Here is a 547,152-nt window from a genome sequence, read left to right as displayed (position 1 = left end):
TTTCCTCCAGTTCCTTCTGCCCCCATCAACACACATACAGAGCATCACCCAAGGATCTCCAGAAGAGGAGGCCCGAGGCACAGCCCTGGGGAAGAAGGGCAGATGCCTCCTTTTCCATCCTAGCTGGGAGTAGAGAATAATTTATTCGCTGAGGACACTAATAATGCTGGTTGAAATTAGGGCTTTTTAAGCCGGGTGTGATGGGACATGTAACCCAAGTACATGGGAAGCTGGGACGGGATTGCAGGTTTGCAGCCAGCCTCAGCAACTCAGTGAGGCCCTGTTTGAAACTAAAAAAATTTACACAGGAGCTGAGCGTTGTGGTGCACACTTGTAATCCCCGTGCTTGGGAGGCTGAGACAGGAGGATCGCACAGGTTCGAAGCCAGCCTCAGCTACTTAGTGAGGCTCTCAGCAACTTAGTGAGACCCTGTCTCCAAATAAAGTATAAAATAAGTCTGGGAGTATAGCCTGGAGGTAGAAAAGCCCCTGGGTTTACCCTCAGTACTACACAAAAAAATTACATAGGACTGGGGGTGTGGCTCAGAGGTAGAATGTCCCTGAGTTCAATACCCAGTGCCATGAAGAAGGAGAATGAGGAGGAGGAGGAGGAGGAGGAGGAGGAGGAGGAGGAGGAGGAGGAGGAGGAGGAGGAGGAGGAGGAGGAGGAGAAGGAGGAGGAGAAGGAGAAGGAGAAGGAGAAGGAGAAGGAGAAGGAGAAGGAGAAGGAGAAGAGAAATAGGGCTTTTTAAACTTGAAGGTCTAGCCAAGCCAGGCCTGGTGATACACACATGTAATCCCAGTACTTGGAAGGCTGAGACAGGAGGATCCAGGTTCAAGGACAGCCTCAGCAAGTAAAGAGACTCTCAGCAACCTAGTGAGACCCTGTTTCAAAATAAAAAGTAAAAGCTGGGCATGGTGGTGTATACTTGTAATCCCAGCATTTGGGAGGCTGAAACAGGAGGATAACTATTCACGAACAGCCTCAGCTACTCATTGAGGCCCTTTACAACTCAGTGAGACCCTGTTTCAAAAAATAAAGAATAAGGCCAGGCGTGGTGGCGCACGCTTGTAGTTCCTGCTCTTGGCAGGCTGAGACAGGAGGAGCACACAGGTTCGAAGCCAATCTCAGCAACTTAGTGAGACCCTGTTTCCAAATAAAAATATAAAATAGGTCTGGGAGTATAGCCCGGAGGTAGAAAGTTCCTGGGTTCCACCCTCAGTAAAACACACACACACACACACACACACACACACACACACACAGAAAGAAAAGGAAAGAAAGAGAGAAAGAAAGAAAGAGAGAAAGAAAGAAAGAAAGAATTAAAAATAGGGTTGGGGTTATAGCCTGGATGTAGAATGCCCCTGGGTTCCATCTCCAGTACTGCAAAAATAAATTAAATAAATAAATAAATAAATAAGCAAGTAAATAAATAAGTTGAGGTGTAGCTTGGAGATAGAATGCCCCTAGACTGAATCCCAGTACCACAAATATATATATATTTGAGGGATTTTTCCCCTACAGGAAGAGTAAAGAGAAGCACTAAGTTACTGACTTGGTCTCTAGCAAAGACTGGCTGCAGGACAGGACCTTGGGCCACTCAGGTGGACACTGGCCACTGCCAGGCCATCCCTGGAGGCCCTGCTTTGGTGTCACCTGCACTGATGACTTCCTCCTGCCCTCCTGGCTGCTCTGATGCTGGGTGCGTGTGGCCTGAGGAGGTTCGGGAGTCAGGGGCCTTGGAATCTGGTCCAGGTGAGCTGCACAGCCCTTGACTACTCTTATCTTTCCGGGCCTTGGGCTTCATCTTTATTATTTATTTATATATTAATTTAGTGGTGCTGAGGATTGAATCTAGGGACATTCCACCTCTAAGATACATTCCCAGCCCAATTTTATTTTGAAACAAGATATGGATAAGTTGCTGCCAGTCTCGCTAAGTTACAGAGGCTGCCTTGAACTCAGACTGAGATTCTCCTGTCTCAGCCTCCCAGGTGTGTGATTACAGGTGTGTGCCGTCATCGTGCAAGACTTTGGATTTCACTTTTTGTGTATGTATGCGGGGTACTGGGGATTGAGCCCAGAGGCATTCTACCTCCCAGCTACACCCCCAGCCCAATTTTTTATTCTTTATAATTGAATCAGGGTCTCACTAAGTTGCGGAGGGCCTCACTAAGTAGCTGAGGCTGGCCGTAAACCCAGATCCCCCTGTCTCAGCCTCCTAAGTACTGGGAGCAGAAGGTTTCCTGAGACATTCTGAGAAGCAGTGGTAGTTTTTATGGGGAAAAATACAAGAGAGCAAATGAGAAAGAAAGAAAGAGAAAGGAAAAGAAAAGAAAAGAAACAACATCCATGAAGGCTGAGCTTCTTTAAGACATTTGGCCTTGTCTTGATAAGCCAGGTTTCCTGGTATGGCTGACCCTGCAGGTTCCCAGGTGGTCTCTGGAGGCAGAGGGCCTTGGGGCAGTCCCTCACCAGGAGCGCTCTCAGTGGGAGGCAGGAGGCTGACATTAGGGAAAGAAGCTGCATTGATACCCTCTTCCAGGCCTGGCCCTTCTCACGGCTGCGCCCACTCCTGGCGATGTGACACGTGGGTCCCTTCTGGGAGAAATCGGAGGGACAAAGCCAACCAGGAGAGGTGGAGGCTGGGATTCCGAGGCAGGGCTCAGCCTCCAGCTCCAACAGTTCCCCGATCTTGACAGGTTTTATATTTCAGTACCATTTTGTAGGATGGGGCTGCTAAATGAAGGTTAAAATCTGTTTTAAAAGCCTGGCATGGTAGCACATGCTTTAATGCCAGCATTATAAGCATGTTTCACCACTCCTGGTCCTAAAATCCTTTTTGAATTTAGTCTTTTCAGCTGGCTGTGGTGGCACATGCTGGTAGTCCCAGGACTTGGAGACAGACAGGAGGACTTGGAGACTGATCACAGGTTTGAAGTCAGTCTCGGCAACTTAGTGAGACCTTGTTTCAAAAATAAAAAATAGCTGGGCGTGGTGGTCCGCGCTTGGGAGGTGGAGACAGCAGGATCGCGCAGGTTCGAAGCCAGCAGTGCTGGCTTATGAGACCCTGTTTCTAAATTAAAAAGTATAAAAAATAGATCTGGGAGTGTAACCCAAGGCAGAAGAGTTTCCAGGAACCCCAGTACCACACACACACACACAAATAGCCGGGCGCGGTGGCGCAAGCTTGTAATCCCCGCACTTGGGAGGCGGAGACAGGAGGATCGCGCTGGTTCGGAGCCAGCCTCGCTGGCTTAAGAGACCCTGTTTCCAAATAAAAAAATATAAAATAGGTCTGGGAGTGTAGCCCGGAGGTAGAAGGGCTTCCAGGAACCCCAGTACCACCAAAATAAATAAATAAATAATAAAAAATAAAAAATAAAACTGGAGCTGGGCATGGTGGCGCATGCTTGTAATCCCAGCATTTGATAGGCTGACACAGGAGGACTGTGGTTCGCGGACAGCCTCAGCTACTTAGTGAAGCCCTTTGCCACTCAGTGAGACCCTGTGTCAAAATAAAGAATAAAAAATAGGACAGTACTGAAAAGAAAAAAAAAAGAACTGAGCTGTGGTTGCGGTTATAACTTAGAGGTAGAATGCCAGTGGGTTCTATCACCAGTACCAATTAATGAATTAATCAATTAATTAAGTCTTTTCAATGGGAAAGGCAGAGACCATGTAACAAAGGATCCCACCCAACAAGCAGTCCTACCCTCGCCAAACTTCTGCAAAGAATTCTATATTCCCAAACTCGCTTGTTTTCAGGTCTGTTAGAATTAACCTGGCTGAGCCCTGTACCTGGGAGGCGGAGACAGGAGGAGCACAGGTGTGAGGACAGCTCAAGCAAGTAGTGAGACTCTCATCAACCTAGCAAGACCCTGTTTTAAACTAAAAATTACCTCCAAGCTACACCATCAGCCCTATTTTTTATTCTTTATTTTTATTTATCTATTTATTTATTTATTTGTTTGTTTGTTTGTTTATTTTTGTGGGTCTGGGGATGGAACCCAGAGCCATTCAACCTCCGAGCTACCCCTGCCCTGTTTTTTATTCTTTATTTTGGGACAGGGTCTCACTAAGTTGCACAGGGCCTCGCTAAGTAGCTGAGGCTGTCCGCAAACCCAGATCCTCCTGTCTCAGGCTCCCGAATGCTGGGATTACAAGCGTGTGGCACCACGCCCAGCTCTTATTCTTTATTTTGAATCAGGGTCTCACTAAGTTGCAGAAGACCTCACTAAGTAGCTAAGGCTGGCTGTGAACTCTGATCTTCCTGTCTCAGCCTCCCAAGTACTGAGATTACAAGCATGCACCACCACACCTGACTAAATAAAAACATTTTTAAAGGACTAGGGGTAAATCTAGCATTACGCCATGTGCTTGTAATCCCAGTAGGTGGGAGACTAACAAGATGATCTCAGGTTCACAGTTAGCTTTAGCTGCTTTTTTTTTTTTTTTGGTGGTACTGGGAGTGGAACCCAGGGGCTTTCTACCTCCAGGCTATACTCCCAGACTTATTTTATATTTTTATCTGGAAACAGGGTCTCACTAAGTTGCTGAGAGCCTCACTAAGTAGCTGAGGCTGGCTTCGAACCTGTGTGATCCTCCTGTCTCAGCCTGCCAAGCGCAGGGATTACAAGCGTGCGCCACCATGCCTGGCTAGTTTCTTTTCTTTTCTTTTTTTTTTTTTTTTTTAGTATTTATTTATTTATTTATTTTATTTTTTGCAGGTCTGGGGATGGAACCCAGGGGCATTCAACCTCTGAGCTACACCATTTTTTTATTTTTTATTTTGAAACCAGGTCTCATTAAGTTGCTAAGGGCCTAAGTAGCTGAGGCTGTTGGTGAATCCCGATCCTCCGGTCTCAGCCTCCCAAATGTTGGGATTACACTGGGATTACCAGAGTGCGCCACCACAACCTGCTAGCTTTAGCTTCTTAATGAGACCCTCTGCAACTTAGTGAGACTCTATTTCAAAATAAAGAATAACCCGGGCATGGTGGCGCACGCTTCTAATCCCCGCGTTTGGGAGGTGGGGACAGGAGGATCGCGCAGGTTCGAAGCCAGCCTCTCTGGCTTAAGAGACCCTGTTTCCAAATAAAATATAAAATAGGTCTGGGAGTGTAGCCCAGAGGTAGAAGGGTTCCATCCCCAGTACCACCACCAAAAAAAAAAAATTAAATACAAATAAAAATAAATAATAAACTGGGCATAGTGGGGCACACTTGTAATCCTAGTATGTGGGAGGTTGAGACAGGAGGGTCCCAGTCTCAAAGCCAGCCTCAACAATTTAGCAAGGAGCTCAGCAACCTAGTGAGGTCCTGTTTCCAAATAAATAAAATCAGAGGCTGAGACAGGAGGATCTGGATTCTCAGCCAGCCTCAGCTACTTCGTGAGGCCCTCTGTGACTTAGTGAGACCCTGTTTCAAAATAAAGACTAAAAAATAGAGCAGAGGGTGTAGTTCAGAGGTCGAATGTCCCTGGGTTCCAGACCCACAAAAAAAAAAAAAAAAAAAAATTGGGCTGGGAGTACAGCTTGATGGTAGAATGTCCCTGGGCTCAACCCCCAGTACCACACAAAAATTTTTTTTTTACTTAAAATAAAATAAAATAAAATTGAAGCCAGGAGTGGTGGCACACGCTTGTCATCCCAGCATCCATTCAGGAGGCTGAGACTGGAGCATCGCGGTTCGCGGACAGCCTCAGCTACTTAGTGAGGCCCTCCACAACTCAGTGAGATCCGGTTTCAAAATAAAAAATAAAAAATAGGGCAGGGGCTGTAGCTCGGAAGTCGAATGCCCCTGGGTTCCATCCCCAGACCTGCAAAATAAACAAATAATAAATAGATAGATAGATAGATAGATAGATAGATAGATAGATAGATAGATAGATCTGGTAGTGTAGCCCAGAGGTGGAAGCCCCCTTTGCTCAATCTAAGGAAGAAAGGAAGGGAGGGAGGGAGGCAGAGACTGGGTTGGCAGAATCATTCTAGCTGGGTGTGGGAGGAGAGCAGATTCCAGCAAGCAAAAGAAAAGTACCCCTCTTCTTTCTTCTTTAGCAAATATAGAAAGATTAAATAAAAAATTCTTTCCTACAACTAACCTCAGTCTCTGCTGCATTCATAGCCCTCTCTTCTGATGAGCCCTCTCGTCATGCTGATGGCTTCAGAGTTTCTTCTACTCTCTCTTTTTTTGTGGTACTAGGGGTGGAACCCAGGGGCTTTTCTACCTCCGGGCTTTATTCCCAGACTTATTTTATACTTTATATGAAAACAGGGTCTCAAGTTGCTGAGAGCCTCACTCAGTAGCTGAGGCTGGCTTTGAACCTGTGCGATCCTCCTGTCTCAGCCTCCCAAGCTCTGGGATTACAAGAGTGCGCCACCATGCCTGGTTTTTTTTTTTTTTTTTTTTTTTTTTTTTTTGCGGGTCTGGGGATAGAACCCAGGGGTGTTTGCATTTGACCTCCAAGCTATACCCCTTGCCCTATTTTTTTACTCTTTTTATTTTGAGACAGGGTCTCACTAAGTTGCGATGGTCTCACTAAGTAACTGAGGCTGTCCGCAAACCGCGATCCTCCAGTTTCAGCCTCCCGAATGCTGGGATTACAAGCATGTGCCATCACGCCCGGCTTTTTTTCTTAAGTAGCTGAGGCTGGCTTCGAACCTGTGCGATCCTCCTGTCTCAGCCTCCCAAGTGCTGGGGATTACAAGCGTGATCCACCACGCCCGGCCCAGCTTTGTATTTTTTTATTGTGAAACAGGGTCTCACTGAGTTGCAAAGGGCCTCACTAAGTAGTAGCTGAGGCTGTCTGTGACCCACAATCCTCCTGTCTCAGCCTCTCAAATATTGGAATATTACAAGCGTGCCCAGCTATTTTATTTTATTTTTGAAACAGGGTCTCGCTAAGTTGCTGAGAACCTCACTGAACTGCTGAATCTGTCCTCCGGCCTACTATTCTCCTGTCTCAGCTTCCCGAGTACTAAGATTGCGAATGTACCCCACCACGCCCGCCTACCCTGGCCTTTTGAACCTACAGAATTGTGAAGGAATCAGACAGCCAGACTAGCAAAGTGTAATGCTGGGCTTGGGAGGAGATAGGGTGAGGATTCTGAAGAAATAGGGGCTCGGCAGCGGCCCTGAGACACCTAGCCAGGAGGGCAGGAAGCACAGAGTTCCTGGACAGCAGCCTGTGTAGGGCTGAAGGCAAAGGAGCAAAAATCCATCCAGTTGGGCATTGTGCCTACGGAACCATCTCGTCATTTCTACAGCGTTTTCCCAGAAACCCCTCAAAGCTCCCTCATGAGCCCAGAGCAAGACAAAGAACTTCTGTCTGCTAGCTGAGGGAATGAGAAGGGCCCTCGCGGGTCCCTTATTTACGCAGAGCCTGGGTTTGTGCGCTCTATTCTGCTGACTCACAGCCGCAGCTGTGCGACCGCGCCGCAGCGTCTGGCCTGGATTTTATTTCTGCATAATTTTCTCCGCAGTGTCTTTTCACATGCCTCGCCTCCTTGCTCTCTACCTGCTTCTCCCTTTCTTTGAAGTGGAACAAGTCAAGAATACGTGGGTTTCGGGGAAACCCACCACCCAAGGGTGCTTCTCCTAGCCAGGTCCAAGCCAGGCATGGTGGCTCATGCCTGCAATCCCAGTACTTGGGAGGCTGAGACAGGAGGATTGGAGGTTCAAGGACAGCCTCAGCAATATAGTGAGGCTCTCAGCAACTCTGTTTCAAGAAAAATAAATAAATAAAAAGAGTGGGGAGGGGGGTAGATGGGCGTGGTGGTGTGCTCGTAATCCCAGCATTTGGGAGGCTGAGACAGGAGAATTGAGGTTCAAGGACAGCCTCAGCTACTTAGTGAGGCCCTTTGCTACTCAGTGAGACCCTGTTTCAAAATAAAGAATAAAAAATAGGGCTGGGGGTATTACTTGGAGGTAGAATGCCCCTGGGTTCCATGTACAGTATTGAAAAAAAAAAAAAAAAAAAGGGCTGGGGTGTAGCTCAGAGGTAGAGTGCCCTTGGGTTCAAATCCCAGTGCTAAAACAAACAAACAAGAAAAATGCAAAAAGAAATTCAAATCCAACTGAAATTTAATAGGAAGTTGAGCCAGTCTATCTGCCTATCAAGGCTTTGGGTACCAAATCTCTGTCTTATTTGTGCTATGGGGATGGGGGGAGTGGGAAAGGATGGAAGAGGATCCATCAGAAAGTGATGAATGGAATTTCTGCACAGTGTCTCCTGCGAGGTGTGTGTGTGTGTGTGTGTGTGTGTGTGTGTGTGTGTGTACTGAGAGATTTGGAACTTTGCCAACAGACCAGTCTGCCTGGGTCCCTGATTAAACCAACAAACCCTTCCCAAGCCCATGAGTCTGCAGACCAGCTCCTCGCTAGTTTTCCTGGAGACCCCATGTGAAACCACAGGGGCTACACAGGAACTAGTTCACTGGTCAGTGCTGGTGTGGTGGGGAGGCCGGGCAATGACAGGCACGGCCGGTGTGCCTGGCTTACCCATGGGAGCTGAGCCAGCCCCAGCAGGGAAGACAGAGCTTTGGCACTCATCCTGCAGTTACCGGACCCCCCCACCTGCGGCCGCTGATGCACGGAGCCCAGCCCCCTCCCCAAAGGGCCCCTGAGAGGGGATGGGAGTGGGATAAGGCCACCCGCGGCCTTGTGAGGCTGAAGCACAAGCTCCTTCCTCAGCTGCCAGAGAAGAATTTAATTACCAATTAAAGCCCCCTCCATCTGTTTGGGGCCTGCCAGAGAGCTCTCTCTACCCTTTAATTACATCTCTGACAACAGTTTAACTCAATTAGCTGGTAAACACAGCAGCATGCAGGCAACCCGGGGGCCCCGCTTGTCCCCACCATCTGTCTGTCCGTCTTGCGCTTTCCCTACTCGCTCTCAGTCTGTCTGTCCTGCCCCTGTTCCCCCATCTTATTTTGACACCCCCCCCCTTTCTCCCTCTTTCTTCTATCTCCTCCAGCACCTCTTGTCTGCCTCACACGCCAGCTGGGCCTTTGCACTGGTCTTTGTCATTCTGTCTTCCTTCCCCATCTGCCGTCTGTCCATCTCTTTGCCCTGCTCTCTCCTGTCCAATGAAACTTCCAGCGTTTCCTGGCCTGGCCAGGCTCCAGTGAGCCCTCCCTTCCCTCTCTCTCTCCTTCTGCCGGTCTTCCTTCCCCCTCTCCGCTTCCCATCTTGTATTTAACCAAATCCACCACCACCCCTGAATTGTCTGCTGACCCCTTCTACCCTGTCCCCTCCTCACAGACAAACATGGGCTCCGAAGTCATAGCCCATCACTGGCCAACAGCCTTACTCATGTTATTTCACTGAATTTATACCATAGATCTGTGTAGCAGATATAACTATTCCTGTTTGCAAGTTCAGTAAGTGATGCTCGAGATTTTTTTTGCAGTTTGCTCAAGGTCACCGAACTTGAAACGGATAGAACTAGAATTCAAACCCAGGTCTCTTGACGTCGATACCGCGATACTGTGTAGGAAGGGCCTGATGCGGATACTGCACAGGGGTGCTCAATGGGTGCTGCGAAGACCCAGACACTGAGGGAGAAGGCTTTGTGTTGCTAACTGAACAGCAAAGCAATAGGTTCCCAGTTAACATCGGAGGGAGGTGGGCAGATTGATGAGAGATGATTTTTTTGATACTGAGGATTAAACCCAGGGGTATTCTGTTCCCAAACTACACCCTCAGCCCTTTGTATTTTTTAGTTTTGGAAATAGGATCTCACTAAGATGCTGATGCTGGCCTCAAACCTGCGATCTCCCTGTCTCAGCCTCCCAAGGATTCATGAAGGATGCTTTTTAAGAATTTAACCTTACTCTCTTTCCTAGAGGGAACTGTCCGGATTCTAGTTCCCCACAGTGTTGACAGTTTCTCACTCCTTTGAGAAAGAAAAAATCTCTAGGACCCAAAGGAGTTGGAGAGAGGAAGAGAAAGAATAGAGCAGGCTCCAATTATCCTAGCAACCCTCCCCTGGAATGAAGGGGTGGGGCTGGTGGCTGGAGAGAAGGGCAGCCTGATCCGTCTTGTGGACAGGCGGGGACATGATGGAGACCCCGGGTCAGCCAGGTGGTCACATGGCTGCAGATCAGGCAGACCCCAGCCAGATAAAAACTCATCAGCTTTCTCCCAGCGTCCTTCCTCCTCTGGCTAATCATTCTTCCTGTGCTTAAAACAGGAAAGAATCGGGAGAGACTGCCAGAGAGAAGGGAGACTTTCTTATCTGCTTCCTCCCTGCCTTTGCTCTTGAGTTTGGCAGCCCATACTCAGGGGCCGGCTTCACTTGGCAGTTTGAATTCACTACCCCGCTGTTCACACCACCCCACTCTCAGCCACCTCGAACAAGATCCTGGGGTCCTGGCTAAATTCCTCGAATGCAGGGGTTGTCCTCTGAAAGCAAATGCCAGATATGGGTTAGAATTAGCCTTGAGAAGGAGGCTGGCACGTCACCTAGAATTTTCCACATTTCAAGTCTCCAGGGAAGACCCAGCCCACAAGCAGAGACAGAAAGCTCTGGGCAGAGACAACCGCGACTCAGATGAGAGCCTGGGCAGGAAATCCACAATGAGGAGGCTCCCTGCTGGCTTCCCAAGCTCCGTACAATCAGTGGGTTTGTGGGCAGTTTCTGTAAACGTTATATAATGCAGGCCATGTAGTAATGAAGCTGGTGGCTGTTTTTGGTTTTTATTTTATTTATTTATTTATTTATGTTTCTTATAAACAGACACATGATTACCTAGAATTTCAGAGTTCAAGAGATCAGAGGTCTATCTATCTCAGAGTCCTAATTACTATAATAATTTTTTTTAATTAAAAAAATTTTTTTAGATACTGGGGATTGAACCCAGGGGCATTCTACCTCTAAGCTATACTCCCAGACCTCTTTTTTATTCTTTATTTTAAAACAGGGTCTCACTAAGTTGTAGAGAACCTAAGTAGCTGAGGCTGGTCTTGAACCTGTGATCCTTCTATCTCAGCCTCCCAAGTATTGGGATTGCAAGTGTATGCCACCAAGCCTGGCTTAAGGAATCTTAATATAGTAACCCTGATAATATTCTTTAAATAATTCAAGTTACAGGAAAGTTACTACTGACTAGGTAACCCCTTTGTGTGTGTGTACGCACACACATGTGTGGTACTGGGGATTGAACCCAAGGGCATTCTATTTCTGAGCTATACCCCAGCTTACTTTATTTATGGTACTGGGAATGGAATCCAGAGGTATTTTACCTCCAAGTTATACCCCAACCTGATTTTATTTCTTATTTTGTTTTTTCTTTTATTTTCTTTTTTCGTTTTCTTTCTTTTATGGTACTGGGGGTAGAACCTAGGGGCTTCCTACCTCCAGGCTGTACTCCCAGACCTATTTTATATTTTATTTAGAAACAGAGTCTCACTAAGTTGCTGAGAGCCTCACTAAGTAGCTGAGGCTGGCTTCGAACCTATGCAATCCTCCTGTCTCAGCCTCCCAAGCGCGAAGATTACAAGCATGCGCCACCACGCCCGCTTATTTCTTATTTTGAAACAGGGTCTAACTAAGTTGCCAAGGGTGTTGCTAAGTTGCCCAGGCTGGCTTCAAACCTGTGATCCTCCTGTCTCAGCCTCCCAAGGACTGGGATTACAAGCCTGTGCCATCACGCCCGGCTTTCCTTTTTTAATTAATTAATTAATTAATTAATTAATTTTTTAAGCCGGGTGTGGTGGCACACGCTTGTAATCCCAGCATTTGGGAGACTGAGACAGGAGGATCACGGTTCGCAGACAGCCTCAGCTTCTTAGTGAGGCCCTCCGCAACTCAGTGAAACCCTGTTTCAAAATAAAGAACAAAAAATTGGGCAGGGGGTATATTTCAGAGGTCAAATGCCCCTGGGTTCCATCCCCAGACCCACAAAAAAAAATTAATTAATTTTTATTTTTACTTTTTCTTGCAGTACTGAGGACTGAACCCAGGGTCATTCTACCTCTAAGCTATACCTCCAGCCCTATTTTTATTCTTTTCTTTCTTTCTTTTTTTTTTTTTTTTTTGATACTGGGGATAAAACCCAGGGGCATTCTACCTCCGAGCTATACCCCCAGCCCTATTTTTTATTCTTTATTTTGAAACAGGATCTCACTGAGTTGCAAAGGGCCTCACCAAGTAGCTGAGGCTGGTCTTGAACCTGAGATCCTCTTGTCTCAGTACTGGGATTTCAGGCATGCACCACTGTGCCCCGCGAGGTGACCCCTTTGCCTTTTCGTACTGTTATATTTTTAGAAAACCCTTCTTATGTCCAACCAGAAGCTCTCCCCTTGCGTTTTCCATCTTCTATCCTATTATTGTAAATCGATGGAGAATATATAAACTTCCCTTTCTAGCTTAGATGCCAATCAAATGTCTAGAATGCAGCCAACAGAAACCCCTGAAAGTCTAAACATCACCGGTCCCTTCAGCTATTGTTCCAGTTCTCTGTTCAAAAGCTGACTATTCTCCTCCTTCATACCTGTTTCTCATTAGCAGTGCCTTTCCTTGTGAATACTGTTGTGGGCCTCAACCAAATACTCTCAATTAAGTCCAAAGGGCACTAGGTAATGACTATCACTTTCCTTGTTCTAAAGAATGTATTTTTACTAGTGCATCTGAGCTCTGTAATTGTGAAGCCTGTCGTGGCAGAACACATTTATAATCCCCAGTAGTCAGGAGCCTGAGACAGGAGGACGGAAGGTTCGAAGCCAGCCTTAGCAACTTAGTGAGGCTGTCAGCAACTTAGCAAAACCCTGTTTATAAAAAATAAAATAGGGCTGGAAGTATAACTTGGAGGTAGAATGCCCCTGGGTTCAGTCCTCAGCACCACACACGCACACGCACACACGCACACGCACGCACACACACACACACACACACACAAAAGAATTTTTAATTGTGCTTGGCAGCTACAGATCATAGCAGCTTCTGCATCATACTGGCTTATGGAAGCTGCAGTAACTAATATAACTTAAGTTTTTTGTTGTGGTGGTGGTACTGGGAATAAACCCAGGGACATTTTACCTCCGAGCTACATCCCCAGTCCTATTTTTTATTTTATTTTATTATTATTATTATTATTATTTTTTTTTTTTTTTTTTTTTTTTTTGGTGGTACTGGGGATGGAACCCAGGGGCCTTCTACCTCCGGGCCACACTCCCAGACCTATTTTATATTTTATTTGGAAACAGGGTCTCTTAAACCAGCTGAGGCTGGCTTCGAACCTGCTCGATCCTCTTGTCTCAGCCTCCTAAGCACGGGGATTACAAGCGTGCACCACCATGCCCAGCTTTTTTTTTAATTCTTTTTTAAATTTTTATTTATTTATCTACTTATTGTGGTACTGGGGATGGAACCCAGGGGAATTCTAACACCCCCCCCTCCATTTTCTTTCTTTTCTTTTCTTTTTTTTTTTTTTGCAGGTCTGAGGATGGAACCCAGAGGCATTTAACCTCCGAGCTACACCCCCTGCCCTATTGTTTTTATTCTTTATAAGTTGTGGAGGGCCTCACTAAGTAGCTGAGGCTGTCTGCAAACCACGATCCTCCTGCCTAGGGCCTCCCAAATACTGGGATTGCAAGAATGTGTCCACCATGCCCAGCTCATTTCTTCTTTTTGTGTGTGTGTGTGGTACTGGGGGTGGAACCCAGAGGCTTTCTACCTCCGGGCTATACTCCCAGACCTATTTTCTATTTTTATCTGGAAACAGGGTCTCACTAAATTGCTTAGAGCCTCACTAAGTAACTGAGGCTGGCTTCAAACCTGTGCGATCCTCCTGTCTCAGCCTCCCAAGCGCAGGGATTACAAGTGTGTGCCACCACGCCTGGCATCTCATTCTTCATTTTGAAACAGGATCTCACTATGTTGCTGAAGGCCTCTCATTGCTGAGGCTGGCAGGTCCTCCTGTCTCAACCTCCCAAATACTGGCATTACAAGCGTGTGCCACTGAAACTTGGTGTTTTTGGTAGATGTCACCCTTAGGCTCCATCTTTCTTGTCTGTACTGTCTTCTTTTGCTGATACATATAAATCTTAACATTTAACTCATTTAAATTTCCTGTCACAAGCCGGGTGTGGTGGCGCACGCTTGTAATCCCAGCATTTGGGAGGCTGAGACCTGGAGGATCGCGGTTCGTGAACAGCCTCAGCTAATAAGTGAGGCCCTCTGCAATTCAGTGAGACCCGGTTTCAAAATAAAGAATAAAAAATAGGGCAGGGGGTGTAGCTCGGAGGTTGAATGACCCTGGGTTCCATCCCCAGACCTGCAATCAATCAATCAATCAATAAAAATAAATAAATTTCCTATCACTCAATTAAACTTAACTAATGTTGATAGCACCACATCATGTTGCACTGTGTTTAGCTTGGGCCATTGCCACCATCCTGCTGAGATAGAACTTCCTAAACCCTGAGCCTGTTGTCTCAAAGATCAGCTCTCTTCCAGCTGTGTCATCATTCACAGGTAGAGAGCTGGTCTTCCTCATCTCCATCCAGTCCCGGTGAAGTAATGAAGGGCACATGAAGGGCACAGTAGCTCCTGAGAGAGGACTGTTCTGAAGAATTTTTTTTTTTTATGGTACTGGGAATGGAACCCAGGGGCCTTCTACCTCCAGGCTACACTCCCAGACCTATTTTATATTTTATTTGGAAACAGGGTCTCTTAAACCAGCTGAGGCTGGCTTCGCACCTGCATGATCCTCCTGTCTCAGAAGCACGGGGATTACAAGCGATTACAAGCATGCGCCACCACGTCCGGCTGAAGAATCTTAATGAATCTTTTCAAGTGAGAGCATTGTTTCTTTAGTTTATTGCTCATTTTTTTTTGTTTGTTTGTCTGGGGGTTTTTATATGTTTTCTTTTGGGGGGGTGTTTATGTAGTACTGGGGGTTGAACCCAGGAGCATTCTACCTCTAAGCTACACCCCTGGCCCTGTTTTTAAATTCTTATCTTGAAACAGGGTCTTGCTAAGTTAGTAAACCTACAGATCCTCCTGTCTCCGCTTCCCAAGTAGCAAGATTACAGGCGTGCACCACCATTCCTGGCCTTTAGTAACTCTTTATTTTTATTTATTTATTTATTTATTTATTTATTTTTATTATTTTTTTTTTGGTGGTACTGGGGTTCCTGGAAGCCCTTCTACCTCCGGGCTACACTTCCAGACCTATTTTTTACATTTTTATTTGGAAACAGGGTCTCCTAAACCAGCATGTGCAGCTGGCTTCGAACCTGCGCGATCCTCCTGTCTCTGCCTCCCACGCGCAGGGATTACAAGCGTGCGCCACCACGCCCGGCTAGTAACTCTTTATTTTAATAAATTTCAAACTTATAGCCAGGCGTGGTGGCGCACACTTGTAATCCCAGCATTTGTAAGCTGAGACAGGAGGATCATGCTTCGCGGACAGCCTCAGCTACTTAGTGAGGCCCTCTGCAACTCAGTGAGACCCGGTTTCAAAATAAAGAATCAAAAATAGGGCAGGGGGTGTAGCTCGGAGGCCCCTGGGTTCCATCCCCAGACCCGCAAAAAAAAAAAAAAAAAAAAAAATTCAAACTTATACTAGAACAAAAAAATTACAGGAAGAAGTCTCACAGGCCCTTTACCCAGACCCATTGGTTGTTCACATTCAATTCCATTGCGGCTATCCTTCTCTAGCTACGTGTTTACACATCAGATATTTTTCCTGAACTTTTTGGGAGTAAGTTGGAGCCATCATGTCCCTTTAACCCTAAATACTGCAGCGTGCATTTCATCAGAACAAAGGCATCAGTCACACAAACAACGTCAGTATAATGATCCTAATCAAGAAATTTAAAATTGCAGCAAGACTATTACCCAATTTACAGTCTATGTTTAAATTCCAGTTTTCCCAGTAGTAGCCTTTACGGCTATCCCACCCCCTAGTCTGGGATTCAGTCTCAGATCATGGCCTTCCGTTGTCTGGCTCTGTAGAGAAAGCTATGATTGTTATTTATTTATTTATTCTTTTAGACAGGGTCCGGCCATGTTGCCCAGCTTGTCCTCCACCTCCTGGGCACTCTTCCCGAGCCTTGGCCTCCTGACTAGCTGGGAATCTGGGTGAGCTCCGCCACCTCCAGCTGAGGGCTGGATTCTAGTTCAACCATTCTAGTTCAACACTTTGCCACTGCTAAAAGCAGTATGGAAACTTCTTTTGAGAGAAAAAAAAAAAAAAACCTGCCAAAGTCTAAGCATCCCACTTCTAAAGATGAAGATCTGGACTCTCTGAGGAGAGCAAAACAAATGTGTCACGGACTGAAGATAATTCCCGTAAGAACCTTCCCAAATGTTTTAAGCAAAGGAAGCATTTGGAACAAGAACAGAGTCCTGGTGAGAGGCTTTGAAGGCAATATCCTGAAAGAGAAGAATGACTCCTAGGGCATTTGCCTATAAATTTGCCTCATTGCTTGATAGTCAAACTGCACACCGTCTTAGAGCTCCAGACCCCAGAGGACAGGGCCTAGGCGATGGGCACATTCTTCTTGGCTCATTTGTTAAAGTGTTGGGCTGGTGGAGTTGAGCCTAAAGTTCCCCCAAAAGGGCTATTTATGCTCGCCATGGGATGAACCCTTAACCTCTAAGATCGGTTATGGGGGAGGTAGGTGGACAAACAGGTCATCAGTTCCCAAGGATTCAAAACACGGGTCAGGCTAATGGAGAACAAATACCATTGTCTTCCCACCACACCCAGGAAATGAGAAGCCACGCTGAGCTGGAGGCTGCAGGCTCCACGGGGATCTGCAAAGGCAGCTGGGCTCCAAACAGAGCCCAGGGTACCACTATCCAAACAATGTTCCCGTGCCTTTCCTCCCCATCACCCCGCCTCACCAACTCTCCTCCCAACATCCACCGGGTACCAAACCTGGGCACGTTTCTTATATTCATTCTTTCTTCTCCAACCTAGCCCGGGCGTTCCTTTGCCGATTCTCAGATCTCCAGTTTCTCTCCTGACAATCCATTCTACGTGCTATGGTGCTACCACCAGCTTTTAGCTTCCTTAGGGAGAAAGGAAAGAAAACAGGCAGCCGGGCATGGAGGCGCTCACTTGTAACCCCAGCATTCGGGAGGCTGAGACAGGAGGATCGCAGTTCGTGGACAGCCTCAGCTACTTAGTGAGGCCCTTTGCAACTCAGTGAGACCCTGTTTCAAAATTAAAAAATATAGGGCTGTGGGTGTAGCTTGGAGGTAGAATGCCCCTGGGTTCCATCCCCAATGCCACAAAAGAAAAAAAAAAATCTTCATCTGTTCCCTAAAGCATACAAGATACAATCTAAGTGTGTTGGTCCTATCTTCCAGCCTGCGTTCAAGTCTCCATCTTGGCTGCAGCCAATGTACTCTTCTATGAGCACATCCTCCTGGCCTCCTCGGGACACGCCTTCTTCACCCCGCTGCAGTCCGTCCTCTCAGTGGCTCCTTTTGGGGGGACCCAACACCAAGCCTCGCATCCCTTCCCTTGGAGCGAGGGTTGACGGCATCTAGCATTCATACTACTTATTTAGTACGGGGCACATGACTTCTCAGGTGATTTGTCATTCTTTATTTTATTTTCTGAAACAGGGTCTTGTCTAAATTGCTGAGACTGACCTCGAACCTGCGATCCTCCTGTCTCAGCCTTCCAAGTACTGGAATCACAGGCATGCGCCACCACGCCCAGCAAGGGGTTCGCAATCCTTAACGCATCTCCTCTTTCTCAGCAAAAGGACTACTCTCTTCAGAGCAGAGGTCATGTATCTGTCTCTTTTCATCTCATATTTAATGTAATACTGCGTACACAGGTGCAGCACAATGCAAATTCGCTGCTTTTATTTTTTAATTTTTTTGGTACTGGGGATGGAACCCAGGGGCATTCGACCTCTGAGATACACCCCCAGCCCTGTTTTTTTTTTTTAATTCCTTATTATTTTGAAACAGTGTCTCACTGAGTTGCAGAGGGCCTCACTAAGTAGCTGAGGCTGGCCTTGAACCACTATCTTCCTGTTTCAGACTCCCAAATGCTGGGATTACAAAGCGTGAGCCACCATGCCCAGCAAGTTCACTGCTTTTAATCATGGCACTTGCTTGAAAAGGATCTATAATCAAATGCTAGTAACTACCAACATAGGTAGAGCATGTGATAACCGCTGGGTGTGGCGGTGCACACCTGTAATCCCAGTAATCCTAAGGCTGAGACTAGGGGATGGACGGGTCAAGGCCAGCCTCAGAAGCTTAATGAGACCCTCAGCTGGGGGGTGTAGCTCAGGGGTAGAATGCTCCTGATTTATTTATTTTTTTCTTTCTTCCCTTCTTCTTCTTCTTCTTCTTCTTCTTCTTCTTCTTCTTCTTCTTCTTCTTTTTTTGGTGGTACTGGGGTTCCTGGAAACCCTTCTACCTCCAGGCTACACTCCCAGACCTATTTTTATACTTTTTTTTCTTTCTTGAAACCGGGTCTCTTAAGCCAGCGAGGCTGGCTTCGAACCTGCGCGATACTCCTGTCTCCGCCTCCCAAGTGCGGGGGATTACAAGCGTGCGCCACCACGCCCAGCAATACTCCTGATTTCAACCCCCAGTATCAAAACAGATGAGTGCCGGGCATGGTGGCACACTTGTAATCCCAGTATTCGGGAGGTGGAGACAGGAGGATCGGTGTTCACAGACAGCCCTCAGCTACTTAGTGAGGCCCTTTGCAACTCATTGAGATTCTGTTTCAAAATAAAGAATAAAAAATAGGGCTGAGGGTGTAGCTCAGAGGTAGAATGCCCCCGGGTTCCCTCCCCAGTGCCGCAAAATAAATAATAAATAAATAAATGAATGAATGAATAAGTAAATAAATAAAATAAATGAACAAGGCCAGGCGTGGTGGCCCACGCTTGTAATCCCCGCACTTGGGAAGCGGAGACAGGAGGATCGTGCAGGTTTGAAGCCAGCCGCGCTTGCGTAAGAGACCCTGTTTCAAAAATATAAAATAGGTCTGGGAATGTAGCCTGGAGATAGAAGGGCTTCCAGGAACCCCAGTACCAACAAAAAAAAAAAAAAAAAACATAGATGAACAAGCACATTATAACCATTAGACATGTTGCTATATATTTTATGTGGATTATCTCGATCTTCTCCACCATCCAGTGATCTAGGGCCATTTGTAATCTCCATTTTCCTGGTGAGGAAACAGAGGCTCAGAGGGACTAAATAATTTACCCACGTTCACATACTTGCGAGAAGACAAACCAGATGATCTCATTCCAAAGTCGCTACTCCTAACCACCCTGCTATGGTCGTAGTTGAACAGGGTCACCCTCCACCCAGAGATTTTCTATGATAATAATCGTGATGCTGATGATAATAAATAAAAATCTGCCATGGGAAGTGGGACTCTGCTTAAACAGCCTTTTAAGTGTTTAATAACTTCATTGTTGCAAAACTCTTCATAAGTATGAATTCAATCCTTTCTTGAAAACAAGTAGGTCAGATGAACTACACACTACACAGTCACTTAACATTAGGCTTGGGCTTTTTTTTTTTTTTTTTTTTTTTTTAAAGCAATGGGGATTGAACCCAGGGGCATTCTACCTCTGAGCTACAACCTCAGCCCTATTTTTTATTTTTAATTTAAAACAGAGTCTCACTAGATTGATGAGAGTCCCATTACTTGCCAAGGCTGTCCTCAAACCTGTGGCCCTCCTGTCTCAGCTTCCCGAGTACTGAGATTCCAGGTCACCAAGCCCTGCTAGCCTTGGGCTACTTACTTCTTTTATTTTTTTTACTTCTTGGCCTAGGAATAGTAAAGCAGAAGCCTCTAACCTCAGAGGTGTCTAAATTTTTATTCTTGGTTTTACTACTGAGGATTAAATTCAGAGGCATTCTACCTCTGAGCTATACCTCTAACCTTAAAAAAAAAAAAAAGTTTTATGGAACTGGAAATTGAATCCTCTGAGCCACACACCCAGTAGCACTTTTGATTTTTTTTGTTTTGAAACAGGGTCTTGCTAGGTTGCTGAGAGTCTCATTGTGTTGATGAGGCTGGCCTTAAACCTGAATTCCTCTGTTTCAGCCTCCCAAATACTGGGATTAAGAGGTGTGCCGCCATGCCCAGCTCCAGTCTACGTTTTACAGGCCCTCTCCTGTGTCTCTAAGTCCTGCAAGGGGCCAGAAATCTGCAATTTTCAGCCTTACCCCACATGCCAAGTGAGGCTGGGCTTAGAAGCATTTGGCTTGCAGGGCACAGGTGAGGGGTAGAGTTGTGTTTTCTCACACATTGGGTCAAGGTGGGTGTCCAGTGGGGCATCTCGGTTTCCCCACGACTCCAGAAAAGTGGTAGAAAATAAGAAGCAGTATATGTGTTCCGCTTGTTTATTGAAGATATCTCAGCAAGGCCGAGCCCGTCACAGCCAGCTGATGTCACCAAGCTGGGGGGGGGGCAATAGGAAAGACAAAGAGAAAGAGGGAGAGATGGAGAAAAGGAAGCTGGCAAAGGGGCTGAGTGGAAAAGAGCAAAATAGAGAAGGAACGAGAGAGGAAAGAGAATTCGGAGCAATCGAATTTGGCCACCTCTCCTCTCCCATTCCTAGCCCAGGGAGAAAGCTTCTCGCCCCTCCCCATAATCCAGGGGGCCGGTACCCGCACCCTCCGCCCTCAGGCCGTCTCCCGGTGGGGGTGGGGGGCGGAGGAGAGGGGAGTCCTGGAAACAGTGCACTTTTCCTCTGGTCCCCCCAGGAGTTGCCCGTTTCCCGGGATCATTCCTTCCTCGCAGTCCTCCGGGAGTTCCCTTCCCACGGACCCCAGCCCGACTCCGGCAGCCCCCTCTCCCCACTCCCCATGGCTCCGAAGGGGCGCGCGTCTCCCTGATGCGCTCGGGTGTCTGTCGGAGCCATCCATCAAGGGTGGCAGGCTGGGGGAGACATGAAAAAGAGCCTATTTGGCTATTAACATCCCCTCCCGCTTTGCTGTCGCTCCCCTCCCCGCCCCCACCCGGCCCCTCCCTCCTCCCCCCCTTTTTGCAAGAGACAAAACCAGGCTGACAAGTTGAAGACTCAAACATTAATCAAACTGCGCTCCGGAACAACCTTTCCCTAGCATTAATAAATACATTTGCGGCCCCTCATTGGACAGTTGGCCTAATTTGTTTCTCTTTCGCGGGGTGGGGGGAGCCGCCGCGCCCGCGCCCCCGGCCCCCAGCCGCCCAGCGCCGAGCAGATGCTCCGCCGCGGACGCGGAGCCGCGCGCCCCGGAGGCCGCGGTTGCCATGGCGACGGCCGGGCCGCCTGCTGTCGCGGAGCGCGCTGTCTCGCCCGCTCAGTGATTACCTCCATCTCCGCAGCGTTCGCCATACGGCCCGGATTCTAATCAGATCCCCTCCCCCGCCCCTCCTCCGCCCGGCCCACCAACCCCTTCGGCCCTCACATCCCTGGGACTCATTAAGAACTGGCAGGGCATCCCTGGAGGGTTTTGGTGGGGATGGACGGTCCTCTTCCTGAGATTCTAAGGCTTCCTTATCCGATCCGAAGCGTGGGCCTCCTCTGCAAACATCTCCCAGCTTCAGGAGAATCAGGGTTTCAAGGGAGCACAGAGGATTGGGGATGCAGCCAACACAAGGATTCAGGGAGATGGGATTCTGGGGGCAGATCTCACATCCCAACCTAAATCACAAGCCAGGAAGCCTGAAGTGTTTTAAAAAAAAAAAACAATAATAATATTGCTTAAAGGGACGGACCCCTTGGAGTGATGAGAAGTGGAAACACACATGTTCCAGAAGAGTTATTGATGCAGGGAAAGCTTGCTTACACACTCCCAGGGCACCCTGGTTAGCACTCCCAGGGCACCCTGGTTGCAGCCTCCTCCCTGCGCTTGCCTGCCAACCTGAGCACAAGCGGGAGCTCTTTCCCCGGGTCTACTACAAATCCTCAGCTAGGGCTACAGGGGTCTGTAGAGATGTCGGCCAATCCTTCACTGTGTGGCTGAGAAAGCTGCAGGCCAGCGAGGGGTTACAGCTGCTCTAGAGCCCAACAAACAGGAAGACCTGCCTGGATCTCTGCTGTGGTGGCCCCCTTGCTCCCATTCCGCTGAGAGCTCTGGGAGCCTGGGAAGCTCTGGTTTCCAAGAGGCACAAACAGAATCCCAAAAATCTCAGGCCTTTCCAAGCCCCTCGTCACTGTCCGTGAAGGCCTGTCACCGAAGGCGGCTCCACTGGAGTGACAGCTCCCTTGGCCTGGCTGGCCCAGGGCCTCTCCTGGGGTTGGCGGGTGGGGAGGGCGCTTTTGTGGGGCCTCCGTCAGCCGACTGTCTGCAGCTCTGTCTTTGTCTGTTTGTCACTCAGAAGGGAACTGAGCAGGGAAGAGGTCAGAAAGAGGGTGTCCCTGTCAAGAAGGGGTTGGGAAGAAGGCTCCTGTCCCCTCCTCATGCCCCCCTCTCTGCCGGCTCCTCAGCTGCCTCCCCTAGGGAATTCCAGACTCTGCTCTTCTTGGGGACCGGGTAGCAACTGCCCGCAAAAGCCCTTGTTTTCTCGCCATGTGGATTCTGGGGTCCCCTGCCCTGTCTGCAGGAAAAGGCTGGAGAAACCTGCCAGGCTTCAAACCAGCTAGTGTGGGGGAGGCAACCATGCTCCCCCTTTCTGACCACTCCTGACTTGCCAGGCTCCCTCGGCACCGCCCTCTGCCATCCCACCCAGCGCCAGCCTCCAGAGCCCCTGTTTCCAAGCCCTAGCCTAGCTTTCTCTTGTACACTCCTGCATCTCCCCAGATTGTGCCGTTTCCAGCCTCCCCTTGTTCCCCCTGCCCACGAATCTACCTCCCCAGATCCTGCTGTTTCCAGGTTTCTTGCTCTCATCCCTGCCCCCCTGTACACGAACTGTCTCCCCAGATCCTGCTGTTTCCAGGTTCCCCCATACCTCCCCAGTACACAAATTGGCCTCCCTGGGTTCGGCAGTTTCCAGAACCCCCTCCCTCTCTCACTAGGCAGTTCCATCTCCCCAGATTCAGCTGTTTCCAGGCTCCCCTCATTTGCCCTGTACACGGGTACCTCTCCCAGGTTCTGCTGTTTCTAGGCTCCCCTATTTCCCTTGTACACGCATCAGTCTCCAGCTTATGTTGATCCCAGCTGCCTAAGGGATGCAGTAGGTTTAAGGACGGTAGAAGGAAGAAGAGAGTCAGAAAGAGGAGAAAGATGGTCAGCAGGGAGACTCATTTCTCCTGTGACCCAGAGTCCTAAGCAGCTTGCACAGGGCAGCCTCTGGGCCTCTGCTTCTACGAATAGGCCCCTTAAGTCAATCATCCTGGGACATCCAACTCCCTCCCCCTGCTGCCGCCCAGGGCCCGAGCTTCCCCCAGCATCCTCTGGAGGGCCCATCTTGGTGCAGGTGTTTGTGCCTGCAGGGAGGCCGCCAGCCCTCCATACCCTCTCAGCCCCTGGCCCACCTGTGATACCCGAGCCCCTCACACTTTATTCACATAGACTATAAAGGAGAATCCAAATGCACCTCCAGAAAAAGGGAATGTGAGCTAGAGATTCACACATTCTGTTGTGGTTTTCTTCCTTTATTTTCAGGACGCAGTGGCATCATTCTCAGGCCCTAGAAATTCACGCCTGGATTAGCATCCGGGCAGGCTCTCCAGGCTTGGTGAACAATTGTTCCATCTTTTGCATGAAACAGATGCCCGGCAAGCTGATCCTCCTTGGGGCTGGGGAGGGGTGGTGCTTTGCAAGCCTTTGTAAAACAAAGTAGTAGAATTTTTACTACTCCAACTAATTTTTTTTTTTTTTTGGTACTAGAGACTGAACCCAGGGGTGTTCTACCCCTGGCCTTATTTCATTGATGGTTTGAAACAAGTTGTTGAGGCTGGCTTCAAACCTGAAATCCTCCTGTCTCAACCTTCCAGGTACCAGAATTACAGGCTTGTGCCACCACACCTGGCTTTCTCTGATTGGCTTAAATACTGCCCCCAGCATAGTGGCGCCTGCTTGTGCTTGGGAGGCTGAGACAGGAGGATCACAGTTTGATGGCCAGCCTCAGCTACTTTGTGAAACCCTGTTTCAAAATAAAGAATAAAAAATAGGATTGGTTGGGAGGCTGAGACAGGAGGATCGTGGTTCGCAGACAGTCTCAGCTACTTAGTGTGGCCCTTTGTAATACAATCAGTGGTACCCTGTTTGAAAATAAAGAATAAAACATAGGGCTAGGGGTGTAGCTCAGAGGTAGAATGCCCCTGGGTTCCATCCCCAGTACCACAAATATATATAATCATATATAAATATGATTGGAAGTGTAGCTCAGAGGTAAAATGCTCCTGGGTTTGTTTGTTTGTTTGTTTGTTTGTTTATTGTGGTACTGGGGTTCCTGGAAGCCCTTCTATCTCCGGGCTACACTCCCAGACCAATTTTTTTATTTTCGGAAACAGGGTCTCTTAAGCCAGCGCAGCTGGCTTTCAAACCTGTGTGATCCTCCTGTCTCCGCCTCCCAAGTGCGGGGATTACAAGCGCGCGCCACCATGACTGGCATGCTCCTGGGTTTAATCCCTAGTATTGCAAACAAACAAAACCACATTGCCCTCAAATTTCCTACTGGAATTTAGGGACATGTGTCTGATCCCCATCCCCTTCCTCCACCCACACACCCACCAGTCAGCCTAATCCTCGCCATTTTATTTTACTTGTGGTACTGAGGATTGAGCCCAGGAGCCTTCTGCCTCCCAGTTTTGTCTCCAGACCTAGGTTGATGAGCGGCTCACTACTTGCTGAGGCTGTCCTTGAACTTGTGATCCTCATGTCTCAGGCTCCCAAGTACAAAAATGCCAGGCATGTGCCACCACACCCAGCTTTAATTCCAGCCATTTTGGCAGGCAGAATGCTCCATTACATTGGCCCTGTCAAACATTCTGAATGTACCAGGAACAATAAGGAAGGGCAGGCCACTGGGCCGCGACAGTGTCCTGGTAGAAGGAGACCTTTCTTCAAAGCGAAGCCCATGCCTGGGCTCTGGCTTCATTGCTCCTGCTCTCAGGACCAGAGAGCAGCCTCGGATTTCCCGCCAGGCAAGTGAGGATGAGGACACCTGCCCACCTCGCTGAGGTAGGGTGTGCAAATAGCATTACACATATGGAGGAGAGAGTACATTTTTACAGACATTGACAAATGTGAGTCTACAAGTCCTAGTAGAAGAGCCGTGTGTGAAGCCAGCCATAGCAGTACAGGCCTGCGGTCCCAGTTACTCAGGAGGCCGAGGCAGGAGGGTCACAAGTGTAAGGCCGGCCTGGACAACTTAGTGAGACCCCTATCTCAAAATAAACAGCAACAACAACAAAAGGCCTGGAGATGGAGCAAAATGGTAGCGCCTGGGTTTAATCCCTGGGACTGAAAAATCAACCGATAACACTACTAAGAAGTCGGGCGTGGTGGCGCACACTTGTAATCCCAGTGCTTGGGAGGCTGAGTAAGGAGGATCGCAGGTTTGCAGCCAGTCTCAGCTACTTAGTGAGGCCCTCTGCAACTTAGTGAGACCCTGTTTCAAAATAAAGAATAAAAAATAGGGCTGGGGGTGTAGCTTGGAGGTAGAATGCCCCGGGTTCAATCCCCATAATAAGAATAAGAATAAGAATTAATAATAATAATAATAATAATCAGAAGAAGAAGAAGGAGGAGGAGGAGGAGGAGGAGGAGGAGGAAGAGCTAGGAGTGTAGTTCAGTGGTAGAGCACTTGCCTGGCACAGCATATACGTGGCCCTAGGTTTTATTCCCAGTACTACAAAATAGAATAAGATTACTGAGGTTGGTATGCCTAGAAACTGTGTAAAATATCTATATGCAATAGTTGATAATCATTGAGGAATAGACCGAAAAGAGGTGAATTTTATTGTGTATAAACTATACCTCAAAGCCAGGTGTGGTGGCGCACGCTTGTAATCCCCGCGGTTGGGAGGCTGAGACAGGAGGATCGTGCGGCTTCGAAGCCAGCCTCAGCTGGCTTAAGAGACCCTGTTTCCAAATAAAGTATAAAATAGGTCTGGGAGTGTAGCCTGGAGGTAGAAGGCCCCTGGGTTCCATCCCCAGTACCACCAAAAAATAAAAATTAAGAAAAAACCTATACCTCAATAAAGTTGATTTAAATCGTGCAAAGAAAAATGTGAAATTGGGGTTAGTTTGTTGGTAGTACTGGGAATTGAACCCAAGGCCTCACACATGCTAGGCAAGTGCCCTACCACTCAGTAGCACCCCCAGCCTCTCCTCCTCTTTCTCTTTCTTTCTTTCTTTCTTTCTTTCTTTCTTTCTTTCTTTTTTTCTTTCTTTCTTTCTTTCTTTGTCATACTAGGGATTGAACCCAGGGACATTCTACCTCCAAGCTACACCCCCAGCCCCATTTTAATTTTTATTTTGAAACAGGGTCTCAGTAGGTTGATGAGTCTCACTACTTGCTAAGGCTCGTCCTTGAACCTATGATCCTCCTATGGTAGCCTCCCTAGTATAGGGATTACAGGTGTAGACCACATCCAGTAAATATTAGGTTCTAGCTGGGCATGGTGGCACAATTCCTTTTAATCCTAGTATTTGGGAGGCTGACACAGGAAGATCCTATGTTTGAGGACAGCCTCAGCAACTCAGTGAGACCCTCTGCAACTTAGTGAGACTCTGTTTCGAAATTAAAAACAGGAGCCAGGCGTAGTGGTGCACACTTGTAATCCCAGTACTTGGGAGGCTGAGATAAAAGAATCGTAGGTTCAAGGATAGCCTCAACAAGTAGTGAGACTCTCAATCTAGCAAGACACTGTTTCAAAATAAAAATAAAAATAGGGCTGAGGGTGTAGCTTGGAGGTAGAATGCTTCTGACTTTAATCTCCAGCACCAAATCAATCAATAATTTTAAAAAAACAGGCGTGGTGGTGCACACTTGTAATACCAGTATTTGGGAGGCTGAGATGGGAGGATCGTGGTTTGCAGACAGCCTCAGGTACTTAGTGAGGCCCTCCGCAACTTAGTGAGACCCTGTTTCAAAATACAGAATAAAAAATAGGGAAGGAGGTATAGCTTAGAGGTAGAATACCCCTGGGTTCTATCTCCAGTACTGAAAAAAAAAATTAAATTAAATAGGACTGAGTGTGTAGCTCAGAGGCAGAATGCCCCTGGGTTCAATCCTCAGTACCACAAATTAAATAAAATAAGAAAGTTAGGTTCTGATGCTCTGCTGAAAACAGGGGGACAGAGAGAAACGGACAGTTACCAGAAACCCTCACTCCTCCCAGATCTGTCAGCTGTACTGGGCTAGTCGCTTCCTCTGAGGGTCTCTAGCTGGCACCCTGGAAACACCCAGATTCTTTACCCTGCCTCAGAGTATAAATTTTATCCAGTGCCTTCCCCGACCTCCCTGAGGAGGGGTCCCAAACCTCCAGAGCTGGAAGAGAAAGTCTAGTTGCTTGATAGTTTCTGCACCAGGGACCCCGTTTTCTCAGCCCGGCTGCTGCCCCAGATTCCTAGGGTCTCTTGCCTTTTCCACCTGATCAGGACGCTCCCAGTTCTGATGTGGGACCCCCGCACCCTCACCACTACAGTTCTTCCCTGAGGCCCCACAGGGTGTCTAGCTCCAGTGCTCAGAATTATGGGACAGCTCCTGCCCAATACCTCAAGGCCTGGCTCCCCAGCCCCAAGCTTGATCCCAGACAGGCTGCGAAGGACACCAAGGCGCTTATCTTACAGCGCCATCTTCTGGGAAAATCTGTGAGAGCCCGCCTTTTTTTTTTTCCGCCTAGTACCTGGGATGGAACCCTGGGGCATTCTACCTCCTAGTTACACTCCTAGCCCTATTTTTATTTTTATATTTATTTATTTATTTATTTTGAGGTACTGGGGATGGAATCCAGGGACATTCTACCTCCAAGCTGGAGGATGGAACCCAGGGACTTTCTACTTCCGGGCTATACTCCCAGACATTTATTTATTTATTTATTGGTGGTACTGGGGTTCCTGGAAGCCCTTCTACCTCCGGGCTCCACTCCCAGACCTATTTTATATTTTTGAAACAGGGTCTCTTACGCCAGCGCGCGTGGCTGGTTTTGAACCTGCGCGATCCTCCTGTCTCCGCCTCCCAAGCGCGGGGATTACAAGCGTGCGCCTCACGCCCGGCGACCTTTTTTTATATTTTATTTGGAAACAGGGTCTCGCTAAGTTGCTGAAAGCCTCACTAAGTAGCTGAGTCTGGTTTGAACCTGTGCAATCCTCCTTCTCAGCCTCCCAAGTGCTGGGATTACAAGTGTGCGCCACCACACCCGGCCAACCCAAGCATCTTAATGAGGCCTTCAACAATTTAGTAAGAATTTGTTTAAAAAACGGGGGTGGGGGGGGGGACACACGGGTGTGGTGGTGCACGCTTGTAATCCCAGTACTTGCGAGGTGAGACAGGAGGATCACGTTTCGAGGCAGCCCCAGCTACTTAGTGAGTTCCTCAACAACTTAGTGAGAACCTATTTCAAGATAAAGAATAGCCGGGCCTGGTGGCGCATGCTTGTAATCCCAGCATTTGGGAGGCTGAGATGGAAGGATCGCGGTTCTTAGACAGCCTCAGCTACTTAGGCTCTTTGCAACTCAGTGAGCCCCTGTTTCAAAATAAAGAATAAAAAATAGGGCAGAAGGTGTAGTTTGGAGGTCGAATGCCCATGGGTTCCATCCCCAGACCTGCAAAAAAAAAAAAAAAAAAGAATAAAATTGGGCTGGAGGTGTAGCTTAGAGGTACAATGCCCCTGGATTCAATTTTCAGTACTGCAAAAATAGAAAGAAAAGCCGGGCGTGGTGGCCCACGCTTGTAATCCCCATTGGGAGGCGGAGACAGGAGGATCGCGCAGGTTCGAAGCCAGCCGAAGCCAGCCATGCTGGTTTAAGAGACCCTGTTTCCAAATTAAAAAAAATATAAAAATAGGTCTGGGAGTGTAGCCCAAAGGTAGAAGGGCTTCCAGGAACCCCAGTACTATATATATATATATATATATGGAAAAGAAAAGAAAGAAAAGTATGGTTGGAGGTGTAGCTCAGAGATAGAATGCATCTGGGTTCTATTCCCAGTACTACAAAAAAAGATGGGGGACTGGGATTGTAGCTCAGAGGTAGAATCCCCCTGGTTTCAATTCCCAGTACTAAAAAACAAAAAAATTTGCTGTATATGCTTTCTCATAATCAAGTTCTGAATTCTGAACGTTCCCAGAAATCTCTTAGGAGAGGATGCGCCAGGAGCCCTCCAGCTATGTAACACAGAGTGGACCCCCAGTGGTAGGGACGGATGGTCAACTCACCCAGTCTCAGAAGTCTTCCCACAGCTCCTCCCCCTTACCATTCAAATCTCACCTCTGTGCTCTGAGGCTAATTTTCAGAGTCTCAGGTCCTTAGTTCCCTCATTTATTAAAATTAGACTAGCAATATCTACTTTTTTAGGTTGTTTTGGAAACAGTAGCATTGGTACCACCCCAAGCCACCCTTGTCCCTCTCTAAGAAGATATTGTCTGAGTCGGGCAAGGGGGCGCACGCTTGTAATCCCAGCATTTGGGAGTCTGAGACAGGAGGATCGTGGTTTGTGGACAGCCTCAGCTACTTAGTGAGGTCCTTTGCAACTCAGTGAGACCCTGTTTCAAAATAAAGAATAAAAAATAGGGCTGGGCGTGTAGCTCAGAGGTAGAATGCCCCTGGGTTCCAACCCTAGTACTGCATAAATAAATAAATAAATAAATAAATAAATAAATAAATAAATAATAAGCATAGTTTCCAGAATCTGAAATGTCCTAATCAGCCAGGTGTGGTGGCACACTTATAATACCAGTACTTGGAAGGCTGAGACAGGAGGATGGCAGATTTGAGACCAGCCTCAGCCCCTTAGTGAAACTCTCCACATAACGAGATCCTGTTTCAAAAATAAATAATAAAAATAGGGCTGAGGGTGTAGCTTTGAGGCAGAATTCCCCTGGGTTCAATCCCCAATACTGCAAATAATAAATAAAGAAAGAAAGAAGCAAAATAAAATGTCCAAATCATTGTTCCTGACAAAGGGGTCTCTGTTTTTTTTGTGTGTGTGTGTGTGTTTTTTGTGTGTGGTTTTTTTTTTTTTTTTGGTGGTACTAGGGGTGGAACCCAGAGGCTTTCTATCTCCGGGCTATACTCCCAGACCTTTTTTATATTTTATTTGGAAACGGGGTCTCGCTGAGTTGCTGAAAGCCTCACTAAGTAGCTGAGGCTGGCTTCGAACCCGTGCCATCCTCCTGTCTCAGCCTCCCAAGTGCGGGGATTACAAGCGTGCGCCACCACACCCGGCTGAGATCCTGTTTTTAAATAAAGAATAAAAAATAGGGCAGGGGGTGTAGCTCAGAGGTAGAATGCCCCTGGGTTCTATCCCCAGTACCACAATAACTAAAATAAAATTAAAATTAAATAGGATTGGGGTGTAGCTTAGAGGTAGAATGCCCCTGGGGGTTGGATCCTCGGTCACACACACACACACACACACACACACACACACACCTCGCACCAGGCTCCTGAGCTCTATTGTTGGGTTAAAGAACAGTGGGCCCCTGAGGCAGGCTGGCAGGGATTTCAATCTCACCTCCAAACCCTGAGGCAAATAATTCAAATTCTCAGGCCTTCAGTTCCCTCCTCTGTAAAAATAAGACTCACAATATCTACTTTGGTAGATTGTTTGGAAGACACTAGTATTCCTCTGGATGTACAGAGTGGTAAACCCTGTAAATAGTAATTTCTTCATTGCCCACCGTGAGGCATTCATGCCTGTCTAGGGAGAAGCTCCAGTCTCAACCCAGGCAGACACACAGGGCCTCCGACCGCAGGCTCAGCAGAGGTCATGTAAGCTGCACCTGCCACCGGCCCTCAGCCAAACCGGAAGCCGTGTCTCCGCGCTTTGCATGAGCTGCTGCTCCTTTTGCAATGTCTCTTGTCCCATCTGCGTTCTTCTCTTCGTACTATGCAATACTCCATCTCCTCTGCAAATGTGTATGGCCTCCCTTATCCACCTGTACAACTTCGTTCCCCACCAAACTGTAAAGTCCGGAACTGCTTCTCCCAATTCATCTCAGAAGCTCCCTCCAATCCTCAGCAAGGGGCCTGGCTCAGAACAGCCAGTTAGTAAATGTCTGTGGAAAGGATTCATTCCAGAAGAGAAGGTGATTATTTATTATTAATTATGATGATGATGATGATTTTGCGGGTCTGGGGATGGAACCCAGTGACATTCTACCTCTGAGCTACACCCCAGCCCTATTTTTTATTCTTTATTTTGAAATAGGCTCTCACTGAGTTGCAAAGGGCCTCACTAAGTAACTGAGATTGGCCACAAACCCAGATCCTCCTGCCTCAGCCTCCAAAATGCTGGGGATTACAAGCGTGTGCCACCATGCCCATCCAGCCCTATTTTTAAATTTTATCTATCTATCTATCTATCTATCTATCCATTTGGTACTGGAGATGGAACCAGGAGCATTCCATCTCCGAACTATACCCCCAGCCCTATTTTTATTTATTTATTTATTTATTTATTTATTTATTTATTTATTTTTATTGAGGGTTTGGGGATGGAACCCAGGGGCATTTGACCTCCGAGCCACACCCCCTGCCCTATTTTTTTATTCTTTATTTTGAAACAGGGTCTCACTGAGTTGCAGAGGGCCTCACTAAGTAGCTGAGGCTGTCCACCAACCGTGATCCTCTGGTCTCAGCCTCTCGAATGCTGGGATTAGAAGTGTGTGTCACCACACCTGGCTTTTATTCTTTATTTTGAAACAGGGTCTCACTGAGTTGTAAAGGGCCTAAGTAGCTGGGGCTGTCCACGAACTGCAATCCTCCTGTCTCAGCCTCCCAAACACTGGATTTACAAGCATTGTGCCACCACACCAGCTTAATTTTATTATTATTATCAATACTGTATTTATTTATTTATTTATTTATTTGCGGTACTGGGGATGGAACCCCGGGGCATCCTAGTTCTGCGTGACACCCCCAGCCCTAACTTTTTTTTATTCTTTTTTATTTTGGGGGGGGGGGGTGGAACCCAGTGGCTTTTCTACCTCTGGGCTATACTCCCAGACCTATTTTATACTTTATTTGTAAACAGGGTCTCACTAAGTTGCTGAGAGCCTCACTAAGTAGCTGAGGCTGGCTTTGAACCTGCGCGATTCTCCTGTCTCCACCTCCCAAGTGTGGGGATTATAAGCGTGTGCCACCACACCCGGCTTATTCTTTATTTTTGAAACACTGAGTTGCAAGGGGCCTCACTGAGTAGCTGAGGCTGTCCGTGAACAGCAATCCTCCAGTATCTGCCTCCTGAATGCTGGGATTATAAGCGTGCACCACCACTCCTGGCTAATTACTGCTTTTTATACCAGTGAGTCCATCTGTAGGGAAGGCATTCATCTACACACACAGTGTGACGTCTACAAGGCGTTCATGATCACTCTCATGTCTTGGGTCCTCATCTCAGATTAGGAAACAGATGAGGACCCTGCAAAGGTTGCTAGAATATAATCTGGCAGCCATTTGTTTCTCTTCCTCCTTTAGTACTGGAGATGGAACAACGGACATTCTACCTCTGAGCTACTACACCTCTAGCACTTTTTAAATTTTTTATTTTTTAATGGTATTATTATTATTATTATTATTATTATTATTATTATTTGGTGGTATTGGGGTTCCTGGAAGCCCTTCTACCTCCGGGCTACACTCCCAGACCTATTTTTATATTTTTATTTGGAAACAGGGTCTCCTAAGCCAGCGCGCGGGGCTGGCTTCGAACCTGTGCGATCCTCCTGTCTGCCTCCCAAGCGCGGGGATTACAAGCGTGCGCCACCACGCCCGGCTAATTTTTTATTTTGAAACAGGATCTTGGTAGGTTGCTGAGGGCCTTGGTAATTGCTGAGGCTGATCTGAATCCTGTGATCCTGCTGTCTCAGCCTCCAAAGTACTAGGATTACAGGTGCATCCTACCACTCCAAGCTGCTCTACTACTTTTTATTAAAAAGAAAAATAATTGGGTTGGAGGAGGTACCTCAATGGTAGAGAGATTGCCCAGCATTCTTAGTTTGATCCCCTCTACCTTGAACTCTGTCTCAAATTCCATCCCTTCTTTCAGTCCTTCATTGTTCTGTCTAGTCAGTGGCTCTAACTCTCCTCTATACCTGGTTCACATCAAACACTCAAAAATTTGAGGGAATCAACAAATACGGTTGAAAGAATGAGACTCAGGTTGGAAGGAAAGGAAGGTCGGTAGGTTTGTGCCCAATCTACTTTGGGCAAATTATTCCCATTGCTTGCACCAGGATCCAGAATTAAAGGGAATTCAGAGGTAGGTTTGTTGTTGTTTTCGCCCGTCTTCTATAGGCGGTAGAGTTTCCAACAGGCATTCCACAGTATTTCAGAAAGTGGGAGCCTCCAGGTCCCTACTTACCCTAAGGCTACTCTGTCTCCACCAATCCGTGCGACCTTGCAAAGACGTCCCCACCCCCATCCCGGCTGGGATCCAGTCAGCGGGGAGCCACCCATCACTGTCTGCACAGGAGCCAATCGGACAAGCCCTGCCTTCCTGCCAGCCAATTGGCGGAGAGTAGTGGGCCGCTGAGCTCGCGTGGGAGGGGGTAGGCCGCTCGAGGTGGTATAAAAAGGCCGCCCTACCTGAGTCACCAGCCGGGTGAGACCTTGGCCTCCCTCCCTGCAGCTCTGGTCCCCGGGGCTAGTGTCCCTGGCTGGGCCCAAGTTCCTGGGGTCTCTGTGTCTGACTTGCCCTGGTTCCTGTGCTGCTGGAGGAAAGGGAGGCTCCCTCACCTCGCATACCCTCGCCCTTCCCGGAGCCCTTCGGCTGCGAGGCGGCTGGGCAGAGCGCCGGCGGCTCCGCCGAGCTGGGCGCCGAGTAGGGGCCGGGCGGCCTCCTGGTCGCTCTGTTGCCCTGCGGTCTCGCCCCAGCGCAGCCCGGGCGTGAGCAAGGGGCTCCGGGGCCCCGGCCGCGGGGAGGCACTGCCCCTCGCAAGCCTCGGGAGCCGGGAGCTGCGGCCCACGCGCGGACGCCCCCCGGGAGAACGGGAGGACGCCGTGCTCCCCAGGACTCGGGCCGAACCTCCCGGCTCCGTGGCAGGGCCGGCGGGTTGCCCCTCCGCTCCACGTGGTCGCTTAGGGGCGGTGGATAAGCCCAGCGTTGGGTGTGGCCGCATATTTGCCATAGTATTTCTGGAGAATTTCTCCTTTCTTCTCCTGAGTTCACCCTGGACCCTGAACTCCAGTTTAATTGCTAGCGCTTCCTGCCTCCCTTACAGAGTTGACTTTTTGCATTGTGCACTGGAAAGGGGTATGCACACAGCGTTTACTCTGTGTGTGTGTGTGTGTGTGTGTGTGTGTGTGTGTGTGTGTGTGTGTGTTACTAGGGATTAAACCCAGGGACACTCTACCTCTGAGCTACACCCCCAGCCCTATTTTATTATTATTACTTTTTTTTTTTTTTTCCTGTACTGGGGATGGAACCTGGAGGCATTCCACCTCAGTCAGAGCTGGGCGTGGTGGCGCAGGCTTGCAATCCCAGTAATTGGGCGGCTGAGACCGGAGGATTTCAGGCTTGCGGCCACCCTCAGCTACTTAGTGAGTCACACTGCAATTTAATGAGACCTTGTTTCAAAATAAAGAATTTAAAAAAAATAGTGCTGGGGGTGCAGCTCAGAGGCAGAATGACCCTGGGTTCTATCCCCAGTACTGAAAAAAAAAAGTAAAGTAGTCAAATAAAAAATATATGTGTGTGAGTTGGGAGTGGTGGCACACGCTTGTAATCCCAGCATTCCAGAGAATGAGACCTGAGGATCGCGGTTCATGGACAGCCTCAGCTACTTAGTGAGGCCCTCCGTAACTTAGTGAGACCCTGTTTCAAAATAAAGAATAAAAAACAGGGCAGGCGGGTGTAGCTCAGAGGTCGAATGCCCCTGGGTTCCATCCCCAGACCCGCAAAAAAAAAAAAAAAAAAAAAAAAAAAAAGAAAGAAAAGAAAAGAAAAGAAATGTATATATATGAGTGTGAAGTGAAGCCGGGCGTGGTAGCGCACGCTTGTAATTTCGGCATTTGAGATGCTGAGACAGGAGGAGCTTGGTTCAGGCCAGCCTCAGCTACTTAGTGAGGCCCTTTGCAACTCAGTGAGACCCTGTTTCCAAATAAAGAATGAAATATAGGGCTGGGGGATGTAGCTTTGAAGTAGAATGCCCCCGGGTTCAATCCCCAGTACGCAAAAGAAAGAAAGGGAGGGAGGGAGGGAGGGAGAGTTGGGGACGTTGCTCAGAGGTAGCATGGCCCTGGGTTCAATCCCTAGTACCACCAAATTAAGAAAAGACATTCTCTCTGCTATTTCTTGCCTGTCACGTACTGGTTGCTAGAGCAACCCCGGGTAGCGGGTGTTGGAGACTAGGGGAGGAACCCTGCTTGGCAGGGATCGGTAGGAAAAGTTAAAGCAGCGATCCGCGGGAACACATGTCCCGACTTTTCCTCCAGGTGGCGCTATAGGATCGCGGATGCTGTCCTGGGGCGGGGTTTCCCCAGCGCTTGGCTCCTGCGAGGGGCGGGGTTGGGGCGAGAAAAGGCTGCGCACCGACCAGAAGGGATCCCGGTGGCTCCTGGAATCCCCTCTCCCTCGGGATCGCAGCCTCTGGAGCGCACCCGGTGTCCTGGACACCCGCATGGTGGCTGATCCTCCTCGCCCCCAGCAGCAAGTTCACAGAGCTCGAGTGCAGAGGCTATTTGCTAGAATAGGAATTCTGCGGTCCTAGGCAAGCCAAGAAAAACAGCTATGCCGCTCCTCAGAGTCAGAAAAAGCCCTATTCCCTTTCTGGAGGCTAGAAATGGAAAAGATGACTCAAGTAATCCCCAGTGGAGCCATCCTGAGCGCGCGCGCGCGCGCGCACACACACACACACACACACACACACACACACACACACACACACAATGTGGGCACCATCTTTTGAGCTCCCTTTCCCGAAAGTATGCTCCGTTCCTGTAATTATCCCTCTTCTGTGTTACAGTCATCCCCAGCCCTCTCCACCAGCTATGGGTCCCCGGGGTATCAGTGTCGCACCCTGTTTCCCTTCGAGACTTTTATTTCCCCCAAACACGCTGTCAGAGGGACACGTCTGCGCTGGGACTAGGTAGCCCTAAAATGTGCCGCTGGTCCTAACACACGCCTCCCAGGCCAAGAAAGGAGGAGACCCCGGGCAGGAGGCAAAGCAGGTTTATTAGGGCGCTGGGGCCGGGGACGCTGGAGTCTGCGCAGACTCCTGAACCCCGCCGCTCGGCGGGTCCCCAGGCCCAGGGGCAGGCCGAGCGCCGAGCGGGACGGCGCAGGGGCCGACCCTTCGTGTCGGAAACCCTAGCTGCAGACCTCGGGGGTCTGTTCTGGGAGGGGCAGGGGAAGCGCGGGGGTGGCGGGGGTCTTTGGGCTTTTGCCAGGCTGGTGGCAGGGAGCCGTGAATCCAACGCCTTCACTTCAGCAGCGACCACTTAATTTGTTCCTTGGCCGACTGGATAACCTGTGTCGGAGGTTGAGAGAAAGGAGCGGAGAATGTCAAACGCCTTTAACCGGCGGGTGAGGGAGTCCACAGGGCTCCCCGGCGCCCCTCGGTCACTAGGTGGCAGCAGCGTGTCTCTGCCAGGTTTACCTGGGGCCCGGCGGGTGCGGAGGGACCGGCCGCCCCTCGGGCCCAGCAGCTCCGCCCGCAGCCCAGGCCCGCCCAGCTCGCCCGCTCCTGCTTCTGCCGCGGCGGACCCGAGGCGGCGGGCCGGCCTCTCCCAGGCCTCGCCAGACGAGTTCCTGCCCGCAGAGACCCCGCCTGTGTTCGGCCACCTACCCTTCGGCAAACCCTTAGCTCCGGTCCCCACCCCACCTGCTGCTGATGTGGGACAGCTGGCACAAGGGAGGCCAGCCGGAACCGCCTGGGGAAGCCTGCCCTCGGAAGCGCTAATCCCAGACCATGCCGAGCCCCAGCCCCGTGTCTACACAAGCCTGCAGCGCTGTGACTACCCATGCTGACGCAGTGGGACCCCGGGAGCCCCTCGGACTGTCCTCCAGACATTAAGCCTCATGCCCTTGGAGGAAGCTCCAAGCCAGGCTGGTATCGCCCTTCATCCTAAGCCTCTCTCCTCTGCAGGGACAGTGAGTGATAAAGTTAGGCTACTGCTGGGGCAGCCTCACTTTCGCATCATGTCCCCTATTTCACGACCAGCAGGGTCCTTTGAAAGGAATCCCATTAAAAATGCTTTGTCTCGAAGCCGGGCGTGGTGGCCCCCGCCTGTACTCCCAGCATTCGGGAGGCTGAGACAGGAGGATAGCGGTTCGCGGACAGCCTCAGCTACTTAGTGAGGCCCTCCGCAACTCAGTGAGACCCTGTTTCAAAATAAAGAATACAAAATAGGGTAGGGGGTGTGTCTCAGAGGTAGAAGGCCCTGGGTTCCTTCTCCAGACCCTCAAAAAAAAAAAAAAGAAAAGAAAGAAAGAAATAAAAAAAAAAGAATAAAAAAAAAAAAGGGCTGGTAGCCGGGCGTGGTGGCGCACACTTGTAATCCCCGCGCTTGGGAGGCTGAGACAGGAGGATCGCACAGGTTCGAAGCCAGCCTCAGCTACTTAGTGAGGCTCTCGGCAACTTAGTGAGATCCTGTTTCCAATAAACTATAAAATAGGTCTGGGAGTATAGCCCGGAGGTAGAAGAGCCCCTGGCTTCCACCCTCAGCACCACAAAAAAATAAAATTAAATAAAATTAAATAAAATTTAAAAAAAAGGCTGGGAATATAGCTCTGAGGTAGAATAGCTCAGAGGTAGAATGACCCTGGATTCACTCCCCAGTAACACAATCTGTGTCCCTCTCCTCTGCTCTCCTCCTCCTCCTTATTCATCTCTCTCTCTTTCTCTCATTTCATCTCATTCTTTGCCCTTTTGAACAGTAATTTTGTGTGTGTGTGGTACTGGGGGTGGAACCCAGGGGCTTTTCTACCTCCAAGTGACACCCCCATCCCTATTTTTTTATTCTTTATTTGGAAACAGGGTCTCACTGAGATGCAAAGGGCCTAAGTAGCTGAGGCTGTCCTTGAACTGCGATCCTCCTGTCTCAGCCTCCCAAATGCTGGGATTACAAGCATGCGCTACCATGCCTGCCTTAAAGTAAAAATTTTTAAAGGATTGGGATATTACTGAATTATAGAGCACTTGCCTAGCACACGCAAGGCCCTTAATCCCTAGCACCAAGCTGGGCATGGTAGCACACGGCACACTTGTAATCCTAGTACTTGGGAGGCTGAGACAGGAAAATCGCAAGTTGGAAGCCAACCTCAGGTACTTAGTGAGGCCCTCTACAATTCAGTGAGAGCCTCACTAAGTGAAACCTTGTTTCAAAATAAAGAATAAAATAGGGTGGAAGATGGGGCTTGGACGTAGAATCTCCCTGAGTTTAATCCCCTATATAGGAAAAAAAAAAAATCCCTAGCACCATATTAAAAAGAAAAAAAAAAAGTCCCTTAACAATTCCAGTGTAGACCTTGGAGGTTTGGAGGTAAACTCCTGCGTGGTATCATTTCCAGGTTTGGGGGAATATCTGGGGTCTGAGCCCTCACACGGCTTTGGGGGGACAAGGCCCAAGCCATCACCAGGGGAGGCAGCTCATATGAGTTTCAATCCAACCAGGCAAAGAGCCAAGTGTGCAGGTGTAGCACGCCCATCCACCGGTGAGTACGCAGCTCCCCACCCAGCAGCCTCCATGACGCCAAGAGCGGGCCAGTCCCCAGACCAGCCCTTCCCTCCTACACCCCCGGGTGCTGGCCTTGTCGGCCTCCCCTGGGATGCTCAGCTCTCCTTAGCTGTTTCTGGCCAAGGCAGATGCGGGGGCCTACCTGGGCCACACTCTGTTCAGTCAGACCGCTGTCATCTGCCTGCAGGGAAGCAGAGCGGAGGGTAGGGTCAGGGCCCTGGGTGAGGGCACTGGGACCTGTCCCCGCAGCTGTACTCCCATTAGCGGGAGTCCTGCAGCCTGCCCCTGGAAGCCAGGGCCCTCGGGACCCTTCTATGGTACGCAGAGGGTGAGCGAGTTAAGGGGAATAAAGACAGGAAGGAATCGTTCTTCCAGACCCAAGAGAGGCACACCAGGCAGGGAGATTCTGTCTACCCACCCCTGCCCCAGTCTCGAGGTCAAGGCAGCCACCTTGATCCTACAGGGGAGAGGACAGAAAGATCTCTCTAGGGACTGACACCCCCCAGGCTGCCGCCCGCCCACCCTGTCCCTGGCAAGGGCAGGGAGCCGGGGGTTGGCCTCTGTCAGAGGGCTTGGCTCTCCCCCCAACCCCTCCTGGGCCCTGCCACCCCCAGGCCATGGAGGGCAGGAAGGCTACCTGGAGGAGATCGGGATGCTGGGAGACTCACCCTAATGTTCACCTTTTGGATCACTTGCTGGGGGTCGCTCTCCAGAATCACCCTACAAGATGAAAGGAAAACCTGGGGGCATGGATGATGTGCTCTCTCCCCTCTCTCCCCCCTCAACACACCCTACAACGGCTCCCCTCCAGGGCAGCCCCCCCACCCAGGGGCCTCCAGTCAGCCTCTCCCTGGCTCTGCTTCTTCCGCCCTTCCTACCTGTGGCCCTCACCCCTGCTTACTGGGCAGTCACTGTGAAATGGGGCCAGGAGGATCACAGGTTCACGGACAGCCTCAGCTACTTAGTGAGGCCCTCCCTGACTTAGCGAGACCCTGTTTCAAAATAAAGACTAAAAAATAGGACTGGGAGTGTATCTTGATGGTAGAATGCCCCTGGTTATCTACCCTCAGTACCACGGGGGCAAAAAATAGGACTGAGATATAGCTTGGAGATAAAATGCTCCTAGTTCAATCCCTAGTACCATTAAAGAAAGAAAGAAAGAAAGAAAGAAAGAAAGAAAGAAAGAAAGAAAGAAAGAAAGAAAGAAAGAACCAAGGTTCAGGATCTGTAACTGGCCCAGGTGGTACATCTAGCAGATATTGGAGTAGAACTCTAATGGCGGCAGGGTGAGGCCAGCACACTGTCTGAAGTCATCAAGTCTCCCAGGCCCCACACAGGCTGGGCGGGCGCTTTGCCGCTGAGCTACACCCCAGCCAGGTTATTCTATTGTTCAGCTGAACTTTCCCTGGCATCTCCCTCCGTCCCCATGAGTGGGGTGGGAGGAGGGGAGGGGCAGGGGCATGGGGACCACGGGGAATCTGCTGGGGGGAGGGAGCGTGGGCCAGAGTGCAGCAAGGCTGATGGGCGGCAGGGACAGCTCCTGCTCTGAGTCTCCCTGACCGTCCCCTCTGTTCTCCTTCCCTTCCTCACCCGCCGTCCACAATCTCATCCAGCACCAGGAAGGCTCCGTCCATGTTCTCCAGCAGCCAGCGCCTCTCCACGTTCTTCCTGCAGGAGACACGCGCTCCTGAACCTCTCAGTGGCCAGAAGAACTGGAGTCCTGTCTAGGGAAGGCTGACCCCCTCTCTCTAAAGCCTGCTTCCTTGACCAGCCTTCTGCCCAACAGGGGCGGGGCGAAGTGCAAGGCACTGGGGTTGCGAGGATTGCTGGGCTCGGGGCGGTCTCCTTCCTGAAGGCCCCTGGCCCGACCTCCTCTCTGTGGGCTCTGAGACCCACGCGGGACTCTGGCACAGTCCCCGGCTGGCTTAGATGCCGGGGCGCCACCGTGGTCAACTGCGTCACCCGCGCATATTTATCTTTGAATTATCCTAGTTCCGTTTCTAGACCATACTCGCTGGGATAGATATCAGATAACAGAATGGGGATAGCAGAAAAACCACCCGGAGCTTCCAATCAAAATCCTTGAGTTTGGATCTCTGAAATGATGTTAACACGGCCACCTCCGGCAGCTGGCTCGGCACGCGGGGACTCAGTTGCTCATGGTCGCACTCTGAGTGGCATGGTGGCGGCCAGGTAAAGGGCAGGGGCTGGGAAGAAGGCATTCTGGTTCTGGTCCTGGGCTTGCAGGGGTGTAGGAAGGGTCCTGCCTCTGGGACAGACGGTCACGGCCTGAGCTATGGGGCCCCGGGGGGTGGGCAGAGAACACTCACCTTAACATGTGGCTCAGAGACTCAAACAGGCAGGTGAGAACAGACATGAGCATCAGCTGGAGGCGGGCAGTGTGGGAGGAGGAAAAGAAGAGCTGAGGCCCAGAGCCCCAGGAGGCACAGAGCCCATCTGAGTGGGGGGTGGGGGCGGGGGACTCTCCCTGTCAGAGAGGACTGGGCTTTGACTTGAGGGCAACCTTCCCCAGGTCTGGGCTGAGGGACACTGGAGTGTTCCCCTGGGAGACACTGTCTCCTATTCGAGTGACATCAAGAAAGAGTCAGCTGGACATGTTAGTGCACTCCTATAATCCCAGTTCCTGGGAGGCTGAGACAGGACGATTGTAAGTTCAAGAACAGCCTCAGCAAGTAGTGAGACTCTCGGAAACCTAGTGAGACTGGTTCAAAATAAAAATAAAATAGGGGTGGGGGGTGTAGCGCAGAGATAGAATGTCGCTGGGTTCAGTCCCTAGTACCACCCTCCCCCCTAAAAAAAAAAAAAAAAAAAAAGCTAAGAAAGAGTCAACAGCTGCCGGGCGTGGTGGCACACGCTTGTAATCCCAGCGCTTGGGAGGCTGAGACAGGAGGATCGCACAGGTTCAAAGCCAGCCTTAGTGAGGCTCTCAGCAACTTAGTGAGGCTCTGTTTCCAAATAAAGTATAAAATAGGTCTGGGAGTTTAGCCCGGAGGTAGAAAAGCCCCTGGGTTCCACCCCCAGTACCACCTAAAAAAAAAAAAGAGTCAACAACTTCCTCAGGGCACGATGGTTCCCAGGGAACCCAAGGTACATCATAGATACACGTCATCCCAGAAAGAGCCATTCTGCCCCTCCCCACCTCCGGGGCTTGAGGAGGGTAGCAGTGGGTAGTCTCTGGAACCCACCCTGCCCAGACAGACCCTCCTTGCCACCCCAACCTCCTGAATTCACCTCGTTCTCGTAGGATGAGCCCACCACGTACAGGAAGAGGTCGATGCTGCTTTTGTAGACGATGGTCATGCCCCCGAAAAATGCGATCTCACCTAAGAGTGGACGGCCTCTCAGTTCTGGCCACCTCTGCCTGGCACCAGCCCAGCCCCACATCCCCATCCCGGGGGGCTCAGCCTCCCCTCTACTCCCTCTGATTGTGTGTGTGTGTGTGTGTGTGTGTGTGTGTGTGTGTGTGTCCGTCCATCTGTCTGTCTGTCTGTATTACTGGGGATAGAACTCAGGTGCAGTCTACCTCTAAGCTAAACCCCTATCCCTTTACTGATTGTTTTTGTTGTTGTTTATTTGGAAGCAGGGTCTCACTAGATTGCTGAGTCTTCCTGTGTTGCTGAGGCTGTCCTTTAACCTGTGATCTTCCTGTCTCAGCCTCCCAAGTACTGGGGTTTCAGGCACCCACCATGCCCACCTCTCTATTTCCTTCTTCCTTTCTCAAGGAATTCTTGAAAAGACCAGCACTAGGGACACTGTTAGGAGGCTGAGACAGAAGGATCAGGGTTCATGTCCAGCCTCAGCTACTTAGTGAGGCCCTCAGCAACTCAGTGAGACCCGGTTTCAAAATAAAGAATAAAAAAAATAGGGCAGGGGTTCCATCCCCAGACCCAAAGAAAGAAAGAAAGAAAGAAAGAAAGAAAGAAAGAAAGAAAGGAAGGAAGAAAGAAAGAAAATAGTTATGGGAGTGTAGCCTGAAGGTAAAAAGCCTCTGGGTTCCATCCCCAGCACCACACACACAAAAATAAATAAATAAATAAAAAAGGGCTGGGGGTGTATTCCAGAGATAGAATCCTCCTGGGTTCCATCCCCAGCACCACATACACACACACACACAGGCTATTCTATGTCCTTGGTCCTACCCAACACTCAATTTCTAGGGATGGCCTCAACTGAGGAGTCCAGAAACCGAGTTCAAATCCAACCTCCTGCCCACCTTCTACCACGTGAGTGTCTTAGGACCAGATCTGGGTTGAGGCCCCAACACAAATGGCCTCCTGAGCTGAAAAGGTCTGGCAATGCTGGGGTGGGGGTGAGAGGGACGGGCAGGGAAGGCTCCCAGGTGAAGGGAGTGGAGAGCGGCTGGGGAGGACAAGACAGGGAACCCCAGAAGGGGACTGACCACCCGTGGGTGTGGAAGGCTGACGGGGACAGATGTGTCCAGATGCAGGAGGCAAGGACACTTTGAGAGTTCTGGTGGAAAAGAGGGTGGACGCTTACTTTCAGTCCGGCTGGTCTTGTTGAAGACATTTTTCTCGAAGACCATCTGCTCCTTTGTGGAGGGGAAGGTGTCATCATAATACTGTGAGAAAGACAAGAAGGGATGGCAGCCATGCCACAGAGCCCAGCTCTGCCCGCGGGGGCCAGGGAACAGTGGGTGCTGGCCAAGAGGGGCTCTGCTGCCAAGCCTCCCTGACAGCCTCAGGCCATTGGCTCCCCGCATCCTCACGATTCCTAAGCATAGTGAAGATATTTATTTATTTATTATTTATTTATTTTGCGGTACTAGGGTACCACACCCAGCCCTATTTTTTATTTTTATTTTATTTTAATTTTGTTGTTTTTTGGTGGTACCTGAGGTGGAAACCAGGGGCTTTTCTACCTCCGGGCTATACTCCCAGACCATTTTATACTTTATTTGGAAACAGGGTCTCACTAAGTATCTGAGAGCCTAAGTAGCTGAGGCTGGCTTCGAACCTGTGCGATCCTCCTGTCTCAGCCTCCCAAGTGCTGGGATTAAAAGTGTGCGCCACCACGCCCAACTCAATCTTTTTATTTTTTGAAACAGTCTCACTGAGTTGCAAAGGGCCTGGCTAAGTAGCTGAGGCTGTCGGGAACCGCGATCCTCCTCCGGTCTCTGCCTCCAGAATCTGGGATTACAAGCGTGCGCCACCACGCCCGGCTCCAAAGTGAAGACTTTTGAGGCTGCTTTGTGCTCTTGCCCTTTTCTTTCTCCCTGCCTTCCTTCCCTCCTTCCTTTTTGTGGTTCTGAGGATAGAACCTAGGGCCTTGAGCATGCTAGGCAAGCACTACCAATGAGATACAGCCACAGCCTTCTTCCTGTCTCCCTGGTTTCTTTCTGTTTTTCTTTTTCTTTTTTGTGGTACTGGGAGTGAAACCCAGGAACATTCTGCCTCTGAGCTACACCCCCAGCCCTATTTTATTTTTTATTCTGAAACAGAGACTTACTAAGTTATGGAGGGCCTCGGCCAAGTTGCTGAGGCTGGCCATGAACCTGCACTTGTACTCCTCTTTCTCTCTCTCTCTCTCTCTCTCTCTCTCTCTCTCCTCTCTTTTTTCTTTTTGTGGGGATGGAACCCAGGGGCATTGTACCTCCAAGCTATACCCCATCCTTATTTTTTAGTCTTTTTGTTTTGAAACAGGGTCTCACTGCATTGCCAAGGGCCTTGTTAAGTTGCTGAGGCTATCCTCAAGAATGTGATCCTCCTGTCTCAGCTTTCTAAGTACTGGGATTGCAAGCATGTGCAACCGCTACTTTTTTTTTTTTTTTCAGTACTCGGAATCAAACCCAGGGACATTCTACCCCCAAGCTATACCCTCAATCTTATTTTTTTGTTTTGAAACAGGATCTAAGTTGTGGAGGGCCTCACTAAGTAGCTGAGGCTGGCCATGAACCAGAGATCCTCCTATCTCAGCCTCCCAACTACTGGATTACAAGTGTGTACCACCACACTCAGCTCTAAAACAGCTACTTTATAGATGGGAAATGGGGACATGAAGAAGTCAGGGAACTTCCCAAAATTAATTCCATAGTGGTTAGAGTGAGAGCTAGGATTCTACACCAAGGACCATTTGGCTTTAGATGGAGTTATGTCAAATATTACATATCTAGACAGAAGTTCCTGGCACGTATTTCATAACTAAATCAGTGCTTTTTTGTTTGGGCTTGGTCAGACTCAGTTTCTTCTTCCTTTTCTTTTTTTGGGCGGGTATACTGGAGGCTGAAGCCAGGGTATTTTACCTCTGAGTTACACCCCCAGCCCTTATATTTTTTATTTTACAACAGGGTCTTACTAGATTTCTGAGACTGGCCTCCAACCTTCTATCCTCCTGTCCTAGCCTCCCAAATACTGGGATTACAGGCATTCATACCACACCAGGCTCCCAGCTAGAGTTCTGAGGATTATTTTAGAATCTCCCTTCTGCATCACAATCCCAATAAGTCTCTCTAATTCTACCCTTTGAGTATTTCTCCTGTCCACTCCTATCACCTTTTTCTCAACGCACCACTGCACCTGGTTAGTAATATTGGATCTTCAAGCAAATTAGTAGTCTCCCTGCTGGCCCCTGCCATGGTGAACAAGTCATTTGAATGCTACAAAGACAAAAAAGTTTTGGCCGCAAACAAATGAAAAATCTATAATGCGTTTCATAGATAATTTAGGTGCTGTAGTTCTGCTACAATGGACTATCCTAGTTTGTTTTACCGAGCCCATGTTCACTAGGATGCTTCCATCAAAACCCTGAGTCTGAAGCTAGGCGTGGTGGCGCGCGCTTGTAATCTCAGTATTTGGGAGGCTGAGACAGGAGGATCACCGTTTTCCCACAGCCTCCAGCCTCAGGTACTTAGTGAGGCCCTTCGCAACTTAATGTTTCAAAATAAAGAATAATGCCGGGTGTGGTGGCGCACACTTGCAATCCCAGCATTTGGGAGGCTGAGACAGGAGGTTTGCGGTTCGAAGACAGCCTCAGCTACTATTTAGTGAGGCCCTTTGCAACTGATTGAGACTCTGTTTTAAAATAAAAACAATAAAAAATAGGGCTGGGGGTGTAGCTCAGAGGCAGAATGCCCCTGGGTTCCATCCCCAGTACCGAAAAAAAAAAAAAAAAAAGAATAAAAAACAGGGCGGGGCGTGATGGTGCACACTTGTAATCCCAGCATTCGGGAGGCTGAGACCGGAGGATCGTGGTTCGCAGACAGCCTCAGCTACTTAGTGAGGCCTTTCACAACTCTGTGAGACACCGTTTCAAAATAAAGAATAATAAATAGGGCAGGGGGTGTAGCTTGGAGGTCAAATGCCCCTGGGTTCCATCCCCAGTACTGCAAAAAAACATTATATTATAATTAAATTGTACTGCAACCACAGGCAACTCAATTTCCCTATACTTCTTTTTGTGCCTCTGTGAAATTAAAGAATTGGATTATATGGTCCTCAATATCCCATCTATCTGGTTTTTGTTTTTGTTTTTGTTTTTGTTTTGTTTGTTTTTTTTTAACTGGGAATCGAACTTATGGGCATTCTACCTCTGAGCTACACCCCCAACACTGTTTTTTATTCTTTATCTTGAAACAGGGTCTCACTAGGTTGTGGAGGGCCTCACTAAGTAGCTGAGGCTGGCCACAAACCTGGGATCCTCCTGCCTCAGCCTCCCAAGATTACAAGGATGTGCCTGGCCCCATCTGGTTCTAAATCCTTACACTAAGTCTTTCATGTTTACCGAGCTATAGAACAAAAGTGGCCATTGCTTGTTTAGGGTCTAGGACTCCTGGGCCCCAGGCTCAACAATCCACTGATCTCTTGGGCAGAACCTTCCCCTGCCCAGGGCTCAGCTGGCCAGCGGGAGGACAATGGGCAGACATGTCAAAGAACATAGCAGAAACAGAGGAGAGGTCCCTTTGGGGCCCTGGGGTTGACAGTGCAACAGGATGGACAGAGCCTCCTCTGGAGGGGTCTAAGCGGACTGGGAACCACTCAGTGTCACAGAGGCCACAGAGAGGAGACTCCTCCAGGAGCTGGGTGGGGACCTCTGTTCTTGGGCTACAGTGCACGTGCTCAGGGTCCCTCGGGGTGGGGGGTTACCTTGGCCAGCAGCCGTCGCCCGTCATTATCTAAGATGAAAACAGCCTTGATGGTGTAGAGGGAAGGTTCCTGCAACTGACACCAGGAAGGAGAGCTCTGTTGGGTCCCACTCAACACGGACACCCTGTTGTGGCTCTGTAGGATGTGCGGGCCCTTGGAGCCCACCCTCGGGCGCGCCACCCAGCCCCACTCTGCGCCACAGGCGCCAGCCCCACTGCCCTCTCCGCTCCGGGCACATGTTCCACTGCAGGCCCCGGGTGGGCTCGGTGCCCGCTGGGTGCAGAAAGTCCTACCGGGCCCAAGTTCTGTCATGCACTGACTGCTCCAGAGCCCGAGTCGGAGTGTATCACAGAACCTGGGCCGGGGGGACAGCGGCGCCGGCCTCCTCCGTCCAGCTGGGCCCGGGGTCCGGAGCAGGACCAGCACCCGCGGGCGGCGGGGACTCGGTCCGGGACCGGCTCGTCCCTCCTCACCCCTCCCTGCGGAATCTCACCCCTTCCCCGCCCCCAGTCAACCCGATCACGACTCGGAGTTTCCCCCAAAACTTTAGCCCGCGCCGGCCGGCTCTGGACAGGCCTCCCGGCTGCCCGCCGCACTCTCCCGGGCGGGGGCGCCCTCCCCGGCCCGGCGGGGCGGGGGTGCCACAAACTTCCCGCCGCCCGCGCCCGCCCGCTGCAGGCTGGCAGCGGCCCCCCGGCCCGCTCCCGCGCCCACCGCTCGGTACCTGCAGCCCCGAGGGCTCCCCGGCCCGGGGGGGCGGCGCAGAGCCCCCCGCCCCGGCCGCCGCGGCCCCCTCCCCCGGGTGCGGACGTGGCCAGGCCTCGGGCCGCTGCATTCCGCTCGCAGTGACAGCGCCGCCCCGCCCGGGGCCGCCCCCGGCCCGCCCCGCCTCCCGCCGTCCCTCCCGGCCCGGCCCCCAGCTCGGCCCCCTCCCCGCCGCCCCGCGGCACTCCCCAGAGCCCCGGGGGCCGGGGATCAGCCCCTCGTCCTGCCCCCTCTCCCGCGCCCTAGACTGTCCTGCCGCCAACAGCAAACAGTGCACACTGAGGTCTCGGTGTCATCAGGTCACCCTCGGGGTCGCAGGACACGTGCTGGCAGTGACAGCCGGAGGGGACAGCGCTGGAGACCCCCCTGCGGAGGAGGCCGTCCCTTCCGCTCTCGCACTCTTTGGGGAAGGGCGCCTCAGTCCCAGGGACCTCCCCCCAAGTCTCTCAGGACGCAGGGGAGGCACCGTCTAAAGGGGACGCGTGCCGGCAGCACAGAGGCTCCTTAGGAAGCTTCGTACCAGGCTTTGCAATGTTTGGGGTTCTTGGGTCTAAGTCCAGGGCACAAGTGCCCAGGCAGTCAAGGGTCCTGAGGCACCCAAAGAGGGCAACACCATGAGAGCCCCCTGCACCAGCACCTCACATACAGGACGCTTTGACTCCCTCCTTCCTTCCTTTCTTCCTCCCTCCTTCCCTTCCTCCTCCCTCTCTCCCTTTTTTCTTTTATTTTCTCTTTTGGTACTGTGGATTGGCCCAAGGGCATTGTACCTCAGAGATACAACCTAATTAATCCCTTTTAATTTTTTTTTTCCGGTACTGGGGAAGGAACCCAGGAGCATTCTACCTCCAAGCTACACCCCCAGCTCTATTTTTTTATGCTTTTTTTTTCTTTTTTTTTCTTTCTTTTTTTTTTTTTTTTTTTTGTGGTACTGAGGTTCCTGGAAACCCTTCTACCTCTGGGCTACAAACTATTTATATATATATATATATATATATTTTTTTTTTTTTATTTGGAAACAGGGTCTCTTAAACCAGCGTGGCTGGCTTGCGCGATCCTCCTGTCTCTGCCTCCCAAGCGCGGGTATCACAAGCGTAGGCCACTAAGCCCGGCATTTTACTTTTTTTTAAACAGACTCTTACAGAGTTGCAAAGGGCCTCAGTAAGTAGCTGAGGCTGTTGGCAAACCATGATCCTCCTGTCTCAGCCTCCCAAATGCTGGGATTACAAGCATGCACCATCGCCCCCAGCTTAATTTTTTTAATTTTTGAAATAGGGGTCTAAATTGCTGAGGCTGGTTCTGAAGCTTTGAGACTCCTGTCTTGCCTTTCCAAATACTGAGATTACAGGTGTGCACCACTGTACATGGCTTTGTGTGACTTTTTCAAGATGGTCCAACTAGTAAGTTGAGTGGGGAGGGAACCCAAGTTTGGGTCTCAACTTTTCATCCCTTTAAGGCATCTTTCCTTCTCTTCCTCCTCCTCTTCCTTCTCCTCCTCCTCCTCCTTCTCTTCTTCTTCCTCCTCCTCTTCCTCCTCCTCCTCCTCCTCCTCCTCCTCCTCCTCCTCCTCCTCCTTCTCCTTCTCCTTCTCCTTCTCCTTCTCCTTCTCCTTCTTCTTCTGTACTTGGGATTGAAACCAGGGACATTCTACCTCTAAGCTTCATCCCCATTCTGCTCACTTTGCATGTGTGTGGGAAGGGGGCTACTGGGGATTGAAGCCAAGGACATTCTACTCCCAACCCAGCCCTATTTTATTTTTTATTTTGAAACAGGGTCTCACTAGGTGGCAGAGGTCCTCGCTAAGTTGCCAAGGCAGCCTCCCAAATATTGGGATTATAGAAGTGCCTGGCTGAGGCCTCTTCTGTTACATACCATATTCATTCATCCCAGATGGTTATTCCACCGGGGTTTTCTTTGCTGAATGTACCCAGCCTTCTCTTAAGTTTCAGCTATTGTCACCAAGAGGCCCGCTCTGATAGTCATGGTGTCTAACTTGATAGGTCTCCTCTGCGGCCTTCTCGGTCTCAGCTCACTGCTTCTTTCGTTGTACACATTTCAGTCTCTAAATACCACTTGTACTAATGTGTTGACAAATGTGTACGTGCTTTCTCCTGCAGGCTCCTAGCCCTGCTAGCACAGAGATAACGCCTGTCTTGTTCTCTATGGGAACTGGTGCCTCCCACAGGTCTGGCATTGACAGGTACTTACTAAGTGAGTGGATAAATCAATTCAGAATGAGGGAGATTATGTATAAATATTCACGGAATGCCTAGTTCTAAACACAAAATATTAGAATGTATGTATCCAACTGTATTTTATGTGCTATACAGATATTTATTGTGTGTTTACTATGTATGAAGGTTTTTTTTTTTGTGTGTGTGGCACTGAGGTTTGAACTCAGGGGCATTCTGCCTCTAAGCTACACCCCCAGGCCTATTTTATTATTTATTTATTTATTTATTTATTTATTTATTTATTTATTGCAGTATTGGAGATTGAACCCAAGGGCATTCTACCTCCAAGCTATACCTCCAGCCCTATTTTTAAATTTTTTTTAGAGCCGGGCATGGTGGCACACGCTTGTAATCCCAGCATTCGGGAGGCTGAGACCAGAGGATCATGGTTCGTGGACAGCCTCAGCTACTTAGTGAGGCCCTCTGCAACTCAGTGAGACCCAGTTTCAAAATAAAGAGTAAAAAATAGGGCCGGGGGTGTAGCTCGGAGATCGGATGCCCCTGGGTTCCATCCCCAGATCCGCCAAAAAAAAAAAAAAAAAAAAAAAAAAAACCAGGCCTGGTGGTGCACGCTTGTAACCCCGGCATTTGGGAAGCTGAGACAGGAGGTTCGCTGTTTCATGGCCAGCTTCAGCTACTTAGTGAGGACTTCTGCAACTTAGTGAGACCTTGTTTCAAAATAAAGTATAAAAAAATGGCGCTGGGGATGTAGCTCAGTGGTACAGTGCCCTTGAGTTCCATCCCCAGAACTGCAAAATAAATAAATAAAAATAAATAAATAAATAAATAAATAAATCTATTTTTGTTTGTGGTGGTGTATGCTTGTAATCCCAGTATTTGGGAACCTGAGACAGGAGGATCGCAGGTTTGCAGACAGTTTCAGCTACCTAGTGAGCCCCTCTGCAACTTAGTGATATCCTGTTTCCAAATTAAAAAAAAAAAAAATATATATATATATATATATATATATATATATATATATATATATATATATATGTGTGTGTGTGTAGCCTGGAGGTAGGAAGCCCCTGGGTTCCATACCCAGTACTACCAAAAAAAAAAAAAATTCCAGTACCAAAAAAAAATTAATAAAAAAAATAACAGCTGGGCATGGTGGCACACGCTTGTAATTCCATCATTTGGACGGCTAAGACCGGAGGATCATGGTTCGCCAACAGCTTCAGCTACTTGGTGAAGCCCTGTGTAACTTAGTGAGACCCTGTTTCAAAAATAAAGAATAAAAAAATAGGGCAGGGTGTGTAGCTTGGAGGTTGAATGCCCCTGGGTTCCATCCCCAGACCAATAATAATAATAATAATAATAATAATAATAATAATAATAATAATTTAAATTACAGGCATATGCCACCGTGTCTGGCCCTTTTAATTTTTTTCTTTTAAAGTTGAGAAAAGCAGGAGGATCACACAGGTTCGAAGCCAGCCTCAGCTACTTAGTGAGGCTCTCAGCAACCTAGTGAGACCCTGTTTCTAAATAAAATATAAAAAAGGTCCGGAGTATAGCCCGGAGGTAGAAAGCTTCTGGGTTCCACCCCCAATACCACCAAAAAATAAAAATAAAAAAATAATAAAAGCATGGGTCACCATACCCAGCTTCTAAAAAATAAAAATAAAAAAAAATAAATTTGAGAAAAGAAGGCCAGGTGTAGTAGCGTACACTTGTAATCCCAGCATTTGGGAGACAGGAGGATCATGATTTGAGGACAGCCTCAGCTACTACTTAGTGAGCCCCTCTGCAACTCACTGGGACTCTTTTTCAAAATAAAGAATAAAAATAATCAGCGGGGCATGGTGGTGCACGCTTGTAATCCCAGGGCTTGGGAGGCTGAGACAGGAGGATCACACAGGTTCAAAGCCAGCCTCAGCTGCTTAGTGAGGCTCTCAGCAGCTTAGTGAGACCCTGTTTCCAAATAAAGTATAAAATAGGTCTCAGAGTATAGCCTGGAGGTAAGAAGCCCCTGGATTCCACTCCCAGTACCACACACACAGGCACACACACACAAAAAATCAGGCTGGGGGTGTAGCTCAGAGGTAGAATGCCCCTGGCTTCCATCCCCAGTACTGCAAAATAATAATAATAATAATAATAATAATAATAATAATAATAATTTGAGAAAGGGTCTGGCTAAATTGCTCAGGTGGAACTTGAACCTGTGATCCTCCTGCCTCAGCCTCCCAAGTGGCTGGACTATAGGTGTGCGCCACTGTGCCCAGCTCAGAATGCTATTTTCATTAATGTCTGAGAAAACCTTCAAGAGACACCTGAAGAAAAGCGCCCAGGGAGCAAGCCGTGCAGGCATCTGGAAGGACATTAGAGCCCCCTTCCTCGATACTTAGGAAGGCACGTCTCAACCTTCCTTGCAGGCTATCAGGGCTGCAACAGTGCATGTAGTCAACACTATTTGGTACAATGTGTTTGTAGGGGGGCACCCAGTATTTAGGCATTTTGTCTGGGTTCTAGATCATCAGATGTTATGTTAATGATCACGCTGGCTGGGTACATTATAAAACATTGATTTGAAGCCAGGTGTAGTGGCACATGCCACATGGGAGGCTGAGAGAGGAGGATCACAGGTGGGAGGACAGTCTCAGTAACTTACTGAGGATCTCAGCAATTTAGTGAGACCATGTTTCAAAACAGAAATAAATAAATGAATAAGCCGGGTGTGGTGACACACGCTTGTAATCCCAGTATTTGGGAGGCTGAGACAGGAGGATCGCAGTTCGTGGACAGCCTCAGCTACTTAGTGAGGCCCTTTGCAACTCAGTGAGACCCTGTTTCAAAATGAAGAATAAAAAATAGGGCCGGGTGTGGTGGCGCACGCTTGTAAACCCGGCGCTTGGGAGGCTGAGACAGGAGGATCGCGCTGGTTCGAAGCCAGCCTCGCTGGCTTAAGAGACCCTGTTTCCAAATAAAAATATAAAATAGGTCTGGGAGTGTAGCCCAGAGATAGAAGGGTTTTCAGGAACCCCAGTACCACCAAAAAAAAAAAAAATAGGGATGGGGGTATAGCTCGGATGTAGAATGCCCCTGGGTTCCATCCCCAGTACCATGAATGAATGAATGAATGAATGAATGAATGAATGGATAGATGGATGGATGGATGGATGGATGGATGGATGGATGGATGGATTGGGGGTATAGCTCCAAGGTAGAATTCCACTGGGTTAAATTCCGAATGCCACAAGAAGAAGAAGATGAAGAAGATGAAGAAGATGAAGAAGAAGAAGAAGAAGGAGGAGGAGGAGGAGGAGGAAGAGGAGGAGGAAGAGGAAGAGGAGGAGGAGGAGGAGGAGGAGAAGACAGCTGTCCTCAAATCTGCAACCCTCCTGTCTCAGCCTCCCAAGTACTAGGTTTACAGGTGTGCGCCACAATGCCTGGCAAGCTCGGTTCTCTTTACCTGTGAAGTCCCATGCTGAATAAGTTCAGTGCCTTGCCAGGAGGGTGGACGTGTCCGTAACCCAAGTACTTGGGAGGCTGAAACAGGAGACTCACAGGTTTGAGGGCAGTCTCAGCAACAAAGCAAGATTCTCAGAACCTAGTGAGACCCTGTTTGAAAACAAAATATCAACCGGGCATGGTGGTGCAAGCTTGTAATCCCAGTAGTTGAGAGGCTAAGTAAAGAGGTTCCCAGGTTCCCAGCCAGGCTAAGCAACTTAGTGAGTCTCTCAGCAATCTATCAAGACCCTGTTTCAAAATACAAAATAAAATAGGACCGGGGATGTACCCCTGAGGTAGAATGCCTCTGGGTTCAGTCTTCAGTAACACACACACACACACACACACACACACACACACACACACCCGAGATTCCTTTCTCTCCCCATCACCTCCCCCAGTTTGAGCTCCTCCAGTTTGACAAAGGCTAAGTATGTAAGTATGCACGGGCTTAAGACAGTGTCCACAGAGCACTGCCCCCATGGTGGCGTGGCCACAGCACTTGGAGGAGCAGCCAGGTTCAGCAGGAGAGGACCAGTCTGCAGCCACCCAGCAGGAAAGGTCCTGAGGAAGCCACTGCGGGGGACAGCGCAGCCCTGTTTCTCTGCCCTCACTCCCTCGGGGCGGTGCCTCCCTAATGGCTGGAGTCTGTGCAGTACTGGTCCTCGCCTTTGGAGCCCCAGGAGACAAGTGATTCAAAGGGGGTTCTCCTGTGGACCTTGGTAAGTCTTGAAGAGCAGACCATCCTGTTTCCTCTGACTCACCCTCCTGTCGCCGCTTGTCTGTGCTGTCGGTCCTGGGATTTCAGCATCTGTTCCTGTGTGACAAGAAGAAACAGCTCTCTTGGGTACCAGCCTCTAGATCCTTCCTGCTATAATGTCAAGAGGGGGAGGTGTTGTGGAATATGAGAAATGGATGTGTGTTGTGCTGGAGAGAAAAGGAAAGCTTCCATGCTCTACCCCAAAGGATGGGATTCCAATAGATGCTTCTACAGACAGCGCTCAAAGCCTACAGACAGTTTCCTCAAAGCCTTGGGCTTCCTCTGGGACAAAGTTGCAGGTGGGTGGAGAGAGAGTTGGCCAAGAAAGGGCCTCACACTCAGCCTTACGCCCATGCACAAGTGGCTTTGTACACATGATTTTTAAGACTTATGAATATGTATATTGTTTTCTGCATCTAGTTCAGGCTGGCCCAACTAGGAAGTGACAGAGCCAGAATTTTGAACCCAGGTACAAGTCCAACACAGCCATCCTCCCAACCCCGCAATCGCACCTGCCCATTCCAGACATGCGGCCTGGAGAGCTGTACAAAGAAAATTACCCAATGTGGCCTGGGACAACACAGCGAGACAAACAGGACAGTTGAACTCAGCTTCAAAAAATGTTATGCCAAGCCGGGCGTGGTGGCGCACGCTTGTAATCCCCGCGCTTGGGAGGCAGAGACAGGAGGATCGCGCAGGTTCGAAGCCAGCCGTGCGCGCTGGCTTAGGAGACCCTGTTTCCAAATAAAAATGTAAAAATGGGTCTGGGAGTGTAGCCCGGAGGTAGAAGGGCTTCCAGGAACTCCAGTACCACCAAAAATAAAAAAAATAAAAAATAAAAAATGTTATGCCAAGACGGGAAGGAACAATGAGGCATGTTCATTGTCTAGGATAAGGAATAGAGCATTTTAGGCTGGGTGTGGTGGTGCATGAATGGAATCCCAGTACTTGGGGGGCTGAGACAAAAGGATTGCATGTTTGATGGTAACTTAGCAATAACCTGCTTTTTTTTTTTTTTTTTTTTGGTACTGAGGATGAAATCCAGGGGCATTCTACCTCCGAGCTACACTCTTCCGAGCTACACTCCCAGCCCAATTTTTTATTTTTTATATTGAAACAGGGTCTCACTGAGTTGCAAAGGGGCCTCACTAAGTAGCTGAGGTTGTTCTTGAATCACGATCCTCCTGTCTCAACTTCCCAAATGCTGGAATCACAAGTGTGTGCCACCATGCCCGGCAAGATCCTGTTTCAAAAAATAAATAAATAGCCGGGCGTGGTGGCGCACGCTTGTAATCCCCGCGCTTGGGAGGCAGAGACAGGAGGATCGCGCAGGTTCGAAGCCAGCCGCGCACGCTGGCTTAGGAGACCCTGTTTCCAAATAAAAATGTAAAAATGGGTCTGGGAGTGTAGCCCGGAGGTAGAAGGGCTTGCAGGAACCCCAGTACCACCAAAAAATAAAAAAATAAAATAAATAAATAAATAAATAAATAATAAAGCTGGGTGTGGTGGCGCACAGTTGTAATCCCAGCATTTGGGAGGCTGAGACCGGAGGATCCCGGTTCACAGACAGCCTCAGCTACTTAGTGAGGCCCTCTGCAACTCAGTGAGACCCTGTTTCAAAAAAAAGAATAAAAAATAGGGCTGGGGGTGTTGCTCAGAGGTCAAATGCCCCCGGGTTCCATCCCCAAACATGCAATAAATAAGTAAATAAGTAAATAAATGCCAGAGCTGGACATGGTGGCTCATGCTTGTAATCCCAGCATTTGGGAGGCTGAGACAGGAGGATCACAGTTTGTGGACAGCCTCATCTACTTAGTGAGGCCCTCCGCAACTTAGTGAGACCCTGTTGAAGTTGAATACCACTGCGTTCCATCCCCAGATCCGCAACACACACACACACACACAGACACACACAGACACACACACACAGACACACACACACACACACTAACGAATAAAAAGCTAGGAGTGGTGGTGCACACTTGTAATTCCCGTGCTTGGGAGGCTGAGACAGGAGGATCACACAGGTTCGAAGCCAGCCTCAGCTACTTAGTGAGGCTCTCAGTAACTTAGTGAGACCCTGTTTCCAAATAAAATATAAAATAGGTCTGGGAGTGTAGCCTGGAGGTAGAATGCCCCTGGGTTCCATCCCCAGTACCACCAAAATAAATAAATAAATAAATAAATAAATAAATAAATAAAATAAATAATTAAAAAAATAGGGCTGAGGATGTAGCTTGGAGGTAGAATGCCCCTGGGTTCCATCATCAGTACTGCAAATAAATTAAATAAATAAATAAATAAATAAATAAATAAATAAATAAATAGTAGAGGCTGGGTATGGTGGTACAAGCCTGTAATCCCAATACTTGGAAAGATTACAGGTTGGAAGTCAATCTCAAAAACTCAGTGAGGCTCACCTGAAGTTAGACTCTGCTTTCAACCCTTTTTTATTGTGTGTGGTATTGGGATGAAACCCAGGAGCTTCGACCTCCGAGCTATATCCCTAGCCCTATTTTTTATTCTTTATTTTGAAACAGGGTCTCACTAGGTTACAGAGGGCCTCCCTAGGTAGCTGAGGCTGGCTGCCAACTGCTATCCTTCAGCCTCAGCCTCCCAAGTACTGGGATTACAAGCGTGTGCCACCATGCCCGGCAAAACATTATTTATTTATTTATTTAGGTGGTACTAGGGGTGAAACCCAGAGGGGTTCTACCTCCAGGCTATACTCCCAGACCCATTTTATATTTTATTTGGAAAAAGGGTCTCAGTAAGTTGCTAAGACCCTCACTAAATAGCTGAGGCTGGCTTTGAACCTGCGGGATCCTCCTGTCTCAGCCTCCCAGGCACAAGGATTACAAGCGTGCGCCACCACGCCCGGCCCGGCAAGACATTTTTAAGGAAGAAAGAATAATGGGCAATTCTCTGATGGTAGAGAGGCTGGGCTTTCCTTAGGGGAAAAAACAATTCCAGCTATTCAGAAGAAATGTGAGCTCCAGTCTGTCTGTCCTCCCACAACCCATGGCCGAGGGTTTCCTGGCAGGTGTCACTGTCCCGAGATGCTTGGAGAAAGATTGTGCTTGCTAGTAGCAGCAACCTCTCCTTTGGGGGAGGCTGAGTCGACATTTCTTCCCCGAACTACCGGGGATTTTGGTGTATGTTTTAGAGTTAGCTGGTTCTTTTATGGCCGCAAATCCCTGTGCAGGAGGGCCAGCCCTCTTCCTGGCTTCCCTGCTCCTCTGATGGCGGTCAGCCTCTCCCTTAGGGAGCAAGCACGGTTGTGCTCACTCTTTTCCCTCTGGTGTTCACAGTCTGATTTAATGGATATACTGGGACAGATGACACATCAGCACGGGATCTTTTTCATATTGGGTAATTGTCCTATTAGCAGATGTCCCATACAAGGGGGGGGGCGGGGTGCATGCTGGGTGAAGAAGGACACACCCTGGATTACAAAGTTAATCAGCAGGTTTTGAGAAGGAGGTTTGCCACCTGCTCAGACTTGATCTGGAACTCTAGACAGAGTGTAAGGTAGTCTTTCAGTCTGCGCTCTCTACCATGAAGTATCCAATATCCCAGGCCCTTGTACCCTGCCAGGCCCAACCCGCTGTGGTTAGGATCAAGATGGTCTATACCTACAGTCTCCGCGGCTTCCCTCGCCTTCCCTCCTTCCCTTGTTTTTATACTGGGAATTGCACCCAGGGGAATCCTCCCTCTAAGCGACACCCCCAGCTCTTTTCAATTTTTGTTTTGAAACAGGGTCTCTCTAGGTTGTCTCCATAAGTTGCCTGAGGCTAGGTTTTTTTTTTTTCTTTTTTTTTTTTGGTGGTACTGGGGTTCCTGGAAGCCCTTCTACCTCCGGGCTACACTCCCAGACCCATTTTTACATTTTTATTTGGAAACAGGGTCTCCTAAGCCAGCGCGCGCGGCTGGCTTCGAACCTGCGCGCGCGGCTGGCTTCGAACCTGCGTGATCCTCCTGTCTCTGCCTCCCAAGCGCGGGGATTACAAGCGTGCGCCACCACGCCCGGCTCTGAGGCTAGTTTTGAAACTGCGATCCTCCTATCTCAGCCTCCCATGTTACTGGGATTACAGGAGCGCACCACCACACCAGGCTTTTCTTTCTACCTTTCTAAAACTGCTGAACAGGAAACTTTTTTCCAACTACCCTCCAGTCATTCTCTCCCTGACCCCATCCCTGCCATGTGGAACTGGGGTTGAACCCGGGGTTGTTGTCACAGTGACACCCCAGACACCACACACACACACCACATTTACTTACTTATTTGGGGTACTGGAGATTGAACCAAGGGGTATTCTACCTTAGAGCTACATTCACATTTCTCTTATATTATTTACTTTGAAACAGGGTTTCCGTAAATTGCTGAGGCTGGCCTTGAACCTATGATCCTCCTGTCTCTGTCATCTCTCAAGTACGGGGAACACAGGTATGCTCCACCATGTTTTTCCTCATTCCCTCCTCCTGGGGGTTGAACCCAGGGACATTCTACCTCTGAGGTATGCCTCCAGCCCTATTTTATTTATTATTAAAATTTTTAAGCCAGAGCCCAGCATGGTGTCGCATGCTTGTAATCCCAGCATTTGGGAGCCTGAGACCAGAAGATTGCGGTTTGCATCAGCCTCAGCTACTTAGTGAGGCACTCCGCGACTCAGTGGGACCCTGTTTCAAAAATAAAAAACAGGGCAGGGGGTGTAGCTCAGAGGTCAAATGCCTCTGGGTTCCATCCCAGACTCACAAAAAAAAAAAAAAAAAAAAAAAAAATTAAGCCAGGAGTGTACACACTTGTATTCCCAGCATTTGGGAGGCTGAGACTGGAGGATCACGGTTTGTAGACAGCCTCAGCTACTTAGTGGTGCCCTCTGCAACTCAGTGAGACCCTGTTTCAAAATAAAGAATAATCTGGGCGTGGTGGCACACTCTTGTAATCCCAGCATTCATGAGGCTGAGATAGGAGAATTGGGGTTCCTGGATGGCCTCAGCTACTTAGTGAGGCCCTCTGCAACTTAGTGAGACCCTGTTTCAAAATAAAGAATAAAAAACAGGGCAGGGGGTGTAGCTCAGAGGTCAAATGCCCTTGGGTTCCATCCCCAGACCCGCAAAAATTATTAATTAATTAATTAGTTTATTTATTTATTATCCTGGGGATTGAACCAGGGACATTCTACCTCTGAGGTACACTCCCAGCCCTATTTTTTTTTTTTTTTTGTACTGAGGGTGGAACCCAGGAGCTTTTCTACCTCCGGGCTATACTCCCAGATCTATTTTATATTTTATTTGGAAACAGGGTCTCACTAAGTTGCTGAGAGCCTCCCTAAGTAGCTGAGGCTGGCTTCGAACCTGTGCAATACTCCTGTCTCAGCCTCCCAAGCCCTGGGATTACAAGTGTGAGCCACCATGCCTGGAATATTCTAATTTTATTTGGAAACAGGGTCTCACTAAGTTGCTGAGGGCTTCACTAAATTGCTGAGTTTAACAGGGTCTCAACAAGACCTGGTGGTACATGCCTGTAATCCCAGTTCTTAGAAGGACAAGAGGGTGGCAAGGCTAGTCTCAGCAACTTAGTGAGGCCCTCAGTAATTTAGTGAGACCCTTGTTCTTTTCTTTTTTTGTGGGTCTGGGGATGGAACCCAGGGTCATTCATCCTCTGAACTATACCACCTGCCATATTTTTAATTTAATTTTATTTATTTATTTTGGTTTGGGGATGGAATCCAGGGGCATTCGACCTCCGAGCTACCTGCCCTATTTTTTATTCTTTTTTTTTGGAGGGGGGGCTGGTACTGGGGTTCCTGGAAACCCTTCTACTTCCGGGCTACACTCCTAGACCTATTTTTATACTTTTTTTTTTTTTTTGGTGGTACTGGGGTTCCTGGAAGCCCTTCTACCTCCGGTCTACACTCCCAGACCTATTTTTATCTTTTTATTTGGAAACAGGGTCTCCTAAGACAGCGCAAACCTGCGCGATCCTCCTGTCTCTGCTCCCAAGTGTGGGGATTACAAGTGTGCGCCACCACTCCCGGCTATACTTTCTTATTTGGAAACGGTCTCTCAAGCCAGCGCAGCTGGCTTCAAACCTGCGCGATCCTCCTGTCTCTGCCTCCCAAGCACGGGGATTACTAGCATGTGCCACCATGCCTGGCTATATTTTTTATTCTTTATTTTGAAACAGGGTCTCACTAAGTTGCAAAGGGCCTCACTAAGCAGCTAAGGCTGTCTGCCTCAGCTGCCTGCGAACCGCAGTCCTCCAGTCTCAGCCTCCCAAATGCTGGGATTACAAGCATGCGCCACCACGCCCGGCTCTTTTTCTTTTTTCTTTCTTTTTTTTTTTTTTTTTTTTGCGGGTCTGGGGATAGAACCCAGGGGCATTCAACCTCTGACCTACACCCCAGCCCTATTTTTATTTTTTCTTTATTATTTATTTATTTCATTATTATTTTATTTATTTTTGTGGGTCTGGGGATGGAACTCAGAGGCATCCTGCCCTATTTTTTTATTCTTTATTTTGAAACAGTGTCTCACTAAGCTGCAGAGGGCTCACTAAGTAGCTGAGGCTGTCCATGAACTGTGATCCTCAGGTCTCAGCCTCCTGAATGCTGGGATTACAAGCATTCACCACCATGCTCAGCTTTTTAATTTAATTTAATTTTTTTTTGGTGGTACTGGGGGTGGAACCCAGGGGCTTTTCTACCTCCAGGCTATACTCTCAGACCTGTTTTATACTTTATTTGGAAACAGGGTCTCACTAAGTTACTGAGAGCCTCACTAAGTAGCTGAGGCTGTCTGCGAACTGCGATCCTCTCGTCTCAGCCTCCCAAATGCTGGGATTACAAGCATGCAGCATCAATCCCAGCTATAGAACCTCCCCAAATTAAACCTAACTCTTCAAGCATGGGATGAACTGGATATCTGAGTTATCAGCTGGCCTTGTCCTTAACTGTACAAGGACATGAGTCATCACTAGGTTATTGGCTCTTCCAAGGAGACAAGAACTTAGTTGACTTCTCTTTCACAGCTACGAGCAACACAGTACAAACTCCAGCTTGGTGATTTCCTAAATGTGGTCTTCGGACCCACTGTATTAGGATTACTCAAACCAGCGGGTTATCAGGCCACCATCCCAATGTTACTGAATCATTATAAGTTTTACAAGTTCAAGTGATGTTGGGGTTCAAAAGTGAGCAACATGTTTCTATATTATGACTGTATGAGATTGCAGAACTCTGGAACCTAAGGAAAGCTTTCAAAAAATGCAAGACTAAGTTAGGTCTGATAGCGCACGCTTGTAATTCCAGTACTTGGGAGGCTGAGATGGGAGGATCACAGGCTTACCGCCAGCCTCTGCTATTTGGTGAGACTCAGTTTCAAAACAGATAGTTTCAAAACAAAGATAGAGCCGGGCGTGGTGGTGCAAGCTTGTAATTCCAGCATTTGGGAGGCTGAGACAATGATCTCGGCTCAAGGACAGCCTCGGCTACTTAGACCCTTTGCAACTCAGTGAGACCCTGTTTCAAAATAAATAATAATAATAAAAAATAGGGCTGGGAGTATAACTCAGGGGTAGAATACTCCTGGGTTCCATCCCCAGTACCGCAAAAACAAAAACCACAAAGATAAAATAGGACTGGGGTGTAGCTCAGAGAGAGGTAGAATGCCCTTGGGTTCAATCCCTACAAAAAAAGAAAAATAGCAACGGCAAAAACCGCTATGATGTCCTATCTCTCAAATCTCTAGTGTCCTACGACGCTTATGTCAGGCCCTCCGAAGCAGCTCTTGTCTGGGTCACGAGGCGCTACAGTCCCAAAGAGCTGGCTGCACTAGACAAGCAGGGACAGGAAGCCGGGATTTTGGCTTCCGCTGCCAGGATCTAAGATGGCGGCACAAGAGTCTCCGCCACAAGAAGCACATGTCTCTGCCCCGCCTCAGCCCCTCGGGTCTCACTGGGCTTTTGCAAGTCACCGTGGGAACCTTTGAGGGGAGAATTCCGCGCAATGGCAGCGGTATCCTTTCCTATCCCCTCTCATAAGCCCGCATTCCCCATCTCAGAACGCACTAGAAGGGCGCCACCTGTAACACCACCCGCCGCCTGCGCGCGGCTGAGGGGTGCTCAAAGCCGGACACTGCGGCCTTCGCCCCACTCATTGGTGGGCCCACGCCGCGGGGCGGGCTTAAACACCCATTGGAGAGTGGGTCATGTCAGTTTGGGAGATATGGGGCAAGGGAGGAGGAGGCACACCCAGCTATTGGGCTTTCTTAGCTGTCAATCAGAGCGACTTCCGGCGAAGGCCGCAGTCTGGGCTCGCTGATTGGAGAGACCGTTTCTGGGGTGGCCGTGGTGGGAGGGCTTCCGAGTGTGGTGGAAGGAGGGGGCGGGGAGGGAAGCGGAGGTTGGGAGCGCTAGGCCGGCCGGCGGTGGCGGCGGCGGCGAGGCCGGACTCGGTCTAAGGGCCTGCTGTGGCAGCAGCGGCGGACGCCGAGCTCAGCATTGGGTACTGAGCACTTCCCTTTCCTTGCAGGAGGGGCGCGGCGCGGCCGAGGCTGGCGGGGCGAGGGGTGGCGGGATGTGGCTGAGAGGCGGGGCCGGCGGCCCGGCGGGGTTCCCGTCGAGGTCGGGCCCGGGGCCAGGCAGGGGAGCCGCGCGGCCTCCCGGGCCGTGGGGCGGGATGGACTGGGGAGCGTGGCGGGCTCGAGAAGGCGTGGTGTGCGGCCCGGCTCGCGAATGGGGTGGGGCCACTGGGCGGAGGGCGGGGTGAGGCTCGCCCTTAGGGTGGGTCGGGCCGGGAAGGCGGCACTCGTTCGCTGCCGTCCCTGAGGCTGCACCCCGAGGCGCCGCGAGTGGGCATGGCGACGCGGTCCCCGCCAGACTCGGGTATCCGGGGTAGGGGTGGGACCGGCCTCGAGCCCAGGCCTTTTGGTTCTTACTCGGTCTTTAAAGAAGGAACTTTGGTTTCTCGAGCTTAATTGGCTCTTGAGAGGTTTTAGTAATAAATTGCGTGAGAGCGGGTGGGTAGCGTAAGCAGAAATTCAAGATTGCAGTTGTGTTTACTATGACCCAGTGAGGTGTGTGTGTGTGTGTGTGTGTGTGTGTGTGTGTATAGATCCAGCTTTCTCTTTAGAATGAAGCATGGTAGGTGGGTTACAGCAAAGAGAAGAGGGTTATGTCTTGGTTTGCGAGATTAATGGAAGCTCCCGAGTAGAGAGCAGAAACTGAAAGGCAGATTTGCCCTCTCCCCACTTGGCAATCTGGGCTGAGAACTTGGCCTTATCCTTCTGCTTTGGCTCAGAAGGTCATATGAATGAAGATAAGACTTGCCCTATGCAAATTCTGGACAGTACAGTCCTACAGTCCTATGAAGGCTCTCACCATCTCCCCCCCCCCCCACCTTTTTTTTTTTTTTTCTTTTCTTGATGATAGAAAAGGAAAATCAGATTTCAAAATTAGGAAAACAAAAGGCATGATTCTTTTGTTTGGAACACTGTGGCTTCAACATTTTCCTTGTGTTTTTTTTTTTTTCACACTGACACCCCATAATAATCTGTGCCTCTTCTTTAAAACTGGAAGGGATCGTTGTAGGCAGTTTTCTCCTGAGAGATGGGAAGCCAACTTTCCTTTAAGATAGGAAATGGGCCTCTCGTGCTAAAAATAGAAGATGGGTAATGTGCCTGTATGGGGAGGGTGTTGGTAAATCAGACCAAGTTTAAGGTACTCTGGATGCCTTGGGCATTGTCTGCATATACAAGCAAGCCACTTTTTAAAGTATTGTAAGTTTAATATCCAGTAACTGAGGTCCTTTGTGATCAATACCTTCATCTTATAGTTCTGTCTATGACAGGTAACAGGTTGTTTTTTATCTTTTTGGTACTGGAGTTTTAACTCAGAGGTATTCTACCTTCAAGCTACACCCCCGCCCTTTTCATTTATTTATTTATTTATTTATTTATTTTTTGCAGTACTGGGGATGGAACCCATCGGTGGTCTACCTCCGAGCTATACCCCAACCCTATTTTTTGTAATTTATCTTGAAATAAGGTCTCACTGAGTTGCAAAGGGCCTCTAAGTAGCTGTGGCTGTCCGCAAACTGTGATCCTTCTGTCTGAGCCTCACAAGTACTGGGATTACAAGTGTGCACCACTGTGCTTGGCTTCTTTTAATTAATTAATTAATTATTATTATTATTATATATATATATTTTTGTGTGTGTGTGTGTGTACTGGGGATGGAACCCAGGGGTATTCTACCTCTGAGTTACAGCCCCAGCCCTATTTTTTATTCTTTATTTTGAAACAGGGTCTCAGTAAGTTGCAAAGGGCATAAGTAGCTGAGGCTGTCTGTGAACCTCGATCTTCCTGTCTCAGCCTCCGGAATGCTTGGGATTACAAGTGTGCGCCACTACGCCCGGCCATATTTTCTATTTTGAAACAGTCTTTAAATTGCTGGGGCTCTTATTAAGTTGCTGAAGCTTGCCTCAAACTTGGGATTCTCTTGTCTCACCCTCCCAAGTACTGGGATTACAGGTGTAAGCCACTCACTGGGCTTGTTTAGTTCTTTTACTGAGAGTACAATGATTTTTTTTTTTCTTTTCTTTTTGTATCAGTGGCCTTTTCATGTGTTTCCTTTCTGTCATGAAGGTTCTCATACCCTGATTCTAACCTTGTGAAAAGTACGGAATCTTACCTTGTTGCTTTTATGATTCCCATTTCAGGTTTCTCTGGAAACCCCCCTGGTAAGTGTGGAGGAGGCGGGACACTCTGACCCAAGACAAAAGGCCTGTAGCTTCAGCCAAAGAAAATAAACCTTAGGAGGGAGAAGCAAAACAAAACAAAACAAAACAAAAAACCGTCAGCTGTTCAGCTGTTCCTGAGAATAGCCCGCAGTGGAATCTACAGAGAGAACAACTAATGTGAGTGAGGAAGTGACTGTGTGTGGACTGTGGAGACAGTAAGTCACGTGGGCCCTCAGGGCCTGGACTGGGTTAGGAAAAGTTGTACTTTCGGAGGTGAGGTGTTGAGAAGGGAAAAGTGAATGTGGTCTGGAGCGTGGCCTTGGCTCCACGGGGGTGTGCTTTCCTCTGGGGCCATCAGGGAGCTCAGCCCCTGTGTTCCGCCAGGGGAAGGTACAGGGTTTGGCACTGAGGAGGGTAACCTGCTGGCTGGAGCGGCAGAGCAGTGGCCTTGATTTGTCTTTTGGAAGATTTAAAAACCAAAAAGCATAAACGTTCTGGTCCTTCAGCAATGCTTTCTCTGAAGAAATACTTAACGGAAGGACTTCTCCAGTTCACCATTCTGCTGAGTCTGATTGGGGTGCGGGTGGACGTGGATACTTACCTGACCTCACAGCTCCCCCCGCTCCGGGAGATCATCCTGGGGCCCAGTTCTGCCTATACTCAGACCCAGTTCCACAACCTGAGGAATACCTTGGATGGCTATGGTATCCACCCCAAGAGCATAGACCTGGACAATTACTTCACTGCCCGGCGGCTCCTCAGTCAGGTGAGGGCCCTGGACAGGTTCCAGGTGCCAACCACTGAGGTAAATGCCTGGCTGGTTCACCGGGACCCGGAGGGGTCTGTCTCTGGCAGCCAGCCCAGCTCAGGCCTCGCCCTCGAGAGTTCCAGTGGCCTCCAAGATGTGACAGGCCCAGACAACGGGGTGCGAGAAAGCGAAACGGAACAGGGATTCAGTGAAGATTTGGAGAATTTGGGGGCTGTAGCCCCTCCAGTCAGTGGAGACTTAACCAAAGAGGTTAGTGGCCCTGTGGCGGGTGGGTGGGGCCTGGGGGGTTGGGGGTGAGGTGGGCTGGTCCTGAAGGACTGTGATCACAGCACTAAGCCCTGTAAAGAACCAGTTAGGTTCTAGGGGGCCTCAGGCACTGTGCTTAGATAGGAATGGGTTGAATTGTCTGACTTTCAGATTAGGGGTTGGGAGCATTTTTCTTTATTGAACCATTGATCCACCTCTAAATGTACTGTCAGGTCAGTGGGAGGTTCCTAGAACATGCCTGTGTGTTTACTGCCTGGATTTCAACATGACTGCTGGAAGCCTGAGGTGGGGGAGGGTCATGTTGTGATGGGTTTGGATGCAGTGTATATCTGTTGCTAAGACACAAAGAGTGTGGCCTCTTGCCTTGTACCTCCTGCAAGATCAAAAACATGCATATGTACCCTAAAGTTCTCCTTTGAGGTTGGGCCTGTTGTAAAGTCCAGATAATTCAGCTCTGTTGGGTCTGAGCCAAGGAGTAGAATTGATAGTTATTCTTGGCCAGGAGAGGCCAAGGCTCCAATTCTTTGCTAAGGCCCACTGCAGAGAGTAGGGTGGAGAAGGCTGGAAACTAGAAGAGAAACTATTCTACTGCCCAAGTCAGCTGGCTCTGTGCTGTCAGAGGTGATCTTTAGCTTGTCACATGCCTAACATACTCTTCTGGGCAGAAAGGGATGTAGTTCTTTGCCTTTAATGATACAAATGGCTACTGCTGCCTCTACTTCAGCTAGATGCTAAAACGATTTGCCATCCAGCCTGAAGGAGTCTGAGAAAAAAACTTGCTGCACTCCTTCGGTCTGTATGGTGTGGGGCTGGCTTTTCCAGGATGGGGACGTGGACGCACATGTTAGAGCTTGGCTCCTGCTCACCTGGTCAGACCATGTTTTGCCTGCCTTCCTGCATTGAATGAGCCTATTCCGAACCTCATTTCTCTTGACCATTAGTGACTGGCAAAGAATGTGGCTTGTTCTAGGCCCACAGTCCTCTCCCCAAGGTGGTCCCTCTCCCCAGGGTGGCAATATCTGGATACAGTTTTGGTTGTCACAACTTGGTACAATTGGGGTACTATTGGCATCTAGTGGGTAGAGGCCAAGGGTGTTGCCTAAAATCCTAAACAGCATAGGACAGCCCCCAGACCACTGTTTTATCTGACCCCAATTTTCGGTGGTGTTGAAACTGGGAAACCCTGCTCTCTGCTTAGCTGGCTTTTTCTGGATCTGCTGTGAGAGATGCTAAGATTATGTTATCCTGGAGCCGGGAGCATTTCTTGCCTTTCAGGGCCTCTCATCTTAGATTCTTGCAGTGATCCTTGGAACCTTATTTCTCTTCTGCTTCCCCTTTCTCTGCCCTCCAAGTGACTTCAGTCTTGGCTCAGTGTTCTCACGTGTGTTCCTGGCCCCTGGTCCATGCTCTCAACCCTGGGGATGTGGAATGGGTTTCTCCTGGGAACCCTATGGTATAGCTCCATTCCTGTCCCTGTGAGAGCTCTCTTGGGATGGAATGTGGGATATTTTAGATAAAACTGTGATGGAATGGGAGGCGACTTTGACCCTGATTTCTTCTGTTTCTTGGCCCTCATGAAGGTCATGCTTTCCCTGACCCCAGGCCTTTGGGAGGTGGGGTGGGTCAGCATGAGGGGCCCAGACTGGGGAGGGGGAAGGGAGGGTTATGATGTGTCTAGAACAACATTTCCTCAGCAACTCAGGGATAAAAATACCCAGGTCCAGAGCATGTGACAGGCACTGCTGGAGCTGGTATTATCCCTGGGGTGGCAGTGCTCCCCCGCTGCCAGGCCTGTTCGATGGACAGCCATAGCCTAGGCCCTTGTCAGGGATAGGATTCCCCTCAAGGTTGGCACTTTGCCCAGAGCAGGGGGAGGCCTGTTTACAGCTCTTTGCAGGCTAGGAGCAGGCTGTGACCAGGGAGAACACTGTGTCTCTCTGCCCTGACCTTCGGCTTTAGGGGAGCAGCATCTAAAAGGGAGCTAACTTGCCCCAAGAAACCAACCCAGGGGGCTTTAAAGTGGGACCCTGATTCTGCCAGGGACAGCAGGAAATCCTTTTTAAAAGCTGGGGTGAAAGAGGGAGTGGGAGGCATATTATGGCCAGGATATTGCTTAGCACCTGTCTCCCCAAAGTCCTAGGTTTCAGGGTTGTGTCTCCCCTTCCTTCTCCTTGGGTCGGGGGGAGATGGCTTTCCCCTTTCCTCTAGTCTGGATGGTTTTAGGGTGATACAGCTCCTGGCTTTTTTTTTTTTTTTTTTTTTTTGTCTTGGGCGCTTTGGGCTCGTGCCCAGCCTGACTTAGGATCCCTGGCCTTAAGGACTGGCTGCAGCCTTCCTAAGGAACAGGAGAACTTCTGACTTCCCAGCATAGAATCTGGGTTCCCGGTGAAGCTGCAGGAGGAGTGTCTGCCCGGTCCTGAGTGGGCTGGAGAGCAAGATGCGGCAGGCGGGTGGAGAGTGGCACCCCTTCCCCCAGGGCTCTCTCACTGCGCCATCCCAGCTGACTGACTGGGCTGGGTGGGGCTGCCCGCCCCTGGGTGCATCTCCTCAAGGAGACGGAGGCGGCCCTGGGATGGGCTGGTTCCTTGCGGCAGCTTCTCCAGCTGCCCTGGTGCAGAGATTGGTTCCCATCTGCAGCTAGGTAACAGGCGGTGGGAGGGGATTGGCTCCTTCCGCATCTCCAGCGGAGACTTGGGGGAGGAGATTGGCTCCCGGCGCAGCCTAGGTAACGACAGTGGGAGGGGATTGGCTCTTTCCGCAGCCCAGCTGCTGACCTGGGGGAGGGGATTGGTTCTCTGCAGCCTCAGCAGTGACCTGCGGGGTGGGAGGGGGAGGGGATTGGCTCCTTGCTGCAGCCTAGGTAACAAGTTTGGGGGGCCTGGGGAGGGGGAGAGGGAGGAGCGGGAGGATAGGCCCAGGAGGGAGCTTGCTTTCCTCTGCAGCGTGAGCACGGAGCATGGGGTGGGAGTCCCGTCTCACTGCAGCCTCTGCGGTGAGCTCAGGGTGGGGGCTGCCGGGAGCCTGAGTAGAACTGGGGTTGTGAGGTGGGAGGGGGCTGCTCCAGGATGGAGGAAGGGGGCTGGGCTGGGCCGCCCAGGCAGCAGCACGGGCGGGGCACCCTCAGGCCCCTCGGAGCTAGCAAGGGGCCACCCTTCCAGCCTGGTGTGCTCCCTGCAAGCCAAGAGCTCCTTGCAGCCCCCTGCCCGGCTTCCAGGCGCCGGCTGCCCTGGGGCTTCTCTCACAGACCATGACCCGCCTGGACCGCAACTCTCACGGTGGCGGGGGCCATGCCAAAGGCAGCCGGCCCCTTAACTCTTTGCTGGCTGGTCACCGGGTGGCCCAGCCCCCCTCTGCTTCTGGGTCCTGGGCTTCTGTTCAGGTTGGTGTATGGTGGAAGGCTGAAGGGGAGAGGTCCATGTGGGAGGTCTTGGTCAGGGAGGTTTAAGATGGGCAAGGGTATGTATAGTACCTTACGGCTATGGAGGTGGGACTAGTCAGGATACTGCTCTCTGCAAAGTAGGTGTTTGCTTTTCAATGCTGAATGGAAGGCAACACTTGGGGTTCTTTAGGTTTGTGGGGAGTACTCCGTCAGAGGGAACCGCATGTATAGGAAGCCCAAATGGCTGTCTACTGGGGTTCTGTGGTGGCAGTGGGGGTGGTAGTTGGTGCAGGAACTGCTGAGGAGTCACCGGCAGAGCGAGAGGGAGGTGTTTTGATGCCCAGCGTGGCAGTGGGAACTGAGCAGCGATGGGGGTATGTCCTTGAGTGGGTCGACCGATGGGGAGTCAGTGAGACCTGGGGTGTGGTAAGGAAGGGAGGGAGCGAGCCCTAGTGTGAGGAACACGGGCAGGCCTAGGCAGGGGTGGGGTGCCCAGTTGGGATCATCCGACTGCCCAAAGCTCCCCTGGGATGGAGGCAGCTTGCGAGGATCAGCTGAGCTGGGCGTTTGTAGGGATGGCTCTCGAGGTGAGTTGTGGGTCTTCAAGCTTACTCCTGCTGTCAGCCAGGGAAAGCGGAATGGCTGTAGGAAGGGCTGGAGCAGCTTCATATTGTCATTGGTTGCATCAGGTGGTTGGAGATGCAGGGATTTTCCTCTCCAGGCCACCCCACCTCTTTATGCAAATGCAGTGGCACCACAGGCTGATGCAAGCCTGGTCACTGCTAAGCAATTCTGCCCAGAGTTTGCCCTTGTTTGCCAGGGCCAGCCTCCTACAAACCAATTTTCCAGGGGTCCCATTCCCAAAAGGAGAGGCGTTTCCTGCTTCCTAGAGCAGGGGTGAGGTGGACCTGACCATTGGCCTGGGTGTCTCTGGTCGGGAGTGAGCAGACCTGTGTGGTAACAGTGATGCTAGTGGCTTTTACTAGTAGCTCTCTTTTGGGGATGAACAGTGCCTGAGAACAGATAAATGAAGCCTCCTTGGTGCAGAGAAACCCAGGGGTAAAGGCAGCAGGTATAGGGCTGGGATTGGCCCCACCCAGGATTAACTAGAGTGACACTGGGAGGGACCCTTGAGGGACAGGACAGGAAGGGGCCCTTGGGACCTGAAGCTAAAGTCATGGTGGTCTGTCTTTCAGGACATAGATCTGATTGACATCCTTTGGCGGCAGGATATTGATCTGGGGGCTGGGCGTGAGGTTTTTGACTACAGTCATCGCCAGAAGGACCAGGATGTGGATAAGGATCTGCGAGATGGAGGAGAGCAGGCGGACACCTGGGCAGGCGAGGGTGCGGAAGCTCTGGCCCGAGACCTGCTAGTGGACGGAGAGACTGGGGAGAGCTTCCCTGCACAGGTACCGCTCGCTGCCTCTGCCTACTGGCCTTGCTTCTCCCTACACCCCCAGGACTCATGAGGCTGGAGTTCTTCCAGGAATTTCCCCTTGGAGGAGGCAGGTGGTGTCTGGGGTGGATCTGAATATCTATTTTGGGTTGAGGTCTGTAAGTCACAGTGGCTGGGCTGCGGAAGGGGGAGGGGATGGTGGCAGAGCCAGAAGGGCCGGGCCTTGGCAGCTGACAGTGTAGAGGAGCCAGAACATCTCGATTCTTCCTGCTTTTTCAGGGCGCTTCCACTTTCCCTTCTGCCATCCCTGAGAGTTTGGGACTTGGGGCCTGCCATTATCTGGGAACAGGAGGGAGACTGCGGGCCTACAGCCACACTGGGGAAGAGGTGTCAGGCCCAGGCAGCCAAGGCCCAGGGCAGTCAGACTTACAGTTGCTATTGCCACAGGTGCCTGGTAGGGAGGACCAGACAGCCCTGTCCCTGGAAGAGTGCCTTAGGCTGCTGGAGGCTACCTGCCCCTTTGGGGAGAACTCTGAGGTGAGCAGGACCAGGGAGACCCCACCAAATAAGCAGGCAGGCTGCATGGGGCATGCTCCTTCAGGGCTGGCTCTTGGTTCTGGCCTTGTCCTGGCTGCTGGGAGTGAATTCAGAGGAAAGAAGAAAACAGGAAGCCGGTAGTAGTGGCTGGGAGGAAAGCAGAAGGTGGTCTTTCCTTCCCCCTTTGAAGTGTGTGTTCCACTCTAGTTCTCAGCAGACGTCGCCAGCATAACAGAAGCAGTGCCTAGTGAGAACGAGCCCCCTGTTCTTCAGAACAGCCTCCTGTCTCCTCTCCTGACTGGGACAGAGTCGCCATTTGATTTGGAACAGCAGTGGCAAGATCTCATGTCCATCATGGAAATGCAGGTAGGGCTGTCAGAATAGCAGAGAGCTTCAGGGTTTTGTGCAAGGGGACCTAGCACACAGTCTACTTTTTTTCTAGAGGGACAGAGTAACAATTCTCTGGTGGATCTCTAAGAAAGTGGGGACAAAGGCTGGGTGCAGTGATGCATGCCTGTAATCCCCGTACTGGAGAGACCGAGACAGGAAGATTGCAGATTCAAGATCAGCTTTAGCAACTTAGACCCTCAGCAACTTTAGTGAGGCCTTGTTTTATTATTTATTTATTATTATTTTTAATGACTATTTTTGCAGTGCTGGGAATTGAACCCAGGGGGTACACCCCTATAGCTCTATTTTTATTTATTTTTATTTTTTATTTTTTTGGTGGTACTGGGCATAGAACCCAGGGGCATTCTACCTCCGAGCTACACCCCCAGGCCTATTTTTTTATTCTTTATTTTAAAACAGGGTCTAATAGCCGGGCGTGGTGACGCACACTTGTAATCCCTGTGCTTGGAAGGCTGAGACAGGAGGATCGCACAGGTTCGAAGCCAGCCTCAGCTACTTAGTGAGGCTCTCAGCAACTTAGTGAGACCCTGTTTCCAAATAATATAAAATAGGTCTGGGAGTATAGCCCGGAGGTAGAAAGCCTCTGGATTCCACCCCTAGTACCACCCAAAAAAATAAGTAAGTAAATAAAAATAAATAAAAATAAAACAGGGTCTCACTGAGGTGCAAATGACCTCATTAAGTAGCTGAGGCTGGCAGTGAACCTTGATTCTCCTGTCTTAGCCTCCCAAATGCTGAGATTACAAGCGTGCACCACCACGCCCGGCTTCCGTAGCCCTATATAATCATCATTTTGTGTGTGTGTGTGTGTGTGTGTGTGTGTGTGTGTGTGTGTGTGTGTGTTTTACTGGGGATTGAACCCAGAGGCATTCTACCCTTGATCTGCACCTCCAGCCCTGTTTTATTTCTTACTTGGAAACAGGGTCTCGTGTTGAGAATATCACTACTTGATGAGGCTATCCTTGAACTTGTGATCCTTCTGTCTCGGCCTCCCAAGTACTGGGATTACAGGCATGTGCTGCCAGGAGTGTGTGAGTGTGTGTGTGGGGTACATGGGATTGAACCCAGGGGCATTCTACCTCCAAGCTATACCCCCAGCCCTGTTTTTTATTCTGTATTTTATTTATTTATTTATTTTTTGCGGGTTTGGGGATGGAACCCAGGGGCATTCGACCTCCGAGCTACAGCCTCTGCCCTATTTTTTATTCTTTATTTTGAAACCGGGTCTCACCTAGTTGCAGAGTGCCTAAGTAGCTGAGGCTGTCTGTGAACTGTGATCCTCTGGTCTCAGCCTCCCAAATGCTGGGATTACAAGCGTGCGCCACCACGCCCGGCTTATTCTGTATTTTAAAACAGGGTCTCAATGATTTGCAAAGGGCCTCACTAAGTAGCAGAGGCTGTCCGTGAACCACAATCTTCCTGTCTCGGCCTCCCAAATGCTGGGATTAAAATCGTGCGCCACCTTACCTGGCTTCCCAGCCCTATTTTTTATTTTTATTTTGAAATAAGATCTCACTAAGTTGATGACAGTCTCATTACTTGCTGAGGCTGTCCTTGAGCCTGCAATCCTCCTTTCTCAGCCTCCCAAATATTGAGATTAAAGATGTGTACCACAATGGCCAGCTTTTTATTTTTATTTTGGAAAAAAAAAAAAAGGCTTGCTAGATTGAGTCAGTCTCACTACTTGCTGAAGCTTCCTTTGAACCTGTGATCCTCCTGTCTCTCAGCCTTCCAAGCACTGGGATTACAAATATATACCTACATGCCCAGCTTTGAGACCTTGTTTTATTTATTTATTTATTTATTTATTTATTTATTTATTTATTTATTATTTTGGTGGTACTGGGGTTCCTGGAAGCCCTTCTACCTCCGGGCTACACTCCCAGACCTATTTTATATATTTTTTATCTGGAAACAGGGTCTCTTAAGCCAGCGAGGCTGGCTCCGAACCAGCGCAATCCTCCTGTCTCCGCCTCCCAAGTGCGGGGATTACAAGCGTACGCAACCATGCCCGGCTATTTATTTTTATTTTTAAATTAATTTTTTTTCAGAACTGGAAGTTGAACCCAGGGGCATTCTACCTCCAAGCTACACGCCCAACCCTATTTTTTAAATTTATTTATTATTTTGAAACAAGGTCTCACTTAAGTTGCAGAGGGCATCATGAAGTGGCTGAGGTTAGCCTCAAACCTGTAATCCTCCTCTCTCTGCCTCCCCAAGTATTGGGCTTACAAGCATGTCCCACCACGCTCAGCTTTGAGATCTTGTGTTAAAAAAAAAAAAAAAAATAGGGCTGGAACATAGCTTAGAGATAGAACATCCTTGATTTTAATCCTAAGTACCAAAAAGAGAAAGAAAGAGAGAAAGAAAGTGGGGACACTGAGAGGAACCTGTCTGGGTGTCTCCTTTTGGTCTTGGGTTGGAGTCAGGGTGGGGTTCAGGTTAGCACTCAGGATTGAGCCTTCCAGTGCAGGGCTGGCCACCTACAGGTACCTTCTTTTCCTCCAGGCAGGTAGTCTCTTGGCTGGATGCTTCTGAAGTTCAGCGTTAATGGTAGCTGAGGATCACACAGTCTGGGTCTTTTCACTGTGCTAACTTGGCAATAAAGAGTTGTGCTATAGCTGGGCATGGTGGGGAACCCAGCATTTGTGAGGCTGAGACCAGAGGATCGCGGTTCACGGACAGCCTCAGCTACTTAATGAGGCCCTCCGCAACTCAGTGAGACCCTGTTTCAAAATAAAGAATAAAAAAATAGGGCAGGGGGTATAGCTCAGAGGTCAAATGCCTCTGGGTTCCATCTCCAGACACACACACACACACACACACACACACACACACACACACACACACACAAAGAGTTGTGCTAGTTTTTTTTTTCTTTTTCTTGATAATAGTGATTGAACTCAGGGGCATTCTAACTCAAAGCTATACCCCCAGCCCTATTTTTTATTCTTTATTTTGAAACAGAATCTCACTAAGTTGCAGAGGGCCTAAGTGGCTGAGGCTGTGAACCTGGATCCTCCTGTCTCAGCCTCCCAAGTACTGGGATTATAAGCATGTGTCACCAGCAGTGCTAGTGTTTGTTTCCTCTCCAAGGTGGGGGAATCTAGGCCCACCTGGCAGGAGCTGGTTAGTTCTTCATTGAGGTAGAACCCAGGTGAAGGAACCCGTTTCTTTCAGGTCTAGTTGCCCAAGCTGGGCCAGGAGCCAATGCGGGGTTTTGCTTTCTGTTCTCTTCTCAGGTGCTCAGGCAGCTGTGATCCTGGGGCTGCAGGGTGAGGGTACTGGGGAAGGAGTCTGCTCTTAGTGAATTGTGTTCTTCTCCCTCCCAGGCCATGGAAGTGAACACATCAGCAAGTGAAATCCTGTACAATGCCCCTCCTGGGGACCCACTGAGCACCAACTTCAGCCTTGCCCCCAACACTCCCATCAATCAGAATGTCAGCCTGCATCAGGCGTCCCTGGGGGGCTGCAGCCAGGACTTCTCACTTTTCAGCCCCGACGTGGAGAGCCTGCCTGTAGCTGGCAGCTCCACGCTGCTCCCACTGGTCCCCAGCAATTCCACCAGCCTCAACTCCACCTTCGGCTCCACCAACCTGGCAGGGCTCTTCTTTCCACCCCAGCTCAACGGCACAGCCAACGACACAACAGGCCCTGAGCTGCCTGACCCCCTGGGGGGTCTCTTAGATGAAGCCATGCTGGACGAGATCAGCCTGATGGACTTGGCCATCGAGGAGGGATTCAACCCCGTACAGGCCTCCCAGCTCGAGGAAGAGTTTGACTCCGACTCTGGCCTCTCCTTGGACTCCAGCCATAGCCCTTCCTCTCTGAGCAGCTCTGAAGGCAGCTCATCTTCCTCCTCCTCCTCCTCCTCCTCCGCTTCTTCTTCTGCCTCTTCTTCCTTTTCCGAGGAAGGTGCGGTTGGCTACAGCTCTGACTCTGAGGCCCTGGATCTGGAAGAGGCCGAGGGTGCAGTGGGCTACCAGCCCGAGTATTCCAAGTTCTGCCGCATGAGCTATCAGGATCCGTCTCAGCTCTCCTGCCTGCCCTACTTGGAGCATGTGGGCCACAACCACACCTACAACATGGCGCCCAGTGCCCTTGACAGTGCTGACCTGCCACCACCCAGCACCCTCAAGAAAGGCAGCAAGGAGAAGCAGGCCGACTTTCTGGACAAGCAGATGAGCCGGGATGAGCACCGAGCCCGCGCCATGAAGATCCCCTTCACCAATGACAAGATTATCAACCTGCCTGTGGAGGAGTTCAACGAGCTGCTGTCCAAATACCAGCTGAGCGAGGCCCAGCTGAGCCTCATCCGGGACATCCGGCGCCGGGGCAAGAACAAGATGGCGGCACAGAACTGCCGCAAGCGCAAGCTGGACACCATCCTGAACCTGGAGCGCGACGTGGAGGACCTGCAGCGCGATAAGGCCCGGCTGCTGAGGGAGAAGGTGGAGTTCCTGCGGTCGCTGCGGCAGATGAAGCAGAAGGTCCAGAGCCTGTACCAGGAGGTGTTTGGGCGGCTTCGAGACGAGAATGGGAGGCCCTACTCACCCAGTCAGTATGCGCTCCAGTACGCGGGGGATGGCAGCGTCCTTCTCATTCCGCGCACCATGGCTGACCAGCAGGCCCGGCGGCAGGAGAGGAAGCCAAAGGACAGGAGAAAGTGAGCCTGGGGCGGCGGGGTGACGCTCACCAAGGTGGAAACTGGAGAAGGGCTGGGCCTGGACCTGGACCTACAACGGGGACTTAAATGCCTTCTTATCCAATATATCTTCTCAGATGGGATGACTGCGGGTCAGTGTACAGGAAGAGGTGGGCGCAGGTGCTGTCTGGGTCAGCCTCCCCCATTGGGGTAGGAAGCAGCCAGACCATCTGGGTGGTTGGGGCCTCACCCCTACCCTCTTACCAAGAGAGGAGGGTGGTGCTGGCATCGCTGGAGGTGGAGGAACTGCGCAGAGCGAGGGTTGACAGGGAAGGAAGGTAGAGAAAGTCTCATTCCAGGAAGGGAGGAAGGAAGGGAGGAAGGAAGGAAACCCAAAAAAATCAAAGCAGTCAGAAAATCAAAAGGAAGGTTCAGGTGGGCTTTGGCCAGGATTCCAGGCGGTAGGTTTGAGTGACTGGTGGGCCTAGGTTACTGGTGTGATAGGCCCCATTTCACCCAGGGGGTGCACAGACACCGTGTGTGGGTGGGGCTTGTTGGACTCCTCTGTTCCTTGCACCCTGGCACCCCTGAAGGGCAGTTCCTGGATGTGTCCTGCAGTGCTTCAGTTGAACGGGAGCCCTGGGGACCCAACACTGGCTTGTTGGCTTAGGGCCAGAGGGCAGAGGGAACAGAAGAGGGTCGTGAGACCCTCACAGCAACCCCAGCTCCAAGCATGTCACTCACTCCCTGCCATCGCCATCCCCCTCCTGCCCCAGCCCGAGCTGAGGCTCCCACTGTCCTCCAGGGCCTGCATGGAGTGCTGCCCTTCCATCCCACGGCCTGGCCTCGCCGCATCCCCAATGGCCGCCTGGGGCTCCGGGTGGGGTGTGTGCTGTGCTTGGGCCTGGGCCTGGTCTGCTGGGCGCTGCGCTGAGGCGAGGGAGAAAGCACAGCCAGCTCCAGGCAGCTGCCAGCACAGCCCAGGAGCGGTCCTTCCCCAGGCCTCTACCTGCCACCACTGGGCTTGTCACTGGGGAAACAGCCCACAAGAAGCTAGGCCTCTTAGAATTTCTTGCGCTTTGATTTTTTTTAAGGGCTTGCGCCCTGTTTCACTTATAGGGTCTTAGAATGCTTGTGTTCAGTAAAAAGGAGATGCCCCAATATTCAAAGCTGCTAAATGTTCTCTTTGCCATAAAGACTCCGTGTAACTGTGTGAACACTTGGGATTTTTCTCCTCTGTCCCGAGGTCTCGTCTGCTTTTTTTTGGGGGTTTCTTTCTGGGAGAATGAGAAGTGCATGTCTTAGGGGCTGAGCGCAGCCTCCCCAGGCCCTGGGCCATAGATAGCTTCCAGCCTGCCTATGGCCTGCCCATCGTAGCCAGGACTCCTGGAGGTCGGCTTGGGGGAGGCCATGAGGGGAATGCCAAGGTGGCCAGCTGGCTCAGGACCACGGTGTCTTCATTTGCCACTGTTTGCTACTGCGGCCCTCCCCTCCGGGCTCTGGAGTACTGTCTGCCCCAGACTACAGGAGGGAGTTGGGGGAAGCACTGATGCCCCTCCCAAGGGGAGAGGGAGGTTCCTAACTGAGCAGTAGGGATAGAAGGTGAGAGCCTGGGAGTGCTTTTTATAAATTATTTTCCTTGTAGAATTTATTTTTAATTTATCTCTGTGACCTGCCAGGGAGAGGAGAAAGAGAGATGCTGTGAGCACATGACAAAATAAAATAAAATGGATGATTCATTCTCAAGTGCAGTTTTTCCCCACTTTGAATTCAAATTGAGAGTAAAGGAGACAGGTTGGGGGGTGGCCTTTGTGTGCCAAGGCAGAGCTGTGGGAAGGCTGGTGGGAGCAGGGAGGCTGACAGTGGGGAGTTTGAGAAGACAAAAGGCAAGAGCACCTCTTCACAGCATTTGGCAGCTGAACCTTTCAGAGGAAGGACCAGAATTTGGGGAGGGAGAGTACTAGGGATGGAACCCAGGGTGTCCTACCTCTGAGCTACCCCCCACCCCTTTTTATTTGGAAATAGGGTCTTGCTAAGTTGCTGAGGCTGGCTTAAAACCTGCAATCCTGTCTCAGGAGGAGGTATCACTGGCCCGACTCTTACCTATCTAGTTGCTACAAATTACATTTTTAAGCATGTGTGCTCGTTTTTCTAGTAACTTTACCTGCAAAAGGGCCTCAGAGCCAGAGCTACAGAACAAAAGTGTGAAGCCAGGGCTTAAGACTGGAAAGAGAAAACCTCCCTAGCTAAGGTGACCAGAATGTTTTCCCTCAAACACCTGCTCTAGACCAGACACAGTGATGCACTCCTGTTATCCCAGCTACTCAGGCTGAGGCAGGAGGGATGCAAAAGTTTCAGGCCCACTGGGGACACTCAAAATATTTTTTAAAAGTGCCGAGGATGGCCAGGCGGTGGCACACGCTTGTAATCCCAGCGCTTGGGAGGCAGAAACAGGAAGATCGCACAGGTTCGAAGCCAGCCTCAGCAACTTAGACCCTGTTTCCAAATAAAGTATGAGATAGGTCTGGGAGTGTAGCTCGGAGGTAGAAAAGCCTCTGGGTTCCATCCCCAGTATCATAAGAAAAAGTGCCGAGGATGAAGCTAGGGGTGGTGGTGGCACATCTGTGTAAACCCAGTACTTGGGAGGCTGAGACAGGAGGGTCACAGGTTCAAAGCCAGCCTCAGCAACTTGTGAGGCTCTCCAAAACTTAGACCCTGTTTCAAAATAAAGAATAAAAAATAGGGCTGGGGTATAGCTCAGAAGTAGAATGCCCCAGGGTTCAATTCAGTGACACACACACAATGCTGGGAATGTAGCTCAGTGGTAGAGTCCCTGCCTTCGTCCCATGTGTCAATTCCCAGTACTGGGGGATAAACTTCCCCCAAATCACCTTAAAGATGCCCGTGCTAATCTTCAGCCACTCTAGAGCTTTAAAACTTCCCTTGGGGGCCGGGCGTGGTGGCGCTTGTGTGCTTGGGAGGCAGAGACAGGAGGATTGCCCAGGTTGGAAGCCAGCCTCACTGGCTTAAGAGATCCTGTTTCAAAATTAAAAAAAAAAAAAAAAAAAAATAGGTCTAGGAGTGTAGCCCGGAGGTAGAAGGGCTTCCAGGAACCCCAGTACCACCAAAAAAACCATATGTATATATTCCCTTGGTGGGACTCCCACTCACCTCTCGGGGGAGTGTTTAGTAAAGCACCTGGTGTCTGTGAGATTATTAGACAAAGGTTAAGAAGACCCGTGACCTTGAATTCCAAGCACCAAATGTAACTTGGCTCACTTTAAACCTTTAATGACAATGTCTGAGATGTCCTGAAGGGTGGGATAGAGTTCTAAGATTTAACATTGATTTCTCTTTGGTTTCAATCTACAATCTTCTTGTCTCTATTTGGGAAGGGTTGGTCATAGCAAATGACCTCTTCCCTAACTAGGAACTGGAAGACATCTATAAGCCAGCTTGAGTCTTAAAGGGGAGAAATAAAATGACTAAAAATGAAATTTGCAAAACCTTAGTTCATGCTGGCAATTAAATACAAATTTATATAAAAAGGGATAAGCTGAGAAGTAGAACTGTTTTGTGGCCTTTCTCTCTGCCTTTTGCTAGAATGTCTCATCTGTGTGTCCTCATCTAAGCACCTCCCACCCGAGATGGACAGATTTGTCCAGGGTCATGTTGATTCGCTGGGGCATCAGGCTGAGTTGGTCAGCACTGCGTTGGGGCTGACCTCGTTTAGCGCCTCTATGCTCTTCCTGTCAGGAAGATAGGAGGGCTCAGGCCTGTGGGAGGGTTGCTACCACTAACCCATCCCTAAGAAATGAGAAGAGAACCCAGGCGTGATGGCGCAGGCTTGTGATCCCAGTAGTTGGGAGGCTGAGACAGGAGGATTGCAGGTCTGAGGCCAGCTTCAGCTACTTCATGAGGCACTCTGCAACTTAGACCGTTTCACATTATAGAATAAAAAATAGGGCTGGAGTATAGCTTGGAGGTAGAATGCCCCTGGGTTCCATCCCCAGTACCTTTATTTTTTGGTGGTAATGGGGTTCCTGGAAGCCCTTCTACCTCTGGGCTATACTCCCAGACCTATTTTTATACTTTATTTGGAAACAGGGTCTCCTAAGCCAGCACGGCTGGCTTCCTGCTCGATCCTCCTGTCTCTGCCTCCCAAGTGCCGGGATTACAAGCGTGCGCCACCACGCCTGGCTCCCCAGTACCTTTATTTATTTATTTATTTTTTTATCTTTTCTTTTTTTTAGTTTTGAAACAAGGTCTTGTTAAGTAGCCAAGAGCATCACTGAGTTGCTGAGAGCCTCAGTGAGTTGCTGAGGCTGGCTTTGAACCTGCAACTCCTCTGTCTCAGCTTCCTAAGTACTGGGATTGCAAGCCTGTGTTACCACCCCAGTACCTTTAAAAAAAAAAAAAAAAGCTGGGCAGGTGAGGTGCACGTTTGTAATCCCAGTACTTGAGATGCCGAGATGGGAGGATCCCAGGTTTACAGCCAGCCTTGGCAACTTGGTGAGGCCATTTCTTTTTTTTTTGTTTTGTTTTTGCGGGTCTGGGCATGGAACCCAGGGGCATTTGACCTCCGAGCTACACCCCCTGCCTTATTTTTTATTCTTTATTTTGAAACCGGGTCTCACCGAGTTGCAGAGGGCCTCACTAAGTAGCTGAGGCTGTCCGCGAACCATGATCCTCCAGGTCTCAGCCTCCCAAGCGCAGGGATTACAAGTGTGCGCCACCACGCCTGGCAAAAGCCCCTGGATTTAATCCTAAGTACTGCAAAAGTAAATAAATAAAATGGCTGGGGGTATAGCTTAGCGGTAGTCTGCTGCTGGCCAATCCCCAGAACCACCATCACCACCACACAAAAACCTTCAAATCTTTAGCAGAGGAAATGAAACAATGGGATAGTGCCCAGAGCCAGCACAGAGTCAGGACTGGCATGACCTTAGGCCATGCAAACAGCCAGCAGGGCAGGTTCAGTCTTAAGTCAACTAAAAATTTAAAAATTTGCAGTAAACATGGCTTTGGTACTCTATCATAAGCTGTCATATAAGCCAACAGGATCACATGCATAGTAGTCCTGCCTTGAAAAAAAATTTATATATATATATGTGGTACTGGGGTTCCTGGAAACCCTTCTACCTCTGGACTACACTCCCAGATATATATATATATATATATAATTTTTTTTCTTAAGCCAGCGCGGCTGGCTTTGAACCTGTGGGATCCTCCTGTTTCCACTTCCCAAGTGCAGGGATTACAAGCGTGTGCCACCATGCCCAGCTGCCTTGAATGTTTTAACGTAGCCTATTTAATATAAATAAAGCAGAATTGTTAGCACTTTTTTTTTTTTTCCCTTTTATTCTTTAGTGGTTCTGGGTATTAAGTCCAGAAGCATTCTACCTCCAAGCTATACCTCCAGCCCTATTTTATTTTCTTGCGGTACTGGGGATGGAACCCAGGGGCATTTTACCTCTGAGCTACACCCACAGCCCTGTTTTATCCTTTATTTTGAAACAGGGTCTAAGTGGGGGAGGAACTAAGTAGCTGAGGCTGGTTTTGAACCTCCGATCCTGCTCCTCCTGTCTCAGCTTCCCAAGTACAAGCATGCACCACCATGCCTAGCTCCTATTTTATTTGGAAACAGGGTCTTGCTAGATTGTTGATGCTAGCTTTTAACCTGTTGATTCTCCTGTCTCAGCGTCCCAAGTACTGGGATTATAGGCTTGTGCCACCGTGCTGGATGCTGCAAATAGTTTATTTTTTTTGCGATACTGGGGATGGAACCCAGGGGGTATTCTACCTCCAAGCTACACCCCCAGCCCTATTTTAATTCTTTATTTTGAAACATGGTCTAAGTTGCAGAGGACCTCACTAAGAAGCTGAGGGTGTCCGCGAACATTGATCCTCCGGTCTCAGGTTCCCAAATGCTAGAATTACAAGTGCATCACCAAGCCCAGCAACTACGAATATTTTCAGTATTTCAAGCAGGTACAGTGCCACGTACTTGTAATCAAGGTACTTAGGAGGTTGAGAAAGGAGGATCACAGGTTTGTGGCCAGCCTCAGCAACTTAGGCCCTGTTTTAAAATAGAAAAATATACAGAGCCGGGGTGGGGGTAGGGCTGAGACAGAATGCCCTGGATTTAATCCCCAGTATCAAAACCAAAACCAATAAAACTTAATATTTTAGCCGTCTTACTGGCCTTTAAAAAAAAAAAAGCCTAGGAGCCGGGTGTGGTGGTGCACACTTGTAATCCCAGCGCTTGGGAGGCTGAGAAGACAGGAAGATTTTTGCTCAAGTTTGAAGCCAGCCTCAGCTACTTAGTGAGACCCTGTTTCCAAATAAAAAATAAAAGTATAAAATAGGTTTGGGAGTATAGCCCGGGGGTAGAAAAAGCCCCTGGGTTCTACCCCAAGCACCCCCCCCCCACACACACACAATGCCTAGGGTTCCCTCTGCTGGCTCCTATGGAGTAGGGCCAACTACACTTTTCATCTTATGGGGATAATTAATTATATTTCTGGTCATTTACTTTCAATATTTTGCAGTTTATTCATCAGGAATTGTATAAGGCTATGACCAATTAAATGTCATTCACATAAGGGACAAATATTAGTCAGGTGTGGTGGCGCAGCCTTGTAATCACAGCATTCGGGAGGCTGAGACAGGAGGATCGTGGTTCGCGGACAGCCTCAGCTACTAAGTGAGGCCCTCTGCAACTCAGTGAGACCCTGTTTCAAAATAAAAGAATAAAAAAATTGGGAAGGAGGTGTAGCTCGGAGGTCAAATGGCCCTGGGTTCCATCCCCAGACCCACCAAAAAAAAAAAAAAAAAAGATAAATACTGGGCAGGGATATACATACACATTTAGCAAGGAAGTAGTAACTTTTTTTCTTTTTTGTATTGGGGATTAACCCCAGAAGACTTCTACCTATGAGCAACACCCCCATCCATACTTTTAAGTTTTGAAAAAAGTCTCACTAAATTGCTAAAGCTCACTTGGAACCTGTGATCCTCCATTCAGCCTCCCAAGTACTGGGATTAGAGGCCGCGCCACCAGCCGCCATGCTGGACTGAGTAGCTTTCTGAAGGAAACCTGAATGCTGTGTACGGCCAAGCCAAGGTGATGAGCAGATCCAGGGAAACTCCATATTAGGTTCCTATCAGACTTCCTTAATCCCACCTAAAACACCATGGTACTTCAACCTGGTCATTTTTTTTTCTTTTTTTTGCAGAACTAGGGATTGAACTCAGGGACAAGCTACCTCTGAGCTACACCCCCAGTCCTATTTTTTATTTTTTTTGCGGGTCTGGGGACAAGTCCTAGGGGCATTCAACCCCTGAGCTATGCCACCTACCCTATTTTTTATTCTTTATTTTTATTTTGAAACAAGGTCTCACTAAGTTGTGGAGGGCCTCACTAAGTAGCTGAGGCTGGCCGTAAACCGCGATCCTCCTGTCTGAGCCTCCCAAATGCTGGGATTACAAGCGTGCGCCACCACGCCCAGATCCTATTTTTTATTGTTTCCTTTGAAACAGGGTCTAAGTTGCTGAAAGTCTCACCAAGTAGCTGAGGCTGGCCAGAACCTGAGATCCTCCTGTCTCCGCCTCCCAAGTACTGGGATTATAAACGTGCGCCAACACGCCCAGCTTCAACCTGGTCATTGTACCCTATGCAGAAGCAGACTACTTTGTTAGGAAGAATCCTGGCCCAGTAGTGATATCCTTTCAGTCCCCCACCACATGACCTTCGGTTGACAGAAGACTGCAGTCTGTACCACACAGCCTGGGTATGTAGCGGGCTCTCCCTCCTGGCTGGTTAAGCACACTCTATCTACAATGTTCATGCAATTCTGAAATCACATAATGATGGTTTTTTCAGCATGTAGCCTGTTAAGTGACTTGATATTTCTTCTTTTGGTATTGGGGACCGAACTCAGGGCTGTTCAATCTCTGCACTACACCTCAGCCCTATTTTATTTTTTACTTTAAAACGAGGTCTTGCTAAATTGCTGAGGCTGGTCTTGAACCCGCAGTCCTGTTTTAACCGCCTACATTAGGACTACAGGTTTAAGCAATTGCGTCTGGCCAACAACACACATTTTTGCTCTGCTTGAAGAAATAGTCTGATTAGCCAGGCATGGTGGCGCACGCTTGTAATCCCAGCACTGTGGAGGCTGAGACAGACAGGAGGATCGCACAGGTTCGAAGCCAGCCTCAGCTACTGAGTGAGGCTCTCAGCAACTTAGTGAGACCCTGTTTCCAAATAAAATATAAATTAGGTCTGGGAGTTTAGTAGCCTGGAGGTAGAAAAGCCCCTGGGTTCCACCCCTAGTACCACACACACACACACAAAATTCAAATTCAAATATTCTTTGAATATTTCTAGAAGCTAACTTAAGATATATTGTGCCTATTGGTGGTACTGGGAATGCCCATTTTTATTTATTTCTGACACCTCTGCATCGTGGCCACACTTAGAATAAAAATAGGGTCTGAGGTGTAGCCTGAAGGGAGAATGTCCTAGGCTTCAATCTCCAATCTCCAGCAATCAAAAAAAAAAAAAAAAAACCCAAAAAACTTAAATATTGGATCTATTAATGTGGCAATTGGCTTTTGAAGGTCAAACTGTCAGTGAATTACCTATCTGCATCTCTACTTTCACTGCATGCACATCCATTTTACTATTTTTCCCTGGGAGAGAATAATATTGGCCATTTTAACAGGTCAGAAATCACAGTAAAGCTGATTCCAAAAGTAAAGCTAAAACTGAATAGCACCACATTTTGGACACCTAGCAAGACTGCCATCTCACTTCAGTGCATCTGACGGTACACCACAGACCTACCACACCTCCACCCATCTCACTACATACCAGGCAGACACACTGGGACCTCTGCATAGAGAGGCCATGCCAGGCATGGTGGTGCACTCGTAAACCCAGCATTCGAGAGGCGGAGACCTGAGGACTGCGGTTCACGGACAGCCTCAGCTACTTTTCGAGGCCCCTCGAAACTCAATGAGACCCTGTTTCAAATTATATATAAAGACTAAATAATAGGACCAGGGGTATAACTCGGAGGTAGAACGCCCCTGGGTTCCATCGCCAGTACTTCAGGAAAAAAAAAAAAAAGACGGGTGTGATAGTACACACTTGTAATTCCAGTATTTAGGAGGCAGAGACAGGAGGATCTCAGGTTTGCAGCCAGCCTCAGCTACTTAGTGAGGCCCTTTGTAACTGAGACCTTGTTTCAAAATAAATAATAGCCTGGTGTGGTGGCGCACGCTTGCAATCCTGGTAATCCCAGCGCTTGGGAGGCTGAGACAGGAGGATAGCACAGGTTCGACTCTCAGCAATTTTATTTTTGGGTCTGGGGATTTGACCTCCAAGCCACACCCCCTGCCCTATTTTTTATTCTTTATTTTGAAACAGGGTCTCACTAAGTAGCTGAGGGCCTAAGTAGCTGAGGCTGTCCGTGAACTGGGATCATCCAGTCTCAGCCACCCAAATGCTGGGATTACAAGCGTGCGCCACCACGCCCTACAGACACTCTCAGCAATTTAGTGAGACTGTTTCTAAATAAAGTATACTTTATTTGGAAAGTATACTTTTCAGCAACTATTTCCAAAATAAAGTATAAAACAGGTCTGTGAGTATAGTCTTGAGGTAGAAAAGCCTCTGGGCTCCACTCTCAGTACCACAAAAAAATCCAAAAATAGGCCTGGGGTATGTGTAGCTCAGAGGTAGAATGTCCTGAGTTCAGTCCCCAGTACTTCCCTCACTGCCCCCCACCCAAAAAGACCAAGGAGCTGGGCACAGTGGTACATGTCTTTAATCCCAGCAACATTGAAGGCTGAGGCAGGAAGATCACAAATTTAAGGCCAGCCTGGCCTACTTATCCAGATTCTGTCTTAAAATTAAGGCCATGGTGGCGCATGCTTGTAATCCTAGTACTTGGGAGGCCGAGACAGGAGGATCACAGGTTCACAGCCAGCCTCAGCTACTGGGTAAGACCTTGTCTCAAGATAAAGAATAAAAAATCAGGTTGGGGGGTGTAGCTTGGAGGGAGATGGGCTCAATCCCCAGTACTGCAAAAACAAAAAACAAAACAAACAATAACAACAACAACAACAAAAGGCATGTTAAGAAGCCGGGTGCGGTAGCACACAAAATCCCAGTACTTGGGAGGCCGAGACAGGAGGATGGCAGGTTGGAGCCTGACCTCAGCTACATAGTGAGGCCTCCGCAACTCAGTGAGACCCTATTCAAAGTGAATAGAAAATAGGGCTGGAGATGTAGCTTGGAGGTAGAATGCTCCTGGGTTCAAACCCCAGTTCTGAAAAAAAAAAAAAATTCACAGTATGAGATATAGTTTTAAAGTACTATCAGGCTACAGAGTAATAAATGAAACTTTCAGCAATATTGAAGATAATACAATGTAACAATGTTTTGGGGAGAGGGGCTACTAGTGACTAAACCTAGGGACATTTTTACTTCTGAGACATACTCTAGGCTTTTTATTTTGAAACAGTATCCCACAAAGTTGATGCTGGCCTTGAACCCTTGCCTCAGCTCCCAAATACTGGGATTATAGGTGTGTGCCACCATACCTGTGATGTGACAATCTTTATAATCTCTGCAGCAATTACAAATGTTCAATAGATTATTTACAAAATTAAAATGAACGCCGGGTGTGGTGGCGCACGCTTATAATCCCTGAGCTTGGGAGGCTGAGACAGGAGGATCACGCAGGTTCGAAGCCAGCCTCAGCTACTTAGTGAGACCCTGTTTCCAAGTAAAATATAAAATAGGTCTGGGAGTACAGCCTGGAGGTAGAAAGCCCCTGGGTTCCATCCCCAGTACCACCAAAAAATAAAAAATAAAATAAAATGAAGAGACCATATAAAGACTCAGTCCAGGTATCATATTTTCATGCCTGGATTGAGTGTTAAAGAACAGAATCAAATGAGTATGGGAGCCGTTTCCAAAAGGCTGAACGTACAGGAAATAAAAAGGCAACAAAGGCCAGGAGTGGCGGCGCACGCTTGTAATCCCAGTACTTGGAGGCTGAGATCCTATTTCAAACTAAGGGGAATAAAAAAAATAGGGCTGGGGGTATAGCTTAGAGGGAGAATGCCCCTCATTCAATCCCCAGTACTAAAAAAAGAAAGAAAGAAAAAGAAAAAAAGAAAGTCTGGGGATGGTACTGCAACCTGTAATCCCAGTACTAGGGAGGCTAAAACAGGAGGATTGCATGTTAGAGGACAGCCTCAACAGGTAGTGACACTCTCTTCAACCTGGTGAGAGCATTTCAAAATTTAAAAAAGAAACAAAAAATAGGGCCATGGGTGTAAGCGCAGAGGTAGAATGCCCGTGGGCTCGATACCCAGCCCCTCCCCCCAACAAAAACCAAGAAGATTTCTGGTAAGACTTAATCAAGACAGAAATCAGGGATTATAAATCTATAGTTTTATTAAGACAAAAAATGACAGTGTGTATGAAGTTTACATTTAAACAAAATTTTCACAGAAATCTAACATGCCTAAAAAGATTTTACACTGTAGCTCTAGATGCATGTCTAGACACAGTTAAGAAGTGATGGATCTCATGATTCAAGACAGAGCGTTTTGGGCATCAGTTAATCCATTAAGATTTTTTCTGAATGTTTTTGTTTTGTATTTTAAAGTGAACCACTGCCCATATGAAAGGCAATCTCCTGAGACCAGGGTGTTTGAAGTCATTCACCTTGTGAATGGACTCAGTGAAAGTTGTGCTGTCAGTGACTGAACCCTGCCACCAACGGTTCAGAGTTCAAAGTTCAGAAACACTGAGGCTCCCACAGCTTCCATCCTGGAGTGTGGCCCCTCCGCTCCCCGCCCGCCCCCCGAACCTCGGCCAGTGGCTTGGATGGGCACGCTGAGGTTTGTGACTTCCTAGCTGGAAGAGGGCTTTGTTTCACTCCACAATTAGCACCTCTAAGACAGAACGGCCTGTGCACACTCTCAGTCTCCATCTCCAAAACGGCAGCTTTGGTAACTTCTGAACTGGCCGAGTCCTCGTGGGGACGGCGTCAGCTCAGGCAGGGAGCGCCTGGGCTGCCGGGCTCCAGGCGTTCACAGCTTTTACACAGTCTCTCAGTCCTCACTTAGGGTGCCAATGACATTTTTTGAAAAGGTAAAATAGTGTAGACACAGAACCAAGTCATTAGTTAGTTGTTCTCATTATTTCACCATTTCCCCAATCAGGCCCCACATTTTAATCAAAATGATCCTATCCATTTCCCATCCTCCCCACCCCGCCCCCCACCCCAAATAATGCACCAATAATAGCCAAAAACTACACACATGCTACGCTGTAAAAATGCAGTCAACACTATTGGAAGAAGGCCGTGGGTTGTGGAGATGCTCTTTGAAGATCCACAGTGTCCTTTGCTCCCCCCACACCCAACTCTGCAAGTTCTGTCCTTCATAGAAGGCCCTTTGCTTTTCCCAGTCAAGTGCAGAACGGGCTGCCTTGGAACACTTCCCCTTCTCCCCTCCACTGGGATGGGTGTGCAAACTATACAGCTTGAAACGGCTTTAAAGCACTTAGGCTGCTGCAGGGCACAGAAACTAGACGGCTCTTCAAAGGACATCTTCTCAAGCCACTTTATGGTGTCAAGACAAGTAGAACTCCTCCCCTCCCCACCTGAAACCCAGCCAGAGGCGACGGGGCTGGTGCTCAGGAGAGTTAGTTCTTGTCATCTTTCTTGTCGTCATCCTCTGAGGGGTAGGAGTGCCACGTCAGTCTTTCCTCATAGAAGGAGATGACCACCTGCGGGCACTTGACGTTGGCTTCCTTGGCGGGCACCAGGTCGGCCTCATCAGAGTTTTTCCTGCAGGACAGAGCACAGAGAGGCTGTGAGACTGGCTGCTGCTGGGCTCTTCACCTGGCTCATCCAGGGGATACGGCTTGAAAGTACCAACTTCAGAAGCAGGCTAGGGAAGGGGTGAAAACCTGGCCAAGCAGCTTTTACCAGCAGCGATTAATCAAGTGACATCCTGAGATTCTCCCCTGTTGAAAATCCCTCTGAGGAGCTTTACCAAAAGCTAGTTTAATCTAACTCAACTGATCACATCTGAGCCTTCAGGAAAGCCCAAAAGGAGGAGGATCTAGAATCTCTGAAGAGAAGCTACATTACTCTCCCAAAGCCATGCCCCATCCGATACAAGCTCAGCGAGATCTTGGCTTTGTAACAAGACTTAATACCAATCTGGCTATTTCTTGCTTACTCATTATTTATACTATTTTACATTATTAAATGCCATCCCCGCGCGATTTCCAGTTTTGTTTTGTTTTGGTGGTACTGGGGTTTCTGGAAGCCCTTCTACCTCCGGGCTACACTCCCAGACCTATTTTTACATTTTTATTTGGAAACAGGGTTTCTTAAGCCAGCGCGCGCGATTGGCTTTGAGCCTGCGCGATCCTCCTGTCTCTGCCTCCCAAGCGTGGGGATTACAAGCATGCGCCACCACGCCCGGCCAATTTCCAGTTTTTGAATGGTGTTTCAATATGAGGAGGGGGGGGTTACATAATTCTCAGTATTTTCCTGTGTGTGTAAAACTGGGGCTTGAACCCAGAGGCATTCTACCTCGGAGCTATACCCCCAGCCCCTATTTTTTTTCCTTTTTATTTTTTTGGTGGTACTGGGGTTCCTCCTCTTCTGCCTCCGGGCTACAACCCCAGACATCTATTTTTTTTTAAATATTTTTATTTGGAAACGGTCTCTTAAGCCAGCGAGGCCGGGTTCGAACCTGCGCGATCCTGTCTCCACCTCCTAAGCAAGGGGAGGGGGGGGTTTACGCACCACCACGCCTGGCCTTTTCCTTTATTTTGAAACAAGAGTTTCACTGAGTTGCAAAGGCCCTCACTAAGTAGCAGAGGCTGCCACAAACTGCAATCCTCCCATCTCAGCCTCTGGAATGCTGGGATTCCACTGTGTCTGTGTCACCACGCCCCACTTATTCTTTTGAAACAGGGTGTCACTAAGTAGCTGAAGCTGGCTGCCAACCTATGATTCTCTTGTCTCAGTATTGAGATTGCAAGCGTGCACCAGCCTTTTGCAAATTTTAAAATCATATACATTATAAAAAAAACTAAGATTAAATTTTAGTCCAGCATGGTGGCACATGCCTATAATCCCAGTACTCGAGAAGATGAGAAAGGATGATTACAGGTTTGAGGCCAGCTTCAGCAACTTAGTGAGACCCTGATTAAAAAAAAAAAAAAAAAAAAAAGGCTGGGGAGTCTAACTCAGAGGTAGAATGCCCCCTGGGTTCAATCTTTAGTATCAAAAAAGAAAGAAAAGATTAAACTCTTAGCGGGGTGCAGTGGTACATGTATCTGTAAACCTAGTACTCGGGAGGCAGACACCAGAGGACTGCAGGTTCCAGGCCGGCCTCAGCAGCTTAGCCCAGCCCTGTTTCAAAATATAAAAAGAGCTAGGAGTGTAGCTAAGAGGTAGAATGTCCCTGGGCTTCATCCTCAATACAAAACAAAACAACAAGACCGGTAAACTTTCATCTTCAGTTCACTGGAGGGAGTGTCCTGGATGGAAGCAGCAGCAGAGGAACAGGCGGGAGGAACTACATGTCTGATAAGGCGACGGCTCAGAGCCCCAGAGCCCCACAGCACTGCCAGTAAGCTGCCAAGGTGTGGGGTTCTGAGCAAGAGAATGAGAAGGACACAAACTAACAATGGGGAATCTGAAGCGGGCTGCCCTCTGAGGCACATTTACTTCTCAAGATGAGGTACTTGCTATTAAGATGGCACCACCTGTAATCTCAGCACCTGGGAGGCCAACGCATGAGAACCCCAAGTTTGAGGCCAGCTTAGGCAACTTAGGCTTTATCTTGAAATAAAAGGGGTGGGGATGTAGCTCAGTGGTAGAACGCTTGCCTAGCATGTGCGAAGTGCTGGATTCAATCTTTACTACACACACAAATTTGCTATTTTGAGAAATAAGAATCTACTCTGAGCCAGGTGTAGTAGCACACGCTTGTAATCCCAGCATTGGGGGGGCTGAGACAGGAGGACTGCAGGTTTGCTGCCAGCCTCAGCTACTTAGTGAGGCCCTCTGCAACTTAGTGACACCATGTTTCAAAATAAAAAATAGGGCCAGGAGTGTATCTCAGAGGTAGAATGTCCCTGGGTGCAATCCACAGTTCTGAAAACAAAACAAAACAAACAACCTTTTGTCAGGGCCTTGGCCATGCTAAGCAAACCCTCTACGAGTGAGCTACAGCCCACCCCAGAAAGGCCACTTTGGGGTGGGGGGTGTGTGTGTTGTGAATTGAACCAGGGGTCTCTTACCTTTCAGCCACATGCCCAGCTCATTTATTTTGTGATACTGAGGATCGAAAGCAGAGGCATTCTACTTTCAGACTTTTCTATTTTTGTTCTGAAATAGGGTCTCACTAGGTTGCTGAGGCTGGCCTTGCACCTGTGATCCTTCTGTCTCAGTCTCTCAAGTACTGAGATCAGAGCCATGTGCAACCTACCACATGAGGCCTTTTTATTTTGAAAAAGGATCTTGCCAAGTTGCCGAGCCTGGCCTTGAACCTGCAATCTTCCTGTGGCAGCCTCACAATATTGGTATTACAGAAATTCACCATCCTCAGCTTGGAAAACCGTGTGTGTGTGTGTGTGTATGGTGATAGGGACTGGTCCCAAGGGCATTCTACCTACAAGATACATCCCCAGACTAATTTTGTTTTTTATCCTTTGTTTGTGGTACCGGGGATGGAACCCAGGGGCATTCTATCTCTGAGTGACATTCCCAGCCCTATTTTTTATTCTGTATTTTGAAACAGGGTCTCACTGAGTTGCAAAGGGCCTCATTAAGTAGCTGAGGCTGTTCGCGAACTGCAATCCTCCTGTCTCAGCCTCCTGAATGCTGGAATTACAAGCGTGTGCCACCACTCCTGGCTACCAATTTTGATTTTTATTTGGAAGCAGAGTATAAGTTATTAAAAGCCTCATTAAGTTGCTGAGGTTAGCTTTGAACCTGCAATCCTCCTGTCTCAGCCTCCGAAGTAATGGGATTACAGACGTGAACCATCATGCCAGGCTCAACACCCAATCTTAACCTGTAGACAGAGCAGTGAGTCAACACAAGGAAGCAATGCAACCTATAGCTGGGCGTGGTGATGCACACTTGTAATCCCAGCATTAGGGAGGCTGAGACTGGAGGAGGATCATGGTTTGCAGACAGCCTCAGCTACTCAGTGAAACCCCCCACAACTTAGTGAGACTCTGTTTTAAAATAAAGAATAGTCAGGCATAGTGGAGCATGCTTGTAATCCCAGCGCTTGGGAGGCTGAGACAAGAGGATCGTGCAGGATCGAAGCCAGCTGTGCTGGCTCAAGATACCCTGGTTTATAAAAAAAAAAAAAAAAAAAAAGAAGTATAAAATAGGTTTGGGAGCGCAGCCCAGAAGTAGAAGGGCTTCCAGGAACCCCAGTACCACCACAAAAAAAAAAAAAAAAAAAAAAAAGAAAGAAAGAGCCCCTGGGTTCTATGTCCAGTACCCCCAAACACACACAAAAAGGGCAGGGGGTGTAAGCTCAGAGGTCGAATCCCTGAGTTCCACCCCCAGATCCACAAAAACAAAACAAACACACTCACACTCTGCAATGCAGAAAATGTACATTCTAGCTAGACTTAGTAACTTCTAGTATCAAGTCATTTCTCCCATAGAAAGCACTTTAGAGGTGAACTTCCTGCCTATATACTAGCAATAAATCAAAGAGGGCCAGATCCAATAAACACCTAGGGAATTAACAGAAAGAAAATGCATGGTTAGTTAGTTGTGACACAGGCCTTCAGTGGTGCTAAAGTTAGGTCTCTCCAACCATCTTGTAAGGGAGAATTAGTATAGCTGAGTTTCAGAAGGTTCTAGACTGACAAAGAGACAAAACCTTGAGAATGCTGCCTTTGTGTACACACACACACACACACACACACACACACACACACACACACACACACACCAGGAATCAAACCCAGGAATCTTCTATCTATTCCTTCTTATTTTGAGACAGGGTCTTCTAAGTTGCCCAGGCTGGTCTCAAACTTGCAATCCTCCTGACTCAGTCTCTTGAGTAGGTGAAATTACAGGTGTGTGCCCAACCTAATTTTATATTTTAAGGATAGTGATTTAGATCCATTTTGGGGAAAAAAAGAGAAGACAAGCATTTCCAACTAGGAAGAAAGCCAGGCGTAAACTTGTAATCCCAGTACTTGGGAGACTGAGACAAGAGGATCGCTGGTTTGCAGCCAGCCTCAGGTACTTAGTAAGGCCCTTTACAACTTAGTGAGACCCTGTTTCAAAAAAATAAATAAATAAATAAAATAAAATAAATGAGCTGGAGCCAGGCGTGGTGGCGCATGCTTGTAATCCCAGTGCTTGGGAGGCTCTCAGCAACTTACTAAGACCCTGTTTCCAAACAAAATATAAAATAGGTCTGGGAGTATAACCCAGAGGTAGAAAAGCCCCTGGGTTCCATCCCAGTAAAACACACATACACGGGCGTGATGGCACACGTTTGTAATCCCTGCGCTTTGGAGGCTGAGACAGGATTGCACAGGTTTGAAGCCAGCTAGGTCTAGAGGTAGAAGGCCCTTGGGTGTTCCATTCCCAGTGCCAAAAAATAAATAAATAAATAAATAAATAAATAAATAAATAAAATAAATAATATAGCCGGGCCTGGTGGCACGCGCTTGTAATCCCAGCATTTGGGAGGCTGTGACAGGAGGATCGCAGTTTGTGGACAACCTTAGCTACTTAAGTGAGGCTCTCTGCAACTCATTGAAACCCTGTTTCAAAATAAAGAAGGAAAAAAAAAAAAAGGTATGGGAGCTGAGAGTGTAGCTCCGAGGTAGAATGTCCCTGGTTCCATCCCCAGTACTGCACTCAATAAATAAATAAATAAATGTTAATGGTGTAGCTCGGAGATAGAATGCCCCTGTGTTCAAACCCCAGTGCCACAAAAGAAAAAGAAAAAAGTTTAGTACATAATACTTGATAATAACTGACTGCTCCATGGACTCCTACTTCCAGAAGTTCATTGTAAAGCAGTATGCTGGGCTGCACTGGCCTTGTCTACTGACTGCAGCAAGAGCACAGACTGCCCTGTTCACCTACGCTTATGTAAGTATACTCTGATGGCTGCCTAATGATGCAGTTCTCAGAATGTATCCCTGCCATGATACCTTCCTTGCCTGTATTACTACTCTTCGTATTTATATTTGTAATGGAGCCAAGCTTGGTGGCGCATGTTTGTAATCCCAGCATTTGGGAGGCTGAGATCGGAGGATCGTGGTTGCAGACAGCCTCAGCTACTTAGTGAGGCCATCCGCAACTTAGTGAGACCCTGTTTCAAAATAATGAATAAAAAATAGGGTAGGGGGTGTAGCTCGGAGGTTGAATGCCCCTGGGTTCCACCCCAGACCAGCAAAAACAAAACAAAAAACAAACAAAAAAAACCCAAATACATTTAGAGTGGAAAAAAGCAGGCTTACATTGTGCTCAGTAACAGTAAAGGGGCCTTGCTGACCCCTGCTGGCTAATTCAGGAATTGCACAATCTACAAAGGGAAAGATTTATTAACTTCTCTCCTAATCTTGAGGCCAGCTTTTTAATTATGGAGGTGGCAGAAGGGGAGAGCCTTACAATCACATTTCAAAATTTTCTCCTTCATTTACAGAACTGAAATGTGATTCCTCCCTATACCCTCTGCACTCGAGAGTTTTTCCCACCTCCTAAAAAACAAAACAAAACAAAAAAACAAAAACGAAAATGGGCAAAGATCTGAGAATCCTAAGGGCCCCTACCTGTAACTCATGAGTCCAGGTTAGCAGTCAGGCCGAGGGTCACTATCGAAGGACTATGCCATCTTAAAGATTTCACACCTGGGCGACTGGAATTCGAAGGTCCAGCTCTTTTCCTCTGGCATGGAACAGATGGGGAGAAGGAAAAGACAACCACACAGAGCCACTGGCCGACTCACCATTTCATCAGGAACATGAGCTCGCCACTGGAATCTGTAGCTCCAATAATCCGCTCTGGTTCCAAACCCCGGGCAAAGCCTCGTGGCTTTTCAGACTGTAAAATCAGATGGGTGGAACAACTTAATCTATATAGGACTGTTATCCAGAATGGAGTATAATGTTTCTGATTAATGTAATCACAAACTCTTGTTGGTATTTCACTAATACCTTGGCCACACACACACACACACACACACACACACACACACACACACACACACACACACACTCTCTCTTTTCTTTCTTTTTGGTGCTGTGGATTGAACCCAGGGGTGTTTTACTTTGAGCTACATCCCCAAACCTTTTTATTTTGAATCAGGTTCTAAGTTGCTGATGGCCTAAATTGCTGAGGCTGGCTTCAAATCTGCAATCCTATCTCAGCCTCCCAAATACTGGGATTATAGGTATGCACCACCACACATGGCATAACAGACCTTTTAGAATTCTTGTTTTTTGTTTGTGGCACTGGGGATGGAACCCAGGGGCCCTCTACCTCTGGGCTACACTCTCAGGCTTATTTTATACTTTATTTGGAAACAGGGTCTCACTAAGTTGCTGAGAGCCTCACTAAGTAGCTGAGGCTGGCTTCGAACCTGTGCAATCCTCCTGTCTCAGCCTCCCAAGTACTGGGATTACAAGCATGTACCACCATGCCCAGCTTAAAATTCTTTCCATCAAAGCCTGAAGTGCAAGAGGTCTTTCTATATATGAAAAGGGACAGGCATTCCAAGTAAGATAAATGTACAACTGTATTTCCACTGAAAGACAAATTAAGGCATTGAATAAATTGAAACAACTATTGCAACTCCCGTATGATCAAAATACTGAAAGCTATCTATTCATCTGAACAAATTCATTTGCCTTACTATTTATCCCCAATAAATTTAATATATATCACTCCCGCACCATGAAAAAAAAGTAAAAACAGAACTGGGTGGAGGGAATGGGAGGGGGAAGAAGAAACTCTCTAAAGCACACGATGTACTTAAACATACTGAAGTCAACCACTAAGCCAAGCATGGGAAGGAGGGATGGGGTGGGGATTGGGTAGGGGCTAACTGGGTGATGTGTGCATGTATGTCTACACAAGTGTTTTTTTTTTAAATCGCATTTTGATGTACGAATACAATGCACCAATTAAAAAAAAAAAGAACTGGGTGTGGTGGCACATTCCTATAATGTCAGTACTTGGGAGGCTAAGAAAGAAGGATCTTGGATTCAGGAACAGCCTAAGCAAAGTAGTGAGACTCTCAGCAATCCAGTAAGACCCTGTTTCAAAACAAAAAATAAAAAGAGCTGAGGATATAACTCGGAAGTAAAATGCCCCAGGCGGGCGTGGTGGCGCATGCTTATAATCTCAGCATTTGAGAGGTTGAGACCGGAGGATCGCGGGAGGATCGCGGTTCGCGGACAGCCTCAGTTACTTAGTGAGGCCATTTGCAACTCAGTGAGACCCTGTTTCAAAATAAAGAATGAAAAAATAGGGCTGAAGGTGTAGCTAGGAGTTTGAATGCCCCTGGGTTCCATCCCCAGTACAGGAAGAAAGAAAGAAAGAAAGAAAGAGAAAGAGTAAATGCCCCTGGGTTCAATCTACAGTACCACAAAATAAAAAAAAGTAAGATAATGAAAATTCTTACTTCTAGTCTCACCTCTTCTTTCTTCTTCTTTGGTCTGCTCTCCTCTCCCTTATCTTCAGAATCAGAATCGGCTTTGCGCTTGCCTCCCTCTGACTTGTCCGTCTCGTGTGCTGTTTTCTGTGACTGCAGAAACTCAGCAATGAGGTCGGGGCAGTCCAGGTTCTCTTCTGGCTCCCATGTGTTGTCCTCACTGAAACCGGAAGGCAGAGTCACACTTCCTACTCGGAGCAGCCGTGCTCACACTAGTAAAGCACAGGAGGCTGAGAGCTGGTGTCCTGGGACAAGGGGAAATTTCCTGGGGTGTGGGAGATTGCTAGTATATACTGAAAGCCTAGAAACTTGTCTCCTTCATAGAAAGATTAACCTTCTTTGAAAAGGTGGATGAATCCATAGCCACACACAAAACTCCTCAAATCAGCCTTACATCACAGTAGCTGTACATGTAGGTCTTAGTCCTCACCAAATATCAGCCATGAAGGCCAGGGCTGAGTCACAGTGCATCCATCACAAGCCTTTGACGGGAAGTTGGTGGTTCAATTTACCTGTATGGGTGACACTTACTCTGAGAAGCCCTTCCACTTTAGGAGGTACTCCACCTTGCCCTTCACAACTCTCCGGTCGAGAACTTTTTCTACCACATATTCCTCCTCCTCTTCTTCTAGGACCTCCTCCACTTTCTTCTTGTTTTGTTTTTTCCCCATAGTGCCCGCCAGCTTTCTGGAGTAAAGGGTGACGCTGCTATAAAGATAAAGAAAATAAACAGGGAATCAGGCCACACTGATTGGCTAGATAAACACTTGGGTGGCGAGGAAACCAGGAACCATCACAGATGACTTCAATACTACATGCTGCTTGGAGCGTTATGCCTACTTGTCTTTAAGACACGCTAGTTTTCTGATATGTTCAGCTAGAATGACAGCTAAGCTCTCAGCAAAACTCCTTTATTCATACATATCCATTTAAACTTTTATACCAGCCAGGCGTGGTGACACACGCTTGTAATGCCCGCGTTTGGGAGGCTGAGACAGGAGGATTGCACAGGTTCGAAGCCAGCCTCGCTGGCTTAAGAGACCCTGTTTCCAAATAAAATATAAAATAGGTTTGAGAGTGTAGCCAGGAGGCTCCTGGTTCCATCCCCAGTACCATCAAACAAAAACAAAATAAACTTTTATACCTATTCTAATTTACAAGAGCTCCTGTTATCCCTTTACTATAAAGCATGGTACCTAAAATACTGTATTAATTTAAAAATAAAGCAGGCCTTCAAAGATCTAGTTTTTTCCTTTTTGTACCTACGAACATAGATATCATGCATGTGTGTAAACATAAAGTACAACCTTAGCTGGGCATGGTGGTACACTTGTAATCCCAGCATTTGGGAGGCTGAGACAGGAGGATCGCAGTTCACGGACAGCCTCAGCTACTTTGTGAGGCCCTTTGCAAATCAGTGAGACCCTGTTTCAAAATAAAGAATAAAAAATAGGGCTGGGGGTATAGTTTGGAGGTAGAATGCCGTTGGGTTCCATCCCCAGTACTGGGGGAAAAAAATTAACCCATTCTTCTGTACTATTATTACCTTCTTTTGAAAAGCTCATTTATGTCTGTCTGTGTGGTACAACAGGGATTGAACCTAGGAGTGTCCTACTTCTAGCCCTCCTGTCTTAAGTCTCCAAAGTACTGGGATTACAAGTGTGTGCTACCATGCCTAGCTCCCTTATTCTTTAAGCAGTCTTTCCTGAATAGTACCATAAATTTACAGCTCAGCCAGGTGTGGTGACACATGCCTGTAATCACAGTATTTGAGAGGCTGAGACAGAAAGATCTCATGTTTGAGACCAGCCTTAGCAACCTAGCAAGATCCTCTTTCAAAACAAATGGGCTGGGGGCAGGGGGAGGTAATTGGAGTTGGAATACTCCTGGTTTAATACCTAGTACCACCAGAAAAAAGAAAAAAAGAAAAAAGAATTACAACTTGCAAGATTTCAGGAACATTCTACCACTGACTTACATCCCCAACCCTTTTTTATTTTGAAACAGGGCCTGGCAAAGTTGCTAAGGCTGTCCTTGAACACAAGATCCTTCTGTAGCAGCCTTCCAAGTACTGAGATTACAGGTACCTATCAACATGCCTGGCTAACCACAGTATTTTTTTTTTAATTGGAGCACTGTGATAATTTGGAAAAATAATGGGGGGAAAAGGTAGCTACCAAAAAGAGATTGTGAATTTATTCTTTGTGTGTGTGTGTGTGTGTGTGTGTGTGTGTGTGTGTGTGTGTGTGTGTGTTACTGGGGGTGGAACCCAGGGGCTTTTCTACCTCTGAGCTATACTCTCAGACCTATTTTATATTTTATTTGGAAACAGGGTATCAGTTGCTGAGAGGCTACGTAGCTGAGGGTGGCTTAGAACCTATGTGATCCTCCTGTCTCAGCTTCCCAAGCCCTGGGATTATAAGCAAGGGTGCACCACCACGCCCAGCCTTTTTTTTTTTTTTTCGGTACTGAGGATGGAACCTGCTACTTATTGAGGCTGTCTGTAATTTAGTGAGACCCTGTTTCAAAAATAAAGACTAAAAAATAGGGCAGGAGGTATAGCTCTGAGGTCAAATGTCCCTCAGTTCTATCCCCAGTACAGCAAAAAAAAAAAAAAAAAAAAAAAAGTACATTACCAAGTTGGGTGTGGTGGCAGTACTTGGGAGGTTCAAACAGGAGGATCAAGGTTCACAGCCAACCTCAGCTACTTAGTCAGGCCCTTTGTAATTCAGTAAGAGCCCATTTTGAAACAAAGAAAAAAGCAGGGCTGGGGTGTAGTTTGGACGTAGAATGCCCCTTGGTTCCATCCCTGGTGCTGAAAAAAAAAAAAAAATTATCAGATGGGCATGGTGGTGCATGCCTATAATCACGGCACTTGGGAGGCTGAGACAGGAGGATACGTTCACAGCCAGCCCCAGCAACTTAGACCATGTTTCCAAATCAAAAGTGAAATAGGGCTGGGGATGTAGCTTGGAGGTAGAATGCCCCTGGCTTCAATCCCCAGTACAAAAGAACACTGGACACACGGATGCACACCTAGCTAGGGTGCACTGGTGCACATGTAGTTAGGGCCAGGTGGTAGCTCAGAGGTTAAACGTCCCTGGGTTCAATCCCCAATACTGAAAATAAAATATCCCGGCATGGGGGTACATGGCATAATCTCAGTACTTGAGTCTAGCAGTACATGGTAACTCAGCAAGATCCCCTTCCACAGTCCTATTTTATTTATTTTGAAATGGGGTTTTGTGCTGGGCGTGGTGGAGCAGGCTTGTAATCCCATCCTTCCGGAGGCTGAGACAGGAGGACTGCGGTTTGAGGACAGCCTCAGTTACTTAGTGAGGCCCTTTACAAATCAGTGAGACCCTGCTTCAAAATAAATTTAAAAAATAGGGCTTAGGGTGTAGCTCGGAGGTAGAATACCCCTGGGTTCCATCCCCAGTACCGCAAAAAAAAGTATTATTACCTATTTGTGTCGGCAGATGGCGCCGTAAGATATCAATGAAACAAAACTAGTCAAAACTGTCCAAAATCTAGAAATGGAGAAATGGGTGGCAGTTGCCCAGAATAATACACAGAACCAAGAGATGCCAGACTATCTAAGAAACTCCTCCAGGGAAGGGGGTAGGAGAGGGAAGGGAAGGGACACACACACACACACACACACACACACACACCCCTTTAAAACTGGTATATACAGAACCATCTAAACGGGAAATCACTATAACAAACCTTTTATAAAGGTCAGGTTCCTTGTGATGAACCAGATATAATCTACAGCCAAGCAGATTATATTCAAAGAGATACTCCCATGCCTGCATTTTTAAACAATGCTAACTTAAATAACAAACATTTGTTTGGCTATTAGAAAATTCTAGCCTCAGCCGGGCTTGGTGCATGTTTGTAATCCCAGCATTTAGGAGGCTGAGTCAGGAGGATTGCAGTCTGAGGACAGCCTCAGCTACTACGCAGAGAGGGCCTATTTCAAAATAAAGAATAAAAAATAGGGCTAGGGGTGTAGCTCAGAGGTAGAATGTCCCTGGGTTCAATCCCCAATATTGCAAAAAAAGAAAAAAGAAAAATTTATCCTGGCATGGTGGTACACGGCATAATCTCATACTTGAAAGGCTGAGCAGGATTACAGGTTCAAGGCCAGCTAAACAACTAATGAGACCCTAGGCAATTTAGTGACTGTCTCGAAATAAAAAATAAGATAGGAGTGGGGGTATAGTTCAGAGCAAAACACTCCTGGGTTCAAACCCAGTACTAATTATAACAAATATTATTATTCTAGTCATTGTGCATAATCAATACAAAAATATTTAAAGACTTTTTACTTTAGAAAGCCACACTCCCGTTACAAAACAGCAAGCAACTACAGGGCTGTAAAACAGTCATTAAGATGCAAAAGCATCAAGGCTCTTTGAAGAGTTAGTAAAAATGATCAAAGAACAGCGCAGGCTCTGGAGCCTGTCCTTGTGTGTCCTTGTGAGGATGAACAAAAGGGGCCACCAAAAAAGCTAACACAGCAAAGGTAACAGAGCTGGCCAGTGCAACTAGGGTGGAAAAGAAAGGCTAGCAGGATAGGAGGGACAAGACAATAAATTCCTATATAAAGACAGGTTTCAAAGGCAAATAGTGACTCTCTTAAGTTTCTCTGACGTGAGGCTTTCCATGCTCCTGGAAGTAGCTTGCAATAGTTCTGGCCTTTTCTGGCGGAGGACAAGGACCCACAGTGACATCATCCCAAACTGTAACTGTACCAGGGAATGAATCTAGGGACATTCTATCTCTGAGGCACACCCATTTCTTTTTTTAAATGTTTTAATTTGAAACAGGGTCTTACTAGGTTGAGAGCCCTGCTAAATTGCTGAGGCTGGCCTTGAACCTGTGATCTTCCTGTCCCAGCCTCCTAAGTACTGGGATTACAGGCCTTACCAGCTTTCTATTTCTTTTAGAAGACTAATCAATTAATCGATGGACTGAATATATCTTTGGCTAATGCTTGGCTAACTTCATTGTGCCTCTGATTTGGGGACTGTGCTGCTTCTTGGAGAAAGATATTTTCAGAATTCTGATTCCCATAATATAAGTGTTATTTCACGTGGAAAGAAAAAGAAGCTGGGCGTGGTGGCGCACACTTGGAATCCCAGCATTTGGGAGGCTGAGACAGAAGGATCACGGTTTGTGGCCAGTCTCAGCTACTTAGTGAGGCGCTTTGCAACCCAGCGAGACTGTTTCAAAAAAAAAGAATATAAAATAGGGCTGGTGGTGTAGCTCGGAGGTAGAATGCCCCTGGGTTCCATTCCTAGTACTGCAATAAATATAAATAAATGAATGGAAGAAGCCCAGCTGGGTAGCCCATGCTTGCAATCCCAGTACACGGGAGGTTGAGACAGGAGGATTAAATGGTTGAGGCCAGCTTCAACAATTTAGGGAAGCTTTCAGCAACTTAGCAAGATCCTGTTTCAAGAATAAAAAGTAGAGCCAGGCGTGGTGGCAGAGGCTTATAATCCCAGTACTTGGGAGGCTGAGACAGGAGGATCCAGGTTCCCAGCCAGCCTCAGCTACTTAGTGAGACCCTGTTTCAAAATAAAGAATAAAAAAAAAAAAAAATCAGGCTAGGGGTATAGCTTGGAGGTTGAGCACCCTTGGGTTCAATCTCTAGCACCACCACACACGCAAAAAGAGTAAGAAATAAAAACAAAATAGGGCTGGGTACAGCTTGGAGTTAGAATGCCATCGGGTTCACCACAAAAACACCTCTTCCAAAAAACTCACTTTTTAGCTCATTGTCCTAAGACTAACTCAAGAAGTGAAAAAATATAAGCTGGCCTTGAACCTGGGATTCTCTGGTCTCAGCCTCCCAAATTCTGGTATTACAAGTGTGCGCCACCACACCTGGCTCTGATTTTTTATTCTTTATTTTGAAACAGGGTCTCACTAAGTTTCTGAGGCTGGCCAAGAAGCGTCTGTCAGTCTCCCAAGTACTGTGATCACAATTGTGGGCCACTCGGCCAGGCTTCCAAGTGTTCTTAAGGTTCATCTCAGCCTTTATTCTTCAGAGACTGGATTCCTTCATTTGTACTTATGTGACTTATTTTTTTTGTGTGTGTGTGTGTTACTAGGGATTGAACACAGGGAAATTCTAACTCTGAGCTACACCCCAGCCCTATTTTTTTGAGAGAGGGTCTTGTTAGGTTGTGAAAGCCCCAGGAAGTTGTTGAGGCTGTCCTCAAACCTGTGATCCTCAGCCTCCGAGGTACAGATTTCAGCCCTAAGCCACTACACCCAGTTTATGTGTGCTTTCGGATAACAGAACCCAGTTGGGTGCGGTGGCACTCGCTTATAATCCCAGCATTTGGGAGGCTGAGACTGGAGAGGAGGATAATGGTTCACAGACAGTCTCAGCTACTAAGCAAGGTCCTTTGCAACTCAGTGAGACCCTGTTTCCAAATAAAGAATAAAAAATAGGGATAGGGGTGTAGCTTGGAGGTAGAATGGCCCTGGTTTCCATCCCTAGTACCATAAAAAAAAAAAAAAAAAAAAAAGTAGAACCCAGAAGCAATGGATGGGTTGAACCAGTCATGTCTTTTTTTGGGGGGTGATGGAACCCAGAGGAATTATACTTTGGAGCTACACCCCAGCCCTATTTTACTCTTTACTTGGAAACAGGGTCTCCCTAAGTTGCTGAGGTCAGATTCAGATACATGACGCTCTCAAGTACTGGGATTACAGGTGTGTACCATAATACCCAGCTAACCAGCTGCATTAAGTATCTAATAATAATGAACATTTTCTGTGTCAGGTACTATTCTAAACACTTTGCTTATTATTTATAGTATTCCTAAGAGTTACTAGTTAGAGCTGGTAACAGAAACCAACACAAACCTGAAAGTTTGGCTCAGAGTATAACTTCTACAGGAATATTTGTTTTATTTAATATTAATTGAATTGCCTTATTTACCTAAATACTTAACGAGCCTGACACATTTAAAATTCCAAGAAAATAATACTTCATATTTGTACTGTCTTACAGTTTTTAAAGTGCTACCTCATATTGGTTACCTCATTTAATCCTTAAAACAATCCCTGGAGATAAGCCTATTCAGTTACTATCTGTCTCACAGAACAGATTTAGATAGACTAAGTTATCTAGGCTGAGGCTAACAGTTCTGGGGCACACACAAAACTAAGAGCTAGTTACAAATCTATACCAAGACCCCCCTCCAACTGTACAGGGAAAGTCAGACATACCTTGAAATAGATGCTCCCTACAATTTCTCATTAGTAAATAACAAAATGACTAATAACATTTTTGTTTCATGGCTATATTAAAAAAAAAAAAAAAACAAACAGGAGTTTTGGTGCAGGCCTATAATCCCAGTATGAGAGGCTGAGATAGGAGGATTGCAGGTTCCGGGCCAGCCTCAGCAATTCAGCAACTGTTTCAAAATAAAAAGAAACTGGGTGTGGTGGTGCACTGCTTGTATTCCCAGTACTTGGGAAGCTGAGGTAGGAGGATGGTGGGTGAGTTCTTGGCCAGCCTCAGCTATTTAGTGAGACCTTGTTTGAAAATAAAAACTAGGACTAGGGGCGTAGCTCAGAGGTAGAATGCCCCTGGATTCAATTCCCAGCACCTAATAAAAAAAATAATATCATTATAATATAATAATGATAATGATAGGCCTGGGTAGACTATAGAGTGACTAACTTAAGTCCACTAAACTACTGAAAGTTCTACCACTTTGCAGGAACCCTGACACCCAGGGAAATGGGGCCCTTTGGTCAATTTGCTGGGCTATGTAGACAGGCTTTGAGAAGCTCCTGAGGGCAAGCAATAATATGGCAACTAACAAATAATGCATATAAAGGCATTTGATTCAATTCGCACAACTCTACTAAACCTGTCTTACAAAGGAAAAATCTAAGGCTTACTGAAGAAAAAGAAAAATTCCCAAGATTCCTCAATACCAAGACACAAAGCCACCCAGGACTCAAGACCAAAACTAAAACAAACAAAGCCAACCAAAAAGGGACACAATGCAAGCTAAAGTAAGAATCTGAAATGTGCTCTATGTTAATAACTAGCAAAGGAAGTATAAGCAATAATATGTAACCAGCAAAACATTAGAAGAAGTTGGAGGAAAATCTGAGTAGGGTGGTTAAGGAAATTTTTGAAAAGCTGAGATTTTAGTCAGGTTCTACTAGCTTTTGAAAAGATAGGTGGGAGGAAGAAAATTTGACTTTAAAATAAAAACTGTTGTGAAAGTAGTAATACTCTCAAAGCTTGGCATGGTGGTGCAGGTTTGTAATCCCAGTACTTGGGAAGCTGAGACAGGAGGATCAGCAGGGTCAAAGCTAACCTCAGCTACTTACTTAGTGAGGCTCTGAGCGAAGTAGTGACACTGATTCCAGATAAAATACAATGGAAGTGTAGCCCAGAGGTAGAAAGCCCCTGGGTTCCATTTCCAGTACAAAAAAAAAAAAAAAAAAAAGCAAAGCAAAAAGAAAGCAGTAAGACTCTCAACATAGCGAGACCCTGTGTCAAAATAAAAGTGTGGGTGTAGCTCAGAGAAAGTGTCTCTAGGTTTAATCCACCTCCAACACACACACACACACACACACACACACACACACACACACACACACACACACACACAGTGTGCCCCTGGCCAGGTCAAATCCTACCCTCTTTTTTCTGTGGTACTAGGGCCTGAACCCAGGGGCACTCTACCACTGTGTTTTATTCCCAGAAAATCCTCCCATTTGGAGACAGGATCTCCCTAAATTGCCCAGGCTGCCCTAACACGTGTGATCTCTCTGAGATTACAGGCTTATGCCACCAGTAGAGCCTGCCCCTTCTTCAAGACCCACCTTAAACGCTATTTCCTCCAGGAAACCTACCGAACTCAGCCAAATATTCTTTCTCTATTCCTTGAAATCCCCAAAACATGTTGTTCTAGTTTTACTTGGACACTGAGAAGTAGGAGTCTTGTACAAATTCATGAACACAAAATGGGCAATAAAGATGGATGTTTCAGACTCTCACAGTATGGAACAAAAATTCAGTGTCAGCTTTTTAGGGATTTGATGATTATCAAGATAAATCTGACAAACCCTGAGAACGCAAAAGCAAGTGAAGCCGTGTGAGGATATTGAGGTGGTAGTCATGTTTCTTTCTTTCTTTTTTTTTTTGCGGGTCTGGGGATGGAACCCAGGGGCATTCGACCTCTGAGCTACACCCTCTGCCCTATTTTTTATTCTTTAGTTTGAAACAGGGTCTCACTGAGTTGCAGAGGGCCTCACTAAGTAGCTGAGGCTGTTCGCGAACCGCGATCCTCCTGTCTCAGCCTCCCGAAAGCTGGGATTACAAGCATGCGCCACCATGCCTAGCTCGTACTCATGTTTCTAAACTGTTTTTAATCTGTTTTTTTACCTGTTGCTATTTGTGACATAAAGGCTTTCCAGATGGAAAACTTGGTTAAGCAGAAAACACGAACTTGTGTCACACAGTAAGCAAGAATTTCCCTTTCTCTCTCAAATACACACACTAAGTTGTGTCACAGACATAGTAAGCAGGAAATTCTCTTTCCTTCTCTCTTTCTCCTCCTCTGGTACTAGAGATGGAACCCAGGGCCATTCTTCCTCTGAGCTACACTCCCAGCCCGGTTTCATTTTTAGTTGGAAACAGGGTCTCACTAAGTTGATAAGAGGCTCACTACTTGCTGAAGCTGTTCTCAAAACTGCAACCCTCCTGTCTCGGCTTCCCAAGTTCTGGAATTACAAGTGTAAACCATCACACTCAGTTATTCTTTTATTTTTGAAATAGGATCTCACTAGGTTGTTGAGGACCTCACTAAATTGCTAAGGCTAGCCCTAAGTCTTGGATCCTCCTGCTCAGTTTCCAAAGTACTGGGATTACAGGCATGAGCCACACCTAGCTAGGAATTTCTCTTTTTTTCTTTCTAGGAATTTCTTTTCCTTTCTTTCTTGAAATTTCTTCCTTTCTTTTTTTTTGGGGGGATGTCAGGGATGGAACCCAGGGGCATTCTACCTCCAAGCTACACCCCCGGCCCTATTTTTTAGTCTTTATTTTGAAACAGGGTCTCACTGAGTTGCACAGGGCCTCACTAAATAGTAGCTGAGGCTGTCCAGAAACTGTGATCCTCCAGGTCTCAGCCTCCCAAATGCTGGGATTACAAGCATGTACCACCATGCCTGGCTTTCGTTTTGTGGTTTTAAATTTCATTTTTTTCATTTTTATTTTATTTTTTGGTGGTACTGGGGGTGGAATCCAGAGGCTTTCTACCTCTGGGCTATACTCCCAGACCTATTTTCTATTTTATTTGGAAATTGCTGAGAGCCTCACTAAGTAGCTGAGGCTGGCTTTGAATCTGTGTGATCCTCCCGTCTCAGCCTCCCAAGCGCGGGGATTACAGGTGTGCACCACCATGACGGCTGGAATTTCATTTTAAAAAAAAAAACCCGCCCTCAAATTCAGATGACTGCTGGGCAGGAAGACCGGAGATTAAGGGCCCAGCCTCAGCAACTTAGCAAAATCCTGTTAAAAAAAAAAAAAAAGGCTATGGTGGATATAGTTTAGTAGCAGAGTACCCCTGGGCTGGGCTTAATACCCAGAAAACAGTAAAGTTAGGCATAATGATAGAGTACTTGTCTAATATGTGTTGAGGCATTTGTTCTATCATGGGAGGGGGGGCAAGCAAAATTAAGTGTTTTAAAAAAATCATGTTGGGGCACACACCTATAATCCCAGCACTTGAGAGGCTGAGACAGGAGATTCCAGGTTCCAGGATCAGCCTCCACAACCTAGGAGACCTTAAGCAACTTAGGAAGACCCTGTTTCAAAATAAAAATAGCTGTGTGTGGTGGTGCATGTCCATAATCCCAGTACTTGGGAGACTGAGACAGAAGGCTCACAGGTTCAAGGACAGCCTCAGCAAGTAGTGACTTTTATCAACCCAGCAAATCCTGTTTCCAAATAAATAAAATTGGGCTGGAGGTGTAGCTCTAAGGTAGAATCCCTCTGGGTTCAACCCGAGTGCCACAAATAAATAAATAAAAACTAAAAAGGCTCGGAGGTGTAGCTCAGTAGTAGAAGGCCCTTGGTTTAGATCCCCAAATCCCAGCCTGGCGTGCACCCTTGTAATCACAGCATCTTGGAGGCTTAGACCCGGAGGATCATGGTTCACGGACAGTCTCAGTTACTTAGTGAGGCCCCCCACAACTCAGTGAGACCCTGTTTCAAAATAAAAAATAGAGCCGGGCGTGGTGGCGCACGCCTGTAATCCCCGCGCTTGGGAGGCGGAGACAGGAGGATCGTGCAGGTTCGAAGCCCCTCACTGGCTTAAGAGACCCTGTTTCCAAATAAAAATATAAAATAGGTCTGGGAATGTAGCCTGGAGGTAGAAGGGTTCCACCCCCAGTACCACCACCAAAAAAAAAAAAAAAAGGCAGGGGTTGTAGCTCGGGGGTCAAACGCCCCTGGGTTCCACCCCCAAACACGCAATAAATAAATAAATAAATAAATCCCTAATACCCCACCCTCAAAAAAGAATCATAGCCGGGCGTGGTGGCACACACTTGTAATCCCAGCATTCGGGAGGCTGAGACCTAGAGGATCATGGTTCACAGAGACTCAACTACTTAGTGAGGCCCTCAGCAACTCAGTAAGACCCGGTTTCAAAATAAAGAATACAAAATAGGGCAGGGGATGTAGCTCGGAGGTCAAATACCCCTGGGTTCCATCCCCAGACCCGAAAAAAAAAAAAAAAAAAAAGAATTAAAAGCAATGGACAGAGCATTCAAAGATACAGCCTCTCAATACCACAGTTCAGATAGATAGGCACTCAAGGTGTTATTAAAGAGAAAGGCATAATTTCACAGACAAATTAGGTCGCCCCTTTCTTGTGTTCAAACCAAAAAAGCTTAAAAAAAAAAAGTCTGGGAGTATTGCTCAGAGGTAGAAAGCCTCTGGGTTTCACCTCAAGTCCCACCGAGAAAAAAAAAAAGTGAGAAAGATTTAACTCAAGTTAGGCAATTCAAATAGTGAAAGGATCTGAATATAGTTCGTTTTTAACCTAATTAACCTTTGAAAGGCTATTCAAGCTTTCAACAGAAACTGCTACTTATACAAAGGATGCTAAGGATTTTCCAAGGTGAATGGAGTGTAGCTCAGTGGCAGAACATACTGTAGGCTCTGGATCCAATTCCCAGTTCATCACCACCACCCCCCAAACACACATACACATTCAAAGGATTTCCAAGTACTGAGAAACCATTTGACCTCTGGATATAGCTCAATGGTAGTAGCATGCATGAGGCCCTGGGTCAAATCCCCAGCAGCCTCCCTCCACAAAAATATTTTTCAAACTTTTTTTTTTTTTGCTGTTTTTAGGGTACTGAGAAATCAAACCCATTCATAACCTTGCACACACTAGGATAGTGTTCTCCCATGGAGCTAGATCCCTAACCCTTTTAATTTTTAAATTTTAAAAACAGTCTCACTGAGTTGCTGAGGCTGGCCTCAAACCTGTGATCCTCTTGTCTAAACCTTCCAAGTACTGGTGTGTGCCACAATGCCCTGCTACCTTTCCTGTTTTTATTTTTGGTGGTACTGGGGATGGAACCCAAAAGCCTTCTCTGGACTACACTCCCAGACCTATTTTATATTTTATTTGGAAACGGTCTCCTAAACCAGCTAAGGCTGGCTTTGAACCTGTGCAATCCTGTCTCTGCCTCCCAAGCACGGGGATTACAAGCATGTGCCACCACACCAGGCACCCTTTTCTGTTTTGAATATCAGGGCAAGCCGGGAGTGGTGGCATATGCTTGTAATCCCAGCATTTGGGAGGTTGAGACAGGAGAATCCCGGTTTGTGAACAGCCTCAGCTACTTAGTGAGGCCTTTTGCAACTCTGTGAGATGCTGTTTCAAAATAAAAAATAGGGCTTGGGGTGTAGCTCTGAGGTAGAACGCCCCTGGGTTCCACTGCCAGTACGGGGGAAAAAAATTAGAGCAAGTACATTAAAAACTGACTGGAAGCCGGGCGTGGTGGTGCACGCTTGTAATCTCAGCATCCGGGAGGCTAAAACCAGAGGATCGCAGTTCGTGGACAGCCTCAGCTACTTAGTAAGGCTCTCTGCAACATAGTGAGACCCTGTTTCAAAATAAAGAATAAAAAAAAATAGGGCAGGGGGTGAAGCTCGGAGGTCAAATGCCCCTGGGTTTCATCCCCAGACACCCCCCCCCCAAAAAAACTGATTTAAGCAGTGCCTGGTGGAACAAACTGAGACAGGAGGGTTCACGGCAAACCTCAGTGAGGCGCACGCTTATAATCCCAGCATTCAGGAGGCTGAGACAGAAGGATTGCGGTTTGTGGACAGCTTTAGCTACTTAGTGAGGCCCTCCACAACTTAGTAAGACCCTGTTTCAAAATAAAGAATGAAAAATCGGGATGGGTGTGTAGCTTGGAATTAGAATGCCCCTGGGTTCAATCCCAATATTGCAAAAAAAAAAAAAAAAAAAAAAAAAAATTGAGGTCAGCCTCAGCAATTTAGGAAGATTGTCCCCAGTGTGGCAACAAATCCACTAATCAAAAAAAAAAAAATTACAGGCATCTCCTATTCAAAAGTGAATTAGGTGCTGTGTATGACGGTGCACAATTGTAATCCCAGTACTTGGGAGGCCAAAACAGGACTATAGGTTTGAGACTAGCCTCATCAGTTTACTGAGACCATGTTTCAAAGTTAAAAAAAAAAAAAAAAAAAGGTGAGGGGGGATGTAGTTCAGGGGTAGAAGACCCCTGGGTTCAACTCCAGGTGGAAAGGAGGGAGGGAGGAAGGAGTAAGCTTGCCTAGTGTGTGTGAAGCCCTGGGTTCCACCCCCCTAGGCTCCATTCTTTTCATTTTTAATGAAAAACAATTTAGGCCACAGCAGCTTGAAAAAAAAACCAGGAACGACTGAAGACATTCTACTATGAAGTTCCATTAAGGTGTAACTGGCTCCAATACAGGTGCGTTTCAATGATATCGCTTTCCATATAAATATCTAGAAAGCACCAACGGAGAAACACAAGTAATATTTTCTGACTGTATTCATACATCTATTTCAAAATCTTGCACCTTTCATAACTATTCCAAACTGCTGTCATGATTCTTACCACAAGTGAAGAGGGTATCTTTTTTGTGTGTGGTCCTGGGGATTGGATTCAGGAGCACTCTATCATAGAGCTACAACTCCGCCCCCCCTTTATAAAGACAGAGTCTGAGCCAGGTATGGTGGCACTTGGTAATCCCGTACTTAGGAGGCTGAGACAGGAGAATTGAAGGTTTGCGACTAGCTTCTGCAATTCAATGAGGCCCTTTACAATTTAGAGACCTTGTTTCAAAATAAAAGATAAAAGGGTCTGGCTATGTTGCTCTAGTTGGTCTCAAACCTGTGATTCTCCTGCCTCAGCCTCCCAAGGACTGGGATCACAGGTGTGCACTAGAGGGCCTGGCTCGTGGAGGCTCTAGAATTAATTCATCTTTTTTTAATTTCACCTCAAATGATTTAAACCAATACATGCCTAAATATGATATGAACCCATTAAAAACGCTTCATCTGAAGATTTGCAAAAAGGGGTCAAGTATTGCTCAAGGAACTCACAAACTTATTTTTCGTCCTAGCCTTCCCACTTCCCACACCTTATTCCACTCCATTCCTTAACTATTAACTCATTTATGCACTTTACAATTTCATCACCTTTTTTTTTTTTTGGGGGGGGGCAGTACTGGGTATGCAACCCAGGGGCATTCTACCTACAAGCTACACTCTCAGCCCTACTTTTTATTCTTTATTTGGAAACAAGATCTCACTAAATAGCTGAGGCTGACCGTGAACCCAAATCCCCAAATGCTGGGATTACAGTCCTGTGCCATGACACCCGGCTATTTCACCACTTTTTTTTTTTTTGGTGGTACTGGGGGTACAACCCAGGGCTTTCTACCTCCGGGTAATACAGGGCCTCACTCAGTAGCTGAGGCTGGCTTCGAACCTGTGCGATCCTCCAGTCTCAGCCTCCCAAGAGCTGGGATTACAAGCCTATTTCACCACCTTTTGTGAAACTAACAACAATCTCTCAATCCTAGTTAATAAAAGTGTATGGAACTAGCTGGGGGAGGGGCAGGACTGTAATCCCAATACTGGAGAGGCTGAGGCTGGTGGATCTCAAATTCCTTAGCAACTTGGGGTGACCCTCTGCAATTTAGGGAGATCCTGAAAATATAGGTGGAATACTCTTGTAATCACACTACTTGGGAGGCTGGGACAAGAGAATTGCAGGTTCGCAGTCATCCTCAGCTACTTAGTGAGGCACTCTGCAACTTAGTGAGACCCTGTTTCAAATAAAACTAAAGAATAAAAAAAATAAGAGATGGGCGTGGTGGCACACCTTTGTAATCCCAGCATTTGGGAGGCTGAGACAGGAGGATCGTGGTTTGAGGACAGCATCAGCTACTTAATGAGGCCCTTTGCAACTGAGACCCTGTTTCCAAATAAAGAATAAAAGATAGGGCTGAGGGTGTAGTCGGAGGCAGAATGCCCCTGGGTTCCATCCCCAGTACCACAAAAAAGAAAAAAAAAAAAAAAAAAAAGAATCAAATATAAACCCACTGTGGTAGTACACGCTTGTAATACCAATACTTGGGAGGCTGAGACAGGAGGAGGATCACAGGTTCAAAGCCGGCCCTGGCAACTTAGTGAGGCTCTCAGCAATCCAGAGAGACTGTTTCCAAATGAATGCTTTCGGTGACAAAATAAAATATAAAATATAAAAAACTGAATAGGGAGTGTGGCTGGGAAGTAGACGGCCCCTGGGTTCAATCTTCAGTACCAGAAACACCTGTATGGAACCAATTTTGAATTAAATCAAGAACTGCCATTGGACTTTATGCTTTTTAAATCCCTAAAGAATCCTGAAATGGGGTAATAAAAAAAAAACCTGGAAGACGGGGGTGGCGTGGGCTTACAGCATACTCAGGAGGCTAAGGCAGGAGAACCACTCGAACCCGAGTTGGACACAAGCCTAGGCAACATTGTGAGACCTCCGACTCACAAAGAAAAACACCTGTAGAAAGTGGATTCATCCTTTCTTCACACGCTACCCTTACAGACTCTCCACCCTAAGAACCCGCAGGGAAGGGCGACCTTTCCCTCCTTTACTTGGGACCTCCGCCCTACTTACCCTAAGGCATCTTCCCCCTTTAGAGCAAAGCTAAACAAATACCTGACGCTCCTCCCCTATTTATTCAACAGTATTACCCCAGGTGGGCGGCCCAACTCCATCTTCCAGTTCACTCCAAGTTAACTTCCTATACCTGCGAGCGAAATTCCTCGGGCAGCCTGGGCGGGAGGGACCTGGCACCCTCAGCTTGCGTTTCTCCACCGTGGGTCTCGCAGTCGTCAGCCCCAGCCACGCACCTTCAAGCATCAAGCCCGCCCCCTCCCAGGCTCCCAAAGCGTTTCTTCTCCAGTCCAACCCTGGAGCCGCTCACCCAACTCCAGAAGCATTGTCTCGCTCTACCCCGGGCTGGAAGGGCGACCCCCAACCCCGGTGCTCGGCCCACTGCGACCGAAGCGCTTCAACCCGGAGCCGCAGCCGCCCTCCCGACCCACCGCGCGGCCGGCCCCAGACCCTGCGCCGCCGGCGGGGAGAGGGCGCGGGTCCCGGGCGCCCCCCGCCGCCGCTCCCCTCCTCGCCCGGCTTCCCGCCACTGTCGCGCCCCCTCCCCCGCCCACAGCGGGCCCTTCACCTCAGAGCAGCGCCCAAGAGTCCAGGAAGAATCGGTGGCGCGCTAGTGGCGCGTCGCGTCGGGCCAGCCGGCGAAGTGGCGCCCGGGAAAGCAACGAGCCGGGTGGCGGCGGCCGCAGCAGAGCCCCTCGCTGAAGCGGCGTACCGCAGGCCCGGGACAACGGCCCTCCCCTCTGCCGAACAAAAGAGCCTCGCACTCTGCGCTGCCCGCCGCTCGCACTGCGCAGGCGCGACGACCCGCCGCACAGCACCTTGGGACTCGGAGTCTGCGGGAGACTACAAATCCCAGGGTGCCGCGCGCGGCCGGCGACCCGCGCCGCTGCAGAGGGTCCTAGGGAACCTTACTTTTTAAACTGCAAAGGCGGGTCCGTTGCGGTTTAGAACGTTGCACCTTAGAATCCGGGCGGGTGGTTTTGACCGGCGAGCCCCCTCATGCTGGGTCCGAAAAACCATTCTACTACTTTTGCACAGTTTTGTCATTTACACCCTCGACATTTCTGAATCTTAAGTTTCTCACCAGCGCTTGGTCAAATCTCCGCCTCCTTGAACCTCTAAGAATCCCTGTAAACCTCGATCTCTGCCTCATTACAAAAATCTAAGGTCAAGTTGGGCGTGGTGGCGCACGCTTGTAATCCCAGCATTCATTTGGGAGGCTGAGACCGGAGGACCGTGGTTCGCGGACAGCCTCAGCTACTTAGTTGAGGCCCTCTGCAACTCTGAGACCGTGTTCCAAAATAAAGAATAAAAAATAGGACCGGGGGTGTAGCTCGGAGGTCGAATGCCCCTGGGTTCCATCCCCCGACCCGAAAAAAAAAAATCTGAGAGTACCCCTGTCACCCTAAAGTAGGTTATGTCCTTCTGGTAGGAGTCATGGCTTCCTGATTTTTCCCTTCTTTATTGCCTGCGCCAATTATGGGGGGTGGGGGGGTGGGGGGTGGGCATCTGCTCTCCCCATGTAAATGCCAACTATTTTTTTTTTCTTTTCTTTCTTTCTTTCTTTCTTTTTTTTTTTTTTTTTGGTGGTGGTACTGGAGGTGGAACCCAGAGGCTTTCTACCTCAGGGCTATACTCCCAGACCCATTTATATTTTATTTTGGAAACAGGGTCTCACTAAATTTCTGAGTCTCATTAAAGTAGCTGAGGCTGGCTTCGAACCTGCGCGATCCTCCTGTCTCAGCCTCCCAAGCACTGGAATTACAAGCGCGCACCACCACGCCCGGCTGCCACCTATTTTTCTAATCTTCGTTTCCTGTAGCCATGCAGACTAAATCTCTCAGCCCGGCGTGGTGGTGCGCGCTTGTAATCCCAGCATTTGGGAGGCTGAGATTGTAGGATCATGGTTCCCTGTTTCAAAATAAAGAATAAGATATAGGGCTGGAGCTGTAGCTCGGAGGTGGAATATTCCTGGGTTTCATCCCCAGTATTGCAATAAATAAAAAATAAAAAATAAATAAAATGTAATCTCTCTTTTATATGATCCTTCTGTTACCTAAAGTCTAAATTTTCTAGGTTAAAAGCCACTTTTTTTTCATTACTGGAGATTGAACCCAGGGGCATTCCTACCTTCAAGCCTCCAGCCTTCTTTCTGTTTTTTTGTTTTGTTTTGTTTTGTTTTTCCTTTCGGGTCTGGAACCCAAGGGGCATTCTACCTCAGAGCTACACCCCCCACCCCGCGCCCTATTTTTTTATTCTTTATTTTGAAACAGGGTCTCACTGAGTGGCAGAGGTCCTCACTAAGTAGCTGAGGCTGTCCTGAAACCACGATCCTCCTTCGGTCTCAGACTACAAGCGTGTGCCACCACACCCGGCTTGGTTCTTTATTTTGAAACAGGGTCTTGCTAAGTTGAGGAGCGCCTTACAAAGTAGCTGACGCTGGCGGAGAACGCTGTTCCTCCTGTTTCAACCTTGCAGAATTTACAAATTTAATCTTCTGCATTAACAATATCCATTTGAAAATTGCTCGGAAGTAGAAACAGGCTAGTAGTGATATTTTAAGTTATTCAGACTCTCTCAGGTTTTTTTTCCCCCTCTTTCTATGGGTAATTGCAACTCAGTCATAATACTTTTGCACCACAATATGTGAACTGACATTCCTTCCTGCCCACAGGAAATGCATCTGTCATATCAAGTTTCTAAAATCACAAATAATGAGAGGAAGGGAAAGGTCTGATGTTCAAAAAGCAAGGACTTGGGAATCAGGCTGAACTGGATTTAACTGTCTATTTGTCTGCGGTGAAACATTGAACACACTGCATAACTTCTCTAAAGCTAGGACTCCAGGAAAAATTAAAAAACATTTTAGGCCTTCTTGACAGCATTTCTGTGGCGTGGACAGTAATGTTGAATAAAGGGAGAGGCATAATAGTTGGCATACAGTAAAACAAAGCCATTTTAGGTACAATAGATAGCTACTTCTGAGATGTGACTTAAGGGTGGGGGAAATACAGAACTTGTAAAACATTTTACCTCCTGCTGAATTATTATTATTTTTTGTTTCATTTTGACTACTCTTTCAAAGTCTATTGTTAAAGATTTATTCATTTGAGGTTAACAGGAACTCTCTTTTAAAAGGCAAATATGTTGGGTGTGGTGGCCCACGCCTATAATCCTAGTGCTTGAAAGGCTAAGACTACAGATTGCAGGTTTGAGGCCTGAGAGCCAGTTTCAAAATAAAAAAAAATAAAATAGGACTGGGGGTAGAACACTCCTGGCTTCAATCCCCAGTGCCACACAAAAAAATTATGTTCATATATGTTTTATGGTAATGGCCTGAAGGTATTTATTTACAGTATTTTTAGTGTGTCTGATTTCTTTTTCTTTCTTTCTTTTTTTTTTTTACAATGAGAATTGAACCCTAGGGCATTTTTCCTCTGAACTACACCTCATTGCTAAATATCTAAGGCTGGCCTTGAACTTGCTATCCTCCAGTCTTAGCCTCGGAAATACTGGGGTTACAGGCAGGGGCCACTCTATGTGTCTGCATTTTGACCTCGACCTTCACCTAAGTTTAGGGTATGTGAAATTTTTCAATTGTGGCATCATGTTAGTTCTCAAAAGTTTTGGGTTTTTGGAGTTTGGGATTAGAGATGCTGGACCTGTAATTTTGTCATTTTGCTAGTATGTCTGGATGATGGGGATTGGCCCCATTATCAAGAGTTAGAGATTGCTGTTTAAAAAACAAGCAAGATCTGGGCGTGGTGGCGCACGCTTGTAATCCCAGCATTCAAGAGGCTGAGACCTGAGGATCTTGGTTCACTGCCAGTGCCAGCTACTTAGTGAGGCCCTCTGCAACTCAGGGAGACCCTGTTTCAAAATAAAGAATAAAACATAGGGCTGGGGGTGTAGCTCAGAGGTAGAATGCCCCTGGGTTCCATACCCACTACTGACGAAAGAAAGAAAGAAAGAAAGAAAGAAAGAAAGAAAGAAAGAAAGAAAGAAAGAAAGAAAGAGAGAAAGGAAAGAAAGAAAGAAGGAAAGAAAGAAAGAACAAACTAGGTTGCAGGGAGTGGTGGCATCTGCTTATAGTCCCAGCTACTCAGGAGGCCTATGCAGGAGGATTACCTGAGCCCATGAATTTGAGACTGACTACCCTGGGGAGCAAGTCCCATCTCAAAATAAATAAACAGCCGGGCGTGGTGGCGCACGCTTGTAATCCCCACGCTTGGGAGGCTGAGACAGGAGGATCACACAGGTTCAAAGTCAGCCTCAGCTACTTAGTGAGGCTCTCAGCAACTTAGTGAGACCCTGTTTTCAAATAAAATATAAAATAGGTCTGGGAGTATAGCCTGAAGGTAGAAAGCCTCTGGGTTCCACCCCCAGTACCACCAAAAAAAAAAAAAAAAAAAAAGAATGAATGAATAAATAAATAAATAAACAAACAAGGTAGAGATAGGGCATCTCCATTGGAACCTATCTTATATCTCAATTATTTAATGAAATTGTTTAAAAACATTTACCTAGTAAAGGGAAGAGGAATGATTATCTTATATCCTTCAGGTATCACTCCAGGGAGTCAGTGTATTTTCCTGTTAACTCCACTGCTTTTTTCATTTTAATTTAATTGCTGAATGAAGGCCCCGAGTGGTGGCCTATGCTTGTAGTTCCAGTACTTGGGAAGCTGATAAAAGGATCATGGGTTCGAGGTCAGTCTCAGCAATTTAGTGAGTCTCTCACTAAGTTGACCCAGTTTCCAAATAAAAAATAAAATATATCTAGGGGGCCGGGCGTGGTGGTGCATGTTTATAATCCCAGACTTCGGGAGGCTGAGACAGGAGGACCGCGGTTTGGGGTTAGTGAGGCTCTGTGCAACTCAGTGAAACCCTGTTTCAAAATAAAGAATAAAGCACGCTGGGCGTGGTGGCGCACGCTGGGCGTGGTGGCGCACGCTGGGCGTGGTGGCGCACGCTGGGCGTGGTGGCGCATGCTTGTAATCCCCGCTTGGGAGGCAGAGACAGGAGGATCGCACAGGTTCGAAGCCAGCCCCGCGCGTTGGCTTAGGAGACCCTGTTTCTAAATAAAAATATAAAATAGGTCTGGGAGTGTAGCCCGGAGGTAGAAGGGCTTCCAGGAACCCCAGTACCACCAAAAAAAAAAAAAAAAAAAGAATAAAGCTGGGCATGGTGGCACATGCTTGTAATGCCAGCATTCTGGAGGCTGAGCCTGGAGGATTGCTGTTCGCTGACAGCCTCAGCTACTTAGTGAGGCCCTCTGTAACTTAGTGAGACCCTGTTTCAAAATAAAGAATAAAAATTAGGGCAGAGGGTGTAGCTTGGAGGCCGAACGCCCCTGGGTTCCATCTCCAGACCCAGGGGGGAAAAAATAGGGAAGGGGATGTGACTGGGAGGTAAGATGCCTCTGGGTTCCATCCCAGACACGCGGGGGGGGGGGGGATAAAAAATAGGGCTGGGGGTAGTATAGCTCAGAGGTTGAATGCCCCTGGGTGTCAGCCCTGGTACCGCAAAAACAAACAAACAAACAAATTAATTAATTAATTAAATAGCCAGGCATGGTGGCCCACGCTTGTAATCCCAGCATTCCAGAGACTGAGACAGGAGGATTGGGGTTTGCCGACAGCCTCAGCTACTTAGTAAGGCCCTCTGCAATTTAGTGAGATCCTGTTTCAAAAATAAAGAATAGTTCCTGGCGTGGTAGAGCAAGCTTGTAATTCCGGAGCGTGGGAGGTGGAGACAGGAGGATCGCACAGGTTCGAAGCCAGCCCCGCTGGCTTTAAGAGACCTGTTTCCAAATAAAAAGTATAAAATAGCCGGGCGTGGTGGCGCACGCTTGTAATCCCAGCATTCGGGAGGCTGAGACCTGGAGGATCGCGGTTCGCGGACAGCCTCAGCTAATTAGTGAGGCCCTCTGCAACTCAGTGAGACCCGGTTTCAAAATAAAGAATAAAAAATAGGGCAGGGGATGTAGCTCAGAGGTAGAATGCCCCTGGGTTCCATCTCCAGACCCGCAAAAAAAAAAAAAAAGTATAAAATAGTTCTGGGAGTATAGCCCAGAGGTAGAAGGGCTTCCAGAAACCCCAGTACCACCAAAATAATGATAATGATAATGATAATGATAATAATAATAATAATAATAATGAAAGAATAAAATATAGGGCTGGGGGTGTAGCTTGGAGGAGGTAGAATGCCCCTGGGTTCTATCCCCAGTACCACAAAACAAACAAACAAACAAACAAATAAATAAATAAATCTGGGGGTGTAGCCTGGAGGTAGAAGGCCGTGGGTTCTATCCCCAGTACCACAAAAAAATTTTTTTAGTTGAATTAACTTTTAACTTATACATTGTACAGAGAAATAGAAAATATTATGTGGAGGTGTTTTTTGTTTTTGGTGGTGCTAGGGATTAAACTCAGGGCTTTGCACATGAAGGACAAGTGCTCTACTACTGAGCTACATCTCCAGCCATTAGGGGTGGTTACTGAAGCTTACGATACAGATTCTTTTTTTTTTTTTTTTTTTTTGGTGATAACTGTGGATTGAACTCAGGACAACTGAAACGGGGGTTCCTTGAGGAGAAACCTGGTGTTTCATCAAAGATGAAATGGAGTTTCTTCTCGAAGAAACTCGGCGTTTCATCTTGGCAACCACAAAGGGACAAGAAATTGAAAAACTCTACGGAAGGGTGAGTAATTGCGTGACTCACTCGGTTTCCTCGGTTTTTTTCTCTCGGTTTTTTCTGCAGGATGTTTTCTGTAGGCGCTCAGAATTTCAGTAATATTCGATCTGAGTGGAGATTAATTAGTTGTGCCTTTACTCGATCCTAGCGGAGATCAACTAGGTGTGCCTTTACTCCATCCTAGCGGAGATGCCTTGTACTTTTGGAAGGAAAATGTAACTCACAGATAATATCAGAAATCCCTCTCCAAAGAAATAGAAAAAGGGAAAGATTGGTAACCTAAAATGTGCTTTAACATCGGGCTTACTTTAGAAGGAACAAAGTTTTGAAGCTGGGGACACAAAATGTAGCCGATTCTCGCCAGGGTTCCCTTCAGAGCCCTCTCCTCATCTAACAAAGGTTCCAGGCCTATTCAGCTAGGGTGGAACTGGGCTTATTCAGCTAAATTTCTCTTGGGAATTTAGGGTCCACAGGCAGGCACTAGGGGTACATGCACCACAGCATGTGCCGATGGTCGTCAGGGTGCTGAGTCCAGCTTGCTGACATCCTGCCATGGACGCACTGAGCGCCCAATGTCGTGATGGATGCCAGTTCCAGCCACGCCGGTAGAGCATGGATAGATTCTGGTAGGCTAAAGCATACTCGTTTATGGCCATGCATGAAACGGTATGCGAGCCCAGAGGACGCTCTGGGATTTTGCGATGGAGGGAGAAATTATTGGATGCCGTTCCCCCCTCACCCTGTCTTTCATATGGGAAATTGCCCATCTTCGAAGCGTAGCAGCACTCCTTTTGCATACTGAACAACTGGGGATCCTTTAATCCCCAGACACTGAAGAAGAAGCCTTTGACCTCCTTCTCCAACCTGTGCCTGGCCTCTGTCAGTTGGAAGATGGTGAAAGCTGGCCCCCTGAGAGAAATACAAATTATGATAGTAAATGCCATTTGCAGGCAGGAGGGTAAATGGGCTGAACTACCTTATGTACAACTATTCCTGGCTTTAAGGGAAGATTAACAGTGTGTAAATACACTGGTTAGAACAACTCAAATGCCAGTAGCACCCCCAGAAACTCCAGAGGAGAAAAATATACCCAATGTTCCTTTAGCACCACCCTGTCCACCCGACTCAGGGTTCCTAGATCAGAAAAGGCGGATCTAGGAAAATTTTCAGATGATCCAGATAAATATATTGGGAAGTTTCAGAAACTTACTCAGACCTTTGATCTTTCCTGGAGGGATGTGAGATTAATTATGAACCAAACTCTCACCACTAGTGAGAGGAGGGCAGTTTTAAATGCTACTCAAAATTGCTAAAAGTGGTTTATGTTTGACTTAAATGAAAATTTCAAATACAGAGATATAGTCCTACAAGATATGGAGGCTTTAGACTAAAATTCCTTTGTATAATTGGTAATTGATATTGGACCAGTACAGCTTGTTTTTATCTTTAGCTTAAGCTGTTATAACAATTTATATGATAATTTTTCTAAGTGCAGGTGTTTGTGTTTTAACACTTGGTGTTAACTAGACTAAGGGTTGGTTTTGTCTGACCAAGGTCAATGTTTAAAACAATATTATAACTCTAGCCTGGCGGCTCAGGGACAAAGAAAAAGATTTTATTGTTTGGCCTACATATGAAGGCTTATTCTTGCTGCTGACTCAATCCCCAGCAGCTTTTTGTTCTTAAAGGAAAACTTTGTTAAATGTTTGTTAAGTGAGTAAAAAAAAAAAAAAAAAAAAAAGTAAGAAAACACCTTAGTTCATGTAGCTTAAATTGCTAAAGGTTTAAGTTTGTTAAAATTTTCAAAAATTGTCACTGAAAGCCAGGCGTGGTAGCACACGCTTGTAATCCCAGCATTCGGGAGGCTGAGACTGGAGGATCGTGGTTCACGGACAGCCTCAGCTACTTAGTGAGGCCCTGTGCAACTCAGTGAGACCCGGTTTCAAAATAAAGAATAAAAAATAGGGCAGGGGGTGTAGCTCAGAGGTCAAATGCCCCTGGTTTCCATCCCCAGACCCGCAAAAAAAAAAAAAAAATGTCACTGAAAGATTAACATACTTTGGTTTCTTCAGGTTAAGACAACTACCATCATATTATCTTCCTGGTAATAGATGTTTAAATTGTAATGTCACTCTAAAGATTTGTTTTGTTAAATTGATGGTTTAATCCACTGGCTGATTATTAGAAAGGATAAGTTAGTGGGTAGATGTGAGTAAACAAATTGTGTCTATACCTGTGACTAAATGTATCTATATCTAAAAACTAAATATGTTGTGTATCTAGAGTCATCTAAATGTGCTAAAAGATTTCAAAAACCAAAAGTTAAAGGTTAAAGGTATATGAGTTTTATATTTGTATGTGAACTGACCAATAAGATTTTTGTCTTTTAATTCAGAGATTTGGCCTTAAGACCTGGTTTACAAATCTGTTTGTCCTGGCTGAATAAATGTTTTATTGTATAAGAAAATACAGTCGATGGTCAGGTAACACATTTATTTTCATTGTTAATGTTATTCTTTAAAATTATAAAATTGTTAATGTTGTCATCTAAAAGATAGAACTATCTGATTTTTGTCAATACTGTTAGCTCACATAGACTTATAGTTACCAGTATAGTCCAGTATAAAATTGGGTCAATGGACTACTAGAGCAAGGCCAGAGTAAAAATGGGTCAATATGCAGAAAACCCTTATAGATGTATAAATGGAATTCAAGACCTGGCTATTATATTTGATCTAACAAAAATGAGATATATATCCTATTGTATCTCTGGGATGAAGTCGCCCATTAATCAGCTTTTAAGTTTGACCTTTGGGATTTCTCAACAACAAAAATAAGGAGACAAATACAGACACAAGAACAAGCCCATTTAATAGCCCTACATTGGGTAATAAGTCTTTGCCCCCTCAGAGATACCAAAAGCTTCTTATACCGAGAGGGAAGGAGCTAAAGGCCTTATACCTGCTGGTATGGCAAAGGTGCCTGGGTGTCGAGGACTGCCCAAAGAGTCTGTCTGCATCTGGGCTGTGCCACCTCTAAAAAGCATGCTGCCCTCACCTCTGAAGGGAAGTAAGGTCATCTGCTCCCTTTGTGGCTGCCCTCAAAGACTGAGGACTAAGGATGCCCAAGGCTCGGCAAGGCCCCTCCGATCAGCCCTCTAACTAGCTGGAGAAAGCTTGGGTAGCTCTTGAGGTTGATAGGAAAAATACTGATTTTTTAATACAGGGCTTAGTCCTCTGCTCGCTTTGTCTCTTCTATTTTGTATCTGGGGTTGATAGCACCCCAAGGCCAAAGAAATTTGTAATGTCTTACAAATTCTCTTCTACCCAGAGACCAAGTGGGATCTGAAACAACAGACCCATCACTCAGTCCCCAGTATCTCTCCCCCCCCCCCACATTAGGTCTTGCCTGTCTCCCACAAGGCTATTTATTCATAGGAGAAAATAATGAGTCTTCGTGGGGAGTACAATGCTTAAAATACAATGCTTTAAAATGCTCTTAACTACATAAGGTTTAAAGTAACTCCTAAGTTTTTTAAATGGTTTTTTAAATTGCTGATATATGAACAACATTAAATGATATCCTTCTTTTGGGTTTGCTTATATATAACAACAAAAGACAGATGTAGAAAGTCTATATGTTGGTAAATACGGAGAAAGGAATTTTTGTGAGACCGAGAAAGCAAGTTATAAAGTGTTGGTGGAATGTTTGTTTGTTTGTAAGTTTTATCCTAAGATTGTCCCAAATGGGAAAGAAAGGACCAGGATAAAAAAATCAAGAGGGTTAAAGCAAGTTGCAGAGTGTTTGTGGTAAGTTGCAGAGTGTTTGTGGTATGTTTGTTTGCATATGTGATGAAGATGGATTATTAACAGGGTGGAGGTTTCTAATAAGCCTACCGCTTGTATATTCCCAAAAGAAAAGTACTAGAGTTCAGCAACAAGGATGTACTATAATACAGTTTTTAAGGTATGTGGTCAAATAAGATATCCATTGTCTTTAATATCACTCCTTTTGCAAAATTAAAAATTGTTGTTGGTTTAGGAGCAAAAATTGCCCTAAATGCAGCCTCAGTGGCTAATTTAACTATCTCAGTGACTCAAGTGGTCAATGACACTGGACTAAATTTTAGGGAGATGCAAAGATCCTTAGACTCATTGGCACACATGGTTTTAGATCACAGACTAGCCCTCGATTATTTGCTAGCTGATCAAGGAGGAGTTTGTGCTATTGCTAATACTTCCTGTTACATATATGTAACTCCTCAGGAACAGTAGAAACTAGAACTGAGGACATTCTAAGATAAGCTAAGTGGCTACAAAAACGAGCGGCGAAATCTCAGTCACCACAAATATGGGAACAGATCCAAAATATGTTTCCATCCATTACCTCATGGCTGCTGTCCTTTCTGGGCCCTTTAATCATGTTAATTGTCATTCTCATCTTCGGTCCATGTCTTCTTAACATGCTAACCAAGTTAATCTCTTCTCGTTTAGAAAAATTCAAGCTACAATGGTCCTTCAAATGGAGCCTCACCTGAATTTCCAAGCCCCAGTCTACCATGGCCGTCTAGATTGCCCACCTCTGATGGGGTCCTAACTGCTGCTGCCCCATGACGCCCCCTTACAGCAGGAAGTCGCTGAGAACGGTCATCGTCCTATTTCCCTAATGGCAGTTAAGGTTCCCTATTCAGAAGGGGGGACTGTGGAAGTAGAAGGAAATAGGCAGATAGGGAAAAGGCCTCAGTAGAAAAAAAGTCAATTTCCTGAGGGGCGAGGGGCCAAGGTTCAGAGATAAGAAGGACCAAAGCTTCACAAAGCCATCAGTTTAGTAATCAACAAACCCAGGAGCCATCACCAGAGCAAGTCTGACACTCCTACTGAATAAAAGGAGACTCTTCAAAGGACTTGCAAATACCCTATGCAAATTCTGAGAGCTGCTTTCCAGAATTCCCAGGATCCCAAACTCACCACAACCAACAGAGGACACACAGACATTGGCAAAACCTCAGACCGGCCACCAAAACGGGGTTTTTCCTCTCGGGGACCCCCTCCCCTTTGGGAGCTTTTCTCTCTCTCCCAGGTCATGTTAGCCTTGAGAGAAGGTGGAGTGCAACTGAGGGCACGTGGCTTGGGCGACACTCGGGTAGTGACCTGAAGGCCTCTGCTGGACATCAAGGCCGACCAGGGCCCCTAGGGGTGACCTGCACCTCTTTTCTGGCAGATCACATGGACTCTGGAAGAAAGCAGCTTGCAATTGAAGGCATTCGGCTTGGGCTACTGTCAAGTATTTTCCTGAAGGCAGCTGCTGGACCCCAGAGTTCCGACAGCCCCTTCAGGGTGTTTGGCCACTTTTCCCTATTCCTTTCTGGCAGATCGCGTGGACTCTGGAAGAAAGCAGCTTGCAATTGAAGGCATTAGGCTTGGGAAACTCTCAAGAATTGTCCTGAAGGCAGCTGCTGGACTTCAGAGTTCCGACAGCCCCTTTGGGGTGTTCGGCCACTTTTCCCTATTCCCTACTGCTTCCAATAAACCATTTACTCCCCTTCCTGCAGTCTGTGGGTGTCATTCTTCACTCACCTTAGACAAAAACCCAGTAAGGAGACGAGAAGAAACTCCGTTTCATCTTTGATGGAACACCAGGTTTCTTCTCAAGAAACCCCCTGTTTCATCTTGGGGGCTCAGAAGAAACCCCCGTTTCACAACTTCTGAGCTACACTCCCAGTCTTATTTTAATTTTTTTTTTATTAGTTTGAAACAGGGTCTCACTTTGCAGAGGACCTCACTAAATTGCTGAGGCTGGCCACGAATCTGTGATCCTCATGGCTTGGCCCAAGTACTGGGATTACAGGATTACAAAGCATGCACCACCAAGTTCAGCATTAATTAATTTATTATTTCTTTCCTTTTTTTTTTTTTTGGTGGTACTTGGGTTCCTGGAAGCCCTTCTACCTCTGGGCTATACTCCCAGACCCATTTTATATTTTTACCTGGAAACAGGGTCTCTTAAACCAGCACGGCTGGCTTCGAACCTGCGTGATCCTCCTGTCTTCTCCTCCCAAGCCCGGGGATTACAAGCGTGAGCCACCACGCCCTCTCTTTCTTTTTGAGTAGCTGCATTACAGGCATGTACCCCCGTGCCCAGCTAGGTCCTTAATACTTTTTAAATTCATGTAAAGGGATTCTGAAGCCAAAAATTCTATGAACGTTGCTTCATGTGCAATAATCTCCACTATAAGATTAAAAAAAAAAAAAAAAACAACTACCATTGTACTTTGTACAGGTCCTACAGAGATTTAGAAGTAGTTTCAAACCAAGCGTGGTGGTGCACGCACGTAACCCCTGAACTTGGGAGGCCAAGACAGGAAGATTGTTGGTTAGCGGCCAGCCTCAGCATCTCAGTGAGATCCCATTTCAAAATAAAACAGAATGGAGATAGGGATGTTCAATCCCTGATAGGAACAGCACCACCACCACCACCACCACCAAAACATCAACAGAAATAATATAGAAGTAGTTCCAAAGCCGGACGTGGTGGCACACGCTTGTAATGCTAGTACTTAGGAGGCTGGGACAGAAGGATCGTAGATTCGTGGCCAGCCTCAACTACTTAGTGAGGCCTCCCCAACTTACTGAGACCCTGTTTCAAAATAAAGATTAAAAATAGAACTGAGGTTGTAGCACGGAGGTAGAATGTTCCTGATTTCGATCCCCAGTACCGCAAAAAAAAAAAAAAAAAAAAAAAATCTTTCAACAGGTTATATGCAGCTTTCTCTTGCTTGTTAATTAGCTGTCTGATCCTGCTTTGGGCTTATTTCCACGAATCACTGTGAAGTTCTTGGCCCTCTCAATGCCGCTCCGCTATGACAATTTGTGGCTTTCCAAAGCTGCGTCGGATTCCCCTTGACAGTTCCGCTGAGGAACTGCAATCTGTAAGGTTTGAATCTGGGCTTTCTCAGAAGGACTCCGTGAGACTCTAGGAATGTGGGCGTTCCTGCCCTTAACTGGAACCTTAAAGACAACCTCGACACGCCTCCACTCCGGAGCCCCACTCACAGGCTAGGCTGACGCTTCCTGGATGCTGATTGGCTGCACCTGACGGCAGTGGGCGGGATGCGGTTCTGGATTGGTTGTCAGAGCCACTCGCTGCCTCGTACCCGGCGTCAGCGTCCTGCCACCCGCTCCGGGAGCTAGTCGAGGGGTCTCCAACTCCAGCCGGGGTTGGCTGGGAGAAGCCGCGCGCTCCCGAGCGAGCGCCACTGAGAGCCCGGCCTGCCGGGGCGGGGCATCCTGGGCACCTGGGATTGGCGGGCCGGGAGCCCTCTCCCGTCGTGCACCGGGGCGCCGGCTACTCACCCGGAAGGAGAAGCCGGCACTCGGGCTATATGATAGGGTGCTGGCGGTGTCGCCGGGGAGAGCTGCTGCTGCTCTCAGGTGAGGGGGCGTGGGCAGGCCGGCGCGGACTCGGTAATACCCTCAGGTGAGGGGGCGTAGGCTTGGGCATCAGTAGTGGCACTTGAGTGGTGGCCTTGTTTAACATCCTAGGGAAGGGGCAGCCTCATCACCCGTGATGAAGGCTTGGACTTGCCGGGGATCCTAGAAAAGAAACCTGGCTTTCAGTTTACTTTGCAAGTATAAGGTATCTTTGTTTCCCACTCTCCTAGCCTAATCTGGAAAGGAGTAGAGCCTTGGGCTCTGTTGTTCCTAGTTTTTTTTATTTTTTATTTTTTTTTTATTTTACGAATGGAGGGGGAGCCGAGCGCTTTGGGCTACGCCTGTATTCTCAGTACTTGGTAGACTGAGACAGGAGGATCGCAGGATCGAGGCCAGCGCTCTGGGCCTTAGTGAGACCTAGTTTAAAAATAAAGAATAGAAGGGGCTAAGAGTGTAGTTCAGTGATAGAGAGCCCCCCCACACACACACACGAAATGGAGGGGGAGTGGTCAGAGTTTGACATTTACCCAAACTGCTAGGACTAGGTGGTAAAGGCATGCATTTTACATTGACACAAAATATTTGAACTAGATTGTGGTGGCCTATGTTACTTACCTTCCAAGTGGAGGGAGGATCCGGTTACAGATGGGCAGAAAGATGGGAACAAAACTGCTTGGTTGCAACCACACGGAACTTGGTGGTATGGGAGCACTGTCTAACACATACGGGTATTTAGGAAAGAGAGCTTTATGAGTTGCCTTCTGACACTTAAGAGTGAGTAAGAAGGAATGGGAGTCTTGCTGGCTTCAGTCTGCTTTTATAGCCTGAGTAGTTTTTAGCTCGTCTCTTGAAGTAGTTATAAATGGGAGAGAAAATGGTGAGGCAAAGGTTTTGAATTGCTACCTTGAATTGTTAAGACCTTGGAAAGCTTTATAAGGAATCTGGTTTGTGAACAGCAAACAACCAGGCTCTCTCCCAGAGATATTGATGCTGGTACAGGTGGAGAAAGTAAAGGACACTTCAGGTGGGACTGAAAGGGCCCAGGAAATGTAGTTAGCACTAAGTTGTGTAAAAGAAAGGATTTCTGACTCTCCTTTGAATGATTCACACATTCATCTCCTAGAATCATAAAGCTAAAGTTAAGAACTTCCTGCTTCTCTTCCAAGGGCCCAACTGAGCTTCATTTTTTTCTTCTGAGAAGTAGTATCTGATGGGGAAAGTGGTTACTGGAAATTATCACTTGGAATCTAAGTTTTTGTATTTGGTGTGTGTGTCTTTATGTGCCTGCACGCTCACACACTTTGTGGTGTTGAGGTTTGAACTCAGGGGCATTCTACCTCCAAAATACACACACACCTTGTTGTATTTTTTATTTGGAAACAGGATCTCACTAAGTTGCTGAGAGTCTCGCTAAATTGCTGAGGCTGTCCTTGAACCTTCAATCCTCCTGTCTCAGCTTCCCCAGTACTGGGATTACTGGAATGTACCATGATACCTGCCTGTTACTGTGTGTGTGTGTGTGTGTGTGTGTGGTACTAGGGGGGTGGAACCCAGAGGCTTTCTACGTCCGAGCTATACTCCCACACCTTTTTTATATTTTATTTGGAAACAGGGTCTCACTAAGTTGCTGAAAGCCTCACTAAGTAGCTGAGGCTGGCTTTGAACCTGTGCGATCCTCCTGTCTCAGCCTCCCAAGCGCGGGGATTACAAGCGTGCGCCACCATGCCTGGCTACTGTGTTTTTAAGGAAAGTTACAACCAAAACTTTCTCAGTGCCCATTATTTGTGTGTGTGTGTGACTGATTGAACCGAGGGGCATTATGCCTCTGAACTACACTTCTAGCCCTGTGTTTTTTGTTCTTTCTTTCTTCCTTCCTTTCTTTCTTTTTTTATTTTTTGTAGTACTAGGGATTGAACCCAGGGGCATTCTACCTCCAAGCTACATCCCCAACCCTATTTTTTATTCTTTATTTTGAAAGAGAGTCTCACTAAATTGCAGAGGGCTTCCCTAAGTAGCGGAGGCTGGCTGGGAACATGCAATCCTCTTGTCTCAGCCTCCCAAGTACTGGGATTACAAGCGTGCACCACTACGCCTGGCCCCTAGCCCTATTTCTTACTTGTTTATTTTTGTAGTACTGAGAGTGGAACTCAGGGGACTTCTACCTCTGGGTTATTTTATTTTTGGGAAGCAGGATCTCGCTAAGTTGCTGAAAACCTCACTAAATTTCCAAGTCTTACTTCAAACCTGCAATCCTTCTGTCTCAGGGATTACAGATGTGCACCACCGTGCCCGGCTTATTTCTTATTTTTTGTGGTACTGGAGATTGGAGCCAGGGACCCAGTCTTATTTTAGTTTGAAACAGGGTCTTGTTTAAGTTGATGAGAGTCTCAGTTTCGCCATTCACTGAGGTTGTCCTAGGAACCTGCAATCCTCCTGTCTGTCTCAGGTTGCCAAGTACTAGAATTACAAATGTGAGCCACCACACCCAGCTTATTTTTTATTTTTGAAACAGGGTCTCACAAAGTTGCAGAGGGCCTAAGTCCCAAAGCTGGCTGCGAACCTGCGAGCCTCCTGTCTGAGCCTCCTATGTACTGGGATTACAAGTGTGCACCACCATGCCTGACCTTAGTGCCCTTTAAATTTAGATTATGCAGCTTTACAGGGTTCCTGAGATTTAAAACCAACAAACACCGGTATGGAGGTATTTAGTTCTAAGTGATTATTGGCCCAAAGGAAAGAAGAACGTCTCCATGGAGATGGTGCAGGGCCCTAGAAAAACTCTCCTTGAGACCAAAGGTCTGATGATCTTTTCCTTACTGAACTATGTGGCCTGAATTTGGCAAAGCTCCCCAGGCATTCAAGAGATGTGTGAGCTCCACGGAGTATGTGGATGACGATGCTTTCCTTGTCATCATTTTTCCTAGTGGTACTTTTGTGAAAAGACACTTCAGAATATTTAGTTCTGTGCTGGTAATTTACCAAACGCTTGAAAAGAGAAGAGGGGAAAAAAAATTTTAATCCAAGGAGGTTAATTGTTCACAGCAAGTCTGTCTGTTCTTCTTGGTCACAGCCATTTGACTGCTTACATCTGGAATGTTCTACATGGGTTGCTAGGGGATTGGAATTTCCTACCTTTCAGTTCAGGACCCCTTGGAGGTGGTGACTGCAGCAGATGAAGAATCAGATTGTCAGCAAGAATACTGTTTAATATGGTATTGAAATCACAAAACCTTGGGTTGGCGCCACAGTGTAGTCCAATTTTGTCATCTACCACGTAGCTTTGTCGCTGCATGCAATGTCTGTCTGTAGAGAGACCTTCTGGTATATTGGAAAGAATTGCAAAAGCTGTTTGCTCTGCTAATTTCATGCTGTAAATGAGTTCCCCTTCTTTTGAAACGTTAGCCTTGTGTTAGCAAAACATAAAATAGAAGGAAACTCATTACACACTCTTCTAATGGTAAGGCAGAACTAATAAGAGAATGTGTTTAAAATTAATTGTGGGACTGTAAAAATGAGTGGGTGTGTGAATGGGCGTGAGGGGGGGCTTTCAGATAGTCTTGTTTTCCCAGGAGCCAGCCCGGATCATTTGTTGGCAGTACATATTGGCTGAAGTCAGTTTTCATTTCAAGGTAAATTGGAAAGGGAAATTAAACCTTATTGTACCGCTCTTAAGAGAGAGGAAGGGGGTGGAGGCAGCAGCCAGGGTGGATGCTGCTGGAGTGGTTCTAGGAGTAACAAGATTAGTGCTGTATTTTAACAGAAGGTGACATCATGGGCCCCTTTGGACTTGAGTAACCCTGTGCTGCAGCCTTCATGGTCCCCTTGTTGGAGTGGGCGATGTCGCTATACATGTAAACTGCCACACTGGGGGAAATCAGGGGCTTAGGCTTTAATGAATCTTTACAAAGGAGCAGAATGCATCCTGAGTCGACCTGAGCAGCTGTGGGGTGCTTGGGCAGAGTTACAAACCGGATGGCGTGTTGAGAGAGGAAATGATTAGAACTATTGGCTCCGGTTCCAGAGAACAGATTTGATAAGGGAAGGCTGCGACTGGGCAGCCCATGGAGGTGCTCCCCAGAGCACTCCAGCTCCCTGATTCACCTGTGGGGGAGGTGATTGTGGTTAGCAAGACAAAGAGAACTCTTAAGCATTGGCTTGTGGGGACACGGTTGTCTCTAAACAGCCAGGAGGGGGCACTGTTAGGCTCACTTTGAAAGCTGTGCTGCCAGTGCCCACCAGACACTGCTGCGCCTGCAGTCCTCTACGCAAGAGTTTTACAACTTTTTTACAACTGGACCTACCTTTCTGGCCACCTAAAACAAACCCTCTGCAGACTCCAACGTTTTGGGTAGAGGTGGTTTTGTGGAGGCTCCCAGCAGTGATCTAATAGCGGAGGCAAATCCCCAGGGCATTTAGCTTGGCACTGAACTGAACTAATGTGGGTGTTTTTTCTTTTCTTTCTTCCTTTTTTTATTGCTTCCTCTTTAAGTTTTACATAAGAACAACAACAAAAAAAGTTGCCTGGGTTTTCCCAGGGGCTGTCGACTAAAACCTTTTAGGGTTTTGCCCTGGAGAAGAGTGATAAGAACAGAGGCATAGTAACTAACCGTGATTGATTGTTTCTGGGTTCTCTGTCCTTCAGATGTTTTCTTCCAATGGGCTTTTGGAGTAGGATGTCGGAGAACCAGGAGCAGGAGGTAAGAATGGTCTCCGGGAACGGGTGGGTAACAGTGGAGAAGGACTTAAGAGGTGGGAACACACATTGCCCTCGAATCATTGCTCTCTGGCACTGTTCCCACAGAAATACATTGATGGTTCCGATGAGCTCAGAATATAGTTAGGAGAAGGAAATCAATAGGAGAAGCACTGCAGGGAAGTGAGGTTCCATTTTTTTTTTTTTTTTTTGGAGGTACTGGGGTTCCTGGAAGCCCTTCTACCTCTGGGCTACACTCCCAGACCTATTTTTACATATTTTGAAATTTGGAAACAGGGTCTCTTAAGCCAGCATGGCTGGCTTTGAACCAGCTCAATCCTCCTGTCTCCGCCTCCCAAGCGCGGAGATTACAAGCGTGCGCCACCACGCTTAGCATGAGGTTCCATTTTGACTAACTTTTCCATTGGTTGGAATGTGCTGGAACATAAACTGCTGGAGGACAGGGATTTTTTTAAAATCTCATCCATGCTCTGTCCCCATGGCCTAGAACAGTGTTGGACACATCGCAGGTGCTCAGTAAATATTTGTTGAATGAGTGGAGAAATGAGTGAGGGTTGGTGCTGAATGGGAAAACCTGGCAACTTGTATCCTTGAAGCTGTCTTGTGTGGGGTGAAGCTGAAGCTGACGGATCATTTTTACCTGTAGGAGGTGATCACGGTGCGTGTGCAGGACCCCCGCGTACAGAATGAGGGCTCCTGGAATTCTTACGTGGATTATAAGATATTCCTCCATGTGAGTATTGAGGTCAACACTCTCCAGGGCTGAGGGCGTGTGCCGAATTGGAACCAGTTTGTGGTGTCTTTCGTGGCCCGAGGCAGAAGACCTAGGAGAAAAGGAGGGAGGAGAGGAAGGAACTTGAGGTGTGCCTGTGAGTTGCTTTCAGGCTGCCTGATGGCATCGTGCCCTGGTGGGGACCCCAGGTAGGATCGTGGCCTAATGGCTCGGCCCCAGTGAGAGGTGATGAGGCGCGCGTGCGGAACTGGTCTCTCTGCTCTCAACCCTCTTTGTGTGCTTCCCCCCACAGACCAACAGCAAGGCCTTTACCGCAAAGACCTCCTGCGTGCGGCGACGCTACCGAGAGTTCGTGTGGCTGAGAAAACAGCTGCAGAGAAATGCTGGTTTGGTGTGAGTTTACTCTGGCTTCCTTCTTGGGTCTGAGTCAGGCTTTTTAGGAACTTGGAGTTGACAGGGAGAACTTGCAACTTGCCAAGCACTAAGGAAACTATGAAATGCCTTTTTTTTTTTTTTTTTGCTAGTGAGGCCTGAACCCAGGGGGCTTTCCCCACTGAGCTATATCGCTAGCTCTTTTTACTTTTTATTTTGGGACGTGGGATTGAAACCAGGGGCTTTCTACCTTTGAGATACACCCTTTGCTCTTTTTTAATTTTAATTTTGGTATTGGGGATTGAATCTAGGGGCATACCTTCTTCAAGTTATACTTCCAGCTTTTTAAATTTTTTTATCTTGAAACAGAGACTTACCAAGTTGCTGTCCTCAAACCTGTGATTCTTCTGTAATCTCACAGGGATTACTGGTGTGTGCCGCCAGGACCAGCTCCTTTTTTTTTTTTTTTTTTTTTTTGGGGGGGGGTGGTATTGGGGATTGAACAGAGTGGTATTCTACCTCTGACCTGTATCATCAATCCTATTTTTTTTTTTTTTTTTGCAGTACTAGAGAGGGAACCCAGGGGCATTCTTCCTGTAAGCTTTGTGCATGCTAGACTAGTGTTATACTACCGAGCTATAACCCTAACCTTTTTTATTTTTATTTTGAGACAGGAACTCGCTAAGGTGCTCAGGCTGACCATGAACATGTGATCCTTTTGCCATAGCCTTTTTCTTTTCCTTTTTTTTTTTTCTGTGGTACTAGGGATTGAACCCAGGGGCATTGTAACTCTGAGCTACACTTCCGCTACACTTCTGGCCCCATTTTTTAGTCTTTTATTTATTTTAAAATTTTTATTTATTTCTTTATTTTTTGAGGTACTAGGGATTGAACCGAGGGGCATTCTACCTCTGAGCTATACCCCCAGCCCTCTATTTTAATTTATTTTGAAACAGGATCTCACTGCATTGCAAAGGACCTCACTAAATAGCTGAGGCTGTCTGAACACGTTATCCTCCTGTCTCAGCCTCCCAAATGTTGGGATTACAAGTGTGCACCACCACATCCGGCTCCTTTTTTTATGTTTTTGAAACAGAGTCTCACTGAGTTGCAAAGGGCCTCACTAAGTAGCTGAGGCTATCTGCAAACTGCAATCCTCTGATCTTAGCCTCCCGAATACTGGGATTACAAGTGTGCGCCACCATGCCTGGCTTGTCATGGCCTCTTGAGTAGCTGGATTATAGGCCTGTATCACTGTGCCTGTTGTTTTTTAATTTAATTTAATTAGTTTATTTATTGGTACTGGAGATAGAACCCAAGGGCATTCTACCTGTGAGTTATACCCCCAGCCTTATCTCTTATTCTTTATTTTGAAACAGGGTCTCACTGCATTGCAAAGGGCCTTACTAAGTAATTGAGACTGTCCATGAACCAGGATCCTTCTGTCTCAGCCTCCCAAATGCTGGGATTACAAGCATGCGCTATCATTCCTGGCTACTGCTACTCTTTTATATTTTTTGTTTTGAAACAGGGTCTCACTATGTTGCTGATGCTGTCCTTGAAACCCCATCTTCCTGTCTCAGCCTCCCAAGTAGTAATTGTAAATATACCACCACACTTGGCTTATTTTTTATTTTGAGACAGGGTCTTGCTAAATTTCTGGGGCTGGCCTTGAATTTGTGATCCTCTCGCGTCAGCCTCCTGGGTAGCTAAGAACTACAAGCATGGCCTACTACATTTGACAGTGCCTTAGATGTTTTCAAGTCATTGAAAAAAGAAAGCAGCATTCTCGATTCTAGTATTTTGACCTAGCAAAGCTATACAAACATCAAAAGTATTTTAAAAATATACATTCTAGAAGCTGAGTGTGGTAGCACACACTTGTAATCCCAACATTTGGGAGGCTGAGACAGGAAGATCACAGGTTTGCAGCCAGCCGCAGCTACTTAGCGAGGCCCTTTGCAACTCAGTAAGATCCTGTTTCAAAATAAAGAATAAAAGCCAGGCTTGTTGGCGCAGGCTTGTAATCCCAGAGCTTGGGAGGCTGAGACAGGAGGATTGCGCAGGTTTGAAGCCAGCCTCAGCTACTTAGTGAGGCTCTCAGCAACTTAGTGAGACCCTGTTTCCAAATAAAATATAAAATAGGTCTGGGAGTATAGTCCGGAGGTAGAAAGCCTCTGGGTTCCACCCCCAGTACCACCAAAAAAAAAAAAAAAAAGAATAAAAAATAGGGCTGGGGGTATAGTTTGGAGGTAGAATGACTCTGAGTTCCATCCCCAGTACCGAAAATAGATAAATAAATAAATAATAATAAAAAATAGGGCTGGGGGTGTAGCTTGGAAGTAGAATGCCCCTGGGTCAATCCCCAGTTCTACAATAATAAAATAAAATAAAAATTAAAAAATATATTAATCTAGAGCCCAATAAATATGCTGAATTTGAAATATGTGTATCACTGGTGATCAGAAAATCTTAAGGACCTGGGAGGACCTGGGCTTAATTGACATTAAACATTTTAACCTTTTTTCCCCTTTTTAATAGTTTTCTGGAGATATAACAGAGCCTTAGGAAAAGCAATTCACTTCTCACTTACTCCCCCTAATGAAGTCCTAAAAGTGGAGAGAACGAGAATAGTGGTTCTTTTCACTGCAGGGTGGGCATCCAAATGCTGAATGGTGCTGGACGGCCGGTTAGTTAATAGTGCGACTGATGAGGTGATTGCCTTGGGGCAGGCCTCACAAGCCAGCTAGCACTCAGCACGCCTTCAGTTCCTCTGACAGATCCTACATCCTCCAGCCTGGACTGTGTGTGTGTGTGTGTGTGTGTGTGTGTGTGTGTGTGTGTGTGTGTGTGTACGTACGTGTGTTCTTGGGCATTAAACCCACGGCGTTGTGCATGCTAGACAAGTGTTGTACTACTGAGCCATATATAGCCCTAGCTCTTTTTATTTTGAGACAGGGTCTCACTAAGTTGCCCATGATAGCCTTGAACCTGAGATCCTTTTTCTGTAGCCTCTTGAGTAGCTAGATTATAGGCCTGTATCACTGTGCCTGGCTGGCCTATTGTTTTTTTATTTAATTTAATTACTTTATTTATTATTGATACTAGAGATAGAACTCAGGGGCATTCTACCAGCTCTGTCTTATTTCTTTGTTTCTTTATTTGTTTATTTTTGTGGTACTTGGGATGGAACCTAGGGGCATTCTACCTCTGAGCTATTTTTTTTTTTTTTTTTTGGTGGTACTGGGGATGGAACCCTTCTACCTCCAGGCTACACTCCCAGACCTTTTTTTAAATATTTTATTTGGAAACAGAGTTTCTTAAGCCAGCGAGGATGGCTTCGAACCTGCACGATCCTCCTGTCTCTGCCTCCCAAGCGCGGGGATTACAAGTATGCGCCACCACGCCCGGCCCTCTGAGCTATTTTTATTTTCAAACAGGGTCTCACTGAGTTTCAGAGGGCCTCAATAAGTAGCTGAGAATGTCTGTGAACCGCAGTCCTCCTATGTTAGCCTCCCAAATGCTGGGATTACAAGTGTGTGCCACCATGACTGGCTTTATACAGAGTCTCACTGAGTTGTAGAGGGCCTCACTGAGTTGCTGGGGCTGGCTTTGAAGCTGTGATATTCCTGTCTTAGCCTCCCAAGTACTGTGGTTACAGGTGTACCATCATGCCTGGCTATTTTTTATTTTTATTTTGGTACTGGAGATTGAATCCATTCTACTGCTAAACTACACCCTATACCAATTTTATTTTTTCTTTGTGGTACTAGAGATTGAACCAGAGGCATTCTACCTCTGAACTATACCCCCAGCACTATTTTATTTTACTTTTTTAAAAAACAGAATCTTTTTTTTTTTTTTTTTTTTTTGTGGTACTGGGGGTGGAACCCAGAGGCTTTCTACCTCTGGGCTATACTCCCAGACCTATTTTTATATTTTATTTGGAAACAGGGTCTCACTAAGTTGCTGAGGGCCTCACTAAGTAGCTGAGGCTGGCTTTGAACCTGTGCAATCCTCCTGTCTCAGCCTCCCAAACGTGGGGATTACAAGCGTGCACCACCACGCCTGGCAAAAAAAAGAATCTTGATAATTTGTTGAGAGTATTGCTACATTGCTATTTTCCTGTCTCAGCCTCACAAGTACTGGGATTACAGGCATATGCCACCATGCCTTACCACTTTATTATTTTGTAGTACTAGGGATTGGACCCAAGGGCATTCTACCTCCAAACTATACTCTGAGCCCTATTTTTTGTTGTTGTTTTTATTTTGAAACAGGGTCTTGCTAGGTTGATGAGAGTCTCACTACTTGCTAAGGCTGTCCTTGAACCTGCAATCCTCCTGTCTCAGCCTTCTAAGTACTGGGATTATAGGTATGTGCCACCATGCCAGGCTTTAATTTATTTTTCTTTTGGTGGTGGTACTGGGGGTGGAACCCAGGGGCTTTTCTACCTCTGGGCTATACTCCCAGACCTATTTTATACTTTATTTGGAAACAGGGTCTTACTAAGTTGCTGAGAGCCTTACTCAGTAGCTGGGGCTGGCTTTGTACCTGTGCGATCCTCCTGTCTCAGCCTTCTAAGTGCTTTAATTTTTTATTTTGAAATAGTCTCACTAGCTGGGCCTGGTGGCACATGCTTGTAATCCCAGTATTTGGGAGGCTGAGACAGGAAGGTTACCAGTTTTCCATAATTTAGTGAGACCCTGTTTCAAAATAAAGAATAAAGCCGGGCATGGTGGTACACGCTTGTAATCCCAGCATTTGGGAGGCTGAGACAGGAGGATCGGGGTTCATGGATAGCCTCAGCTACTTAGTGAGGCCCTTTGCAACTCAGTGAGACTGAATTTCAGAATAAAGAATAAAAAATAGGGCTGGGGGTGTACCTCGGAGGTAGAATCCCCTGGGTTCCATTCCCAGTACTGCAAAAAAAGAAAAAAAAAAAAAAATCAGGTTAGGGGTGTAGCTCAGAGGTAGGATGCCCCTGGATTCAATCCCCAGCACCACAATAAATAAATAAATAAATAAATAAATAAATAAATAAATAAATAAATAGGTGAGAGTGAAGTTTGGGAGTAGAATGCCCTGGGTTCAATCCCCAGTACCAGGAAAAAAAAAAAAAAAAAAAAGAGAGAGAGAGAGAGAGAGAGAAAGAAAGAAATAGGGTCTCACTAATTTATTGAGGGCTTTGCTAGGTTGCCAAGGCTGGCCTCAAACCTTCCATCCTCCTGTTTCAGCCTCACAAGTACTGGGATTACAGGCTATAAAACAAAAGAAGTCCTTCTTATTAAAAGCAAATTGCAAGCTGGGTGTGATGGTGGGAGGCTGAGACAGGAGGATTGCAGTTCACAGAAATTCTCAGCTACTTATTGAGGTCTTCTGCAACTCAGTGAGACCCTGTTTCAAAATAAAAAATAGGAGCCGGGCGTGGTGGCACACGCTTGTAACCCCCACGCTTAGGAGGCTGAGACAGGAGGATCACGCAGGTTCGAAGCCAGCCTCAACTACCTTAAGAGACCCTGTTTCCAAATAAAATATAAAATAGGTCTGGGAGTGTAGCCCGGAGGTAGAAGGCCCCTGGGTTCCATCCCTAATACCACCAAAAAAAAAAAAAAAAAAATAGGGCTGGGGGTATAGCTCGGAGGTAGAATGCCCCTGGGTTCCATCCCCAGTACTGCCAAAAAAAAAAAAAAAAAAAAAAAAAAAAAAAAAAAAAAGAAAAAAAGAAAGCAAATTGCTAGTAATCCTAGTACTTGGGAGGCTGAGACAGGAGGATCACAAGTTTGTAGCCAGCCTCAACAATTTAGTGAGGCCCTCTGCAACTTAGTGAGACTATTACAAAATAAAGAATAAAAAGTAAATAGGGCTGGGAATGTATCTCACAGGTAGAATGCCCCTGGGTTCAATCCCTGGTACCACCAAAGGTTTAAAAAAAAAAAAAAGGCAAATTGAGCTAATTATATTGATTGGGCATCTTTCCAGGGGCTTTCCTTGATTAGCAGTAGAGTATCTTAGGTATCATTCTTATCTTGTGTGTTACATTATGTGACTCCATAGGCCTGTACCTGAACTTCCTGGGAAATCAACCTTCTTCAGCAACTCAGATGAATTCATCGAGAAGCGACGGCAGGGTCTGCAGCACTTCCTGGAAAGGTGAGTGGACATGTGGGCTCCCGGGGTCACCAGGCAGGATGTGGGGCAGCTGAGGTGCCAGGTGGGATGCCAATCCTCCCTTGCTCCTGCAGGCACATTGTGGCAGACACCTTTGTTGCACCCGCAAATTCTCAGTGCTCACTAAAGCCAGAACTCCTTTGGGGATGCGGATAGAGTGGCTTCCGGGGTGATGCTGTGTGTCATGCTTCCTGTGTCACTCCAGGGTCCTGCAGAGTGTGGTCCTCCTGTCAGACAGCCAGTTGCACCTCTTCCTGCAAAGCCAGCTCTCCGTGCCCGAGATAGAAGCCTGTGTTCAGGGCCGAAGCCCCATGACTGTCTCTGATGCTATTCTTCACTATGCGATGTCAAACTGTGGCTGGGCCCAGGAGGAGAGGCAGAGTACTTCTCACCTGGCTAAAGGAGACCAGTCTAACAGGTAATTGGAGAGTATCTTTGAGATCCTGGGGCTAGGATTACAGTGGGGTGTCCACTTGTTAGGGAAAGAAATGCCATTGTGATGGGAACTTTTCAGAAGGGCTGTGCTCTCTGACAGTGCCATCCTCATATCCTGAGAGGGGGCTCCTGTTTAAGCCCAGGGAGAATGAAGAGAAGGCTTTCTCATCTGTCCTATTCTTTTTTTTTTTTTTTTTTTTTTTTTTTTTTTTTTGGTGGTACTGGGGTTCCTGGAAGCCCTACTATTTCCAGGCTACACTCCCAGACCTATTTTTACATTTTTATTTGGGAACAGGGTCTCCTAAACCAGCGTGCGTGGCTGGCTTCGAACCTGCGCGATCCTCCTGTCTCTGCCTCCCAAGCGCGGGGATTACAAGTGTGCGCCACCACGCCTGGCTCATCTGTCCTATTCTTTACCTACCCTCCCTCCCCACCACCACACCTTTGTATTTTTATTTTATTTTATATTTTTTTGGTATTGGGGATGGAACCCAGGGCATTCTACCTTGGAGCAACACCTCCAGCCCTATATTTATTCTTTATTTTGAAACAGGGTCTCACTGAGTGGCAGAGGGCCTCACTAGGTAGCTGAGGCTGGCTTCGAACCTGCACAGTTCTCCTCCTGTCTCAGCCTCCCAAATGCCGGGATTACAAGCATGCGCCACTATGCCTGGCTTTATTCTTTATTTTGAAACAGGGTCTCACTAACTTGTAGAGGACCTCACTAAGTAGCTGAGGCTGGCTGAGATCCTGCAATCCTCCTGTCTCAGCCTCTCAAGTCCTGGGATTATAAGCATGCACCACCATGCCCAGCTTTATTTTATTTTTTGTGTGGTACTGGGTATTGAACCCAGGGGCATTCTACCTCTGACCTATATCCCCAGCCCTATTTTTATATATTTTTTTGAAACAGGGTCTCACTAAGTAGCTGAGTCTGGCTACAATCCTTCTGTCTCAGCCCAAGTAATGCTATTACAAGCGTGCACCACCATTCCTGGCTTATCTTTATTTATTTATTTATTTATTTATTTTTATTTATTTATTTTTTTAGTACTGGGGATGGAACCCAGGGGCATCCTACCTCTGAGCTACACCCTCAGCTCTATTTTTTCTTCTTTATTTTGAAACAGGATCTCACTGATTTGCAGAAGGCCTCACTAAGTAGCGGAAGCTGGACCACAAACCTGGATTCTTCTGTCTCCGCCTCCCAAGTACTGGGATTATAAGTGTGCATCACCAGGGCCAGCTTTTGGCTCATCTTTTTATTTTATTTTATTTTACTTTATTTATTTATTTATTTATTTATTTATTTATTTATTTAGCAGTACTGGGGATGGAACCTAGGAGCATTCTACCTCTGAGCAACACCTCCAGCCCTATTTTTTATTCTTTATTTTGAAACAGGGTCTCACTGAGTTGCAAAGGGCCTCACTAAGTAGCTGAGGCTAGCTTCAAACCTACACAATCTCAGCCTCCCAAATGCTGGGATTACAAGCGGGCGCCACCATGCCCGGCTTATTTATTTTGGTGGTACTGGGGGTGGAACCCAGGGGCTTTTTACCTCCGGGCTATACTCCCAGACCTATTTTTATTTTATTTGGAAACAGGGTCTCACTAAGTTGCTGAGAGCCTCACTGAGTAGCTGAGGCTGGCTTCGAACCTGTGCGATCCTCCTGTCTCAGCCTTCCACGTGCTAGGACTACAAGCGTGTGCCACCATGCCCGGTTCATTTTTTAATTTTGATACAGGGCCTCACTCAGTTGCTGAGGCTGGCTGCCAACCCGCGATCCTCCTGTCTCAGCCACCCAAGTGCTGGGATTACACCTCCACCACGCCCTGCTGTGTCCACTCTTTTCTGTTTTTCTGTTCATGCTCTTCTTTTCCTTTGCCTTCTTTTCCAGTTGCTGCTTTCTTCCAAGATCAGGGAGGAGGAGCTCTCCCTCTCCGCCTCCCAGTGAAGAGAAGGACCACTTAGAAGTGTGGGCTCCTGTGGTCGACTCCGAGGTTCCTTCTGTGGACAGTCCCACTCTGCCGTCACGGTCTTTATCATCATGCTGTGACTTTGCAAGACCCGACGAGGGAACCTCTGCTCCCCAGCCTGTGAGGAGGGCTGTGGGAGGGGACCATCCTGTGCCTTTGGACCCTAGTCAGTTAGACACCGTTTGGGAGAAGTGAGCTCTGCTCTGAACTCTGGGTTCTACTTTGAGGCAGTCGGAGAACACGCAGCCAGGAGGCTTGCTTTGGTGGGACTGTGCGCAGGGCAGGAGTAGGGGGCGGCTGGGCTACACAGCATCTTCCAGTCACCTCTGCTCAGGTCGGCTGCACAGAAGTTGGTCGTGACCATCCCTCATGCCTCCTGCATAGGAACAGGCACCATGCAGATGTGTGTAAGTTAAGCATAAGGCCCAGAGGCTGTTAGTTTTTCGTGGAATCCTGTATTTACTCTCCCAGGAGTTGAGTTTCACGGGTGTCTGTTTATGGGCTCAGGAGCACCATCTCAGGTGACTGGTTTGGGGGACCTAAACGTGGCAGATTCTAAGTTGCTGTATTGAATATTGTCCCAACAGGAATGCTTACGTAGCTGTATTGCCTTCCTGGCTGGCTTTGGTTTTTGCTGCAGCCCTTGGAGCACTTTGTTTTGGGAGGCTGGTCTCTACCTTCCTGCATGGACAGGGCGGTGAATATTCACTTCCCACCACCTTGCTTTTCCTCCACTAATACCACTGACCAGAGCCGGTGCTGCGCTTCCAGCTGCTGGGGTTGCCTGCATGTGCTGAGACCCAGCTGGGCGCAGTGGGTTTGAGCCCCGACCGCTCCTGGCCTCCAGCTCGCAGCCTGCCTCCTGTGAGAGGAAAGTAGCTGGCCGTGGCCGCAGAGGGAAAGGCAGAGGCTCAGGGGCTTTGTTTTGAAGAGCTGTCCTGGCTGCCTGTCCTCTGCTTACAAAGCAGGACTCTGGTTATCTTTTCTACAGAATTAGAGTGAGCTCCTTCTTTTGACTCCTTTTCTTCTTTAGTAGCAGTTCCCTGCCCCCAGGGCTTCAGCCGCAGAGTCCCTCTGCTGTGTTGTAGGGAGGCCGTCTGTTCAGTCCAGTGGGGCACCGAGGCTTTGTTTCTTCCTAGAAGAGAGGGCTCTGGGGATGGGGATGAGAAACAGCACGCCTTCCTGCAGACAATGAGGCATTCTGGCCTCCTGCTGCCGTAATTCCTCTCCACTGAGAGCCAGCGCGGTGGAAGCCGCGCGCCGTGGGCTCTGTTGCTGGGCTCTTGGGTTCGTGGGGGTTCTGCTTTAGCCCTCTCCTCCCTGCGCCGGCCATCACCCTGCCTGTGGGCTCCTTTACCACCAGTCTAGGCCATGGGACTGTCATGGCATTTAGCTCAGAGTTGAGGGGCTTTGGCCTGAAATAAAATGCAAGTATTTAAGACTGTTGTTGCAATTTGTGTCTAACAAGCTGTAGCAGAGAAGGAGGGAGTGAGGGCTGGCAGTAGTTCCTTTCATAAATCATGAATTTATCAGCGTGGAAATAATGGTTCAGAACTGTGCACTGTAGCTCTCCTGCATTGCGTGCAGCTCAGGTTCACCACTGGAGGAAGGATCGTCTTCCAAAGAGTCGGGATCCAGCTCTTCGCACAGTTCTGGGCATGAACCTTGTTAGGTATAATTTACCTGATGCTGCTTCTATCCTCACAGCCTGTCTGAGGTGCCAGGTGCTAAAAGAGAAATAAAGTTTGTCAACAGGCAGATGCAAAGCCCTGGCTGGTATTCATCCCTCTTTCCCGCCTGCTTCCCCTGGGTCTCTCCTTTATATGATGCAGCAGAGCAAGGCGAGAATAGAAAACCTACAGAGGCAAATCCGAAATGTCAAAAGAAGTTCATTTAAAAGGGGAAAAAAACTCCATACACAACCCGCACAAAAACCCGACAGATGCTAAGCTAATGGCATCCGCTCTGCCGATTGGTGGGGATGGCTCATGAATATTAATGAGTCCAATGCTCCAAATGGTGCAGCTGTGAACCCAGCTGTGCCTGAAGCTCTCTGATCTCAAAACTTCCAGACAGGAGCCGGAGGTGGTCTGTGTCAATTCCCTACTCAGCCAAAAAACAGCAAGCTGGGTTGGCCTTCTTCTGTTCGCCCTTCTCTTCCCGGAGTTGGTGCTTAGCAGCTAGTTCTGCCAGCAGGCTGGGCTGCTGGGACAGCAGGCGCCGCTCAAAGACATGGATGTAATTTTTCTGACTCCCAGCTTTTTTAACGATCCATTAGCAGCAGTGCATACAACAGCACCTCCGTTAATCTGAGGCCAGGCGCCATCCCCTCTCGGTCTTGTGCTGAGTTGAGTACAGGCTGTGGAAGAAGATATTATAAGAGGGGAAGCTTGCCTAATAACACGGGCCTGGGTGCCAGAAAAGCAGAAAGACTTTTCATCCGAGCAGCGCCACATGCCCATCTTGGGTATTCCTCTGTCCCTGTGCGTGCTCAGATCTCAGCACAGCTGGATGACCCTGTGTGAAGAGCTGCCAGTGGGGAGGGTAGCTCACTATTTTGTAAAATGAGAGCATTTTTTGCATATATTTGAGGTTTGCGGCAGGTTTGGTGCCTGCATTAGTCACCTCTCCTCTGAGAGCTGCTTCCATGGCCTGAATCTCGTCAGCTATGACTCAGGAGAAATGATCTAAGCTTGTGGAGTGGGAGTTATTTGGTGGAAGTGTGTATGCGCACCCACACACTGTTTTCTTATTTAAAGAGTTTCAGAGCTGGGCGTGGTGGCGCACGCTTGTAATCCCAGTACTTGGGAGGTTGAGACAGGAGGATCCGGGTTCGAGGCCAGCCTCAGCTACTTAGTGAGGCAGGCCATCTGCAACTTACCATGAGACCCTGTTTCAAAATAAAGAATAAAAAATAGGAGCTGGGCGTGGTGACCCACACTTGTAATCCCAACATTCTGGAGGCTTGAGACAGGTTTGACGTCAGCCTCAGCTACTTTGTGAGGCCCTTTGCAACTCAGTGGGACCCTGTTTCAAAATAAAGAATTAAAAAAAAAAAATAGGGCTGGGGATGTAGCTTAGAGGTAGAATGCCCCCTGGGTTTTATCCCCAGTACTGCCAAAAAAAAAAAAAAAAAAAAAAAATAGGGCTGGGAGTGTAGCTCAGAGGTAGAATGCCCCTGTAATTCAAACCCCAGCTACACACACACACACACACACACACACACACACACACACACACACACGTGGTAGTACATGTCTATAATTCAAGTACTTGGGAGCTGAAACAGGAGGATTGCAGGTCCAAAGCCAGCCTCAGCAATTAAGTGAGGCTTTCAGCAATTCAAGCTCTGTTTTAAAATAAACATTAAAATAGGGCTGGGGTATAGCTTTGAGGTAGCACACCCCTGGATTCAACCACAAAAAATAATAAAAATAAAAAGTTTCATGCATCATTTTATGATTTTATGATTTTATTTTTTATTTTTTGGTGGTACTGGGGATGGAACCCAGGGGCCTTATACCTCCGGGCTATACTCCCACACTATATATATATATATATATATAATGTTTGGAAACAGGGTCTCTTAAACCAGCTGAGGCTGGCTTTGAACCTGCAGGATCCTCCTGTCTCAGCCTCCCAAGCACTGGGATTACAAGCGTTCTCCACCATGCCCGGCTTATTCTTTATTTTGAAACAGGGACTCACACAGTAGCTGAGGCTGGCCATGAACCTGCGATCCTCCTGTCTCAGCCTCCTAGGATCTGGGATTACAAGTGTGCACCACCACGCATGGCTGAGTGTGGATTTTACAAAGCATTATTTTGATGAGCTAGGTGGCACTCGTCTACAATCTCAGTGACTGGGGAGGTGGAGGCAGGAGGATCCCAAGTTTAAGGGCAGACTGGGCTGGGCAATTGACTGAGACCCTATTTCAAAGAGGGTTGAATGTGTAAGAGCACTTGCCCAGAAAACATGAGGCTCTGAGTTTGGTTCCCAGTACTGCCCCCCAAACATCCCAGGTCCCAAACCAGATCAGTTTAGTCAGAACCTCAAGATGTGATGTGACTTGGCATCAGTTTTATATCTATCTATCTATAATTTCTGGTACTGGGAGTTGAATCCAAGGCTGCTCTACCTACCACTACCACTGAGCTATGTCCCTAACCTTTTTTTTTTTTTTTTTTTTTTTTTTTGCGGGTCTGGGGATGGAACCCAGGGGCATTTGACCTCCGAGCTACACCCCCTGCCCTATTTTTTATTCTTTATTTTGGAACCGGTTCTCACTGAGTTGCAGAGAGCCTCACTAAGTAGCTGAGGCTGTCCGCGAACCGTGATCCTCCGGTGTCAGCCATCCCGAATGCTGGGATGACAAGCGTGTGCCGCCGCGCCCGGCTGTCCCTAACCCGTTTTACTTTTGGATTCTTTTTTCTGTACTGAGGATTGAACCCAGGAGTCACTCAACCTCTGAGCTATACCCACAGCCCTATTTTATTTTTAACTTTTATTTAATTTTTCATTTATGTTTTGGTACTGGGGACTGAACCCAGAGACATTCTACCTCTAAGCTACATCCCCAGCACGATTTTGTTAATCGGAAACAGGGTCTCACTCGGTTGCTGAGAGCCTTGCTAAGTAGCTGGGGCCTGTCTGTGACCCGCCATCCTCCAGTCTCGGCCTCCCACGATCGATCGGCTTACACCTGGGCTCTTGCTTAACATTCTGGGGCGGGGGTGGGGTGGGGGGGTGGATGGTGAGCCTGACAGATGCGAGAATATTGGGGAGGTAAAAATGGGACTAGACCAGCCCGTGGCCTGCCTCCGAGGCTGCGGGAGTGTTAAATCAGAGACTGGAGTGGCCTCTGTGGATTTATGTACGAGCAGCCAGCTGAGACGCGGCTAGAGCCAAGCAGATAAGCGCTGCACCGTGAGACTGCACTTCCCAGCACTGCATGGTGACCTGAGCGGGACAGGCCCTCCCCCAGCAGGGAGTCCACTCTGGAGAAAGCCTCCTAGCCGGGCTCAAGGCAACCCTTGAACTGTGAATAAGCACCCCTTCCTAGTCTCCCACCCGCCCCATACCTTCTTTCTGGAAGGGTTTCTTGGCCCACTCTGGAAGCCCCCAGCCATCTATGTTTCTCATCGACTTCCTGCCCCAGCCCTTCTCTCTGAAGAACTGCTTTAGGAACCGCTGTGAGGATCCAGGGTGGCTTTGGCTTACCAGCAGGGTGGTGGGAACCAGTGTTAACATCTTAGAGAAATAACTTGTGTGTGTGTGGGGGGGGGGGGGTACTGGGGCTGGAACCCAAGGACATTCTACCTCCAAGCTACACCCCAGGCCTATTTTTTATTCTTTATTTTGAAACAGGGTCTCACTGAGTTGCAAAGCACCTCACTAAGTACCTGAGGCTGGCCGCAAACCATGATCCTCCTGTCTCAGTCTCCCAAATGCTGGGATTACAAGCGTGCGCCACCACGCCCGGCTAGAGAAGTAACTTCTTGGGGGTAGGAATGGTTCTGCCTTAGCCATAACCAGGTCTGGGGCCGGAAAGCTGGAGGGCTCATCTCAAGGCACAGTAAACACAGCTTGGGTTCGGAGGACAGCAAGAGCCACTTCTGAGTGGCTGAGGGAATGGTTTTACCTCCCCTTGGTTCGGGGAAGACCTGGTATGCTTCCACGAGCAAAGGGGGCGGACAAGGGCACTTGATGGTGGTGTGAGGGGCGTGGGGAGGGAGGAACATGGTAAAGTGAGGGTGTGGGGTTAAGAGACTACCACAAAGTCTGTGCAGTTCCCCCCTGGAGTGGTAAGAACACAAGATGCGTCTGAAATCTTTGGATTACGGGAAGCCACGAGCCAAAATCTAGTCTCTCTTTCCTGCCCTTCAACCAAGCTCTTTCATAGCACTGCTTTCCAGGGGGCGAGCCTGTCGGTTTCTGTCCTAAGGGCTCTATCCCTGAGTGTCCCTCCTCACAGTGGCTGTGTTGGTTCTGGAAGCCTGACCCACCAGCCGCCTGACCCGGGTCCCTCCGGCAGAAGGCCCAGAATAGTGGGAGCCCAAGGCAGTCTGTTGAAGGCAATGCAACCTGCCTGCTGTAAGCTACGAGACTTAGATATATTCTACCAATTAGGGCACATCTGTTCGAAATGCTGAAAGGCGGGCACTGTCTCTTTAAGAGCCATCCCACTCCTCTCCTTGAGTGATGAGGGCTGGGAGCACAGGGGAGTCGGATGCTGATTAAACAGTCCTACTGCCGAGCTCTGTTAGAAAATTACTGTAATTATGATCTAGTCCCAGCAGAGGGATGAGTTCCAATCCTGCTAATAACCCTTCCAGGTGCCTCAGATCCACAGCCCAGGGGAGGCTGCGTCGACAGGGCTCTGGCTGGCGCAGGGGCCAGCGCTGGCCGTCCTGTCTGGCTTACGCAGGGAAACTGAATAAAGGCACCAGACCCTTCATCCTGTGTGGGTCTCCTGAGAGGGTGGTGGTTTTGGCTGGCCTTTGTTGTTGTTGTTTTGTTTTGTTTTTATTTTTTGGGGTTCTTGACAGAGCTCCTGGGAGTCATTTTATATGAGAAAACTTTCCCTTAAACTAACACAAAGGACCAGTAAAACCACAGCCACGAGATAGCAAATCTTTCCTGAATCTCCCCACTTCTGCCCTGGGACTGCAGCGGACACGCCTCCCGGAGTGGTGCACGGTGCCAGTCGGCCCCGGGGCCATGGCGGGGGTGTGGGGAGCCACTGCAGAAGCGCTATCCTTCTGCGTTGTTTCTGGGATGCCGTGTTTCTTGTTGGGGAACAGCATCTCACTGGGTCCTAGTCAAGGGCAGTGACCTCGGAGCTCTAGAGGAGCCAGGTTCACCGGAATGCAGCTCCCTGGACCTGAGAGGCTGGTGGTATCCAAACATCATTATCTCAGTGCAAATCTGCGGCAGCGTGGGTGAGCAGATCTCAAAGGTGGAGCACTGGGCCGCCTTCCTGGAATTAACTCCTGAAGCATTCATGGAATTTATGTTCTCTATCTTTCCTGCTGTAAACTTCTATCATTGTCATTTCGTGGCCAAAACACAAACTTCTAGAAGGCAGGGCAGCTTCTCTGTGCATGGCGCTCAAGGCAACCCAAAGGCCCTGAGACCTCAATTGGAGGAGGGGGGGGATTTTTTTTCCCCCCAGAGGACACTTGCCAATGCTCGGAAACTTTTTTTTTTTTTTTTGAAGATTTAAAGAAGTTTATTAGAAAGATAGAAATACAGAAAATAGAAATACAGCTCCATATCAGACTGGCATGGAGGGGTGACTCAAAATGAATAAAAACAGAAAAACAGAAAAACAGAAAAAGAGGAAATGATAGAAATACAGCCCCATGCCAAAATGGCATGAGGGGGTGACTCGAAACGAATACACACTTGGAAACTTTTTTTTATCATTATATCTGGGGGTAAGTGGGATGGTGGTGGCCCATGCCATGCTTGTAATCAAAGTACTTGGGAAGCTGAGACAGGAGGATCGCAGACTTTAGGACAGCCTTGCAATTTAGAGAGACCTCAGCAAGTTAGTGAGACCCTGTTTCATAATTAAAAAAAAAAAATAGAAAAGGCTAGAATTGTAGCTCAGGGGTAGAATGCCCCTGGGTTCAATCCCCAGTACCAAAAATAAAAATAAATAAGTAAAGGCTAAGAGGACATTGGGGATATTGTGGGAATTTAGCTGACATCCTACAGTGCCCTCAATATAGTAGAATTTTCTTGCCTAAAATATCAGCGATGCTGAGGTTGAGAAACCCTGCCAGCACCATGCGGTAGGTAGTCAGCTCCACGTTCTACCCCCGTTGGCTTGGAGATGCTGAAGGGATGACGTGAGATCTCCATGCCAGTTGCGTTCACGCAGGTAGAACATGTCAGGGGCGGGGCCCGCAGGGTGCCGGCCCCTGGGAGCGGTGGCGCGGGAGAGCCACCTTGGTGATGGGCAGCATGGTTTGGCCAGCGGGTGCCACGGTAGGTAGAAAGGAAATGTTTGAGGCCCGTTTTTCTGTTCTGGGATGGGATGAAGGGTGGCCAGCTGCTCGCCATCAGGTCGAGAGCATCTACAGTGGAAGCAGATGCCTTCTTTGAGGACCAGCACTAGAGGCCTCTTGGAACTCGCTCCAGTCACAGGAGGAGAGAAGTGGCAGGCTGTTGCCCAGTGCCACGAAAGTGCTTCCTTTGGTGGCGCTCTGCCAGGGGGAGCTGCGGAGGCCTGTGATGGGATCCCACCAGGGAACTGAACACACACAGCTGCTGACAGCAGGCCAGCCTCAGGGCGGCTCGATGCCAGAGACACCAGGCCTCTTGGAACAGCCTGGGCATCAGGAAAAAAAAGCCTAGTTAGCAGGTTTGCCCAGAAGCCAAGCCTGCGGGGGAGAGGACTTCATTAGAAGGGACGCCGCCAGGCCTTGCACCAGGAGAGCCAGGTCGACTCTAGCTCCTCTCCACTCTCCAGGTGCCTGGGCATTCATCACTCATCATTTTACCGTTTTGTTTTTTTTTTAAACTCATTTTTATCCTGACCACACATCCTGGCTCATACCTATAGTCTCAGCATCATTATTAAGAACTCCCTGGGGAGGCTGAGACAGGAGGATTGCAGGTTCAAGGCCAGCCTCAGCAACTTAGTGAGACTCTCGGCCACTCTCAGCGAGATCCTGATTCAAACCAAAAAAATAAAAAGGGCCGGGGGTGTAGCTCGGAGGTAGAATGCCTCTGGGTTAAAAAAAAAAATATATATATATATAAAACAAACTAAAAGTAGACCTCCTATTTCACGTTCAAGAATTTCTCAGTGGGGGCCGGGTGTGGTGGTGCACACTTGTAATCCCAGCATTCGGGAGGCTGAGACAGGAGGATCACGGTTCAAGGACAGCCTCGGCTACTTAGTGAGGCCCTCTGCAACTCAGTGAGACCCAGTTTCAAAATAAAGAATGAAAACTAGGGCAGGGGGTCTAGCTCGGAGGTCAAATGCCTCTGGATTCCATCCCCAGTACCGCAAAAAAAAAAAAAAAAAGAATTTCTCAGGAAAATTATATATTCGCCCTCTCATGCCTCAGTTGTATTTTTACCATTATATTTAGAAAATATTTCTGTACAGAAAGGGCTAAAATGTGTCCTTAATTGAATCCCAAAGAATGGCCATCAGTTCACGCTGCGGAGAAGAACAACATGTTTTCTGAACAGTTAGTTTTTGATAGGGAAGTCTGGAGAATGAGTCAAATCCCCTGGGGAAAAAAAAAAAAATTTCTCTTTGGTTGTGAGTTTCAAACTCCCTACCCAATCTTTGGAAATTCCAGTGGGAGAAGAAATGGCTGGGCAGGAAGGGAGGGGAGGAGCAAGTGATACATACCATAATCCCCAAACTAGAAAACGAGTTGGGATCACTGGGCCATGCAGCACAGCTAATCCTCTGCGTGGAGCGGCCCTGCGGATCCTAAAGTCAGCCTGCAGATTCTCCTGGAACTCTGGGAATTAACAAATCAACGCCACTCAAGATTTATCTGTCCAGAGCTGCTCCTGGAGGGAGGCGGGCGGGAACAGCTCTTTTTTCTTTTCTTTTCTTTTTGAGCCCCAAATAAAAGCACCACTGTCCCTGGCACCAGAGAGTTTTGTTTTGAAGATGCAAAAACCCAAACCCAAAACCACCTTTTTAATTTTTTTCTCTCTCTTTTTGGCCTTCTTGCTTCCGGAGCCCCGTCTCTCTCAGCCTGGGTTTCAAGGCAGGCCCCCCTCTCCTCTCGGACGCGCGTTATCTTGTGCTCCCCCCTGATCTGCTGCTTTATTGCGATGCCAGGAACTGGCGTGAAATGTGGGTTTCGCGAGCGTCTCGGCGGAGTTGTCTGACCGCAGCAGAACGAGCGAGTCGATAAGCAGAGCCGCTGACGGGGGAGAATTTCAAGGGTCTGCTCGTTTCTTCTTCCGTGGCAGATTTTGTATGATTCTGGCCAAGCAGTCACGGCCTTTTAGATCCCCAGTTTTGTCTTTTGTGAAAACTGATTCCGAGAGGATGGCGGGACTGGAGCTCGGGGCTCCCCTTCACCTACTGGGTTTAGGGCAAGTCTCTGCCCAAACGGGAGAGAGGGCAGCGAGGCGGCCCCATCTTTGGTACTGTTCATTGAAAACGGAATCAACCCGGGTTTAGGGGAGGGGACTTAATGGGAATTCTCTCCTCTTCCCCATCTTTATTCACCAGGGGGAAAGATAGACTTGGTTTTGAATTAAATACAGATTTCTAAGAGGTTTAATAGGCCATTGTATGGGAAAATTTAATTTTGAGGTAATTGCAAAACAATGTCTGTGCTATTTTGCTATATGGATGACAGAGAACACACACTAGAAAAAATGTACTTTTAATGAAATGTAGCTGAAATTTTCTGCTACATTTAGTATTCCAGAGGATTTAGTGTTCTCAGACATCGGCTTGAACAATGCAGGCCACACTCTCCTAGGCCTATGTCAGATTCTCCAGTGAGTGTCAGTAAATTCTGTATAAATGATTATTTATCTATAAAAGGCAGATATATACTTGCTTCTTATTTAGGGAAAAAATTAATTTTTTTCCTTTGTAAATGTGAGATACTAGGGATTGAACCCAGGGCATTCTACCTCTGATCTATACTCCCTGCCCTACTTTATTTTTATTTTTATTTTGAAACAGGATCTCACAAAATTGCAGAGGGCCTTGCTAAAATGCTGAGGCTGGCCTCAGTACTGCAATCCTCTTATCTCAGCCTCCCAAGTACTAGGATTACAGGTTTGTGTCACCATGCTGGGCCATTTTTTCCTTCTTTACATAAAATGAAGGAAGGAAGAAAGCCTTTTCACCTCTACCTCTCTCCTGTTTCACTCACCAGAATAACGGTGGCGATTAGAAAGCCACTTGACATATAATATGGTTAGTTAAGTGGTCTAATGCGCCAGTTATCCAGTTAGCAGCGGCAGCGAGTTGGGGATTGCGTTAGCGGAGTCAAACAGAGAAGCCATAACTGGATTAGCCTGTTGCCATCTGAGGCGCTGGCTGAGAGGGTGGCGTGGAACTGAACGCGGAGCAGTTTGGCTATGTGAGCTTTACTTTCCGACAGACTGCAGGAATCTGCTGGTTCCAAAAGGTCTACTTCTTTTTCTTTCTTTCTTTCTTTCTTTCTTTCTTTCTTTCTTTCTTTCTCTCTCTCTTTCTTCCTTCCTTTCTTCTTTCTTTCATTTTTCTTTTTCTTTTTTTTCTTTTTTTGCACTGGGGATTGAACCCAGGGGCATTCTACCTTCAAGTCACACCCCTGGCTCTTTTTATTTTATTTATTTATTTATTTCGGTACTGGAGATGGAACCTAGGGGCATTCTACCTCCGAGCTAACACCCCCAGCCCTAGTTTTTAGTCTTTATTTTGAAACAGGGTCTCACCAGGTTGCAAAGGTTCTCACTAAATAGCTGAGGCTGTCCACGAACTGTGATCCTCCGATCTCAGCCTCCCAAATGCTGGGATTACAAGTGTGCATCACCATGCCCAGCTTTTCCAGCCCCCCCCTTTTTTTGGTGGTACTGGGGGTAGAACCCAGAGGCTTTCTACCTCCGGGGTATACTCCCAGACCTATTTTTTAAAAAATATATTTTATTTGGAAACAGGGTCTCACTAGGTTGCTGAGAGCCTCACTAAGTAGCTGAGGCTGGCTTTGAATCTGTGCGATACACCTGTCTCAGCCTCTCAAGTCTGGGGATTACAAACGTGCACCACCACACCCGGCTTATTTTTCAGCCCCCCCTTTTTTTTTTGGTGGTACTGGGGGTGGAACCCAGAGGCTTTCTACCTCTGGGCTATACTCCCAGACCTTTTTTTTTAAAAAAAAATATATATATATTTTATTTGGAAACAGGGTCTCACTAAGTTGCTGAAAGCCTCACTAAGTAGCTGAGGCTGGCTTTGAACCCGTGTAATCCTCCTGTTTCAGCCTCCCAAGCGCAGGGATTACAAGCGTGTGCCACCACGCCCGGCTCTATTTTTCAGCCCTTTTTAAATTTTTGTTTTAAAACAGGGTCTCACCTTTCTTCCTTCCTTCCTTTCTTTCTTTCTTTCTTTCTTTCTTTCTTTCTTTCTTTCTTTCTTTTTTGCTGGAGATGGAACGAGGGGCATTCTACCTCTGAGTGACACCCTCTGCCCTATTTTTTATTCTTTATTTGAAACAGGGTTCACTGAGTTGCAAAGGGCCTAAGTAGCTGAGGGTGTCCTCAAACTCTGAACCTCCTGTCTCTGCCTCCTGAATGCTGAATGCTGGGATTACAAGCCTGTGCCATCACACTGGCCAGTCTCATTAAATTTCTAAGGCTGGCCTTGAACCCGTGATCCTCCTTTTTCAGCCTCCCAAATACTGGGACAGTATAGGCGTGTGCCCCTGTGCCCACCTGGTGGGATTCTGTTTTAAATGCTGGAAGCCAATGGCCATGCTATGTACAGAGTGTAGAACTGTGCAGGGGGTGAAGTGGTTTCCCTGACCTTGTCCTTTGTTCAGCTCCCTTTGCCCTGTCCCAGATCCCTGCTCTTCTTCTTCTGGTATCCCCTTTTCTGGTGTCTCTGTGTCACAGAGCTGGGGCGTGATGATGTTCTCAATACCCAGCCTTCCAGACTCAGGTCCCTGGAGGTGTCTGGGGAAGGATGGGGGAGGCAGCGAGAGGTCCGTTCCCCATCTGACCAACACTTTAGAACAATGCCCATTGTCCCTACCTGGTGGCTAGGGTTGCAGGAAGGTTCCCAAAGCAGGAGGCAATTGGTCCTCTTTGGTTCACCTGCTCGTATACTGCCACCTAGTGGTTCCTTCTCCTTTAGCACCCTGCGTAAAGAGGAGGAGACGTAATGTACACTTGATTTAATAGTAACCCCCCCCCCCCAACTCTGGGCCTAACTCACTCTCTTTTCTTACCTCGTTATCCATCATACAAAAAAAGTTTCTATTTTTTATTCCTGGGTCAGAAAAATCTGTAAACGAAGGATTAGTATAGAGTTTTTTTCTTTCTTTTTTATTTTTCTGAGAAACCTGCAATCTACTGACGTCCCTGTTTGGTGCCTAGTTTCTCTCCTGTGGTGATGTGAGCCTGGGGCCTGGCTCCAGGGCTACTGCGTGGCGCCTACAGGGGCGAGAAAGCCTCTGCCCACCCGAGACTGCTCTGGATAGCCAGTTTTAGTAATAAAATTTCTACAGCTGCTCAGGTGCCTTTCAGAATTTCTCATGTAGAGTCGGGCACTAATAACAGATAACCCTTACTGAGCAGTCACTAAATGCCAGGCATTGTTCCCAGCATATGATACATGATAAGCCCTTTCAACCTCCTAATTACCCGATGACCCGCAGAGAGAGAGCAAAGCTGTACTGGGGATGGAATCCAGAGGCATTCTAGCTCAGAGCTACACCCCAGCCCTATTTTTAGTCTTTATTTTTAGTCTTTATTTTTATATTTTTGGTGGTACTGGGGGTGGAACCCAGAGGCTTTCTACCTCCGGGCTACACTCCCAGACCTATTTTATATTTTATGTGGAAACAGGGTCTCACTAAGTTGCTGAGAGCCTCACTAAGTAGCTGAGGCTGGCTTCGAACCTGTGCGATCCTCCTGTCTCAGCCTCCCAAGCGCGGGGATTACAAACGTGCGCCACCACGCCCGGCTGTAGTCTTTATTTTGAAACAGGGTCTCACTGAGTTGCAAAGAGCCCAAGTAGCTGAGGCTGTCCTCGAACCACGATCCTCCTGTCTCAGCCTCCCAAATGCTGGAATTACAAGTGTGTGCCACCACACCCGGCTGAGCAAACCCTTTTTAAGGAGAGGAGATGGAGGCATAAAAGATCAAACAACTTGCTCAAGAGAGCGTAGCCAACAGGAATGTAGGACTTATTCCCACGCTGTCGAGTTTTAGAGTTGGTTTATTTATAGTACTGGGGATTGAACTATGGGCATTCTATCCTCCAGGTATACCCTAAGCCTATTTATTTATTTTTTATTTAGTTAATGAGTGCTAGGATTGAACCCAGGGGCTCTACTTCTGAATTACATCTTAGCTCTTTTCTTTTTAATTTTGAAACAGGGTCTTTATTGAGGTTCTCACTAGGTTGCTGAGGCTGGCCCTGAACCTGTGATTCTCTTGTCTCAGCCAAGTACTGGGATTACAGGTGTTTGTCAGTAGGCTCACCTCCCAGACGTATTTTATATTTTATTTGGAAACAGGGTCTCACTAAGTTGCTGAGAGCCTCACTAAGTAGCTGAGGCTGGCTTCGAACCTGTGCTATCCTCCTGTCTCCGCCTCACGCGGAGTGTGCGCCATCACGCCCGGCCTTCTTCTTCTTCTTCTTTTTTTTAAACAGGTTCTCCGTGAGTTGCTGAGGCTGGCTTCAAACCTGCTCTCCTCCTGTCTCAGCCTCTCATGTCCTGGGATTGCAGGTGTGCGCCACCATACCCAGCTCTATCACTCTTCTGCTGCACCTTTACTGTACAGACCACCTGAGTGCCAGGGTACTCTCCTCAAAGCACTTCTTCAGTCCCTGTCTGGGACTTAAGAAGTACAGGACACAGGGGTTGTGACTAATCCAAGGCCTGAACAGAGCTCTCCTTGTTCTGACTCCCAGGCCTTGCTTCTGCCTCTGTCTTAGAGAGATTCAGCACATACAAAATTAAATTAATAAAATGACCTCCGGGCACAGTGGTACACACCTGCGGTTCTGGGACTTGGGAGGCTGAGACTGGAGGATCATAGGTTTGAGGTCAGCAAGCAATATCTTAGTGAGGCCCTATTTCAAACTAAAAAAAAATTTTTTTTTTTTTTTTTGGTGGTACTGGGGATGGAACCCAGAGGGCTTCTACCTCTGGGCTACACTCCCAGACCTATTTTATATTTTATATGGAAACAGGGTCTCTTAAGTCAGCTGAGGCTGGCTTCGAACCTGAGTAATCCTCCTGTCTCAGCCTCCCAAGCGCGGGGATTACAAGTGTGCACCACCACACCTGGCTAAACTAAAAACTTTTTAAAGGTCTGGGAATGTAGCTCAGGGGTAGAGCACTCTGGGTTTATTCCCCAATACCATATTAAATCAACCAACCAACCAACCAAAACACCAACAAACCAAAAATCCCAACTAAGTAGTTAACCAAAGAAAGTCTGAGGAGCTGACCAGGAACCAGCAGGCCTGGGTTCCAGAGATGATTCGACCCTGAAAGATATCTGGGCCTTTATTTCCTCCCTGGCCGTCCCTTCCCACTTGGCTGGGAGATGGCGAGAATGCCCAGAGGCTGCCTTTTGATACTACTTCTGAAAGGAACCCAACACTGTCACACCTGGCAAAAAACCCAATCTGAAATTTATTTGTGCTTTTCAAACCAGCCCAAAACAGCGAGCGACACCCCCCTCCGGGTTTCCTCTCTTCCCTGGGACAAGCCGGTGGCACTGGCAGGTGTGGGCTTCACGGACACGTTGAGAGGCGGGAGGGGCTGCCCGCAGGCTGGTTTGGGGACGTCGGGTGAATGTGCCTCTCGCCACTGGTCTTATTTGGGGTTTACAGTCACTACGAGGTGGCGGGGACGTGGGTCTCTTCAGTGAAGAGAGGAGTCCGTGACAAGAGAAGGCAACGGGAGCTCTTGATGGTCTTTTTCTTCATAAAGGCAGGGTACGGAGAAGAATATGTTTCCTAAAGGGAGGGAATGCATAAATTTGTTTTTATGATTCAAAATATAAAAGTGTGAATGGGAGTAAAAATCTTCCTTCCTTGTCTCACAGTCATGGAGTTTTTCTGTCCTTGGAGGCAATCTGTGTTATTTTCTTTCCCCTTCCAGAAATACTTTATACATATATAAACAAATAGGTCTATAAAGTCTCCACTCCCTTTCCACACGGCGGGGTAAATTTGGCCCACCCTTCATTGCTTTTTTTTTTTTTTTTTTTGACTTACCAACACTATCTCAGAATTTATTCCCTAACAGCGGCCCTTTCTTTCTTTTTTTTTATTGTTGCATAGTATTATTTTTGTTTTTTCTTTGTTGGTACTGCATATGTAATCCAGGGGCCTTCTACCTCCAAGTTACACCCCCAGCCCTATTTTACTTCTTATTTGGAAACAGGGTTTCACTAAGTTGCTGAGAGCTTCGCTAAGCTGCTGAGGCTGGTCTTGAACTTGCGATCCTCTTGTCTCAGTCTCCCAAGTACTGGGACTACAGCGTGCCACCACTTCCAGCTGTCGCGTACTCTTCGACCCTACGAATGTTCTTTAGTTACTGGACCAGCTCTCTGTTGAACATGTGGGTCTTATATATAGTCATTTGCTATTCCATACGAGTATGCACATCCTTTGGTGTGGGTGTGAGGAATGTTGTAGAATAAATTCCTTGAAGTGAAATTGCTGGGTCAAATAGAATGAAAAGATAAAGGGCTTTAAATAAACAATAAAGTGAAATGGGGTCAATGCGTTTGAATTTGAAAGAAAAATTCCAACCATTTTGCATTCATAGACAGGAACGGGCCCTCACCAGGAAAGTCATAAAGTCCAACCTTGAGCGCCAGGCCTGAGCTGGTGCTTGATGGTTGCACGAGGGCGTTGAAGAGCAAGATCCATCCTTCTGTGTTTTCCCAAATGAATTCACTCAGCTGCCACTGCACACTAGGGTGGGCCTGGTCTGGGAGCTGGCAAGGACGGTTTGTATCAGGGTTATACCACGCCAGCCTTCACGCCCAGCTCAAAAGCAGCTCCCAGTTTAGGAAGATGGAGCTAGTGACAGCAGACTAGTCTTGGGTCTAGTATTCTAATTTTTTTTGCGGTTCTAGGGATGGGACCCTGGTGATCCAGGGGCATTCTATCTCTGAGCTACACTCCGGGCTCTTTTTATTTTGAAACAGGGTCTAGCTAGGTTACTGAGGGTTTCCCTACGTTGTTGAGGCTGGCCATGAACATGTGATCCTCCTTCCTGTCTTAGCCTTCCAAGTACTGGGATTAAAGGTGTGTGCTGACAGAGGAGAAATCCTAGTATTGTGCCTCCTGGGACTTGACCCAGTGAGGGAGTGGTGGTGGCAGAGATATCACACCATAGGAGAGCGTGCAACCTGGCACCCCCCATAGTTTAAAGCAGCCTCTATCGACTCCCTGGGTCGGAGACTCTGTGATACAACCCAGTAAAGGAGTAGTAGGGTCTGAGATAATACAGACTCGAGATCCAGAGAACCTTAAGTGAAGCCATAGTGACCCAAGGGAAGAACCCAGAGAAGGCACAAACCTCCGAAATCATGGGAAAGAGGAATAACACTGAAGTAATGAATGTGCACAACCCCACAACATCAGAACCTGATAAAACAGAAAATCAGAGATTTCTAGAAGATCAAATCAGGAAAATAACTGTAGAAATAATAGAGGTGCTTCGAAAAGAACTCAGAGAGAGCCAAAAAGAGATAAAGGATGCAATTAATGAAGTAAAGGCCTCAATTCAAAGCACAAACAACCGATTAGACCACATGGAGAACAGAATCTCGCTCTTAGAAGATGAGCAATCCAAAAATGAATGCATAGTTTCTAATCTAGAAAAAGATATCCAACAGCAGGAATCTGACATTGAAGAAATATGGGCCCATCTTAAGAGAGCTAACCTAAGAATAATTGGAATAGAGGAGGGAAAAGAAAGTGATACCAAAGGGATCAACAATCTCTTCAAGGAAGTAATAGCAGAAAATTTTCCAAATATAGAGCAAGAGGTTGATACACAGATCCAGGAAACTTATAGAACTCCCTTTAGACAGGATCCGAGAAGAGGATCCCCACGCCATATAATTGTCAAAATGACCAATGTGGAAGCCAAGCAGAGAATCTTAAAGGCAACAAAAACAAAGGGCCAAGTGACATTCAGAGGCAAACCAATTAGAATCACTCCAGACTTCCCAAACCAAGTCATGAGAGCCAGAAGGGCTTGGAGTAACATATTCCAAACTCTGAAAGAAAACAACTTCCAGCCAAAAATTTCCTATCCAGCAAAACTTTCTATCAAATTAGATGGAGAAATAAGAAGCTTCCATGACAAACAGAAACTGAAGGAATTTATGTCTTCAAAACCAGCGCTAGAGAAAATACTCAAAGAGATTAACTACAAAGAAGAAATAGGTAACACTCACCAGAACCAGAGAAACAAGAGTTTCCATCCAACAGACAACTAAGATTGGTTATCTGTGGAGATTCATTATTTATGTTAGTCTTTTACCTATCTCTAAATTGTATTGTTTGCCTTTATTGTTGTTAATTTTTAGGATTTCTAGTTGGAATATTAATATACCTTCAGATATAGCATTTGGAAATATTTTATCCAATTCTATTAGTAACTTTTAACTCTGTTTACATTGTCTTTGGATATACAATATTTTCTTTTATTTTTTAGGGAGTTTGTATATTCTTCTGTTGCCTGTGCCATTGAAATCATATCCAAGAAATCACTGCCAATTTCAATGTTGTGAGGTTTTATGACCCAGATTTTCTCCTAAAAGTTTATAGTCTTAAGATTTATATTTAGGTCTTTTATCTAGTTTGAGTTAATACTTGTATGTGGGATTAGGTAAGGGTCCAATTTTATTCTTTTCCATGTAATTATTATTTTTCAACAATATTTAGTTAAAAGATTATTATTTCCACCACCAAATCTTCGTGGAAACCTTGTCAAAAATAACTTGACAATATAGGGAAGAAGTTAGCTCTAGGCTTGTATTTAACTCCAATGGTCTATATATCTGCCTTTAGAACAGTACTACACTGTTTCAATTATTGTAGCTTTATATGGTTTGAAATCAGAAAATATACATCTTCTAGCTTTGTTTTTGCTTCGAGATTGTTTTGGGTATCTAGAGTCCATATTCCATATCAGGATAGATTTTTTTTCTGAAAAATAAATATATGATAGTTTCACCTAAAAAAAAGAAAAAAATATTCTCTGGTAAGAAAGAAAGCAAAAAGAAATATTGAAATGTTATCTTTAAGTCATCAAAAGCTTGGTATCAGACAAATGAAACTGTTATGTGAGATTATCATTTTTAATTTTGGATAAATTGCTATAATACTAGATGTCAACCACTAAGCCAAGCATGGGAGGGAGGGATGGGGAGAGAATGGGATGGGGATCGGGTGGGGGCTGACTGGGCGATGTGTGCATGTATGTCTACAAAAGTTTGTATCCCACTATGATGTATGAATACAGTGCACCAATAAAATAAAATTAAAAAAAAATAAAATAAAATAAAGGTGTGTGCTGTCACATCTGACTCTAATCATCATCTCCTCCTCCTCCTCCTCCGCCTCTTCCTTCTTCTTTTCTTCTCCTCCTCCTTCTCCTTTTCCTCCTTCTCCTCCTCCTTCTCCTTCTTTTCCTTCTCCTTCTTCTTCTCCTCCTTCTTCTTCTTTTTTGCGGTACTAAGGATGGAACCCAGGGGCAATCTACTTCTGAGCTATACTCCCAGCCCTTTTTTTTTGTGTGGTATTGGGGATGGAACCCAAGGGCATTCTACCTCAGAGTTATACCCCAGGCCTGTTTTTTTATTCTTTATTTTGAAACAGCGTCTCACTGAGTTACAAAGGGCCTCACTATGTAGCTGACGCTGTCTGCAAACTGCGATCCTCCTGTCTTAGCCTCCCGAATGCTGGAATTACAAGCGTGCACCACCATGCTTGGCTCATATTTTTTTATTCTTTATTTTGAAACAGGGTCTCACTAAGTTGCGGAGAGCCTCACTAAGTAGCTGAGGCTGTCTGCGAACCGCGATCCTCCTGTCTCAGCCTCCCAAATGCTGGGATTACAAATGTGCGCCACCACCCCAGGCTCCTTATTTTAATTTTAAACAAAACCCAGTTTGCACCAAAGTGGCTCCCACTACCCCATCCTCTGCTTTTTTTTTTGGCAGTACTGGAGATGGAACCCAGGGCATCACCTCCAAGTTAACCCCCCCCCACCCTATTTTTTTTTTTTTGTGTGTGTGTGTGTGTGGTACTAGGGGTGGAACCCAGGGGCTTTTCTACCTCTGGGCTATACTCCCAGACCTATTTTATACTTTATTTGGAAACAGGGTGTCACTCAGTTGCTGAGAGCCTCACTAAGTAGCTGAGGCTGGCTTCGAACCTGTGTGATCCTCCTGTCTCAGCCTCTCAAGCGCGGAGATTACAAGTGTGCGCCACCACGCCCGGCTTCCTTTGCCAGTTAAAAACATGACTAGGGGCTGGAGGTGAAGCTCAGTGGTAGAGTGCTTGCCTAACATGCATGAGGTCCTGGGTTCCATCCCCTGCACTGAAAAAAAAAAAAAAACCCTTAAAACGTGCTGTGGCTCTTGTTGATAAAATACGAATCCTATTTTTTCCTTGCAGCGCTGAGGTTGGACCCCAGCCTCATGCATGCTAAACAAGTGCTCCATCATTGAGCTGCATCTCCAGACTACAAACTCTATTCTTTATTACTTAAAATCTAATTTGATTAGGTTCCATAGGAATATTCATACTAGTTAGCTTTTTTCCTCTTTCTTTTCCCTTTTCTTTTCTTTTTTTTTTCTTTATTACTGGCATTGGGGATTAAATCCAGGGGCATTTTACCACTAAGCTACAATGCCCTTTTTATTTTTTGTTTTGAGTCAGGGTCTTGTAAAATTGCCGGAGTTGGCGTGGAATGTGTGATCTTCCAGCCTCAGCCTTCCAAGTCTCTGAGATGACAGGCATGTGCCCAGCCTCATACTAGAATTCTAATCTTGGCCAGGCATATTATAATATGTGGGCATTTTGGGGGAAATCATGCCCTGTATTTGAGAGCTAAGAAAAAGAGAAATCCATCCAGGTCTATTCTGGTGGTAAGTCCAAATTGTCTACCAATATCTATTTTTCTCTCTTTATTTAATAATAAAACCTCCAGCCGGGCATGGTGGCGCAAGCTTGTAATCCCTGCACTTGGGAGGCGGAGACAGGAGGATCACGCAGGTTCGAAGCCAGCCTCGCTGGCTTAAGAGACCCTGTTTCCAAATAAAAATATATAAAATAGGTGTCTGGGAGTGTAGCCTGAAGGTAGAAGGGTTTCCAAGAACCCCAGTACCATAAAAAAAAAAAAAAAACTCCACTTTTTATTTTTTGGTGGTACTGGTGATTGACCTAGTGACATTCTACCTCTGAACTATACCCATAGCCCTATTTTATCTTTTGTTTATTTTGAAACAGGATCTCACTAAGTTGTGGAAGGCCTCACTAAGTAGTTGAGGCTGACCATGAACCTATGATCATCCTGTCTCCACCTCCTGAGTACTGGAATTACAAGCGTGCGTCACCATGCCCGCTTTTGAGCTGGATCCAGGGGTGCTTAGGATAAATCTTTCTTTGTAGCCTGTTACATCTATATATCTAAGCTCTGGCCAATGGAATATAAGCAGAAGTGGTGTGTGCAACAACTGTGAAGTGTCTCAAAGGGGGAGGGCACTGAGCCGGGCGTGGTGGTGCACGCTTGTAATCCCAGCATCTAGGAGGCTGAGACAGGAGGATTGTGGTTCATGGGCCGCCTCAGCTACTTAGTGAGGCCCTCTGCAACTCAGTGAGACCCTGTTTCCAAATAAAGAATAAAAAATAGGGCTGGGGGATATAGCTTAGAGGTAGAATGTCCCTGAGTTCCATCCCCAGTACCTCAAATAAATAATAAATAAATAAATAAACAAAGGGGGAGGGCATGCCTTTTTTCATTTTATCTTTCCTGCTGAGTAGGATGGAGATTCAGTTGCTGGAGCAGGAAGCATCCACCTTGGCCATGAAGTAAACTTGGGGATACTGGTCACACAGTGGAGCAAAAGAAAGGAGCCCAGGACCTGAATGTCTTGGACTCCATTTACCTCCAGATGTTTACAGAAGAACAAAACGAGTTTCTGTTCATTTAATCACTGTTATTTTGAATTTTTTGTCAATTTCAGCTGAATTCATTTTTTTTTTTTTTTGGGTCTGGGATGGAACCCAGGGGCATTTGACCTCCGAGCTACACCCCCTGCCCTATTTTTTATTCTTTTATTTTGAAACCGGGTCTCACTAAGTTGCAGAGGGCCTCACTAAGTAGCTGAGGCTGTCCGCGAACCGCGATCCTCAGGTCTCGGCACACTGAATGCTGGGATGACAAGCGTGCGCCACCACGCCCGGCGATGTAGTCCCCAAACTTAGGGGAAAAACGTGATTCCAGGCTTATTTTCTTTCAATAGTGAATCATCAGCATTAGTATTGCAAATGAAAAGCTACATCACCAACAACTCTCATCGCCACAGAGAAACAGGGCTTGCAGACTCCACTCAACAAGTTCCTGGACAGTGGTACCTGGGCTTCACCTCTCCTCCACTTCGAAGGCAGTGGTGAGATAATCCTTCGGAACAATTCCAATGAGGCTGTTCAGTTCTCCCACCCACCAGCCGTACATGTTATATTCCTGGAAAACAGAAACAGGATGGTCACAGTTGGTTTTTTGTTTGTTTGTTTGTTTTTTGGTTCTGGGGATTGGATCCAGGAGCATTCTTCACACCTCACAGCCTTATTTTACTTTTATTTGTAGACAGGGTCTCACTAAGTTGCTGAGAACTTCACTAAGTTGCTAAAGCTGGCCTCGAACCTGTGGTCCTCCTGTCTCAGCTTCCCAAGTACTGGGATTACAGGTGTGTGCCACGCACCGGGCTCACAGTTGGAATTTGGTCATGCTTTGGTACACCTCTCACAGTGATGGCATAGAAGAGTCTGTTGGGTGGTGTCTCCGTTGACACCCTTCGTGGGATTATTAAATTTAAAAATGTCATCTCTGAGCACATACTTGTAATCCCAGTACTTGGGAGGCTGAGACAGGAAGATAGCAGTTTCATGGCCAGTCTTAGTAATTTAGTGAGACCCTAAATTAAAAAACAAAGTAGGAAGCCGGGCGTGGTGGCACACGCTTGTAATCCCAGCGCTTGGGAGGCTGAGACAGGAGGATCGCAGGTTCAAAGCCAGCCTCAGCTACTTAGTGAGGCTCTCAGCAACTTAGTGAGACCCTGTTTCCAAATAAAATATAAAATAGGTCGGGGGTGTAGGCTGGAGGTAGAAGGCCCTTAGGTTCCATCCCCAGTACTACAAAAAGCAAACAACAAACAACAACAAAAACCAAAGTAGTGTTGGGGGTGTAGCTCAGAGGTAAGACATCCCTGGGTTCAATCTCCAGGACCAAAAAACAAAAACAAACAAACAAATAAACCCCAAACAAGCAAATAAAAAAAATTACAAAAAAAAATCTCAACACCTCTCCCCAAAAGTCATCTATGGGGCAAGGAAAGCACACACGTTCATTCTGTTATCTTCCTGTCTATACCATAAACTTGGCATATTTGATGCCATTGCTGAATCTAAAGAAATTTTCTCCCCCCCACCCCCAGCAAGCAGAATGATATAGTTTCTTGAGAGTGAGTTGGTCACCTGCTAAATGCCAGAACACTAAAGATATTCAGGGAGTTGGGTTATAGTTTAAGCCGGTGCTATTTACCAAGCATTTTCTATGTGCAAAGTGCTGTTTGAGTTCCCATGAGGGGCAGAATGATGAATCAGAATGATGCTCCCCGGGCGCTATGGGACAGAGTAATGGGCTTCAGAGTCAGACAGACGGGGAGCTAATCCCCGCTTGGTCATCTAGTAGCCTGTGACCTTCAGTTCTCCCAGCTTTGACTTCCTAGTCTGTGAGGGAGGGGACAGCATTTCCCTTCTCTCTGTGGTGAGGGTGTGACACCACGGGAGTGGGGGTGCACACCTGGAATCCCATTCCTTGAGAGGTGGAGACAGGAGGATGGAGGGTTTGAGGACAGCTTTCGAAACTTAGTGAGACCCGCAGCAATTTAGCAAGACCCTGTTTAGAAATAAAGCAATAAAAAGGGCCTAGGGACATGGCACAAAGGTCAAATGCTCCTGGGATCAATCCCCAGCACCAAAACAAACAAACAAACAAACAAACAAACAAACAAACAACAGACAGGCTCCCACAAAACAAAATGGAAAGTGTCTGATACTTAAAGTCCTAGTAGGAGCTTTAAACATTAGCTCCCCTGCCTAGGGAAGATGGGGTTGACAGCTCCATCAATGACAGGCAGGAAGAAGGGCGAAGGAGAAGGGCGAAGGAGAAGGGGGTGGAGAGGGTTTCAGTTCAAGTGGATTTGGGAAACCATGGGGGTATCTGTTTTTTGCACACCCGGCTGCCGAGTTTTAGGGAAACAAAGAAAAACCGGGTTGGTGACGAGTGAAATTCAGCCTTAACTCACAAGCACTTCCGCCTCCAGACAGTGATTTCTCCGTCCTCCACTCTGCCGCGTCCCCTTCCTCTCAGCCTCTTCCCCACCCTCATAGAAAAGAGAAGCCTCAAAGTTGTCAACCTCTGGCCGCCACAGTAGGAACTTAGCTGTACTGACAACCATTTTTCTTTCCCATTAAAGTAGGGATAAGCCGGGCGTGGTGGCGCACGCTTGTAATCCCAGCACTAGGGAGGCTGAGACTGGAGGATCGTGGTTCGCGGACAGCCTCAGCTACTTAGTGAGGCCCTCTGCAACTCAGTGAGACCCTGTTTCAAAATAAAGAATAAAAAATAGGGCAGGGGTGTAGCTTGGAGGTCAAATGCCCCTGGGTTCCATCCCCAGACCCACCCACACACAAAAAAAGTAGGGATGCATTCCTCCCTGAGTTGAGACCACCCCTCACCATGGACACGTGTAACTCGTTTTCTTCCTCCCTCCCTCCTTTCCTTCTTTCTTTGTTGATTCTATGGAGTCTGCCCTGGGCCCGTTTTCCATCAGGAATGAAACGTGCTAAAGTTTCTCTCATCTCTGAAAACAGACTTGAAACAGTCCGCACAGTATGGCGCCTGCCCACGTCTACTGGTCTACACCGATGTCTGCAGATGTATTGAAGTTGACTCAGTGCCCAACTTCTTCCTTTCTGTCTATCTAATTCTATCTCTCTTTTCCTCCCCCACCTCCTGGGAATTGAACCCAGGGGCATTCTATCTCTGAGCCACACCCTCAGCCCTATTTTATTATTTATTATTTATTATTTTTCTTGTGGTACTGGGGATGGAACCCAGAGGCTTTCTACCTCCGGGCTATACTCCCAGACCTATTTTATATTTTATTTGGAAACAGGGTCTCACTAAGTTGCCGAGAGCCTCACTAAGTAGCTGAGGCTGGCTTCGAACCCGTGCGATCCTCCTGTCTCAGCCTCTCAAGCGTGGGGATTACAAGCGTGCGCCACCACACCCGGCCTTATTTTTTATTTTGAAACAGGGTCTCACTAAGTTGCGGAGGGCCTCACTAACTTTCTGAATGCTGGCCGCGAACCTGTGACCCTCCTGTCTCAGCCTCCCATGTACTGGGATTACAGGCATGTGATACCACGCTCAGCTTCTTTTCTTTTTTTTTAATAGTACAGTGATTGAACTCAGGATATTCTACCTTCAAGCTACACCCCCAACCCTATATTTATTTTGAAACAAGGTCTTGCAAAGTTGTTAAGAGGCTGGCTGAGTTGCTGAGGCTGGCTTTGAACCTGCGACTCTCCTGTCTCAGCCTCCCCAGTACTGGGATTCCAGGTGTGCGCTACCATACCGGGCTGCCTTGGTGTATTTTTCTTGAGCCATCCCACATACCTCTATGTGAGTAGATTAACCATTATGACTGTATTAATGACTCACAACCAGTTAATGACAGGCCAGATCTAAGTGTTGGGCCCCAATACCAAGCACATGTGCACTGAGCTGATCGAACTCAATATGCCCTAAACTGAGCCCATCATTCAGCTTCTATCTCTATCCCGACCCCCACTCCTAAACTATCTTTACCTCCTTGTCTCTACCTTGGCAAGTGGTACCATGGTACATTCAATTACCCAGGCCAGAAAACTAAGAAACCCAGGAGTTCTTCTTAACTTCACTCTCTCTTTCAATCAATCTTTTTTTTTTTTTTCCAGTATTGGGGATGGAACCCAGGGGCATTCAACCTCCGAGCTACACCCCTTTGCCCTATTTTGTATTTTATTTATTTATTTATTTATTTATTTATTTATTTATTTATTTACTTATTTATTTATTTTGCGGGTCTGGGGATGGGACCCAGGGGAATTTGACCTCTGAGCTACACCCCCAGCCCTATTTTTTATTCTTTATTTTGAAACAGGGTCTCACTAAGTTGCAGAGGACCTCACTAAGTAGCTGAGGCTGTCTGTGAACCACGATCCTCAGGTCTCAGCCTCCCGAATGCTGGGATTACAAGCGTGCACCACCATGCCCAGCTGTATTCTTTATTTTGAAACAGGGTCTCACTAAGTTGCAGAGGGCCTCACTAAGTAGCTGAGGCTGTTCACGAACTGCGATCCTCCAGTCTCAGCCTCCTGAATGGCGGGATTACACCCTTGTGCCATCATGCCAGGCTATTCTTTATTTTGAAACAAAGTCTCACTAAATTCCAGAGGGCCTCACTAAGTAGCTGATGCTGTCCACAGATCCTCCTGTCTCAGCCTCCCAAATATTGATTGGAGCCAGGCCTGCGCCACGCCTGGCTCCAATCAATATTTGAGTCCTGTCAATTCTCTAAAATAATACTGAAATCCGCCCGCTTCTCTCCATTCCCATTGCCAATGCCCTAGAGTCCCGTCGCTGTCACCCATGACGAGGACTGCAGAGACAACCTCCAGCTTGCTCCCTGTGTCCTCATTCTTGTTCTCCTCCACTCTCTTTTTTTGTTCTGCAGCCAGAATTTTTCTGAAGTGCACACCGATAACATCGCTGCTCTGTTCAGAACCTCTCAGTGGTTCTCTCTGCCCCTTGCTGACTTGCTGACCAGGTGGGCAGAGCCCTGATAACCTGGTTCTGCTCACTGCCCAGCCCTGTCACTCAGCCCCTGAACGTGGTCTCGGCTACTCCTGCAGGCTCGGGCTCGCTCACCTGGAGCTTTTCCTCTGCTTTCTTTTTTTGGGTGGGGTGCAGGTACTGGAGGTTGAACTCAGGGTGTTCTACTTCTGAACGTCACTCCTAACATCATTATCACTATTATTATTATTATTATTATTATTATTATTTTTTTTTTTGTGTGTGTGTGTGTGTGTGGAACTGGGTATTGAATTCAGGGGCATTCTATCTCTGAGCTACACCCCCAGCCTTATTTTTTATTCTTTATTTTGAAACAGGGTCTCACTATGTTTTGGAGGGCCTCAAAAACTGGCTTTGAACCATGGGGCTCACTCCTAAGCAGCTTTTTTTTTTTTTTTTTTTTTTTTTTGCGGGTCTGGGGATGGAACTCAGGGGCACTTGACCTCCAAGCTACACCCACTGCCCTGTTTTTTATTCTTTATATTGAAACCGGGTCTCACTGAGTTGTGGAGGGCCTCACTAAGTAGCTGAGGCTGTCCGCAAACCGCGATACTCCGGTCTCAGCCTCTCGAATGCTGGGATTACAAGCGTGCACCACCACGCCCGGCTCCTAAGCAGCCTTTGAATCTCAATTCTGGAGTCACTCACCCTCAGTGCTCTGCCCAGGAATGAGCTTGCCATGCGGCCGTGTATCCGCTGGCCTTTGTTTCTGTGTCAGTCATTACACCGGACTGCTATAGCATCTCATGCAGACCTTGAGCCAAAGTTTGGTCAGGGGGCGCACAAGAGTCTAAGCCCCCCACGAAGTATGAATAGCATCTCCTTCTTCAAAAAGTTATTTTAAGATTATTTGGATCAATATGTGTAATTGGAATTTTATGTATAATCATTATTAACTAAAACAGGTGTGCGATGGCTTGTGAGAGACTCAGTCAGCAAAGACTTTTTTCCTCAAGGACAAACTCTGGGCCAAAAGATTAAGTTCAAGCCGACCTTAGTCTGAGCCAACATGTAAGATTAGGTTCAAGCTGACCTTGTGATATGAGACAAAGCTTACTTTCTGATTCATTAAATGTCTGGCACCCTGCCCTGAAGTCTGCAAAAGAATCTTTCTGTCTTTGAAGTTTCCTGCTTACATGAATATGGTTTTTTGTCTGTCCTGCATGAAAGAAAGTATAAAGATTGTAGTAAGTTCTGAATAAAGTTAGAGAAGATTGCAGCTCGTCTCGTGTGTCAGCGTCTCTCTCACGACCTCGACTCTTCTCTCACCAACACACGAACCCCGACTCTTGCTAGGGCTGGACCCCGGCACCGGACCTTGTTGTTTGGGTTTGTTTTCATAGTCTCAGCCCTCAGCCCCGCACCCAGAGCGGAGTGGGGCCACATGACCACTTGTTAGATGAAGGTGTGATGAAACGCAGGGGCGGTGGGAATTTACACTAACTCCAAGACATCCCCCTGGTGACTGAAGCGGTGGTGGCAGAAAGAGATCACCTGCCTTTGGAGACTGTTCCCCAGGAAGAGTCTCAGAGTCCACCAGAGTGAGATTACTGAGCCGATCCTTTTGGGACCAGGGATTTGCCTTTTTAAAGTTACCCTAAAACCAGACGTGGCGCACGCTTGTAATCCCAGCATATGGGAGGTTGAGACAGGAGGATTGTGGTTTAAGGACAGCCTCAGCTACTTAGTGAGGCCCTTTGCAACTCAGTGAAACCCTGTTTCAAAATAAAGAAGAAAAAATAGGGCTGGGGGTGTAGCTCGGAGATAGAATGGCCTTGAGTACCCCCGCCCCCAAATCAGCCTTAAATAACTGAATGTTTCTGTCCACTAACTCTTTCTATGCTTTTCATCCCCCACCCCCGGGGCCAACTTTTCTCTATAGTGTACACAGCCATCTGGGAGATTACCCGGCCTTCCTCAGCCTATGCCAGGATTTTTTTTTTGTGGTACTGAAGATTGAACCCAGGAAGGGCATTCTACCTCTGAGTTATACCCCAGCAATATATATATATATATATATAATTTTTTTTTGCGGGTCTGGGGATCGAACCCAGAGGCATTTGACCTCCAAACTAAACCCCTGCCTAATTTTTTATTCTTTATTTTGAAACAGGGTCTCACTGAGTCGTGGAGGGCCTCACTAAGTAGCTGAGGCTATCCGCAAACCACCATCCTCCTGTCTCAGCCTCCCAAATGCTGGGATTACAAGCGTGCGCCACCACACCCGGCTATCTATCTATCTATCTATTAATTTTTTTTATTTTTTGCAGTACTAGGGATTGAACCCAGGGGCATTCTACATCTGAGTTACACCCACTGCCCTATTTTTATTCTTTCTTTATTTTTTTTGTGGTACTGGGGGTGGAACCCAGGGGCTTTTCTACCTCTGGGGTATAATCCCAGGCCTATTTTATACTTTATTTGGAAACAGGGTCTTATTTAGTTGCAGAGAGCCTCACTAAGTAGCTGAGGCTGACTCTGAACCTGTGTGATCTTCCTGTCTCAGCCTCCCAAATGCTGGGATTACAAATGTGCGCCACCACACCCAGCTTAGTCTTTATTTTGAAACAGGGTCTCACTAAGTTGTGCAGGGCCTAAGTAGCTGAGGCTGGCCGCAAACCTGCGATCCTCCTGTCTCAGCCTCCCAAATGCTGAGATTATAAGTGTGTGCAACCACGTCTGGCTCCCCCTCCAGCTCTATATTATTTTGCATTTTTTAAAAATTTATTTTTATTGGTGCATTGTAATCATACATCACATTGGAATATAAGACTTGAGAGGATATACAAGCACACATCATCCAATTAGCCCTCATCCAGTCCCCATCCCATTCCCTCCCCCTCCCTCGATCCCATGCTTGTTTGGTGATTAACTTTGATACATATGTTTATATACCTACTGCTTTTTAAAGAGGCTCCATCCTCCCCTATTCCATACCCTCTGATTGGTCACCTTAATTGCTTCACTATAGGGCCCTTTCTATAGCTCAACCACTTCCTGTTGCCCCTTTCCTCCTAGTTATTGCTGATTAGGGGAAGCATCTGTTTTTAATTTTCTGCAATATTTCTCTGTGTATGCCGCGTTGCAAATACCGATCCCACTCTTGACGGCCCCAGTTGTGGTTTGGCTACCTGGTGGACTGATCCAGACCTCGCTGGCTCAAGCAGCGGCCTTGCCTCATGGGAGGCCCTGGTTCTGGCCTCGCTGGCCCCGACACTGTCCTAACCCCTCAGCTGGCTCCAATCCCGGCCTCGGAGGCCCCAGCACCAGCCTTCCTCACAGCAGGCTCCGATGTTAGCTGATGGCCCTGGCATCGGCCTAACCCCTCGGCAGGCTCTGATCCAGGCCTCGGAGGCCTCAGTAGCGGCCTTGCTTCATGGAAGGCTCTGACGCAGGCCGCTGGCCCCGGCACTGGCCTAACCCCTTGGCAGGCTCCGATCCCGGCCGCCAAGACCCCGGCACTGGCCCTGCCTCGAGGCAGGCTCCGATCCCAGCCTCGCTGGCCCCAGCACCAGCCTAACCCCTTGGCAGGCTCCGATCCCGGCCTCAGAGGCCTCAATAGCGGCCTTGCGTCACGGAAGGCTCCGATGCCGGCCAGTGGCCCCGGCACCGGCCTAACCTCTCAGCAGGCTCTGACCCCGGCCTCGGAGGCCCCAGCACTGGCCTTGCCTCACGGCAGGCTCCGATCCTGGCCTTGCTGGCCCCAGCACTGGCCTAACCCCTCGGCAGGCTCTGATCCCGGCCTTGGAGGCCCCAGCACCGGCCTTGCCTCATGGCAGGCTCCGATCCCAGCCTCGCTAGCCCCAGCACCGGCCTAACCCCTTGGCAGGCTCCGATCCCAGCCTCAGAGGCCTCAATAGTGGCCTTGCCTCACGGAAGGCTCCGATGCCGGCCAGTGGCCCCGGCACCGGCCTAACCCCTCAGCAGGCTCTGATCCTGGCCTCGGAGGCCCCAGCACCGGCCTTGCCTTGCGGCAGGCTCCGATCCTGGCCTCGCTGGCCCTGGCACCGGCCTGATCCCTCGGCAGGCTCCGATCCCGGCCTCGGAGGCCCCAGCACCGGCCTTGCCTCACGGCATGCTCCGATCCCGGCCTCGCTGGCCCCAGCACCGGCCTGACCCCTCGGCAGGCTCCAATCCTGGCCTGGGAGGCCCCAGCACTGGCCTTGCCTCGCGGCAGGCTCCGATCCCGGCCTCGCTGGCTCCGGCACTGGCCTAACCCCTCGGCAGCCTCCGATCCCAGCCTCAGAGGCCTCAATAGCGGCTTTGCCTCATGGAAGGCTCGATGCTGGCCAGTGGCCCCGGCACTGGCCTAACCCCTCAGCAGGCTCTGATCCCGGCCTCGAAGGCCCCAGCATCAGCCTTGCCTTGCGGCAGGCTCTGATCCCGGCCTCGCTAGCCCCAGCACTGGCCTAACCCCTCGGCAGGCTCTGATCCCGGCCTTGGAGGCCCCAGCACCGGCCTTGCCTCACAGAAGGCTCCGATCCCAGCCATGCTGGCCCTGGCACCGGCCTGACCCCTCGGCAGGCTCCGATCCCGGCCTCGGAGGCCTCAATAGCGGCCTTGCTTCACGGAAGGCTTCGATGCCGGCCAGTGGCCCCGGAACCGGCCTTGCCTCATGGCAGGCTTCCATCCCGGCCTCTCTGGCCCCAGCACCGGCCTAACCCCTCAGCAGGCTCTGATCCCGGCCTCAGAGGCCTCAATAACGGCCTTGCCTCAAGGAAGGCTCTGATGCCGGCCGTTGGCCCTAGCACCGGCCTAACCCCTCGGGAGGCTCCGATCCCGGCCTTGGAGGCCCCAGCACCGGCCTTGCCTCGTGGCAGGCTCCTATACCAGCTTTGCTGTGTCCGTTGCCGGCCTCACCCCTTGGCAGGCTCTAATCCGAGCACCCTCTTCTCCCAACTATTTGTCCCACGTTTTTGAGGGTGCGTGGTGGTGGTAGCATTCTGCCTCTGGGGTCATTACTTCAAAGGTTCCAGGTGTAATGCATCAGATCTCTGCCTCCCCTGAGTACTGGCCACTGCCATTGCCACTGCCTCCATCATTTCAAATCTTTCCCAAGCTCTTTTTCCACTCTGAATGTTGTCCAGTGTTCCTAAGCATGCGTGATGGTAGCATTCAACCTTTGGTGTAATTTCTCCAAAAAAAAAAAAAAAAGGTTGGTAGGCTCTGATTTCTGCTTCTCCTGAATACAAGTCTCCACCGCCAACGCGGAGACCACTTTCAGCACCGCCTTTCTCCTTGGTCTCCACTAAAGTCTCTCTCCTTACAGGTGATGTCCAGGATTCTTAACAATGTAGAGAAGTAGCAGTCCTCCTTAGCGGGGAATTTTTCCAATAATTCCAGTTCATTTGGATAAGTTTTGTCTGCATCTCCAGTATCCTGGCATCCACCACCTCCTTGACCCCTCTACGATATTTTCCTTTTTCTTTTCCTTTCTACAGGGTCCTTCCGGGTGGAGAGGGTTTCGCCTAGGGGTGCCCCGCCAGCACCTGTCCACCCGCCCAGGGTCGGGGCCAGGGGCCCGGACCACGGGGTCCTTCCAGGTGGAGAGGGGGGTCGCCTAGGGGCGCCCCGCCAGCGCCTGCCCACCCGCCCAGGGACAGGGCCAGGGGCCCGGACCACGGGGTCCTTCCGGGTGGAGAGGAGGGTCTCCTAGTGGTGCCCCGCCAGTGCCTGCCCACCCGCCCAGGGTCGGGGCCAGGGGCCTGGACCACGGGGTCCTTCGGGTGGAGAGGGGGGTCTCCTAGGGGCGCCCCACCAGTGCCTGCCCTCCCGCCCAGGGTCAGGGCCAGAGGCCCGGACCACGGGGTCCTTCGGGTGGAGAGGGGGGTTTCCTAGGGGTGCCCCGCCAGCGCCTGCCCGCCTGCCCACCCAGGGTCGGGGCCAGGGGCCCGGACCCTTATTTTGCATTTTGAATCAAGGTATGGCAACATTATGGAGGGCCTCACAAAGTTGTTGAGGCTGACCATGAGCCTGTGATCCTCTTGTCTCAGCCTCTCACGTACTGGGATTACAGGCATGCACCACCATGCTGGGCTCTTTTGACTTTTGACCAAAGTCAACTTGCTTAAACAGGCTTGCAGTGGTCTTCTACCTGCAAGACACTGTCATCTTCATCACTAACAGGGGCTCCAACATGGCACTGGCTTCCTGGGGGCTTTCAAGACCCCTGGCTTTGACTCACAATTCAGTCTCCCTTTAGCTGTCAAGTCAGGGTTGAGAAGCAAGCGTGGGGAAGGTGTTTTCCGTCAAGCTGAAGAAGGGCGAACGTGAAGTAGATGAGCTCCGCGGGGCACCTGTCAAGGCCAGGCCCTGACTGGGTTCGCTCTTGCTGGAGGGGAGCACTGACCCGCTGACTGCAGATGTAGGAGCCCCATCACAGTGGTGACGACTGAAAGGAGCGAAATCAACTCTCTGCCCTTCAGAATTAAAGAGCAGGCAGAAGTGGAAGGAGGATGGCACAGTCTCAGAGACCAGATGCATCCTGCTGTGGGAGCCTGGGAGCTTAATCAAAGCACCTACAGGTCCTGGGAGCTGACTCTCTTTTCCAGATTTCATCCCTTGGCTGGATACCCGAAAATGGCTGCAGGGCAGAGATGTTTAAAGCATGAATGGAAAAATTTCTAGCTTTCTCTCCCACTACCACCCCCATGCACTGCTCCAGCCCAGTCTGAACACCACGAGGTATTTTAAAATAATTTCTACTTTGATGAATTGCTGGGGAGTCCACAATTGCTCATAATCAAAGGGAGAAAAATGCAAATGAGATCCGGCCGAGAACTATCACCACCAAACGTTTATTTCACTGCACAGTGCCAAAAAGAATTAAAACAACATTAAACTCACAGCAATCATGTTTAAACCCTCGTTTCCAAGTGCCAAATTGCACCACTCTGGATCATACAGATGTTCGTTAATTATGCTAATTTTTATTAAACTATTAAAATGGAGAGAGTACTGGCTCAGCCAGGCAGACCCCAGCTCTGAATGAACTCTGCTCTTGTCTAGAGGTGCTAATTTACTGCATTTTTATTAAGTTGCTGATTCTTGGATTTTTGAGTTTTAGGATGGCAGAAAGAACTGATTTTGGGGGGATCAATGTTGTCCATAAAGTCTGACTTCTCTTTGCCCACATGTTTGGAAAGACTAGAAAAATACCGAGAGGCTCCCAGGAGGCCGCGATTCTCAATGCTGGAGGGCTTCTGCCTTTAAGGTGGGGAGGCACAGCCACAGGCACCAACATGGAGGATCAGAGTCACGCGAGTTCCAACTCCCGAACTCTACGCATACAATGGATGGTAGAGCTGAGATCTTAAGTGTATGGAAGTGTTACCTGAAGATGCTTTAGATGAGAATATAAAAAGATATTAAAAATATCCTTCATACCCAGGGCTTGCTTCTTGCCACAAAGTCTTTAGAAGCCTTTCACTTGGAAGAAGTATAGTGCACGTTCTGTTTTCATCCTAAATATCTCCAAACGCGATTAAGCATCTTTTTTCTCCCCATACAACCTTGCCCTACCTTCTTGAACTGCCCATCACCCCAACAAACAAGTCTTGTGAAGATGAAAGTTGGCCATTTGGACTCTATTATCCAACGGAGAAGCTATTGGCCTGGATGAGTGGAGCTTTGAGTGAACCTGAAACAGACACAGCTCTCACCACCAGCAACAATCAAAAGTGTTTATGGGGGATCGCATACCGCCATAAAAGGATTTATGCTGCTAATCTCCATCAACAAGGAAAAAAAAAAACCCTACCAAACCTGCCATAAAAGGAACAGCAAATTCTATAAACAAAAAGCAGTATGGCCACCAACGACGGACACGTCGCACAGCTTGACTCTGCCTCCAGTGGCTTCCTGTTGCTGTTTATGGTTTTGAGACGATCATGGACCTCCTCGGCGCTCCTCCTGTCACAGGGCCCTGAGTCTCTGTGTGGTGCTGCAAATACCCTGTCAGTAGGTGTCAGGGGATATCAGGGGGGAAACCAGCAGGCGCCTATCATAAGCCTTAAAAGAGATTAAATACCCCTACTCCATGATTGCTACATTTTAATTTCTCTCTTCCCTGCTGGTTCCTATTTGTATAAGCTCTTCCATGGCTCCCCTGGAGTAGCACAGGCATGACCTGGAATGACCATCCTGTCTTGGGATGAGAATTCAATTTCTAGGCTCAGTGAATCCTAGGCTGTTCCAACAAAAGGAACACGCCATCCTCTAGGGCGAGGAGTCTTAAACTGGAGTCCGTGAACCCTACAGCCTGTCAATGGGTGGGTAAGAAGAGATCTTCAGACTGCCTGAAATTGGAGGAAAATGTTGAGGGTACACGAGAATGTGAGTTTCATCCCTGGGGCAGGGCCTACAGTTTTCATCAGATTCTCAGAGGGATTATAAAGCCTTCATAGCTTACCAGCCAGTACTCTAGGGGGAAATATAATGGCCTTGATAGCTTGGATTTGTATTTTGTCCTTGTATGGCCACCCGTCCTGTCTTAATAAAAAAAAAATATAACAAATATAAGAATCCTTGTTCCTTCCATGTGGGTTTCCTAGGCTTGAGCCTTCTAAATACAGAGACTGTTCCCTCTTTGAAGGCTGACTGAGCCTGCATGTCCCTTCTGAGGCATCATTTCTAACTGTGACTCAAAAGTTGGGGTATCTTAGCCGGGCGTGGGGGCGCACGCTTGTAATCCCAGCGCTTGGGAGGCTGAGGCGGGAGGCTCGCACAGGTTCAAAGCCAGCCTCAGCTACCGAGTGAGGCTCTCAGCAACTCAGTGAGACCCTGTTTACAAATAAAGTATGAGATAGGTCTGGGAGTATAGCCTGGACGTAGAAAAGCCCCTGGGTTCCACCCCCAGTACCACACACACAAAAAAAAAAGTTTGGGTGTCTTTTCATAGCTTTGGGAGCAAACTGCCTGACATGCTCAGTTTCCCCCAAAATGTTCCAAACAAGCCGGGGTGGTGGCGCACGCTTGTAATCCCCACGCTTGGGAGGCTGAGACAGGAGGATCGCGTAGGTTCTAAGCCAGCCTCAGCTACTTAGTGAGGCTCTCAGCAACTTAGTGAGACCCTGTTTCCAAATAAAATATAAAATGGGTCTGGGAGTATAGCCTGGAAGTAGAAAGCCTCTGGGTTCCACCCCCAGTACCACCAAAAAAAAAAAAAAAAAAAGTTCCAAACAGAAACGTTCTCTTTTCTCATTGATCTGACTCTCCATGGAACAAGATTCTTTGAGAATGTCTCATATTTTTTGTTCTCTTAACCATTAAAGTTCACTGATTGTTGTTGTAAACAAGAGAATTCCTCTTCAAGAGAACAATCAATCAGCCCCTAACAGGAAAGATCAATATGTGCTTGATCTATGGGTGGGAAAAGCCAATCAATCATGGAAATATTGGTTTATGATTGCTTATTTCTCTTATTGGTGCTTATGCATCATACATTCTCATTAACGAAGATGGGAAATTTGAATTCCTAAGTGGAGTAGATTGTAATAATCTAGGGTCAGCCAACAAAACATAACCAAACCAAACCAAATATTTACCCTGGATTGGCCCGTAGATTCTCTACTCCTAAAATCCAGCCATGGCAATTTAAGGCTTTCTTAGGCATCATAAATTATTAAGCAAACCGAGGGCTCCAACTCAGCATACTTCCAACTGCTAGAAAAACAAGGCCGGGGACAGGAATTGTTCATCAAAGACAGAGAGGTGCCTGTTTTTCAGCACAAAGAGTTTTGTGACAAGATGTTTCTGATGGAGAAAGGGAACGGTCGGTTGTGTGGCCAGTGGGCTGGCAGTGTCGAAAAGCGCCGGAGCTTGGCTAGAAGCGTGGGTGGCATGGCAGCCTGTCTGGGCTGTTTTACACTGTTTTAAGTTCTTGGCAGTCATTTTCTCTTTTTCCATATTTAGAGTTCTGGTCTATAAATCATAATAAAAATTAATCATTAAATTTGCCTCAACTGAGCCAGTTTTATTTATTGTTACATTTCAGGGAACTTGTTAACCTGAGGATCGATGGGCATGGATTTGGGTAAAGATATATTAGTAGAAGAGAGGGGACATGGGAAGGCCGGGGTGGTCAGGAAAAGCAGCTGGGGGAGCCGGGCTGGTGGAGCATGCCTGTAATTCTAGGACTTGGGAGGCTGAGACAGGAGGATCACAGGTTCAAGAACAGCCTCAGCAACACAGAGAGACTCTCGGCAACCTAGTGAGACCCTGTTTCCAAAAAGATAATATAAATAAATAAATAAAAAGGGCTGAGAGTGTCGCTCAGAAGTGGAATTCAATCCCTAGTAACACATAACACATACGCACACGCGCGCACACACACACACACACACACACACACACACACACTTGGGGACAACTCACGACAACTCTACAAAGCCCCCCCCCCCCCCCAGCTAAGTGCTAAGTGTGGCCAGCAGACGGACGTGTGGTCCGGATGGACGGTCTGAGCGCGCTTGCCATCCAGCCTCAAGTGTGAATGAAGCCCCTGTCCCGAACAGAGTGTGAGTGCATAATGGTCAAGAACAGAGAGGTGTGCTGGGTCTGTGCACACCCTGAAAGTGTTTGGTAATAGAAGTGTGTGCAAAACAAACACACAAAAAAACCCAATAAAAAACAATGGAGTGGGCACACGAGTATATGCGACGGAAAAGTGGAAAAGTCAAAAAGCCACAAAGGCGAGGGGGAGCCAGACGGCAGCAGCAAGTGGAACTTTCCCTAAGGAAGAGAGAAAGGGTGACGGGAAGGTAAACACTTGCAGATGGGAGAAAACAAGGTACCGAGCGCAGAATCCAGTAACAATGGAGACGGCACCATTTCAGAGCTGATAGGATTGTGATGCCATGTGAGACGGGCGTATTAATATGTATTCCATAAACCACGCAGCTCGCAGCGCTGAGCCGCTCTGTTTTGCTCTGACCGCAGTACCAGCCTCAGGCACCACAACACAATTTGGAAACAATGTGACGGAAATGTTTAATCTGCTCGGCCCATCTGTGCGGCGTATTTCTCCAGATCTCCCTGAGAGAGGCGCCTTGAATCTCCACATTGCCTTTAATATTCTCCTAAATCACCTCCCCACTGCACTTCAAGGGCCATTGCTACAATATCACAGGTTCATCTAAAGTGCATTGGGGGGGGCCTGGGGGAGGCGCAGGCCGGGAGATTTTTTATTTTAAAATAATTTCCAGAGATCGTCTTTTCTGCTTCCTTTAAAAAAAAAAAAAAGAGGAAGAAAAGTTATTCTACTGTTGCCGTAAGGTTATTGAGGTTGTTTGGTGCAAAGCAGGGTAGGATAGAGTGGAATCATTCTCCAAAGAATTATTTTTATTAATCTCTATCCTCTCGATTGGATGCAGGAGGGGCGAGCAGCTGCTGGCTTTCATCTTTTTCGCACCTTGTAGGGTGAGGTGCTCATGTGGGGCTGAGCTCTGGCCTTGGTCTCAGTTTGGTAGCTCCCCAGGCCACCACCCCTCACCCTGCTCTGCTCCAAACAAAGCTACCCTGTCCAAGACAAGTCTACTTCTAGTCCCTGGCCAAAAGGCCCTCAGCAGGAAAGAACTGTGTTCAGAGTTTTAATTTTGGCTTAAAAACCTTCTATTTTTCTCACTTTAAGTGCAGATAGTGGTTTCAGATTTCCGCCACCTTTCCCCGTTTTTTTTTTTTTTTTTTTTTTTTTTTTTTTTTAAATCAGATTCAGCTCTTTGGGGCTAGAAGGTAGGAAGCCCGGAGTGGGCTTCAGAGAAAGGGGGGGGGGGTATGATAGGACAAGTCACCATGTTTCAGAACCTAGACGAATGGAAGAGAGTTGCACATCACCAAGAAAATTAGGATGCCTTTTGCTTTGTGAATTAAAGAAATGAATAATTTAATCCTCAGGATTATTCCATCGAGGGAAAGGCAACGTCCCAGTTGCGGAGCCCTCCAGCTTGTCGGTGTGTTACATCATCTGCACACATAGGCGTTTCCATGACAACAGCTTATAGCTTCATTTCCTGGATCCCTCTAGGGGGTGTCACAGCCAGATCCACCTGCTTTTCACCCTACCCTCGGTGGGGTCATGGTAAGGTCGCCAGAATAAATGAACGCGGGTACTAATGATCTGTTTACTGCTGTTTATGCTCTGTGTGTCAGGGGCAGGCACATTTAGAGAGCTCATTATGGTTGCAATTAGAATGCACCATCGCTAGATATTTAACTCCTTTTTCTTTTAAATTAGCATTTTAATAACATTCTTTGAGCAGAGAAACAAAATGACCATTTTTCACGGACAAACTTCTAGCTGTAGGTGCAACTTTAATGGCAAAGTTGTGAAGGAGAAAGGAGGCAGAGGGGGGAAAAAAAGGCCATTTCTACTTCTTTCACCCTCCTCCTTACCAAAAGGATATTTTTATTTGCTTTCTAGCACACTCAATTTCCTAAATTTGTTTTGAATCCAATTATTTTGGGTGGTTTAAAGTACCGTACTCTTGTTGGACGGAAATTAGCAGCGATTGAAATTAACTTTTTATGTGACCTGTGAAAGGGGCTAAAATAATTACAAGTGTGTAGAAGAAATCCTCTCTCCAAAAGACCTACCCTTGCTGTAGGACTGGGCTGTGATCTGATATCATTATCAGAATATCTTTGTACTGCCACTGCAAAGGGTTTTTTTTCCCCCTCCTTTAAAAAGGTGATTGTAATTATTGCTCCTGTTTTTATCATTCTTAGGATTATTTTACAGAGAGTAAGCAGATGACAAAAGCTTATCACGATAGACTGGATAAGCAGAAAGAATGCAAGCCGCAATCTAGCATTATTTGCACCAAAATGCGGGAGAGTTAGAACAAGAGAGACCCAATCGTAGAGACCCACTTGGTCAGAATGTTCGCAAAGACGCTGCTTTTTCAGGAACCAGCCGGCACTTTCCCAAGGTGTTTATAGATGCTCTGTTTGTGTAAAGTACAGTGAAAAATAACAATTTGAATGTTTCGATTATCTTTCCCGGTCTGTTCCATTTTGATTATTTATTTCCTATAAATCGGGACCTTGCTGAACATAATTCTGCAGACAAGGAGCTGGATGGGACAGCCGATGTGAACGAGGAGATAGATGGTGCGTGCGTGCGAGATAGATGCTATGCGTTTATGAAAAGGAGCAGTATGTCTGCTGTGGACGCCCACAAAGTAGAGCAAGCAAGCGTGTAAACTGTAACGGGTATTTATAGATGGGGAAGGGAAAAAGGTGCAAGGAGGACTGCGTGGGGACAGGCACAGAGGGCTTTAAAAGATCTGCTTTCTTTCCCGTCCTCCTGGAATCCACGTCCAAGTTCCGCCCAAGATGTCCCATGCTCCCGGTGGGTCCTGTAAAGCTCACAAGCCTTACCATGACAACAGACAGGGATTTCACAGCCAGAAGACTTGGGAGGTCAAGAGTTGAAAAGCAAGAGTTAGAAAGAGAGATCTTTATCCAGAGCAAAAGAATCCCTCTAACACCCCACCCCACAAGGATAGGAGGGGGAAAAAATTTAAAGACACAGCAGGAAAAAAACAAAAACAAAAACAAAAACAAAGAGAGCCATTCTAAAGACGCAAGTTTAAAACGTTTATGCTTTTGCATCAGTCTTCTTGCACCTTTGAATCTGCCATTTCATAAATAAAATACGGATGGCACAGGCTATAATTTGGTGATAGCTACCCCAGGACATATCTAGATGCACTTCTGTTATTTTAATTAAATACTGCATTATGGTTTGTGACAACTACATAGCTACAGCGTAAATGAATTCAGAATTAAAGTGTTACTTAGGCATCCAGTAATTTTTGTTTCATTCCTCAGTTTTACAAAGCAAATAGCTATAAAATCAAGATGTTTGTTCATTTACAGATGGAATAGGATTGTTGTCGTTGTCTTTCCCCCCCTCCTTAATCCTCATGCACAAAAGAGAAGACAGAGCTCAGAGTCTGGCTCCCAACACTTTAAGCTTATGAGCCACATCACAGAGAAGACACAGCCTCTTGACTATAATGTGAGATGGTGAATATTAATTGCTGGTATTATGCTTATCTTTCTAGCCGGGTTCTGTCTTTTAACAATTATTCTGATGGACTGCAACCTTGCATTGCCAGATTTTTTTTTTTTAAACAGGGAGAGACCTATAGTATTTTATTAAAAAAGAATAATAAAGTTTATAATGCTCTATGGAATTTTTTTTTTTTTTTGGTATTTGGAACTCTTCCCAAGTACAGAATATTATTGGCAGCTAAGAAACTGCCGGATCTCTTCGCTGAAGAGATGATGTACATTTCTACACTGAGAAAATATGTATATGGATTTTTCATTTTAGCCATGTAAAATTTTCCTTAATGAAACTGGAGATACATTTGATAGAATCATTTGGCTAGTTTAAATGTCACTTCACTAGAAAATAATGAGAAAAACTCAGAATATTCTCATCAATCAGGTGCAGATTTTTACTCAAAATTAATGCCATAAAGTAAAAGGATTTTTTTCCTCCATTCCAAGGACCTAATTGTATCTTTAATGTGTCATATGTCAAGATGCAAAATTTACATAGGAAGTTTGCTGGAACTATTTTCTATTATTTCTAATCTGAAAATCAGTATGATTTTTTTTTACTAGTCTTAAATACCGTAAGTCCATGAATATCTGCAAATTCCAGGTTTCTGTGTTCTCATCAATTACCCCAAATCTTCCATAATGAATCGTAAAACCTGCATAGAAATTATTGTCCCGTATTTTTTTGCAGCGACATTATAATTTGCTTCAAAATTTTGCGAGTTTTATTGGAGAACTGAATCCATGCAATACCAAGAAACCCTGACAGAAGAGGTTTGGGGAGGCTGAGTTCCTTTCAAGAAAATAATTACACAGAAGCAAAGCTTTTGTGACTCCTTTTAAATAGGGCATCTCACCGAAATGTCATCCAGCCTCTTTGGCAGATTAGTGAGGAGTTTATTACTAAATCTCTGTCTAATAAACGTGCAGTTGACTCTGGAGGAGCGGCTTGTTATAATACTGGCGGCAGGAAATGGAGGAATGTCACAGTTAAAGACACAAATTTCCCCCGTAATATATTCGAATGGAAACCTCTGAATCCAATACTACATGGGCATATCTATAAATTCACAATATTTCAGTCTCAACAGCCTTCACCGGTTAGTTTTAAAGATTTATGTGGTAAAAAATTACTCAGTGATGAATATGGTTTATTCTGTGCAGTATTGGAGGTATAAGGAATTAAACTACCGTCTTTAACAGTGAATTTATTATTACCTCTGTCAAAAGACGAAGCCTTTAACAGCATTTGTTATAAATTCACTGCAAAATAAATGGCTGGAATTTTTTTTTACCCTCGAGTTTGTAAAGCATCCGGCGATTCTGAGCATTAATGTAACTCTGCCGTGGCTTCTGTGGTTCTAGGTAAACATTTCGGTCTGGGCCTTATAGCTAATTATCTGGTGTGGGACTTTGCACCTGAATGGAGAGAGAGAGAGAGAGAGAGAGAGAGAGAGAGAGAGAGAGAGAGAGAGAGAGAGAGAGAGAGAGAGAGAGATATGAAAGTGAAGGGCCTTGCCTAGGGAGATTAAAGAGAAAAACTTTAATTGTTTTATCTTTTTAAAAACAGGTTTTATAATAAATGGCTTGGATTTGCAGAATAGTGCGGTCGGGCCCCTTGTGAGCAGGTTTATACACATGCATATGCACACACACATAAACACCCTCTCTCTTTTGTCCTCTCTTGGAATGGGTGTCCCTTCATTTATAAAAATTACCTGGAAGGAATGAGGCTGCCAGGGTTTGTTCTAGACGATTGGTTCCTGTCTGGGGGAAAGGAATGGCCTCTACTGAATTTGACCGGTGTATGACCGTTGCCTTCCAGCTGACCCCAAAATCCTATTCCCATCCTCCGAACTCTATAGCCTCCCATAGGGGTTATTAATGAGAGAAAACACCATCACCATCATCATCTTCGTCATCACAGTACAGTGTTGACCTGCTTGTTAACATGAAATGGGGTGGTGGGGATGGCTTCTGTTTCTCTCCTGGACCCTCATAAATAAGAAAAGATATTTTCTGATGGTCCCCTCCTGCCCCCTTTGGTTAGGTCAGAGGTGAATAATAGCTCTTTGACAGGCATTGATAGTTTGATCACACTCTTTGGGCAGTCTGTGCCCCAGGCCTATATCCTCCCCACTTCCTACCCCCAGTTACCTCCCAAATAACCCCTGCCCATCCCCCACACCACCCAGCAGAAGAGATGGTGCCTGAGGAAGTCCTAAATGGACACTAGATGTCACCAAACACCTCCTTTCCCTCAGAGCCCTGAAATTAAAAGAAAAAAAAAAAAAAAAAAACAAACACCTTTCATTTAAAGCAATTGAAGGAATTAGCTGATTTTATGAGGGCTGTCGTCACATTCAACTAAGCACGCTTAAAAGGGGAAGTATTGCTGCACTCAGACACATTTGACCACACACGAGTCTCCTTTGGAAAGGATGGGGGTCAAGGGAGGGAAAAGGTCCCCATTCTTAAGTTGTCCTTTGAGGGAGTAGGTAACAACAACAACAACTAGGTTTCAAACACCCCCTAAAAGCAGACATGGCGTTATGGCAACATAGTCCAGGTGTGCCGGGACAGGCCCCGCCGCGCTCAGGTGACCGGACTCTGCCTCTGGACCCAGGACCCAGTCTGCATTTAAGCAGCTTTATCTCAGATGACGACGTGTGCCCATCCTTGTCCATACAAGTGTGGCCACCCGACAGCGCCGTGTGTTCCATGTTAGACTTGGCTCGGCCCGGAAGGCTCTCTGTTTCCATTAGCAGAGGAAGCCTGGTGTCTTTGGACCGTGAGAATTCCTTCCTACTCCAGTTAAGTCACCATGTAACTATCAACCTTACAGGGTGCCCAACCTGTTGCTCCATGAAAATAAGGAGCCTGAGATGATCCATGAAGCAAGCCCAAGAGATGTTTCCTCTTGACTCAGTTTACCTTAAACTCATGCAGGAGCCTCTTTTCCTTTTTCTAGTGATTGAAAGATTTTCTTTTTCTTTTATTTGCGGTGCTGGGGATGGAACCCGGAGACATTATACCTCCAAGCTACATCCCAGCCCTATTTTTTATTCTTTATTTTATTTTATTTTTTTTTTTTGTGGAACCCAGGGACTTTTCTACCTTCAGGCTATACTCTCAGACCTAGTTTATTTGGAAACAGGGTCTCACTAAGTTGCTGAGAGCCTCACTAAGTAGCTGAGGCTGGCTTTGAAACTGTGCGATCCTCCGGTCTCAGCCTCCCAAGTGCTGGGATTACAAGCATGCGCCACCATGCCTGGCCAGTCTATTCCTTATTTTGAAATAGGTTCTAACTGAATTGCAAAGAGTCTCACTAAGTAGCTGAGGCCGGCCGTGAACTGCGATTCTCCTGTCTCAGCCTCTCAAATGCTGGGATTCCAAGTGTGTGCCACCACGCCTAGATCTTTCTTTGTGCTTTTTATATTTTCATGGTACTGGGGATTGAACCCAGAAACATTCTACCTCTGAGCTATACCCCCAGCCCTTTTATTTTGAAATGGGGTCTCACTAGGTTGCCAAGAGCCCAGCCTCCCAAGTTTCTTTCTCTTTTTATTTTTATTTCATTTTTTTTTATGGTACTGAGGATTAAACCCAGTAACATTCTACCACTGAGCTACATCTCCAGCCCTATTTTTTTTTTTTTTTTTGGTCATACTGGGGATGGAACCCAGGGGCCTTCTACATCTGGGCTACATTCCCAGACTATTTTATATTTTATTTAGAAACAGGGTCTCTTAAACCAGGTGAGGCTGGCTTCGAACCTGCACGATCCTCCAGTCTCAGCCTCCCAAGCGCGGAGATTACAAGCGTGTACCACCACACCCGGCTCCAGCCCTATTTTTTATTCTTTATTTTGAAAAAGGGTCTTACTAGGTTGCGGAGAGCCTCGCTGAGTAGCCGAGGCTCTGAGGCTGGCTGTGAACATGTGATCCTCCAGTCTCAGCCTCCCAAGTGCTGGGATTACAAGCGTGCACCGCAGTGCCCGGCTTTCTTTCTCTTTTTAATTTGACTTTATCTACTGGTCAGCTCATGTTATCACCATGGGTTACTTTTGGAACAGGGAGCTTATTTTTCAAATGGATATTTATTCAAATAGTAGAACAAGACCTTTTTCTATTTAGAAGGAATATTCCCTAGTCAAAGACCTTGGCTAGGGAACCAAACCAGTAGTAAGTAGTAGTGAGTCACTTCTCTGCAAGCTGGGACCTGGGCCTCGCTCTATCTGAAGAGAAGCTCCTCATCGCTCTTTCTCCCCTTCGTAACAAGTGGCCATAGCAGTGCTGGTCGGGGTCCATGGAAGGGCCTTGTGATCCGCAGATAAAAGGAGCTCCGCCAGGGCACAGCCTTATCGCAGGGAGGGCGATTCAGCACCTGCCCCGTTATGCCTGGTGCCCAGGCTGAATGGGCTTTTGGCGTACACCTGTTGTTGAACCCTCGCCAAGTACTGATGGCCACTAACCCCCGAATCACTTTCCCCCGCTGTTGATGTTTGGAATGTCAGACAGGACTGAGCAGCAGCCGGCGTGTATTTCAAACACAGCAGATGGATTTTTATATTAGCTCCTATTTCATGTTCAGGGAGAGCGACCGCCACACTAAAACCACAGCCTCAGTGCTGCCGAGTTTGCTTCTGTGAGATTAATTCTGTGAAATTAATTGGGACAAGATTGAAAAGGAAATTAAAATGCAGCTGAGTGAACAGGCCTTTCAAACACCTTTTTCCTGCTCTATTCAAACTTGAATTCTGCGGTGGTCGCTGGCATCGTGGGAAGTAATTTACGAGAGACAGGCTCGCAGGAGCCATCAGTTACGTATGAGGAGACCCGCACCAGCGCCACAATCTGGAGCCGCTGAAGAGCACTAAACGCCCCGCTGGGGCCTGAGCTGTGTCCCCAAGCCGGGGAGGAAGGGAAACTCAGTCCCTCACCGGAAAAAGCTGCTGAGAAATATCTGCACCCAGAAGGAATGCGGGAACTTTCGCTGGATGCGCAGATCTGCTTCATTATTAAAATCTCCCTTTAATATATTCTAAGACCCAAATTGGAGGTCAGTGAGTTTGGTGGGTGTGAAGCTGCATGGGGCCTAGGAACGCAGGGACAGGTGGTGGGGAGGCCAGCGGGCGCTTCCTGCCAACCACGCCCTTGGTTGCTGTTTCGGAGCCTGGGTCCCTGGCTCAGGCCTCTCCTAGAAAAGAACTTTGGAAACTTATCGATGTCAGAGATGAAATCTCCAAGACCAGGAAAGGCAGGCATGGTGGTTTTCTACATAAATATCTTCACTGGTAGCTTTCTACAACAAGTGAGGGCCTTTTGTGCCTTAGAACATCTCTGTGAGCTCTCGGCATACGGATCACCTTCCCCCTATGCCCCCCCATCCCCATCCAAAGAAGATAAATATGGGGGATTTGGGCTATTGAGCCAAGGGGCATCTGACCTCCGAGCTACTCCCCCAGCCTTTTATACTTATTTATTTACTTATTTATTATTTATTTATTTAGTAGTGCTGGGGTGGAACCCAGGGGCATTCTATCTCTGAGCTATACTCCTAGCCCTATTTTTTATTCTTTCTTTTGAAACAGGGTCTCAGTAGGTTGTGGAGGGCCTTAGTAAATAGCTGAGGCTGGCCATGAACTTGCGATCCTCCTGTCTTCGCCTCCCAAATTAATTAATTAATTAACTAACTAATGAATTAATTTGCAGTATTGGGGATTGAACCCAGGGCTTTTCAACCTCTGAGCTTTACCCCCAGTCTGATTTTTTTATTCTTTATTTTGAAACAGGGTCTCACTAAATTGCAGGGCCTTACAAGTTGCTGAGGCTGGCCACAGACCTATGATCCTCCTGTCTCAGCCTCCCAGGTCCTGGGATTACAAGTGTGCACCACCACGCCTGGCTGTTTACTTATTTATTTATTTAGCAGTCCTGGGGATGGAACCCAGAGGCATTCGACCTCTAAGCTACACCCCTAGCCCTATTTTTTATTCTTTATTTTGAAACAGGGTTTCACTGAGTGGCAGAGGGCCTCACTGAATAGCTGAGGCTGGATGTGAACTGTGATCCTCCTGTCTCAGCCTCCCGAATGCTGGGATGACAAGTGTGCGCCACCATGGCCGGCTTATTTATTTTTGAAATAGTGCCTTCACTAGGTTGCTGAAAGTCTTGCTACAGAGCTGAGTCTGTCCTTGAACCCGTGGCCCTCCTGTCTCAGCCTCCCCAGTACTGGGATTAAGGGGATGTGCCACCATGCCCTGTTTAAATTACCAGTAATTTATTAAACTCCTAGTATGTGCTCAGCATGGATCTAACAGGTGGAAAGAAACAGAGTATAATAACAGCTTCTGTCTCCTGGGTGCCAGGTTACTTTTTTTCCACACATATTTTATTTTTATATTTTAAATGTCACAACAACCCTATGAATAGAAATTATCCCAGTTTTTACAGATGAGGACACTGAGGTTTAACATGATTGGGCGACTTTTCCCATGATCACAACAAATAAACCATCTGTTGTTACTTGCTTGTTTATCTGAGAATAAGACAGGCGATGGGCATTTGGTTATCTATGGATATATCTTTGTATCCTTCTTGCCCAGCCAATCATCTCCTCTCGTAATTTTATTTATTTTATTTTTTTATTTTTACTTTTTGCGGCTCTGGGGATGGAACCCAGGGGCATTTGACCTCCGAGCTACACCCTCTGCCCTATTTTTTTTTTTTTTTATTCTTCATTTGAAATGGGGTCTCACTAAGTTGCGGAGGGCCTCACTAAGTAACTGAGGCTGTCCATGAACCGCGATCCTCCAGTCTCAGCCTCCTGAATGCTGGAATTACAAGTGTGTGCCGCTATGCCCGGCTGGAGATTTTTTTTTTTAAAGGAGAAATGTCTCCTTTTCTGGGATCATTCTTGTACAAAGGCAAGATTCAAATTCCCCTAAGGTTGGCCCTAAGATTCTAGGATTCAAGGCTGGGTCTTAACTCGGGTGTCTGTTAACAAATAGCAGGGAGGGCTAGGGTGTATGGGGTATAGCTCAGTGGCAAAGTGTTTGCCTAACACTGGGGGTGGGAAAGACAGCCAGACAAAGAGAGAAAGCGCAGCAGGACCCCAGGATTAAAACTTGGCATCCTGCTGGATGTGGTGGCCCACGCTTGTAATCCCAGTACTTGGGAGGCTGAGATAGGAGGATCACAGGTTCTTGGCCAGCCTCAGCTACTTAGTGAGGCCCTCTGCAACTTAGGGAGATCTTGCTTCAAAAATAAAGAATAAAAAATAGGGCTGAGGTAGTGTAGCTCAGAGGTAGAATGCCTCTGGGTTCAATCCACAGTATCAAACAACAATAATAACAATAACAACAACAAACAATAAACAAACAAAAACTTGACATCCTCCCCCCCACACCTTTTTCCCCTTTCCCCATCCAGGAGCCTTCCTTTCTTCAGCCCAACCTCTCTACACAATATTTCTTATCATTCTTTCTATTTCTCTTTTTCTTGGGGGAAGACCCAGGGCCCTTCTACCTCTGAGATACACCTCCAGCCAGCCCTATTCTCTATGTTTTTATTTTGAAGGCTGGCCTTGAAACTGGCAATCCTCCCAAATACTGGGGTTATAGACATGTGCCTCCACTCCTGGCACAATCTTCCTTCCTTCTTTTTTTCCTTCCTTTCTTCCCTTCCTCCTCTCATTCCTTTCTTTTTTTGTGGCACTGGAGATGGAACCCAGGGGCCTTCTAACCTCCGGGCTATAACTCCATCCCTATTTTATTTATTTGGAAACAGGATCTTGCTAAATTGCCGATAGCCTCACTAAATTGCTGAGGCTGGCCCGGAACCTGCAGTCCTCCTGTCTCAGCCTCCCAAGTACTGGGATTATAAGCATGCACCACCATGCCTGGCTATAGTATTTCTTTTATTGGACAAAAAGAGGGGGAAACCAGTTGTATCTATGAAGTTGAAACTAAAAAGCCAGTAGTTGGAATTTTTGTTGTTGTTTAAACCAAATAAAGCCAAGACACATTTCTGTAGATGTTCCCCAACACGGCTCCATCAGTTCACAGAGAAACACGTGCAGGGAAGCTGAGCTGCACCTTTGCTTCTTGGTTTCCCTCTCTCCCTCCTGTTGCTAAACAGCATGCTTTCTTGCTAGACAAAGGTGCTGCTGGCCAGAGAGAAGAGTCACACGGAGCAAAGAAATATAAAATCATTTTTCTGGACTAAATCAACTTGGGTCAGTTCTGAGGCAGGCTGCAGGGGGTAACTGACTCCAGGTGATGAAATGGCGGTGGCTAAAGCCCTTTATAAATATAGGATCTATAGGAGAGAGAATTCCAGAGAGGAAGAACGACTGAACTTTTGTGTAGAAAGATGGCTGGGAATGGCAGCAGACTCTCTTCTTCTGTCTGTCTGAATTGGTTCACTGGTGTTTCTTAGCAGCAAGCAAATGGATGGAGCGGTCTTCTAATGCTCCTTCTTATGCAAGGACTCTGAGTTAGGTAATAGAATCAAGGCAAATCTAATCCGAGATGCTCCCCAAGCCCACGTTAACGGGAATGGAGCTTTATAAGGGGATGCTCCCTGGAGCCCCTCCCCTCTCATTTCCTCCCCTGATATGCAGGGATTAGCAACCTGGGCAAGAGAGGCAGCTGGTACAGCTTTTGGGGGAAGAAATGCTGTATTACGACAGCAAGGGGTGAAAATGGACTCGGCTCTTTCCACGAGAGTGGAGAAAGAAGCGGAGAGACGGGGCCGCAAGGCATTTCCACTGAACTAGGCTCTGATACATTTGCTTTCAGTAACGGAGGAGGGAAAAAAAGAGGTTAAACAAAACAACAACAATAACAACAACAACAACAAAAACAGGTGGGGTTGGGTCCCCATGTTTTTTGGGATCTCTGAAAAATTCCACCGCCATGGTAACCACAGATAGCTCCGAACTGCAGGACAGGTCACTGCACAGCCCCTTCTAGCTGGAGGAAAGGGACCCCCAGTGAGAAGCTATTAACAAAGGCAAAAGACATGCAAAACAAACAAAATAATCATGACACAGAGAGAGGGCCAGCAGACAGCCCGGCTCTGTTCTCCCCTCCTGCTGCAGGCTCCTCCAGACAATGTAAACAGTTAATTTGTTCACCTGCAGGCTCTGGGCAAACAGAGGCCTGGTCACACCTGAGTGGATAACTCCATTACCCCTGTAATGCCAGCGCGGTAATGTACACAAATTCTATTACACGGCAAACCTTGCTTTCGGGCATTTGAAATACCAATCAGGCCAATGTCCACTCCCTTCTTTGCTTCCAATTTATTCTTGGTGTATTGGAGCTGCACCGAAATGGCACGAGGGTGGTGTTGAGTGAAGGATCCGGGAGAAATCACGAGAAGATTGCGATCTCACTCAGCAAGGCCTGTAGGCCTCCCCCTCTCTTGCAAACGGTTAGGTCAAAATTTTGTTTCTGGTACTAGGGAGTGAACTCAGGGGCATTCTCCCTCTGAGCTACACCCCCATCCCTATTTTCTATTTTTTTATTTAAACAGGGTCTTGCTAAGTTGCTGAGGGTTTCACTAAATTACTGGGGCTGTCTTTGAACCTGCGATCCTGTTTTCTCAGCTTCCCAAGAACTGGGATTCTGTGCCTGGCTTCAAGTCCGGATTAGTCCTTGTTTAAAAGGGGCCTGATTCATTGGAACCACTGAATGGCAGTTTGGGTTAGGTCTGGTCTACTTCCTAAGAAATTTATGGAGTATTTCAAATCCAGACAAACCCTTGGCCTAGGCAGTAATATTCATAAGATAAAGGTAAATGGTAAATGATGGCTTAGTAACACAATGGGTTTCAATTCTCCTTTCTGGAGTCTACCTACTCAGTAATTAAAGAGAAAATTGTGCTTATTTAAAAATATGTTTGTAGATATTGAATGGCTGCATAGAGAGAGGTCTTTTTAGTAAATTCTTTTAGGGGAAGAACCTGTTATCTCCACCTACTTACAGAATATGTGTGGCCTCTCTTTACAAGAATGATTTGACCTGATCCTTCAAAATGTAGTCCAGGAGTTTGGAATCTATATCAGCGATGGCAATAATTCATGTTTTTAGCTGGGTCTCTGGTTTAACTGATGACTGAGGAAGAGGATAGAGTCCCACACAGGACTGGATTCTCTATCTTGGCTTAATCACCACTTACTCAAACCAATTGAGCTAACTAGCTCTGACTCCTCCCCCATTTGTAATTTTATTATGGTCTCGTTTATCTATAAATGAAATAAGAAGGCAGCTTTCCTAGCCAGAATGTTTTCAATAGTATTATGTGGTAATAAATTATGTACCTAGTGATGACCTTTAAATATCACAAGTCCTTGAAAAGGATCAAATTTCAGTTGGCATAATTATAGTATTATGTTTACTTTATGGCATCTTAACATTTGAAAATTAGCTCCTGAATCCAAATTTTTATTTTTGTTTTATTATTATTATTTTTGTGATACTAAAGACTGAACCCAGGGGCATTCTCTCCTGAGTTATATCCCAGGCCTCCCCCTTTTAGTTTTGGAACAGGGTCTTACTAGTTTGCTGAGGGTCTTGCTGGTTGAGGCTGTCCTCAAACCTGTAATCCTTCCGTCTCAGCCTCCCAAGTACTGGGATTACAGGCATGCACCACTATGTCTGGCAGAATTTAAAATTTTAATTATAATTTCCTAACATCTATAAATAAATGGGAATTTATTCCATGTTTGAGGGAGCCAGAGAAGTGTTATAACATAGGCTAATTTTGGTTCTGTCGACTGTACCATCAAGAGTGAAAAAAGTCAGCTTTGGGTCCAAGGCCCACACCCTGTCCTTACCTTGCTCAGAATGCGGATGAGGTCACCTCGCTGGAAGGACAATTCGTCTGGCTGGTCGCCATGACAATCCCATAGGCCTTGGTAATAACTGGCATAGTCCACTGATCAAAGAGAAGAGAAATCAAAGTTTAAAAAATTCTGGTGTTTTTTTTTTTCCCCCATGGAGCCACATTTTCACTGCAAATGGAAACTAGGATTCTGATATGGCCCTCAGGAAACCCAAGATTCAGGGGGGTCCAGATGAAATACAGTCAAACACTCAGCATGAGCAAAGGACTATGGGAGAAGGAAGGAGATCATTAACTAACATTAAATATTTACAGATCACCCCTAGTAGGATGCTGTTTAACAGTATAAGATATGTATTTATTAATAAAAGAAAATCAGGCAGGTAATTTTTCAGTTGGTTTGTAAATAAGCAGCATGAAGTTTCCCGCCAGACTTTCTTGACCCAGGGCCTCCAAACAACCCAGCCCTTCCCTTCACTGTGCATCTAAAGGGACAGAAGCCTGACTTCTGCAATTTCCAAGCACGCTCCCGCTCCACAGTTCACGTTCTGGTCTCCCCCCGTTACATGGAAGCTTCATCCTGGGCTCTTTCCACCCAGGTGCTCTATGAGGTAATCACCGAGAAATACTGAAACGAACAGCCCAGTCTGTAAGCGGAACCGTGGGGGTGTCTCATCCATTACAACTAAATTCTGGGTGGGCTGGCCCTTTTCCAGCATCTCATTTGTAGATCCTGAGCATGTCTGCCAAGATTTATCTGCAAGTCCCTGGGGGGAACAGAAACCAAAGTGATCTGCATTAAAAATGAAAGCAGCGAGGGAGGACGACAAACCCCGCCTTAGAAGCACCGGAGAGATTTACTGGGACTTCTCAGCAAGGCTGGATGGCAGTGATGCCACAGGACAGCCATCGATTCTTAACAATGAAGAAGTTGTATTGATCCTCTTCTACCCGGAAAGGTTAAACACTAGAGTACCAAGTGGGAGAGGAGTGTGGATTTGAATAGTAGGCGAGCTAATGCCCACCGGACTCAGGACACGCTCCGTTCTTAGGATCCGCTGCTGTAAGGCAGGCGCTGACCAAAGGGGAAATTGGACTGAAGGGATTCAGGAGTCCTGTGTTCTGGTTAAAGTGTCTGTGGCAGCCGGGGGTGGTGGCGCACGCTTGTCATCCCTGCGCTTGGGAGGCAGAGACAGGAGGATCGCGCAGGTTCGAAGCCAGCTGCGCACGCGCGCTGGCTTAGGAGACCCTGTTTCCAAATAAAAATGTAAAAATAGGTCTGGGAGTGTAGCCCGGAGGTAGAAGGGCTTCCAGGAACCCCAGTACCACCAAAAAAAAAAAAAAAAAAAGTGTCTGTGGTTTGGGGGGACTCTGTTCTACCAGTTCCCACTTTCCCCAACATGTGTTCAGATCCTCCCGTGATGCTGAGGATGAGCAAAGACGGGGGCAGGTGGACCGCGGGGGCACAGGGGCCTTGTCTATATTTGCCCCTTTCTACTTGGTCCTAACTTAGGAGCAATTTATTTTATTTTATTATTTATTAATTTACTTATTGTGGGTCTGGGGATAGAACCCAGGGGCATTCTATCTCCGAGCTATACCCCCTGCCCTAGTTTTTATTCTTTATTTTGAAACAGGGTCTCACTGAGTTGCAGAGGGCCTCACTAAGTAGCTGAGATTGGCTGCGAACTGGATCCTCTGGGCTCTGCCTCCCAAATGCTGGGATTACAAGTGTGCGCCACCATGCCCGGCTGCTTAGGAGCAATTTAAACAAAGCACAGGGAAGCAAGAGCCTGTGCGTCTCTGGAAAAGAACTTTAGTGGGAATCCTGAAGTGCACAAAATCAGGGAGGGACGGAGCTATCTAGTTAAGATTCAGAGATTGCAGACAGAAGTAAAAATGCCAGCCAGATAGAAACGTGGGCATGTTTTTTCTTTCTTTCTTTCTTTCCTTTTTGTGGTACTGGGGGTGGGACCCAGAGGCTTTCTACCTCCGGGCTAGACTCCTAGATCCATTTTATATTTTATTTGGAAACAGGGTCTCACTAAGTAGCTGAGAGCCTCACTAAGTAGCTGAGGCTGGCTTTGAACCTGTGCGATCCTCCTGTCTCAGCCTCCCAAGCGCAGGGATTACAAACCTGCGCCACCACGCCTGGCATGTTTTTTCTTTACACAGAAAATTATTTGTATATGCAGTAGACAATAGAGGGCAGCAAACAAAATACAGTGAAAACACTCTGATGTAGAATTAGGAATGTATTTGGAAGAAAAAATATACAAGGAGAAAAATGCTAACTGTTGAAAAGACAAGCCAGGCATAGTGGCGTGTGTCTATAATTCCAGGATTTGTGAGGCTGAGACAAGATGATTGCAGGTTCAAGGTTAGTCTCAGCAACTGAGTGAGATCCTGTTTCAAAAATAAAAAATAAAGCTGGGTGTGGTGGCGCACACTTGTAATCCCAGTACTTGGAAGGCTGAGACAGGAGGCTGGCTGTTCGAGGACAGCCTCAGCTACTTAGTGAGGCCCTTTGCAACTCAGTGAGACCCTGTTTCAAAATAAAGAATAAAAAACCAGGTTGGGGGTGTAGCTTGGAGGTTGAATGCCTCTGGGTTCCATCCCTAGGACCGCAAAATAAAATAAAATAAAATAAAAAATAAAAAGGGATGGGGGTATAACTCAGAAATAAAACCCCTTAGTTCAATCTCCAGTAACACACACACACACACACACACACACACACACACACACACACACACACACACACACTATTGAAAAGACAAAGCTTACATTTTTGAGGTTATCAGTACATGAAAAAATAGAGAAATATCACTCTTTGAAAAAGAAGTTTTCCCAGAGGTTATATTATGCATTTTCAGTTGTCATGGAGTTGATAAATCACCTGAAAATTTTGACTAAACTTAGGATGAGAAGTATATCAACATTAATACTCTTATTTTTTTTTCTTCTGTGGTACTGGGGATGGAACCCAGAGGCTATTCCAACCTTCGAGCTTTGAGCTACACCCATAGCCCTATTTTTTATTCTTTTTTTCTTGCAGTACTGGGGCTGGAACCCAGGGGCATTCTACCTCCAAGCTATACCCCTAGCCCTATTTTTATTATTCTTTATTTTGAAATAGGGTCTCACTGAGTTGCAAAGGGCCTCACTAAGTAGCTGAGGCTGTCCGCGAATTGCGATCGTCTTGTGTCAGCCTCCCAAATGCTGGGATTACAAACGTGTGCAACCATGCCCGGCTTAACATCAATAGTCTCCATGCATTTAAATAGGATAGAGAAAATCTTATTTATTTATTTTTTGTACTGGGGAATTTAACCCAGAGGCATTCTACCTCCAAGCTATATCCCTAGCCAGATTTTATTTTTGATTTTGGAAGCCGGGTCTAATTAAGACACTGAGGGTCTCACTAATAAGCTGAGGCTGGCTTTGAATCTGCCATCCTTCTGTCTCAGCCTACCAAGTACTGGGATTACAAGTGTTTTCCACCACACAAGAGAAAAAATTTAAAAAAAAAATTGATTTTTAAAACACAACTTTGTGTTTCTGAGTAGTTAGAAGACTGACAAAGAGATCATGGGTTTTTCTGGCCAAGCATACGATCACTTTGAGGGTCAGTCCCCACCCCAAGATGTGCCTGGATGTTGGAGAGCGCCCAAGATTATGCATGTCTTTGGGGCATATTATATGAAATGTGATATGATAGGGGGTACAAGAGGACCTGAGAAAAACATCTGGAAAAATGACCTGAGCTAAAAGATCACAGGAAAAGCAGGAAGCAAGGAGGAAATCAGAAGGCATCAGGTGTGGGGGGCGTAGGGGGACACAGGCGAGGTCTTGGTGTTTAGGAACCCAGGAGATAGTTTAACCAAGCATAGGAATCCTTAGAACTAGAACCATTACAAAAGAGCTTGAAAAAATGAAATAGGATGAAGGGTTTAAAACTGGGAAACTGTTGAACCTTCCATCTAGATGGAAGTATTTGGGCTTTAGTAATCAGTGAGTTCTTCAACTGGACAAGACTGGACCCTGTCCTGCAGACTCCCTGTTTAGCACGCCTGTGACCTGCTGATACGTATATGTACAATGTCACTACCTCATTCCTCAGCATCCAACACGCACCTACTAAGTGCACCTAGAATTCTGCACTGGCCATGCAGGCTTCCTGCTCCTAAGGCTACTATTAGTTGGGGAGGCACCATGGAATAAATAGATATTTATTAATTTGTGAATGTAATATATCTGTAAATAAGTTGAGGGTGTTGTGAGTAATAGGGGATTTAACATAGCCCAGGCTGGGCCCAGGGGCACATGCCTGTGTCCCAATATTTGGGAGGCTGAGACATGAGAATCTCAAGCTAGAGGCCAGCATTGCAGGGTAACCTAGGGAGACCCTGTTTGAAATAAAATTAAAATGGGCCGGAGGTATGGCTCCGAGGTAGAACTCCCCTGGCTTCAATCTCTAGTACGTCAAAACAAAAGTGAAAACCAAAACAAAACCCTCCATAGACTGAGGGGTTGGGGAAGGCTTCTCTGAAGCTTCAGTGGTATTAAAAACCTTGACCTAAGGCTGGACCTGGTGGCGCACGCTTGTAATCCCAGCGCTTGGGAGGCTGAGACAGGAGGATGGCACAGGTTCGAGGCCAGCCTCAGCTACTTAGTGAGGCTCTCAGCAACTTAGCGAGAATCTGTTTCCAAATAAAAAATATAACAAATAGGTGGCCGGGCTTGGTGGCGCACGCTTGTAATCCCAGCATTCGGGAGGCTGAGACCTGGAGGATTGCAGTTTGCAGGCAGCCTCAGCTACTTAGTGAGGTCCTCTGAAACTCAGCGAGACCCGGTTTCAAAATAAAGAATAAAAAATAGGGCAGGGGCTGTAGCTCAGAGTTTGAATGCCCCTGGGTTCCATCCTCAGACCCGCAAAAAAACAAACAAAACCCATATACATACATATCCATATCCATATCCATATCCATATCCATATCCATATCCATATATTAGGTATTGGAGTATAGCTCATGAGGCTGAGGCAGAGGAGCTTCATTCCTGAAGCTGGTCTCAGGAAGGGCCGGAAGGTCTAAAAGTCTGCAGGGCTAGTACAGCTTCGCCCTAAACCTGGCTGGCTCACCCTCCAGGGGCTGGGTGCCTGCGGACCCTTGGGTTTCTTTAGAGCAGTGCAGGGACCTGAGAGCTGGAGAGCGAGGCTTGCCTCTTGCCTCCGCGGGCTGGGTTTCGGTTCCTTCAGGTTTACATGACTCTGGCAGCAGCCCGAGATCAGAAACGGTGCAGTATTCTGACCATTTAATTAATTCAAACATCCTCATTCTCATTTTGAGGACATTATTCCATCTAATTATTTTTTTTTCCAGTCTGTCCATTTGGAATGAAAAACAAAAGAATAAAGCTTAATGCCAGCATTTCTCAATGTCTCTCCAAAAAAACGTAACTCTGCCCTAAATAAAGCCTGGTAATTCAAAAGCAAAGCACTAATATATTCAGCATAAAACAGACAGAGGACCTAGAGCAATAATGACACCACTAATAACTAAAACAGTTATAACAATTAACAACAATTACAATGATAGAGAAGCTAATGGGTATGATCGCTGCATTTAAATTGCTAGCGAAGCTGAGAGGGACTTTTTCTAGAGGAGAAAGGGGAGGGGGGCCGGCCTCTTCTCTTTATCTCATGGAAGGAAAGCTGAGTTCCAAGCAAACACAATGTCACAGGAAGAATAGTAAATGACCAAGTCTAAAAAAAAAAAAAAAAAAAAAAAAAAATAGTATTGTTTTTTCTTTTCCAGGTATTTATTGCAAAGCATTTGTTATTCCATGCCAAGTTCCTTGTGACCAGTGCTAGTCATTACTCCTGTGGCTGAGGCTAAGCTGGTATTTCTGCTGACAGAATGGATGAAGATTAGGCTCAAAGACATGGAAAGTTCTAAGGTAAAAGGACCGGGGCACCTTCTGCCTCTCCTTCTCTTTAGGGGCAACAGAAACTGTATCACTAAAGGCAGGTCAACATGTGTTCACATTTTTTTGGGGGGTGCTGGGGATGGAACCCAGGGGCATTCTACCTCGGAGCTACACCCCCAGCCCTATTTTATCTTTTTAGTTTGAAACAAGGTCTCATTAAATTGCTGAGGCTGGCTTCAAACCTGCGATCCTCTTTGTCTCAGCTTTCTGAGTACTGGGATAACGAGCCTGTGTCGCCAGGCCCAGGCTCACATTTTCTTTTCTTTTCTTGTCTTTCCTTCTCTTCTCTTTTTTTCTTTTCTTTTCTGTGGTACTAGGGAATTGAACCCGGAGCATTCTACCTCTGAGCTATAACCCTAGCCCTATTTTGCTTATTTTTTCATGGTATTGGGGATTGGGCCTAGGGACATTCTACCTCTGAGCTACACCTCCAGCCCTCCTATTTTCTTTCTTTCTTTCTTTCTTTCTTTCTTTCTTTCTTTCTTTCTTTCTTTCTTTCTCCCCCCCCCCTCTCTTTATTTATTTTTGCAGTACTAGGGATGGAACCCAGGGCCATCTACCTCTGAGTGACACTCACAGTTCTATTTTTTATTCTTTTTTTGTGGTACTGGGAATGGAACCCAGGAGCATTCTACCTCTGAGCTACACTCCCAGCCCTATTTTTTATTCTTTATTTTGAAACAGGGTCTCACTGAGTTGCAAAGGGCCTCACTAAGTAGTAGTTGAGGCTGGTCATGAACTGTGATCCTCCTATCTCAGCTTCCCAAATGCTGGGATTATAAGTATGCACCACTATGCCTGGCCTATTTTTTATTCTTTATTTGAAAGAGTCTCACTGAGTTGTGGAGGGTCTCATTAAGTAGCTGAGGTTGGCTGCTAATCTGGGATCCTCCTATCTTGGCCTCCCAAGTACTGAGATTACAAGCACGAGTCACTACACCTGGCTCTATTTTATTTATTTATTTTTTGGGTACTGGGGATTGAACCCAGGGGAGTTCTACCTCTGAGTCACGCTCCCAGCCATATTTTATTTTTTAGTTTGAAACAGGATCTCACTAGGTTGCTCAGTTGTCAAGGTTGTCTTCAAACCTACGCTCTCTTGTCTCAGCCTCCCAAGTTTACAAGAGTGGTTTACAAGAGTGGGCCACCACACTCAGCTTTAAAAAATTTTTTTTTGGTACCGGGGATGGAACCCAGGGGCATTCTAACTCCAATCTATACTCCCAGTCCTATATTTTATTCTTTATTTTGAAACAGGGTCTCAAAGGGTTGCAAAGGGCCTCACTAAGTAGCTGAGCCTATTTCTAGAACCGCAATCTTCCTGCCTCAGCCTCCCAAATGCTGGGATTACAAGCATGCGCCACCACACTGGCTTTCACATCCATCCATCTCCCTCTCCTCTCCTCTCCTCTCCTCTCCTCTCCTCTCCTCTCCTCTCCTCTCCTCTCCTCTCCTCTCCTCTCCTCTTCTCTTCTCTTCTCTTCTCTCTCTCTCTCTCTCTCTCTCTTTCTGTTTTTGCGGTACTGGGGATGAAATCCAGGGGCATTCTACCTCTGAGATATACCCCCAGCCCTATTTTTTATTCTATATTTTGAAACAGGGTCTTACTGAGTTGCAGAGGGCCTCACTAAGTAGCTGAGGCTGTCCTCGAACTGCAATCCTCCTGTCTCAGCCTCCTGAATGCTGGGATTACAAGCGTGCGCCACTTACGTCTGGCTCACGTTTTCTTAAAGAGTGAGAGGACTGCATCAATGAGGTCTGGTGCTGGGCGCCACCATCTAAGTTATGGAAAAGAGGTAAAACCAAGAAGACAGATGCAGCCAATCCCACCAGAGAATGGCCCACTGAGACTGGACAAACAAACAAACAAACAAACAATCAATATCAACACGCCTAACGCAGTGGCCCACGGGAAGCTCCCTGAAATTCTCCTGACGCCAGGCCACAAACGGCCACCATGAGCCGGGTGTGGTGGCACACGCTTGTAATCCCCGCGCTTGGGAGGCTGAGACAGGAGGATCGCACGGGTTCGAAGCCAGCCTCAGCTACTTAGTGAGGCTCTCGGCAACTTAGTGAGACCCTGTTTCCAAATAAAATATAAAATGGGTCTGGGAGTATAGCCCGGAGGTAGAAAGCCTCTGGGTTCCACCCCCAGTAACACCACCAAAAAAACCAAAAAACCCCAAAAAAACAAAGGACCACCATGTTCAGTCCACCATGCAGACTGTCTCAGGCTTTATGAACTATCCCAGAAGGAAAGTGTGAAAAAACTCCCCAAACTCCACTGACTGGGGCACCAGAGCGCGAAGAGTACCTTTTGCTTATTTTCAGTACGATTTGCTTATTTTTAAAACTTTTAAACCTTTTTCTTAGTACTAGGGATTGAATCCAGGGGCATTCTACCTCTGAACTACACCCCCAGCCTTACTTTATTTTTTATTTTGAAACAGGGTCTCACTAAGCTGCAGAAGGCCTCACTAAGTTGCTGAGGCTGGCCCCGAACCTATAATCCTCCTGTCTCAGCCTCCCAAGTACTGGGTTTACAGGCATGTGCCACCAGACCTGGCTAGCTCTTTAATCTTGAGTTCTGAAATTACAATGGTCCTTACCATTAGTATGATTTGCAAGTAGGAAACACTCATGTATCCATGATTCGTATCTCGTTTGCTCTTTTTATTGGGTCAAAATTTTATGTGGTATGCCGGGCCTGGTGGCACACGCTTGTAATCCCCGTGCTTGGGAGGCTGAGACAGGAGGATCGCACAGGTTCGAAGCCAGCCTCAGCTACTTAGTGAGGCTCTCAGCAACTTAGTGAGACCCTGTTTCCATATAAAATGGGTCTGGGAGTATAGCCCGGAGGTAGGAAGCCTCTGGGTTCCACTTCCAGTACCACCAAAAAAAAAAAAAAAAAAAAAAGAAAAAAATTTTATGTGGTAGAGCAAAAATTTTGGGTAGACACTCAAATGTCACCACTTAGTTTTATCACAATAAAATACAGAGGCCCGGGGGAAGGGTGGGCAGCCTCCAGGAATGCCTCCCGTTCCTTGGTGCGGCAGTTCTCCTTGGGCGCGCACTGCCGTGGCCCCTTCGAGAGCCTCCCAGGTGAGGTGCAACTGTTTTTTTCCCCTCTTGAAACTGCTGGATTCTTATAAGACCACAAAGGTGGTCTGTCTCCTTTCTCACTTTACTTTGCCCACATTTTCAGAACAAAACAAAACTAAACAAAAACCAAAAACCGAACCAACTGTCCCAAAGTCAGACTGGTCAGGGCGTCCAGGTATCTATGTCTCCAAAGCTGCTTTGTAGTTGACACGGGACCCATACGCAAACGGAAGGTGATTTTGATATTAACGGGAGAGTGGGTTTTATTTTTGGTTCCGTGGATGTTACCTTTTCACGATAAAGAAGGGAGATAAGCTCTCAGCACCCAAGACCCTTAGTGTTAGAGGGTTGGGCTGATGGGCTGAAACTTAGTGAGAATCTGAGGTGTTGAAGAGTCACTCATTAAAATAACTCTGTTACTAACAGTCATGCTGTAAACGGAGCTCTTTATAGATTGAACAATCAATACTACAAGGCTGAGATAGATTTTCTAGGTAACAGAGGAAAATAAAAGAAATTGTATCTTACAGGGTCATTAGCACTCAATAAGGATACACTGAATCCCATCCCTCCTCCCCTTTTTGATAAGATCTGCTTGGGCCCTGAAAATGTTAGCGCTTCCATCAGGGACAAGCACAGCATTCCTGGAACAGAATCCATGGGATGGTGGAGAAAAGCACTTGGATTTGAAGGGTAACCTTGCTAGCCATACTACCTTTTAGGCGAAAAAGGAGAAAGGTCAATTTGTTTAATATTTCCCCCTCTTTGAAAAGACACGTAGCTCCTGAGAAGAGTCGAAGCAGGCTAGGTTCCCATGGTCGCTTGTCTGTGACCTAAGAATCCACACTAGCCCCACCCTCTCTGCTGTTTAAAGCCCTTCCTGGAGGCTGCCCGCCTTCCCCAGGCCTCTGTACTTTATTGTGATAAAACTAAGTGATGGCATTTGGGTGTTACATATTCGTTGTTGTTTTGATAGCTCCTTTGGCGAAAAGGCACTATATAAATTCAATAAATAAATAAGTAAACACAAATAATAGAAATCCCTGCCTCAGATTCTGCAGAGAGAGCGAAACGTCGTCCTGTTTTGTTTTTTAATCACCCAGTCACCAATCATTACAACTAGTGGGGGGTGTAAACCACGGGAACATATTTCGAGCTTGCTGTACTTTAACAACACCTAGTTTGGAAGCAGGAAACGTAAGGATGAAAGGGGTTTTTATGTATTTTTTTTTTAACCTACTTGAATTATACCTGTTGGAACAGTTAAGAAATAAATCTCTTCTCTCCTCCCAGACTTAACCGTAGAGAGAGGGAGGCGAAGGGAGGGAATGAGATGAGGGAGGGCCTGGAACTGAGGTTTAGATTCTGCCAGACTGATGGTTCCTGAATGGGGTTTAATATGATGCGGACCAGAGTTAGTCTACCCAAGATGTCCATGTGAAGTGTGTTCCTCCTCCTCCTCCTCCTCCTCCTCCTCCTCCTCCTCCTCCTCCTCCTCCTCCTCCTTCTTTTTTTCTTCTTTTGTGGTACTGAGAATTGAACCCAGAGGCATTGAACCTGGACTTTATTTTACTCTTTTTTTTTTTTTTTCAGAACTGGGGATTGAACTCCAGATATTCTACCTCCGATCTCCACCCCCAGCTTTATTTTATTCTTTATTTTGAAACAGGACCTCACTAAGTTGAGGAGGGCCACACTAAATTGCTGAGAATGGCTTTGAACCTGCCATCCTTCTGTCTCAGCCTCCCAAGTACCGGATTACAAGTGTGTGCTGCCACGCCTGGCCTTAATTTTATTTTTATGTTTTTTTGAAGTACTGAGGATTGAACCTAGGGACGTTCTATCTCCAAGCTACACTCCCAGTTCTATTTTTTATTCTTTATTTTGATATAGGCTTTCACTAAGTTGCAGAGGGTCTCACTAAGTAGCTAAGGCTGGCCTAACCTGTGATCCTGTCTTAGCCTCCCAAGTAGTGGGATTACAAGCATGTGTCACCACACCCAGTCTTTATTTTTTTTTTTAAATTTGATACAGGGTCTGGCTAAGTTGTCCAGGCTGGCCTCAAGCTTGTTATCCTCTTTCCTCAGCCTCCCCAGTAGCTAGAATTAAAGGCATGTATTACCACAGCTGGCTTCACTAAACTTTTTTTTTTTTTTTTGTACTGGGGATGAAATACAAGGGTATTCTACCTCCCAGATACACCTTACCCCTATTTTTTATTCTTTATTTTGAAACAGGGTCTCACTGAGTTGCAAAGGGCCTCACTAAATAGTAGCTGGGGTTGTCCTTTAACCGTGATCCTCTGTCTCAGTCTCCCAGATGCTGGGATTACAAGTGTGTACCACCATGCCTGACTTTTAACCAAACTTTTAAAGACTCACTTTCTATAAAGAATGAAAAGGGAAAGAGGGCTTTACTGAGTGGACAAGAAAGAAAAGAAATGAAAGAAAGGAGGAGAGAAAGTGTGGAGAACAGGGCCAGATAAACAGGGGGAGCAGGCAGGGAGAAGAGGGAGGAACTCCTGAGCTAAAGATTGTCATGGGCCGGGCATGGTGCGCACGCTTGCAATCCCCGCCCTTGGGAGGCAGAGACAGGAGGATCACGCAGGTTCGAAGCCAGCCTCGTTTCCAAATAAAAATATAAAATAGGTCTGGGAGTGTAGCTCGGAGTTAGAAGGGTTTCCAGGAACCCCAGTACCACCACCACCACCAAAAAAAAAAAAAAAAAAAAGTGGTCATGAACTCAGAGAAAAAAACAGCTCATATGTAAATGAGCCCTGCTTCAGGCTCAGTGGTCGGGGAGGCGCCCTTACAAAGAGAAGGGGGCTTCCAGGGGCACCTGACCTTAGGAGGGAGGCGCTCACTAACAGCCTGAAGCATGGCTTACAGTCTGGAATGATTACCATGTCATTTCTTCTTCAACAAACCTGTTACATATTCATCTCGCCTGTGCCTGGAATCCAGGCTGGCCATCAGCGGCCGGCAGTGCCCAGCGGTCCTATCCTTCACCGGCAGCCTCCCAGCTGACAAGCTCTGAACCTGCGATCTCCCGGCCTCTCAGATGGGAGACGGCCCCATTCTTCCCACTCTCAATCCTCCGATCTCTTAGAGACGAAGCAATTCTATTTTCACTCTACTGATTTAAGAAATACTGAGAGGAAAAAACAATATCTGCTTTGCCTTCCCACCTGCTCCAGGATACATCTTAGCGGTCTGGAGAACAGTAATTAAAGAGAATGGGTGGCTGCTTTTCAAGGCCAGGCATTTCCCTATGGAGTGGCTTCATCTGGGGTCTCGGGGTGGAACCCCAGTACCCTATGCATTAGTGAGCCCAGTGGCCAGTGTTTCCTCGAGCCCCGCCCGGCGCCGCCCTCTCCTGCTCCTTTACCTCTTTTCCGCAGGGCACCGTGTACATCCTCTTTGAAATCCCGCTCTTCATCTGGAGGGACAAATGGCCAGCGTTAGCTTTCAGTGGGGGGCAGTCTCATGCTTTTTTTGGGGGTACTGAGGGTTGAACCCAGGGGTGTTCCACCTCCCAGCCACACCCCAAGGGTTATTTTATTTTTTATTTTGAAAAAGGTCTGGCTAGATTGTTGCTAAGGGTCTCTACTAAGTTGCCAAGGCAGGCCTTGAACCTTTGATCCTCTGGTCTCAGGCTCCCAAGTACTAGATTCACAGGTGTGCGCCACCATGCCGGGCAGCATCATGCTATAACCCGAGCCCTTCTCTGAGCTCCTCACACTTTCATCAAGGAAACTTCAATTACCATGTTCTTCGTGTGTGTGTGTGTGTGTGTGTGTGTGTGTGTGTGTGTTAGTTAAAGGGGGTGGAACCCAGGGGCATTCTATCTTTGAGCTACACCCCCAGCCCTATTTTTTATTCTTTATTTTGAAACAGGACCTCACCGAGTCGCAGAGGGCCTAAGTAGCTGAGGCTGTCTGCGAACCCTGATCCTCCTGTCTCAGCCTCCCAAATGCTGGGATTACAGCATGTGCCACCACGCCCGGCTTCATGTTCTTCTTTTTAAAATGACCTCTCACCTTCAGACAGGCCCCTAGCTTTCCTTTTCTATCTACAAATGTTTCTATTCACAACATCCTGAAGTGCACACCATGTGTGAGGCACTTGCTAGAAACTAGGGACGAGGGTAGACAAGCCTGGCGGGCCCTTGCCCTGGACCTGCATGCCGCCAGCTCATTACTCATCTTTATCCCTCCCTCCATCCCTCCCTTCCTTCCTTCCTTTCTGGAATTTTCTCCTTCCCTTCTGGAATTTTCTTCCACATTTGTTATCTCCATGCAAGCATCTCTCCTGGTGTTAGGCACTCCAGAGTTAGGTTGTGGTGTGTGTGTGTGTGCGTGCGTGTGTGTGTGTGTGTTGTATGTGAGTGATTGGAATTGGGTGTTTAAACCCTCTGTGATTAATTAGACCTTAATGTATCCATATTTGTTCAGCTGTAGCGGAGGCTGGTCATGTACATAATTTTATGTTCCCAGTACTTGGGGCTTGTAGTTATCTTTTTACTGTTTTTATTCAGCCTGCCTTGTTCATTAGAGTATAAGCTCCTGAGGGCAGTTGGAATGGTCTTTTAATTAATTGCTGTGGATTCGCAATGGGTTCTAAGTCAATGCTAGTGTCTAACTCCAGTCAAGTGTTTATACGGCCAAAGTCACAACATGATTGGCCTGAGTTTCTTACCCCCATTAACCTGGTTCATCTCAGGTTCCACGCTACTTGATAAAATAGAAACTGGGCTTTTATAAAGAAAGTATGTGTACAGAATCACATTGAACAAAAATGTAATTCATTTTTACTTTTGCCCTCCCTTTCTCTCTTTTATACACCCAGTGGATAAGACGTTATAAGCATTTTTTTTTGTTTTGGACTGGGGATTAAACCCAGGGGCATTCCACCTCTGCGCTAAATCCCCAGCTTTATTTTATTCTTATTTTTATTTTGAAACAGGGTTTCACGAGGTTGATAAGAGTCTCACTACTTTCTGAGGCTGTCCTCAAACCTGTGATCCTCCTGTCTCAGCCTCCCAAGTACTGGGATTACAGGCATGCGCGACCACACCCAGCTCTAAGCAGTGTTTTGAAGGCTGAAGACGCAGGTTCTCCTGGTTGCACTGACTTTGCTTTCTCTTTCTAGGTCTTACGGCATTTGCTTGTCTGGCTTCGCCAGTTATGCCACTAAATGGAAACTTTGAGGAGATGGTCTGGGACGTTCCCTTTTATATATTTATTCTAAGTGTAAGGTTTCTGATTCTGGTATGTCAGTTAGGGGAAGCTCAAGCCAGGCATAGTGGTGGATGTCTATAATCCTAGTACTTGGGAGGCTGAGACAGGAGGATCGTAGGTTCTCAGCCAGCCTCAGCAATGTATTGAGGCCCTCTGCAACTCAATGAGACACTGTTCCAAAATAAAAAATAAAACAGGGCTGGGGATGGGTCTTAGAGGTCGAATGCCCCTGGGTTCCATTTCCAGCACCACAAACAAACAAATAAGCTCAAACATAAGAAGAAACAACGTATGTTAGAACACTAAAAAGTACCTCTGATTTCATTAAAAAAATTATACTGTTTCTTATAAAAATAAAAATCAAAGCATTGATATTCTGGGGAAGTAAATCATCTGTTACTAGGATTAAAAAAAAATAGAGAGACATATATATTCCCCCTAGAAGATGCTATGGGGAGGGGAGAACTTGGATTCAACTCTTCTCATCTCCACGGAAGGCCCAGCAGCAGAGACTCGCCTCCTTCCCACCTGTCGCGTTCCCCCAACCACCACGAGGAACAGAGAAAATGGAGGAGTGAAGTCGGATCTGGGAAGCAGATCGCGCTAAACATCATGGCCTGCACGTCGTCTTCTCATTCCTTGCCCACTGCCTTCCTTCCTCCGCTACGATGCTTTTCTCTTTTGACTGGAGGCTAATTTTACAGGGTTGAAGACTTGAGAGTACGAGTTGGTACCTCCATGTTTGAGAGGGACCCAATAATTTGGGCAGAGAGCAGCTCTTTTGCTGATATCAAGCAACTCAATCACAAAGACCAATAATTTGCTGTGCAGAGGCACTTTCACGGAGAGGGTTTATTCTACCTCTGCTGTCTGTGCGCAGCTGTCTCTTCCTCCCAATTCTAATCAATGTAAATTGGGTCAGATCTCCGCTGTGAATTACAAATTGGATCCAAAGTTGGAGGGTCACCGTGCCTGCTACTCCACCTCCTTCCCACCACCATTAGAAGGGAAGCCACACCAAAGATCTTTTCTAAATAAATCAGACTTTATTGTAAAACTCGGCCACTGACGAGACGTAACCTCATTAGCATTGATTTTAAAATAAATTATTGAAAGTGGCTTGCCTGCTCTTTGCATTTGTAAAAAAAAAAGGAGAATGTAAATGTATTTGCAATGATAAAAATGAAAACTAAAACTCGATCCCTTTATCCTTTCAGGCAGTAGCACTTAATCTGGTCATGATACAGAAATGGAAAAAGAAAAAAAAATATAGAAATCTGTTCTATGCAGTTCAATTCCAGACCAGATACTCTGATTTCCACGGCACCTTTGGAGTCACCTAGAAAGAAAGAAAAATGCTGGCCACGGAACGTATATATCATTTGCCGCCATTGCCAGGCTCTACAGTGATGGATGGGAAGGGCAGGCTCCAGTCCCCACATCTGCTCTAGCTGGCGTTGTCCTTCCCGGGTGGCTGAGAGTGGGCTCAAGTCAAGAAGTCTTGCTGTTGATGGAATGGTGGCTGTGCCTCTGGGGCCTCTGAAGGACCGAGGATGGGGGCTGCTGTCACCGAATGAAGGACAACACCTTCCACAGCTGTCACAGAACACACCCCGTGGCACCTTCCAGGCCTCAGAGGGTGGGGCGCAAACCAAGAGGCGTGCCATTTATCTCGGGCCCTACCATGACACCAGACTGGTATCTTTCAAGCTCCAAAGTCAAGACAATTGATTATTGGGCAACAGAAGAAAAAAATCTTTTTGCTTGCAAAAGGGGGTGGGTTAGATGGCTAAATTTCCCATTTTTGTTAACCTGCAACATAAGGCTTTAATTTTTTTTTTTATTTTTCGGTACTGGGGATGGAACCCAGCGGCATTCTACCTCTGAGCTATACTGCCAGCCCAACTTTTTTATTCTTTATTTTGAAACAGGGTCTCACTGAGTTGCAAAGGGCCTCACTAAGTAGTAGCTGAGGCTGCCCGCAAACCGTGATCCTCCTGTCTCAGCCTCCCAAAATGCTGGGATTACAAGTGTGCGACACCATGCCTGGCCTTTGAGGCTTTAATTTGAAGGGAATATTTTGAAAAAAAAAATTTTTAGGCTAAAGAGCTCATTGAACTTCCTTATAAAAATATTATTAGGCCTTTTAGCGTTTCATCTACTGAAATACATCTTCATTGAAGAGAGAATGAAAATTTATGTGCTGGCTCAACTTTAAACAGTAATAGATTATAATGGTCCTCGCTCCTAACAGGGCATATGGGACCCCAACCTTACATAGGTTTTAAACAAATTAACCTCTGAAGATTACTGCCCACTTATTACATTAAATGCTCGACTCGATCCCCAAATATCTCATCTCAATTGGGAAAACAGTGGAAGAAGATTCTGTTAACTGTGTGAACGGGTAAGAGAACCATGGGGCATTGCAAATGAGCAGCAGTATCTGGAGAGCCGATTTCAATCAACATTCTTGGCACAATGTCAGAGACACTAATGAGAGGCTGAGAAGAGCAGGGCACTGAATCCACCGAGGAGGGGCAGAAAGGAACCAGCTTCTTGTGACACCTGGCTCCTTCCTGAAGTGCCGCTCCGATGCCCCTCTGACATCAGCTACAACAATATCAGAAAGACAGCAAGACGCTCGAAATGGTAAACAAAGATTAGGTCAGAAAGAGGGGAAATCACTTCTCCCAAACAAAGCGGCAGAAGCTCAAGAAATGCCAAGTGTATCAGTGTGCAACCAGATGGCTAGATGCTCTGGTGAAAAGACCAAACAGAAACGCATGGAGGCTCAACGCGCAAAGGAAACACAGAACAGTAGAAAGAAACTGCATCATGGCACACACCCAACACCTTGCTACCTATGGTTGCTACAGCACCCCTTCAGACAACAGAAAAAATATAAGCAAGAGCTAATGACATGTTGAACTCTGTCTTGTGTCTTAGGGAATCTCAACTGTTACCTCAATACTTGCATTCTACCTCTGTGATGTGTGTGTGTGTGTGTGTGTGTGTGTGTGTGTGTGTGTGTGTGAGTGTGAGTTGGTGATGGGGACCAAACTCGGGGCCCTATGCCTGCTACACAAGCACTCTACCACCGAGCCCCGTCTTCACCCTGGCGAGCCAGGTCCTGATGCATAAGATGATAAACTTAGTCTGTGCTAATGCAACCCTTGGAATGCACTGAACTTAACTTACAAATAGTAATGGCATCTACTAATCGGGGAGAAAGACATGACTGCAAACCACTGTGAGAAGAACTAAAACAAAACAAAAATAATTTTTTTTTGGGTCCTGGGGATTGAGCCCAGGGCTGTTCTACTTCTGAACTATACCCCCCAGCCCTATTTTATTCCTAGGTTGATGAGAATCTCACTACTTGCAGAGGCTGTCCTTGAACCTGCGATCCTCCCATCTCAGGCTCCCAAGTACTGGGATTCGGGGCCACCACGCCTGGTGCAAAACTCAATTTCAGTTGAGAATCTGGGCGGGTGTCACTGAGGGGGCCCACCTGGGCAGAGCGTGTAGGTTTCATAGGTTGAATGGGAGGTTACTCTCGACAGAAGAATCAGCAGGTGGGTTCCAGTGGGTGGGGCTCAGTGTGCAGGGAAGAGAGAGAAAAATGGCCACAGGCTTGGAGGCTGGTGACACAGCTGACTCTTCATAAACTTTCTGCTTTGGGATTTTTTTTCTCTCCTTTCTTTAGATCTCTTACTATCATCATGCCTCCTTCCTGTGGGTCTGGACAACTGAACAGGGGGAAAATAATTCCACAGAATGCTTCTTTCCATTAGACTCTAATTAAAAAAAAACCCAGTTATATGCTTTATTATAAAGCAATCTGGTTTCTGGGTTTATAATAACCCCCTGGGGCCGTGCGGGCAGCTTTAGAATATGCACAGAAATTCCTAAGGAGGGCTCTTCGTCTTTCTGTTTGCTCTGAAATCTCTCTAGAGGACACGGCTGGGTTCTGTTGCCATTGTGGCTGCTGCAAGGCCCCATTATGGCTCGTCTGCAGTCTCAGGCACCTAACTGGGCTCCAGCCTTAGGGCCCCAGACAAAGAGGAACTGGATCAAAGTTGTCTTTTTATGGAATCTCAAATCCTGGAACTGGCCTGCAAAATAACTTCAGGGGAGAGGAGAGGGAATTCAGAAGGGCCGCCTATTTTCCACATATTGCTTTAACATTTCTCTGTGGTAGTTCCCTGTAGTTTAATCTCCTGCAGATGAGATCCTAAAAATCAAGGGCCCCCATATGCTCAACACAGAGGTTCAGAAATCCCAATAGGTAACCAACCTTGCAACCGTATGCTTCAGGACTAACATTTTTGTGGTCTAGCTGAAAACCTTGAGTGGTCTGGCTTTCTCTTTTGGTTACAAGAGGTGTTAGCTGTAGAGGAAATGCTAATTACCCCGTGATTAGTGTGATATACTGCATCTAATTTGATGATCCATACATTATACTTTGATTAGGGAAAAAAACATTTTTAAAAAATTGACTTAGTATATGTTCCATACTTTCTTCTCTCTATAAGGTCACCCACCGACATTATTCTCCAGAAGGGAGATCTCACTTGGCTTTAGATAGTGAGGGCTTATTTAGGTCTACTCCCACAGATCGGCGGAGACACTGATGCTAAATATCCTTCACAAAACACATTTACATGTTATAATAAGCACTTTAGTGGCCCAGCCATCTGACTCGATGGATATGCAGTGATATGCAGTGTTAGCACACTCCAACCTACTGTGGGCCGTGCCTCCACCCAGCACCTGGCTCGCAGTAAAAAGCGGGCCTGCCCAGAAGGTGCGCTCCGCGTTCCATCTGCTCAGGATTTTCAATTTCACCTGCTCCATACGCAGGGCTAGCGATGCCCAACTGGACTGTCTCGGGCTAGTTGGTGAGGGCTGGGACCCAGCCATCCACAAACTCTTCAAGGTGGTAAAACTTCCTCTTTTTTCTCTTTTTTTTTTTTTTTTTTTTTTTTGGTGGTACTGGTGTTCCTGGAAACCCTTCTACCTATGGGCTTTACTCCCAGACCTATTTTTATATTTTTATTTGGAAACAGGGTCTCTTAAGCCAGTGAGGCTGGCTTCGCACCTGCGCGATCCTCCTGTCTCCGCCTCCCAAGAGCGGGGATTACAAGCGTGCGCCACCACGCCCGGCTAAAAGCTTCCTCTTTGAATACCACCTGATTAATAAATAGCAGTGGCACTGATGAGTGCCCCATTTTACAACGGGACAGTTAGACAGAGGGCAAGTAACTTGCTCAAGGCCTCACGGCTAGCGGGTACCGCACAGATCTGCTGTGCCCCAGTGCCTGGCTGCCTCTCTGTGCCTCTGCTTCTGAGATGGTGGCAGTGGGGAGTCCACGCTGGGCCCCTCAAGTTCCCTCTCAGTTCCTCTAGGACAGGTGCGGTGGCACACGCAAAACATAAAACAGCAAGTTTGGAAGCAATGAGGGTGGAGTGGGCAGGAAGCAGGTGATGGGACGTGTGGCTGAAATACTGATATCATCATTAAATGCCTGGATAGCCTATCTTCAGTGCTGTGTCTAAGAAGTGTGATGGATAGAGGCTTCGGGGAAAGAAACTGTTGGCCTTTGGAAACACAGGCCACTGAGCTGCTGTCTCCCTAGCCTGCAGAAAGAGCCCTGGCCTTCCTACTGTGGGGCCTTCCTGACTTCTGACGGGCAGTAGTTGTGGGGACAGGGTTAGTGCCTTCTTTAAGATGGCGGACTCATCTCCATGCACTTGGGTCTACTCCAATACTCCAATGGTGGGCCTTTTGGAGGGAATTCTGGAGGAAAAATCTGGGCATGTGCCGCAATGGCTGAAGGTGAAACTTTAGGTGACAGGAGGAACATGTTTTCTAGGAAGCCAGTTATACGTTCACTGTCCCCGGCTCTGGGGTGAAGGGCTGGTCCCCAATTCATCTTATTTTCTGAGGCCTCTTTCTGTTGCTTGGCATCTCTAAGCTTCCCTGGCTCCTGTAAAAACTATACATGATCGCCAGGCGTGGTGGCGAACGCTTGTAATCCCCGCGGCGCTTGGGAGGCGGAGACAGGAGGATCACACAGGTTCGAAGCCAGCTGTGCTGGCTTAGGAGACCCTGTTTCCAAATAAAAATATAAAAAAAAATAGGTCTGGGAGTGTAGCCCAGAGGTGGAAGGGCTTCCAGGAACCCCAGTACCAAAACAAACAAACAAACAAACAAACAAAACCCAAAACTATACACGATGCACCAAAGGCCCCCTTTTGCACCCCGGGAGGCTGAGTGGTTCAGCGAGGTTTTCCCAGAGCACTCTTCCACAGCTATAACTCAGAGCGGAGCGTCACCTGGATATTTCCCCAAGCCTGGGCAGGAGTGAGCGGAGTGTGAGCTCGCTGGGAAGATTCTGGTCAAGTTGGGGAGCGCATCTCCTTCCAGGGAGTGTTGTGAATTAGATCCATTTCTGCACCCTGCTGTTGCAATGGAGCAGGCTGCGAAAGGGAAGATTCTCAGAGGAGCTGTGTTTTAATGTAGCAATTTGATTCAATTTTCCACTCTATAAAATTACCCATCACTGCTCGTTGCTTTCTAACAGACACCTTCACTCTTAATTTAACAATCCTATCGAATTCTGCCAGGGAAATTGGAAAAATTTATCACCTGTGAAATTTTATTTTCCTTTGGTTGTATCTGTTTTTGTAAAACTTCATTAACGACGATGACTTGCTGAGGAAATTATCATTTTTTTTAACTTCAGACACAAGAAATGGCTCGACCTCAACCAAGATATAATTTGCATAATAAAACACAACAACAACCACCACCACCAAAAAAAAAAAAAAAAAAAAAAAAGGCTGGGGAAGAGGAGACTGGCAGAGGTTGGAGCTAGTAGGAGGAGAAGCAGGCTCTCCTCCCTGGTGGGGACGGGTGGCCGCAGGCCTGCTCCCTGGAGGCTCAGAGAACGGCGATGTGGCTTCTCTCCAGGGAAGAGACGGATGCACGGTGCAGAGTCCAGGGGGGTCTGAGCCCCTTCTTAGGAAGCCTTGATATGCAAGTTGCCTGTCGCTGATGCTTTTAGCAATTCACCCTGTGTTCAGGGGCCTGCGTGGTGGATTCACCTTAGTTCTTAGGTTCATCTGGGATAGAGGCTTAAATTGCTATAAATTTAGGCTTAACTTGAATTTCGTAGCAGAGCACTGAACTCCTGGCAAATTTCCACAGGAGTGCTCTTTCTGAATGGACGTGAAGCTCCAGCTTCCTGTGGTCTAACTACCTCACAATTAAAAGGCGCAGGCTTGGGGTTTCCACAGTGAGACCCCCACTGTGCTCCGCACAGTTCACCAGCTGCTGGATCCCCACCAGACTGCTCTGTGGAAGCAGCAATGACTGTGTGTTTTCTGGGATGCTTGTTTGTTACCCGGCCTTTGGGAAGAGATCTACAGAGCTGCTGCCATGGTGGGCAGGGGAGAAACACGTTGGGCTTATTCTGACAAAATGGGATTGGATTCCAGGTCGTAAGGAATGGTGCTCGGCCGAGGTTTTAATGTAGCACTGAAAAGTTTTGCCAGCATTTATGTATTTCAGACTTTGGAAAGCCTTTGCACTGTGGAGAAAACTTTCCATCATTCTCACAGTTCCACAGAGGAGAAGTTGAAAACTAGAGCGTTTGGCCAGGTATGGCTGTGATCCTAGTACTTGGGAGGCTGAGAGAGGAGGACTGCAGGTTCGAGAAGAGCCTCAGCAAGTAGTGAGATTCTTATCAACCAAGTGAGATCCTGTTACAAAAATAAATATAAAGTAGGGGCTTCCTGGAGGTAGAATGTCCTTGGGTTCAATCCCTGATACTAAAAAACAGAACCAAAAACACAAAAGAAAGACACTCCTTGTGCACGCCTGCAATCCTAGTCCTAGGGAAGCTGAGATCAGAGGATCGCAGGTTTGAAGTCAGCCTCGGAAACTTAGTGAGACTCTCATCAACCCAGCAAGACCCTTTTTTCCAAATAAAAAATAAAATAGGGCTGGTGCTGTAGCTTGGAGGTAGAACACCCCTAGGTTCAACCTCCGGCATCACAAAATAAATAAATAATAAATAAAAAAGAGATAAATTTGTTTGCTCCCAGAGGAACTCATAACCTTTCTATATTTTCTCTCTTGCAGAGGATGAAGTTTGGCTTTGGCTTCCTTAGGAGTTTTCAAAGTTATATTCTTCCGCCAGGTCGACTTTCTGGCACTAGAGGGAGATAAGTAGCAGACAAAAGGCCTCACCTGGTAAGACTTCATAAATATCGTCTTCCTTCTCCTCAGCTGGCTCTTTTCTCCCTGCACTCCCAGGCAAAAGAACAGGTCTGCGCTGGGAACTAGAATTTGGGGAGTCAAAACCATCAATGTCATCGTACGTCTCTTCCTCTTCTTCTTTTTCTTCCTCTACCTCCTCCTCCTCTTCCTCCTCTTCGTATGGGATGGTTAAGGAGCTCAGATCTACCGGGGCACAGATGAAAGTGAGTCGAGGAAGGGAGGAAAAGAAAAGAATAAGGCAGGAGACAGGCGTGGTGGCGCACGCTTGTAATCCCCGCGCTTGGGAGGCAGACAGGAGGATCGCGCAGGTTTGAAGCCAGCCGTGTGCACTGGCTTAGGAGACCCTGTTTCCAAATTAAAAAAAAAAAGTGTAAAAATAGGTCTGGGAGTGTAGCCCGGAGGTAGAAGGGCTTCCAGGAACCCCAGTACCACACACACACACAAAGAATAAGGCGGGGAAGGAAAGAGGAGGAGGAGGAGGGATGTGAGCAAACCATGTCAAAGGAAAATGAAACACTCAGTTAAGAGCTGTTATTTCTAATGCGGGCCTCGCGGTGAAGAGAAATCTACTGAAAAGGCCAGGCCAGCACCGCATCAGGTTCAAACAGCAACATAAATCCTTCCTTGCAATAAAACTTGGTCAGGATGAAGCAGTCCCCAGAAGTCTGGGTGTGCGCACGAGAACATGAGGCGAAGGGAAGAAAACGGGCTGGAATAGGAAAAGCCCGCGCCATGCACCGCTTAGACGGGCCAGTGATGGCTCCAGCCCTCCAGGGCCTGTGGAGCTATGGTGTCCTACCATGGCGAGCCACCAAGGTGGCTTCCGTAGGGCATCCAGAAGCCCATCTCCCCAGTGATCTCACTGCAGAATTTCAGACAAGTTTGTTTGCAGAGAGGAAAAAAAAGGGAAAAAGTGGGAGAGAAGAAATGGGGTATGGAGAAATATAAGAGTAATACAAGATGGAGGGGGGATGGCGGAGCCATGCAGTTACTGAGTCCTTTTGTGACTGTACTGTCTGGCTGGCCTTAAAGTGGGTCACTGCATAGAGGCTGCTGAGCCATTATGGCACTGGGGAGCGCCAGGGCAGGGGAGCGAGATAGGTTTTATTTTGATGGGGAGCTGGGAAGGCTCATTCTCGGAAGTGTGGTACACGGTGCTCTCGGAAACCCTGCCCAGGGGCCCCCGCAGGATGGGCGAGCACCGTCAGCGGACTCTGGGGAGGGAGAGAATGGAGAACCAGCTGCCGTTCATTTCAAAACACAATAAAACTGTTTGGCTTGATTAGGCTTTTAATAAAGATTTCCCAACCATTTTCATCTGAGTTCTGGTGCCACTTCATATGAGGAAAGGATCAAAGACACATTTGTGGCTTCAGTCATATGTTATTATTTTGTTTGTTTTAAAATAAAATGGAATGAATAATTTCTTCAATGTGAGATTCTGAAAGTACCACAGGGTACAGCTCAATAAAGCTGCTTTGAGTTTTATTGAGGTTTACACACTTAGGGGTATATTACACGCATAAATCCAAGGCACCTAGATGAGAGTGTACCCTGTAGCCTCACCATCAATGTTCATGTTTGCCTAGTTCCAGTTTATTATACGTGATGCTGCTGGTGGATGCAGTGGTTTGTTTCTGTGATAGCAAAAGCATAACTGAGTAAAACAGGCAATTCTTGTAATTAAAGCTCGGGCGCTTCCTTCTTAGCCACAATAAAATCTTACAGCAGAGTAAGCGTGGGTGAGGAGTAGGCTTGGTTGATGGTATCTTTCCAGGTTGGTGAACATCTCTGAGTCTTGGGCCATGTACTAAGCTGGCGTCCCTGCCTTTCTGGGAGGCAGGGTCTTGCCATGTGGGTGTAGGACCCACATAGGTGTAGGTCACCTGATGCCACGTGACACAGTCAAGGTGGGCTACTTCCACCTGCCAAGCCCCTCCCAGGAAAGGCTTCCTGGGCCACTGCTTCTGCGGCGCCTGCAGGCTGGCCAGCAGAGGGTACTCTAAGAGCAGTCATCTGACATCTCCAGGCAGCGCTCTTCCCCACCCAAAGCAAAGGAGCATTGTATTGTGGCTTGGGAAATGGCAATCTGTCTATCACGCACAATGTCTCTGACGACCTCTTAGATTTAGCGTCGATTCTTACTTCCTAATGAAGCTGAAAAAGGGAGATTTGGGAACTTGAATGTAATTAGATGACTTAAGGTGGATATTATGAATTGTCTTTCCAAGAGGAAAAGAGTTAGGAAAGAGTGCATTGGGTTGGGCTGTCTTCCAGAATCTGCTTTTCCAGTGACTATGAGTATTGGACACCTGCCTCCAGGTGGGAGGATGAGCTGTCACATCAGAGGGCGCCTCCAGGTTGATGATCTCCTTACCTTCTGACTCATACGTGGTACTATTTAATGTTATAATGTGAGGCATATGCTGGGGAGGGCGGAGGTGAGAGGAGGCAGAAAAAAAACATATATAGAAGCCTTATAGATTATATGGATGCATCATAACTTCAATTGCAAAGCCATGCAAGTATGATGTATTTCTGTAAAGATGACACTTACCCTTTAGCAAGAAACTTATTTGATCCACCCAGTCTCTGGCTTCGGCTGGACTTGTAGCTGTAAACTAGAGACAAATTGCAAATTAAGTTATCACTTTCGCTAATATTTGCATGAATCCTGCTTAGGGAATCTGTGAGTTTCAGAGTCAAGTTTATTTTTTACTTAACTTAATTTAATTAATTGACTAATTAATTTATTTTTATGACACCGGAGATTGAACTCAGGGGGACTCGATCTCTGAGCTACATTCCCAGCTCTTTTAATTTTTTTTGGTAGTACTGGGGATGGAACCCAGGGGCACTGTACCTCCGTGCTACACCCCCAGCCCTATTATTTATTTATTTATTTGGAAACAGGGTCTCACTGAGTTGCAAAGAGTAACTTGAGGCTGTCGGTGAACTGGATCCTCCTGTCTGAGTCTTCTGAATGCTGGGATTACAAGTTTGCGCCATCACACCTGGCTTAGTCTTTTAAATTAATTAATTTATTTTTTGGGTCCGAGGATAGAACCCAGGGGCATTTGACCTCCGAGCTACACTCCGTGCCCTATTTTTTATTCTTTATCATGAAACAGGGTCTCACTAAGTAGCTGAGGCTGTCCGCGAACCATGATCCTCTGGTCTCAGCCTCCCAAATGCTGGGATTACAAGTGTGTATCACCAGGCCTGGCTTAGTCTTTTTAAGTTTTGAAACAGGGTCTCACTGAGTTGTGAAGAGTCTCGCTAAGTAGCTGAGGCTGTCCATGAACCGTGATCCTCTGGTCTCTGCTTCCCGAATGCTGGGATTATAAGCGTGCGCCTTCATGCCTGACCTTCCCTTTTTATTTTTTGTTTGGGAACAGAGTCTTGCTAAATTGCTAAGAGTCTTGCTATGTTGTTGAGGCTGTTCTGGAACATGGAATCCTCCTGTCTCAGCCTCCTAAGTACTGGGATTACAGGTGTATACTACCACACCCAGCTTAAGAGTTAACTTTAAAGTTCAGAGCTGGGTGTCATAGCACACACTTGTAATCACAGTACTTGGGAGGCTGAGACAGAAAAACTGTGGGTTCTAGGACAGCCTTCACAAGTAGTGAGACTTATCAATCTAGTGAGACTCTGTTCCAAGATAAAAATAAAATAGGGCTGGGGGTGTAGCTCAGAGGTAGAATGCCCCTGGGTTCAAACCCCAGGGCCAAATAAAATAAAAAGTTTAGGATTCTCTACCTGTTTCATATTTAGAAGAGAAAAGAAAAAGATCAAATATTTTATTCAAGCTATTTTTTTTCCTTCATCAAGTTTGCACACCCAGAAAACACAGCTCTTTAAATTCAGATTTTATGTCCATGGACATCCATGATTATTTGATTGTCTATTCCTTTATCCAGCATTTATTTGAGAAAAGTGTACAGGAAAAATAAAAAGCAAACCAACATGTATACGAGACAGAAAATGACAATGGAGGTGCATTTGGTGATAATGGAATATTTTTACAGGGCTGGGGGTAGAACCCAGGCCATTGCTCATGCGGGCAAATGGTCTACCCCTGAGCTCCACCCTCAGGCCACAACAGGACGTTCAGAAGAGGCAGGGGCGCTCACTGCTGGCAAGAGTAGGCCAGGGAGGCTTGCTGAAGGAAGACTGTTTGGGTTGGATTTTTTTTTAACAAAGTTGGTGGAAGCTGGTGGAGGGAGCTGACGTTTCAGGGAGGGTTGAGTGTGTGCAGGGAGCTCAGGAGTGGGAACATTATGTTTGGGTAGGGCAGGCGGATCTGATCCACTAGGAAATGTGAACACAGATGGGAGCTGAGGGTCAGAGCAGAGTTGACGGAAGGGCTCCGAGTAGCAGGAGTTCAAATCCAAGCTGTAGGCCATGGGAGGCCACTAGCAATACTGGCAAAGGGCGTGGGCAATTCTTTCAGTAGTTATGGGTAGGAGGGATTGGAATCAGGGGAAGTGACAGAGGCTTAAGTATCATGATGGCTGTGGGAGTAAATAAGAAGAGAAATAGCCAAAGGACATTGTGGAGGAAGAATCAACAGACCATGGTAATGATTTGGATTCAGTGGGCCAAAAGAAGAGAAGAAATAAACAATCTACATTGGAATTCGTGAAACAGGCCGGTCAAACATCCACCCTTTGTAATTTTTAAACAACGAATCAACTTGAAGTCATGATTTCTGAAAAGCATTTAATCATCTGCCCATTAGGGTAAGATAAAGCTACATGCTGGAAAAGAAACTTAGATTCTTGCTGGGCGTGGTGGCGCACGCTTGTAATCCCAGCGCTTGGAAGGCTGAGACAGGAGGATCGCACAGGTTCAACTCAGTGAGACCCTGTTTCCAAATAAAGTATAAAATAGGTCTGGGAGTATAGCCTGGAGGTAGAAAAGCCAACCCCTGGGTTCCACCCCCAGTACCACACACAAAAATAAAGAAATAAAAAAAGAAACAGATTCTTGTATAGTATTTGTATTAATAGATGTTGTCATTTTTTGTTTCATAAAAAATGTGTATAAAAAATTCTAAGGCAGTCATGGTGGCTTATGCTTGTAATCCCAGTATTTGGGAGGCTGAGACAGGAGGATTGCAGGTATGAGGACAGCCTCAGCAACATAGTGAGACTCTCAGCAACCTAGTGAGACTTTGTTTCCAAACAAAAATATAAAGAAAAATAAAAAGGGCTGGGGCAACTCAGAGGTAGAACACCCCCAGGTTCACCCCAGTACCAAAAAAAAGAAAAGAAATCTAAGGATTTGGTTTAGGCTTTTCACATAAACTTTTATTTGGCTATAGTATCATCAAAATTTAATAATAAGCTGGGCGTGGTGGCACACGCTTGTAATCCCAGCATTGGGGAGGCTGGGACTGGAGGATCGTGGTTCGTGGACAGCCTCAGCTACTTAGTGAGGCCTTTTGCAACTCAGTGAGACCCTGTTACAAATAAAGAATAAAAAATAGGGCTGGGGGTGTAACTCGGATGTTGAATGCCCCTAGATCCCATCCCCAAACCTGCAAAAAAAATTTAGTAATAAAAAATAATTAGAAACATAATACATATATCCATATTATATTATGTTCATAAAGGAGTCAATAGAAAAGTTTTTGTTTAAATTTTTTTTGTGTGTGTGTGTGGGTCTGGGGATAGAACCCAGAGGTATTTGACCTCCGAGCTATACCCCCTGCCCAATTTTTTATTCTTTATTTTGAAACAGGGTCTTACACTGAGTTGCAGAGGGCCTCACTAAGTAGCTGAGGCTGTCCGCGAACCGCGATCCTCCAGTTTCAGCCTCCCAAATGCTGGGATTACAAGCGTGCGCCACCAAGCCCGGTTTCGTTTAAATTTTTTTAAAAATCTGGAAATTGCATAATGAAGACCTAGGTAAACTTTATCAATTAAAGGTTAAGCCGGGTGTAGTGGCGCATACTTGTAATCCCAGTACTTGGGAGTCTGAGACAGGGGGATCACAGGTTTGAGGACAGCTTCAGCAAGTAGTGAGATTCTAATGTACTTAATGAGACTTTGTTTCAAAATAAAAATAAAAAATAGGGGTATAGCTCCGACATAGAATGCCCCTGGATTCAATTTCCAGTAACACACACACACACACACACACACACACACACACACACACACACACACGATACTATAGAAACATAAGAAGTCGAATGCTGAGAAAATTTGCAGCCAAAGGATAATTTAAAGTGATCATTTTCTTAGCATGTTTTTTCTTTTTCACAAGTTAGCTAAAGTTTTGCTATATTCTTAAGTGAAACTTATAAAAAAAATCATCCTTAATGAGGAAAACTTACCAGCTGGGTATGGTGACACATGCTTGTAATCCCAGCATTTGGGAGGCTGACATAGGAGGATTACAGGTTTGAGGACAGCCTCAGCTACTTAGTGAGGCCCTCCACAACCTAGTGAGACCCTGTTTCAAAATAAAGAATAAAAAATAGAGCTGGGGGTATAGCTCAGAGGTAGAACTTCCCTGGGTTCAATCCCCAGTACCACCTAGAAATAAATAAATAAAAAATTACCTAGTAGAGGCCGGGCGCGGTGGCGCACGCTTGTAATCCCCACGCTTGGGAGGCTGAGACAGGAGGATTGCACAGGTTCGAAGCCAGCCTCAGCTACTTAGTGAGGCTCTCAGCAACTTAGTGAGACCCTGTTTCCAAATAAAATATAAAAAAGGTCTGGGAGTATAGCCCGGAGGTAGAAAGCCTCTGGGTTCTACCCCCAGTACCACCAAAAAAAAAAAAAAAAAAAAAAAAAACCTAGTAGGAAACAATATATACACATATAAAAATATATTTTTAGTAAAAAATGCTACATCTCCATAGCCGTACATTTTTATTGTTTTAATTAATTTTATAATGGGTAGTAAATGCACAAGGTAAAGATTCAAAATATATACAAAAGAGGAACCCAGTGAGGAATGTCCTTGCCTGACAGGTTCCTCTGGTCCCTTGGTTACCACTGGCATCCTCAGGGATGCCATCACCAGCATCCTTCCGGAGGTGATTTTGGATAGTATGAAGGACATGGGGAAACAACTTACTTTCAGTCTGCAGGTAGACTTTTCCTTTCCTGGATTTCATGGAAGGACGTAAAGATAACCAGTTGGAAAATAAGAAGAGAAATTTCATCCTTGTGATTAGAGAATATGAGTGAGGGGGTAGATTGTGTACTGCGAGAAACTAGGACGCACCCAATGGGGTGAGACGGGAGGGGAGAGATGGCGAGGTGGAAGGCAAGCCAAAGTAGTGTTAGGAAGAGCGTGGGGTGGAGGAGGAGGGAGCGCGTGACCCAGCGAAGGTGAAGGCGAGGACGGCAGGAGACAGCACCCCAGCAGATGCCGGAACCCGGCTCGGCAGCCGTGGCTCGAGACGCCAGCGAGGCTCGCAGCTCCTCCGTCCACTCGTCCTACCTCATAGCTGCGCCTGTCCTGGGAGGTCAGTTCAAAGCAGGCTTCTTTCTTGGAGTCTCTTCGTAGGTGGGGCGCCATCCGCACACTGTAGCCCTTAATGAGGAAGGTCCCTTTGGGCTGCTTGCCTGCAAGACACGAAAGGTGCCTGTATCCCTCGAGAGATCCAGCTGCCGAGGGAAGGCATCTTCTCTGGGAGGTAAAGTAAAAGCACAGAGACAGCTGTTACATCCCCGAGGAGCCGCGATAGTCAAGGCAGGGTTAAAAGGGAGGCTGAGGACCAGGCTACCGCGACAGCCAGGCGGATATCACCGCCAAGCTAGGGAAATGCAACATGAAAGGTGATTTTACCAAAAGGGCACAACAGAGACGGAGAATTTATTAGAATGTTAAGAGATCTGTAATAACAGAAAGAAGGAATTATTACAGCGGGGAGAGTGCGGCTATAAATGTGAGGCTCTTGAAGGCTATTATGGAGCTGAAACATTATTATCAGGGCCCGCAGAGCTCACATTGAGGGGAGCGACAGCAGCATGGGGAGAATAATTAAAACTCAGTATTTCATCCTCCTTGCAAGAGGTCATGGGAATCAGCAGAGACATGGAGCATCCTTAGATCAGGAGGAAGGAGACAGAAAAAGCAAGGGCCCTGAGTGGTCCTGGGGAGGGAACCCAGGGACAATCTACCTCCGAGCCACGCCCCCCCACCCGATTTTACTTTTATTTTGAAGCAGAGTCTCATTAGGTTGATAAGAGTCTCGCTACTTGCTGAGACTGTCCTGGGATTACAAGTGTGTGGCACCATGCCCGGCTTCCATCTCCCCTTTTTTTTTTAAATAACATGAAAATATTAGAAGTTGGGCGTGGTGGCACACGCTTGTGATCCCGGTAGTTGGGAGGCTGAGACAGGAGGATCCCAGGTTTGAAGCCAGACTCAGCTACTTGGTGAGGATCTCGGCAATTTAGTGAGACTCAGTTTCAAAATAAAGAATAAAAAAAGTAGGGCTGGGGGTGTAGCTCAGAGGTAGAATGCCCCTGGGGGTTCAATCCTCAGTACTGCAAAAATAAAAAAATTAGAAATAGGAGAAGAGGAGGCGGCTCTGGAAATCTCATGTCCTCGTTGCATAGTCTTGGGATTGAACCCAGTAGCGGCTGCCTCTGAGGTACACCCCAGCCCTATCTTATTTTATTAAAAATTTTTTTTTTGTGGTACTAGGGATGGAACCCAGGGCATTCTACCTCTCAGCTACACCCCCAGCCCTATTTTTTTTTAGTTAGTTAGTTAGTTTATTTATTTATTTATTTGTTTTTGCGGGTCTGGGGATGGAACCCAGAGGCATTCGACCTCCAAGCTACACCCCTTGCCCAATTTTTTTCCCTTTATTTTGAAACAGGGTTTCACTAAGTTGTAGAGGGCCTCACTAAGTAGCTGAGGCTGTCCGCGAATGCGGGGATTACAAGCGTATACCACCACACCTGGCTTTAGTCTTTTTATTTTTGAAACGGTCTCATTAAGTTGCAGAGGGCCTCACTAAATAGCTGAGGCTGTCCAAAATCCATAATCCTCTGGTCTCAGCCTCCTGAATGCTGGGATTACAAGCATTCCATCCCCAGTATTGCAGGGAAAAAAAAAAAAAAAAGCCAGGTATGCTGGTGCATGCTTGTAACCCTAGTACTGGGGTTGAAATGGGAGGATCGTGGGTTCATAGCCAGCCTCAGGAATTTAGCGAGACACTGTTTAAAAGAAAAAATAAAAAAGGCTGGGGTGTTGCTCAGAGGTATAATGCCCCTGGGTCTAATTCCTAGTTCAAAAAAAAAAAAAAAAAAAAAAAAGAAAAGAAAAGAAAAGAAAAAGAAGATAAAGAAAAAGGAAGAGAAGAAAAAGAAGACTGTTCTCACCTGGTTGGCTAAAAGCAACACACAAACACTACACTTACTAACGTCCGGGGCACAATAAGAAGTAACTGGCGAGAAGGGAGCCACGCAACAGTGCTTTTTGACACCGGAATCTTTTTTGTTAAAGTATCTCTCCTTGTTCTAACTGGCCACTAAAATGTTTTGTTGTTTCTTGGTCACCAGGTTTTATTTCACCCTTATGGCAAAATGGTCAATAAAAGTCTCCGAGCCGCTTGCTCCTGCTCTGCCCCTCCCCTCTCACCGCGAGTACAGGGATTCTGAATGAACGGACGCGACACCTGGCTTTATATCCGGAGATGCCAGCTAGTTCTTAAAAAAAATTTTATTTTTTTTCAGTACTGGGGATTGAACCCAGGGACATTCTACCTCCAAACTACACTTCCAGCCCAATTTTTTATTCTTTATTTTGTAACAGGGTTTCACTAAGTTGCAGAGGGCCTCACTAAGTATAGCTGAGGCTGGCTTCGAACCTGGGATCTTCCTGTCTCCGCCTCCCAACGACTGGGATTACAAGCGTGCACTACCACGCCTGGCTGAACGTGGGGCATTTGTTCTTCAGTTTTCAAAACATGCCACAATCAGTTCTTAGTCTGTCTTCTCCGTTTATCCCCGAAGGAAGGTTCTGAAGGATCCGAGATGGTGAATGGGAGACGAAAGTCGGTGACGCCCACAAGCAGAAAGGCAGGGCGAGGACCCCAAATCTCAAGGTCCCAGGCCCCTGGCCAAGCAGCTCTTCCACTAGACTCATACCCAAGGGGAAGGAAGTCACAGGCAGGGGGTGGGGTTTTGTTAGCCCCATGCTGGATATACAGGCATCAGGGAGTTTGGGATAGGAGGGAGGGAGGAGAGACAGGAACCGACTGGAAGGAAAAAGAAAGGTCTACGCTGTCCCTGTACTTTCTCACTGGCCTGTGTGGGGAGGTGGCAGAGCCTAAGGAAGCCCCTGCTTTATTTACTTAGCCTCCCGCCTGCTTCCTCCTGTCCCTCCTGGGGCTATGCAACTCTGCAGAGTCCTATCCCTGCTTGAAAGTCTGCATTCATCTACAGAAATATTTTTTAGCTTGTGTTTATTTGGAGACGCCTCCAAATGTGCTTAGATACCCTTTCCCTGCTGGAGAGCTAGCGACTATGGTAAGCGCGGAGGAGAGGTCTTCCGGGGATAGCTTGCGAGTGCGTGCTTGGTTGAGGCAGTGGCGGCTCATCAAGAAGATGGCTGCAAGGTGTCTCCTGGGCACGGCAACCATTTGGGTCTCAACGCTCCGCGGCTGGAGGGATTCCACTGGACTCCTTATCAATACTTATGTCCAAAGTCTGGTGTATGTTCTGAGAGTCTGAACTCTAGGGTTCCTTTTCTGGGCCATTGTTGAGCTGCTTATGTTTTTCTCTGGATTATTATTAGCATTATTATTTGTGGTGCTGAGAATGGAATCCAGGATCTTGTACATGCTAGGCAAGTGTTTTATCCTGAGCTACAACCTGGCTCATTTTCTCTTCAATATTTTAGTTATCTTATTAATGTTTATAAACTGTTTGAAGTTCTTTTTAAAAATAAAGTATGTTGCTGGGCATGGTGGCGCACGCTTGTAATCCCTGCGCTTGGGAGGCAGAGACAGGAGGATCGCGCAGGTTTGAAGCCAGACGCGCACGCTGACTTAGGAGACCCTGTTTCCAAATAAAAATGTAAAAATAGGTCTGGGAGTGTAGCCCGGAGGTAAAGGGCTTCCAGGAACCCCAGTACCATAAAAAAAAATAAAAATAAAGTATGTTAGCTAGGCGTGGTGGCGCACGCTTGTAATCCCCGCGCTTGGGAGGCGGAGACAGGAGGATCGCGCAGGTTCAAAGCCAGTTGTGCTGGCTTAAGAGACCCTGTTTCCAAATAAATAAAAAAGTATAAAAATAGATCTGGGAGTGTAGCCCGGAGGTAGAAGGGTTTCCAGAAACCCCAGTACCACCAAAAAAAAAAAAAAAAAAAAAAAGGATGTTAGCCAGGCATGCTAGCATACATCTATAATCCCATTACTTGGGAGGCAGAGACAGGAGGATCACAGGTTTGATGCTAGTTTCAGCAATTTAGCAAACCTCTCAGCAGCTTAGTGATGCGACTCTGTTTCAAAAAATTTAAAAAAAAAAAGCCAGTGTGGTGGCACACACTTGTAATCCTGGTACTTGGTAGGCTGAGATAGGAGGTTTGCAGGTTCCGCTATTTACGTCCTCTGCAACTGAGTGAGATTCTGTTTCAAAATAAAAAATAGGTATGGAGGTATAGCTCAGAGACAGAATGCCCCTGGGTTTAATTTCCGGTTCCGCAATAAAAATAAAAATATATAATAGGACTGTGGTCTAGTTCAGAAGTAGAGTACTGAGCCGGGCATGGTGGCGCACGCTTGTAATCCCAGCATTCGGGAGGCTGAGACCGGAGGATGGCGGTTCATGGACAGCCTCAGCTACTTAGTGAGGCCCTCTGCAACTTAGTGAGACCCTGTTTCAAATACTCCTGGGTTCCATCCCCAAACCCTCAAAAAAAAAAAGAAAAAAAAAAAAAAGAGTACTTCTAGGTTCAATCCCCAGCACCCTTTCCCCCAAAGAGAGATCATTCCTTGATATACTGACATCACTATCTTAGTGTTTAAAGGGGCAATTCCAAATTGGCATCTGTGTTTTAGGCGTAGGCAAGGTATTGCCTACTTGAGCCTGTTTCTTTCCTAAGCATGTCCCCTTATGGGTGTTAGTTAAGGACTGCTATCTAGAGAGCTAAGTGCTTGAGAATTTACGAAGTGCTTGCACCCAGGAGTGAGCCGCTGCTGTGCGCGTGGAGAGCACTTACTTTTCTCATTAGCATAGTAGTAGAAGAGGCCTCTGCTGACAGCACACCATCGCTTCTGCCACTCCGACCCGAAGAAACTGGGATCTGCCGGGACAGCAGCAGGAGACATAAATCCAGGTAACTACCATCACTGAGGAGTCCGTAAAACCCAACAACACACAGGCCAGGGTGTTATTGTTTTATTCCCCAGCTTAATGGCCTGTAAAACCCTCCCGCTCACTCCCACAAGTTATCCCGTATTGACTCAGAGTCCAGAGGACGCGCTCTGTTACAGGTCCACGTTCTAATCAGGGCCAGCTGCTCCGTGCCCGCCCAGCTGTCTTTTTAGTCTAGTTTTCCTTACGTCTTTCAGCTTTGAATTTCAGCCCATACTTTTAAATTCTCTACAATGTGGGGTGTGTGTGTGTGTGTGTGTGTGTGTGTGTGTGTGTGTGTGTGTGTGGTGCTGGGGATTGAACCCAGGGGCATTCAACCTCTGAGCTACACCACTTGCCCTTTTTAAAATTTTCTTTCTTTCTTTCTTTCTTTCTTTCTTTCTTTCTTTCTTCCTTTCTTTCTTCTTTCTTTCTTTCTATTTTTATTTTTGATGGTACTGGGGGTGGAACCCAGGGGCTTTCTACCTCCGGGCTATACTCCCAGACCTATTTTCTATTTTATTTGGAAACAGGGTCTCACTAAGTTGCTGAGAGCCTCACTAAGTAGCTGAGGCTGGCTTCGAACCCGTGTGATCTTCCTGTCTCAGCCTCCCAAGCGCGGGGATTATAAGCGTGCACCACCATGCCTGGATTTTTAAATTCATTTTGAAACAGGGTCTCACTAACTTGTGGAGGGCCTCACTAAGTAGCTGAGGCTGGCAGCGAACCATGATCCTCTTGTCTCAGCCTCCTCAGTACTTGGATTACAAGTGTGTGCCACCACACCTGGCATCCACGGTATCTTTATGTGTTGCTTTTGACAAACCAAAATGATGCTACAGACCATGGTCAGGAGAAAGCCTTGTGTGGGGATGGGAAGAGGGTGTGGTAAGCCAATTTGTCTGTTAAGTTGCCTGCACCTATTCTAAATGAATGAGTTAAATAAAGGTAAGAATTGGGCTTGCCTGCAGTTTGAAAATGTGCTGCTAAATGTATCATGTGAAAACTCCACTCTTGGCAAAACAGTTTTACTCCCTGTGGGAGTACACTGAGAGGTGAGGACAAGAATATCTTTCATTCATCTGGGCCTGGTGGCACCTGAAGATAGGAAGGTCACAGGTTTGAGGACAGCCTCAGCCAAGTACCGAGACTCTCAGCAACCTAGTGAGACCCTGCTTAAAAAAAATTAAAAAAGAAACTAAAGGCCGGGCGCGGTGGCACACGCTTGTAATCCCAGCATTTGGGAGGCTGAGACGGGAGGATCGTGGTTCACGGAGAGCCTCAGCTACTTAGTGAGGCCCTCCACAACTTAGTGAGACCCTGTTTCAAAAATAAAGACTATGCCGGGCGTGGTGGCGCACGCTTGTAATCCCCGCGCTTGGGAGGCGGAGACAGGAGGATCGCGCAGGTTCGAAGCCAGCCGCGCTGGCATAAGAGACCCTGTTTCAAAAATATAAAATAGGTCTGGGAGTGTAGCCCGGAGGTAGAAGGGCTTCCAGGAACCCCAGTACCACCAAAAAATAAAAAATAAAAAAAAATAAAGACTACAAAATAGGGCAGTGGGTGTAGCTCAGAGGTAGAATGCCCCTGGGTTCCATTTCTCATACCACGAAAATAAATAAATAAATCCAAGTAAAAATAAATAATTAAAAAAGAATGTTATTCATTCATTCACAGGGTTTCACCAAGCACCCGTTTTATAGCAGGCATTGGGAGTCCTGGGTGAAGCCAAGCAGAACTACCTCCGGGCCCTGGGAAGCTCCCAGTCTGCTGGAGATCTGCGCTGTCTCTCTGCAGTCTGCACGTTAACACCAGGCTGCTTGGTTTTCCTACCTCGCCTTCTACCTGCCTAGCACAGCCGCCTGGCTACCACTGTCTGCACTGCCCACCTGTCTAGACAGCTGCCCGGCCCTGTCTCCCACTGGGCAGAGGGAAGGCGCCGGTATGTGGGCTCTCTTTCTCCTCAGTTCTCTTCCCTCGCTGAAGTGATCTGCTCTCCCTGGGTCTGATTAATACCTTTGCTTTTCTTCTCCAAGTAGCCCTGCTTGATGATGTTATCAAGCTCCTGAGCTCCTCTTGTGATGTCTTCCAGTCCTACAAGAGACAACAGCAAAATGCTTTGTTCAAACCTGATGGAATTTTCACTTAGGCTTCTTTAGATAATTGACCTCAATGATGGAGTACAGAGGGCAATCGCTTAAACACAGCACAAAATAAAACAATTTCTTTATGATTGGGGAAAAAAGTTAATTTCCTTTCTTCCTCATTATATCTAATGTTAAAATCGCTTAAAATGATCTAAACGTACATTAATTTGCGGCAAAGGGAGGTAGCTTAAATATATACTGATTGGCAGGAAAAGGACTCCAGGGAATTAAGAATTTGCTGTGGATATAAGCTCCAAATTGGAAAATCCACATTGAGATAATCAAAAGTCAAATGAATAGCTACCAGCACAGAGAATCTGTAATGAGTGATAGACTGCTATAAATGCAGACACCTCAAAGGGGACAATAAACATAGACTAAATTAAAAAAAAAGCCACCTTTGTGGATATAAATTTTATTAAATTCACACAAAGAAGGGCCATACAAGGTTAACATGGCAGTAACTGCCAAATCTTTTTTTTTTTTTCAAACTATGGGAAAGAATGTAAGAATTACAGAAGCCTTAAGAAAAGACACTGGAAATTGACATTTTTCTTTAAAGGAATGCTGCTGACATTCTAAAATTTTAGTAGCCTCCTGAGCTATGAATTTGTTGAGAAGTCAAGATCCTAATTCACCTTCTTCCACTGGTGTTTATACTTACTCTATAGAAACAAGAATGGCACCCCTGCAACTCTTTAAAAAACACAACTCAAGCAGGGAATGGTGGCACATGCCTATAATCTCAGTTTTTGGGAGGCTGACACAGGAGGATTGCAGGTTTGAAGCCAGCCTTAGCTACTTAGTGAGGCTATCTGCACCTTAGTGAGACTCTGTTTAAAAATAAAAAATAATAATAGGTCTGGGTGTATAGCTCAGAGGTAGAATGCCCCTGGGTTTCATTCCTAGTACTTAAAAAAAAAAAAATATATATATATATATATATATATATATATATAGCAAATCAAATAAAAAAAAAAGTAAGGCCCAATCACATATGAATCAACTGGGCCACTCACATAATGTCTTGAAACTTTTGGGTGGGATAATTTTTTTCAATCAACCAATTATTTTTTGAACACCTACAATAACATTCATTCATTGGTGGCTATGAGATGGCACTTTACTCAGTTCTTTACCATTTTTTTTGTTTAAAACATTACATTTTGCCAGGCATGGCAGCACACGCTTGTAATCCCAGCATTTGGGAGGCTGAGATGAGGAGGATCGTGGTTCAACGGATAGCGTCAGCTACTTAGTGAGGCCCTTTGCAACTCAGTGAGACCCTGTTTCAAAAGTAAAGAATAAAAAATAGGGGTAGGGGTATAGCTCAGAGGTAGAATGCCCCTGGGTTCCATTTCCAGTACCTAAAAAAAAAATTACATTTTAAGACAACTTAAAATGCAATTAAGATTATCTTTGGACTCTGGGCATGGAGGCGCACGCTTGTAATCCCCATGCTTGGGAGGCGGAGATAGAAGGATCTCGGAGGTTTGAAGCCAGCCTCCCTGGCTTAAGAGACCCTGTTTCCAAATAGAAATATGAAAATGGGTCTGGGAATGTAGCCCGGCGTTAGAAGGGCTTCCAGGAATCCCAGTACCACAAAAAAAAAAAAAAAAAAAAAAAAAAAAAAAGATTATCTTTGGCTTCTAAGCTAACTGTTCCAAGCATAGTTTTAGAAATATGGATCAGAGGAGCCTCTCTTTTTCTTTTCTGGTAAGTTTATGTGCTTGATTTTTTTTATCCAATTGGTCATTATTGTCAACTTCATTGTTCACAGTTTGTTTTTATTTCTGTGTCTAATAGTGTGCAAGCTCTGGTGGCTGTCATGAATCCTTCCAGACGGGTCTCAGGTGCACAGCATAGAAAAGTTCATTTATGTAGGACTCTCTCATTTCCCCTACCCCTCTAAAAATTCGAATGCCCCTCTAAAATCATGTCTAAGAAATAGTAGCAGATTCTACTGGGGGTGGGACACAGGTGAGGCAGGGCCCGGGGATGGCAGAGGAGGCCCTGTGAAGGAGACCCCAGCTTCTCCGAAGTGCTGCCAAAAATGCTCTCAGAGGCCTCAATTTTAAATGAAAGATAGAGAGGACAATATAAACAGCATCTCCTAAGCTCGGAGTTTCCATGTCTTCTTCCCATGTGTTTTAAAAATCACCTCTCCCTTTTCTTAGGGTCTTGTTAAACTTGGAGACATAGCCTTCTGGTTAAAGACTTGGAGAAGCTGAATCATAAAAGACACGTTAAACGTTCTATTAGAATTCAAACCTCCTTTTTTAATGCAAATCTAAATGCCATTTTATGGAACATCTATAATTATGAAAATGGAAAGACGTTGCCTCGTGTTCGGGGAGAGTCTGGGAGTATGAATATTACATTAATGTGCCCATGCCAGCTCACTGATCCTGCTGTCAGGAGCATAAAAAATGCTTGAGTGAAACTTTTATTTAGATGTTAAGACTCCAGGCCCCAGCGGGGTGACAGAGACAGCCCCTGCGAGTTGCCATCAGAGAGAGAGCTTGAATTGAATTACCCAGGGGGAGGAAGTAGTGATGAGCACCGCTTCGCTTATTTAATTTCATTTACTTTCAGTACATTATCAGCATGAGGCTTTTCTCTCCCCACCAACTGAAACCCAAGAATGCCACCACCAAGAAAACAAAGTTGTAATGCAGCGGGGATGCTTGGACTCCAAGCCACTAATTCTAGGAGCGGAGGGACAGCACCAGCCCCACCTTTGCTTCTCCAGAGTCAAGCTCAGTTCGCTAAAATTGGGCACTGAATGAGTTGCTGGATTTTCTCACTTGGCCGTTCACCAGCGAGATTCCGAAGAGCAATATAGCTGGAAATATCACTGTTGTTTTTAATATGCTGTGGTTCTGCACGGAGTCAGTACGATGGGTTATGTTGCTTTCTTACTCATTTGAGAAAATTTGTACCCGTGAATTCTCTTGCCTGGCTTCTCGTATGGGCTGTGGGAAAAAATGGTATTAGAGGCAAAGTTTAGAATGGCTATGGGTAGAAAAATAGGCCACCAAATACAATCGGTCTCTAGTCTATTGACTGCATAGTTACCGGGGTGAGGCCAGCGACAGAGTTCTTCTCCATGTAGAGCTGACTCTGACCTCAAGCTCATCAGCTCCCTGATCTACCACACAAATCTGTACAGCCAAGACGGGGAGCCACGAGGACCCTCAAGCTGTCTTCTGCTCAGGGTCCTGCTGATCAAGAACTCTGATCCCCAGGAAGCACGGGTCGGCCATGCTGTATGGGGATGAGGCAGGAGGAGTCTTTCGTGCCTGAATCTACATCTACTTTCTAGTAAGGATCTGGATCTGCGGAGCTACTTAATGCCTAGTAGAAAATACATAAATGTTTTGCAGGATGATATTAAAAATAGGAAGAATAACTGGGCGTGGTGGTGCATGCTTATAATCCCAGGACGTGGGAGGCCGAGTGAGGAAGATCGCAGGTTCGAGACAGCCTCAGCAAGTAGTGAGACTCATCAATGCAATGAGCCCCTGTTTCAAAATAAAAATAAAATAGGGCTGGGTGTAGCTCAGAGGTTGAAAGCCCCTGGGGTCAACTCAATCCCCAGTAACACACACACACACACACACACACACACACACACACACACACACACACACACGGAGCACAAACAATTGTAGAAATTGGTATTTTAAGGCAAAAACATCTATATTTAATATTACAATTAAAAAAGAGGCTTTTTTAAGCTGGGCCTGGTGGCGCACGCTTGTAATCTCAGCATTCGGGAGGCTGAGACCTGGAGGATCGCAGTTCACAGACAGCCTCAGCTACTTAGTGAGGCCCTCTGCAACTCAGTGAGACCCGGTTTCAAAATCAAGAATAAAAAAAAAAAAAAATAGGGCAGGGGGTGTACCTCGGAGGTTGAATGCCCCTGGGTTCCATTTCCAGACCCGCAAAAGTAAATAAATAAATAAAATAAAATAAAAAATAAAAAGAGGCTTTTTATCTATTACTGAAAAAATTATACTACTACCATAGTGAAAAACTAGACATGATTTCAATTTATTGGACATAAGTGGCCCTCTTGGTTAAACTTAAGGCTGTATTACATCACACAAGACAGGATGGTGTTAGTGTCACGAGCTCGCTCCACCCCTCCACATAACTAAATCTCTCAGAGTAACCCACATAAAGAAAAGATTCCCTTAGCTGAAGGACGTGGGTCATAAAGATAAAATCACCAGAGAAGTGTGTTACCCAGAAGTGATGGCCACCCAGCTTCCATGGCAGATGAAGATAAAATAAATTCTGGGACAGCTTTCTTTCTTCATCCAGATTCCTCTAAACCCTCGCATCCCACCCGTGTCCCACTCTGCCATAAAAAACGACGGGGTTGGATTCCATCCCTCAGTGCTAAACGTGACTCGTCAGTCAGCTGTGCGCAGCAACGACAATGGGGACCCTTTGGAGTGTGATACATTTCCATAAAGCAGTCAATAAAAAAGACACGGGAGCTTATGCGAGTCACGGCCTATTTAACCAGCTGTGTTCTAGCTCACTGAGAAAGGAGAATTGGAGAAATCAGTTGGCAACACCACAGCAAAAGGCTAATAGCACAGGAGGCCACACAATTTCTACTGCAAAAAGGCTGCTGCCTCTGCAGAACCAACCAGGTGCCCGCTAACTTCCATGACCGGGACAGCTGGCTTGGACTCCTGCTAAATCAACATGAAAAGAAAATCAATGATGTCTTAAAAAGCATCTTTTGTTCAATTCTTCTTCCCCTGCTTAAGCTGTGGACTTCTCTCTCATCGTCCCTTTCCTTTTATTTCAAGTTCTTTTTAATTGTTTCAAAAAGGGACCACACCAACCCTAGCCTGGAGACTGATGGCTACCAGGGTTGAATTTCAGGCAGGGTGCAGTCTAGTGGTTTCTTTCATTAAAGTACCCATGTACAGAACCTGGGGGCTTTGGAGGGTTGAGGTGGGAGAAAAATCTAATGTTTGAAGGCTGGGAATAGTCAAGTTTTCCACCCATACTTTTAATTCATGGATCACAGACTTGCACACAAACACACCTTGCAAGGCCTCCGGTGTGGGGGTGCAGGGGAGGTTGCGGGTTGGGTAGGGTTCGGGTAACTCTCCCTTATCGAGTGGTTTGCGATCTCAAATCTGTTCATTAGACTCTCTTTTGCATTTTGTGTCTGTGGTCTTCTTTAATAAGTTCGTTACCACTTTTCCTTAGCTTCTTGGTTTTTTTTTCTTTTTCTCAACTCTTGGGAATTAGCCAATCAATGATAATCTGTTTGTGGTTTCTGGCAAGATTTGTGCATCTTCTGTTAGTAACAGGGTAGTTGGTTTCAATGATTTCCTCTGATGGTCCATTGGTACAGGCTTATATAATCTTTAACTTCTCTGGTTCTTTTTTTTTTTTTTTTTGTGTGTGTGTGTGTGTGGTGGTACTGGGGTTCCTGGAAACCCTTCTACCTCCGGGCTACACTCCCAGACCTGTTTTTTTTAATATTTTTTTTTACTTGGAAACAGGGTCTCCTAAGCCAGTGCGGCTGGCTTCGAACCTGCGCGATCCTCCTGTCTCCGCCTCCCAAGCGCGGGCATTACAAGCGTGCGCCACCACGCCTGACTCTCTGGTTGTTTTTGATGTCCCCTTGGGTTAACACGTATCCAGCATACTTCTCTGTCTTCGTGCTTCAATTATTGAGGAATTTGGCCAAACACAGGTAAGACGAAAAATGGCAAGTCATTACTAATAGACTTCGGATCTAAAATATTTAAAGATACAGAAACCGCTCAATCAGAGAGCTTTAGATGAACGGAATGGCGCTGTCCCTGGAGAAAACAGCCTGACAGCGGATGACAGCAGGAAGTGACGTGACGTCTATAATTGCGTCCTTCAAGAGCTGTGATGTAAGAGGCTGGAAACAAAGCAAGTGGAACTGGAGCTAGATTGAAGGGCGTTGCAGAACACAGGATGGCACGCTTACAGAGCGCAAACAAAGACAACCTCCAGGTGATTCTGACCAATCACGTTGCTCCTCCAATTTTTTCAAGGCCTTTTATCATTTACTTATTTAGTGTTACTGGGGATTAAACTCAGGGACATTCTACCACTGAACTATATCCCCAGACCTTTACATGTTTTGTTTTGGTTGTTTTTTTGTGGTATTGGGGATGGAACCCAGGGACTTTTCCACATCCGGGCTATAGTCCCAGACCTACTTTATATTTTATTTGGAAACAGGGTCTCACTAAGTTGCTGAGAGCCTCACTAAGTAGCTGAGGCTGGCCTCGAACCTGGGCAATCCTCCTGTCTCAGCCTCCCAAGTGCTGGGATTACAAGTGTGCGCCACCACGCCCGGCTATATATGTTTTGTTTTGAAACAGGGTCTTGCTAGGTTGCTGAGAATCTTGTTGCATTGCTAAGGCTGTCCTCAAACCTGCAATCCTCTTGTTTCAGCCTCCCAAATACTAGGATTACAAGTGTGTGCCACCATGCTTGACCTCAAGGTCTTTTTTCTTTTCTTTTTGAGGTACTGGGGGTGGAACCCAGAGGCATTCTACCTCTGAGCTACACCCCTAACCCTATTTTTTATTCTTTATTTTGAAACAAGGTCTCACTAAGTTGCAGAAGGCCTCACTAAGTAGCTGAGGCTGTCTGAGAACCGCAGTCCTCCTGTCTCAGCCTCCCAAATGCTGGGATTACAAGCGTGCACCACCACGCCTGGCACCTCAAGGTCTTTTAAACTAACATATGTACATTTTTTTTTAAGTGGGTGTTTTTTTTTTTTTTTTTTTTTTGGTGGTACTGGGGGTGCAACCCAGGGGCTTTTCTACCTCCAAGCTATATTCCCAGACCTATTTTCTATTTTATTTGGAAACAGGGTCTCACTAAGTTGCTGAGAGCCTCACTTAGTAGCTGAGGCTGGCTTCGAACCCGTGCGATCCTCCTGTCTCAGCCTCCCAAGCGTGGGGATTACAGGCGTGCGCCACCACGCCCGGCTAAGTGGGTAAGTTTTAACTAGCATTTTATGAAGCAATCTAACATCTCAAGTCCCCCACAGCCCTATGAGGTATGTAAAACATGATCTCTAGCCTCGGGACTAGCACACTGAGGCGCCAACACAATTATGAGAATTGCTGAAAGCTGCTCAGCTGGAAAAATGCATGTTCTTCCCAACATCCTGAACTGAGGAGGTGGCCAAGGAAAGACTTGGTCTGCCCACCTCCCTCCCTCACAAAGAAGCCCCCTATTTGAGAGAAGAGACAGATGCAATGTGCGGTTATTCTAATATTTGATGTCAAAGTTATTTTAAGGTCCTGTATTTATTTGTTATTTACCTTTTAATGTACTGACTAATTCATGGAATTGCTTCCAAGGACTGGCCAACGTGGAATCCAGGAGCTCAAAGGATACATACAGAGGGAAAAAAAAATGTCCCAGCTTGCAATAAGAGGATAAATAAGCTAAGAAAATATAATAAGAAGCACCTTGGAGCTCTCAAAAAATGCACTTGGTCACCCAGGTTTGTAAGACCACTTTTGATATAAGACCGGTATCTAGAAAAAGGAAACTCGGTTCCAGTGTAGGTCTCATGCAGAAATGTCCAACACGACCTGTTTACTCTTGAAGGAAGAGATCCGGGTTTTTTTTGTTTTTGTTTTTGTTTTGGTGGTCCTGGGGTTCCTGGAAGTCCTTCTACCTCCGGGCTACACTCCCAGACCTATTTTTACATTTTCATTTGGAAACAGGGTCTCCTAAGCCAGCGCACGCGGCTGGCTTCGAACCTGCGCGATCCTCCTGTCTCTGCCTCCCAAGTGCAGGGATTACAAGCGTGCGCCACCACACCCAGCGTAGTCTTTATTTTTGAAACAGGGTCTCACTAAGTTGCTGAGGCAACCTGCCTGTCTCAGCTCCCAAGTGCTAGGATTACGAGTGTGCTCCACCACGCCTGGACTTTATTTTTTAATTTGAAACTGGGCTTACTAAGTTTCTGAGGGCCTCACTTAGTTGCTGAGGCTGGCCTTGAACCTGAAAGCCTCCTGTCTCAGCCTCTAAGTACTGGGGTTACAGAAATGTGCCACCATGCTTGGTATGGTTTGTAGTTCATTTTATTTTTTTGGTGGTGGTACTGTGGGTGGAACCCAGGGGCTTTTCTACCTCCAAGCTATATTCCCAGACCAATTTTATACTTTATTTGGAAACAGGGTCTCACTAAGTTGCTGAGAGCCTCACTAAGTAGCTGAGGCTGGCTTCGAACCTGTGTCATCCTCCCGTCTCAGCCTCCCAAGAGCGGGGATTACAAGCGTGCGCCACCACGCCCGGCTGTAGTTCATATTGAAGAATAACTAATTCTGTATCATAGTCTATTATTTTCCATCGTGGTATCATGATGCATTCTGATTAAAGGACAGATATTTTGAATAATTTACTTTTAGAATTAAAATGGTTTATGGTTTCTATAATAATGCCATCCATTTGCATTTTGCTATACTTTACTTTCCTAAGGGGAAAAGTCAACAAGTCAAAATAACTTCTTCTTCTTTTTTTTTTTTTTAACTTATGTTGCATCCTCTAGTGAATAAAAAAAAAAAATCTGATACACTGTCATCATTGTGACATAATGAATATCTACAGTGCTTTATTTCTTTTTAAAAAACTGTTTCCTGCCGGGCATGGTGGCGCACACTTGTAATCCCTGTGCTTGGGAGGTTGAGACAGGAGGATTGCAGTTCCCAGACAGCCTCAGCTACTTAGTGAGGCCCTTTGCAACTCATTGAGACCCTGTTTCAAAATAAAGAATAAAAGTGTGCTCCACCGGGCGTGGTGGCGCACGCTTGTAATCCCCCCACACTTGGGAGGCTGAGACAGGAGGATCACGCAGGTTCAAAGCCAGCTTCAGCTACTTAGTAAGGCTCTCAGCAACTTAGCGAGACCCTGCTTCCAAATAAAATATAAAATAGGTCTGGGAGTGTAGCCCGGAGATAGAAGCCTTTGGGTTCCATCCCCAGTACCGCAAAAAAAAAAAAAAAAAAAAAAAAAAAAAAAAATCAAAAATCTTTTTCTTCAAAATTGTGAGTGTTCCGTGGAAGTAGAAAAAAGGCTGAGAACACACACAGTCTCAACAGGCTGTCCAAACCCGAATCCTTGGGGGCCTTCTGTTTTTACAGTGATTCATATCTGTAACCCAGTGCCTATAGGTTTATTTTTATCCTAGGAAGCCACCCTTAATATGCAACCACAAATGGTCTCAAGTCTCCTTAGCCACTAAACCACGAGTAAGTGGCAACAAGTGAGACTTTTTGATGCCACTCCAGGTAGCAGTCCTCCCAAAGGCCTCTTGATTCAGAAAAGGAGGAAGAGAGGACTCAAAAATGCTGAGCCGTCTGCCAGTGCCTCAGGGTCAGTCAGGGTGTTCCGCCTCCCACACGGAGGTGGGGCACCACGATGCACCACTGGAGAGCACAGCCTTAAAACAAATGACAAAAATATCATTTTCAAATCTATGTATCTACTATGCCACTGGACTGTGAGAACATGGCGGACTTGGGGTATAGCTCTGTGGTAGAGAGCTTGCCTCTGCCTGGGCTCAATGTCCAGCACTACCCAAACACACACACACACACACACACACACACACACACACACACACACAGCCTGAACCCCAAAACCAAAGCAAACAAACAAACAAAAAATCGTGGGGGCAAAGAAAGAAGAAAACAGCTTTGCCTGAGGTTTTTTTTTTTTTTAGCACTAGGGATTGAACCCCAGAGCATTCTACCTCCAGCTATACCCCCAGCCTCTCTTTATTTTTCATTTTGAAATAGGGTCCTGCTAGGTTGCTGACAGTCTCCCTGTGTTGCTGAGCCTGTCCTTGAACCTGTGACCCTCCTGCCTCTGCCTCCCAAGTACTGAGGTTATAGGTGTGCATCACCAGGCCTGGCTTGGCATCTCTTATGAAATGGTTCCTCTTCTGCCTGTCCATCATTCTGTGGCCAGAGTCGTCTTTTTTTAGAACGCAGATCTGGCCACATCACCTTTCTGCTATAAGCCATTAATGGTTCTTCATCATCTATGGGATGAACTCAAACTCTCTAGCATATAAACATTTAATCCCAGCGTTCGGGAGGCTGAGATGGGAGAATCACGGTTCGCGGACAGCCTCGGCTGCTTAGTGAGGCCCTTTGCAACTCAGTGAGACCCTGTTTCAAAAATAAAGAATAAAAAAATAGGGCTGGGGCTGTAGCTTGGAGGCAGAATGCCCCTGGGTTCCATCCCCAGTACTGTTTAAAAAAAAAAAACACACAAAAAAACAAAAAACAAAACTTGGTCTCACTCTCCTTTTCCATTTCATTCCTCCCAACTTCCCCATCTCATGGTCACTCCAGCAACCATGAGGAGCCGGCAACACACGTTACATGGCCGGGCCCTTGCACACGCTGTCTTTCCTGTTTGGGTTTTCCTTTCTCTATCTCCGTTTTCTGAGTAGGGAGACTCATTCTTTTTTTTGGTACTGGTGATAGAACTCAGAGGCATTCTATCTCCAAATTATTCCCAACCCAATTTTATTTTTTATTTTTTTATTTTTTGTGGTACTGAGGGTGGAACCCAGGGGCTTTCTACCTCCGGGCTATACTCCCAGACCTATTTTATATTTTATTTGGAAACAGGGTCTCACTAAGATGCTGAGAGTCTCACTAAGTAGCTGAGGCTGGCTTCGAACCTGTGCGATCCTCCTGTCTCAGCCTCCTAAGTATTGGGATTACAAGCATGAGCCACCATGCCCAGCTTCCGATTTTATTTCTTATTTTGAAACAGGGTCTCACTAAGTGCAGAGGGCTGAGTCGCTGAGTCTGGCTTTGATCCTCCTGTTGCAGCCTCCCAAGCATTGGGGTTACAAGTGCGTGCCACCACGCCTGGCCAGGGAGACTCGTTCAAATGTCACATCCTCTCTGAATATTTCTTTGGCTTCTTCAGGTAGAATAACATACTTCTTCTGTCCTCTGATTCCACTTTCTACCAAGCATATTTATAGGCCTCTCTGGGCTCCGAGGACATGGAAACTTGTTCCCAATGCCCTCCACTCTTGCTTCTTTGCTTGGGTTTGCACAAGACCTCAGTTACCCTGGAAAGCTGCCAAATGCCTTGAACAAGGAAACAGAAAAGGGGCTATTTCTGGGGAAAGAACATAGTTGTGGGCCTGGGTAGAAGGCAGTGGAGAGGAGTGTGAAAACAGTCTTGAGTTCAGAGGAAAAGAGATCACACCATGAAAGAAATCAAGTGACCTTGGATAGCAATCGGGACAAATAAATGAATACATAAATAAATAAAAGAATCCATACCTGTGGGGATGTGGCACAGTTTGCATGACAACCGTTTGGGAAAGGAGAACAAGAATTAGACTAGAGAGGAACCGGACCACGTGAGTAGCCGAGACTCATCACAGTTCCCTGTTGAATTGACGTGGGATTAAGAAGGATCCTTCTCTGCACACAGGAAGCTAAGGTGTTTTGGTACTGTTATTTAATTTCCTGAAGCCTCAAGAAAAACTGCCAGTGGGAGATTGGGCCCTTTTCACGGAGGACAGTGCAATTCATTATTGGTTTACCTGCTCCCTCTCTGCATCTCCAGAGGCCTGGTGCACACAGTAGGTGCTGGGCGAATGATTGTTAGACTGAACTGAAACCACTTCTAGCCTCGGGGGACTTGTGGTCTAAGAAGGCGATATGGGGGTGAATATTTGCTAGATAAATCATTTTCACTCAAGCCACAAATAGTCATTTTTGTTCTGTTGTATATTTACTACTTTAATTTAGGGCTGGTCGTGTGAAATGAGAAAGTAACAAAAGGGAGAGGAAGGAGAATAGAGCGAGGAGGAAGGGGAGGGAGCGTTGGAGTCGGAAGGGAGAGCGGTACTGAGGATGACAGGAAGGCGGGCACAGAGGATTTAGGGAAAATAGAGAAAAATATAGCATGGTCCTCATCCAGACAAGCCAGCCAGACAGACGGACAGCTTGCCCACCTGCCTGCCTGTCCGCCTCCCTCCCTCCCCCTGTCCTTCCCAAGTCTCTTTGGTACTGGGGATTGAATACAGGGGCATTCTGCCTCTGGGCTACACCTCCAGCTTTTTTTGATTTTTTGTTTTATTTATTTATTTATTTATTTATTTATTTATTTATTTATTTATTTGGTGGTACTGGGGTTCCTGGAAGCCCTTCTACCCCTTCTACCCCGGGGCTACACTCCCAGACCTATTTTTGCATTTTTATTTGGAAACAGGGTCTCCTAAGCCAGCGTGCGGGGCTAGCTTTGAACCTGCGCGATCCTCCTGTCTCTGCCTCCCAAGCGCGGGGATTACAAGCGTGCGCCACCACGCCTGGCGCTATTTGTTTGTTTTAAAACACGGTCTTGCTAGGTTGCTGAGAGTCTCACTACAAATGCTAAGCTGACCTCAAACCTGCCGTCCTCCTGTTTTAGTCTCCTAAGTATGGGATTACAGGGGTGTACCACCACGCCCAGCTAAGAAGTATCTTTCTGAGTCTATTTTATAGCCTGATTGGGACACCAACTCTTTCACCTTGAATTTTATCTATCCTTAGGAAGACATTATGGAATGGTGTTCAGAGGAATCCATAAAAGGGCAAAGGACTGAATCAGATTTAAACAACCTAACAGATGAAAAACCGATTATTTTTTTAGAAAAGAGCTGTGGAGCCGGGTGTGGTGGCACACACTTGTAGTCCCAGGACTTGGGAGGCTGAGACAGGAGGATTTTGCTTCGCAGCCAGCCTCAGCTCTACCTAGGTCCCCACAACTTAGTGAGTCCCTCAAAAATAATAAAAAAAAAATAGGGCTGGGGATGTAGAATGCCTCTTGGCATAATCCCTAGTACTGCAAAATAAATAAATAGATAAATAAATATTAAAACATTTAAAAATTTAAAAAAATAAAAGAAAGAAAGAAAAGAGGATGGTTGTTGATAGCAATTTCCGAACTATAAACTTCGTGACTGAGAACTTGGCCTCTGGTCGTGTTTCCCAGTCTCATTCTTTGGCTGCCCTGCCTGGCGTTTTCTCTTTGAGCCTCCACAGGTGCCTTTGCTCACATCATGTTCAGGAGCATCCCGTGTGTCTGAGCGCTTTCACTGTACACAGTGCGGGGCTTACTGCAGCAACCCTGAATCTCTGTTTCACCTACTCTCCAAAGCAAATGATTCCAGAAAGAACTGAGCGATCCTAATTTTGCCTTCTCCAAGTCTCTCCAGGAAAAGACACTCAGATACCATCAGAGCACTGTGTCGAGAAAACTTTTAAAGCAAACAAAGCAGAAAATAAAAAAGAAGACTCAGGAACTAATTATCGTGATTCTCCGGGGGTATTTCAGGGTGGGTGATCTAATGAGAACTCTCACGCCCCATCAGGGGGCTTGATGGGAAAGCAGTGATCTTAGCAGTGCGGCTTTGACCTGGCGTGTGTCATCTACTGGACCAAGGGCCACTCCCAGCCAGACCTCCCTCCAGCCGCTCTCTGGGGGTTTCTGCATGCCAATAGGGGCTCAGAGACAGAAAATATGATGGCAGCTAGGATAATAAGATGCCTTTGGGGCAAAAATCACCCCCATCTTTAAAGTTACAAACATGAGATTTGAAATCTTTCTTGGTTCTTCTGTTTCCTCTAACAAAACTAAGCCAAGTTTGAAATAAGTTGAACTTGGCAAGGAAAAAGAATTAGGAGGGGAAAATGAGGGCGGTGCTTCTAGACCCAAAAGTTTCCAGCCAAATCACCAAGTCTGTAATTGCGAAATAAAAACACTAAATCTCAATATCTATTTGCATAGCTCATTAACTAAGGGCTCACACTCAGCAAACGAAAAAAAGAAAAAAAAAATGAACGTCAGTACCAAATACATTTGGAAAGTGACTGCGGAGACTTGTCCTTGCCTGGGATCTAAAGCAGGTCCTGCCACATCCTGCTGCGCTGTGGTTGGATGGGTCTGTCTGTCTGTCTGTCTGCTTTTATCATTCGTTTAGAAAGCAGCGAACTGGGAGGAGGCAAAGCATCTTCTGTCAGACCATGTAGGAGAGAGAAAGAGAATGTTCCTTTCCCCACTGAACGTTCTGAACATTACGGCAGGCACTCGACCCGCTCTGCTGCTGGGACAGCATGATTTACAGTGTGAAAGGGAAAACCTAAATCACCAAGTAATGAAAACATTAAAGTTAATGCATCACAAGTGAGGAATTTATTACCATTAGCTCCAACAAACAGTTATAAAACACTCGTCCTTTCCTGTCCACGCACAGGGACACAGACCCTGGACTTCATTAAGCTCAACTTTCTTTTCTTCTTCACTAGACCAGTCATGTGTGTTTGAACCCAACCACCATTTATTGTTAAGTGGACTGGTTCATTTTCCAGGACCGGAGAAAGCTGAAGGCACATCCATTTTGCTTCACGGCCCTCGGTGTAGACGGATGAAATAGCAAAGTTTAGAAGACATGCAGCTTGGCATTGCTATATAAGTTTATTTAAAGTCCCTAAAATGTATGTCTGATCAGAGCGGAGGAGCTCTTCCGAGCAGCCCTTCTCGGAGGAGGGCGTGGAAGTAATAAGGCCTGGCGAGGAGGGTGGCATATTGGATGCCAGTGTGTGTCAGGTGCATTTAGCCGAAGGATTTTTTCCCCTGTTATTGTTTGGGATAGCACCTTGGAAGCCTGAGATGGAAACCATTTTCTTTGAACATTTTTCTCTGTCATAGGGGCATACTGGTTTATTACCATAGGGTTGTTCATGAACAAGAGACGGTGCACATATTGGATGGCTAAGGTAGATTGGTTCCGGATTCGTTTTCAAGGAAAAAAAAAAAAAAAGAACTAAAGTGTCTTTTTGGAAAGCCGACTGTAACTGTGGAATTGCCTGGGTGTTTCAAAGCAGATAGGGGAAGTGACATGAGATTCAGATTTCCCTGACCAGATAGTTACACTAGTAATACATTAAGTATTATAATAATAGTAATACTTAATGCTCAGTTGCTCTTGTGTGTAGTAGGTGGTACTTCCTGGGTTAACATGGCTAGAAAGGCCTCACTAGTTCTGGCCATTTGAAGTTGAGGCTCACACAGTTGGAAAGAGGAAGAACTAAAACAATAACCTTAGTTTTTGTTGTTGTTGTTTTGGCATTGGGGATTGAACCCAAAGGTACTCTTCCTCCGAGCTACAACCCCTGCTCTTTTTTTTTTTTTTAATTTTGAAACAGAGTCTTATTAAGTTGCTGAGGCTGGCCTTGAACCTGTGATCCTCCTGTTTCAACCTTTTAAGTCCTGGAATTACAGATGTGCTTTATTTTGCCTAGCTTCAGTCTTTTTTTTTTTTTTTTTTTTGGTGCTAGGCATTCTACCTCTGAGCTGTATCTCCAGCCCTATTTTTTATTCTTTTTTTTTTTTTTTTCCCTGTAGTACTGGGGATGAAACCCAGAGGCTTTCTACCTTCAGGCTATACTTCCATACCTATTTTATATTTTATTTGAAAACAGGGTCTCGCTCAGTTGCTGAGAGCCTCACTAAGTAACTGAGGCTGGATTCGAACCTGTGCGATCCTCCTGTCTCAGCCTCCCAAGTACGGGGATTACAAGTGTGCACCACAACGCCCGGCTATTTTTTTATTATTTATTTTGGGTCTCACTAAGCTGCGGAGGGCCTCACTAAATAGCTGAGGTTGGCTTTGAACCTGCGATTCTCCTTTCTCAGCCTCCCAAGTACTGGGATTACAGGCATGTGCCACCATGCCTGGCTTTTTTTTTTTAAGTTCCAAATCCAGTACTGTTTTTTGGTATACCATGCTACACAAACATTCTACTTAAGAATAATGCTATATCCATAACTATAATCTAAAGTCAAGATAAATGTTTTAATTCTAGATTTCTCAGCCTATATTTTGTGAGTCTTAAGAAGCCCATTCTGCTAAGATAGATCCCAGGAACAGTTCTGCCGAGTGGAGTCCTTACACCTGGGAGATGTCCAGGATGTTCTGCTCAGAAGTGGGATCTGATCCTTGATATTACCAAGGAGAGGCAGGGCCTGGGTGCTCCTTCTGCAAGAGGCTCACTGGCTCTCAGGGCTTCTGGCCCCACCCTCTGAGTGGACTTGTGGTTGGGCCTCTCAGGGCCAGTCCATGTAAAGCACAGCAAAGGAGGGACTGGCGAGGCTCAGAGACAGGATGTGAGCAGCGTATTCCATGTGACCCAAACTCAGGTTTCCTTAAGACCCACTGCTAAAAGGTAGCATGATCCAAGACGGTAGTAATGCTTATCAAGGAAATTCTTTCAAATATTATTTTATCCCTTATATTAGCATCTCCCTAGAGAGAAACCCTAGGGAAGAACTCTAAGGGAGCAAGCGACTCATTGCTCATTTCACAGATGAGGAAACTAGTACCCAGGCAGCTAGGTAGCTGGCTTGACTCATCCAAGGTAATGGGACCAATTTGTTGTAGAGTTGAGAAGTCAAGTTTTCTGGCTTGGGTTCAGCATGTCAGTCTTTTGCTGTTGCTGTTGTTGTTGTTGTTGTTGTTGTTGTTGTTGTTGTTGTTGTAGTACTAGGGATGGAACTCAGGGCATTCTACTTTTGAGCTACACCCTCAGCCCTTTTATTTATTCTTTATTTTGAAACAGGGTCTCTCTGAGTTGCAAAGGGCCTCACTAAGTAGCTGAGGCTGGCTTCGAACCTGCACAGTCCTCCTGTCTCAGCCTCCCAAATGCTGGGATTACAAGTGTGTGCCACCATGCCCGGCATAGCACATCAGTCTTTTACTCCAATGGCATGTAATGATCTTTCTCCAATCCTCTCATGGGGGATTACATTTCTGTAGGCAGATTGAAGCAGGAAGGTCTGGAATCTTGGGACACAGAGTCCATGGAGAGTAAGTAGCCATGCTGAGGACAGGTGACTAAGTGATAGTCCATGCTCCAGCCTCCTTCGGGCTGCTGGGCTCCGAGGACCCTGTTAGTTATATAGGATGACACCAGCGGAGACTCATGGCTCCTTCTCTGGATAAAAATGAATGGTGTCAGGGAAAAGATCTAGAGATATTGATGTGCTGATATTCAGGAGACCCCGGGCAAATGGATGGGCACCCCCATTGCTCTCAACTTTGAGCTTTTAGTAAAGTCTATCAGTTGATAAGCTCCTCCTAGACACAGAATCTGTGTTTTAGTGCCTTTATTTTTTGCCTCAATCTGCTTTTTATTTCTTTTGTGGTGCCGTGGATCAAACTGGGGACATTTTACTTCTGAGTTACACCCCTAGCTCTATTTTATTTTGAAACAGGGTACCACTAAGTTGCAGAGGGCCTCACTAAATTGCTGAGGCTGGCTACAGACCTGTGATCCTACTATCTCAGCCTCCTAAGTACTGAGATTACAGATGTACAGTGCCATACTCCACGCCCCACTCCACCCCAGTACTGGGGATTGAACCTAGGGGCACACTACCACTGAGTCACACTCACAGCCTTTTTTTTTTTCTTTTTGTGGTGCTAGGGATCAAACCCAAGGGCATTCTACCTCCAAGCTACACCACCAGGCCGATTTTTTTTTTTTTTGGAAACAGAGTCTCAGTAAGTTGCAGAGGGCCTCATTAAGTAGCTGAGGCTGGCCATGAACCTAGATCCTTCTGTCTCAGCCTACCAAGTACTGGGGTTACAAGTATATGTGAATACACTCGGCTCTCAGCCTCTTTTTGCAGCACTAGGGATGGAACCAAGGGACATTCTACCTTCGAGCTATAACCCCAGCCCTATTTTTTATTCTTTATTTTGAAACAAGGTTTCACTAGTAGCTGAGGCTGTTTGTGAACCACCATCCTCTTGTCTCAGCCTCCCACCAGGATTTTTAAATTATTATTTTTCTAAATTTTGAGACAGGTTTCACAAGCTGCACAGGCTGGCCTTGAACTTGTGCTCCTCTTGCCTCAGTCTACAGAGTAGCCAGGATTACAGCTGTGTGCCAGTACTTTTAAATATAAGCAGGCATCTAAGTGTCACCAGAATTTTGCAGAAAGCCCAACACAGAACAGAAAGACCAGAGCATACAGCAGAACAAAAAGCAGAACTTGGAGAAACAGAATGACTTTAGGAGCAGAAAAGAGAATTATTTAAAAAAAGGCAAAGCAAACAAACAACATATCATTAATATTCCCAGAGTGATAAAAAGATATTGAACCATGACAAAGAGTGCTTAACAAAGAACAACAAAAGAAAACAACACAAAAATAGCCATTGGAAGTTCAGTATAGGGCATCCAAAATAAAAAACCAAGCCGGGCGTGGTGGTGCATGCTTGTAATCCCAGAGTTTGGGAGGCTGAGACAGAAGGATCGCAGTTTGCAGACAGCTTCAGCTACTTAGTGAGGCCCTTTGCAACTCAGTGAGACCCTGTTTCAAAATAAAGAATAAAAAATAGGACTGAGGGTATAGCTTGGAGGTAGAATGACCCTGGCTTCCATCCCTTGTTACCCCCTCCCCTCCCCAAACACTCAACAAAATTAAAGACTAATAGGTGAGCAGAAAGATAAAAACCTTAAATAGGGCAAAAAGAGCCGGGCATGGTGGTGTATACTTGTAATCCCAGCACTTGGGAGGCTGAGACAGGAGGATCGCACAGGTTCGAAGCCAGCCTCAGCTACTTAGTGAGGCTCTCAGCAAATTAGTGAGACCCTGTTTCCAAATAAAGTATAAAAGCCGGGTGTGGTGGCGCACGCTTGTAATCCCAGCATTCGGGAGGCTGAGTCTGGAGGATCACGGTTCGCGGACAGCCTCAGCTACTTAGTGAGGCTCTCTGCAACTCAGTGAGACCCGGTTTCAAAATAAATAATAAAAAATAGGGCAGGGGGTGTAGCTCGGAGGTCGAATGCCCCTGGTTCCATCCCCAGACCCGCCCCCCCCCAAAAAAAGGCAAATAAAGTATAAAATAGGTCTGGGAGTATAGCCTGGAGGTAGAAAAGCCCCTGGGTCCCACCCCCAGTACCACACACACACACACACACACACACACACACACACACACAAACATCAGTAAAAGGGCAAAAAGTGCAAGAAAAGGAAAATAGAAAAGATAAAAACTATTAGGCCATAGAGGACAGAGAGGAGCTGGCCGTGGTGGCGCACACCTGTAATCCCAATACTTGGGAGGCTGAGACAGGAAAATCACAAGTTTGTGGCCAGCCTCAGCAACCTCGAGCTCCTCAGCAACTCAGTGAGATTGTGTTTCGAAATAAAAAATAAAATGTAGTAGGGGGAGTGTAGCTCAGAGGTAAAACAGCCCTGGGTTCTGTCCTCAGCACCAAAACAAAAACAAAAACAAAAACAAAAACAGAGGCCTGTCTTGTGATTGCAAGGGTCCGCCAGACACTCAGCATAGGATGGTGGACACCTTGGAAGTCATGGTGAAATTTCAGCACACAGTGGATAAGGGACAGGTCATAAAAGCTTCTGACTGATGGGGTGGGGAGAGAAACAGGCCATACACAATCAAGAACCAGAATGGCACTGACCTTCTCCATAGCAACACTGGAAGCCAACGACGTAAAACTTTCCTAATGCTAAGGGAAAGCAGCTTTTATCGACATCCCTGTACTCAAACTAGCAGTCAAGGGTAAACGTGGAATAAAGAGGTTTTCAGACATGAAACTGCGCTCCCAGGCGGCCTTTCTGAGGATGCCACTGAAATATATGCTCCGCCAAAATGAGGGAGTTGACCAAGAAAGAAGGTGACGTGAGACTCAGAAGGTGGGGCTCTGAGAAAGAAAGGGATAAAAGTCCCAGGGTAAAAAGTCTCAGCACCAGGGGTGGGGGGTTGGGGGGAGCATAAAAGTCCCAGCTGCACAGGCAGCCCAGCCTGGGCAGAAGAATGGAGGTCTCCAGGAGAGATTGTGCGTGCGTGCGTGCGTGCGTGCGTGCGTGCGTGCGTGCGTAGTACTTGAACCCAGGGACATTCTACCTCTGAACTATCCTGTCAGCCTGAATTTTTTGTTTTCTTTCATTTTGAAACAGGGTCTCACTGGGTTGCTAATAGTCTCGCTAAATTGTTGAGGCTGGCCTTGAACCTGTGACCCTCCTGTTTCAATCCCCCACGTACTAGGATTACAGGCCTGTGCCACAACGCCCAGCTGATGTGTTTGACCACAAGGAAAACAGTAGCCAGTGGAATCTTAAGATTCTGCTACAAAGTTTGGTAAGAGTTTGAGATAGTGACTTAGAAAACTAATCAAATGAAAAAGCCAATGTGTTTGTCCACTCTAGGAATAACAAATAAAATATAATCGTACAATTCTAAGAGAGTTGACAGTAAATAATATTTACCTAGCTAAAATAAACACTGAATATTAACTAAAATTACGATAAAATGACACTAGAAAGATTAAGTGAGGGAAAGTTGGGTTATGATTGGGGTCCTAAATCCTTCTCTGTTATGATATGAAATCAATAGATAATGTCTGAAATTGATATATTAAAAATAGTCATATTGTGTGTGTGTGTGTGGGGGGTGGTTTTGGGGACTGAACTCAGGAGCATTCTACCTCTGAGCTACATTCCCAGCCCTATTTTATTTTTTGTTTTGAAACGGCCTCAGGAGGTTGTTGAGAGCCTTGCTACTTGCTGAGGTTGTCCTTGAACATGGGATCCTCCTGTCTTAGCCTCACCAATACTAGGATCACATGTGTGCCACCATGCCTGATTGTACAGTCATATTATTTAGAAATGTGCAATACACACCAGAATGGGTAAAAGAATTGATGAAATCATTGAAAGGGGTTACTTCTGGAGAGTGGAATTCCAAGTTTGGGAAGAAGTGGCTGCTTGTGTTACTATTTGATTTTTTAAAGAAACTATATGCCTACATTATTTAGATTAAAAATAAGTAGAAAATCAAGCCGGGTGCAGTGGTGCAAACCTGTAATCCCAGTACTTGGGAGGCTGAGAAAAGAGGATCACAGGTTCACAGTCAGCCTCAGCAACCTTGTGGGGCTCCCTCAACATAGTGAGACCCTTCTTAAAAATAAAAATTAAAATAGGGCTGGGGGTATAGCTCAGAGGTAGAATGCCCCTGGGCTCAATTCCCAGTAAAACACACACACACACACACACACACACACACACACACACACACACACAATAGAAAATGAAAAGACAGGTTTACAATGATTTTATAGCAAAGCTTTGAATGTCTATATTTACATGATGACGTCCATTCTGAATGACTGGTTATAGAAAATTCCCAAGCTTCGTACATAGGGGAAGAATCCAGAAAAGAAAGAAGGAATCAGTGTAGAATAAAGAGAAAGTTTTATTAAAAACACTTCCACAAAACTATTCAAATTAGATGTCGTTTTAAGAATACTTTAATAATCTGTGGTCTTTATATGCGACTTTAAGACTCATTTGCAGTCCTAATTTAGTACTTTGCACCATAGGTCTAATTTGCCTAAGCTCTCCCTACATTGCAAGGGGACTCGCAAAAACAGGATGTCTCTTTCCACTGGAGATCTAGTTTATTTCACAAGTAATAAAAGGTATGGAGTCCTATTACAAAATTTGAGGTCAGAAGCTCAGGGTATAAGCTTGGGCTGCAATTCACAGAATATTACTGTATCACTGGGCATGACCAGAACTGGATAAAGTACCTACACATCAAATCCAATCAAGGATAATTTACCTGGAATGGGCCACGTGGGTGGTGCTGTGCCAGAGAGCACAGAATTCCTAAGATGTCCTAGAAAGACAACTTCAGATCAGTGCAGGGAGAGCAGGGACAGGGCTTTAATTTATAGGGTTGGAAAGGCAGAAGGCCATAAAACAAGACACCTGTTGTTCTGCATTTATGTTAAAGGTTTCACCTTTTTAAAAAATCATCAGAAACACATAATCATTATTCTTGACATAAATTGCACTTCAGATTGGGGGTGGAAATCATGTTTTAAGAATAGGAAGGGAAGGGAAAATAAAACCAACTGCGTGTAATTTTTCAAGTGGAAGCCTCCACAGTATGAAGATAGATGGGCGTCAGCCCCACCAGTAGGGGAAGGGGGCTGTGCTCTCGCGCTTCTTAACGGTGTCACTCCTGTGACCTCTACCATTTGCAATGCTTTGATTCCACCTTGCCCAAGGGACCCGTGAGCACCAGGGACAGGGATGAAGGATGCTCGTGCCTGACCTCACCTTTACATTGTCTAACGACTGGGGGTATAAATCAGCTTTCCCCTGGAAGACCCAAGTGTCAGAAGCTCCTGTGAGATGCTGGAAATATTAAATGATGTCCCCGAGGGTTTTATTGTTACTCTGTTTTCTCCTGTAACTGGGAGAGCAGTTCACATGAAGGATAGTCTCCCCCGGGACCTCGATTTGTGTATAAAATGAAGCAGGAAACCCCAACAACTTCTTGCCACTTGGGAAAGAAAACAAAAATTAGCAGAGGCTGCACATGGTGCTCACCCTCCTGTTTATGTTTCTTCCGTCTCTCTGCCTGTTCCTGGAGACCAGTTCATACCCAGAATGGTGTGAGGATCCTCTCGTTTACAGATCCTTATGTTTTTTTTAGGGCAATAAATCTGTAATCGTTAAAAGAAAATCTCCAAAGACGATTCGATGTGTTTTTGCGATGGGCATGTTCCTTTTGTCTTTTTTGGTAGAGGAAGTTTGCTAATAACTAGAACCTTAAGAGACAAGTGCCTAGATGCCTGGGTCCCATGTCTAGCGCATCACCATGATCTTGGGCTTATCTTGTGATTTCCCTTCTAGAGTCTACAGGATTTAAAAAAAACTAGAGATTCTTAACTCTCCTGATACTCCTGATTCATTAATCATCACCACTACCTCTATCCTAAGAATAATTTCTCTCTCTTTCTTTCTCTCTCTTTGGTGCTGGGAATTCTACCTCTGAGATACACCTCTGACCCTGTATCTTATTTTTATTTTGAAAAGGGTTTTACTAAGTTGCAGCGGGCCTTGCTAAGTTGCTGAGGCTGGTCTCAAACCGGATATACTCCTGTCTTAGCCTCTCAAGTAGTAGGATTACAAGTGTGTGCCACCACACCTGAAGTAGAATAGTTTCCTATAATAAGAAAAAATGTTCATTTTTCTTTTTTTTTTTCTCTGTACTGGTGATTGAGCCCAGGAGCTTTCTACCCCTGAATATACCCCTAGTCCTTTTGATTATTTGGAAACAGTGTCTGGTTAAGTTGTTAGGCTGACCACAAACTTCTCAAACCCACCATCCTCCTGTCTCAGCCTCCCAAGTACTGAAATTACAGGTGTGCGCCACCATGCCCGGCTCATTTTTGTGCTGATAGAAACATGAGCAGGACGGGGGAGGAAACGGGGTGGGGGAACTGGGTAAGGGCTAATTGGGTGATGTGTGCATGTGTGCTCCTATGTATCCCACGAAGATGGATGACTACAACGCACCAATAAAAGATAAGAAAATATAACCAAAAAGAAGAGACATTAAAAGGCCTTACTCAAGTCTCCCAGTTAGTGAGTGGACGAGTAAGGCAATCCTTAGCATGAATCCCTCCACATTTCTCAGCCTTTCCCCCTCCTCTTTCTCTCAGCTTTGAAATACTGCAACAACCAAGAATACACTTTGTATTACAGAAATACTACCATATATTTATATAGAGCTTTAAAAATGTTAGAGTGCTACCACATCTTTTGCAGATCTTGAGAAAGCTCGATCAGGGGATCCGCAACGGTGTAGATCCCCCATGAAGAATGCCTAGCATTCCTTTTTTCCCTTAAAATTATTTTAGGATTATTTGGATTAATATGTATAATTGGAATTTTATGTATAAACATTATAACTAAAACTGATGGGCAGTGGCTTGTGAGAAGACTCAGACAACGAAGATTTTTTCCCAAGGATAAAGTTATTGGGCCAAATATTAAGTTCAAACTGACCTTACTCAGAGCCACTGTATAAGACTGAGTTTGAGTCAGCCTGGTGAAGTGAGACAAAGCACACTATGATTGTTTAAATGTCCGGCACCCTCGCCCTAAACTTTATAGAAAATATTAACTTTTACTGTCCTTGGCAATCCTGCTTGCATGACTATGCTCTTGCTTTTCTGCCAAAAAAATAAAGTATAAAAACTGTAAAACATCCTGAATAAAATGAAGAAGGTTGAATCTATTTCGTGTGGTCATTCCTCTTTCATTTTCGACCTCGGCTTCCCCTCATCAACACACGAACCCCGACTCTGCTAGGGCTGGACGCCGGCCTTAGAGCAATTTCCTCTTATTTAATTTGATGTTTATAATAGCCCTATGAGGCAGGTATTTACAGGGTCTGGAAGGAGAGAATATAAGAGAAAAGGAACAGCATACACAGTCCAGAAGGAAAGGCCGTGACATATTAAAGATTACCTAAGACATTGTGGAATCTTAATTACCTCAGGTTGGTAAAAGATGGCCAGATGCATGGAAATATTGATTGTCCTGTGCTGTGCTGTAATAGGGGATTGATTTCTAACTGACCCTCTGCTCTGTGCTCTAAGATCACATCCCAGGTATGGAAAGACCCTCAGAACACGGCGCTGCACTCTTCTCACAACAGCTCTCTTGCCGTTTAATTATGGCAGAAATAGGGATGAATGAGCCGGGCGTGGCGGCGCATCCTTGTAATCCCAGCACTTGGGAGGCTGAGACCGGAGGATCGCGGTTTCCCGACAGCCTCAGCTACTTATTGAGGCCCTTCACAACTCAGTGAGACCGGTTTCAAAAAAAAAAAAAGGGGCTGGGGGTGTAGTTTGTAGAATGCCCCTGGGTTCTATCCCTAGTAACACACACACACACACACAAAAAAAAAAAAAAAAAGAAAGAAAAAGAAAAAAAAAAAGAAAAAAGAAAAAAAAAAAAAGGAGCTGGGTGTGGTGGCGCACGCTTGTAATCCCAGCATTCGGGAGGCTGAGACAGGAGGATCGCGGTTCGCAGATGGCCTCAGCTACTGAGTGAGGCCCTCTGCAACTCAGTGAGACCCTGTTTCAAAATAAAGAATAAAAAATAGGACAGGGGGTGTAGCTCGGAGGCCAAATGCCCTCGGGTTCCATCCGTTGACCCGCAAAAAAAAAAAAAAAAAAAAAAAAAAAAAAAAGATTTGAAGAAACAAAATTAGTCTATCAAAGTTAGAACTCTGGAATAACACCATTTAAGAAATCCCAGGGAAATTATCATCAATGTCCATACAAATCTGGATTATTTCAACCTTTTAAATGGCCTCAGACACCACGTGTCCTGGTTTCATTCCTGTAAATCCCATTCTTTGTAGACGGCTCCCTGTCTTACTCTCTCAGCTTGACACTTGGTTATCCCCCTGGAAGGAGTTCTTACTAGCTGTATCAGGATTGGTAAAATGTGATAAGAGCCCCAATAATAGGGACCTTAGCAAAGCAGATGGTGGTTTCTCTCTCATGCACAGAGGAACTGGAGGGAGGCAGCTGGAACCAGAAGGCACTTCAAGCTCATTTTGTCTGTCTTCATCATCTTTACAATATTTATTTATTTTGGTACTGGGTGATTGAATGAGGGGGCATTCTACCTCCGAGCTACATCCCTAGCCCCTTGTAGTATGTATGTATGTATGTATGTATGTATGTATGTATGTATCATCTATCTATCTATCTATCTATCTATCTATCTATCTATCTATCTATGTGTTGGCTGTACTGGGGATAGAACCCAGGGGCATTCTATCTCCAAGCTATACCCCCAGCCCTATTTTTTATTCTTTGTTTTTAAACAGGGTCTCACTAAGTTGCTGAGGGCTCACTAAGTAGCTGAGGCTGGCCATGAACCCGCGATCCTCCTATCTCAGCCTCCCAAGTGCTGGGATTACAGGCGTGTTCCACCAGCTTCCACCATCTTTATAAAGCACACGGTTTCTTCCTCGTGGCCCAAGCTGGCTCCAGCTCCAGGCAGCAGGAAGGAAAAGGTCAGCAGAGAGAGGAGCATCGACCTCTTCCTACCTGCTTAAGGACACTGCGTGTGACCCTAGAGGTGGTCACACTGCTTCCGTATCCCACTGGCTGGAATTAAGTCGCAAGGTTGAATCTCGTTGCCAAGAAGGTAGGAGGCAGACAGTCCTGAGCCCATCTAGACGTGCAGAAGAAGGGGAGAATGGATTCTGGAGGCTAGTTTGCAGTTCCAGCCACCAGGACACAGTTAAACAAGTTTGGTCATTCACCTTATGAACTCTGAATATCCCACCGGAAAGGAAGCAAATGAGTGTGGCAAGAGCAGACTGCTTAATTCCAGGTGTTGGGTAATTCGTGGTGATTAGAGCAAAGTATCTCCCACTAATGAAGAGTGAGAAGTGCTTGAAAGTAGTTATCTGTGGCCCAAGAGTCATAACAGAGGCCTCAAATAAATGAAGTGTTGGTTTGTCTTTTGAGAGCTATGCTTCCTCTTGGAATGATGTGATTCGGAAGTTCACCTCTTGCCTAATGATGGGCTGGAGCGGGGGCCGTCTTGCCCGAACCCCTGGAGTCAACTTCTGCGGTACGTTCAGGAGCTTATGTGATTGTGTGCTGGCTACCAGCCCTCCCAGTGCTAACTAGGAGAAACGTTATTACCAGTTTCACATACAAATTCTGCTTAGGTTAGGTTGGCATAAACAAAGCTTCCTTTTTTTTTTTTTTGGTGGTACTGGGGTTCCTGGAAGCCCTTCTACCTCCGGGTTACACTCCCAGACCTATTTTATATTTTTTAAAATTTGGAAACAGGGTCTCTTAAGCCAGTGAGGCTGGCTCTGAACCAGCGTGATCCTCCTGTCTCCACCTCCCAAGCCCGGGGATTACAAGCGTGCGCCACCACGCCCGGCTAAACAAAGCTTCTAACCCACGGAAAAGGCGTATTTTGCCCTAACTCCAGGGCTCCAGGCGATGTTCCAGGTCCTGCTAGTACCTTGCAGTCAGTGGCAGATCTTAGGGTCCGTACAGAACAATGCCGTTCTAGAAACACTTGGTCGAAAATACAAGAGAACTGTAACTCCACGGCTGTTTGGATTGCTTCGTAGACTAGGATGGTCTTAAAAGAAAAGCACGGCTTCATTTCCCATCTGACCTCTCTAAATCACGCAGTGAATTTGCTTCCTTTCTTTGTGTTTCCCATCTGTCCAGTTGATTGAATCGTACGGCCAGTTAGCTCGGTTGGATAGGGCATGGGTGCTAATGAGACCAAGGTCACAGGTTTTATCCCTGCAAAGGCTGGTCGGTGTGCAGAGTACAACTCCATCCTGTGTCCGGCTGATTGCCTCTCTACCCCTGACTAGCTGTCCTGAAATGCTTCTCCAAAGGTGGGCTGAGTAGGAAAGAGCGGGTATCTCAGCAGAATTAAGCTGCACTGTTGGGAAAACCCTCGCCATAGTCTTTTAACCAGAGTTGTTGGGACAGAAGTATTGCTATGCAAAGAGGAACTCAAGGCAGTTTGGATATGAGATGGTTTCTCCAATAATACGCCATCCTGCTTCCTGGAGGTTATGACCATTAGGTCTTGGAGGTTGAACATCAAGAATGGAAAAGGAGTCAGGCATGGTGGCTGGTGCACGCTTGTCATCCCAGGCCTTGGGAGGCTGAGACAGGAGGATCCAGGTTCCTGGCCAGCCTCAGCTACTTAGTGAGGCCCTCCGCAACTTAATGAGACCCTGTTAAAAAAAAAAAAAAGACTAAAAAATAGGGCTGGTGTAGCTCAGAGGTACAATGCCCTTGGGTTCCATCTCCAGTACTGTAAAAACAAATAAATAACTAAATAAAGTATTAAAAATTGGGCTGGTGGTGTAGCTTGGAGGTAGAAAGCTCCTGGGTTCAATCCCCAGTACTGGAAAAAAAAAAAAAAAAAAAAAAAAGAACAAGAAGCTGGGCGTGGTGGCTCATGCCTATAATCCCACTCCTTGAGAGGCTGAGACAGGAGGATCACAGGTTCAAGGCCTGCCTCAGCAACTTAGTGAGGCCCTCCACAACTAACTACTGAGACCCTATTTCAAAATAAAAAAAATAAAATAGGGCTGAAGGTATAGGTCAGAGAGAATGCCCCCGGGTTCAAGGCTTCAGTACCCCTCTCCCCCAAAAAGGAAAAGAAAGTTCTTGTGGGCAAGAACAGAGATCATATCACCAGAGAAGGTCCAAGGCTTGCCCTTTCCTGCTGCGTGCTTGCTCCCAGTCGCAGCTTTCTGTCCCCTTCTCCCAGCCCCACCTCCGTGCCTCCCGCCCCCCACTCCAGGTGAGCTCATGATGGCGCTGGGGCCACCAGCTCCAGAGCGGAAGTGGAATCTGCCACTGTGTTTACTTGTTCTGGACAGAAATGTCCTTTCTCAGCACAGAGGAAGACTTTTTTCCCCTTCTTATCAAACATCTGTCAGTCTGTCCACACAGCCCAGAGAACGTATGTGTTTTTGATCCCTCTGTGGACACACGCAGCTCCGCACCTGCTTGGTCCTCCGGGGTGGCCGGCCCTCGTCCTGCCTCTGAGCCGGCTGCGGCTCTTGGAGAGGAAAAGTACAAATGATTGATTCCACATCTTAATTAAGATAAACAAACAAAGAGAAACATCAAATAATGGCCCTGACAGTTTGAAACAAACTGAAAGTGCAGCTTAACATTTCATAAAAGAAAAAAAAAGTGTTTGATGTGAGGCTGGCAGTTTAATAATTTGTAAATATCACTGGCTTGGTATTATAGCTAATCCAAATATTTTCATTTCTCGTCATAAGTCACCCTCTGCGGATGGCTTATTCTCTTCAACTTACAGCTTTCACCCCACAGGCTTGACAGAGGTGGGGAGGAGAAGAGAGAAGCTCCCAGGTCCTCTGCGGAATGTGAATTATGCTGTCCACTTCCTGGCTTCTCTTTTTATTTTCTTTCCGTGGTACTGGGGATGGAACCCGGGGGCATCGTACATCTGAGCTACACTCCCAGAACTATTTTTTTCAGTTTGTTTGTTTGTTTATTTATTTATTGGTGGTACTAGGGGAGGAACCCAGGGGCTTTTCTACTTCCGGGATATACTTCCAGACCTATTTTATACTTTATTTAGAAACAGGGTCTCACTAAGTTGCTGAGAGCCTCACTCAGTAGCTGAGGCTGGCTTTGAACCTGCGCGATCCTCCTGTCTCGGCCTCCCAAGCGTGGGGATTACAAGTGTGCGCCACCACGCCTGGCTCAGTCTTCTTATTTTTGAAACAGGGTCTCATTGAGTGGCGGAGGGCCTCACTAAGTAGCTGAGGCTGTCGGCAAACTGAGATCTTCTGGTCTGGTCTCAGCCTCCCAAATGCTGGGAATATAAGCGTGTGCCACCACACCCAGCACATCCTGTCCTCTTTCCTCTCTCTTTTTTTCTCTTTCCTTCCTTCCTTCTTTTTTTTCTTGTGGCACTTGGGATGGAACCCAGAATCATTCTTCCTCAGAGCTGTACCCCCAGCCCTATTTTTTTCTTTTCTTTTTGAAACAAGGTGTCACTAAGTTGTGGAGGGCCTCACTAAGTTGCTAAGGGTGGCCTCGAACCATCAATCCTTCTGTCTTACTCTCCCAAGAACTGGGATTACCTGGGTCTTTTTTTTTTTTTTTTTTGTAACAGGGTCTCAGTAAGTTGCAGAGGGCTTCACTAAATTGCTGAGGCTGGCTGTGAACCTGTGATGCTCCTATTTCAGCCTTCAAGCACCCTATGCACTCTCTGATTCCAAATTGTCACTGAAAACTACTGTCCAACTCAAAGCGTTTACTAACCTTTTATTTCACCACCTCTAAAAAGTATCAAACTTTAATGATGGTAGCTTTCCATTCATTTTTTATTTTTCTTAATTAAGAGAATCTGAAGCCAGGAGGGGCGGTGCACGTTTGTAATCCCAGTACTTGGGAGGCTGAGACAGGAGGATGTGGGTTTGTGGACAGCCTCAGCTACTTAGTGAGACCCTCTGCAAATTAGTGAGATCCTATTTCAAAATAAAAAGAATAAAAAAGAGGGCTGGGGTTGTAGCTGGGAGATAGAATGCCCCTGGGTTCGGTCCCCGATATTGGAGAGAGAGAGAGAGACAGAAAGAGAGAGAGAGACAGACAGATAGACAGACAGACAGACACAGAGACAGAGACAGAGAGATAGGAGCATTTTCCTAGTTCCTAAGTTATAGAGAAACAAAGAAAGGAAACAGTGACACAATTATGTCCTTCCAACACTGTTTTGTATCTGAAGCAACTGTCAGCTCTAGATCCATGCTCAAATGTGTTTCCCTACCCTGATGCCCTGCACAGACGACTAGCAGGGGGTCGGGGGCCCTTGTTAGTGTCTGTGTCTAAACTACCTGGGGTGGGACGGAGGAGGTGTAAGAAGTGGTGATGGCAATTATAAAAAGATGAATGTGGAGACCTCTGTGTGGCCAGGACACTGTCATTTAGCTCTTGTGAAAAATATTCAGAGAAATGGTAAGCAATTTTGCCAATTTATCTGGAGTGTGTGTGTGTGTGTGTGTGTGTGTGTGTGTGTGTGTTACTGGAGGTTGATTCTAGGGGTGCTCTACCTCTGAGCTATGCCCCCAGTCCCTTTTATTTATTTGTTTTTGGTACTGGGAATTGAACCCAGGGGCATTTTACCTCTGGTCTACACTGACAGTCTTTCTTCTTTCTTCCTTTCTTCCTTTCTTTCTTTCTTTCTTTTTAATTTTGGAACAGGGTCTCACTAATTTGAGGCTGGGCTTGAACTTGTGATCCTCCTGTCTCAGCCCCCCAAGTACTAGGGTCATAGGTGTTTTTATTTGCCCGGCATTATTGGAACTCTTAAGAGTATAAGCCAGAAATTGCATCTGTAAAAGCAAAGTCAAAGGAACACTGTTGGGCAGACAGAGGCTTTGGGCTTTCAGGAAGAACGTTTTGCGGGGAGGACGCCCGCCTGCAGAGCAGCCTGCACCTGGACGTGCCTTTCATTCAGGGCATGCCGTTCTCCTGTAGCCTTTCCACTCCGTTTGCTGAGGTTTTTTTTTTTTTTTTTTTTTTTTTTTTTTTTTTTTTTTTTTGGTGGTACTGGGGTTCCTGGAAGCCCTTCTACCTCCGGGCTCCACTCCCAGACCTATTTTATATTTTTGAAACAGGGTCTCTTACGCCAGCGCGGCTGGCTTTGAAACTGCGCGATCCTCCTGTCTCCGCCTCCCAAGCGCGGGATTACAAGCGTGCGCCCCCACGCCCGGCATTGCTGAGGTTCTTAACAGCAGAAAATTTTTTTAGTGCTCTTGGGCGATAAGGAGCCCAGGCCAGAGAGCACACACACACGGGACTGGACCCGTGACAGGCAGGGCCCAGAGAGAGAAGGTGCAGTTCTGAGGATTCTCCACAGGGAAGCAGTGTGAGATCAGGGTTTAGACAGAGGCGGCCCCAGCTCCGCCAGCTCGCTGAGGTTCTGATTTGAGATGGTTTTCCTTTCCTCCCACAGTGCAAGATGAGACCAACAGGGCAAGATCACCCTCCTGGAGCGCTGTGAGCCTCAGGCAGCTCTTTGCCCCAGGCCTGTTCCTCCTCTTACAGCCTGGGCTCCCAGCACAGTGCTCCGTTCTTTTCGTCTTTGACCTTGTCTGCCTGCCTGGCTTCTTTCTCCTTTCCTTTCCTTTTCAGTATTGGGGATGGAATCTAGGGGCAGTCTACCTCCGAGCTATACCCCTAGTCCTATTTTTTATTCTTTATTTGTTGAACCAGTCTTACTCAGTTGCGGTGGGCATCACTAAGTAGCTGAGGCTGGCTGTGAACCTGCGATCCTCCTGTCTCAGCCTCCTGAATGCTGGGATTACAATCATGCGCTGCCACTCCTGGCTTTTTTTTTTTTTTTTTTTTGTATTGGGGGTAGGACCCAGGATCTTCTACCTCCAGGCTATACCCACAACACTTTTATTTTTTATTTGGAAACAGGGCCTTGCTAATCACAGGGCCTTGCTGGCCACGAGCCTGTGATTCCTCCATCTCGGCCCCCTGAGTACTGAAATTATAGCCATGAGTCTCCACAACCAGTTTTTCCTTCCTTTTTTGTTATTTGAGGCTGAAGCCACAGGAATTCTACCTTCGAATTACATTTCCAACCCTATTTAATTTTTTTTTTATTTTATTTTGGGACGGTCTCATTATAATGCAGAGGCTGGTCTTGAACCTGTGATCCTCCTGTCTCAGCCTCACAAATACTGCAATTATAGGCACGTACTACCCTGCGCGGCTTGACCTACACATTTGTGAATGATGCGCTGAGGACTCGGGATGTCCTTCTTTGTGAGGCTGCCTCTTTTTGAGCTGGCTCACACCGCCGCCTCCGTGGGGAAACCTGTAGTGAGGGAAGCCTAGCAACATGTCAGGCAGGGGCTACTCTGGCGTCTCAGTGGATGGATGACCTTTCATATTTCTCAGAAAGGTATCAGTTCCATCTTTGGCACTCCAAAGAAAACAGGGCCAACAACAACTTGATTTTGCTTGAGTTGTAGGAAGGAATATAAACTTATGGAATATAAACTTCTGGAAACTCCAAATAGGGAGTTTGCAACTTAAGACACTATCGGAACTACATCCCACTGATAGAGTGTGGGATAACAGGAAAGCCATTTATCTCCTTTGCTTATAGAGTAGAAGTAACACGTGACACCTTTCTGGTAAGTCTTGAGGACTGTGAGTCCTATCTGGACTTTATACAAAGTACTCAGTACTGCGAGTATTCTTTTATAAAAATTAATTTAGCCGGGTGTGATGGCGCATGCTTGTAATTCCCATGCTTGGGAGGCTGAGACAGGAAGCCAGCCGCTGCACTGGCTTAAGAGACCCTGTTTCCAAATAAAAATATAAAATAGGTCTGGGAATATAGCCCAGAGGAAGAAGGGTTTCCAGGAACTCCAGTACCACCAAAAAAAAAAAAAAATCAATGTATTCTTTAATTCACTAATTAGAGTTGTATATATTTATCATATACAACATGATTTTTTGAGTGTATAGTACTGGGGATTGAACCCAGGGGCATACTACCTCTGAGCTATACCCCCAGTCCTATTTTATTTTTTTTATTTTGAAACAGGGTCTCACTAAGTAGCTAATGCTGGCCGTGAACCCCAATCCTCCTGTCTCAGCTTCTCAAGTACTGGGATTACAGGTGTGCACCAACCATACCCCACTACCACAATGTCTTAAAATATGTTAGTTACAATTTTTTTCCCCACTGGGGGATCGAACCCTTGTGCATGCTAGGTAAGTAAGTATTTTTAAGATAGAAATCTTTGGCCTTTCTTTTTTCGGATATTCTCTAAGGTTCATTATATTAAATCAATAAATCAGCAAATATTACATATACTGGACTAAAAACTTTCTAAGAAATTTAGGTTTTGAAAATTCTTCTAATGTGGTAAGAAGAAAATTTATTTTCATTGTTTTGTATATTAAGAGTGACAAGAGGTTGGTGTAAGAAAGAGCTGAGGTTTGGGTTATCTAAACTAAATATATATATTACTGGGGATTGAACCCAGGAGCATTCTACCTCTGAGCTATAATCCTCTCAGTGCTATTTTTTAAATTCTTTAAAAAATTTATTTATTTATTTATTTATTTTTTGGTGTTTGGGATTGAACCCAGGGGCATTCTGTCTCTGAGCTATGCCCCCAGCCCAGTTTTTTATTGTTTATTATGAAACAGGGTCTCACTAAGTAGCTGAGGCTGGCTGCGAACCTGGATCCTCCTGTCTCGGCCTCCCAAGTACTGGGATTACAAGCGTGCGCCACCACACCCGGCTTTTATTCTTTATTTTGAAATAGGTGAGAATTCCACCACCGAACCACCAATGCCCTGTTTTATTTTGAAATAGGGTCTCACTAAGTTGTAGAGGGCTTCACCAAATAGCTGGGGCAGGCCATGAACCTGCGATCCTTCTGTCTCAGCCTTCCAAATACTGGGATCACAAGCTTGTACCACCATGCCCAACCCTTTGAAGTATTTTAGAATTTTATTTGGCCACCTTTGAGAAAGGTGTGAGGTTTTGACTTCTTTATACTGATTTCATTTTTTCTTAGTAGCCTCCCAAATCACTTTCGGATCCCCTAAATCAGTTTCATTTCCTCTAGAAACATTTACTGGAAAGCAAGCCAAAAGAATCCAGGTTTGGTGGTATGTGCTTGTAATCCCAGTGACTCAGGAGGCTGGGGCAGGAGCTGAAAGTTGGAGGTCAGCCTGGGTAACTGAGTGAGAACTTGTCTCTAAGTAAAGGGCTGATGACATAGCTCAGTGGTAGAGTGCTTGCCTAGCATGCACAAAGTACTAGGTCCAATCCCTGTATGGGAAGAGGGTAAGCAAAAAGAAAGAAAAAAGTGAGGCAGGTGTGGCCCGTAATCCCAGTACATGGAAGGTTGAGATAGGAGGATCGCAGGTTCAAGGACAGCCTCAGCTACTTAGCTGGACCCTGTTGGGGTGTAGCTTGGAGGCAGAACCTCTCTGAGTTCAATCTCCAGAGAAAGAAAACAAAAAAAGAAAGAAAGAAAAGGAAGGAAGAGCCGGGCGTGGTGGCGCACGCTTGTAATCCCCACACTTGGGAGGCGGAGACAGGAGGATCGCGCTGGTTTGAAGCCAGCCATGCTGGCTTAAGAGACTTTGTTTCCAAATAAAAATAATAATAATAAAAATAGGTCTGGGAGTGTAGCCCGGAAGTAGAAGGGCTTCCAGGAACCCCAGGACCACAAAAAAAGATAATAATAATAATAATAAAAAAATAAAAGGAAGGAAGAAAGGAGAGAGTGAGACCTACCCTGACAGGGGTCTCCCTGCTGACTCCGCCTGCCAGACAGGAAGATGCAGAGATGGATGGAAGAGGAGTTTCTGAGTGGATGTCTAGTGGGGCTGCTCTCAGGGTAGGACCAGCTATAATGGTGCTCGGCAAAAACAGCCAAGGCCAGCTTCATCCCTCTGGGGCATAAACTGGGCTAGAACAGTAGAATTGGGCCACAGAGAAACAAAATGGAAGACATAAATAAAATATTGATCCTTTTCCTGTATTCTTCTCCAAAAGAGAAGCAAAGCAGGCAGCAGTAGGAAGAATACTCTTCTCATACCAGACTATTTTTTTTTGGGGGGGGGCGGTACCAGAAATTGAACCCAGAGGTATTCTACCTCCGAGTTACGCCCCCAACCCTATTTTTAATCCTTTATTGTGAAACAGGGACTCACTAAGTTGCAGAGGGTCTTACTAAGTAGCTGAGGCTGGCCACAAACCCAGATCCTTCTGTCTTAGCCTCCCAAGTACTGGGATTACAAGCGTGTACCACCACGCCCAGCTAATACTAGACTATTTTAATCGTTCCTAAAATGCAAACACGTGCAGTCTTTGATGTAGACTCTGGGAGTCCTCTTCTGACCTAATTTGACTAGGTATTTTTAGTAGTTTTGGGTGATGCTATGTTCAAAAGAGCTTTGATGCCAACGTTAGATGATGTTGCTGGGACCTGTCTCACCCATGATTTTGTTTCTGTCTAGAAAAGGTTAGGCAAAGGTAAGAGGGAGACGGAGCCCATGGAAACATCTCCTATTAAAGGGAAACTTGTTAAAGAAAGATTTTAACGGCTCAAACTACCTTCGAGGCCAATAAGGGCACCAAAACGGATTATTAGACCATGATCTGAGGTTAGAAAAAGGACGCCGGCGCTGACTGATTGGAAAGCTATTGGAAATAAATAAAAAGGCTGCATTATGTGAAACGGAGGGTCACGGCACGGGATCATCTTGAAGAGCCATAGGTGTGCTGCCACATTTATCTCCACCTTCGCGGGTGCTTTGTGTAGGACTTGGTTTTGCAGGTCTTTTGTATGAGATATTTTTAGATAAACTGATTTCACAAGGAGGAAGGTGATAAGTGTCACACTGTACTAATACTCTAGCTTGACACCTTTGGGATCAAATTTGGTGCGGGGCACAAGTGAAATGAGTTTGGTGGCCTCAAGCTAGGCGAACACCGATATGTATCCTTAAACAAAATCACTAATCATCGGCTGGCAGCTGAGATCAGAGAACCAGAGCTGAGACAGCAAGAGTGTCGCAGGCCAGGAGCAAGGCGAGCCGATGGAGCTTTCCTGGGGAACCCACCATTACCTCGGGGTCTCCTGCCTAGCTTCCACTCACGCCACCACCAGCCCTCCCCATCCATAAACACGAATATTCACCCTGGTTTTACAGCCATTCTCTGCCCGCCAAGTCAACCATCAATATTCCCAACAGCATTTTATGAAACCTCTAGTTGTCAAAGTCCACGTCGTTCAGCCAGTTCTAATGATAGTAATTTTCATAGGCGCTCTGGAAAAGGGGTCCTATTTTTAGACTGTAACTGCCTTTAGCAAAATAATGGAATTTGTTCCAGTGGATTCTAAATCTACACATTGCTGGCTCTCGCTCCCACTCAGCGAAGGGCTTCTGTGCGTCTTTGATGAAAACACCGGGAATTAGAAAACAATGAGTATGTGAATGACATTTACAGAGGTCTCACACTGGAAAGGGCACGTTTTATTGTGACTCCGTGTCAAAAGTGTAGTTTCATCAAAGGACAGAGGCAAAAGAAACAGGCAATCAATACTTGGGCCTCTGATATCTGAAGAGAGAAAGAAAATCATTATCCTGTTACTTTTATCGTGGCACAAGGCTTGAAATACGGCACCTTGTTTCCATAATAATCCAATATTTGGGGAGTTACAGGTTAAAAAACCCTCACAGGGGGTGAAATTGGAGCAGAGAGCAGGAATGAATGTGCACACATTTTATGGCGAGAAGAGGGAGAAAGGAAGATTAAGGAAGAGAAAGGTTAACCTTTGGGAAAACAGGTAATAATCCAATTCCCTAGTAGGATTTCTCTTATGGCACATGTTTAATTTCTGAGTCCCCAGGATTCTCAGGAAAGAGTTTCTTTGTCATTCAAGAGTTTCTGATATTGGACAGAGCACACAGATTTCCAATAAAGAGTCCCCTCAAGAGGAGAGGAGGGGGCACACCTGTAATCCCAGGATTTGGGAGGCTGAGACAGGAGGATCACAGGTTTGAGGCCAGTGTTTAGTAATTTAGTGAGAACCTGTTTCAAAATAAAAAATTTAAAAAAAGAGCTAGGGATGTAGCTCAGTGGTAGAGTGTCCCTGGATTCAATCGCCAGTGCTACCAAGACAAATAAATAAATAAATTTAAAAAAATCCCTTCAATAGTAATGAGTTTACTTGGGCAGCATGTGCCCTTCTATATTTATTGAAAAATCTACTGCGCTGTTAAGAAACTAAACCAATTCCAATGTAGAGTTTGACATTTGATTTTAAAAGCCAGCTATACTATTCACTTCTCCCTGGCCAAAAAAAAAAAAAAAAAAAAAGACAGAAAAAGAAAAAGGCCAGATGCGGTGAGTCTGAGAAAGGAGAATCACAGGTTTGTAGTCAGCCTCAGTTACTTAGTGAGATCCTCCACAACTTAGTGAGATCCTGGTTCAAAAATAAAGAATTACCGGGTGTTTCAAAAATAAAGAATTACCAGGCGTGGTGGCACACACTTGTAACCCCAGCATTTGGGAGGCTAAGACTGGAGGATTGCGGTTCATGAACAGCTCAGCTACTTGACAAGGCTCTTCGCAACTCAGTGAGACCCCGTTTCAAAAATAAAAAGACTAAGGCCGGGCGTGGTGGCGCACGCTTGTAATCCCACGCTTGGGAGGCAGAGACAGGAGGATCGCGCAGGTTCGAAGCCAGCCGTGCTGGCTTAAGAGACCCTGTTTCCAAAAATAAAATAGGTCTGGGAGTGTAGCCCGGAGATAGACGGGCTTCCAGGAACCCCAGTACCACCAAAAAATAAAAAATAAAATAAAAAGACTAAAAAATAGGGCTGGGGGTGTAGGTTGGAGGTACAATGCCCCTAGGTTCTATCCCCAGAACCACAAAAAAAAAAAAAAAAAGGAAAGAAAGAAAGAAAGGGTGGTCACTGAACTTAAATTTCTTGCTGACAAGAGAGAAATTATCACTCACAAACCTTTCTGGGGATTGAAGTTGGGGTCATTCTACCTCTTAGCTACACTCCATTCCTTTTTTACATATATATTTGGCACTGGGCATTGAACTCAGGGGCATTCCACCTCTGAGATACACCCCCAGCCCTATTTTATTTTTTATTTTGAAACAGAATCTTGCTAAGTTGATGAGAGTCTCACTACTTGCTAAGGCTGTCTTCGAACCTGCAATGCTCCTGTCTCAGCCTTCCAAGTACTGGGATCGCAAGTGTGCGCCACCACATCTGGCTACAAACCTTTTTGAAACACTTGCATATCCAGCTTTAAGTATGGCCCCAGTTCAGCCTGTTTCTAATATGACTGCTTACTGGTTAGGATTTTCAAAACAACTTCAAGGCAATTAACCCTCCCCTCTAGATTTGAGCTCTCAATTTAAAACTCTACGTGAATATCTACTACGGAGAACAGGGTCGTGTCAGTCATGGGTGTGTTGCAGAAACGGGTATGGCTACGTTCGACCTGACTTTCATGGGTTGGTACGGTAACCCGGTTATTTAAATTTTGCTCTCTTCCCTCTCTTAGAATTATTATCGATGAGATTAGCATTATATAGTCAGAAAGTCATGACCCGCTTTTCTAGGCTGTCTGCTGCAGCCTCACTGAGAGCTAAGTGGGTCCTTAATGAGCAAGGAAAGGTTATCTGGCTGCATGCTGACTCTCAGTCTGCTCTGGCTGGAATCTTCAGCAGCCACAGATAACAGTTCAAAGTTTTGCAAATGAGAGCTGGGGCTACCCCTCTGTCCCTGTGATCTACACAGCGGGGCGGAAAAAGACCTTTTCAGAGACCTTGTCCATCCGGGCGGCTGGTTTATTTCAGTGGAGGGAGACAGTGCAGCCATCCCACAGAACCTCTAAAATTAAGGAAAACTGACAATACCAAGTGTCGGTGAGAATAGGGACAAATAGTATTTTTACACACTGATGGCAGGAATGGAAGCTGGTAGAAACCCTGTGGAAAATGGATTGGCAGAATCTACCCATAGCAAACCCTCGGGCCTAATAATTCTTCTCCTAGGTAAATGACCGATGGAAGAGCCCACATACTGAAAGGCGCTGAAAGACAGGGGAGGAGTGTTCACAGCAGCGTTGTATTTTTAAGGTAGCAACGACCCAAGTGTTTGCTTAGAATGAAACGCAAGAAAACGAATCAATGGAATACTATATGGTCGCAAGAACAAAAGAACTACGGATGATTCTCACAAGTAAAATGCTGAATTAAAGAATCCAGATTGTGGTTCTGTGTATCTGAAGTTCGCAGATAAATGAAGTTAACATGGTCACTCAAGTCAGAATAACAGTTATTTTTGAAGAGATAATCATTGGGGAGGGCACTGAGAGAAGCTTCTGGGGCACTGATGATATTTCATATCTCAGTTTGGGTGGGGATTAAGTGTGTTCACTTTGCTAAAATAATCATAATGATCTACACTTACGATTTATACTGCATATATACATATATGACCTAGTGCGACAGCAAAGTTTTAAAAACTATCAGTGTAATTTGCTGCTAATTAGTGTCAACTTCTGAAATACCAGGAAACAAATGAAGAACAATTAAGGCAGTTTCTTTGCAGTGACATTTCCTACAAAATTACATTTGAAAATTTCAGAGAAGCCAGGGACGACGGCACATGCTGTAATCAGGCTGAGACTGGAGGACGGCAGGTTCAAGGCCAGCCTTGGCAACTTAGTGGGACCCTCAGCGACATAATGAGATTCTGTTTCAAAATAAAAAAAATTAAAAGGGCTGAGGGTGCAGCTCAAAGGTAGAATGCCCAGGTGTTCCATCCCCATCACACACACACACACACACACACACTTCAGAGAAATGACAAGGGCCTGATTCAGAGTTTTTGTTTCTTAGGAGCCTGGAGCTCATAAGGTTAAATAGTGATTTGGTTTAAATCTTCAAGTATGGCACAGTGCATTATATCAAAGATTTTATAAGGAGGTTGCTAACTAGCTATTCTTGTGTATACAACAAGAGAAAATTGGCTTAAACTAAAACAGAAACTATTTCAGCTGAACATTAGGAGGAATTTCTGGAGCAGACAGGAAAATAATGATAAAATCAGAATGGCTAGAGATCTTTTTTTTTTTTTTTTTTTGGTCTGGGGGATGGAACCCAGGGGCATTTAACCTCCGAGCTACACCTCTTGCCCTGCCCTGTTTTTTATTCTTTATTTTGAAACAGGGTCTCACTGAGTTGCGGAGGGCCTTACTAAGTAACTGAGGCTGTCCGTGAACCATGATCTTCCTGTCTCAGCCTCCCAAATGCTGGGATTACAAGCCTGCGCCACCACCCCCGGCTGGCTAGAGATCTTTAAGGAGAGAAAAGAAGAAAACCTGCTGTCAGGTGGATTGATCCACAAGATCTCCTGGAGATTTTTTTTTTTGGGGGGGTACTGGGGTTTGAACCCAGAGGCATTCTACCTCCCAGCTATATTCCTAACCCTATTTTATTTTATTTAAACAAAAATTTTTTTTTGGTGGTACTGGGATTCCTGGAAGCCCTTCTACCTCCGGACTACACTCCTAGACCTATTTTTACATTTTTATTTGGAAACAGGGTTTCCTAATCCAGCGCGTGCAGCTGGCTTCGAACCCACACGATCCTCCTGTCTCTGCCTCCCAAGCGCGGGGATTACAAGTGTGCGCCACCATGCCCGGCCAAACAAATTTTTTATTGAACATAAATGGTATACATTTAAGTTATATTTGGTGCCCTCTCCCCCCCACCAATGGTTGCTAACCCTATTTTATTTTGAAACAGTCTTACTAGATGCAGGAGAGTCTCAGTAAGTTGCTAAGACTAGCCTTGAACCTGTGATCCTTCTATCTGAGCCTCCCAAGAACTCAATTCTAAGCTTGTGCTACCACCTCTGCCTGGGATCTCTTTTATCTCTATTCTTTTGGTCTAGAGTGGTATGTTGAAATAGCTTTGTGTGTGTGTGTGTGTGTGTGTGTGGGGCACTGAGGATTGAACCCAGGGACATTCTACCTCTGAGCTACACTCCCAGCCCTACTTTATTTATTTATTTATTTATTTATTTATTTATTTATCTTGAAACAGGGTCTCTCTAGGTTAACGAGAGCCTCACCGCTTGCGGAGGCTGTCCTTGAACTTGTGAAACTCTCGTCTCAGCTTTCTAAGTACTGGAATTACAAGCTGTGTGCCACCACGCCTGGCTTGGAATAGCTTTTAAAAATCACCCTTTGCACAGAGCACTGCAAGCCCAGGCTTCTTGCCCTATGCTAACTGACCAACCTTGAAACATCCCTAACTAGCTGGGGTGTGGTGGCTCATACTTGTAATCCCAGTACTTGGGTGGCGAGACAGGAACACCACAGGTTCGTAGCCAGCCTCAGAGACATAGTGAGGCCCTCTGCAACTTAGTGACACCTTGTTTCAAAATAAAGAATAAAAAAATAGGGTTGGGGATGTACCTTGGAGGTAGAATGCTCCTGGGTTCAATCCCCTGTACCACTAAATAAATAAATAAATGAAGGAAGGAAGGAAGGAAGGAAGAAAGAAAGGAAGGAAGGAAAATCCTTAACTCTCTTTCTCTCTTTGGAAGTGTTTGTTGCCTGCCTTCTCCTTCTCGTGATGAATTAAGAAGACAGCCCAATAGGTTAACTCTTATACGCGTACATATTTTATGATATGCATAAAACCCAACTGCAACATTGATGGTATCAGAAATGTCTACATAAATGGTAATTTGGAACTCTCTTTTTTGGTACTGGAGATTTTAGTTTTTGGTACTGGTGATTGAACCCAGGGGCATTCTACCTCCAAGATACACCCTTAGCCTTATTTTTATTTTGAAAAGGTGTCTCACTAAGTTGATGAGACTCTTACTACTTGTTGAGGCTGGCCTCAAACCATTTACCCTCTTGTCTCAGCCTCCCACATACTAGGATTACACTGTGCCCAGTTTGATAATTTGTAGCTCTTAACGCTGACTCAGAAGTTCAGTTGCTGTGGTCACCCACAGCCTTTGAGAAGTATCACTGAAGGCCCCTTAGGGAGCCAGGCAGTGTAAAAGGAGCTGTGTCTAGAGGAAACCCTTTACAACTACAAGAAGCAGAATTTCTCAAGAAAATGCAAATGATAGAAAAAGATGACAGAAAATTTAAAAAGTTTTCTTCCCATTGACTACTCTTCCTCTATAGGCTTACATTCTTTCTGCTCTAAGAAAAACTAGATTTAAGAGATTTATATGAACTGCCTTTCTTTCTTTTCCTTTTTTTTTGCTTTTGTTGTTGTATTAGAAATACACCAAAACAAAACAGGAGGCACATTATAGAATTTTTAATGCTTCCTAAAATGTCCCCTTGAAAGGTGCAGAGTCTGAAGACAAGCTCTTCAGCCTTAAAGTGCTACCCGATTTTTAGTGCCATTCTCCTGTGGTTTGGGAGGTATTGGTATTCTAAAAACTGCTGACTCTTGCTTGGTAAGTACACAATGAGTGATAACAAAAATCTAAGCACTCAGAAGTGTTAAGTTGGGTCCCTCCCCCACGTGATCTCACAGCGGAACAGGAAGCGGAACCCTGGAAGCCAGAAGCGGCTATATCGCGGGACTCCAGGTGCCTCGAGACTCCAAACATCACGATGCTACAGATGTCGTGAGAGAATCGGCGTGCCTATAGAACAGCAGTGCCTCCGATCCGCCACGTTACTCAGCCAGCTGATCAGGACTATGCGCAACTCTCCAGACGTGTGGCCCGTTGGTCCCTTCCCCCACGACCGGCTGACTCTAAGAGGGTGCTGGTCGGATAAAATAGCGGTCTCTGAAAACCCGGTTGGTGTTTTTTACCTCCCTCCTGAACCTCCTAACTCTATTTTCAACCTAACAAGAAGTAGATGTATAATTCATAAAGCCCCATGTAAGACGAAAATAATCACATGGACAGCTAAGGGCCTTCTGACTTCAGGTTTCTAACACCTGTGGAGTGACTGTCTGGCCCAAGTGGGGTACTGGTGCTCAGTTACAGGTACCCAGGCAGTTCTCTGAGTGATGTGGCCAATCCCTCAGATTCTGGACACCCTCCTGGTGGCTACTGCACAGCGCACGCACTCTTCTGTTTGGCGTGGATCTCTAAGCTGCCGAAAGCGGCATGTCCTGCGTGCTCGTTCTCTCTACAAACCAGGCCACCGTGCCACCAGGTCAGCCTCAGCACAGAAACACTTGCAAACTTCCACCAAGCAAATCTAAAACTATCACATCTATTTGAAAACAACGCGTTATTGAAACAGGGGCAATTTAACCAGACTTTTTTTTTTCTTTTTTCTGAGCCCTCATGGCCCAGGGTCTACAGTTTGTGTGGGGTCGTCCTCGTTCATGCAAAGCTTTGCTGACATGCTCCGTGAGGACAAGGACTTTGCCAAGTACTGAGAGGAAGAGCAGGCGGCCTCTAGCGGAAGATCTGAAGTTGTTAATTAACAACATAAGTGAAAATATGATCAGGTGTCAAAAAAAAAGCACCTACAGTTCCGAGGAGGCAGTGCTCACAGGCTGTGGGGAAAGACCTTGACTGGGCTCCCAGAGATGGCGGGGGCCGGGGGTGGGAGGACAAGTGTTTGAATGTTGGGGTTGGGAACGACACAGCAGGGGCTTGAAAGTCCGCATATTCCTGGACAATCGGGACTTGTCAGAAGCCTGGAGCCTTTGCTGAAGGTGCAAAGATGTGCCCCAGGAAATAAGCTTGACGTCCCAAAGACGTCAGAGGCCCAGTTGAGGAGCTCCAATAATCTAGTTTTCCTCTTCTTTATGCAGCCACTTGGGGGTTTCCAGTCAGGAAATGACACAACAATGCAGTGTTTCCTAATGATGGAAATGATTTAAATATAGTTGTTCCGTTGACCGAGCTACTCTAGTTTTCAAATAGAATAGGAGTTCTTAATAAGTATACTAGTTCTTGCCTTAGAATCTTTTTGGAAGAATGTGACATATCTATAATTAACACTTAAAACATGTTATCAAATTTAAATTATGTCCTAAATTTTTCTTTTAAACCTTGAGTTTTTTTTTATTTTTTTATTTTTTGTGGTACTGGAGATAGAACCCAGGGGCAGTCTACCTCCGAGCTATACCCCCAGCCCTATTCTTTATTCTTTATTTTTTGAAACAGGGTCTCACTGAGTTGCAAAGAGCCTCACTAAAGTAGGAGCTGAGGCTGTGGTTGAACCGCTATCCTCCTGTCTCAGCCTCCCGAATGCTGGGATTACAAGCGTGCGTCACCACGCCCGGCTAAACCTTGAGTTTTTTTTTTTTTTTTTTTTTTTTGGTGGTACTGGGGTTCCTGGAAACCCTTCTACCTCCAGGTTACACTCCCAGACCTATTTTTTTTTAAATATTTTTTAAATTTGGAAACAGGGTCTCTTAAGCCAGCATGGCTGGCTTCGAGCCTGCATGATCCTCCTGTCTCTCCCTCCCAAGTGCGGGGATTACAAGCGTGCTCCACCACTCCCGGAGAGTTTTTTTTTTTTTTAAACCATTTTTTTCTATAGGTGGTCAAAAAAGAACAAACACTGAATAAATTATATGTACATAATTTAATTTCTTAAGGGCATAAGATCTTACTATGTTGCTTCACTAGCCTCGAGTTCCTGGGCTCAAGCAATCCTCCTGCCTCGGCTTCCCAAGTAGCTGTAGCTATAGCCAGGTGGCACCATGGCTGGTTTGAGAAAATACATTAGTGGGGGGTTTTAGAGATCACTCATCATGGTTAGTTTAGAGACCTTTCTTTTGGAGGGGGATAGGGGTTTTCTCCTGATTGAAAGCTTATATTGCACATACATATATAACATGGCCATATTTTATTTTAGTAGCGTTATTTATATAATGGAATTAAACATATATCTAATGAGTTTTTGCCAAGTGTACTAGAGCACAGCTGAGAAGTATTGCTTTTATATAACCTCGTTTGAATCTACTCAATTTCAACAGATTTGGAAAGAACTGTAGGGAACTGGAATTTATAATTTAATAGGAAATCACAGTCTATTATGACCTCTGGCTAATTTGTGGTGAAGCGGAATAGTGCTTGTGTCTCTAATACACACATGTAAATTCTCTACAGTAAAAAGCATGTTTCAATATGCTTCCCCTCAGTAATACCCACTTAGAAATAAATGGGATTGAATGAGTTAATGACCCCACACATCACATATACAAAGGCTCTCTGTAGTCCCTTCTCTTGGCACACACAGTAGGTGCTTAATAAACATTTTATAAGCCAATGGATTGAAGACTGAATATAACAGGGAGCCAGAGAGATTTTAGGTCCTGTTATTGGTTTTTTTTCTGCACATTTATTTATCAAGTATATTTGGGTATATAGCCCCTCTGTGCTCATTTTTTCCCCTCTGTGAAATCAAGATGATAAAGCTTCTTTTCTAGAAAGATGGTGATGCTTGAGATACTGTGTGTGAAATGATTTGTATTCTTTGGAAGAAAGGGATCTTATAAATAGAAGGCATTGTTCAGGTTACCCGCAGCATTCAAATTTAATTTGTAGCACGCGGACTCCGTGGAAGGCCCATGACCTCCGTAACGAAAGCGGCGAGCCCTGGATGCTCACGGAATAAAAGCTTTTTCTCCTTGTTTTTTTCTGGCTGCGAGAGAGAGACTGCTGTTTGTCCTGCCTGCCTGCCTGGCCTAACTGCGATGCCCTCATTTCCTTGGCCTCATCCCCATCTCTCATTATGAGCCCTGAAATGTGCAGGCCCTTTACATCGTACAGGGTCGAGGGTGCATACAACTGAAGGAGTGGTAATAAGGGCCCCAGACTTCAGGATGAAGAGTTCAGAGAGAGATAGGTAAAGAACACTGGCGAGGACGTGCGAGAAAAGACAGATCAATCCCAACGATTCATCATGCCAAGAGCTGTCCAAATAATCAAAGGTATCAGCCGGGGTGATGTATAGCTGATGTCACTTGGCGAGACCCTTAACAAGGCAGCTAGCCCAACAGCTGCTGCTGGTCAGTGAGTATCACGGCACAGGCCAGGCCAGGCCAGGGAACACAGACCATCCATCACTGGCCCACCCTAATGGCTGGGCTTATTAGTAAACATTCACTGTGGCTGACAGCCCCTGATGGTGCAGGATGTTCCCCGACTGTCTCCCCAATAAGCTGACCCACCTGACAGATGTGTGAAATCGGTGGCCTCTCTTCAGATTCTCTGGGTGACTATAATCTATTCTATTTTATCGATAGAGGCCAGAGTGGGTCCTTAGGAGGAATCAGAGAAAGGGGTTATGCATGAAGCCCCCATTTAGCAAATGCATCCGTAATCTATTTTCCCTCAAGATGGTTTTTCTCTTCTTAACCGTAAATCAGAAAAGTGACAGTGTACGTGGACATATGTGCATTATTCTATAGGCACTACTGTAGGTTTCATCTATATCCCTCCCTACTATGGATCAGAAATTCCCAAAGTGGAAATAAAATCCACTCTCGCTACTAAAGATATCTAAGTCTACTTTAACTACATTATGTTGTTGGAGGGGCTATCTTAATGGACTAAGTATGAGGTCTGAAACATCTAGACTTCCTGGAACCACAGGTTCACTTCCCAGCTGAATTGTCGCAGTCTTACAGTCTTCACTGGCCGATAAATTAAGATACAAAGCAGCTTACGGTGCACAGACCTCGTGGATGAGTTGCAGTAACTCATAATCTCACCTAGGTTTTTAAAGTGGACGCTGAATCTGACTCTGGCATTTTTGACCTTGAAAAATTCTGTATAATCTGCATTTTTCACTTGGTGCTTATTCAAAAGGGAACGAATAGCCAGGCATCGTGGCACATCCCTATACTCCTAGTACTTGAGATGCTGAGACAGGAGGATTCCGGGTTTGTGACCAGCCTCAGCAACTCAGTGAGACCCTGTAGCTCGGAGGTAGAATGCCCCTGGGTTCCACCCCCAGTGCCACAATAAGTAAATAAACAAACAAATAAATAATGGACTGAGGCTAAAGCTCAGAGGTAGGATGCCCCTGGGTTCCATCCCCAGTTCAAAGAGAAAAAGAAAAGAAGGAATGAATGCCATTAGGACAAAAACGTGCCCTCTACCAATTCTGGGATGTTCTTAAGCATCTGGAGTTTGAAATGGGCAGGCTGTTGCCATCCCAGTCACTCCTTCCAACTCCCTTGTTTGAACGACCTGTCTGGCTCACCTTCCAGGGTCTTCCCCTTGGCCTGGCCTCTCTAGTTTCGGGGATTGATCTTGCTTTGGATTCTGGCACAGGCTAATTCTTGAAGCACTACTTAACTTGGGTTCTGGACTCTCCCCATCTCTAATTTCCAGGATTGGCACAATCTTCAAATCTTACTTTGGTTTTGTAGTTGGAAAGGGACCATGGTTTAATGGAATAAACTCTGGGCTGGGAGAAATGAAGACAGTTCAGAACAGGACTGTTTCCTCCTCTGACTCTGTTTTCGTCCCAGCACCGCCACAAAGTAGCTCTGAAATGACCAGTAAAGCAACTGGTTTACCTGCACTTGCTCTATAGAATGAGAGGGTTGGACCACTCGAGCACATGGCTCCTTCCCAGTCCTAAGATTCTTGGATCCATCTTGGTTTCTGTCTGGGCTTCAGTGCAGTAGAGAAAGGGATGGGAAGATGTTTTAAAGCATAAGGTTTATGCAGCACCACAGCCACTAGTTACTGCCAATTGAATAGCCAGGCATAGTGGTACACACCTGTAGTTCCACTACTTTGGAGGCTGAGACAGGAAGATTACAGTTTCAAAGCCAATCTCAGCAACTCAGTGAGGCCGTTTCCAAAAATTAAAAAAAAAAAAAAAAAAAAAAAAAAAGGTTAGAGGTGTAGCTCAGAGGTAGAATGCCCTTGGGTTCAATTCCAGTACCATGAAAAGAAAAAAAAAAAAAAAAGCCAATTGAACATTAACACTCTGTGTTGAGAGATTTAGAATTTTATAAAATTCAGAGCATTGGCACTTTGAAAATTGATGTTGAGCCGGGCATAGTGGCGCATGCTTGTAATCCCTGCGCTTGGGAGGCAGAGATAGGAGGATCGCGCAGGTACGAAGCCAGCTGTGCTGGCTTAAGAGACCCTGTTTCCAAATCAAAAAAAGTATAAAAAAGGTCTGGGAGTGTATCCCGGAGGTAGAAGGGCTTCCAGGAACCCCAGTACCACCAAAAAAAAAAAAAGAAAGAAAAGAAAAGAAAATTGATGTTGATAGGAGACTCAAGAACAGAGTGTCTCATTTTAATAATGAAAATAATGATGATAATAATAATAGTAATAATGTTTGTAAACCTAGAGGCATTCTACCTCTAAGCTATACCCTCAGCCCTTTTTTTGTTTTCTATATTTATTTTGTTTTTTTTATTTTGTGTTTTGAAATAGGGTCTGGGTAAATCGTGGAGGGCCTTGCTAAGTTTTTGAGGCTGAGGAATCTCAAGAAACTGGGAATGGATCCACCATATGATCCAGCTTTACCACTCCTGGGTACCTTTCCACAGGGTCTGAAGTCAGAGAACTACAAAAATATATGTATGCCCATGTTCTTAGCAGCACAATTCATAATAACCAAGTTATGGCACCAACCCAGGTGTCCATCAACAGATGAGTGGATTGCAAAATGATGGGATATCTACACAATGTAATTCTGCTCAGCAATAAACAAGAACAAAATTATGCCGTTTGCAGGAAAATGGAAAGACCTGGAGAACACTATGTTGTGAGATTAGCCAGTCATAGAAAGTAAGGGTCATATGTTTTCTCTAATATGAGGAAGCTCGGGAGTCACTGGGATACCAGAGGGACTGTAGATAATGGAGAAGAAGCCTCAGTAGAGCCAGGGAGGTGGTCTGGGGAAGGGGAGGGGGAAGAGTGAGATGCACTGAAGGAACTACTACCGTCAGCTTTTACGTACATATGTTAAAATACCAATATCAGTCTCGGTACCCTGTCTGGGGAAGTCGGGGAGGGAGAGGGAGCCGGGGGCCTGTGCATGGATGCCACTATCAACATGATTTACATTGTGATGTGAGACCATAATACACCAATAAAAGTATATTTTTAAAAAAAGTTGAGCCAGGCATGGTGGCGCACTTTTGTAATCCCAGCACTTGGGAGGCTGAGACAGGAGGATCGCATGGGTTCAAAACCAGCCTCAGCTACTTAGTGAGGCTCTCAGCAACTTAGTGAGACCCTGTTTCCAAACAAAATATAAAATAGGTCTGGGAGTATAGCCCGTGGGTAGAAAAGCCCCTGTGTTCCATCCCCAGTACCACACACACACACACACACACACACACACACACACACACACAGTTGTTAAGACTGGCCTCAAACCTGGGGTCCTTTGTCTCAGTCTCCCAAGGAGTGGGATTACAGGTGTACCAGGATTACAGGTGTGCACCACCACACCTGGCTTCATTTCACTTTTGACTGTGGGTCTGGAGGAAATGTCTGCTGGTCAAAAGAGAGTGCTGGTGACTCTGGAGAGCCGCGTGGCTTGCTCTGAACTCAGGCCCCGCCACTTGCCAGCCTTGAGCAATTCCTCAGCTTCTTCATGCCTTAATTTTCTCCTCTGTAAGGCGCGGGTACTGATCACGTCTACCCGATTAGGTTGCAAGGAAGATAAAGCGAGTTCTTGTTTGAACAGTGTTCAAAACTGTGCCTGGCACACAGTAAGCACTGCATAAATGTTGTTTAAACAAAGACCAACCTGAAGCTATAAATTCCCTTATGCATTTGAAAACATGTGTCTATACTACACATCCCGACCTTTAACGAGCACTAGAGATATTATTACACGTTTCATACCTAGAATAAATTGCAGGATTATCCATTGAGAAACACTGATGCTATATCCAGTGTCATTAAGATGGCGGGAAACATCATCACATTAGATGCGCGTGGGGAGGGGGGACCTGCGAGATTTTCCTACCCCTCCGGCCGCACAAGTTTAACCATCTTTAACATACTTCTTACTGCGTATCAGGCCTAGCTCAAGGACATGATGTAGCACATTTCTGTTGTTAATAAACCTCCCATCGAGAGCGCTGACACTTGAATAGCCCTAAATGTTTCCTGACATCTGGCTGCAGTGAGTTGCAGCTGCTTGTATGGGTGGCTTCTGCTTTGGGAGCACATCATTCCCATCCTGCCACGGGGCTGTGAGAGTCTCACGGCGCCCCCGGCGCACAGCAAAGGCCGGAGTCACTGAAGTCTTGGACTTGGAGAGTGGCAGGCACTGTGGGGACTCCACTCAGGGGCCCGTCACCCTTCAGAGTGTTTCACACGCATCCACTCGGGCCTCACAGGACCCTGTGAGCTGGGCATGAAGAAACCGAGGCACGGAGCGACTAGGGAGCTTGCTCAGGTTACATGGTGAGTGAGTGCCGGGACTCAGAGTCCAGCCTTTCAGATTCCTGGCTGGGGCTGAAGGCCAAGCCCTGGGCATTTTAGAAAACTGGAGGGAACGCTGAGTGCCACAGATCTGGGCTGAAGCAGAGGTCAGCGACCGACCTCTGTGTGAACGTTCCCTGGCCCAGGACCATCTGCGAGTGGGTGGGGTAAGTGCTGAGCTGGGGCAGGTAAGGAGACAGCCTCCCCTCGGCTCAGAGGGGGCTGCTCCTGGGCACTGCCCCCCAGGGGACGTCTGCGCCTTCCAGAGCTGGGTTCTCATCCGTATCCCCGAAGGCAAGGCTGGGTCTTACTTTCTTTATGCCCACCACCTAGCCCGGCGCCTGGCATGCTGATGCTGCCCAGAAAACATGTGTCAACCCTCTTCAGCTTAGGGCTCTGAAGTTTTCATACAAAAATTTTATTTTTGTTTTTATTACATAGACTTGGCAATGATGCCAGAGAATGATGATCACCAGCTGTCTAGAAGGATCAATTACGTTTTGTCGTAAACACTCGCGGTTTCTTACTCACAGGTTCAACTCGTGGCCATCTCCTCTGCTCCGTCTTGAGTTCATGTATTTTGCCTGGTGCTGAACGCCAGCACTGCCCTCCCCAGTTAAAGCACCAGCAAGACGTTTTAACCTAAACACTGTTCTTCAGATTAATGAAATCCAACAATAACTCCTTCACCTTGGGGCTCTTCCCAACCCAGGGCTAATGACTGAAGACCACTGCTCATCTTGTGCCTGGATAGGGAACTCTGAGATGGGACTCTTGGGCTCGGTCCAGTTTTAGTGGAAAGTGCATGTCGAAAACTGAGTTTTAAAATTTTTCTCCTTGCTGACAGTCTCTGTGGGAAGAGCAGGACATCTAGGGACAGACTTGGACGAAAAAAAAGTCCTCATTTTCCACGGTGCCCCTCTGGGTTGGAATGCAGGTCAGGCGTGCTTGCCGGGCATAGCCACTACTGTCTGCTCTAGAACTAAAGACGATGTGCGCTTCCTGGAATGCCTACCCTGCCGTTTTTCCAGGAAACGGGCTCATTACATTAAACAATAAACTAGGCAATTTTCTTGCTGTAACCTGTTTCTTAGAACTTGCTGTCTGTATGGAGGCCTTCCAGGATGTCTCTTCATGTCCACGCCCAGCGGGGCAGTTTATCTTAAACTTGAGTATCTTTAACTGTTTTTTAATTTTTTAATTTTTATTATTTCTTTTTGTGGTACTGGGCGGGGGCAGGGGGTGGAACTCAGGGGCTTTCCTACCTCCTGGCTATACTCCCAGACCCATTCTACACTCTACTTGGAAACAGGGTCTGAGTAGCTGAGGCTGGCTTCGAACCCATGTGATCTTCCTGTCTCAGCCTCCCAAGCGCTGGGATTACAAGTGTGCGCCACCACGCCCGGCAAACTTGAGTATCTTTAAGCAGATTCTTCTAGATCTGCTGGGTGGGAAGAGAGAAGATCACGCCACCAAAAAAGAATTTGCTGATTGGCTACTAGAAACAAACAACATGTATACACATGAAATCTTGAAAACTTGTTTTGTTTTATGAACAAGTGAGGATTTCTGAGTATGGTAAGATCCAAAATCATTTTTTTTTTTTTGGTGGTACTGAGATCTGTCCCACTGTAGGGTTAAGCAGGAACTATATGACCTCATGTCAATAGATTTCTACACTGACTGAGAAGTTGGCGTTATCCTTTATAATTTTGTATTCTTTCTATACTATTTATTTTTCCAAACTATCTATGTAAAAAGAGATAAAGGAACCAGTACTTGGGAGGCTGAGACAGTTATATCAGCAATTTGAGGTCAGCCCAGCAATGTCTCGAGACCTTCCAAACATAAGCAAGGCCGGGCGTGGTGGTGCACACTTGTAATCCCGGCGCTTGGGAGGCTGAGACAGGAGGATTGCACAGGTTCGAAGCCAGCCTCAGCTACTTAGTGAGACTCTCAGCAACTTAGTGAGACCCTGTTTCCAAATAAAGTATAAAATAGGTCTGGGAATAGAGCCCAGAGGTAGAAAATCCCCTGGGTTCTATCCCTATTACCACACACACACACACACACACACACACAAAAGTTAAGCAAGACCCTATTTCCAAATTAAAAAAAAAAAAAAGAGATGAGGGTGTAGCTCAGAGGTTCAATCTCCAGTACCCCCCACACACATTAGAAAAGAAAAAAAGAAAGATATGTTACTTATATAGATTTTAGATACAGAGGAACTAAGCAAAAAAAAAACTAATCTGAGTTCCCAAAGCTATACTTTGGGAAGCTATACTTTTTTTCACGTATTTGCTAGCAAAGCTGAGAGCAGCTTCTTCCTGGTCTACTTGCATGTAGTCTGCATTTTCTCCACCCTACAAACCACTTAGGTGCCTCTTGGAAAGCCCTAGAGAATTCTGGAATACAACTTGAAATCTGCCATTCCCTTGGAACTTAAAAATGAAGATTCCTTGCTGGGCACATTGACACAGGCCTGCAATCCCCATATTTGGGAGGCTGAGACGGAGGATCGCAGGTTCCAGATCAGCCTCAGCAACTTAGTGAGGGCCTGTTTCCAAATCAAAGATAAGACAGGGCTGAGGTATAGCTCAGAGGTACAATGCCCCCAGGTTCCATCAAAGTACCACAAAAACATGCAGATCCCTGGGCACTGCCTAAAATGAACTGAGTCACAGTCTGGGGGGGCAGGGGGCTCAAGAACCTATATGCCCAGTCAGGTCGGGACACCACCGTTTCGACTTCCTTCCACATGAAATAAGGATGGGGAAACCTGATAGTCTTATGTTCTATATACTATTCTGTCATTGCTGATTGGTTTCTGTGAGTCCAGAAACACCAGCAGGTGGGTGCCTTTCTGTGAAAAGGTTTCAATGCCTTTGCTTTGCAGTGACATAGACACAAATATTTAGATAATGATCAAAAAGTTCATATATTTACAGAAGTAGCAGATGGCTGTGTTAAGAGTGCATTGGGGCCATCGGGAAGGGTTCTGGTGTGTATTTTACAGATCTGGGGAAATGTCAACCATTACCCAAATTATGGGAGTGTAAAGTGCATGGCTAGAGGATCAGTATGGAGTCAGGAAGAATTCCCTGCCCTTCCCATAGGCTCTGAGTAAGTATCCCATTGGATTAACTGGAGTCCACTTGATTGCTACAGTTTCAATAGCTTGTTCAGACATCGATCGCTGTCATGTCACTAGGAGAAAAGGATTAATAATAGGGTGCTCAGGTTGGCTCAATACTGCTGATAGTGCCTGACAAAAGACCGTTAGTAGGACTCCCAGGGGGAGCTGCCGGTAGGAAAGCTATAAGCAACATCATTCAGGATCCCACAGAATAATGATTAACTCCAGAACTTCAGCCAACAAAATCCAACCGATAGTTTCTATTATTTTCAAATGAATTCACTTCCAGATCTTCCTTTTCTTAGGTTCCCAGACGATCCAGAGTCAGAATTCCTGGTGAGTCCCTGCAACTGCGATTGTGATCTTGTGCAAGTCCTGGTGCCAGATGCTTCTTGCCAGTCTTGGTCATGAGAAACAGAGACCAGAGAAGCTTGGTTTAGCGAGTACTTCCTGGGTGAATTTTTACAAAAGATAAGCTTTACCTCCACTGGGGACTCTGCAGCAGTTGTGGCTAATGGGTACCTCAATTTGGGGAGGTCACCAGTTCTGTGGCTCATTGGAAAGAAACTCCATTTCAGCTATGGAAAGTTATTTATTTATTTATTTATTTATTTATTTATTTATTTATTTATTTATTTATTGTGGTACTGGGGATAAAACCCAGGGGCATTCTACCTCCAAGCAACAACCCTAGTCCTATTTATTTTCTTTCTCTCTCTCTCTCTCTCTCTCTCTCTCTCTCTCTCTCTCCTTTCTGTGGTACTGGGGTTCCTGGAAGCCCTTCTACCTCCGGGCTACACTCCCAGACCTATTTTAAATTTTTATTTGGAAACAGGGTCTCTTAAGCCAGTGAGGCTGGCTTCGAACCTGCGGGATCCTCCTGTCTCCACCTCTCAAGCGCGGGGATTACAAGCGTGCGCCACCACGCCTGGCTTATTTTTTATTTTGAAACAGAGTCTCACTGAGTTGTAAAGGGCCTCAGTAAGTAGCAGCTGAAGCTGTCTTTGAACTATGATCCTCTTGTCTCAGCCTCCCAAATGCTGGGAGTACAAGCGTGCTCCACCACACCCAGCCTTCAGCTATGGAAAATTAAATGGAACTATTTTGCAGTGGGGTTCGGTGTTCAGTTGGGATTAAGATGAGGGAGGATGCTAAGAGAAGTGGAAGCCGGGCGCGGTGGCGCACGCTTGTAATCCCCGCGCTTGGGAGGGGGAGACAGGAGGATCGCGCAGGTTCGAAGCCAGCCGCGCTGGTGTAAGAGACCCTGTTTCCAATATATATATATATATGTCTGGGAATGTATCCCGAGGTAGAAGGGCTTCCAGGAACGCCAGTTCCACCAAAAAAAAAAAAAAAAAAAAAAAAAAGAAAGAAAGAAAGAAAAAAGGACAAGTGGAAGGTGGGCAGTTGGGCAGTGCGGGAGTGGATGGTTTTGTTGGCCCATATTTTCTCGGTGTGGCCAAGGTTTGTAGATATAGACTAGAAAGAAGTGGACAAATTCAGACTTTTAGGAAAAAAGAACACTTTGAAATTTACAGCAGCTTGAATGTAATATTTCAAAAAAATTTGTTTACGGTTGCATAAAATATGGGCAAAGCCTAGTTGGGTGTGGTGGCGCATGCCTGTAATCCCCATACTTGGGAGGCTGAGACTGGAGGATGGTAGATAGTCTCAGCAACTTGGTGAGACCCTGTTTCGAAATAAAAAGGTAGGGCTGGAGGTATATCTTAGAGGTGGGATGCCCCTGGGTTCGATCTTCAGTAACACACACACACACACACACACACACACACACACACACACACACACGATGTCAAAAAATGCAGGCTCAACAGCTTGTCTACCTAGAGTTCCAAGTTACTTTTGGTAGTGAAGAGTGTTAAGGGCATTTATCTCCATAATTCCCTAACGACGGGACTCCTTATTCAAGTGCATCTGGATAATTTTCTAGGTTTTCCTAACAGCCTTATTTATTTATGCTAACGTCTTTCCTCCTCAGAGCTCAAGGTGCTGGTTATTTAACGGTCTACCTCCAGATCTGAGGACTTAAAAAGGCATCGGGTGCCTTGCTGCTGTCGCCACTAAAAATAACACAATTAGCTTGATGTCAGCACTCAGCTTGTTCTTATATATAGGTTTCTTTAAAATACCCAGACTGCTTTAATTAGAGGCACAGACTATTTTAATTATTCCTAAAAGACTGAGTATACTCCACTGACTACAATAAATACATGAGATAGAAGGCAGTTCTCTAGGAACTTATATATGCTAATGACTATGTCACATTTGTGGGAAGACTGGCAATTGCTTAGGATAAGTTGGTGCAGGGCTAGGCATGGATACGGGAGAAGACAACAGAGCCCACGTGCCACCTGGCATGAGGGAGATGGAGTCCAGCGCTCAACGCATCATCAGTAATGCAAAGTTATGAGATTCCAGGGATATCCTGTTCAGCTCAACTCAATTTTAATCTGATCCAAGCCAATCCCGTAAACCTTTATTCAGTGTCTGTTATGTGTCATACAATGTTTTTAAAGCCCTGGGGGTACCAAGATAAAAAATAAATTCTGTTTTCAAGGAGCTATACTTTCTGGTAAGAAAGACAGTCAAAGGAATAATACAATAGAATGTGATGAATGAAGGGCAAAATTATGGAAGTACGCACTGATACAAATCAGATAAAGGAGACAGAATGAGTGTGGGTTTTGAAATCACGTGGACCCTGGTTCAACTCTGCACACTTTAAATACTTGCGATAAAACTTTGGGGAAAATATTTAGCTTTGGTTTTATGTTTTGAGGAGAGGAATAATATCTACTTCGAAGTACTTTGTGAGAGTCAAGCAAAGTCAGATTTAGAGAAGTATTACATAGTTGCTGGGTGTGGTGGTGCATGCCTGTAGTCCCAATACTTGGGAGGTTGAAACAGAAGGATCACAGGTTTAAGGCCAGCCTCAGCAACTTAGCAAAACCTTGTTTCAAAATAAAATATAAAATGAAATAGGGCTGGGGCTATAGCTCTGAGGTTCAATCCCCAGTACCCCCCCCCCAAAAAAAAAAAACTCCTCAAAAACAAAAGCAAAAAACAAATAAAAACAAAAAGATCAAACAGTTCCGGGCACAAGTTTCCTAGCAGCAGTTGGAGAAATAATAGTTTTTTTTTCCCCTCATATGCTTGTATGGAGTCTTCAGAGAGGAAACAAAGACCAAGTTGTGGTTTGGCAGATGAATGGGAGCTCTCTAAAAAACAAGGAACAATACATGGGAAAGATGTTTAAAAACATGGGGGGGAGATATCTGATATTATTGATATATAAGAAGATAGGGGGGTGGTACTGATCTCCAAAGAAAGTGAGAAATGAGCAGAAATGTATGTGCTTAGGGAGCATCACATAGTGTGTGACCACAGGGCATTAAGCACTGTGACAGTTGAAGGTCCATAAAGTAATAAACTGTCCCAGCTAGCCTCCAAGGTTGGGATTGGAGCCTGCTGAGGAGTGAGGCTGGTGCCGGGGCCAGCAAGGCCAGGATCGAAGCCTGTCGTGACGCAAGGCCGATGCTGGGGCCTCTGAGGCCTGGATCAGAGCCTGCTGAGGGATGAGACTGGTGCCGGGGCCAGCGAGGCCGGGATCAGGGCCTGCCATGAGGCAAGGCTGGTGCTGGGGCCTCCGAGGCTGGGATCAGAGCCTGCCATGCGGTGAGGCCGGTGCTGGGGACGGTTGAGGCCGGGATCGGAGCCTGCTATATGGTGAGGCCATTGCTGGAGCCAGTGAGGCTGGGATAGGAGCCTGCCATGAGGCAAGGCCAGTGCTGGGGCCAGCGAGGCTGGGATCAGAGTCTGCTGGGTGGTGAGGCCGGTGCCAGGGTCAGCGAGGCCAGGATCAGAGTCTGCCATGAGGCAAGACTGGTGCTGGGGCCACCAAGGTTGGGATCGGAGCCTGCCATGCAGCAAAGCCAGCACCGGGGCCTTCAATAGTGGGATCAGAGCCTGCAATGCTCACACTCCACTTAGTAGCAAACCACAGAACAAGATCAGCTCTCACCAAGCTCTGGAATGCAGTTGTTTCCTCCTGTGCCAAGGTAGTTGTGATAAGTGGACAACGGCAGATTATCCAAGATGTGGCGACTTGATGTGTTAAAGTGGGGTAAGCATGATGTGAGAGAATCTCAGCTTTCAGCATGCGGCAAGACTGAGCAAGGGGGGGGGGGGCTGGCGTTCGCCTCCCCCATCCAGGTCGCGGTGCTGAGGACTTGCTAAGTGTAAGATTCTCCTCCCAGAGCAGCATCACCTGGAGCAAGTCTCACGTGCACTTGGACCAGCAATCATAGCTCTTGCCCCCGATTTCCTTATTTTAAACCTATAGTCAAACTCACCAGAAAATACTAGAAGATCTGTCTCTGCTACAACAGTGTGGTATGCAGCCCAAGGGACCCCACTTGCCTTTGTTAAGAAATGACTTAGAATGATCCACTGATTTAAGAGGGAAAACATCCCAGGCATTTGAGTGGAGCTGTAGACATAATCTAAAGGATAAAGTCCACGTACACTCACCAGAAAGAATGTGGGACTCTGTGTGTGTGTGTGTGTGTGTGTGTGTGTGTGTTACTGAGGATTTAACTCAGGGATATTTTACCTCTAAGCAACACTCCCAGCCCTTTTGATTTAAAAAAAATTTTTTTTTTAAACAGGGTCTTCTAAGTTACCAAGAACTGGCCTTGAACCTGCAAGCCTCCTGTCTCAGCCTCCCAAATACTAGGATTACAGGCATGCACCACTGCACTGGGCTGGGACTATTTTTCATAGCTACACTGGCATGAGATAGGATCTGTTGCAAGTCAAGGAATAGCAATACACTCAGTCAGAGAGCTAACTAAGTAAATTTCTCTTTAAAGTTGAGAATACTTTCTGATAGTCCTTCATTTATCCATTAAACACATACACAGCACCTTCAAAGTTTTAGGTACCAGAGACACAAAGATGAATAAGATAGTTGTCTTCAAGGGACTCAGTTTAGAGGGGAAGGAGACGGAATATAAACGAATCATTTTAGTACAAAATATCATTTATATTAAGGCTTCCATAGGATTCTTTGGGAGCACAGCAGAGAGTTTTTGAAATGTGGTGTTGCTGTTTGGAGGAGAGTTATTGGAATGTGGTGTTACTGTTATCGCAGCGCACGCTATGCAGAGGCTTACCCCCCGCAGTAATGAGCATCCATCGCATTAATGAATAAGAAGGCACCAGCCTCCCAACATCCATTTTTCTATAATATTGAGTTATTTCATCACTGAGTGAATTAAATGAGATTTAAAGCACTCGGCATGAGTTTGGCACTCTACAAAATGCCATGAGATCGTGGGAGACCATTTGCCAGTGAAGGAGGAGGGACAAGCAGGTGTGGACTGAGACGGCAAGGCCGGAAGTCTTGAAGGAAGGGGAGGAATTCACCAGGATCCCAGGCAGAGGAAAGCATCTACTGTGGCACGTGAGCATGTGTTTTACACTCAGTCACTCGCTCCATCTGCACCCTGGGGTGCCTGTAAGGGTTGAGATGAGGGCGGCAGGCCACGGGAGTGACACCTGGTGTTGTCAAGCGCGTCCCCTGCCCGCCCCGGGTGAGCACTTTCCACGCCTTGTGTCACAGAATCTTCCGCCCTCAGAGGTAGGTGGGAATCGCAAGCTCCACTTCACAGGCAAAGCAACTTGAATTCAGGAAGAATAAGCGACTCTCTAGGATCATACAGTTGTTAAGTCGTGAAGGTGGATTTGGAATCCTGTTCCTTCTGACTCCAGAGACCAGCTGTGTAACCAGCATCAGTTCCATTTTATGTATTAAGAAGGTATTTGCCATGCCCTAACCATTCCAGGTTCCCAGTACAATAAGAGAACATCATAGGTTTTTTAGCCAGCTGGGTATAGTGGTGCATGCCTATAATCCCAGTACTTGGGAGGCTGAGACAGGAGGATTGAAGGTTTGAGGCCAGCCTCAGCAACTTAGTGAGATGCAGCAAGCTAGTGAGACTGTTTCAAAACAATAACAACAACAAATAAGTTCTGGAGGTGTAGCTTGGAGATAGAACGTGCCTGGGTTCCATCCCTAGTGCGCACGCGCACACACACACACACACACACACACACACACACAGATACACACACACATTCTTCAGTCAACAAAATGAGAAAAATAAGGATTATATTTTTCCATACAGTTATCTAGTTAGTCAATATAAAAGATTTCATTTTGAACTTATGTTTTTCCCATTTTCTGACATCAAAACATTCCTTTTTGTGAAATTATATTAATAGAAAGTGATAGTTATTTTGAAAATATTTCTATCACTAGCTGGGTATAGCAGGTGCATGCCTATAATCCCTGTACTTGGGAGGCTGAGACAGGAGGAAGGTAGGGTCAAGGCCAAACTCAGCAGTTTAGCGAGACTCTGTTTCAAAATAAAAATAAAATAGCCGGGCGTGGTGGCGCACGCTTGTAATCCCCGCGCTTGGGAGGCAGAGACAGGAGGATCACGCAGGTTCGAATCCAGCCACGTGCGCTGGCTTAGGAGACCTTGTTTCCAAATGAAAATATAAAATAGGTCTGGGAGTGTAGCCCAGAGGTAGAAGGGTTTCCAGGACCCCCAGTATCACCAAAAAATAAAAATAAAAAATATATAAAAAATCAGGCTAGGGTTATAGCTTGGATGTAGAATGTCCCTGGGTTCTATCCCTAGTACCAAAAATAAAAATAAATAAATAAATAAATAAATAAAAGCTTTTATCAAAATTGAAAACTGGCAGCCTGGCGTGGTGACATTACCTGTTAATCCCAGTACTTGGGAGGCTAAGACAGGAGAATTGCAGGTTTGAGGACAGCCTTAGCAAATATGAGAGCCTGTCAAACAAAAAAGAGAAAGGGCTGGGGATGTAGCTCAGAGGTAGAATTCCTAAGCTTAATTCCCAGATTTCCAGCATAAAAGAGAAAGAAAAAGAAAGGAAGAGGAGGGAGGGGGAGGGAACGGGGCGGGATTTGGGTAAGGGCTAACTGGGTGATGTGTGCATGTACGCCTCCACCATCTTGTACCCCCATCTAGATGTACGACTACAATGCACCAATAAAAATTAAAAAAGAAGGGAGGGAAGAAAGAAGGGAGGGAGGGAGGGAGGAAAAAAAGGAAAGAGAGAAAACTGGTAATTCCACGATACTTCTGTGAACTTCGGGATCCCTGACCTAGGCCATGAAGCTATGCCACTGTACCAGGCTTGTAGAAGCCATGCTAGAGCACTTAAGTTTATGTTGTAACCAGTGGAAGGCAACTCAAGTACTTTAGCAGTAAGATTACAAAAATTGCAGGTTAGGGATTTTTTTTTTTATTAGCATTGAGGACAGTTGGAGGAGGATGAGCGTGAAGACCGGAAGATCTGCTGGAAGATGATAAGAAGATAGAACCGTGAACTAAGGTCAGAGCCTGGGGAGAAAGGTTTCAAGAGACACTGGAGAGGTGGATAGGGGGGTGGGCTGGTGCACGGGGAGGGAGAGAGAGAGAGAGAGAGAGAGAGAGGAGAGAGGAGAGAGGAGGAGAGAGAACCATTCCCAAGCTCCCCAACCCACAATGCTTGAAGGGTGTACATGAAGAAGAGTGGGTGGTGAGGGAGAGGGAGATGATGAGTTTGGTTCAGCCATGTTTTAATTTCAAGGACAATGTTGAAAAACGCTTATTCCGTTTCACCAAGCTTCTGAGGAAAAATAGATTATCCAATGTCATCGTGAAACTTGACACAGGTTTAAATACCCAAGGCCTAAAAAATAAAATCTGCTACATGAAGTAAACATTTTAATAAGTGTGTAAAGTTAATTGTAGGCCCATGGCTCACCTCATGACTACACTGATTGCAATTACTGTCACACTTATTGTTAAGATGAACCAGAGATGCAGTGAGCTGGAAAACTGTTTGGAAGGCTTCTGGGTTACTCTGGATCTATCAGAAAGACTAAAATGCCGGGCGTGGTGGTGCACACTTGTAATCCCAGCATTGGGGAGGCTGAGACAGCAGGATCGTGGTTCAAAGACAGCCTCGGCTACTTAGTGAGGCCCTTTGCAAATCAGTGAGAACCTGTTTCAAAATAAAGAATAAAAAACAGGGCTGGGGGTGTCGCTTGGAGGTAGAATGCCCCTGGGTTCCATCCTCAGTAACACACACACACACACACACACACACACACACACACACACAAAGACTAAAATAATGGTTATAAAGTGCTTCAAGATCCTCCAGGGAAGGATGGCCAGGAGAAATTATTCATGTTGACTCTGAAGAGGGAGACGCAGATATCTTCAGCTATTCAGAAAGGCTCGCAGATAAAAGACAAGGACTTAGTGACTCAGGACCAGATGCAGCTGGCCTCACTTCTGAATTTCTAGGATGGTGAATAGTAACAAATCAAAGGCACCCTTTAAAAATATGAACACTCGGGGTGACAGCAGCTACCTGAAGACAGGAATGAATTTAACACAGTCTTCATTTCTGTACAGTGAAATTCACATCCCCTCCCCCTGCCACCCCAATTAAAGGGAAGGAATCTCGACCTGACAATCTGCCCTTCAGTATCACGGACCCAGGCCGAGGGCAGATCTGGTGACCTCCTCCTGAATAAAAAGGGGAAGGGGATTGGGCAGTAAATTCTGTCCTGGCGAACATCAGCCCGGCAGTAAATCGGAATCCTCTCCGTGCCCTCTTTATTATCACATTCACAGCATGAAGTTATGAGCTTCCTCACAGCTCCTGCTATAAAAATGTGATGGATGGTAGGGAAACCTCAGGGAGTTAATCTATTCTTCCATTAAATTTTACTTTAATTGGTCTGTGAGTCAATCAGAAACTCACTAGACAGTGAATTAAGAAAGAAAAGAATGAAATAGAAAAAGGGCTTTCTTTTGCAGTTACTATATTATAATGCAGGATTATTCTTCCATTGAAAGAAAAGGGAGGCCATTGGTCCATACAAATAATTCCTGGCTCTGTAAAGAAAATGAGAGAATGGGCAACCATGAATCCTACTCACTGGTGACATTAATACGTGTGACATTTACACACACGCACACACACCCCGCCAAGGAAAAGCGGGCTTCTCAGACTCCCTCCGCCCCCAGCGGTAATTAGGATGGGGCGTGGGGGGGCAGAGAAAGGATCGAGTTGAATCACGGCCTCTAGGAAAATTAATACAAAGAAAAACAAACTGTTAAGACCCTCTGTCATCAGTAATGTAACACTACAGGTACAAAAGGAGGTAGATGTTAAGGACCAAGGATGGATCAGCTGAAATGTTCATGAGTTCAGTTAGTAAAATGTTTGTGCAGTATTTAAGGCCATAATGGGCTCTGATAAAGATTCTCAGAATCTAATAATGGCCTCTCTGGACTTCTTGTCTAATTAGTGGAATAAGGAGCGAGCCAGCTCGGAACTGAGCATTGCTTGAAATGAGGGAGCGGGGGTGGGGGGGGGAGCCAAAGCTGGAAGAAAAATAAGCCAGAGGGAAGCAGAAGGAAAATGAGAGCGGCCGGGCCTTCAGAACTGTGCTCCTGAGCTGACAAGTGAAGTTTACGCCTTGAAATATATGATAATAAGGTTTTATGGGAGTGAGCCCCAGGGACCCGAGTGTCTCTCTGTAAACAACGGACTTCGGGGAAAAGCCAGGGTTTGAGTAATGTACTCAGTCTCCACTCCTGATAATAATAATTAAAAAAAAAGCAAAAAGCAGTGAAGACAGGAAATAACTCCCTTTATTCTAACCGTAGAACCCGGAGTTGCAGGAAATGCCCGGTGAGGGCACAGACAATCTACAACCAGTGTAAAAATACGGCCATCCCGCGTTAAGACAAGGAGCGGAAGCCTCAGCCACCCGAGGTTGTACGAGAACCTAGTAAAGGGCTGTCTGTCCACCCTTAATGCCCGGGTGGTATATGTCCAGAGACCAAATGGTCTTTTGTGCAGTGTAGTGCCAGTGGAATTACAGCGGAACATCAGAGCGACCCGACCCCTGAAGCATGACTATTTCTCCCTAGTGCTGTAAAGGGTTAAATCTGGAAGTGCTGCCCGTTCCCCCGGGTCCACACGTCAGGCCAGGTTACCTAGAGGGATATTGCCAGCTGAGCTCCATACATAGGAGGATGATTTTCTTTGGAGACCAGGGTCAGGTAGAGCTCAAAGGTAGCCTTAAGCAACCACTAAATGATCCAAGTCCCTGGTGTACCGTGAGACTAAATCAGGTTGCCTTTAAAATTCCTCATCCTCAAACACAACTGCTCTATCCTCTTCTTATAAATGTAAGGCCACGAGACAGTGGAGTGCTATTTCCATTGGCATTAGTTCCACCTTCTATATTAAAAAGGTATTCGTTGTGCCCCGATCGCTCCAGGTCTGGGGATCAGACAGGACCTTGTTTCTTGGTGGGAGGCTGTGGTGTGAAAAGGTTACTTAGTCACCACTAGCCTCTAGCGGTGCTGGAACACCACACATGGGGCTCCTCAAACAGGAAGTCAAAGCCAGGCCTGACCCCTGGATGAACTCGGTGCCTTTTCGGGCAAGAGGCCTGATGCATCTCCAGGGACACTGCTGTTCTGTGTCCCTATGTATGTGTCTGCTCCTCTGAGTCATGCGTGGAGGTGGGTCGCTCGGGAGGGGAGGAGGGTGTGAAGGTTCTGGATAATTATGAAAATTAGATCTTTTATAGCAGGCTGCAAGCTCAATTTGGGCTGACAGCTCATGAACAGATCATCTGAAGTCTTAATGGGCCAATGCTGGTTCAATAGTTGGACGGTTAAATCATGACATTTGTACCGCAGCTGACACAGAAAGCAGACCCAGATGCCTCAGATGGGCCACGCAGATGAGTCTATATTTAACATCCTTTCTCTCGGGGGAAGCCCCATAAAGCACACCAGAACAAATCTAAAGCCATGCTTAAAACTTTTGCCAGCCAAAGAGACGTTCCAGCTTTCTTTTCAAGATAAAACATCCAGTAGCGGATAGAATACATGATTAATAAGGCAGTTTTGAATATATCTAATATTGATGTCTTTCCAGAACATTTCTGAACCCAGCAGTAATAGATGTTTTCTTCCAAACCACTTGTACTCAAAACCCACTGGCTGGAAAAAACTGAGAGGGTGTTTTGGTGGTTGTTGTTTTACTGTTTGTTTATTTGTTCTCTATTTTTAGTTACCTGTCTCCAAAGCACAGACTCTCCTGCCTCCTATACTTTGACGGTAGTTTTGTGAAGTCATGTCAAGATACCAAGGCTCTTGACATCCCTGAATCCTGGAAGAATGCCCTTCCTGAATATTCCTGATAACAGGCTAGTACCGAGGGGTGACTAGGGCTGAGTCGGGCAGCACATCCTGCTTGAAGGAGAACTGGAGTCCAACACCCTCAGAAGTGTCTTCTTGTTCTTTTTCTCTGAGTTCGCAGTAACCACTTCTCCTCCGAGCTTCACATGGGGTAGGAATGAAGCTGCGTAGCTAACCTGCCTGGCATGTGGCTTCCAGCAGGGGAGGCTCCTCCACCTCACCCCCACCCCTCCGGGCTTCTTTAACTGAATTAGCCGTATTAAGTTTCTCGGTAGCCCAGGGAATGAACGTCGTCGATCAGTGCCTGGGAAGGCATGTTCTCAGGGTATAATTCTGCCCGAGGAGAATGGACTCTCCGGCACATGAGCCTAAACTGCAGAGTAACAGAGCCCTAAATCTCCAGTTGTAGATTTACAGCCTCCATTCTCCTTCTTTACTGCAAATACAATCCGGCAGTAATAGTCTAACACAGCAACACCATCACCACCTGGCTGATGGCTTGCAGAAAAGCAATGTCAACCGAAAACTATGAGTTTATAAAAGGGAACAAACCCTCAACAGTGACAAGAACATGAAACCCATTAACAATTTAAACACTCTCCATTTTTTATTTCCCACCTCGAAGCTATTATTGCTGACAGAAAGCGCCTGGATGGAGTTAACCACTGCGAGGAAGGGCTAGGAGCTAGCTTGACTCTCGAGGCCAGCGAGGGGTTGTGTGGTGTGAACCATGGGATGGTGACGTCTGAACCATTGTGAGTAGGAATGTCACCTCATAACCTAGAGCTCCCAGGAAGGTCTCAGAAAATCGCAGGTCTGAGAGCCAGTGCCCTAGTAGACCTACACATTATTCTCAGGAAGCCCACTCAATAAATACGGTGGGGAGTGGGCTCGCTGGCCTGTTAAACGTGCCGAGACATGGTTGGGCCTACTGTGGAAGGAACGGTAGAATAGGTGTTAGAGGAACTGGCATTATGGCATTCAGTGTTTATGGGAGGTTGCTTTTCAGTAGTAGGATGGAGCCCTCGAAGGGACAGGGCCACAGAATATCCCCACTTTGTGCACTGACTCTACCTGCGCCGTAATGTAAAATGTAACTTGTCATGCGCTGTTACCTTCTAGGCTTCACGCAATCAGATACAAAGATCACAACTAATTTGCCCAATTTGACTATAGGACTCTCCCATTAAAAAAATATTACTGTGGAATGCTCTGGGGGGAAATGCTGGAGCAGGTCATCTGCTTACCGCCTCTCCTCCATGTCCTCCCCCGGCCCCCAGTAAAAATGAAGCCAGGGCCTAAGGAGGTACAGAAGCCCCTTATTGGGTGATTTATCCCCAAGCAAAAATTCTTCCCTGTTATGTGTATCAGATAAACTCGTGGCAATAGGAAAGTTGGTGTCTTTATAATCTTGAGCTTTTTTGGGTATCTAATTTGGCATATCATCCATCTTTTTTTTTTTTTTTTTTTTTTTTTTTAGAAATAGGATCTTAGCACTATAAAGAAAAGAAATCCTGTTTTTGCAAAAGGGGGGGGGGAAGCCACGTTGAACGTGGCCTCATCTATCTGCACAAACAGTGCCACTTAAGTTAAAGTCCCTGATTTACATATATTGTGCTGATTATTTGAGCAATTTGATATAAAATTTAATTTGTACTAATGGGCCTGGGGGAAGCACAAATAAAACTGAGGAATAAATACTTGTTTTGCAGTAAAATGAATACCATTAATACATATAAAACATGGGTTTCAGTGATGCATGAGCTATTGTATTGTAAGCCTATTCCTATATTTTGGGCACTTCAAAAACGCATTACCTCGCAAAGGACTATCAACCTGTCTCTAAACCAGATGGGGCTGGTGGTAAGAAAGGGATCATTTCACCCTGTTTTGGTTACAGGGACACAGATTCTGAACTGAGCAGACATCACACCTGTGGGTTTTAAGTGTCTTTTCCTTTAAGAGGAGAAAAAAAAAAAAGTTGAGAAGGAAAAGAAGTTATTAAAAGATAAGAAATGAACTAACAGAATAAAGATTTTCTCCCCAGCGGGCAAAGGAAGCAAGCCACTATCACCCGGGTTCTGGCCGTGTTAGGCCATGGTTAGCCTGATGCCTGGTCATGACCGGGGCTACATGGCCCTGCTCTGGATGTGGGTGACGTCGGAGGAGTGGCAGGCTGCAGGCGGCCTTCCTGGACCAGTGCAGTCAACTCCAGTGAAGGCTCTGCTTCAGCTTGAGTCAGAACCATAAATACTGCCCCATCCCTACATTCCAGTAACAAAGTCCTTCCTTCCTCCCTCGCCCTGAAACAAAGGGGACAACAGTGTGTTCGGTGGGAACATCTTGAAATAAGATATCGCTCCCCAAATGGAAGGAAGTCACAGGGGAGATTGACGCCATAAAGGCAGGTCTGTCCTATTGAAACGCCAGCAGATGGGGTCATAAACATTTCCTTCTCCCCTTGCTAACAGCCACCGAGTCAGCTTCATCTTTATCTTTATCTTTATCTTCCTGTCAGGTCATAAATACCTCTCACTCAAGCCTCACTCACAGCTGGGCCGTGCCAGGCAAGTTGATTTCCTGTTGAGGGTTCATTGCAGCAAACAGATGTAGGTGGGGGTTAGAAAACGGAAAACTCTGCTGATGGTACACGGCGTAGGAAAGGAAGCTTGGGGACCTCAGAGAAGGGGGCTGGCCAGGCCTAGGAATGCCCCACACGCTGAGCACAAAGCAAGAAGAGCCTCCTGAAGAAGACGCGTCCACAGCACGTATGGGTTGGGTCCAGTGATTGGTTAAAAAGTGTACTTAAAAACTTAAAAGCAAACAAAACACAAGAGCTGAATGGGGTCATGGGTTTTTGCCCCCCCCTTTTTTTTAGAACATTGGTGTGGGTTCTTTCCATATGCTGGATCCTGGACCATAATAATACATGATAAAAAAAAAAAAAAGGGGGAAAGAACGGGGGAGGAGTCGCTCGATACACAAGTCCTTGGGTAGGCCAGAGGCTGGAGAAAGAATTCACCCCTTCACTTTTAGGATCCGGCACCTGCGGAAGCCATGACTTCCTGGCTCTGCTTCCTGAAGAGCAGTTTTCTGCTTGTGAAATCATTCTCCCCAAGGATTGTTGGCAGGTTAGAAACGATGGAAGCTAATATGGTAGGAACCAGGAAGACACTGGATTGTCTTCCTCCTCTGCCTGGCTGGAGCAACTGCCCCTCTCGGATTTCTGGGATATTTGCCCCTTCGAAAGTGATTGCAGTCTTTATAAGACATAACCCACAATCTGTTTTTTTTTTTTTTTTTTTTAAGCAGCACTGTAGCTGGGTGTGGTGGTGCAATGCTTGTAATCTCAGTACTGGGAAGGCTGAGATGGGAGGATTACAGGTTAAAGGACATCCTTAGCCACATTAACCTAGCCAGACCCCGTTTCAAAATGAAAATAAAATAGGGCTAGGGGTGTAGCTCAGAGGTAGAATGCCCTTGGTTTCACTCCCCAGTGTCACAAAAATAAATATATAAATAAACAAATAAAATTAAATAAAAAGCGGCATTTTGCTGGGCGTGGTGACACATACTTATAATTCCAGTATGTGGGAGGCTGAGAGAGGAGGATTGCAGGTTCAGAGCCAGTCTCAGCAACCTAGTGAGACTCTGTTTAAAAATAAAAAAATAAAAAGGGCTGAGGGTGTAGCTTAGAGGTAGCACACTCCTGGGTTCAATCCCCAGCACCACGTGCATCATGCATGTGTGTGCGCGTGTGCGTGCGCGCACACACACACACACACACACACACACACACACACCCCTTTCGTTTAGCGAGGGTTGAGTAAAGTGCCTTCATTCTACTTTGAGAATGGCTGATTTCTACTGGCTTATTTTTCTCAGTATTTTATGATTATCACACGTGATTTTAGATGCTTTGTGATTTTTAAGAGGGAAAAATGACCATAGCACTAACAAATTTATTATGGTAACAGTAACAAGTGGGTGTGAGTAGCCCTTGGTAGCAATGTAACTTTGGGAAAGTTACTAAACCTCTCTGCACCTCAATTTCTTTATCTCTAAAATGGCTCTATTAATAGAGCCCCTTTTCCACGGGGGTATTATCAATTAACCTGCAAATCCTGGCGCACGGTAAGGGTGAGGTACGTCGTAACTCACATTCAGAACGGAAGGCTTAGGTAATTTAGTCATCTGGATGGTATCTAAAGCAAAGGATATTGATTATATTCTTAAGCTTCAATTAAGCTGAATATTAGTCTTCAGACCAGCATTCAAAGGTTTCCGTAAATGAGGCTGATTTAGCTTTACAGTTTCCTCTTTCATCCTCCTCCTACGAGTAAGTAACCCTTGTGAGACTGGAGCGGGCGGTGTTCCTGGACACAGCTCAGCCTCCCCAGGCCCACGCCTCTGCGGCTGCAGCCCTGGGCTCTGGACTTGCTGTCCCCACCTCCACGCTTCCTGCGCTCTCCCTGTTGGTACTATAGCTCAGTCCAGGTTCTCGTGTTCCAGCAGTAAGCCCGTATCTTGGCCATGGAGGCCTGATTCAGAGTGGCTTCACGAGTCATCTATAGCTGGAAGAACTTTAGACCAAGTTTCCTTTTTTCCTAGGCTGCGGAGATGAAGGGCTATATATGCCCAAAGATGCCAAGCTACCGCTTGGACCACAGCTCGGTTCTAATAGTACAGAACTCGCTGCGGGCAAGTCTGGGCCTCCGAGGCCTCCTCCTTGCTGACTGGCCTCCCAGGGGCACCTGTCACGTGGCCTCCGGGTGGCAGTTACCTGAGTGCTTCTTTTCTTCTCCGCCCTGTCTCTTGCTCCTGGGCACCTAACCCCAAAGTGCTTAGAATACAGCTTATCACCAGGAGGCACTTGGTAAGTATTTGTTGAATTCACGTGTAAATGAATGCTATAAAGAGGAAGTTCAGACCTCTCCCGTAGTCTCAGCGTTCTGTTCTTCTAAATCAACCATCTGAACTGAATTATCAGTACGAGTGCACAGTGAGTGAATCCTCCGTGGCTGGTGAAGTTGGTGGGGATGGTACCTGATACAGAGGCACGAACTCAGGGGCTTCACACGGGCTCCTGAGCACCTCGATGGGCGTTCCACCGCGAGGTATCCACGGGAGATCCCAGATCCACACTTTACTAAGTGGGAGATCAAACCCTGTCTTCCGATGGAGCCCCAGTCTGCTGGGGAGAGCTACATACAACACAACTGGAGATCTACCGACCACAGCAAATGATAACTCTGCGAGTACATGATAATGAAGTCAAATGGCAAGCAAAGGAGATACAGGGGCTGGGCGTGGTGGTGCACACCTGTAATCCCAGCGCCTGGGAGGCTGAGACAGGAGGACCACAGGCTCACGCTAGCCTCAGCGACTCAGCGAGGCTCTCAGCAACTTAGATCCCGTTTCCAAACTAAAAGTAAAATAAGGCTGGGTGAGGTAAAGGAGCTCTATGTTCAATCCTCTGCATAACCATACACACAGAAAAAATACAGGAAGTAGCAGTCATCAAGGGGAAGCTGCCAATTCCATGTAACACAGCTTTGTATGTGCTTGTGTGTGGGTGTGGAGGGCACTGAGGATTGAGCCCAGGGGCATTCTCTCTCTGAGCTACACCTCCAGCCAGCTTTTCAGATTTTATTTTTTATGTTAAAACAGGGTCTTGCTAAGTTGCTGAGACTGATCTTGAACCTGCGATCCTCCTGTCTCAACCTCCAAAGTACTGGGATTACAAGTGTGCGTCACCACACCAGGTGTAACACATCTTGTGTTCTCATGTTTGTTCTATATCTATGTATCATCCATCTATCTATCTATCTATCTATCTATCTATCTATCTATCTATCATCTATCTCTCTAGTGATACTGGGGATTGAATCCAGGGGCATTCTACCTCTGAGCTATACCGCCAGTCCTATGTTACTATTTTGAAACAGGGTCTCGATTGATGAGTCTATGTTGATGAAGCTGTCCTTGAACCTGTGACCCTTCGGTTTCAGCCTCCCAAGTACTGGGATTACAGGTGAGCGCCACCACGCCCGGCCCTTTATGCTGTCTCTTTTATGGGCTTTCACTTTATAAACTAAGCCCAATACTTCCGATGGGTTTCCCTCTATCACTCATTTTCTTTGCTCAATGACTGAAGACTAACCTTCTTTTCCTCCCTCATAAAAGCTTGAGTTGCTGACCAGATTCTGACCAAACACCATTACACGTATTCTTTTTCCAGTGGGAGATAGTAAACAATAATAGGAAACATTTTTAATTTTTCATAAAGTGTTTTCAGATATCTTTTTTCATCCTCTCCCACCCCAATAAACCCAAGACAGAAGTCTCAAGCACAAACTGTATACTGTAGATGTATACATGATGCATAACAGCCATCCCTCAATTTTGTAGCACTTTCTACTTTATTGCTGGAATCTCTTTTCATGAATTTCCCCCAAGGAGGAAATCAAAAGAAAGATACACCTCTATTATAATGCCCTGCCTATTTTCTTGATCAGACGAATCGTGATCTGTGATTATTTTATTGATTGGTATAATTCTTTATTGTCAGTCTCCCCGGTAGAATAAAATCTCATCCATCTTGTTCTTTCCTCGTAGGCATTCAATAAGAAATTGTCGAATGAAGGAATGAGTGAGCAGCAGGACTGTTTCTATTAAGGCAAAGAGGTTATAACGATAAAAGAGACTAGTGAACAGACTTCATAGGGTGGGACTGATGACTTGTGTTCTGCCCACTTGTTCTCGCGAGCATGGCCTACACAGGCACGAGCGGGCCTCTTGGGTTTTATGTGTTGGCACTCCTTTGCCAAGTAATTTTTGAATGTTTTCTACATTAAGGACTGTAGGGGATAAGAAGTTTGGGCCCGCAAGGAGCCCTCAAGGAGCCCATGTGATCACATCAATCCGGTAGTAATATAAGACAGCAAAGGGGAAATCCTAAAAGAAGGGATACAGTCAGCAGGTGTTCTCAATGGGAGAAGGAAGAAACCGCCTTAGATTGGTGCAATCAGGGAGGCTGCCTGGGGTTGGTGGTGTTCTGCGTTAAAGAGACACTGAATTTCTACCAATAGAAAGGTTCAGTAGGGAGCTTTATTAGAAATCATGTAACGGAACTGTCTCCACATTACCCAAGTTTGGATAAGAAAATCTAATTAAAGAATATAAATGCTTTGAGATTCTCCAATACATAGTAGCTTGTCAATGCAAAATAGTCCAATTAGACTACAGGGCTGAGGGCTGAAGCCCGCAGCAGGTTTTTAATGGCTTTATGTATGTTTAATCACACTCGGTCGGTCGAGCTCTCTCAGCTTCAGTTCCATTAGAATTTAAAAGGTCAAGTTTCAAAAGCCTAAAAAAGTGATTTAGAATAGAAATGCCAACTTAACCTTAACCACAGCTAAACCCATGCTATAACAGTATTGAAAATCGTGCCCCGTATAGAATATATGGGCGAAACAAAAATATCAAAACGTTATCATTCTTTCCTGAGGTTGGGCTAAAAATGGGATTTTCGTAAAATTTAAAAATCACAATCTGAATTTGACTAAAAATTATGGCTCTCTGATAGCTGTCGACACATACTGCTTATCTGAGAGCACACAGAGGCCTCGTAAGCGAGAGAGGAAGGAGGCTAGAGGACCTAACAGCACACGGAAGGGGAGCCATCTATTGAAAATGACGCAGATCTGTTATGGCTCTGAAGGGCAGGAGAGCGCTGAGGGGCGCCTGCGAAGCCCTCTGCGGAGCCCTGGCCTGTCACCTGGCGCAGCTCCAGCTCCACCTCCATCCCCGTGGCCCACCTGCCTTTGCTAGGCTTCTTTCCCTAAAATTTGCATCTGTGTCTGGCTTCATTTACTGCATTTTATGCTTTATATGAAATGACCCCAAACTATTATAATCTATGATGATGTGAGGATGCTTTTCTTTCTACCCTAGAGAGTGGGGCGGTTTTGTTGCTTTGTTTGCTTTTGTTTTGCTTTTCAGTGCTGGGGATCTGGGGGTGGAACCCAGGGCTTGGCTCGCGCCAGGCAAGTGCTCTACCCCTGAGCTGCGTCTTGAGCTGCCTCCCCGCCCCCACCGCCCCAGGTAGTTTTTTTTGAACTGCCCCTCCCAGAAAGCCCAGAAATTAGCCTAAATTTGCAATTCTAAATAAACAAATTCTTTCATTTATTTATTTATTTATTTCAGAAAAATCGTTTCCTTTCTGGTATTGTTTATTTAGAATCACAGTTCTTTATTTTATAATCATCTCTGTTATATAACTCCATCTATCAGGAATTACGGTCCCACGTCTGATAGTTCCACACCTGCAGGCATAGAGGGGATTAAAACGTGGATTAAGAGACGTCATCATATAGCAAGCGAGGTCCTGAGGGAGAGGGCCTGGGAGACAAGTAACTTAGTGTAAACGGAAGTGCCAAGTGGTAATAAAATCAAAATGGGAAATCGTGAAAATAAAATCACTGTGCATTAAAAATATATTTGGGCTAGCTCCTCGGTGCTCTGCTCGTGTTTTGTAATATTAACTGTTTAAACCTGCTTAAAATGAGAGCTTTGCGTTCTCAAAATCCTTTAATTCGGTTAAGCATCCGCTACCCTGAAAGGACTCCATGGCACCGCATAAAACATTATTTATCTGTGTGCGTTAACTGCACGATACTGTAATTTCCAGAATAAATGCTGGGTGTAAATTGTTGTTTATGTTGGATCCTGACTGTCTTTACGAGAAACAAAGTGAAAACGGAATCTTCACAGCTTTATTTCTTTCGTTAAAGTCTATTCTGCAGCAGGAAACATGCCTAGTGGAGCTTCTTAATGAACACTTATAAAGACTGTTGGTTAAAACCAAGTATATAGAATCACCTCCAAATGTATACCCTCTTCTAGTCTACATTCTTTTCATTTAAATCAAGCCAAATTAAAGGGAAAGTAGCACCATTCACATTGTTATAGTTAAGGGTCTGTCAGCAATTTTACGCAAAGCCTTGTTATAATAAGTTTATAACTTGAAAGGGACAAGAAAACATTTAAGCAAACAAACCCCCTTTAATACAGAGGAGCTTCACCTGGAAAGGAATTGTTTTTTATGTATCTTTAATGAGTTTTAAAAGTCTATCTTGGGGCAAAAGTTATAGATATCCTGGTGATTTAACACCTTAGATTGGGATTTTTCTTGGTTTTCCAAAATAAGAGCTTTCAAAAGCATTTCAGCTATAAAATTGATTAAAACATGAAATTCTGTATGTGCTTGGATTTTCTAAAGGATAGTAGACATCAAATATTTCACCCCCCCCCCCCACACACACACAAATTCCCCTTTCTCGCAACTGGAAAGTCAAGGCGCGGAGAAGTTGTAAGGTTTCAAAGTCAAATGTGGGTAGGGCTATGTCAAATTTCAAAATTCTCCTTTTGATTCTTTCTCTGAATGTTCAGTAATTTTAATTCCAAGACACCACTGCTAAATTCAAAATAAGAGCTGACAGTCTTCCATGCATAAAACATTCACTTAACATTTCTTCCGGAAAAAAAAAAATAATAATGGCACCGAGTTGAAGCCTAAGAATTGACTGTGCCAGTGAAGTGGCTGGTCTTACCTGATAAAATCATGATGATTCTTCCTGAGCGATTATGACTTATCAGGTCAGTGACCAACAAACTATAAAATAGATTCTAACAGCCCCCAAAGGGTTGGTAGAGTAAATAATATGTGTAAGAGAAGACAGAGGAAGAGAAAGAGAGGAGGAGTGAGAGACAGAATGTACATTAGTGATCTGATTTGTTTATTTTTTATGGGTCAGGACTACGGGGCGTTTAATTTTAATCCTGGTTTTCTCACACAGCAGCAGTTGAGACCCAAAGTCAGATAAGGAGATGACACTGTTTTTAGCAAGAGAGGCCCCATAATAGCTCTATAGGATTTTCTGGTGTGTGTTGTTTTGGATTGATAAGGCATGAACTAGTTGCTACTTTGGTTGCATTACTGGTGTATCTGAGAAGGCAGCTGATGACTTCTGGGAGCACTTCACCTAGCAGAAGGAATATCAGGAGAGTATGTTACAATTTTAGCATCTTGTCCTCCTTAAGACCTTAGTGAATAGAACTGCCATTTAAATAAATTTACACTGAATTTAAAGGAATTCTAAGAAACCTTAACAGAGGAGTTAAGGTGCCATGGTAAAAATATCCCAAACTCTAAGATAGTGTATGTGCGTGCGTGCGTGTGTTTATGTGTACCGATTCAGCTGCTTACAACCAGAGCCAGCCTGAGGAACTGTGATCTATACACTAAGTTTTCCTAATTGCATCCTGACTGGTCTCTGTTGGAGTAGATGCTGTCGAACTTCTCTCGGGGTCAACAGTAGAGTAAGAGTTGTATTTGCTTCCAGGTCTTGGAACTGGATATGAACTGTTGCCCAGGTGTTAAGACTGCAGACTGAGTGGCCCCATCATGGTCCCTGTGGGAACATCTCAATGTGGTCCCCTGGTCATTCCTCACGTAGAAAACCCCAACATGAAGTTGAGCACCCTAGCAGGTTGTGAGCCATTCTCTCTCTTAGGAAAGGACCTTTACTAAGGATCTTTTTCTCCCTGGAAATTTACAAGACAGAGTGGCAAGAACAAGGCTAGAGGCAGATTCCTCAGCCTGATAAAACAGGTCCTGTAAGTGTCCTTGACCCCTGGAGTCCAATGGGATACTTAGCCGTTTAACTCTTACAACTTTGAGTGGATTTTTTTTTCCCTAGGCCAGAACTTGGGTCTTTGAACTGTGGCAAGGCCAACGATGGAATGGCGAGGTTGCAAGGAAGTTAAGGATAGACAGATGTAGAACCGAGGTTTTCCAGAGATGAGCCCTGGACTACTGCCAAACAACCTACGCCACTCCTGACTCGAGATTATGTATGTAGGTATGATGAGCTTCGTGAGTAAGTGGCTTCATTTCCCTCTAAAATTACACAGGTGGCACTTCTTGGTGTGATTTTCTAAAGATATTATGGTTGTCATTTTCTCCAAGGGGAATTTCTCCAAATTAGGTATGGGTTGGGTTGGCTACAGAAGACTTCCCTTAGGCAGAGGCACTGGACTCCCCTCTCCCCCTAACCTGGCCCCTGCCGCGCTCCACTGAGTCCTCTTCTACGTGACGGTGGAAGGGACCGCAGCCAATGTCCCCTCACATCTCTCCTGTCTCCCTCTGAGAGATCAAGAGGTGCTTTGGCTGCCCCAAGGGGAGCAGAGTTCAGATAAACTTTTGATAAAATATCATAGCAAGCCCCTCATCAGAAGGTAGGAAAGGTCACATAGCAAAGAAAAAAAATAATAAGAAAATATAACTGCTTTCTTATGAGGAAAATATTATGAGTTCTTCCCCTTTTTCAGCTTTTATGGAAGGAGATTCTGCCAGTTCCTTCAGAAAAAAATAAGAAAAAGTAGTTTTAAAATGAGATTATGCACCTTCAGGGTGCCATTAGGAAGTTTTACTGTACTGAGATGACATGAAAGCTCTGGAATTAATATCCCTGAGATGCTTCAAACCTGCAATAGCAATTATTGTACTACGTGTCCCTGGATAAATAATAGGGCCATTCAACTAATTAGCTTCAATGATTTCAGCTCCCTGTAAATTCTCTCTCACTCGGCTATAAAAATAACACTAGGAAAACTTTTGGTAAGAGAAACTTCTTTCAGGAGATGTTTTCTTTTCTTTTTTTCATTACAAACCCTTTCAGTTTGTAATGCACAGTGTTGTCAAGTGACTTCTCACAAAGATAGAATGGGAGACGCAACATCTGTACATTATAAATCGCCATTTGCTTCTACGGAGCACACAGATCTAGATCTCCAATTCTTGCCTTTCTATATAAGACATAAACATTTTGCGAAATGTAAACTAGTTTCTTCATACACAGTATTATGAACTTCTGTCTGCATGGGTCATAGATTAATAAGCCCCAAGTGCACATAGCCATATACTTATGATTGAAGATGATTGCAAGAACTATTTATATCTACACTTCAATAGACTACAGCCATGTTATTTTACAGACTCTTGACAATACATGCGCTTCCTGGTGGTGCCTATGGAACATTAATTCATTCTTTCATATTGTCTGAGGGTCAACTAGATGCGCGATGTAAAGTTTTGTCTGTGTGTTTTCTTGGAAGAAGAGTCCATTTATTTAAACATAGTACCGTTTCTTCTTAGAGTAACAAGAATTTCCCTATACTTCTGTCACCTAGAAAGATCACTGAATTCTGTAAATTCAAAGCAATAAGAAACGTGCATTTCAGTAATGCAGAGCAATACAACTTTAACGTTCAGGAGCAATGGGCTGAGAATCTATGATGTGGCTGGCCCAAAGAGACGTGAGCTTTCCTAAAGCTTGGGGGTTTCTTTTTCCTTTGGGGAATTACTTGAGGTTTCTTTCATCCCTTTTGTGGAAATTTCTCTACACACTGAGATGAATCAGAAGCTCCTCCCACGCCCGGGCTCCTCCTCCAAATGCTCAACGTCACCACATCGAGGGAGACACAGAGGGACCTAGTGGGAGGGAGACTGTGGTATTCTTCATCCTTGGTGAAGAGAGAAGAGTCTAAAACCTCTTCATAGGAGTATTTGATTTTCATTAACAGAATACAATTAAAATTAAAGCCAGACAAAATGGCTGGATCTTAAACCAGAATTATGTCTAATAGCGGAGGCTGTAGTGATCAGATTACTCTCATTAGAGGTGACCTGAACTATTGCTGGCCCTCTCATTTTGCTCTGCTACTTATAGGCAAGTTATTATTTTTTAAATTTCTTAGCCACATAAAATAGGATTTTTCTCTTTATGCACCAATACTTACTAAATATATGTATAAAGACAATTGTGCACACATGAGGATGAAGAATGTAGTATGAAAGAATACAGTATAAAACAGATTAAAAAGCCATGACCTTCATCTGAAACATGATATAATTATTAAATTCAAAATGATTCCCCTAAAATGGATCGTCATGTAATCTGACAGAGAGACTTTCTAATAAAAATTTTAAATGTTAAAATTGTCCCCAACTTAAATTACGGCTAGAGATTACACTTTTTTTTTCAATGCAACTAAGCATTCCGTGTTATTTAGATATTCTACTCTCCCCACCACAAAATCTACACCCTAAGAGCTACCCTCGGAGATTTGTAGTATCAAACCCCATCATTTTTCCTTTGAAGAGATCTGCAGCCTCAGCTTATGAGAAATGCAGTCTGTTCACCCTAGGAGAATATAAGTCATAACGTTTGTTTTGGAAATCTATTTTACCCAATATTTCTCAATGAAATAAATTGTATAAATGAAATAAAACTGACATCGCAATATTTACGAAATCGCTGCCGTCTGTGCGTTGCCTAGCACACCGACGATCACGGGCTTCTTTCTCCTTCTTGTGCAGTTTAGCAGGCAAAAGAGCAAAGCGAAAGGCTTCTGCAAAGAAGCAGTTTTTTTTTCCCCCAATCAATATAAATAAGGTTATAAAATAGCCAGACTTAGTATGGGTTCTTCTTTACTTGTTATCCCTATGTATTTGTTACTTTCCCACTGGTCTCCCTTCTTAAAGTAGCATATTCTTCAGCTCATCAAAGTGTGTGTGTGTGTGTGTGTGTGTGTGTGTGTGTGTGTGTGTGTGTGTAGCTGGGGCAAGAAGGTCCAGACAGTGGAGAAAGAAAGAAAAATTAAGGTTAAGTCGAGCCCTATAAACTACATTAATGGTCTGATCAAGAAATACTTGACTTCCTAGCAAAAATGAATATCAGCAAAAATATTTAAAGATGCAAACACATAGGGGAAAAAAAGACACATTTTGAAAATGAACACATAAGAGGACACAAAAACGTTTCCAGGGTCCCGTAGCAGCACCCGTGCCCTTGGACCTGTGGCATTGCAAAGCCACACTCTCGCACCGATGGTGAACGAGGCCAGACCACCACCCCATCCAAGTCCTACATTTCAGGCTCCGTGAGGCGCTCTAAACTTCCTGCGGAGGAATCCCCCTGTCCTCAGTGGAGACCCTTTGATTCTTGGAGGGGCTCACTGGTGCTCAGAAAGTCTTTAAAGGCTAAGCCTAGGACATAGGGAAAGAGGGTAGGATGGGGCAGGAGGCTCTGAGGGCTCCTCTGGCAACTGGAGGCAGGGAAGGAAGGAGCCAAGCTATAAATAAAAAACATTTCTAGAAATGGTATGTGGATGATGCATTATTAATGATTGTGAAATATTTCTCAATAAGGAGGGGAACATGGCCACGTCTCATGATGGAGTGGAGGCAGCATCGCCAGGCATTTGGCCCCTACACTGCTGATGCTCTTGTGACTCTGGAAGGATGCAAAGTACCCCTAACATCAAAGAAGGTGTTAAATGTTCGCAAGTCTGCTTGGTAATGCACGGGGATGATACTGAAGAATTGATACGCGATATGGAAATTAAAAGGAACCCACAGAATGTCATTTCTGACAATCTCTAGTTTTTAAGCCACGGTATGAGGGCCTGGAATATTATCACTTAAAGCTATTTTTATTATATCTTAAATATCTATCTTAAAATATTTTAAGGTAAGTCTAATTACCCACAGAGTCTGAAAAATACTATATCTTGCTTCAGATTAAGGCAATTTAAGGATTCCTGATTTTTTTTATTCCCTCTTTTAGCCACTAGCTGTATTCTCTGTTGTTATCTTCTGGGGCTCAGAAGTATTTCTCTCTTCATATATACCTGTGTGCCCAAATATATATCCAAATTGGCTTTAGCCATTTTATTACAAATACAAATCTCACATGTGGAGTTAGGTATGAAGTTGTAATTATAGAAGTAAGGTGGATATGGTCAAAGATGACCCAAAGAGGTGACAGATAGTCACAGATTTAAGATTTATAACTTAAAAATATAGTTTCACAGTGCAGTGTGGGGGTTCACACCTGTAATCCCAGACTTGGGAGGCTGAGGCAGGAGGATTGCAGGCTTGAAGATAGTAGCTTCAGCAACATAGTAAGACTCTCAGCAACCTAGTGAGACCTCATTTAAAAAAAAAAAGCTGGGGGTAGCTCAGAGGTAGAATGCCCCTGGTTCCATCTCCAGTTACCCCCCAGCACACACACAGACACACACAAATGTAGTTTCACTGTGCAGGGTGAATCTGTGGTATATACATGAACATTCAAAACATTTCCTCAGAAGACATGAAGGAAGCAGATTAGGCTAATACACTCTTCTCTTGGCTTCCTCTTCTTTCCTTTTCCCCTCTCTCTTCCTCCCTCCCTTTCTCTTTTCTTTCTTACTTTTTTTTCCTAGCTAGATGAGAGATTTAGCCCAGCTGCCTGAATTTGAGGGACTCTCACCCTGCTCATCTCAACAATCAATTTTTACTGCGATAGAAGATAATAATGGTAATAACACCGTGGAAAAAAAAACCACCACGAACTGTGACATATTACAGTCCCTTAAAAAATAACTGTAGTGTGTGGCGCCTTCTCGTTTCTTGAAGCAGAAAAGGAGCTGACAGTTGGAGTCTCGGAGGCTGTCCATCCGTCTCCAGAGTGCACACGAGAGGCTGAGCTGCTCACAAAGGAAGCGCTGCTCACAAGAGTGAGGAAAGTGACCTGACGCTAGGAATCCGCAGAGGACGGTCATGTTCCGGGCCACCTGCCTTCTGGTGCCAAGTCTAGCACCAAGCTGTCAGTGTGACACACTAGTGCTTTGTCATCTGCCACCAAAGGAAGTTAGGATTCTCAGCCAGTTCAAGGGTTGCTCTTATGCCAGCATTCCCAACAGGACAGTGCTCAGATGGTACTTTTGATACTGACATTTCAAAGATCTTTGCTTACCTGAATAAAACTACAAACCGCCTCCCACCAAGTCCAATACGTACTTCTACTGTGTTTGGCAGAGAAGATGCCACATATCAAGTTCTATTTCATCCTGGAGCCCAGAGTTCCATGTAGCAAGAACGTACCTGGCTTCTCTATTATGTGAAAGGGTTGCCCTTATAAGACAAACTGTATTCCAGACACTCTCAAATGGAGTGGACTCACCTAGCACAGTTTATCTTTGGGTCTGGGAGCCTTCCTTAAAGCATGACTGGGCAACAAAGGAGTTTTAATGCCACTCCACTCTGCAACGCGCCGCACGCTAACAAGATTTATATACATTACTGGTGCTGTTAGGAAAGCTGGAATGACTTGCAGTTTCTCTAGATGAGATTTTAAAAAATCTTAAAAAGAGTCTTCAGCATACAAATGAATTCAGATTACATTAGAAGTTGCTTAAAAGTACCAACATAATACTGCTCATAGACCAACCATGGAACACGCAGCAGAGATTTGTTTTTCTCCTCTGAAGACAACCGTTCTGCAGTCACTGAACATAAACAACCATAAAGTTACAGCTGCTTTTAAAATGTCACTTAGGGACAAACTGTAGAGATGGGAAATTAGATAGTACTGAATGGTTTTGGAAAAGGACCAGCCCTGTACTCTGAACTCCTACGTCTGCATTCATGGGAGAGAATAACATATTTCTCATCACTGATCACAGATGCATGATCATTGGTGATACCAATGATTTTTTTGCATTCAGAATGATGAGCAAGGCTTGACAAAATATTCTAAAAAAATGGAGTCTAGTTATATTGTGTGAACATTGATAAAAATGAGGTAGGTGAGGTTTGGGGAATAATTAAAAATTTAGGCAGATGCTTATATATATCTTTTTTTTTTTTCAGTGAGAGACTCTATAGAGCATGCTGCAAAAATGTCTCAAGCTAGGTTTTTCAGTTAAATATGCTAAGACAGGGCAATATACTTTTAGTAGGCGGAATAAAATGTAGAATAACGTGTATTAAAAGCGCACATAACAATGTCAAATCTTTAAGCTTCCATCCAGAGGATTTGCAATAAAATGAAATCATTAGGCAAAGAGTGGTCACTGGGATGATGAGAAGAAAAAAAATAGCTTGAGATCCTCATATCTATTATTATATTAGAATAGTTCACTTTCTTCTCTACATAATAACATTGGGCATTAAAGAGCCATTTACACACACCTTATTATTATTTATGAAATTACAAGTACACACGGTGTTTGATAACTCATCTCTCTGTATTAAATAGGAACATACATTGTTTTTTAAAATGTCTGCCTTTCACAATGTGCTAGGTAACAGCTTTTTCCGGCATCATCAGGAATGCATTATATAACGTGCTTTATAAGAAGTTATTAAGGATTATGACTACAGCAATGTAATCCTAATATAAATATAAATAAAGCATTTAGGAATGATAGTTTCATTTAGACTGTTACCTGTGTAATTTGTAGCAATACAATTATCATAGAAGAAGACATACCACATTTACGGAAAAAGCCGTCTCCATGAATGTTAGTAAAAATCCTGTAACGTAGGTGTTTTTTCTAGCAATTTCACAAAACCCGTGCCTTTAAATACACGAGAAGAATCCACAATGCCACCTACAGTATTCTTGACAGTAATCTTCCTTTGGCAGGGAAAAAACAACCAGCTTTATTTGAGAGGTTAGGTACATGTCAATTTCTAAACTGCAAGTAGGTGGCAGTGGAGACATTTCTGGATGGTTTTTCTCAGTTGGAAATATAAAAGGAGGAAGAAAAAAACATTCTGAAAAACAAGTTACAAGCATACTAAAATAAATAATGTCCTGAGATGTGACCTTCCATAGCAGATCACCATTAAGAGCTAATAAAATATTTGTCTTTAGGGACCAAGATTCTACCAGTGCCCTAATGTACATCCATACCATGGGGTGTCTGTGGCACGGATGACAAAATCAGAAAACAAAACAAAACAAAAAACCGGAAGGAATGGAGGTTGGACAATTGTCTCCCAGAAAACTGAAAGTAAAAATTAAGAATATGACGTAGACAAGAATTTGATGTCCCAAGGCTGGCGGCATGAAATGCTTACATTTAAAACTAGTAAGTTGGCATTTTATGAGGCCATTAAGAAATCTTCCTGCTTGAATGTAAATCTCAGAGTAAGGTGAATGAATTCATTAGGATCTGGTTTTTAATGAAGAAAAGCAATGGACATTTTCAGGGAAATGGATGGAACTGGAGGACATTATGCTAAGTGAGATTAGTCAGTCACAAAAAATAAGAAATCAGATGCTTTTCCTAATATGTGAGAGTTAGGGAGAAATGGGTCATAGGAGGAACTCTTGAAGGGGGAAATCCTATAGAGGAGCAAACAAGACAACCTAAAGGAGGAGAAAGGAGGGGGGAAGAGGAAAATCTCTAAAACACACAATGTACTTAAACATATCGAAGTCAATCTCTAAGCCAAGCAAGGGAAGGAGGGACGGGGAGGAAATGGGGTGGGAATTGGGTAGGGATTAAATCAGCGATGTGTACATGTTTGTACACACAAGTTCTTTACCCCAATATGATGTTTGAATATAATGCACCAATAAAAAATTAAAAAAAAGAAAAGCAATGGAGTCCGTCAAAAACAAACAAACAAACAAACAAACAAACAAACAACTGTGTACTGTACGAGAGGCCATTAAAAACAATGTAGACATATTTAAGGGGTGTTCAGTTATAAACAAACAGTAGAACCATGAGGATAAAACCACCTGAATTGTCTCTCAAGGTTAATGAGCTGGCAGTTAGATTCATTCTGTTCTCAAGTTTACCTGGGAAGACGAGCGGGGTCATTAAATTGTCCTGTCATAAGTTCAATCTAATTGACTTGACTTGTGGGCATCGTGTGAGAAACTGGAAAGGGCCCAAGAGGGTGTGTGTGTGTGTGTGTGTGTGTGTGTGTGTGTGTAGGTACAAAGAAAGAGCAGCGGTGTTATTCATATCAAAATCACAGGTGGACAGAAAGGAAGGACGTGGGGTCCAGATCAAAGCCTTTTCACGCCATGGTTTCTCTAGTGGGCCTTTTTCTCCTCATGCTGATTGGTTAAACATGCAGTTGACAACAAAGGCAGCTACGTAGTCCAGGGCTGTAATGACAGGGTGAAAAAGTGCCATGTCCCCAGGACTACGGTCTCCCCTCCCTGGAACAGTCTTGTCCTATTTGTCTTTCTTTTCTTTTCTTTTTCTTTTTTTGCTGTACTGGGGATGGAACCCAGGGGCATTCTACCTCCGAGCTGCACCCCCAGTCATATTTTTATTCTTTATTTTGAAACTGGGTCTGAGTTGCAGAGGGCCTCACTAAGTAGCTGAGGCTGCGAACCACAATCCTCCTGTCTCAGCCTCCCAAATGCTGGGATTACAAGCGTGCGCCACCACGCCCGGCTCCTATTTGTCTCTTTAAATTCAATTCAAAATCCAACTACTCCAAAATGCCGTTCAAAATCCCCATGTGCAATTAATCTCTCTCTTTCCTACATTATTTTTAAAAAACTCCTATTATAGTTATTAGTGTGTGTGTGTGTGTGTGTGTGTGTGTGTGTGTGTGTGTGTGTGGTACTGGGGAAAGAAACTAGGAGTGTTCTACCTCTGAGCTACACTACTTTTTATTTTTTATTTTGAAACAGGGTTTTGCTAAGTTGTAGAGGCCGGCCTTGAACCTATGATCTCTCTGTTTCAGCCTCTCAAGTACTGGGGTTATACATGTGCGCCACCACATCCGGCTAAATATCATATTGCTATTAGAATGATTACGTCTGTGTTTTGATCTGGATGACCCCCAGGTCTGCAATCCCAGGACAGGTGTCATCCCTTCACAATTTTTTTTGGGGGGGGGGTGAGGCGGCTGTTCTCCAAGGAGAAAACGCTTTTCGTGTTTTATCTTAGTTGAAAGGATCTCTTGAAGCCATCTCTCACAATATGATGTTTCAATGCTACAGATAGTAAGAATTCTGTTTTGCTGACCAAGAAAAGAGTGGTATGCAGGCTTGCTGTATGAAACCTTAAGAAAAAATGTGGCATGAGTTTTATCCTGCCAGTGTATACCCAGGAGTCCTTGGGAGCTACATAGTGGGCCTGGTTGCCAGGGATGCAAGCCTGAACCTCTTGGGTGAACTGGCCTTCTGGAAACAGCAGGGGGCGTTTTGTAGCTGAAGATCCGGGAAGAGGGTGTGTACCGAGCGCGTGATGGGCGGGGCCTCAAGGAAACCTGGTCCTTGTCCTGGTGACCTTTTAAATGTAAGCGGCAGGGGGCGTAAGTCAGGCCTGGTAGCCACCAAGAAGGAAGCTTGGGCGGAGAGGGGAGCCCGAAGCATAACAACTCCAAAAGCAAGGACTATCCTGAACCCAGACTTTTCAAATTAAGGAAAAAATCTCTTCTACTGAATGAATAGCGGTTTGTTACTGAAGTTTCCATCATCAGAAGAGATTTGCTATGGTTCTTCTCTACCTTTCCTGTTTCTCTTTCCTTTATGGTATTCGACGTTTCTCTGGTTTTATGCTGGGGGGGGTGGGGATGGACCCACACAAACAAAGAACTTTGGAAAAGTTTTTAAAAAGCACTCCTGAGAGAGAAAAAATCTCTGAAATCATTCTTCCTTTCGGAGAGACATTACATCAGTTTCGTTCTTTACCAGATATCGTATAATACTGAGCGCCTGCCTGGCTATGGAAGTACAACCAGGTTTTAGCGAGGGGTCATTTCTTGCTGCCAAAGACTTGCAACTTTAATAGCCTGAAATACGGAACAGATTCAAACAAGAAAGCTGTAAATACCTAAGAAATACTAGGAGTGTGCCTGCCTACAAAGATGGCGAGAAGACAAGCAGGGATGTCCAGCCTCTCACAGTGGAGGGTCAGAGAGAACCCTCCCCCTGCGGGACAGTCCCCATCAGGAGGTTGGGCGCACATATTGAAGAGGGGATTCCTGTCCCAAATTTAGCCCCAAACCAGTAAATTTCAAGAGTGTGACTAGGTAACAAAGAGATCATAAAAGTGGTCTGGCTAAAGGTATTTATTAAAATTGGACCAGAGATCACTTTTTAAGAACGACAGAAAACTCTAAGAACAGAGCTTCAGAATAAAAATAGCACATTTTTTTTTTTAAAGTTAGAAAACTGTGGTTTTGGATTACTTTAATCCATAAAATTCTATCACTCACGGTAGTGGGCAAGAGTGACATTATATTTGTGTTTATTTGATGATAGATTAGTATAGTCCATTTTCTGTTTGACGAGTAAAGACTTGAAGGATGACAAGAAACAGTGTATATTGTAACCTCACTGCATGACGATTTTATTTTCCTTTTCTATGGAAGACTTAAAATTTCTTACCCTCTTAAAAAGCCCATAAAACAGATTTCATGAACATATGCTTTATGAGTGAATGGCAAAATAAGAGTAGTAAATCCCTCAATCAGACACGATCTTTAGAAGCCAGCGCTTAATGATTCAGCCTGTGGATCTTCCATGCCTTCCTGCCCCGCCTCCTTTTCCATATCTAGATATTTCATTGCGCTTACTTCTCTTAGAAAGCAGGCACAGACAGAAGCAGCCAAAGAAATGAAACTCAAACCTAAAGATCTGGATACTTCTGACATCCTTCTGAAATGTTGTGGGCAGGGAAAAAGAAGTTGAAGTTAGGATAATCAAAAACAGCTTTCACTTCGGAACAACAGTCCGTGTGCACTTTTTTCCAATGCCTTTAAAAAAAGTTTTGCTAAATTAATTGTGGCTAGGTTGTTTTAAACTAACTCAGTGAGCACATTCTTATTTCCAAAGACCTACCTCCTTTAAAACATGTATATTTTATCTGATGCCGATTTTTTTTTTTTTAATCAGTTCTTCGGCAAAGTAAGTTCTGGTCGTTAACCAGCAGGTGGCGGTGTTCACAAATAGGGTGCGAGAAATACTGAGAGGGCTGTGACTATAACCAATATGTGGTTCAGATTTATGGATTATGGATTTTAAAACATTTTTAATGGAGTTGTCAGCACTCCGAAACCACTTCCATCCCCATCTGCTCCATATGAATGCGGAAACTTGAAAGTCACCTTAAAATATGTGCCATTGGGGAGTATCACATGAAGAATATTGGGTCTTTTTTATAAAAGCAGAGGGAAAATTCCCTATTTTTAAATATTTAAATTTTCTGTGTAACAGCGAGTTTCAAACAAGCGCCAGTGTTCAGACTCTTCCAATATTTTGGGGGGGGGCGTCTAGGCTCAGAAGCTGGTCTATTGTCTATTCGGGGCGGACGCGTATCCAGGAGCTCAGACTATATACTTCAGCCCAGCTAACCTGAGTAAATGTTGAATGGCGGGCACTGTGCACACACAGTTGCTAGGGAGAAAATATGTCCGTTCTTGCCTCCAAAAATAAAACTCCCAGGTTTCAGAGGATACAGAAGCAACAAGAGGTGGTGACTCCAGTCGCCCAGTCAACAGCTTCAGGGGCTTTAGGAACAGGCTGGAATTATTTGGATTTGACCGCTAGATGACCTCCATCGCAGCCCAGCCTGATGGACAGTCGGACCATTAGTTCTTTTAACACACATTCTTTTCCTGAAACACAGACACCACTCTGCGTTGGTACGGAGCGAGAGGAGAGAGCCAACCACGGTGTCTGAAAGGGAGAGACCAAGAAGTGCGTCCGCAGAGACCCTCTTAAACCAGCCGCGGCCCTTCCACTGGTCTCCAGCCTGGGGCCAGAGGAATCAAAAGAAGAGACATCAGATCAGCCCCCACTCCTCCTCCCCAAAAATTCAACTTAAAAATTGGGCCACAGTCTAGAATTAGGCAAGATTACATTTAATATGTGCCCCTCAAACAAAAATATGGGTTTGCTAAAAATTGATTGTTTAAAAGTATTTTCTAAAGCATTTGATCTGTAGCTTAAAAATCAGCAATACTATATTTAAAAAAATAAACAGATCAGAAAAAAATTTTAAAGTCTTACTATGTCTCACCTAATAATATTAGTTTAGGCTTAATGAAAAATTGTTTCTCACTCTGCTACACAGTTCTTTATAACCTATTTAGTGAGCAGACTTCTCAGGCCACGTTATTGTAGCATCTAGAATTCATAACATGTTTTATTTGCTTATTTTTTTTGGTATGCATGTGTTTTTTTGTTGTGTGACTCAAAAATAACTTTTGGTCTTATTATTCTTGCAAAATAAATCAGGAGCTAAACTGGCTCTTTGCACCAACCTATTCATCCAGAGCCACGCTGAAAAAGCACAAAGGCTGTCCTCCAAAGAGACAAATCAAAGACACCAAACTTTGCCAGGAAAAAGAAAAGAGTAAAAAAAAGGAAATTTAGGTGGAGATAAAAAAAAAATGTTCTCTAGGTGAATCATTCTATCTTTAAGGAAAGCAAAATATAAGCATATTTAACCCAGCGTACGACACTCATATTGTTTACAACACGTACGCCCGCACGCACGCGGGCTCTCGAATTCCATTTTCCTGCGGTTGTGGCTGACAGAATTGGGCCCGTCCCCAGCCTCTTCTGATTTTCCTCCCGGGAAAAGTGTTGAGCGATGCCGCAGTAAACGTGGCAACATCTGTTTGACTTTCCGAGGCTGGCACGCGGAGCTCAGGTTGGAATCACGAATGCCACTTCCACAGACGGGTCTCCCACAGGACTCTTGCTAAAATCATGACTCTACCGGGGGCCCCACCGCTCTCGTGACTGGTGGGGAGGCTGTGCTCTTCTTCCTGAAACAATACCCACTTTTTTATATATATATAATGGATTTGTCTGTGATGGGATTTAATGGATCCCAATCTGTTAAGGAGAAAAGGTACCTGGAACCAGTTTTAATTTGGAAAGTTCACACTGACACCCCAAAGGCTCTAAAATGAAGTCTGCTTCCAAAAAACGGGGAGCCTTTTATTGTAGGAAAGCTATGAGACCGTGGTATGTGGTAACTGGGTATTCAGTGAACACACACACAACCTCAAATTATTTTTTTAACGTGGCAGTTAAAAATCAGCACACTGTTTTCACATTTTGTTTTATTCTAGCGTGGTTACCACCAACAGTGTGAATTACTCAGGGACATCGCGATGGGCTAGCGGTATGTCTGTCGCTCGGATTCTGCCCGGAACGTTCTCTCTTGTTCCCTCAAAATAGGGAAGAAACCGCTTTAGGAGCTGCATCTGCCCAAAGGCAAACTTCTGAGGCAGGTGGGCGTGGAGCTGGCCACGCTCCCAAAGCCTCTTCTCTGAGAATCTTCCCATCTGCACGTCTCTTTAGATTGTGTGAAGTTCTCAGTTAAACTTATTCTTAAGCCTTTTTTCTCGTTTAGCGATTTTTTCTCTTTATGTAAAACACGCGCTTGCTGTTTGAGCCCTCTCTTGGGGCGTTTACTCGTCCTCCTCCGCAGCGAGGCTCCTTTCCTTGTCGGTACTGGGCTTGGCTGACATCCTTGTATGATGACTACACTGTGAGTGGGCTGGAGATATCGCAGGGACAATCTGATACAAGAAGAAAGAAAAACTGGGCGCCGTGGTGCACGCCTGTCACCCCAGTAATGGGAGGCCGAGATAGGAGGATCCCAGGTTCAAAACCAGCCTCAGCAACTCAGCGTAGCTCCCATCAACTTAGTGAAACTTTGTTCCCAAATAAAAAGTCGACCTAGTTTACTCAACTGAAGTGTTGATCACACACACACACACACACGCACACACACACACACGCGCGTGCCCGCTGTAATCAGATGCATGTAAATGACAGGCTGAAGGAAGTCACGCTGCCTATTTCTACTTAGCTTTCAAAGGCAGAGAACATTTGTGTCAGGAAGGAGTTCCTTTATCAACTGAAGGCAGTTTCTACCTATCAAAAGAGAGGGATGGTTGACGTCTGTAAGATACTAATTATACTGTGTACATCAATAAATACGGTATCAAAACTGTTAGTGCAAGAAATCGGGTCTGTGGCTGGAAACCGACTGCATTTTGAAAATTCTGCCTTCTTAATGCTCTTCTCTCTCTTTCTCTTTTTTTTTTTTAATAAAAAAACGCTATTTCTACCGTGTTACTAGAGAGAATCCTCAGCTGAGTGAGGTGGAGATGTCCAAATGCACATGAGATTGTCTTTCCTTCTGTGAACAGTTTTCACTGCTCCAAAGAGAGCCCTCAGAGCAGGCGTCGGAATGGGCGCGTGGAATATCATTTTGCCGTGAAAAGAAAAATGTGACGGAGGGCAAGGAATTGCTTCTCTCGGATCTGTTTTCCACACCTCTCCCCACGCTCAAGGCTCTGAGCACTCCTGTGACATTTAGGATCTTTGGATACATTTCCAGCTTCTCAATGATGAACGCTAAGAAGACTTGCCCAGAATGAAACGAAATGAAGACATAGAGTAGATGTATAAGTTATAAGGCTTGGAAAGAAAATATAAACTCGATACTGCTTCACACAGACGATGAAACCTAAACGACACCTCAGTGTTACTTGTACAGTGTAATATTGTACCTGGATCGGATTGTCCTTTCCTCAATGAAAAAAATATGTTGAGCACAAGAAACCGTAGTTGGAGACTTCTCCTAAAATCAATTTTAATTAAGCGCGCACACACTTTCATGTTGGATGTGCCTGTTTAATCAGTGATTTGGGCTCTAAGGTGACACGGTCAGCATTGATACTTAGAATTACCACTTGGTACTAACAGACACTCTATACATAAGTCTTTAAGGTCAACACTCAAATTATTGCCCTATATTAATCATTAATAACTTAGAAAGTGATCGTTTTCTAAACCCCACTCATTTTTATAAAGGAAGGATATGAATACCACCTTTACTTCACTGACTACTATTAAAATGATTTGCGATTAATTTAGTGTCGATTAATTTAATACCAGACTGCTTACAAAATGTTTGGCATATATATTTTTATTCTCTGTTCATTTGGTCTTACATACCAAGCCAGGGGAAACATTTAGAAACTCCCTTAGGAAGAAAAATTATGTAACCAAAGGAGCAGAGGACTGACAAAATAGATAACGGGGAGCTGGAGGGAGCAGAGTATTAGAGGGGCCGCGTGTCTTGAGTGATTACACAGAGCTGTCAACAGGTATCTTTACATTATTACGGCATACATGTATTATTAGACCCATCTTACAGGTGAGAAAGCCTAAAATCAGAGCATTTACGTGACTCACCTGAGATCGTACACGGAGTTAATGTAACGATCCATTTTGCAGCTTGGAATACTTGACAAAATGAAAATCCCCCAAAGACAGACATTGCTCTCCAGAGTTTAGAAAGGAAATCTTGAAGTCTCCAATCTAATATCGTAAGTCAGTTATTTTTTTTAAAAAAGGGAAAAGCTGGGCGTGGTGGCGAACACTTGTAATCCTCGCGCTTGGGAGGCTGAGACAGGAGGATCGCACAGGTTTAAAGCCAGCCTCAGCTACTTAGTGAGGCTCTCAGCAACTTAGTGAGACCCTGTTTCCAAATAAAATGGGTCTGAGAGTATAGCCTGGAGGTAGAAAGCCTCTGGGTTCCACCCCAGTACAACAACAACAACCAAAAAAAAAAAAAAAAAAAAAAAAAGGAAAGAAGAGGCAAAGACTATCAATCCTGGGCAACCTAACAATTAGTATCTAATGCTCAGAACAGCAGACTGAAATAAAATGGCAAAGGACTACTTAAGACAACAGCAAAAAGCCAGGCGTGGTGGCGCACGCTTGTAATCCCCGCGCTTGGGAGGCGGAGACAGGAGGATCGCACAGGTTCGAAGCCAGCCTCAGCTACTCAGCAAGGCTCTCAGCAACTTAGTGAGACCCTGTTTCCAAATAAAGTATAAAATAGGTCTAGGAGTATAGCATGGAGGTAGAAAAGCCCCTGGGTCCCCACCCCCAGTACCAAAAAAAAAAAAAAAAAAATCTCAGAGTATAGCTCAGAGGTAGAATGTTCCTAGGTTCAAACCTCAGTACTTCAGTACCAAAAAAAAGTACATTATAAAGTTGCAAGAAATCCTAGTGCTGGTATAAAATCTTTAGATCAATAAAACAGAATAAAAAACCCATATTAGATGTATTAAATGACTGACTATATAATAAATAAGGCACCACAAGTAAAAGGGTGATTCAATAAATGATTGGAGAAAAGTAGCAATTTGGAATAAAATCCACTTGGATTCTCATCACAATGCTTGATATCAAAATAAATTTCACTAGAATTAAAGATAAATATATGAAAGTTAAAGTATAGAAAAACTAGAAGGTGCCGGGCGTGGGGGCGCACACTTGTAATCCCCGCGCTTGGGAGGCGGAGACAGGAGGATCGCGCAGGTTCGAAGCCAGCCGTGCTGGCTTAAGAGACTCTGTTTCCAAATAAAAAAGTATAAAAATAGGTCTGGGAGTGTAGCCCGGAGGTAGAAGGGCTTCCAGGAACCCCAGTACCACCAAAAAAAAAAAAAAAAAAAAAAAAAGAAAGAAAGAAAAAAAAAGAAAGAAAAGAAAAAGAAAAACTAGAAGATACCTGCATGTTCTACAATTCTCTAAAGGAAAAACAACACTAACATTCTAAGTTAGATTTGGTAAAAGGAATAAATCAAGATGCCTCATTAAGACAAACAACAAACAAAACATTATCTCTATCCGTAACAAGTGTCAACTGGTACCAGGTCTAGAGAGTGTGGTCTAAGTGGCATCGAAGGACACATATTCCAGGCAGAGTTAACCTGTCCTGGGTCATATTCTTGTCTCAATCTATCTTAACACACATTGTCCAAATCGCTGCACTCCATCCTTCTTCTGCCTTGAACACCAGCATTCAGAAGTCCACTTGTGTTTTGAGAACACAGATATGTTTTGAAGGGTAATGGAGATACCAATCACTCACAAATCGGCACAAATTAATTTAATCAGCCGCTTCCTGCTACTTGTAGCAGAGATAAGCTATGCTAAGATAAACAGACGCTTTATCTGATGGGGAGGAAGGTAAGTGATTTGGGACTTTGTAGTACGTTTTACAATTAAAATAAAGGAAAACAACTGTCATATTTTCTGAATCCTAAAATAATAGAAATATATAGTAAAATTTCAAACAACATTGGATGCATACATAAATGAAAGCCACTGGAAAATATCTCAACATTGTGACTTTTTTTCCCCCAGGTATCTCCTTTGCATAAAGGCATGTGCTTATACTACACACCCAATTTTAGTAAAATCAAATCAATCCTTACTGTTTTATAACATGCTTTTCTATCTTTTTTTGGGGGGAGGGTCTGGGGATGGAACCCAGGGGCATTCGACCTCTGAGCTACACCTCCTGCCCTATTTTTTTTTTTATTGTTTATTTTGAAACAGGGTCTCACTAAGTGGTGGAGTTCGCCTCACTAAGTAGCTGAGGCCGTCCATGAAATTCGATCCTCCTGTCTCAGCCTCCCGAATGCTGGGATTACAAGCGTGCACCACCATGCCCGGCTCATCAAGGCTATCTTTCAAAAAATATTGTTATCATTGTGTTTATGACCTACTATCTATGATTTGAATATATCACAACATGTTTAACCAATCTCCCATTGATGGACACTTAGCTCATTTCTAACTTCTCACCATGATCACTAATTCTGGAATTCAATTTTTGTACACATGAATTCAGAAGTGCTTTTGTAGGTAGTGCAGGCTTAAGGAGGGGGCATGAGGATGTGGTGGACGTGAGCAGAAGAACAAAAAAAGAGAGGTACCAGAAAGAGAAAGTGGAGCCCCCAAGGAAAATTCAGCTTTTTATTTTATTTTATTTTACATTTTCTAAGGCTGGCTTTGTGCCCAGGAATTAGGAAAAAACTCCTTCTTTAACACATCTTTGTACCTTATAAAATCCTCCCAAAAGGCTAGTGACCTATAATTAGCCTTATCGGCAATTGCATATATATTTTTAAGCTAGCCAGAGAAGCTAAACATTATATTTGTATTAAAAACACTGAGTGCCAAATTTTTGCATATATAAATATAGTTAAAATGAATCAATATTCATTTAATAAACTTGACAGTGATATCAATACTCTTGTTACTTGATTTTTTTTTTTTTTTGGTGGTACTGGGGTTCCTGGAAGCCCTTCTACCTCCGGGCTACACTCCCAGACCTATTTTTACATTTTCATTTTGGAAACAGGGTCTCCTAAACCAGCGCGCGCAGCTGGCTTCGAACCTGCGCGATCCTCCTGTCTCCGCCTCCCAAGCGCGGGGATTACAAGCGTGCGCCACCACGCCCGGCTTGTTACTTGATTTTATTCTCTAATCTCTTTCTTTCTTTTTGAAAAGGGATCTTGCTCTGTCGTCCAGACTGGTTTTGAATTTGTGGTCTCAAGAGATCCTCCTGACTCAGCCTCCTGAGTGGCTGAGACCTCAGGAGTGTGCTACTATGTCTGGCTAGTTTGATGATTTTTAAGAACTGATTAGTATTAAAATAATTTTAGTGCTTTACCAGACCATACATGCTTTTGCTAATATTCTGATCTCACCTCTATTTCAATTCTTGTCTGAGAACTATTGTTCTAGTTCCTTAATCAATTTATAGCTAGTCTTCCTGACTGAACTGATATCTCTTTAGAAAAACAAAAATACAGAAATGCATACTTCTCAGTATACACCCTCAGTTCTTTTCCCTGAGATTTATCACGCACACTCCTTTATTCTACGCCATTCCCATGAGTGTGGGTCAATCTGAGCAGCTGCTTTTCTGCTCCTCCTGGGCCACGCCAGCCATGCCAGCAGCAACAGAAAGAATGCTTAGGTGACCACATCTCTAATTTACTGATGATATGCAACCTCAGCTGGGTTCTTAGCGTGTGTGTGTGTGTGTGTGTGTGTGTGACTAGAGATTGAACCCAGAGGCATTCTACCTCTGAGCTAAACCCCGTCCTGACTTTATTTCTTATTTGGAAACAGGGTCTCACTACGTTGCAGAGGGCCTTGCTAAGTTGTCGAGGCTGGCTTCGAAACTGCAACCTTCCTGTCTCAGCCTCCCAAACAGGGATTACAAACCTGTGCCATTAGCCGGGGTTGGGTTCTTAGTATTCTTCAGGGATCCCGTGTCAATTTTTATCACTTTTTAATTACCTTTTACCTCTCTTTTTCTAGTCTATTAGTGATTCTTGAATTTTAGTCTGTATAACTGCTACCTGTGGCTTGTTACTAATGCACATTCAGGGGTCCAGGAGCTCATGTTTGATCCACTAAGTCTAGGGTAGGGCTGAGGAATTCCCATGTTTAACAGGATCCCAGAGATTTTTAATTTTCATCCTTTTTTACCCCTTTTTCTCCTGTGTTCAAAGCAGTAGAGGCTCCAAGGCTGGTGCTGGGGCCTCTGAGGCCGGGATCGGAGCCTGCCAAGGGGTTAGGCTGGTGCCAGGGCCAGCGGCCGGCATCAGAGCCTTCCGTGAGGCAGGCTGCTACTGAGGCCTCTGAGGCCGGGATCGGAGCCTGCCGAGGGGTTAGGCCGGTGCCGGGCCAGTGAGGCTGGGATCGGAGCCTGCCGTAAGGCAAGGCCAGTGCTGGGGCCTCCAAGGCCGGGATCGGAGCCTGCCGAGGGTTTAGGCCGGTGCCGGGGCCAGTGGTCGACATCGGAGCCTTCCGTGAGGCAAGGCCACTACTGAGGCCTCCGAGGCCGGGATCAGAGCCTGCCAAGAGGTTAGGCTGGTGCTGAGGCCAGCGAGGCTGGGATCGGAGCCTGCCTAGGGGTTAGGCCGGTGCCAGGGCCAGCGGCTGACATCGGAGCCTGCTGTGAAGCAAGGTTGCTACTGAGGCCTCCGAGGCCGGGATCGGAGCCTTCCTTGAGGCTAGGCAGGTTCTGGGGCCACTGAGGCCAGGATCAGAGCCAGCTGAGGGTTTAGGCCGGTGTTGGGGCCAGCGAGAACAGAATTGGGGCCTCCCATGAGGCAAGGCCGCTGCTTGAGCCAGCAAGGTCTGGATCAGTCCACTGGGTAGCCAGGCCACAACTGTGGCCATCAAGAGTGGGATCGGTACTTGCAACGCGGCATGCACAGAGAAATATCGCAGAAAATAAAAATAAAATGCTTCCCCTAATCGGCAATAACTAGGAGGAAAGGGGCAACAGGAAGAGGTCGAGCTATAGAAAGGGCCCTATAGTGAAGCAAATTAAGGTGACCAATCAGAGGATATGGAATAGGGGAGGATGGAGCCTCTTTAAAATTCAGGAGGTACATAAACCAATGTATCAAAGTTAATCACCAAACAAGCATGGGATCGAGGGAGGGGGAGGGAATGGGATGGGGACTGGATGAGGGCTAATTGGATGATGTGTGCTTGTATATCCTCTCAAGTCTTGTATTCCAATGTGATATATGATTACAATGCACCAATAAAAATGAAATTTTGACTTCCAGGAAGATGGCGACCGAGAAAAGCGGGGCTTAAGAGCCCCGCTAACAACCAATCTCCATTACCACAAAATCAGCGCCTTTCATAGCCAGAAAACACCATCACCAGAGAAACAAAAAAATCACCAGGCTCCGGAGAGAAAGCGGACTGAGAACAAAGCTTAGAACCACAGAGGAGATACACCGGCCTCACGCCCGAGGATGCGGCAGCAGTGCCATACTGCCGGTGGCAGCGGCGAGTTTACCAGATGGCTACAGCAAGCCGAGGTGAACCGCTGCGGAACAGCCAGGCGGGATTTCTCGGCGCAGGGAGCATCTAAAGCTCCCAGTGGCTGAGCTCAGCACACGCTGCAGGGATTCAGAGTGGAACTCAAAACCAAGAAGAAATACGCCAGCCTCACGGCTGAGGGCGTAGCAGCGGCACCATATTGCCACTGGCGGCAGCAGCAGCGAATTCACCGAGTCCAGTACAGCTACATCTGCGTACTCAAGAACAGTGAGTCAAATTGAGGGCCACAGAGGAGAAATCCCAGTACTGTACTCCCTGACCCAGTGGGGGAGTGGCGGTGGCAGAGATATCACACCATAGGAGAATGTGCAACCTGGCACCCCCCACAGTCTAAAGCAGCCTCTATCGACTCTCTGGGTCGGAGACTCTGTGATACAACCCAGTAAAGGAGTAGTGGGGTCTGAGATACTACTGACTCGAGATCCAGAACACCTTAAGTGAAGTCATAGTGACCCAAGGGAAGAACCCAGAGAAGGCACAAACTTCCGAAATCATGGGAAAGAGGAATAATACTGGAGCAATGAATGCCCACAACCCCACAACATCAGAACCCGATAAAACAGAAAATCAGAGATTTCTAGAAGATCAAATCAGGAAAATAACTGTAGAAATAATAGAGGTGCTTCGAAAAGAACTCAGAGAGAGCCAAAAAGAGATAAAGGATGCAATTAATGAAGTAAAGGCCTCAATTCAAAGCACAAACAACCGATTAGACCACATGGAGAACAGAATCTCGCTCTTAGAAGATGATCATTCCAAAAATGAACGCATAGTTTCTAATCTAGAAAAAAATATCCGACAACAGGAATCTGATATTGAAGAAATATGGGCCCATTTTAAGAGAGCTAACCTAAGAATAATTGGAATAGAGGAGGGAAAAGAAAGTGAAACCAAAGGGATCAACAATCTCTTCAAGGAAGTAATAGCAGAAAATTTTCCAAACACAGAGCAAGAGGTCGATACACAGGTCCAGGAAACTTATAGAACTCCCTTTAGACAGGATCAGAGAAGAGGATCCCCACGCCACATAATTGTCAAAATGACCAATGTGGAAGCCAAGCAGAGAATCTTAAAGGCAACAAAAACAAAGGGCCAAGTGATATTCAGAGGCAAACCAATTAGAATCACTCCAGACTTCCCAAACCAAGTCATGAGAGCCAGAAGGACTTGGAGTAACATATTCCAAACACTGAAAGAAAACAACTTCCAGCCAAAAATTTCCTACCCAGCAAAACTTTATATCAAATTAGATGGAAAAATAAGAAGCTTCCATGACAAACAGAAACTGAAGGAATTTATGTCTTCAAAACCCACGCTAGAGAAATACTCAAAGAGATTAACTACAAAGAAGAAATAGGTAACACACACCAGAACCAGAGAAACAAGGTTTTCCATCCAACAGACAACTAAGATTGGTTATCTGTGGAGATTCATTATTTATGTTAGTCTTTTACCTATCTCTAAATGGTATTGTTTGCCTTTATTGTTGTTAATTTTTAGGATTTCTAGTTGGAATATTAATATACCTTCAGATATAGCATTTGGAAATATTTTATTCCATTCTATTAGTAACTTTTAACTCTGTTTACATTGTCTTTGGATATACAATTTTTTTTTTTATTTTTTAGGGAGTTTGTATACTCTTCTGTTGCCTGTGCCATTGAAATCATATCCAAGAAATCACTGCCAATTTCAATGTTGTGAGGTTTTATGACCCAGATTTTCTCCTAAAAGTTTATAGTCTTAAGATTTATATTTAGGTCTTTTATCTATTTTGAGTTAATATTTGTATATGGGATTAGGTAAGGGTCCAATTTTATTCTTTTCCATGTAATTATTATTTTTCAACAATATTTAGTTAAAAGATTATTATTTCCACCACCAAATGTTCGTGGAAACCTTGTCAAAAATAACTTGACAATATAGGGAAGAATTTAGCTCTAGGCTTTTATTTAACTCCAATGGTTTATATATCTGCCTTTAGAAGAGTACTACACTGTTTCAATTATTGTAGCTTTATATGGTTTGAAATCAGAAAATATATATCTTCTAGCTTTGTTCTTTTTCAAGATCGTTTTGGGTATCTAGAGTCCATATTCCATATTAGGATAGATTTTTTTTCCTGAAAAATAAATATATAAATATATGATAGTTTCACCTAAAAAAATAGAAAAAAAATATTCTCTGGTAAGAAAGAAAGTAAAAAGAAATATTGAAATGTTATTTTTAAGTCATCAAAAGCTTGGTATCAGACAAATGAAGCTGTTATGTGAGATTATCATTTTTAATTTGGGATAAATTGCTATAATACTAGATGCCAACCACTAAGCCAAGCATGGGAGGGAGGGATGGGGAGAGAATGGGGTGGGGATCAGGTGGGGGCTGACTGGGCGATGTGTGCATGTATGTTTACAAAAGTTTGTATCCCACTATGATGTATGAATATAGTGCACCAATAAAACTTCTTACCATCAAAAAAAAAATGAAATTTTAAAAAAGCAGTAGAGGCTCTCCTCCCTTCCAAGGTCAACCATGTGACCTTGTTACAGTTTCCATTGCTCCTTCCTTCTCTTAGATGATGCTCCATTGTCTCTCTCTCCTCCATCCTGTGTTTCCAATCTCTCTTCCTCTAGCAGAAGAGTTGGTAGAGGACGCCAGCCGGGGCCTGGGTCGCGGGACCCTGGGCCCTGGGCCAAACTGCGCGTAGCATGCCAGACCCCTGGAGAAACCGGGCCCAGTAAGACGCTGGGTTCTGGGCGGGGGTCGCGTGCGGGACACGCCAGCCGGGGCCCAGGTCGCGGGACTCTGGGCCCCGGGCTGAACTGCGAGTAGCACGCCAGACCCCTGGAGAAACCGGGCCCAGAACAGAAAAAGATAAAGAAAAATATCGGAGAGGTGGTAAGAAAGCCGTTATGGATGCCAGGACACTGGAGATGCAAACAAAACTTATCTAAATGCACTGGAACTTATGGAAAAATTCGCCATGAAAGAGGACTGCTATTTCTCTATATTGTTAAGAATCTCAGACATCACCTGTAAGGAGAGAGTTTAGTAGAGACCAAGGAGAAATGCGGTGTTGAAAGAGTTCTCCGCGATGGTGGTGGAGACTTGTATTCAGGAGAAGCAGAAACCGGATCCTACCAACTTTATTTTTTTGGAGAAATTACACCAAATGTCAAATGCTACCATCACGCATGCTTAGGAACACTGGACAACATTCAGAGAGAAAAAAGAGCCTGGGAAAGATTTGAAATGGTGGAGGCAGTGGCAATGCCAGTGGCCAATACTCAGGGGAGGCAGAGATCTGATACATTACAACTGGAACCTTTGAAATAATAACCACAGAGACAGTGATCGGAACCTACTGAGGGGTTAGGCGGGCGCCGTGGCCAGTGGCTGACATCGGAGCTGCTGTGAGGCAAGGCCACTACTGAGGCCTCCGTGGCCGGGATTGGAACCTGCTGAGGGGTTTGACCGATGCTGGGGCCAGCGAGGCCGGCATTGGAGCCTGCCATGAGGCAAGGCTTGTGCTGGGGCCTCCGAGGTCGGGTCCGGAACCTGCTGAGGGGTTAGGCTGGTGCTGGGGCCAGAGAGGCCGGCATCGGAGCCTGCCGTGAGGCAAGGCCGGTGCTGGGGCCTCCGAGGTCAGGATAAGAGCCTGCCGAGGGGTTAGGCTGGTGCTGGGGCCAGTAAGGCCGGCATCGGAGCCTGCCATGAGGCAAGGCCGGTACTGGGGCTTCCGAGGCCGGGATAAGAGCCTGCCGAGGGTTAGGCCGGTGCTGGGGCCAGCGAGGCCGGCATCGGAGCCTGCCGTGAGGCAAGGCCGGTGCTGGGGCCTCCGAGGCTGGGATAAGAGCCTGCCGAGGGGTGAGGCCGATGCTGGGGCCAGTGAGGCTGGCATTGGAGCCTGCCGTGAGGCAAGGCTGGTGCTGAGGCCTCCGAGGCCGGGATTGGAGCCTGCCTTGAGGCAAGGCCGGTACTGGGACCTCCGAGGCTGGGATAAGAGCGTGCCAAGGGGTAGGCCGGTGCTGGGGCCAGCGAGGCCAGCATCGGAGCCTGCCGTGAGGCATGGCCGGTGCTGGGGCCTCCGAGGCCAGGATCGGAGCCTGCCGAGGGGTTTGGCCGGTGCTGGGGCCAGCGAGGCCAGCATCGGAGCCTGCCGTGAGGCAAGGCCGATACTGGGGCCTCCGAGGCCAGGATAAGAGCCTGCCGAGGGTTTAGGCCGGTGCTGGGGCCAGCGAGGCTGGCACTGAAGCCTGCCATGAGGCAAGGCCGGTACTGGGGCCTCCGAGGCCGGGATTGGAGCCTGCCGAGGGGTGAGGCCGATGCTGGGGCCAGTGAGGCCGGCATTGGAGCCTGCCGTGAGGCAAGGCTGGTGCTGAGGCCTCCGAGGCCGGGATCGGAGCCTGCCTTGAGGCAAGGCTGTTACTGGGGCCTCCGAGGCCAGGATAAGAGCCTGCCGAGGGGTTAGGCCGGTGCTGGGGCCAGCGAGGCCGGCATCGGAGCCTGCCGTGAGGCAAGGCCGGTGCTGGGGCCTCCGAGGCCAGGATAAGAGCCTGCCGAAGGGCTAGACCAGTGCTGGGGCCAGCAAGGCCGGCATCGGAGCCTGCCGTGAGGCGAGGCCAGCATCGGAGCCTGCCGTGAGACATGGCCAGTGCTGGGGCCTCCTAGGCCGGGAACGGAACCTGCCGAGGGGTTAGGCCGGTTCTGGGGCCAACAAGGCTGGCATTGGAGCCTGCCGTGATGCTAGGCCGGTGCTGGGGCCTCCGAGGCCGGGATTGGAATCCTGCCAAGGGGTTAGGCCGGTGCAGGGGCCAATGGCCAGCATCGGAGCCTGGTGTGAGGCAAGTTCACTCCTGCGGCCTTCAAGGCCGGGACCAAAGCCAGCTTAGGGGTTAGACCGGTGCAGGGGCCAGCGAGACCAGAACTGGGGCCTCCCATGAGGCAAGGCCGCTGCTTGAACCAGCGAGGTCTGGATCAGTCCACTGAGTAGCCAGGCCACTACTGGGACCATCAAGAGTGGGATCGGTACTTGCAACGCAGCATGCACAGAGAAATATCGCAGAAAATATAAATCAGACGCTTCTCTTAATCAGCAATAACTTGGAGGAAAAGGGCAACAGGAAGAGGTTGAGCTATAGAAAGGGCCCTATAGTGAAGCAACTAATGTGACCAATCAGAGGGTATGTAATACTGGAGGACAGAGCCTCTTTAAAACGCAGGAGGTACATAAACAAATGTATCAAAGTAAATCACCAAAGAAGCGTGGGATGGAGGGAGGGGGAAGGAATGGGATGGGGGCTGGAGGAGGGCTAATTGGATGATGTGTGCTTATATATCCTCTCAAGTCTTGTACTCCAATGTGATTGATATATGACTACAATGCACCAATTTAAAAAATAAATTAATAAAAAAAAAAAGAAGAGTTGGTAGAGGAAGAGTTTCCTCTAGGGAAAAAGCTTTCTTTTTACCGTAAATCCTTTTCTGGCCACTTCATTCTCTTTTGCTTTCCCAGACTTCCAGTTTAAGCAGTCTGGATTGCTGCTTCCTGGGATTGCTGGCACCTCCTGTTATTCCCTTAACCGTAGAATTTCAGTTTCTATCTACAAAATGACTCCTAATTTGTTTTTCCCAGTGTACCCAGTCACCCACGAATCACCAATCCCAAAGATCTCTTCTCAGTCCTTATTCTCTCCCTGCAGTATTTGCTATTGCTGACTCTTTCCTGGAAATGATTTCTTCCCTTGATTCTCCTCCTCCTCTCTGACATCCTTCTAGGGCATCCTGTGAGCTCCTCTGTCCACCTGTGTATTTGTTGGCGTCTCTGGTCTTCTTATTTTCATTCTCTATAGTGTTTCCCTAGGGGGGTGTGCTCGCTCTCTCTCTCTCTCTCTCTCTCTCGTCCTCAACTTCAACTTTAATACAAGGGAACTTAAATCTATCTCTGTCTCTCTCTCTCTCTCTCTCTCTTTTTTTTTTTGGTGGTACTGGGGTTCCTGGAAGCCCTTCTACCTCCGGGCTACACTCCCAGACCTATTTTTACATTTTTATATTTGGAAACAGGGTCTCCTAAGCCAACGCGCGCGGCTGGCTTCGATATCTCTGTCTCTTGAAAAGCGTGTATTCCAAGTTTCCAGTGTCAGCTGCTTAAAGGTGAATGATGAGTTTGGTTTTCTGCACTGCTGGGACAGGTTCTTAGATGCCAACACAGAAGCTGACTCAAGGCTGGCATCAGAGGAGCTCCGAGGGTCAAAGGAGAACTACAGCAAACAATCTGTGGAACTACAGCAAAACATCAGCAGGACTGCAGTGCACCAACCTTTGCTGTTGCTGCTGCTGCCGCCATGAACACGATTCCCAGACGTCCTCACAACTGTGTATCACCTGATCTAGGCTTCAGAGAGCGAGTAGTGTCCATTTTGGGCTATGCCCAGATCATGAAGTTGGATCCTAGCAACACCAGAGGAAGGAGAGGAAGGATCTTGTGGTAGGAAGGGACCTTTATCTCTTTTTAATGACATAGTTATACTATAACCAAAGAGGACCAGAGAGTTTATAGGAAGGAAGAGGGGTTGACTGAAGATGTCCATATGATGAAAGAGGCCCACCACGAAATACTAAGGGTGATTGGTTCCCTATGCCGTCATATAAAGCCTACACTATCAACAGTGGGCAATAGGGATGGATTAAGAGAGATGTCCATCTTCTTCACAACTAACTCTAACTTATCTCCCCAGTCACTTTCCCTATGTATTTTCCAACATGCCAAGTATTTTCACAAGCTTAACCTTTGTTCCTCTCCTCTCCTCTCCTCTCCTCTCCTCTCCTCTCCTCTCCTCTCCTCTCCTCTCCCTCTCCTTCTCCCTCTCCCTCTCCCTCTCTCCTCTTTCTCCTCTCCTCTCTCCTCTCTCCTTTCTCTCCTGGCATGAACCCAGGGGCATTCTACCTCTGAGCTATACCCCAAACCTTCTTACTTTTTATTTTTAAATTATTATTTTTCATTATTATTAGTGGTACTGGGAATAGGACCCAGGGGCATTCTACCTCTGAGCTACACCCCAGCTTTATTTTTTATTCTTTATTTTGAAACAGGGTCTCACTAAGTTGCAGAAGGCCTTACTAAGTAGTTGAGGCTAGCCACAAATTGTGATCCTCCTGTCTCACCCTCCCAAGTACTGGGATTACAAGCTGCACCACCATGCCCGGCTTTTATTTTATTTTTTTAATTTTGAAACAGGGTACTGCTAAGTTGCTGAGGCTGGCTGCAAACCTGCAATCCTCCTGTCTCAGCCTCCAGGTGCTAGGATTGCAGGCACGGGCCACCACACCTGGCTGCTATTTTCTCTTTCTAGTCTGTTAAATTTCCTTCATCAGCCTGTTAAATCTTCTTTTCCCTTTACTATTCAGTTAAGTGTCACCTCCTCTGTGAAGTCTTCCCTGATGCCCTGGGCAGAATTAATCATTTATTTTGCTTTCTTTCTACCTAGCACTTTGCTGAAAGCACTAATCTATCTCAATGAACACGTCCTGCTGTACGGATCTGTTTTCCTTTGGATTATTAGTTCCTTGAAGGCAGGGCCTGGGTCTTATTCATCTTCATCTCTCCCGAGTCTACATCAGTAAGCACGTTTTAAAGAAGAATTAGGAAGCAGAAGAGGCGATGTTGCTGCAGTGGTAGGGTCTCTTAACTTACGGTTTACATTTTTCGGCTTAATTTCTTTTGTCCATACATTTGTTCCATCCTAATCATTTCAAATAAAACCATCTATAGAGTTCTAGGTCAGCTTCGCCCTGGGTCAGGTAACTCTCCTTATTTCTTAGTCTTCAGCTGAAGGAAGGGGAGAGTAATGTTCCCACTGTTCTTTGCAGCTGAGGTGTCACCCGTGCTTTCAAAGGTCTTACAAGCAATTCAATTTTGCCTAATTGATAAATGTTTCTCTCAGAAGCACAGATTGAGCGAGTCGCAGGCCTTTCTCTGTATCTTACACAGTGGACAACTTAAAGCTGAAAAACACTAAAATAATCTTATGTGGTAAGTGAGTTGAGATCTTCATGAAGCCAACTTTAGGCGTAGGATATTATTTCTAACAGTGAAAATAGTATGTGTGCTTTTGAAGAATTTTCCTCATGGTAAGAACACTTTTACATGACCTTTGTAAAATAATATGGTCAACAGATATCATAAGCATAAAAGGGAAATTGTGTCTATTTTTTAAGAATTTCCTCCTCCTCCTCCTCCTCCTCCTCCTCCTCCTCCTCCTCCTCCTCCTCCTCCTCCTCCTCCTCCTCCTCCTCCTCCTTCTGTTTTTGGTGGTACTGGGGTTCCTGGAAGCCCTTCTACCTCCGGGCTACACTCCCAGACCTATTTTTATATTTTTATTTGGAAACAGGGTCTCTTAAGCCAGTGAAGCTGGCTTCGAACCTGCGCGATCCTCCTGTCTCTGCCTCCCAAACGTGGGGATTACAAGCATGTGCCACCACACCTGGCAATAAATAAAATTAAAAATAAAATAAAATATATTTAGTATAGATTGCAGAAAATCTGCTACTCCCCAAAAGGCAATAATATTTTTTCTCATTTTCTTAATATGTAAAATATGCTAGATCAAATAAAAATCCTTAGCCAGGTGTGGTGGCACACCTTGTAATCCGTGCACTTAGAAGGCGGAGACAGGAGGATTGCACAGGTTCGAAGCCAGCTTCGCTGGCTTAAGAGACCCTGTTTCAGCCAGGCGTGGTGGTGCACGCTTGTAATCTGAGCACTTGGGAGGCTGAGACAGGAGGATCACGGGTTCGAAGCCAGCCTCAGCTAGTCAGGCTCTCAGCAACTTAGTGAGACCCTGTTTCCAAATAAAAATTAAAAAAAAAATAGGTCTGGAAGTATGCCCAGAGGTAGAAAGCCTCTGGGTTCCACCCTAGTACCACCAAAAAAAAAAAAAAAAAAAAAAAGAGAGACCCTGTTCCCAAATAAAATATAAAATAGGTCTGGGAGTATACCCCAGAGGTAGAAGGGTTCCATCCCAGTACCACCAAAAAATAAAAAAATATTTTTAAAAATCCTTTATAAAATAAATAAATAAAGGTGTAGAGCCGAAAAAAAAAAAAAAAAAAAAAGCCTGATTCCATACCAAGTGTATGGAATCCATATGGAACACTCCTGTTTAGAAGACCCCAAATCTGAAGATGTTGAATTGACTTCTCTTTAGGTTGCTTTTGACCATATTCTGTCACAAATAGTCTTTTTTATTCCTACCACCTAATACATGTTTCAAGAAAACTGAAATTTAAGGATATTAAAATGGCCACTAAAAGCAAGTGAAAAAGATTTATCCAAGGTGATAGAAAGTTTTCAATGAGAAAAAGAGGGTGTTATATTAGCTTTATTTGTTTTGAGAGAAATTATCAATAGTTAATCATTTTATATAAGTAACCTTAATGATGTGGGAAACTATCAAGTACCCTGAACGTACTCTAAAGACCAATTATACTTTGGTTTTCTATTACATTCTTAAAACATTTTCTAGCCTGAAAAAACATCTACCTTAAAAGCTCTCTTTCAAGCCGGGCGTGGTGGCACACACTTGTAATCCCAGCATTTGAGAGGCTGAGACAGGAGGATCGTGGTTCGAAGCCAGCCTCAGCTACTTAGTGAGGCCCTCTGTAACTCAGTGAGACCCGGTTTCAAAATAAAGAATAAAATAATAGGGCAGGGGGTGTAGCTCGGAGGTTAAATGCTCCTGGGTTCCATCCCCAGACCCACAATAAATAAATAAATAAATAAATAAATAAATAAATAAATAAATAAATAAATAAAATTTAAAAAAGCTCGCCCGCCCGCCTTCCCTCCCTCCCTCCCTCCCTCCCTCCCTCCCTCCCTCCCTCCCTCCCTCCCTCTATTTATCCTCCCACTGCTGATACAGTCATCCTCATTGCAAAGCCTTCTCTGATGTTTCAAGCACAAAGTTAATCACTCATTCTTCTCTGTGCTCATACATTTTTCCATAACCGTTTTCTTGTATCTCAATTCTCCGTTGGGCTGGAACAAGATGACTTTTATATTCTCAGCACCTACATTGTATCGGATACATAGCACATTCTCAAAGCCTGCTAGGCCAATGAGTACAACAATAGCTCAAGGAGAGCAACAGGAAGGTGGGAGAGAGACAAGGATGAAACCATGTGGTCTTTTGAACATGTTAATGAGCCTGAAGCTAATGCTAAGGACAATAGAAAACATTAAAGAAAGAAATTGAAGATGACCATGGAAGATGGAAAGATCTCCCTTGCTCATGGGTAGGCAGAATAAATATCATCAAAATGGCCATTCTGCCAAAAATGATCTACAGATTCAATGCAAATCCTATCAAAATACCAAAGACATTCTTCATAGACCTAGGAAAATCACTCGTGTATTTTATATGGAGAAAGAAAAGACCCAGAATAGCCAAAGCAATCCTCAGCAGTAAGAACCAGGCAGGAGGCATCACAATCCCTGACTTCAAATTATACTATAGAGCAATAGTAGTAAAATCAGCATGGTATTGGCACAACAACACGCAGACTGACCAGTGGAACAGAAAAGAAGATACAGAAACAAACCCACACACCTATAGTTGATTATCTTTGACAAAGGGGCCAAACTCATATGCTGGAGAAAAGACAGCCTTTTCAACAAATGGTGCTGGGAGAACTGGCTATCCATTTGTAGAAAGATGGAACTAACTCCTTACCTCTCACCGAATCAACTCAAGATGGACCAAAGACTTAGAAATTAGACTAGAGACTATGAAGTTATTAGAGGAGGGCATAGGATCAACACTCCAACATATAGGCACAGGCAGTAACTTTCTCAACAAGACCTCCAAAGGGCAGGAAATTAAAGAAAGAATTAACAAGTGGGATGGCATTAAACTAAAAAGTTTCTTCTCATCAAAGTAAACCATCAAGAACCTAAAGAGAAAGCCTACAGAGTGGGAGAAAATCTTTACCAGCCACTACTCAGATAGAGGGCTAATATTCAGAATATACAAAGAGCTCAAAAGACTCTACACTAGCAAAACAAATAACCCAATCAAGAAATGGGCAACTGAATAGGCACTTCACAAAAGAAGAGATACAAAAGGCCAATAGATACATGAAGAAATGTTCAAAATCATTAGCTATTAGGGAGATGCAAATCAAAACTACACTGAGATTCCATCTAACCCCAATCAGAGTGGCAAGCATAAAGAAGTCAAATAACAACAAATGCTGGTGAGGATGTGGGGAAAGAGGAACTCTCTTACACTGTTGGTGGGAGTACAAACTAGTTCAGCTGCTATGGAGATTGGTATGAAGATTCCTTAGAAAACTGGGAATAGATCCACCTTAGGATCTGGCTATACCACTCCTGGGTGTTTTTCCAAAGGGGTTGAAATCAGAGAACTACAGTAACATATGCATACCCGTGTTCATAGCAGCACAATTTGTAATAGCCAAAATATGGAACCAACCTAGGTCTCCATCAACAGATGAATGGATTGCAAAATTATGAGTAACACACACAATGGAATTATACTCAGCTATAAAGAAACACAAAATCAGGTCATTCGCAAGAAGATGGAAAGACCTGGAGAACATTATGTTAAATGAGATCAGCCAAGCACAGAAAGAGAAGGGACATATGTTTTTTCTAATATGCCCAAACTAGGGAGTATTAGGGATACCAGAGGGACTCCAGATAATGGAGGGGAAACCTCATCAAAGATAAAATGGAAGGATAGGGGAGGAAGAAGGCTGAGGTTGATTAATGGAGTAGCTACATCCGAATATGTGTAAAAGTATGAATGTAGCATGGTCAACCTGGACACTCATTGTTGGGAGGGGGAAGGAGAAGCAGGGGTGGGGGGAGAGGACACCAAGCACAGTCCGAATGTGTGCCATTTTCAATATGATCCACATAAAAATAAAATAATAAACTATAAAAAATAAATCCTGAAATCAATATTTTCAAATGTTAAAAAAGAATAATAGCCGGGCGTGGTGGCACACGCTTGTAATCCCCACACTTGGGGGGCAGAGACAGGAGGATCACACAGGTTTGAAGCCAGCTGTGCTGGCTTAAGAGACCCTGTTTCCAAATAAAAAAATACAAAAATAGGTCTAGGAGTGTAGCCCAGAAAAGGGTTTCCAGGAATCCCAGTCCCACAAAAATAAATAAATAAATAAACAAACAAACAAACAAATAAATAAATAAAATAAAGGACAAAACACAAAAGAAAATAAAAAGAAACGGCAGCATGGTGATGCCATTAACAGAGGCTGAGAGTGGATGTGGGGAGTCCTGTTGGATGGTACGTGGGGATACGCTCTGGACGGGGAGCGGTGGTGGCCTGGGCTTGGCCGAACACGGTGAGGATGGACAGTGAAACAGGTGCAGAGCAGACGTGAAGGTTTGGTGAGTGACTGGGTGTTGGGTTTGGGATGAATGAGAGGGGAGGGAGGGCAAAGATGCCAGCGTCTCTTTGCCAAGAAGTAGAAAAGGTACAGGTTCTAGGGGAAAGAAATTACAATTTTATATGTGTTGAGACAAGTGTTGGAGAGAGCTACCTTCTGTGAGGGAGGAACTGTCTCTATCCTCCCCTCTCATACACAAGGAAACCACCACCGAGTCTATGTAACTTGCCAACTGCCTCCCACTCCATGCGGTCAACTCCCCGGCCATGTGGCATTATAATCCTTTGTTTAAAGAAAGCTGCCACGCTCCTGTCTTCCTCCTCCTGAAGACTAAGTGTGTCTTGAGACCAAGGCAACTATCCTGGAGTACAAGGCCATCTTGCAGCTTCCAAAGTCGGGCAGTGCATGGTACTCTTACAGCCCTCCTCCCTACACACATCCCTGCCCAAACAGATGGCAGAAAAGCCACAGGGCATTGGAGGAAGACGTGGAGCAGAAAAAAAAAATTGGAGGATCCTCAGGGCACCAGTAGAAGTGCAAAGGTCTTGTTCAGGTGAAAGAAAATGTGTAATAAAATTCACCGGTTCAGCTGAACAGGTAATTACAGAGTTAATAAAACAAGGATTCCTGACACAATAGATTCTAAGGCTGCCATGGGTGTCATGGGCACTAAGTGACTTTTTAGTTTGCTGATCATTGATCCACTGGACACTAACAGCTCCGATCGGATCAATGCAGGATAACGTATGAGGAGGACTTTGCATGTTAAAAATCTACTGGAAATTTTACATGAAAGAGTTCATTATCTGCGAAATGTGACCTGTGTCCAAATGATACATGTGGACAATTTGTCAGATTTTTTTTTAATGGCAAAAAAAATGAATTTTTTTCCTTTCTAAAAGCTTAATTGCATGAGGAATTCCACTGCCGAGAAACTGAAGTCAGTTGGGTGTCATGAATGTGTAAACATGTTAATTCGAGGTCTGTGATACCTACCGAGGTGCACTCCATCTCCCTCTCTCACTTCTCTTCCCCGCAGGGTCACCTCACCCCCTCCTCCTTTCCCAGCCAGCCCACGCTCTGTTCTTGGGTCTCCCTCTCTTTGTGGCCAGAGCTCCTGCTTTCCCTGAAGCCTTCTCGCCTGTGTTCACAGTTGCTTTTAAGACTCTGTCTCCCAAGGTTAGTATTTAACCCAGGTTGCCCTTTGCTGTCTTTATCCCCCGGAGCCCTGTTGTCATACAGTTTATAAGAAGAGGAAGACAGATAAGAGAATGTACGTGTGGCAAAGAACTCATATATATTCCTTGGTTCCGGGAAGATGGATGACCTCCTCTAGCAGAAACAATTAGCTTGTTCATAAAGCCAGGCACATCAAAAAGGGTTTTGGAAAAATGTATTTTGTATGTTTTGAGATACAACTTATATCAAATATAGTTCTTTTTAAGTATAGTTTGGTGAATCCTGACAAATACATACCTATATATATGTATATAGTAGTTGTATAAGTAGTATCAAATTAACATATGGAGTACCACTATCATCTTAAAGAGTTCCTTTATACCCCTTTATGGCCAATCCACTCCCTTTACCACTGACCCTGGCAACCTCTTCTTTCTTTTTCTCTTTCTAGCTTTGACTTTTTAAGGATGTTATATAAATAAAGCGATAAGACATCTAATCCTTATGTCTGGCTTTCTTCAGTTAGCATAAACCCTTTAAGATTCATCTCTCTTACTTTGTATATCTCAGTCCGTTTATTCATTTTTATTGCTGATAGTATTCCATTATTTGGCTGTTCTATCATCTGTTGATACACTCATCAGTTGGTGAATCCTTGGATTGTTTCCAGTTTGGAGCAATTGTGACTAAAGCTACTAGAAACACTCAAGGTAGAAGCTGTGTTCAGACCTAGGCAGCCTAGACCCAGAGCCCACGGCGCCCCATCAGGAACCACAGAAACCTTTGCTGTCACCATCCCTTTCCGGGTGCTCCCGCCTGCTCCTAGTGCCGGTGCAGCTTCCTGCCTGGAGATTGCTGGCTGTACATGGAGCACGGTGCATTCAGGGGCTGCATGCCTTGAGATTGTGCCTTAAGGAAAACCCTCTGTAATCCCAAACCTATTAGGGGAATTTACTTGTAAAGAAATCCTCAGATTTAGGTATCCTTAAAGGGAAGACTTAGAAAATAAGAACTTAACATTGTGACCACCAGCTCGTAGCCCCAGGCTTCGGCTCTAACATGGCACCTAAACTTCTCTTACCAATAAGTGCTGACCTAATATAACTTATTGTCCTTGGAACAGCATGCATTTATTGTAAAATAATGAGGAAATATCTGCCAAGAGGTGGGACTTCACACTCATGCTATCGAGGAATGTCCCTCCGAAAAAAAAGAAAATCAGACATAAAATATTAGTAGTTACTAGCCCAGTGTGGTGGCATGCTTGTAATCCTAGTACTTGGGGGGCTGAGACAGGAGGATCTCGGTTTGTGAATGGCCTCAGCTACTTAGTGAGGCCCTTTGCAACTCAGTGAGACCCTTTTTCAAAATAAAGAATAAAAAATTAGGGTTGGGGGTGTCACTCAGAGGTGATGCCCCTGGGTTCCATCCCCAGTACTGCGCACACACACACACACACACACACACACACACACACACACAAAATCAGTAGTTGCTAGTTTATGAACAGGTAAGATAACATTTAAAAATTCTAGTTTATCTTACACATTTATTTTCTAGCACTATGGCAATAAGAGAAACCTAAAGAATAATATCTAAGTATAACTAAGACTATATATTCTAGAATTAGAAAAATACTGAAGCAGCCGGGCGTGGTGGCGCACGCTTGTAATCCCCGCGCTTGGGAGGCAGAGACAGGAGGATCGCGCAGGTTCGAAGCCAGCCGCGCGCGCTGGCTTAGGAGACCCTGTTTCCAAATAAAAGATGTAAAAATAGGTCTGGGAGTGTAGCTCGGAGGTAAAAGGGCTTCCAGGAACCCCAGTACCACCAAAAAAAAAAAAAAAAGATAAAAGAAAAATACTGAAGCATATTCTTAATTCCTCATGTACCAACAATAAAGATATCAAAGAAAACAGAAAACCAATACATGTTTGTCTCAGCAACAACAGCATTTGGACGATGCATTGGAATCCTGCTTCTCATACTTCTAAAACATGACCACTGTGAAAGCCCCGTGCTTGGCACGCCAGTTCTCTGACTCCAGATGTTCACGAGAACCTTTGCCATCCAGATGATTCAGCAAGAACGCTTGAGGTCAGAAGCGTGTTGACTTGGCTGACTGGCTGAATTTCACTTTAATTTGGGGAGAGGTGGAGGGTGAGGCCTCGCTGGCTCTGGGACATCCTAGTGTTGGTACATGGACACCCCCGCCCCCCACCCCAACACAGTAGTGAGTTAGGGTCGGATACAAGCTGCTGCTCCCTTCACTTTCCCTCAGGTGGGGAAATAACTTAGGAATAACGAGGAGGACGTGTTCTTAGTCTAACTGTCCCTTCTGTCTGGGCATCTTTTATGTAACTAGATGGCTTTACATCTCCTTCTCAGAGACCATGCTGCACTCTCCTCCTGTCCCACATGGTCCTCTCTGATAAATGTTCCAGAATCTCATCTGTTGTTGCTGTTTTGTTTCATTTTGTGATACTGGGGAATGAACCCAGCGGCATTCTACCTCTCAGCTACATAACCAGGCTTTTTTTTTTTAAACAGGGTCTTGCTAGGTTGCTGAAAGTCTCTCTAGGTCGCTAGAGCTGGTCTTGAACCTGCGATCCTCTTGTTTCAGTCTCTCAAGTGCTGGGATTACAGGTGTGTGTCACTGCCCTCGTCTCACCCAGTGTCCTTTTTTTGTTTCTGTTTTTGTGGTACTGGGAGTGGAACCCAGAGGCTTTCTACCTCTGGGCTATACTCCCAGACCTATTTTATATTTTATTTGGAAACAGGGTCTCACTAAGTTGCCGAGAGCCTCACTAAGTAGCTGAGGCTGGCTTCGAACCGTGCGATCCTCCTGTCTTGGCCTCCCAAGCGCTGGGATTACAAGCGTGTGCCACCACGCCCGCCTCACTCAGTGTCCTTTGAACACCAAAATTACTTAGTTGATGCCTTCCCTGCCTAATCCTCTTAGACCAAATACCTTCAGTGTAACTTGGAAACCACTGGCCCAACTTAAACTCAGTGAGCAAGAAGACTCGTTGCTCTCTCTCTCCTTTTCTTACTCCTGTCTTCCTTTACCTCTCCTCTGCTTCCCACTCCTCCTGGCTAAGTCCCCATATGGCCCCTTCTCCTCGAGGGAGTTACCAACCTATTCACTGACCAACCCAGTGCCAATGAGGATGTGCTTTATAATGATGTCTCAGAAAAGCTGGTCATAAAGGGAACTAGTAAACGTAAGGAATCATGGGAGGCAATTTCCTCTAAGTCATTCTGTATTGAATAGAAGCTTCGCAGTGAGTTTGAAACACTGAAGCAGACTTCTCATGCACAGTAGATAGAACATGAAGAAAATTTTGTTTGCTATCTTAGCAATAGGGTATTTCCAAAATGGCTTTCCTTTAACGTAGTCGGAGGTGCCTGGGCCTCTGGCGGCTTCTGCTAGTTCTGAAGGTGGCCATCCATGGAGGAGGCCTGGCTCTGAGACGTCTCTGTCCAGATTTATCATCGTGTGAAGAAAGAGCTTCTGAAAAAGCACACTTGGTACACTGTGGGGGAAACATCTGTATTCATGTCTCTTTTCTATAAATAACTCAGGGATCCAGAGAGTCTGTGACAATTTCACTCTCACCTTGCACTGGAGTACACAATATGCTAAACTAGTGTATATTTTAGCAGTCCTAGGAAGGTGAAGATCTTAAAGGAAGCTGGACTTCGGCCTAGTCTGGGAGGACCTGGCTTTCATGGGCTGCCCAAAGATTTGGCACAGACGCACGTCACAGTGAAAGTGTTTAGATTTTGTTCACAAAATTCTCCCACAGTCCTGGTTAAATTCCAATCAGGATGCTAGATTGGTAGTTTTCAGCATCAGATGCAAGGCAGGATATGGTAAAGTTCTTGGAGATTTATTGAAGTCATATCGAAAGACCTCGAGGTATAGATTAACCTGCAAAGCAATTATATAAAGAATTCTCTCATAGTAAGCCTGAGGCCTCTTCTGACACATAGAGAGGGCTATTTTTTATGCTTTTGGTATTGTGTGTGTGTGTGTGTGTGTGTGCGTGTGTGTGTGTGTGTTAGTTACTGGGAGTTGAACCCAGGGACATTCTATCTCTGAGTTACATCCCCAGCCCTTTTTATTTTTTGTTGTTTGAAACAAGGTCTTGCTAGGTTGCTGAGAGTCTCACTACTTGCTGAGCCCGTCCTCAAACCTTCAATCCTCCTGTCTCACACCCTCAAGTTCTGGGATTACGGGCGTGTGCCACCATGCCTGGTAATATATTCACTCTTTAAGCTCTCCACATCTTCACAGCCATCTCTAGACATTCTTTGGGCGTGTTTGTTCTATGGTGAGGATTTTATTAGGGACGAGAAAAGAAGTGTTTAGCAAAATATCTGAGCCATTTCTGACATATCTGAGCAGTGAGTAAGACGGGAGAGGTGATTCTAGAAAAGGGTAGAACGTTTACTTCCACTCTGTTACATGATGTCTTCTCCTCTTGCTGGCCACACTGAACCCAGAGAGAAAAAGGGAGCCTGTAGGTGGCTTTTCCCCATGAGCCCCTTTTGATCCTTTGGCTCCAAACAAATGCCGCATTCTGACCATTCATCTTTTTCTCCACCAGAAACCGTAACAGTCATTATGTGCAAATTTGTAATGAGGACAGGAGACAGGAATTCTGAATATTGCTACTTAATCTGCTCTTCCTTTTCTCAGCCACCTCCGTCTGGAGTCAGATATAAATGGACCTTCCCACTTTGGCACCGTATGGCCTTGGGAAAGTTATTTAACTCTTGAGTTGTAGTTTCCTGGTATGTGAGTATTAAAATGAGATAGCGCATGGATTGCAGGCAGCGCAGGGCTTAGCACGTAAAAGACTTTCAATAAGTGGTTGTGGTTTTCATGTTTGAGAGTGAACAGTGAGTCAGCATGATTGAGGCTTCAGACCGGCAGAGGACGCTCCCTCAAATGGTCAGTGGAAGGAGAAAATATATAAGCTAGTAATTAAGCAGAAAGACAAATGTGGTCGCATCCCCTTACCTTGCAGGGGTTTCTTGAAGGCCACTGCCCGTTAGGTGTTTTGAGTGTAGGAATTTTTTTTTAAGTAGTGGGGATTGAACTCAGGGGTATTCTACCTCTGAGCTATACCCCCAGTCATATGTGTGTGTGTGTGGTGTGTATGTATATACATACATATATATACATACATATATATACATACATATACATATGTGCGATTTATATGTATTTAATATATATTCATATATTTATATATAGTAGTACTGGGGATTGAACTCAGGAGCCATTATACCTCCAAGTTAAACCCCAGCCTTGCCGGGCGTGGTGGCGCACGCTTGTAATCCCCGCGCTTGGGAGGCGGACACAGGAGGATCGCGCAGGTTCGGAGCCAGCCTCTCTGGCTTAAGAGACCCTGTTTCCAAATAAAAAATATAAAATAGGTCTGGGAGTGTAGCCCGGAGATAAAAGGGCTTTCAGGAACCCCAGTACTGCCAAATAAATAAATAAATAAATAAATAAATAAATAAATAAATAAACCCCAGCCTTATTTTTAATTTTTTTGTTTGTCTTTGTGGATCTGGGGATGGAACCCAGGGGCATTTGACCTCCGAGCTACACCCCCTGTCCTATTTTTAATTATTTATTTTGAAACCGGGTCTCAGTGAGTTTCAGAGGGCCTCACTAAGTAGCTGAGGCTGTCCGCGAACAGCGATTCTCCGGTTTCAGCCTCCCGAATGCTGGGATTACAAGCGTGCGCCACCATGCCCAGCGCCCTATTTTTAATTTTGAAACAGGGTCTGCCTAGGTTTAAAAGAGAGAGTCTCATTACTTGCTGAGGCTGCCCTTGAGCCTGCAATCCTCCTGTCTTAGCCTCTCTGGTACTAGGATTGTAGGCATTTGCTACCACACTAAAGCTTTTTTTTTTTTTTTTTCTATTTTGAAACAGGGTCTCACTATGTTGTGGAGGGCCTCACTATGTCGCTGAGGCTGGCCTTGAACCTGCAATCCTCCTGTTATAGCCTCCCAAGTATTGGGATAATAAGCATGCACTACCAAGCCGAGTGTGGGATTTTTGATTGACCATAGTAGAGAAGCTATTTCAGTTATATAGGGAGGCACATAAGAAATGTGAAGCCTGGTGTATATCATAGGCCTTGTTTTCATAATCTTCAATGAAAGGCATTAATGAAGTAGAAATTAAACACTTTCACTTTTATAATTATACCTAAACTACAGACTCCCCAAAGATTTCATCAGGTAATTTCTCAGACTTAACTTCACATTTCCTTTATAAAGCAATGTGCCATTAACAAAACAACTTCTGTAGAGAAAAACATTACTAATCACATATTTACTAATAAAGAAAAAAGGCCCCCTAAATATTCATATATATATATATATCTATATATCTATATCTATATATATATATATATATATATATATATATATATATCCACATTAGCTACTCTGGAATTGTTATTGGACAAAACTAATCATCTATTCAAGGCAGGTAAAATATTTATAAACGAGATTCAAATTACCTACATTCAGAGACTTCATAAAATCTCTTCAAATAAATTTTCCTCTAAAAATTCAGAAATGTGCTAATGGCCATTAAGTTGTTGTGTACCGTGTGGGTCATTTGCCTCTAATCCTGGCTTAGAATGTCGTTGTGCATACTATTTCTGCCCCCAGTTCTCTCCAGGTCCTCCTGAATTTCTACAAGAAACTTCTCTGCAGTGCGGGCATCGCAAGAGCATAAATAAAGCCCGTAGAGGGTCTCTCAGTATTTGAACTAGAAAAGCAAAGGTGAAGCCTATGATTTCAGCCCAGAGGCCAGGAACCAGTTAAGGAGCAGATCTTGCTGCGTCAGCCCTTGGCAGACACAGAACACCTATCGCACCCATGGAGCACACACACTTGACTTCTTCCTCAAAAGCAAGAGTTCGTTTGGGTTTGGAATCCACTTAATAATTGTTCCCTCACTTTTTTTTTCTTTTTGCAGTTCCTTTTCATTCTTATAATCGAGACGATTTTAATTATTTCATTAAAGTCATCTGGGTACCGCAACTAGAACATGGGGGTGACTCTTCCCACCTGTCCCACAATCCATTACCTATGTCGGCAACATCCCCCAAGACGTCAAGACACAAAATACTAATAGAAAATGAAAAATAATTCTAATGCGCAACTTGTGTTAAGGGAATGGTGGGGGGCCGGGGATGTAGTTCAGTAGGAGAGTGCTTGCCTAGCATGTGGTGGCAGGCCTTGGCTTCAATCCCCAGGAGAGAGAGACAGACAGACAGATAGACAGACGGATGGAGGGAAGGAGGGGGAGAGAGAGAGAGAACAAACCCAAGGTGACACTATTATATATTGTTTCAAGAGACCCTAACAAAAAGATTGTACACACTGGGCGTGGTGGCGCACACTTGTAATCCCCGCACTTGGGAGGTGGAGACAGGAGGATTGTGCAGGTTCGAAGCCAGCCTCGCTGGCTTAAGAGACCCCATTTCCAAATAAAATATATATTTAAAAAATAGGTCTGGGAGTGTAGCCCGGAGGTAGAAGGGTTCCATCCCCAGTACCACCAAAAAAAAAAAAAAAAAAAAAAAGATTGTACACAAAATGTTAAACTTGAACATGTGAAAAGTATTGTATTATTGCTAATGATATTGAATAATGAGATATTTTGAGGGAGAGACCAGTTCTTACTAGCCACAGAAATTGTTGGTAAGAAAGAAAAAAAGAACAGTTTCTAAGAAACAAAAATACCAACACAAATGGATAGTTTTATAGAAATAGTACTTGTTTTATGTACTTTCTGACTATGTACTACTAAAACAGGGTTAAATTGATGATGTTACAGTCAAATGCTTCCCAGATTATAGGGGTCATGAGCTTATCAATCAAATACCAGTTGGCTTTACACAGGGCCTCAGAAAGGAGACTTGTTTACTTATGAATATATTTGTGTATATATATATGTATGCATATACACGTATACATATGGATATATGTATACATGTATATACATTCATAAAAATCAAGTGGAAAAGAAAATTACTTATTTATTTATGTATTTATTTATTGTAGCACAGGGGATGCAACCCAGGGGCTTCTACCTCCAGGTTATACCCTTGGCCCATTTTTATTTTTTATTTGAAAACAGGGTCTCGCTAAGTTGCTGAGAGCCTCTCTAAGTTACTGAGGCTGACTTTGAACCCACGATCCTTCTGTCTCAGCCTCCCAAGTACTGCGATTACAGGTGTGCAACACCACCTCTGGCTGAAATTTTATTTTTAAATGCATATTTTGAATTGTCCACAATAAACATCTGACACAGCTGACTGTTTTAGCACATTCGTTTACTCTGTATTACATTATGATAAAACCATGTAATAGAACAATTTAAAGTAGATGAAAGTCAAAGCAAAGCCATAAACTCATTTTTTTTTTCTTTGTGTGGTACAGGGAATGGAACCCAGGGGCCTTTTACCTTTGAGGTATAACCCAGCCTATTTTTTTATTCTTTATTTTGAAACAGGGTCTCACTGAGTTGCAAAGGGCCTCAGTAAGTAGCTGAGGCTGACCGCAAACTGTCATCCTCCTGTCTCAGCCTCCCGAATGCTGGGATTACAAGCGTGCGCCACCACGCCTGGCCCATAAACTCGTTTTACAAAGTAAAAACAAGGCCTGACTCAAGAGGAATTTGGTATATTTTTAATTATTGTGTATTCAGAAATAGTGGTGTTTAATTTGACAAATATTCAATTCTTTTATAGGTTATTTGTTAGTCTGCCTGATTTCTCTGAATTCCCAGAAGAGTTGAAGCAAGTGGTAACATCTGATGAAGACGTGTTCTGATTAATTATCTCTGAGTGATCTGTCTGACATGCCGTGAGTTATGAAAGTCGTCGATGACTTCCTCTTATTTTTAAATAGCAATAATTCTCCCTCTATAAAAAGTTATATTTAATGGGCTTATCAAACTATCATCCATCAAAAATAATGAAGACTGTATCAAAATAGTGGCTGTCTACTGGATTGAAAATAAATTTAAACATTTTCGTACTTGAGGTAGCCTGCTAGGCGTCTCAGGCAACTTATCACAACAGTGTCTACCTACAGGCAAGCAACGGGAATGCCGGGAAATAGCACAAAACTGTGATTTTAAGAAAATTTGAAAATGATATACACATAGAAAATAAAAGTATATAAACTTGGGCAGTGTGTAGCAATCTAGCTACTTGTAATATAACATGAATAGTGTGGCTTCAGGCGATTGCGGGGAGAGGCGAAGCTGAACGTTGCTCTACAACCAAATGGCAAACGTGACACCTGATGATGTAAAACAGGGGCATCCCCGGGGCACCATGAGAAATTATTATACAGCGGCGAAATAACAATATAAAGTTAATTTTATTAAAATTAACAATACTTCCCATGAGCACGAGACAATCTATACTCAAAATTTAAACAGTAGGAATGTTCCGTTCAAGCATTCCGATAGGCTAAGTATTGTTGACTGCTGAAAGAAAGTTTTCGGGCCCATCTTTTCCCTATACGTTCGTAAATACTCATCCTTCGGAATAATGCCACGTTTGAAGGAATGAAATTAAAAACATGTTTTCTATGGAATTTGGGATATCTGGTATGATGCTATAGAAATATCCCTGCCTACTACTTTTGAAAAATAAACTTCATGTCCTGAAAATAAAGGAAGGGGTAAATGAGTCAAACTGTCACTGCACTGTTCAAATACAATGAGTATAAATAAGCAAAATTAGTAATTTCACAGCACTATTTATATCTTGATTTCTACTCCTTTTTTCTTATTTGCCAAACTGATCTGCATGCACTGTCAGCTGTGAGATTTTTGTGTTTGGTAAAAGCCATCAATTTTTAGGCTCTGCTTGTTTTTAAGCACAATCTTGAGACTTTTTTCATGGTTATAAAAAGAATACAACTTCATTTTAGAAAAAATTAAAATATGGAAAAGTACAAAGAATAAATATTATTCATGTTGTTATTATAACCTGTAACCATTATTAACACTTTAGATCACACCTTTCCAGTATATTTATTTGTGTATAAATAAGCATATATATATTTGTTAGTCTTAATAAACATATTAATATTAATATTACCTTTTAATAAAAGGTAAGCCTGAATAACAACTGGGACATATCATAGAATGAATTTTATTTCTTTTACCTAAACTAAAGGAGTATTTCACAGAATGTAGTATGTTTCACTTAAAGAGTAGCTGTGGTTATATTATAAGCTGTATCTGGTGAAGAACTAAACATTAGTTTAGCTCCAGAAGTTAATTAGTCAATAGTACCCAGGAGCGGGGCGGTGGAGATAGTCTTGCATTAGGATATCCTTGTCATTATGGGGCAGAGGAGTTTGACTTAGGAGACTGCAAACTTCAGAGGTGCTTCCTATATTCCAGGGAAACGTGTTTTACATATCTGGATATCTAAATTCACTAAGAATACTATGATAAGGACATAATCTTATGTCCTTGATCATTAGAAACCAGAAAACATAAAATAGAGCAAGGAGCAATTTAAAAATTATCTGTAACCAAAGATATGATTTTAATGTTATTATCAGAGGAAAGAAACCAGAGCGTTAAAAACTGTGCAATGTCACTAAATTCAATTCAAGCCAAGAAAAATCTAACCTTACATTGAGCACTCATTCCAATTATAAGGCCCTGGTCACTGAGCTGAGGATATAACAGCAGGTGTGTTATCAGAAAACTCACTAGGAATTTCATAAGATCAATGAAGTTGGACGATGAACAGGAACTCTCTCAGGCCTCTTGTATTTTACTAAACTCGGTTACATTTTTAAGGGGGAAAAGGCAAATCTTAAGTCTTTATGCTCTAACACACTCTTTTTCATATTTAATTTTTCCTACATGTTATATTATATTGTTTTAACTTATTGTCCCCCTAAGGAATGTAAACTCTACTGGGGTGAAGGATTTTTCATTGATGTACACTCAGTGCTTTGAACAGTGCCTAACATATAGTAGGTTTTTAATAAATGTTTGTTGGATAAATGAGTTTTCATTAATTGGACAATCAGGGTTAAAAGAAATCAACTTTAAATATTCCTAACAAAGAAAGACACTTTACAAGAAATTAAAGATAGTTCTGCTCAGAATTTGGATCTCTTTAACTTTGGAAGTACATATTTTTATATCTTTCAGCTTCTTTCATAGGGTTCTTCATGTATTCATTTTTTTAAATTTCCCGAAAACAATTTTTTCTTTTCTTTCTTTTTTTTGGGGGGGGGGAGGAGTTGACACTGATGTTGGGGGGGGGCAATAAAAAGACTGAATCTCTTCTTTCCTTTTCTTGTAAAAAACACAGCACTAACACACACAAATCCAGACAGTTGCCTCATGTACGCTCAGCTGTTCTGTCTCAAGTCTTCCCTTGCTCGGGACATTGGATATTCTAGATTCCTACTGAACAGTGGGACCGTTTCAAACAAATTTTGTGTAGTGGCAACCAAACCATTTTGCAAGCGGCAATGCAGAGAGATTCTGGTGATAAGATGAGTAAGCGGGATGCAGGGGCATCTTAAAGATCACCTGCTGCACTTGTGTTTGAGGTGCTCAATGGCTGTTTACACCCAGTGCCATCTGGCTCTATAGATATAATAACAATTATTCCATCGAGGTGTGGAGCTCCCTAAATCATATTAATATACAATGATTCCACTAGTCTTATAGGAGTTGATGTCTTTGTGTGCTCCCATTTAACCTGGATAATGTGCTAAAACAAGTCTGCCTCATCATTAAGAATTGATTTTTTATTTATGTGAATGTCACTGGCAATCCCATGATATCCCTCTGTAATTCAGTTGAACAGGACTGCATGCTAGCGTTAATCTATTTTTATGGCATATCTTTAAAAATTTGCAACATCTTGGTACATTTGGATATTTATATAGAGATTTGTGTTCCCGCAGAAAGCTGTTGTTAGCTTTGGAGATCCATTTCATACGGCAAGAGGGCAAGTATCTAATATACTTCATTAGCTATCTTATATCAGATAAGGGTTTATTTCTTTAAATTATTTAACCTTGGTAGGACTTGCTAAAATCACATAAATTACAAATACACTAATGAAAATCATCAGTTAGCCTATTTAAAAAATAAACCAAACCAAATTAAAAAAAAAAAAACCTCCAACAGGAATAAAATTAAAACATTTAAAAATCAGCTCTCTGGAAATATCTTATGAAAATAATTTGAATTTTTACCATGATCACCCATTTCTTAGTGTTGTCAATGGTCACTTATTTCATCACTGACATTAACAATTATTGCAACATGCCAGCATTTGTTTGAACAAAAAAGTCACATTGCTTTTTTTTTTAAGCTAATTCAAAATGTGACTTTAAAGTCATAATTTTAATGATTTGTAACTTTGCCTTAATAGCTTTTGCTGATTGTTTTTTTTTTTAGAAATTGAAATAAAAGTAAGCAATAACAAAGAGAAAATAAATATTTTAAAATTCTGGGAATAAATGTCATATCACAAAATTACATTTCAAGTCTAGTTTTCCTGAGAGTTCTTACAGGATCATTAGCTAATTACCTCATGGGGGAAGTTCTATCAGAATATCTTTCATATTTAGATGATGAACCTGTATTGAAAGCAGAAGCAAGCATCTTTCAAAAGCTACAGAATCCAGGGTGTGGGAGATCACGGCATGTTATACTTCCAGGTCCTCGTTCATTTCATGTTACTATTTTAAAGGCAAAATTGCTCTTAGGCTGTTGAGAGTTTATCATCTATGATTAGTTATACAGCAACTAATAAAGTTTTAGGACACTGAAAGAAATGAGGCAACAGTTCTTCAAATTTAAAGGATTTTGTAGGAGAATGTCGCTCCCACTTGAAGATTAAAGGTCTACAAAACTCTCTTATGCACTGGATAGATTACTTAGATTATTTAAGTAAAAGTTTTAAAATAAAAGTTTGTTATTCTATCTTGAAAAGGTATGTCCTAAAATGTAATGAAGCGCTCAGACTTATGAAAGAAACATCCATACACATCTACATATGAGTCAGAAGATGAAATCAGTGTAAGTTTCAATGTAATACACTAAGACCTGCACTCTTTAACCTGCAAGTTTTACAAATAGTTTTTCAAGAGCTGTGTAAACTATCTCCTTTATGTACTGTATATATTATTAAAAAGAGAGGAGAAACTATGTGCTTTTATATTCAACAAATAAATACATTTAATGCTCAGATATTTTCACTACAGATATGTCCACCCAGAGACCGGGGACATTTTTCTGTGTTCTTTCAGAACTATATACGATGAACAATTATCAGAAATAATACACATATCAGTTTTTGAGTACAGTATCTCTTCTGAACATTATTTTAAAAAAATGCTTCACAAAGGTAATAAAAGGTGGTTGGTGACACATTATACTCCAGTGCATACAAGGTATGGGTTCTGGCTCCAAGTTAACCCTGGGATTCCGTGTATGTGGCTTACAAGTCAGATTTCCAAACATAATAATGATGGTCTCCATGATACTCATCTCATGATTCTAGGGCTTCCTTTTTGTTAAAACATCCTTTATTTTCAGGACGAGCCAAGTAAAGAGGGAATATGGAGTCAGTTTGAGTCAGTTTGACACCTACATCAGCGCTCTCCCTGATCGGGGGAACAGTGACGGCTCTGACGAGGACAGTCACAATGGTATCGCTGCTGGGTGTTGCTATAATTTGCTCTCTATGATTGTCTCTTTAAACAAAAAGCTCTGCACTCAGCATGCAAAGAAGTTAGAAGTGGGGGAAGGAGGGGGAAGCAGGCATATAAGAGGAGAGAGGGGGGAAAAACTGCAGATCAATCATTTATAATTAACAAAAATCCGATTGGTGCTTTAAATAGAGATCAATGTGTTCCAGGCTGCCTGGATTGTGGGGATGTATTCACCTTCTCGTAACTCTCCAAGCAAGCTGTCACACCTACAGAATCACCATTTGTTTTCTTAACAAAGCTTCAGGGGGCGCCAGGCTCTCATTGAAATTTCATTAATCTAATGGAGTAAAGTCCTATAGAAAAAAAATCAAATTCTCGTTGGACGAGATGCTACCTGGGAAAGATAACCTCTGTTTGAACTCTCAGACTCGGATCGCTGTGCTATTAGTCTGAGGAAACAGACAGCAACAACGCTGATTACAGCCACCGGCCTCAACAATTTTTTTTTCTAACTAGCAATTTCGAGTGCAAGTGCCACGGTGTCAGCTAAAGAAACACAGCTGCGGGTTTTCTGCAGAGCGGAATGGCTCTGAAATGTCACTGAATAGCTCACAAAGGACGCCAGTCTACGACAACAGAGACATAAGCATATAGGAGAAAGGGCCCACACAGCCTCCTCTCAAAGGTATGTTGTTTACATGCATGCAATTTGTGAAACCCGCAGCTATGCGATCCAGGGTTTTCACAGGAATCGAACCCAAAATCTGTTCAGAAAACAGTAGACAGAGTCTTCCAAAAGTCACAGAATATTGGGGGTATGGGCAGGTGATGATATGTTATACACATAAATAGATATCCTACACAGCATATAACCTCTTTGACTTTCCAAGACATTCATCAGAATTGTTACTCGATGAGCATATTTTATCATCACCTCCCGTGGGATCTGATTCACAAGTGTTTGGAAGCGGCCCAAATGGGTACATGTCAATATGCCTATGAGAGGAAATACGGAATGTGGATTCCTCAGAATCCTTTCCAGGGATGTGCTCAAGGCTCCTTTGACACTCGGATGGCAAGAGTGTATGATGGTAACGGGGGGGGGGGGCGCACTGGAAAAAGCCAACATGACTACAGGCTCCGCCTACACCAAACTAAAATAGTTTTCTAGGCTGTTTATTATTTTCCCACTTAAATGTTTATTTTTTAAAAATGTAAGTGACTACTAAGAGACCAGCAGTTGTACAAACCCTCTACTAGAGGCCAGAGGGAAAAACAACCTGTAGAAAGCCCGCCCTGCTCCTCTATGATCCCTGTGCTTGGCAAGAAGCAAATGGACGCTGACTTCAATCAGGCAAGACCCCAGTCAAGTTCGGCACTGTTTTCCGATTTTCTATACAGCCTAAATCTAGAAGTAACTGTATAAAATACAGCTTTCTACTTTAATACTTTGTATTTTGTATTAAAGTAAAAAATTAATTTCACATTAAAGTAAAAAAAACCCAGTAATTTGGATGAAAATAACTTGTATTTCCTTTTTGAACAAACAAGGCTCTAAAACTTACAGAAAATGACAAGGAGAAAAAAAGTAATACTTTGAAAAAAAAACAAGAGAAAGATAATGATATCCTAGGTAAGTGATTGAAATAATTGGAAAAATCCTGAGTCCATCTTTAAAGATAATAGTTTTAAAGTAAACTTGCTCTTTTTCATCTAGGTCACCTAAAGCTTCCACCTACAGCTTGCTGCAGATCAGGAGATGGCTCCAGTTTCCAAAGCATCTCATAAAATTGAATAATTTTCTATTATTTATTTTCTCCCATTTCTCTGTTTATGGGAAAATATTTTTTTCTAGTTAGATACATTTACTATTTTTCTTCTGGCCCAAGTTTATCCATAAAGACTTAGCATATTTTCATACATAATTCCTGAGATCCACCTGTAGAATTATGCTTCCCCTCTCCATTTATATATCCTGTTTAAAGATGGAACTGAAAGTATATATGAATTTTTTGGTAAGCAATAGAAAAATGGGTAAATAACACACACATCTGTATGTGTTCGTTCATAGAATCCCGAGTAATATATGCCACCCTATACACAAACACACACACACACACACAAAAGTTAGTTCACTCAAGATTATTAAAATTGATCCTGGGAACAAAATAACACACCTTTTCTAGGCATTTATCTCTACCACAGAGACGGAGGAAGAAAGACTGTGAGAGGGAGACACACACACATTCAGATGAGCCTTCAGGGAATTGTATGAACTTTTGAACCAGAGACGGAGAGCCAGAGCCCAGCCTGTTCCCACTTTAATAAACATTTTTTTTTCTTCAATTAATTAAGGTTTGGAAAGAAAAAAAAAAACACAGAAGAGAAGTAATTTAGCATGCAAGGCGTACTTTACAGATGGATCCTACCTTCGGATGCTTATTAAATCTATGCATGATTGCGCTGGAGAAAATTAATTGCATTGTTTCTCACTACTCAAAAAGGGATTGCAAACAGCTCAAAATAAAAAGGAAAATGAAGCAAGGTTGTTTAAGAAAAAAAAAAAAAACAGCTACAGTATAAAAGGAATACTTTCAAAGTCCTAAAACAAACAGGTAATGCCCACAACTAGACTAAGAGCACAAGAGTCCTTTAAAATATTTTTTGGTATTTCAGAACATCGCATTTGCCTCGCGATGCATACATGTACTTCAAGTTTACAAATCTTCTGGTCTAACGAAGATTTCCGAACTCAGCAGCATTTGAACTCTTCAATTAAGTGGTGAGTTTCTGCTCAAATCCTGCTGTGAGCAAAATTTCTGTGAGCAGCTGGGGTACACACTGGCACACGCTCCCTTGCGTCATGGTTAGCTGGTCCTCTCTCCAGTGCAGTCTTGGGGAAAAGTGATAACTTCCTATGGTTTTTTTTTGGGGGGGGGAGAAAAATACACCATATTATTATAAAATATTTGAAACAGGAAATCATCTGCATTTTATCGGCTTTAATGGAGGGGTGGGGGAGAAAAAAAAAAAACCCAGCAGCTTCAGGAATTCAAGCCATTTCTGCTTTCTGCAGGCCTGCTGGTAGCAGTTGAACTGTAACCTATACCGTCCTCACAATGACCTTCATCAGACTTGAAAGAACCATTCTCTGTCTAAGGAGTTAGAAGAGTCATTAATTCTATCGACTCACACATTTCCAGATTAAAAAGCAATCCTTCGGTTCCTCTGTCATAGACGGTCCTTTTTGCGTCACCTACCCTGTTGACGACTGACTAAAAGCTTTGCTTAAGAACCTCTAGTGGGCCGGGCGTGGTGGCGCACGCTTGTAATCCCCGCGCTTGGGAGGCAGAGACAGGAGGATCGCGCAGGTTCGAAGCCAGCCGCGCGCGCTGGCTTAGGAGACCCTGTTTCCAAATAAAAATGTAAAAATAGGTCTGGGAGTGTAGACCGGAGGTAGAAGGGCTATTCAGGAACCCCAGTACCACAAAAAAAAAAAAAAAAGAACCTCTAGTGGGCTGAGGGTGTGGCTCAGTGGCAGAGACTAGTATGTGTGGATGGAACTACTGGTTCCATCCCCAGCACCATTAAAAACAAAACAAAACAAAAAAAACCTTTTAAACTTCCTTCATTCCATGACCCAAATAGATGATGGTTTTATGTTACCCTTTCTCCTCCTTCAAGTCTATAAATCAGGCTCTCTGATCCCTGGTTAACATGTAAAATTATTTCAAAGTATTTATCATGACACAAATTTTGCTAAGAGTAACAAACTAAGTACATATAAGTAAATCAATCTGTCCTATGTACAACAGATTTTGTAAGATATGGGCAAAATATAGACATATTAATATTAGGATCTGCCTTTCACTAGCAGATCCCAAGAATAATGTTAATGACCTCATAAATAGTTACAGACATTATCGCTCTTAGTCAGGAATGGGGCAATATGAAATCATATGTTGAGACAGGTAGGTAGTACAAAACTTCTAACCCAACTCTATTTTTTTTTTTTTTTGTGGGTCTGGGGATGGAACCTAGGGGGATTCTACCTCCTGGGTACACCCCCTGCCCCTATTTTTTATTCTTTTTTTTTTGTGGTACTGGAGTTCCTGGAAGCCCTTCTACCTCCGGGCTACACTCCCAGACCTATTTTTTTACATTTTTATTTGGAAACAGGGTCTCCTAAGCCAGCGCGCGTGGCTGGCTTCGAACCTGAGCGATCCTCCTGTCTCTGTCTCCCAAGCATGGGGATTACAAGCGTGCACCACCACGCCCGGCTTTTTATTCTTTATTTTGAAACTGGGTCTCACTGAGTTGCAGAGGGCCTCACTAAGTGGCTGAGGCTGTCCGCGAACCGCGATCCTCCAGGTCTCAGCCTCCTGAATGCTGGGATTACAAGCATGCGCCACCACGCTCGGTTTAACCCAACTCTATTTGACTTTTAGTCCCTTGCTTTACTTTTCAAAATCAGACCTATCACCCTATTAGGGCATTAACCAATGTAGAGTCTCATCAATGACTAAAAACACATACGATTCAGTCTGGGCATTGCTCAAAGGAGGGGAAAACAATCCATGCTGCCACGAGAAACTCAAGTCAAAATCAAATCAACACCTTGCGTTGCTAGGGTTTTTGTGAACACAACATAAAAAATGTACAATCCCCATTTCATTGGTTATTAAAGAGAACAAAAAGGACTCTTTGGGTTTGGACCTACAGAACTTTACCATCATGAAATATAGTTCAACCGAGGTATTAGGACAGGACCAGCTTCAGAAACTTTCCAGTCCTACTTCGGACAAATCACACGGGTATAAAACGCCTGAGTTCTATAGGTGGGAAAAAGACTAAGAAGGGAGATTCCTGAGTAAAGCACTTGGACCTATTTCCCTACCCCCAGAAAGATCTCTTCTGTTTTCTGCACTCTCATCTTGAGCAGCCATTTCCACAGGGGCAACTGCAGCCTATTCCTGCACACTTGACCTGTCTCTTCTTTCCAGATGCTTTTTTGCAATGCTGGATATCAAACTCGGGACCCTGTGCATGCTAGGCAAGCGCTCTACCACTGATGTGCACTCTGGCCCTTCCTTAGTACAGATTCTTTCAAGACATTCCAATGTTTACTTTTTTTTTTTTTGGTAGTACTGGGGTTCCTGGATGCCCTTCTACCTATTTTTACATTTTTATTTGGAAACAGAGTCTCCTAAGCCAGCGCGCGTGGCTGGCTTCGAACCTGCGCGATCCTCCTGTCTCTGCCTCCCAAGTGCGGGGATTACAAGCGTGCGCCACCACGCCCGGCTCGGTGTTTACTTTTTAAGTTTCCCTTGGAGTTGACACAATCTTCCCCACCTTAACTATATATTGGAAATGACAGCCTTGTGTCCATCTACTATATGGGGTCCTGTCATCCCTAGTTACTGGTCATCTAAAGTTCTAGTACAGTTTCTAGAAGGAACTTGTCACCGCAGGGTACTTTATCATCTTTCTGCATAAGTTAGAATGAATACCAGCTAGTTAGAAGCTGCTGGCAGCACAGTTTGGGTAGCGTGAATAACTCAGATTCTGCTTGGGCCAACTTGGATTGAATATGTGGATGAGCTTACTAAAATCAAGCTATCAAAAGCATGAAACAGTTCTAGGAAAGTAGATGATTAAATTCACTTTCAAAAATCCAAGAGTTTGGTCGGGTGTGGTGGTACACACTTGTAATCCCAGAGTTTGGGAGGCTGAGATAGGAGGATTGTGGTTCATGGACAGCCTCGGCCGTCTACAGCTACTAAGTGAGGCCTTTTGCAACTCAGTGAGACTCTGTTTCAAAATAAAGAATAAAAAAAATAGGGCTGGGGGTGTACTTTGAAGGTAGAAGGCCCCTGGGTTCTATTCCCAGTACCACAAAATAAATAAATAAATAAATAAATATCCAAGACTAAGAATAAGATTCAGATTTTGAGATAACTTACTGAAAAATAAAAAGTTAAAAGATAAAATATTAAGACTCAATTGTTTTAGTCTTTTTTTTCTATATCATTCACATCTTACAATGAGTATACTATTTTCTCTGAGTTAAAGAACGGGGGAATTAGCTTCAAAACTTTATACTTGAACTTAGCAAGTCCTGTATTCATTATTACATGAGATCCTGTTTTCACGAAAGAGTTAAACCTCCTTGTATAAGGTAAAGAGCCTAATCACTCTGGGATGAGATATTTTTTCTATTTTCCAATGCAATTACTCTTTGTCTTAAATCTAATTGAATTCACTTTCTATGTTAGTGGGGGGAAGGGAAGTGGGTGGGAGGGATGTAGCATATGTTAGAAGACAAATAGTATAAATTGTAGACCTTTCAATGTAGTGCATTTTTGTAAAGACAAAAAAACTGTGATCTGATAAAAATGTTGAGCAGTCAGTGATGTGGCAGGGGAAGGGGAGATTTTGGCTGTCAGGGACTGGATTTTGTGTACAGGAACCATCAGGGGCATTGCAGAAGGAACATTCATATTTATAATTTATAAAGCACCTTGGGGTTCTCTAGATAGAAAGTACCATATAAATATGAACGTTTTCATTTCATGTAGGCAATCACAGATTGTTGACATTTCGGCACAGAACATATTTCAGTTGTGGAAGGGATATAAACTCTTAGGTGAATCTGATTTTTTTTGCCAGTTCCTGTTCCCTGAGCTGTAAGGGACACAACAGAACACGCCCTTGCTGGCCGCCTCCTTCCCCTTTTCCAGAGACCCGTCTCTCTCATTTGTCTCTGTGGTGTCAGTGTGCTGTCCAGCACTTGCTTTGTACTCACAGGCTATACTGTCGAAGGGAGTCAACATTTATCTTGGATCTATCTGCTGTAGAGTTTTCTATACTCAGTATTTCTGGTTTCTAAGGGAGGAAGACCTCCAGATGCCATGGCCAGGGGGTAGAGGGGGAAGACTGTCGCCGCGTGGTACCAAAGACACTGGAGCAGGAGGCTGCTATTATCTCAAGGTTCTTCGAAGGTTCTTTAGGATTTGACAGATATGTGCAACTTTAAAGTTTGGATAATATTTTGAGGGTGAATTCAATGGACATTTATTGAATGTCTAATATGTGCTGAAACCTGCGGGGGACATAGAAATAAGACATGATGTTTGCCCTCCGTGAGCCCCCGATCTGTTGGAAAAGCCAACATAAGTAATATAATGTAAGGCAGATGGTGGTCAGAGCTAGGACAGAGGTGCCGAGCAAGTAAAATCCAACATGAGGCAGGTGGGAAGCCATAAGGAGAAGACGGGGTGTGAGCAGGGCCTTGGAGGAGGAGTGGGCAGACGGAGAGGGTGCCAGGAGCACCGCGGGAGGAAGGCACAGGGCTGGGTTTGGGGACTGGGGAGTCATCCCTGAAGCTGGAGTTCGGGTATGAGTTTTAAATGTGGAAGGTAACAGGAAGAGTAGATTTCAGTCGGGCGTGGTGGCGCACGCTTGTAATCCCAGCATTTGGGAGGCTGAGACAGTAGGATCCGGGTTTGCAGCCAGCCACGGCTACTCAGTAAGACCTTGTTTCAAAATAAAGAATAAAAAATAGGGCAGGAAGTGTAGCTCAGAGGTATAGCTCAGAGGTAAAATGCCTCTGAGTTCCATCCCCAGTACTGCAAAAATAAATAAATAAATAAATAAATAAATAAATAAAAATTAAAGGCTAAAAAATAGGGCTGGGGGTGTAGCGCAGAGGTAGAATGTCCCTGGGTTCTGTCCCCCGTACTGCAAAAGAAAAGAAAAAAAAGATTTCAAATTCTGTTATAATTAAGTGGAGCTCATGAAGCCGCAGTATGATGACATAGCAGTGTGTGTGTGTGTGTGTGTGTGTGTGTGTGTGTGTGTGTGGTGTTACTGGGAATTGAACCCAGGGGCATTCTACCTCCGAGCTACACCTTAGCCCTAACTTTTATTCTTTATTTTGAAACACCGTCTCACTAAGTTGTGGAGGGCCTCACTAAGTGGCTGAGGCTGGCTGAGAACCTGCCATCCACCTGTCTCCGCCTCCCCAGTACTGAGATTACAGGCGTGCGCCACCACGCCTGTCTGGCACAGCAGTTCCTAACCATGAGACTCCCTGACCATTCTCTCCCCTGTATGTTCTGGAGGTTCTGTCTTCCCCACGCCAATTCCTTCTCAGACTGCCCTCAGCCAGGGAAGGCTCTGCCATCCTCAGACAAGTGTCCTGGCCTTTTGCGGTGCAGTATGGGGAGAGTGAGGAGAACAAGATGGAGACTGGAAGGAAAAAGGCCACTCGGGTAAACAGTGGAGAGCAGAAGGCAAAGAAACACTAAACCTTCACAGATTACGAGAGGCGGGGCAAGGCAGGCATGGTGGCGCATGTCTGTAATTCCAGTACTTGGGAGAGTGAGATGGAAGGATTGCTGGTTCAAGACCAGCCTCAGGAACTTAGCAAGACTCTCAGCAACCTAGTGAGACTCTATTTCAAAATTAAAAAATAAAATAGAGCTGTTGCTCAGAGGTGGTTCAATCCCCAGTAACCCCCCCACCACCACCACACATACGAGAAAGGGTATAATGGTGTATGTATCTGGGAGAGCTCTGGGGCAGGAGGGCACGAGGCTCTGGGGAGTTTGGGGAGGTTTTGAAAACAGGATGGGAAAGTTGCCTCATGAGCGGCGCCTTAGGGATTTTTGAGGACAGAAACGCCTACTCTTCGTATGCTTTTGTGAAAGTGGTACCTCTTTGGGGCCCGGTCCTAATGTCAACAGGGAAGGTAAGCAAAGATTCAGGGCCACTCAGCATGCAATTGTATGTGATTTTCCACAGACCGGAGGCACTATGCTTCCCATTATACCAAGAAAAAGTGACGAAGGCTGAGCCTAAAAATGAAATGGATCAGAATCTTTTAGCATTTCCCTCCTCCATGAATTTTCCATTTGAGGTTTAATGTTTGTTGAATAGATTGAGATGGTTCTCAATGGTGCTTAGCGGTAATTCCTCTTTTCTTAACCCTGTCACATTTCTTTAGTGAATGCACTAAACTCCCACTCTCTCTTCCCCCTAAGCCCTGCACCAGTCCCGACTCCCTGATTTTTGTTCTCTGAAAATGCCTTTTCCCTCCTCCCTTCAGGTAAAAGCATCTCTGTACCTTTAACGTCCCTTCCGTAAACTCCTTTCCCTAACGAGTGTGCGCCTCGCCTGCTAGCCAGTACTGGTCCTTGAATAGCATCAATTGACCCATTCCTACCTTTCCTAGGACCGGATGCTATCCGGTATCTTTTCTTTTTAGATTGGTTCTTTCTCAACTACTGGAAAATCAGCTCAGATCTACATTTCTCAAAACAAAAACAAACAGCCTAAAAAAGTTCTTCCCTCCTGCCACTTACTTCTCCCCTCTTATTTTCTTCACTCTTTCTTTCTTTACTACAATGAGCATTGTGATCTGTAGCTTTCTCTAATGGACTTAAAGACTTAGGAAATATTTTATCTGAAGTTGTAAACAACAAAATTATTCAAAGATTTCAATTTTCCAGAAAACATTATGAAGACTTTTTTTAATTTTTCTTTTTTTTTTTGCTGAAATTATAGGAAACCTACAATAGATGAAGACTTACTTTAAATTCTTTTTTTTTTTTTTTTTTTTTTTTTTGCTGGGCGTGGTGGCGCACGCTTGTAATCCCTGCGCTTGGGAGGCGGAGACAGGAGGATCGTGCTGGTTCAAAGCCAGTCCCGTTGGCTTAAGAAACCCTGTTTCCAAAAATAAAAAAAATATAAAATAGGTCTGGGAGTGTAGCCTGGAGGTAGAAAGGCTTCCAGGAACCCCAGTACCACCAAAAATAAAAAATAAATAAATAAATAAATAATTCTTTTTTGGCTAAAATTATAGGAAACCTACAATAGATGAAGACTTATTTTAAATTATTTTTTTTTGCTAAAGTTATAGGAAACCTACAATAAATAGCCAACATGCAATGCACAGTATAACGACTGATGATAGTGAGCCCCGACTCCAAAATGAAGACTCCAAGATACACCGAGTTCCCGACTTGGCGAGGGAGCCGTCCATTGACTCAGCCATAAACCATTCGTCCTTGCTTGTATTAGCCAATAAACTATATTTCTTGAACATTTCCTCAGAAAATTCTAAGAGTGGCCCAGATATGATACATACTAAACTATACCCAGGAATTGAGCCAGTCACTACTAATATATTGATGTGACGGCTTTAATAAATATACTTCTTTTCTGCAGAGGATAGAAGAACACATATTCTTATTTCAAGACCAAATGCTTAAGGAAAATCAATGGGATGTGGGGACACGTCTTTACTACTATATTGCCCTGGAGTGTCTTATACCGCTATGAAATTTCACTAGCAGGAAGCGGAGGTCCCTACTCCCACCTCTCACGAACGCCTCCGTTTCATTGAGAACCTTTAGGAGCAGTGAGGTGCAGCCCAAAGGCCACTCGATTTCTTTAACATGTCAGTGACCATGCCAATTCTCTTCCTTACGTTGCTGCCTACTTTATAACACAAAATACCCAAGAATCCAGTAATGTTGACCAGCTATTTACTTACAGTATTCCTTTATAGTGGTCCTACCTGCCTAAGATGCAAAGAACCCATGAGCTTTTGTATTCTAAGGCTCAGCTAAGAGTCCACCCTCTGTCTCTATTTGGTTCAACGGCTCAGTTTAATAAAATTCAGAGAACATTTACCTAGCGACAGACACTGTGCTAGATGTTCAAGGAACCTGTGTTCAGTGAGGATAGGGATTTGCTAATACGGAATTTCAATATAAGGTTGGCAGTGATTTGAAGAAGTCAAACCACAGTTTTGTTTAATGTGAACAATTCTATATTATAAACTTTATATTAAAATGTAAGATTAGCCAGGCGTGGTAGTGCACGCTTGCAATCCCCATGCTTGGGAGGCAGAGACAGGGGGATTGTGCAGGTTTGAAGCCATCCTAGCTGGCTTAAAAGACCCTGTTTCCAAATAAAAATATAAAAAATAGGTCTGGGCCGGGCGTGGTGGCCCATGCTTGTAATCCCCAGCTATGGCCTTCCCGCATAGGATTATCCAAATTTAAAACTTAAAACTTGTTTTAAGTTTTTAAAGATCCCCTAAATGCTAAAATCAAAACAGAAAGAAGTACAAAGTAAAAGAATAAAACCAAAAACATATTGAGTAGCCTAGTCAACTGAGTTCAGATAGTTCTCAAAGGTGCTAAACTTTTTATTTTTATTTTTATTGGTGGTACTGGGGTTCCTGGAAACCCTTCTACCTCCGGGTTACACTCCCAGACCTATTTTTATATACTTAAAAAAAAATTTGGAAACAGGGTCTCTTAAGCCAGCGAGTCTGGCTTCGAACCAGTGAGATCCTCCTGTCTCCGCCTCCCAAGCGCGGGGATTACAAGCGTGCGCCACCACGCCCGGCAAGGTGGTAAACTTTTTAATACACTTCACCAGCAACTTTAAGTTTGGCTTTTGATCAGGCTAGGAAGTAATAATATGTCAAGTGAGAATAGCCAGTCTCAGAAAGCAAATAATTGTATGTTTTCTCTCATATTAGAAGCTAGAGAGAAGTTGGGTAAACAAAGGGACCTCTCAGATATAGGAGTAGAGACTCCAGCACCGCGAAGGAGGGGAAGGAGGGAGGGAAGCGGGGCCGCAGAGGTGCAATGAGGGTAACAGTTTGAAGGATCAATGCGGACCTCAACAACAAGCGGGAGGGGTGGGGTGGGATGGGGGGGGGAAGCACTTGGTGCGATTTGTCAAATAACACTCTGGGATCTTGGAAATAAAAATAGGCGAGCATTTTACTCTCAAAGAAGACTTTATCCACCTGGTCTCACTGCAGCCAAACGGCCAAAGTTGTTGCACGATACTCCGGCACATATCAGGGAAGCAGACTTTTAAGTGACTGTTTTTCTTTATGCTCTTCCAGTGTTGTGGATATAGAACCATCTTGTGTCAAAAAAAAAAAAGCCCCCTGACATTAGTTTTCTAAGAAAATGTCTATAAAAAGCACAGGTTAGGGAGAGGGCTTCAAAATTTTGACTCAGTGGCCATTTCTAAGAATAAAATACAGTCCTCTGAGTTTATCACATCCGGATGATATAAAAGGTTGTTAGATAACAAGGGGATATTTTCTTGCTATCTATGAAACAAACTGTCAGTGTTTGGGAGGCCACAAGGCATAGAGCCCAGCAAACGACTCAGTTTGAATGTGGAGGTTATAACTGGGAATAACGTGTATATGCATCAAGATATGTGAGAGGTTTTATATTTTGCTTTTATTGTATCACCTCAATAGATACTAAGGGACCAGAGGTAAACTAGAATGGATGTAAGTTTTAAAGCTAGGAGAAAAAAAAATTTTTTTTATTTTTATTTTTTATTTTTTTGGTGGTACTGGGGTTCCTGGAAGCCCTTCTACCTCCGGGCTACACTCCCAGACCTATTTTTATATTTTTATTTGGAAACAGGGTCTCTTAAGCCAGCACGGCTGGCTTCAAACCTGCGCGATCCTCCTGTCTCCGCCTCCCAAGCGCGGGGATTACGAGCGTGTGCCACCATGCCCGGCTAAAAGTTTTAAATTTTTAATCAGCTATATTATTTGACTTAAAGGAAAAGGTGAGTTACTATATCTACCATAACATCAAAGTATCATACAACTAAAGTAGTAAGGGGTTAAGCTTATGGACTCCTGAAAAATATTTATTTTATTTTATTTTTTGTGGTTCTGGGGATTGAACCTAGGGGTATGCTACTTTTCAACTATACCTCCAGCCCTATTTTATTTTAAATTTTGAAACGGGGCCTCACTAAGTAGCTGAGGCTGGCCGCAAACCTATGATCCTCCTGTCTCAGCCTCCTGAGTACTGGGATTACAGGTATGTGGCCACCACACATGGTTAAAAACTCTTATTTTAGGTAATAGATTTATAGAATAAATAGATAATAAAATTATAGAGCTTTTTGTACACCTATTTTTTAAAATCAAACTTTAAAATACAGATAAGGAAAAGAGGTCTCTAACCTGTCTAGTTATTGGTTCTTTCATTTATGGGTGATAAAGAAATTTTGGGAAGGATTCAATTGAAAGCTGGAAGAATGGAAAACAATCTAGATGAGAAAAGAATAAAGGCCTGGGAGGAAAAAAAGTTCTTATCTTTGTCTGCAGGAGTTGTAGGGGGTAATGTAGAACTTGGTATGAGACAGAGATGAGTTCATTTCCATTTTTAGGAAGTGGAGCAAAGGGGCTGTTGCATCGTGAGGGGCTCAGGGTAGATATCAGGACTGCAATCCTGATGGGAGGAGCCATTAATGCAAAATGGCTTGTTAAAGAAGATAATAAAATCTCTCTCAACATATCAATTAAACAAAGGCAATTCTTCATCCTTCTGAGATGAAGAATTATATATCTCAGAGGACTAACGATGGGTAGTCTTGTTTTTCAAGGCAACTTTCCTTCCTTTTGTGGTATTGAATTCAAAAAGGTTACCTACTTTGGGGGCTAGAAAGTCACACCGAAATAAAATTTTTATATTTTTGTGGTACTGAGGATTAAACTCAGGGGCATTTTACCTCCAAGCTACAGGACCATCCCATTAATTAATTAATTAATTAATTAATTTTTTTGTTTTGAAATGGAGACTTGCTAGGTTGCTGAGTCTTGCTATATTGCCAAGACTAGCCTCTAATCTGTGATCCTCTTGTCTCAGCCCCCCCCCCCACCAAGTACTGAGATTAAAGGCATGTGCCACCATGCTCAGCTAGAAAAGTTTTCAACAGTAGCACGTTTAAAGACCATCTAGTTCAGCTTCTCATTCTGTACACCGAGAAGCACTACAGTGTAGGACAAAGTTTGGCAAATTATGGCCCATGGACTAAATCTTCCCCCACCCTGTTTCTGTAGATCTAACAAGTTTAAGGATTTTTAAAAAATATTTTTAAATAGCTAAGGGAAATTAACATATCTCGCGATGTGAAAATTATATAGAATTCAAAGTTCAAGGTCTGCTAAAAAGTTAAAATTGAACACAGCCCAGTCATTTGCCTACGCAGGGTCTGCACACCGTCACCTTTTGTAAGCGCCACTCTTGGGAAACGTATGCACCACAAGACATACCACTTGGCCCTTTATTTAAAAAGTTTGCTGACCCTGGCTAAGTGGGCGAAGCATATAAAATCTAAAGCTAGACTACTACCTGGAAAAGAGAGTGCATCAACTAACTATTCTGTAAACTCAGTACCTACCATTACTATTTTGAGAATTAAAGTGTTTTGGCTTGGTGTGTGTACACCTGCAATCCAGTACTTGAGAGGCTGAGACAGGAGGATCACAGGTTCAAGGCCAGCCTCAGCAACTTAGTGAGGCTCTTAGCAACTTAGTGAAAACCTATTTCAAAACAAACAAACAAAAATAAATAAAAAGAGCTAAGGGTGTAGAAAGAAAGCAAGAAAGAAAGAGGAAGGAGGGAGAGTGGGTTTTGAGCACTCATGCCTACTATAAAGCAAAGATCCAGGAATGTCAGATATTTTTATTATTACACATGAAGTGGCTCTAGCATAAAGAGATAAAGTTACTTTACAAGATCATAGGATTTGCTAGAAGCAGACTGAGAGAATTTCTTGATTTGCCTTACCCACACTATTTAATTTTTAAATTTCCAATATCACCCAACAAAGAAAAGCATTCTTGCTGCATTTTTGTTGCTTTTTAAAAACTACCTCATGGTCACTCTAAATAAGAACTTGTTTCATCAAACTGCTTTCCTATCAGACCTACCTGTTACCTATCATTGCCCAAGTCAATTTGTCAGGCACTGGAGATCATTTCAGGTTTTTACCTCAAACATCTAGAAATTAAGATTTTCTTCATTCTTTAAAAAAAAAAATAGGGGGAGGATAATAGGAGTTCCTATAATTCAAACCTGACAAGACCTTTTTTTTTTTTTAAAGTTTCTCTGCAAAAAACTTCAGAAATAAATAACCGAGGCATGCATATAGACTGTAATATATTAAAATAGAAGATCTGTCTGTGGGCAGTGTCTGTTGATAAGTATTTAAGGATATTTGTTATTCCCAGTAGAATGTAGCTTATTGTCAAGCCGGGCGCGGTGGTGCACGCGTGTAATCCCAGCATTCAGGAGGCTGAGACTGGAGGATGGCAGTTCGCGGATGCTTCAGCTATTTAGTGAGGCCCTTCTCAACCTAGTGAGATACTGTTTCAAAAATAAAAAGAATAAAAATTAGGCCGGGCGTGGTGGCGCATGCTTGTAATCCCCGCACTTGGGAGGCAGAGACAGGAGGATCGCGCAGGTTCGAAGCCAGCCACGCTGGCGTAAGAGGCCCTGTTTCAAAAATATAAAATAGGTCTGGGAGTGGAGCCTGGAGGTAGAAGGGCTTCCAGGAACCCCAGTACCACAAAAAAAAAAAAAAAAATTAGGGCAGGGGGTGTAGCTCGGAGGTCGAATGCCCCTGGGTTCCATCTCCAGACCCCCCCCCAAAAAAAAGAATGTAGCTTATTGTCTACAGTCATTTCTTTTTTCTTATTGACTTTGTGTGTGTGTGTGTGTGTGTGTGTGTGTGTGTGTGTGTGTGCGCGCGCGCTACTATGGTTCCTGGAAACCCTTCTGCCTCCGGGCTACACTCCCAGACCTTTTTTTAAAATTTGGAAACAGGGTCTCTTAAGCCAGCACGGCTGGCTTTGAACCTGCTGGCTTCGAACCTGCGCGATCCTCCGGTCTCTGCCTCCCAAGTGTGGGGATTACAAGCGTGCGCCACCACGCCTGGCTTCTTATTGACTTTTGCACATTACCAACACCATCCCAGGTTTTGCTTATTCTATGAAACTTCCTAAGCTTAGAATGTCTGCTTACTAGCCCCAGACAACCACCTTTTCCAGGGCCGTATTCACAAGGTGTCCTTCATTAGATCCACTCCCAATTAGTCTCCATCATGCCATGTTTCCTTGTTAGCTGGTATACAATTTTAAACAATTATACATTTGTCACTGCTGTCTAATTGTTCTCTAGTTTTTCTCTTTCATGTAATAGTCCCACATCTTGCCATAAAACTACAATTCCTTAAGACCAATCACACACCTTTTCTTGTTGTTATTGTTACCCCACCGAACTTAGCTGAAGTGTACATAGTAGGCTTTTTAAAATAAAATATGCTTTATGTTAATAAATGAATAGCTACAAACATATCCTATAAATAGTCTTTAACTTTAGAAAATATAATACCTTTGGTCTATCATCAAGGTTATGAAAATGATCATTTGTTAGTATACAGATTTAAAGATTATCAAACTAAAAACAAGTTAGAAGTATGATAGTACCTTAATTAAAATGGAGGTACCACAACCTACCAACCACAGAGAGATTAACTCTAGGTCCCTAATCTTTGCAGATAAATTAGATCTTTAACACTGGAAAATGTTAGATCTGATTACGGGAACTGTGGGCCCTGGCACAATCTAAGTATTTTTAAAATCCACACCTACAATGGATTATGTTGAAATCCCACACAAGTATAATTTTCATCTGCATGTATAACATACCTATGGAAACATTACTTAATATATGAGTATGTGAAGTATATTTTATTATAATGGTAGACAAGCAAACTGAATGTGTCCCAGGAAGGGGTCTTTTCCATTAACTTTTATAAAGGCTTTCATTTCAAACTTTCATTAACATCTGACAAGCTGAAAAAGCTTTGCTTAGAGCTTGGGTTAGGGGCAAAATGCATTTTGGCAAAACTATTCCTAGATTACACTGACTGACTGTGCGAGAATATACTAATTTGTTTTGTTTTGTTTTGTTTTGTTTGGAGTGTGGAGAAAAGAGAGAGAAAGGGAGAGAGGAGTCATGGACCCTACTTTATGGTTGCCATGGATGCAAGGTCAGCCTTCCACACTTGGATCTACCAGCAGAGTTCAGACAGGTCAATGTGTGACCGGCCCAGGCCCTGGGGTTAAAAGTTCAAGCAGCGATGGAAAAACCAATATGTCCACGCAGAGTATGCTGTACAATTTATTTCAATTTACATCAAGCCATGCATATAAAATTTAGATAAATTCCATTCAAATCTGATGTTGCCTGACACACAATGTATGCAAACAGATGTCTGTGGGGCTTTTTCTGTGCTTTAGAAAACAACATTAAATTTAAAAATATGTCTCTGGGATTTCTTTATTGAATTACAAAATGAACATAATTTTAACTTAAATGTTTTCATTCTTTCTTCCAATTTTGTTTTGTGGGGTCTTAATAATTTCTCAGTTCTCAATCTACTCTGCGTCATATTAAAGAGGATAATGTATATTTACAACTACAGCTTCGGTGTTATTGTAGTTATAGATTCTATTTATATCCCTTACCACTTTCTGCAAATATTTAGTGATTGATATTTCTGATTTATCTGTGGCCTCTCTGCTCATCTCCTTTCCATCCTACTAGAACAAGCAGGGGTCCTAGAGGCTGCTGGGTCACCTTCCAGCCACAAGGTGGCTCCCCCGACCCCTTCTCTAAAGCCAACGGGTACACACCTTTGCTGAGTGCTCCAGGCAAGCTAGGATTTGGAGGCTAATTGTGACCATCCGGGCCAGTATTTTCATTGTGAGTTGAACAGCTCACAGCCCAGCCCCGGGTACACTAACACATGATGCTATTTAAAAAGAGGAGAAGGAAAAGACCTTTATGCTCTACCTAATTTCTCTTCACCCATTCTTCCAAAGGCACCACTGAGCTTATGTTAGAGCAAATAAGGAAAATAATGAACTGCTCCTGAGAAGCTAATTTTGTGTCCACAGAATCAAGTCATAGACTGAACAAGGTCAAATTTAAGAAAATCATACAACTGACTGGCACTTAGACCAGACTGGTACTCTGGTTCTGATTTTTCACTAGGACTTTGCAGCAATCCCACACCGTGCCATAGATGAAAAATGGATCGCTAATTTAACTTTAAAAGGGGCAGAAATATTACACATTTCTTTCTAACAGTTTATAAAACAGGTTGCATATTTGGTAAATGTAATTCTTATAGACTATATAATAATTTCCTATAGACAGAGTAGTCATAGAGAGAAAAATCAATGGCCCCATGTAATGTAACGGGGTCAACGATTTGTCTTTCCAAAAGTCTGAGTCCTAATTTCTCACATTTCTCATTTTTTTCTTTGCTTATAGGAGGAGCTATTTGGGCAAGTTTCCTTTTCTTTATCTGTAAAGTGGAGATAAAAATAGGACGCGGTCCTCAATGGATCTTTGGTAGGATTAAATGGGTCAATATACATAAAGCACTTACAGGGGTCGTTGATACGTAATAAGAGCAAAGTAAATGTTTGCCATTATGATTATTATTTATTTGAGCGCAGTATATCCTTGTTTGTAAATACCGTGTAGTAGTCATTTGAGCAAAATGGACTTCATGGATTTCATAAAGACACAGAGAGTCTCATTTTCTAGATACCCGAGCACTCTCAGCAATGGCGTTGGGCTTCTCTTCCTCAAGAACTTAAAAAAGTCTGAGAATCTTCTTCCCAATTCATGGTGTTGCTTTCAACATGACATTTAAAAAATCAACTGTTGATTTACAAATCTGGAGCTTGTTTTATATAACCTTGTAGATAATGTATCATCTTACTAAAGCAAACAACCCTAAGTAGTGGTTCAAATAATTTGGTTATAATATTCATATTACAAATGTTTCCCTTTTCCTTTCGCGCTGTTTTTCTTAAAAAAAAAAAGGCTTCAGGATCTTACTCATGTCAGAATATAACTTTGTTAAAGCCTCTTGTTAAACTTAGGACATATGAGTTCCCTGCCTCTAACGTAAATAAACATTTTGAATTCCCTGGTAAGCACTTCTTGACAATTCTCAAGTAAATTTTCTAAAGGGATAAATGATATTCTTAACTTAAAGTGGCCTCTAATAATTCAACCACAAGCTAAGGTTTATGTGGACACAGAATCCTGCATTCACATAAATCCTTGTTTGTATAAGAAGGATCTATACACATAGATATAAATACATATATATGCGTCAGTATGTATATACACGTATATGTCCACATATATAGTCTCTAAAGCCACCCATCTATTTGGAGATACATATTCAGAGATCAGGCAAGATAACCAAATCAATTTTCAACAGCCAAGTAGAGGACTATGACATTTTTTAATACCTGCTATACTGTCAAGCAACTCTTTATTCTTTATTATCTCTGCCAGCTACTACTAGGTGCCTAGGAGACAAATGCTAGTCTCAGTCCTGGCCATTTATTTCTATTTGGAATTATTTCAAGCCTAACTCTCTTGCACTGCTTGGACATGCTGTCCTGATATGTTGGCCTTGCACCTAGGAGTCAGGATTGAAATAAGGAAGGGTGGAGAGGAATCCTCAGGCACAGAGCATTTGGCATCGTTTTGGAAGGAGACCCGCCCTGGTTTTGTCTGCACTTGCACAAATACAACTTCCAAAGACCCTCTTTCCATTCGGAGCAATAAATACGTGTTACCAGAAGCGGCATCTTTTGCGGCCAGAGGCAGTTTTCGGCATCAACTTTCCCTGTCATCTCAGCCACTCTTTATTTTATGCCAGCTCCAGACACCAGTTAGCAGAACCCCTTGAAGAACAGATGCACTGCAGAAATGCATTCATTCGTTATTTGTTGCAGTTTGGGGGTGTCTGTCCTGTGGGTTTTCTAGCCAAAGGCTTAGATGTTTCCCAAGAGAAATTTACTTTCATGAGTGAAGAAAATTGAAGCAAAATCACTGCTGTTAGACCCTGAAGTCAGAGACACTGGTTTGTTGTCCTTCTGTACATGTGAAGAAAAAGCCCACAGTTCCAGAAACAATCATGGTTCCAATCCATCTCTCATTCTTTCCCAATGTGAAAAATTACAAATGGAACCAAATTTTTCTCTGTCAATAGAATGTGTATGATTACAGCTGTTCATATTTTCACTCTAATGAAGGGCTGCGCACTTAATTGTAAGATTTATTAGCGACTGTACGCTGCTGTGTACATGCAAAACAGTTAATCGACATCTAAAATGCCGGTTGTTTATTCTGACATTAATGATCATATTTCTTAATTTGAAACAAAAAGCATTTGGGGAAAATGTATTTGGTTTCTTCCAAATCAGAAATTAATAAATCCAATGTAAGAAATAATAAAAAAAAGAACTGGAGGGAAAAATATTGATTTATGTATGGAAGGCAGAGGGGGGAAATAAAGATGTTTTATTTATTTATTTTTTTAGAGTCCATAATCCCCCATTCCGCTGGAAACAAGAGAGTTGATTGCCAGCTTTGTTTGATTTCGCGGAGATCTCATACGAGGCTGGGTTCATAAACAGGTGAAATGATGGAGTTTATTGCAACGCACATCAACACTGAAACTAAATAACTGTGTTGCCATCTCAGTCCCGCTGAAAGACGGATGGTAAACTTGACCTGCCGCTGGTACTATCCGATTGCCATTTTTTATTCCCCCTTCGCCGCCCCCCCAGGCTGAGCCACGTTGAGTAAATGCGTGTGCACGGTCAGGTCAGACCCCGGGATCGGGTGAAACTCCGTTCACATTTGCATACAGGCGGAGTCTCACAATGAAAGCCCATCTGTTCCCGTCTCGGAGTACAAATCGAGTGTCACCCAAACACTGCGAACGACAGCCGCCCGGCCATTAGATGGAAGAACACTCCGCTCAGGTTACGGATATGGAACTGCTGATTTGGGTTTAAATACCTGATAACTGAAGACTTTTCATTATATGTGAACAAAGACTGAACTTTGAACTGCTCAGGAGATACCCTCACCCCACACTGGGCACCCCCACTTCTATCCATTACTAATACCGAACTGCTGTATTTTCCACTGTCTCTATTTTTTGTATAAAAATTAGCCAGGCTGAATGTCATGATGTCCTAAATAATTGCTTTCTTTCTGGAAGGGGGAAGGGTAAGAGGTGGGGCAGCAAGGGATGTTGTAAATAGAAAATGAACTCTGAACTCTGTATGCCCTCAAAGGTCATTAATATCACAGCCATGTTCCTTGAACTTCTAGATTTTTTTTTTTTTTAAAACAGTGTGGAAATTTTAGTTGCTGGAGTTTAACCAAAGCGTGAACTGCTGCGGCCCCTTTTTCCCTCCCTCCCAAAACCATTCAGTTAAGTGAGGCACCTGCTTCCTAGAAATCTTCTCCACTCTCAGGCCTGTTTATTCCAAAATAGTTTATCAATCACAATCCATGTCAGAGAGGATTTCTTTTTTGTTAAAATTCAGCAAGTACCTTAGAGTTTACAGGCAGAAATCACATCCATTCTGACACAAAAAGATAGAGCTGTTCAAGAAGAAACCCCAGGATAATAAGCCCATCCAAGCCACGGACATGATAAATAGGAGGGAATTCTCGAGCAGAAATACGGGTAGGCTTTCATCAAATGCGTCTTGTCCTGCTTTATGGCAAGAGTCTATTTCTATGAAAATCTTCCTAAGGAAGGCACAAGCAAGTAGGGTTTTGTTACTTGTGTCTATATCTGAAATATTTCTGTCTTATGTTCCATGAATCACATTTAACGTGAAAGTGTTATTTCAGCCACGAGCCCAGTGCTGATGCGGTTGCGTGTCCACACACAGAAGCTCTGCTGGGGAGCTCAGAAGGCAGGATGCGCAGCCCACGTCTCGTTCAGCCATGCCTCTTGCTTTCCAAGCAGGAATACCGTCACTGTATGAATTGCAAATGTAATATCCGATTGGGTGAAAAAAAATTTTTTTAAATATCTGCAAGAACTGCCTCGATCTGCTTAAGGAAATTATGTAAAATTTTCTCACATATACTTCCCTTTCTTAACACACTAGACCAATTTGATAGAATAAAATATATCGGGGTGACTCATGGAATCTAAAATGTGGAAAGGCCATTGGGCCTTAAAGCCTGTGTCTCCTCAGCCAGGATTTCTTTACCACTATGTGAAACTATGTTCTTATTGTTTGTCCTTTAAAAATTATACCAGGGCAAAGAAAAGATTTGAGGGCCTTTTTCTTTTTTTTTTCAACCCATGCAAGAGCTTACGGTCAACCTTAATGGAAGTTCTACAAGCATTAAAAGGGAGAATAGACCCTTTGTTTCAGAAGAATGACCAAGACAAGGGTGAATTTTGGTTCCACGTTGTCAAGTTTAAGGGGAAATTGATTTCAGGAAAGAAGAAAGAGAGAAAACCCCAAACAACTTTCTTAGCTGTCTCTCCATTGCCTCCCATCTTAAACTTAAAACATTTTATTGTTATCCTGTACACAAGTCAGGAATTTGCAGTCATGGCCATGTGAGATCTGGAGATGGCCTGTTTGGGTTTCGTGCAGCAGGGTGTCTTGTATGTGATCAGCAACAAAGCAGAAGCCAACAAGCAGTAAAGATACTATTAGAGGTTTTCTTTCTATCCACATCAGGAAAAAGTGCCCTAGTAAGAAAGTATAATTGTTTTAATTCTGTACCCCAAAGGGATATGAATGAGACAGAATTGTGTTGTTCCCCAAAGATAAAATAACTAGTTTACAGAAATACTGGTTGTGTGGTTTCTTGTTATGCGCGATTAGTGGGGCTGGGGGTGGGGGGTGTGAACAAGAACCGAACCTTGAACTTAATTTCCCCTTTGAACTCATGACCTTTGACAAGATTCCCCATGCTTTCCCCTTCAGACAAATTTCATCACAATTACAGTCCCTTCCACTTGAGTTAAAGATATATAATCATTGATTTGACCTAATTACCTGATACATCCCTTTCTTTGCAAGGTGAAAGCTAAATGTGTGAACAGAAGCTGACCCGTGAAGTTCTGATATCCAATTTTTATTCTAATTATCATAAAACACTTTCAGTCTTACTCTATTTTTCTCAAGTTTGCTTTTGGCCCCTTCCCTGAACCCACTATTCCTTCAAATTCAACAATGCCCCCTAGGTTTCAAGCTGCTTGGCAACAGACCTTCGAATGCATTATGCACTACATGTTCAAAGTGTCATTTTTAAACAAAAAAAACTAAAGACTAACTCTGCATTAGAAAGTCGTCACTAAGCCCTGTCTTTCATGAAAAAGTCTTGTGAGGAGATAAAAGAGTGGAAACCAGAAAGTTCCCACAAGGTTCTGAAATTATCTGACTTCTTCGCATCAATCTACTATGATTTAGACTCTTTCCCCAAAATTTACAAACTTTAGGTTATAAAGCGAACACAGGCAACAGCAATAGAGTTAGTGTAATCAATTTAAACTGTAGGGGATTGTCTTTTTTTTTCATATGGGTTGTGTGTGTGGAGGGACAGTGTGTGTGCTAAGTTCAGTACAACAAATCCCAAGCGAAGACAGTTTTAGTAAGAAAGCTTAAACCAGGGAATACATTTTTTTTAAAAAAGTGATTTTAAAGCAAAACTAAGGTGATAAACAAGTATAAAAATTGACTTTAAAAATGAATTTGTTTTTCTCTCTGCCTCAAGATAATTCTTAAAAGGAATGAATTGCAAACACAGAGTTTTCATTATCTTGTCTTGAACTCTTGAAAAATAAAGATGAATCACAAAAAGTTAAACAGCAAAATGTAAGCAAAGAAAAGATTGCTCTTATTTCTTTATGTCATAGTTCACAATAATATATACAGGGGCATTATGTTCTCTCAGAAATAAAATGACAGTTGATTTTCCTTTATGTCATTTTTGTGTCATCTCACTACTGCTTCCAGATGTTAAGAGGCATTATAGGCAAAAGCAGACAGAGAGCCCGGGAAGACCATACCTATGAAGTTCAGTCACCTGTTCTTTTTGCTAGAGTTATTTCTGTCTTCTCTTACAAAAATTAAACAACATTGGGGGGGGGGAAAGCGATTCTTCATCTGACCACTGCAGTGGATTAGCATCCAGAAGTTTATTCTCAGTGATTTGTTTTAATTATACTTTGAAACCAAAGTCCTGAGCAAACAGGAAAGGGGGGGGGGATATTGTATATGGCCAAACTCTCTAAATAGGAAATTATCACAGTGTGCACTGAAGCAAATCTTGAAAAGATTAACATTTTATGATGTTCATTGTAACCAGGGTTGGCCAGACATCACAAAATAGGCTTGAAGCTTCCCACGAATCATTGGGTAGATTTTCTAAAGGGAGCAGGTTGACCTGCTCTGTCCTTTCACTTAGGGAAGTGTAAAAATTATAGAGAACTTGGAGGAATAGTTGAAAACTGCCTGATCTCTACTTCCACTTTTACCCAAGGGCCAGTGGTGCAATCAATGATCAAAGCCCCACACAGCCAGATGGCTGGGGTCCCGGTGACGGTCACATCATCACTGGTTGTAAAAACGTTACTTTTCATTCTTGCTTGGCTACCATAAGGACCTTTATCAATATGTGATAATATTGGTATCTCAGGTGACACTGCAGGAAAGAGGAAGAGAGGGAGTGTGCCCATTTTGCAAGAGAAATATTGGGCTTGGCATAATTTGCTCAGAGCCTTATGATGGTCCAGTGACAAACAGATGAATGACAAACTAACTTGGAGAAACTTCCCTCTCTTGCAGGTCAGAATGCCAAGCTTGAGGAGTAAATTAGAAATTTGTCCTCGTGTGATAATTTTAGAATTGGCACAAACAAGGGTAGAAATGCTGAAATAGAGTATTCAGAAAAAAGGATAAATGCCATCTCCCTGGGGTGAGGAGGGTGTAGTGAAATGATCCTCTATAGTCAAGATTCTTAATGTGGTATCTGTGAACACCCTGAAATTACATGCAAATGTGAATGTGTGCTTGCCTGTGCGTGCTCATTTTTATAGCAAGAAGAACCACTGCTACCCAGTGATAAGAAAAGGAATAAAAGCATGAAAAAATAATTATTGCAATTTCCAAGGAAAATATGTTGGAAGCCAACTAGCAGTCACTGTCATCTTTCATATAATCATGATTTTCAAACTTTTAAAAACTGATTTTCCCAACTGTAAATTTTTATTGGATACTCCTGTGTGTATATATATATGTGTATATATAAATTATATCTAATGTTAATATTCCATTGTTACTATAGAAGCTTAATTTTTAACAAATATTGAGATATTTCCACATGCTGTGGGTCATCTGGTACATCTTACTTTGGTTGCTTCCTTCTTCCACTCCTAAGCCTCCTTAAAATTGATTTTACCATCCAGGTGTGGTGGTGCACGCTTGTAATCCCGGTACTTGGGAGGCTGAGACAGGAGGATTGCAGGTTTTGAGAACAGCCTCAGCAAGTAATGGGACTCTCATCAACCTAGCAAGACTTTGTTCAAAAACAAAAATAAAGTAGATTTAGGGGTGGAGCTTGAAGGCAGGATGCCCCTGGGCTCAATCCCCAGTACCAAAAAGTAAATAAAATAAAATTTACACATTTGGGAGGCTGAGACGGGAGGATCGCGGTTCGCGGACAGCCTCGGCTACTTAGTGAGGCCCTTTGCAACTCAGTGAGACCCTGTTTCAAAATAAAGAATAAAATATTGGGCAGGGGTTGTAACTCAGAGGTCAAATGCCTCTGGGTTCCATCCCCAGACCCACACACACAAAAAATTAAATTTACAAAGAATAATTAGAGATTTTTTTTTTTTTTTTTTTTTTTTGCGGTACTGGGAATGGAACCCAGGAGCATTGTGCCTCCAAGCTACACCTCCAACCTTAGTTTTTAGTCTTTTTATTTCTGAAACAGGGTCTCACTGAGTTGCGAAGGGCCTCGCTAAGTAGCTGAGGCTGTCTGCGAACCACCATCCTCCGGTCTCTGCTTCCTGAATGTTGGGATTACAAGCATGCGCCAACATGCCCGGCGAGAGAAATCTTTTTGAAACATAAATTGTATCATTCTGGTCTCTTGCTTAAAACACATTAGTTTCTTCCTATGATATTCAAAATAAGTCCAAATCCTCTACTATGGCTTAAAAGGCCCTTCATGGCTTTGCCCTTTCTGCCTTTTTGACCTGATTTCCTCACAGTCTGTCTTATTCTGGCCACCATGGTCTCTTGATTATTCCTTGAAGGCCCCCAAATGGGCTCTACCCCAGAGCCTCTGCAGCTAGCTTTCTCTTGGCCTGAAATTTTCCTCCTTCAGATGGATGTGTGGCTGGGTTTCTCTCTTTATTCAGGGCTCGGCTCCGGTTTCCTCCGAGACTCCTGTCTCAAGGAGTCTCACCATCCTTTTTACTTATTCTCCATCTCTCTACCTTCCGATTCTTTGTTGTTGATGCCGTTGGTTACTGTGCGTTTCATTTCATTTGCTTTCTACTGGCTAGGGATTTTGCCAGCTTTCATCTCTGTTTCCCAGTGACTCATCTCAGAACTAGCCCACAGTGGGCCCTCAAAGAGAATAAATGGAGAAGAGTCAAAGGAAAAGACACATAGCCCACGGGCTAGTCACTGGAAAATGAACCTCAGAAGAACGTTCACATAAGAGCATCTACCACGCTAACCCGAACCTTTGACCAAAGAGAGCTAAAAATCAGCCCTCTCTTTTCTCAACTTCCATACTACTTGAGACCACATCTTCCTTATGTACTCATCACTAGTGCTTTTGTGCGGTGCTTATTTTGCATACCGATCTTATCGTCCCTACTAGTCTTTGTGGGGGGAAAAAATCCCAATCTGGTCTTTCACCTTTCTCCCTCATCAAATCCAACAGGCAGCAGGCTCCCAGCCCCTGCATTGTCGGTGGGCTGACAGTCACCTCCTGGCCATGAGGAACTGAGGCAGGCCCTCAGGCAAGAGTGAGGGATGCCAGCCCCGTGGAGCCACAATGAACGAAGGCCCTTCATTCTACACTCAGATGGATGGGCATGGGCATTCATCTCTTGACAAGGCTGAATGAAGAAGACCCCCACGGGAAACAAATCTATGAAAAATCCCCAATTCCCTGCATAATAATGAAGGGGGAAACTAGCTCAATGTTGATATGGTAAAAGAACGATGGACACAAAGATTAAACTTAAGTGATAAGCTATCAGATGACCTTCAGTTCTTTTTCTGGGGGTCTATTCCCAAACAGACATAGAAATATCCCAAACAAAGCTTTTAAGACATTTAAATGTAATGCATGTACTGTACTGAATTGAGTTTATATATCAAGTTGTGCTATGGGAACAACTGTAAGGATGAGGAAATAAAGGTGCTCAAAGGTTTGAACCAGAAAAGCATAATTGTATACTTAGACCAGTCATTTAAATTGTCTATTAAGAAACTCAGAGACACTCAGACATGAATAATATCCATGTACCAAAAGTTGAATAAAACTTGAAATCAAATGATAACATGCAAATCACTTAACATTTCTGCATCTTAGTATCCTTATCTGCAAACCAAAGGAAAAGAAGTTAACAACTTCTTTAGACCTCTTCAAAGTCTGAATAACTCAGATAAAAATCCAGTGGGGGCTTTCAAGATACTTCTTCATTTTATGATTATTAACAACTGAGACCAGAACAAATGTTAAGCCCTCATGAGACATTAATTCTGAATGTCTTTCAGAAGTCGACCAAAAAAAAAAAAAAAAAGAAGCAATTGAAGGGTAGGGTAGAAGTAGAAACTGAAATACTTCAAGGATAAAATAAAATAACATGGAATTAAATCAAGGGGGGGAGGCAGTCAAGCAGTCTAGGAGAAAAATAATCCAAAATACAAATATCAATAAAAAAGAGAGCCGGGCATGGCGGCACACACCTATAATACCAGTACTTGGAAGGCTGGGAACAGGAAGGTTGCAGGTTCAAAGCCAACCTCAGCAACTTAGTGAGGTTCTATTTCCAAATCAAAAATAAAATTGAGCTGGGGGCATAGCTCAGAGGTAGAATGCCCCTGGGCCCAATCCTCAGCACCACAAAAGAAAAGGAAAGAAAAAAGCATTGTATCATAAATGACATTATGCCAAGAAAAAGGGCAAATGAGCTTACATATGATATATCAGCAAAAACAACGACTTTTAGATTTCCTCTGCAGCACTGTAATTCAGAAGGGCCTGGGAAAGGAATCGTGTTTCTATATTCTTCGTGTAGGAATTGCCATATTGCAACAGACCACTGGTCCATCCCTTCTGCCATGCTGCCCTGACAGAGAACAGATGTTTGAGGGGAAAGCTCCACTCTCACCAGCCCAAATCCAATAATACACCTAATGGTGCAATACTGTATCAAGAACATCATTTCTTTTTAACCTCTGATGGCAATTATCTTCTACCAAAGCAGGAGGCCGGCTCACTTTGATTTCATGCTGGGTGGCCCACTTAAGAGCCCCCACTTAAAATTACATCAAGCTGTTCTCTCCATTCATGTGGCTTTCCTGACACACCGAACTACTTATACCATCCGCTGTCGCCACTACCGTTCCTAGGCCCTCCTAGGCCTGGAATCACGTAGGTATAATGCAAATTGTATTTGTATTTGTACTAGCAACTGTCCTTTTAAAATTCTTTGCTTTCTTGAAAATTAAGGTCTTAGTTTTGGTGTGTTCAAATCTTGAGAATTCGTAATTTATTTTATTTTTATTTATTTATTTATTTTGGTGGTACTGGGGTTGCTGGAAGCCCTTCTACCTCTGGGCTCTACTCCCAGACCTATTTTATTTTTGGAAATGGTGTCTCTTAAGCCAGGGTGGCTGGCTTTGAGCCTGCACGATCCTCCTGTCTCCGCCTCCCAAGTGCGGGGATTACAAGTGTGTGCCACCATGCCTGGTGAGAATTCCTAATTTAATATAAATGTTCTTGAAAATAGAAATAAAAAGGAGATAGTAGACTTTAAAGTTTGAATAAGTGTGCGCCACCACGCCCGGTGAGAATTCCTAATTTAATATAAATGTTCTTGAAAATAGAAATAAAAAGGAGATAGTAGACTTTAAAGTTTGAATTAGACTATACAGATACATAACAACCATTTTCTTTTTATTTCTTTTCCTCCCCCCCCCTTTTTATTTATTTATTTATTGGTGGTACTGAGGGTGGAACCCAAGGGCTTTTTACCTCCGGGCTATACTCCCAGACCTATTTTATGTTTTATTGGAAACAGGGTCTCACTAAGTTGCTGAGAGCCTCACTAAGTAGCTGAGGCTGGTTTCGAACCTGTGCGATCCTCCTGTCTCAGCCTCCCAAGCGCGGGGATTACAAGCGTGCGCCACCACGCCCGGCTCCCCCCCCCCTTTTTTTTACAGTACTAAGGAGTGCACCACTTACACGACAAGTGCCCACCTCTGAACTACATCCCCAGCCCCTTTTGATTGACAACCTCTAGAACAGAGCCTGGCATGGTGGCCCACACCTGTAATCTCAGTACTTGGGAGGCTAAAACAGGAAGATGGCAGGTTCCAGGACAGCCTCAGCAACTTAGCAAGACTCTCGGCAAACTAGAGAGAACCTGTTTAAAAAAAAAAGTGTGGGGGGGGGGCTGGGAGTGTAGCTTGGAGGTAGAATGCCTCTAGGTTCAATCCCCAGTATCCCCAGTATCCTTCCCCATACACATACAAATTCACTAGAAAAAAATGAGTTCTTGGGATTTGCTATTCATGGTTCTCTGACAGAGTGAACAAATGAAAAGATATAGACTGGCATGGCAGACGGGGCCGAGGAGTGTGTGAAAGCAGAGCTGTATCTCAGCATCTTCCAGTCCCTCCAGGTTCAAAAGCCATTGCAGAAGCATCTCAGCAACATCTCCCCAGGTCCTCTCACCTCCAGAGGAATCCCCCTTGAGGAAGAGCTTCGTCTGCCAAACACTTCCCATAGACCCAGAGCAGACAATTTAAGATGACATCTAGTCTAGTATGAAGGAATAGGGAAGCCTTTTCCTAACTAAGGAAAGGATCCTAAACATGGAGAAGCCGATCATTTCCACCAAGTATAAAATAAATCTATATCCTGGACATTAAACACTGCAATAGATGTTGGTGGTCAGTGATGTTCCTCCAACAGCTTACTGGAACAGCAATATTAAAATTCTAAATACTGATTTTAAGATGACTCCTATTTCTTAACCAAAAGTGTGAAGTCATGATAAGGTAGTTTATAACCAACTATGTAAAATACTCCTTACATAGCTGGGTATGTTAGCACATGCCTGTAATCCCTGCACCCGAGAGGCTGAGACGGGAGAACGACAGGTTCACGGACAGCCTCAGCAAGCAGTGAGACTCTGCTTCAAAATAAAATAAAATAGGGCTGTTGGGGAGAGAGATAGTTCAGAGGTAGAATGCCCCTGAGTTCAATTCCTAGCACCACAAAAACAAACAAAATAAATAAAATACCCTTTATATGAAAACCATCTACTAAACGAACAAATAATCTCATGGTTCTAATCCCATGTTAATTAGCTTTCTGTTACTATAACAAATACCAGAGATGGTCAATTTGTGACAAGGAAAAGCTTATTCTGGGTCACAGTTTCAGTCCATGACCAGTTGGCCTTGTTGCTTTGGGCCTGAGGTAAGGCAGCACATCCTGGCAGTTGCGTGTGGCAGAGCAGAACTGCTCACCTGGGTAGTGAAAGAGAGAAAGGTCCCTCCACCCCCTCCAAGGGCGTGTCCCCAGTGGCCCAGAAACCTCCCAAGAGGCCCCGCCTCTTAAAGGTTCCATGACCTCCCACTAATGCCACACTGAGGACCAAGCCCTTAACAAACATGCACCTTGGTGGGGCCCTTAAGATCCAAACTACAGCCGTTCTTTTAGAAACTAACAATAGAAAAAAAGACCCGAGGAACAAAATTGTGAGGGTGTGTCATGAAGTAAGGCACACAAGATAATCTAAGAACAGAAATAAAGCCAAAGGGAAAGAAGCATGCGTTTTCTATCAGCACTGCATGTTATAATAACCAAGAAATAGTCTTTCATGGACCAGAAATAACCAAGTAATAATTCAAAAATATGTCATCAGAAAAAACTCAGCCTTTAGTATGAGTAAGTGATCTTAAAGGTCGAGTCCTTTGTATACCTTAAGAGGCCTCTAAGTCAATTCTGGAAGCTATGATAAATCAATATTTTCTTAAGATAAAACTGATATTTTTAGACAAGGATGTCTTTCAGAAGATTTTTTTTCCTTTGCTCTTCTGGAAATGAGGTTGCTGTAAAAACCTATACCATGGTAGAAACTTATACCGTCCTGCCCTTAAAATGTTAGGTAAAATAATTTGGGCTGAATTTTATAACTTCTAAAAATAGTTATGGTCGCTGTGGTATAGAAACTAGATTAAGCTTCTTTTAGGAATCTGACTAAGGCAAAAGGAATACACAGAGAAAAATAACGCAAACTTCAATAAAAGATAAAGCACTTTTTGTTATCTGTAATAATAGCTAAAAGAGCAATAATAAATAAAATGCATAGATATTTCAAAACTCTCATTAACTGTTGTCATTTTGGCCAAGGAGGAAGATAGTGATTACAGAACTTATAAAGTGTTTAATGTTTTCTGATTGTAGTGGAAGTCTTTATATCCAGGCAAAAGTCACCCAAGCCAAGGTCGGGCATCTAAATAATGAGAACCTAGGCTTGTGAGGGCTCAGAATGGCTCCATTTTTTCCCCTTTTCTTTTAGGGATGTGATACTAGAAGGTAATGAAACAGAAAAGCAAGGAACTTAGATAATCAATAATCCAATCAGAATGGAGAATGAGCCACTCATGTGTACATTTTTCCTTTCCTGAAAAGCAGAGAGTGGCCCCTCAAAAAATCCTTTGGGCCAATTCCTTATTTCCCTAAATATAAATATGCAACTCAGCCGAGCATGGTGGTGCACACTTACAATCCCAGCATTTAGGAGGCTAAGACAGGAGGATCTCAGGTTCGAGGGCAGCTCCAGCAAATAGGGAGACTCTCATTAACCCAGTGAAACCTTGTTTCTAAATAAAATTAAAATAGGGCTGGGGTTTTGGCTGGGAGGTAAAATGCCCCTGGGTTCAGTTCCCAGTGTCTGTCTCTGTGTCTGTCTGTCTGTCTGTCTGTCTGTCTCTCTCTCTCTCTCTCTCTCACACACACACACACACACACACACACACACACACACACACACAACTCGTATATCCTTATCACTCTGAACTACATTATGATGTGAGACTACAATGCCCTGATAAAAGTATATGAAGAAAAGGTCCAGAGATGCCGAGGCACCCTAACTCTAAAAGATTTTTAAGGAGCAGTATTCTATGATGATCTCTGGTATCCAGCATATCCTTCCATTTCGTCATTTTTAGAGATAAACAGTCTCTCCAGTTCATCCCTCTCCATTTGCCTTGCTACGACGCGGAAGGGTCTCCACCACCACTCGCCACCGCCACAGCCAGAGCCTCCCAGCCGTCATAGCTGCCTACTATCCACAAAAGAAGGGCTAAGCATAGTCGCTACAGGTGTGCCTCTCAACTAAGGAACCCTTAAAACCCAGAACCTCCTTTGGATCTCGATATCTCTCTCTCTCTCTCTCTCTCTCTCTCTCTCTCTCTCTCTCTTTCAGTACTGGGGATGAAACCCAGGGGCATTCTACCCACAAACTGCACCCCCAGCCCTATTTTTTTATTCTTTATTTTGAAACAGGGTCTCACTGAGTTGCAGGGGCCTCACTAAGTAGCAGAGGCTGTCTGTGAACCGCGATCCTCCGGTCTCAGCCTCCCGAATGCTGGGATTACAAGCGTGCGCCACCACGCCTGGCGTATGTCTCCTTTCATATTTGCTCATGCTTTGTTACCTGCCTAGCATGACCTGGACTGCAATTTTAACTGGTGACTCTATTTTATTTTATATTATTATTATTATTATTATTATTATTATTATTATTATTACTTTTGGTGGTACTGGACTTTCTACCTCCGGGCTATACTCCCAGACCTATTTTATATTTTATTTGGAAACAGGGTCTCACTAAGTTGCTGAGAGCCTCACTAAGTAGCCGAGGCTGGCTTCGAACCTGTGCGATCCTCCTGTCTCAGCCTCCCAAGCGCGGGGATTACAAGCGTACGCCACCACGCCCTGCTGGTGACTCTACTTTAAAACCCGCTCCCTTCTTGAAGTTCCCATGGAACCTCTCATTCCAGGTGTAGTTTACATTCCTTTGTTCTCTCACTGTATCCCAAAGTCATGATATTCTACTGTCATTACTTTTGCACATAAATCTATTTTGTATGTCAGTGGAGGACAAGGAAAGTTTTTCTCTTCCCTTTACTTTGTGTGTGAGGGGGTACTGGGGATGGAACCCAGGGGCATTCTACCTCTGAGCTACACCCCCAGCCCTATCTTTTTTTTTTATTTTGAAACAGCATGTTGCTAAGTTGCACAGGGCCTTGCTAAGTTGCTGAGGCTGGCTGCAAACCTGTGATCATCCTGTTTCAGCCTCCCAAGTACTAGGGTTACTGGTGTGTACCACTAGGCCCAACTTTCTACTTCTTAACACAGATTTTGCACAGGAAGGGACTCGAGTGTTTGCTGAATTGTATTATGCATATCTGTGCACGCCTACCTATTTAGACCCATTTTATTTTATATGTGGTTCATTTTGGGGAGAAAGGTAGTAAAATCTATAATAAAGGGAAATTCATTGACAATTACTTTCAAATGATAACATAAAGATGGCCTGGATACTTAGGTTCTTTTAGCTTTGCTACTTAGCAACTGTTGCCATGGGTAAATCATGTTCTCTGAGCATATTGCTGCTATATCTCTAGGCGGCAAGTTTGTATGTATTCCACACAGGAAGAAGGCGGGGAAACCGCAGAGAAGTGAAGGCAAAGGGGGCAAAAGGATCTTTCTTACTTTTCAAGGAATGCTTCATCTAGCGACTTCCCCTTACACCTCAATGTCACAGCTGTGTCTCATGGCCACCCTTGTGCAAGTTTCTCTAAGAAAACAAGTACTCGCCGGGCGTGGTGGCACACGCTTGTAATCCCTGCACTTGGGAGGCAGAGACAGGAGGACCGTGCAGGTTCAAAGCCCTGTTTCCAAATAAAAAAAAATGTAAAAATAGGTTTGGGAGTGTAGCCCGGAGGTAGAAGGGCTTCCAGGAACCTCAGTACCACCAAGAAAGAAAGAAAGAAAGAAAGAAAGAAAGAAAGAAAGAAAGAAAGAAAGAAAGAAAGAAAGAAAGAAAGAAAGGAAGGAAGGAAGGAAGGAAGGAAGGAAGAAAGAAAGAAAACAAGTACTCAAGTGCTTTTTTGGGGGCAGCAGAGACTGAACCTACCTCTGAGCTATACCATCAGCCTTTCTTTTCTTTTCTTTACTTTTCTTTTCTTTGTGTTACTAGTAATGGAATACACGGTCCTTCTACCTTTGGGATACACCCCCAGCCCAGCCCTGTTTTATTTTTTTATTTGGAAACAGGGTCTTGCTAAATTTCTGAGGTTGGCTTTGAACCTGTGATCTTCCGTCTAAGACTCTCAAGTACTGGTAATACAAGCGTGCAACATCATGCCTGGCTTGCATCTCTTTATTATAAATTTTTCTAATGTGCTCTCCCCAGTACACCACCTCTCAAGTGAAACGGGTCTAAATGAATACACCTTATACAATGCAGTGAACATTTGAGTCCCTTCCTGTGCAAGCTCCATGTTTTAAGGAATCAAGAGAAGCTCACAGAGCCAGGCGTGGTGGCGCACACTTGTAATCCCGGCATTCGGGAGGCTGAGACTGGAAGATCGTGGGTGGGTTTTTTTTTTTTTGTTTGTTTTTTTACTGGAGATGGAACCCCAAGGGCTTTTCTACCTCTGGGCTACATTCCCAGACCTATTTTATATTTTATTTGGAAACAGGGTCTCACTAATTTGCTGAGAGCCTCAATAAGTAGCTGAGGCTGGCTTTGAACCCGTGTGATCCTCCTGTTTCAGCCTCCCAAGCGCAGGGATTACAAGCATGTGCCACCACGCCCGGCAGATTGTGGTTTGTGGACAGTTTCAGCTACTACTTAGTAAGGCCCTTTGCAACTCACTGAGACCTTGTTTCAAAATAAAGAATAAAAAATAGGACTGGGTGTAGCTCGGAGATAGAATGACCTTGGGTTCTATGACCAGTACCATGAAAATTTTTAAAATTTTTTTAAAAAGTGATCCTTAGAGACTGACTAAATGGGCTTCCCTGAAAAGAACAGGAACATAAAGCATCAATGGTAGAGAACACCATGGTCTTTACCTTTAGATGTATTTGTTTTCAAATTTATTTAACAGGCATTTACTACTACTAATATACACTTGCAATAACAACAATAACAATAATAATAATAATAACAATAACTTTTTTTTTTTTTAGTATATATATGTGAAAAGTATCTTCCAGATCCTGGGGGCTAGAAGAGGGAGAAGGCCGTGAAGTTGATTTAGATGTCTGCCTTTGACATCTGCTCATGATGTCTGCTCATGATCTTTAGAATGAGCGCTTGGGCTGCAGCTTAGAAGCGCTTACCTAGCAGGGGCCAGGCCCTGGGCTTGGGGTCCAGCCCCAAAGCCAAACAAGAGCATAATGAAGAGGGAGACACATACGAAGGCCCGGACTAAAAAAGGAGGGGCATTCCATCATAGGAATGCACTATAATTTATTAAACCAATCCCACATAATTAGACAGGTTCCAATTACTTGATGTTCTAGAAGGGCTTCCAGGAACCCCAGTACCACCAATAAATAAATAAATAAATAAATAAATAAATAAATAAATAAATAAATAAATAAGCAAGTAAACAAACAAATAAAATTAGAAAACAGCCAATGACATTTTATTTCAAAAAGCAACATGCTCAAGTTTGGCATGGTGTTGCACACCTGTAATTCTAGTATTTGGGAGTCTGAGACAGGAGGATCATAGGTTCAAGGCCAGTGTCATCAACCTAACAAGATCCTGTTTCAAAATAAAAAAAAGGGGGGGGGGCTGAGAATGTAACTCAGAGGCAGAACACCCCTGGGTTTAATCCACTTTAATCCACAGGAAAAGAACACACACACACACACACACACACACACACACACACTCAAAATAGTAAGTTTAGGAAATATAGATGAGTGCAAAGAAGCCAGGTGTGGTGGTGCACGCTTGTAATCCCAGTACTTCGGAGGCTGAGACAGGGGGATCGCAGATTCACAGCCAGCCTCAGGAACTCAGTGAGGCCCTCGCAACTTAGTGAGACCCTGTTTCAAAATAAAATAATAAAATAGGGCTGGAGTTGTAGCTCAGAGGTTGAATGCCTCTGGGTTCAATCCCCAACGCGTGCGTGTGTGCACGTGCATACACACAGAGTATATATCACACACATACATGTTGTATATATGTGTGACTATATATGTATATATCTTTCTCTCCCTCCTTCTCATACACACAGACACAAACACATACATGGTGCAAAGAAAAAAAATCACATCATAGCCATGCGTGGTGGTGCACGCTTGTAATCCCTGCGCTTGGGAGGCTGAGACAGGAGGATCGCAAAGGTTCGAAGCCAGCCTCGGCTACTTAGTGAGGCTCTCAGCAACTTAGTGAGACCCTGTTTCCAAATAAAATATAAAACAGGTCTGAGAGTATAGCCCAGAGGTAGAAAGCCTCTGGGTTCCACCCTCAGTACCACACACACACACAAAAAAATCGTATCATAAACCTACAACCCACTAAAATCCAGGTAGTAACAGTATTGGCACATTCCCTTCCCTGACGGTTCTGCATCTTGCCTTTCCCTTTAATACTTCATGTAGGTTTCCCTGTGACCATAATGACTCCTCGACTGACAACACGATTTTTAATGGCTGTACTTCATTCCATCATAGGAGCGCACTATAATTTATTAAACCAATCCCACATAATTAGACAGGTTCCAATTACTTGATGTTCTAGGAGCTCTTTCAGATTATTTCCTTAGAATAAATTCCCAGAAGTGAAACTTCTGTATCTAAGTCTGTGCACATTTTCAAGATTTCTGATCATTTTCATTGGTGTGTGTGTGTGTTGCTGAGAATTGAACCCAGAGGCATTCTATCTCTGAGTTAAGACTACCAGCCTCCCACCCACTTTGACTTTTTTATTTTGAAACTAGGTTTCACCAAGTTGCATATATGGTCTCACTAAGATGCTGAGACTGGCCTCAAACCTGAGACCCTCCTGCTTCAGCTTCCCAAGTACTGGGATTACAGGCACATGCCACGAGTCCTGGCTTCATTGTTTTTAAATTATACAAATAATACTTTTTTTTTAGTACTAGGGATTGAACCCAGGAGCATTCTACCTCTAATTTACACCCCCAGTCCTATTTTTTGTTTATTTTGAAACAGAGTCTCACTAAGTTGTGTGTGTGCACTCATAAAAAAGACTATAATACTCTTTACCAAAATATTTCTGGCATGCTTTTATTTATGGCTTTTATATAGAAAAATATAGCCGGGTGTGCTGGTGGATGCTTGTAATCCAGTACTTGGGAGGCTGAGACAGAAGGATCACAGATTTATGGCCTCAGCTACTTAGTGAGGCCTTCCACAACTTAGTGAGACTCTGTTTCAAAATAAACAAAAAATAGGACTGGGGGTGTAAATTCCTACTGCTCTTTTAAGACACAATTCAAATATCACGTCCTCTGAGAACCCCTTCCTTCCCCTATCTCCAATTTCCTTCCAGGTGTGGTCATCGCTCCTCCACTGTGCTCTCATAGAACCATTTATGCTTCTCATTTTTAGAGCTTACCATTGTAGTCAAATTACTTGTTTGCATATTGTCCTCCCAACTATACCATGTTCATGGAGGGGAGGATCCTATTTTATTCCCTTTTGTAGACCCAGTGTCCGGCACGCGCGCGCTCGCGCTCGCTCTCTCTCTCTCTCTCTCTCTCTCTCTCTCTCTCTCTCTCTCACACACACACACACACACACACACACACACACACACACGGCACCAACACATTGCTGGATAAATGTACCCTCATGCTGTCCTATAGAAAATTCTGCGAGCTTAATTTTGGATTTCAACTCTTGATATGATGTGCATCTAACTCAGATATTAAACAAAAATAGGAAGTGTCCATCTATTAAAGTATAGATGGTCTCTGATTAATGATGGTTTGACTTATCATTTTCTGACTTTATGATAGTATGAGGGTGACGCATATTGAGTAGAAACCATACCTTAAATTTTGAATCTGTACCTTTTCCTAGGCTAGTGTTATGCACTGTGATACTCTTGTGAGGCTGGGCCGCAGCAGCAAGCTGCAAATTCCATTCTGCCATACAATCACAAAATCAATACTCTATGGTGTAGTGTGTTCTTATGTTGCTATCTTATGATATTTGGTATGTTTAGTGTATTAAATGGATTCTTGACTTATGATTTTTCAATTTACAAGGGTTTATTCAGACATACCTCATCATAATTCAAGGAACAACTGTAAACTAGAGGGAGGGATAATCTTTTTGGATTTGTTTGGTGGTTCAATCACCTGAGGATTGAACCCAGGGGCATTCTACCTCTGAGCTATACCCCCAGCCCTATCTTATTTTTTAAATTGAAACAGGGTCTAAGTTGCTAAGGGCCTTGCTAAATTGATGAGGCTGGCCCCAAACCAGTGATCCTCCCATCCCAGCCTTCCAAGTGTGCTGGGATTATAGTCATGCGCCACCATGCCAGGATCATTTGTAATATTTACCTAAGATAAAGCAAGTTATACCTTTCCAAGATTTGACTTTCAATTTCAGACTCTTTGGCCAAAAAAAGCTTTACCATGTATTTATAAGCAAGAAGGTTAATACTATAAATTGCTTTCGCTTTTTTTTCTTTTCTTTTCTTTTCTTTTCTTTTCCTTCTTTTTCTTTTTCTTTCTTTCTTTCTTTTTTTTTTTTTTTTTGGTACTGAGGGTGGAACCCAGGGGCATTCTACCTCCGAGCTATACCCCCAGCCCTATTTTTTTGAAACAGGGTCTCACTGAGTTTCAAAGGGCCTCACTAAATAGCTGAGGTTGGCCACAAACCACGATCCTCCTGTCTCAGTCTCCCAAATGCTGGGATTACAAGCGTGCGCCACCACGCCTGGCTTGCTTTCACTTTTAAAGCAAAATTGTTCATTAATTCACACAGACTTTACATTGTCAAACACATACACACACATCATTTTTTTGTGTTTAAACAACATAAAGATACAAGTTACAACCAAGGAGAATAGTGAGAAACTTAAAAGTAGTTGTGTTATATTAACATTATAGCACTTTGCAATCCTTCCAAGGACGTAAAGCATCAATTAATTCGGTCTTTATTATAAACAACTCAGTGATGTACATCCTTTTACACATATCTTGCTCTTTCTAGAACCATCTTGATAATGGAGGGAAATGCATTTGTTTGTTTTGGTATAGGCCAAAACTAATTAAAGTGCCTGTCAAAATCTTCCTGTCCCATATTATTCTTGAAACCTTGAAGAGTTCATTTGTTTCAAAGCTAGGGAAATAGGATAAAAAAAAACAAAAGGAACTATCTAGCCCGTGGGAAACTCTATAGGTCAAATGGCCCAGGCTCTTCAATCTTCTGGGGCTTCAGAATTTATTGGAAATCGCATCTGCAAGGTTGTCTCTCTTTGGGATCTTTTATTATTTTTTTTCTTCTGCAAACTCAGCACCCCTGTAAGTGAGGACTGATTTTTTTTTTTTTTTTTTTTTGGTACTGGGGATGGAACCCAGGGGCATAGTACCTCCGAGCTACACTCCCAGCCCTATTTTTTGGCCCTTTTATATTTGAAGCTGGGTCTCACTGCGTTCAGAAGGGACATTGCAGCCCACAGTATAGTACATCCCTTTTATATTAAAATATTAATTATTTTTTAAATGCCCCTTTTCAATTCTATGTTGGTGATAGATCAAAATTCCGAATACAGGGCATCAGTAACATTTCTCATAATTTTCCCCAGTGGTTTTTCTATGTTTTTTTTTTCTTTTCATGACCATACAACTTTTTTTTTTAAACTAAGAATTAAACTCAGGGGCATTCTACTTCTGAGCTACACCCCCAGCCTTCTTTCTTTTCTTTTTCTCTTCCTTTTTTAAAAAAATAGGCTCTCACCAAAATTTCTGAGAGTCTTGCCTCAAACCTGTGATCCTTCTGTCTCAGCTTCCCAAGTACTCAGATTATAGGTGTGTGTCATCAAGCCCAGCTGACCATAAAGCTTTAAACTTGAGTATCATAAAGTTTTACAAAGTGCTAGGAACTTATAAATGTCGCCAATTCAATATGCTTTATTTTTCACAGAAGCATTTTTAAATTATTTTATTAGTGCATTGCAATTACACAACATAGTGAGGGTCAATGAGATAAAAATATATGTGCATGCAGCTAATGACCACTAGGTATGTGATGGGAATCTGAATGGGCAAAGTTTATGGTTTTTCAGGAAGGACCAGTAGGGCCAACATGCTTAAGAGCAACCACTGTTTTTCTTTCTTTCTTTCTTTTTTGATGTTTGAAATATGTTTTCTAAAGTGATCACTAAGTATTAGGGTAATGGAACAAATATTCCGTCAATTTCAGGACAGAAAGGCATAAAGTTCAAAAGACCATATAAGAAAACAGAAAATGAGTCACAATTTTTAAATTGGGATTCCAATATATCTGCACCTTGATTTCTGTCTCTTTTTAAATCTTGCCTATATACAAAAGTTTCAAAAATCTCTTTTAATCTATATTCTGTTCTTCAGCTTTATTCTTCCTCTTATAATTTATCTGTTAAGGATCCAGGATGGCCAGATCTGGCAGTGAGCACCTGTAATCTCAGTATTTGGGAAGCTGAGACTGGAGGATTGCAGGTTCAAGACCAGCCTTGGCATCGTAGTGAGACTCTCAGCAACCAGGAAGACCCTATTTCAAAACAACAACGACGACAACGACGACAACAACAACAACAACAACAACAGGCGGCTGGTGCTGTAGCTCAGATGTAGAATGACCCTGGGTTTCATCACTGGCAACATGCACACACACACACACAAACACACACACACACACACATACACACACACGAGCACTCATACACACGTGCACGCACACACACAAAATCTGGGATATTCAATTAGGAGCATTTCCCACTATTTATATTTTTCTAATTTCATGCTCACAGAGCAGGTCAACATGTTTCTCTGTCTGGTCTCTCCTACAACTTGGTATTTGAAGCCAGAGGCTTGATAAGTCGTGTCAGACACTTATGTGCCTTGCTTCCTTAATCTGAAAAATGGGTACCTAGAGATGGAAGTAGTACCGCTCATTGTGATGTCTATACTTATCACTGCAGGGAGAGTGGAAGGGGGAGAAACAACCATGGCCAGAGAGTGAGGGAGAACCCAGACCTGCAGCTGTCTGGCTGTGGTCTGGGTCCCAGCTCTGCTGCCTGCACGGCACCTGATCCCAGAAGGACCTCAAGCTTAGCGCCCTCCTCTGTGCAGCGAAGACGCCACTCACCTCATGAGCCCCACAGTGAGGGTTAAATGGGGTGATGCATTCAGACAAGGTTCTTAAACTGTGAAGTGCCATAAAGTGTACAAATTGGTGGCGGCATTACTCATTAGCAGGGGCTTAAATACTTCTATAATGAAAAAATATCTTAATGTGTTCGAGAATCTATCTCTTGAGAAAGATTAGATATGGCACTGACTCAAAGCAAGGAGATAATCGGTACGACAATGAATATTTGTGAGGGTATAAATGACATCCCCACCCTTGGAAACTTGTAGCCTGTGACTTGAGCTCCGTGCGCTCCGTGAGCAGAAGGAAGGGAGAGGATCTACCCTGCACAAACATCATTGCACCATTTAAACAACCTACCCCAAAGACACCCATCAAAACGTCAGGTCATGATTTACAGTGGGTGAATAAAAAAAAAAGGCTGATTTTTATTTACCTTTCAATCTGTGCAAATGCATTAACTATGGATTCAAATGCTCTTCTTCAAAGCACTTTGCCAGGTCACTTCCCTTCTCCCACTCCACATCCTGTTTTCTCTGGGCTTCTCCCATAAATTTACTTGAGGGCCCTCCTGCCCACTCACCTGCCCTGCACCGCTGACCTTCTCTGCAGCCACAGCCTCCGCCTGAGCCTTCCTTTCCTCCCTCCCCTGCGCCAAACTTCCATCCTATCTGTCTTTCTAGCAGTTTCCGAAATAGTATTTCTAGGTACTCTTGACTGTCTAGTTAGAAGAAGACATATTTTCCCAGAGCTGTGCTCTCCAATATGGTAGCCAGTAGCTATTTGCAGTTATTTAAAATAACTGAGAATTAAATATCCAAAATTTAGCTTCTTGGTCTCGCTGCCACATTTTGAGTGCTCCACAGCTGCAGAGGTAGTGGCTCCTCTGGACAGTACAACTCGTTCAGGACATTTCCATCATCAAAGCAAGTTCTCCTGGACAGTGCCAACTCTGAGCCCCCTATCCTCTCTGTCTTCTCTACAATACTGGAGGTCGCTGTGCTGCAGTGGAGGAGAAATGAGCTTCAAAACAAGACCAGTGTCAAACATGGAGCTTACGAGGTGGCAATAAGACATCGTCTTGGTGCCCAGCACAACGCCTCCCAAAAAGCAGGGGCTCAATGAATGGCAGCCCTATTCATTAGCACACTACTGATTTCCCGAGTAACTCCAGAGTCTCTCTTTTCCTTTGAGCGGTGGGCACGAGTGCCCAGAGGAGCAAGAGCGAACGTTTCTTCCCCTGAGACAGTGTCGCACATTGGAAGGATGGGCTTTGGTAGGATAGAGACGCATTCAAGTCCTGCCTCTGCCGCCTCATTATTAGCGGAGGCCCTTGAGCAAGTTATTCTGTCTAGTGCTCAGGTTCCCCATCTGTGATATGGGAATAAATATACCTGGGTTGCACAATCACAGTGATTATTAGAGGTAATTTATGTAAACTGCTATGTCTGGCACCTGGTAGGCATTCAGTAACTTTAGGATACAGAGCAGGTACTACTAGTTCACCTGATCGAGTGCCATGTATTCTGCAGTTATGTGCTAAGGTAAATGATTGCTGTTGTTGGTAATGAAGGTCAGGCTAATAAATCTTGGAGGAATGGTGCTTACGCATTTGCTTAAAGACTTCTTCCTAAATAGGGCTTTCTCTAGCATTCCTACGACGCAGCTAAAGTTTTTTTGGTATGGTATTATCAATTCCACTTATAATAGTTCTCTTAAATTTATAGGATCTGGAGGAGAGGGAAAAAAATACAGCATTCACAATTCATCAGATAGGCTTTAATTTACCATTACTCAGTAGTTTTTACTACTTCTAAGGCATTTATGGAGTAGTATGCTGGATTGGAACTGCAAAGATTGGCATAAAGAACTGTCACCCACAAAGGCCACAGCTTAGAATTTTGCCTGGACAGCAAGTCTGAAATTTCTGCCATCAGAGCATAATTCAAAAAATCACACACTCAAACTCCAGAGGATAGATGTTTGCACAAGACTCTGAAGGGCCGGCCGGAGGAAGGACTGTGGAAGCGTTTTTACAAACTCAGACCTTTTTACGCATTGGCGCCACCAGGAGAAGGGCAAAGATGAGAACTGAGCTCCTCTTGCTTCTAATGGTTGGCACACCCCCAAGGACTGGCCGTCCCAAGGAGTCGCACTCCTCGCTTGAGTCGCTCCATTCTGTCAACTCCTAGAACACTTGCGTCTCCCTAAAATATCTTTGGGCGAAGGGGTAGAGAGTGGTGAATCACCAACTTAGTAGTTGGTCAGGAAAAACAAAACAAAACAGAAAAAAACAAAACAAACAAACAAACAAAAAAGAGTGACCAAAGGACCAAATAAAGAGCTTTCAGTTCAGTCACCAGGATGAGCCCATGGCAAGGATTTTGTTATCGGGGAGCACGATTCCTTTATCTCTCACAGACAATCAACCTTCAGCCAGAGGAGTGTAAGCTTAAAACCTCATAACTCAGCTTAACATAGTGTTAAAGTTTGGGGGGACATTTGTCAGTGCTGAAGCTGATCTAATCAGTCGGAGGGACCCTAGAACAAAGAGCAGTGGGTGAAGAACGTGTCACCTCCGCACACATTCGTTTCCTTGATGAACAAGGAGCTATTAGCTGCAGAGAAGGCATTATCTAAGTGAAGAATGATGCCGATTGTTTCAGCTGCTTCTCCTGAAATTGTGGAGAAGAGCGTGAGGTCCCCGCAAGTTAAGAGGCAGTTTTTGTTACTATGGTATTGTGGGATTTTTTTTTTAAATTAAGTTTGATTTGGCAGAGGATATAGGCACATAGCTATTCTTCAACAACAACTAGAAATCTATCTGAGACACAGAGCTCTTCACCTCTGCTCTCATCTCACTTAAAAAAAAAGTTTTAAAATAATTTTGTAAGACTTGAAAATCCCTAATTGGGTTAGGCACTAGCTTTTATGCAAAATTCCAGAATAATTTTTTTTTTTACTAATAAGCTCCTAAATAAAACATTTAAGGAAGTGAACAATATAGGTGTTGAGTATACAGCTTTTTGAGGTAGCCAACATAGCTTTAAAAATACTCAATAAATTTTTTTTTTTTTTTGGTGAGGTGATGCTGGCGATGGAACCCAGGTATCGCATGGCTAAACCCATGCACTGAACTAAATTATAAACTTTAATAATTAACTGTTATGTAAAGTATCATTTCTATATTCATCTCCCCAAGAAAATCTTGTTTACTATTTGGTCTCATCTCTATATATTATGTTCTACATTGATCGTTGCTCTCTCCAACACTAAGTAGAAATACAACTTGTAACGTATTTTTTAAAACTACCTCATGATTTAACTATTTAAAAATGCTTTAAAAATTTTTAAATTATATTTAAATTTTTTTCTTCATTTTCACTATTCAGCATAAGTTTGTTATATTATTATGGTTTTAAGTCACTGATAACATTTATAAAACAATAGCAGCATTAACTCTTCTCTGAATGCAAACTTTCCGGTTTCAAATGTAAGCTCTTATCCTTATTTTTTGCTGAGTAGGCTCACTTTTACCATTTCTCTTTACATGCTCTCTGGACCTGGTAGATGATAAACTTATAATTTAAGTTAGTCTCTTAGAAATCCAGGGAACTTTCATATCACAAACTTATTAAATATATATTTCAAGAACTGAGATGCAGACAATAACATAAAATATCTGCTTTATCATTTAAAAATGACCAATATATTTCATCTTAAAAGGATAGTAAAAGTTTCTTAATCAAAAACTTCTCAGGGATCTTTTACCACATGGATTTACTATGAACTCGCTGCATCTGCCAGGCCAGTAAAACTGCCAGCCCACCTCAGTCAATATCTCACATCAAGATGCTACGTTTTAAAAATTTTCCTGATCGGGTAAATATTATAGAATATATTCTTTTCTAACTCTACAGATATAGCTTTCACAGAGACATTTATGAGAGCTGAAAGGATTGAGGGAAAAATAAAACCCATACTGCTTTTTATTTTTTTTAAAAAGTCTTTATTGGAATTTCAATAACTCATTTAGCAGAGTGTGCAAAAATTTTTATAGAAATCTTTTCTTAATTTTACACTTTTGCCATATATTGAAAATCATACCCAGCATGCTCTTATATCACTTAGACTGAGAAACATAATATGTTAGAATTATTATGAGTGATAACCTAAGAGTTTGAAGAACATTATAACTAAATCAGACAGGACTTCATTTTTGCTTATTCTATATAAGAAAAGTAAAGTTGGAAAACTTTTCCCCTAGGCTGTGGCTTTCACAGCACCGGGTCAGGATCTCCGCGCGTCCTCTGCGGTGTTCCAGACCCTAACAGTCATCATTTCAATAGAAGCGTGTCACGCTGTAACGATCATAAGTGAACTGCGGCAAAGTGTGCTACGATCACTGACCCAACTGCCAGAATTCACGAGACCACCACCTGTACGACCCCAGCTTTTTTCCCCTTAACTAACTTCTTAACAACAAAAGTAACGAGAAGCTGTGAGAATTTAAGAAAGAATGTAAGAAGCAACCAAAAAAAGATGCTGCAGGGAGGCCAGCTTTGGATACAAGAAAATATAAACCTGTAAGAGTTGATAATGAATGGTCCCTCACAAGCTAGTCCCCTTGGTGTAGAAGAAGCCTGGCCTTCCTAACTGAACTGGGATTAATATCAACTTTGCTAGCATTTGTTCTAAATTTCTTTGCATCTGATAGGCAAAGTCATTAGTTTTGCAAACACTTTCTCAGACAAAGCTGGGTCTTCTTACACAGCTGGAAAATGTTTTCAGAAGAAGCTGTGTGCATTGCCTCTTAACACTGATTGAAGTATCCCTAAATAAATCAATATAGTTAGAGTTAAAAAATTATATTACAATCCAAAGATTTTTTTCCCCATGGAACAAATTTATAAGCAGTAGAAAATTGTTCACATTTGGCTTCATTTAATATGTCTCATCTCAAACAAATATGAAATTTTAACAAATCCAAATTAGGGCAAAAATGCCTAAAATGGAATTCTGTCTAAGTGAAATAAATTTGTTATTTTTGAAGATGCAAATCTGTAAAAGATTCCACATGAAGAGCTCTTTGGAGTTTCCTGTTGCTTCTTGGGAAAATTCAGAAAGACCCTTGGCTTTATAGATGAGGACATTTGTACATATAAAACAATAAAATAAGAAAGGTAGAAATAAACTGCCATGCTTTCAGCTTCAGTGATGATAGAAAATAATTATTACTTATAATAGCATATTCAGTAAGAACTCACAACAGACCCTGACACTTCCTTATGGCTACAAAAGTGAAACTTTTGCAAACATTTTTATAACAAACTTTTATTAACTGTAATTATCCAAGCAAGTGGACATTACAATTTACCTAATTTTAATGTTAAAAAGCACGCACAATCTTAAGTGGAGTAATAAATCTTATTTAAAAATAAGCATTCCAGAGTAAACCTTTTCCCAATAGTCAAGTAAAGACAGATCTCTAAAGGAAGAAAGCTGTGCTTCAGAGAGCTTTGTGAAAACACATATAAGTAAGTTAAAATCCATAGTCAAAGTTGGCCACCAAACCAACTGAAATATACATGGTAGTAAATATCCCAGGTATAACGTTATAAGGACTATTTTCTGCTTCTCTGCTCAGATAGTAATGTTCTAAAGTTTTTAGGGAGATCCACAATTTTGTCTATCTCATGAGAAGTACTGCCTTTCAAGGAAGCAAAAATCAGACCCAGGAGGTATCTGAAAAACTTGACACAGATCCAGAAACTGAAGTGAGTAAGATTGCCTGATAGATAAATCAAATATGTTACATTAAATTTTTAAAGTATAAGAATTAGATTATTTCTATGAAGGTCTATAAATGTTATTAAGAGGTTTCATTTGTAGGTTTGTTAAATTTTGTCTTCTGGTGCTCATAGGAATGTCGATACTAAAAATAAATAGCTGAGATTAAATTTTTATTCGCATGACTTAAGGGAGGTACACATTATTCAGTAAGAGTAAATTGATTTCTACATTTAAAAATAATTATCATTTCTTCAAGTAGGAGAGAGAAAAGGGGAAATTAGTCAGAATCGCCAGTTTTGAATTTAATATGTAATCACTGTATGTTCTCACTTATTTTACCTGCAGCCAACCCCTTGTTATTTTTTTCTGCTGCGTCATTCTTCTTTGGAAATTTCCCATTTCATGTAATAGTTAATATATTCTCTTTTCAGGACAAAAAGCAGTATTTAATTGTAAAAAAGCATGGTCTCAAATTGACTTCTATAGTCCCAGAATTACTAAAATAGGACTCCATCTTTTCATTAGAATGTCATTTGAACTTAAAGGCGATCTACCTTAATTATACAAGTTTTTTTTCCAGGAAGTCTAAAACAAAACAAAACAAAACAAACTTAGGGTAGTGTCTAGTGGTCATCTTTTTACTTTCCTGCCTTGCCACGTAAAGCACATTAATAGCGACTTTCCACTGGTTCTTGTCTAGATATGAACTGTTCCAAAGCAGAGTGCGACTGTTCGTGGTCTCCTAAAAGCAAATATAATTCCAGCCTACCTGCAGAACTGCATTCCCCAGACAACACACATTAACTTTTCCCCACACGAGTTCCACCTCCCCTTCGGTGATGTGACGTCTACTAGGACTCTGTGAATATCTAAAACATGTCTGCTATGAAGGACTGCTACAGCAAAGAACTGTAAAACTCATGAACGTAGTATGTCATAGAGATAACAGTGGATCTGGTTAAATCTGTGAGAAATGCCAATCGCCCTTTATCATTGACAAAGTAGAAAGTATTGGTAAATTTGGTTTAGAGTCATATCGAAGCCCCATTGTGTTTATTTATTTAAGAATATAAAACACTGGAGATAGTGTTTTATTTGTCCTCCTCCTAACCTGTGCAATAAAAAACGTGCTGAAATCATGTTTGTAATAAGATAATATTTTAGAGGTTTTAAGTAATTAATAAAATAAAAGAATAAAAATTTCTCATATCTGGGCATGTACGTAATGTGAATATATATATTCACATTAAATACACAAATACATATATATAACTTTATATATAATACACATATATATTTATATATATAATAAATATATAATATACATGAATTATAAAACTATATATATCTCCATATATATGGTTTTAATTCCCGCAGTATTATATTTTACCACAAGAGGGGGCTAGAGAATTCTGTTCTCTTCCCACGTCCATAAAACCCTTTTAACAGCTACTTTATAGACATTCAATTACAACAGGCCATAATACATTAAGGCATTAAAATACACATATATTCCAACATATGCCAAAGCAAGCACTCCACGAGCGTGCTCACCAGATGAGCACCGAGGCCGGCGTCAAGGAAACACTCAGGCATCTTCTAGTGGTTCACGTAAGAGTTTACTCTTTAGTGCCCTGCCGCTGCAAAAACAGCGAGCTTGGTTAGGTGATCCCCATGGAATGGAAAATACCAAGGAATGTGATAAAATACCCAAGGACTAGAGAGGATGACAGGGGCAGAGAAAGGTAAGGATTAAGAGAACTGAAATTTATGTAGTTTGGAAAAGTGAAGACTCTGGGGATAAATGTTCGGTCTTTAATACCTTCTAAAGGTAACAATATAAATGAATTAGGGGAATTATTCAGTCTCAGAAGATGGTAGAGGAAAGAGCAATGGCCTGAAACTAAGGAAGGAAAAGTTTAGGTTAGACATGAAGAATAAATTAGTCCTAATAGTTGGGCGGGAAAGATATCCTACAAAGGAAGAGTCCAAGGCATAATCGCTATATTTGATAATTAATGAAATGAGATATTAGTAAGAATGATGTGAATTCATTAGAAGGGCTAGATTAGATAACTCAAGTAATTTTTTTCCTAGGCTCTGACAGTCTCTAGGCCTCACTGTGTTCTTGGGCATTCACAGATGTCTTTCAGGGATGATAATGATCATTTGTGGAGAGGAGAGTTCATAATCTCAGTTAACTCTGTGTTTTATTAATAAAATTAAACCTGAGGTGTTATTGTAAAATAATGTAATTATAAAATTATGCCTACTTTGCACAGTATTTCATGAAAAAATACTATATTGTATAAGCTGTATTCTGTTTATAAAAATCAGCCTGCAAGTTGGAGAAAGGCTTTTTATAAAACTGAAAACTTTTTATAAAGGAACAATTCCCCTATAAATCCAAATCTTTTTATAAGCCAGGAAACCTATTCTGTATAAGCCCTCTTTCCTGGAAGACTAGAATAGCTGGGCTTAAGCCACTTAGAATTTAATGTAAAAGAAGGCTGAAACCACTTGGAATTTAGTGTAAAAGAAGGCTGCCACTAAAGTCAGAAGGGTAGTCTAAAACAGAAATGTAGCCAGGCGTGGTGGCGCACGCTTGTAATCCCTGTGCTTGGGAGGCTGAGACAGGAGGATCGCGCAGGTTCAAAGCCAGCCTCAGCTGGCTTAAGACACCCTGTTTCCAAATAAAATATAAAATAGGTCTGGGAGTATAGCCCGGAGGTAAAGGCCCCTGGGTTCCATCCCCAGTACCACCAAAATAAATAAATAAATGAATAAATAAATGAATGAATAAATAAATAACAGAAATGTAACAATGTTGTGAATTCAGCAATCTTCCTCAGTAGGCCATATGTAGAATAACAGGTACTTGAGCATTATTTTGTCATCATTTTAATGTGTAAAATAGCTGTGGCTTATTTACATAGTTCTATGTATTAAAATTCATCTAATCAATAGAAATGAATAGATAAAATAAGTAAATTTTAAAGCTCATTCATTTCTATTGTGCATTATTTTGAACAGCATTACTACATTTATTTTTTTACTTGAAAAGCCAGAGTTCTGTCTTGGGCCAAAAGAATTTATGACTAGTAGAAAGACAAAAATTACCAAAGCATGAAGAATTGAAGATATACATCAAGTATACATATGTATATATGACTCCTGAGTTATTTTGTGCTCACGCAAAATTCTTTCAAATTTAAGGTAAAAAATGATCGACGAGTTTGGAACTTGGGGAAGGACAGGCTAGTGTTTAAAATCATACCAAGAATCCAGAAGTCTATAACTTTAGACACAATTGCCCTAGGTAAAACAGCCAACGTTGGGTTGAGTCACTGTTCAAAGCAAAAACTATATTTTGTTTTAATATATTTACAGAATCTAAGAACAAGGCCATTGAGCATGGTATATAAGAAGATTTTCCAGTGTACAGCATTCAAAGACATCTCCCTCCCTGCTTTTGACTGACATGTATCAGTCACATATGTGCGTATATATTGCGCTGACAATCAAAACACTGCATATCACTTTGCCACAACTAAAATGACCACACTGACATCTTCAACAATCATCTACCAGAATATATTGCCGTTCAACTCGTCAGCTAGTTTCGAATTTGGAGAGAAACAAAGAATACTTAAAGAATACGCTTTATGTATAAAAGCTTAATCTCATCTGCCAAGTCACTCATTCAAAAATCAACTCGTGGCACTTAGAAGCTGCCACTGATATTTCACCACTAATTATAGTGGAAGCTGAATAAATGTTTGGCCTTTTCAAAGAATGGACCTTTACGCATACTCCCCATCCGGAAAAGACTTCCAAAAACACTTTGGCCAGAAGCCAGGTCAAATATTATTTTAAATTTCTTTCAAATGACTGAAAGTCCAGCCAATTGGTCTTTTCTGCAAACTCTGTCCCCAATCATCACCACTTAATTATACACAACATGCTTTGTTGTGAAGGTGTCTAACTATGCTCTCTTCGACTAGATTATTTCCTCACTAAGGAAAGGGGTCATATCTTACTTCTCTTGTGTCTCTTCCACACAGCAACTAAACTTGTGATTGAATAAGGGCACTCAATATAGATATTCAATAACTAACTCTTCATTAGCAGTATATTAAAATCCATAGCATGGACCAAAAGGCCAAAAAAAAAAAAAAGATAACTTATTAGCTCGATGTCAAATCAATTCTGGGACTTCTTGTAAGTTATTAGTAATTATAATTGCTAGCATTTATAGGGACTTAAACTTCTTTCTAAATTGCGCTGCTCCCAAATCATCCTGGGAAAAGGATAAGAACAGACAAGAGAGACACATGTGTCTGAAGAACTTGCCTGAAGCTTGCAAGAAATGGAGTAAAATCCAGGGGGAGGTCTCAGAGGAGCTGAGGCGGGCGGGGAGGGAGCTGGGCAGCATGGTCTGGCAGAGGCTGTTCCGCAGAGGTGGCATTGGGTGTGGTCCTGGCTCTGTCTCTCACTGGCTATAGGACCGAGACACTTGGCATCTTTATAATTAGGTTTCCTCTGCCACAGAGACTAGATTAGGTGATTGCCCAGTCTCTTCCAGCTCTAACATGCCAGGACTTTTGGTAGAAACTTGGGCAAAATTTGCAAGAATTTTGTCTTCATGAAAGACGCGTCGTGGGAGACATCCAGCAACCCACACGCGGGAGAGTGTTTCACTGGGCACTGGACACGGGGTTAGAGTTTAAACACGTACCCGCAGCAGCATGGGGGGGGGGTTAAGGCATGAAAAATGGACCATTCATAGACAGATAATTGTTATTGTTTTTTAATTCTTCACAAAACATGCATAATCCTTGGCGATCATTTGTTTAAGTTCTATAAATTACTGTCAACTTTGAAGCCTAGTTTGTCATCTTCATCTGTGATTTATACCAGACTCTATAAACGACATGATGTCTAATAAGGCATTTATCTTCATGAAGGAGGCCACCGCAATCCTGAGTGACAGTTTACTTGCCCTTACCACAGTTAACTCAACACGGAGCCCTGACTTCCTCCCAGTGATCGGAGATGAGATGGACTCACCTGAATCCACCGTGCTCGTGAGTGGGCATGTTACCGTAGACCTCGTTCTTGGCCCCCACCAAACACAGACATGGAAACAAGTTTTATGTTTCTCCACAGCGTGAGCCTCAAAACACACATATATAACTTCCATTAGCGTCGACAGGAGTCATGTGCCTTTATTAAAGAAAAAATATATCTTGCAGCTAAGAACAAAGATGAAGGCAATTGTCTGAAGAATAAAAAATAAAATGAGATAAATGCTCGTTGGAATGGATGTATGCACACAGGTATACTTATTTGCAGAGCTTATATATGGAGAAAGCCTACCTTGAGTCGTTTTTATTACGTTTATATTATCAGATAAAATGGAATTAAGAACTCTCGATGTGTTCATAGAGTTTATATCATTTTTTTTAAAGTCACATGAAGAAAGTAATCGTCCCGACCCCCTCCATGAGAAGGAAGAAGGTGGCTCACTGTTTTCAGGCTATTAATTCTTTCAATCTGCTAGGGTTCTATTGACACTAGGATACTAGGTATTATTGGTACTAGGATACTGATGACTGAACCTGCAGTAAGTTTCTAACATTCCAAGTAAAATAGCTTTAAAATATGCGCATTTCCCTCCCAAGCTGTCAGCAGGATTTTACCCAAGATTTATCCTGATCAATGAGGTCATTTACTTGTAATCCCTGCATCATTAATTCACATACCTCAGTCAACATGGTAAAGTGCAGTTTATTTACTCTGTGAAACAATATAATTTACACACTAAAATTGGGTCTTAGCTATGGATTTCTCAAACTGTCTTGTGAACAAATTTTTTTCTTTTACACTTTATACTTGTTGAGTACAAAGTCTATGGGGGTGGAGGGAGGACTTCAGATGGCAAACTAATCTAATGAATGGAAGTTCTAAGGAAAAGATTTCGGCTTGTTAAAAGGAAGCCTTTTAAAACAGAGCTTTCTATAAGTATCTAATAATGAGACCTTGAAAACAACAAAACACAGAAACATAAATCTACAACTGTAACTGGAGATAACACAATTCTCTCAGCAGATAAAAAGAAAGTCTAGGATATAAAAGATCTGAAGAATACTACTTACAGATATTAAAAACATAAAGGTAAGATTGTCTTCAATAAATAGTTCAGGAGACCACACAGTACTTAAACCTGAAATGACCATTACTAGGCCACAAAGAAAGTCTCAATGAAGCCCAGAGAATCAAAATAAAATGGGTTGTGATCTCATATTATAATGTAATAAAGCTAGAAGTCAATAATATAGAAGCAGGTTTGACAATTCCTACAAGCTACAATAAAACAAAACAAAAATACTTCTAAATAACACATAGGAGCCGGGCGTGGTGGCGCACGCTTGTCATCCCAGCATTCGGGAGGCTGAGACCGGAGGATCGCGGTTCGCAGACAGCCTCAGCTACTACTTAGGCCCTCTGCAACTCAGTGAGACCCAGTTTCAAAATAAAGAATAAAACACAGGGCAGGGGGTGTAGTTCAGAGGTCTAATGCCCCTGAGTTCCATCCCCAGACCCGCAAAAAATAAATAAATATAAATAAATAAATAAGTAACAGATAGGTTAGAAAGAATTTTATAAAAGAAATTATGAAACATTTAGAATCAAAATTATGAATTACAACAAAACACCACTTACAGATTTTGTGGGATGCTGGTAGGTAGTAGGTAGAGGATAATTTTTAGTTCTAGATACATTTATTTAAAATCAATATTATATTCAGGGGAGAAAATCAATGAGAGGAGTTGGACTCAGAAGTGTGGGGAGCTGAGCAGCAGCTGAGCAGAGCTGTCCAAGGGCAGTGGCTCTGGAATCTGCTGGGATCCCGGTCCCTCACGTGGAATGCTGTGTTACCCGTGGCCAAGCCTCTTAATTTCTCTAAGCCTCGTTTACTTACCTATAAAATGGGGGTAATAGCTCTTTTTTCTCTGGATGTATTAGAGAATTAAATGAGATAATGCACGCGCGCGCGCGCGCACACACACACACACACACACACACACAAAGAATCCATTTTAACATCCTTTTGGCCCCCAGATATCACGATTCTAACTTTGGCACAATAAAATTTAATACAAATTTGAATTCCCGCCATAGAAATCTAACCAATAAATGGAACCTTCATTATCTTTTTACAACATTAAGGTAGTTTTATTTAAAATACATTCAGACCTAATAATTTCTTATTATTAAAAAATAAAAACCCAGCCGGGCGTGGTGGCGCACGCTTGTAATCTCCACGCTTGGAGGCTGAGACAGGAGGATCACGCAGGTTCGAAGCCAGCCTCAGCTACTTAGTGAGGCTCTCAGCAACTTAGTGAGACTCTGTTTCCAAATAAAATATAAAATAGATCTGGGAGTATAGCCCGGAGGTAGAAAAGAATCTGGGTTCCACCCCCAGTACCTTAAACTAAATAAATAAATTAATTAAAAATTAAAGCCGGGTGTGGTGGCGCACGCTTGTAATCCCTGCGCTTGGGAGGCAGAGACAGGAGGATCGCGCAGGTTCGAAGCCAGCCGTGCGCGCTGGCTTAGGAGACCCTATTTCCAAATAAAAATGTAAAAATAGGTCTGGGAGTGTAGCCTGGAAGTAGAAGGGCTTCCAGGAACCCCAGTACCACAAAAAAAAATTAAAAAAATTAAAACCCTTCATATATGCACACATCTCTTGGTTTGTTTTCTTCCTCACCCCACCCCACTATAACATATAATTATATTGAACCAATAAAATTCTAAAATAAGTAAATAAGCCCTACAATGATCAATAAAAGCAGGTCTATTCTATTGTTATTCATTGTGTGTGTGTGTGTGTGTGTGTGTGTGTGTGTGTGTGTGTGTGTTAGTGATGGGATCAAACCCAAGAACCCATGTGTGCTAGGCAAGTTCTCTACCACTGAACTACATTCTCGGCCCTGTTATTTATAGTGTGTGTGTGTGTGTGTGTGTGTGTGTGTGTGTGTGTGTGTGTGTTATACTAGGGGTCGAACCCAGGAATGGGAATTATGAATTACCTCCAAGCTACACCCCCAGCTCTCTTTTTATTTTTTATTTTTTTGTTTTGAAAAAGGGTCTTGCTAGGTTGCTGAGTCTTCCTAAGTCAGTGAGACTGGTGTCAAACCTTCCATCTTCCTGCTTCAGCCTCCCAAGTACTAGAATTACATGCATGCACCACCATGCCCAGCTTCTTCATAATTTTAATAAAACTGAGTTATAGTGAAAGTAGAAAAAAAAGTGCTACTGTAAGAATACTGTAAGAAACTGGTGATAGATATTCCCAGAATATTGCATACGATTTTTAATGTACTTCAGGAAAGGCTCAGAGTTAGAAATGGTCCCTCTTGGTACCTGAGCAGGTCTGCAATTTCTCTTAAGTCAACAAGTGCATAACAAGTTTATCAACAACAGTATGTGCAGTTCTTCATTATTATTCTTCTCCAAAGATTGTCACAAGCCTTTACTTTTTCAATTTGTTTCTTATTTTGCTGGACAGTAAGAGTTGTCTCTAACCTTCTGTATCCTGATGTAAAAGTAAGTTCTAAATACATTCTCATTTCTTTCCAGATTTATCTGCCTAATATCCATTTACTTCCTTTTCTTTAATTATAATATAATAATACACAATAAATAATACATTATTACAGGCTACTGGTTTCTTCTAAAATAACTTTATTTTCTCTCTTCCAGAAGGAGTCACTATTCTCTGTTTATAGAGCCATCAGTTTCCCAGCTCACCTTTTAAAAGGAATATATAGATGGGGCTCCTTCACTATACTAATGAAACAAGTCCACTGACATATTAAAATCCATCATATATTTTGGACACTAAAATCAATCAGACCTTGAGCTCTATAGTTGACTGGTTTTTTTACAGCGAAAGTTTTGCCTTCGGTGTGGTACAAACTGTGCTTTTAGTTTAGAAATGCAAGCGTTTTTACGTTACTACTTGTTGGCAAGCTTCTGGTCCTGATGGTGGGGCTATGCACTTGTGGGTGTCTCCCCATAGGACATAGCTCGGCCGGGAATCGTGGGTTTTTACAAAGGAAAAGGAGAAGGAGAAGGAATTGTGATTAGGTAGGAACAAGCTCTCATTTTTATGCCTGGTTTAGCCTGTAACCTTGGCTTTCTTTTTTTTTTTTTTTTTTTTTTTTTTTTGCTGTGCACCTGGCCAGGATTCTGTATTCTTCTAGATCTCTTTGTAGTTTTCACAAAGGCATGCTCCAAAGACGACATGCACCATGGTTATTGCTTCTCATTACTTCAGTGATGGGCAGATGGGTCAGGCCAGGTGTCCATTTATAATTATCATTTTAGGATGCCATTCTAGCTGGAGGTGGAAGACAACAGAACTGAACCATTTGCATATTTTCCAATAAAGATAAAATTCCAAAAGCCGGGAATAACTGTCACTACAACACAAATGAAAGCATGTGCCTTCTTCCTGAAGGATTGCCTCCGCCATCTCGCCAGTGAGTGGAGACACTGACTTTGTATTTGCTTGTCTGTCTACTCTGATCCCACGATGAGACCACAGGGTCCATGAAGACAGGAGCCATGTTGGCTTTCTCGCCGCAGAGCCCACTCACAGCTCACACAGGGTCTTGTTATTGCCTTGAAATCTCTACATATTGCTAAAATAATGAATACATAGTGCTTCAAGTCTTACTATCCCCTGGATGATAAAATTAAATAGGATATATAGTGGTCTCAATTTTTAACGGCTTTGTAACTCTCTTTAACTTCACAGGAAGTGTATACCGCTTTAATTTTTCAGGGGAGGGAAGCAAACATTTCTTGTGCCTGTGACATAGCAAGCGCCTAGACACTGCTCTAGATTCAAAGCTTTACAGATACTCCTATTTAAACACCACCACATCATTCTAGAGTCATGTTTGTAAGACATAAGTAGACCTAGTCCCACCTCTACCGCTGACTATGTCATTTAGAAGAATTCTCTTAACTTTCACGCACAGAACTAAAAACAAAAGTCTATTAAGAATTTAGTATTACAAATATCATTAGCTCCTCTCTAATGGGGAACATTAATGGAACAAAGTTTCCACTTTGGAATTTTCTAGACAGGTTAATTTCTTTCAGTGTGTGTGTGTGTGTGTGTGTGTGTGTGTGTGTGTGTGTGTGTCTAGTATAGTAATGGAACCCAGGGCTAGACAAGTTCTGTACCACTCACTGCCCAGCCCCATCAGTAAAAGTTTTTTTTAACATTTCAACTATTTTTAATGAAACTATTTTAAACAGACTACTTGCATAGTCTTAGCCCAAATATCTAGAATATGAGCCCATCTTTTTGGATAAGGATAGTGGTAAGAACAACCAAGTGGTAAAGAACAGAGCTTCTAGGCTCAAGCTGCATAGGTGTAGACCCTAGAGCTTTGACTTACTAACCATGTGATCTTAGGTAAAGTTCACTTTCCTAAATCTCAGTGTCCTTATCTGTGAAATTAGGAGAATCCTAGCATCTACCTCTTAGGTTTGTTCTGAGAATGAAAAAAAAAAGTGAAATACTTAGAACATAGACACAAAACATACTAAGTGTGCAGTGAAATGCCAACTTTAAAAGTTTTAAGTTATCTGAGTACTGAGCCTTTGGGAGAAAGTTTTGGCCATTTATCTCTCCAATACAAAATAGCCCCAGACTGCTATGATTTTTAAGATGCCTATATTTTATTTACAGACTTTGTTTTCTAAATAAAATCTTAAGTTATTTTTCTGATTCTTCCCTCAACATTCTCGGTTAACTGATGTCTTTACGGTACCCCTTTGTATAATTTGAAATTCTACTGTGGACTAATTAACCAGGACATGGTAATAGTTATAAATGTGTAAGAAGAGGGCGCCCCCGGTGAAGGTCTCAGGGGTTCTCATGAGCTTGAGGTGCATAAGTGTTAAACAGGAACTTGGAGGCACCTACTTCTATGTGGCCTTTGTGGCTTATTGTGTTCTCGACTACGTTTGGAAAGTTGAAGATATCAAATAAGTGGCCTATGGGTTACTGTGGCACGATTGTTCTGATTCTGTCAAGCATTCGATTAATCAAAACCAAAGAAAGGTTGGTTTCTTCGTGTTTTGCACTGTTAATTTTCTACAACTATTACTCAGCCACCAAGGTAATTATTAAGCTTTCAATTCAAACAATGTTGTTAGTGGGATACTTGAACCAATATAGAACTTACATTACAACACCCAGTTTTCAACACACGGGTTTGACTCATTTTTCTAATATACAAAGCTCAAAAAAAAAAAACTAAAATGTTTCTGTGTGATTCAATCCATAGTTCTGACATTTAGGCTATTGATTTAATGAAAGGGAGGAAATATGACTCATCAAAAGAGCAAATACAGCAATTAGTGAATAAAGTAAAAAGAGAGAGGAAAAGGGAGATTATGAACTTTGTTGCTCATAAGGTTCCCAATTTAATATTCAGTTGGGTAGCAGCCTTACTTCTCCCAACCCTCACTAGAAAGGCGTGAGGGAGATTCTTCAAAGAAAACCACACACATCCATGAGGATCAAACCTTCTGCTCAAGTGGCCAAATGCCAGAAGAGGCGCACGGTCTCCTACCCTCAGGAAATCTAGCCTGAGCCAGAAGCTGGCAGCCACCGGGGCCAGGTCTTTATATTTGTGTATCTTATCTTAAAAACTGCACATCTACTTTGCATGTCACAACTACACACCATTGTATTTTAATATAAACATCATGCTTCTAACAGCCAAACTCCAAACATTCAAGTCAAATCGATGCTCCGGGGAGATGTGCACTGCGGTCCTGCGGCTTTCCCTTCCCCTGGAGCGACACCGTCGCGATCAGGAGCATGCGAGGCGCACAGGTGAAATAATACCTTACGATACCGTGAGCTCGAAGGTCTCAGGTGACCCACAATAAATTAACAATCCAATTATCATTAAACAAAAGCTCCAATTCTCCTGCCGCGGCGAAGCTAAGAAATCCCAAAGAATGGTCAACTGGGCCCTGCAGTCTTAAAACGCCCTCCGAGCTTTGGAGCTACCATTATTATGAAAAGATCAATAATGATGTCTTCCTGCTCCAATATGGAATTAGTGTTTCCCTAAATACATTAACTGCAGGAGTATTGAATTACCCATTCAGCACTGCAATGAAACAAATAGTTGTTCTTTGCAAATTAGCGATTACCAATACAGAGAGCCCACCGAAGGCAGCTGGCTACCAAATGAGGAAAGGCAAAGATGGCAGGCCAAAAGGCAAGCAAGGCACAATACCCACACCCGGAGGACGGCACTCACCCTCCTCCTGGTAATCTGACAGGAAGTGTGCGTCTGACGCGAGAGCCGGGCCAGGCGTTCCACTGTGGTTCTCATCAGAGCTGTCCTGTCCGGGGTCTCCTCCTGAGGGACAAGAAAGAAAGCCAGGTCATCTTTTGGACATCCTCAGAAAGGTGTTTTCAGATCTTCTCTGGTGTTCACAAAGAGGACACATCTCTTACTTGATGAACATGGCGGCTCTCCATTAACAGATGAGAAACAGAGCCTTAAGTTTAAGAACCAACTTACCTGTCTGGGAAACTTTCCACTCAAGTAACTCTGTCAACAGAACTGAGGGACTGTTTGTTAGCTTTGGAGTAGGGGAGGCCTCTTGCCAACAGAGAGGAATTTCTCCATCACATTTAAAATGAAAACGTAGCTACAGAAATTCATATTCATATATACACTGTCTCCATTAACTACTCTCCCGAGTGCCCCTTTCTCTTTATATTTCCAAATGAAATAGAAGAAACAACACAAAGGGTTAACTCTGTATACACAATATAACACAGCAAGGTCAATATTCTACCCTTCTCTGAAAAATAAAAAGACGTAAGGATGGAGAGAACCTAGACCCAGCTCGATTCTATTCCTATTTAAATCACTACTTGTTTTGCAACCTTAATAAAGTTCTCTCTCTGTAATTCTAGTTTACAGCCTGTGTAGCCAACCTCTTAGGAATTCTAAAAGCCCTAAGAAGGTAATATTTGCTCTGCAAAATGACTTTGATAAAAGGTAATGTATATACAATACTGAATTAGGCAATTAAAACAATGCTAATCCCTTTTGGGTGTTTTCAACCTACATCGAATTGTATTTTGTAGAAGTGGCCGATGCGATTATGATACTTTAAAAGGTTCAGACGGAAGATGTTAGCTCATTCGGAAACCGGAAGAAAAGGAAAGTGTCGCAAATGGCTTTCCTTAAAATCCCCCAAACAGAGGTACAGGCGGCTGATAAAAGGACACCGACAGCTGCTTAGTTCATTTCGCAAGCATGAAAAAGGGATTTTCAACTGAATTTAATATTATCTCAAATACTAATTTCCAGAGGAAATCACCAGTGCTAATCTCAGTAAACATTGTACAGTTTTGGCCCTGGATTTCAACTGGGGAGCAGTGAAGCCAAACAGCCTACACAGAATCTGTATTGCCTCACTTTAAAGGTTTATTTCCCACAATTAAACTAGAAGGATAGGGAGGACATAAAATGCTTTAAAAAGAGAATGGCTGCAGCCTTCTCTTTCTATCGATTAGATGACTATATGTAGACTCTCCTTCGGATGATCAGTGGTAGGTAGATATTCACAATGGACAGGACACCAACAGATAAAGGACTTTAAAAATAAGCTGTAGATTTTATTATAGAAAAAAATTTAGGTCTCATACAACAGTCGTTGGGTAAAGCCAGAAGCAATGCTCTCCTTCATTAGCTCGCCGATTAGGCTACAAAACTTACAGTTATGCTTAAAGCATCGCTGTGCAAATTTCCATAATTGCTGGAAAAATTCTCAAATACCGGACAGAGGGTTAAAACACTCAAATTTTACATCACTGAAAAATCTGCTGAAATTAAATTACCGGCATGATGCAAATGGATTTCCTGGCTAGAAACCTGAGAGTGAGAAGGAAGGTTGAAAGAAATCTTCCTTTTGAGCCAAATCAAAATCCTTTAAAAAAAAAAAAAAGATATACTGGACATGATTTATCAACTATCATTCTGGATCCAGTGTTCTGCTTTTCCCCCCAGAAAACTACTCTCACACAGTTTAGCATTCTTTTTTTGGGGGAGGGGTGGAACTGGGGTTTCTGGAAGCCCTTCTACCTCCGGGCCACACTCCTAGACCTATTTTTACATTTTTATTTGGAAACAGGGTCTCCTAAGCCAGCGTGCGCGGCTGGCTTCGAACCTGCGCGACCCTCCTGTCTCTGCCTCCCAAGCGCGGGGATTACAAGCGTGCGCCATCATGCCCGGCCACAGTCTAGCATTCTAAAATTTTTTTTTTTTAATATGCAGGCCAGGAATGGCTTTTGTTTTGTCGTGTGTGTGTGTGTGTGCGCGCGCGTGCGCGCACGTGTGCGTTTTATACAGGAGATTGAACCCAGGGCATTCTACCTTCAGACTATACCTCCAGCCCTTTTATTTTGAAATGGGGTCTTGCTAAGTTGCTGAGACTGGCCTTGAACCTAAACTCCTACTGTCTCAGTCTCCCAAGGACTGAGATTACAGGCATGTACCACCATGCTTAGCTTGTGGTGTGTGTGTGTGTGTGTGTGTGTGTGTGTGTGTGTGTGTGTGTGTTTGACTGATTGATTTTGCTCTGCTTGGGATAGAACTGAGGACCCCCGGCATTCTGGGTGGGCACTCTGCCACTGAGCCCCACCCCTAGTCCTGTGTTGTATTTTATAGTAAACTTTCTATTCTGGAATAATTTTAGGTTTATGTAAGTGTGGCAAGGATAATATGGAGAGCCTCCATATACTCTTCAACGAGCTTCCCCAAATATCTGCCAAAACCTAAGAAACTCACATTGGTTCATTGCTATCGACTCAGCTGCAGATTCGATTGGCATTTTGCAAGTCCTCCCGTTAGTGGCCCTTTTCTAGTTCAGCTCCAACCCAGGACACGACGTTGCATGTACAACATCCCTTTTTAAAAGTCTCACACAAGTCACCTGCCTGGATTTGCCATTTGACTTTCTAGGGTCAGGTGGAAACGTCCCTTCCAAGGGGTCCCTATGGCTTCTGAGTACAGTTACCTAAGGCGGGCATTTATCAGCCGCATGCCGGACTATAAGTACCAATGAAGAAGGACTACCTCCGTGGGTGCTTCAGATGGCTGTGGTGGGGGAATCACTTAAAAACACGCCTGACGCTCAAGCACAATTAGTTCCCGATGATGACAATGTTGTTATAAGTGTATTTAGTGTCATATCAAGTGGCCCAGCTCCCTTGGGCTCACGCAGGAACTAGCCTCCAATGCTGGATAAATAGACACTCCCGTGTAATTGAAATGGTTACAGCCACTCAAGATGCATGGGTGAAAAGTTTTATAGAAGAGCGGGCGATTACCGTGGTCATTTGGGGTTGGCTTAAGTTTAGAGCATCTTTTTTTTCTCTTAAAACATAACCGCGCGGACTCCTCGGTAGCTCTGACAGTCGCCGTTTGAGTGCCCATGACGGCGGTCCAGTGGGATGCAACATAAATGATCACGAACTGTATAGTGACAGACATTTCCACTCAGCAGCCCAACAATTAGGGCCTGGAACTCCATTTGCTTACAGTGCCTCTCTCTGGACCACTGGAGACACGCTTCCCACCGCACCTCGCTCAGAATCAATATATTTCTAAACACATATATACTCTAACCCACCATATCTCCATTAATCACATCCACCACCTTCAGCCTTTCTCTTTGTATTTCTAAACAAGATCTGGGGGAACTATATCAAGGGTTCACCTGCTATTAGCTGGTAATTGGCTCCTCCATCGGAAGTAACGTAAGAACCGGGCGCTAGATACACTCCTTAGTATAGTCAATGGCAGGCTCTCTACTGAGTAGTGCTGAGGGGCCCATAAGGGGATGATTTTTCTACTGTTCTTTTCTGAGAGTCAAACTCGATTTCATTCATGCTCCACAGAGTGATAGGTTGGGAATTTCTGAGGGTTCGAAGCAGAAAGCTAAAGCAGCTTTGTGTCAGGTGGAAGGTAATTATTTGCCAGGGTTTTCTGTGCTATTTGTTTTTATTCCCCATGTTTTCATTAACAGTTAATGAGTTTCCCCCTCCTTGATTCTGAAACAATAGCTTGGCCACTACAAGTTGGCTTTTTTTTCTGCCGCGGATTCAACCAGCTGTTGCTGCTTCATAAACTTTATGGAGAAGTGAATTAAACTGCTAAAAAACTTTCATTTACTAACTCAATTCTGAATAAGATGAGGAGGGAAAAAAATGAACCATGAGGTTCCCCTCGTAACTCTTTTGACTCACAGCAAACCTATCTATTCCCGAACTCGCAGGCATGATGTAGAGACAGAGACAGGGCATCATAATAAGTTTACCAAAGAAATGAGAGAAATGGAAAAATATGGAATGCAATTTAAATACTTGAAGAGGCACAGACATAGGAATAACAAATAATAGATAAAAGGTAAACACATTTGCTTATTTGGTATGTAAAAGCTTGGTGATTTTTATTCACGCTAGTATAAGCCATCATCTTTTATTTCTCGAATTGATTGTGAGCTATATTAGAAAGATGCCACATCTACAACCAACTGTTTATACCTGTGTGATTAGAAACTTTCTAGGGCTTGCTGTTATTTTACCACATGTCTTTGGCTAATACAAGGAAAGTGGGATTAAATGTAAAATCATCTGTCATCTTGGGGAGTTTTGGTTATCGTTATTGCTGTTGGAGGGAAGCACGGGACTTCCTACTCTAATATTTAAGAACCCCTGAGACACCCAGCTCCCTCTTTAAACTAATAAATCCTCACTGAAAAGCTATAAATAAAGCTCCTCGATCCAAATCCAGTTAGTTTTCATGCTTGATAGCATTAATATGGCCAGATTTTCATGGGCCAATTTAATAGTAATGTAGTTCCCAAAACTGAAATGCAGTGAGATTAGCGAAATGACAGTTTATTATTCTTTATTATTCACCTAAGTTTTTGAATCTCACCCCTACTAAAGAAAAATGTTGGGCACATATGTGACCATACATGTGAAATATGACTCACCTATTACAGGGCACATTAGCAACACCAAAGCTAAAGTTCTGTCCATACTTCTGTTATAAATTACACACCATTTTGCACATACACATGCATTAGAAAATGTATGGTGTTTCCCACAGAACATCTTAGAGGCTTCACCGATTTCTAAATACCCATTTGGACTTGCGTGGTTAGTTCTTGTGATTAATCCATGTAGAGTGAAGGTCTCAAATTCTTCTCTGTTCCATTCAGTCTGACTTCCTGCCCATCTCTTTTCTCCCTCCTAGATATATCCATAACTCAATGTATAAATATTCTCTTCTTCCCCCAAGGCCCCGGCAGTGAGTGTAATCTTACTGAATGTCATTAAGTCTATAGAACAAATGATAAGCCAGGTAAAGAAAGTTTCCATTTATCATTCTTCTAAAAAGTTGTCCAACTAGACTTTACATGGATAAAGAATAAATTGGGTCTGAGTTTTCTAGTTTAGGATACTGTTTGCTGATTATGCAGCCATGCTAAGAATAACAGATCTCTTAAACACCTTCAGAGGCAATATTTGCAGAGTCTAAATGATCAGAAATGGGACCAAATTGATTAGATGCTCATAAAATGATCGCTACAGCGAAACCTGAGAATCTAACAACCAAAAGGGCAGCAGAGCTTAATAATATTTTCAAATAAACTACTGTCAGTGGTGGGTCTGACAGGAAAATACCCAACGGAGCCAACCGAAAAGGTCCCCCCCCCCACCCACCTCCTCCCTCCTTTAAGAAAATGGTCCTTCGTGATGCAGTTTTTCATTTTGACCAGTAGGGCGAGCTGCAGCGTGTAGCATCATCCTAGCTCCGGAAAAAAGGGAAAAAAAAAAAAGAAGAAAGAAAAAAAAAGAAAGAAGAGAAGAGAAAGAGGTATCTACTGTGTGCATTCTTCTCCTTCTCTTTTTCTTTCTGAAAATGCTGAGATTTTTAACCTTTCTTAATTTTCACATACAGGCACAAATTCCGGATTTTTAACACACTGGAGGACTGGCAGCAACAAATATAAACCGAGTAATTGTGTATGTGACAATACACACTTCATAAAGCAAATTACAGCCTGTTAGCGATCATTCAGCTTTACACTGACACATTCCATCCACCACTGTTATTGTTCAACTGGTATTAAAGTGAAACCTGCTGAGCTGGAATATTTTCAATAATAATGAGATTTTGGCTGAATTCAAAACATGTACACCTCACCGTTTGGTAGTGTGTGGAGAGATGTATTATGAAACAAATGCTTTCGCCATAGGGCAATCAGGCAACGATAACCTGGAATTACTGGCTCATAGTTCTATTTTTTATTTATTTATTTTTTGGACTGTTGTATTCTCAGTCTTCGATCCTTATTACAAACCTATTTGGCTGAATTTTTAGCATGTTTTGACTTGCAGGCAAAATTCAGCTATTATAGCAAAATTATAATAGCTGTCTGAACCCTTACTGGGTACAAACTCTGGGCTAGAGCCCTTCATGTACTATCTCATGTAATCCTCAAAATAAGCCTGGGGTCTGTTATTATCTCCCAAATGCAGGTGAAGGGGTTGAGACACAGAGATCAAACAGTTTACCCAAAGTCACGGAAGTGACTCGTGAGTGGCAGAGCCAGGCCTTACCCCACCTTGTCTGATTGCTAAGCCCTTGTCCTAATCCCTGAACTACATAGGCTCAGAAACCGTCATCATTATTTAAAGGCCATGCTCACTGAAGACAGCGAATGCCCTGAACTGATGGTATTAATTAGTATTTTTACTCCAACAAAGTAAATCTATAATCAAAATATAAATTATTAGCAGTAATAATAGTACTGATCACAGAAGGTACAGCAGCAGGAACCGGCAGACAAAGCCAAGTGTGGTCAAGAAGGAAGTGGTTTAACAAACAGTTCAAATTTATTATAGTAGCATTGATGTGGTGATTTTTAAAATATCACTTCTGGAATGAACTTCATGTTTACAAAATTTTTTTAATTTATTTTTGTGGTACGGGGGATGATGGAACTCATGGGCATTCTACCTCCAAGCTACACCTCCAGTCCTATTTTAATTCTTTTATTTTTAAACAGGGCCTCACTAAGTTGGGGAGGGCCTAAGTTTCTGAGGCTGGCTTTGATCCTATGATTTTCCTGTTTCAGCCTCCCAAATACCAGGATCACAAGCACACACCATCACGCCCAGTGCCTCAAACTTTAATATAACTACTTTGGACTTAGTCAAATCAATCAATATATTGAACCTTTTTTCTAGTACTCTCTAGGTATTCTGACCCTGCTTTACAGAAAATAAATCAACATATTCCATACCTACACGCAACTTGGACCAGGCTTAAAGAATGTGTTTCCTGTACTTGGGAGGCTGAGACAGGAGAATCACAGGTTCAAGGACAGCCTCAGTAACATAGCGAGACTCTCATCAAAACCCTATTTCCAAAAAAATAAAAAATAAAAAAAGAGCTGGGTGTATAGCTTGGAGGTAGAGTGCCTCTGAGTTGAACTCCCAGTACCACAAAAATAACATAACATGTTTAAAAAAAAAAAAAAAAGAATGTATTTCCTTTCTGATGCAATCATGTTTTAAGTCTTAGAGGAGGAAAATCCTTTGGAAAATACGCCATGTCAGTGTAGCCATTTGGTTACTATTGGTTCATCCTTCTCTTCCTTCTCACCTTTCCTTTTCCTTCCCAACAACAAATTGTAGATTTTAGCGCCCATTTATAATCCCGATGCTTTCTAGGGTCTACTATGCCCCAGGTGGTGGGCAACGTGACTTAAGAAATTTCTTGATAGAAACTATGAGGCGAATTGGAATCCAGTATCCTTTGCTACAGAAAAATGAGACTCTATATTCTACAGACTACTGGTAGATCTTAGAAACATTTTATAAAAGTTAGGAGTAAAAAGAAAACAAAATGTAATAAAGAATTGGCTCATGAGTAAAATTAGCTTGCCTAAAAATGTGAACCAGCTTTTAACATACTGTAGAAAGATTGGCTTTTCTTGGGGATTAACATAGACCTCCGACGGCTCCAAAGTTATAATGGCAAGGGGTAGCAAGATTCTGCCTCCCCAGGCTCCACCCCACCCCAAACAGGGATTCTTGTTCCTGCCTGTAATGCGTACACAACACCATTCTCAACAGCCAAGACCTTTTACTTGCCAACATCACCAGTTCAATGTTTGGCCTCTTGGAAGTGAAGTTCCACATGGAGAAGTAACTCCTTACTTTTTAAATTTCTTTTCCTTTTTTAATCAAGGCATTATTAACACAAGGAAAGGGTTTGTTTTGTTTTTGTTTTGGGGGGCACTGGGGATTGAACCCAGGGATATTCTGCCTTCGAGCTACACCCCCAGCCCTATTTTTTTTTTTTTTTTTTGAGACAGTCTTACTAAATTGCTGAGAGTTTCTCTACACTGTTGAGGCTGGCCTAGAAACTCCAATCCTCTTGTCTCAGCTTCCCAAATACTGGGATTGCAGGCATGTGTCATCAGGTTTGGCTTACACTCCAGTCCCTTTTTTAAAAAGTTTTTTAACTTAAAAATTATTACTTAAATTTTGAAACAAGGTCTTGCTAAGGTGCCAAGGGCCTCGCAAATTTGCTGAAGCTATACTTGAACTTGCAATCCTCCTGTCCCAGCCTTCCAAGTACTAGGATTACAGACAGGGGCCACCATGCCTGGCTAGACAAATCTTGAGTTGAAAGGTATCACTTTTGAGGTTTATGGTGACCAATTACTTTTTAAGGCTGGCAAGCATGAGTGTTAAGTTTACATCAGCTGAAAAGAGCAGACAAGGTTCACAAGATTGGTTCCTTCACCTATTACCTCACTAGAGTCAGCAATAACTGGAAGCTTTATTTTATAAGTCATATAAATCACCTTGCCCAGTAGTGAGAAGTCCCTTTCCTGTGTCAGTGATAATTCAGTCATCCTGGTAAACAGGTTCCTAAGAAGTATGTATTGATAAGAAGCAAAATAAAAAATGTATGCTTCCCCATAAAACGGGGACCACCCATCACATTCTTTAGCCTTAAAACATCTTGCAAATTCATTGAATTTCAAGTCCAAAGGTTTAAACATCCCCCCCAAAAATTTTTTGAGCATAAGATCTAAACATATATTTGTATTTAAATCAATTACACTTTTCGCTCAAGATTTTGTTGAAGGCAAAATTCCTGATGAATGTCAATTCTGTGTGTGTGTGTGTGTGTGTGTGTGTGTGTGTGTGTGTGTGTGGCATTACTGGGGATTGAATCCAGGGGCATTCTACCTCTGAGCTACTACAGCCCCAGCCCTATTTTTATTTATTTATTTATTTATTTATTTATTTATTTATTTATTTATTCGTAGTACTGGGGTTCCTGGAGGCCCTTCTACCTCCAGGCTACCTGCGCGATCCTCCTGTCTCCGCCTTCCAAGCGCGGGGTTTACAAGCGTGTGCCACCACGCCCTGCTATTTTATTTTTATTTTGAAACAAGGTCTCACTAAGTTGCTGAGGCTGGCCATGAACCTGCTATCATCCTGTCTTAGCCTCTGCAGTACTAGGATTACAGATGTGTGCTACCAAGCTGGCTTGAACATTAATTCTAATGCCAGAATTCTGTGTTCACAAACTATGCCCCTTATTTTCTGTGTTGGCCTACGAATAATACTATCTAGGAGGAATATTCTATATGCTATTTTTTCCTCAGTAAAAGTCTCCTGGCTAATAAACTAAATCATTGATGTAATCATTTCTTTTTTTTTTCCTTTCCATCTACAGGAAGACAAGAATCAGAAGGTCTACAAGCTTTTACATATGAAAAATATTACTAAGATGGGGTAAGATAACTCATCAGCTACTATGGGAGTTACATGATAATACAGTATCTTAAATGCTAGTTTAAAATTCTCTTTTAAGCCAGGCATGGTGGCTCACACTTGTAATCCTAGCATTTGGGAGCCTGAGATGGGAGGATCGTGGTTTGCAGCCACTCTCAGCTACTAAGTGAGGCCCTCTGAAACTCAGTGAGAGGGAAATATTTTATACCCCAAAGAATTCCTGCAGGTACACACAAATAGTCTCTGGAGAACATTATGTGATATATATATATATATTTTTTTCTTTCTTTCTTTTTGGTGGTACTAAGGCTCCTGGAAACCCTTCTACCTCCGGGCTACACTCCCAGACCTATTTTTTATATTTTTTATTTGGAAATAGGGTCTCTTAAGTTAGCAAGTCTGGCTTCAAACCTGAGCGATCCTCCCGTCTCCGCCTCCCAAGCGCGGGGATCACAAGCGTGCGCCACCACGCCCGGCTCATTTTCTTTTTTAATACATTTATTGGTACAGTGTATTTATACATCATAATGAGATTCAAAGTGATACAAACATCCCAGCATCTGGGAGGCTGAGACTGGAGGGGATCACAGTTCGCGGACAGCCTCAGCTACTACTTAGCGAGGCCCTTCACAACTCAGTGAGACCCTGTTTCAAAAAAATAAAAAGACTAAAAAATAGGGCTGGGGTGTAGCTCAGAGGGAGAATCCCTCTGGTTTTCATCCCCAGTACCACACACAAAAAAAAGGGGATACAAATATACATGCCCACATTACTTGGTGTATTTCTCTCCATATACCCCTTCTCCTCTCCTTTTTTCCTTCAGTACTGGGGATTGAACCAGGGGCATTCTACCTCTAAACTACACCCCCAACCCTTTTTATTTTTTATTTTATTTTGAAACAGGATTTCGCTAAGCTCCCCAGTCTCATTAAGTTGCTGAGGCTGCCCTGGAATCTCCAATCCTCCTGTCTCCGCTTCCCAGTTATTGGGATGACAAGCTCGCGCTCACACCAGCTGGTATCATCGTCTTGACCTCTAGTGTTCCGCTGTGGCATAATTTATTCAATTGGTTGTGTAGAGGATACAGAAAGCAGCAGCATCTGATTCCAGACATTTCTTTTACCTGCATGAAAGTCAGGTGTTTTTCCCTCTTATGCCTCAGTGTTATCTACTCCAGAGTAGGCATTGTCAAAGAACCTAAAAGCCTTAGAAAATTTCAACTTTAAATAAGGGAAAAAGCTGGGCATGGTGGCGCACGCTTGTAATCCCAGCATTCAGGAGGCTGAGACCGGAGGATCGCAGTTCGCGGACAGCCTCAGCTACTTAGTGAGGCCCTCCGCAACTCAATGAGACCCAGTTTCAAATAAAGAATAAAAAATAGGGCAGGGGCTATAGCTCAGAGGTCTAATGCCCCTGGGTTCCATCCCCAGACCTGCAAAATAAATAAATAAATAAATAAATAAATAAATAAGAAAAAAAATCTGGCCATGGTGGTACATGGTTTTAATCCCCATACTTGGGAGGCTGAGACAGGCAGATCGCCACAACTTAGTGAGACCCTGTTTCAAAATAAAGAATAAGAAGGTAAAAAGGTCTGGGGGTGTAATTCAGAAGTAGAATGCCCCCGGGTTCAATTCCCAGTATGGAATAATAATTTTAAAAAAGGCCAGGTGTGGTAGCACACTCCTATAATCCTAGTACTTAGGAAGCTGAGACAGAAGGATCATGGGTTTGAAGCCAGCCTCAGCAATTTAGTGAGGCCCTACAACTCAGCAAGATCCTGTTTCCAAATCAAAAGTAAAATAGATCTGATGGATGTAGCTTGGAGGTAGAATGCCTCTAGGTTCAATCTACACACACACACACACACACACACACACACACACACACACACATCTGTTTAAGCAATTTCACTGTCTTTGACAGTAGTTGCAAAACAATTAGTGCATTAGTTTAAGAACGTATTATTTTACTTCTAAAAATCTGATCAGTAGATGTATAGGAAGTAAGATATTTGAAAAGGTATCAAAGTCAGTAATTAAACTTCAAAAACAGTTTGTGTGTGTATCCACTTTCTAAAGATTAATTTGTATAAAATGCAGCAAATAAGGAAGGGGGGATGCCTAGAGGAAGTCTAGCCACAAGAGCAGCTGTCAGAAGTGTTGATGTTAAAAGGTTGAGCCAGAGCCAAAGGCGGGGCAGATGCCCGCGCGCTTCCCCCCACGATGTGGAAAGCCTGATGGGAGGTTTCGTTTTTAAAAGCAGTATAGGTTAGGATATTTTAGCTTCATAACTTTCGGTTGTGTTTATAAAATATTAGCATTCCAGGAATAGTGAAAGAAAGATACTTAACAATAAATTACAAATAATGTAAATTCAGACTTTTTCTTACATTTGCAAACACGTCGTAAATTTGGGCTGTGTTTCTTTGTATAAATCCTACTTACGACTGTGCTAAAACCTTTTGGCATGAACGCAAAGAGTATTTTTATAAATAAAACTTAGTAAAATCACTATACACTCCATTAATTCAAAAACACTTCTCTTCAACTTCAAAGGAAGTCCCCCCCCCTTTTTTCGTGTAAAGATGGTGTTTCTTTGCTGCTTTAATGTTTTGCTTCTTGTAGTTGTCATAACTACACGCTCTGGGTATGTAATCAGAAGGAATGAGAAGTCAGGAGATGCCCATGCTGCCAGTCAGCATGGCTCAGGCATGGTAGAGCAACAAGCTCATAAATCTAACCCCAGAAGTGCCTGCAAATGAAAATTCTGCACACGCGCTCTATAAACGCAAGCCTTAGCCGGGCGTGGTGGCGCACGCTTGTAATCCCCCTGCTTGGGAGGCAGAGACAGAAGGATTGCGCAGGTTCCAAGCCAGCTGCGCTGGTTTAAGAGACCCTGTCTCAAAAAAACAAAAACAAAAACAAAACAAAACAAAACAAAACAAAAAAAACCCAAAAACCAAAATAGGTCTGAGAGTATAGCCCGGAGGTAGAAGGGCTTCTAGGAACCCCAGTACCACCAACAAAACAAAACAAAAAAAAAAAAAAACCCGCAAGCCTTACAAATGCAAACATGTGAGTTACACATAACAGCCTTCCACTGAGAATGGAATGGGTGAATTTTGCAAAGATATATAAAATATACCTTTTCAAAGTTCCATGCATGCATTTCCTTGCTTAACACTACTTTGAGACATAAAAATGATATTTGTTGCCCGGCATGGTGGCGCACGCTTGTAATCCCATTCGGGAGGCTGAGACTGGAGGATCGTGGTTCGTGGACAGCCTCAGCTACTTAGGCCCTCTGCAACTTAGTGAGAGCCTGTTTCAAAATGAAAGAATAAAAAATGGGGCAGGGGGTGTAGCTCGGAGGTCAAATGCCCCTGGTTCCATCCCCAGACCCAGAAAAAAAATGATATTTGTTACACTTTGGAACTACTTGATATCACATGGCACACACTCTTCATGAACTATCATATTGTTATTACTCATTATAGCTCATAACAACTATGAAGTCTATGTTCCTGGAATTTTATAGATGAGGAAATTGATACTTCAAAAAGTTATGTAACTCACCAGCGCTCACAAAGCTTGTAAAGAAGAGAAGCTGGACCTGGGCATGGCGGCGCAGGCCTGTAATACTAGTGCTCAAGAGTCTTAAACAGGAGGATTGCAGATTTGAGGCTGGACGCAGCAATTTATCAAGGTCCTCAGCAACGTACTGGGACCCTGTTTCAAAATTTAAAATAATAAATAATAGGGCTGAGAGTATGGCTCAGAGGTAGAACAAGCCTGGGTTCAACCCCCAATCTGAAGAAAGAGGAAGAGGAGGAGGAAGAGGAAAAGGGGCTGATTCCAACTCAGGTCTACTGTCAAAGCACACACTCTTCCCATAATAAAAGGTTGACTTAGCCAGGCGTGGTGGCGCTCGCTTGTAATCCTAGTACTTGGGAGGCTGAGAAAGGAGGATCACAGGTTCTTGGCCAGCCTCAGCTACTTAAGTGAGGCCCTCTGCAACTTAGTGAGACTCTGTTTCAAAACGAAGAATAAAAGACAGGGCTGGGGGTGTAACCAAGAGGTAGGTACCCTTGGGTTCCATCCCCAGTACCACAAAAAAAAAAAAAAAATCCCAAAAGAACAGGGTAATCATACTCCTCCCTTTCATCCTCCAAAACCATGTCTATAAGAGGAGGAGGAAGGCTGGAGGCAAGAATGTGGGGTTTTTAACTTGATCTGTCCTTACATCTACTTCCAGATGAGCAAAGATTTTGCTACACATGTTTAATCACTGTGGAAAACAAATACAGTTTTTGGTGCTCAGCAAACTGTTCTCAGTTGTCCCCTTGGCTGCTTATAGCTGTTGCCCTATACTGAAGATGACAACGGTGTGGCCATTACATGAATCTGGTTGGAACCGGGAGTGGTGGCGCAGGCTTGTAATCCCCGCGCTCGGGAGGCAGAGCCAGGAGGATCGCGCAGGTTTGAAGCCAGCCTCAGCTACTTAGTGAGGGCCTCAGCAACTTAGTGAGACCCTGTTTCCAAATAAAGTATTAAATAGGTCTGGGAGTATAGCCTGAAGGTAGAAAGCCTCTGGGTTCCACCCCCAGTACCACCAAAAAAAAAACCAAAAAAAACAAAAAAACAAGAATCTGGTAGGGAGAGGGCACCTCTCCTTTGTCCTGTAGGCAAGTCTTAAGTTGAGCTCCACAATTATTTTCTCTTCTCAACACTTTACGGTCCCACCTCCCTGGCACTGATTCTGTATTTCTCCTTGGGTAATTAATCCTGGCCTCATGGTTCCATTCATTTCTGCCAGTTCACAATCATCTTCTACCCCCTGTGGATTTAGGTTAACATCTGTTAGACCCCAAACTATAGGAGCATTCTCTGAATTGTGCATTTTCCATTTTGCGAAGCAAACTGCTGCATTACTGCATAGAATTCTCTACTGCTTAACCCATAAATGCTTCAGAACACTGAGGCAAAGAGGAACACCACATGACGTTATTTTGAAAATAAAACATGAATGTTCTCATTTTAACTTGCAAGAGTCAAGACAACGTAAAAACATAATGTTTTTATTTCTTAAAGTTAGCTTTTAAAGAAAGCCTTATGTAGACTTGAAATACATTAAAACAAAATATGAGTTAGGAAAAGAAAAGTTTTAATAAAACTAGAAACATCCCTCACAATTTTAATTTCTCTAAGGTCTTATTACTCACTGAGGTGGGATACACTGACAGTGTTAAGACAATTAAAAGTATTGGGAAAGTTTGAGAACGGTTTGTAACAAGTTATAGAGCAAAACGCAGTTCATAAAGCGATTTTCAGCTTTGATCTAAAACTCTCTGGTTCTCTGAGAAAACAAAAAACCTTCCATTTATAATGACTTTAGATAATTAATATTCAAGAGGATGTTACTGACATTCTCAACCAGAGTCCTAGAAAGTAGGAAAGCAGGAATGCATATAGTACTTGAGACACCCCTCAGACTATTTCAATTCAAACTATATCCATGTATATGTTCCAATTTTAAACCTTTGAAAAATGTATTCTAATCCTATTTTTTTTTCTAATTTTGCACACAGCTGTCTGTTGCACTTTTTAGAATCATGCCAGATGCTGGGTTCATCAAGCAAAAGCAGGAAAACAATGGTTTGGAAGCAATTAGAGGCATCCAGGCTGCAGTGAGATTCATATTAAAATGTGATAACAATGTTCTGGTGGGAATTTCAACACTGCTCCATTTCTGACATTTCTCTGAGGCCAGGAAGGCGGGCTGTGTAGAAGGGCACTGTGATCGAGGCGGTGACACACTGGGATTTATTTCTGGAGCAAATGAAGGATTAACAGAGCTGGAACCCACCCAAGGTTTTTATTACGAACTTGGCCACCATTTTATTTGGATGCCACTGGATACTGTTGGCATCTAAAAAAGCTTAAGAAACAAAGGCATATTATAGCTTTGGTTCTTTAAAACATTCTAGCAACCATCCACTCAGAAGGTATAAGCACAGAGCCTCTTGTTGCTAAAAAGCCCGGGGGGGGGGGGCAAGGTAAAGGTTAATCAAACACTCCACTAACTTTACTCAGAAATGGCTAATACCACTCTGTGAAGCAGCTCAGATAAAGAGAGAGGAGTGCACAATACATTTTTAGTATAAAATCATTCATGGTCAAAGAGTACTCACCTTGGGGCTGAAAATCCCAGCAGTATCTGAAATACAAAGGGAGAAAATGGAAATAAATCAAACTTGGATCTCTCAGTTTTTATGATACATGGCAGCTATAGCACCTAGTCTAAAGGATTGCTAAACAGTGGGTCACTATCTGCAAGAATATGGATGGAACTAGGGAGAATCGTGTTAAGTGAAATAAGCCACACTCAGGGAGGCCAGTACCATCTTTTCTCTCATATGTAGAAGCTAGTGGGAAAATAAAATAAAAGGAAATCACGAGATTCAGGGAGACCCATGGGGTAGAAGGAGAGCAGGGGGAGGGAAGAAGTATGGGGGAATGAGGTTGATGAAATTATGTTATATGCATGTACCAATTTGCCACAATGAAACCCACCTGCATAATTAAAATAAAATAAAATAAATAAATAGTTTATTACTAACCAAAGCCTTGTTTTGTTTGTTTGTTTGTTTGTGGTACTGGGGGTGGAACCCAGAGGCTTTCTACCTCCGGTCTCTACTCCCAGACCTATTTTATATTTATTTATTTATTTATTTATTTATTTATTTATTTATTTTGGTGGTACTGGGGTTCCTGGAAGCCCTTCTACCTCCGGGCTACACTCCCAGACCTATTTTATATTTTTTATTTGGAAACAGGGTCTCTTATGCCAGCGCGGGTGGCTTCGAACCTGCGCGATCCTTCTGTCTCCACCTCCCAAGCGCAGGGATTACAAGCGTGCGCCATCACGCCCGGCTCCTATTTTATATTTTATTTGGAAACAGGGTCTCACTAAGTTGCTGAGAGCCTCACTCAGTAGCTGAGGCTGGCTTCGAACCTGTGCGATCCTCCTGTCTCAGCCTCCCAAGCGCGGGGATTACAAGCGTGCCCGGCTCAAAGCCTAGTTTTGTTTGAGAAAAACAATAGAGCTGTCCCTGAGGTTTGAAAGATTGTTAAAGGTTTTGAAGATGCATTACTGCACTGCAACTCCTAGATAATCATGACTTTTGGTCTGAAGAGGTTCTAGGAGGGAACTTCAAGGTGACTCACAACCTTTAGTCAGGAGTACTACAGGCTCTGAGCAGGATGGTTCTCTGCGGGGGCACCTGTACTGTGTTACAGGACCATTAACATCACTGATCCTGAGCAGCAAATAGGGGTGGCATTGGTATTCCCAGTTGCTATGACAACCAAACTCCACTACCACCACCAACATCACATCCTTAAATGCCTCTTACATCTAAATTCTTCCCTTTACCAGTACAATGTGAACAACTGACTTGGGGTCGTCTAATATTTTAGTGTCTGACCCTAGAACGGGGTGGGGGGGCTGTGCGATTCCCTCTCCTCTGCTATTTTGTGAAATGATTGGTGAGACTGACCACCCTTGAAGTCTTAAATGAATGAAGCAGCAGTGATGGGAAGTATCATTTGAATTTCATTTATTTGGAACCTAGCTTGCATTTTCTCCCCCACAGAAACCATGTCATATATGGGGGTTACCCACAAAAGTCTAGCGTATCGGGATCCCATTTCCTCCCGCTGTCACAGGAACCTTACGCTATTCCTTATCGACTTCTTCTCTCGGGTCTGTTCGACCTCTCCCTCTCTGCGTGGCCGGCCCTTCGCATCAGCGTTCACGCTCATGTCACCTATGAGCCCTTACAGCCATATGCCCGTCTCCTTCTCCACATCCCCCCATCTGCTGCACATTTCCCTTCATCCCCCTTCATGGTGAAATGTTCAGTGGCCTCGTCTCTACTCCGTTCTTTTATTCCCTCTCCTCCCTCTCCTCAACAGACTCCGCCTCGGTTCACAGTTGTTGCAGCTTGTTCTTGCTATGGACATAAAGACGCCATGCCACCATCCCCGTACTTTGGATGGCGCCATGCCACCATCCCCGTACTTTGGACAGCAGTGGGACATCTGTCCTGGAAAAGGGGGAAGGGGAGGAGTGGAGGAAGAGCTGGGAAGTGGGATGCTCCAGCAGCTGGAAAGAGCTGTTCTATCAGTGTCAGGGCCAGTGGAAATCAGAACTGGCTGAAACCCCAATGAGCTGTGTAAAATGGCAAGATGGGTCCGCCTCACAGACAGCGCGGCTTCCGGCTGCACAGAACTCCCCTCCGCAAAACAGCCATTCAAGCACATCGTCACACAAGCGAGCGGTTTTTCACCTTCTGCTACTCTACATCTTCTCTTGGGGCACTGTCCTAAACCAATTCCCATTTTTACCCAATGTCTAATTTCCTGTAAAGAGAAATGAGGGGTGAACCTCTGCATGAGCACGTATGAACTCTCCCCCACTTTCCAAAATATTAATGATAGCAACAGCAGAAGCAGTATTATGCTCACTCGTTGACCCCTACCATGGAGTAGCAGGTAAAAGGCCAACTCTAGGCAAACTGTTAAATAGGTAAAATATGAGGCTGGGCGTAGTGGCACACACTAGCACTCCCAGTACTTGGGGGGCTGAGATGGGAGGATTGCAGGTTCAAGGCCAGCCTCTGAAATTTAGTGAGACCCTCAGAAACTGTTTCAAAGACTTGGTTTCGAAAGTTAAAAAGGTTGTAGAGGGGATGCTGAGGGCATAGCTGAGAGGTAGGATACCCCTGGGTTCAATCATATGTGTGTGTGTGTGTGTGTGCGCACGTATAACTAGGTAAAGTATGTTACTGATGATCTCCGCCTCTTTCATGCCTCTTTCCCACAATCACCACCCCAGCATCTATCTTCAGTTCTCCTTCCCCACCATGCCCGTTTCCTGATTCCTCTTATTATTCAAGAGGAAAGATGATGTTGCAAATTCACATATGCTAAGATTGCTTCTGACACCAGTAGCTGTATCTTAAGGAGGCTGAACACAGAGTGAGAATTCAATTTAACAACATCCAATAAGGTAGCAGATTTAGCTAATTGATATTAAATAGCAAAATCTGCTTTATTCTTGAAAATGCTATAATTAAATGTTGCTATCAAACTTTCAGCTGTAAGATGAATACATTCTAAATATCTAACGTACAGCATGGTAACTATAGTTAATGATACTGTTAAACAATACTGTGAATTTTTCTTTTCTTTCCTTTTTTTTTTTTTTTTTTTTTTGCAGGTCTGGGGATGGAACCCAGGGGCATTTGACCTCTGAACTATACCCCTTGCCCTATTTTTTATTCTTTATTTTGAAACAGGGTCTCGCTGAGTTGCGGAGGGTCTCACTAAGTAGCTGAGGCTGTCCACGAACCACGATCCTCCGGTCTCAGCCTCCTGAATGCTGGGATTACAAGCCTGGGACACCACGCCCAGCTTGAAATTTTCTAAGAAAGTAGAAAATATTATAACACGTAAGAAAGAAACTATGTGAGTTGATGGACGTGTTAATTATTGATTATGCTTATAATTTTAGAGTGAATATGTACATCAAAACACCACATTGTATTATTTATTTATTTAATGTGTGTGGTACTAGGGATTGAACCCTGGGGCATTCTACCTCTGGGCTATATCCCTATCCCTATTTTATGCTTTATTTTGAAAAAGGGTCTCACTAGGTTATGAGGGGGCTCCCTAAGTTGCCAAGCCTGATGGCAAACCTCCAATCCTCCTGTGTTAGCTTCCCAACTACTGGGATGACAGGTGTGCACCCAGTACATTTTAAATATGTGTACTTATATGTGTACACATATATATGTAATTGCGTTTTCCAATTAGAAAACTTTTTGGCTAACAGAAATTACATGTTGAACTTGCTGTGGAGCAGCATGAAGAATGTTAGTTCCCTCATTTTCAGAAGGTATGGATCTATCTGCTACCCTCCCTTTCCCCCTCTCTTCTAAGTATTCATTAATGCAATAGCCTTGGTGGAAGTTTACCTGAAAAATCAGTAACACCAACAGCAAAAATATACTTCCATCCCTTCCATCCCCCAGCTCACGGAGAACACGTGTGAGAAGAAGGCAGGGAGGCGAGCGACTCGGCCCTCCTAGGGTGCTCTAGGTCATTCTCTGCCGGGCATCTTCAAGGTCCCGAGCTTGGCTTGTTACACAGACCCAGAGGCTGGTCTTTACCACGTTCCCTGGGAAGATGGCTCCGCACTAGGAAGTTCTATGCTCTTCAGGAAGCAATTATTCAAATTCTGCCCAAATCTCCCAGTTCTTACCTTTTGCTCTGAAAACAAATCTCCTTTAGCCAGATAGCCTAACAAGTCTGGAAGTAGGCATTCCAAACCAAAAATACAAAGACCGTGGCGGGGTGTGTGTGTGTGTGTGGGGGGGGGGGTGATGTATACCGAAGAAATAGCATATAAATGCACACAGAGTTGTGTTTATCCTAAACGCCTCCGAGAATTTCATATCAGGCCTGTGCAGATAGATAACAAATGCTTCTTTAATCATCTCTTTGAAGCTTCAGCTTCCATGGGAAAGGGAAATGATCACTCCTTGGCAATATCCGGGCCCAGCATCCTCAGGTCCATGCAAATGATACTTGGAACTGAGAAAGGATGATGAGCAGGGTGCGCAGAAAGAAGACGCTGCACCATAGTGACAAGGATGATTTTTCACACGCAGTTCAAAGAAGGTCTCCTTCTTGGGGCTCCCGAAATAAAAACGAAAGAGTAAAATGTCACCATGTTCAGCCTACAGAATAAAGTCTTAAATATTGAGACTTCAAGGATGTACAAGTTCCTGGTTTTCTTTCTTTTTCTTTTTCTTCTTCTTCTTCTTTTTTTTTTTTTTTTTTTTTTTTTTTTTTTTAGTTAAACACACTGCTAATTGAAATTCAGTTCCCACAAATAAAGCAAACCCACCGCGCTGAGGGTATCTTGATGTGCAGCAGCAACTGTAATAGAGTAATCATGATTATTATAATAATGTTAAGATGTGTTGAAGAGAGGCCGAGCGTCGTGGTACAAGCCTGTGATCCCAGTACTTGGTGAGATAGGAGGATTGCAGGTTTGGGGCCAGCCTCAGCAACTTAGCAAGGCTTAGTAAAGTTTCAGAAACTTAGACCCTGTCTGCAAATAAAAAACAATATAGGGCCGAGGGTGGAGCTCGGGGGAAGACTGTTCCTGAATTCAACCCCCGAACCCCCCCCCAAAAAAAAGAAAAAAGTTGCACATGTCATTAGGTACTTTTCTAAGCACTTCCCACACATTAACCCACTTATTTCTTACTCTGTTATTAAGCCCATACTCTGTTATTAAGCCCATTTTCTAAATGAAGAAACTGAGGCATTAAGAGATGAAACAACTTGCCCATGGATACCCAGCTATTAAATGAGGCAGACAAGTTTTCAGCCCTAGCAACTGGTTTCTGAACGGGCACTTGAATAAGAAACTAAGGAGGAAAGTCTTCAAAATATAATCTAATATCAAAATTAGTTGCCTTTCTCTAAAGACATTTTACTATTCTAAATTGATTTGGTTGCTCAGACAACAAGTACATATTGCGTGGTTTCTACGGCATGCCAAAGAGCAAATGGCAACTAAAGCGGCTGTGGTCCATCCACAGATATATTTTACTACCTTTCATACAGCAAACATCACTTCCGAGATCACGACCCCAAACTCACACTGTTCAATTTCTGCTGAAAATGAAGCGATGGCCTCTAAATGCCGAGGTTGTGGAAGGGGGCTATCTAAGTCTTGACTATGGAGCCAACCAACCAACACGTTACTGAGACCAAATTCAGAGCTTGAATCCCCGACCGGCTAATTAGCCAGATCCTGGTTAAATAGGTAATGCACAACCAAAAAATGATTATCCTAATATTGTTGGAAATACCTAGAAAGGAAAAATGACTCAATTTCCTAATGATCACAAAATAATTAACACAGCACTTAACATACACCAGACAATGTGCTATGTCTATTTCCACATATGTCATCTTATTGAATCTTTAAAAGAACCCTAGGAGGCCAGTACTATTATTATTTCTCCCATTTTACAGATGAGAAGACGGACACTCGGGAAGGTCAAACAACTTGTACAAGGTCACGTAGCTAATAAAAATGGCAGAACCACTTCCATGGACTTCGTGTACATAAGTGAAATGACCAAAGCCAATATCAATGCCATGTGTACAGGGGCGGGGAGGGAGTGGGGAGGGAGCTGGGGAGCTCACCCAGTGCTGTGCTCACGTCTGTCCCTATCACTCTGAGACTACAGTGCACCAATAAAGGTAGTTTTTTTAGATAAGTGGCAACTGGGCGTGGTGGTGCATGCTTGTAATCCCAGCATTTGGGAGGCAGAGACAGGAGGATCATGGTTCACAGACAGCCTCAGCTACTTAGTGAAGCCCTTTGCAACTCAGTAAGACCCTGTTTCAAAGTAAAGAATAAAAAACAGGGCTGGGGGTGTATTCGGAGGTAGAATGACCCTGGGTTCTATCCCCAGTATCAAAAAAAAAAAAGTGGCAGAACCAAGATTTGTATCCAGATCTGCTTGGTTTCAGAGACCAAGCTCTTAAATTCCACATGAACTGCTTCCCTATTGGCTGTGGTACAGAAAACAAATCTGGGGCTTCAGGGAAGTTGCGATTACTTTGTCAGCCCGTGATTATTAGGGAGTGGTTGGCTCAGACTTCAGAGTTGGAGCTTCAGGAGATTCATAAGCTCCCTAATATTGGCAAAAAGTAATATTTCTATTCCCTTGGAGAAGAAGCCATAAACTTCATTAGCGTCAATAACTCCCCTGCCTGCCTGCACCCACCAAAAATGATAAGACCCACTGGGCTAGAAGAATGGGGTTGTAATGGCATTATAAAACTAGCAATCCAGAAAGGCCAGCATCTGTGATGTTGTAACTCTAGAACATTCAGATGAGTTGTTTTCACAACTGCCGTATTAAAAGTGTTGGGGTTTTTTTTTTTTCCCTGCGACTTACAGAAATTTAAAACATACACACACTCTGCCTTGGTAAGCCATCTGCTGAATACAATCAAGTCTCCTCTTAATGACTTGAGGATGTCCAAATCTGAACTTCGTTTTTGTGCCAATAGAGCAGTGCCTTCCAAATGCACAGCAGTCTGCAGTGCTCAATGCCCAAAGTGTCTGCCGTCTCCCTCTTGACCATCTCTGTTGTATAATAATGGCTATCTCCAGACAAATCGCAAAGACTAACACGGGAGGGTCATTATGGCTTAAGAACCGGAATCTTAAGATTCAAACGTGCGAGCTGAGCAGGGCTTCAAGGGCAAGTTGCTAAAACTAGGAAGTCCTCTTGCAATGGACACTGAGCCGCGTGGTAAAGGCTGATTTATGCCCAAGGAAATGGCTCTACTGAGTAATGCTAATTCTGTACACTGTAGGTATTTCCTACAGGCTCTCTTCTCACTTGAAGAGATGCATGGTGGTTTTGAATTCCCTTTCTATTACCAGCGTTCTTCTACCTTGCAGAAGCAATGGCAAGGGGTGGGGAAGGGTATAGGGGCCCAGTGACACCCAAGAACAGAAATGAGAAAGGAGCGCCCTCTGGTGGAAGTCTCTGGTGGAGGCATCGGAGGCCTGGGACCCAGGGGTCCGGGGATCAGCTTTAGAAATAGACAGCAAAAGAATGACACTTGGTAGGGGAACTGGTACCCTTCCTAGCCTGGTCCCTCAGTTCCACCAAAAGTATAAAACCTAGTGCCTACCTGCAAGGAGCTTACAGTCTAGTCCAAAATATTAGGTATTTACATATGGAGAAATGACAATCATCTGAGGTAGTGAATAAAAATTACTATGCTAACGACAAGCAACACGCATGTAGCACAAGAACAGAACGATCTGTCATAAGAAGGCCGGGAGCTGTTTTGGGGGGAACGGAATATTTTGGGGGTTTTGAGCCTACAACCATGGAGTTTAGAAACCCACCTCAGGTAACACATAATAACCTCCTTGTTACAAAAATATAGTAGTCACAATTAAACATTTACTAAATAGTAAACAAGCAGTATTATCTAGTACTGACCATACAACTCATGATTCCCTGAAAAGTTCTAAAAGTCCATTCTCAGATAATAAGAGAAGAAATTAAGTATTTAAAAGATATTAAATACAATTCTATTCATCAGTAGAGTCTTCTATAACCCATGTGCTATGTGGAGTCACTGCCATGGTCAAAAGAACATCCGTTCTGCATATAAACAGCAAGAAAACTGGGAGTGGGAGTGTGTGTGTGTGTGTGTGTGTGTGTGTGTGTGTGTGGCTAATGGGGATTGAATTCAGGAGCATTCTACCTCTGAGCTATAGCCCCAGCCCTATTTTTTATTCTTTATTTTGAAACAGGGTCTCATTGAGTTGCAAAGGGCCTCGCTAAGTAGCTGAGGTTGTCCTTGAACACCGATCCTCTGTCTCAGCCTCCCAAATGCTGGGATTACGAGCGTGCGCTGCCATGCCCAACTCCCCAGCCCTATTTTTATCCTTTATTTTGAAACAGGGTCTCACTAAGTTGCAGAGGGACTCACTAAGTTGCTGAGGCCAGCCTCAAACTTTCAACCCTCCTGTCTCAGCCTCCCAAGTACTGGGATTACAAGCGTGTGCCCCCTACCCGACTGGGAGCCCTTCTTTCTACAAGTCAGTAATTCAGCTTCCTCGGTGCAACATAGGACAGGTACATTCTAATATTCCCTCTTCTACTTTCTAGCAGAAAGTAGACTGTTTCTTCCAGAGTAAATCTCACTAGTACGTCTACACAGTCCCCAAAATCCCTGCATGTAGTAGGCAACCAAATATAGCTCAATGAACTAATAAGAGAAAAATGGCAGCCAGGTGTGTTGCAGCAGAACAAGACTGCAAACGGCAGGTGAAGGGGGGCTCGCCAAGTGCTGTGTGCTCCTGTCTCTGTCACTCTGAACTCCGTCGTGACTTATGATTACAATGCACCAATTTTTAAAAAATGAAAAAATGGTCAGGTTAAAGTTGAGGGATTTTTCTTCTTTTTTTCTGAAGATAAAAGGCATTCACTGAAAGTTCTGTTTACTTGAAGGGTAAAAAACAATTGTGTACATTGTGGTCAGATTTGGCAGAGGCGTGCAGCATGGCTGGGAGGGAGAGAAGCTTGGCGGCAGCTTATGAAGCTTGGTGAGAACAAGAGAAATCTGACCGTGAAAGAGGGAATCCAGGATGCCTTTCAGTTCCAAACCATAGAGAAAATGAGGCTACAGCAACACACACGTCCAGAAAACTCCAGCTGATCGCCATATTTCTTTTCTTTTCTTTCTGGAACTGGGGATGGAACCCAGGGTCGTCCTACCTTCAAGCTGCACCTCCTGCCCTATTTTTTATTCTTTATTTTGAAAACCGGGTCTCACGAGGTTGCAGAGGGCCTCACTAAGTAGCTGAGGCTGTCTACGAACCGCGATCCTCCGGTCTCAGCCTCCCGAATGCTGGGATTACAAGCGTGCGCCGCCACGCCCGGCAATCCGTGGTCTCTTTCGCTCCTGACTATTGTTTTGGTCACTGTTGGTGGTGCTTGGGGACCTAATTCTGTTTTATTTTTTTTGAGGCTGTCTTCAGGTTACCGGCGCCTCTTCGACCACTGAGACACCTCTTCTGTGTGACTGTGGCCCAAATACTTATGAATCTTACAGCTAAAAGGACATTGAGGATCATTCAAACCAGCCCTCACTTTGCAGATGAGAAAAGTGGAGCGCAGAGTGGTTTTCTGGTCGCAGTGTGCCACAGGAATTTACAGGTCTATACCGTGGAGTCACCAGTTTATCTTGTGCAGGGTAAGGGGCAGGTTTGAAATGTGAAACTGAAACTGCTTCTATGAAAACATAATCTCCTTGGACAAACTCAAATATTATGCCTTTGATGGTTTTCCTGTTATGAACATGGTCATATTCCTCACCTGAGAGCACATGTCCCATAAGAACATGCTAGGCTGGACTGGTTATCGGGGCTCAGCAAGGCACGGCGGACTTCTCCACGTCAACGAGTGAACACGCCCTCCATATGCCCACTTCTGGACCCTGCGTTCACTCAGCAGCAGCAAGGTTAATAAAGCTCCACTATTCGCCAGACGCCGTGTGTGGGCCTAAGAGCACGGGAAACTTTAACTGTGAGCCATTTCAGCCGAAACGGTCAAACTATATAGAAGCAATGCTGGCCCAGAACACACAAGTGGTAAAAACCGGGACCAGAAGAGCCCGGATGTGAGTGATGTTAGAACCTGTCTCTGCCTGCAGATAAGGACTGTTGAGGGAGGGCTTGGGATCAGATAGAAGTCTGGCAGGGGAGGAAGGGGAGGGTCACAGAGAAGCCAGGCCGGATGCAGAAAGAGGCCAGGCCCCTGAGTAGAGCAGACGCCAGGGTCCCAGCTTAGCACCCAGAGCAGATACGTTTGAGGAGGGAGCAGGACAGGATGCAGTGTAGGCGGCAGCCTAAAATCCTGTCTCTTCTTTGATGTCATACAAAGAGTGAAAGATGACGTGATGGGTAGAGACTGACAAAGACTTGTGGGAGGGGACATCAAGCAGAGCTGAAAAGGCTACGGACGTGGAGCCCATAACGCGCTGCCAGGCGCCATGAAGGGTTCAGCTGAGGTTGGAGACTAAGATTTACTGTGGCGGTGATTTGACTGTATAATTTTTCTCCGGTACTGATTAGCTGCTGAGATATAGAGAAGTTGGGCAGTTGAACAGACACAAGGCTAGGGTTTTTTTAGGCTTGTGAGAGTAAGAGGAGACTGGAGGGGTGGATCCTGGAACTCAGGCTGACCAGGAAAGAGACCGATGGCTACAGACTTGCCTAGAGTGTCTGCACTTACTAAATAATTAAATATATGAATTAACTGTAATTAAATATATGAATAATTAAAATAATGTAATCATCAATTAAAACTTTCAGAAGTGGGTGATATCATTGGTTCTCAGTAAGTGATGATGTCCTCTTCTCTCAGGAGTAGAACTGCCCTTGGTCCCACACGTCCCAGGCCTCTCCTACTCCCGCGTCCCCTATTTTAATGGATGACGTCACTATCCGCCCAAATGAAAACCCAGGAATCATATCTCTACCTCCTTTCGCTCTCCCAGCACACCTGTGGACACCTGCTGTACTGTGTATACACCTGCTATACACCTGCTATACCCTCAAGAAGTAGCACAGAGCTTGCACTCAGTAAATGCTTGCTAAGTCAGAAACAGCGGGGGTTCTCTTAGCTGAGAATGAGTAGAATGGAGAGTCCATTTCGGAGAGAGGAGAAAACCGCGTGCTCCAGCGGCGTAATTGGTTAGTGCGCGGTACTTATACAAAGAGAGAAGACAAGACCATGCCGGAGAAGCCGGCAGAGGCTCTGTGAGCAACGTGAAGGGGGCATTAGGTGCCTTCACTTTCCTCTCAGTTACTCACACAAAAGCAAGAGGGCAAAATAAAGGAGGAAGGAAAGTAAGATAAAAATATGAATGCTTTTTTAAAATTAAAATCTTCCTCCAAACAAAGAACTTTTTCCCAAAATTCTGGCTTCAAAGACTAACTACAAGGTGACCAGCAAAAATATCCTTCAAAGGATACGACCGAATACACATCGTAGTGGCAAGGATCCAATATATAAATACAATCAATTTGCTTCCTCATTAAAAGCTCTCATGAAGAAAATGATTTAATACGAACGCCAAAGCTACTGACACATATTAATTGAAAAATGACAATGGAATCCTAATTAAAGACATAATATTATTCCACTCATTCACATTATACCAAAATCTGAATACATAAACAAAAAGAGCACCTAGAAAGCAGGTTCCTCCTGGTAAGCAAAGAGCTGTAGTAAGTTAAGAAAATTTTCATAAAAACGTGTTTTTCTGTGTATACTTTCTCCCAGTTGAAAACTGGGATGTACACAGAAATCTAAAAGTCGCTTTTAAGTTATTTTACAGTTTTCCTACATTCATACCAACCTATTTATTCTAGACTTTTGCCTTGGCCTTGACTTCGCTTTTTTTCCTTATAGTATAAGATTCTTTTCCGTTGATGCCTTTGTACAGAACCACAGCAGTCATAGTTAAGTCCTTACATGAAGTATCAATCATTCCATATCATGAAGAATGGAATGGGCTTGATCTAAAGGCCAGTAACTATGTGACCAATCCTGTGGCTGTATCAATACAGACCCGAGGTTCCCAGCAGTTCAACCACTATCAACCAGTCAATCCCAGGACTCCCAGTTTTGCCCCACTTTGAGGGATTCCCCACTATCAGAATGTCAGGTCACAGTGATGCACAAAAAACAGTAATATAAACATATCCCCTTTGCCCCCAGAGGCAAGTTGAGATGCTGTCAGCTACTAGCTGGTCCTAAGCTCGGCTGGTAAAAGTTTCTTACCAATTACTCCCCAATCATACTAAGAGAGTAGCCTCTTATGGCCAAAAAACCCCTGCAATTTCCTGATTTTTTTTGTGTGTGTGTGGGTCTGGGGATGGAACCCAGGGCGTTTGACCTCCAAGCTATACATCCTGCCCTATTTCTTATTCTTTATTTTGAAACAGGATCTCACTAACCTGCAAAGAGCCTCACTAAGTAGTAGCTGAGGCTGCCTATGAACCATGATCCTCCTGTCTCAGCCTCCCAAATGCTGGGATTACAAGCATGCGCCACCATGCCCGACTCTGTTAAGGATTTTTACATGTCTTCCTGGTCTTGAGAATTCTTTGGAAATCTATAGAAACATAAATTCCCAGTGTCTACCCAAGACCTAGAGAATTCGCATCTCCAAGGCAGAGTCCTAGAAATCTGTACTTTTATACATGATCCCCTGGCAATTAATATAATGGGACAAGTTTAGAGAGAATAAAAAAACTCTATATAGGAGACATATTTTACCAATGCTCTCTACTAAGAAAAAGTTTAAAAGGCAGCCCCCAGTTCAAGCATAAACTCTATCCCAGATAGATGTTCATTTTCAGGTGTTTGGCTCTTGAAATGTATTTTCCGAATGAAACCAAGTAATGGATAAGTTGTCTGGGTCAGCTTTAAAAATCGAGTGAATCTTGTTAACAGATCTGGAGTAGAGTAAGTATAGTCCCTAATTTACAAGTCAATCACATTTCAAAAGTTGAAGCATAAAAGCTATCTGTTTAGAGCCGGGCGTGGTATCCCAGCATTTCGGGAGGCGGAGACCAGAAGACAGCCTCAGCTACTTAGTGAGGCCCTTCGCAACTCAGTGAGACCTGTTTCAAAAAATAAAAAGACTAAAAATAAAATAGGGCTGGGGATGTAGCTCAGAGGTACAATGCCCCTGGGTTCCACCCCCAGTTCCGCAATAAATAAATAAATAAATAAATAAATAAATAAATAAATAAATATTAAAGCTGTTTAGAATGGCTTTTCCCAGAGACATAGAGTTCTGAAAAGTGCTTAGATCACCAAATTGTATGCATTACTCATGTACGGTATTTCACATGCTGATTATACCTCAATAAAAGTGAAAAATAAAATAAAATGGCAAAGGACACGTGTCTTATTTCTCTGGGCGTAGGGAACAGCTCAGGATACCTAGCACTGTACACTGCCTAAAACAGTGGTTCAACAAACGTCCTGGCCATTGAGTTTTCTTGCCACAGCTGCCTTAACCAAGAGTTAGAAGGAAATCACTGAATAGGATTAATCATTGAATAGGGATGATGAACTGAACAACTGAACAACTCAAAGTCTCTTCCCTCTCCCGGTGAATCTGTATTTTTATTTATTTATTTATTTATTTGGTGGTCCTGGGGTTCCTGGAAGCCCTTCTACCTCCGGGCTACACTCCCAGACCTATTTTAACATTTTTATTTGGAAACAGGGTCTCCTAAGCCAGCGCGCGCGGCTGGCTTCGAACCTGCGCGATCCTCCTGTCTCTGCCTCCCAAGCGCGGGGATTACAAGCGTGCGCCACCACGCCCAGTGTGAATCTGTATTTTGAAAGAGGCTGTGAAAACCCGAATGAATGTCCCATGGAAGTCCAGGCACATATCAAAGTGGCACCTGTGGGCGGGGGCTGCACGCTGACTGCCCATGAGTCCGGCCACTCACGGGTCCCAGAACTCCTTGGAAGATAAGGATCTGTCTTGATCCATGGGTGCCATGGTCGTGATCACCTGGTATCATGCACAACGTACAAAAAGGGCAGACACCTTAACTGCTGTTACCCTCGCCCTGCTCTCTGTGGATTCCATTTCTCTTTATGACCATCCATCATCGTGACTGATGTGTTGAGAAGCAGGAAGCGGATGGTTTACTCAAGTGCCATCACTTTGGAAAAGTGGTCCAACAAATACCAATGCTTGACTAAATAGGCGCATGGAGTGTAGATAATCCTTTCTTAGTGAAAATTGCATCCTGTGTCAGTCCAGAGCAGTTCAAAGGGGTAACATCTAAGAAACAGAGGTTGTTCCCAGTCTGTGATACCTCATCTAACAAAGACCTTGCGAGTGAACTTCCTTCATTTTAAAAAAGACATATTTTAGAAAAAACATCAGAAAGAACTCAAAGAACTGTCATCTTTTATATGGCTCAAAAATAATTTTACTTTCTTGTGTATGTTTAAGCATAGCATAAAACACTTCCAAAATATAGCTGTGTATTTGCACAGAAGTGACCCCAGGCCAAGCTGCCCAATTAAGGCCCAATTTCTTCTTTTCATATCTCTTTCCCCCTCGGTATCAACTTCTTTCCCACCGGAAAACCAAATACCCTTAAATCTCTTAAATATCTATCCCTTTTTAAAACAGGAAAAACTCTGCTATTGGTAACATGATTAAATATATATTCACCGCAGAGAGAAAACACCAATAAACAAAAAGAAGACATTAACGATCATCAAATTCCACTTGCCAGAGACCACTGCTATTAACAGTTTGTTGTATATTTTTTCCAGGCATTTTCTCCATGAGATTTCATGTATTGTTAACCTACTTTTTCATTTATAGTACATCTTTATCATCCTACATCAATAAATCTCCCATAACGTGAATGATTAAATTATCATTGTGTGTGTGTTTTCTCTTTCAAGAGGATGGGGGAGCAAAATAAACTGGAATAGGGACAGGCTGGAGGCAGAAAACCAGAAAAGGGCATTCTGTCATGCTCAAGTCGTGCTCTGTGAAAGCTCATGGCTAGCCAGCAGCAGGAGAGACAGACGTGAGAGGACAGGGTGGCGTGGGGCAGCAGTAGGCCTGGACAACGGGTGCGGGAAGTGAAGAGAGGTCAGGGAGGTCTCCCAGGGTCCTGCCGGGTGGCCTGGGCCTGGAGAAAGCAGAGGAAGACTGGAATGTTCCAGCAGATGAGATGGAATGTTCAAATGAGGCCAGTGCTGGACCCTCGAGCAGTCCGGATTCTTCTGGCTCCTGGTAACAGAAAACTTGACCGACAAGGGCTTACACAAGTAGAAGTGTATTTTTCCCACAAAGCAAAAAGTTTGGAGTCAGGTGATTCCAGAGCTGGTGTGGGCCCCGACGGTGGCACGAAGGACCCAGTCTCTGGGCAGCTTTCTGCTCTCACACCTTGGAGTGTCTTGGGGTGGCTGACGCATTTCCAGGTATTGCTGTCTCCCAGGTGGAAGGGTGTCCTATGAGAGCCAATCAGAAGTCTTCTCCTCACATATCTGTAGCCAACTCTGTTTTATAAAAGCCCTAGACCAACCACTGGCAAAGCAGAATGACTTCCACGTTGTGATTTATCCCTGCACTAGCAGGGTTCTGCTGTCAAGCAAGGATGGGGGTGGCTGCGCGGCAGGCATCCAGCAGGGTGAGGTCAGGGGCACCACAAGACACCTGGGGTAAGCTATCAAACAGGCTCTCAGCGCAGAACTGCAGCTGAGCTGGGAAACTGGGAGCCATGGACAGGAGAAGCTGTGGAGCGATGGACATGTATGTAATGCCTAGGAAGGGACAGAGAGGAAAGAAAGAGTAAAGCCCGAGGAACAACAGGAGGAGGGTGGGATCACAGATGAGCTCAAGCTAGAGAAATATATATATATATATATATATATATATATGTCGTATAAATATAAATGTTATATATATATGTGCGTGTGCACACATACACGGAAGAAGAAAAATCAGGAGAGACTATCATCATGGGAATCAATGGTAAAAGAGATTTTTTTTATAAATTTTTGAGAAAAAGGAAATGAACAGTGGTGTCATGTGTTGTAGAAAAATCCAAGTACAACAAACAGGAAAAGTGTCACTTGGTTGTGGCAATCTGAGAGTGGCTGGTACTTTGGCAGGAACAACTTGCTAAGAAGCTGGATTAGAGGAGACCAAAGAATGACCAAGGCTTGACCAGAGAACAGGAAACCAGAAATTTCTAGTCTAAGCTGCTGTTTCAAAATTTTGGCTTGTGAAGCCGGGGGTGGTAGCACATGCTTATAATCCCAGCATCTGGGAGGCTGAGACAGGAGGATCGCGGTTCGCGGACACCCTCAGCTACTTAGTGAAGCCCTTTGCAACTCAGTGAGACCCGGTTTCAAAATAAAGAATAAAAAATAGGGCTGGGGGTGTAGCTCGGAGGTCAAAAGCCCCTGGTTTCCATCCCCAGTAGCGCATACAGGAGGAGACACAGGACAGAAGCGAGAGAACGGATCACCCTATAGGATATTGGGGGGGGGGGTTCAATCTTGGGAAAGCTCTGAGCATCCCTGCAGGCTGATTGGAGAGATGTGATGCAAGGGGAAGGCTAAGCGGAGACACGGCAGCAGGCGTGGTATGAGGATGACAAAGGTGGGCAGACACTTCAGTCCTCACAGAATGTGAGGAGAGGCTCTGAGCTCAAGAGATGACAAGGGACAGAGTATTTCAAAGCCACGGAGATAAATCTCACACCAGGAGAGGTTCTGGACAAGCTCAAATAGCAGAAGTCTAAAAGTAGCTTCAAGAAGCTTGGACAATACCAACAGCCCTTCTGAAGAACCAGCAAATGCTATTTAAGAGAGTTGCAAGCCAAACAGTGTCTTGCAGGAAAGCCAATTTTTAGTTAGGCATGGACAGAGAAAAGAGGTTGGGGATCCAGTGGGGTGTGCTGATCACAGGACACGGGTTCTAGAGAACATAGGAAACAGAGCTGAAGGACAGTCATCGGTGAGAAGGCAACCATGCCAGATGGAGGAGACGAGGATGTGCCACGCTGAAGAGGGAGGAGGATGCCAAAGAAGGATGGCTGGTGACGGCTCCCCAAGACAGCTGGGAAGGCTGGCATCTCTGCTCCTAGGAACTCCAATAGGTCTTCAGCAGTCCCATAACCTTTTATCACAATTTCAATTAGAATGTCAGAGAAATGTTATTCCAGGAGACATTTGAAGAGATGGATACCCTCTCTTACACTCGGTTAAGAAGAAAACATCTTTATTTCTGGGGAAGACTAATGTAGGACTACTGAATAGTAAAATTTCAAATAAAGAGGGTCTCTTGTCTTAAGATCTTGCCTGGGACCTGAAAACATATTTATATAACAAGTCTCACCATCCATTGATGAACTGCTGCCATATGCCAGCACCGTGCTAGAGTTTTTTTAAGAAAAAAAAATAGATCTAAGACTATCCACTGCCTTTAAAGAGCTTATCTCCAGAAATATGTATTCTGAATTCCGAGAAACTGAATTTAAAATAAATACAGTGTGTTTGATGTGTCAGAGAAATGTCTCTCAGATGTTAATGTGCATACAAATGACCTTGGAATCTTATTAAGATGCAGGTTCTGATTCAGCAGGTCTGCTTCCACGGAGCCCGAGTGTCTGCATGTCCAACAAGCTTCCAGTGGCGCTTTCAGTTGCGGTTCATGGTGAGACTCTACTTGGAATATCAAGAAGCTGAAAACTAGCAAAGAAAACCCCTTGCTTTATGTTTTCTATTTACCCAAGCCTCTTTCATCCCTTTCATGCTAACTCCTCTATCTGTTTCCTAATTTTAAAAAAATCAGAAAGTGGGAGATTGGGGAGGGAAGCTAGACAACTTCTTAACGGGCTTTTTCCTCTAAGCAACTGTTACCTACACACACTACCTTCATGAACTTGCCAAATAGCTATCTCGTGTGATTAAATACTTTTGTGGAACGTCTAATATTTCAAACAGAGCACCTGAGTATTTAGTAAAAGAATAAGAGACTGGGAATCGCAATTAATTCTAGTTTTGCCATATGGTAGTGTAGAACACTGGCTGGGGCCTGGAAACTCAATTTCACAAGAGTCTTACTTACTTTGAATTTTAATTATTTTAGGATCAGCAAACATATGCCTACCAACCTGCTTCATTTACACAAAATTCTGAAGCATAATCACACCGCACACTCAAAAATGATGGGTTTGTCCCAAATGGACTTAAAATTTCTCTCCTACAGGAGTCTCAAAATAAAGTAGCTGCTAAGAGCTCCAGTTTAATCTCATTAAATAAAATCTTCAGACTCTCTTAGTGAATAACATCCCTTGCTTCCTAGCTATTGCGTCAGCTCAGGATCCTGCACAAGCGTGGGTCGCAGTCTCTGGGCCTGGCGCCCTCAGGCCTGGGGCTGGCTGAGGCCCCGACCCTGCGGTCCCTGTCAACTTCCTCCCGCTGTGCCTGCCCCCGAGTGAGAGCCACTGTGCCACCACATCCTCTCTATTTCACCTCTCCAGAATGGAGACATTATCAGTTTTCAACACATACTCTGTTCCCTGTCCTCTTAGAGCTGAGATACTTTCATCTCCCACACATCTAATAATTTCAAGATAAGGACAGAAAAATCAGTTCTTGTTCCGTGCACTTTTGTCTCCGGTGCTTGAGAGACTGTCCTAATATCCCCTGAACATGTTTTAGTGATAACATTTACTGCACTCGGGCCAAAATGATTTTCTGCCACTTTCAATTCTAGTTCAATAAAAGAATAAGAGCTTTGTTTCTAACCTCTGTCATTTTTAATACCACAAAATGATTTAAAAAATGTAAAATTGAGTTCCATTTCCTACTGGACTACCAATCTCATATTAGCTCTCCTTTTATCAAATTTATGAGAAAAGTCAGAAATTGCCTTTCTAAAAAAAAAATCAAAATTTCAGAATCTCTTGGGCAGAATGTTTGAATTGAATTTCAGCCTCTAATAATTGCTGGCCTAGAAGTTTCAAAGAAGTATAAAAGTTAGCTACTTCCTATTGGGTCAGAAATAACTAGAAGATTATCCCTGAGTTCAGTGTCATCTAAAGATAATAAAGCTACTTCTAGAAAACTATCATTCTAAAAAAAACCCGCAAACATAATATTACTACATTTTCAAATTGAGAAAGTCTATGGTTTTCTGAAACCAGAGTGAAGTCCATGGTTTCTAAATGGCTAAGTCAAATCATATATTTTTTTGCAACATTATTTGAGGCCACATTTCAAATATGCATAGAACTTAAAAGAACTTTCCTATCTACTTACACCCAAACTCTGTAATTCATATTTTATTGCATTTGTCTTGAGTAGCTTTCCACCCACCCACTCACCCAGCCAGCCAGCCAGCCATTCATTCAGCCATCTTATTTTTTTATGCATTTCAGAATAAACTGCAAGTAGCAGTACACTTCATCCCTAAACACCTTGGATTGCATGCACTTAACTAGATTTCAATATTTGTTGACAGTTCCTTTTTTTAATTGGTGCCCTGTAGTCATACATCTCAATGGGGTACAAGATGGTGGAGGCACACACCCACACATCACTCACTTAGCCCTTCCCCGATTCCCACCCCATTCCCTCCCCCTCCCTCCTTCTCATGCTTGACTTTGATCTGTTCATGAATGTACGGCATGTCCATTAGGGAATTTACCTCTTCCCCTCTCCCATCCCCTGCAGCTAAGACTGCCTTATTTGCTCATCTATGGTTTCTCCTTCTTCATCTAGAGTTCCTTTTATGACCCTTTTCTCCCTAGCTTCCACATATTAGGAAGAGCATCCAAGTTTTTACTTTTTGTGACTCTCATCTCACTTAGCATCATGTTCTCCAGTTCCAGCCATTTCTCAGCAAACGATGTAATTTTGTTCTTTTTTTTATGGCTGAGTCAAATTCCATTCTGTACGTGTCCCATAGTTTTGTAATCCATGCATCTGTTGATGGACATCTTGGCTGGTCCCATAGTTTGGAAATTGTGAATTATGCAGCTTTGAACATGAATTTATAAGCATTAGTGTGGTATTTTGGTTTTCATTCTTTTGGACAGATACCCAGAAGTGGTATTGCTGGATGATATGGTGGGTTCATTCCCATTCTTCTGAGGATACTTCGTACTATTTTCCAAAGTGGCTGCACTAATGTGCAATCCTACCAATAATGTATTAGAGTTCCTACTTCTCTATACCCTTGCCAGCATTTGTTACTTGTGTTTTGAATGATTGCCATTCTAATTGGAGTTAGGTGAAATCTCAGGGTAGTTTTGATTTGCATTGATTTTATTGCTAACAATGTTGAACATTTTTTCATACATTTATTGGCCATCTGAATTTCTTCTTTTGTGAAATGTCTATTTAGTTCACTTGCCCCCCCCCCTTTTTTTGGTGGTACTGGGGGTGGAACCCAGAGGCTTTCTACTTCCGGACTATAATCCCAGACCTATCTTATATTTTACTTGGAAACAGGGTCTCACTAAGTTGCTGAGAGCCTCACTAAGTAGCTGAGGCTGGCTTTGAACCTGCGCGATCCTCCTGTCTCAGCCTCCCAAGAGCGGGGATTACAAGCGTGCGCCACCACACTCGGCTACTTACCTGTCTTTTATATCACATTTTAAAATTCTTTTTTTCTCCTGGTAGAACATGCCTTTCTATTTAAAGGCTCAGTACCGGGAAGAATAATTATATATGACCTCATTGTAAGTAATCTAATATTCCCTTAAAATGCACTTTTCTGAACTTCAATCTAAAATGTTAAGGATATGACATTAAAATATTATAAGTGCAGTTTTAATGTTAGACATTTACTATGAGCCACGAAGGACTATGCTTGGATGAAAAAATAATTATCCCAGAGCCAGTTGCAGTAGTGCACACCTATAATCCCAGTACTTGGGAGGCCGACACAGGAGGATGACAAGTTTAAAGCCAGCCTTGGCAACTTAGCGAGACCCTGTTTTAAAATAAAAAGGGTTAGGGCCGGGAGTGGTGGTGCACGCTTGTAATCCCAGCGCTTGGGAGGTGGAGAGAGGAGGATCGCGCAGGTTCGAAGCCAGCCACGCTGGCTTAAGAGACCCTGTTTCCAAATAAAAAGAATATAAAAGAGGTCTGGGAGTGTAGCCTGAAGGTAGAAGGGCTTCCAGAAACCCCAGTACCACCAAAAAAATAAAAAATGAAAAGGGTTAGGGTTGTCGTTCAGGGGCAGAATGCCCCTGGGTTCAATCTCCAGAACCAGATAGATGATAGATTAGATAATAGATAGATAGATAGATAGATAGATAGATAATAGATAGATAATCTAAAATTTTTTCTTTGGTATTGGAGATTGAACCCAGGGGCATTCTACCTCCAAGCTACACCCTCAGCCCTGTTTTTTATTTTGACAGAGTCTCACTAAGTTGCAGAGGGCCTCGCTAAGTAGCTGAAGCTGAACCTGCCATCATCCTGTCTCAGCCTCCCAAGTACTGGGATTACAAGCATGTGCCACCACTCCTGGCTCCTTTTTTTCTGATTTTTCAATATAAAGTTTTCAAAGAAACAAATTTCTTCATCTAAACTTTTTTTTTAAAAAAAAAATCTACCTGAGCCAAGCATGGTGGCCCATAACTGTAATCCAGTATTTGGGAGGTTGAGACGGGAGGATCACACATTTGTCTCAGAAAGTAGTAAGACACTCATCAACCTAATGAGACCTTGTTTCAAAATAAAAATAAAATAGGGCTGGGGATGTAGCTCAGAGGTAGAATGCCCCTGGGTTCAATCCCAGTACCACCCAAAGAAATAAAAAATAAAAATAAATGATGAAAAGATCCACCTGTTACTTAGCATGAAAATATTGCTACATATCATCTTCATATAAAGTATTTATTTTATAGGATGCTCAAGGGGAGAAGCTTCCACCCACTAATACTACAATAGCCCAGTGTAAAAGAAAAAACAGATCAATTTAATCTTGGAGCCAGTACCAAATCCAAGATACCCCCCACCAAGTAAAAGAATAAGCAAAATAATCATCATGAAATTAAAGGGAGAATTACACATTTCAAGGTTGCTTTGAAAGGACAGAGACTTGCCATAGGAAAATGCATAATCAGATAGTCTTCTTTTCCAGGTCCTAAAAGTTAAGCCTAAAACCAATGGCAGGTGACAAATCAATCTCATTTGTTGAACATTTCAGACTATAAAAGCAATAAATGTTACCTCTCACTCCTATAGAAGAAGAGTCCCAAAAATCGTTAACACAATTGTGAAGTCTCTACATACACAGAATACAGAAAACTAGTACAGAAATTTGCAATACAACTAAATCAGTTGAGAGAGAGCTCTGAAGTTATGAGGTTTTTGTTTCTGCAGCACTGAAAAACAAACCCAGGGCTTCATGCTCAGCAGGGTGGCACGGGCACTCTGCCACTGAGCTACCTCCCCTTCTTTGCTTTTTTTTTTTTTTTTTTTTTTTTTTGCGGTACTGGGGGTGGAACCCAGAGGCTCTTCTACCTCTGAGCTACATTCCCAGCCCTATTTTCTATTTTATTTGGAAACAGGGTCTCACTAAATTGCTGAGAGCCTAAGTAGCTGAGGCTGGCTTTGAACCTGTGCAATCCTCCTGTCTCAGCCTCCCAAGGACTGGGATTACAAGCGTGCGCCACCACGCCCGGCTCTTTGCTTGATTTTTAAGGATAAGAAGGCATAAGACTGAAAAAAAAAAGAAATGAATTTTTAACGTTCAAGATGTGGTTGAATGACAGCTATGAATGCTGAGCCTTTCAGAGTTACTCAAACCTAGATAAATCCCACAAGCATCTCCTACTCCTCCCGCCTCCTCTACATCATCACCCAAACTCAGTCTAAGTAACAAAATGACAGAACAGAAAGAAATATTATGAGCAAACCTTTAAACTTATGATTAACACAAAAGTATGAATAGCACATTAAACGTTCATTCTCTTGATGAGCACACTTCATTCAAATATGCTTTATTTTGTCAGTTTTTAAGTTCTATAACCAACATTCAGGAAAAGTAAAAGTCTACATGATAAAGAATATGATATTTACAGAATACTACCTTAAAACTCTCGCTCCCAAGAATTTACCAGACTGACACCTTATCTCTCTGGCTATAATATAAATGTATTAGCTATATGCCTTTGCATATATGTATATATGTAAAATATATATGATATATGATATATAACATAGATATATAATACATATACAAGATAATATAGATATATAATATATATTAGATAATATATAATAATATATAAATATATACTCTTAAGATGAAATCTAATTTTTTGAGGTATTAGGAATTGAACCCAGAGGCATTCTACCCCTGAGCTACACCCTCAGTCCTATTTTACTTTTTATTTTATTTTGAAACAGTGTCTCACTAAGTTGTGGAGGGCCTTACTAAGTTGTTGAGGCTGCCCTCACACCTGTGATCCTCCTGTCTGAGCCTCCCAAGTACTGGGATTACAAGCATGTGCTACCATGCCCAGCTAAATCTCCTTTTAAAACTAAATCAATGTTAAGTGGATACGAAATCTAAAATTTCCAAAGAAAGTTAGAGATATTTTTATGAGGTTTACACTAGGTTATCAGGTTTCATGCAGACCAACAGGCTAGCCACCCGTAAGGAGGCATGTTCAAGGCATTCTTTCAGCCTGTATTTTAAATGTCCTGGATTCTGTGGGGTTTGCGCCATAACACTACTATACAAAGTTATTTCTCTGTTATTGTTGTTTTTTTCTCCTTTCAATATCCCGTAAATCTACTTGTCTCTTTTTGGAGTTCCTTTAGCATTATTAAGTTTCACAGAAGGAAAACAATACTCTAAGTTTGTTTCCATTGGTTCTGGCCTTTACACCCAGTGGTAAATATAAATGGCTAGTTGTCCCAAAAAGCGCCTTCAAGAGCAAATTTATCCGTACCGTGATAATAAAAATATCCTCTATTCTTATCCCCTCCCCCACTATCAATACATTCGGCTGTCAGGCTCCACGGGATCAAACACTTAAGAAATGCTCTACTGTTCCCCCAAATGTGTAAGGACGGCATCAAGTGTCTGAGTGTAGATCATGTCTGCTTCCTCCCAGGTGTCTCCCATCTGGAGCTAATCCTGCAGGGACCACCATCACGAAGCAAACGGAGCCCACATCTGTTCTCATCCTATGCATTTGCCAAAGAGCTCAATGAAAGCCCCGGCCCAGAATGTGAAAGCCGTTCGTTTCTAGGGGGAAGGTTTTCAGGAGGAAGCAGCTCACAAGTGCCAAGGGCATGGACGGGACTATCACTCTGAACTTCAGTATGTGAAGATATGTGATTACAGTGCACTAAGAAAAACATGTATGTATGTATATATATGTAATGTATGTATATGTATGTATTTTTGTGGTACCAGGGACGGAACCCAGGGGCATTCTACCTCCAAGCTACACTCCCTGCCCTATTTTTTATCCTTTATTTTGGAACAGGGTCTCACTAAGTTGCAGAGGGCCTCACTAAGTAGCTGAGGCTGTCCGCGAACCGCGATCCTCCTGTTTCACCCTCCCAAGTACTGGGATTACAAGCGTGCGCCACCACGCCCAGCTAATAAAAGTATATATTTAAAAAAAAAAAGAAAATCACAGCTCAGGACATCACATACCCCCAACAGGGCTTCATTTCCTTGAAATACCTTTTTGTTTTGTTTTATATTGAAAACAGTGTCCTTCCTTGATAACAGTTGAAGCCCCTCCCCCCCAAAAAAGAATGCAACTAAAGATACAGATACAGATAGAATTTTAAGTTTCGTTTTTAAGTTTGGGAAGAGAGAGAATGGCTAAGTCACTTGTGCTGAGAAACAGACGATGCAAATGTGAGGCCCACCTGACAGGACCATCACTGCCTCTGCTCAACTGAGACACAGAGGGTGGTACACGGCATCATAAGAGGGGTGCTGGAGCCAGACACTCCAACTTACAGTAAGTCCACAGCTGGAGCAGATACTTCTGGATTCTGGACCAGTCACAGGAGTTGGAGGGAAATTATGTATATATTATATATCAGCCCCTAGAGTTTACCAAGAAGCAGAAGCAGGCTATTTTTACTTCTTACCCTTTTCATTCTCCAGCAATACATTGTTGAAGAAACAATGAAAGGAACAGAAACAAAGAGACAATAGAGTGGAAAGTTGTAAACACACACACACTATTTATATTTATCTAATTGATTTTCAAAATAACCTGGCTAGAGATTCCCTACTATTCAAATAAATCCTGGAGTACCGTTACCGTTTTAGACAGGTTCTTGCCCTCAAATTTTACCAAACCCCTAAAATATTATGACTTTAATATGACTGAAGAGAAAACTTTTTAAATGATGCTCAAAAATTCTTTTCATAGTACTCAGCAATTGAACATAGTTAACTCTCAAGTTCGATGACTTCCAAATATCTTTTCACACCAGTTTTTGTAGATATGTAACTGTCATACAGCACAAGCCGGCGTGGGTGGCATTTTGCAAGTTTTCGGTACCCTCAAACCAGTTATCATCTATCCACACAAGCGCATAACGCTGACCGTCCTAGCTGAGGAGGAGGAGGCGGGAAAACACATGTTTTACACACCATAATGGGATCGTGATCGAAGGCATGGGTATCAGGCCATTTCAAACCGCTTGCCAGAGAAAATCCTCCTTTCTATTTTCTTTCACAGTCTAATTTCTGGTTCCTCATTTCCTCCGCCATCTGATAATTATGAAATTCTAAATAAAATGTCATCTTTCTTGCAACAAATCAGTGAACAGAAAGCTCCTGTCAACCGTGCAGATGTTTCCGTAAGTTCCTGTTGATTATTTCCTGAGTGCCTACCCCACAGACCACAAGAACACTCTGAGCACAAGGAGCCTTCTCTACTCTGTGAGATATGTGGTTTCTGTGTGTGTGTGTGTATGTGTGTGTGTGTGCGTGCGCACGTGCGTGCGTGTGCGTGCATTTCAAAAGAGAATGAGAAGTAATATGCAGGGCTAGGGATGTAGTTCAGTTGTAGAGTGCTACAACAGCATGTAAAATTACACTTACGCACACACACACATACACACACACACACACACACACATGACAGTAATGAGTGACTACAAGTTTGCATTTTATTACCCATTTAAGGTGAAAATTGAGAAGCTGGGCATGGAGGTGCACACCTGTAATTCTAGTACTTGGGAGACTGAGACAGGAGGATCTCAGGTTCAAAGCAGCCTCAGCGACTTAGCAAGACCCTATTTCCAAATAAAAAATAAAACAGGGCTGCTGGTGTAGCTCAAAGGCAGAATGCCTTTAGGCTCATTCCCCAGCACCACCCAAAACAAAACAAAACAAAACAAAACAAAAAAATTTTGGACCTGTCTCACTGCTGTGATATAAATGTAGGAAAGAGGACTTCCTCCTTGTTCATCCGTCTCTTCAAATGCAGTGAAACTGTTTTTGTATTCCTTATCACAGATTGTACTAACAAAATCACTATACCCATCCTTTTAGGGCTACCCTTTTCCTGCAATACAATTTAAAGTAACTCCACCTTTACTCCTCATCCCATCCTTATAGTAATCCCACTGTACAGAGGCAAATTTGTGAACATAACAAACTCTATGGATTACAAACCAGGCCTCCATATGTACAACTAAGCCTAAATTTATCTACTCAAGAAGTAACATCATAGCCAGGCGTGGTGGCGCACACTTGTAATCCCGGCCTTCGGGAGGCTGAGATCGGAGGATTGTGGTTCGCGGACAATCTCAGTTACTAGCGAGGCCCTTTGCAATTCACTGAGACCCTGTTTCAAAAATAAAAAGACTAAAACCTAGGGCTGGGGGTGTTGCTCAGAGGTACAATGCCCCTGGGGTCCATCCACAGTACAGCAAAGAAAAAAAGAAGTAACATCGTAACATCATTCAGAAGTTTGTTTTCAACACTCTTCCAGTCTACCAAAAATTGTATCCATTCCCACCTTTGCAAAAAGCTCCCATCGTCTGCATTCTGTTTGTTTCAATTATTCAGGGCAGCCCAGGCTGATAATTACACAGTCCCTGGTTGCTGAGTAAAAGTGATGCTTAGTTAGCCAGCAGGAAAGGTCGATTAAGATCCAGCAGGGCATCTCGTCAGGTTCTCTCACATTCCTGGAGGGAATACACTCTGGCTGTGCCCTTCCAAAGGATAAAATTCCCTGCTTCTAAGGGGTTCCAGTGAGGGTTATAAAAATAGAATCTGGGAATGGCCGACCATGCAAATTAAATTCTAGCCACAACCCTGAAGAAGCTAAGAGTTCTCTGTTCAATATTCCGAATCACACCACCAGGAGGTTGGAAAATGCCAAGGTAACATCCACTTATTCCCAACCCTCATTTAGTTACCACATTTCAAGCAAGAAGTGATCAGGAAATATATCCTCAAGGAAATTCTTGATCTGTTCTTTCCCCAAGCACATGTGTGCACTACTCAGAGGCTCACATTCTAACATGCACAAATTAGAACAGGGATTCTTGTTTAAAAAACAAAGTAAGAAAGAGAGAAAGAGAGAAAAAGAGAAAGGAAGGAAGGAAGGAAGGAAGGAAGGAAGGAAGAAAAAGGAAGAGAGAAGGAAAGAAAGAAAGAAGAAAGGGAGAGAGAGAGGAAGGAAGGAAGGAAAGAAGGAAGGAAAGAAGGAAGATCTAAACCGGGAGGGGTGGCACACACCTGTAATCCCAGTACTTGGGAGGCTGACACAGGAGGATCACAGGTTCGAGGACAGCCTGAGCAAGTAGTGAGACTGTCATCGATCTAACAAGACCCTGTTGCAAAGTAGAAAATAAAATTGGGCTGGGTGTGTAGCTCAGAGGTAGAATGTTCCTGGGTTCAATCCCCAGTACCACACACACACACACAAAAAAAAAAAAAAAAAAAAAGAAAGAAAAAGAAAAAGAAATAAAGAAAAAATGAGCATGATATTCCAACCTATTCTGGGACTAAAAGATTCCAATATGTTGACAGAATTGACTGGATAAATCTGTTTTCTGTTACAGAGGAAAGTAAAATCAGTACCAAAACATAATGAAGATCATCTCATATTATCTCCCCATTAGTAATGTGGACAAGCACAAATGTTTACCTTTCACTATTTTTTGTTAAATGCAAAAGTGTTCAATAAAGGTAGACATAAATTTCCAAAGCTAAAAGTAGAATAATTATCTTAAGACACCTAATTATAAAACTATTCTTATTCTGGTAAGCGACACTATGCTTATCTGCCTTCAGTTCAACTTAGTATTTAGTAAGCTTCTACTAAGTATAAAGGACGCTGACAGTTGTGTTTTACTTGGTCAATTTATACTCTGCTTGAGTTGGAGCTGGGTGTGGTGGCACGCACCTATAATCCCAGTACGTGAGAGGCCGACACAGGAGGATCACAGGTTCGAGGACAGCTCCGGCAACTTAGTGAGCCTCTCAACAAACTAGCAAGACCCTGTTTCAAAAATTAAAAAAATAGCGCTGGGCGTGGTGGCCCACGATTGTAATCCCGGCGTTTGGGAGGCGGAGACAGGAGGATCGCGCAGGTTCGAAGCCAGCCACGCGCGCTGGCTTAAGAGACCCTGTTTCCAAAACTAAAAAGATAGGTCTGGGAGCGTAGCCTGGATATAGAAGGGCTTCCAGGAACCCCAGTACCACCAAAATAATAATAATAATAATAATAAAAAAATTTAAAAAATAGTTTTAAGAAATGGGCTGGGGTGCGGCTCAGAGGCATACTGCCCCTGAGTCCAATCCCCAATATAACAACACCCCCCCAAAAAAAATAGTTTGCCGATTATACATTGTTTAAAGCTTAGGAAGTATAATGCAACCAGTTTATACGAACCTAGTTTTGATTTGCTGAAAACCCCGCAGAATGTGGTCTCTGCACTCCCGTGCACCAGCACTGAGCTGCTCACGCCTCAAACCTTCCGCCAGGAAGTCCTCAGCATCTAGAAGAAACGAAAAAGATGGTCAACAGGAAAGAAGAGGCGGTGATAAGAGAGCAGGATTAAGAAATGAGAAGTGTTTTCTTTCCAAGTTTTTTACAGTTGTAGAACACTGCACTTAATGCCAGAACTGTACACTTCATACGAGTGAACATGGCAAATTGTGTATTATGTATATTTTACAATAATAAAGAATAACCGAAATGGTATGTGTGCCTGTAAATGACATGTTCTAATCATCTAAGGCTTTCCTATGAATCTGGAATATATTATGCACAAGACAAAACCATCTCCCAGGCCATTTTAAAGATATATTTACAGACAAATTGTCACTGATGGCCGAGGGCGGGCCGTCAATTCCATAAAAATATAAATATGGTGAATAAGTCACAGAAGGTCACAGACCAACAGAAGCTAGGAAAGAAATGCCATAATTAGAGATGAAATTTTAAAAAATAGAGCTGAGCTGCAGAGTCAAGAACAAAAAGGGCAGGCGCTGGGAGGAGAAACATTAATTAGCAGGGGCTTCATCGATGAGAACGACAGCGCGGCCCAGTGAAGGAACCAGCACGGAAAAGAAAAATGTGTCCGCGAGCAGGAAGTGCGATTGATGCGAGCGCGCATTAGAAGACAGGACATGATGGAAATACAGGAGGCGAAACGAATCGTGTGCTGCTGGAGGGAAAAAATTGAGGGGCATACACATTTTTAGAAGACAAAAATGCATTGGTAACGATTACAATGGCCGGGAATACTAGCTACACGCTTTTATTCCGCACAAAATGCTCGCCATTCCTAAAATGTATAAGTGATATGGTTAAATTTTTCTGCCTCCAAAAGTTGTGCCTATCATGCGAAACTGTATCGTATCTACTATCTAGGTAATGTTTCGGCCAGGCGTGGTGCCGCACGCCTGTGATGCCGGTACTTGGGAGGCTGAGACAGGCAGATCACTTCAACAACTTAAAGAGGCCCAGTTTCAAAATAAAAAATAAAAAAGGCTGGGGCCGGGCATGAGGGCACAGGCTTGTACTCCCAGCATTTGGGAGGCTGAAAGCAGAGGAAGGATAGAGGATAGCCTCCCCTACTACTTTGCAACTCAGTAACACCCTGTTTCAAAATAAAGAATAAAAACTATGGCTAGGGGTGTGGCTTGTAGGTAGAGTGCCCCCTGGGTTCCATCCCCAGTGTCACAAAAAGCAAAGTCTGGGGGTATAGCTCAGAAGTAGAATGCCTCCTGGGTTCATTACCAGTACCAAATAATGATAATAATAATAATAATGTTATGAATTTATGCAGATGAACTACATAAGCACACTAAAAAAATTGTCTTATGTTCAACGTTTTCAAGGCAAAAACCCTAGATGATCTTCACCAAGACCGTGTGTGTGTGTGTGTGTGTGTGTGTGTGTGTGTGTGTGTAAGTGTGGTACTAGGGATGGAACCCAGGGGCATTCTACTTCCATTACACCCCCAGCCCTATTTTTTATTCTTTATTTTGAAACAGGGTTTCACTGAGTTGCAGAGGGCCTCACTAAGTAGCCGAGGCTGTTCACAAACCTACATCCTCCCGTCTCAGCCTCCCAAGTACTGGGATTACAAACGTGCGCCACCCCACCCAGCTCATCACTAAGACTTTTAACAGAGTCCTGGAAATTGAGAATTTCACAAAGAACTGCCATCAGTGCCTCGGTGCCGAAGCCTCACAGTGCATCTACTGCAGGTATTACAGAACAGGCTCTTCCAAGACCTTTAGATGCAAAAGAATAAGAAAATGAGATGGATTAAAAGGCAAAAATAAATGGCATCTGAGACTTAGTTAATAAAAGATGTCATGTTAACAGAAGAATCTGAAGAGAGAACCTACAAAGTGGGGGGAAATCCTCACCAGCCATTCCTCTGATAGAAGACTAATATCTAAAAATGTATAAAGAATAACTGGGTGTGGTGGTGCACGCTTGTAATCCCAGCACTTGGGAGGCTGAGACAGGAGGTTCGCGGTTCGCAGACAGTCTCAGCTATTTAGTGAGGCCCTTTGCGACTCAGTGAGACCCTGTTTCCATCTCCAGTACCACAAAAATAAAGTAAAATGTATACAGAATAAAAAAACAAAAACTTGTCACTTTCTGGGCGTGGTGGTGCACCCTTGTAATCCCAGCATTCAGGAGTCAGAGACTGGAGGATCACGGAACCTACAGAATGGGGGAAAATCTTTGCCAGCCGTTCCGATGATAGAAGACTAATATCTAAAATGTATAAAGAATAGTGGGGTGTGGTGGCGCACGCTTGTAATCCCAGCATTTGGGAGGCTGAGACAGGAGGATCACAGTTCGCAGACAGCCTCAGCTACTTAGGCCCCGCACAACTCAGTGAGACTCTGTTTAAAAAAATATAAAGACTAAAAAATAGGACTGGGGTGTAGCTCGGAGGTAGAATGCCCCTGGGTTTCATCCCTAGTACTGCAAACAAACAAACAAAAAAACTTGTCGCTAAAAATATCTGACCCAGCCAGGCATGGTGGCGCACGCTTGTAATCCCCGTGCTTGGGAGGCAGAGACGGGAGGATCGCGCAGGCTCAAAGCCAGCCTCGCTGGCTTAGGAGACCCCGTTTCCAAATAAAAATATAAAAATAGGTCTGGGAGTGTAACCCGGAAGTAGAAGGGCTTCCAGGAACCCCAGTACCACCAAAATAAATAAACAAATAAAATTTAACCCAACCAAAAATGAACAATTGAATTGGATACTTCTTTTAAAAAAAAGTACAAAATGGCCAAAAAAAATGAAATAAAAAAAACTTCAACATATTCAACAATCAGGAAAATGCAAATCAACACTTTACTGAGATTCTAACTCCAGTTAGAACGGCAATCATCAAGAACCCAAATAATAGGCTGGGCATAGGCCTGGAATCCCAGCACTTGGGAAGCTAAGACAGGATGATCACAGGCTCAAGGCCAGCCTCAGCAATTTAGCAAGGCTCTCTGCAACTTCGTGAGACCTTGTTTCCAAATTTAAAAAAGAATAAAATAAGGCTTTGGGTATTGCTTGGAGTTAGAATGTTCCTGGTCCAATCCCCCATACTAAAAATACAAATCAAGAATATAAAAAATAATAAATGCTGACAAGGATGTGGGGAAACAGGAACGTTTATTCACTGCTGGGGGGAGTGTAAATTAGTACAGCCAATAGAAAGATCAGTACAAAGGTTCCTCAAGAGACTAGGAACGGAACCCCCATATGGCCTTGCTATTCCATTCCTTGGTATCTTTCTAAAATAATTAAAGTCAGAACGCCCTAGGGATACATGCACAATCGTGTTTACAGCCGCACAACTCACACTGGCCAAAGTAAGGATCCAGCCCAGGTGAATGGATAACAGATGAGCAGGCATTGAAACTGGGGCACATATGCACGAAAGAATTTTACTCAACCATCAGAAACGAAACTATGTCCTTCTCAGGAAAATGCGTAGATCTAGAGGATATTATGCTAAGATCAGCCATCCTCTGAAAGTTGGAGATCCGACGTTTTCTTTCAAATGTGTACGCTAGAGAGAAAGTAGGAAAACAGCAGGAATTTCAGATAAATGAAGAGAAAGACCACTGAATAGTAGAAGGGGGCTGGGGGAAGGGAAAAGAAGAATAGAGGAAGAAAACAGTTCGAATAATGTTCATATATGAAAGTCTCATTACCAACCTCACTAACATGTATTGGGAGAAAGGAAGGGGAGTGAGGAAGAAAATTGGCAGAGGGATTGTGCATAATATATGTTGGTATCTTTGAATCTCACTATGAGGCATAATTACAATACACCAATAAAAGTATTTTAAAAATCCAAATTGGAAAGAAAAAAGCAAAACTATTTGTACTGTATATGACATGATCTGTATATGGAAAGCCCTAAAGAATCCACTGAAAATCTATTAAAAATAATGAAAGAATTCAGAGCCAGGTGTGGTAGTGCACCCTTGTAATTCCCGTACTTAGGAGGCTGAGACAGGAGCATTACAGGTTCAAGAACAGCCTTAGCAACTTACTGAGATTCTGTTTAAAAAATAAAAATAAAATAAAATTGGGCTGAGGGTATAGTTCAGAGGTAGAATGTCCCTGAGTTCCATCCTAAGTACCAAAAAGAAAAAAAGAAAATTCAGCGCATTTGTGGGTTACAAGATCAATGAAAAAATTAACTATATTTCTACATAATAATAATGATAAAGAATTTCAATTAAGATAACATTTAAAATAATTAAATGCTTAAGAATAAATTGACAATAGAAATGCACAACTTAAAACTCTGAAAGCAACACAATATTGTTAAAGAAGTTGAAGATCTAAATAAGTGAAAAGATAGCCCATGTTCACAAATTGGAGGCATTAAAATGGTTAAAATGTCGGGCGTGGTGGCACACGCTTGTAATCCCCCTCCCTTGGGAGGCGGAGACAGGAGGATTGCGCAGGTTCGAAGCCAGCCGCACTGGCTTAAGAGACCCTGGGAGTGTAGCCCAGAGGTAGAAGGGCTTCCAGAAACCCCAGTACCACAAATAATAAATAAATAAATAAATAAATAAATAAATAAATAAATAAATGGTTAAAATGATACTTCTCAAATCAATCTAAAGATTCAATAAAATCCCTAGAAATTCCAGCTGGCAGACAGGCACAGTGGCTCGTATATAGAGAGACCCAGTCACTTGGGAGGCTGAGGAAGGAAGACCACAGGTTCAAAGCAGTCATGGTAAAGTAGTGAAATCCTGTCTCAAAATTAAAAAAACAAAGCCAGGCGTGGTGGCGCACACCTGTAATCCCAGTACTTGGGAGGCTGAGATGGGAGGGGAATCAAAGCCAGCCTCAACAATTTAGCAAGACTCTCAGCAACCTAGGGAGACACTGTTTCAAAACATATTTTTAAAAAGGGTCTGGGAGTGTAGCTCAGAGGTAGAATGCCCCTATGCTCAATCCAAAACTAAAAAATAAAAGGGCTGGGAGTGGTGGGGATAGCTCAGAGGTAGAGCTGCCTGGGTTTTTGTTGTTGCTTAATTTTTTTATTTTTTGTTTGTTTTTGCAGAAATTCATAAGCAGATCTTGAAATTTGTTTGAGAATTTGGGAAACTCAGAATAACCAAAAACAAAAACAAATTTGGAGGGCTTACATTTTCTGATTTTAAATTTAATGGAGAAAAAAAATTTTTTTGCAAAATGGTGCTGGGACGACTGAATATCCAATGCAAAAGAATGAAGTTGGACCTCTACCTCACACATTGTACAGAAATTAACTAAACCTGTCACTGTGGCACATGCCTGTAAATCCCAGCACAAAGGAGACTGAGGCAGGAGGATCCCTTGAGCCCAGGAGTTTGAGACCAGCTTGGGAAACATAGGGAGATTCTGTCCCAAAATTAATGAATTAATTAATTACACAAAAATATAGATCAAAACCCAAAGTTAAGCTAAAACTATAATATTCTCAAGGGGAAACAAGAATAAATCTTTGTAACCTTGGATTAAGCAAATTTTTTTAGATGTGACACCAAAAGAACATTTAACAAAAGAGAAAACAAAAAAGATGAAGTGGGTATCATCAAAATAAAAACCTACTGTGCACCAGGCGTGGTGGCGCACGCTTGTAATCCCTGCTCTTGGGAGATGGAGACAGGAGGATCGCGCAGGTTCGAAGCCAGCCGCGCGCGCTGGCTTAGGAGACCCTGTTACCAAATAAAAATGTAAAAAATAGGTCTGGGAGTGTAGCCCGGAGGTAGAAGAGCTTCCAGGAACCCCAGTACCACAATACACACACACACACACACACACACACACACACATATATGCATGTATATATTGTGTATATATTGTGTATACACACACATATGCATGTATGTATTGTGTATATATATACACACCTACACACACACACACACACACACACACACACACATATCCTACTATGCTTCAAAGGATGCTATTAAGAAAGCGAAGCCATGCCTTGTGGTACACACTTGTAATCCCAGTACTGGGGAAGCCGAGACAGGAGGATCATGTGTTTGAGGACAGCCTCAGCCATTTAATAGAACCATCAACAGTTCAGCAAGCCCTGTTTCAAAATTAAAAAATAAATAAATAAAGGACCAAGGGTGTAGTTTGGAAGTAGACTGCTCCTGGGTTTGCCGTCAAGTAGCAAAGGGAGGGGAGACAACCCACGGCATGGGAGAAAGATTTGATTTTGCAAATCATACAGCTGGTAAAAGGTTTGTATGTAAATATATGAACTTTTACAGTTCAACAAGAAGGCAATAACTCGATTTAAAAATGAGCAAAGGAGCCGGGCGTGGTGGCGCACCCTCGTAATTTCAGTCCGTGGGGGGCTGAGACGGGAGGACCACAGGGTTGCAGCCAGTCTCCGCAGTTTAGAGTAAGGCCCTTTGCAATTTAGAGAGAGCTTGTATCAAAATAAAAATAACGAACTAGGGCTGGCAGTATAGCTCAGAGGTAGAATGTTCCTCTGTTCAGTCCTCACGACCAAAACCAAATGAACAAACCAAGCAAAACGAAGGAACTCAATAGACACTTCACACCAGTACTTGAAAATCTTACAAAGTTTTCAACAAAAAACACTGTGCTCCCAGAATGCTGAACACAGCCAAGGCGCTGGCTACACGGAAGGAGGCTAGAGAAGCGTTCCCAAAGAGCTGTGGCTCTGACGCTCCTGCAGAGCTCCCCGGAGGGCGGCTCTCCAAGGAGACACGGGGAGACGTGGGGTCAGACTCACAATACAAGGCAGGTCTGCCTCACTGCAGTCAACAATTTTAAATATAAAAAAAATGCCAAAGCGAATTCTTAAGATTTAGTAGAAAACTATAATCGTCATCTGAATTCCCAGTTAGGAAAAAAATAGAAAGAAAAAAAAAAAACATGTTAAATTATTCATTGACTTAGGGTCAATGGGTACCATCCCATCCTTGACAGTGATAATTAAAGAAAATGGATTTACTCGGCAACTTAGCGAGACCCTTGGCAACTTAACGATATCCTGTTTCAAATCAAAACAAAACAACAACAAAAAAAAAATTTAAAAATTGTTAAGGTCTGGGGGCGTTGCTTGGAGGCTGTTCCTAGATTCAATTTCCAGTACCCTCCCAAATATGGATATAACTACAATTTTCCAAAACATAAATGTAATAAAAGTAGAACTGAAAAATTTTAAATATTTAATATAATAAAACATAGGAAAAAAGACAAACTAAAAAAAAATTGGAACTACTAGAATCTGAGGAGGGTGGGGTAAAGCTCTATCATAGAATTCCTGGGTCTGCTCCAGAACCCCAAAAACAAAGACGAATCACTGATGACAATATGGTCAAAATGTTGTTTATCTATCAAAAGCAAATATTTTCATTGCATTTCAGAAACAAAATGAATCTACTTTCAAAAGGTACTTGCTAAATGAAACTGAAATTAAGGCCTGGCATGGAAGCACACACTTGTAATCCTAGTACTTGGGAGGCTGAGATAGGAGGATCACAGGTTCGAGGCCAGCTTCAGTTACTTAGTGGGGCCCTCTGCAACTTAGTAAGACGCTATTTGAAAATAAAGAATAAAAAAAATAGGGATGGGGTGTAGCTCGGAGGTAGAACACCCCTGGATTCCATTCCCAGTACCACCAAAAAAAAAAAAAAAAAAAAAAAGCAAGAGCTGCAATAATTTATACTAAAATATGAGGCAAAGAGAGTTATTATCAGCCGGGCGTGGTGGCGCACGCTTGTCATCCCCGTGCTTGGGAGGCGGAGACAAGAGGATCGCGCGGGTTCAAGACAGCCTCAGCCGGGCGTGGTGGCGCACGCTTGTAATCCCCGCGCTTGGGAGGCAGAGACAGGAGGTCCGCGCAGGCTCGAAGCCAGCCACGCGCGCTGGTTTAGGAGACCCTGTTTCCAAATAAAAATGTAAAAATAGGTCTGGGAGTGTAGCCCCGAGGTAGAAGGGCTTTCAGGAACCCCAGTACCACCAAAAAAAAAGAGAGAGTTATTATTTAATACAAAGTATAATGTTCAAAAGAAGTAACCTATGTGTTAAATAAAATATATCAAAATATGTACAGTGAAAATTGTAAGAAATATAAACATAAATTACTAAAAAAAATTATTCAAGCCGGGCGTGGTGGCGCATGCTAGTAATCCCAGCCATTTGGAAGGCTGAGACAAGAGGTTCGGAGTTTGCAGCCAGCCTCAGCTACTTAGTGAGACCCTGTTTCAAAATAAAGAATAAAAAAATAGGGCTGGGGATGTCACTCAGAGGTAGAATGCCCCCTGGGTTCCATTCCCAGTACTGCAAAAAAAAAAAATTTATTCAAGCCGGGCGTGGTGACACACACTTATGATCCTAGTGCTGGGGAGGCTGAGACAGGAGGATCACAGGTTCGAGGACAGCCCCTGCTACTTAATGAGACCCTGTTTCAAAATTAAAAATAAAAGAGGGCTGGGAGTGTTGCTCAGCTGTAGAATGCCCCTGGGTACAATCAATCCCCAGTACAATCAATCAATAAATAATTTTAAAATGCCACTATTAGTCTTTGACAAATCAGAGATCAGTACTATAAAGACAGAGTGCTTCCAGTAGAAACAGAATGCAATATATATGTATATATGTAATTTTAAATTTTAATTGAAAAAGTGTAAAATTTTAAAAGTATCAAAAAGATGTAAAACTGCCAGGCGTGGTGGCGCACGCTTGTAATCCCCTCCCACCCCGCTTGGGAGGCGGAGACAGGAGGATGGCGCAGGTTCGAAGCCAGCCGCATTGGCTTAAGAGACCCTGTTTCCAAATAAAAAAGTATAAAAATAGGTCTGGGAGTGTAGCCCGGAGGTAGAAGGGTTTCCAGGAACCCCAGTACCACTAAAAAAAAAAAAAAAAAAAAAAGATGTAAAATTAATTTTAATGATATTTGGCTCCTTATTTAACTCATAGATCCAAAATTTGACATTTCAATATGTAATCAATATAATGCATCATTATCATGTTATTTTGGTTTTGGGATTTAATTTTCAAACCTCAGTGCACATTTCCCCCTCAGAATACATCTCAATTCAGACTGACCGTGCTCCACGTGCATGTGCATGGTGAGCGGCTCTCCATCGGGCGGGCGGGATCCCGGTCAACTAAGAGAGACCGTTAGTAGTGAACCAGACTTTGTAACCTAAACACAAACCATGGTACAGACTGCTGCAGAAAATTCTGAAACCGATTAACCACAGGATTACAAAGAGACACGAATGCGTCCTTAAAAGCTCAAGAATTAGTAAAACCTTCTTTTATGACCACCGTGGAATAAAACTTCCTCAACGAAGGACAAATCCCTCCACACTTGAATACCGAAAACATAAATTTCTCTCTATGCACTGGGTCAAAGTTACAACTACCCTGGGAAGAGAAAATAGCCTGTTAAAATACTGCACGACCCCCAGCATCACAGGCAAAAAAATAAAATAAAAATAGCAAGATAGAGTTGGCACTGCGCAGTGACGAATTCACTGCTAAATAAGAAGGAAGGAAAGGAGATGCAGTAAGCACTGAACTCGAGAAATCAGAAAAGAACAATTAAATAAGCCCGTGGAAAACAGGAGGAAGGAAACAATAAAGATAAAAGCAGAAATTAATGACTCAGAACAGCGGTTTTCTAACAGTGCTCTCTTGAGTCACAGCCTCGGATAAGGAAGAGCAGGAGGCTGCGGAGGGAGGGAGGGGGTGCGGACACCCCCTCCTCCCCTCCCCTGCGGCTCTCGGCTTCAATCACAAGTGCTCGCCCTGTACCTACTTTATGTTGGGGCATTTCATATGAGATTTTGCTTTCAGAAAGGGTTCCATTAAAAAAAAAAAAAAAAAAAAAACACTACACTTAAAAATGGAAAAAATGTAGCCAGGCCTGGTGTAGGCTTGTAATCCCCGCACTCGGGAGGCTGAGACAGGAGGATCGCACAGATTCGAAGCCAGCCTCAGCTACTTAGTGAGGCTCTCAGCAACTTAGTGAGTGAGACCCTGTTTCCAAATAAAGTATAAAGTAGGTCTGGGAGTATAGCCTGGAGGTAGAAAGCCTCTGGGTTCCACCCCCAGTAACACACACACACACACACACACACACACACACACACACACACACACACACTTTAAAAATGGAAACATGTACAAATGCTAAATTTAAGAGCTGGGATTTTTCAGAAGCAGCAGGGAAATTCAAGGAACTGACAAAGCATTAGCAAACGTGATCAAGGGAAAAGAAGAGAAAGCACAAATAGACAAAAATTATTCAAAATTAAAGGAAACAGCAACCAATTTTAAGTAAGATCATGCAATACATTATAATGGTGGTTTTGAGTTCTTATTTTCTTCTTTGAGCATTTATGTACAAAGAAGTTTTGTGATGATGAGTTATTTTTAAAAAATAAAGTGCCATGTAAACCAAATAAAATGTCAGGTAAATAAATTTGAACATCTTGGTAAAACAGTTACTGAAAAAATATGTTTTTAGGCTAGGGGTGTAGGTCAGTGTGAGTCCTGAGTTCAATTTCCAACACTATATATATATGGTGTGTGTATATATGTGTGTGTGTGTGTGTGTGTGTGTGTGTATCTGTGTGTACATATATATGTTATATATATATATATATAAGCTTAAATACAATATAAATAAAACAACATAGGCATATTATAGCCAAAATGCTGAAAGTCAAAGATAAAAAGAAAAATTTTAAGGCAACCAGAAAAAATGACCCCATTATGTTCAGGAAAGCAATGATAAGAGTAAAAGTTGATGAATGGAACTGGAGGACATTATGCTAAGTGAGATTAGTCAATCACAAAAAAAAAAAGGAAATCAGATGCTTTCCCTAATATGTGAAAGCTAAGGAGAAATGGGTCATAGGAGGAACTCTAGATGAAAAAGGAAATCCTATAGAGGAGCAAACAAGACAACCTAAAGGAGTAGAAAGGACGGGGAAAAAGAAAAACTCTAAAACACACAATGTACTTAAACATATCGAAGCCAACCACTAAGCCGAGCAAGGGAGGGAGGGACGGGGAGGGAATGGGGTGAGAACTGGGTAGGGATTAAATCAGTGATGTGTACAGGTCTGTACACGCGAGTTTTTTACCTGGATATGATGTATGAATATAATGCACCAATAAAAATTTTTTTAAAAAAGAATTTCCCAACCCTGAAAAAAAGAAAAGAATAAAAGTTGAGTTTTCATAAAAAAAAACTGAAGGCCAGAAGATGCTGGATGACATATTTAAAATGCCGAAAGGATAAAAAAAGATTGGTCAAGCCCAAATTCTATGCTCAGTGGCAAGAGCCATCAAAATATGAAGACAGAAGAAAGACGTTTTTAGATCAACAGAAACTTTTTTTTTTTTTTTTTTGGCTAGGAAACCTGCACCAAGATAAACTGAAGGAAGCTCAGCTACCAGAAAGCTGCGCAGAGGGCTGAGGACGCGGGTAGCTTGCAATGCTCACGCTCTCTTCATTTCTTCCAGGGATAAAGGGTGATGGGAAGCACAGGTTTCTGCACTGCGCGGGTTACAATGTGTGCGTGTGAAACACGGCGACAGTAGCTTGGGATAAGGGGAGGAGAATCAATGAATGTGAAATGATTTAAAAAGTCTTAACAACTTGAAATAAAGATCAAGGAAAATATATTCTTCTCTGAACAAGTTGAATCTTTCAGACTGAATATAAAACACGAATTTGTAGAATGCAGCCAAACCCATGCTTAAGGGGAATAGAGAGCTTTCAATGCTTAGAGAATGTTTTAAAAATTGATCATTTAAAGCCGGGTGTCCCCGGGTGTGGTGGCGTACGCTTGTAATCCCCGCGCTTGGGAGGCCGAGACAGGAGGATCGCGCAGGTTCAAAGCCAGCCGCTGGCTTAGGAGACCCTGTTTCCAAATAAAAATGTAAAAAAATAGGTCTGGGAGTGTAGCCTGGAGGTAGAAGGGCTTCCAGGAACCCCAGTACCACCAAAAAATTAAAAAAAAAAATAGCATCTCTTGGGATGCAGCCTAAAGCTGGGCGTGGCGGCGCATGCTTGTAATCTCAGCATTTGGGAGGCTGAGACCAGAAGATCGCGGTTCCCAGACAGCCTCAGCTACTTAGTGAGGTCCTCTGCAACTCAGTGAGACCCTGTTTCAAAAATAAAGAATAAAAAATTGGGCAGGGGGTGTAGCTCAGAGGTCAAATGCCTCTGGGTTCCATCCCCAGACCCGCAAAAAGAAAAATTTGATAATTTAGCCAGGCATACTGTCACACACCTGTAATTCCAGTACCTGGGAGGATGAGGCAGGAGGATCACAAAATTGAAGCCAGCTTCAGCAACTTAGTGAAGACCCACAGTAACTTAGCAAGACCCTGTTTCCAAATAAAAGATAAAACAGGGCTGAGATTATAGCTCAGAGGTAGAATGCCTCTCTGGGTATTTCAATGCCCAGTACCACATACACACACACACACACACACACACACACACACACACACACACACACTCAATTTAAGTTTCACCTTAAGAAACTAGAAAAGGAACGCCGGGCGTGGTGGCGCACGCTTGTAATCCCCGCGCTTGGGAGGCGGAGACAGGAGGATCGCGCAGGTTCGAAGCCAGCCGCGCTGGCATAAGAGACCCTGTTTCAGAAATGTAAAAAATAGGTCTGGGAGTGTAGCCCGGAGGTAGAAGGGCTTCCAGGAACCCCAGTACCACCAAAAAAAAAAAAAAATGTTTAAAAAATAGGTCTGGGAGTGTAGCCCGTGGGAGTGTATACCGGAGTAGAAGGGCTTCTAGGAACCCCAGTACCACCAAAAAAAAAAAAAAAAAAAGAAAGAAACTAGAAAAGGAAGAGCAAGTTAAACTCCAACAAGAAAAAATAATAAAGATAAGAGCAAAAATAAACAGAAAGCAGAAAAATATTTTTTTGTGGTACTGGGGATGGAACCCAGGGGCATTGTACCTCTGAGCTATACCCTTAGACCTATTTTTTTAGTCTTTTTATTTTTTGAAACAGGATCTCACTGAGTTGCGGAGGGCCTCACTAAGTAGCTGAGGTTGTCCGCGAAGCGCGATCCTCTGGTCTCAGCCTCCTGAATGCTGGGATTACAAGCGTGCGCCACCACGCCCAGCTCGGTTAGTTATTTTTAAAAGATGAACAAACCTGATGAACCCCTAACAGGATTCATCAGAGGGGGGAAAAAATATGAGGCAGGCGTGGTGGAGCACGCTTATAATCCCAGTACTTGGGAGCCTGAGACTGGAGGATCGTAATTCTCAGACACCCTCAGCTACTTAGTGAGGCCCTGTTTCAAAATGAAGAATTAAAAAAAAATAGGGCTGGGGGTGTAGTTTTGGAGGTAAAATGTCCCTAGGTTCCATCCCCAGTATGGAAAAAATAAATTAAAAATGACCAATACCAGGAATAAAGATATTCTCAAAAAACTCTAGACTTTAAAAGAAATAACAAATGTTTTCGCTAACAAATTTGACAACTTAGATACAAAAAAATCTGAAAGGCGCAACTTAACTAAAGGCATACAAAAATGCAAAACCCCAGTACCAATTTAAAAAAGTGAGTGCACAGTGAAAAAGAAAAATAAAACACCTCTCTAAAAAGAATCAGGTGATTTTCACAAGAATGTCTATCAAATATTTATGACTGAAATAATACCAACATTACAGAGAGTCTTTCAAAACATGGAAGAGCCAGGGAACTCTTTCTATACTCATTTGATGGAGCCGGCATTTCCTGATACCAAAACTTGACTTATATTTATTTTTTGTGCTACTGGGATTGAACCTAGGGGCGTTTTACCTCTGCTCTACATCCTGAGCCCTCTTTTATCTTTTAGTTTGAAACAGGGTCCCACATGGTTGCTGAGAATCTTGCTAAGTAGCTGAGGCTGGCCTCAAACCTGCAGTCCTCCTGTCTCATCCTCCCAAGTGCTGGGATTACAGGTGTGCGCCACCATGTCCAGCTCAAAACTTGATTTTAAGGAAAGATAATTAAAGATAAGATGATGCATTTTGTTTTCAACTAGGAAGATGCGCCATGAACAGTGGATGTGCTGTACGTGTGCCTACCATTTCATAGCTACTTGCACTGAACAGCAGACACTGGGCACAGTTCCTCAGGAGACTGTCTTCCGACTTAACCAAGCTTTTCTCTCTCTCTCTCTCTCTCTCTCTCTCTCTCTCTCTCTCTCTCTCTCTCTCCCTTCCCTTCCTCCCTTCCCCTCTCTCTCTCTCTCCTTCCCTTCCTCCCTTCCCCTCTCTCTCTCTGGACTGGGGATTGAACCCAGAGACATTCTACCTCCAAACTACATCCCCAACCCTATTTTTTATTTTTATTTTGAAATAGGGTCTCCCTAAGTTGCAGGGGGCCTCACTAAGTGGCTGAGGCTGGCTGCGAACCTGTGATCCTCCAGTCTCAGCCTCCCAAGTACTGGGATTACAAGTGTGAGTCACCACGCCCGGCTAACATCTCTTCTAACATAAACATCACGCCATGTCAGGTCAGGACACATCTAACTATGAGGTGGATACTATTGCCTCATTCTGAATGAGGAAACAAAGGTTAAGAGATATTTTTTCCCCCAGCTAGGAAGTGGTGCAGGAAAAATACGGACCCAAGCAGGGCCTGAGCCTTAGTCACTACCTGCCCCCCTTCTCTCCATATGGTATGTGGTGACATATGTTACGATATATCCATATTTGAAGACTGTGCAACTATTTAAGTATTTAAAAGATTGAGAGAGAAAGTTAGAAAAGGTATTTCTCAGATGCTAAAAGATAAATACAAACGTACTGATATTTTCTTCTAATTAAAAAAAGAACAGCAGAGCCGGGCGTGGTGGTGCACGTTTATAATCCCGGCGTTTGGGAGGCAGAGACAGGAGTATGGCGCAAGTTGGAAGTCAGCGGCACTGGCTTAAGAGACACTGTTTCCAAATAAAAATATTTAAAAAAAAAAAATGTGTCTGGGAGTGTAGCCCGGAGGTAGAAGGGTTTCCAGGAACCCCAGTACCACCAAAAAAAAAAAAAAAAAAAAGAACAGCTTCTCCTTCTCTTAAAAATTTAGAATACAAAAACGTGGTGTGGTGGCCCATGTCTGTAGTAAGACTCTCAACAACCTAGTGACACTCTGTTTCAAAACAAACAAAAACATAGCCAGGCATGGTGGCACATGCTTGTAATCCCAGTACTTGGGTGGCTGAGACAGGAGGATCATAGGTTCAAAGCCAGCCTCGGCAGCTTAATGAGACCCTATTTCCAAATAAAATATTTTAAAAAATAGGTCTGGGGGTATAGCTCGGAGGTAGAAGGCCCTGGGTTCCATTCCTAGTACCACCAAAAGCAAACAAACAAAAACATAGACATCTCACCAAAGAAAATATACAAGTAGGCCAATAAGCAGTTAAAAAGATGTTCAAGCCGGGCGTGGTGGCGCACGCTTATAATCCCAGCATTCGGGAGGCTGAGACAGGAGGATCATGGTTCACAGCCAGCCTCAGCTACTTAGTGGGCCCTTTGCAACAACTCAGTGTGACCCTGTTTCAAAATGAAGAAGAAAAAAATTGGACTGGGGGTATAGCTTGGAGGTAGAATGCCCCTGGGTTCCATCCCCAGTACCGCAAAAAGAAAAAAAGAAAAAAAGAAAAAAGATCAGTGGCTGGCACTGGGTTATTTTTAGGGCAGTGAAACCGTACTGTATGACACTGTGGTGAAGTATACACGACATTAAGCATTTGTCAAAATCTATGAAACTCTGCAATATAAAGAGGGAGCGCTGAATGTGTGCAAATTTCAAACATTCAGGTTAGGAGATCTGAAGAAAGAATGCAGCCTGTAACATGAGCCAGCTGTGTTACAAACGTATGACATAGCCTCACTGCAGGGGTTGATGGGAAATGCTAACCCAAGTTGCTGTGGAACTGGGCAGAGCCTGTAAGACTAAAGACACAGGAACTGCTCATAACTACCAAACTCTGTTCAACAGAGTCGTTTGCCACAGGTGTAGCTTAACAGCCTTTACGCTACTTTACATGTTTCCTCTGATAGAACGATTAAATGGGTGGTGTGTAATAGGGACAGATTCCTCACTGTTAAAAGGGAATGGAAAGCCGGGCGTGGTGGCGCATGTTTGTAATCCCCGTGCTTGGGAGGCTGAGACAGGAGGATCGCATGAGTTCGAAGCCAGCCTCAGCTATTTACTGAGGCTCTCAGCAACTTAGTGAGACCCTGTTTCTAAATAAAATATAAAATAGGTCTGGGAGTATAGCCCAGAGGTAGAAGGCCCCTGGGTTCCACCCTCAGTACCACTAAAAGGGGGGGAAGGAACGAAGGGGGGGGCAAGTAGCAAGAACAGCAAGGAAGAGAATCTAGAACAAAGCTTGAGGAAATGAGTTGGACTTGGAGACATTGTAGAACCCAGAATCCATGCATGCCTTTCCACAGATACAGAGAGTTATGTGTAGAAATATCCCTAGACATAGCGATGTAAATCAGGTCATCATTCACACATATACTTGTTTGCTTTGAGAGGGCCTAAAAGAAATGAGATCCCAATAATAAATAGACTTAGCACCTACAGCTTAGGTTCGTGTGTGTGTGTGTGTGTGTGTGTGTGTGTGTGTGTGTGTGTGTAATGATTTATGACCCAAAGTATAAAATAGGTATGAATGCATGCCGATATAATAAATAATGTAATAACTTAATCAACGAGAGACGAGAGACAGATCGGGTGCAGAAACACTGCAGATCATTGATGTGGACTCTCCACCCCGGAGTGGGGAGCGTAACGCCCGCTCCTTCCGCATGGGCTGCACAGAGGGGCTTCCTTCTGAACAGTGCAGCGCGGGAAGGGGGACCGTGACTCGACATGCTGCACCAGCCGGGGGCAAGGCCGGCGCCAACAGTCGCACATCACGGTGACGGCGGGGACCCTCGGTGCGATGTGGCCGAGTGGGCTCTCCCTCTGTGATCTTCTGCCTGGAAACGCCAGTCTAATCATGAGAAAAACACTAGACAAGCGCGAACCTGACCGGCCTGCCTCGAAAACGTCAAGGTCATCACAAAAAGGAAAGTCTGGGAAACGGTCCCGGTCAAGAGGAGCCGGAGGAAACTACATAAAAGGAAGTATCCCAGTTAGGGTCCTGGGACAGGAGAAGGGTGAGTTGTGAAGAAGAAACCATGGGCTTAGTCAATAAAGTATCAGTACAGGTTCCTCACTTGTAACAAAAGTACCAGACTTTTGTTACTTTTGGTGTAATATAGGATGTGGTCATGCTTTTGTTACAATGTAAAATGTTAATTATAAGAAAAAGGACAAGGGGAGAGGAACAATAGGGGAATTGTTCTATCTGCTCTATTTTTCTATAAATCTAAAACTAGTCTTAAAAGTCTATTAATTTTTTTTAAGTGGGAAGTGATGTATGATCTTTTTTTTTTCTTTCTTTCTTTTAGTACTAGGAATTGAACCCAGAGGCATTCCTACCTCCAAGTTACAACCCCAGCCCTTTGTATTTCAAAAGAGGGTCTAAGGTGCTAAGGGTCTTGCTAAGTTGCTAAGGTTGACCTCAAAATTGTGATCCTCCGGTCTCGGCCTCCTAAGTACTGGTTTTATAGGCATGTACCACCATACCTGGCATGGTATGATCTTAATGATTTGCACATATAAAAAATATATTTAGCTCAATTCATAAATTAATCTAATTTTCAGTGAGTCCTTATATGCCAGACTAGTGCCACGATGAACACAATATTGATCAGGGTCATCTCTGGGGAATAGAATTATAGCTGTTTCTTTTGTCTTCTTCATACTCTATATTTCTATATGTTCAAAAAATATGAGCTTTAGAATCAGAAAAAGAGTAAAACTAAAATCACTGCAGCCGGGCATGCTGGCACACTTGCAATCCCAAGGCTAAAATAGGAGGCTTGCAAGTTTGGGACAGCCTCAGCTACTTAGTGAGGCCCTCTGCAACTTAGTGAGACCTTGTTTCAAAATAAAGAATAAAAAATAAGGCTGGGGGTGTATCTCAGAGGTAGAATGCCCCTGGGTTCCATCCCAACACCGAGGGGGGGAAAATCACTGCAATCATGAGGAAAATATTTTATGAAAAGATAAATGTTCAGAAAAAGATTTTTTTTTTTTTGGAGGATGATACTGGGGGTGGAATCCAGGGCCTTTTCTATCTCCAGGCTACATTCCCAGACCTATTTTATATTTTTTGGAAACAGGGTCTCACTAAGTTGCTGAAAGCCTCACTAAGTAGCTGAGGCTGGGTTTGAACCTGTGCGATCCTCCTGTCTCAGCCTCCCAAGCGCGGGGATTACAAGCGTGCGCCACCACACCCAATGAAAAGATTTTATTTTATAATATATTCATTTTGAAAAGACTTTGCATTTTTATTCCACTCAGAGGTAGTGGACTGAGCTGGTTTTCAGACATTTGTGGCAGGAAAGGAGGTCCACCGGAGAGACCGTGGGCAATAAACATGAAGATATCCTAAGGCCGGCCATGGCAGCACTGCCTGCAATCCCAGCACAAGTTCAAGGCCGGCCTCAGCAACCTAGTTAGACCCTGTTTTAAAATAAAATATACAATAGAGGGTGGCACTCCAAGGTAGAATGCCCCCGGACTGAACCCCGTACCATAAAAAGAGGAGGAGGAGGAGGAGCAGATGGAGATCCTATGAGAGGTGGGTATTAAAGTGCACGCTTTATTCCTGTAGAGGTGGCGTGTTAAAGTGTAAACTTCAACTCTCTCTAATTTCTTCCCCCAGCCAGTTTTATTAGGGTGTGACTGATAAATACCCTTACTAAATTATCATAAGTAAAATATCAGTATACCAAATTTGTTAAAAAAGGAATTAGCAGGATATAGTTATCCCCCACTAAGGAGAAGTTAATATGTTTATTATGACTATCTTTTTACACTTTCATCGGTGCGTTGTGATTGTACGCCGCAGTGAGATTCAAAGTGGTACCAATGTACGTGCACACATCGCCTGATGCTCAGGGATCCGTCCCACCCCGCCCTCCCCACGCATATTAGTGAGATTGGTGATACTTTCATATGCAAATTTCACATTGTCTGAACTGTTTCCTTCCTCCACCCCCTTCTCCTCTCTCACCTCCCTCACCCAACCCTCTTCCAGTATTCTACTCACCTCTCTCCTCATTTATCCAAAGTCCTTTCTGTTTCCTATTTTCTCTACGTGAGAGATAATAGACAGACAGCCCTCTACCTTCTGAGACTGGCTGATCCCACTCAGCACAACAGTCTCTAGTTTCACCCATTTTCCTGCAAATGACCTGATTTTGTTCTTCTTTATGGCCAAGTAAAATTCCACCGTGTGCATAAACCACATTTTCTTTCTTCTGTTGATGGGTTGGTTCCATAATTTGGCTATTGTGAATTACGCTACTATGGTTATGGGGTATGCATGTGTCACTACAGTATTCTAACTTTAATTCTTTGGGGAAAGTACTGAGGAATAATATACCTGGATCATACGGTGGTTCCATTCCAATTGTTGGAGGAACCTGGGAGAAAATCTTTTGTCAACTACACATCTGAAAGAGGACTGATGTCTGGAATATATAAAGAACTCAAAAAACTCAACACGAAAGAAAACGCAATTTAAAAAAACAGGCAATTGAACTGAATAGACATTTCTCTAAAGAACAAATACAAATAGCCAATAAATATACAAAAAATGTTCCGCATCACTAGCAATCAGGAAATACAAATCAGATCTACACTGAAATCAGGCATGGTGGCTAAAGCCTGTAATCCCAGTACTTGAGAGGCTGGGACAGGAGGAGGGCAGGTTCAAGACCAGCCTCGGCAACATAGTGAAATTCTCAGCAACCTATCGAGGCCCTGTTTCAAAACAAAGAAATAAGGGGGGGGGGGCTGAGAGGGTAGCCTGGTGGTAAAATGCCCTTGGGTTCAACCCCAGTACAGAAAAATTTTACCAAAAAACACTGATTCCATCTAACTCCAGTTAGAATAACAATCGAGAATGCAAAGATTAAGGCAGACATGGTGGTGCACACTCGTTGTCCCAGTACTTAGGAGGCTGAGACAGGAGGACCCCAGGTGCGAGGCCAGCCTCACAACTTAGCAAAATCCTCAGCATCTCAGCAAGATGCTGTTTTAAAATAAAACTGGTGGTGTCACTTGGAGACAGAACAGCCCAGTACCAGAAAGAAAAAAAAAAGAATACAAATAATAATAAATACTGATAAGAATGTAAGGAAATAGGAACTAATTTTAAGTTAGACATATTTGTCCCTTCCCCCTGCAGGTGGCTTCTACCACCGGGGAATGAAAAGACACAAAGACAACTTCTCCCATCTGCCTCATCCGATTCTCAAAGATCTCCTCTAAAATACCCACAAGCTTACCAGATAATGAAGCTCACTATGACCAAGAAAATAAACAGAAGTTAGGAGGAAGCGCCAAGGCGGGCGTATCTCAAGCGCTAAACACGCTCAACTCATTTTATGAAGCCAGCAAAGCCCGGAAATCAAAACTTGATAAGAAAAGTGACAGACCAATAAATATTCTTGCTCTTCCATTAGATGATGGTACTTCTCCTAGTGATGATAACCCAAAGTGCTGGGCGAGCCTACCAAGAACATACCACTCACCACCGGAGAGACTTTACAAGGTCCCTCAGTATATGACTGAGGCCACCATCCTATCTGGTACGTTTTCCTATTAAGTGATAAGGTGTTTTTTTTTTTTTTTTTTGTGGTACTGGGGTTCCTGGAAGCCCTTCTACCTCCGGGGTACACTCCCAGACCTATTTTATTTTATATATTTTATTTATTTATTTATTTTTGTGGTACTGGGGTTCCTGGAAGCCCTTCTACCTCTGGGCTACACTCCCAGACCTATTTTTACAGTTTTATTTGGAAACAGGGTCTCCTAAACCAGCGTGCGCAGCTGGCTTCGAACCTGCGCGATCCTCCTGTCTCTGCCTCCCAAGCGCGGGGATTACAAGCCTGCGCCACCACGCCCGGCATGATAAGGTTTTTTCTAACAAGAACTCGTCCAACAGAGACATCATGCGCGCTCACATCAGTGCCTCGGTCTCCCCGCAGCTGCAACACCCAGGGTAGAAAGGCCCACAGACTCTGCAAGCACGTGCCCTGTGACATCGAGCACCCACTCCCAGAGGACCTGGTGCCTACAGGGCCTGCCCACAGTTACCTTCATGAGCAACACCGGGTGCTGTAAACGTCCTCAGACCCGAGACACGACAACGCCAAGAACTGGTCATAAACAATGTCACAGTGTCTGTGGGCATTTGTTCATTCGCCAACAAATATTTATTGAGGGCTTATTATGCACTAAGCACTAGAAAGGTAAACAAGATAGACCTAATCTCTACACTAAGAATTTACAGGGTAGCAAAGAATACAGACTTACACAGACTATGAGAATAAATTGTGATATGAGGTATAAGGAAGGGCAGTGGCCGAGGTACAGGCGCAGGGTAGAGGCGCCTAGTCTGGAGGGGAAGGTGGGTCCAGTGAGACCTCTCAGAAAACTGATCTTGCATCTCAACACCCCAGATTGGCCGGCCAAGTATGCGTGTTGTTGGGGAGGAGATGGGAAGTTGGCAGGATGGAAAAGAAAAAAAAGAAAAAAAAGAAAAAAAAGAAAGAAAAAGAAAAAAAGAATGGCCCAGGCACAAGGAACACCCCCCACGGAGGTCCGGAGGAGAGAGGCTGCAGCGGGGCTGAAGAAAGTAAAATCACCTCAGCGAGGTCAAGAGCAAGCCGGGGGTGTGGCGAGAGGTATATCTGCGAGGCAGCCTAGAGTGTTTTGCACTAAAAGTCATATATAATAATTTGAAATCCCATATTTAAAAGGTAAACACAGCTCTGGCAAAACACAAAGATGTGCGTTCCCATTATAATTCATTAACAATTCCTAAAACAAAAGCTCCCTTGGCTTCCTGATAACTTATAACCTGTGCGTGCACGTCAGAAAAGAAGACTGGAGGATGGCAGGAGGTGCCCGGCCTGTGCGGGCTGAAGGCAGAGCTGACCGTCACAGCCCTGCAGGTAACTGCGGTGGGGTTACAGGCCGGCCCAGAAGACCCTGCGGCGGCAGGATGCACCGAGACCACCAGGTGTCAGAGTCTGGTGAAAGTTTCTGTTATTTTCCCGGGTTCTCTGACTCTCTCCGCTTACATGGCTACTATTATGTTTGTTTGCAGGAGAATGACACTTTATGGGTCACTTTTATTTTTAAAGCTACTCCAAGATAAATTTGGCCTTTGTGTGTGTGTGTGTGTCTGTGTGCTAGAGATTGAACCCAGGGACGTTCTGCCTCTGAGCCTCTTCTCCCCACCCTTTTATTTATTTATTTTTAATTTGAAATAGTCTTGCTAAGTTGCAGAGGTCTCACTAAGTCACTGAGGCTGGCCTTCTCACACCTGCACTTCTCTTGTCTCAGCCTCCTAAGGACTGAGATTACTGTGCACCATGTGTGCCCAGCTCCCGTTCTGTTTTTAAGCAGTGCTCCTAATACACTGAAAGAAAATACTATATATATTTAGGTCAGTGTTCCCTACCAGTTGTAAATATTGCTGCTGATATATGTTTCTAAGACTCAGAAAGTTTGCCTCGATCAACCTTTTATTTAGAGGCAAGATGAATGGTCCAACGCTGCTGAAAACAGTTGCACCAGCCAAATGCCAATCAAAGCGCTCCTAGAGGGGATGTTTTTTGTAAAAGTATTTGAACTACTAAAGCAGAACCCACACTTTTGAGAAAAAAAAAGAATGGCATACATTTCTGTATTACACCCAAGAAAATATTTGAGAATTTTGTCTATGGGTACTAACAGGTTAAAATGGCCCACCAAATTAATTCTATGAAGTTTAATGCCGGGCAGTATTTCAGGCTCTCTCTTTTGTGAAAAGAAGTCCCCAAGTACCTGTGAATGCTATTTAAGTGTGAATGATTTTCGGGGCCGGGCAAGATCAGAGGAACGTGTGTTCTCTCCCTTGGTTGCTGATTTACCTCTCACTTTACTTCAGCCTCGCCCCAGCCCCCAGCCCCTCTCCTCTTACCAGAGCACCGCCATGCCTGGGTGGCTGCACTCCCAACAGATAGAGTTGTGGTGGCTGGGCAGGAGGGGAAAAGCAGAAAGGGACAAGAGGAGAGGAGATTCTACTCTCCCTCCCTTCTGGTTCCTTCCATCCGTTCTCATCTCCCCATTAGGTGTTGCTTTAAAAAAAAAAAATAGTCTCTTCCCTCATCCTCAGAACCATAGCCTGCCCCCCCCCAGCTCCTCAGCTCTTCCCAGCCTGCCCATCGGAGTCATCCCCAGTCACAAGACCCACCACAGGTGCTTGGAGCCAGGGGGAGGGAGATGAAGGATGTGCTCCTGCCAGGCGTGGGGGTGCGCGCCTGAAATCCCAGTACTTGGAAGACTGAGGCAGGAGCAGGGCAAGTTCAAGATCAGCCTCGGCAACTTAAAGAGACACTCAGCAATGTAGTGAGACCTGGACAAGAAACGGGTGGGATCTGGAAGGGAATGCTTCAAGAGTTGTGTGCACATATGCCCCTATCATGCTTTAACTAAGTGTGCTATATAATTACAAGGCACCAATTAAAAACATATCTATACCTATATCTATATCTTTCATCTATCTACCTATCAGCCTTAAAAAAAGGGGGGGTTTTATTCCATTAAAAAATATAGTAGCCAGGTGTGATGGCACATGCTTATAATGCCAGTACCTGGGAGGCTGAGACGGGAGGATTACAGGGTCCAGACCACCCTCAGCAACTTAACAAGACCCTGTTTCAAAATAAAAAAATAAGAGGGCTGGGGGTATATTTTGGAGGTAGAATGTCTCTGGGTTCTGTACCCAAAAAAAAAAAATTGTTTCTACTAGAAAACACCTAAGTGAACATTGGGAAATAATTTTCGATTGATTTTAAAATAATTCTAGGATGGGCATGGTGGCACACCCCTGGTAATCCCTGTACTTGGGAAGCTGAGACAGGAGGCTCTCAGATTGGAAATCAGTCTTAGCAACTAAGTGGGACTGTCAGCAATCTAGAGAGACCCTGTTTCAAAATAAAATAAAATAAAATAAAATAAAATAAAATAAACTAGGTTTGGGGTTGTAGCCCAGAAGTAAAATGCTTCTGGGTTCAATCCCTTGCACCACATTAAAAAAAAAAAGATCTCGCTGGCATTTTTTCCTAACTAAGGGTAAAATTCTAAATTTATGTTGTTGATGCTTCACTCCGAACAGGGAAGCAGTGAAAGCCTTAGAGACAGATGACAGTCTTCCAAGATGGAGATTGACACTGTGAGGGGAAGTGGGGTTAGGGCAGACAGTTGGGACGGTGGAGAAGAAGCGAGAAGGTGTGGGAGGAGGGCCTTCGGGGCCCTCTGTTTGTACTCATGGTACTGGCGGGGGCTGCCAATCTGTTTGTATCAGCCCAGGACTTCATGAGGGCAGCTGCGGCCTGGAACATCCTTTCCAGAAATGAGCATGCCTTCCCAACCAGCCACTCTGAGCAAGCCAACCCTGCCAAACCATAAAGATCTTCACTTTGGAAACGGTAGAAAGTTTTTATTCCCGGGTTTCTGTATTCCCTGCATCTAATGAAATGCCACGGCCACTCCCTCTCAATCTCATATTGCTATTTTACAGAAGAAGCCAGAGTAGTTGGTAATCCAACTTCTATAAAGCCCCACAGACAGCTTCTGACAGAAACAGAAACTGTAACTCCAAATTTATCAGACCCCTGGGCTAGCCACAGCCACGCTTAAGTATCCCACTAACATCAACCCTCGAAAACTTTGGTGTTTACTTTTCCTGCCTCCTGAATGGAAGCGTTCATGGAAACCTTGTGTATTTTCTCACCAATTAAAGCACCATAGTGAGGGGTGGCTTTCACTTTGTTTACAATTTGTTTTAAAACTTGCATTCTTAGCCGGGCGTGGTGGTGCACGCTTGTAATCCCAGCATTCGGGAGGCTGAGACCTGGAGGATCGCGGTTTGCGGACAGCCTCAGCTACTTAGTGAGGCCCTCTGCAACTCAGTGAGACCCGGTTTCAAAAATAAAGAATAAAAAATAGGGCAGGGGCTGTAGCTCGGGGGTCAAATGCCCTTGGGTTTCATCCCCAGACCCACACACACACACAAAAAAAAACTTGCATTCTTATTTTTTGATCTGGCAATGAATTCTTGAGGCATATAATCTGGCCTTTGTTAAAGGCAAAACTTGTTGTCAAGGCTGAAATCATACCTACCAGCTCTAACTCACAGGAAGTTGTCCATGCCCAATAGAGAAACTGTCGGCAGGTTTGGCTTGTGGTTAGCGTCAGCTTGCTGATTGTTTCTGCCCCATGAGCCAAGAACCACGTGCTGTTTATATTTTTTAATTCTATTTCTACCTCCTGTAGAGGAAATAATGGAAATACCTATGTGCTCACAACATGGAAAGATCAAAACACAAAAACATACTGTAGATTGTTTTAACTGGCAGCAGACTGAGAAATCTAACATTGATACTTTTGCAATCTTCATCTGAAAGTCTAGGAACCTCTCCTGTAGAAATTCCCTTACAAGTACACAAAGATACACTGATGGGCGTGTTCTCTATTGCACTGTCGTAAAATTCTTTTTTCGAAAAATCGGAAACAGTATAAACATTCATTAATATGAAAATAGCTAAGAAAGCTGTGAAATACTATGCTATGTATAAATATGTAAACACACACACACGCACACGCACATGCACACACAGAAGCAGACAGGCAGGTAGGTAGATTGATTCATGTGAAAAAGTTTCCAGCACTGCTATTTAAAAAAAAAAATCAAGAGCCATGGGGGCCTGAGACAGGAGGATGACAGTTTTGCTGCCAGCCTCACCTACTCAGGGCGGCCCTCCGGAACTCAGAGGTAGATGGCCCTGGGTTCAAATCCCAGTACTGTAAAAAAATAAAAATAAATAAAAAAAATCAAGAACCAAGTGTGGTGGTGCATGCTTGTAAGCCCAGTTCTTGGAAAGCTGAGACAGGAGGATCACAGGTTCATGGCCAGCCTCAGCTATTTAGTGAGGCTATCTGCAACTTAGTGAGACCCTGTTTCAGAATAAGGAATAATATTTTTTTTTTAAAGGCTGGGGTGTATATAGGAGGTAGAATGCCCCTAGGTTCAATTTTCAGTTCTGCAAATAAATAAATAAAAAGTAAAATATTCTACATACTCCTATGTTGCGTATGTGTTTTACAATAAAAATGTGTTATTTTTGTCTAAGACTGCAATACCAAGTGTTGGTAAGAATAGGGAACAGCTGGAACGCTCATGCTCAGCTGAGGTGTAAAATAGGCAATTTGGGGAAATGATTTGGGGTTTACCATTACCTATCCTGGAGCCAGTGATTCTCTACTCCTAGATATTTATCCAAGAGAAATAAGAACTTATGTTCACAAAACAAATTATATAAAATGCTCAGAAGCAGCCAGGCTTGGTAGCACAAGCCTGTAATCTCAGCACTTGGGAGACTGAGACAGAAGGATCACAGGTTCAAGGCCAGCCTCAGCAACTTAGTGAGACCCTATTTCAAAATAAAAAATAAAATAGGGCTGGGGGTGTAGCTCAGAGGCAGAGCATCCCTGGGCTCCATACCTAACAAAAACAACAACAATAAAACCCAAAAAACACTGAGATGCAGCTGTAACACTGGCAATGACTCAATTCCCTTTAACTGAAATGTTCACATAATGGGATGCTACTTATAAAAACAAAACAAAAAAAATCATTCAGTCGGGTATGGTGGCACATGCTTGAAATCCCAATATTTGGGAGGCTGAGACAGGAGAATCACAGGTTCACAGCCAGCCTCAGCTGCTTAGTGAGGCCCTTTGCAACTCAGTGAGACCCTGTTTCAAAATAAAGAATAAAAAATAGGGCTGGGGTGTAGCTTGGAGATAGAATGGCCCTGGGTTCCATCCCCAGGACTGCAAATTATATATATATATATATATATATATATATATTCATTCATACAACATTATAGATCTCAAAATATTCTGTTGAAGACAGACACAAAAGAATGCATACTGATGGTCTGAAGTTCCAGAGCAAGAAAACAAACCTGTTAGGACAGCAATCAGGACAACGGTGCACTCAGGAAGAGTCCTAACTGTGTAAAGGAAACTTTCTAAGATGATGCACATTTTTAAATCTTTCTGTGGGTGGTGGTTACACAGGTGTATATGCATGTTAAGATCACCAAGTTGTAACACTTAAGATTCGTGCAATGTAGATAATAATTGGCAAAGTAGCTAGGGAGGAAGAAAGAAAAATGGAAGGAAGGAAGGAAGGAAGGAAGGAAGGAAGGAAGGAAGGAAGGGAGAACCACACAAAAAGTCAGAAAGAAAAATTATTTTTAAAATATATATATGTATGTGTATATATATGTGTGTGTATGTATATGTATGTATACTGGTGCGCCACCACACCATGCTTTTTTTTTTTTTTGGTGGTACTGGGGTTCCTGGAAGCCCTTCTACCTCCGGGCTACAATCCCAGGCCTATTTTACATTTTTTTTTATTTGGAAACAGGGTCTCTTAAGCCAGCGTTCCGAACCAGAGCTATCCTCCTGTCTCCGCCTCCCAAGTGCGGGGATTACAAGCGTGTGCCACCATGCCCAGCCCACACCATGCTTTTTAATCAATTTTTGATACTATCTCCAGATAGGGGGATATGTGAGGTTACTAGTTGTTGTGTGTATGTGTGTGTACGTGTGTGTGTTACTGGAGAATGAATTTAGGGGCATTCTACCCCAGAGCTACACCCTCAGCCCTATTTTATTTTTTATTTTGAAATAGGGTCTCATTAAGTTACATAAGTTAAGTCAGTTGCTAAGGCTGGCCTTGAACCTGCAATCCTCCTGTCCCAGCCTTCCAAGTATGGGGATTACAGGTATATGCCAATATACTCAGGAATACAATTTTAAGAAGGTTTATTAAAATGCAGTTAGGGCCGGGCGTGGTGGCACACACTTATAATCCCGGCATTTGGGAGCCGAAGACCAGAGGATCAGGGTTTGCAGACAGCCTCAGCTACTTAGCGAGGCCCTTCACAACTCAGTGAGACCCTGTTTCAAAATAAAAAGAATAAAAAATAGGGCAGGGGGTGTAGTTCATAGGTCAAATTTCCCTGGGTTCCATCCACAAAAAAAAATATATATATATGTGTGTGTGTGTGTGTGTGTGTGTGTGGTTAGGAGGCTGGGAATATAGTTTAGTGGTAGGGTACCTGCTGAGCATATATGTGAGGCCTTGGGTTCAATTTCTAGCTTCACAAAAATTTTTAAATTAAAAATTTTAATTAATAAAATGAAATAGTTAACATTTTTATAGCTATATAAATACCCTACATACTTCTCATACTTGATTTATAATATACAGTACCTTAGTTAATTCCAACCCTACTACAGTATTGACTTCAGTAAATATGTATCTGTCATTGAACATAGTTTAGTAAAGGTCCTATCATCTGAATAAAAACCTTACTCTCCCATCACACACTAACATTAGAATGCCAACAATGCTGACCGGAGACCCTAGATGAGAAATTCGTTACTTATTTTATGAAAGCCAGGAGTCCCCAGGAAGACTCTGGATGCTAAAATCACTCTGACCATGAGCCCAATCTGTCCTATCTCCCAAGTAAAAGCTAGCTAGTAAAATTAAACAGTGGAACTCAAAGACTGTAAAGCCGAGAAGCCATCTGTTTTAATCACCTAACCTATAATGCAGCACTGGCAAACCAGAAAAGCAAGCAATGAACTCAGAAACACAGGGGAAATAAATATGAATAAATGTAGCAGAAATTATAGGATTTCTGTAGGGCGTAATGGCTTATAACGTGAAAAAATTAGATCTATGATAGTTATGTCAATATGTTAAGATTTTCCAATGATGATAAAACTTGAAATTTACCTTATTTCTCCTATATTTAAAATGATTAAGAACGGTTTAAGTAGTATACTTATGAAATTAGATAAAAATGTTATCTTAATGGCTGGCACTAGAATTCCTCTTAGGGAAAGAATTGCCATTGTTTGGGAAAACAACTTGTTTCATTGTGTGTGGGTGTTCGTGAAAGCCCAAACAACTAAGAAGATAGCTAAACTGCTTTTTTGTGTAGCAAAGGGGTGAATTTTTTTTTTAAATTTTGCTTTATGTATAATAAAGGAAGGAAGTAGCAAAGAGGAGATGGCTGGGACCGAGTCAGGTGGAGGGCCAGAGGGTGCACCCGGATAACAGGGCGGCGCGGGTGCTTAGGAATGGGGTGCCTGGGGCTCAGATTGAGACTCTTTGCACAACTGTAGGGTAACCCCCCTTCTACTCCCCACATCCCCCGAACCTTCAGTGACGTCTTCTACACTCGGACTTCATGTGAGGAGGCTTTCATAGAAACTGAGGAAGAGGACATGACTAGGCCAGGGTTTCCCAACCTCAGTACTACTGGCGGCTGGGGCTGAGCGCCTCTTTGCTGTGAGTGGCTCTCCGACAGAGAGGAAGTTTAGCAGCATCCTCAGCCTCTACCCACCAGGTGCCAGTAGCATCCTCCCCCATTGGCGGCAACCAAAACATCTCCAGATGTTGCCAAAATCCCCCTGAGGGGCAAAATCACCCCAGCTAGCAACCACTGGCTTGGCCCACACAACCCAGGGGGGAGCTGCAGAGGAGCAGGGAGCTGGGGGAAAGGCGGCCTTGAGAAGCATGCTCCCTGAGAGATACCTGCCTCTAGAAAAGAGCTGTGGGCCTCCCCAGGGAGATCTCACCCAGAGCCCCAAAGGCCTGGGCAGCCCACCTAACGTTTAGGCTGTACTCAGAATGAAACTCAACCAGTTCCACCATTTTAAACCATTTTAGCCAGATGTGGTGGTGCACACTTGTAATCCCAGTACTTGGGAAGCCAAAACAGGAGAATTACAGGTTCAAGACCAGCCTCGGCAAATTCATGAGGCCCTGCACAACTTAGTGAAATCCTATTTCCAAATAAAAAAACAAAATAGGGTTGGGGGTGTCGCTCAGGGGTAGAAAACCCTTGGGTTCAATGCCCAGTACCACGAAAAGAAAACCCAAAGTATGCATATATAATAAAAACTAAAAGAAATACACGAAATGTTAACAATTGTTGACTATGGGTGACGGTATATGATTGTATATTTTTTAGATTTTCTATAATGAACATTTATTAATGTTTTATAATCATTATTATATAATCTTTATTATATATATAATTTATATTATATATATTATTTATATTTATATAAATATATAAATAAATATATAAATTTATAAATATAAATAAATTTATAAATATATAAATTTATATATTTATATAAATATATATTTATTATATATAATTTATATTATATTTATATAATCTTATTATATATAATAATTATATAATATATAATAATTATATAATTATTATATATATAATAATTATATAATCATTATATAATCATTATTTATAATCTCCTTTTATAATCAGAAAAATTTGATATTAAAAAAAACAGAAAGCCGGGCGTGGTGGTGCACGTTTGTAATCCCCGCACTTGGGAGGCGGAGACAGGAGGATCGCACTGGTTCGAGACCCTGTTTTCAAATAAAATATAAAATAGGTCTTGGAGTGTAACCCGGAGATAGAAGGGTTTCTAGGAACCCCAGTACCACCAAAAAAGCAAACAAACAAAAAAAACCCCAAAAAAACAGAAAGCTGGGCGTGGTAGCACACGCTTATAATCCCAGTACTTAGAAGGATTGCAGGTTTGCTGCGGTCAGGTTTGCTGCGGTCAGCTTCCACAACTTAGTTAAACCTTGTTTCAAAAGAATAAAAACATCAGGCTGGAGGTGTAGCTTGGAGGTAGAATGCCCCTGGATTCAATTCCCAGTAACACACACACACACACACACACACACACACACACCCCAAACAGAACTCTATTCATATCTCAAAAGTTAACCAACCAGTAACCTCACATACCTAGAATATAATATCAAAAATTTAAGCAAGAAGCCAAGCCCAGTGATAATTCCAGTACTTGGGAGGCCAAGACCAGAGGAACATAGGTTCAAGGCCAGCCTCAGGAACTTAGCAAGACCCTCGGCAACTTAACGAGCTCTTGTTTCAAAAGAAAAAATGAAAAGAGCTAAGGATTTAGCTCAGAGATAGAAAGCTCCAGTTTCAATCTCCAGAACCCTCCCCCCCCCAAAAAAAAAATTTTTTTTTAAGAAAAAAAGACTGAGCGGCCAAAATACATGTCACAAAGCCCTGGGCGAAAGGTTTTGCTTAGTTCCAACAAACTTGGTTTTCTGATGTTGCAGAAGCATTGGGGATGCAGATACAGACACCAGAGCAAAACAAAACAAACAAAACAGCGGAGAATGAAGGACAGAATCCAACATAAAGGAGGCTGGGGGTGGGAACTCAGTGATAGAGATCTTGCATCTCATGCACAAGCCCCTGGGTTCAATCCCCAAAAATAAATAAATAGATAAACAAATAAAGCAAATCTAGACAGTCACAAAGCGGCCCAGGGCAACCATGGCAGAAAGCTCCCTAAATAACGCCAGCACCTCTCCATGCTGTCTGAAGATAGATATTGACTATACCAACTCCAAGGTCAAAACCGCTCAGATGAGATCCATTTGAAAAACAAACTGACTGGAGAAGCGAAAAGCCTTCCAAATGCATTTTAGGGAATAAGTATAACCACAACTATAGGTAAAGAAAAGTTAGAATGCTTAAAGAGAATCTTAGCTGTCCAGAGCAACTCACTCCTGCAAGTGTCCCATAGTTGGAGTTTTATTACACTGAAAAGGATGTCATGGTGGGCTGTGTCCACCAACACAAATCTGGACAATCTGGAGACTACTTCTCTCCTGGGAAGTTTAAAAATAAGCGATCATAGGCATACTGAGGTCGGTGTTAGGGCAACACTTGATACTACATACAGCCAGGTTGTTGATGTTATTTTGGCTTCAATCCATATTCCAGCCGGGTGTGGTGGCGCACGCTTATAATCCCCGCGCTTGGGAAGCCGAGACAGGAAGATCGCACAGGTTCAAAGCCAGCCTCGGCTACTTAGTGAGGCTCTCAGCAACTTAGTGAGACCCTGTTTCCAAATAAAATATAAAATGGGTCTGGGAGTAGAGCCCGGAGGTAGAAAAGCCCCTGGGTCCCACCCCTAGTATTACAAAAAAAAAAAAAAAAACAAACAAAACCCAGCCCGGAGTGGTGGCGCACACTTGTAATCCCAGCATTCGGGAGGCTGAGACCCAGAGGATCGCAGTTCGTGGACAGCCTCAGCTACTTAGTGGGGCCCTCTGCAACTCAGTGAGACCCGGTTTCAAAATAAAGAATAAAAAATAGGGCAGGGGGTATAGCTCAGAGGTTGAATGCCCCTGGGTTCCATCCCCAGACCTGCAAAAAAAAAAAAAAAAAAAAAAAAAAATCCATATTCCAGGCAGGAGTTAGGTACCAGGTGGGCAGCTGGGAAGTATCAGCGATCAAGGCCAAGTCAGCAGGTCCCATTCCACCATGTACAGGGCAAATATCTATCCCACTTCCTTCATGCATACTTGCTTTCTTTGCTGCTTGCTTAGGGTGGGGAGTGGGGTTACTGGTTACTGGAGATACAATCCAGGAGCATTCTACCTCTGAGGTGCACTCCCAGCCCTTTTCATGCTTTTATTTTATAACAGGGTCCCACTAAGTTGCAGAGGGCCTTGCTAAATTGCTGGGGCTGGCTGGGAACCTGTGATCCTCCTGTCTCAGCCTCCCAAGTGTAGGGGAAACAAGTGTGTGCTAGCAGGCTGTCACCGGCCCTTCTCTGCTTCTGACTTAAACAAAAAAAGACTAGAAAGACCAGGAAGAAGAAACTGATTGTGTTTATATCTGTGGAACAAAGATTAGCAAACTGGCAGCCGGCCATTGTTTTTGTTTTCAACTGTGGCTATCACAAAACAGAAACAAACAGATAACTTCTACATCTGCAGCCTGATTATTGGAAAACAGACCTGAATATTTCCTCTTCTTCCAATTATGCAGAAGGCCTTTGGTTTTACTTATCTATAGGGTATGTATTTGCTGATACGGAACTGGTTCCTATTTCTGGATGAGCGTTTGACAGAGTCTATCTCAAGAAGCTGTTTCCTGAGTTATTCTAGAAGCTTCGCACTGCTTTGGCATTTGCCAAAAACCCAAGAGTTTTTTTTTTTTTTAATTCCAACAGCTAAACAGAGAAAAAACAAGAAAGCCATGGTGAATGGCCACCGGCACCCTCACCTCTCTGACTTCCTATTTGCCTATTGTTTGTTAGTTTTTCTTTTTCTTTTAAATAACTTTACTGGTTGTTTGTTTGTTTGTTTTCTGATTACAAAAGTAATGCGTGGTCCTTACGTTTCAAACAACATGAAGATACATAAATAAAAATTAGTAGCGCTCCCACTCCAAAAACAAAAGAAAACAAAACAAAACACCTTTCACTCTCCTAATAAGGAAATCAGTGAGCTGGGCTGGGCGTGGTGGCGCACACTTGGAATCCCAGCCTTCAGGAGGCTGAGACCGGAGGATCTCCGTTTGGCAAACAGCCTCAGATACTTAGCGAGGCTCCACACAACTCAGTGAGACCCTGCTTCAAAAAACAATAAAAAAGACTCAAACATAGGGCTGGGGTATAGCTCAGAGATACAATGTCCCTGGGTTCCATCCCCAGTACCGCAAACAAAAAAAAAAAAAAAAGAAAGAAATCAACTTGGTATATATTCTTTTCACTTCTTCCTAGACTTATACAAACATATATAATATTCAGGGATTCTTTGGTTTTTGTCTTTTGTTTTCAAACAAAAATGGGACATAACTGCCTGGCATGATGGCACACAACTGTAATCTCAGTACTTGGGAGGCTGAGGTAGGAGGATTACAAGTTCAAGGCTGGCCTGGACTTGGTAAGACCCTGCTTCAAAATAAAACTAGATGCCGGGCGTGGTGGCGCACGCTTGTAATCCCCGCGCTTGGGAGGCGGAGACAGGAGGATCGCGCAGGTTCGAAGCCAGCCGCGCTGGCTTAAGAGACCCTGTCTCCAAATAAAAATATAAAATAGGTCTGGGAGTGTAGCCCAGAGGTAGAAGGGCTTCCAGAAACCCCAATACCACAAAAAATAAAAATAAAAACAAAATAAAACTAGGGCTAGCGATATATCTCAGAGCTAGAACACCCCAGGGTTCATTCCCCAGTACCACATAAAAGAGGATGATATTACATATACTATCGCACACATTACTTTTTAAGTTTTAGAAACATGCCATGAACACTTTCTAAGTCAATACAGACCAGATAGATGATAGATCGATTGATAGGTAGATGATAGATCCATTGCATTGTTTAAATATCTGCAAAGTATTCCATAGGATGCATGTCCCATAATTCATTCAACCATTGTCCTGCCTTTCCCAACTCCTGGGCACCTGGGATAGACCCTGGCACATAACATTTTGTGTCCTTTAATTTCAATGACAGATTCCTAGAAGTGGGATTTCTAGGTCAAACGAGATATTTTCAAACGTTTAAATTTTCATATTTAAACAAAATTAATTTTAGAGCTTCAGAATTTCTGTTCCGTTCTTCATTATGCAAGATCTTCATATAAACCTTTCACCGTGCTTTACATATTTTACTTTTAAAAGCACACACATTATGTCAAAAAACGCTCCTGTCATTTATGCTCATGTAGTTATAAATAAGTAAATGCTTAAGTTATGGCTGTGGTGGCCAGTGTTAAATCACGACGCACATGCTCATGCTATGGTTTATGAAAGTAGTAATTCATTGCGGAGACTCCGCCCCCATGGCCGGGTGCTGGGGGAGAGGTGGCTCTCACATCCTGCGGCTTCTCCCACCCAGCGACCATGGAGAGATCAGGACCTACATATTTTCTAACTGTCAACAGTTAACCTTAAAAAGCGAGCGGTGGGGGAGACAAGTAAATAGCAACAGACAAAAAATTGATGGCCCCTTGGGGCTTCTAATATCCGCAAATTATTTGTAACACAATGTATAATTTTGTTGGTCTACACCAGAGATTGTGTTTCGCAAAAAATAAAACCTATCAGCAATATGTAGTTCTTGTTGTACAAACCTTTCAAAATCATATTCTTCGAACATTTTTCAGTATAATTATTGGTTGAATCCCACTGTTTTTTCCTCTACTTTATATTCAAGACTATAATTGTGATTTTTTTTATTTTTTATTTTTTTGCAGGTCTGGGGATGGAACCCAGCATTCGACCTCCAAGCTACACCCTCTGCCGTATTTTTTATTCTTTATTTTGAAACAGGGTTTCACTGAGTTCCAAAGGGCCTCACTAAGCAGTAGCTGAGGCTGTCCGCGAACTGCGATCCTCTGGTCTCAGCCTCCCAAATGATGGGATTACAAGCGTGCACCACCACACCTGATGCGATAGCTTTAAAAAAAAAAAAAGCCTTAAAAATATATCAACCAAAGAAGCTTCTTAAAATTTACCTTCAGACTCCCCCATATATTCTGAAGACCCGAGCATGATCAGAGATTGTTAAGACACAGCAAGTTTGATACAGAAGTATGTGACATGCAATTAATCTCCATTCATACCCTGCTCTCCTTGTCAGCAAACAAAGGTTCTGCTTTAAAGGAAGATCTGAAGACTTCAATTAAAAACAGTCAGCTAACAAGAAAATAATCTAAGCTAAAGGAAGGTGGCAGGTGCAGAAATGAGTTGTTTACCCAAGTGTCGGGTTCCAACAATAAAGAACTGCACTTCAAAAATGTCGAAGAGGTGGATTTCATTGCAAACCTCTGAAAATAAAAAAGGAATTTTCTACCAAGGCCACTGGCGAAGCTGAAGCATTGTTTAACGAGCTTGTAAAATAAGCTTCCGCTCATCAAATGACAGATACCAATAAAAAGAATCACTTTGTATCTTTAAGTATAAAAAGTACTTAAATCTGCAAGGGCAGAATTAAACTTTTCCTTTCTGGGAAACCAAAGACAATTACAGCCTTCTTTTTACAAGTATAATACTGAACCAGCCGCGGAGGGAAAGGCTGGATGCTTCCAGATGACGTTCTTTCAGGCTGCAGATCATTTTCTGCTAGAGTTTAGATTTCCTTGGATCACAAGCAAAATGGATTTTGGAAACCTCACCGAAAAAGAAATACCTACTTGACAGCTCTTACAGAGAAGCAGTCCAGAATAGAAACAGTGTTACAAACAGAAACCAAAAGCACTTGCCAAATTTTTGATTAGGAGGCATTTATACCAAGATAACAAGGTAATGGAGATATAAAACCAATTAAATTGAGAGAAACTGGGGGGAAAGTACAGTCTGCCAAAAATATGACCTGCCCCAAGCAGGCCATCTGTTAAATATGTGTCAAATATGTCACTTTGTTGCCAAAAGGCTTAATTCTGAACAGTTTCCTCCTGGGACCCAATGCAACCGCAGATTCCAGGACTCGGTCCCCCTTAGAAGGTCAGTTACAGGAAAGGAAGTAAAAAGTACTTTCTCTGTGTGAATGGAGACGATGCTACCCATCTCTTTAAAACTCTTTGGAGTTTTGGTAGTATGTGCTTAGCATTAGAGATTATGGCCTTAACGCTTGCTTTATTATTATTATTATTAATTATTATTAATTTTTTGGTAGAGGTGGTGGTGGTACTAGGGATGGAACCCAGGCCATTTTACCTCTGGGCTACACCCCTAACCCTATTTTATTTTGAACCAGGGTTCTTGCTTAGTTGCTCGGCGTTTTGCTAAGATGTTGAAGCTGTTCTAGAAGTTTCGTTGAAGCTGTTCTAGAACCTCCGATCCTGCTGTCTCAGCCTCAAGTACCAGGACTCCAGGGGTGCACGCGCCCCACGCTTGGAGCGGCCTTAACTCTTTAAAGGGCTGCTCAGACGCTAGGTCTGACGGTGCGCCCATCACAACCGAGCACTGGGGTGGGCTCACGACCCCCTTGGACTCCTGCGGGCCGGCAAAGCGAGGCATGGGGTTTCCCCGCTGCCAACCCTGGTGACCGCTGGGCCCCCAGGACCCCAGCCCCGACCCCAGCCCCTCACTGCGCCCTGAGCGCCTGGGGCCGCTTCTGTGCCCAGTGAGGAGGTCCGGGCTGGCGAGGGGTGGGGGGGGAGCCCTGGGGGGCAGGGAGGGGCAGGCTGGAGACTAGGCGGGGTGGCAAGGTGGCCCGGCAGGGCAGGAGCCGGCCTGCAGGGGCTTCGAAGCCTGGGAGGCCCCTGGAGGGTGGACATGCCTGCTGGAGAGGAAAGTGGGCTCAGGGGGTGCAGGGCCCCGAGGGGGGCACGCAGAGCGGGCTTTGGGGGGCTGAGGGCTCTGACGACGAGAGCAGAGCGGCCCGCACGGGCTCGGGCAGGGGTCTGCAGGGCGTGGGGCTCCCGCCGCGTTACCTTCCAGGAGCCAGCGGATCTCGTCGGGGAGGGCGGCGGCCTGCATGGCGGCGGGAGGTGGGCAGGAGGCGGGAGAGGGGCGTGGGGCCCGCGAGCGCGGCTGCAGCCCCGGCACCTGCGCCTCTGTGGCCGCGGCGGGGCGCGACGGGGCGGGGCGGCGGGAGGCGGCGCTGCGGGCGCGCAGCCCCAGGTGGGGGCACCCAGCTCACATCCGGAGGCCAGGGGCGCCCACGCACACGGGACTCCCCGCCCCCCGGCCGCCCTCCGTTCCCTGGGCAGTTGGCCTCCAAGGCACAGGTGTAAAAGGCCATGGTGGACAGGTGTGGTGGTGCACGCCTGTAATCTCAGGACTTGGTTGGCTGGGGCAGGAGGATCGCAGGTTCGAGGCCAGCCTCAGCTGCTTAGGGATGCCCTTTGAAAGTGAAAATCCGGCGCAGAAAAGACCCAAGGCCAGCCCTCGGAGATAAGCAAGCAAGCAAGAGCTTTATTTATTTATTTATTGTCTTTTTTATTTTTTTATTTTTATTTTTATTGGTGCATTATATTCATACATCATATTGGGGTAAAAAACTTGTGTGTACAAACATGTACACATCACTGATTTAACCCTTACCCAATTCCCACCCCATTCCCTCCCCGTCCCTCCCTCCCTTGCTTGGCTTAGTGATTGACTTCTAAATGTTTAAGTACATTGTGTGTTTTAGAGATTTTCCTCTTCCCCCCTCCTTTCTCCTCCTTTAGGTTGTCTTGTTTGCTCCTCTATAGGATTTCCTCTTTCAAGAGTTCCTCCTATGACCCATTTCTCCCTAACTCTCACATATTAGGGAAGCATCTGCTTTCTTATTTTTTGTGACTGACTAATCTCACTTAGCATAATGTCCTCCAGTTCCATCCATTTCCCTGAAAATGATGAAATTGAGGGTTTTTTTTTAATGGCTGAGTAAAATTCCATTGTGTACATATCCCACAGTTTTTTAATTAATTCATCTGTTGATGGACATCTTGGCTGGTTCCATAGTTTGACTATGGTGAATTGTGGAGCTATGAACATAGATACACATGCATTAGTTTGGTAGTTTGGTTTACTTTCTTTTGGGTAGATACCCAGAAGTGGTATTGCTGGATCAAATGGTAGGTTTGTTCCCATTCTTCTGAGGATTCTCCATACTGTTTTCCAAAGTGGTTGAACTAATTTGCAATCCCACCAGCAATGTCTTAGAGTTCCCACTTCTCCACACCCTCGCCAGCATTTGTTGTTGTTTGTGTTTTGAATGATTGCCATTCTAGTTGGAGTTAGTTGAAATCTCAGGGTAGTTTTGATTTGCATCTCTCTGATTGCCAGTGATGTTGAGCATTTCTTCATGCATTTATTGGCCATTTGAATTTTATCTTTTGTGAAGTGTCTATTTAGTTCTCTTTATGATTTTGTTATTGGATGCTTTGTTTTCTTAGTGTTGAGTTTCTTGAGTTCTCTGTATATTCTAAATAATTAGTCCTCTATCAGAGGTGTAGGTGGCAAAAATCTTCTCCCATTCTGTTGGCTCTCGATTGAGGTTCTTGACAGTTTCCTTTGCTGAACAGAAGCTCTTCAGTTTCATGCAATCCCACGTATCGATTCGCCTTTTAATTTGTTGTGCCTTTGGGGTCTTGTTGAGAAAGTGTTTATCTGTGCCTATGTGTTGCAGTGTTGGACCTATGCCCTCTTCAAGGAGCTTCAAGGTCTCTGGTTTGATTTCCAAGTCTTTGATCCATCTTGAGTTGACTTTTGTACAGGGTGAGAAAGTAGGATTAATTTTTAATTTTCTGCATATGGTTAACCAGTTTTGCCATCACCATTTATTGAAGAGGCTATCTTTTTTACAGTGTATGTTTTTGGCCTCTTTGTCAAAAACCAATTGGCTGAAAGTGTGTGGACTTGTTTCTGGGTCTTCTATTCTGCTCCATTGGTCTATGTATCTGTTTTTTTGCCAGTACCATGCTGTTTTTGTTACAATGGCTTTGTAGTATAGTTTAAAGTCAGGTATTGTGATTCCTCCTGCGTGGTTTTTGTTGCTGAGAACTACCTTGGCTATTCTGGGTTTTTTGTTATTCCAGATAAATTTAAGGACTGATTTTTCTATGTCTGTGAGAAATGATCTTGGTAGTTTAATGGGTATTGCGTTAAATCTGTAGATCACTTTTGGCAGGATGGCCATTTTAATGATATTTATTCTGCCAATCCATGAACATGGAAGATCCTTCCATCTTCTAAGATCTTTTTCGATTTCTCTTTTCAGTGTTTTATAATTTTCTTTGCAGAGATCTTTTACCTCCTTGGTCAAATTTATTCCTAAGTATTTTATTTTTTTGTGGGAGATCCTGAGTGGAAGCGTTTTCTGAATTTCTTTTTCAGTGGATTTATGGTTGGTGTACAGGAAAGCTTCTGATTTTTTAAGATTGATTTTGTATCCAGATACTTTGCTGAATTTGTTGATCAGTTCTATAAGCCTTTTGGTTGAGTTTGTTGGGTTTTCTAAATATAGTACCATGTCATCTGCAAATAGTGAAAGTTTGAGTTCTTTTCCTATTTGTACTCCTTTGATTTCCTTTTCTTGCCTTATTGCTCTGACTAGAGTCTCTAGTACTATAGTGAAGAGAAGTGGTGATAATGGACATCCTTGTCTCATTCGGTTTTTAGAGGGAATTCTTGAAGTTTTTACCCATTTAATATGATGCTGGCGGTGGGCTTATTGTAGATTGCCTTAATAATGTTGAGATATGTTCCTTCTATTCCAATTCTCTGCAGTGTTTTTATCATAAATGGATGTTGAATTTTATCAAATGCTTTTTCAGCATCTATTGAAATAATCATGTGATTTTTGTCTTTGATTCTGTTTATATGATGAATTACATGGATTGATTTTCGTATGTTGAACCAGCCTTGCATCCTTGGAATGAACCCTACCTGATCATGGTGTATGATTTTCTTGATGTGGTTTTTGAATGCGTGTTGCTAGTATTTTAATAATTTTGCATCCAAGTTCATCAGAGATATAGGCCTGTAGTTTTCCTTCCTTGAACTGTCTTTATTCGGTTTTGGGTATTTGTGTGATGTTGGCTTCATAGAATGTATTTGGGAGAGTCCTGGTTTTTTCTATTTCGTGAAATAGTTTGAGGAGTATTGGGGTTAGCTCTTCTATAAAGGCTTTATAGAATTCACTTGGGAAACTATCTGGTCCTGGGCTTTTCTTTGATGGTAAGCTCTTTATTGCTGTTTCAATCTCTTTGATTGTTATTGGTTGGTTTAAGTGTTCTATATCTTCTTGACTCAGTTTAGGAAGGTTGTATTTATCTAGGAAGTTGTCGATTTCCTCCAGATTTTCCATTTTGTTGGAGTATAGTTTTTCAAAGTAGTCTCTGATAATCCTCTGGATTTCTACACTGTCAGTAGTAATTTCTCCTTTTTCATCCCTTATCTTCATAATTTGAGTTGATTCTCTTTTTTTTTTAGTTAGGTTGGCTAGTGGTTTATCTATCTTGTTAATTTTTTTCAAGAAACCAGCTTTTGGTTTTGTTGATTTTCTGTATTGTTTTTTTTTTATTCTCTATTTCGTTAATTTCTGCTCTTATTTTAATAATTTCCTGTCTTCTGCTGGCTTCGGGGTTCAATTGTTCCTGCTTTTCAAGGGCTTTGAGGTGTGTCATTAGGTTATTTATTTGAAGATTTTTGTTTTTCTTATGTGAGCACTCAGTGCTATAAATTTTCCTCTTAATACTGCCTTCAAAGTGTCCCAGAGGTTTTGATATGTTATATCTTTATTTTCATTTGTTTCTAGAAATTTCTTGATTTTACCTCTTACATATTCTATGATGCATTCTTCATTCAGAAGTGTGGTGTTCAGTCTCCACATGGTTATGTTGTTTCTCTTGGTCTTCTTATAGTTGATTTCTAGTTTCATTCCATTATGGTCTGAAATGACACAGGGAAGTATGTAACATTTTTTAAATTTGCTAGTGCTCATTTTGTGTCCCAGATTGTGATCTATTTTGGAGAAGGTTCCGTGAGCAGCTGAGAAAAATGTAAACTCCGCTGTAGTTGGGTAAAATATTCTATATGTGTCCAACAGGTCCATTTGGTTAATGGTGTTCTTTAGTTCTGAGGCATCTTTACTGACCCTTTGTCTGGAAGATCGGTCTAGTATTGTGAGAGGTGTGTTGAAGTCTCCCAGTGTTATTGTGTTGGGATTTATGTGTGACTTCATGTCACAAAGAGTTTGATTTATGAAAGTAGCTTCCCCTATGTTTGGGGCATAGATGTTGATTATTGTTATTTCCTCTTGCTGGATTATTCCTTTTACCAGTAAAATATGACCTTCTTTGTCTCTTTTAATAAGTTTGGGTTTGAAGTCTAACTTGTCTGATATCATAGTTGCTACTTCTGCTTGTCTTTGAGTTCCATTAGCCTGGATTACCTTGCTCCAGCCCTTTACCTTGAGTTTGTTCCTATCTTTACTTGTAAGGTGTGTTTCTTGTAAGCAACAGATGGATGGATTCTGGTTTTTAATCCACTTTGCCACTTTATGTCTTTTTATTGGGGAGTTGAGGCCATTTGCATTCAGTGTGACTATAGAGAGATAATTTTTAATTCCTAACATGTTAATATTTTATTTCTGTTTGAGATACTGTTCATTCTTCTTTGCTTAGTTGTCTGCTGGATGGGAATTCTTGTTTCTTTGGTTCTGGTGTGTATTACCTATTTCTTCTTTGCAGTTAATCTCCTTGAGTATTTTCTCTAGCACTGGTTTTGAAGACATAAATTCCTTCAGTTTCTGTTTGTCATGGAAGCTTCTTATTTCCCCATCTAATTTGATAGAAAGTTTTTCTGGGTAGAAAATTTTTGGCCGGAAGTTGTTTTCTTTCAGAGTTTGGAATATGTTACTCCATGCCCTTCTGGCTTTCATAACTTGGTTTAGGAAGTCTGGAGTGATTCTAATTGGTTTGCCTCTGAATGTCACTTGGCCCTTTGTTTTTGTTGCCTTTAAGATTCTCTCCTTGGCTTCCACATTAGTCATTTTGACAATTATGTAGCATGGGGATCCTCTTCTCCGATCCTGTCTAAAGTGAGTTCTATAAGTATCCTGGACCTGTGTATCGACCTCTTGCTCTATGTTTGGAAAATGTTCTGCTATTACTTCCTTGAAGAGATTGTTGATCCCTTTGGTTTCACCTTCTTTTCCCTCCTCTATTCCAATTATTCTTAGGTTAGCTCTCTTAAAACAGGCCCATATTTCTTCAATGTCAGATTCCTGCTGTCGGATTTTTTTTTCTAAATTAGAAACTATGTGTTCATTTTTGGAGTGATCATCTTCTAGAAGCGAGATTCTATTCTCCATGTGGTCTAATCTGTTGTTTATACTTTGAATTGAGGCCTTTACTTCATTAATTGCATCCTTTATCTCTTTTTGATTCTCTCTGAATTCTTTTCGAAAGTCCTCTATTATTTCTACAGTTATTTTCCTGATTTGATCTTCTAGAAATCTCTGAATTTCTGTTTTATCAGGTTCTGATGTTGTGAGGTTGTGGGCATTCATTGCTCCATTGTTATTCCTCTTTCTCATGGTTTCAGAAGTTTGTGCCTTCTCTGGGTTCTTCCCTGGGTCACTACGACTTCACTTAGGGTGCTCTGGATCTTGAGTCTGTGGTATCTCAGTCACCACTGCTCCTTTACTGGGTTGTATCACAAAATCTCAGAGCCAGGGAGTCAATGGAGGCTGATTGAGACCATGGGGGGGGGGGCTGCCAGGCTGGGTGTTCTCCTGTGGGGAGTTGTGACTATGGTGTGATATCTCTGCCACCACCACTCCCCCACTGAGTTGGACTGCAAAAATCTCCGATCTAGGGAGACTATCTGTGCAAGTCCCTGGGAATGCAGTACTGGGATTTCTCCTCTAGGGGCCGCAATTTGACTCATGTTTGTTGAGTGCGCTGATAGAGCTGTAGTGGACTCGGTGAATTCGCTGCTGCTGCTGCTGCTGCTGCTGCTGCTGCTGCTGTCAAAATGGCACCGCTGTCACATCCTCAGCCGTGAGGCTGAAGTATTTCTTCTCTGGTTTTGAGCACTGCTCTGAGTCCCTGCAGGGTGTGCTCAGCTCGCTGTCCTCCCCTCCTCTCTGGAGCCTGGTGGGTTGTTGAGTGCGTTGGTCTGGAGCCGTCCGGTGAACTCGCGACTGCCGCTGTCAGTAAAGCACTGCTCCTGCATCCTTGGCTGTGAGGCCTGTGTATCTCCTCTCAGGCTCTGAGCTCCGGTCTGATTCCCCCTCCTCTCTAGAGCCTGGCACTGCGAGGGAAGATGGTGTCTGCACGGCTCTGTGCTGCGGCTCTTGCCGTAGCACTGCAGGCTGGTTTCTTTCTGGTGTCCCGTTTTTCCAGCCCTCTTTTTCTCTGTCCCTTGTATTTACAGTTTTTGTTTCTCTGCTGATCGTGTTTTCTGGCTATGAAAGGCGTTGATTTTGTGGTAATAGAGATCGATTGTTAGCGGGACTCATAAGCCCCGCTTTTCTCCATCGCCATCTTCCCGGAACTGCAAGAGCTTTATTAAGACAGCCCAGCTCCCTTTTATATCAGGCAGCTGGGGATTTTTTTGAAAATAGGAGAGGGCTTCTGCTCACAGCAAAAGATCTATGAAGTACTGGGTGTTTACTGATTGGGTGGCTCATACCCCAGTGAGTGTGTTATCAGGGGACTGGTTGTTGGGCATCCCGTGGCCCCCTTTGATGGGCTACAAGGTAGCAAGCACAATCCGGAAGAGAAGCCGGAGAGACGCCATCTTTGGTGTGACAGGGCTGCTTATCCTAACACCCTTCAAAACTTAGTGAGACCCTGTCTTAAAGTAAGAAACAAAACAAAAAAGGGCTGGAGGTATAGCTCAGAGGTAAATGCCCCTGGGTTCAATCCCCAACCCCCCCCCCCCCGAAAAAGCCATGGTGGGCTGGGTGTAATGGTGGTGTATGACTGTAAATCTCAGTACTTGGGAGGCTGAGACAGGAGGATTGCAGGTTTGAGGCAAGCTTCAGCAATTTATTGAGGCCCTCAGCATCTTAGTGAGACCATATTTTCAAATAAAAATAGGGCTGAGCGTGCATAGCTCAGAGGTAGAATGCCATTCCCAGTGCCAAAAAAACAACGAAGACCATGCTGTTGCCCAAAATGAGTCATGGGGAGGCCGAGTCCAAGGAAGAGATTAAAAAAAGAAGAAAGAAAGTGATAAAAGTAAAGAGAGATGTGCCCCACATACTCTAAAGGAGCCTGCCAAGGGCCCTATCTCTTAGTTTGTGGTGTCCATGCCCAGAAGAGACGGCGGGCAGCTCACTCTCATGGCAGCCACCGTGCTTAATGGGAATGAGTGGAAGATCCAGTAAATAGTAGTGGACACAGAGAGCATAAGTGGCCTTTGCTCCTGAGGCTGAAAGGCTGCGAGGAAAGCAAGGGGGAACCTGAGGCCAAGCCCAGGGAGAGGGGAGCGGGGCCACCCTGGGAGGGCTGCCGGGCAGAAGGGAAGGGCAGGTCCCCCCTCTCACTGACAGCACAGTCCGTGTCCCTGCGCTGGTCACAACAGGCTCTGAAGATGCTACCACTGTGGGCACTTGGGTAAAGGGACGCCGGATCCCTCTGGGTTGTTTCTTAAAATGATCTATACATGTACAATTATCTCAAAGTTTGGGGTGTGTGTGTGTGTGTGTGTGTGTGTGTGTGTGTTTTGTTGGGGTTTTTTGTGTTTGTGTTTTTTGCGGTTCTGGGGATGGAACCTAGAGGCATTTGACCTCCGAGCTACACCCCCTCCCCAATTTTTTATTCTTTATTTTGAAACAGGGTCTAAGTTGCAGAGGGCCTCACTAAGTAGCTGAGGCTGTCCGCAAACCGCGATCCTCCGGTCTCAGCCTCTCAAATGCTGGGATTACAAGTATGTGCCACCACGCCCGGCTGTGTTTTGTTTGGGTATTTTGTTTTTTGGGTTTTTTTGGTTTTTATTGTGGTGGGTTTTTTTTTTTGTGTGTGTGTGTGTGTGGTACTGGGGTTCCTGGAAGCCCTTCTACCTCCGGGCTACACTCCCAGGCCTATTTTTATATTTTTATTTGGAAACAGGGTCTCTTAAGCCAGCGAGGCTGGCTTCGAACCTGCGGGATCTTCCTGTCTCCACCTCCCAAGTGCAGGGATTACAAGCGTGTGCCACCACGCCCGGCTGTTTTGCTTTGTTTTTTATGGCACTGGGGGTTGAGCTCAGGGGCATTCCACCTCTGAGCTGTACTCTCAGCTCTATTTTATTTTTATTTTGAAGCAGAGTCTCTCTAGGTTCCTGAGAGTCTCAGTAGGCTGCTAAGGCTGTCCTCACACCTGCCATCCTCCTATCTCAGCCTCCCCCAAGTACTGGGACTACAAGCGTGTGCTACCTCCGCACCCAGCTCAAAGTGGTCTTTTTAAGTACAGTAGGTCAACTGCCATGAAAAAGGCCTAGAGTTGCGTGGGTGATAAAAGAAGGGAGATGAAGACAAAGCCGAGATGCAGGTGCAGGGGGATATAAGCGTGTTTGCAGCAGGTGGCATCAGAGTTGGGCTCAGGACACCCCGGGCTGGAACGGCTTTCCAGGTGGAAACAGAGTAAACAAGGATGGGAACATGCTTTCTGACCTGAGGAACAGCGATTCGCCTTTTTTTTTTTTTTTTTTTTTTTTTAACCAGGTGCTATAGGGGAAACTACAGTTGTCAACATAAATTGAAGCTCTGCTATAAAGGGACCTGGAAGTCAGGATGGAATCTTGAACCCAGTTGAGTAGATGCAGGGGAGCCATTGGCAATTTTTGAACTGGAGCTTGACCTAACCCTGGCTCCTTTAGAGTATGTGGGGCACATCTCTCTTTACTTTTATCACTTTCTTTATTTCTTTTAATAGGTGTTTCTATTTTCTGGCTTGATCTACAGAAAGATTGTGGGTGGTAGAAAGGACTCAGGCCAGATGGGTAAGGTGGTTTTTATAGCAACCTCAGTGGAAAAAATGACAGACTGGACCTGGGAGAGCAGGGAGAACAGAAAGACGAAACAGAGCCGGGCGCGGTGGCGCACCAGTACTTGGGAGGCTGAGACAGGAGGGTGGCAGGTTCAAGGACAGCCTCAGCAAATAGTGAGACTCTTGCCAACCTACCAAGACCCTGTTTTCAAAATAGAAATAAAATAGGGCTGGGGGTATAGCTCGGAGGTAGAATGCCTCTAGTGCGATTCAATCTCCAGTACCACACAAAAAAAAAAAAGAAGAAAAGGAAGCAAGGAAGGAAGGAGAATAAGGACAGAGAGAGAGAGAGAGAGAGAGAGAGAGAGAGAGAGAGAGAGGAGAAGAAGAAGAAGGAGGAGGAGGAGGAGGAGGAGGAGGAGGAGGAGGAGGAGGAGGAGGAGGAAAGAGAGACCCTGGCCAGAAGGGAGCTTGGTAGAAATGCCTGCCTCTTTTTTTTTTTTTTTTTTTCTGTACTGAGGATGGAACCCAGGGGCATTCTACCTTCAAGCTACACCCCCAGCCCTATTTTTTATTCTTTATTTTGAAACAGGGTCTCACTGAATTCCAAAGGGCCTAAGTAGTAGCTGAGGCTATCCTTGAACCAGGATCCTCCCATCTCAGCCTCTCAAATTCTGGGATTATAAGCATGCACCACCATGCCCAGCATGCCTGCCTCTTAGAATAGCTTTCCCTCTGGAGATCCAGCCTCAAGGTCAGGGCTCTACCTTTTAAGGGGTGCAGTGGCTCTGATCACATCTTACCAACTGAAAAGAAATGCCTGGTCTCAGGGTCTCATGACCCACGTACAAGTTTCAGCAAATTGAGCTGAAGAGACAGAGACTGACATGAGTCTCCCGGGAACCTGACTCCTTCCCGCTCATCCTCCTTGAACTGCAAAATAGTGAGGGCCAGATCGCCTCTTCCAGGCTTCAAGCAAGTGCCAGCTACCCCCAGGTCATCTTTACCAACCTTATGCTCCCTTTACAAAATCCTAGCTTCCCTGGAATCATTTCCAGCACTTAAGACACGTGTTTAAAAGTGAAGGATAATATATGGTAACTCTCTGTACTATTGTTGCAGTTTTGCATCTATCTATCTATCTATCTATCTACCTATCTATCTTGTACAGGGAATTGAGGTCATTCTACCTCCGCCAGCCCTTTTCATTTTTTTTACTATAAAACAGAGTCTCATTAGGCTCCTGAGAGCCTCACTAAACGACTGAGCTGCCCTCAAACCCATGATCCTCCTGTCTCAGCCTCCCAAGTACTAGGATTACAGGCATGCATCACCATGCCTGGCTAATTTTTTTCTGAATCTAAATTGTTATTGAAAAAGAAAAGGCAGCAAGGAAAACAAAATCTCCCCTATATTTCACTCCAAAATGCTTTGCTTTCCCTTTTGGCAAACATATATATATATATATATATATATATATATATATATATATATACATACATATATATATACATACATATATATATATGTGTGTGTGTGTGTGTGTATATATATACACATACACATACATACATACATACATACATACATACATACATACACAACCTCCCCCTCTTCATCAAGGACATAGCGCTCATTTAGCGCTCATTTGGGCTAGGAGCTAATGAGTTGTTTGATAAAGGGCGAAACTCCAGGCCTCACTGCCGGTCATAGTGCATGCGTGCTTAGGGAAACAGCAGAAACTCCTGGGTAGGTAGGTGTTCTACGTGCACTCTCCCCCACCAGGATCCCTGGGTTTCAGAGGATGAGGATAGAGGGAGGCAGAAGTGAGTGGTGGTGACTGGCAGATTCCAATACGGGATTGTCATGTTGTATCAAGTTCCCTCATCACAGACAGAAACCTGCCTCCGCACCTGAGCGCGGCCCCTCCTTAATCATCCGAGGACCCCGGTTCAGCAGTCAGCCTCACTCCTAATGACATTCTGTTAAATGGACAAATTCCTTTGAAGCCTTGTCCTCCTTTGAAATCCAATTTCGTAGGAAGCCAAATCTGATTGGGGGTAGCCATGGAAACCACACCGAGCAGTCGTGGAGGAGGTGGAGAGAGGCAAGCCAAAACGTGATAGTCAAAAGTCCTTTACTGCTCTGTCGGAAATATCAAAGAGATCTGGAGAGGTTGGCAGCAGACGAGTCCCTGCCCGGGCCCTGTTCTGTGTGGCTGGGTACCATGTGGCTGTCACGGAAGAAAGCAGCCAGCTGTCTCGGCACACAGGCAGGGAGATGGAGCAGAATACACAAATCCCAGGTCTGTCTGCCTCCCTCTTCCTCCCCTCCCCCCAGCTCCAATTCTGGGCAAGATCTTAGCATCCCCTTCTCAGAGCTGCCCACCCCTCAACGCCAAACAAAAGAATGACAAGGTTAAAATACAAGGCCCTCAAAGATAAGAGGTCCTGGGGAGCAGAGGCCGAGAAATTAATCTGAAATTCCTTGTAATTAGATAAGATAAGAGTATCTAAAGAGAGGCAGAGCAGCCAGGAACGGAGTCCAGCAGCAAGACGTGCAGAAAATACAGCCGCCTTGTCCGTCGGGACCCCTCACACGCTGTCAGCAGATAGAAGACACAGAAAACAGGGCCCGTGTCAGCCTCTGGGCTGCTTGGAGAGCCGTCCGCATGTTCCCATGCCAGGTGGGCACTCACTAAATATGCATCCACAGGGTGTCCAGAGGCCTCAATCAGGAAGAAACAAAAAGCACCTGGTACCCGGAATGGCACGGGGCGGGAACGGCTGCGAGCCAAGCAGGCTCTGGCCGGCACGCGGCACCCGCGCACAGTGGGTCTGGGGAGGAGGCTGCAGAGGTAGGCTCTGAGCAGGTTATTAATCCCTGGATGCTGGGTCACGACATGTGGGGAGCTGACGTCTGCCCTGTGAACGTGCCGCTGCCGCGTCTCAGCCTCTGGGTCCCAACCCCATCAACAGGGTTTATTGACTCTTTCATTGACAATGCTGGAGCCTAATGAGGACAAGAGCGGCACACTTCATTAAGGGATGGGGAAGGAGGGATGGGGCATCCAGTCAGTGCCAAGAATTGGGCTCGCCATGTGCTTTGCGACACCCCAGAAACCAAACTTCATCCCCCGTCAGAGGCCGACCAGAGGGACCTACGGTGCTAACTTGGGCACTCACTTTGGTGGCCTTAAAATGCAGAGTTTCCATGGCCTGCAAGAAGCCTTGCTCTTACTAATTAGCCAACCCTTGGACCTAGGAGGGTCCTGTTATCCACACTCACACAAATGCCACAAATGCCCCTCTCGTCATCTCCTCTTCCAGCTGACCCTCTTAGATTCTCTGCCATAATAAACAACAAAAGAAGCAGGTTCTCACATCATATATCAGAACATTCCCACACGCAGGTTCTCAATGAAGCACAGAATGAGGGACTAGTAAAACGCAAAAGAATCTTCAACAGGATCAAATGCAAGATGAGGAATGGACTCTGCTCTGTCCAGGGGCCCCAACCAGGAGCAGTGCTAGCGTTAGAATCCGGGTGCTAGTCCAAAGGTCTTGGAGAACTGAATAATACCAAAGATAGATAGTTATTGCCTCGGGATGGCTGAACAGCTCTATGAAGTGGTCACTGTTCCATCCAAATAGTAACCTTTCTTTCTTTGTTCTTTATCTTTCTATCACTCCCTGTATTATTCCCCCCCTCCTGTATTTTCCCCAACCCTCCCCCTCCTCCTTTCGGTGTCCTCTTTACCCATCCCTGAGACCGCATTAGACCTCTCCCTTGGGCACTGCTGAGCCCAGCAGAGGCCCTGAAGACCAAAGGGGTTGCTGACTCTGACATTTTCTGTCTTTGATTGGTTCTCTTGGGGATCTGAAGGGGTGGGGGTGGGGGGCTCAGAATGCGTCAGCTACAGCCAGATGAGGCTGTGCACTTTCTGAGTGAGACTTGGAGGCAGCCTACGTGCTTAATCTGCAGGCGAGGCAGATGGGGCCGAGGCCAGTTTTGTAAGACTGGATATTTGCAGACATGATAACTCTGGAAATCTAGATGAAGATGTCTCCACTGGGGGTGGGGGGTGAGACGAAGGAGACTGTAAATAAATAATAGAGGAGCAGCAGTTTTCTGAAGTTGGACTGAGTTTCTTTGGTTTCCTTTCATCTGTTCTTTCAAAAAAGTTTAAGTGCCCTAAACCCCTTCTTTTATTTCTGACCTTTCTTCTCCCTTACTTTATCAGTGGTCTTAGAATTGAAAATTGAGGGGGCTGAATTCTGAGTGCAAGAAGGCACGGTTTTTTAGAATCTGGTAGAAAGTTCTGGCCTGAACTGCATATGTGCCGTAGGGGCAGGGTTCACTCTCTAAGAGGCCTGGTGTTATCTGACCAGAATCCCCAATATTCACAAACACAAACAGAAGTGCCACTGGGTCATTAATGAAAACAGCAAGGGGTAATTATTTCATTATTTCCATGTAAGAAAATGAATAAGAACACCTTTGCCCTAGTGGACATCCTTTACAACAACTTTTAAATCCTTAAGATATATTCTTTCTTTGTCCTCAGAATTAGGTCAGCCTTCTCTCCTTCCTTCCTTCCTTTCTTTCTTTTCCTTTCTAAATGTCTATTTATTTATTTATTTATTTATTTATTTTTTGGTGGTACTAAGGGTAGAACCCAGAGGCTTTCTACCTCCGGGCTATCTATACTCCCAGACCCATTTTATATTTTATTTGGAAACAGGGTCTCACTAAGTTACCGAGAGCCTCACTAAGTAGCTGAGGCTGGCTTCGAACCTGTGCGATCCTCCAGTCTCAGCCTCCCGGATTACAAGTGTGCGCCACCACGCCCGGCTTAAATGTCTATTCTTAAGCGTCCTTGGGCTCCCCTTCTAGAATTTGTTCTCCCCATGTAAACCACACTCTTTCCGATAAAAGATAATCCTCTTAGTCTGTGTTGTCTTGCTTTTCAGGTTTCACCTTTACTTCTAAAGAAAGAGCTGGCTGGGTGTGGTGGCGCATGCCTGTAATCCCATACTTGGGAAGAGGCCGAGACAGGTGGATGGAAGGTCCAAGGCCAGCCTCAGCAATTTAGCAAGATCCTCTGAAACTTAGTGAGGCCCCATTTCAAAGTAAACAAGATCTGGGGGTATTTCTGGGAGGTAGCATGCCTCTGGGTTCACCCCATCAACACCCCCCAAAAAGAAAGAGCCATCCTTCCTCCTCTCATCCCTTCACTGCATGCCACGATCTCACCCCCTCCCACCACTTTCCAGTTCTCCAGTCTCACATTCTCTATCTTCAGTCCTTCCCTCTGTCTACAGACATGCTGGATCTCCTCTTATCCTAAAGAACAAAATGAAAAACAAAAATGTTCTCTACCTCACAGCCTCCTCAAACTCCCTTTCTTTCTTTTCTTTCCCTGTCCCCACCAACCTCCCCCATCGAATGTCACGGCCCTCCTTTCCTGTGCACCAGCTTTGCCTGCTCGCCTTCGTGCCATGGAGGCCGCTCTCCTCGCCTCTCCTCAGTCTTCACAACCCCCTCTGCAGCACCGAATGTCACTGGCCCCGCTCTAGCGCCCTCTGCACTGCACTGCCCTGGTCTTCTTCCTCGCTCCTTCCTTTGGCTTTTTATCTCGCCCTCTTGTCACAGGTGTTTGATGGTTTACACTTACCTCCCTCCCCTCCTCTCCTTCCATCTTCCTCCTTGTCTGAGTCCCCAGGGCTTTCCTCCCCCACCACTGCGACTGCCCTTTTTAGGGATTACTTTTCTCCTTTGTACCTGGGCCCCACATTCCCACCTGGTCATCTGGACTGTTTTGTCAATTTGCGATTTCCATTCTCCTTAATTCTTTTAATGGCAACAAAGTTCGGTGGACAGGGTCTGGGCTATGGATCAAAAGATATGGGTCTCAGTTCTGGCTCTGTTCGGAGACTTGGCGCAAAGCTCTACGAGCCTCAGTTTATTATCTGTAAATTGGAGCTCATAATCCCCACCTTTCAGGTTGTTGTGAGACTTAAGTGAGTATGTATATAGTATATAGCACATGCACCATAGGCTCTAATAGTCTAAAGGACAACCAACTTCAAAAGGTAGGACTCATCCTCATTCCAAACATTCACAAGCCCACATAGCTTACCTTCTCACAATGGTTTCTGAACCCTTACCCTTTTTCTGCATCCTAAATGTCACCACCCTGGATACCCTGAGACGGGTTCTCTTTATCTTCATTGAAAAGTAATCTTGAAAGGGCTTCCAACCCAACCTCCTATGTCCAATCTCTCACCATTCCATGACGCCCCTGTACAAGCTGAGTCCGTATTCTAAAGCACAACCCTGACATCATCAAAGAGATGATGCGAGCCACACACAGTGGCGCTTACCTGCAATCCCAGTACTTGGGAGACTGAGACAGGAGGATCACAGTTCAAGACCAGCCTTGGCACTGTAGTAAGCCTCTCAGCAACCTTGTGAGACCCTGTTTCAAAATAGAAAGAACTTAGAGTATAACTCATAGGTAGAATGCCCCTGGGTTCAATCTCCAGTACCCTCATAAAAAAAAAAAGAGGCTATGCCCATAGAGGCCCTGGAGTAAGACAGCCTTATGTTCAGATTTGCCAATTGCCTGCTGTGACCTTGGGACAAGTTGTCAAGACCTCAGTTTCCTCATTTGTACAATAGCAGTAGTAATGGCATCTTGCTATATATATTGTTGTAGGCATTTATAGTTTATAAGTGCCTACACCATAGCTGGTGCTTCTGTTAGTATTAGCTAGTATTATTATCTCTACATTTGCTATGACAACTAGCACCTGGTAGGTGCTCAAAATATATATCACAAGCCATCCATAATCTCTAGCTTGATCCTCCTTACTCATTAAAGATATATTTAAGGAGTGATTTCCCAAGATATGGGTACCACTGGTCCCCAAAGGGGGGAGATTTCCTCTACCTTGCCTTTAAAGAGGTAGAAAGAATGTCCTTGGTTTCCTTGGCATCAGGCTCTAACAAATTGGGTTTATCAGATCCTCCCTGCCCACCTCCAGTGATTTCTTCCCTGCCCTATCTATTTCAGAACATGTGCAGCGTTCTCCAAACCACAAGGGGAAAACACTGATCTGGAAGGCATGCGATATTAACTCCTCTTTTCACTCATTGTGGCAGAAAACAAGTTTCCACTATAAATACAGACCCTAGAAAGAACCAATCCAAAGGCAGATGCGATCCCAGGAGTCAGTAGCCTCTTTGATCTGGAGGGCTGCCAACAGGGCTAAACTCAACAGAAAGGTGGAGGGCAGAAGGGGGAGAGTGGTGAGGAAGAATGACAGGCTAAGGATAAGACTTGTGAGAAAGAAAGAAGGAAAAGAAGGGAGTAAGAAACTCAGTGGAAAAAAATGGAGAAATAGAAAGAAAAAAAAAAACATAAGGAAGAGGGGGGAGGAGCCCATGGTTTGAAGGATTTCCCGGGTTGTAATTTCAGGTTATGCTCTGCTCCAGCTCCAAGGATGCCGAGAAGCTTTGGGGAGTGACTATAAATTCCTAAAGAAAAGCGCCTTGTGGGGATTGAAGCCATTACAATCTTCTGCTTTTAGCACACACACAATCAACACAATGACATGTCTTACTGACTAATATGTGATATCCTGCACCGCGAGACTATTGATGCAGAATTTCCCTTTTCAGAGCTCAATACTCCAATCAAAGCCTGTTGCATCTCATCACGGAGGCCATCCACTTAATGACAAGTTGGAAGATGCATATTGCAGAATATTCATGTTCATTTTCTGCTCACAGTGCTTAAAATCTCCTCTAAACAGCCTCTGCTCCCAGCCTATTAAGGTGCCTGTGTTATCTACACTACATTCAATGGTGTGGAAATAATTGTCTTGAGACTAAAGGGGAAAAAATGGATGGTCACAAGCCGAGTCAGCGCTTGTGCTCTTCTCTTACTCGGTGGAATCAGGTGTTATTTACCTCTTCCAACACCTGGGACTCCTTGATAAGTCACTCCCCTGGTAGATTTTTCCAGGACGGTGCTGTGGGGTCTTTGGAAGAAGTAGGGATCCTTCATAAACCGTATTGTTATCAGCACCATTCACACTGCTACCAGATGTGCAACATTGAAACCACCAAGGGCGTTCAGGCAAGCGGGGCTTCCCAGGCTCCATCTGGCCACTCTGACATGTGCTTAATGAATTAGAGAAGGTATCAGAGGAAAGGGGCTCCATTCGACATAGGTACCCACGTGTCTGTGAGAAGGTGCTTATATTTTGACAAAGTTGGGGTCCTTTTTGGTTCCCTCTCACCAGCCATCCATCACTTCTGCCTCCTGGCCATCCTCCCTGCAAACCTGGCTCTACTAAAAAGACCTGCCTATTAGAGACAGGTGTCCCTTTTTCTTCATCTCTTCCCCCTTCTTCTTATCTCTGGGATGATGTACCAGGATGCTGGCTGGTGGAGGACCGCAATTGCCCGACTTTGCCTTTAAATATCAACCCCACACACAGACGACACCCTGGCAGCCTGGGAGGTTTCCATGGTGACAGAATGCAGGCCATGACCTCTGTAAATGTAATCAGAGCACTGGGATTGGTGTGTGAGACAGGTTTAATTTCTCCTCCAGTGGAAGCTCTGTGGTCCAGGCCATACATAGGCTTCATACTTTGACAGACAACCTGTTATCTTTGCCAGGGCAGCTCTGTGCATGGCAATCCCCTCTGCCCCAGAGCTGCTTCCTCCACTGTCTGAGCAGGCTACAGGATGTGAAAGGTTGCTGGGGACTGGGACAGCCGTCATATCAATACCTGGCATCCCTGCCCAGCATCCTCCCGAGGTGGAACTGCCCCTTAAATGAGAAGCAGTTGTGACACAAGAGCCAGACCAAGGGCTCGAAGGATGAGCCAAGGTTTCCCTCTCTGCTCTGCCACTAATAGTGTGACCTTGAGCAGCTCATTTGACTTCCAACTTTCAACATCTTTGCCCCAGGGATATTAAGCTCAGGCAAGGCAAGGCTGCAGGCTCCAAAGTCCTGTCTCTAATAGGAGATGATGGTACCCAGCTATGCTGAGTGGGATTCTGCCTCCTCTCAGGGAGCCTGCATCAGCTCCATGCAGTGCCGCCAGCGGACGGTGCAGTATGGTTGTGCAAGGGCCAGTCATGCTTCTTCATCTTGGGGCTGATTTGGAAGCAAAGCCACGATGCAGTTTGCTTTAAGTCAAAGTAGGAGACTAGAGTTTTGTACTGAACTGGTGGAAATAGAGACTCAGAGAGAAATGTAGTGGCATCTTTCCTTAAACTCCTCTCCACCTCAGCAAAGAGCTCCTCTGGCCACCTGGATACTCCTCTGACTCCATTTCTGATTTACCTGGGAGACTAGTAGGCTTCTGCTTTTCTGCGTCTTTCTCTGTTCCCTGACACCATTACCAAAAAAGACAAGTTTTTCCTCCCAGGGGGAGCTGCTCCGTAAGATTCTCCCTTCAGAATCTCAACAAATCAAGTGTGATGGCGCACGCTTGTAATCCCAGTTCTTGGGAGGCTGAGACGGGAGGATCTGGGTTAGCAGCCAGCCTCAGTTACTTAGTGAGGCCCTCTGCAATTTAGTGAGACCCTGTTTCAAAATAAAGAATAAAATAATTCGGTTGGGGGTGTAGCTTGGAGGTAGAATGCCTCTGGGTTCAAGGGGGGAATAAAAAGAATCTTGACAAAGAATCTCAGAGTTTCAAAGCTAGAAGGGATTTTAGAAACCCCATGGCCTACAGGAAACCTGAGGTCCAGCCTGGAGAAGGAAGGTGCCTGGGTCACAGCAAATTAGCCACAGCACCACAGAGGTGTCAGGGCCCCACTCGCTCAGCTGTGCTAATTGCCTCCTGGGTGCCTTTGAACCTCAAACTGAAATCGAAGTGAACTGGGGGGTATTCAAAAGTGATGGTACATGCTTTTAGTCCCAGTACTTGGGAGGCTGAGACAGGAGGATCACAGGTTCGAGGATAACCTTAAAAACTTAGTGAAGCCCTTCACAACTTAATGAGATCCCGTTTCTAAATAAAAAGTAAAATGGGGCTGGAGGTAGAACGCCCTTGTGTTTAATCTCCAGTACCACAAAAAAAGGAAAAAAAAAAAGTAGTTGCTGAACATTAGAATCAGGAAGTGGTGATGTGGTTGCATGTATACACAATAGCTTTACCACAGCCTGATGTGGTAGTACATGCCTGTTATTCCAGTTATTGGAAGTCTGAGACAGGAGGATCACAGCTTCAAGGCCAACCTCAGAGACTTAGTGAGGCCATCAGCAACTCGCAAACCCGTTTCAAAATAAAAGGGCTGGAAGCCGGGCGTAGTGGTGCACGCTTGTAATCCCTGCGCTTGGGAGGCAGAGACAGGAGGATCGCGCAGGTTCGAAGCCAGCCACGCGCGCTGGCTTAGGAGACCCTGTTTCCAAATAAAAATGTAAAAATAGGTCTGGGAGTGTAGCCCGGAGGTAGAAGGGCTTCCAGGAACCCCAGTACCACCACCAAAAAAAAAAAAAAAAAGGGCTGGAGATATATCTTGGAGGTAAAAATGCCCCTAGGTTCAATTCCCGGAAATCCCCCACCCCTCCAATCGCTTTACCACTTTCTGAGGCAGCTGATGCCAAAGGAGGGGCAGTTCTAGGAAATCAAATAGTCAAATGACAAGCCTGTGGCTTCCACACAGTCCACACAGTTGTGGGCCATTGAGGAGAGGGTGAACCGGACTCTTCAGAAGTTTTATTGGGTGGTATCCAGCACAGAATCACAGACTCAAAGAATAACCAAGTTTATAGAACCCCCAAGAAAACATCTGGTCTGGCATCACGTCTTCTGTTTGATGAGGAACCCAACCAGCTAGGACAGGTGATTTGATTGTCTTTTCTTCTTATTAGAGGACCCAGTTCCCTAACTCCAAATGATAAAATAAGGTTCCTTCCAGTTCTAACTTGCCAAATGCCATGATCTCCAAAAGTGAAGACATCCCAGCCTTTCCGGGTGTCCCTTTACAACATTCAGTTCCACCAGAGGTAACGCATATCTTATAAGCACTAAAGGCATATCCAGCTCCCAGGGATTACTGTGGACTCCAGGCCAGAAGCTGTGAAGTTCTTTCTAATATTTAAGAAGGAGGAGGAGGCAGCCAGTTATGTTTTATTCACATTGGTCCAAGATGTTAGAACTCCGGCTAGTAGGACAGCTTGAAGCCCGCCAGTCCTGCTGCTCATAGCCAAGATATTAGATTAAGTCATCAGTGGACCCAGCGGCTTCAGGCAAGAAAAGAAAAACGAAGAAGTAGAAGAAAACAAAACATTTCTGTTCCTTGGGATTTTTCTTAAACTAATTCCACGAAGGCCTTGAGTTCACCTATAGGCACAAAGGGAACCAAAAATGTTAGTGCAGGCTTCCTTCCTTTTTTCCTTCCCTCCTTCCCTTTTTCCTTCTCTCCTTCCTCCATTTATCCAACATTTATTGGGCCAGTACTGTGATCAGAGCACGAGGCCCCAAACACATGGAGACAACATGATGTCCTCAAGAAGTGCACATCTGGGAGCTGTTGAAGATTCCTCTTCCCATGGTCAGACCCAGGCACGTGGCGTGTACATGCCACCAATGATAGCTTCATGTCAGATGGCAGCATGATGCTCTCCAGAGACCCAAATCCCTGCCTGTTTAACACCTCAGTACTGAGTACCAAGAGATGTTTCCTACTCAAACGGAGGCTCCCAAAGTAAGTGCTCGCTCAATCAGTGACTCATGCGGACTGAGATGCGGGACATGACCGGTTTCATATAGAGCCATCTCCCATGAGAGGAATTGTCAAAAGGCCATCTGTCCCCAAGCATCTCCTCCAATCTAGCATGCTACGATGCTTGAAATTCTTACCATGAGGGCCTATTTATTTATTTATTTATTTTTGCAGTACTGGGCATGGAAACCAGGGGCATTGTACCTCTGAGCTACAACCCCAGCCCTATTTTTTTTATTCTTTATTTTAAAACAGGGTCTGACTGAGTTGCAGAGGGCTTCACTAAGTAGCTGAGGCTGTCCTCAAACCGCAATCCTCCTGTCTCAGCCTCCCAGATGCTGGGATTACAAGCATGAGCCACCATGCCCAGCTGAGGGCATTTAATTTAAATAAGGCATTATCAACAGAAGTCTGAGTCAAAGGAGCACATGCCATCCATTTCCCTTTAGCAGACATTGACCGGATCTATGAATGTGTGCCCGGAACTGTGTCAGATGGTAAGAATTCATAAATAAATAAGGCATGAATTACTCAAAGGTCTAGCAGGTCGCTATATTCAGAGTCCTTATCCCATTAGTACTCGTCAGCTTATCAGATTAGTAGCTGTCCTGGGGAGCTGATACAGGACACAGGCAGGTAAATTTTGATAGAACATGAAAGCAGGAAATGTCTGGGACATGGAACATTCCCCAGGAGAATTCAGGCCTGAATGCATATTGAAATTAACTCACAAGACTGGGTACCCAGGAAGGATGGTACGCAAAAGAAGGCAAGCAAAGTTTATTTTTCTAGAAATTCTGATTGTCCTCTTCTGAAATCTTCCCGACTTTTGGTCAACCTTTCTAGGTCCCCAGCTCAAATCCGAGCTTCCTTAGTGGCTTCTCTGAGTGCTAATAAAAGTTTTAGCAGCATCTACCTTGTCTCCCAGGTACTACTAGATGAGATCAACTTAACAATTTGACCCTAAGTGCACTGAATCAACAGCCCCCATCTGTCGGATGCAGTGACCTCGGCCTTTCTCCTTTCTCGTGTCTTTCTGAGATTTCCAAGGTCGGTTCATGGGTTCACATCACATCTTCTGCCTCTGCCAACCCATTTGCCTCTTGTTTATTTTGAAATGTCTGCTCTTGTATGCTGGCCACGTGGTGTGGTGTTACCCTCTTTCCCTGGTGGAGAGAGTCCATACCCCAGGGGCTGGTCGGGGGTCCTTGGGCACCACACAGGCTGTGTCCACTCATGTTTTGTCTCTGAGCCTGGTGCACCAACAGCCTTACTTGCGTGGTTTTCTTTTTTCTCTCCACAGTCTCATTGTCTTTCCAGCAACACAGCTTCTCTGGGGCTCCTTGCAGTAATCAAGACTCTTAACTCTAAGAGACAGAAACCCAAATTGAATAGCCTTGGACAAAGAGGGTAATTAATTGGCACCAAGATTCCAAGGAAGAGTTGAATAATTGAACGTGGAGGACAGGGTGATGTAACTAGACCTTAGAGACAGTGGGTCTTGAAGTCCCTGAATTTGGTCATTTCCTAGGTCACAGTGCAGGCTCCCGTTGACTCAGTTGTGGACACAGCCGGCGGGGGGTTGGGGGGGTCACATAAGAACATGGCGACTCTTATGGGAGTCAAATGAGTGAAAGGAGGAAACAAGATTCCAACACAACACAGGTTGGTATTTCTAGAAAAAGTGAGTGTGTTTGCTGAACAGAAAATGCAATCACATTCCTCTGTTCTTCAAGTCTGCTTATTCCCTCAAACCGGATTTCTGGGACCTTGAAATTCAGAGATGTGGCTAACCCTTCATTGACAAAGCCTGAGCTCCGGCCGGGCAGCCTCCACTACACTCCAGGTTACACCGTTGGTTGTGGAATTTGCAGGGTCAACTCAAATTCCACAGAAATAATAACTCGCCCCTTCTTGACCCCCTTCTTTCCCACCATCCATCTTCCCAAGACCAGAAATAGCACCACGGATAATCCAACTGCCCAGTCTGGAAACCTGGGGGTCATTTTCATTCCTCTTTCTCTCCCTGCTGATCCTACTTGCGAGACATCTTCCAAACCATCTGCTACTCTCCGGCCCCACTGCCAACATCCCGGTCCAAGCCGCCATCACCTCTCACCTCACAGGACTCTGCTCACCACCAACCCATTTTCCACCTGACAGCCAGACATCTCTTTGTCTTAAGAATCTGCCTGGTCCCTCCCCTGATTAAAATTCTGGGCCTTTCTCAACGGTGTGCTTTCTAAGTCCTCAGTCTGGCTAACAAGCCTCCACCGTCAATACCACCAAGTTTGGCCTCCTGCTTATCTCTTCTGTCCCCCTCCCCACATGGCCCTCTTCCTCTCTGTCATCTTCAGTAACAGATTCCTTTCGTTTTCTCCAATGAGCTAGCTGCCTCTGTCACTTTCATCTCCGTGCACGAGCTGTTTCCTCTGAAGGAGCAGTCTGAGGCACGCTTCCCCCGACCCTCCCTGCTCTGGGTCACCATGTAACAGCATTTCCTCCAGTAAACAGCCTTGGCTCCCCAGGCTGGACTGGACTTCCTGCTTCTGTATTTCTATTTCATTTAGCACCTACCATTCAAAACTCACAGCCCCTCAGTACCACCACCTGCCTCCCCTCCCCACCGTAAGCTCCCGAGGGTCATATATTTCCTATCTACTTCATATCATATCCCCTAGCACCTGTGTCTGGTGCACAGTAGGTCCTCAATAGATGCTTATTGAGAGTCGGGTACGGTGGTGCATGCCTGCAATCCCAGGACTTGGGAGGCTGAGACAGGAGGATTGCAGGTTCGAGGATAGTCTCAGCAACTTAGGGAAGCTCTTAGAAACCTAGTGAGACCCAGTTTCCAGAAAGAAATAAAATCAGGATGGGGGTGTAACTTAAAAGTAGAATGCCTCTGGGTTCAATCCCCAGTAACACACACACACACACACACACACACACACACACACACACACACACAACAGGGCTGGGGATATAGCTCAGAGTAGAATGTCCCTGGGTCAATCTCTAATGCAAAAAAAAAAGAAAGCTTATTGAGTAACTGTTGCAAGGAGAGTCCACTGGGATTTCTAAATGCCTCTGGGTTCAACCCCCAATACCACACACACACACACACACACACAAATAGAGCTATTTATTTATTTATTTTACGGTACTAAGGATGGAACCCAGGGGCATTCTGAGCTACATCCCCTGCCCTATTTTTTATTCTTTATTTTGAAACAGGGTCTCACTGAGTTGCAGAGGGCCTCACTAAGTAGCTGAGGCTGTCCGCAAACTGCGATCCTCCTGTCTCAGCCTTCCAAATACTGGGATGAAAAGCCTATGCCACCACGCCCAGGTTTTTTAATTTTTAAATAACTTCAAATTTACAGAAAAGTTAATATTTTACCTAAAATGCCTTCATACCACTCAGATTCAATTAACTTTTGTCACTTTTTTATTTATAAAAATTTACTTTTTTCCTAAGCCATTTGAAAGTATAGCGGATATCAGGTTCCTTTTCCCTTAAAACATCGCTGTATTTCCAGCCGGGTGTGGTGGCGCACGCTTGTAATCCCCACACTTGGGAGGCTGAGACAGGAGGATCGCGCAGGTGCGAAGCCAGCCTCAGCTGGTTTAAGAGACCCTGTTTCCAAATAAAATATAAAATAGGTCTGAGAGTGTAGGCCAGAGGTAGAAGGCCCCTGGGTTCCATCCCCAGTACCACCAAAAAAAAAAAAAAAAATCACTGTATTTCCTAAGAAACAGGATATCCCCTTAAAAACCATACCCCACACACTTCTCAAAATGAGGAAAGTTAAGGAAATAGAGCTCTCATTTGCTGGGTGTTGTGGCGCACTCTTGGAATCCCATACCTGGGAGGCTAAGACAGGAGGATCCCAGGTTGGAAGCCAGCTTCAGCAATTTAGTGAAGCTCTCAGCACCTACAGAGACCCTGTTTCCAAACTAACAAACTAAATATTATAATAATAATAACAACAACAACAGTCTAAGAGAATAGCCTGGAGGTAGAATGCCTCTGGGCTCAACACTCAGTACCACACACACACACACACACACACACACACACACACACAAACACACACAGTGCGTGTGTTACTGCTTTCTACTTAGAGAAAGGTGTGAGGGGAGGCTAAGGACACACACTCAAGGAGTCACCTCCTTTTCTCCTCCTCTCCGTGCTTGTTCAAGGTTTCCTTACAAACAGAAGCTGTGCGGTGTAACTAAGCAGGCCCAAGGCCCTGGGTTGCATGCCCAGCGCCCCGCCGTGCTCAGGGACTTCCCTGCATCCACGTCGGGTCTCACCTGCCTTGCGGGAGGCTCCCTCGTCCTGAGCGGGATGGCTTTGTTTCCTAGGGCCCCAGGGAAGGGAAGCCTGGCCCGCAGGAAGTGGAAGTTGGAGGGAAAGAGGGACAGGAAGTGGGGAGCTCCGGCCCTGCCTGAGCCCGTCGAGCTTCCGGGAAGGGAGGAAGACCAGCTGCGGCGTGCGAGTTGTGCACCTCGGGTCCTGGGACCATCCTGCTCAGCTGAGTGGAATACCAAACGCGGGTGTCTGGAGCCGCGCTTCACCTCCGCCAGGCAATCGACAGGAGAAGCAGCGAGCGAGACCGACAGACTGTCACTGGCAAAATGAACTGTCACCTCCCATTTTTCAGAGGCACGGCGGGATGAATTGCAGCCTTGAACCGTGCGGCCCGCTGCTGATTGAGTTCCGCTGTCTTAGAGCCCCGTCGAACAAGGCGAGTTCATTTCAGGCTGACGTCCCCACCGCTTATCAATTTAGGAGCCGGTAAAATTAACCGCTTCGGAGCTGATTCCCTCCCTCCCCCCTGCCTGGATTCTGCATCCGGAAAGGTCAGGAAAATAAATCTCTCTGGGTCCTGCTCGCATGATGTGCAGCTTAGAGATGAGGTCTTACAAGAGGAGGCTGGACTAAGCAGAGCCCCGAAGGAGGCCAAGGCCCTTTCCAGCCGCCAGGCAGCCGGTGGCTGAGAATGGAGGTGCTGCAGAAGGCCCCCTGACTCTGCAGAGAACTCTTGTATCCATTAGTTTTGTGTCTTCGAGGCCTGCCTTACACCGCATAGGTGCCCAGTAACTTGTCTCTTAAATCAAAGACTTGATGTTTGCCCTAGCAACACTGATTAGTTTGCAAAGTTTAAGCACGTTAGCACAGGCAGGACCTTGGCGGGAAGGAAGGAAAAGGATGTTTACCAGGGATATCTGTAAGTCTCCAGCCTTTTCTGGGAGACACAACCCATGCTGGGTCTTTGGAGCAGAGCTGGGCACCCACGGAACAGAAGTACCTTGTGCCTCACCCCTCCCAAGTCGCATCTTCACTCCTCAAGGCCTGAGCGGTGGAGCCAATGAGCAAATATTAGGCCTCGCTCTCACCTCTACATCTTGGATACTGATAAGCCGGGTCTCTCCCCTCCCCACGGGATCTCGCAGCAGGGCCAGGAGGCGGAACCCTGGAAGCAGAGACATCTCGAGTCCAGGTGTCTCGAGACTCTGCGGGCTTTGGGAGACATACTTGAGATCAGGAGACTACAGATGTCAGGAGAGATCTGGTGTTCCCACGCTTAGTCCCACCCCCCAAAATACCGGCTTAAAAGCAAAATCATTTCCAGCCTGCCAAGTGGGCAATTCAGCGGGCCTATCCGGACTACTCGTGACTCTCCAGGAGGATGGCTCATTGGTCCCTTCCACGACCCGCTGACCTTGCCCCAAACCCCGAAGGTGTCTAGTTCTTTCAGCTTAAAGCAGCCGGGTGTGGTGGTGCACGCTTGTAATCCCCGCGCTTGGGAGGCAGAGACAGGAGGATCGTGCAGGTTCGAAGCCAGCCATGCGCACTGGCTTAAGAGACCCTGTTTCCAAATAAAAATGTAAAAATAGGTCTGGGAGTGTAGCCCGGAGGTAGAAGGGCTTCCAGGAACCCCAGTACCACCAAAAAAAAAAAAAAAAAAAAAAAGATTAAAGCAGATTTTTGTTACCTCGGTGGGTGCTTGGCCTCCTTCACGGTCTCCCCAAGCCTCAACACCCCCAGTTCAACCTTTCAGATACAGTTTTCTCAACACCTATTTGCTCCTCTTCTCCCCCACAGCAGACTGTGGCAGTGTTCTGAGCCATCCTCAGAACAGTTATAGGGCTTGGACTTCCAGACACCACCTAAAAGCATCTGTCTCACCAAAAGCGTCCCATCTTCGAGGGACAGGGGACATCTGGCTCCCTTGGGAAACAGCGGAGGAAAAAGTGTCTCATGCCAGACCCCGTCCCAAGCTTGACCGTCCCAAGCTTGAACGTGGCTCCAGTCAGAAGAGCTGGCGCTCTCTCCAGCAGGACTCGGGGTGAGGTGCAAAGACGTCTGACCTCCGGCTACTGTCTGCCAACAACCCAAAGCAGCTGCCTCTGCTGCCCGCAGAGAGCGTATTCACTTCCCCGAGCTTCTCCTCTTTGGCTTCTCTGCTTTACTGGGGATATTTAACCCCACCTCAGAGTGAGAAAAACCAGTTTTCAAATATGGCTCTACCTTCCTTAATATAAGAACTGAGCAAATTATGAAGTTATCTAAGCCTAGTTTTCTCCATTTATAAAACCATAAAATTATTTTAAAAGTTCAAATAAGCCAGGCTCAGTGGCACATGCCTATAATCCCAGTACTTGGAAGGCTGAAAAAGGAGGATTGCAGGTTTGAGGCCAGCCTCAGCAACTTATGAGACCGTATTTCAAAATAAAAAAATACAAAGGGCTGGGGTGTAGCTCGGAGGCAGAATGCCCCTGGGTTCAATCTCCAGCAATAGATACAAAAGCGTAAATAACTTCATGTATGTAAAAAAGCAAAAAGCTTAATAAACTACAAAGTTATGTATAGATGCTGGAGTTTTTTTCATTTCAGTCTCAGCAAAAGAAGACACTATCTCAAAATTTGACCCAGCAATTCCACTTCTAGAAATCTCTCTCAGAAAAAATCCTCACATATACGCATGTGTATCCTCGCATATATACATGTATAATGAATTTCATAGCAGCTTTTTTAAGAATTGAAAGTAAGCTGGGCACAGTAGGGTACATGTGTAATTCCAATGCCTAGAAGCCTACAACAGGCCCCTCCTAAAACAGAAGGATCAAGGGTTTGAGACCAGCAGTTCAGTAACTTAGAGAGACATTGTTTTCGAAATAAAAAGTTTGGAGATAGAACACCCCTGAGTTCCATCCCCAGTACCACACTCAAAAAAATTGAAGAGAATCTCAATGTTGTCAATAAGGTACTGGGCAAATAAATTATGATTCGTATATAGTAGGTAATAATGTGCAGTAGTTAAAAAGAATAAGATAAAGTCCATTTAAAACTCTATGGCCAGCCGGGCGTGGTGGCGCACGCTTGTAATCCCCGCGCTTGGGAGGCGGAGACAGGAGGATCGCGCAGGTTCGAAGCCAGCCGCGCTCGCTGGCTTAGGAGACCCTGTTTCCAAATAAAAATGTAAAAATAGGTCTGGGAGTGTAGCCCGGAGGTAGAAGGGCTTCCAGGAACCCCAGTACCACCAAAAAAATAAAAAACAAAACAAAACAAAAAAAACTCTATGGTTGCGATAGTCATGCATTAATGCCACTTTATAGGAATTAACAGATGTAGTTATCACATCATTAAAAACAGGAATGTTCATTAGATAAGTCAAGAGTTTTCACAGAAAAAGATGTCCAGCTGGACCTCGGGAAACATCCAGCGCTTTAGAGGAAGTGGGATCATCCTCCAAGCAATGCTTGTGTTTTTGTTTACCTAATCCGAGACATCTCTTCCTGTCAGTACTTTCTAAATTTTTATAAAGAAATTTACACATAAAAAAGCAAAGGCCCTGAATTATAAAGATAGTTCTCTGGGTTAACGATGGAGAAAAAAAAAAGATGTGAAGGCAGCTGTAGCGTGTCGTCAGGAACACAGATCTCTAATAGTCTAGCGGCACAAGAGCGGCCTCTTGTTACAAGTTGAAATAGCCCTAAACCAGGAGTCGGGCGCCCAGAACGCTTGTCCCAGCGCGGCCACTAATTCACTACGTGGCAGCGACCAAATCACTTATCTGGGCCCCAGTTTCCACATCCAGAAAATGAGAGTGCGAAAGTCCATGTTCTCTAAGGTCCCTTCAAGCTGGAAATCGTATGGCTCTCTGAAATCACTTCTCAAAGATTCAATAGAGGGTGTTTATATATAATTATAGTCTCTGGTCATTTCTGGCACTAACAGGAACATTTTTTTGTGCGTGTGTGGTACTGGGGTTCCTGGAAGCCCTTCTACCTCCGGGCTACACTCCCAGACCTATTTTTACATTTGTATTTGGAAACAGGGTCTCCTAAGCCAGCGCGCGCGGCTGGCTTCGAACCTGCGCGATCCTCCTGTCTCTGCCTCCCAAGGGCAGGGATTACAAGCGTGCGCCACCACGCCCGGCCTTAACAGGAACATTTTAACAAGGCCTCTCACATGCAGAAAGAGTATACTAAAAATGTATTTATTTATTTATTTATTTATTTATTGGTATTAGAGATAAACCCAGGAGCTTTTTTTTTTTTTTTTTTTTTTTTTTTTTTTTTTTGCGGGCCTGGGGATGGAACTCAGAGGCATATGACCTCCCAGCTACACCCCCTGCCCAATTTTTTATTCTTTATTTTTTTTATTTTGAGACAAGGATTCACTGAGTTGCAGAGGGCCTCACTAAGTAGCTGAGGCTGTCCGCGAACCGTGATCCTCCAGTCTCAGCCTCCCGAATGCTGGGATTACAAGCATGTGTCACCACGCCTGGCTAACCCAGGAGCATTTTGCCTCCCAGCTACATCCTTTTTCTTTTTGGGAAACAGGGTCATGCTATGTTGCTGAGGCTGGCCTTGAACCTGCGATCCTCCTGGCTCAGCCTCCCAAGTACTGGGATTACAGGTGTGCACCACTGCACCTGGCAAGAATTTTTGTATTTAAACAAAAAAAGCCTGGTGTGGTAGCGCACGCTTGTAATCCCCGGGCTTGGGAGGTGGAGACAGGAGGATCGCGCAGGTTTGAAGCCAATCGCGCTGGCTTAAGAGACCCTGTTTCCAAATAAAAAGTATAAAAATGGGTCTGGGAGTGTAGCCTGGAGGTAGAAGGGTTTCCAGGAACCCCAGTACCACCACCAAAAAAAAAAAAAAAAAAAAAAAAAGATTTCTGCCCTCAAGAAACCTATACTTTGAAAAAGAAAAGACAGTTGAATCAATAGAAAGACAGGAGTGCCCGCTTTTACAAAAAGAATGTATAAAATGAGATCCTGGAAGGGGAATCAGTGGAGCCCAGGCTTAGGTTTCTAGAAGCCCTAGGGTTCCTCACAGGGGTCCAGAAGCTGCTTCCAGCACTGAGCAGGAGGGCAAAGGGCGAGTGCTTCAGCTCTGCGGTCCAGGTTTAATCAAAGTGGCTTTCACCTGCACCACCCACCTTAGAAACCCAAGACCTCAAGAAACAGGGCTGCAGGGCATGATGGTGCAGGCCGAGACAGGAGGATCACAGGTTCGAGGCCAGCATCAGTTAATTTAGTGAGACCCTGTTTCAAAATTTAAAAATTGAAAAGGGTTGGGTGTGTAGCTTGGAGGTCAAAGGCCCCTGGATTCAATCTCCAGTGCCAAGGAAAGAAAAAAGAAAGGAAGGGCTGCTACAAGAAGTATGTGAAAACCTCTGGCCTACATGGTTCTTTTTATCTTTCTTTTCTTTCTTTTTTTTTTTTCTTGCAGTACTAGGGATGGAACCCAGGTGCATTCTACCTCCAAGCTACACCCCCAGCCCTATTTTTTATTCCTTATTTTGAAACAGGGTCTCATAAAGTTGCAGAGGCCTCAGTAAATAGCTGAGACTAGCCTCGAACTAGCCTGCAATCCCCCTGTATCAGCCTCCCAAGTACTGGGATTGCAGCAAGTGCTACCATACCTGGCCTAGATGATCATCTTAAAGCCAGTTCCATCTTTAAGGTTCTATAATTCTACAAGTCTGAGATGTATGAAAATAATGTTTATATTATGCTTTCAGTTTTGCATGCACATAGAAAATTAACTTGATAAAGGTTAATTCTCTTTTAAAACAAACAATTATTGTGTAGTAGGAATAAAGAACCCTACATACATCTGTTTAACACACTCAGATTTTCCCATCCTGCACTTTCTGAACATGAAGCATGTTTGTAATTACAAATAAATTGGATGAGAACATGGGGTGGGCAAAGGGGTTATAAAAATATATGCTGGATCCCTGGAACATCATGGATCAGCGAGGTAAAAAAATACTGCACTAGAGATAGAATCACTGGGCTCTACCCCTGGGCACCGGGCATTTTATTTCATAAAATTCATCTCAGAAAATATAAGGTAACGGCCGTGATTGCTAAGTGCTCCCGGGCATGACTTCATTCCATCCTCCTAACTCCACCAATCGGGGATTATTTTCTCCTTATTTTACACATAAGAAAACTAGAACCGGGGATGGTAAGTACTTAACCCAAGGTGACCGAGCCCGGGCTGGAGCCCAGGGACTCTGACAGCAAGACTCAGGCTCCCAGTCACCACAGGCTACTGAACCCCACGAGATACTGTGGCCATGTTTCTCAGCCTCTGAGGATAGGAACCCCACCTCCAGCTCAACTCCAAATTTATTTTGCCTTATTAGCCAATCGCCAAAAAAGGGTTTTCACATCTCTTATCAAGAATTAAGGCTATTTTCTGATTCCCATTCACCAAGGCTAGCCCCAGATAAAAATTATAATAAAGAAGCTGGGTTTCATCTTCAGTAACACACACACACACACACACACACACACACACACACACACACACACACACACACAGAGGAAGGAACAGTCAATTCTTTCTGGAGACATCAGAATAAATTCCATGGAGGCAGTATGGCAGTATTGCTTCTTTTACTGGTATGAAGAAGGAGGTGTGGTGTGTGTGTGTGTGTGTGTGTGTGTGTGTGTGTGTGTGTGTGTGTGTGTTTGTGTGTTACTGGAGATTAAGCCCAGGGACACTTTACCTCTGATCTATACTTCCAGCTCTGTTTTATTATTTCTTTTTTCCTTTCTTCCTTCTTCCTTCCTTCCTTTTTTTTTTTTTTTTTTTTTTGTGGTACTGGGGATGGAACCCAAGGGCATTGTACCTTTGAGCTACACCTCCAGCCCTATTTTTTAGTCTTTTTTATTTTTTGAAACAGGGTCTCACTGAGTTGCAAAGGACCTCACTAAGTAGCTGAGGCTGTCAGAGAATCTGGATGCTCCAGTCTCCGCCTCCCAAATGCTGGGATTATACGTGTGCACCATCACACCTGGCTTTTACTCTTTCATTTTGAAACAGGGGCTCACTGAGTTGTGGAAGGCCTCACTAATTTACTGAGGCCAGTTACAAACCTGCAATCCTCCTGTCTCAGCTTCCCAGGTACTGGGATTACAAGCATGTACCACCATGCCCAGCTTCAAAGGCCATGGTTTCAATGTTAAATTTTTCCAGCCACCAGTCCCAATATGACTAACCCAGCTGAAGGCTCCTTTGTTTGCCATCCCCTCAATCCTTACACATGTAGCTTACTTCATAGATTTCAGCTTTATAACTCTATCCAAGCTTCTTCGCGCACACTCCCAACGGCAGAGGCCGGATGGTCTGGTCAGGGTGATAGGATCGCTAGAGAGCTCTGCAGATGTCAAGGACAGACAAACACCAGTCAGTGGTGTGGGGATCTGGAGATGAGGGCAGATGCCAGAAACTGGGTGGTCTCCTGTTCAAGGGCCTGACAAAGGTCTAAACACCGTGAACTGAGTTAGCAAGGTGGGGTGAAAGGATCAGGCCCCACATGATAGCACTCCGCTGTTTGGAAGGATATTTTTAGTCATAAGACAAGTTCACAAAACACATCTGAATGGGCTTGATCTTGTATATTTCCTGCCTAGGTAGAAGGATGTGGTCCCAGGAGCTAGAACCACAGATAAGAAGAAAATGGTCTCAGCTGGTAACGGAAGGAGCAGCTGCATGTAAGTCCTTTTGCTGTTGTTTTGAATATTTAATTCTGTTCTATGTCTTATTGAATATGCTTATTGCTTATCAAATATATGAGCTGCCTCTCATGACAGAGGCTGAAAATACTAGACTCTTGCTTTACTAGGCTCCCTTGCAAAGAAGATGGCTCCACGACCCCATTCTGGCCAATGGCAAGTAAGAGGAAGACTAGTGGGTGATGCCTGGGGATGAAAATATACACGAGGCTCCTGCTCTTTCGGTCATGTCTATGAACACAGTTGTCTGAGGACATGATTTCTTCTCAGGGCAACCAGTGAAAGAAGCCTAAAAACCAAAAGCCAAGCTGGGTGTGGTGGGGCACACCTGCACTCCCAGTATTTGGGAGTCTGAAATAGGAGTTTCACAGTTTGGAGGCCAGCAACTTAGTGAGAACTTGTCTGAAAATAAATAAAAGGGGCTGAGGGTGTAGCTCAGAAGTAGAATGCCCCTACGTCCAATCCCTAGTACCTAACATGAAAAAACAAAACTAAAAACCAAAATCCACCACTGAGGAAATAAAAGACTAAAAAGATGAAAGGAACCCCTGATTAATATTAGTATTGTTCAGCCGGGCATGAAATATTAGTATTTTAGTAATATTAGTATTTTTCAGTGGCGCACGCTTGTAATCCCAGCATTTGGGAGGCCGAGACGGGAGGATCACGGTTTGCAGACAACCTCAGCTACTTAGTGAGGCCCTCTGCAACTCAGTGAGACCCGGTTTCAAAATAAAGAATAAAAAATAGGGCAGGGGGCGTAGCTCAGAGATCAAATGCCCCTGGGTTCCATCCCCAGACCCGCAAAAAAATATATTTTCATCTGATGAACCATAATTTTTATTTTGTGAGATGGTACAAATTCTGTGTGTGTGTGTGTGTGTGTGTGTGTGTGTGTGTGTGTGTTACTAGAGATTGAACCTAGGGGCATTCTACCTCTGAGCTACATCTTCAGCTGTATTTTAATACTAAGAGCCTCACTAAGTTGTTGGGGCTGTCCAAGAACCTGCCAATCCTCCTGTCTCAGCCTCCCAAGTACTAGGATTACAAGCATGCGCCACCACACCCGGCTTAGAAACTCCTGTGAGGCTGTAAGTATTCTGTTACCTATCTCTGCACTTTGATATATTCAAAATACAAAATTATGCCGGGCGTGGTGGCGCACGCTTGTAATCCCAGCGCTTGGGAGGCTAAGACAGGAGGATTGCGCAGGATCGAAGCCAGCCTCAGCTACTTAGTGAGGCTCTCAGCAACTTAGTGAGACCCTGTTTCCAAATAAAATATAAAATGGGTCTGGGAGTATAGCCAGGAAGTAGAAAAGCCCCTGGGTTCCACCCCCAGTACCACCAAAAAAAAAAAAAAGTACAAAATTATCTAGAGCCTGAGACTGTAAGTATATAAAATATGTTAGTGTGTGTTAAAGACCCGAAGGGATAATGATTGATATCAGGATGCCCTATAGAGAAGTCTTGAGAAAAAAAAGGGGGGAAGCAGGGCCCCACTCCTACGCATTCCAGTTTATTTGGCCTGGGGTAGAACCCGGGCACTGGTATTTGAGGATGGTGGGAGGAGCTTCCCTGGTTATTCTAATGTGTGGACGAACCATGAGAACCTCTGATCTAGTCCAAGCTTTAATTTTACAGATGGCGAAACTGAGGACCCAGCAGTGTGACCAGTGGAACCTGTGTCAAAACAAGAGAGAACTGTGCAAAAGTGTCTTCAGTGTCACTTCCTCCTCTTCACCTGGACTCTCAGAGTGCCTTCTGCTGGATATCTGGTGACTTCATTCTAACTCCTACTTGCCCTGCGCCCCCCCCCCCCGATATTGCACCCCTCCAGGGCAGGGTCCTGTATCCTTTCTTAGGTTCTGACCAGGTCAAAACTCTCATTTCCTTATGGACCTGCTGGGCAACTAGCAAACTAATCTTAAATGCATTCTAGCCAAGGTGTTAATGACAGATAATGGCTTAATGCATTACTCCTCCCAGATAACATTTCCATTTTAATAGAGTCTTTAAGTGCCTTAACCCAGAGAAAGCAGTTTGAAAAATGCAGGGATAGCAAATACCTGGTGCCTTTGCTCCTTCTCTAATCCTGGAAGACACCTCGGGATGGTCAGTGAGTCTGATCAGCTACATCACAGACCAAGATCCCATAGGACCCAGGGCAGCCCCCACCAACCGTGATGAGAGTTAGCACGTAGGATGGAACATATTTGCCAAACCCATCTTGGAACAAATAGTTGTCCAGGGGTATGGAGACCTGAGTAAGTTCTACTTTGGGGCTTTTGACATTACTTGGATATATATAGCCTTATGAAACTATTACACATTAACAAGTCTCTGTTTTTTTTTTTTTCGTGTGTGTGTGTGTGTGTGTGTGTGTGTGTGTGTGTGTGTGTTGCTGGGGATTGAATCCAGTGGCATTCTACCTCTGAGCTATACCCCCAGCCCTAATTTATTTTTTATTTTGAAACAGGTTCTAAGTTTCGGAGGGCCTCATTAAGTTGCTGAGGCTGGCCTTGCACCTGCAATCCTCCTGTCTCAGTCTCCCAAGTACTAAGATTATAGGCATGCGCCATCATAACCTGGCTCAGGTCTGAGTTTTCTCATCTATAAAAGTCAGGAGACTGGCAATCTTCAAAGAAGAGCTCATGGTCTACCAGAGACTCCAAGTCCGACTCAACAGCTCTCAAAATTGGCTGCTGCCACCTCTTCCCATTTTGGGGAAGGAGATTCATTCCGACAGGGGTAGCTAGGGCTGACAGGGACTCTCCCGTCCCTGAAAGGCCCTAGGAAAATAATGTAAATAGACATTTGGGGCAACTGCCAAGAAACGAAATCTTGTGACACTTAGAGCCCAGTCCCATGGTTCAAGGAGTCTCAGAGCGACTTGCTGGGAGTATGGGGAGCCAGAGAGGCCGAGCCCCTGTGGAGACTCTCAGGGATGAGTGTGGCTGGTCTAGAGACCTATCAAGTGGGGGGAAATCAGGTGCCTTTCTAATTCTCAGTGCTCCAGGAAGGAATCTCCGAGATTAAATTAAGCTGTTAACCCTCTAGGCGCTCCTGTCGTTTATTGTTAAGGAATTAATAGGAATGTGGGGATGCAGATGGCCTAGCTGTCAGCTCAGAGAGGCGATTTTTCTGATCTCCACGGACGTTTCCAGCATCTTTCATTAAGCGCTCATGTACCAATTTGTCATTTTAACCGAGCAGGAAAGAAACTCCCACCGAACGCCCCATCTCAGGTGCTGTTTGTGAAAACCCCGGAGGGCCAGGCCTCCAGGTCCCGTGTGCAGAGGGGGCGCCCAGGTGACAGGGTTAGGTGCAGCGCCGGATGGATGAAACACCCGTCCAGAAAGGAAGTCGGGATCCCCAAACCTGGCTGTCCTGGGCGCAAGCTTCAGGGCACCTGCAGGAGACCCGCTGTCGCAACATTGAACCGAGCAGAAAATGTAAAAGAAACTTCCTTCTACTTCCTCAAAGCGCTCGGGCCGCAGGTAGCCGCTCAACGACGGGAGGCGCCACCTACAGGAGAGGAGGCGACCTGCAACCTGCAACCTGCAACCTGCAACCTGCAACCTGCAACCTGCAACCTGCGCTGGAGACTCCAACCCCTCTGCTCTGAGGCAGGGACCAAAGCCATACTCTACTCTTCCTCCTCCTCCTCCTCTCCTCCTCTTCTTCCTTCTCTTTCCCCTCCTCTTCCTCCTCTTCCTCCTCCTCCTCTTCCCCTTCTTTTCCTTCCCCTCCTCCTTTTCCTTCCCCTCCTCCTCCTCTCCCCCTCCTCCTCTTTTCCTCCTCTGTCCAATGCTTTTCTCCTGCCAAGGCCCTACTCTACCATTCTTCCTCTTCCTTCTCCTCCTCCTCCTCCTCCTCCTTCTCCTCCTCCATTTATAGAATAGTTTTCTCAAGCCAGATACTATGTTAAACCTTTGCTGTGTGTTCAGTCTTTTAAGCCCCACAATAACTGTATCATCCTCATCTTAGGCATAGAAAGGTGCAGCTCCAAGAGAGGAACTTGCACAAAGTCCCACAGTTAGGAAGCGGGAGGTGGCCTTCCCAACTCTGGGCTCTGGCTTAGAGCCCCCACGCGCCAGCGCTGCAGGGAGGAGCGTGCGGAGGGGGAGCGTCAGGCGCAGGTCGGCCTGTGGTGCAGCCTCCACAGCCTGAGGGCCAGGCACTGAACTGTGAGCCCTCAATCTGCAGCTTGGGGTCCCTCCTTTTGGGCTCCTAGGAATTGAAAACAACGGCATTCTACTCCCAGCTACACCCCCAGCCCTTTTATATTTTTATTTATTTTATTTTATTTTTGGTGGTACTGGGGTTCCTAGAAACCCTTCTACCTCCGGGCTACACTCCCAGACCTATTTTTACATTTTTATTTGGAAACAGGGTCTCCTAAGCCAGCGCGCGCGGCTGCCTTCGAACCCGCGCGATCCTCCTGTCTCTGCCTCCCAAGCGCGGGGATTACAAGCGTGCGCCACCACGCCCGGCTCATATATTTCTTATTTTGAAACAAGTTCTCATTATATTACTGAAGCTGGCCTCCAAATTGCAATCCTCCTCTCCCAGCCTCCCAAGCACTGGGATTACAGGTGTGCACCACCATGCCTGGCTGGAGCTCTCCTATTTTTGAGACTCTCTTACTCACCTGGAGAGAAAAATCACTGCTAAGGTAATCACAATCTTGTGTGATTTAAATGGTGGGTAGGGTCACTAAAGATGGCATATGCTCATCTTCTTCAGCTTATAGATGAGAATCAGAGACATAAGAGGCCTGGTCACATCACATTCTCAGTCTCAGACCAAGGTCTAGAACCCAGGTCTCCTGACTTCCGTTCCAGTGCTTTTCCCTCCCGTGCCACACACCCTTTAGTGATTAATAGCCACAGCTGGCTCTACATATAGGAAGAAAATGAATCCCAGGCTGGGGCTTCAGAGGTCCCAAGGCCACCTTCTGATAAAATATGCTCAGGGGGGGGGGGAAAGGAAAAAAAAAAAAAGCAAATCCTGGTGGCCATTGCCTGGAATTCCACCATTAGTGGATTCTTTTTTTCACTAAGACATCAGTTCTGTCCACTTAGGACCAGTACCGTGAGGCTTTTTAACTGTCGGCCATGTGTGTGTGATTGGGTTCTAAAGCAGCTACTCAGAGTGCGGTCCACGGGGAGCTGCTCGTTGTCGGCTCCATCCCCAGGCTCCCATCATTGTGCTTGTTAGAAATGCAAGTCAAGGCAGGCATGGTGGCGCACACTTGTAATCCCCGTGTTTGGGAGGCAGAGACAGGAGGATCGCGCAGGTTCGAAGCCAGCCGCGCGTGCTGGCTTAGGAGACCCTGTTTCCAAAGAAAGAAAGAAAGAAAGAAAGAAAGAAAGAAAGAAAGAAAGAAAGAAAGAAAGAAAGAAAGAAAGAAAGAAAGAAAGAAAGAAAGAAGAAAGAAAACAAAAGAAACGCAAGTCAAGGGTTGTACCCCAGATCTACTGACTCAGAATTGCGGTGGTTCTCAGACTTCAGTGTGTGTGACACTGATCACCTGAGGAACTTATAAAAACTTAATGACCTGGGACAACCACTTTTATCCTATCACCAGACAGTCTAATTCAGCAAATCTGGAGAGGGGCACAAAACTGTGTCTTTCTTTTCTTTCCTTTTGGTGGTACTGGGATTCCTGGAAACCCTTCTACCTCCGGGCTACACTCCCAAACCTATTTTATATTTTTATTTGGAAACAGGGTCTCTTACGCCAGCATGGCTGGCTTCGAACCAGCGCGATCCTCCTGTCTCCACCTCCCAAGCGCGGGGATTACAAGCGTGCGCCACCACACCCAGCCAAAACTGTGTGTTTCTAACAGGCTTTAGGGTGTATCGCCTGAGAGTAGCTGCAGCTGCTGTCATCTGAGGGGATCATAATAGCAAATATGGGGGAGGTGGTATGAGAAAGAGTGTTCTGGGACGAAAGAACAGGAAAAGGTTATCATCAAGGTTGAAAAGGAGAAATAATATGAAACATGGGAGCCAAAAACTGTTGAAGGTGTGAATTCATGATGTACTTGTGTTTTTCCATTTGAATACATTAAAAAATTAAGACCAAAGCCAGGTGTTTGGCGCACACTTGTAATCCCAGCATTCGGGAGGCTGAGACAGGAGGAACCAGATTCACAGACAGCCTCAGCTACTTAGTGAGGCCCTCTGCAACTCAGTGAGACCCTGTTTCAAAATGAAGAGGTATAGATAGGAGATAGAACGCCCGTGGGTTTCATCCCCAGTACTACCAAAAAAAAAAAAAAATTAAGACCAGACTGGAGAGGTGATGCACGGCTGGCATATGTACTTGGGAGGCTGAGGCGAGAAGATGGCTGGTTCAAGGTCAGCCTAAGCAGTTTAGCTAGACTCAACAACCTAGCGAGACCCTGTTTCCAAACTAAAAATAAAATTAAAAGGGCAGGCTGGCGTGTAGCTCAGAAGTAGCACCCACCCTGGGTTCAATCCCTAGTTCCCCCTCTGCACACATAAATTAAAACAACTAAGTAATTCAATGCGATGTCTAAAAGTTTGTTAACTGAGTTTACCCAGCCTGTGTAGAGTCTGTTCTCCCCTTGCCTTTCACTGTACGCTGCCTGTCTCGGTTACAAATGAAACTCTTCCTGCTCCCCTCTGACCATCAGTTAGCTTTCCAATTTCATTCCACAGTTAACGGCGCTACGGCGGCAGACAAAGTGGCCGGATGGCAGGAATACGGTTCCCCGATGGTATCAGAGCCTCTTCTGTATTTATGTTTGCTGTGTGACTGTCACTTGTATACAATCGCACAGAGACTCTGATATAAGCCTTGGCCTGGAAATCGGCCCCATGGCACAGCTCTGGTGGAAAAGGAGAAAGGGACTTCGGTGGCGACCAGATATCAAACACAAATTACATTGCCCTTGTACCAAAACAGGCATCTTTAAGAAGTCGTGTCTTCTGGTTCTCCTCTGCTGTACTTCAGGTGATATGGCACCCAGAGGAACCCAGAGAGATAACAATCTCTTCTATTTGTAAAGACCACTTGTGGAAGGAGCACATGAGCTCCCTCCTGCCGAGTGTATTATCGCCCAAGGAACATCCATTCACTTTTCTCCTCCCCGCTCCGTGGCCGATGGGCCTGGCCATGTGACCTTTTTTGGCCAATGAAATGGAAGCAGAGGTTTTAGCTCTACTTTCTCCGTGTGGTTTGTCTACCCTTTACCCTGAGAAGATCCTGCTCCCATCACTTCAGCCTGGGTCTCAGAATAAGGACTTACAAGAAGCAGACCTACACAACCTGAAGCAGCCATCCCATAAACCTGTAAGCAAGAAAAGAATGTTGTCAACCGCTGAGATTTTAGGCTGTTTGTTACGCAGCATTTTTGTAGGGAAGTTGACTGATACATTTCCATAGGCACCTGTCCTGCTGTCTTTCACCGGGAAGCCCTTCACCGTGTCTAACCCAAACCCCTCGTACATTATTTGATCTGTGGTTGGTTCACTAGGGGTCACTAGATTACATCATCCCTAATTTTTAATGTCCAAGAGCTCCTGCTTGATTTAATATTACTTAGGCCAATAAAGATGCACGCAGGGAATTGTCTGTATCCACAGAGCATCATTTATGCTCATCCTTTTAGAGCTAAGGTGGGTCTGCAAGAAGTGGACATCTTCAGGAACCAGCGAAGTAGCAATGGGAGAGCTGAAAGTTTGGAGATCTGATTCAAATATTGCAGAACCCCCTGACTCTCTCTCTCTCTCTCAGCTTACCTACTAGTACTTATGGCGGTTTTCAATTATTTTATCTATTTCCCTGACTTCTTTTTCTGTTTATCTGCTTTCCCCACTAGAAAATATCTTCATATGGGCAGGAACAAGTTCCATCATGCTCACCTCTTCCTTCCAGTTCTCAGTAGACGCTGGCACACAGCAGTAGCTCAGAAACTATTCGTTAAGTAAATAAATAGCTAAGGCTCGCCACTAGACCAGGAAGGAGGGGGATGGTGAAGAGGGATGGGATTCATAACTCCCAAATCTGGCTTCAGCACTACATAATCATAGACAGTTAGGCGGTACCTTTGTCCATTCCAGCTATTGGATCACAATACCAGCACCCGGCTTATAAACAACAAGAACTTACCTCTCCCACATCTGAAGTCTGGGGCATCCAAGATCAAAGCACCTGCAGACTTAATGTCTAAAAGGGACCAGGATTTCAATATGGGAGTTTGGTGGGATGTATTTATTCAGCTAATGCAAATGACACCTACTTGTGAAAAACTTTACCAATGGGGGACATGATGAATTTTTTTCACACTGGGATTAAACCAAGGGATATTCTTTTTTTTTTTTTTTTTTTTTTTTTGCGGGTCTGGGGATGGAACCCAGGGGCATTCAACCTCTAAGCTACACTCCATGCCCTTTTTTTTTATTCTTTATTTTGAAACAGGGTCTCGCTAAGTTGCAGAGGGCCTCACTTAGCTACTACTCACTAAGTAGTAGCTAAGGATGTCCACGAACCGCGATCCTCGGATCTCAGCCTCCCGAATTCTGGGATTACAATGGCTGACCAAGGGATATTCTATCTCTGAGCTACACCCACCCCAGCCCTTTTTATTTTTAATTTTGAAACAGTATCTCACTAAATTGTTGAGATTCTCAATAAGTTGCTGAGACTGGCCTCAAACCTGCAATCCTCCTGTCTCAGCCTTCCAAGTATTGGGACCACAGGCATGTGCCACCATACCCAGTCGCATGAAGAACTCTGAGCTAGGAAAGGTGTGATTGAGACAGCCTCTGGAGAAGGAAGGGAGGCAGGAAAGAGGGAGCCTAAAGTAGCTCCATTATTGGTTCCTGTAAAAGCTCTGGGCTGGGGCCAGTGGTAGAGTACTTGTATAGCATGCATGAGGCCCAGGGTTCCATCCTCAGCACTGAAAAATACTAATAACAATATTAATAAAACATAATAATAATAATAATAATAATAATAATAAAGCTGGAAACTGCACAGAGACAGTCGAGGTGACAGCAAAGAAAACCCCCCAAAAAACAAAACCAGCCTGGAAATTTTGATGCATGGCCCTGTCTCTGTCAGACTTCCCCAAGAGGACGTAAAGAGGAACATCTTTAACCAGACTCTTTGCCTCTGACCACCTGGTGGCTGGGGGTCTGAGGTTCTGTGAGTCTTTGAAGAGAAATCCAGGCAAGGGGAGAATGGAGAAATGCCGTCAGTAACAACACACCGGTTTTTTCCACTTGGGCTGTAGCCGGTGCTGCTGCGATGGGTGTGCTCTGGATGCTCAAAAGGTCATCTGGCATGGAGACAGGCTTAAATTATGGCTGCAGTGTATGAATCTGAGGAGGCTCTCCATTAACATTTATTAGGAATTGTCATCGCTTCAATCCGAATGGGCCCCAGATGTGGAAACCCTGGCTGCCCCAGACTTCTCTTCCGGGCTGCAATCTCTCCTCTGATTTATTGTTATTAAACATGACCAGATTTTGTAGAGGGGAAAATTGGAGAAAGCAACACACACATGGGGAACCGCTGGGTGGAGGCTGCCAAGAGAAACAAACCGTTTTATGGTTTCTGGTGGTGGCGGGAACACGGGAGATGCGAACCATTGTTAGGAGAGTCCACACCTATTTCCTCAATCAAAAGATGCAGGCCCAGACTCCTGGGCAAAGGTTTTAACCCCAAGGATGGGGGGGTAGGGAGGAGCAGTTGAAGGGAATGAGAAGTTCTGAGCAGAGCCAGAGCTTAGGGTTCTGAAGACATTGTGGGGACCCTCTTCCTCAGAATATATTACCTTCCAGGGCGATGACTTCCCGGGAGTCATCACGCCCACTGGAGAGAGGTCGTTTTTCTTGTCAATTATATTTATGCTCCCATTGTGTAACTATCATGAGGCATTTCCCAGGGTCAAAGTTAGAGCCCCACCTTCCGGTAGCATGGGATCTGTTTCATTTATTCACCAGTCAACATAACTTTATTAAGCACCTACTATGCAATCAGGCCCGGGTCTAGGTGTTGGGGGAATATTAGCAAGCAAGAAATGTAAAACTCCACACTCTCGGGGCACTTGGATAGCTGTCAGGGAACAAAATCAGAACAGTAAAAAAAAAAAAAAAAAAAAAAAAACATGAGCTACTGGACACAGAAGTGTGTTGAAAGGAAGATCGCTTACAGAAAGGGCACTGTTTTAAGAGTCAGGAAAAAAAAAAGACCTCAGGTAAGCTCTTGAGCTGCTTTGCACAAACACTATTGGCTTGTTAAATGGCCCTAAAACTGTCTCACCTTTAACTCACAGGTTTGTTGCAAAAATTAAGTGTGTCAGGTATTTGAAGAGCTCCTCCCAAACTGGAAATTACGCCTCAGTCTCAGTGTTTTCATGATAACTGCCAAGTGAATGGTATACGGAGCATTATGGGATGGTACAAGGAGCCTTAAGGGACGGTATATTCACCGGCCCGAAACCTAGAGACTCGGTCTCTTCTGCTTTCTCACTGGAAAAGGAGCGAGAGGGGCTGCCCCGGCCTCTGGACACACGCCCTGGGAGGGGAGTCTCTCTTTGACCCTCATTCTCGCTCCACTATGCTTCTCCCTCCTGGTTCTGTGCATGGAAACAACTCCAGCAGGGACTGCAGTTTCTGAGCGCAGCCAAGCAGGAGCGGGAAGCGCAGAGCACCAGGTCTGAGTTCTGTGACTGCCCTGCCCCTCTTTCAGGTTATCTAAACTCCTGCGGAGCCCGGCGGACACACACGCTTGTAATCCTCCCGCTTGGGAGGCTGCGACAGGAGGATCGCACAGGTAGAAGCTAGCTTCAGCTACTCAGTGAGGGTCTCAGCAACCTGTTTCCAAATAAAGTATAAAATAGGTCTGGGAGTGTAGCCTGGAGGTAGAAAAGCCCCTGGGTTCCACCCCCTGTACCATAAAAAATAATTAAAAAAAAACTCCTATGGAAAAGGAATTAGGGACAAGTCATCTTAGTTCATTTTCCATCTCTGCACGCCTTGCCCACCCCAGTGGGCAACCACACTTAGATCCCCAGCAGCCCACAGACCCAAGGGCATCTGGAATAAATGGAGGACAGCCATAATAAGATGACCCTCCCTTCTTTCCTTTTTTTTTTTTTTTTTTTTGTGGGTCTAGGGATGGAACCCAGCACCATTTAACCTCCAAGCTGCAACCCCCCGCCCTATTTTTTTTTTTTATTCTTTATTTTGAAACAGGGTCTCACTAAGTTGCAGAGGGCCTCACTAAGTAGCTGAGGCTGTCCGCAAACTGCGATCCTCTGGTCTCATCCCCCCAAATGCTGGGATTACAAGCCTGTGCCACCATGCCTGGCTCCTTCCTTTCTTTCGTGTGTGTGTGTGTGTGTGTGTGTGTGTGTGTGTGTGTGTAGTACTGGAGATTGAACTTAGGAGCATTCCACCTCCGAGCTATGCCCCAGGGTCTCAGTAAGTTACCCAGGCTGGCCTTGAACCTGCAATCCTTCTGTCTCAGCCTCCCGAGGACTGGGATTACAGGCGTGTGCCATATGTCCAGCTTCAAGATCTTCATTCCCCAGCTCCCTGCCACCTGGGCTTCAAGTTGACCACGCTCTGCTCCTGACTAGAGGCCGCAGCTTCTCCAGGCTGGCCCTCCTGCAGCTCTCGAGGTTGTGGGGGCAGCCTTTCCCACCCTGTGGGCCTGGGATGGTGCTGGTTCCCCACTTGGGCTGACTTCTTCATCCCTGGCGGATTTCTCAGCACCTTGCCTACATCTGTGAAAAGATGACTTTATTAAAAATTTCTCTGTTCCGATTTCCCAACAGAACCCCGATTAGTTCAACGCCCTGAAGAACAGACCCAGACCCTTGCTCAGAGTTAGGGAATTAACCTAGATGTGCATTCCCAAGTTAGGAATCTTTGAGAGTGAAATAACCATTTTCACTCCAGCGTACCATATACTGTGTAATTCTTCTTTCTGGAATGAAAACATACACGCACTCTCCCCACAGGAGCTCTTGGCACTTTCTCAGACATGCCTCAGCTTCAAGGCTACGGCTGTCTGCGTGCACAAGTGCGGTCATGTGGGTGGACTGGGGCTGCCACATTCTGACTTGTAAGCATGGGTCATTATATTCTTGAGAATTTTACATAAATTTTTTGGTTGTTTTAAAAAAAAAAAAAAAGAACTAAACTAGCTGGCCGTGGTGGTCCACCTGGTAATCCCAGCATTTGGGAGGCTGAGAAAGGAAGATTGCGGTTCGAGGCCAGCCTCAGCTACTGAGTGAGGCCCTTTGCAATTCAGTGCGACCTTGTTTCAAAATAAAGAATAAGAAAGTAGGGCTAGGCGTGTAGGTCGGAAATAGAATGTCCCTGGGTTCCATCCCCAGTACTGCAAAAATGAATAAATAAATAAATAAATAAAATAAAAAGCACTAAACTTAGTCGAGCATGGTAGTTAGTGCATGCTTATAATCTCAGCATTTGGGAGTCTGAGACAGGAGGATCCAAGTTCACGAACAGCCTCAACTACTTAGTAAGGCCTCTGCATCTTAGTGAGACCCTGTTTCAAAATAAAGAATAAAAAATAGGGCCGGGGGTGTAACTCAGAGGTAGAAAACCCCTGGGTTCGATCCCCAGTACCACATATATATATATATATATATATATATATATATAAACGGATTGGGGATATAGCTCAGAGGTAGAATGACCCTGGGTTCAACTCTCAGTACCACAATGAAATAAGATAAAGCAAAATAAAAAATAAAAATAAAATACATACTAATTGTCACTCCTTCCCAATTATTTTGCTGCTAGATAACCATTTGGGGTTATTTATGTCTGTTGCATCTAGATAGTAGAAATTCTACATAGTGGTACTGCACGTCCTGCAAAAATCTGGTTTCAGTGATGCCATGAAGACATGCTGTTTTGTGGTACTGAGGATTGAACCCAGAAGCTTTCTACCCCTGAGCTACACCTCCAGCCCAATTTTATTCCTTTTTAAATTTATCATTATTTTTTTTGTGTGTGGTGCTAGAGATGAAATCCAGGGGCCTTCTACCTCCGGGCTACACTCCCAGACCCATTTTTTATTTTATTTGGAAACAGGGTCTCACTAAGTTGCCGAGAGCCTCACTAAGTAGCTGAGGCTGGCTTCGAACCTGTGCGATCCTCCTGTCTCAGCCTCCCAAGCGCGGGGATTACAAGCGTGCGCCACCACGCCCGGCTCTTTTCCTTTCTTTTTATTCTTTATTTTCCAACAGGGTCTCACTAAGTTGCTGAGAGCCCTCACTAAGTAGCTGAGGCTGGTTTCGAACCTGCGCGATCCTCCTGTCTCAGCCTCCCAAGTACTGGGGTTACAAATATGTGCCACCAAGCCCGGCTTATCCCTAATTTTGAGACAGGATCTCACTAAGTTGCTGAAGGTCTCACTAAGTAGCTGAGGCTGGCTGTGACCTGCAATCCTCCTGTCTCGGCCTCCCAGGTACTGGGATTACAGGTGAGTACCACTGCACCCAGCTGTCATAAAGCTGTTTTGAAATCAGGTATGATAGGAGTATTTACACCAAAGAAATTGGAGGATGGTACAAATTAGGACAGAGCGTGTTTGTTTGCTTGTCTATTTGTTTGTTTGTTTCTGGAGAGCTGTGATACATTTTCCGGCACATCTCTGGGACTGGGCCCTATTTTTGGCGGGGGCTAAATGAAGAATGGGAGGAGGTAACTCATGAGATGATCACAGTGTTTGGAGTTGGAGAGTTTAGGGAAGACCCATGAGCTTGCTTCCTGTTAGGAGAAAGCAAAGCGGGAAGACAGGGAAAATGAAGCCAACAGGGGAGGTAGGAAGTCCTGTCCGCAGCTTAGGGCAGCGTGGATTAAGCTGGCCTTTTAGCATGAGGGGTGCGCTATTAATAATAGCTTACTTTCAGATGGGGTTGTTTGTTTAAAAGCTTTCAGAGCGCTTTACATCTATCACCGCTTTCATCTATCAGCTATCTGAGAAACAAAGGCAAGAAGCAGTAGAGACGCATCTGAGGGTCCAGCAGGGCCCAGCGTCAAGCAACCTGGTGTGTGTGTGTGCCTTCTACCTCTGAGCTATCCCCCCGTCCTGTTCTATTTTTATTGTGTAACAGGATCTTGCTAGGTTGATGAGAGTCTCACTACTTGCTGAGGCTGTCCTTGAACCTGCGATCCTCTTATCTCAGCCTCCCAAGTACTAGGATTACAGCCTGCGCCATCATGCCCATCTTCAAGTAATCTTTTTAATATCAAAAACTGAGGACCCGGGCTTGGGATGTAGCCCAGTGGTAGAGCACTTGCCGAGCATAGGTGAGGCCCTGGATGCTGTCCCCGGCCTGTGAACAACAAAAATAAAAATAAATAAACTCAGGCCAGAGGGTCAGTAGACTACAATCTCCAGAGCTAGGCCCTGACGGAAAAATCCTTCTTCACTAGCTACTTCCCGTGTGGCCTCCAGTGCGTTATCCAAGTTTTCTGAGCTTTATTTTTCCTATGAGAAATTACAAGAGGAATCCAGGTGTGATGGGCATCAGCTGTACTCTCAGCACTTGGGAGTTTGAAACAGGAGAATCTGCTGAAGCTGGTTCCAGACCAGCCTCAGTAACTTAGTGCGACTCTGAGCAACCCGGTGAAACCCTGTTTCAAAAACAAAAAATAAAAAGGGCTGAGGGTATGGCTCAGAGGTAGAATGCCCCTGGGTTGAATCCCTAGTAACACACACACTCACACACACACAGACACACACTCACAGATATGTGTGTGTATGTGTATATATATAATATATATATATATATATATATATATATATATATACGTATATATGAGGAATAAGCAAAAGAATGTGTGTGCCAATCACCAGATTATGTGGCTGGTACTCTACAAATGTGAGTTAAATAGATATACCCTGAGATCTTGCAGGGTTGCAGGAGAAAGAGCATGTGTGTTACACAGCACAAACAACTTTCAGGGACACATTGGGCAACATTGTTCTTAAAACACCCACAGGTCAGTCCAACACTGTGGAGTTCCAGGCAACCTCAGCCTCCCTGGTCCCCTTCACTCTGTTTGTCCTTCTTCCTCTCTCTCTCTCTCTCTCTCTCTCTCTCTCTCTCTCTCTCTCTCTCACACACACACACACACACACACACACACACACACACAGCGATATTCTTTCCTCTCTAAGCATCATTCCATCTGTCATTTGATAAGCAGGTGTCCAGGCATTCTTCCTCGCAGAATTACCTCCTTAGAATCTGTAAACTGTTCCCACGTCCGTACACGTGTAGAGTCGCTCCAGAGAGGTTTCCCATCCACTGTTTCCCTTGAATCCCGGAGCCACCCTGTGGCAAGAATTACAATAATAACTACTTTGCATTGGAGGATACTGAGGCCCAGATATCGCCTGGGGTCAGAAGGCAGCTGTCAGGACTTGAACCTGGCAGTGTCTGTGTGGCTCCGCCCGGCTGCGAGCTTCTTCCTTCTCCGCTGCGGGCATGATGCAGGCTGCCTCCTAGAGGAACCTACTAATTCTGTTCTCCCCACCACGCAGCTAACCATTTATGCTGAGAGCCCTGAGTGGGCTGATCCCTGGGCTGGCTACCAGGAGTTAGGAGACCCAGGTTGGGTTTCTGCAGCGCGATGTGCACCTTGAGCAGAGATCTGAGAGGCAGGAGGGCATCATGTTGTGGACAAGTGCTATGTTCCAGGCCCTGTGTGCTGGGAACTTAACACCAATTACTTCACTGAATCTTCAAACTCCGTGAGAAAGTTTCATTAATTTCAAATAGGATTAAACTAGAAACTGGGGCTTACGATAAGAAACCAGGTGCGGTGGTGCACACCTATAATCCCAATACTGGGGAGGCTGAGACAGGAAGATTCAAGAAGGTTCGAGGCCAGCCTCAGCAACTTAATGAGACCCTATTTAAAAAAAAAAAAAAAAAAAGCTGGGCACAGTGGCATGTGCCCACAGTACCAGTACTTGGGAGGCTGAGACTGGATAATTGCAAATTTGAGGACAGTCTCAACAATTTAACAAACTTTTAGCAACCTAGTGAGACACTGTTTCAAAAATAAAAAATAAAAAGGGCTGGAGGTGTAGCCTGAAGGTAGACTACAATTCCTGAAGGTAGATTCAATTCCTGGTACCATAAAAAAATAATTTGATTAATTAATTTAAAAAAGCAAATAGCCAGGCGTGATGGTGCACACCTGTAATCCCAGCATTTGGGAGGCTGAGGTAGGAGGATCGCGGTTTGCGGCCAGCCTCAGCTACTTAGGCCCTTTGCAACTCAGTGAGACCCTGTTTGAAAATAAATAATAAAAAATAGGGCTGGGGTGTAGCTCGGAGGTAGAATGGCCCTGGGTTCCACCCCCAGTACCAAAAAAAAAAAAAAAAAAGCAAATACCTCTAAGAAAGAAGCAGCTAGGGTTATAACTCAGAGACAGAATGCTACTGGGTTCATAGAAGAAGAAAAAGGAGGAGGAGGAGGAGGAGGAGGAGGGGAGGGATTTGCTCAAGATCATAGAGAGTAAGTGACAGAAGGGCTGGTCCTGGTGGTGCAGCTTGTAATCCCAGTACTTGGGAGGCCGAGACAGGAGGATCACAGATTTTCAGACAGACTCAGCTACTTAGTGAGGCCCTCCACAACTTAGTGAGGCCCTGTTTCAAAATAAAGAATAAAAAAATAGGGCTGTGGGTGTAGCTCAGAGGTAGAATGCCCCTGGGTTCCATCTCCAGTAACACACACACACACACACACACACACGCACACACGCACACACACACGCACACACACACACACACACACACACAGTAAGTGACAGAGATAGGATTTGCCGTACTGGGGGTGGAACCCAGGGGCATTCGACCTCCAGCTACACCCCAGCCCTATTTTTTTTATTCTTTTTTTTTTTTTTTCCAGTACTGGGGATGGAACCCAAGGGTATTCTACTTCTAAGCTACACCCCCAGCCCTATTTTTTATTCTTTACTTTGAAACAGTATCTCACTGAGTGGCAAAGGGCCTAAGTAGCCGAGGCTGGCCACGAACCATGATCCTCCTGTCTCAGCCTCCCAAATGCTGGGATTACAAGCGTGCGCCACCACGCCCAGCTTTCAGAGATAGGATTTGAACCTGTGTCGCTCTGACTCTAAATTTTACCCTTATTTCTCTATATCACATTGTCCCTCTGGGCCTTGTTTTGTTTTGTTTTTGGTATGTGAATCCAGGCACCCAACTTCTGGGAATCCCGCCTTGTACTTCTACCAACTCCTGGATTATGTTGCTAATCTGGCAGCAGTTTTTCATGCCACCCTCAATCTTCTCCTCAGTTCAGAGGTCAGAGGTCAAAGGTTCTCTTGATCCCAGCCCCCTCCTCCACCTCTGGGATGGTGCCACATTTCGCCGGGGGCTTCACAGCCACACCTCTCCACTTGGGTGAGGAGGGGAGAGAGCAGCTATGAAAAATGGTTTCTCCCCACCCACGACTCATACCTAGCCTGGGGCGGACTATTCATTAAGGGGCAGGCGGGGAGGAGGTGAACCAAGATAGCACGGAGATCCATCAGGGTGCCAGGCTGACAGGTGCGCACACCTGCTTCTAGCCAGAGGAGCTGAGGCCAGTGGGAACCTGCCTCGCAGGAGAGGACTTTGCAAAGGGAAGGGAGGATGAAAAAGAGCCGAGGAGATGGGATCACTCAATTATACGCCTCTAAATCACCGAGAAGAACCTTGGCTCGCACACGCAAGTGCTGAAGGATGGATCTTTACTTTGACTCCTACTAATTTTCATTGATTTATGTGGCTTGAAAGCATTTATTTTCTGCTCAGGGGCAGCCTAGCTCCTGCTAAGGAGGTGCAAGGCTCCCCTAAATGCTCTCACTGGGGA

General features: G+C 44.7%; 5 protein-coding genes across 11 annotated transcripts; 2 read left to right on the top strand and 3 right to left on the bottom strand.

Moving 5' to 3' along the window:
- Positions 1 to 36,429: 36,429 nt before the first annotated feature.
- On the bottom strand, positions 36,430 to 47,682 carry COPZ2 (COPI coat complex subunit zeta 2; the record flags this gene model as incomplete). 2 transcript variants are annotated; one of them, XM_080713300.1, is made up of 9 exons in its annotated part: positions 36,430 to 36,518; positions 38,870 to 38,908; positions 39,396 to 39,447; positions 40,318 to 40,395; positions 41,058 to 41,113; positions 41,980 to 42,071; positions 43,246 to 43,327; positions 46,848 to 46,922; positions 47,572 to 47,682. In XM_080713300.1, the coding sequence occupies 9 exons, from the start codon at positions 47,680 to 47,682 to the stop codon at positions 36,471 to 36,473; spliced, it is 633 nt and encodes a 210-aa protein (XP_080569426.1). In that variant the 3' UTR covers positions 36,430 to 36,470. The 2 variants fall into 2 exon arrangements, with proteins under 2 accessions (XP_080569426.1, XP_080569427.1); XM_080713301.1 differs by having other exon boundaries at positions 46,848 to 46,916.
- A 17,627-nt stretch (positions 47,683 to 65,309) lies between these two features.
- Positions 65,310 to 76,233, top strand: NFE2L1 (NFE2 like bZIP transcription factor 1; the record flags this gene model as incomplete). 6 transcript variants are annotated; one of them, XM_080712706.1, is made up of 5 exons in its annotated part: positions 65,310 to 65,819; positions 70,446 to 70,628; positions 71,063 to 71,152; positions 71,360 to 71,518; positions 74,896 to 76,233. In XM_080712706.1, 5 exons carry the CDS (start codon positions 65,310 to 65,312, stop codon positions 76,231 to 76,233), a joined length of 2,280 nt encoding a protein of 759 aa, XP_080568832.1. The 6 variants fall into 6 exon arrangements, with proteins under 6 accessions (XP_080568832.1, XP_080568831.1, XP_080568833.1 ...); XM_080712705.1 differs by having other exon boundaries at positions 70,413 to 70,628; XM_080712707.1 differs by lacking the exon at positions 71,063 to 71,152 and having other exon boundaries at positions 70,413 to 70,628.
- Positions 76,234 to 88,941: 12,708 nt separating this feature from the next.
- Positions 88,942 to 97,669, bottom strand: CBX1 (chromobox 1; the record flags this gene model as incomplete). The annotated part of the gene is made up of 4 exons (XM_080712148.1): positions 97,500 to 97,669; positions 96,951 to 97,128; positions 95,262 to 95,356; positions 88,942 to 89,086 (listed from the first exon to the last, which is right to left on the bottom strand). Exons 1-4 carry the CDS (start codon positions 97,637 to 97,639, stop codon positions 88,942 to 88,944), a joined length of 558 nt encoding a protein of 185 aa, XP_080568274.1. The 5' UTR covers positions 97,640 to 97,669.
- A 29,618-nt stretch (positions 97,670 to 127,287) lies between these two features.
- Positions 127,288 to 141,936, top strand: SNX11 (sorting nexin 11; the record flags this gene model as incomplete). Its single annotated transcript, XM_080712950.1, has 8 exons — positions 127,288 to 127,382; positions 130,906 to 130,965; positions 131,979 to 132,033; positions 132,697 to 132,783; positions 133,076 to 133,176; positions 139,213 to 139,308; positions 139,532 to 139,744; positions 141,663 to 141,936. 8 exons carry the CDS (start codon positions 127,288 to 127,290, stop codon positions 141,934 to 141,936), a joined length of 981 nt encoding a protein of 326 aa, XP_080569076.1.
- Positions 141,937 to 164,081: 22,145 nt separating this feature from the next.
- SKAP1 (src kinase associated phosphoprotein 1) lies at positions 164,082 to 496,501 on the bottom strand (the record flags this gene model as incomplete). Its single annotated transcript, XM_080713532.1, has 11 exons — positions 164,082 to 164,183; positions 193,533 to 193,633; positions 216,133 to 216,345; positions 218,720 to 218,783; positions 223,627 to 223,751; positions 228,364 to 228,447; positions 230,514 to 230,591; positions 414,101 to 414,202; positions 429,887 to 429,912; positions 458,806 to 458,911; positions 496,456 to 496,501. 11 exons carry the CDS (start codon positions 496,499 to 496,501, stop codon positions 164,082 to 164,084), a joined length of 1,047 nt encoding a protein of 348 aa, XP_080569658.1.
- Between the last annotated feature and the right edge of the window lie 50,651 nt (positions 496,502 to 547,152).

Source organism: Muscardinus avellanarius (genome assembly GCF_963383645.1).
Source record: "Muscardinus avellanarius genome assembly, chromosome: 16".
In the NCBI taxonomy this organism is placed as follows: Eukaryota; Metazoa; Chordata; class Mammalia; order Rodentia; family Gliridae; genus Muscardinus; species Muscardinus avellanarius.
Note: the sequence above shows the minus strand (reverse complement) of the source record. Positions and strands in the feature narration are given on the sequence as shown.